The following is a 524,320-nucleotide window of genomic DNA, read 5'->3' as shown; positions in this document are numbered from 1 at the left end:
GCATATGTTTCAGATAAACCCTTGCTACTGCTGTATGAGACTTGCTAACTCACCAGTTAAAAAAAAAAAAGCATGTATAAAAATTCCTTGCATCATCAGAATCCAACCCAGTTCTTCTCCAATCAAATGTGTGCATTTGTTAATTTCTTTAAATTAAACATACCAAGAAATTATACACTTGGTTTGATTCTTTATCAAAGTGTAAGCAAACAAGTTGCACCTGAACTATTGTCAGGACAATTGTCCCGACAATAGTTCAGGATTAAACCAACTATATAATTTCTTGGTATCTTTAATTTATAGTATAACCAAGTGGAAAAACTTCCAACTTTCTCTAATCCAAAGTATTTTAATAAAAGGTGTGAACCTTTTGGCTACTCATATATGAAAATATGACTTCTGCATTACTTCATCCTTAGTATCACCTCTAGGTCTGACTCTCACTGAATGAGACCTCAATAAAGGTTGAAACCGGTTGGTGGTTTGATTCCGAGGGAGCAGAATTTTTGCTCCCTTAAGGTTTTTGCCTTAGGGAGCTTTTGAACATCCAGGGATTTGGATCCGTTGGGGTGGGGTGGTCTGTATTAGGGCTTTCTTGGCTGATGCTTTTTTCCTGGATTATGAGTGGTTCGGCTTGGTGGTAGGGGAGCCTGTCATTGATCAGAGCCACTGCTGAGTTAAATGATCACTCAAGTCGCTCGTTGTTGGGTGATCTGAATGATCACATGATTTTTTGGAAAGGTAACTCCGACTTAAACAAGGAAACTGGTCTAGGTAGTGACTCTTCCAATAATACATATCAGCAAGGCGATGTGCTTTGCATTATGGGATACTAAGGTAAGTGATGTGAAGTCTTAGCTTTTTGATATGAGTTGTCCCAGTCCTGAAAATAATTCAGGTGCAAACTTGTTTGCTTACACTTGGATAAAGGATTAAACCAAGTGGAAAAACTTCCAACATCTTTCGTTAATTTTTTGCAAACCGCTGTTTTGTGTTTATGATTAGTGTCTTCTTTTGACCACACATACACATGAAAAGTCATAAGATCTATAACACAATGTTGCCACATATTTAATGTCTATATAATCTATTCTGAGATCAAAAGTATGATGATGATTGAAATTATAAAATAAGAAAAAAAAAATCATTGTGTGATTCCTTTTATCAGATTATTTTGAGTCCAAGAGTTCTCAGCATAATAAAAATAAAGCGAACACTCTTTAGAGTGTAGCTAAAATAGGTGTAGTTTGGAAATTGGAAATAAAAATGTCTGTTTTTAGTTTAGTAGTTCTGAGAATTGATTATATGAAATTAATTAATATGAATGACTGAAAAGATTACTTTAATCACTGATGGTAGAAAGGTGACAAGCAAAAAAAATAAAAAATTGCTGAGTGATCCCTCTGGAAAGGTGCATCATCCAGGTGGAGGTTTTGCATTTGCTGATGTAACATTCTGAATGAATTAGATAAAAGAAATGGCTACACTGTGATCCTACTGGATCCTTTCCTTTAGTATTATTCATTTTGGCAAATTATGAACACTACAACTATGTCTGACAGGGTGTCCCCTCTCAGCAACTCTTTTTAATATCTACTTAAATGAAATAATAAAATGGAATAAAAATTTACATCAAGGAATTAACCTTTCTCCTACAGTAAACTTAAACACTCTCCTCTTTGCCGACGACCAAATAATTACAAATTCTGAAGATAACTTACAGAAAGCTATTTTAGATCTAAATGAGATATCCAAAGATTATGGTATGATAATATCAACAGAAAAATCAAAAACTATGGCCTCTAAAGGACAAGATCCAGCAAGAACTAAAATAGTAATAGATAACAAGATCTTAGAACATTTAACTACCTAGGATGTATGATCACATATGAAAATGAAAAAGATATAAATGTAAAAATTGCAAAATATTTAAAAATAACAGGTGTAATTAACTCTATATTTAAACCAAACCTAGTTCAAAAACAAACCAGACTAAAAGTATACAATACATTAGCCCTACCAGTCTTAATGTAAGGAAGCGAAATCTGGACAATAAAATAAAAAGACAAACAAAGATTAACAACAGCAGAAATGAAGTTTATGAGAAAAACTGCAAAGTATACCCTATTTGATCACAAAAGAAATGAAGAAATTATGAAAGAATTAAACCAAGAACCAGTAATAGAAAAAATTAAAAAATATAAACATAAATGGATGGAACACATTCGAAGAATGAAAACAGAAAGATTACCAAAACAAGCCTTAAAGTACAAGCCATTAGGAAAAAGAAAACCAGGAATTCCTCTTAAACGATGACTTCTAAGGTCGGAACAGGCCATGCTAGGCCTAAATCTTTGAAACGCATGATGATGACGACTTTAATTTCCTGATGTTTTGAAATGTCGGGAAATTAAAGTAATTATTCCTAATATAGTTGTAGTGTTCATAATTTATTGAAAAGTATGATAAGGCTGGACTTTTGAGAATACTGCATGGAAAACTAATACAAAAGTTGGAGCAGGTGAGAATGGATATGAAGCTGGTAGCATGGATAAGAAGATGGCCGACAGAGCAGAGAGTAGGATATGATGCAGTGGAATCGAGGAGAATGAGTGTCTAGTGAAATACTACCTCAGCGTTCTGTACTATGGCCACTATTTAATTTGTATATCAGTGATATATAGGGAAAGCATTAAGGGGTGGGGGGGATATTCAATGGTTTGCTGATGATGCAAAACTGGGAAGGCAATGATTGATAAAAGTGATGTAGATATCCTGCAGAATAATTTAAATAAATTGGCATTGTGGATGATTTGTCAATTTAATGTAGCAAAATATAACGTTATGCATTTCGGGTTAAAAAGTTACATATTGTGTTGCAAGAGATTGATGAGGTTAGGGACTTGGGGGTCATGGTGGAAAGAGAGTTGAAGTTCAGAGGGCATATTGCAAAAGTTGGTAAAATTGTTCAAAGGATTACTTGGAGTTTAAAAAAAAAAAAAAAAAAAAAAAACATAAGTAAAGAAAGGAAGATTAGTCATGAAAATCAGCCCCATCTTCATGACTGTGCACAGATTTGGTCATCTGAGTTTCTTGGGATCAGGAGGTGGTGGAAAGGATTCAGAGATGAGTGACCAATAGAATGCTCCCTATAAGGATAAATGGAAAGTGTATGTGTGGCAAAGTTTTGTTGATAGGCAGAAAAGAGGGGATATGGTAGAAACTTATAAGTTATTAAAGAGATCCTAGAAAATTGATACAAAAGAAAATTTTCAATACATGAGTGTGGAGAGAACAAGAGATCATCTGGAAGGTATGTAAGAGTATAAGGACTCTTTACTTGATGAGTGGAATGGATTGCCAGAATAGCCATGAGTGTCTCGACAGCGTATATAAAGGTTAGTATGGGTCTCCACGATAAGTCTTCAAATCCTGTGTAATAAAAATATAGAATGGGTATTTATTACTTAGGCAAAGTGGATATTAGATCCAACATTATTTCAAAGTCCAATGGTTGTAGAAACTATGCAAGTTTCATAAAATTGATCTGAGAGCTTATGAGAATACAATCCTCGGCATCGGAGTTGCCTTGGCTTGCACTACTTAAAATGCACGAGTGCTGCTCAAGCATCCATATATTCGCCTTTTATTATTAGCGCATTTTTAAAGATTTCGCTGACCTGACAGCTATTTTGAACTGGTTGGTTCTCTTCAGAGACCAGGCAGAAACCTTAAGACTCTCATTCAGTACTAAGGAAATGAAATGTCAGAGATCTAATATCTACTTTGCTTATGTAATTTTACATAGCTGAAATGAAGCTATATGGCTCTTTTTTTTTAAAGTATAATCAAGAGGATACCATCTTTCTATCCCAGCTCCTGTATTGTTCTGCAGGAATTGGAAAAAGACCAATGCGAGCAGTTTATGACATTAGGGTCAAGTTATCTGCCAAGAGAAAGAGAGGTGGAAGCCCAAATGGTCAGAAGTTTCATCCAGTGGCCTTTACAAAGGACTAGATTGCTCAACTTTACATGACACATGTTTTTTATATTTGAGCCTTCAAAATTCAATTTAGATTTTAGTAGCTAAATATAATAATAATAATAATGATGATGATAAATGAATCTTAGACTACCTTAACACATCTATTGGAAGTCTAAGACTTGGACAGTCGGTGAGAATTCTGAATAGAATAAAACATTTATAACACACAATTTTCACACTTTTAGATAAGTTAATGTTTGATGTTGAGGCGCTTGGTTTAGGTAATCCTGCTTTGAAAAAACTCAAGTTTTTTTTGAACTTTTGAATTCTGCTGTTTTTTTTAATAATTAACTCCCTAAAATTACGAAAATGTGTGTAATAAAACTGCTGCAGAAAGTCATGCCACACGACAAAAGAACCAATTATAATGCGATTGATGTGATAAATTACTACAATGTTTTTCCAACATATGATGGCCTATTTACCAAAATTTGTTAAAAATAATGAAATTAATAACAAAAAATAACCTGTTAATTTAATTATAAGCAAATCTTGGTTAAAAGCATTTTAAAATTAACAGGGTGTTAATTTTCACGTGACATACGAACTCGAAATTTTGTCTGTTAAATCAAGGGTTTACTATATATATATAAAGTGAATATTATGTAAAGAAATCTATTTTTGAAAAGGAATTTCTAGGTAATGGGGAACACTTTGCAATGAAGGTTGTTTTACAGAACAGAAGGTGAAATAAAATGAAAGGAGAAGCAGGTTTGGTGCATTTGTACTGTATTATTGAGACCGGGATGTGGAGTAGCTGTTGCTCATGTTTTTACAGGGCTGATAGAAAGTGAAGGAATAACAGATGCCAGTTTGGTGGTGCAGTACCTACCCATAAACATATCTGTAGGAAAAATGTAGGGCCAAAACAGACCATTTAAGAGAGAGAAATAGTGGTTGAAGCAAGTCATTGAGAGAGGTGGGGGGGAAGGGATCATCTGAATCACTCTCCTCTGTACACTATCAAGAATTTTCAGGAAAGTTTTTGGTTACTATCCCAAACATTTCAGCAATATTTTAAGGTTGGGTATTAAATTAATGGAAATTTGTACAGAATTAATGGCTGGATCAGGAAAAATTTTTGAGGGTTAGGAAGCTATTGATACATGTTTGTGCCAGGAATGGCTAGAGGTAAATGACAATCCAAGAAGAGATTCTGTATAAATGAGTTGTGTATTATTGAAAATAAGGAAATGTGAATGGAGATCCTTTTTACATCGAGGGGGAAGCAGGACTATGGCTTGCTTTGATAGTACAGAATGTGACTAGGTTATTCTCACCCATGTTAAACAGCAGTATAGAGATCAGTGTTTAGGGTTCTGGTTGTAGATCTTGAATCTTGGGATGTTTGTATGCTGAAGTAGTTTGTCAAATGAGTAGGAGGAATGAATTGTACTGTTATCACTAAAACTACAAATAGGACTTATTGGTTAGTGAGAAATAGTCAGGTATAGGAGGTAATGAATGGCTTTCTCACTTTGCCAAGGTTAAAAGTGTGTCAGGGAGATTGTCTTTCAGAGATTGCCATCTAAATTGTCATGTTTTGGTCCAACTTCCATGCTCTGTAATTGGGTTGCCAGCTTTCTCTCTTTGTTCAATCACTGCATACCATAGTGAATTTCTAAAGCAGGCCTTGATACCATATTCAATTATTACTCTTGATGTTTCCAGAGCGTATGATGTGAGAAATGTAGGCTGAGATCTGAAGATATAGTAGTGAGCATTAACTGAAGTTGATGACCTTCATTTTAAAGAGGTTGAGATGAGGACAATCAGTTAATAGGTTGATGGCAGACTTTTTATCTTCCTGTTTTGGAACAGGATGAATATAAGCTTGCTTCCAGATGTATTGCTTATGTAGAAGGCAGAATGAATTAATTTTCCATGATGAGTCTGCTGACTCCAGAAGAGTGTGATAATAATGTAGGATAGGTTAATTCTTGATCACAACTTTTGAATATAATTGGATATTTATCATTGGGATCAGAAGGCTGTGGTATTTGGGCTAATTAAGACTCTTCTGATGCCTTTTTTTTTTGCCAAAAGACCATAGCAAGACAAACTGTTTCTGGTTTTGTAAGAGGTAATTTGCCTTGGTCATCTATGCAACAGTTGAAGAACGATGCCAGGAGGTCAGTTTTATCTTTAGATGTTGTAAAAGTGATGCTGACTAAATGAGAGGCAAAAGCAAAGGTGAGCCAAAGTTGCACCTTGGCTGCTCACCTGTGTCCCCCAAAGAGATCAGAAATGGGATCTTTTCAAACAGGTTTAGATTTATTGATTTTTTTTGCATTTGTTTCATGCTTCATTATATGCTGGAGAAGTATCATATTATATTATAATAACTGTGTTTGCTTTTAAATTTCAGTATTCCATAAAAGGCACAAACATGTAAAGCAGATATAGGGGAGAAGCTTTAATAAAAAAAAGAAGAGGAATCAGTACAGTTTTTAAATAATTATCACATCTGTAGCAATGCTTGAACTCTGACAACAACAACAACAACAACAACAAAAAAAAAAAAAAAAAAAAAAAAAAAAAAAAAAAAAAAAAGACACCTATGAATTTTTAGTAGAAATAGGCCAAGAGAAGGTCCAAAAGTTTATATTTACCTTACAGGTGTGTCAATTGTTGAGTTTATCCATTAAATACTGAACAAGCCAATCAATAATGAGTAAGATGAACACGTAAAAATATGAAAGTTCAGTCCTTTCCTAAAGATGCATTCAATTGGATAGAAGATATTTCTTCCAATTTTCAAAATTTATTTTCCACAAATAAAAACATGTACAACATCTAGATAGATCCAGGAAGTAAACCCTTGAACTAGGTATTGATCTACATATTATATTATGAACATGTACAATGACATTGCCTCTGAATAAGATGTTAAACTTTAGTCTTAAAGGTTTCAAGGGAATGGAAGTAAGGTAAAATAAGTCCATTATGTAAAGGAGGCTCCAAGACAGATAGGAGAAATTATGAATCGATATCTTGGGAATGACGGTACTAGTACAGAAGTTACTGTATGCCCCCAGATGCAAGACCCTTTTTCTGTGCATATCAAAAGAAGGAAAATCCATTCCAATAATAGGGTAATCAATCCATATTGTGGGATGAGTTGTTTATTATTACACGTCAGAAAATTAAATTCTCTTTTATGATCATTGTAGTTTTTAAAGTGGTAATTATTTTGCTTGTATAAAAGTTGGAAAATTTTACGTATAAAGCACGTGATTTCGAATGTTGGTGACCAATTCGTACATCGCCTTATTTCTTTCTCCCCCTTCAATATGAATTGGCAATCTTCCAACAATGGCTCTCGCTTCTGTGGTCGGACAGTAATTGGGTGAATAAGATTGTGATACAGCTGAAGGGGAAAAGCATGACATTTGTTAATGCTATGTTGCACCTTAATAATTTATTCACTTTTTTTTATATAATATATAATAGTAACAGTAGCGTTAGATAAAGGGAATGACTACACAATGCTGCTAGACTTTGCAAAAGCATTTTACAGGATATAGCATAGAACTTGGAGATTTGGATCAAATAGAGATGGATACAAGGGTGGCTGATGGACAGATACCATAGTATATGAAAGAGTAGAAATCAGGTGACTGGTAGTGTACAGTTGTATATTAATGACATAGAAAATGATTCATGATGGGAAGTATTCAATTATTTGCTGATGATGATATAACTTGAGTAAACTTAAGGCAATATACAGCTGGCTTGCAGAATGTTTGAAAGGTTAATAGTATGGGTAAATGACAATGGGCACCAGTTTAATGTGGGAAAGTGTAAAGTTTTTGGAACGAAAAGATTACATGCTGTATACTGCATTGACAGAATTGAAATACAAGACGTTGAAGCTAGAGACTGGGAGTATTGGTAGATGTACTAAAATTCAAAGAGCATGCTAAGTACACTGCTTAACAAAATTCTTCTAAGATGTGGTGTAACCTGTGCATTGGTGATGAAAAGGACAAAATTTGTATGTACAATAGAATAACCATGAAATTAGGAGATTGTGAGAAACATCAGACAGGTATAAGGAACATTACAGCAATGGTATATAAGAACTACCAAAAAAAAAAAAAAAGTCACTTTACAGAAGTTTACACAAGATTCTTGAAAATATGGTCACATAACATCAGTACAGCAACTAATGTTATGTGACTCTAATTGCTAAACAAATCTGACAGAAGTGGACCTTGCTGATATGAGAGATTCTGTGAAAATAAATCCCTTTGAATTTTTTTATGTTAAAACTCCAAGGTCCCTAGATTCATAAGTTTCCAGCATAATGGAGACAGCGAGTGGTGTAGTGTGCCCTCTAGCGATGAGTTCTTGGACTCCCTGGAGTCGTCGCATATTATCTTGTTTAAAATTTTATTACAACAAAAGTGTTGTAATAAAAGTAACTGAATTGGTTAACCATTATTATTTGCCCAGTCTCAGCCTATTCAAATCATTCTGTAAATAACATCATCAAATGCTTAACTATTTTTGTATCGTCAGCAAACAAACAGCTATCAGGTCTTTCCCACTATCATTAATGTAATTGAATAACAGTGGTCCAAATGCCATGGAAAATGGAAAAGTTTTGGGGAATCTCAAGATTCTTTTGACATCTCTGAGGCATTTGAGTTTAGCACAAAGGACTTAATTTAGTTCCCATCATATTGTTTGTTTTATGACTTATATACTACACTGCTAAAAACAATTAGGGAATATTTTAGTTTGTCGGATAATTATAAATTTCTGCAAAAATAATTATAACTATTGGGTACTTTATACATGAATAAATATTTCTTATGCAGAGGGTGTAATTGATGAGATATTGTTTAAATAATCGATATTTATTACAAATTGTGTTACATTTTTATAATTTACAAGAAAACCAAAATATCCCCTAATTGTCTTGAGCAGTATATATTTGGTTTACAGCTCTTGGAAAGCACGTGGTGGTGGCTGAATATTCATCCTCAAGCAACGTACAGGGTGTCCCAAAATTCACGCAAGATTTAAATTTAGCGCCATTTGTGCGGTAAAGTGTTGCCAACGACAAAAAAAAAAAAAAAAAAAGACAGCGTGACAGCTGACAGTTCAGGGTTATTAAAAATGACCACACACACAGCGAAGAGAGTTCGTTGAATGGATTATGGAACAAGTGGATGCTTATTTTTTGAACAAAATCATCTTCAGCAATGAGGCTCATTTTCATCTTGATGGCTTCGTTAATCGACAAAATTGTTGCATTTAGGGTTCAGAAAATCCACGGGTGATTGTTGAGAAACAAATGCATCCACAACGTGTCACTGTTTGGTGCGGATTTTGGGGGTGGAGGCATCATCGGTCCATTCTTCTTCGAAAATGCGGCTAGTAAGGCAATAACAGTTAATGGTGACTGCTATCGCGACATGATAATCCAGTTTTTTGTGCCTAAATTGCAAGATATGAATGTGAACGACATGTGGTTTCAACAAGACGGTGCCACATGCCATACAGCCCGAGAAACAATTCAATTACTGCATGAGTCATTTCCTGATCGTGTAATTTCCCGTTTTGGTGATCAGAATTGGCTGCCCAGATCATGTGACTTAACGCCATTGGACTCTTTTCTTTGGGGTTTTTTGAAGTCTAAGGTTTATGCCAACAAGCCCGACCACCCACGCCTGGAAGGAGAAAATTGAGTGCTGTATCAACGAAATTCAGCCACATTTATGCAAAACGGTTATGGAAAATTTTGACAAAAGAGTGCGTATGTGCCAGCAAAGCTGTGGAGGCCATTTACCCGATATGCTATTCCATGCATAACCCTATACTGCATAGTTTATGAATCAACAGGAAATTACAATTTTTAATTAAAAACCTGTGTTTTCTATCAAAATTACTTCTTGCGTGAATTTTGGGACACCCTGTATAATATAATACTGCTATAGCAACTACTGTTGCTGTTTCACAAGGCTCTGTTCTTTTACCTGCAGTCTTTTTATTCTGAATACTAACCTCCTCCAGATTTTATTGCAAATCAAATGCAATTTTCTGATGGGCACTGCATTTTTCTTTCACTACATAATTCATCAGATCTTCCAGAATAACTTCTATAATCCTGAATTTTCTGATTTAACTCAGTGATACTGATACCTTTACTCAATTCTGCATTATTTCTCACAAAAAGTAGCTTTTTTTTTCTCTTCTATTTGTACATTTTACAAGACTCAAATTGCTATATAAATTGAGATTTTGCTTGGAATGATTCTAATCTCCAGTCTCTCTCTTTTGGCATAAATGTAATACAAATATTGCTATTTCAGCATCCAAGAAATCAGATTTTCCTTTTTGCTCAAGACATTTATCTTGATCAAAGATCTATTTGAAAATAAATAAAAAAAACATCCAACAATTGAATACTCTCACATTTGGAGTGATGCCTGTGAGGACCCTCTAAAAATACTAAGTCCAGAAATATCCAGTTATGTTGATTAATAACCCCTCTATCTCTAGTTAACTTTATGTGGATGTTCAGTTTCTGCTGCTTGAATTTTCTAGTTTTCATATTCTGAATTATCAGTGACACATGCAAATAGAATATTTCCATGTGTCACTGATAATTCAGTTGTACTCTTTAAATCTTTTAAAGCATCTACATCAGCTGTTCAAAGCTTCACAATTCAATTCTGAAATAAAAGGAATTTTTTCTTCATTCTCCATACCCTACCATAAAAAAAAAAAAATGGCAAGATACATAACACATTTTATTTTGTCTATAATTAGTGATTTGATACTTTTATGCATATTAAACCAGTATGCTATGTTAGGGTTAGGTAGCACGAGATAGCCACAAGTCTCTTCATCGGATGCTACTTATTATGGGTTAGCTATCTCCAATTTTATTAAATTCTCTCCAGGCAGCAAAGCAACACATAATTATGACACTATTTCTCCCCTTTGTATACTTGCAAATAGTCTGATGGGATGGCTCAACAATATTTTGTTGTAAGAATTTCTTACATAAATAAATTTCAATGCATAATCTGTCCAAGTAAGAGTCCTGAAATAATCTACATGTTGACAAACAGAACAGACTGATAGGTTTACACATTGAGAGACCCATCTAGCAAGTGAAATGAAATGAAATTTATGATCATCACAGAAGAAATAAGGATACATTAAAATAATTAAAATGAAAATCTTTAACTTTCCAAGGTGATGATCAGGTAGGACTGCTGTTTTCTGACTGTTAAGCTAATATGACAGCTGACTGTTGCCATCTCACTGTCAGAAATGTGTGTGTGTGTGTAATAATATATATTATTATTACCCAGGTATCTCCATGAAGTCAAAAGACTCATTGCAGGAGATATATATATATAAATATAAACCATAATATATATATTATGGTCTGCTATTGTGATTTCTATGATTGATTTTTTGAGTAGCATGGTTATCAAAGTTTCTAGAGGAAAAACTACTTTCCTGTGCCCAAGTTCGACTAAGCTAGGAACCGACTGTAAAAAGGCTTAGAATAAGTTCCCTTAGTTGCAACTAGAATCAAAACTTGAATTTTTTTCCCCTGATATTTTAGCTCTAAGAGAAAGAATAAGTGCAAGTCCTATTTTTTTAATGCAATTCTTAAATTATATGTATTTTGCAATAACAATTTTGATACATCTTGCCCTGAAATGGTTCATTTGAACAAAAATTGGAATGGCTTGACTGGCAGACAAAATAAATCTATCAATAGGTGAATTATTTATGCATTTGGTATTTGAATGATTTTTCTAACAAGCCTGTGTAAATAGTATTAGCATCCATAGCACTGACCACCCAAAGAAAGACTGTTCTAAGTGTGATTCTAGTTGCCAATAGTGGAACTTTTTTTCAAGCCATTTTTCAACCAGTTCCAGAGTTAGTCAATCTCTGGTACAGGCAAGTAGAACCCACACTATACTCGGCAACAATATATTGTGTTAAGGACCACGAGATAGCAATTGTCGTCTGCATTACCCTCTTTACTAAAGATGCGACTTAAGTCATTAATAATTTGGGCCAGTATCTCTGCAGGCCTATGTAGTTCAGTGAGAGTGGTTTGCTTCTACAGTGCTGGACCACTTGAAAGACTCAAGTTCAGTTATAGTCGCCAACTAAAATCACACTTAAGAGGAACTGTTTCTGGCCCTTTCTTCGACTGGTTTTTGAGTTAGTCAATCTCTGGCACAAAAAAGTGAGTTTTTTTTCTTCCTGTAAACTCAAGAAATTCGACTGTAGAATCCATACTGTTTCAGACAATAAATATATTGTGTTATAATTAGGTGCCACGAGATGGTGGCTTTCTTGCATATATCTAGTCTTGGCCAGATATATGTGAAGATATACATACAAAGAAACATGTTAAAAAAACAGATCGAGAGAATATTTCCTGCTTTCAGCAACTCAAAATTATATATTAGGTACTACTGTAGAAGAAAGTGTAATATCATCAAAGCAAGAGCTTAGTTTCATTGAGATTCAGAAACAAATTCCTGGGAATAGACAAAATTTCTGCAGTTACTGAAACCAGGAGTTTAACTACATAGAAGAAAGAGTAAATGTCAACAGAATAGTGCGAGTCTATTTTGCCTAATGAAGTATCTGTTATGTAATTATATAGAACGTATGTATTCCTATTTTGTAAAAGAGATTAAATCTTTTTACAAAGAAGATAACTGTCTACCAAGCTGGTTTCAGGAAAGGCAAATCTATATTTGATCAGATACATATATAACAATTAGAGAAATTTTGGGAATTTGATATAAATATTCATTGATTTTTTGTTGATTTCCAACAAGCATATGACAACATTAATAGGAAAAAAATTATGACACTATGATATACTTTGGAATACCAGATAAGTTGCATCAGATTTAGAAGCACAAGTTAAAATACAATGATTTAACAGATCCCTTTCCAACAAATCTAGAATTAAAACAAGATCGCCTAGCTCCAATACTTTTTAACTTGACACTGAAAATACATTATCCGATCATTGTCCAGTAGATACTAAAGTCACTCTAATAAATAAATCAGTACAGATTGTAGTAATGCAGATGACATTAAGATCATGCAAGAGCCAAACAAAAAGCAGAACATTTGGAATTAAATTAGTACTAGAGACAATGCTAAATCAACAAAAAAAAAGTGATTAATACCAGACAGAATCGGTTAACTGATACATGTGATAATTGGGACTTTCAAAGTAGAACAATTTAAATATTTAAGCGTAATGATCACCATCCAACCAAATGCAATGGTATAAGTGCAGAACTGAATAAAAAAAATCAGGCCTTTTAATACTTTCTCATACACGTGTATTCAAGTGAAAAACTATCCATTGGGAGATAAAGTTTCTGGACGTCCCTCGCATTTGTACGAGGGACGTCCAGAAAGCAAGTTCCATTTTTAAATATTTTCACTGCAGCGCTGCAATCGCAATGGTGCGCATGCATGCTGAGTTTGTTGATTCGTTAGCAAGGCATTGCTGCCATTTCAGACATTCTCGCAGTGCATATGCTTCTTGGTGTGTGTTTATAATGTCTAAGAAAATCGAATTGCCTGCTGCATGCGAAATTAGGGCAGTTATCCATTTCTTTAATGCAAGGAACATTAAAGCAGTTGAAATTCATCAGTAAATTACTGAGGTTTATGGAGAATGGCGTTCTCCATAAACCTCCAAAAGGTTTATGGCGTTCCCACCTTCGGCTGGGAACAATTCCATCATCCCCATATAGTCCTGACCTCGTACCAAGTGACTTTCACCTGTTCAAACATTTGAAATCTTTCCTTGGTGGCCGGTGGTTTCAAGACGATTAGGTCAAAGAAGCAGTCAATACTTGGTTTGCGTCACAGGCAGCAACCTTCTACGAGGAAGGTATACAACTCTCGGTGCCTCATTATGATAAGTGCCTGAACAATGGCAGAAATTATGTAGAAAAGTAGTGAAAGATATCTACTTTAGTTTCCAATAAAGTTTTTTTTTTTGTAAGTATATTTTTGTTTCTCTGGCAGCCCATCGGAACTTACTTTCTGGACATCCCTCGTATATAAATCGATAATTCATCCAGTTACCAATGTGAAACCTGAATATTGATGAGAGTGGAGAATTTGATTTTGCTTTTAAAAGAAAATTCCTCAGAAAAATATTTGGTACACTGAATAATAATAATAATGGCCACTGGAAGATCAAATATAACCATGAATTATATCAACTCTATAAAGAATTTACAATACACTTGTATTATAGAGTTGCAGTGGGCAGGACATGTTTTTCAAATAGAAATGACAGTATGAAAGAAAATAACTTTCTTTTTTTTTTGATAAAAGCTCAATGTCTAAACTGGAGAAATAAGGTTTTGGATAGGGTTATTAGGCAAAACAAATCCAGGACAAAACTTGATTTGCACTGTTGAGCCATATGAAGAAGAAAAGACCACCAGCATGTTTATTGGAGGCTTTAAAAAATAAATTCCATGGTTTGGTCTCCAGATTATCTCACCTGAGCTCACTTGTTATAATGCACTGCATGTTTCAAAATTTTAATGGATGGGAATGTTATAAAAAGATGACTAAGCCAAGAAATTCTCCCAAACAAAATGTTTATTTATTACAGAATATTGACTATTTCATTCTTAATGGACTTTTATCAAATTTTCACAGTTTTAATTACTACAGATATACTGACTAGTCTATAATGTGTTGCAGCTGTTTTGCCAAGATTTGTGTAATGTCCCTCATATGCATCCCCTCTTGCAAAATTCTATCTTCTCATCATGTGTTTAATGCAGAATCAGGCCTTGTCATTTTATTTCTACTTGGATGAAGATCATTGATTTGCCACTCCATCTACTTCCAGATGGCATGAATTTATTATTCTACAATAATTTCTCTACTCTTACATAATAGAAATCTAGGAGCCCTGTAGAAGTGGTGATTGCATCCATTGTATAAGCTGCCTGGAGAAAGCTGTTTTTGGTTCGAATCTAGTTGCCAATTAAAGGAACTTTTTCTAATCCTTCAACCAGTTCCAGTTATTTAGGCACACACACACGAGGTTTTTTCTCCCTTATAAACTCAAGAAAATTGACTGTAATACCCACACTACTTCAGGCAAATCATGTATGGTGTTAGGGACCATGAGGTGGCAGCACTTGTCTGCCTCTCTTCATCAGATGCCATTTATAACTAATGCTAGTCTTGATCCAGCTATCTCTCAGACTCCCTGTGGAGATTGAACTTTCTCCCCTCCTCAGTTTCCCAAAAAATTAGATTGATCTAAAATGGCCAACAAATACATGTGGCACATTTCACAAAATGACTAAAAATCAAAATTTAACTTAGGAATAGACAAAATGGCTATAATGCCCGTCAGCATACGTCATTGTAATTTAATACTTTAGAAGAGAGAGAGAAAAAAGTCAGCACATTATAAACACTGCAAGCACACAACTCGCACATAAAAATCCACAGTTAATTAACTTTCTTTCTCTGCGTGTTAATCCCGCTTCCAATGCAGGGTCTGCATGTTGCAACTTTTGTTAGTACAACCCCAACCGGTTTGTTGCCGACCCTGCCATTGTGGGGAATGTATTTTTGATTGTATCCTGTGTGTTCATGGGGATGGTTTGCCTGCTTGTGGGAGGAAAAACCCCAGCTAAACTGGGGAGAAAAACCCTGTGGTCCACGCCCAAGACCGGCTAACTTGGCTATGGCTGAGGAAGATCCTTCAGCTCCTCATTTCGTCGACGGGAATCGAACCTAGGACACTCCTTCCCCAGGCATATGGTTGCGAAGTGCACAGCCACTAGGCTAACCATGCGGATCCACAGTTAATTAACCAAAAGCAATTATCTAAACTTGCAATGCTCTTGCACAAATCCTGTGAAGCATCACTTGACACCTCTTATTGAGAAAAATGAGATTGAAGACAGGTCACATAGTTTCAAAAAAGACAATGTTCCATTATCAGACACACTGTACTTTATTCCTTTGCATTTAAAAGAAAATTGTAACCGATCTTCAACCTTGAGGGTCACAAACTTAAAAAAAAAAAACATCAAATTCCTGATATATACCCTCAAGGGGTGTCAGGATATGATAGTACTACATGAAAAATTACATAATTACTAACTTCCTATCTACAATTTTCCTCCAAATCAGTCTGTTACTTAGACTGATTGTCAAGACTCCAATATTATCAGATCTTATATTTCGATCTTCTAGGGCACTTTTTACTGTATCAATCCACCTATACCTTGGTCTTCCTCTGGGTCTTTTTCCTGCCAACCTGGCAGAGAACACTTGTTTTGCTAATCTAATCTACAGATGTAAAACATAATACTAATTTAAAAAAAAAAACCACATATGTAAATATCCTCGTGCTCACCTTATATTATATATTCCTAGACAGCAATGCTACTGTCTAGGGAAATATTTCCTGGTATGAACCAGACCCCCTTAGAGTGCCCCCCCCCCAAAAAAAGGATTTGGAATGTTTTATACTGTAACAATTCCATGGAAACAACCCAATTGAATACCAATGATAATGTGCCATTTATTTATTCATATGGAGTTTCCTCCCCCATCCCTATTGGGGCGAGTTGAGTCCCCCTCATGGGGCAGTTAAGTATTTATGGCTGTAGATCCATGTGTGTTCACGGGGCCGGTTTGCCTGCTTGTGGGATGAAAAATGCCAGATAAACTGGCGGAAAAAACCCTACTGGCTAACTTGGCTATGGCTGAGGAAGATCCTCAAATTCCTCACGTCTTCGATGGGAATTGAACCTGGGACACTCCTTCCTGAGTCATATGGTTGCGAAGTGCACAGCCACTAGGCTAACCGCACGGACATAATGTGCTATGTCATGCTGCAAGGACTGTCTCACATGGTTTTAGAAAATGAAGGTTCAAATGCTTGGGTATAGTGGTTTCTCTCAACAAGTATTCTAATTACACATGCCAATTTAACCCATTCGTACACCATATGTTTTGTTTGGTTTTTAGTAGAAAGTCTATACAAGAGATTGGCACAATATCTGTAATCACAGAGAACAGAGGTTTGTGATTTAAACAGTTTGCAAAATAATCATGTCTGCATTAGAACAAAGATGAAATATACATTTTCTCACTATACAAATTGTCACTTTGAAAGTCCTGAAAATTATATTCTTCCTCCAAAATGTGGATCACATATAGCCTATATATATATTTTTTAATAAATGTGATTCTGTTAAGTATGAACAGAATATTTTTATTTTTTAAAACATGATTTCTATGATGTTAGAGTGAAATAAATTTGATAAATACAAAGAGAAGTTTTTCATGAACAAGCAACTTTATTTTAGATCACAGTTTTATTTTCAAACCAATAACATTCTGAAACTCACACTTGCAAATAAAAATCATGTAAACTAACTATACATTCTAGGCCAATTTTACCATTAAACGATTGTCACAACTACTGTCTTAATATACAGTAGATGTAAAAATGATTTTTTCAGAATACAGCTTTTTCTAATTTGAAAATTGCATTACAAATTGGATTTAAATTTAGTACTTTATCAAATGTAGTAAAAATAAAAACCATATTTCATAAAATATTTTACAAAAAGTTCTTATTTTATATTTATTTACCCACACAATATTTTACACTGATTAGTTTAACATTTTAAAAGAATCGAAGCCAATTGCAAAATTAAAACTACAATTAAGTGAAAAACAAAATGCTTGACTTACCAGTGTTTTTTTAAAACTGGTTATATCTTACTAAACATAGAAATGTTAAAAAATATATTTATCATTCCCAGTATACATTCAACATATGTACAAATTAAAACAAACATTTCTTTCACTAGTCTCACTGTGAAGAGATACATTTGTTCAAAGTTTAATTGTTCTTATATCTTTCTTAACATTGATGGCTTATATTTAATGAACTGAATGAAGTAAAGATACGAACAAGTTTCACAAAAAATAAGTGAAGCGAGTCATCTTCCAAAGTTATGCTCTAAATAAAGTTTAATTTAAAAAATTGATATTTAAGTAGTGCCAAATATTCAAATTTTATAAACTGATGAAACTTTCCTACGTTATCATGTTTATAAACATTTTCAAAAGTCAATTCTAGCATAAGTCCCTTCATTAAAAATGAAGCTCTCACATCTATATTGAGAAACCAAACCATATAAATGCACTTTATAACTTATCTCCGCAGGAGATATTTTCAATGTATTTTTCAACATGAAATACATTGAAATGTGATCTTCATATACCAGGTCATATGAAATGACTTGCATCATCCAAAAACAGTTTTTATAACATGATGGCAGACAACCCTAATATACTTCTTAATCAAATTTTTAAGAAATACTGTCTCAATTATAAATCTATTCTCTACTTTGGTAGAAATATGTTGAAGTTTCATTAACCTATTCTTTTCAATGCAATTACAAACTATGTATACTATTCTAGAACATATCAGAACAGTATATAGGAGAAACTAGTGTTATCATTTGTTGAAAAAAAAAGCCCTACTTTAATGGAAAACAAAGGCCTAGTACTGTATCAGAAATAACAGTTTAAATATTAAACTGGAGAAGCAACAATTTATAATAACCTGCCAGAAAGCTAGTGGATCAACAGAAGAGGATGATAAAGACTACTTCTGCAAAATATAAATTTACATTGAGCCAAAAATTCTGAGTTGGATTGCATACAGACATATATACATATAACTTGAGGAATAATAAATAAGCTCTCAAAACTGCTTTCTTTTACCATCACCGATTAAGCAGCATGACACATTAATATTGGATTGTTAAAAAATAAGAATTTAATATGCGTGTGTGTGTAATGTGTATATATAATGTGTATATATATATATATATAATTAGCATGGTAAACAAACTTTAGTCACCACTATACTATACAATATGATTAAGTACAACAAATACATCTACAAGTCTAAAATCAAGAACTATTAACACTAGTAAGTCAAAACAAAAACAAAATGATGTTTTTCACGTCATAATTATGTTATGAAAATTAAAATAAAGGAGTTAAAAATGTCAATGCTATTATTATAGCAGCAAAAATCATGGTGCAGGCAAATACTTTCAAACCTGTGACAAGCATCTGACTAGATAGTTATTACTGGCCGCAATAACTGTAGCATTTATGAGAACCTAGCTAAATGAAACTGCCAGATGTGCTGCCATGGAACTTTAAAAGCTAACTTTTCCTCTGGACTTAAAGAAGCCAAGATCATTTGCATTATGAAGGGCTGCTGCGATGCCTGCATAGCACTCGATAACAATTGGCTGATAAGTAATTTCGCATGTTTTTTCTGATATGGGTGAATTCCCAGATGGTGATGTTTTTCCTATATGCAAATTCTCAATTGCCTGAACCAGAAATTTGGAGAACTGCTCAATGTCATAATGAGCCTTATTAGCTCCCTCTTGTTTCAGTAAAGGATGTGAAGTATAAGTAATCCATGGGATTTCTCGACACCAAGGATTCCACCTCTTCAAAAAAGGCAATGGTTGGCCCTGATTCCAAGAACATCGAACTCCCAACTGGTTACGTGCACTGAAAAAAATATAAGGTTTTATTAAGCTTTTATATTATCAAACACAAGTAAGAAGGAAGGTAGGGTTACACCTATTTGCAGTAAGCGTTCCAAATATTCATAATATTTATTCTAAACATAAATATCTTCAATGCATTTCTGAGAGAGAGGAGTTTGATATTTATTCCTTTCAAAAATATGGAATTACTTTCTCAGCAGTTTTCCATAATTATACTCAATTTCTTCACTGTTCTGGCATATTAATTTACTTTATTCCTAACTGGCTAGACAACTTTTAAGGATTCCACTTACCATATTTCAGCAAAACCTATCCAACCAGAATAAAGGACAGAATTCATACAAAAAGAAATTTAATAAATGTTTATGCATTTTCCAATACACACACACACAAAATCTAATTCTTAGAAAATTAGGCTCTTAGTTTAAACAGTAGTGTTTAGTGAAAGCAGTTTTCCAGAAAAGTTCATGTGATCACACAAAATAAATATATGTATGCATATATATATATATATATATTTTTTTTTCTTCTTTTTTTTGAGTGGCTTCCACCCATGAAATGTTGTAAACATATTGTACATTAGTACTGTGGGTGAACCAAGGATATTTTTGTATTTTTATTTATTTTGACATAATTCAGAAATTGCTTTAGAGACCAACCATTTCAGACCTTTTATAAACTGGACAGTAGTCTCACACCAGGCAAATTCATCTTCCCACCTAAAGGCAGTCATGAACATACAAGCCCATGGCAGGATCCCAAAGTCTGCTGGATGGAGAGCAGATATGCTAACCACTTGCTAACTAGGCCAGTTACCTCTTATAGGTCAACAACATTTCTATACAATGAAAGTAATAATTCAAGCAACATGGTGCTCAATTATGATTACATGCTACAGTATTGAGAGTTTCTCACTTCATTTTTACATTTATGACAAAAAATATTACATAACAAAATTATGAAACTAAACACAATGAGTATATTTAGTTTTCTTTGATTATCTGACAAAATGATGCATAACGTGTACACAAGTATCATACATTTGTTTTTGTTTTCAGTGACTACATATTATAGTTGTTTCACTAAAGTATTTTAGTACTATTCTGAATGTATAAGCATACTTAAATAGCATTTCTGGATTACCCTACCTACCTACTAATTGAGTGAGTTTTTTTTTTTTTTAATCATTTTTCTAATACTTCTGAAATATGTTGAAGGCAGAATTAGAATGATTCATGATGATAGTTAACAACTCTCGGGGGACCCTGTAACCCCCTAGAGAGCGCGTCCCCTGGGTGGCAGATAGGGGAGCCCACCATGTGTGTGTGTATGGTGGGATGGTCCGAATATACTGAATAAGGACTCGTGGACCAACAGGGCCACAAGGGGCAATCATCTTGATTGTAAGGGAAGCGGCACTCCCATGGACCCCTAGCTGGATCTATCCTCTCCTACTACTTTGAGGAAGATCCACTCACTTTAATCTTTCCTATAAGGCCTTATCAGCCAACTCTTCTTATTTTATGACCCCTATGCTATTACAGTACTCGAGGGTCATGGGGTCTTTTCATTTCTGGCCTTACAACTATGTCCTCTCTATAAACCTTACTATAATTCTTCTATAATCTACTCTTTCCCCCTTCAATATACCCTATTCCTCCTATGGGTTTAAATTCGAAGAAGGCTAGTTCAGAAGCCTTAAGGTAGCAGCCCTACCACTGAACTATTCCATCGTCAGGCTAGTCCCCTGACATGGAGAACATAATTCTATTAGTAAGCTGACAAAAAAAGATAATCGGACTGAATCTATAGGAAATGACCCTGGAATGGAAAAGGTAAAACAAAAATGGAAACGACAAAATATAATATACATAGCAAACTGGGATGTAAGAGGAATAGCATATAAAGAAATAGAATTAGACCAATTATTAAATGAAAGAAATTTTAAAATAGCAGTAATCACTGAAACAAAAAAGAAATTAAAAGGAACCATGAAAACTGAAAATTTTAATGTGATATACAGTGAAGTCGACAGAGACCAAAGAGCACAAGCAGGAGTCATGATTTGGATTCATAACTCCCATTCAAAACAGTTAAAACATTATAAATTATGGAATGAAAGAATAATAGAAGCTAGAAGAAAAATAGATAGAGGCTATTTAACAATAATTGGTTTATATGCCCCAGAAGAGGAAAGAGAACAAGATAATATTGATTTTTATAATCAGCTACAAAACATATATAATAAAATAAATAAAAATGATTACGTAATTTTAGCAGGAGACTTAAATGCAAGAATTGGAAACATGAAAATTAATAATAATATAGGAATACATGGAGAACATACTCTAAACAGGAATGGTAAAAAATAGATTGACTTTGTAGTTTATAATAACCTAAAAATAATGAATTCCTTCTATAAACATAAAGACATACATAAATATACTTGGGCAGCAAGAGGATGGAAATCAATATTAGATTACTTTATACTAAATGAAAAGACAAAATTTTCACTAGATCTTAGAGTTCACAGAGGATATGAAATAAGCAGTGACCACTTCCTTGTTAAAATAAAATTAAGATTACCACCTAAATGGCTACAAGTAACAAGAACAGAAAGAAAAATTGAAACATTTGTTTATAAAACTAGACTATTGAATGACACAAATGTACAATGGCTATATGAACAAAGAATTAATCAATATCTAGACAAAATAAAACAAAATGAAGAAATAGAAATAGAATGGCTTAATATAAAAACGATACTAAATGCAGCAGCAAATGAAAGCTTAGGAAAGACCAAAAAATTCAATAAAAGGAAAAAACTGAAGATCTGGGATGATAAAATGAAAGAAATAATCAAAAAGAAAAAAGAAGCCTATCACAAATGATTAAGCAGTAAAAGATTAGAAGATGAAATAGAATATAAAAGAATAAGAGCCACAGTTAAAAGAGAAGTCAGAAAAAGACAGAGAATCATGGAACACATTTGTTTCTAATTTAGAACATGATTTTTATAAAATAAGACCCAATATATATAAAATTTTGAAACACTTAAATGCAGATACCAAAGAAAACAAAATTAAACACTGAATTGAAATTAGAAGAATTTCTAAATTACTACACAGAATTGTGGACAGACAAATATTTTAAAAAAGACAACTGGCAAACAATTAACGAAAATGAAAAGGAAATAACTAAAGAAGAATTAGAAATCAGCCTGAAAGAAACAAGAAACCGAAAATCACCTGGAGAAGATAAATTAGGTTCAGAACTATAGAAATATGCAGGAACTAGATTCAAAGAAAGACTTATTATTTTTAAATAAAATTTATCCCCCCAATAGAATGTAAAAAAGCAATTGTGATTCCTATCTTTAAAAAAAGGTAATAGAGATGACTCTAAAAACTATAGAGGTATCAGTATACTAAATTCCTGTTACAAAATATATAGCAGAATCTTAAATAGCAAACTAATGAAATATTCCGAAAACTTTATTTTAGACGTACAGAATGGATTTAGAAAAGGACGATCATGTATAGACCCAGCCTTTTGCCTAAAATTAATAATAGAGAAAAGAAGAGAATACAATTTAGAAACACATATTGCATGTATTGACTTTGAAAAAGGACTTGACAAAGTTAAAAGAAACACATTATTTAACATATTAAAAGAAAGACAAATACCAAATAATATCCTAAAAGCTATCACAAGTATATATGAAAATAATCAAATACAAATAAGATTAAATCACGAGCTATCATATACGAGAGAGATAAACCAAGGGGTCAGACAGGGATGTCCCCTCTCAGCAACTCTTTTTAATATCTACTTAAATGAAATAATAATAAAATGGAATAAAAATTTACGTCAAGGAATTAAACTTTCTCCTACAGTAAACTTAAACACTCTCCTCTTCGCTGACGACCAAATAATAATTACAAATTCTGAAGATAAACTACAGAAAGCTATTTTAGATCTAAATGAGATATCCAAAGATTATGGTATGATGATATCAACAGAAAAATCAAAAACTATGGCCTTTAAAGAACAAGATCCAGCAAGAACTAAAATAGTAATAGATAATAAGATCTTAGAACAGGTGAATTCATTTAACTACCTAGGATGTACGATCACATATGAAAATGAAAAAGATATAAACGTAAAAATTGCAAAATATTTAAAAATAACAGGTGTAATTAACTCTATATTTAAACCAAACCTAGTTCAAAAACAAACCAGACTAAAATATATAGTAGGGCTAATGTATACAATACATTAGCCCTACCAGTCAATGTACGGAAGCGAAATCTGGACAATAAAACAAAAAGACAAAGATTAACAACAGCAGAAATGAAGTTTATGAGAAAAACTGCAAAGTATACCCTATTTGATCACAAAAGAAATGAAGAAATTATGAAAGAATTAAACCAAGAACTAGTAATAGAAAAAATTAAAAAATATAAACATAAATGAATGGAACATGTTCAAAGAATGAAAACAGAAAGATTACCAAAACAAGCCTTAAAGTACAAGCCATTAGGAAAAAGAAAACCAGGACGTCCTCTTAAACGATGACTTCTAAGGCCGGAACAGGCCATGCTAGGCCTAAATCCTTGATATGCATGATGATGATGAGTTAACAACAAATTTTGTTATGAGTCCACTGAGTTTTTCACTATGTCCAACTGAGCACTTGGTGTCAGTATTTTTAGGATACTATACTCTTGGGTTGGATGATGATGATGAGTTGGCATTATGGAAATAATTTTATAAAAAGGCAGTTTATTTCATAAAAAGATGTTAACAGATAAAACAAATAGTGAATAATTTTCTTTATTTCTTTTTTTAATGGCATATTTTTCCAGCTGGTTTGTCAGTTGCAAAGCAGGCAAATTATATTTGTATAATTTTTTATATTAATTGAACAATGTTTATTTTATTTCTATTATAATTCTTGTCTTATTTAAGATTTGGGAACACTAATATTCCTTTAAATTAAATAAATTTTTAGATACTGAAAAGAAATCAATTATTCATGGTATGAACCTTGTATACAGGTGCAGTTAAATATTTTTAACCATGATACAAGCTTTCACAATGCCACCTAGAGCACAAAATGGCCAGCTGTGAAACAATGAGGATGGTCATATTATTCTAAATCATCTTTTGTGTGTGGCAAATTGTATTGCTTGCTGTGTCACTTGCACAATTTTAACTTATTGAGCATTAAATACAACTTTAATGGTCAATAAAAAAAAATTAAAAAAAATACATAAGTGTTTTTTATTTAAAAAAAAACATCCCAACAATTTTAAACTTCAAACTAACATGATATTCAATGAAAACAGATTATTTGATATTCAGGCATATTGAATGATTATTTTGAATACAAGACTGATCTTTCTCACACAAATCATTAAAAAAGAAAGTGAGGGGATGAAGTTATTTTTTAAATAAAACTAAATAAGTAGTGGGAGAAAAAACTCTAAAAATCTCAACCAAAAATATTTTAAAAAAAGTATTTAAAATTTACATGAAACTAGTGACACAGATAGAAGAGTGGCTGATGGACAGACAAAAGTAATATATGAAGTTGAATTAAGGAGAAGGCAGATGACCAGCTATGTGCTACAGAGCTCTATCCTCAACCCACTGCTCTTTGTATATTAATGATGATACTATGAATGATTTTAGAGAGAATATCCATTTGTTCATTGATGAATTGAATTGAGGAGTTAACAGAAGATGTAGAGGTCCTTCATGATGATTTGAATAGACTGATAATGTAGATAATTCAATGTGTCAAAGTGAAAGGTTATATATTTTGGGAGAGGAAAAAAAGTACAGGCTGTATAAAGGGAACTGCACTGCAAGAAATTGATGAGGCTGTGAATTTAGAGGTAATGATGGAACAAAGAGTTGAAGTTCAGAAGACAGACTACAAAAAGGGTCAAAATATCTCACAAGGATCATGTAGATAAACACACTGACAAGCATGAATAAGGAAGTTAATTCGTCCTCTATGAGGTTGTGATTTGAACATAAATGGACTATTGTACCCTGTGTGTTAACCTCCCAACCGGCTGGTGTGGATGATATAGTCAGCTCTTCCTAGCTTTTTTCATGGATCAAAATTTCGTCAGCATTCTACCTTTTATCATGCCATTACCTTCCTCCTCCGCTAATCTCATTACGGCTATTCTATAGCCATTAGTGGATTAACTGTTGCTGAGTGACCTTTGTGTCCCCCTGTCTTTACGTCTATTGTGTTGCTTAGAATTTCATTTACTGTCCTAAGTTATTTGACCTTTCTTGCCTCTAAAATGATTTATTGTGTCTCTTCCCAAAAATTGAAACGAATTTCACATATGCAAAAGAAATCAATCCTGAAATGACCACTGATCAGCTTTTGCAATGAATCTACTTAGTGATAGTAAATTTGGTGTATTTTATTCTACAAATCAGTGCACCGGAAGAGTTGCACTGATTGTTCTTTCACTTTACATATAATAATTGAATAATTTTTTTTCGAATTTCAGAATTTTCAAATGTTTGCTTTGAAAATATTATGTCAACTATTTATATTTTTAAATAATATTTATTGAAATAAATATGTCCTTTTGCTTTCGTTTCTAGCCAAATAGCATTATATGGATCATCACATTTCAGTTTTAGAAACGATTTTTTGTTATTCATAAAGACAAAATTAAAAAAAAATGTTAAAATGCTAAATTGCATTACTCGGTTTCCAATTGTGTCTTTTTGGTATCAAAAATTTATATCCAATGATATTTTAGCAGTGATTCTTCGCCTTGGTCTTTTATTTATTTATTTATTTATTTATTTGTATTATGCATATTACGATAATATCTAATGCATATCCTCGTAGATATGTTGATAATATGTGAAAAATATCATATACAGAATGATTCAAAATTTTTGCTCATTTTGAAGATTTTCTAATGCTTCCCCCCCTCCACACACACACACACCTCCTTATTCTCTCCTGGAACTCAGTTGCATAACTACTCTAAATTTCTATACAGGTTTGAAAGCTTTTCTAGACAGTATTCAAAATCAGTTACTTCATTTTACCATTTTGACAAAAGATGGCAATCAGATTGTACCGTGAAGCTTCTAATTCTGTTCTATTTATTTGCAATTTAAAACCAGCTGTTCTACTGTCTGCTGAAATTATGTGAAATTTTAGAAATAATATGCTATATTTTCACCATGCAAAATTGTTTATATGCATACCACACAAAAGAAAGTTCAGTAGTATTATTTTTGTTTGTTTTTCTTTAAAAAAATCTAAATATTACTTCTGCTGCTGGAAGCTATTTCTGAAATAATCTACGTCTTATAAATACTTGGTAATATCCTCTTAGCTGGAGGAAAAGTTGAATGCTTATTACTCTCAGTGCTATTGAGAAGAAAGGGGAGAACACTAAAGTCGCACTAAAGTGCCTCAGGCTGTAGTGCAGAATATGTGAAGAATGTCTTGTTTCCTTTTCGATTGTTGATTACCTATATCCTAACAGAAATACTGACATTTCGTTTACATGCTTATACATTATTTATGCCAAAATAATTGCTTAATTTATAATGATCAGTTTCACTTTTATTATCGAAAAATTAGAAATTAAATCATACAATTATCAAAAGAGGATTTGAATTATTTTCGAAGAAAAGGTGCATATGCGTTTCATAATCTTCTTTTTTTGTGGGGGGGGGGGGATAGACCTAATCAATCTGCAGATATTTCAGATAATTTATTTCATAAATCGTTCGCAAGACAGCTGTTACAAACGTAAATCACTTGGGGAACATACCCATTCATTTTAGTGTAAAATAGTAGCAAAGGGTCAGTTACTTTAGATATGTAATCTAGAAGAAAATGTTATGTCTGCTGAGACTAGAATCTTATGTGAATAATTTTTCTGACATGATTTCTCTATTCGTTATAATGTAACCAATTTCCAGATTTTTTCCCTCCTGCAGAATCCATGTTATATGCAGTGATTTCTTCTTTGTACTACAAGAAAAAAAAATCAGATAACAGAAGAAAAATATGTAGTATTTTCTTTTCAACTGGCTGAATTTACAATGTTCTTTCTTTGTGTTTTGAAGAGAAAGTGCAAATAACTTTTTTCTTACTATTTTTGCCATTATAACATCTCATATAATTATAAGAGTGACATTTTACCGTTTTTCTCCCACACGAGAAACAGAAATAAGGTAATAATAATATTGTTGATTATGTCAAACTTCATTGTAGCGTTCCGGTCTGGTAGGCCAGTTCTCCTTCAATTGTGATAACTCGAAAGGGGGTTCCGCCCCTGAATTCTGATGACTCGAATTTTGAAGACTCGACACTTAGAGTAGCCCCTGAGTTTCAAAACGTTTCGAAAAACATGACATAAAAAGGCTTATCATTTTATATGTATATAGGGTAGATTTTATTTCATTATTTTTTATTGTTTTGGTGAAATACTTTACCTGGAATACTCTTTTCAGTTCCAGAGGAACTGGAAAGAGTATTCCAGTTCCTCTTATATTTTATTCCTTCGAAAATATCATTCTGTGTCATAAAGAGAACTTAAAAATTCACCTTCAAGATGAAAAGGAAACAGTTCATTCAGGTATCCCTCTATCAATATTTGTAGTCCCAAAAAGGACTGTTTTGATGGCCTTGAAAACAAACATTTTTTATTTCATACTGTTCAGAATTTAAAATTCTTGAACAGTGTGGAACACCTTGAAGCAAGGGTAAACACAAAGCAGTTTTACACTCACGGCACCAGATTTTTGTTTCCTTTTTGATATTTTTTTTATTACATACATAACATTTGCGTGCAGGTTTTTTTTAATTAGCCGTTGGTGGTAGATTTTCGGGAAAATGGTTGGAGTTAGCAGCGTTCAACCTCAGATATCTGGCAGGATTTCCTGTTTTTCTGCTTGCTGAAGAAGGCGCATGTGCATGCAGCAATGCTTTCGCAATTTCTATTCTGTATTCTAGATATGTTATGGTAGACAAACATTTTTTCTTGTGCAGGAGGAAACTGTTCCAAATAACAAAATCTAATACATGTCCAAACACTTTTTTGTAATATTTTTTATGCTGTTTCCTCATTACAGAGTAGAATGATAGCTGCTGATCGCACCTGTCGACTCCACCCATAGTGTCGTTCTATGCACACACAGCAATGGGTTTTTCTTTCTTCAAACCATGCTTCTCCACGGATTCCGTTGATGGATTGTGCAGGGAAGACAGCAGAAAAACATCTTTTTTGTCTTTCCAACGTAGTGCAAAGACTTTCCCTCACTGATAAGCTCGGATTTCCCCCTTCGATAGGCTTTCCTGAAGCCAGATCTGGAGGCATATCTCGCCTTTTTGCATTTACAGTACCATAACTATCTGTACAATGCTGTAAAAGCAAATCAGCGAGTTCAGGACACATATAGTAATTATCCATTGTAATGCAGTAACCTTTCCCCAGTAAAGGGTCTCTCAATATCAGACAATATACATAAATAATATGTATATTGTCTGATTTATAATTTGCTAATTTATAATAATCACCACATAGTTTCAGTATCGAAAAATTACAGTTATGTGGAACAATTACTAGAGAAAAATAACGAATTAATAACGAATGAATAACGAACTGTTTCATAACAGTTTTCGGGTGTGTGATAGTGATGCCACGGGTAGGGGGGGGTTAAACTATCAGAGGCGAAATAAAGTTCAATTCTATTGTGAAAGGAAATGAAATTTTGATATACATATTTTGAATGATAAAAATAAGCAAATGTATCGCTTACTTTAAAAATTGGAGAATAAAATATCTGAATTATGCAGAAAATATAAATTTAAATCATAACTGTTAATTTCATTTTGTAATGACCAATTATACAAGGAGACCAAGAAAGTGAAAAGTACAAAGAACAGTAGATCACTATACAACATGAAGAAAAAATGTAGTAATATGATTAAAGAATTTCATGTTATTCTCTATAAAGCAAGGTTGCTCAAGCGATGTCCTAATGGAAATCTGTGAAGTATTATTCAATTTTGAAGGTTTTGTACAAAAAATAAAAATAATATAAACTGGAACGTCGGCAGCCGGTTTTCTTTTCTTTTTTTAAAAGAAAATTTCAAATAATTATCGTGAATTAATTTCTTCGAGAACAAAGAAAAATCTTTTGTCTAGTAAGCGATTAGAAAAAAATTAGCGCAAAAAAATAAAAAATTAAATTGGTTCTCCAAGGTAAGGCTTTGTTCACTTAAATATTTTTAAGTGAACAAATTATACAAGATCTTTATTTTGTCCAGACATTAAAATTGTATTGTACAATAAAAAGAGAAAACAAAAATATAAATAATTTCTCTATTTTTAGTCTATCCTATATAACTAAAATCCAGTTGACCAGCATGGAACAAGGAAGTGCGTTTCTTGTTATAGGCAACTGAGAGGCAGCTACGAACGCGAGATAATCCGATTAACTGTTCTCTTCAGCGTAAGGGTTTATCACACTTTCTAATGGACATGACAGTCAAATTGCACTTCTTATCCAGGTTCTTTAAACAGGTGGGCTGAAACATATCCAGATTTAGTTGGACGTCTATAGACGTCCTAGCCGTTTGGGAGGTTAAGGCTTAAGTGCTGGGAGGACATCATGTTGGATGTTTAATGGAATATTTTACAGACAAAATAAAATTAAATTAAAAACTAATTTTAATGCTTCCAATATTTCATCTCAGCCCACTGAGACATTTTCAGGGATTACAAATAACTCTTGTAACACACACAAAGACAACATAATACTAAATGAAACACATGGGTAAATCTAAAGTATCTATGTGATGCACTCTATGGGTGTTTGTAGGTAAGCCTAGGATGTAAAGTGGGATCTCAGACAATTGTTTCCCAAATTTTGAGAAGTTTCATGCATCTGTATTTATAAATTTGGTTGATTTTTAAGTGCTGCTGCAGATTCTAATTATCTGAAGCAGCACATGATGGAGAGAACCAGGAGTTTGAGAATGTTGATTCTGGTAATAGCATCAAAATATCTATCTAAAACTACATTAGCAAATCTACCTCTGATTTGGAATAGACCATGCAGCCTTGTTCTGGGAGGTTGCTCAACATGGGGAATTAATATTCAAGAAAGGGTTTATGTGGAACTACAAAGGTGATTATGACAAACTTTGAGCAGTGCCATGACACAAGAAGCTACAAGGAATAAATGTCAGTAGTGCATAAAAAGTGATAGGGATTGTTTGAGAGTGGCAGTATCAGACTGCATATGCAGGGTTTGGAGGATAAACTGACTAGACGCTAAGTGGATGAGTAGTAATATAAAGCAGAAGCTGCAAAAAAAGAAAGCATTGTGGAAGGAATTAAACAAAAAGATAATCAGCATGCTCATGAGCAATGAAGCACAGGCAAAAAGGGTAACCAGAGAAGGCTAACAGATTATAAGAGAAAATTAGCTAAGGCCAAAGTAAATTCAAAAGAGTTCTTTCACTATGTTAGCAAGTAAGAGAAAGAATAATTATGGAAGGATAACTTTACTCATTACTGATGGCAGAAAAGTGATAGAAGCAGAAGAAATAATTGAGTTCCTAAATGATCACTTTCAAGGGTGTATTCTTCGTGGAGACTTTGCAGTTACTGATGTGACAGAAGGCTGATGAGAACTGAGGTAGACAAACTCAGCACATTGAAAAATATCAATGTAAATACAGTAGTGGGACTAGACAGTATCAGCCTGTGTGCTACTACAATGTGCAAGAGAACTGGCAGTGCCTCTGAAGTTGTTTAATCCTTATCAGAGCTGAGACTTCTTACCAGAAGGCTCAGCTCTGGTAAGATTCCAAAGGAGTGGAACAAGGGGGTAAGATAATTCCATTACATAAAGGTGGATCTAAGACAGAAAGAGCAAATTACATAAGACCAATAAATATCTCTAGAGTAGTGATTAGAAAAGTTGTTTAAATGTAAAATTCAAGAATGGGCAGATAGGAATGATACTGTGTAGGAGGGTGCATATCATTGTCTGCCTTAGTAATTTACATTTTATAATAAAATGACAGTGCAATTGGATAAAGGAAATGGTTCTACCATGATACTACTGGACTTTGCAGAAGCATTTGACAGAATACTGCATGAGAAAACTATTATATAAAGTTGGAGAAAATGGAAATGGATATGAGACTGGTGGCATGCGTGTTCTCTTGGGATGGTTTGTGTGTTTGTGGGATGAGGAACCCAACCACCAGTCTTTAACTTTAACAATATGAGACTGGTTAACTTACCTTCTACTGCAAAGCTCTTATAAAGGTTCTGTGTTTTGGTTTCACACTGAAAAGAGTTTTTTTTTTTCCAGCATTCAATATAATGCCTACCCACCTCTGATTTTTATCCTAAAATTCTGATTTTACAACACTAATGTATAAACTATTTCTTCATTTACAATTAAAATATTTTGAAAGAATTTAAAAAAGGCTAAAAACAGAAAAGTCCTAGATTAGATATGGAGTACTTTGATTAAAGAAAGGTTGCTGAGGCTATGAATTTCAAACTAGGCTTAATAAATGTCAAACAGGATTAGTAAATTGGTCTCAACAAAAAGGAAGTAAATAATTTTTATACATATGTGTGTGTGAAAATTATAGGGCTGTCACTTTATTTTCTACTGATTCAAAACTTTATGCAAAGATACTAAAGAGAAAACTGGCATGGACTTGCAACAAATAAGAGACAAGAAGAGCAGAATCAGCAAACATATCTATTATTTATAGAATAAAAAAAAGCATGAAAGTGAGCTGCAAAACACTATGGAAAATATTGGAAGATGAGAATATTCCACTACAACTTATACAACTGCAGAAATATGTCTATGTAAGGGCACCAAGATATGCATAAAATGTCAACAGCCAAATTTCTAAGCAAATCAAAAATAAATAAGGCATGAGACAGGGTTGTGAATTATCACCAATATTTTAACATTAACTTTAACAAAATATAATTCCATATGCAGATGAAGTACTGCTGCCTAATTCACAAGATGAATTAAGATGAATCTAAAAAATCTGTGCATAAAAAAAAAAAAATTAATTGGAATATGCGCTAATGATTTCAGGTTTAAGATTGTAAAAATATATGTAAAAAGCACTGAATTCACATATTTGTGAAGCAGTGTATCAGAATTATAAACAATTTGAAATCCAAAATATAATAAAAAAGTAATAGAAATCATAAGTATACCCCATTCTTTGATTTAAAAAAAAAAATGCAAGGGGTCATGAAAGCATTTTTTTTTAAAACATAAGCAAAATTTTATAACTGAGAAAATAAAATCCTATAAGTGCAGATTTCCATAAAGTGGAAGAATGTGTCTTTGATTTGGATGCACAAAATTAATGACAAGATTGTTATTTTAATGTATTTTATCAAATATATTAAGAAATAATGAGCATCTAAAAGGAAAATGATACAGAATAGCCTATATGATTTCATACTTTTAAAATTTATAAAATTTACAAATTATTCATCTTTTCGGTTTTAACTTCATCGGTTTAAAATTGTTTCATTTTCATGTTTTTCCTACACTCATTTGTTACTATCTGGTACCCACCACTCTAAATTGCATACCATCTCAGCTCTAATGAAGTCTTTAGTCAAGTTTTCAGCATTTATATCTTCAAGACACAGGCATATTAATTAATATTCTTCCTTTTTAAGTTTAGTAAATTCAACTCTTAAGCCTTGTTAAAAAAAGGGTCTGCTCCATTGCAAAAATTGCTTAGCATTTTCTTTTATATTTATAAATTGCATTCCCATGATTTTGTTTTGAGTTGTCACAAATTGTTTCTGAATTATGATTCTACAAAAGCCCACATTAGTTCTATACAGATCTCCCACTGAAACAGCTTTACTCATAATTACACCAAAAAGCTGAAAAGGGAAATTTTGGCTTGCTTTAGTATTCTGCTAGAACCTGTCACCTGCACTTTCAAGAAATGATGTTTGTGAAGGTCTAGGTATTAGAATATTTTCACTGTCTGGCGTGAGAGAATCCCCCCCTCCCCCCACTTACTAGAGACCTGTCTCTTGAAAGTTCCATGTTTGGACTCTGGAGTGAGTCTGCAAGATTATAATCTGGAATATATCTCATATGCAAGCATTTCTGGTCAATTATCTACTCCAGCTACTCTTCACATTACAAGTTTCTAATGGCTTTTTCTATCTTTAAGTTGGATATGCACTACTCATTGCATTTCTCTTGACTATTTTCTACTACAGTTCCTGTCAATGTGTATATTTAATAATCCTTCAAAGTAACTACTTGAGACATCCAGAATATCTTCAGTTTCATCATCTGTTTAGATATACTTTATAACTTTCTCATTTTTTCTAAGCTTTTTTTTTCTTCAGAAGCCTCCAGAATATTTCCACCTACAAGATCTTTCAGCGACTTTTGTTTTGTTATTTTTACACATCCCTTTCTTATATTTTTATTCTCTCTTTCTCCTTTCTTATTCTCTCAGGACAGCTGCTGGCTTACTTGGCAGGAACCTTCTGCAAGCATTCTTCTTTTCCATGACTCTCTTGAGTCCACATAATTCAATTTTTTTCTCCTTGTGAACAACTTCACATCTTGGCAGAAGCAATTAGACAGCATGACTGGGCAAGTGGTTAGCATATTTGCTCTCCAACAGGCTGAATCCCACTGCAGACACAGATATTTGTGACTGTCTTTAAATAGGAGATGAATTTCATCACCTAGCATGCAATCACTACCCCACTTGTTGGATGGTTAAAGCGGCTTGAAAAAAATTCCATTTTAGCTTTTTAGAGCAGGGTTTCCACTGATTAAGTAAAAAACAAATTAATATATAAAATATAAAATTAATAAAAATATAAAATAATCCTCGGCTCATCCAGAGCTCTAATGTATTATAGGTTTACAACCTTTTGCAGATGGAAGTCAGAGAAAACAATAATATTTGCATATCCAAGTTTACAGCACTGCTGAAAGTGGGATGGATGACTTTATTCTTTATAAAACTTTCTTACACATTTTTCTTTTCAATGTGATATTCACTTTTATCCTGTTCAACACTGAATGGGTGATCACTTCCCATTTCAAATCCGATGTTTATTATTATTATTGCACAGGCACCTCCACGGAGTCCTAAGACTCACCGCTGGAGACCCAAACTATCAACACAATATCTATCATACCTCTCTTTGAAACCATTAACAAACAAAGTACTCGCAAGTGACTAAGGCAACCATTCCATTCATTTACCACTCTCCAAGTGAAAATTCCAGACCTCACAACCTTGTAACCACACTCTTACACAACTTCAAGGTATGATTTCTTGTTCTGCTTCCTCTAGCAAAGTGCTGAAACATTTCCCCTGCATCAATCCTATAAAATCCTTTAAGCAACTTAAATGTCTCCTTCACATCCTCCCCCTTTCTATCAACCAACCCCTATAAACCCACAAACCCCCAATCCATTCCTATAAGCAGCATTCCACACACCATATTGGTCATTCCCCTCTGAATTCTCTCCACCACTTCCTCATGTCCAAGAAACCCAAGTGACCAGACCTAAGCATAGTAATCCAGATGTGGTCATATCAAGACTTTATAAAGGAGAATAACTTCCTTAACTCTGCTTGTTAGTATGTTCTTCAAATACCAAGTAATCATGTGAGTGACCTGGCCACTTTAGCAATATGCCCTTTAAACTTCAGCTCTCTATCTACTACTACCCGCAAATCCCTGGCTTCATCAATTTTCTGGTAAACAGTTTCCTCAATGATATACAACTTGTAATCTTTGTATCCCAAAATACATAGCTTTACATTTTTCCACATTAAGTTGACATCCATTATGTCTTGCCTATACTGTCAGGCAATTTGAATCATCCCGCAAGCAGAAACATTCAAATTATCACCTTAACTATTACCTACCCAACTTTGTGTCATCAGCAAACAACTGAATATCTCTCTTCAAATTATTTCCTGTCTTTTGTGTAAAAAACTAAACAGCAGTAGTCCAATCACAGAGCCTTGCAGCACACCGTTAGTCAGTTCCTTCTTTTGATTCTGCGCCTCCATATACTACTTTTTGGTATCTGTTCAGCAACCACTCTTTTGGACATATCACCAGTTTCCTATCCATTTATTTTGCAGTTTGCTTAACAGAGATGTCTGTTATCCTGTTAAACGCCTTTGTATAATCCAGCAGTATCATCATGTAATCATTCTCTTTATCCAATTCAGTTTTCACTATTATAAAAAGTTAGTAGACTACTAAGGCATAACTAACTCTTCACAAAACTATGCTGCCCCTCATCTGTTCATCATGAATTCTTATCCACCCATTCCTAAATTTTCTTTTTGACAACTTTTCCAATACTTTTACCACACTCCTGAGATACTAATTGGTCTATGATTTGCTACCACAGACTTAAATCCTCCTTTATGCAAGGGAATTATTTCGTCCTCCTTCCACTCCTCTTGGGACTTTGCCAGAAACTGAGACTTAAATTAAACAGTGTAGTAAAAGGCATTACCAGTTCCATTGCACATTCTTGTAAAACGCAAGCCGATATGCCATCCAATCCCACAGCTGCGTTCATTCAGATTCTACAATATACTAAGTACCTCCAGTTCATCAACCTATGTTCTCACATCACTATCACCTCTGGCATAACAATATTCTCAGCCTGGCTATACCTTTGCAAAGTGGTTACTCGGTAGATCAATTTCATCTGCCTCTGTCATCTCTCTATCATCTGCATTGATTAAAGTTATCCTTCCATAGTCATTCATTCTCCTACTTACCACATAACGAAAAATCTCTTTGGGATTTCCTTTTGTCTGCTTGGCTAATTTTTTCTCATAATCTGATTTTACCTTCCTTAGCATGTCGGTCACCGTTCTCCTTATATACCTCCAACAACATTTTATTTTTCTGAAGCCCATGATTAATGATACTACTCATCCATCTAACTCCTACCTGATTTACCCTCCTAATCTTGGGTTAAACAGTGCGATATGCTTCTTTCAGATATCCCTTGACTATCCCCATAATTGCAGATCTTTATGCCATGGTACTGCTTCAAGCTACCTCCTAAGTGTATCATAATCACCTACTTTGTAGTTCCACATATATCCCTTCTTAAGTGGAATTTCCATTCACTTAAGAAGTGAATTAAAACAGTGAAAATAAAATTTCCATTCACTACTTCCCAATTCAAGACCATATGATCACTTTCCAAAATTGAAAACAATGTAGTTATGGTCTTCTGATCCTGTAACTAGATCCAAACCTTTCATAAACTGAGTCCACTCCATCACATTCTGCTTCAAGTAACTATCTCTAAGTAAGTGTATAAATTCCATTTCCTTCCTGCCATCTGATCTTTCCTCCTTCCAATCTATGTCTCCGAGGTTGAAGTCCCCCCCCTATAATAATTACTCGACTTGTACTCATTGTACTAATCTGCTGATGCTCATCATCTATCCTGAACTAGCACAAAGATATCACCATTCAACAATAACAGATTTTTTTGTGGTACATCAGCAGTTGTGCCCTGTCAAAAGGTAAAAAGCACTAACAAGACAACTATATAAATAAAAACAAAAAAAATTGTTTATTTAATATACTCATTTTAATCAAATGAATAAATAACAATATAGTTTCTAAAAAAGTTTTATATATATATATAGAAACACTGGTATAAAGATTAATTTATTGTAAAAATTAAAAAAACAAGGATTTTATCTGATATATCAGATAAAATCTGTCCAAATATACAAGGCTCAGGTAGATATTACTAAAATTCCTACGCTCATTAAAATAATGACAACACTCAATTAACATATGAATGATTAGAGCAGAGGAGTTAAGATATGTTGTCCCTAAATTCAAGAAAATATATTAAAAAAAAAAATTATGATTGAGATACAATTTTGCCAGTTTTTGTAGTCCAACACTTGCTGCTCCTAGGTATTACCTTTATGTAGAGCCAAGCAAGAACTTCTCTACAATCTTCTCTACAAGTTTAATTTCAGACAATCTGGTATTCTCTCTTCCAAGATGTTTGTCAGTGGGATATTGATTTTCTCTCGTATAATTTGCTCGTAATCCATGTAGGGGAACAAGCAAATATCTTGGGGAATGAGCTGACCTAGCTGCAATATCTGTGGCCTCATTTCCCTTGATCCCACTGTGGCTTGGGATCCAACACAACAACACAGGTGAATGCCCAAGGTGAAGCTCTAGATTTGATGGAAGACACCCTTGGTGGCATTTCATCTTTTGCCAACCTGGTTGTTGGTTAATATATCTGCTTCCTAACCAACAAGCCATGGATTTGAATTCTGTTGTGGGTAGGTGTATGTGATTTAGGCAGTAGATATTTCACTGCTCAATGCAAGACCTCTGCCCTGCTTACTGAAGGTCTGAAGTGGCTTGACAAAGTTGTACGTTTGGTCCCTAGAGCAGTTTCCAGAAGACAAAGTTAAAATGAATAAAAATACAAAAAAATTTTTAAAAAAATCTTTAGCCCAATGCATTATAGGTTTACAACTTTTCATGGGTGAGATTCACAAAAAAAATTATATAATTTTACACACACACACTATACATAATGTAGAGCAAGCTCTATGGCATGCAGCTCAGCAGTTGTAACTGCTACACTCTAATGGAATATAATTAGATATGCTGTCTTAGACGATAGCAGTTCCACTAGAGACTGATTTTGAATTTGAACATCTATGCTGTTTTGTAGAAAATCAGTATTCAGCTCCATATTATAATCAGTATTCCAGCCCTCCCTCTGTCTACTAGCAGCACTTGAAAGTGCTGCTGGTAGACAGAGGGAGGACTGGAATATAGTTTCTTTTTAGGATCCAACTTGCACAAAGAGAAGCTGCTTGACAGAATGCTATGCCAAGGTGATATATTCAAATGCACCTGGGCAACATTGTCTACAGCAATGTATAGAACTTCAGTGCATTTCTTTTATATAAAGTCCAGTGGGGCATATGGAAGTCTGCCTTGTGTGTAAGTTTTTTTTATTTATTTTTTAATCCACATTGAGAAAATACTAATTTGATGGGATGATCAAACAAATTAATAGTGTTCTGATATGTTGATAATATTTTAAGTAAATGCAAATACATTTTTTTTTGCATACAACAAAAATAGTTGTTGCAATGAGAGTGGTGGTTCACGTTTCAATTTAAAGACTAGGGACAGGTATAACCAGAATATTCCCGTTACAATTCTAATTGAATGGTTTGATGGGATCCACTGATGTTCTTTGCTCCATAAAAATGGGGCAAAGAATATTGGTATGTGCATCAAGAGGTAGAAGACAGAGTGCAAAGGATGTTCACTAATCTCTGGCATCTACCTCGCAATAATATTTTTTTTTAACGAAGGAGATCCAAGAAAGTTTTTGCAACTAGGATTACCATTAGTCCTAGTCTCAACTGTGGAGTCAAGATGAAGATATTTGTGGCAAAAGTGCCACAAATATCTTCGGTCTTCTGCAGACAAAATTTGAATCCATTTGTAAGTGTGTAAGGTGAAATTATGGTCAATGGCTTACTGCAATTGTCTATAACTTCTACTGTAAGAATGATAAAAGATGGTGAGATTATCTGCATAGAGGGCACTATTTACAGGTTCCGTTATTTAATTTGAATGCAAACAGTGCAACACTTAAAAACAACCCTTGTGCAACTTGCTCCACAAGAAGGGCAGAGTCAAGTAAGATTGGAGTAAGTGACACCACCTTCTCACTTACTAGAGGCCCAAAGTGACTTGAGAAGGCTCCATGTTTGGTCTCTAGAGCAGGGTTTCTGGACTAAGTAAAAAATAAATTAAAATACAAAAAAATTTAAAATTGATAAAAATTGGACTTTTCTACTTCTAGTTTAGATATATTCCAGATGATATTCCTGTTGAGTTTTTCTACCACTATGCTGTCTCTGCTTGTTTTATTTAACAATCTTTCAAAGTAATTACTCCATACATCAAAATATATCTTGTTTTAATGTCCCCTTTATCATTTCCAATTCCTTTTATAGCACTCTTTTTTCCATTTCTAAGCTTTTTTTAAATAGCCTTATAGAATATTTTACCACCTTCCTGATATTTATTTTCTGTGATTACCAAAGTCTTCCCATGACTTTTGTTTAGCTAAAGTTTTTACACAAAGCTTTGCTTTCTTTAGTGCTCTTAGAGAATACAGAGAAATAGCAGACTTATTTGCCAGGAACTTTTGATAACCTTTCTTTTATTCCTTGACTGCTTCTTTACTTCCTGAGTCCAACATGGAGTTCTGATTTTTCTATCATTGCAGATTACCTCATTAGATGCCTCTTGGGCTGAATCAAAGTTTTCTTTAGGATTTGCTACTGTGTCTCCAAGGTGTGGTTCTTGTTTACAAACTCTTTCAGTTTTTCTTGAATAATTTTTGTGTATTTAAGCCTACAGGGCATATCTGATAGGTGTTCAACTTTGACTCATTACAAAGCTTTCTTACACACCCTTCTTTTCAATATGAAGTTGTTCGATTTTCTCTCCATATGAATTTGTGCACATTTTTATGGTATCAGCAATAACTAGTTCATTTCCTGAACAGGAATCTAGCAGGTATTAGATGCAAATAACTTTTTGGAGGTAGTACACATGTGCGCGTGCACACACACACACACATATATAAAAAAATTATGAAAATTCAATTATAGGAACAGTTTTAATGGCTTATTTTATTCTCATGCTGTACAGTTTTGTTTTTATCATTGTCTGATTTTTACCTTTATTGGAGAACTGTGGATAGCTAGCATCCATCTCTTACACCTCAGGAAAAAATATCCAAGTTGCCAAATTTTACTCTGTCCAGGACATTGGGTAGTTTAATGGTTTTATTTTCCTATGGTGGAAATAAAGGTATTCAATCTCATCTATTAATGAGCATAGATGCGTGTTCTTTATTTTTTGAGGTGTGCAATCCGTTACTTTTTTTACTAGTAGGTTTTAACATAATGGAAACATTTTTAGTGTTTTCAGGGTAAGGCCATATTCTTTTTTTTTTCCCTCTGAATCTGCCTATTGAAATTGCAAGTATATCATACCATTCAAGGATTAGGGCTGCAATCCTTGAATGGTATATGATAGGGTTTTTCCACTAGATGTTATTGTGCTGTAATACTTCATCTTTGCTTCCTGATATGGTATGTTCTGCATGATCTTGATTTTTTGAATTTCCTTTTCATCCTTCCATTTTTGGCATGCTTGGGAGTAAGTTGGATGTTCTCCCTCATGCAAAACACCCACATGCAACTTCATGCATGTGGGTGTTTTGCACTTAATTTTTATTCTTGCTCTTTATTACCACACTGGGCACAGATAGTAGAGCCATGACAGGCAGTCCATGCATGACTATATTTCTTGCATATAAAGCAATGCAAAGGATTCAGGATATGGAGCCTGATGGGATAATTAAGATATCATGCCTTCACTGATAATTGGGATTTGCAAATCCACAGATATGAAAATTATTTTTATGGCTGTCACAGCTTGATTTTCTTTTCTTAATTCAGAGCAAATCTCACCAGAAACAATGACGAGGTTTTGCACTGATATTACTTGAGAAGTTCAGTTTTACGGAGATTCTTGTGATTGATATTATCCAGATTAACATTGAACAAAAGAGTTGGTCTGATTGTTCTGGAAGTGTGTTTTGACTAAAATGTCTCCTGAACAAAGTTTTTTAAGATTTTGGAGATCTTGTTAACTCTTCTAAACCTTCTGGATAAAGAAGAGTAACATCTTCCCAATGAGACATTCACCTGTTGAATGAATAATGAGGAAGGATGGAATATTTGCAGGTATTTTGTTTTTTGCTGTCTGTTTATGTGTGAATGATTTCTGTACTGCAGAAATCATTCTGAGAGCTTCTGATAAATTTGAGGATGAAAGACATTCTCAGAGGAAGAGAATTCAGGGACAGAGCCCCCCCCCACACACACATCACAGAGCCACATATAAATGCTCACTAATCCAGCAAGCAATGATAACTGCACTCAGAAGTGCAACATCAGGGCTACCGTGGACACATACTGGCACTACAGCAAGCCTCAAGGAGAATTACTGCAATGCCATTTGCCCTTGCAGGTGAGCCTACTAGCTGAATGATCTTGACTGGACCATCAAGAACGACCCATCTTGCTGAAGCAGGAGACAAAGTGATGCAAGGCTACAAGGATCTCTCCCTTTTCCAGATGTTCATGGGTCACAAGGCACAGTAGCAAGACACTAGATCCCAGAATGGTGGTCTGGAAAACAGGATAAAAAAAAAAAAAAAGGCTCAGGAGAAGAGCAAAGAATGTAGAAAGAAAAGAAATAAACAAAAAAGGCCAGTACCATCACTGGGAGGTCCCTCTCCACCAGGAACAAGTGCCCCACATGGAGAAGTATCAACAATAAGACAAAAATTACTTATTTTGGCACTTTCTTTCTCTTGGAAGAAAGTGGATAAATAAGACTATAAGAACAGAAGCAGCTGACTGTCAACATCTATTCACTGTCCAGCTTCAAAACTACTGAAACGACTTCTTTCCCCTTTTATATTCCATCTCCCTCTGCTCTTTGGAACAGCCTCCCTCATTCTAATCCTCTGACGACTACTACCTTCAGATGATTAAATTTGTTTCAATACATGAAACTGATGTGCTATAGGTTATGAAAGCTTTCACTTTCAAAAAAAAAAAAAAAAAAAGGATACAAAGAGGAACTTGATAAACAATTAAACCAAGCTAGCATAAAGATATGTATAGTAACAGAAACAAAGAAAAAACAAAAAAAGGTACAAAAGAAATAAACAACCATGTACAAATCTACAGTGGGGTAAAAAAAAAAGAAGAAAGAGCAAAAGCAGGTATAATGATTATGGTACAAAAATCTATAAAGAACAATATTGTTTGAATGAAATGAACAAACAATGAATAAGACTAATAGAATTAGACTCAAGACATTAAGAGGCCATATAACAATAATTGGTGCATATGCACCAGAAGAGGGAAAAGAAGAAGACAGTAATATATATTTTATAAAGAATTACAGAATGCCATAGATAAAACAAACACAACTGACTATTTACTACTAGCAAGAGATTTAAATGCCAGAATAGGAAACAAAAAATACAAAACAAACATAGGTAAATTTGGCGAAGATACATGTAATCAAAACAGTCACAGATATGAAGTGACAGAAGAGGAATTGGGAAAATTTGAAACAAATTCAAGAACTCACAAAAGCAGCAACAGGAAGCTTAGGAATAAAGCACAAAATGGATCAGAAAAAGGACTAAGAGACTGGAACAAAGAAACAGAAAATATAATAAAAACAAAAAAGTACAGTTACCAGAAATGGCTAAATTCCAAAACAATAGAAACAGAAATAGAGTATAAAAGAAACATTGCAATTGCAAAATGAGAAGTAAGGAAAAAAACAGAGAGATGGAACAATTTCATAACAGATTAAGCCACAATCCAAAATCTATAAATTAATAAAATACATGAATAAAGAAATAAAAAGAAAAGATAAAAATACAAACAGTAGATTTAGAAAATGAGTGACCTATTTCCAAAATCTCTGGACAGATGAGAACAATGAAATAAAATTTTATAAAACAAAAAATGATCTAAACAGAAAATATCATAATGTTAGAACTGAAAAATACAATAAAGAAGATGAAAAATAGGAAAACATCAGGAGAAGACAATATAAATATAGAACTATACAAAAATGCAAGTGTAAAATTTAATGAAAAGAATTCTGAAATTTTTTAATATGGTTTGGATGTCTGGAAAATCTCCTAACTCTTGGAAAAAAGCATTGGTTATCCCAATCTATAAAAAAGGAAATAAAGACGGTTGCAATAACTATAGGGGAATTAGTCTGCTAAATACAGGATATAAAATATATGCAGGAATATTAAAAGAGAAGCTAAACAGTATTGTGCAGGACAAACTACTAGAAGAACAAAATGGTTTTCGAAAAAGGCTGATCCTGCATAGATCCAATTCTTACTCTAATATTATTAATATGAAAGAGAAGAGAATTTTAAAAAGAAACATACATGGCTTTTATTGATTATGAAAAAGCCTTTGGCAAAATTAATAGACAATTGTTTAAAATATTAACCGATTTAAATATACCAAACCAACTTTTACAATCCATTCAAGAAATATACAGGAAATAAAATAGCATTTAAATTAAGAACACATTTCAGAATGGAAAGATATATCAAGAGGAGTACGACAAGGATGAACCCTCTCACCTCTGCTTTTCAATATATATATAAACAAAATTATAACAATCTGGAAACAGTATAACCCATTTGGTACACAAATAACCCCCACAAATGAAGATAGATAAACTACTATTTGCAGATGATCAAATGGTATTAGCTACATCAGAAGATTTACTAAGATCAATAAAATCATTAAATAATATCTCTAAACGTAAAGAAAAAACAAAAATAATGGCATTCAAAGGAGAAAACTCAATAAGAAGTAAAATAGTGATAGATAATAAAATATTAGAACAAATAAATACTTTCAAATACTTGGGATGTGATTTATCATACGAAGAAGAAGAGGAAGAAAAAGACAGACACTAAAATATCGAACTTTGTCAAAGTAAATGGCATAATAAATAATATATTTAAGCCATCCCTAGAACAAAAACACACTAGATTCGGGCTATAATGTCTTATCAAAACCAACTCTACTATACAGAAGTGAAACATGAATGATAAAAACAAATTCAAACAGCAGAAATGAAATTTCTCAGAAAAACAGCTGGATATACCAAGTGGGACCATAAAACAAATGAAGAAATTTTACAATCCCTGAATATAAAACCAATTAATTACTACATAAAACAGTATAAATAAAAATGGATAGAACATTTAAATCAAATGGACAACAGCGGACTACCGAAAATATTATACAAATATAAAATAAGTGGAAAAAGAAGAATTGGAAGACCAAGAAAGAGATGACATGAGACCGGAACAGGCCACCTGGCCTAAAATACATGTTAGGAAGAATAAAAATATATATATTGAATATATAAAAACACATATGTTCTAGCAAGTGTCAAAGTGACTCAACATATCTTACTGCTACTGAATTTGTTGATCTAATGCTATTTTCTTAAATTGTAGATGATGGGAAAAAAGTAATGTCACCTGTGTGTTCAGCATATGTTAATATCACCTACATGTGCAAAGACAAATTTTGGTGTTGTAAACAGTCTTCCTTGTTTTATATGCACTTTCTTGAATTATTGGATTTCAGGTTAATTTCTCTGTATTTTTTTGTTTGTTACTGTACGACATATCAGTACAATGTTGTTCTGTTTCCAGGATTCTTTAATCTGATTTCCTTCACAAACCCCAACTTCTCTAATACTTCTAACAATTTCTGAATATTTCAGTTTCATTTCAGAATATTTTCAGTACATTTTGTGTTGCTTCAAATGACATAATTCCTAACGATCAGTCCTTAAATAATAAACTTCAGTTCAGCTTACTGTCTTAATTATTTATACATGAATATTTTCAGTTATACACTTGCGAAAAGCAATCTGTTTGTGAAAAGTATACATAATATAGTACAGAATACTTCAATCAGCTGTGTTAACTTATCAACAAAATCTAGATTAATGAAACAATTCCAGACGAATGGAATCTGAGCATTATATGCCCTATCCATAAGAAAGGTAATGTAATGATTTTTCTAACTATAGATAAATTAATTTACTATGTACAACTTATAAAATTTTTTCCAACATTCTATTCAAGAGACTTTATCCCTATGTAGAGAATGTTATTGGTGATTATCAGTGTGGATTCCATCAAGGAAGATCTAAAAATGATCAGATTTTTAATATACACCAATTACTTAAGGGTCAAAGCTGTATAACTGAGAGGAGACCTCCACATAGCCTTTAAAGGAATGCGGAGACCCAACCAGGGCTTCTGACCTAATGTCCACTCCTCACCTTCTCGTGGTGCACCCTGTTGGGTATCTACCTGGATAGTGAACGAACGAGGATGGGCTGGCAATTTGGATTTAGCCGACCAAATTGTACTCCTACTGGTTAAACCAAAATACAAAATGATGGTACAACATGACAAAATTTCATGCTGGCTGGGGCGTCGCCCGGTTAAACAAGGCCCCCGTTGTTTTCGCCAGGGAACCAGGGCGAACAGCGAAAAGTCAGCTACTGGAACAAATCTGAAAACACACCCCAACTCAACATCACCGGAGTTAAAGATTGGTACTATCAACATAAGAAGCCTGAATGGCAAAGAAATGGAGCAAGCGGTTGAATTAGATAAGTACCAGATCGACATAATAGGGGTGAATGAAACAAAAAAGACAAAAACTGGTGAGATCTTTCTGAGCAATAAATACAAAATGTTATATTCAGGCAATGACAATCAAGGAAAAAAAAGAGTAGCCATGGTATTCAACACAAAATACAAGGCTCATCTTCTTGAATGGCAGGCAGTATCAAGTAGAGTGATTTGATATCAAAATGGGGAACTGGACAATGAGACTTATTTGTGCCTATGGTCCCACAGAAGGTTCTACTAAGGTAGAAGTGGAGGAATTTTTTGAGGCTCTAGAGAAAGCAACTGACACAATGAAAAAGGAAAAGTTGGTCCTTGTTGGGGATCTGAATAGCAGAGGGAAATGATTGTGAGACATACAAAAATATTTTGGGAAAATTTGGAGAAAAGAGCAAAGCTAATAATAAATGGCAAATACCTGTTGGATTTCTGCTCAGGACATGGACTGGTTATTACTAAACCGTGTTCCAACATAAAAATGTGCACAAATTCACATGGAGAGAAGAGGCAAGGAATAAGAAAAGTCTCACTGACTGTTATTGCTGATAGTGATGTTTTCTCCCTGGTGCAGGACACCAGAGTGTACAGAGGATTTGAAATTGGAAGTGATCACTATTTAGTCTTGAGCAGGATAAAATTGAATGTCATATTGAAAAGAATAACATGTAAGAAAGTTTTAAAGCGAATAAAAGTTGTGCAGCTCTCAGATGTGAACTGTAGATTAAAATACACAAAGATTATTGAAGGAAAAATCAAAGAGTTTGATAACAGGAACCAAACCTTGGAGATTCAGTGGCAAGCCTTGAAGGAAACCCTGATTGATTCAGCTAGAGAGGCATGTGGTGAAGTTGTCTGTAAGGATAGAAAAATTAACATTCCATGGAGGACACAGGAAGTTAAAGAGGCAGTGAAGGAAAAGAAGAAAGCATATCAAAAGTTCCTGGCAAATAAGTCAGCTTGTGCTCTTAGAGAATACAGAGACAAATTAAGAAAGCTAAACAGTGTGTAAAACTAGCTAAACAAGTCATGGGAGGACTTTGGCAAGAACATAAAAAATAAATATCAAGAAGGTGGCAAAATATTCTGGAGGTTGTTGAAGAAGATTAGGAATGGAGGAAAGAGCTGTAAAAGGAGTTAGAGATGATAAAGGTGAAATGAAAACGGGAGAAAAAAATATCCTTGAAGTATGGAGTAATTACTTTGAAAATTTGCTAAATGAAACAAGCAGTGATGACAGCACAGTGATAAAAAACACTGACCAGGCATGCAGTCAGGAATACATATCCATACTTGGAGTAGAAAAAGCCATCAAAGGCTTGAAATGTGGAAAGGCAGCAGGAGCAGATGATATTCGACCAGAAATGGTGTTATTAAAGTTTGTGATGGAAGTATGGTGGTATAAAAGTCTTACAGTGGCTGCAATGCATAGTTCAGAATGCCTGGACAGAGGGACGAATTCCCAATAATTGGAGTAGAGCTCTCATAGTACCTATATATAAAAATGGAAATAAAACTGAATGTGAGAATTACAGTGGTATATCCCTATTGAGTGTTCCTGGTAAGATATATGCAAGTATACTTGAGAAACGGTTGAGAAGAATTGTGGAAGAAAAGCTTGGTGAAGAACAAGCTAGATTCAGGTCAAATAGAGGCTGTCAGGATCAGATCTTCACTTTACAACAAATAGTGGAGAAATCATGGGAATATAACATGAATCTGTATTTAAGTTTTGTCGATTTGGAAAAGGCATATGACAAGGTGCCAAGAGAGAAGCTATTCAATACGCTACAGTTATATGGTGTCAATGGGGAATTATATGAAGCAATACTTAGTCTTTATTTGAGTTGTAAGTCAGCAGGTAGAAATGAAGGAAGTACAGGAAGACGGTTTAATGTTAAATCTGGTGTGAGACAAGGATGTACATTATCCCCTCTATTATTCATTATCTACATGGATCACATTATGAAGGAAAGTGGTATTGAACATGATATCAAAATTGGAGAAGTTAATGTCAGCTGTTTGCTTTATGCGGACGATGTTATACTTCTAAATAAATCTGCTACAAGTCTGCAAGATTCTCTGACTAAATTGAATAACTGTTGTAATAGATATGGTATGAAGGTCAGCAATAAAAAGACAAAGACAATGAAAATAGGCAGAATCATTGAAAATGTCAACTGTGTTGTGAATGGAGAACCTGTGGAACAAGTAAAACATTTCGGCTACTTAGGCACGATTTTTAGTGAAGATGGTAAATTAAATATGGAAATAGACAACAGAATCAACAAAGCTGGTATGGTAGGAAGTCAATCGAATAAATTCATATGGAATAAGAGAGAAATTAGTCGGAACACTAAATTAGCTGTACACAAGACAGTGTTCAAACCAGTTTTAACTTATGGATCTGAGAGCTGGGTCAGAAGTAAAACACTTGACCAAAGACTAGAGACCGCAGATATGATAGTCCTGAGAAAGATTAGAGGCGTGAACAGATGGCATCAATGGCAATATCATATTAAAAATGAGAATATTAGGAAAGAACTTGACATTGTCAGCATCCAGGAATGCGTTAGCAGAGCTAATCTCAGGTGGTATGGTCACTTAAACAGAATGGGCAAGGAAAGATTAACAAAACAAGTGTTCTCTGCCAAGATGGCAGGAAAACGACCCAGAGGAAGACCAAGATATAGGTGGATTGATACGGTACAAAGTGCCTTAGACAATAGAAATATAAGATCTGGTAATGTTCGAGTCTTGACAAGTAACAGACTGATTTGGAGGAAAATTGTAGATAGAAAGTTAGTAATGATGTAAATTTTTCATGTAGTACTATCATATCCTGTACACCCCTTGAGGGTACATGGCAGGAATTTAATGATGATGATGACCAATTACTTGAAAAATGCAATGAATTTGGAATTGAAACACACCACCTTTTTCATAGATTTTAGAGCCACATATGATAACATAGACAGATCTAACTTATTTATTGCAATGGAGGAACTACAGATTCCACAAAAACTTATTGCCTTAGGAGAGAATAAATGACTACTGTTTGGGTTTTTTTTTTGGTCAAATTTATTTTAAAATAAAATTATACCAAATAGTTTCACCACCTGTGGCTGCTGGCTTCATCAGGGTAAAAGATGTATAAAAATAGTAAGAACACTTAAATGCTAAAACCTGTTAACACTAAAACCATAAAATAAACCGAATACAATTGTATTTTTTATAAAAGCAGAAGAACGCGTACATCACACGCATAGCACGTGTATGATCTGCTAGTTGTTATGTAAGAAAGATTTGTAGTTTGCGGCAAAATTCAGTTCTGACATGTTGAAAGATCTAACAAGGATCTTCCAGATCTCAGGCAGAATCAGTCCTTGGCTTCTATTAAGGTTTTGTTCTGAGCAGAGAACAGTTGTGGGTTCTTTTATCATTTGGGTGCAGAAGTCCTCCTGTAAGTAGGGCATTTAGCTTTAATCCCATTCTATAATGTGATTAGTCCTAGCAAAATGAAAGGCTAACCCCGATTTGTCTTCTCCATTATTACTGACATCTCCTATGTGCTCCTTCTTCCTGATTTCAAAACTTCTTATAGTCTGGCCTATTGGCCAGACTTCAAGAAGCTGCACGAGCAAGGTACGTTGTAAACTCCGGAATATTTAAAAAATGGATGACTGTCTTTTGGAGATCGTAAAAATTGGTGAATGGTCTGTGCAGGTTTAAAAGCTACTCGTATACCATGTGGCTTGAGGAGTCTGGCAATCTTATAAGAAATTGTCCCTACAAATGGAATCCCAATGGTAGAATTATAATGTATATCTTCAGGTAGTAGCTTTTAAACCTGCACAGACCAGTCGCCAATTTTTATGATCTCCAAAAGACAGTCATCCATTTTTTAAATATGCCAGTGTTTACAACATACCTTGCTTATGCGGCTTGAACTATATTGGCCAGACTTCAAGAAGTTTTGAAATCAGGAAGGAGCTCATAGGAGATGTCAATAATAATAAAGAAGACAAATCGGGGTTAGCCTTTCATTTTGCTAGGACAAATCACATTATAGAATGGGATAAAAGCTCGATGCCCTACTTAGAGGAGGACTTCCGCTCCCGAATTATAAAAGAAGCCACAACTGTTCTCCACTCAGAACAAAACCTTAATAAAAACCAAGGACTGATTCTGCCTGAGATCTGGAAGACCCTTGTTAGATCTTTCAACATATCAGAACTGAATTTTGCAGCCAACCACAAATCGTTCCTACACAACAACTAGCAGATCATACAAGAGCTATGCATGTGATGTAAGCGCTCTTCTTCTTTTATAAAAAATAAAATTGTATTCGGTTTATTTTATGGTTTTAGTATTAACAGTTTTTAGCATTTAAGTGTTCTTACTATTTTTATACATCTTTTACCCTGATGAAACCAGCAGCCACAGTTGGTGAAACTAGTTGGTATAACTTTGTTTTAAAATAAATTTGACCAAAAAAACCCCAAATAGTATCATTTATTCTCTCCTATAGTTATAGTTCGTGTGATCAAAAATAACAGTATTACCATCATCACTTATTGCCTTAGTTAAAACTACAATGAGAAATACTCGTTGTCAGATCAAAATTTAGAACATGCTATCTGATCCAATAGATATACAGGGTGTTCGGGATAAATTTGACATATTTATAATTAATTATATTTTTCCGTAAGTTACATGTATTAACACACACTTCTCTTCATTTAAAAGTTTGGACCCTTCTTCATTCATATACAAGATGTCAGAAAGGATGGATAGCTGGAACCCACCTGAATCATGGAAGAGAATAACTTGTATCATGATGATTCGTGCCTGCCATCAAAATAAGGATATTACGACTGCTGCCCAATGCTCCCTGAATACAGTAAAAACAATCAGGCATGAACTAGAGACTTGCAATGGTGACTACGAGGATGTAGCAAGAAGAAAGATCCCTAGCAGACGATCTGATTGCGTTCGTACAGCAGAATTCCTCGCAAATCTGCAGGAACAGGTGTTGAAGAACCCTGGCATTGGAATTCGGGCTTTGTTCGTGGAGTTGCTAACTGTAGTCAAGCCCTGGATAACAAGGGTAGCCAATGGTAGGCCGTATGTATGGCAGCAGGATTCGGCCCCTTGCCACACCTCTGGGAAAAGTCAAAAATGGTTGTCTGAAAATTTCTACGACTTCACCAGTCCAAATGTTTGGCCTCCAAACTCCCCAGACCTTAACCCCATGGATTATTTTGTATGGGGCGCAGTTGAAAAAGACACCAATCGCACTTCCAGTAATACAAAAGCCCAGTTAATGGATAAAATTAAAACAGTTTTTGCGGCCCTTCCCAGGGAGACTGTAGCATCAGCTTGTTCGAGGTTCCGAAGCAGAATTGAAGCTGTGATCGATGCTAATGGTGGTTATTTTGAGTAAATCTTGTTGATAGTATTGTAATTAACTCTGCCTGTAATGTTTTTTGTCAATTCATTAAATTTAATAGATACAAAGAAGATTTTCTTTTTCCTTACGATACTGTCAAATTTATCCCGAACACCCTGTATATATATATATATATATATATATATAATAATGCTGTTTGACAAAGGGATAGCTTAGCTTGCTTATTATTTAACATAGCTTGAAAAGGTTTTCAGAAATACTGGCATTAATAAAAGGGGAACTATTTTCTACAAATCAGTACAAATTATGGAATATGCAGATGATATCGATACTATAGGAAGGGCACAAAAAGCAATTGAAGAAACTTTTATCAGTTTAGAAAAGACAGCAAAGAAGATGAATTTGCAGATTAACCAAGAGAAATCAGTTATATGACAGTAACTAGAAAGATTTGTGATAATAATCCTTCTCAAATTGCAACTGGTTCCTATAAATTTGAAATTGTACATAGTTTTATATACTTGAGATCAGAAGTTAATTGTAAGAATGATATCAGCACTGAGATTCAGAGACATATTCTTTCTGCAAATAGATGCTTCTGTGGACTTAGGAAACACTTAAAGTCACATCTGATCTCAAGAAAAACAGAGATAATGATATACAAAGTACTTGTAAGACCAGTGTTAACTTATGCCTCTGAAAACTGGATATTATCAATGGCAGATGAAAGATTGCTAGTCTATTCGAAAGAAGAGTTCTCAGATATATTTTTGGAGCAGTACAAGAGAATGGTGTGTGGAGGAAAAGATACAACCATGAACTATATAGATTATTTAATGAGCCAGACATCATTAAATACATAAAAATTAATAAATTAAGTTGGGCTGGATAGTAATAGAATAGTTAAGAAGATGCTTAATGCTAAGCCGGAAGAAAAAAGAAAATTGGAAGACCTATATTAAGATGGGAAGATGGATTGATGCAAGATATTAACGTTTTAGGAGTCAAAAATTGGAGGAGTTTGGAATTGAATAAGGCTGGCAGAAGTCTCTGAAGGCGGCAGCTCCACACAGCACTGTTGAGCCAATGATGATGATGATAATGATATAGAATATAGCGTAAACAACTTCATGTAGCAAACAGGAAAGCTTAGTAATACTGTCATGTAGTTTAAATACTGTCAAAAGAATATAATTCATACATATTTACTATAGTGCAGTTATGTCATCTGATCTTTTGCTCTTTTTTAACATTTCTAAATAGACATAATTAGGTAAAGAAAAGCTCTTAAATTTAACAAAAAAAAATAAAATACTTAATACTGTATAACAAATGAAAAAAGAGAAAAAAAAGGCATCCAGACTAGAATTTTCAAGCACTGCATGCAAGGTTTCTGAGAAGGTGCCAGGGAACCACATAAAGGAGCAATAGTGAATTGTCAAAATGAAACTGGATGACAGTAACCATGCCAATTTTTTATTTATTATTATTTTTTTTAATTTAGGACAAAGTGTCTAGCAATGTTCACAAACACAACAGGACATGCACACAAAGCCAACCTTGGTTTGTTATTTGTGTTAGTTGGGGGCTTCAGGGCCTGAGGGTTCTCATGAGTTTGTGTAACCTGCCGAATTTTTGGTATAACTCGCTCCTTTATGTAGTCCACAGCTCCATTTATTTTCCTGTGCAGTACAAATTAAGAAAATAGTTAGACATATACAATAAAAAACATATTGGCACGAAGGAAATATCTACAAATATCATACTAAAGAACTAATATATGGAAATCTTTTAAAGACAACAAAGTATTCACAAAACAATCATATAAAATAAATCATAAGAATGGACTTGCATAATTCTTTTGTACACATTTATGTGTAAAATATATAGTTTATGAATCATCATGTAAACTATATATATATAAATATATATATATGAATGGGTTCATCTATGGTTAGTATAGGTCAGAGATCGGTAAACAACTTGAACACTAAAAAGTCTGCTGGTTCCAATGCCATCTCTCCAACTGTACTCAAATGTTGTGTTCCAGAGCTAATACCTCTCCTTTATTCTACAATCTTCTATACTCATCTGTCACTTATCAAAATGCATGGAAGCAAGAATTTATGTAACCTATCAAAAAGGAATAAAAGCCTGCTCTCAAACTACCAACTGATCATCACCTCAATCACTTGCATTTGGTTGATAGCAGCTTTAGCTTCCCCTAATGGGCTAAACAGGGGGTAGGAACGAGAACCTCGCTGCTGCACATCCCCATATTTCTTTATATTTTACTTATTATTCCCGTATAATTCATCTATCAAATTTAAGCTGTTCTCATTTGTAATATATCCTAATTTGTTGTAAGTAATGTTGTACCACTTACTACTGTACCACTTGTGTTTGGATAAGAATTAAATAAATCACCTAAATCTGCTCCAAAATAATGGAGAAAGTTACTAACAGTCAATTTCTCCATTACTTGGAAGCCCACTGTCAATCAGCAACCACCAGTATACATTCTACTAATTGAGATCCACTGCTGACCTTTTAGAGACCTACAGGGCACATAAGTATCACACTTTAAACAATCAGTATGCATCCAGCATTTATTTGAAACAGTTGTTCTACAGATGGAACTCTAAAATAGCATTTGCTTTTTGAGGTTATCATGTGAGTTATCCTCAATATGGCAATCAAAGTGAACCACAACTGGGCACATCAAAACTGAACTTCAAAATTTACTTAGTTGAGGTTTTAGACATACTTGTACAATATTTTATAATAAATGTTTTACTTGATAACGTGTACACACACACAGGTCAATTTAGAAGTTCTACACCATATTTCGTCATATATATATATACATTAACAACTCCTGTTGTTAAACTAAACATTTTTACAGGCCTTTTTACAAAACTGAAGTCTGGAGAGTTAACACATTAGGAATACAGTGGGATGAGAAACATATGTCAGATGAAGAGCTCCAAGAGTGAACTTGTCAGTTCTTTTTCTGGTAAGAAAGCCACAATGCCAAAACCAATCAAATATCTTGGAAATATCAAGTGACCACTTGAGTTTCTCGGAACTTTTCCATGCTTGCATCTAAAGATGGGTTAGGTTAGCTAGGAAATACAATATGGACTGAGAATGCAGAATCCATGTTGATGATAACTAAGTAACTGACAAGTCTCCAAATAGTTAACTGTAACTTGTAAACTGCAAATATGAACACATATTTAGTTGTAAATATGTGTTCACAGTTAGCATATTTATATTCATATAAATATGCTAACTGCTTAGCCAGCCAGGCTGGCTAAGCAGTTAGCACATCCACTCTTCAACCAACAAGCTGCAGGTTCAAATTCAGCAGCAGACATGGATATTTGTTATTGTCTTAGGGTAGAAGATGATTTTCATTGCTAAATGTGAGACTATCATCCTGCTAATATATTGAAGGTTTGAAAAAAAATTTCCATGTTTGGTCTATAGAGCAGGGTTTCCAGATTACATAAGAAATAAATAAAAATACAAAAATAGACAAAATTAATAAAAACAGTAAAGAATTTTTTTTAACCCACCCACGGTACTAATGTACTATACATTTACAACTTTTTATGGATGGGAGTCACATAAAATAAAACAAATAAGTGATAATCAATGAAAAAAATAACTGGCTATAAAAGATTTATATCCTGCAGCAAATGTTAATCAAGATAAAAGCAAACAAAAGTTTGGAGAATAAAACAAATGTTTGGATACTGACTCTCATACAGTCTATTTATAGCAAGCTTGTAATGCCCAGAGAAATAGTTTGCTTGAATTTTTTTTAGTACAATAGTTACTATAAGGTTTTGGATAGAACTTTTCAGTAGTTCATTATAACAGTGTTTACCATAGAGAGTCAGCTATATTACTTAAACCGTATATTACATTAATTGTTATTTACTCACCATTTTCTATACTACAGCTTTACTTCAATTAGAAACCTGTCCAACTCCATTTTATAGCAATTTTTATATAATATATTTAACTGATTGATCTAAATTTAAGAAACAAATTATAAAATCACTCAAATTTTACCATATGTAATTTTGAAAAATTATTCATAGGAAATAAGCTGATAATAATATAGACTTAATTATGTAGTACTATTATAGTGCCTTGTATGCCTTACCCCACCCCTCTTCAGGGTCAATATCAGGAATTGATTTATCATAATGAATATTTATCAATGCTCTGCAGTTACTGAGGAAAATGTTCACTTTGCTAAACTGTTCAAATTTTATAGATTTCAATGAATGGATGAGTAACTGACAGTTTTCACTAAGAGAGAGAGAAAGAGCAACAGGTAACAGATGGTAAGGACACAGATAAAGATGCCAAAACAAAAAAAAAAAAAAAAAGAAGTGTTTTAAAGTGCACAATATAATTATGGCCTATTAAGTGATGTTATATTTCCATAAGAAACAAATCCAGAACAAAAGCTGAAATAACATTTTCAGTTAAGGGATCAAATAAATAAAAACTGAACATTAACTGCCATTTATCACAGCATTTTCAAAAGACTTGAAACAATATTAGACTTAACTGAACAAATAGATAAAAAACCAAAAATTGCTTTAATAAATATATGTGAACCTGAACTATATAGTATGCTGACGGATTTTTTGAAATAATTACTTCAAGGTGAAACTTCTCTGGACAGTGCAGATATCAGATTTAAATTACTCAACTAAATATAAGATTTATTTTGGAAATAAGATAAAATTGTATTTGTAAACATTATCAGGAAGAACAGCTGGAATTTTAGAAAAAAAAATGCATGTATTATTATTTTTTATTTATTTATTATTATTTATTTTATTTTTGTAGCAGATATCCAAAAAAGACATTCTTATATTTGTCTGATGATAAGCGGATGACTGATTGACTAATACAAGAACAACACGAATACTAAATTCTTTTATTTACTTTATTTATGTATATTTTTTTGGGGGTATGCAGTTCTTTCAAAGCAAATGAAATATTTGTCTAGCAGACTGTTACTGTCATTGAATGAAAGGTAGAAGACAATCTAACGGTATAATTTACTAATTCCTCACTGATTAGTATGATCAATGATGTTTCTTTCAGATTTCACATGTATTTCTTAGTTTACATTTTCTTTCAATCAGAATAAAGTGAAAGGAAATTTAAACTAAGAAATACATGGGAAATCTGAAAAGAAACAGGAGGATAAAATTCTTTTATTTATTCAGTTAGCCAACAGTAAATTTTGCATAACTTGGGGTTCTTTTGTGATGATCCATTGGCATGGATCTTGGATTAAAGAAGTGCAGTTTGATATTTGGAGATATTTCACTTAAAATGAAGTGTGATTGATTATTTTTCTAGTGTTGATTCAATTACTCTTTTGATTCTATAATAATGTAGAAAATTGAAGTCAATATCAATTAAAAACTTGACCTAATTTTCTTTCCTTACAACTCCAGTGAGCTTTCATAAAAAAGCAGATGTTAAGGAATTCAGTTCCGATTTTTATGGTGTGCAAAATAATATTATATAATCTTTAGAAGAGATAGTAGTTAATTCCCCCCCCCCCAGGATTCCCATCCTGATAATCATTTCAGAGATTTTCTTCTCTCCAAAAAATGGCTTTCCTTTCAAGAGACAGAAAGGAGACATGATAAATAGAAGCTTGAGCCTAGTTTCAGGCAGTACAAACTTTGGTTTGCTTTATTTTGTTTAAATGCAAAGATTTTTATCTGATTAAACCAAACTCAATGTGAAACAAACAAACAAGAGAATTAGTAACATATTAAACACATGTAAGAATCAATGTTCATTATATGAAGAGTAAATGCAATCATCAGAAATTTTCTTAGTAAAGAATGGTTATTCTAACAAAGCAATACAAATCTTTTATCATTAAAGCACATTAAAATCATCGCAAAATTGAGTTCCATTCAAAATTTATGACAATTTTTTTTTTACTTCATCAATAACACATATGTTTGGAAATTTAAAAAAAAATTGCAATCATCACCATCAAATTCCCAATTATATACCCTCAAAGGATGTACAGGGTATTATGATAGTATATTATAATCTGTTATCTCTCAAGACTCCAACATTTTCAGATCTCATACAGTGGAACCTCAGTTGTCGAACGCCTCTCATCTCAAACAAATTGGTTCCCGAACATATTTTTCAAACCTAAATTGCACTGGTTTCCAAACAGATTCTTGGTTCCCGAACAGGCAAACCGGGAACCAAGTGATCTCCGGGCTGAGACGTATGGTGGGAGAGCATCACTTGCGCTGCAGCCTCCTCTCAATCCAGACACCTGTGCAAAGCTGCAGTGCCTTTTCTTAATTTTTTTTGTGTTTTGCTGTTTTTTTTTTTATATAAATTATTATTGAATTTAAAATTGCAACTTGGAATGTCAGAACTCTGTATGAAGCTGGCAAATTAAGAAATGCCACAAGAGAAATGAAGAGGCTGGGCATCCGGATTTTGGGAATTTGCGAGACAAGATGGCCAGGATCTGGAAAGTGTCAACAAGATAATATGACAATGTATTACTCTGGGAATGATGAGAACAAACATCGACATGGTGTAGCTATAATAGTAGATGAAGAAATCAATAAATCAGTAATAAATTGGATTCCATTTTCTGAAAGGATAATGCTGTTACAACTTAAGGGAAACCCCGTTAACATAAATATCATCCAAGCTTATGCACCCACATCTGACAAAAGTGAAGAAGATGTTGAAGAGTTTTATGAACACCTAAAAGAGATTAAAAACCTAACAAAGAAACATGATATAAACATAGTGATGGGTGACTTCAATGCAAAAGTGGGAAGAGGGGTGATGGAGAAATTGTTGGCGAACATGGCTTAGGCACCAGAAATGACAGAGGAGATCACCTAGTCCAATTCTGTCAGGAAGAAGATCTAACAATAGCAAATACCTGGTTTAAACTTCCACCAAGAAGACTGTACACTTGGAAATCGCCTCAAGGTAACCAACATAATACTGTCAGAAATCAAATTGATTATATACTGATAAATAAAAGATTCCACAGTAGCATAAAGAGTGCAAAGACTTATCCTGGAGCAAATATCTCATCAGACCACAATCCCATAGTTGCAGAAGTACGTCTTAGATTAAAATCAGCTAAAAAATCACAAAAGAAGAAAAAGAAAATTGATGTAGAAAAACTGACAGACCCAAACATAAATAAAAGTGCCAAGACACAGCTTAACCTGCGATTACAACAGATTAACATAGAAGAAAATAAAAGTTTGGAATCTCTTTGGAATAGCTTAAAGAATGCCATCGTAACAACAAGTATTGAAGAAGTAGGTTATGTGAATAATATAAAACAGGAATGGATGACAGATGAGATTCTTTCTCTTATTGATACAAGAAGAATGTATAAAAACAAAGACCTAGCCAGGTATACAGAAACACATAACATCATCAATAAAAAAATAAAAGAAGCCAAGGAAAATTGGATGAAAAATTTATGTACTGAAATTGAACTGCTTCAGAAACAACATGATAATTTCAATCTGTATAAGAAAATCAACGAAATTTCCGGAAAACTGAGGAAAAAGCAAATAGTGTCTCTAAGAGACGAAAATGGAAAAATAGTTCTAGAAGAAGAGAATAAAGCACAGATTTGGATAAAATATGTAACAGAACTTTTCAATGATACTAGGCAGAAGCCTATAAGTATAAAAGATAACATTCAATGAAATGCGAAATAGAGAATGCTATACAAACAAGTAAAACAGGAAAAGCCAGTGGACCAGATGGTGTGCAAACAGAATTTTTAAAATTAATCGAACCAGATAACATCAAACTTCTTGAAAAACTATTTAATAAAATATATGAAAGTGATGAATTTCCATCAGATTGGCTCAAATCTACATTTATCACTATCCCAAAGAAACCCAAAGCGAATTCCTGTGGTGACTTCAGACTTATTAGTCTAATGAGCCAAACATTAAAAATATTTTTGAAAGTAATTCAGAATCGCATTTATAGAAAAAGTGAAGAAACTCTAAGTGAAACACAATTCGGCTTTCGGAATGGTTTTGGTACTAGAGAGGCCCTTTTCTGTACCCAAATATTGATACAAAAATGCATAGAAAAACAGAAATCTGTCTTTATGTGTTTCATAGATTTTGAAAAAGCATTCGACAAAGTCAGACACACCAACTTAATAGAAATCCTTCAACAAATAAGGCTAGACGAACAAGACATAAGACTAATAACAAATCTGTATTGGAATCAGTCAGCTACCGTTCAATTAGACAACATTACCACCAGTGATATTAACATCAAAAGAGGAGTGAGACAAGGATGTGTGCTCTCACCACTCCTGTTCAACATATATGCAGAGGTAATCTTTAAAAAAGCATTGGAATAATGTCCAGAGGGAATCACAATAAATGGAAAGATTGTTAACAACCTACGATATGCAGATGACACCGTGCTAATTGCAGATAACATTATGGATCTCCAAAAACTCGTTGACAGGGTATACATAGAAAGCCAAAGAATGGGAATAAACATAAACATCAACAAGACAAAATACATGATCATCAGCAAACATCCAGCCTCATCAATGAAACTGACACTCAATGGGAAAAATATTGATCAAGTGTCAAGATATAAATATCTTGGTTGCTGGCTTAATGAATGGTGGGATCTAGAAATAGATATAAAGACAAGGATTGAAGTTGCACGGCAGTCCTTCATGAAAATGAGAACACTATTCTGCAATAAAGACCTAAACATGGAAGTCAGATGCCGAATGCTGAAATGTTACGTATGATCTATTCTGCTCTATGGAGTTGAAACATGGACATTGAAGGCGACAACCATTTTTTATTCAGTGGATCCATGAAGCTTTGCCCCAAATGTGAGAAAATATCTTCAAGATAAAAATTTGCAATTAAAATGCCTTCTTGTGATGGACAATGCTCCTGCTCATCCTCCAGGCTTGGAGGACGAGTTGGTGGAGGAATTTGATTTTATCACAGTGAAATTCCTATCCCCTAACACAACTCCTCTAATCTAACCCATGGACCAACAGGTCATTTCGAACCCCTAAAGAAATTCTACACCAAAGCACTGTTTCAAAGGTGTTTAGAAGTGACCTCTGACACAGAATTAACACTGAGAAAATTCTGGAAAAATCACTTCAATATCCTCCATTGCTTAATATTCTTGACAAAGCCTGGGTGCAAGTGACTTATAGGACCATAAACTCTGCCTGGAGGAAATTGTGGCCAGACTGTGTAGCAGACAGAGACATTTAGGGCTTTGAGGCTGAGTATGTTGTTTTTGTCGATGATGTTGAGTTTCTGGACAAAAGCATGGGCTTGGAAGTTGGCAATGCTGATGTGGAGGACCACAGGAATGAGCTCACCATGGAAGAACTGAAACACCTTCAGAAGGAGCAGCAAAAGACAGTGATTGAAGAAATGTCTTCAGAGACAGAGGAAGGAAAGGAGGATTCCTAGTTCTTTAATCAAAGAAATGTGTGTGAAATGGGGTGAGGTGCAAAGTTTTGTGGAAACAGATCACCCTTTTTCATCTATAGTTTATCTATTTATTGTGTTTATTCTTTTTATGTAAGATTTTATGCATTTTCATTATTTTTGTATACGATTTTATGCATGAAGTACTGTTGTAAAGGTTTAAATAAGCAATCATCTGGGGTTTGGGAACTGATTATTCCATTTTACATTAATTCCTATGGGAAAATGGTTTCAATTTTCAAACAAATTGGTTTCTGAACAGTCTTTAGGAACGAATTATGTTCGACAACCGAGGTTCCACTGTATTTGTCTTCTATCAATCCACCGACATCTTCGTCTTCCATTGGGTCTTTTTCCAGCCAACTTGGCAAAAAAACACTTGTTTTATTAATATTTCCTTTTTCATTCTGTTAAAGTGTCCATACCACATTCCTGAATGTTAACAATGGCAAGTTCTTTCCTAATATTTTCATTTTTAATGTAATACTGCCATCTGTTCATTCCACTAATCTTTCTCACAACTCTCATATCTGAGGTCTCCAGTCTTTGATTAAGTGTTTTATTTCTAACCCAGCTCTCAGACCCATAAGTTAAAATTGGTTTGGGCACTGTCTTGTATACAGTTAATTTAGTGTTTTGACTAATTTATTTTTTATTCCATACAAATTTATTTCTACCATACCAGCTTTATTAATTCTGTTGTCTATTTCCATAATTAATTTGCCATCTGCATTAAAAATTGTACCTAAATAACTGAACTGTTTTAGCTATTCTATAGGTTCCCCATTCACGATACAGTTGTTTCTGCCATATCATAGTTTTAGTCTTCTTATTGCTGATTTTCATACCAAATTTATTACAGCAGTTATTCAATTTAATCAAAGAATCTTGAAGACTTATACTGGATTTATCTAGAAGTATAACATCATTTGCATAAAGTAAAGAGCAAGCTCTTTACTTTATGCAAAGTCTTTGATTTACTTTATCTTTGACATCATCAATTTTGATATCAGGTTTAATACCACTTTCCTTCATAATGTGATCTATATAGATAATGAATAACAGTGGAGATAATATGAAAATACATGTCACTTAAACCTATTGAATGGTCAAAATGAAGCATGTAGCAGCTAAGAAACACTATTAGACTATGAAGCGTGCTTGCTCACACACACACACACACACACACACACACACACACACACACACACGGCCCATGCTCTTTCTTATATTGAAGCAATAAATGTCATTCATTGGTTAAAAATTAATCTACTGCATAATGTCTTGAAAAGAAAAAGTAAAATAATTTTGTTTTTTTTTTTACTTGCTGATAAACCTGAAAATTTATTTATTCTTGATATATCTGCTGTCAGGAATTCCAAATTCTTGTCTCTAGTCAAGAATTCCAAACAAACAATACTGAAAGATTACAAGTTGATAGATATCAATAATGCTTTTATTCTTGTTTTTCAATTATGACAAGCTATGATTGGTGTCTCTGCACTTAATATAATGGACAAGGACATTATTTTGCTTATGATCATTAACCCTGAAAAATAAAATTTCATGAAAATGTAAAATTGTAGTCTAAGGATTTCACTTGTAATTCTGTAAAATTATTAAAAATCATAGAGATGTTATTACTTTTCTTTTTTTTTTCTTTTCAAAAATGCCAATAATAACAGATATGATTTGTTTTCCTATTGATAAATTAAAAGTAGGATATTTTACTTAAAGTTCAATATTAAAAAACAACGTTTTATACTTACGGCATAAGAGAATTTTCTGGATATTTCAGTTCACCAATGATGATGTTTTCAAACTGCTTTAAAGGCAATCGTCGATAATCAAGCAAACGAAGTGTGATGAAGTCATATTTTAGGATGATAAGACTCTTATCTGACAAGAAAATGATTCTTTCTTTTTCTGTGTCCCAGTGATCAATTCTAAAAATAGAACATTTTAAGCGTAAATTAGAAGACATGAAAACAAGTATAAATAACGCAAAGTCGGGGAAAAAATTGAACTAATGCACATACTGAGATGTCATCCAAAAGTTTCCAGAATGGCTATAAGGATAACATGAATAAGACTAACAGTATGGTAGTTATCACTAGGTTTTTGTTGTATTGGATATTGTCATTATAGCATGTGGTATTTTCAAGTAAACAAAGCTGTTTAATAAATTTCAACAATGATGTGAAAGAGCATCAAAGTGTACATGTACATCAAACTTTGAAGTGAAAAGTGGACAAATATCAGTTGCAGATTCTGATCGGTCAGGAATTCAGTCCTGCAGGATGTCAATCAATAGTACTTAAACACTGAAAGGTTTCGGATATAAAAAAAATATATTCCCCAACATACTTACTGAGATCTAACTCCATGAGCTCTTTTTGTTCTGTAAAATGAAATTACAGCTCAAAACAGATCTAGATCAAATAGCAAGCAGTGATGAATATGATTTCAAATGACAAATACCAGAAAAATGGGAGAATTATTGAATGACATATAAGTTTGCAGAGGGCCTAAGTTTGAAAGTAACAGCCAGTTCAGGAAATTTTTGGCAGTATCTCAATGCATAATCAATCATACATATTTCCATTACAAGCTACATGCATTCTCAAATGGCTAGAGGAATATATTCCATTTCTCATAGATAAACAGAAACTAACCAACATAACATTTGTTATTTATTGAGAACACATTTATATTTGAAATACTGTAAATTCATTATATAGAGTATCTCCTGATGTCTTAAAATGCATACATGGAAAAATATAACTCTTGTTATTACTAGTGATAAACTTATTAATTTTCCACCTGTTTGAATTTTAAAACAAAACAAAAAATCTGAATCTTTATTCAACATTTTTAACAATTAAAATGTGAGAAGAATAAACTACACCTATACTCTCTATATGTGTTTGCTGCAATTTAAGCAATCAACATCATATTTGTTAAACAAATCATTCGACATTTGGAAAGTTAAGAGGACATTAAAAATAAATAATTACTTATGCAATATATAATTAAAGAAATTACCATGCCTGTTTGGCAACAGGTCTAATAAAAGCGGTTTGCTGATAAATATAAGGATCTTACCTAAAATCTAAGTTTTTTAAACACATGTGCAAAGGGAGAGAGACACACTGGCCCTGAATTCAGTTAACCATGTTTGTGAATAGATTGAGTACATAACTAGCCAGTTTGGTGGGTGTAACAAACTAGCAAGTTGCTGTCATGCACTGCATTATTACCATCAGTACTGGGTAACTGTATTGTGCATAGTTATTGTTAACTGGATGTACTGTGCTTTCATTACAATGGGTTAAAGGAAACCACCAGCACTGTCAACAGTGCTGGTGACAGTTTGGTAACAAATTCCCAATGTTCCTGTTACTGCACAACAAGCAATTTTTTAATTAAATAAACGATTTGAAAAGCCTCTTCGGCTCAGTAGGTAATGACAATATCCTTCACTTAGAAAGACCTGAATTCAAATCCTATTTATGATGTAAAGAACTTTTATAAGGGCTTTTTATGTGAAAGTAGTTTGGTCAGCAGAAGACATTGATATGAAACAACTCAAAAACAAAAATCTATCATTACAATATTTCGAAGTGTTCTTTGGTGACATAAGCAAAATTGCCGCAGAAATGAATATGCACTTTTTCGAAAAAAGAAAAAAAAAAAATCAAAACTTCCAAGTAACTAGTGAAGAAATTAAGTGCTTAGTATTGTTGAGGCTGTTTGGGAGAATGCATCTGATACTCTTAATTCTCTTACTACCACTGCAATGAGATGTGATAGATTTGAGCCTGTCTTTCAAATATGCACCTTGCTGACAACACTAAATTAGATGATTCTAATAAATTTACTAAAGCCAGGTGAATTATTAGTCGATGTGTGAATACTTTGGAAAACAGGGATGTAAACAGTTCATCTGTGGAAAACCAATTTGTTCTGGTTAGATTTAGGATTACATTTTCCCTTCCTATGACTAGTATATTTATCTAGTTGTATATCATCATCAATTTACTAATATGTACCCTCAAGGAGAGTTCAGACTATTATGACAGTGCTACATGATTAACTTTACATTATTAATCTCCTATCAACAATTTTCCTCCAAATTAGTCTATTACCTGCCAGCACTTCAATATTGTCATATCTAGCATTTCATTCTTCTAAGGCAGTTCTGACTGAATCAATCCACTGAGACCTTGGTCTTCCTATGGGTCTCTTTCCTACAATCTTAGCATCAAAACTGTTTTGCTAATCTTTAATTTACCATTCTATTTAAGTGACCATATCACCTTAGATTAGTCCTGCTTGCACATTCTTGAATGTAAACAATCTCAAGTTCCTTTCTAATATCTTAATTTTTAATATGATTGTGCCACTGATGCCATCTGTTCAGGCACCTAATTTTTCTAAAATCTCTCCTATCGGTGATCTCTAATCTTTGATCAAGCGCTTTATTTCTAACCCAGCTCTCCAATCCAAAACTTAAAACTGGTTTGAGCACTGTCTTGTATACTGCTAGTTTAGTGTATTCGCTAATTTCTCTCTTATTCCATATAAATGTATTCAACTGGCTCCCCACCATACCAGTTTTACTTATTCTGTTGATTATTTCCAGATTTAACTTGCCATTTTCATAGTTTTAGTCTTTTTATCACTGATTTTCATGTAAAAATTTATTACAGCTGTTATTTTCAATTTAGTTAGAAAATTCCGGAGACTTGCACTGGATGTGTTTAGGAGCACAACATCATCTGCATAAAGCAGAGCTAAGTTAGATATCTCCAAATCTAATATCAGGTTGCATTAAATATTATTAAATATTCTAATATTAGGTTTACATTAAACCACCTGTATTTCCTTCAATTCTAACTGCTAACTTACAACTTAAATATAGACTATATATTGCCTTGGATAATGTTCCATTTACCCCCATATAACTGTAGTATTTTGAAAATATTTTCCCAGGGTGCCTTGCCATACGCTTTTTCCAGATCTACAAAACTTAGGTGCGCATCCTTATCATACTCCCATGCTGTTGTAAATTGAACATCTGATCCTGAACCTCAATTTTGGCTTGAATCTAGCTTTTTCTTCTGCCATTTCTCTTCCACAATTTGTCTCAACTTCTTTTCACGTGCTTGTATAAATCTTACTGGAATATTTAGTAGAGAAATTGATCTGCAATTCTCACATTCAACATTATTCTCTTTTTTATAGATGAGTATTAAGGGAGTTCTACTCTGATCATCTGGAATTCAACCTTCTGACCAGGCCATCTGAATTATGCAGTGTAGCCACTGTAACTTTTATACCTTCATAATTGAGCATTTCTGGCCAAATAGCATTTACTCCAGTTACCTTTTCATTAAGTTTTTGATGGCTTTTTCTACCTCAAGTATCAATATCTACTCCTGTTTGCTTTCTCTTGAAAATTTTCTACTATAGTTCTGTCACTGCTTGTTTCATTTAATAAGTTTTCAAAAGTAATTACTCAAGACATCTAGGATATCCTTATCTTCAATTTTCATGTTATCTTTATCATCTTTGATTCATTTTACAGTACTCTTTCCTTCATTTCTAAGCTTTTTCAACAGCCTCCAGAACATTTTGCCACATTCTTACCGAAGTTTTCCTATGACTCTTGTTTAGCTACTTTCACACATAGCTTAGTTCTCTTACACCTTTCCTCTGTATTCTTTTGGGGAATCTGCCAACTTATTTACTAGGAACTTTTGGCCTGTTTTTTTTTCCCAGACCTGCTTCTTTAACTTCTTGTAAGCCATTGCATTCTTATTTTTCTATTGTTACAGACAACTTTACCACATGCCTCTCTAGCTGAATTAATCATTGTTTCCTTCAGAGTTTGCCACTGAGATGCTAAGGTTTGTTGTTTTCAATTTGTTTCATTCTTTCTTTAATAATATTTGTATAGTTTGAGTTTATCTGAAAAAGCTGCTTAATTTTAATTCTTTTTAACACTTTATTAAATGCTGTTCTTTTCAATGTGCTATTCAGTTTTGTCCTACTTAAAACTAAGTGATGGCCACTTCCAATTTCAAGTGCTCTATACACTCATATCTTGAACCAGCAAAAAGATATCACTATCAACAAAAACATTGTCAATGAGGCTTTTCTCCACGTTGTGAAGAACTTTATGTTGGAACACAGTGATAGTAAGACTATTCATTTGCTGAGCAGAAATTTATGTACAAATTTCTGCTCTTTGATTTCAAATCATTCACCATTCTTGTTTCTGTGCTCCGTAAAATTCACATTACAGTTTTTAGAATAATCTTTTAATATTTTTGCTTTATGAGTCTTATTTTGTTATTTATTTCATTCTTTTTATATTTTTCATATTTAGCCATATTAGTCCTGTAAATGTTTACTATATGCAGTTTGTTTGGTTTTAAAAAATAACACTTCCTCCATGAGTTCAGATGACACACACACATGGTCGAAAGGGCTCACACCCCGTTAACCCTCTCCCCGGCCTTTTCCCATAAATCCTTCCCCTTCCTCAAAAAAACAGTTTCTATTTTCAGCCCCCTTTTTCATCTCTTTCCCACCCTATAAAAAAACGCTCTGCCCATCCTTAAAAATAATATATGTATATATTATATAGAAAAACACGGATTTTTTCAAATTAATTCTCCCATTTCCCTTTTAACACCATAACAGCAGAAGCATGCACGTTGCAGAAAGAAGACAGGCAACAACATCCAAGAAAAGGTATGTGCAAATTTTCTTCTATTATGCTATATATATTTGTCTCTAAAATACATCTGCAATGCCCTAAGAATTCTTGAGTAAAAAGCCAATGAAATTAAAAAAGGGGCACTCCTAAACAAAAGCAGGCAAAATAGACGTAAAAATAATAATTAAAAAATACTTTTATTTCTTTAGTATATCCCTCACAGGGTCATCTTGTTTTGTATTTTACAGTTGTTTCTGTTCCAGTGCTTCATATGCTGCTTGTTTAATTTTTATTTTGAATTTTTTTTTCCCCAATGAGAATCTAAGTCATTTTCATTACTGGAAACTTTTTTTTAGCCTATTTTGGTAAAGTATTCATTTTCTTTTATTAATTCAACCTTAAATTTATTTGTATTACTTTATTTTGTTTTCACTTTATATTTTACTGGAATCTAAATTTTCCAATCAATAGTACATGATCACTCTCAATGTCTGCAGATGTTAGAATTCTAATATCCAATATTTCATCTGGCTTTGCTGTTCTATTTGCTGTTATATAATCTATGATAGACATTTTTCCTCTGTAATTTCTCCATGTTATTTTGTGCTGACTCTCGTGATTAAAGAAAGTATTATTTATTCTAAATTGTTATCTGTACAAAACTAAAGCAATCTTATTCCATTTGAGTTGTTTCATTGAATCTTTGACATGTTACTGGTATTAAACTGTTTCCAATGCTTGCATTTAAGTCTCCTGCCAGTATTATTAATTCAGCTGATACTTTTTTTTTTAGTTTTCTGTAGTGTTTCATAAAATTCTTAAATTTTTGTTTTCAGTTTACCTTTTTTTTCCAGGCTATAGACATTGATTATTAGTTTTATTTTTACAATTTTACTTCTATTTTCAGTATTTTTTCAGATATGTATTCCCATTCTTCTATTTCATTTTGAAAATCCTCACTTATTATTTCTGCTATTTCTCTCTCTTGTTTCTCTATTCCATCTAATATGTATGTAAGCTATTATCATATTTTGGTTATCCAATTCTTCAATTAATTATTCTTGTTTTTGATTTAAGGAACAAATGTTCCAACTTCCAATCTTCAATGAGCTCCATTTCCATTAGAACAATGGTCATATTCATCTGATTTCCTGGTCAGAAAAAACTATTCATTTGAATAGTCTGGCTGTCTCTTGTATATCATTTCTATGAGTGTTTAATTTTTGCATCATATAAGAAGGAGTTAGCCCTACTTGTATGATGCCTTCATACCTAGGGTGGTATGAAGGTCACATCAATCCCACATCAATCTGCTACATTTTAAGGTAGCAGATAGGATTGAGAGAGAGCATTTTAAAGGAGTCTGTTGAAAATATAATTACAAACAATTCTGATATATTAGTCAGCTTTGACACCGACTTCTCTGTTTAGATAGTTCCTTGAATGACACCTTAATACTTTTTAAAAAATGTTTTTCCTTCAGTTATCACAAATCTCTTCTAATTTGCTATCCATTCTAGTTATTTCTCTTGGAAGAACAAAATTTACAGAGGGTACTGCTACAGGTCTGCATCCCCCCCCACACACACCACCCATTTTACTGTTAATGTTTGTCTATGAAGATTAGAAGACATGCTTCCTTTTATACCTGTGAGCCATGGTTGTAATGTACAGTATATGCTTGCATCCACTACTATGAAGGGGTATCAAGATGTTTTTTGATCAGGTGGTGTAAGTGCCTTTGTATCAAACTTCTACGCATTATATTTTTATCTACGAAAGAATTCTGAGACAATATCTCAAATGAATACAGTACTAGTGAAAATATACTGGTAACATTAATATGGCATGGAAATATTTAAATAGAATACACATAGAAGTTTTTATATACTAATGTACTTTCTTATAAATGAAAAATAATTAAATACTCAGTTAATAGCCATGATCCCTGCAGCTCTCCATCCAAGTTTTTCAGCACTACAGGGTGACAGTGCTCTACTGCTTTATCAAAAGCACCTTCCTAAATTTAAAAAAAAAAAAAGTAACACTTTGAAACACATGGAAAACATAATTTTTTGTGAAATACTTTAACATTTTCTGATACAAGAAGAATTTCATAATGACTGATGTAAGCAAACTCAAAAATTGCAAAACAAATATGTTTAGTTTGTTAATACCAAAGTTGGCCTGAAAAGAAATATATGAATGACTAAGCTGTTCATTATTGCAGAAAATTCTGCTATACTCTTTATACGTAACTTACTTTATTACAAAATTAATTTATAAAAGGATGGTTATTAACTGGATTATATTTTGCTAGATTTCAAACATGTTTTTGATCTTCAAAGCAAAACAGCATGTTATAGTTCACACACAACAATTAGTAAATGAAACAGTTAAAATTATAATGGACAAAAATCTGAAGTCCTAATTTGGCACCCACCCTCTAATGCTGAATAATAAACAGCTATCCTCTTTAATCCAGCCTTTCTCAATCCTTTTTTACCCTGGAGGAAACCTTAAAATAATTTTCAGGTCTCAGTGAACTCCTGCATAAAAATTAAATCTTTATGTTCATTTATTTATATATTATACAATATTATATATATATATTTGAAAAAATTTAAAGACTAAAAGCCAAGGGGTTGACAAAATATAACAACTATTCTATTCTATTTCATCTTCGCAGAACACCAGTTGAGAAACTCTGCTTTAATCTACAATATAATGCAAGACTATTTACTACTGTTATAAACGTTTTGTATTCCTATTACGTATTTTTCAACCCTGCTGTCTTTGTTTTTCCTTACTTAAAACTTTATGTGTCATAAATGGTCGACTCCCTTAACTATCGACTGCCGCCATTTATTTATTTATATTTGATCTTATGTTCTAACGTTCTATAATCTAACAGATTTATTTGTTTTACAACTGCAGCAGTTAGACTATGTACTGAGTGCGAGATTATAAGATTTTAAACTAAAGACAAAGCAGATATTGTTGGCATTCCACGCTTATGTTGATCTTTACCTTTAATTAGTCATGGCTTGGCTTTATCTTATGCAGGTTCGAAATTTTCAGGATAGTGCACTGACAGAATCAGTCAAATGTGTTGTTCACAAACCATTTAATTAAATTGAAAAGGAATATTTACAGAATTCTTGCCAATAGTGTTGCCATCTATGGTCAAGGGTGGTCTGAAAAGTTCTCAGCCTCGACCATAGATGGCAACACTATTGGCAAGAATTTTTTTTCCAAGTTGGTACATCATCTGTCATGAGCATCCATGTGAAATTACAAGTCATTCTATCAAGGTTTTTGTTATACAGCTGTCTGAAGCAAAAGTGTTGTCTGTACCCCTTGAAATGGATAAAATTAATCCATAATTCTTTTATAAAAGGTTAAACGGCAAAACGCATAACTCAAAGCACATCTCCTTGCAGACATGTATAACACCATGCATTAAGGGAAGGACATTATTTCTGCATTAATTCCACCTTAGTATCACCACCTCTGGGTCTGGCTCCTACTGATGAGACCTCAATAAAGGTCAAAACTGGTCTGGGTAGTGGTCCTTCCCTTAATGCATAGCATTATACATGTCTGCAAGGAGATGTGCTTTGCATTATGGATACTAAGGCAAGTGATCAGAACTTATTCCACCTTTACCACAAGTTGCCCCAGTCCTGAAACTTCAGATGTAAACTTTGTTTGTTTACACTTGGATAAAGGATTAAACCATATATATAATGGGTACCTCAGACAAAGTCTTTCTCGACATCTCACCTTATATAGGCCTGGACTTCCATTGTACGCATGTACATCTCTCAAAACTTCCATATATGGTCATGTATTGACTTTCGACCATGATGACATCATATGCCACATTATTTTAACAAAGGCTCATGATTACGTTATTGCAAAAATACAAAATTATTAGACAAAACTGACATTTTTCTAAGTGCAATCTCCTTAGAAAAACATGTAAAAATGAACATGATAAGTTACATATTGAGATTTTACACTACATTATGTAATACTGTGGCACTAGACTGATAATAATTTACAAAATAATAATAATAGAAATAAATTCGTAACTAATCTTCATCAATTTTCATTAGTTTGGAATATACCTTACTTTTAAGAAATAATGTGTAACTTGCTTAAAAAACATGCTTTATAACTAAGTATATATCAATAACCATTTCTGATTAAAATTAGAAATGAATAAATCCAGACATGCACAACACAGATAGTAGATGAATTTCATCACTCAGTGTTAAATAACCTGTTTATTTGTAGCACAAAATGGCTTGAAAAAGTTTAATATTTTGTATTTAGAGCAGCATTTCTTGATTACCTCTTATCCCATCCACAATACATACTATAAGTTTTTACAAATCTTTCATGGTGTGATATGCATAAAAAAAAAGAGCACATGTGTATGTCAGGTGCACAAAAGTTAAAGTTGGATAACTTGTAGGAAATTTCCACATGGCATGCAGGGAATGCAGAGAAAGACTAGGCCTTGTGATCCAATGTTTCAATCCTTAGTCCCTACTAGTGATCCCCATTAATATGTATCCTAGTCTCAAAGAGAGTTAGCACCTCTAACATATTTGAAGTTATGAAACATTCCAGGTTTTAATAACATAAAAACCAGTGTACAGATAGTGAGAAGCAGTATTTCATCGTAGCAGTTGAATACAGGTGGTATGGCAACACGACATGAATTCAGCGACTTTGGAGAGAGGTGTCACTGATATCATGTCTATATGTGCCATTGCCGCTCAACTGGAGCATCCAAAACCAACAGTTGGTGATGTGATCAACAAATGGAGAAGTTCTGGCATCACTAGTGCAGGAAAACACCCGGGAGGGAAGGGGGGGCACCAAAATTGACTGACAGGGACCGAATGTTAAAATGGTGGCAGCAAAAACCAGCTACAATCGGCATAGACCATCTGTGATAAGTTCCAGAGCGCCAGTAACACCATAGTGAGCTCTAATACTATGAAAAAAACTCCATTTACTGGGTTCCCATGAAAGAGAAACAGCACACAAGCCGAACATTCAACAATGAACAAGGCAGCTCGTCTGGTCTGGTGCAAGAGCATGTGAACTGGATAACTGACCAGTGGAAAGCAGTACTCTGGAGCGATGAGTCAAGGTTCACCTATTTCTAGTCTGATGGCAGGGTGTGGAGGCAGCCTAGTGAATGCTTGTTACCACTGTGTGTTGTACCCACAGTAAAGTTTGGTGGTGGAGAATGGTGCGAGATGAATTCAGCTGGTTTGGGATGGGACTACTGGTCATTGTCCGTGGTTCCGTGAATGCAGCTCAGCACCTTGATATTCTGGATAATCAGATGCTGCCTACTGTGGAATTTTTTTTTTACAGAACAGACCTGTGTTACTATCAAGACAAATTGTGCATAAATAGCTAAAATGTTTTGCTTGTTAGGTTATCTAAGCTGTTTGATTAGGACCATTTTACTTTTAAGGCAGTGTTCTCTCTAAGGTGCATGCACATGCAGCTGCATATAAGACTGTTTCCCACTCACTGTAAAAGATGCACTAAACAGTGTGTTTGTTATCGTAGTATTAACACAGCAGTAGATCAGTTGAGTAATTTTTTAAAGATTCACCCTGCCAGGATGTCAGTGTATAGCGCAAAGTTTGATCATAGAAACTTTAAGTTATCGTGGCTAAATGAATTAGGAATGAGATTATGTAGATTTATATTTTGGTTTAATAAAAATATTTAATCCCCCACCTCTCATTTTTTTAAAATATAATATTGAGAGCTTATAGCATACTAGGGGCTCCCCCCCCCCCAGAGTTCCGGACTGGTAAGCCAGTTCTCCTTGAATTCTGATGACTCGAACTTTGAAAACTCGAAAGGGGGTTCCCCCGGCACCTGCAACGGGGGAACCAACAGACGCTCGCAGGAATCCCAGCTGTGTAAAACCGACGGAAAGGAAATAGTTTGGAGAAAAAGAATCAAGAATTGAAGGGACAAGTATAAAGGATCATCGAGTACAGTATTGCAACCTTTTTTGTCAAGTAATGTGTGTGAGGAAGAGAAATTAACTGTAATTTATGAATTAAGGACTCTGTTTAGAATAAGACAGGACTATAGTGCTTTGATAACAGTTAGACAAAAAGAAAAGGAATGTTATTTACATGTGCTGATTGATAATTATGTCTTAAAGGGTATTGAAGTGTCTTTATTTGAGTAATTTAGTCAAAGTCTGAAGTTTCAATTTTGTTTTATGATCTAAGAATTATGATTATGATTCTTTTAGAGAAGTGTTTCTATGATATTCATATTTGTTTAAAATGTAAGTTATTGTGTTTATCATTCTAATAGTAATGGTTGATTATTCTTTACACTGTATGACAACAAATATGATAAATAAACCTTTTGCTATTTTTAATTTGATTGCCTGCGTCTAAGAATCTGATGCACCACTCATAAATTATTCGAATCTAAGCGGGAGGGAATAAACGAGAGTTAAGGTCATGACTGCAAAAACAAAGGTCAATAGTGGGTATATCTGCAAGTTCACTTCTTGACTGAGAAACTCTTTTCTTATTCTAACGGTTCTGGGTGGCGCAGCAATAACAAACAAATTTTCCTAGAACTTTAAGAGAGGGAAATTTCAGAGGTTTTGTCATCTAGGAATTGGCTCATCCCTGAGGCAATTCCTTTGTGTTCTCAATAGTACCACGTGACATCCAAAAAGAGGTTATACTATACAATATAAGAATATATAATAAGAAAATAGGACATAACAGCCTCATCTCAAGTATACTTGCGTAAATCTTATCTGTAACATTCATTAGGGACTTTCCTCTGTAATTCTCACATTTACTTTTATTTCCCTTCTTCTTATACACAGATACTCAGCTATCACTATTCTAATACTTTTAAATTCAGTCAACTGACTAAGCCTTCTGAAATATGCAGCTTTCTTCTGGAAATTAATGAGCATTTTTTAATCAAACAGCATCTACTCCAGCTGTCTTTCAATTAGATTTCTAACCACCTTTACTTTATCTTTCATTTAAAAAGAGTTAGACTTATGCCTGTCACTCCCAAGTAACTTGGCTTTATAAAATCTAATTTATGCTCTGATAGTGAGTTAACTGAATAGTAACTATATTTTTATCAGTTTCATTTATTTTCTGGCCAGCTTGTCTTGTTGGATGAACTGGTTTCCAGGAATTTAAAAAAAAACTGCTACCACTGTATGAATCTGGCTAATGCACCTTCAGCTGAAAAGTGATTATTACTTTTCTTTGAATGCAACCAAAGGACATCCTTGTTAATCAAATAAGCTATGGAGGCTCTTCTTTTTATACCTTGAATACTAAAATGTACTCATAACTGTATTCTTCATGAATGTTTTCTACCACTATTCAACCAGTGCTTATTTCTTGTAATCATATTTCAAAGCAGTCACTCTAAACAACTGCATACCCTTATCATCAGCATTGGTCTCCAGTATTACCTCCAATTCTTACATCATGAAAATTATGGAAACAACTACTGCGTTAGAAAAGGATTAAACTAAATTTATTATAGTCTAACCAAGAGCAAAATAAACTTTCAACATCTTTCTCTAAATCCAGAGTAATTTAATAAGGTGGTACACCTGTTGGCAATTTGTATAGGTAAATATGACCTCTCCTATTGCTTCTGCCTTAGTATCTCCACATTTGGGTCTGCCTCTGACAAGACCTCAATAAAGTTCAAAACCGGTCTGGGTAGTGGCCCTTCCCTTAATGCATAGCAGTATACATGTCTGCAAGAGATGTGCTTTGCATTATGGGAGATACTGAGACATGGAGTGATGAGAGCTTGGTCCACCTTTGCTCTGAATTGCCTGGTGTTGCACCACCTTACTTCAGTCCTGAAGATATTTTCAGGCACAAACTTTGTTTGCTTACACTTGGATAAAGGATTAAACTAAATTTATTATAGTCTAACCAAGTGCAAAATAAACTTCCAACCACTTTAACTTCCTGTGTTCACCAAGAAGTTCTGATTTTTCTATCTTTGCAGACAACCTCACCATATGCCTCTCTGGCTGAATCAATCAATGTTTTCTTCAGAGCTTGTCAATGAATCTCCAAGGTTTGATTCCTGTTCTCAAACTCTTTCATTTTTTTCTTGAATAATGCTGTCATCTCTTATTCCTAAAATCTAGCTGGCATATTTTTTGACTAAAAGAGAGTTCTATGATTGATTTTTCCAAGTTAGAGTTAAAAACCTAAGTTTACAAGAGAAAAATATCCATTTGCCTTTGTCAAAGATTAATTAACTCAGGGAATGGCTAAAAGGTCTAGAAAAGTTCCTCTAGTCTGCAAACAGAATCACATCAATAATGGCAGTCTACATTATAGAACCAGAGACACTGATACAAGGATACACAGGCACCATTTTAAAATTATTAAGTATTTATCTTTTCCAAAAATGTCAGATAGTTACAGATTTAAAACTAACATTCCAACTGCCACAAAAAAAAAAAATTGAAATTGAAATTAATGGACTATATGAATAACAAACAATGAAGTTATTTTTACCCTAACTGCAAAGAATTCTTTTAATTCTTCTCCATCCATGGGCCTTAATGTCGAGGAACGTCTGTTATTGGTACGTCCAGTGCTACTGTCTGACCTTGCAACATTGGCATTTGCAGTATCTGCTAAGACAAAACAAAGAGATTATTAAGGAAAGTTCACAGGCTCAAAAAACATAATATATATATAAATTAATAAAAATGTTAATAAAATGATAAATGCTAATATTAATTACTATTTTCATATGATTCATCCATAAAATTAAATATGTATATAGGTATCCCTTGCTTAACGTGGGATTTGATTAACAAGGCTAAATTAATTGCAGCAATCCCTTGATATACACGGCAAGTTTTGATTAATGCACCTTTAACCCTGCAGAGCTTGCAGCTGATCTGACAGATACATGCAAAATGTTTAATATAAATATTCTTACACAATTCAGTGTGTATATAGCTTGGAGGTCATGAGTAGCTGTGCATTCTTATGTTATGAGTGATATTCTGCACTGTTTTTTTCTGCCAGTTTGGTTTAACACATGTTATGTAAAAGTTTGTGATATTTGACAGTAAATTGTATCTGAGAGATACCGCGACCTCCGATGTCAGTACAGTATGGTTTAGTTTTTTTTTTTTTTTTATTCTTTGTTCAATAATTTCTAGATTGTAACTGAAAATAAATAAACCATCATGTATTACTGAAATAGAGAGCCAAAGGCTTATTTATCATACATGTCCTCTAGGAGATGTGCTTTACATTATGGAAAATACTAAGGAAAGTGATCTGGAGCTTACTCCACCTTTACTACGAGTTGCCTATAAGGTTGCTTATGCTTGCATCCGCCAAAACTTTTAGTTTCTATATATTTGGCATGAAACTCTTGTAGTTTCTATATTCGGCTATGAAATAAAGTTGGATTCAATATCCACTTAATTTGTACCATCATGTATTATATTTGCAGAGTTTTTTCTTTTTTGGTTTCATTGCTTGTTTGCTTTGACGAGGTCTGGAGAGTCATTTTGCTTGTCATCGTAGAATTTATGCCTATAAGAAAAAAACTAAAGCTGTTCAAACGACTCTTGATAACTTCTTTTTGATAAAAAAAATTGCAGTAAATAATGCAGGTACGAGTATTTATTAAACATTTACTTTGCATTCACTTTTTATCTTTCCTAAAAGAGTACCATATAAAATGAATTATTAATACAGTAATCGATCATGGAAGAATTGTAATTTTTACCATTGATTAGTGGATTTGATTAACGCGATTCTGATATAAGCAGTAACACTGATGGATTAATTAACTGCGTTAATCAAGGAATACCTGTACTATCTGCAATTTTAAAAAAATTTTTTTTTTAAAAATTAATGATATAAATTTTTAAAGGGCCCAAGTACATAATAATGAATTTCAGTTACAAAAATATGAATATAAGGATTATATAAATACAAGTTCCAAGACTAAGACTGCCTGACTTTAAATATGAAGTTTATTTTAAGGCCTTACTAATTTTGCTGATTATTTTATATTTATATTAATTATTATTATTTCATGACACCTCCAAGGAGTCCAAAGACTCATCGAGGGAGGCCACCTACTCTACAACTTTCTGTCTCCACCACTTCCATCATCTACACCAATGCCATCTACTGTCCAACACAACAGACAAAGTACATTTTGTCTGTAAATCATGTGTCCTGAAGGCTAGTTTGTCTGCATGTGGGATGAAAAAACCCTACTACCTCTGTATGAGATCAGCTAACTCACCTTCAATTGAAATAAACTCATAAAGATTTCTCCCATCATGACGAGAATCAAACTTAGGCCTTTTCAACCGAAGGGTGCAACGTACAGTCGTTCTTTCAATTGCACTGCGCTACGGAGACACACAAAAAAACGGATTGATTTTTAGATCCACTCTAATGCATTACAAAATTAATGCCAAGGCACTCACCCTCCAAAGTACTAACTGGGCTCAGGTTTGCTTACCTTTGCTGATCAGATGAGAACTGGTGCTTTCAAACCAATTTTTCCTGCACTCAGTTTTTAAAATATTTATTATCACTTTTTTCTTGTGAAATATATTTTTCTATAAAGTGTTCCACTCCTGATTTTTTTTATTCTGGAATCTTTTGGAAGGTGCTTTCAAACCTATCTGGCTGCTGACATATATGAATAAATAAAGCCTTAAATGTACTAACTTGTCTTATGGCAGAGAATATACCATTTTTTAAATTCTAAAAATGGAAGGAGGGAAAATTTAATTTAAGAATAAGTCCAATAATTGTATTATATAGTGAACTGTCTATCGTAAACCAACTTTTTCAGGTCACTGCATCCATAATTCATCAGCACACCATCTATCTCAAAAATATGGCATCATAAAATCTTTGGTATAGTTCGCCCACCGATTTGAGGTCCCTCGACACTTCTGCGCATGTCAGAACAAGGAGAATCCATTCCGATAATAGGGTAATCAGTCTGTCTTCTGGGATGTAATAATAAACAAACTGAGTTTGTTTATTATTACAGGTCAGAAAATTTAGCTTTTCTTTTACGAACATTGCTGTTTTTAAAGTGTAACTATTTTGCTTGTATAACAGTTGGAAAAATGTACGTAGAGTGTTAATGCGTGCAAATACTGCGTTCTACATAAAACAATGTCACTTCGCTCCATGATGATAAGTTTCCTTTTATTCTGGGACTTTTTGAAACAAAATCCGATTTCATGAAGTATTTTCCTTAAAGTTTCTCTTTTCCAAGGAAATTTAATTTTTTCTTTAAGCACAGGAATCAATTTCGGAACAGTTGGCACTCTTTTCTCGACCACGTAAAATTCGTGAATAGTTCTTCTTATAACGTCTACATCAAAATCATTCAAAGCTACGGTTTCGATGGTTTTCTTTCTCTGGCGCTTTTTTTTAGGAGATTTAAATTTTGGCTTACCTTCACCTTTTGATTCCCTACGAATTCTTTTAACAGTTGACCCCGATACGCCCGCAATTGCACTTGCACGTTTTATGACCTGAGAAAGGGGAAGAAGAAGACGGCCTTCTGACGATTCTTTTTCGCAGAATGTCAGCACATTATTCAATATTCTTTTGCAAGAACTACTGAAACGTGTAACAATAGAACTTGTTGACTGTACTGGATCCATCATACAAATTAATAATAAAAAAATAATGCAAAAAGAGAACAACAAAAATCAAGCTAGTACTAGTACAGCGATAGACAAGAAAGCACGTGATTTCGCATGTTGGTGACCAATTCGTACATCCTTCATTTCTTTCTCCCCTTCAGCATGAATCGACTATTCTTGGCATCAAGCCAAGAAGGGATCTAGAAATAGTGGGCGAACTATATCCAAAGTTCACATAAATTTTGTCCTCTGAAGAATCTTTAAAACAAGAATTGGAAATTATTAAAGATACAGCCTGATTAAATGGATACAATCCAAAAACAACTCAAAAAATCATCAGCCACTTCCCTACACATCAACCTAGACAAGAAGAAGCCCACAGGACTCCTATGCTATATATCAAAGGCATCTCGGAACGTCTGGCAAAAATTATGAAGAAATACAAACTCGCCACTACCTATGACCAATCAACCAGATCCACAATTTGCTACCTTCTCCAAAAGACAAACTCTCACCTATGATGTACCTGGTATATACGAAGTTTTATGTTCTTGTAAGATGTCTTACTACGGACAAACAGCAAGATCTATAAGTAAATGCATCTCTGAACATTAAGACCACATCTGTCTAACCAAACCGTACAACATGGAGTTGAAAACCATAACTATAGGATCTAATGGAAAAACACCAAGCTGCTACATAGATCATTATATAAACATGAGTCTGTCTCATTTTCCTAGAAGTGTGGGAAATTATTATCCTCAACTGTATAAAATAAATTTATCAGATATATTTTAATGTAATTTTAATTACAGCTGATTTTATTTTAAGTCCTCAAACATGCTACTGTATGCATAGAGGGATTCCAATATAAGTATGTGCACTAACTGTTCCTTTGAATGCAATTCCTAGTATTGTTTGTAATAACTGTAGTCATGTTGTCTTAAGAAACTTAAGATGAAATATCTACATATTATTAAAATTTAATTACTGTGGTATACGTGTGAATTTTTAGTTATAAATAATTGTGTTATATAGGGAACTCTCAAAATATATACTACTAATATATATATATATATATATATATATAATTAAAATCCTTCATAGTTGAAAGGATGAGAAACATGATATAAAACAACTATACCCATAAAACCTTCCATTACTTTGTTGCTAAAAAATGTTTTAAAAAATACATAAATCACTGATAAAAACAAACTTAAAAAAATTACTGAATTTTAAGCATGGCTGAGAAGATGATTAGATTAACCAGCAATCATATCTACAATTTGGTTTAACAAACCAAATTGTAGATATGATTGTCTATTAACTGTCCTCCTGTGCAGAATGGTAAGCATCTAATTCTTTCATTATTTTCTATATTTACAAAAATTAAATAGCAGCAGAATGAACCATGAAACTTAATTATTTAGAGGACAGATACGCACACTGCTAGATAGATACACCAACAGTCAGAGGATGAATCTCAATGGAATGCATTATGGTGGCTCTTCCAAGCACGACAACCAAGCCAATACCCAGGTCATTTGTAGATGATTTGATGCCTGAATGGTGCGACATAGGAAAGAGCGGATGCTTTAATGCTTTTATTGTTGTGGCCTTGTTGCCTGAGTGACTGAATCATAACAATATAAAAACAACTCCAGTTAGTGCTGCCTTCCAAAATGGAAGGCACAAATGTTGTCATTCATTGGCTAGGCAGGATTCTGACTTAGAGGCATTCAGTCATCATCCCACATTAAGGACAATACGGCATTCAGTTGCTAATGCATGTGAAGCATGAAACTAAAGGTGTTCAAGTCCACGTGCATAACCATCTCATTATGGACTCAGAATAATCAGCCATATGTTTCATAATGGAGTCCAACACCTCATTAATACCAGGTAAGGACCTACAGATGTGATCAGCTGAATGTTCGTCTTAATCTGATATTAATTTTACCAAGCACATGAATCTTCACTCCAACCTATCCCAACCTAGCTAAATTACATACTATCTCAACACCTGTGGAGCATGCTTCAGACTATATTCTATAACCTAGAGCAGTGCTTCCCAAACTTCTGGATGTCAGGGCCCCCTTTGGAAAAATTAAAATATTTCACGGCCCCTTGAAAAAAAATCATAATATAGACATATATTATTATAATATTTATTGTATTTATATTCAATACAAAACACACAGCGAATATTGCAAAAATCAAATGCAAATATTACATTTTTAGCATCTTACATATACATTTGACATGGCACATTATCTCATATTTTTATATAGATAGATATATTGTTATTATACATTTGCAGTACAAGCACATGAAACAGAAAACGATTAGTAATAAAGAAAGAATTAAAAACATAAAAGAAGTTTAATAACAATTTAATGTGATGAATGTGTTTCAATACTGCTATACAAAAAGCCCGGTGTTGTACTACCTTACCCCAGTCCTGAAGATATTTTCAGGTGCAAACTTTGTTTGCTCATGCTTGGATACAGGACTAAACTAAATTTATTATAGTCTAACCAAGTGAAAAATAAACTTTCAACATCTTTCTCTAAATCCAGAGTAATTTAATAAAAAGGTAGCACACCTTTTGGCAACTCCTATAAGTAAAGATGACCTTGCTATTGCTTCTGCCTGGTATCTCCACTTCTGGGCCTGGCTCCCACTGAAGAGACCTCAATAAAGGTCGAAACTAGTCTGGGTAGTGGCCTTCCCTTAATGCATAACATTATACATATCCGCAAGGAGATGTGTTATGCATTATGGGAGATACTGAGATAGGAGTGATGTTAGCTTGGTCCACCTTTGCTACGAGTTGCCCAGTGTTGTACTACCTTTCCTCAGCCCTGAAGATATTTTCAGGCACAAACTTTGTTTGCTCACATTTGGATAAAGGATTAAACTAAATTTACTACACAAAAAGTCAATATCAGATGAAATATATGAAACTGCAATTCTTAGATTTCTGATTTGAAATGAAACTTATACGAATAACCATATATTTAACTAATATTCATTAAGCGCCGAAATACGCAGGATGCAAAATTTGTGAACCCGCACCAATGTATGATTTTTTCCCCGTTAAAATATAAAAAAATAACAAAAAAAGAAATAATAAATAACAAAATTAAATACATTTCTTTTAAGATTAAAAAAAACTTACTATTAAAACATTTTCAATTTGTTTTTATTATTTCACCCCCCCCCTCAACAAAACCTATAGCCCCCAAGGGGGCCTCGGCCCACAATTTGGGAAGCGCTGACCTAGAGATCACTATTGCAACTTATCAGTACAATTACTAGGATTATCCCATCAATTCAAGTAAATATTTGCACATCTCTTAAGCATAAATGATTTTCTGTAGTCTTCTGTTTCTATCCGCTCTGTCATCCCAACAACTTTCTTCATCTAAATACAAGCCCTACTCCCTTTCACAATTTGTCGCATGTCACATTTCTTAACCTATTTTCCAATCTATGCTTCTCTAATCTGTAATCTATGCTTCTCTGATCCACTCCCACTTCCTCCAACCAGAGTTTTGGAGTTGATGTCAGAAGCAATTCTTGGTTTGCTGGAATCAGAGTCAATAAAAATGTACTGACTCCAACTCCTAATGAATTTAAGCTGTAATATAAATAATATGTTCAAATTTCTTATTTCACAGATAATAATTTGATTAACTTTTTTTTTTTTTCCAGGTTATATTTTCAGGATGGCTTTCTGTTGGATTTCTGCTCAGGACATGGACTGGTTATTACTAACACCATGTTCCAACATAAAAATGTGCACAAATTCACATGGAGAGAAGAGGCTAGGAATAAGAAAAGTCTCATTGACTATGTTATTGTTGATAGTGATGTTTTCTCCCTGGTGCAGGACACCAGAGTGTACAGAGGATTTGAAATTGGAAGTGATCACTATTTAGTCTTGAGCAGGATAAATTGAATTTCATATTGAAAAGAATAACATGTAAGAAAGTTTTAAAGCGAATAAAAGTTGAGCAGCTCTCAGATGTAAACTGTAGACTAAAATACAGAAATATTATTGAAAAGAAAATGAAAGAGTTTGAGAACAGGAATCAAACCTTGGAGATTCAGTGACAAACTCTGAAGGAAACATTGATTGATTTTGCCAGAGAGGCATGTGGTGAGGTTGTATGCAAAGATAAAAAAATCAGAACTCCCTGGTGGACACAGGAAGTTAAAGAGGCAGTGAAGGAAAAGAAGAAAGCATATCAAAAGTTCCTGGCAAACAAGTCAGCTTTTACTCTTACAGAATACAGAGACAAATGTAAGAAAGCTAAACAGTGTATAAAACTAGCTAAACAAAAGACATGGGAGGACTTTGGCAAGAATATAGAAAATAAATATCAAGAAGGTGGCAAAATATTCTGGAGGTTGTTGAAGAAGCTTAGGAATGGAGGAAAGAGTGCTGTAAAAGGAATTAGAGATGATAAAGGTGAAATGAAAACAGGAGAAAAAGATATCTTTGAAGTATGGAGTAATTACTTTGAAAAACTGCTAAATGAAACAAGCAGTGATGACAGCACAGTGATAAAAAACACTGACCAGGCATGCAGTCAGGAATACATATCCATACTTGAAGTAGAAAAAGCCATCAAAGGCTTGAAATGTGGAAAGGCAGCAGGAGTAGATGATATTTGACCAGAAATGCTGAAGTATGGTGGTATAAGAGTCTTACAGTGGCTGCACTGCATAGTTCAGAAAGCCTGGACAGAGGGACGAATTCCCGATGATTGGAGTAGAGCTCTCATAGTACCCATATATAAAAAGGGAAATAAAACCGAATGTGAGAATTACAGAGGTATTTCCCTACTGAGTGTTCCTGGCAAGATCTATGCAAGTATACTTGAGAAACGGTTGAGAAGAATTGTGGAAGAAAAGCTTGGTGAAGAACAAGCTGGATTCAGGCCAAATAGAGGCTGTCAGGATCAGATCTTCACTTTACGACAAATAGTCGAGAAAGCATGGGAATATAACAAAGATCTGTATTTAAGTTTTGTCGATTTGGAAAAGGCATATGACAAGGTGCCAAGAGAGAAGCTATTCGATACGCTGCAGTTATATGGTGTCAATGGGGCATTATATCAAGCAATACTTAGTCTTTATTTGAGTTGTGAGTCAGCAGTTAGAATTGAAGGAAGTACAGGAAGATGGTTCAATGTTAAATCTGGTGTGAGACAAGGATGTACATTATCCCCTCTGTTATTCATTATCTATATGGATCACATTATGAAGGAATGTGGTATTAAACCTGATATCAGAATCGGAGATGTTAATGTCAGCTCTTTGCTTTATGCGGATGATGTTATACTTCTAAATAAATCCGCTACAGGTCTGCAGGATTCTCTGACTAAATTGAATAGCTGTTGTAATAGATATGGTATGAAGTTCAGCAATAAAAAGACAAAGACAATGAAAATAGGCAGAATCATTGAAAATGTCAACTGTGTTGTGAATGGAGAACCTGTGGAACAAGTAAAACATTTCAGCTACTTAGGCACAATTTTTACTGAAGATGGTAAACTAAATATGGAAATAGACAACAGAATCAGCAAAGCTGGTATCGTGGGAAGTCAATTGAATAAATTCATATGGAATAAGAAAGAAATTAGTCGGAACACTAAATTAGCTGTATACAAGACTGTGTTCAAACCAATTTTAACTTATGGATCTGAGAGCTGGGTCAGAAGTAAAACACTTGACCAAAGACTAGAGACCACAGATATGAGAGTCCTGAGAAAGATTAGAGGCGTGAACAGATGGCATCAATGGCAATATCATATTAAAAATGAGGATATTAGGAAAGAACTTGACATTGTCAGCATCCAGGAATGCGTTAGCAGAGCTAATCTCAGATGGTATGGTCACTTAAATAGAATGGGAGAGGAAAGATTAGCAAAACAAGTGTTCTCTGCCAGGTTGGCAGGAAAACGACCCAGAGAAAGACCAAGATATAGGTGGATTGATACGGTACAAAGTGCCTTAGACGATAGAAATATAAGATCTGATAATGTTGGAGTCTTGACAAGTAACAGACTGATTTGGAGGAAAATTGTAGATAGGAAGTTAGTAATGATGTAATTTTTTTCATGTAGTACTGTCATATCCTGTACACCCCTTGAGGGTACATGGCAGGAATTTGATGATGATGATGATGATGATGATTTTCAGGATGTATTTTAATTTCAAGTTCTTTGCAAATTTCAAAATAAAACATACTTGATAATTTATTTATATATTATATTAGTGAAAGCGGCGCCCCATGATCACAATAACAAAACAGTGTCAACAAATCCTCTGTTTTTGAACACTACAATAACAACAGATGGGAAATATTGTATGCATCAATGTATTATAGAAGATGATGATTGTGAAAAACATGTGATGCAAAAATGAGTAGTGTTGTGGTCCTAATAAAAATGCACCTACAAGAGCATCAAATTTAAAAAGACACTTGAAGTGTTTTCATCCTAAAGTGTTAAGAGACTGTGAATGAGAAAGACAGATTTTTATGTGTTGGTCACTTATCATCCTACTGTCAACAGGCACAAGTGATCCTGGATCATCATGTGTAAAACAATCCCAGAACATCTTTTTAGCTGGGTGTTTAGGAGCTTGTTGAAGGCGGGGTGGACAGAAGGAAGTCTTCTCAGCAGCTGATTTGGGAACATAGGGTACATGCTTTCCTTGGACAAAGAAATGGCTCTTATCTGAGAATATGACCTCCTTTCACTTCTCAATAGTCCAATCTTTGTACACTTTTGCCCTTTGCCCACTGGAGCCTCTTTTCTGCACAGCCTTCATACAGCTGCTTCATTTTTGATTTGTGGGCAGTTCCTCCCTGCTTCCAACAATCTTCGATGGACTGTCATGTCAGAAACATTAATCCCACTAGCTGCCATCTCTATTTAAATCTACAGCAAACCATCTTGGATTCATTTTGCTTTTCCTAACTAGTAAATGATCTTGAGTATTTGTAGTTTTCCTCTTCTGCTCACATTTTATCCACATAAGGAGACAGAAACAGTACATTAACCGTATCCAAACCAACACCACACTCATTGGCAATTTGTCTGAGTCATGGATGTGTGCTAATGAAGAGTACATAATTCTGAATGCTTTCTTGGAGATGTATCCATTTTATAGCTACACAAAATAAATAAAACACCATGATTGTCAACTTGTTTACACTATTAAAAACACACAACTCTATTAATAAACATCACACAGACAATCAAAACATGCAGCACTCAACTAAAATAGTGAACTAACACCAAAACCAAAAATAGTAAACTGAAACCAAAAACAAAATTGTGAACTGAAACAAAAACCAAACCAAAACCAGAAACCTGACGGTTCAGATTAATTTGTTCAATGCTGTATAGTACAGAGTGCCTATACATGAGTCCTGGTGCTCAAAGAGGTGTCATGCAACAATAACAATATATCAAATTACATTACCTGAAGTCTACTTCATTTATGACTTGTCTTCTATATTTATCAACATTCACTAAGTATGTAATGTTAATAGATAATCTTGCCTCATGTTTCCAAAATACCAAAATGTTTCCTGACAGCATTTCATCCATCACCTCATAAGGTTTTGTGCTCCAGAATAACTCCAATTTTCAATGTTGCCTTGTTATGTTTTACATTCCATATCCATACTGCAACATGAAAATCAGCCCATGTACAACTCATTCCTAAGAAGGGTTATAAATCCTTGTTATCAAAATCTTTTCTCTCCCAATTTCTCTCTGAAGAAATGGAGAGAACGATCAAAATTCAACTTCTATGCTATCTTGAATGCACTCAACTAATAAGTGAAATCCAATATGGATTCCACTACTGTCAATCAATAGATGGAAGGGGGGGGGATCTGCTTACCTAGTCACACACTTCTCAATAAATACCATGGAAAAGTATGACAAGTCTCAGGTGGTTACTCTTGATAATCTTTAAGAGTTTCAACTAGGTCTAGCACAAGAGCACATAAAGTAAGCTCCCATCATTTGGTATGTCTCATTACTTCTGCAACCAGATTACCAGCTTTCAACTGGATATGTACTGTAAGTGATGGTGAAGGGTTTATCTTCTAACTAATGCTGGGATTCCACGGGGCTATGTTCTCATTTGACAAACATTGTGTTACATAAATCACAACAACTTCCTGAACAACAACTTCTACTACTACTCCAAATCATACAGTTCTGATGAAGTTAGAAAAACCCTGTCAGTTCCAATGCTAACAAAACAATTCTGCCTTATTCCCCACCAAAAAAAAAAAGAATAATCATTCTTCCAGTCTTACTTTTGACAACACCCAATCTAGACAATTTGAGATCTCTCTTCTTGGGAAACTTCTCTTGAAATAAGCACATTATGACTATTGCCTCCATGGTATCAAAAAAAAGATTTCTGTTTTGCTTAACACATCACTTTACCTCTGAGCAGCTATTAACTACATACAAATCACAAATCCACCCAACCAGTGAATACTGTTCTTACATCTTGGGTGATGCACTGAAGAGCTCTTTAAAATTACTTGGTGCAGTATAGAACAGAGCACAGTTAAGTATATTATTAATTCATCTATCACTAACTCACTCCCTCCTCTCTCTCACAAACACACACACAAGTGTTCAGTTTCTGCTGCTTACATCTTTTACAAATACTTCCACAACTAATGTTCATCTGAAATGGCATCAACAATTCCTTCACCCTGTTAAATCCAGTAACACATGAGCAGCAACTACTCAACACTCCTTCCTACTTCAATTCCAAACCCACAGAACAAATTTCTCCTCCTCATATCCATTCTACTGGTGTCTTGTGGAACAGTTTCCCATCTTATATGTTTCTCAAAGCATACTTTGAGAAACACATAAGAGAAACACAGCTATTCAAACTGAATGTGAAGAAGTTTTTCTGGCCCATCCACGGTACTAATGGAATGACCACTCTCATGTATGAGATCCTAAAAACTTTCATCAGCTCATCCTCATTAAATTGTTACAAATTTGAAATTCAAGCAGTTCAAATTAACTTGCTCTACATTCATTATCTAAGAGAACTGCATCTTATCTCTCCATCTTAACCAATGCTTTTTAGTCTAGGTCCACCTTATCATAAGGTAAGCAAGGAATGCCTTTTTGCTCAAAACTGGAAAAAATTTACATAGGCAGCTTGTTAGATATATCTGCTTGTAAAATGCTGCTTGAATAGGGCCTCTTCAGGCTCTAAGGCTGGGTTTGTTCACAAGATTGTCTGAATACTTGAAAATTAAATTTCTAATAATGGTTAAAATATATTTTAATCCTATTGCAATTGTGGTATGCCCTCTTCTTCACCTGTTCGTGCAGAACTCAGAATATCAAATGTATCTTACCTACAATCGCCTTTTCTCTGCAGACATAAGTACAGAAATACAAAAATGCATGTATTTTTTCTATTTCTTGTAGGTAAAATACCCTAAAACAAACAATTCAACCTACCATTATGAAAATTACATCTCATGTTATCTTTCCTACGTCACTCAAGAAGTAACGTAGGGAGGTCTTGAAGTGGTAAACTGCTTTCTTATTTCTCCACAGTTAAAGAAAAATTCAGTTAAATTTAATATACGTTTTATCAATGAAAAAACGTCAGAGCTTGAAAATAATCACATACACCTAAAATTTCAAAAGAATAAAAGCCGTCCTCAAATAAAATAAACGCAAGTCAGAAAAGATTTAGGTGGTTTGATGAAAACAGGAGGGTTGGCGTTACATAAGGTAGCATTTGAGAGGTGAGCTCTTGATTTCGTAACGGTCGTTTGCTAAAAAAAAATAAATAAAAATAAATAATTGATAAGTAGTGTGTCTTACTCAACAGCTATGGACCCAAAACTTTCAGAGAAAAGGAAAGCTTACCCATTGCAGACATATTTTTGGGACTTGTATTGCCAGTACTAACAGCGCCCGAAGCAGGAGGAGACATCTCGTTATCTTGTGACAGCGAAAGCGTGGCTCCTCTAAATTCGGCCTCGTTACAGTCTTCCAGGCGATCAAAATCACTACTTGCTGTGCTACTGCCTCTGTTGTCATTATCATTTGCAAGCGAAACATCTTTAAATTGGTTATGATCAGTCATGATTAGTGACACCCATACAATATTGCAAACAAACGCAAAATTTCAAGCTAACAGATAGTAAGAAGTCAAAAGGCGCAGTGCAGACCTTACGCCGTTACGATACAAACACAAGGCGTCACTTAACCAAGGCGCTAATCCTCCCCCAGCGGAAATCATGTACAGTACCTGGAAATTATGGTATTACCAATAAATATAGTGCAAGTTAAAATCTTGCTAGATCGTACATTTAAAGATATTCTTTTGTCCTCATTAAAACTGTATATTTAATTAACTTTTATTACTTTCTCCACTGCTATTTTGAGGCAAAAACTATACACATCGCTGTTCAGAATTTTGCCACGATCGCGATGATTTTGACTCCATGCAAATAAGATAATAATAATAATAATAATAATAATAATAATAATAATAATAATAATAATAATAATAATAATAATAATAATAATAATATATTGAGCTACCAGGCATCCTTTTCCTCGTGTATACATATTTAAAGCTGAAGCTCGAAATTTGGTAAGGGATTCCTATTCATCTACCAATAGTTCTACTCAGCTCTGATCACTAATTAAGCATTCTCTTGAAATCTCTTCAATAGCAGCGATCGAGATAAAGCTCTTGGTACTCTATCCTCTATGAAATACTTTTTCTTTCCGAACACTATTCTTACTATCAGGCGCCTCCTAGTGCAAGTGGGAATATAAAGGGACATTGCGCCCTTCGACTGCGAAAAGACTTGAGCTTGATTCTCGTTATTACGAGAGGAATTTTATATGAGCTTTTTCAATTAAAGGTAAGTTAGCTGATCTCATAGAGGTAGTAGCATGGTTCCCCCCCCCTCTCTGAAACTCAGATTTTTCATCTTGCATACAGAAAAATCACTATGACAGCATATGCATTTTGCAAACAAAAAATATTATTGTTGTTAGTAGTGGTCCATAGAAGGCATTGTGTGTAATTGGGGAATTACGTATTATACCGCCCATGGTTAGTCCTTGGACTCCTTATAACACCTCCAAGGAATCCAAGGACGATCGAGAGAGAGCACTCCACACCTCTCCCAGACATCTCCACTACTTAATTCCCCGACTACACACAACGCCTTCTGTGGATCACTACAAACAATGGTATTTTTGTCTATAAATTGCGTATGTTGTAAATTATTATTATTATTATAGGCCTGTGTAGCTCAGTGGAAGTGACGTTTATATCCTCTGCACTAGGCTGCCCGAAGATAGACTTATAGTTCAAATCTAGTTGCCATAGGGAGGAAATTTTTCTCAGCCGTTCTTCGACCTGTTCCCGAGTTAGTCGATCTCTGGTAAGGGCAAGCATGTTTTTTCTCCCACAAATTCAAGTTTTCATCCTGTAAACTCAAGAAAATCGACCCACATTATTTCAGACAATAACACATCAGGTTAGGGTTAGGTACCAAGAGATGACAGCACCCTGTTTGCCAGTCTCTTCATCGGTTGTCGACTATAATTAGCCATAGTCATAGGCCAGCTATCTCAAATTGGCTACTGGTGGAGATTGAAATGCTCACTCAGTCTCAAAAAAAAAAAAAACTAGATAGGGTTAAAAGGCATTGCCTACTCCCTATAAGGGAATAAAAGGCATTCAGATTATTATTATTGTTGTTGTTGTGTTTGTTGTTGATCTCCATGATAGTGCCTGAGTAGCTCAGTGGAAGTGGCCAACATATCCCAGATAGTGGATATCTGGCATGCTCTCAGACAATAAAAATACAGTGTTAGGATTAGTAATCACGAGAAGAGAGAAACTGTCAGCCTATTCTCTTCACCAGATGCCATGTATAATTAATAATAGTCTTGGACCAGCAATCGCTGATAAGATAAATGGAGACTGAACTTTCCCCTCAGTCTTCAAAACTTATAAGATAGGGCTAAAACAGAATCACCCACTTCCCATAAGGAATTAAAAGGTGTAAACGGATTGTAGCGAAGGACCTCCATGGAACACAAGACATTGTCAAAGGTCTGTTATAAACAACACAAAGTATATTGTTGGAACGTCCTACCTAATTGTCGGTTCCATTTTAGTTGGTTTGTTAATCTTATCTTTACCTCTTTAAATTCAGTTTTTATTCATTAGTTGTTGATTGATGCTCATTTGAATATAAAGAAATTTATATTATATTGCTCCACCCTATATTCAGATTAGTATAAATAATATAGAGGAATCAATCATCAACTAAACTTATATTATCACTTTATCTTCAGGCCGAGGTTATTACTAGTATTTAAGGCTTTTGCAAAGGTCAGAATAATTTTATGAGCGGTGCAATGAAAGAAAATCAGGCAAACACCAAGTTTAATTCAACAAAAGGAAAGATTTAATGTGGAAAAGTACAATATATACATTTAAGTTTAACTATCTGCAAAAAGTTATCCAATTAAAATATTATAAGAATTCACATTCAAACATTAATAACTTCTCAATTAGGTTTGAGGATCATGACTAAGATTCTTCTTCTTCTTCTTTCACTATGCCTTATCCCATGTTAAACGGGGTCGGCGCACCAATCTTTAACCTTCCTCTTCCAAGTTCTCCAGTCCAGGGCGTCCTTTGAACTCCATCCTTTCTCCCTAAGATCCTCTGTCACCTTATCCCTCCATCTGAGCTTGGGCCTGCCTCTTTTCCTCCTTCCCTCCAACTCCATATACTCCACTCGTTTACCAACATACTCCTCACCCTTCCTGTCTACATGTCCGAACAACCCCAGCCTACTTTCTTGTATCTTCTTGCCAATTGGTTCCACCTTAACCATCCCTCTGATGTAGTCATTCCTTATCCTGTCCTTTGTCACACCACTCATCCATCTCAACATCTGCATCTCCGCTACCTCCATCTTCCTCTCCTGTGCCTTTGTTATAGGCCACGTCTCCACGCCATGAAGCATCGTTGGCCTCACGACCATCTTATACAGCTTTCCTTTCCTCTTACAACTCACTCTCTTGTCACACAGGACCCTGCTCACCTTCCTCCAGTTCAGCCAGCCGCATGTTATTCGGTGTTGTATTTCCTCATCCAGGTCGCCATTCCTCTCGACGACCGACCCAAGGTACTTGAATTTCTTCCCTGAAATTAGCCTTTCACCCTGAAGTCGTATGATCATATCCTCGTCACTCCCCGTTGACATATATTCAGTCTTCTCCTGGTTAATTTTCATACCTCTCTCCTCCAATACCTTTCTCCACTCTTCCAGGGTATTTTCAAGCTTCTCTCGGGATAATTCGCATAGAACAATGTCGCCATCAAACAGCATACTCCATGGTGCCTCCTTCTTAACATCCTCTGCTAGTACATCCATGACCAGGTCAAAGAGGTAGGGGCTCAGACTTAACCCTTGGTGTAGCCCTACGACAATGAGGAACCCTTCTGTCATGCCGACACTAGACCTGACCTGAGTTTCTGTTCCCTCATACATCTCCTTCACCAACCTCATGTACTTTTCCTACACCCGCTTCTTCCTCATATACCTCCATACCTCCTGCCTGGCCACTCTGTCGTATGCCTTTTCCAGGTCTATAAACACTATGTGCAGCTCTACTTGTATCTCTCTATATTTCTCCAACAATCGCCTTAGCGCAAATATCGCATCCGTTGTCCTCTTCCTGGCATAAATCCAAACTGTTCCTCACCAATTTTCGCTTCCTGCAGTATCCTCCCTTCAATTACTCTTTCACATATCTTCAATGTGTGTGACATCAGCTTGATCCCTCTATAGTTGTCACAGTCTTGAACATCTCCTCTTCCTTTGTAGATTAGGACGAGAATACTTTTCCTCCATTCTTCTGGTATCTTTTCCTGTTGGGGTATTTTCCTCATCAGATCCCATAACATATATCCACGCCCTCACTACGCAAACTTTTCCACACTTCCCCAGGTATCTGGTCTGCCCCCACAGCCTTTCCATACTTCATTTCTCTCAGTACCCAATCCATTTCCTCTCTACTTATGTCTTGCACCAGTCTCTCGTTTACCTCTCCATCCTCACACCTCTTTCTGGGATTTTCCTCATTTAGTAGTTTATGGAAATATTCTTTCCACCTTCCTCTGGTTTGTCCTCTTCTTGTAATACTACTCCTGAGGCATCCTTTATCTGCTTGACTGATGTTATGTCTTTCAAAGCCTTATCTCTGGCTTTCGCTATTCTCAACAACTGAGCTTTACCAGTGTTTCTCTACAGTTCTTCATAAACCTCATCAGCTGCCCTCGCTTTCGCCCTTGCCACAGCTCTCTTTGCATTTTTCTTCGCTAATCTATATGCCTCCTTGTCGGCTCTAGTTCCAGTCATGTCCCATGTTTTCTTTGCCTCTTTCTTTTCCTTGATCTCCAACTGCACCTCCTCATTTGACCACCATGCCTCCTTATCCTCAGGCGGTCGCTTTCCTGATGTTATACCAAGCACCTCTTCTCCAATTTTTCTAATATTCCGACTATTAACGTCCCACGATTCTTCCACATCCTCTGGTAACTTCATTTCTTTCAATACCTTTTCTTTAAACTTATTCCTTGGGCCTTCCTCTTCCAATTTTCACCACTTTATTCTCCTCTGTATCCTCCACTTCCGTGTATTCTTCTTTTCCCCTTATATATCACAGTCTACCACAACCAACCTGTGCTGAGCCACTACACTTTCTCCATTAATCACTTTACAGTTTTTCATCTCCTTCAGATGTTTCCTATGGCACATAATATAGTCAATCTGACTCATTCTATCCCCACTCTTATAGGTTATCAGATGCCAAAATCTTTTGTTGAACCACGTGTTAGCTATAGCCAGATCGAAGGCCACAGAATATTCTATGATTCTTTTACCTTGTTCATTTCTTTCACCACTACTCCAACCCCCATGTACCCTTTCTTCACCGCTTCGTCGCCTTCCTACATGCCCATTCAGATCTGCTCCGACGATCACTCTCTCACAATCAGGGATTCCTATTACTACTTGGTCAAGTTCTCTCCAGAATGTCTCTTTCTCCTACTCATCACAACTTACTTATGGGGCGTAGCGACACACTATAGCAGCCACACTTCCTCCCATCTCAAGCTTAACGCTCATAATACGATCATTCTTCTGGCACACCTCGCAGACTCCACTTTTCCATTTCTCCATTTCATTCTTATGGTCTCAATTCCCCGTTGAACTTTGGTTGACATCCATTGCACTACACTCCCCATAGAAAAGGTATCCTAAGTTTCATTCTAATTGTTAACAAAAAAAAATTCCATGGGCTTTCTTCAACATGTTTCCAACTTAGCCGATCTCTTGCATGGGCAAAAAGTATTTTTTCTCCCTTTTTTCAGAGACTAGGGTTTTTCACTCCAGAAATTCAAGAAAATCGATCGTTGGTCTCACACTATTTCAGATAATAATATGTTATCCTAGCTATTATTGTTATCATCATCAAGAGAAACTTCAAGGGAGTTAGCAACTCTTTGAGGGAGACCACATACTACACGCACCAGCTATCATACTTGCTCTTGAATTCATTCACACCTCTTGCACTGAGAATATCCATTCCAATTATGCACCACCTTATGACCCTATCAGAGAAAAATCTAGTCCTCCCTCCCGTCTTAGACATATACATTCTCAGGTTCCAAGGATACCCTCGTCCTTTCCATCAACTGAAATCATGTATGCCCTTTTCAGAATTTTGTAAGTCTTAATCATATCACCCCCTCTTTCTCCTGTTTCCTAGTGTCTGCAGTCTACAAATTCTCAATCTGTCTTCATAATCAGCATTCCATTATTATTATTAACACCTCCAAGGAGTTCAAAGATTCATCACAGGAGGGCACCTGCTTTACAATTCTCTGCTCCACCACTACACTGAACCACTACAACCAGTCATCTACATCAACGCCATCTATCGCCCATCACCACCACCATAACTAGTATTTTTTGTCTGTAAATTGCGTGCGTTCTGAAGGCCGATTTGTCTGTATGCAGATGAAAAACCCGAGTTTCCGGGGAAAAAACCCTGCTACCTCCGTATAAGATCAACTAACTCACTTTCGATTGAAAAAGTCCATATAAAGATTCCTTCGGTCACGATGAGAATCGAAATTAGACCTATTCCAATCGAAAGTTGCAATGAACCGTCGTTCTTCCAATTGTGCTATGGAAGGGATGTCAGTAAATGTAAAGGGATGTCAGTAAATGTAAACTTTAACAATCCTGATATCATTTTTAACACTCTCCTTTGAACTCTCTCTCCAGTATATCAGAATCACAATGGAAACCAGACTTGCACACAATAATCCAAGTTAGGCCTTATCTGTTGAGAAAATCCAATATACGTTGCTGAACGCTTCACATGATATAAATTGAAGGGTGCTTCAGCTAAATTTAAAGTTCTGCAAAAATTCTGCATTGAAATGCAAATATTTATTACAAAATTAGGAATAAGATGCAATAAATACTGCGAATGATGATCTGGGTCAAGTTTCATTATAATGATAATTATTATCATTATTAAGAGAGACCTCCAGGGAGTCAGAGACTCAAGGGAAGTTACACACACCAGCTATCATACTAATTCTTGAATTCATTCACACTGCTTGCACTCAACATCCAGAGGCAATCCATTCCAATCACGCACCACCCTATGGGATAAAAATCTAGCCCTCGCCCCTGCTTAGCATCATTCTTACTTAGCTTCCAAGGATGCCCACTTGTCCTTTTCCCACCCTCCAAAATTGAAAAATTCCATTAATTGAAATCCTGTATAACTCTTTCAGAAGTTAGTAAGTCTCACTCATATCACCCCTCTTTCTCCTGTTTGCTAGTATCTGCAGTCTACAAATTTTCAATCTGTCTTTATAATCAGTATTCTACAATCCTGATATCATTTTTAACACTCCCCATTGTACTCTCTCCAATATATCAGAATCACAACGCAAACCAGAGACCAGACCTGCACACAATAGTCCAAGTGAGGTCATATCAAGGCCTTGTAAAGAAGCAAAATGATATCCTTATCTTTACATGCCAACGTTCATTTCAGCATTGCAATTAACTTTCGAGTTGTATTTGCAATCTTTGCTACATGGTCCCTGAACTTCAACTTCCTATCTACTAACATTCCAAGATCCCTACTCTCATCAGATTCTTTAAGCATAATGTCACCAATATAATACGACATTGGATAACTAATCACGCTGAAGTGAATGACTTTACATTTACTGACATCCCTTTTCCCATGTCCACAATTCCAGCCTATTCAAATTATTCTGCAAGTACTGCATGTCAGTAGCATTCTTGATTACCCTATCTATCTATCTTTGCATCACCAGCAAATATCTGTATGTCACTTTTCAAATCCTTCTCAATATCATTATTATACAGATTGAATAACAGTGGACCAAGCAGTGATCTTTGGGGCACACCACTGGTTACCTTAAATGTTGCAGACTCACATCGCCCATTTTGATATCTGTCAGTCAGCCATCCTCTTATCCACGCTAATATTCTATAACCCATGCACATATTCTCCAATTTATGCAACAGTCTACCATGCTGTATTCTGTCAAAAGCCTTGGTCAACTCCAAAGGTATCATGGTATATCATATCCCTTTCTCTAGTACAATGGTGACATTGTTAAACTCTGAGTAAGTTGCTAAAACATAACCTTCCCTTAGTAAATCCATGCTGCTCATTTCAAAGTAGAGATTAACTGTCAACCAATTTCTGAATGTGAGCTCAGACCAATTTTAACAAAATCTTCACCATTATTCCTGAGATACTAATTGGGCGATAGTTGGATACATCGGTCTTTTCCCCACCCTTATGCAACGGTATTACCATACATTCTTTCCATTCCTACGGAATCTTCCCTGTTCTGAGACTCATATTAAATAGCCTGGTCAAAGGAACAGCCAATTTATCTGCACACACTTGCTGATATCCCATTAGTCCCTATTGCTGAATTCTTATTCAGTTTGTGCAACAGCTCTAATACCTTGCTCTCATACACCTGAGTTTCTTCATCCAGCGAAGAGGTAGCAGTAAGCTCAATGTCGCATACACCAGGTCGATAGCTTTTAACCAAATGGACACTCGTTAGTTGAACATCTGTAACCCTTATCTACATTTAGAAGAGTTATTCTTTCATATTCATTCTTTCGTTTACTTGCAGCATATAAATAGAATTTTTGTGAATTGTCTTTAGCATACAGAGCCAGTTTCTTTTCATGTTCGGCTTTGCTTTCCATAGACCTGTTGTATTCTAGCCTGCTGCTTATCATTTTTATAACCGACATCATCCTTATGCACACAATATATCTATATATCCTTCCACACTATCCTTTTCTTACGAATCTCTTGCTTAATAAAATTACACATCCATATAACTCCTACCCTATTTATTCTTCGAACTCTCGGGACACATTCTGATATCCATCATCTATGTATTGTTTAAATGCTTCCCATACACCAGTGGTGTTCAACCTTTTTTACTAGGCGAGCTATTTTTCTATAAAAAGTTATTTGGCGATCTAGTCTCTTATATAGATCACGTTCCCCCAACCTGATATCTGATTACGCACAAATAAACAACTAAAAAAAATAGATAACTAAAAACTTTGTGTATTTAAAATTTTATTTAGCACTTTTAATTATTTTAATACAAAAAAAAATATTGGAATAAAATATTTCTCTATTTTGAAAAACCAAAGTTAGAAAAAACAACAGATTGATTACAAACTCACAAGTTACAGGAAATGCTGGTTGATTTAAAAAAAAAAAAAAAAAAACGTTAATGTGAAATTTGGCATTGTTTGGACCTCGCAATATTTTCATAGTCAAGTTGATATGAAGTGGCCAATCGCAGACAATCATCCAAATGATCATTGTAATTTGGTTTATTAATTGATTTTTTGACGGTCATATTTGAAAAAGCGGATTGCGACAAGTATGTCGATCAGAAACACTACAGAATTTTTCGCGCAACATCAGTTAATATTGGGAATTTTTCATGTGCATACTTCCAAATGACTTCATTGTTTATTGATTTTAAATGTAAACTATTCTGAATGTTTATTATTCCAGTTCTACTTCAACTTGTATTATATCAAACAGCCCACTAATCTTATTTGAAATTTCTGTGATGTTCAAGTTTTCTTGAAATGGATTATTGATAAAAGATACAATCATTTCAGTTTTATTAAAATCTTCAAATCTTGAATTTATTTCTTCCTCAACTAATTCTATTTCACGAATAAATTATTTTAAGTCATAGCGAAGCATTTCTTGATTTTGTTCAAAAAATTTTAATAAATATTGGAAATGTCTAAATTCGCGGTCATTTATATTTTTCTTTAATAAAAGTAAGTATTGTTGGAAACTTTTTATTGAACTTAACATGTCAATTAAGTTTTTATCTCTACCTTGTAACTCTAAATTTAAACTTAATTTCGTACAGAAATCTACTAAAAATGATAAGTGTAACAACCATCTTTTATCACTCAATTGTAGATAAATATCTCTTTTTTTATCAAGAAAAAATTTTATATCGTTAATTAGTACAAGAAATCTTTCTAAAAATTGCCTTCTGCTGAGCCAGCGAACATTATTGTACAACAGACGTTCCCTATCATCATCTGCCTGTAATTTAAATAACCACCATTGCAGGGCTTTTCCTCGAACAGAATTTACAATTTTAAATGTAATATCCAAAACATCTTTTGTGTTTAATCTTGTACTACACAGTGCTTGTTGGTGAATAATACAGTGGTACGTTAAAAAATCTGGATATCTGTCATCGTTTTTACATAATGAAATGAAGCCTGATTTATTACCTATTATTGCAGGAGCACCATCAGTAGTAATAAACACAAGTTTAAAAAGCAGAAGTTTGTGTTGCTTCACAAATTCATCAATTGCAGAAAATATGTCTTCTCCCCTAGTCCTTCCCAATAATGGTATAATTTTCAAAAGTTTTTCTTTATTTGAATAATCTTGAAATACCATTTACTGAGCAATATCAGTAAAGTCGTTTGATTCATCAAATTGTAATGAAAACGCAACACACTGGTGAATGTCTTACATTAACCTGGCCTGGAAACTTTTCTCCAGCATTTGGAACTCTTTCTTTCGGCAATTTGAAACCTTGCCTGCAGCCTAGAAGTAGTCTCTCTCTCTCTAGCGACGTCTCGAACCGAGAAGCTCCTTTCTGGAAGCGGGGAAACTCCTCTCTCAAGCAACGTGGATCCGGGCAGTTTCTCTGACGCGACTCTGGACAGGGCGGCCTCCTCTCTGACAGCAATTCTGGAACCGGAACCCTTTCGGCTTGCTTCAGTCCCTTTTTATTAGGCCTCCTCGCATGAAGTTTTGCAACACCTAAAGAATCGATATGAGTCTTTCATCTTAAGTTTCAAGTTCGGCACACCTTTTGTTCTCCTCCGCTTTCTTTTGATTGTAAGTTGCCGGCCATCGGAAAGTTGTTTGAACTTTTTCTGACTGACTTCGACGATGTCTACACTTAGAGCCTGCAAGCCTTTCTCATATATGCAAGTTTCAGTAACAATCTTTCTAATGCCGCCATGTACAGCTTTGGTGACAAAAACATTGCCTTTGTTTTTAACACTCTAACATATTCTTATTAAAGCAGTATATACAGTTAGCTTCAAAAGAGTTATTTACAAAAACAACTAATACAAATTATACCGAGACAAACAAAGTTTTTTTTTTTACAATATTCACATGGGACTTAACCTAAGTAAAAAATCGATGTAATGGGCTTTGAAATATTTAATATTTAAGCTACAATCGAGTTTTTACACTTTGATTATAATCGTATTCACTCGTCTCGCTGTTTGACTTCCACTGATCCAAATCAATTCATTTACCCGGACTTATAAGAAAATTACTGATTTGACAATTTTAACGAAAAATAAATAAACAATAGCAATACACTTAAAGCGAATTAAAAATAATACAAAATAATGATAAAAAATATTATGTTTTCGGTTTTAATTAAATTTGTAGGTAAGGAGGAATACACAAGAGATCGACCAAAGATCGCTCCGCTATCGACGGGTTGAACACCCCTGCCATACACTATCAGTATTCTTTCCATCCATCAACCGATCCTATTCCACTGAACTTGGTATACTCCTCAGTTGGCCATACTTTCCTACTTTGTTGTTCAGCATGTAACCTTTTCTGAACGGAACATTCATAAACTTAGTCACCTCCCAAGTGAGTATCTCATGATCACTGTCACCAACCAGAGGGAGAATAGTTATATCTTTAGCTGAAACAGGCTCTGACACTATAATCCAATCTAACACTCTTTGACCTCGAGTTCCTTCTGTCACATGCTGCTTAAGGAAATTGTCCCGCAACAGCTCAATAAATGCTTTTCATTCTTCTCATTAGATTCTACTGCTACCCATTCAATATTTGGATAATTAAAGCCTCCCATTATAATTACTCTTTTCGCGCTCATCGTTTTCTATTTAGTGATGCATTTCTTCATCACTAGCAACCGATTAATTGGTATCGGATATACCATTATATTGCGTTTATGTCATGGTATATCATATCATTATATTGTAATGCAATATTTCAGAATATATTGCATTAGAGTTAATGAGATGGAATCAGTTGTCTGCCTTATTCTAATGATCAGATTACAGTTAAAGCGATTGACAGTTTGGGCTAGCTATATCTTATTGCCAAAGGGTAACTTCCACTTCCACTCAGTTTCCAAAAGTTAGGTGGCGCTCAAATTGCCTTGCCTATACTCTTTGGTGATTTAAAGCATAAATGGGATTTATTTCGTTTTTATTTTATCATAAAAATAAAAAAATCAGCTAACGCCTTTTTATTCCCGTATATACGGAAGTAGGCGAGGCCATTTAGCCCTATCTAACTTTTTGGAGACTGGGTGGGCAGTTCAATCTCCACTGGTACCCAATCAGAGACAGATGGCCCAAGGCTATCACTAATTAAGCGGTACGCAGTGAAGAGAGACGGCTCAAATGTGCCGCCATCTCGTGGTCTCTAACCCTAACACAATATATTTAATGTCTGAAATAATGTGGGTTCTACGGTCGATTTTCTTGAGTTTACAGGACGAAAAACCCGAGTTTCCGGGAGGAAAAACCTGCTTGCCCGTGCCAGAGATCGACTAACTCGGGAACCGGTCGAAAAAAGGCTTAGAAAAATTTCCTCTAGTCGCCGACTAGACTCGAAATCAAGCCTTTTCGTGCGGCCAAGCGCCGTGGAGTGCAAACGCCACATCAACTGAGCTACACAGGCTCCTGTTTTTATTTTATTCATATTTATTTTAAGACTAACATTTTCATCTGTTTTCTATGTTTCCATTTTGCTTCAATTTACACTAAAAGTCCGATTATGAGACTTCTTTCCATTTCCTTCACTCGTTTCACCTTATCTATTACATTAATTAATTAGTTTTTAGATATTTGTTTCAATGTAATATTTAAATCTATTCTTAAATGATCTTCCTCAAATGTCTCCATCTTCCAGCAATTTTATTATCTTCAGTTAGCGGCCTATTTTTATATCTTTTATAGCATTTATTTCTTTGGAAGTTTATTTTGCAGGACTGAGGTAAGGTGGTACATCCCTTCGCAACTCGTAGCAAAGGTGGACCAAGCTCTCATCACTCCTTGTCTCAGTATCTCCCATAATGCAATGCCCTTCCCTTAATGCATAGCAGTATACATGTCTGCAAGGAGATGTGTTTTGCATTATGGGATATACTGAGACAAGGAGTGATGAGAGCTTGGTCCACCTTTGCTACGAGTTCAGACCTCAGTCCTGAAGATATTTTCAGGTGCAAATTTTGTTTGCTTACACTTGGATAAAGGATTAAACTAAATTTATTACATTTAAATCTTCCTTTCTTCAGTCTTTTTTCTATTTTTTTTTCACTGTACACAATACTCTGATGCATTTTAATACTCTAGCCAAACAGGTATTTGTTCATATAATTCCTTTTATCTTCTGTAGCAGACGTTTAAGTACCTTGTCTTTCTCTCAAACATTGCTCAAATTGATTTTTGTGATTTTCTGAGACTCAGCATTTTGAAACATTATGCCTTTCCTTTATGAGTTCCATGTCTCTTTTAATAACCAACATTTGTTATTTTTTCCTTTTTTTAATACCCAAACACTCTGCTTGCTTTCACTGCACATTCTAAAATTTTCTCCTTTCCTTTCAATCATATATCTTCTAAGCTGTCTTCTTTCTCGCTTTTTAGTTCCTAATTCTCCAAAATTTGAAATTATTTTTTTATCATAACAGAAAAATTCACTTTCATTTAATTCACTTTTATTTTTGAAACACTTTTATTTGGAATTTATTTTTTATTTTTATAGCAATAAAATTTTGAAGTGTGGCTGTCAATAAGTAATGATCACATTCAACATCATCAGCTCCTCGATTTTTTTTAACGTGTAAGAGTAAGCTCTTAAAATAACTTAATTGCAAAGTGATCGATTTCACTTTAGTTTTTGCTATCTGGTGATATTCAGATCATTTAATGTATGTATGAGCTCCTATCACAAAATGCTACCTGTATGTAAGCATCGCTATTTCTTCGATTGCATGCTTCAATATCTTCCCCTATCCCAACTTCATTATTTCCATCACCAGTTTTGGCCTTCACATTACTCATTAGAATACCCATGTTATGGTTGAGTATGTGTTCTGTATAGTTCTGTAATTTATCCTAAAAGATCTTCTCTTCTTCAAGAGCCTTATAATTTGGTGATGCATAAATTAATATTATGGTTGAATTAATACATTCTGAATATAATATAGCTATTATTATTCGAACATCCATGAAATTCCAATTTACCAAGCTTTTATTGTCTTTTCACCCAATACATTCCTCATTCATGCATTTCACCATAACCTGAATACAGTATTTGATATCCATCTATCATTCCTACTCTTCCAAAACCTGTCTACCTTTGTTCACTTATTCACAACTGTCCTGTCTGTATTATTGTCTCATTTCTCCGATAACTTCCTGTGTCTTTCCAGTTTGTAAGATTGTTCTATGTTACAAATAGTGTAACAAAAACTATCTGCAATGCACTACTAAAATCCTTCCATCCCTTGTAGGGCTTTATGCCATGGCACTTCCTAAGCTTGTGATAATCACCTTCCTTGAATATACTTATTCTTCACTAAATATATAATTTATTAAAATTACCCAAGTCAAGACAGTATGGTCACTTTCTCCAATCGGAGGAATAAATTGCTGATGAATGTCATCCAGGTCATCCCTGGAACTCCCTGTCCTATAGCAGCAACTAACCATATATTTTGTTTTATTGGTCTTGATCTCATACTAGACAGCTTCAAAGGAACAGCAATCCTCCTGCCTATCTCCTATTCTGTTTTCACTACAATTTATCAGCTATCCTCGGCAGTGTTCCTCTTTAATGGTCTTCTCTATCTTCCCTGAAAATATTAAACCTTCACAATTTATTCCTGTAACTAGATCATGTGCTGATAACCAAGTCTTACTAATGCCTATACCTTCTGGTGAAGTTGCACAATCAATGCCCAAAACTCCTACTTTTTGTTTCCGATACTTCTGTCATTAGTCAATTTATCGATCGGCAAAATGTAGAAATAAGGCATCAAAGGACATCTTATATATGAGGCAGATCAAAGACTCTGGAGGAGGAGTATTAAGGAGGGATGTGGATATAAGAAACAGATGGAGAATATACTTTGAAGGGCTTTTGAATGAAGAAAATGCAAGGACTCACAGAGAAGATGGGCAGCTTTATGAGGGGATGGTTCAGAACATCAGTAGAGTGGAAGTGGAGGAAGCCATGAAGAGGATGAAGAATGGAAAATCGGTGGGCCCTGACAGGATCCCAGTGGAGGCACTGGGGAGAGGGGGGGAGGGAATTGACCTGCTGTGGGACCTGTTCATAAAAGTTTGCCAAGAGGAAAATATACATGAGGTGTGAAGGGAAAGTACTCTTGACCTTATCTACAAGGGTAAAGGAGATGAATAAGACTGTAAGAATTACAGAGGAATAAAATTAATAAAAGTATATGTGTTGCAAAGTGGATGAAGGCCAGGAGAGAGATCTGGAGCTGGAAGGAAATGTCATTAAGACAGTTAGGGACTTTAGATACTTAGGTACAACTGTGAAAGAGGATGCAGAGGCTGAGAAGGAAGTGGGATGTAGGATAGAGGAACTGGAGAGAGAGAGATGGCTGGAGTGCTATGTGATAATAGGGTGCCGATCAATCTAAAAGGCAAAATCAGGACAGTAGTGAGACCAGCTATGACATATGCTATGGAAACTGCGGCCCTGAGGAAAAATAACATCAGCAGGATGAAGGTAGTGGAGATGAGAATGCTTAGGTGGACGTGCGGTGTGACCAGAAAGGATCATCTGAGAAATGACTATGTAAGGGGAAATGGTGAAAGTTACAAACTTATGAGCAAAGATACAGGAGGAAAGGTTGAGATGGTTTGGTCATGTGATAAGGGAGGACGAGTATGTGGGAGGAAAGGTCATGCAGATGGATGTGCAGGGAGGAGGAAGTGCAGGCAGCCAAAGAAGAGATGGAGGGAACTGGATGAGGACTTGAAGATGAAGAATTTGGATGTGGTTATAGCCCAAGACAGGAGGATGTGAAGGAGACTAACTGAAAACAGCAATCCTACTTAAGTGGGACAAGCTGCAGAAGACTCCTGTCATTAGTAAACATAAACTGATGCATCACTTTAGGCCTCTAACGACCTTTTTTCCTGCATTGATCACCCTATTCGATATTTGTTTCTTGATAGACTTGATTCAGCAGGTCATTCTCACATTCACTCACTTCGTGGGTGCCCTCACACACATATTCATCTGCATCTTCACCCTAATTGCTTAAGTTTTCCTGAATTTTGTTTCAGCATGCTCAGTGAACAAAGTGCATTATATCTCTCTAAGCACCTAACACCAAAACTATTTAGATGCAGTCCATCAGCTTTATACAAATCCTTATCGTCAACAGCTGACCATTGGTCCACATCGACGTCATTCCTTCTGCATAACCTGCATACTGATTCGTTTGCTATCTCCATCCTCCTCTTCAATTCGCCCTCTATCATAGCATGGCAGGAGATTTACAATCTTCACCTTCTCGTTCTTCATTTTTCCTTCGTCCAACACCTCCTTCACATAGACAACCCCTCACCTCTCAGACTGTTAGTGCCAACAAGACCAATTAGTTCTTTCACCTTACATTTTTTGCACCTGGATGGCATGGCTAATATAATTTTTTGCACCAGGGAAATATGATTTTGTTATGTACTTTCCTTAAGTACTTCTCTGATCATAGTTTTCTCCATACCTTATTTTTCTCATTTGTTTACATGATCTTGATTTTTACCTTGGACCGTCTTCTTCTTTGTCTTCTCAGTCCTGCTAATCTCTTGTCACTTCTGCAACTTTTCGATTTTGTGCTTTGTCCTGTGAAGGATAATGTTCAAGCAAGCTATTTCCTTATTTTGATCTATTTCATTCTCTTGTATTTCCGCTGCTGCACGTTCAATATTAATTGCGATGTTAACATTTTCCATTTTATGCCTCAAACGGTCTATTCTACTGTCATTCTCCCTATCCAATTGGCACTCACTGTCGAAATACTTAATACGCACTCGTTCACCAATTTCCGTCTCCTTCCATAAGTTCTTCAATTTTCACAGTGAAAATTATCTCACCCACACTGCTATGTACTGTGGGTGAGATGTATTAGTTATTTGAATTTGAATTCACATGATTTGATGATTTGAATTCACATGATTTACAAAATCACGAGAGTTCAAATCATCTAACACTGATGTCTTTGCTGGCATTTATCTACCACACATTGGCGCCATAAATTTGAATTCACATGATTTGATGATTTGAATTCACATGATTTACAAAATCACGAGAGTTCAAATCATCTAACACTGATGTCTTTGCTGGCATTTATCTACCACACATTGGCGCCATATGACAACATCATATAAACAAACAAAACAAAATACAAGGTTTACTTATAAACTAAATAACTCAGTCAACCACACATTTAATGCAATTGAAAACTGCATTTCATGGAAATGGGGAAATGAGAGTTCAGAAGGAAGACTGACACTTATGAGGTAATGAAGATTAACGTAGCTGCCAAAGCATTCCTCAATCATACATCTGCGACATTAGTAGGGATATAAATAAGCTGACTCGCATCACATATCCAAAACATTTATTTAGCTATTTTATTATAAAGAAACATTCACTTGTCTATCAGGATGTTCTATCACATGTATTTCAGTGCATCAAATTGAAGAGAAAGAAAGAAAGCAGAATGGTTTATCCTCACTGAGGCATGAAGAAACACATGCACAAACTTTCTTTGCCTACATTTCGGTGAAGGATTAAACAATAATATAATTTCTTGGCAAGTATAATATGGAGATTAGTGTTTAAGACATTGGTTGCAGATGATCATGAACCTTGGTGACGATAATGTCTGAGCACTGCATAGATTATTGGAATGAGTAAGATGAAGGATTTCACGCTTCTCTCCAGTTGGTGAGGGCGATCATGAAGTGATCACCTGGGTTGTGGCTAGCCATATGCAGACTTCTGTGAGGAAAGGGATATATGTGCGGTAGTACAAGGCTGGTGATTATGACAAGTTTGAGAAACAGCTCAGATGTATGCATGGAATGAGGAGTTGAGCTTGGGAACTGATGAAATATATAACTGCATCAATGTGTGCATGTATTCTGAAGGTCAAAAGGCTGAATAAAGTAAGTAGGTCAAAAGGCTGAATAAAGTAAGTATAAAATGGATGAATGAAGGGATTAAGTATGAAATCTGGAAGAAGATTGCACTTCAGAGGCGGCACAAGATGAATAATGGTAATAATCAGCTGCATGAACAGTATAAAGAGCAAGCCAGGAGAGTGACTTAGTAAGGACAACAAAAGAGCAGTATGAGCAGAAATTAGCAAACCAGGAAAAGAAAAATCACAGAGAGATTTTTAGATATGTGGCAAGCAGAAGGAAGAATGATCATGGTAAGATGGATGTTAATGGATGAAAATGGTAACTGCTGCAGAAGACATTGCTGAGGTATTCAGTGATCAATTTGTAAGGGTGCTTTGTCCATATCAGGGTGAAATCATGAGATACTCAAGTGTAGAGGACATAGAAGTGGATGACTTAATTGTGAGTAAGAAGGAGGTATATGAGGAAATAAATAATGTCAATAAGGTATTAGGATTTGATGTACTATAACAAGGTAACAAATCTCTTGATCAAAGGAGATCCATATACAGTGGTATACTTAGATTTCACAAAAGCTTTTGATAGACTGCCACACGACCAGCTGTTAAATAAATTGAAACAAATGGGATTGGATAACAGACTTCCGAGTTGGATCAGGGAGTGGCTGTCAGATAGGTATCAGAAAGTTGTACACGGGGGGTGCAGTATCCCGAAAGAGGAACTTCACTAGTGGTGCACTGCAGGGATCTGTATTGGGACCATTGTTGTTCAATTTTTTATATTAATGATATTGGGATGGGTTTAATCTGGTGATATACAGCTGTTTGCAGATGATGCAAAATTGGGAAGAGTAATGCAGACACAAGCAGATATTATGGCCTTACAGCAGGACTTGAACAGATTGTATGAATGGGCAGATAAGTGGAACTTCAGTTCAATATTGCAAAATGTAAGGTTTTGAATTTTGGTAAGCAACAATGGGATGCAAAGTATACACTTTGTGGGAAATCTTTAAAGGAGGTAGAGGAGATGAGAGATCTGGGAGTGGTGATGGATAAGGACTTGAAGTTCAGGGGTGGCCTTGCACAAGGTGTAAAGACATCACATTGGATAATAGCAATGATGCAGAAGATCCTGATGTGCAGAAATAAACATAAAGAGGTTATGATGCTATTGTATAATGCCTTGATCAAGCCTAACATTGATTACTGTGCACAGATTTGGTCACAAGGTTTTCATGGTGACGAGGATATGTTAAAAAGGGTCCAGAGAAGATTCACAAAGGTGGTCAGTGGTCTTTTGGAATGTGGAGTATGAAGACGGATTGAAAGAATGCAAACTGCAAAACCTCATGAACAGGAGGGTGGGGAGGGATATGATTGAGACCAGTGGCGGCGTGTGGCTTGAAATCATGGGGGTGTTGCAACTTTTGAAATATACATACACACTGTAAGTATTTGGATAAAATATTTTGTAAGTGTTTGGATAAAATATCAAAATTATGGTAAAAATTTAAAAAAAAATCAAACATGAAAAAATATTGTTTATTATCAATAAAATTATAGTTTAGTATAATTCAAAATTACTTAAAAATAAAATCCATTTCTTTAATTGTAATTAAAGGAATGGATTTACAATATTTACACATTACAATTAAATCCTTTAATTGTAATGTCCAAATATTTAAAGAGACAGAGTAAACACGATAAGCACTACGAACTGCATATAAACAACAGGGGAACTGCGTGACGGACAGTGCCACATTACGCTAATAGCTCACATCTCACTATGATGTACATATGCTTACATGCGTAGCAATATGACACTGTGGTAAACCCATCGCTCTCCTAAGTGCTACAAGATGGAATTTTATTATTTTTTTTATACAAAATAAGAGAATTATATAGGATTGTTGATGATAAAATTAAATATTACAAGCAAATATAAATAAATTAATAAATATATTTATATATCGAGAAAAATTGAGGGTGCTGCAGTTCTGCAGTGCCTATGCACAAGCCGCCTCTGATTGAGACATATAAGTTAGTCAGAAGTTTTATCAGGTTGACATGGAGATTTTTCATAGAATGGGAGAGAGGAGTAGAACAAAAGGCCTTCCCTGGAAACTGTATAATAAGGGTGTGTGAGCAGAGAAGTGAGAAAGCTCTTTGCATTTTCCATGCAAAGAGCTTTCTCACTTCTCTGCTCAGGAAAATGGAATGCATTGCCTGAGTGTGTTGTGAATGTAGACACAGTCAATCAATTTAAGGCACGGTTGGATGAGCTTTTGTGTGATAGTGTATACCTCCCACAATGAGTCTCTGACTCCATGGAGGTCAGATATTAATAATAATTTATATCAGCCACAACAGTTACCCATCTACCATTTTCATCAATTAATGTCACTTTCCCATATTCAGTCTTCTTTCATCTAGAACTCCATGGGATTTTTCTTGGCCTGACTGGGTAATTGTTGCTTACAGTGCACTTTTCCTTTCCTTAAAAAATTAGTCACTTTCCTAGCCTGCCATGGAATTAATCTTGTATGTAAGCTTAGACATTGATTATCACTCATGTTAATGTTTAGAGGCGAAAACAGATGTCTAAGGATAAGAATTACTAATTAAATTTATTTAGGTATTAAATTATTCAGTCAATTTGGCCTTAATCACCACGGCATATTCATGGGTAGAAAGACAAACCCTAAACATGTTGGTATACTAGTTTGGATAATAATTAATGAAATTTATTTAGCTATTAAATTTTTAGGCCATTTCAACTTCATCACACAGGCACATTACTGGTGTACAGGCAAACAAAGATTGCATTTGAAGTATTTCCATGACTAGGCTACTTGTATATAAGGACTGATGACTTTACATCATTTGGTTTAGTATCCCATAATGCATGGGTGAAATATTGGCCTAAAAATAGCTAAATAAATAGAGTTAGGTAATTATTATCCAAGCTAGTGTGTGCCTATGTGTACATGCTTAGTGTATATCTTTGTGCCCATGAAGATGCTTTGGTGATCAAGGAAAAATATTGGTCCCATAATTTTAGAGATAACTAAATTTAGTTAGTTAATTATTATCCCTACATATGTGTTTCCTACTCATGGAACTGATTATTACTTTCCACTTTGTATTGTTTATATAATACCTTGTTTTTCTTCCAGACTGCATGCTAACTGAGCATTCATGCATTTTACATTTACCGTATTTATACCTTTGAAATACATGCAGACATTGCGTTCTTGAAATCTTGCTTTTGTGAGATGCTTGTAAGAGGTGTGTTGATTTTTTTGATTGTCTTAGGTTCATAACCATTTTTTTTTGAGGATCTGTGTTAAATATTGTAATTCAGATCCTCAAAAAATATGGAAATTCATATGAACGAACACCAAAAAGACGTGCAAAAAAGAAGAGAACACAAATCAGGCTTAGCATACCATACAATTTCCACCGGCATGATGTACTCTGGCAAAAAACAAACCTGTCTTACATTCATAAGAAAGATTCCGGTAATTGGACCACATGTTTATTAAGATAAATAACAATAAAAAACAACCCGACAAGTTTCATAAGTTGTATGACTTGCATCTTCAGGGGTCAAAGGTAACTAAAAGTTAAAACCACACGAAATGAGGAATTATTCAAAATAGTTCACTCTATGCAGTTGTCTAACTGTTCATTAAATTGAATATCCGAACAAAGATTCAGTTCAATGCTAAGTTATAATGCTGGATGCTGTCACGTTGTGTTGTTCACATTGTCTGAGGTCTGACTTGGATATATTTTTTATCAATGCTGACCAAACTTGCTGTAGAATTAGGCCCTGGTTTTCGTTGCATTGCATTGCATTGGATTCTAAGCATGTTTGTAGCTTCTTTAAATTTCCTTATGAAACAATCTTTTTTAATGTAAGACATGTTTGTTTTTTGCCAGAGTACATTATGGCCGGTGGAAATTGTATGGTATGCTAAGCCTGATTTGTGTTCTCTTCTTTTTTTTGCATGTCTTTTTGGTGTTCGTTCATGCGAATTTCCCCTGATCTTCCTGTCTGGCCAACATAGCAGATGCCACAGGAACAATGAATATTATATACACCTGGTTTTTTTAAAGGATGATGTGGAGGTTTTGGGGGGATGTAGAGATTTTGAAATTTTTTCCAATGGTAGAAAAGCCACTTTGATGTTATGTTTGTTTAATAATTTGGCCATTTTGTCTGTAACATTCTTGATGTATGGAAGCGTGATTGCGTTCTTGAAATTTGCTTTTGTGAGATGATTGTAGGAGGTGTGTTCAGGATTTTTTTGATAGTCTTCGGTTCATAACCATTTTTTTCTAGGATCTGTGTTAAATGTTGAAGTTCTTCATTTCTTTGTTGTTGTTTTTTTCAATGTCTTACATTGAAAAAAACTGTTACATAAGGAAATTTAAAGAAGCTGCAAACATACTTAGAATTTCAACGCAAAGCAACAAAAACCAGGGCCTAATTCTATACCAAGTTTGGTGAGCATTGATAAAAAATATACCCAAGTCAGACCTCGGACAATGTGAACATGAACAACCAAACTTGACAGCATCCAGCATTGTTCAAACTTAGCATTGCACTGAATCTGCATTCAGATATTTAATTTAATGAACAGTTAGACAGCCACAACTACATAGAATGAACTAATTTGAGTAATTCCTCATTTCTCGTGTTTAAACTTTTAGTTACCTTTAACCCCCCCCTGAAAGATGTAAGTCAAATGACTTACAAAACTTGTCGGGTTTAATTTTTATTGTTATTTATCTTAATAAACATGTGGTCCAATTATCGGAATCTTTCTTATCAACTATATAATTTTTGATATCGTAATTTATTGTATAATCAAATGGAAAAACTTCCAACAACTTTCTCTAATCCAGAGTATTTTAATAATAAGATGTGAGACTTTTTGGCTACTCGTATATGAAAATATGACTTCTGCATTCCTTCAACTTTGGTATCACTTCTGGATCCAACTGATGAGACCTCAATAAACGTCAAAACTGGTCTGGGCAGTGACCTTTCCCATAATGCATAGCATTATACATGTCTGCAAGGATATGTGCTTTGCATTATGGATACTAAGGCAAGTGATGTGAAGTCATTAGCTTCTATATATGAGTTGCCCCAGTCATGAAAATACTTCAGGCACAAACTTTGTTTGCTTATACTTGGAGAAAGGATTAAACCAAGTATATAATTTCTTTATATTTAATTTATAGTATGATCAAGTGGAAAAACTTCTAACAAGTATTTCAAAAGTTGTTAGTGAATGAAAGGCTTTCTCATATTCAATAAAAGCAATGCCTAAGAGGATTTGGTATTCATTGCATTGTTCAATAATCTGTTATACAACATGAATATGATCCATTGTGCCAAATCCATTTCTAGAGCATGCTGGTTTTTTATTTGGCTGTGCAGAGCTTAGAAAACAACTATTAAAAGCTGTGTACTCAATTATTCATAACAAAAGCGCATTCTTAGAATTTGATGAATTTGTTCATTAAAGAGACAATTAATATGATGGAAGCTTTTTACAAACATGTTATGGATGTAGCCAAAACTTAATACTTTTAAGTTAAAAATATCAGCCTTTATAAAACAGATGTTATGTTGTTACTTTCTGTTATTTTATCTATTATTATCACTCTAATGCCTTCTAAGATTATCTATAAACTAGTTCTCTGGGGCCGTTCCCTTTTCGGACTCTGACAAAATTTTTTTGATTTGCTGTGCCAGCCAGAGCCTAAGAACAGAAATTTCTTGTCCTAGGGAAGTTTCCCAGAATTAAGTGCCACGAAATTTGATAAATTAAATTAAGAAGCTATAGATATCTTAACTTTGCAATCATGGCCTATTAACTCTAAAACTGTTTGTATATTCTCCTTACACATAAGTCCAAAATTTAATGATTGGTGAAGCCAGTCTCATGCTTAGATCACACACAGGCTTACATAAGAAAACACATTTATTATATGGCTAAAAGGATTACAATAAATTAGATACAATATGAGGTTAGCATTCTACCTCAAACAAAGGAATACTAAAGGAATGATCTAAATCACACACACACAACATTCACACTTTAGGCATATAATTCACTATTATATACAATTCATCTACTAAGTATTTACGTTATTACCCAATAACGATTTGTTAAAAAAATCAGCTGATGACTTCATTTCAAATTTAGTCCACAGATTAAATAATAAAAATATTGATGTTACTGCAAAAGTTTTTAACACTGTTTATAGTTGGGTAAAATGTAGCAGGCCTTTATCTGATATTGAAGCGGCACTGGAATTACAAGAAAAAAAATGGCATAGATGGACAGTTGTTTGCGTACTTGATAGAGTGCAACAAGAATAGTGGAGAAGATAAAAAAATAAATTAAAATTAAGATATTTATGAATATTATAAAAGAAAATGCCAAAACCTGTATCAAAATTGACGAAGCATCTACAGTTTTTTTTTTAAAAAAGCATCGTAGTGATTTATCTCCAGTGTGCAATTCAATTCACTCCTGCATCAGTAGTGTTATTTGTCGCTTAAAATAATTAGTGTCCACTATAGCAGAATGTGCCATAGTGGACACTAATTATTTTGAAGCTGTTAGTTTAATAGCTTCTATTAAACTAATTGCTTTAGACTCCCTATGGTTCATAGACTACTCTAAAGTTTTTGACTGTGTTCAGCATGTAAAACTGTGGAGAGTAATGAAAAGAATGGGTTTTCCTCAACACCCAATCAGGCTGATAGCAACCTTGTACAGGGAGCAAGAAACCATGATAATAACAGGTGTTGGATTAAATGATTGGCTTCAGGTTGAAAAGGGAGTTAGGCAATGATGTCTATTTTCTCCTCACTTGTTTAGTACTAAGGACATGCATGTAGCAGCGAATGATCTCAAGACAGGAATCAGAGAGGTGGTAGATTGATCAGTAATCTGAGGTATGCTGATGATACAGTACTCCTTATCAAGAACAGAGGACTTCAGGACTCGATTTTAGCATGACAAAGATTATGGTTCTCAAAGGAAATGCAGACAGGGAAGCTCCTGAGAAACTAGTGTACCTTAATGGAGAAAAATCGAGGAATTCAGCAAGTTCCAGTACCTAGGATCCATTATTAATGTAAAGAATTGCTTTTCAGAAGATGTTAGGAGAAGAATATTAGGAATGGCTAAATTAACAGTCAGAGACTTGCCTAAAAATCTGGAAGGTAATAACTATCTCTATGGGAACCAAGTTGAGGATTTTGGATGCAGTTGTTTTTCCAACAGTGACTTATGGATATGAGAATTTGAACCTAAAGAAGTCTGATAGGGAAAGGATAGCTGCTTTTGAGATGTTGTTACAGAAGGCTGTTGGGGATATCATACTGAGGCAGATAAATGGATAGGTGCTAGAAAGGATTAGCAAAACTTTAAGGCTCCTTCAGGATAGTGACAGAAGAAAGTTTGGACACATTGAAATACTACTTTGGACACATTGAAAGGATGGAAGGAGGACTTCTCAAAACAATAATAGAAGTAAAATTCCTGGAAAAAGAGGAAGGGATAAACCATCAATGAGATGGATGGATGGTTGTGTGTCTTCAGTGAAAGATCTTCAGAGAGTTGAACCTCCAGAAAAGTATACAACAGGACAATATTGAAAGAATGGAAGGAGGACTTCTCAAAACAATAATAGAAGGTAAAGTTCCTGGAAAAAGAGGAAGGGATAGACCGTCAATGACATGGATGGATGGATGGTTGTGTATCTTCACTGAAAGATCTTCAGAAAGTTGAAGCCTCCAGAAAAGCATACAACAGGACAACATGGTGAGGACTGGTATGTCACATCACTGAGCATCTGAGTGACCATATGAAATCTGTTGATGTCCAATGAACAGATGGCTGGACAGCAGAATGTACTTTTAATATATTATTATTATGTACTTTAAATGACTGTGACTTTAATAGCAAATAAAAGCAAATTGAATAGCATTTTGTTCTCATGGTGCTAATTAGGAAAATTTAAAATTTTCCTAAAATCATCGTTTGGCACTGTTTAATAAACAATTGCAATTATTACTCAATAATGCAATATCTGAAATAAAAAAAAAAGCCAATCCTTTAAAATGAGCTAGAAACTGTAGTTAAAGAACTTGAAATTTAAAATATTAAAATAGGTTGAGTACTGGGACCACAATGGGTGATGCGCAGTTTTTCAACCTGCTACTGCTATTTGGCATACATATCCTATGTTATGTATACATTTTTCAGTTTCTTTTTCTTATTTTTTATATAGCAAAGAGGTTAAATAACATTAAGTTTTTTCAGAACTTGCTTTAATGACAGAACATTCTTGAAGAATGTTCATTAATTTCAACTGCACTGTAGTCAAGAACAAGTAATCTTTAGAAAGTACAAAAATTAATCAAATGCACAATAGAAGCTTTGGAAAATTTTAAGACTGGTACTCAAAAATATGAATCTCAAATTAAAGATTTGATTAAATTAGATAAGTTTAAAAATATTCTATTTAACAAAAATAATAAATTTAATGTTCTTCGTAGAAATACACCTTGAGGAAATATTATTCACCGCATGAATTTAAGTCTTTTAATCAGATGATGAAAGCATTTTAAATTATTTCGATTTACTAGAACCATCTACTTGACTTTATGAAAAACTAACCATGGATAACTGGTGAAAACAAATTGCTTTAAGGCGAAATTTTAGAATATGAAATTGATCTGAATGATTCTGTTGTATGGTGATTTGTTATTAAGAGGAGTGATAGATGGGAGTTTAACTAAATCGTACTTACCGAGTGCGAAATTTAAGGATGTAAGTGAGAATATTAGAGCACAAAAACAGAGGGCGAAAGAATTGATAGTTGTGGCAGTTACGAATGAATTGAAAGGAGATAAATTTTTTATGAGAGAGGACTTGAAAGTATTGTTAAAGGTAGCGAAAGAAAAGAGTGACAGAGTTAGAATGGTGAGTTTGTTGCCACGGTATGACAGAGAGGAGTTTAGAAGGAGGGCCATAATCGCAAACGACATTATGCGCAGGTTATGCAGATGGTGTGGTGTGGAATTCATGGACGTGTGGAATGAGTTTGATGGGCGAAAGGATTTATACAAGATGGATGGATGGCCTGCATTTGAATGGATTTGGTGTGCGGACACTGGAAAAAGTGTTGCTGAATGAAGTGAAAATGGATGTGCAGAACCAGGGAAACTAGAACTACCACAGGGGGGGGGGTGTATATGCGGACATCAGCGAGACAGTTGAATGTAAGAATGTATATAATGTACTCAAGCCAGTACTATGGACAAAAAATGGGAATGGGATATTTAGAATAACACATCAAGATAGGGGTGGGACAAAGGGATCACTGCACTTCATGTATACTAATGCCAGGAGTATTAGGAACAAGAAGGAAGAATTTTTGGCCTTGATTGGTTCTTCCTGGCCACAGGTTATTGGCATTAGTGAAACATGGCTGACGGAAGATGATATAGTTAGTGGGATAGAATGTGTAGGTTATAGTGTGTTTAGGAGGGACAGAGAGAATAAAATGGGGGGAGGGGTGTTATTGATGATAGTTGATGAACTGCAGCCAAGGAGAATTGAAGTTGTATCACAGGATAGTGAAAGGAGCTCATTTGAGGCTATTTGGTGTGAGATTGAGACTGCAGAATAAAATATACAGTTGGGTGCTGCTACAGACCAGGTGATGGAATAGATGGTGGAGATAATATGCATAAACAAATTGATGAAATGAGTGGAAGGAGGGTAATTATTATGGGGGATTTCAACTATGGTAACATTGATTGGAAGGAGGAGAGGACACATGTGAAGAAGGAAATGGATTTTATTCAATTATTAAGGGATAACTATCTGAGACAGCATGCAATTGAAAATACTAGGGTTGCGAGAGTGCTTCTGGTAATAGCATCTCAGAATTTGACTGTAATGAATATGACCATGTTACCGCCTATTGGTGAGAGTGATCATAAGGACCTGGGAGGTGGCTAAAGGTGTGGAATTTTCGGTTAAGACGGGGTATATGTGGAATTACCGTGCTGGCAAGTATGATAAGCTTAGGAGATTGCTTGGATCAGTGCCATGGCATGTACAACTGCAAGGGCTGGATGTCAATAGAGCATGGGAAGTGGCCAAGGAGCATTTACAGGAGGTTATGGCTGATTGTATACCTAGGGTCCGAATAGTAAAACAAGGTAGGGGTTAAATGGATGAATAACACCATTAAACTTGAGCTGCAAAAAAAAAGAAACAACTGTGGAAGGAATTTAAAGAAAGGGGTAACCTGCAGGCACACAAACAGTATAAAGTGCAGGCCAGAAGGGTAACGAGTGTGGTAAAAAAAGCAAAAGCGGATTATGAAAGGAAACTAGCTATGCAAGCTAAAGAGAATCCCAAACAGTTCTTTCAATATGCTGCAAGCAAGAAAAAAAACTGTACACAGCAAAATGATTTTAAGGAATGATGATGGCAAGGAGGTCACTGAATCAGTCGATATAGTGGAGTTACTGAGCGAGCACTTTGCAAAAGTATATCATCCAGGTGGTGACATTGAAAAAATGAAGGAACCATTAGTTTATATGGGAATTGTGATGAATGAAGTGGAGGTGAATAGTCTATTACAGAACCTTAATGTGAATACATCTGTGGAATTGGATGATATACCGACACGGGTCTTGCGTGAAGCGGCTAAGGAATTATCAGTGCCCTTGACCATGTTGTTTAATCTGAGTCTCGGGTCTGGTTTAGTCCCGAAGGCATGGAAAGAGGGGAAAATAGTTTCACTGCATAAAGGAGGATCCAAGACTACGGTTGCAAATTACTGACCGATCAGCATATCAGGAGTCGTTGTCAAGGTCTTGGAGAAAGTAGTCAAGGGAAAAATACAGGAATCGATTGATGAAAATGAGATACTGTACAGGGGGGGACAGCATGGCTTTGTGAAGGGTAGATCATGCCTCAGTAACTTGCTCAAGTTTTATAACAAGGTGACGGCTGAACTGGATAAGGGTAATGGGTTTACAGTGATACTGCTGGACCTGGCAAAGGTGTTTGACAGGATACCACATGGAATTCTAATCCGTAAACTACAACATATGGGAATGGATATAGGGTTGGTGAGATGGATAGGTGGGTGGTTGATGGAGAGATATCAAAGAGTAGTTTATTCAGGAGTAGAGTCCAAAACACGGCCTGTGACTAGTAGTGTGCTGCAGGGTTCTGTTCTTGGACCACTGCTGTTTAATCTGTTCATTAATGATATAGGGAAGGATCTAAGAGGAACAGTTCATTTGTTCGCTGATGATGCCAAGTTGGGTAGGGTGATAGTGAATGCAGAAGATGTCAAAATCTTGCAGGATGACTTGAATAGATTGGAGTTCTGGGCTAAGGAGAATGGATATCAATTTAATGTGACAAAATGTAAGGTTATGCATTTTGGGGTGAAAAGATTAGCAGCAGTACATTGGTGGAACTGTACGCCAGGAGATTGATGAGGCCAGGGACTTGGGAGTGTTGGTGGATAGGGAGATGAAGTTTAGGGGGCACATTGCAAAAGTAGCTAAATCAGCTCATCAACTCACTTGGTTGTTGAAAAATACCTTGACGAGCAGAGACAAGCAAGTTATTGTACCTCTGTACCGAGCCTTGATAAGACCTCACCTCGACTACTGTGCCCAGATTTGGTCACCTAGGTTCCTTCTTGATAGGGAGGAGGTGGAGAGGATCCAGAGGCGAGTGACTAAGATGATAGCAGGTCTATGGAATGAACCATATGAGAACAGGTTGAAGATTTGTGGGTTGTAGAAATTAGTTGATAGGCGGAAAAGGGGAGATATGATAGAGACATTCAAATTGCTAAAGGGTTTCTATAGGATAAATTCAGAGGATATTTTTGAGATCAGGACTGGTGGTGGGAGAACTAGGGGACACCTATGGAAGCTGGGCAAGAGTGTGGTTAGCAGGGGTGTTAGAGCTGGGTTCTTTACTTTTAGAGTGGTAAATGAGTGGAATAAGCTGCCAGAGTCTGTTGTGGGTGCTATGACGGTGAGCGAGTTCAAGGCAAGGTATGATAGATACTGTGAGAATGTCGTATAGTTGTGTGGACATGATGTTTAGGGCCTCTCTCAATGAGTCTAAGGACTCCCTGGAGTCGCCCGTAATAATAATAATAATTCTCAGGATTTTGTAGATAATAATAAAGAATCAAAAAATGTTTCAGTCCCTGAAAGCTAAAAAGATAGCACTATTGCAATTATTAGTGCTGAAACTGAAAGAGGTTCCATTTTAATGAATATAAATTGTATGAGGGTGAGAAATAATTTCACAACAAATCATATATCGGATTTAATGGTGATATATTAATTGGGAAAAGAGTTAGTGGATTGGGATGCAACTCCATTTGTGAAATAATGGTTGAATCAGAACTACAGATTGGCTATTGATACAAAAGCTTAGAAAAAGTCCATGAAAATATTTTGTGAGAATTAATTGGCTCTATGAAAATGACAAAAAAACGAATATTATATTACTGTTTGAAATTTTTATATTCCAAATTGTAAATCAGTAAAACTTACAATAAATACATACACACATATTCTTGGTCTTCTTCTTTTTTCAAACCAGTTGTTAAAAATTTACTGGTACATAACACTGGTTATAATGGATAGTTTAACATAGTGAATTTTCTTTAGGACAGTACTGTGCCACTTATGGCTTCATTTGAGATAGCCAGCCTGGTTGGCCGAGTGGTTAGTGTATCCACTCTCCAGCCAAGAGGCTGCTGGTTCAAATCCTGCCAATGGCATGGATGTTTGTGATTTTCCTAGTAACCAATTACCATATGTGATTGGTTAGTAGGACTACTGTGACCTGTGTCTCGGCACAGTATGACCTTTGATGTCTTTGAGGCATAAAAAAAAATCAAATAAATCAAATGGCTTCATTTGAGACTTTTTTGGTAGTTTGATATACTGTGGTAAGAGTTATCTGCAAGTTGCATAAAGTTATATGGACTTATGAATTCATAAAATATTTATAAAAAATAAAGTGAGTAGTTCAACTAGTAACAAAATTATCAATACTTACTATCAGATAAAATAAAAATTAACATAACACTTACTGAAATTAAACTACAAGGACAATAATTATAAGTAACCAGTAATTATAAATAACAATAATCATAAAATAGCAGCATTTACTTGTAGATTCAATACAAATAAAAACCCTCTACACATTTTGTTTCCTACAATTTGAGAGTTGTCAGGAAGATTAACATACTGAGGGGGGAGGGAATCCTAATGGTGGTTGTTTATGAAATGTATAACATAATGGCGAGGTTTTTTTTTTTTTTTTCGGTCTTTTGACTCCAAGAAGATCTCTGATAATGATGATGATTAACCATAATATGATATAGTCGCACGAGTCTGATATATCATGTGTAAGCTATTTATTGTTGTGCCAAGCTTTTAGATGGTTACTTACATAATGGAGGTGTGATAAGTTACATAGTTGTACAAGAGAGTGCTATATGTAATGGTACCTTAAACAGCCTCAACAAGAGATTGTCTTCTAGGTAAGGCATAGAGGTAGATGACCATTTCATTTCATGAAGTTCAGAAAAAATGTGTGAACTAAGGACACTTTTATCTTTCCTTTTCTATTTGATGTTGCTCAGGTTTTTTTTTTTTTTTTTTTCAAATTCAGATTTCAAAACTGCTTCCAGGCTGATTAATGTATGCTTTGCTACAAGAACATGGAATTGTGTACACTCCATTATTTTTCAAAAAGAACACTGTCTTTAGGCAAATGTAGAATTCTGTACCCGTTTAAAAGTAGTTGCAATGTTGACTTGTTTTAAAAATTGCAATACGTGTCTTGAAATGGTGCCAGTATGGGGAAAGGAAATGAAATCTTTATAATCAATATGTGGACAATATTTTCATTTGGAAATATACTTTAAAAGATGTACAGGATTTTATTTGTTTCCTCAACAACTGTCATCCTAAAATTAAGTTCATTCCTTTTCTATTTGATGTTGCTCAGGTTTTTTTTTTTTTTTTTTTTTTTCAAATTCAGATTTCAAAACTGCTTCCAGGCTGATTAATGTATGCTTCGCTACAAGAACATGGAATTGTGTACACTCCATTATTTTTCAAAAGGAACACTGTTTATAGGCAAATGTAGAATTTTGTACCCATTTAAAAGTAGTTGCAATGTTGACTTGTTTTAAAAATTGCAATACGTGTCTTGAAATGGTGCCAGTATGGGGAAAGGAAATGAAATCTTTATAATCAATATGTGGACAATATTTTCATTTGGAAATATACTTTAAAAGATGTACAGGATTTTATTTGTTTCCTCAACAACTGTCATCCTAAAATTAAGTTCACATATTGGAAATTGAAAAGAATAAATTTCCATTTTTAAAAGTTCTAATTGGAAAAAACAGATAATGGAGGAATATTGTTAGATATTTACAGGAAGCCAACCCACAAGAGAAAATATCTCTCTGCCAACTCCTTTTATTATTCTTGAAAAACAACCTTAAAAACCAATTGTTAATCTATTCCACCAGTTACTCCAAAATGGTTACTTACAAATTACTCTTTACTGAGATACTGTCTTGTACACTAACAGAAATAGATTATAAACGTTACGTTTCTTTGCTCTTCATCATGTTTCAAGACATATATTGAAATATTTAAAACAAGTCAACATTAGAACGGCTTTGGAACCAGTTTGTACCCTACAGAATTTTTCTCCATTTGCCTAAAGACATTCAAAAGCATTCCTTTTGAAAATCACAGGTTTTTCAAAAGTTTTGAAATCTGTAAAAGACAACAAAATGATGATACATTGAATATAAAAGGAAAGATAAAAGTGGCCACACTTCATGCATTTTCTCAGAACATTGTGAAATAGACTGGTCTCTGTTTAGCTGCCTTACCTGAAAGATAATTTCTTGTTAAGGATGTTTAAGGAATCTGCTGAAGTAATATGATCATACTGTGCCTGAAGCAGGAACTAGGACCTGAGACTACACAACATTTGGAAGTCTCTTATGACTACATACTAATCAGACCTCCATTATACCAGTAACCATCTAAGATGATTACCGGCATAATTCTTTGCACAACAATAAACAGCTTATCCATGATATGTCAAATGATTCACATGGATAATCCACATTATTACTAATGTTATCCATTTCAAAAATAACTGCTGTTAGGAGTTCTCAGATGCTCATCTTTCTGAGGAAGCTGTCAGACAGTAGACAGCAAAACATGCAGAAGTTGTTTATTTGTACAGTGGATCTATGAGTAATTTCCCCATTTTTATAGATATTTTAATAAGTACTTGCTTCTTCAAAATACCACGAGTGTCATCTATTGTAAGAAATGAAGTAAAGTGCTATATCTCTTTTTTGTCTAGTATATTAAAAAAGGTCTTTTATATCAATATATATATATATACTGTTTAAATCTTGATTACTTAGGAGGACATATATCTTTCATGCTTTATCTTCATATGAAGCACAATTAAATTCAAATCACACAAGTCTTTGGAATAAAATTTGCTACATCATTGCTTTAATCTCAATTCCCAACGATACAATTTTTTCCCTCAACTGACTGGCTCGATGCTTCTCACAACATCTTTTAACATGTGGTACAAGCATCTCTTTTTCATCATCAGGAAGAAGGGAAACAAATGTAGCAGGATGAAGCATTTCAGCTAAATGGGCCAATATACCTGTGAAATCAAAAATGAAGAAAGTTAAAATTATATAATTACAGAAAAATATGGACAAAATTTACAATTATTTGCATAAACAAAGGAAAATAAATAAAACAGAATAATCCAAAAATATAAAAAAATAAGAGATATATAATAGGTAGAGGTACAGTATAATATAATAGAGGATACATAATAGGTAGAAAAAAGGTGATATGACAATGATACAGACTTTTAAGTTTGTGAGGAAACTTTTACCAGCCGGCCTGGTTGGTGAGTGGTTAGCGTATCTGCTCTCCAGCCAAAAAAAAAAAAAAAGAAGGCTGTGGGTTCGAATCCCACTGTGGGTATGGATGTTTGTGATTGTCTGTGAAAATAATAGTGATGGTGGTGATCAGAAGTAGATGGTGCTGATGTAGATGCAGTTTGCTGTAGTTAGTGAATTGTTGGAGGGCACCTACTCTGCAACAGAGTTGCAGAGTTGGTGCCCTCCCTCGATGAGTCTTTGGATTCCTTGGAGGTGTCACTTAATAATAATAAAATATAATTACCAAATACTGAACATTACTCTTAAAATAATCCCCACTCCCTCCTGATTCAGTCTTATTTTCATTACTTTTTCAAATTTTTCTGAATTTTTGAATTTTATATTACTGTTAAAGTAATATATGAACGCGAGATGATAAAATGTAGACTGCAGAGCATAGTGAATAGGTAGAAAAAAGGTGATATGATATGATACAGATTTTTAAGTTTGTGAGGAAACTTTTATCAGATTACAGAAAAGATTCACTAACAAACTTAAGTCTGTTTCATATCACCTCTCATCTACCTATTCATTAATTCTGCCTCTTCAGTGTTTACTACACACTAATTCAACTGCAAGTTTTATTAGAATGATATTGTATCAGAATTTGTATTAGAACACGGAGGTGAAGAATAAAATGTTTTCATAAAGAGAATCTGCATGCAAAAATCTAAGTCTGTAATCTGCAATTCAATTACTGATTTCATATATGTGACAACATAGTGGAAAAAAACACTCAAAAGGGATGCAAACAGGAATATATATCCATACTTGAAGCAGAAAAAGCCATCAAAAGTCTGAAATGTAGAAAGGCAACTGGAGTAGATGATAATCGACCAGAAATGCTCAAGTATGGAGGTATAAAAGTCTTACAGTGGCTGCACTGTATAGTTCAGAAGGCTTGGACAGAGGGACAAATTCCAAATGATTGGAGTTGAGCTCTCACAGCACCCATATATAAGAAGGGAAATAAAACTGAATGTGAGAATTACAGAGGTATTTCCCTACTGAGTGTTACTGTTAAGATTTATGCAAGAATACTTGAGAAACGGTTGAGAAGGATTGTGGAAGGGAAGCTCGGCAAAGAACAAGCTGGATTCAGGCCAAATAGAGGCTGTCGGTATCAGATTTTCACTTTAAGACAAATAGTTGAGAAATCATGGGAATATAACAAAGATCTGTATGTAAGTTTTATAGATCTGGAAAAGGCATATGAAAAGGTGCCAAGAGAAAAGCTACTTGAAACGCTACAGTTGTATGGTGTCTGTGGGGCATTATATCAAGCAATACTTAGTCTTTATTTAAGTTATAAATCAACAGTTAGAATTGAAGGAAGTACAGGAAGATGGTTTAATCCCCTCTGTTATTCATTATCTATATGGATCACATTATGAAGGAAAGTAGTATTAAATCTGATATCAAAATTGGAGATGTTAATGTCAGCTCTTTGCTTTATTCGGATGATGTTTATTATACTTCTAAATAAATCTGGTACAAGTCTGCAAGATTCCCTGACTAAATTGAATAACTGTTGTAACAGATATAGTATGAAGGTTAGCAATAACAAGACAAAGGCAATGAAAATGGGCAGAAGCATTGAAAATATCAACTGCAATGTGAGTGGAGAACCTATAGAACAAGTAAAACATTTCAGCTACTTAGGCATGATTTTTAATGAAGATGGTAAATTGAATATGGAAATAAACAACAGAATCAACAAAGCTGGTATGGTAGGAAGTCAACTGAATAAATTTATATGGAATAAGAGTTCTTTTTGGCATCAGAGCAGATATGCTAACCACTCAAAACACTAAATTAACTGTGTACAAGAGAGTGTTCAAGCCAATTTTAATTTATGGATCTGAGAGTTGGAGTAGAAATAAAACACTTCACCAAAGACTAGGGACTGCAGATATGAGAGTCCCGAGAAAGATTAGGAACATGAACAGATGGCATCAATGGCAATATCATATTAAAAATGACGATATTAGGAAAGAACTTGATATTGTTATTATCCAGGAATGTGTTAGCAGAGCTAATCTTAGATGGTATGGTCACTTAAATAGAATGGGAGAGGAAAGAATAGCAAAACAAGTGTTCTCTGCCAGGTTGGCAGGAAAAAGTCCCAGAGGAAGACCAAGATATAGGTAGATTGATACAGTAAAAAGTGCCTCAGAAAACAGAAATATAAGATCTGATAATGTTTGAGTCTTTATAGGTAACAGAATTTGATGATGATGATGATATATGAGTTCTGAGAGAAATCAAGGGGGGGGGGATAACCAGATGGCATCAGGGGAAGAATCATATTATAAAGGAACTTGACTTCATTAACATTCAAGAATGTGTGATAGTTAACCAAGGTACGAGGGTTGTTTGAAAAGTTTGGTAAATTTTCAATAGACGGTTAATTCGCTCATTCATACCAGTGTCGACACATATCTTTTTCATGACCCCTGGAAAAATTTTAGCCATGTGCGAATGCATAGTTCTTGTTTGTCAAACATTTAAAATTATCGTGTCCTCATTTTTCATAAAATTGGAGAAAATGAATTTCGTGCAGTGATAAAACACTTTTACTTCAAGAAGTGGATGGTCGTGCAAATTAAAGCCAAGTTAGATGCAGTTCATGGGGACTCTGTACCAGCATTAAAGACTATTTATTTTTGGATAAATGAGTTTAAATGTGGTCGTAAGTCCATTAAAGATGAAGCGTGCTCCGGACACCCGACTGAGGTCACTACGAAGGAAATGATTGACAAAATCCATGGTATCGTTATGGAAGACCACCAAGTGAAAGTGCATGAGATTGCTGAGATTGTAGGCATCTCAACTGAACAGGTGCATAATATCCTGCATGAAAAATTGCACAAGCAAAAGCTATGTGCATGATTGTTGACTGTTGATTAAAAATGCATGAGAAAAGACATTTCAAGCAATGTTTGGCGATGTTTAATCACAATTTGAAGGATTTTTTTGCATTGATTCATGACTGTAGATGAAACTTGGATCCACCACTACACACCTGAGTCCAAGCAGCAGTCAAAACAGTGGACAATGCCCGGTGAAAGAGCACCGAAAAAAGCGAAGACCGTTTTGTCAGCTGGGAAGGTGATGGCCACTGTTTTTTGGGATTCCCAAGGAATTACCATGATAGACTATTTGGAAAAGGGTAAGACAATAACAGGAGTCTATTATGCGTCATTAAAAGTTTGGACCATTTAAAAGAAGAACTGAAGAAAAAATGGTCAAGATTTACACACAAAAAAGTGCTCTTTCATCAAGACAATGCACCGTTCCACACATCGGCTGTCGCAATGGCAAAATTGCACGAACTGGGGTTCGAATTGGTTCCACATGCACTGTATTCTCTGGACTTGGCCCCGTGTAACTTCTTCTTGTTCCCAAACTTAAAAATTTGGCTCGGTGGGAAAAAATTTTCTTCGAACACGGATGTCATCAAACCTGTCAATGACTATTTTGCACAATTTGACAAATCCTACTTTTTAGATGGGATGAAAAAATTGGAAACTCGCTGGACCAAATGTGTATACCTCGATGGCGACTATGTTGAGAATATAAAGGTGATTTTTTCCAAAAATATGTGTTTAACTTATTTTTTTACCAAACTTTTCAAACTACCCTCATAGAAGTATAGTCACTTAAACAGAATGAGAGAGAAGAAAAGTCTAAAAAAAGCAGGATGGATATAATAAGACCCAGAATGATCTTCCTACTGTATTACATACATTGACTATACCACTGCCACTGTATGCTACCTCTGATCGTTTGCCAGAAAGACCACATGGTATCCCCCATCCAGTTATGCTCATTGTGCTCCATCATTAACAACCATCCTATATCATCTATTCAAGTTGTTATACTTATCTAGTATCTACCCAACAGCTTGGAACATATCTATATCTTGTCCAGCTATGAAAAAAGAAGTTAAAGCTAGCACTCAAACTGTCATCTCAGTGCCTTCAGACCTCAATCCTCTCAAAAACAGCAGAGAAGGTTATCAAGACAATTTCTTCATTCTGGAGATCCACCAATTAATCAGTGATCATCAATGCAGACTATACCATTCTCATTTCACAACAATCGCCTAACCAATCTTACCTACCTATGGATACAAGCCATACAAAGATTTGGAGAAATTCATGTAGTTGCTCTTGAGATTTCCTGTGCATTCTGGTATAGGGATGAGGACTGGTGCAGAGGCCCACTTGCTTATCATCTTATATTCTACTTGTGGATTTTTGTACTTGTGTCATCAAGTTTTTCCTCCCTCAGTTTTCACTGCATGACATAGCAAATGGATTCCTCTCTTTGGATTTCTGAATCAATGGCTAGCTGAGATATCCCAGAGCTCTGTGCTATCACCCATGCTCTTCTTCCTATATACATTAACAGCCTTCTTGACAAAAAATTCTATCCATAGTTTTGCTTATGACAGTACATTTCTTGTAATGCTCTAATGATCCAAGGTTCAGGATCTTCAATAACAATGATCTCCATTTGCCATTCTCTAGTATGGTGAGGACAACCCAGTGAACTTCAATGTTATCAAACCATAGTCATGTGTTGTCATAAGAAAGATGTCACTTCATTTACTTCCCATTACTTACGTTTCATAATATTCAGATCTTCCATCAAGATCAGTTTTCCCTTTCAACCCATATCTTGTATAAATCACTATATTAACACTGTAAATTTCAAATCTGTCCAACCTTGGGATATGGTTTGCACAATTTGAGCAATGTACCAAAAAATCTCCCTAAGAACTTGGTGCTGTCCAGAAAAAGAAAATTCCCTTAATAGATACCCCCCCCCTCTCTCTCTCTCTCTCTCTCACACACACACACACACACACACACACACACACACACACACACATATGCGTGCACGTGCACATGCACAGAGATTTCCTTCAATAACTTGCTCATAGATGTTTTGTTTCTATACAATATCTTTATATCAGTATTTTCATGGGCACTAATTCACCAAACTGGCACTCCATTCTTCCATTCTAAACATGTAAAAATACAAGAATCTGCTATCAAAATCCACAGAGTCCCACTTCATTGCACTATTCCTCTTACTCTTTATACCATCTAACTTTGTTTTTTGAAACAGCCTTTCCTATACCATTTTCCCCTAAGGACTACAACCTCCAAGAAATACATCAAAATTATTTTTTCTTCTTGAATATGAGGTTCGTATTAAAAAGATCTAGGTAGATCTTTATTTATCTATATTATTATATAATATATAATATCTATATTACTCTTTATACCATCTAACTTTGTTTTTTGAAACAGCCTTTCCTATACCATTTTACCCTAAGGACTACAACCTCCAAGAAATACATCAAAATTATTTTTTCTTCTTGAATATGAGGTTGGTATTAAAAAGATCTAGGTAGATTGAAGCATTATTATTATTAATGTAAACTTAATTGTGTAATGCTATTGTATTATACTGTACATCCCTTGAGTTTATATCAGGAAATGATGATGATGTAAACTATCCAAGTAAAAAAAAAAACAGTGCATCTGGTATTCCTATGTTGGATTACATATCCGTCATACTAAACTATGTGCATAAATTTCAGTAGGTGCTGGTTGAATTTCATTATATTATTAAATGTTGGACAATTAGGACATCATTATAATACATACTGTACTGCATTATTTATATTACATTATATCTATATTATATTATTATTATATCCAATGGACTACCATCCATTGGATATCAGGGCAGCTCTGAATATATTGAATAAAGAACCGTGGACAAGTAGTTTTGGGAAACTAGTGACCCCATGTGAAAATATTGCCGTGAAGGCAGCGGATGCTAAGAATCCCTGGGTAATCAGATCATGCTGCCATTGGAAACTAGACCTTGGAACATTAAACTGTAGGACTCTGAGCAGTGAAGCACAGCTAACCGAACTAACTGAAGAGCTAAAGCGACTAAAATGGGATATTCTTGGACTGTGTGAAGTTAGACGTAATGGTGAAGAAAATCTTCAATTAAAAAACAGAGATATACTATATTATAGAGGCCAAGATATGGAAAGAATCAGTGGAGTTGGATTCTTGATTAACAAAAAAAAACTGAAGAACAACATAATAGAATTTGACAGTATATCCAATCGAATAGCAAGTATTGTTGTTCAAATCTCAAAATATACACTCTTAAGCTCATCCAGGTCTATACACCAACAATAAGTCATACTGATGAAGAAATTGAAGCCTTCTATCATGATGTATCCCAACTCTACAATAAAGGAAAACATCATTTCAGAATTGTAATGGGAGACTTTAATGCTAGAATTGGTATACAACATTCAGATGAAAGCTCAATGAGAAATTTTGGATATGGCATGAGAGATGACAGAGCAAGGTTAATAGAATTTGCAGAAATAGAAAACCTGTATATCATGAATTCCTTTTTCAAGAAAAAAAACACATAGAAAGTGAACATGGAAAAGTCCAAATGGAAAAACTAGTGAAATGACTTTATCCTCAGCAATAAGAAAAACATCTTTCAAGACTGCTCTGTTATAAACACCTTCAACATTGGAAGTGACCATCGTAGGGTACGCAGTAAAATCCAAATAAACTGCCAAAAAGAAAGAAGAAAATGTTTCAGAGATCAAAGCAAAACATAGATGTACAAAAATTCAACATTAAAAAAGATATATTCCAACATAAATTAAACAATAGATTTAAATCTTATTATAGATGACAAAGCTGATCTATGAGAAAGTAATAATGACATTATTACCCAAAACCTTTTACAATGCTCACTTGAAATAGCTCGTACCACAGAACAGAAATAAGACAAAATATCTGAAGAAACAAAACAGCTTATAAAGAAATGAAGAGAAATTAAATAATCAATTAATCTACAGAATAAAATTGAATACACTGAATTGTGAAAAACAATCAGAAAATGTATCACAGAAGAAATAAGAAAATTCAATTGTAAATTCATAGAACAAACAACTGAAAACAACCATAGTCTCAAAAAAGCCAAACAGCAATTGATGAACAGCAACAAATAGATGGCTGCAGTCAAACTACAAGACAGGACTATCACCAGAGATAGATATGCTATAGCAAAAAGAGTTGAAGAATTTTACTCAATATTATATCAGGATGATGAATTAAATGAAGAAGAAAACTATGAAACAGCTGAAGTACAGATTCTACCAGAAGAAGTTATTAGAGCATCCAAAGTTTGCAAAATGGGAAAGCTGCAGGTGATGATGGAGTTATAGCTGAACTTCTAAAAACAGGTGGAGAAATAATGTACAAACTCTTAGCAAAACTATTTAATTTATGCCTGAAGAAAAATGATGTACCAAGAACATGGAAGAAGGCTACCCTAATTCTGATACATAAAAAGGGTGAGGTAGAAGACGATGAACTACTGACCTATCAGGCTACTATCAGTGGTTTACAAAAGTCTTAGCTCATAGGCTTTGTGCAACTCTAGACCTAGTTGGATAAGTTGGATTTCGGAATCGCCAACAACGTGAGACTGGATGTAGTCGGTGTTCTCACTAAAGCCAAACCTCCGAAATCCAACTTATCCAAAAACGAATATACAGCCCTACAAGAATTAAAAAACAACAAAAAAATAGTAATCACCAAAGCTGATAAGGGAAGCGCCACTGTGGTACTCAATCAAAAAGACTACAAAGGTAAGCTAAATTCTTTAATACGAGACCGTACTACTTACCTCCCCATTGAATATAATCCGACCAACTCTCAGATTAGAACTATCCACAAACTCCTTAAGAAGGTCACTTCTTGGCCTGTGGAAGTCACCAACAAACTTAAACCTTATAACTCTAGATCCCCCCGATTATATGGACTCCCAAAAATACATAAACAAAATGTGCCATTGCGTCCCATAGTGGATGGCATTGATTCCCCTACATATAAATTAGCCAAACATTTAGCCAAAACGCTCACACACTACACTGGCAACACACCATCACACATAAAAAACTCAGCCCACTTTAAAGCCAGTATAGAAAACCTCACACTCCAACACACTGACATAATGGTCAGTTTTGACGTCTCCTCCCTATTCACTAATGTCCCACTCAAAGAAACCCTTGAGCTCATCCAAGGCAAGTTTCCTCCCGATATCTCAGCCCTATTTCAGTTCACAATGAACTCAGGCTATTTCGTTTGGCAAGGAAAGTTCTACAAACAGATAGAGGGGACAGCCATGGGTTCACCACTTTCCACACCCTTGGCCAATTTCTTTATGGAGACATTTGAAGAGAAAGCCTTAAACTCCGCCCCACAAAAACCCACTATTTGGCTTCGTTATGTGGATGATGTGTTTGCTATTTGGCCACATGGCTCAGACACACTCCACTCCTTCCTAACACACTTAAACAACCAACATCCCAGAATCCAGTTCACCTTAGAAAAAGAGGAAAACAACACCCTCCCCTTCCTAGACACTTTAATCACCCGCCAGCTTGATGGATCTTTGGTTTTCTCTGTTTACAGAAAACCCACCCACACTGGCAGATACATTCACCAGCAATCCCACCACCCCCCCTCACAACAATATGGGGTGATAAAAACACTATATAACAGGGCAAAATTAATCTGCTCAGATGACAAGGCCCTGACTATGGAACTAAACCACATCCTCAACACTTTCTTAGCCAATGGCTATAACCCCAAAAAAATCCAAAAAATACTAAAACCTATAAACCACAACCCCCCCTCCACAATAAAGACTACACCAAGTCTATCACTATCCCCTACATCCAGGGCACCTCTGTAAAAATAACTAATATCCTCAAAAAATATGACCTTACTTCCTGTTACAGACCATATAAAAAGTTGGCATCCCTTATCCGCTCTACCAAAGACCAACCACTTCCCCTAGACCTACCTGGTGTATACCAGGTCCCTTGCAGCTGCAAATTGTCCTACTTTGGCCAAACAGGCAGAACAACAAATATCAGGATTTCAGAACACCAAGACTACATCCGTTTTCACTAGTACAGCCGCTCTGGGTTGGCAGACCATGCCTTAGATACCCATCATAAAATTCGTTGGAAGAAAACAAAAATAATCCATCGCAGCAAGTTTAAATACGAAAGATTATTCAAAGAATCTTCAGCAGCTCTAAAAAACGTTCCTAACCTCAACAAATTTGGGTGCATGAAACTGCCCCAAATTTGGGAGACTTTCATTATGAGAACTTCAGCCCAACTGCCAAGACTACCAAATTAGCCCGCAAGAGGGCACCATTAGGACTTTAGGAACAAAAGTAGTTTCTTACTTTCTTCCTCATTTGCTTTGTTAGTTCCTTAGTGCACATACCATATCTTTATGTTCCTGAAGATGGCAATGTGACATTGCCGAAATATAGAAGTGATTCATTAAAGTTATCTTTAATTAAAATACTTCATATGCGTTGTTAATTCCGTAAATTAATTACCAGTCATATTCAAGTTGTACAGCAGATTATTGAATGGTGTAATGAATATTAATTATCACTATGTCTTGGTTTTATTGACTATGAGAAAGTCTTTGATTCACTTAAAACTTGTGCAATACTTAAAGCATTATGAAACCAACAAGTGGAGGAGTCATACGTCAGGACCATCAAATCAGCATACACCAAGGCCACAGCAGCAATTCATTTCAATGGAAACATCTCTACTGTAGAAATACAGAGATGTATAAGACAGGGTTACACAATATCTACAAAATTATTCACAGCATGCCTAGAAGAAATATTCAAACTTCTTGATTGGGAAGGGAAAGGTCTGAAGATAAATGGAAGATATTTAAGCCATTTACGCTTTGCAGATGACATAGTTATCATTACTTCAATTGCGTATGAATTACAGATTCTTATCCATGAACTCCAAATTGCTAGCAAAACAGCTGGCCTAAAGATAAACCTAGCGAACACCCAAGTTATGTTCAATAGCTATGTCCAACCAGAAATAATAAAAATCAATAATGAGGAAATTAAACAAGTAGACCATTACATATACTTAGGACAACAGATATCAATGGAACAAAATATCATGGACGAAATTAAAAGGTGCACGATGCTTGGGTGGAAAGCATTTGGAAAATTACATTCAATATTCAAAAGCCAATTACCATTATGCCTGAAGAGAAAAGTTTTTAACAAAAGTATTCTTCCTATATTGACATATGGCTGTGAAACATGGACATTAAATGCAAAGGATATTCAAAAATTAAGAATAAGACAATTTAGTATGGAAAGAAGTATACTCGGTATCACAAGACTGGATCACAAAAGGAATATGTAGATAAGAAGTCAAACCAAAGACATCATACGAAGAGTGAAACATCTGAAGTGGCAATGGGCTGGGCATATTATTTGAAGACAAGATCAACGATGGACAAAAGAAATACTGGATTGGATTCCAGGAGAGGAAAAAACTGACCATGATGCCAACCTAAATCACCGTGGATTGATGATTATCATCAGATTTGCAGGAGTGACATGGGAAAGGAGAGCCATTGACAGACAGTTTTGGAGTAATCTTGGAAAGGCCTTCATCCAGCAGTGGATCAACAATGGCTGATAATGATGATTATTATTATATTTGGGAGAACAAGCTAGAAGCTGTATAAGGAAGGCATGATGAGCAAAGGAGTGAGAAGCTGGTTTTTTTTGCATGGAGAGTGTGATATCTACAGAGAACGTGAAGGTATTTAAGGCATGATATGATGAGGTACGTGTATGACTCGGGGACTTCCCACGATGAGTTTACGGGAATAAATATTTTTAGAAAGGATAGACAAAATACAAAAGGAAAAGTGTGATGTTAACAATAACAATATTGGATTATTGATTCTAATTAGACTAGAAAGTGATGATTGCAATATTAGTAACGATTTTCCATGTAGTAGTTGTTTAAAGCTATATATTCAGTCATGGTAGGATGAGCTATGTGTATGACAGGTGGGAGCAACATAAAAAAAAAACAAACATACCCACAGTTCCAGCTTATGGTGTGAGGTGGAGTCTAAAAAAGATCAAATACTGGATGTGCCTTCAACCCAGCTGTATAATTTCAGTGAGAACAAAGCAGATTCCACAAGAGTGCAAAGATTACCTTGGATTACCTTTGTATCACCCTGGTGATTGCACTAGGGTGAAGTAAAGACGTTGTCTTACTGTCAACCTATCAGTATCTCTAGAAGTGGTGGTGAAGATTTTGGAAAAGTTGTTAAGAGATTACATACATGCAGAAATGGATTGACAGCGAATCTCTGCTTTGTCAACAACTGTTTGTTGACGATACAAAGATAGACAGAGTAACCAGGAATGCAATTAACATGTAGTACTTGCAGAATGATTTAAATATTTATGGAACTATGAGCATGTTTTTTTTTTTTTTTTAATTTTAAAATGTTGCTCCTGCCTATGAAAGGTTATTTGTAAACCTATAGTACATTTTGTACGGTCGATGGGCTAAGGATATATATATATATTTTTTTTTGCAATACAAAAATGCAATTAGTTATTTGTTATTGAAGGCAACATTTTTGTTCAAGTTTCCTGGTCAATTATGAAGATATGTTGGCAAGTGAGTTAGCTAGTTGTTCCATCTCATGGTAAAGTAGTTTGTGTTGCTTCACCATAATATAAAATAATAAAGCATAAGTGTGACAGGCACTGTATAAACAAGAATGAGCCACTTGCAATGAGTCTAGCACTCTGTCAAGGTAATGAATAATAACAGTAACATTATTAATAACAACATCAGAGTGTTTTTAGATCACATATTTGCAGTAAATTTTCTTTACCTTCAAAAGTTTGGAAGTAAATAGAAAAGCATGGATCATCTTTGGGGACCTCTTTAATTTTTTGTTCCACTGCTTTAAAAAGCATGCACCACTAAAAAGGATAGAGGAAAAAAAAACACATAAACTTCAAAATGTAATTCAAAAATGAAAAACACATTTTTATAATAGTAACAAAAGTTCACAACTTACAAAATGAAAAAAATTAACAAAAAAAAATTAATTGAAACTAAGAATTATACTTTCCCCCAATATATTATACTTATGTAAGTAATAGTAAACAATTCTTTCCTCATACCTCTTCTAAAATACAAATTTTATTTGTCTGAACACTTTTCTGAATTATCAAAAAGTGCATTAATATATACATGCCATATAATAAAATTAGTTTAATCCTTTATCCAAGTGTGAGCAAACAAAGTTTGCACCTGAAAGTATCTTCAGGACTGGGGTAAGGTGGTACAACACCAGGCAACTTGTTGCAAAGGTGGAGCAAGCTACAACACTCCTATCTCAGTATCTCCTATAATGCAAAACACATCTCCTTGCGGATATGTCTAATGTTATGTCTCCTTGCGGATATGTCTAATGTTATGCATTAAGGGAAGGGCCACTACCCAGACTAGTTTCAACCTTTATTGAGGTAGAATGGGAGTTCATGTCTCTCATCATTGGCCTTTGGAGAATAAAGCATGCTGAGGATCAGCAGACAGTAAAAGAGGAGTATGATATAAGATAGAGTAGGATAGTAGGAGGTAAAAAGAGGCCTCAGTCAACCTGTTTAGCCTTATTGGCTAATTGGTCTGTAACATATAATCTCAATTTACCTGTTCAGAAAAAGGTTAAACATAGACTTTTGTCTATAGTTCACATATTATTTTATCTAAAGTAATGATTTACTCCAGTATTAATGGAGGTTCTTTTTATGTTACTAGATATAATATCCTTATTTTTATTCCAGGTAAATAATTTTTTTTTTTTTTTTTAAAGACAAGATGTAAATAATAGGACTTATTTAAATATTTATTTTAAATCTAAAATAACAGGACTTAAGGTCCGGTAAGTAGGAATGAATAGGAACTTACTGAGGAACTTGTATACCTGGTACCACTGGGACTTAGAATGGGAAGAAACTGGCCGGGAGATGCCGCTCACGAGGAGCGGCACCGCCTCGCAGTAAGCCTTCGCCGTCCGGGTTCTCAGCTCTCCCCCCCCTTGTTTGGAGTAAAGAAACCGTGCCAGCGAAAGCTTTGTGGCTAGAGGAGACAGAGTGGTTATTCTTTTTCCTGGGGTGGGGGGGATGGTGGGTTTTTTGGGTTCTAAAGAGATATACAGGGCTTGATGCATCCCTGTATAAGAAAGCATATTGTCGGTGGTTTGCAGTATTGATTCACAAATTTAAAGTCTCCTAGTAAGTGCTTTTCTTGTGCAAGAAATTTGGGTAAGTAGAAAAAGAAACCTTTTCTTATTCTTGCATATATTAAATTTGCGTCTCGTACCTGGGATTTTTTCCGTACTTTCCAGATGTGATATTTTAGTACATTGATTAGGAAGATAGTGAACTTTTGGGTTTTTTGGACTGGTGGCGGGAATTGTAGTCGTACGACCTCTTCTACTGTCAGCATGGGGATTCCCAATGCTGTGCTGAGTCTCCGCCAGATGCGTTGGGCTGGTGGGCAAAAATAAAAGAAGTGGTCCACCGTTTCCACGTCCCGGCAGACATCGCAGAATGGGTCGCACGGGTTAGGTACATACCGAGATTTCACCTGTTTCACCGGGAGCCGCCCGTAGGCTATTCTCCAGGCTAGATCCCGATGAAAAGGCTGTCCCCAGCTATTTTTGATGTTTCTGAAGAGAATTTCATTATTTGTACTAAGATTGGGTGTATCACGCCTGGAAAGTTGGAAGAAATCCCAGTATACTGCTTTGGGTTTGTGTGTGAGGATTGCTATTCCTCTGTCTCTGAGTGTTGTGATCGATTTCACTACTGTACGGTACCACTTGGGCACCCCCCTTGCGCGGGGTCCAGCATAGTCCGTGATCCCAAAGAGGGGGAGGAAAAGTCCTATAAAATATCTAATTAGTAGGCCAGAAATGTGGTTGGAGTTTAAGGCCTTCCGTACGGTTTTGAACGTGTTTGCTTGTAGCAAGCTTTTGTGATCAGGCAGAGCATAACCCCCTTCTTCTTGTTTGAGTTGTAGGTATTCTTTCTTTACTTCGCGTTTTCTCCCATTCTAGAAGAAATCCAGGAGTTCTTTTGATAATTTATTTTCTTGTGCCAGTGTGATGCCTGTGATATTGACAGTGTGCATCAGCATTGGGGTGACGATTGTTTTTATTACTGTCGCTCTGCCATAAAAGGAGAAGAAGGTTGGTTTGAACAGCCTTATCCTTTCCCTGCTCGTCTCCTGCAATTTTTGGATTGGTAGTGCTAGGGTGTCTGAAAAGGGCACGCCTAGTATAGTTAGGGGCTGTGTCTGTAGCGTTAAACCGTAGGGAAGTCCAGTGCTATGGAAATTTCCGAAACTTTTGATTTTGGTTTTTTATGCATTAACGCGAAGACCACTGACTATGCTGAATTTTTGCAGCGTGTGCAGATAGATATAGATGGACTCAGAGTCTCTGAGTGTAGCCACTACATCATCTGCATATGCCACTATTTTGCATTGTCTGGAGCCTTGGGGCAGTGGAATACTGTTAATTGCGGGGGTGTTATCAATTCTTTTGATTAGGGGTTCTAATACTAGGGAGAAGAGGAGGGGGCTTGGCAGGCAGCCTTGCCTAACCCCTCTCTTTATGCAGATTGGTTCTGTTAGAAACCCATTAATAGATAGTTGGGTCGTGGCTTCCGCATACATGTTTTTAATTGTACGCCGAAGTCTCGGGCCCACGCCTGTTTTTTGTAGGATGTTCTGCAATACCTGTGGTTGACGCTGTCAAACGCTTTCTCCAGGTCGGTGGAGAGAAGTGCCAGGGGGTATTTTTTCTCTTTGGCCAGTTTGATCAAGTCTCTTAACAAAAAGAGATTGAATTCCATAGATCTACCAGGGATCCCGTAGACCTGTGAGCTTGTTATTATTTTTTCGATACTGCCCTTAAGGCGCGTGCAGATAATTTTTGCAAAAATCTTGTAGTCTACGTTGGTTAGGGAGATTGGACGCCAGTTATTCGACAAAGTCCAATCTCGGTCTTTCTTCGGGATAAAGATGGTGTGGCTCTTAACGAATTCCTCGGGGATGTTTCCCGAAGTGAGGAATTCGTTAAAGATGTTTATTAACGCTGCCAATGCAAATTCCCAGATAGATCTATAGAATTCTATCCCCAGTCCGTCTGGCCCTGGGGTCTTCTTTGTTTTCATCATTCTACACGTGGCCTTTAATTCGGCTGCAGTTATCGGCCTGTCCTGCAGGGCACTAAGATGATCGGGAAAACGTGTTGCGTCCCACTCACTGAAGTCCCCCGTGCCCTGCCGGTCAGAGAAGATACCGATATACTGCTGATGAAAGTGACGGAGTATTTCGTTGGTTGAGCGTAAAATCTGGCCCTTCTCCTCGATCCGGTGAATCGTTTTCTCATCATTAGCCGCCACCCGTTGTTGGTTGTAGAATGCGGCGGAAGGTGTTTCCAAATTTCTGAGATAGAGTCTCGTTCAAAAATCGAGGTCTTCGACTCTACTCTGCCGCTCTTGCTGCAGCTCTATTTCTATTTGCCTGATAAGATGTCTGCAGGGAACTCCACTCCGTTCATTTGTCCGGTACCAGCCGAGTTCCCTGTAGAGATCCCTCAGCCGTTTGCGTTGTTGGTAGGCCCTTTCGCGCCCGCATTTTTGGAACAGTTCCCTAGCCTGCCACTTGAAGCTCAGCCAGTTTTCCCAGTCCCAGTTGGTGTTTGTCCATCTGTCACAGAGGTTCTGTAGCTGGTCGCTAAAAAGACTGGGAAAGGTGGGAGGAAGCCTCCAAGGCCCTCTGGCTGTTTCCATAACCTCTGGGAGCGTGATTTTGAGTATGACCATTTTGTGGTCGGTTGTCATATTGTGCACTGCAGTGTGACGTATCCTCTGAACATATTGTTCCAAGTTTTGGGACACGTACACCCTGTCTAGTCTTGTCGCTATCTGGCCGTGGCACCACGTAGTTTCTACTTTGGAGGGGTTATTCTGCCTCCAGATATCGAGGAGATCAAAATTAATACAGCATCGCTTTAAAGCGGCAATGCTGCCAGTTCCGTTGTTTGGATTCCCACCAATTTTGTCTAGACGTGTGTCTTCCACACAGTTCCAGTCTCCTGCAACTATTAGGTGTTCTGCTCCCAGGAGATAGTTTTCAAGGGCAGAGAAGAGACCAGTTCTGTGGTATGGATTGTTCGGTGCGTAAACTGCAGCCAGTCGGATGGTACGGCCACCGTACTTCCAGTCCACCGTTACTAGGCGTCCTGTGGCGTCTTTTTGGACGTTGAAGAACCCCCCCACGATTGGGGGGCGAATTAGTATCCCCACCCCTCGCGAGTGAGCGTCCCCAAAGCATCAGTAGCTGGTGACTGGATAGCTTCTCGAGAAGTTCTCCACGTCCCAGTGCTTATAGAAATGGGTTTCTTGTATGAGGAGGATATTGATTTTGTGTGTTAACATTAGCCTCCAGACAGCGCTTTGCGCAAAGGGGTTGCGTAGTCCGTTAGTGTTTAAGGTTGCGATTTTAACTTCCATGTTGGTGTTAGTATGAGGGGGGGGGCGTTATCTGTTGGTTGTTCTATGCAGGCCAGTTCTGGTTCCTCGTCGGTGCTGGTTTCACATTCAGCACCCAAGTCAATGATGAGCCTGTTTGGGGAGTCCCTCTCCCCTTCGTCTTCAGAGTCCATTTCCTGGACTTGTGGTTCTGTCGGTTGATCCCTTACTGGGGGTAGGCTCTCTAGCATTGTTACGTCATTGCCGAGGGGCTTTGTGCCTATTGTTTGACATCGACCTTTAGTATGGGTATACTCTGTCTCGTCCTCCGATGACATCAGGCTGCTTTGTTTTGCTTTTTTCTTTTCTTTTGATTCCGTTTCTCTTGTGCGCTTTGTTGGGGCACTGGGTGTGACTTCTTCCTCTTTCCTGCGCGTTTCATAGTTTGCCACCTTGATGCTGGCGATGTTGTCCTGCGTGTGGCAGCTTGCCTTGGTCTCTTCAGTGGGAGCCAGGCCCAAGTGGAGATACCAGGCAGAAGCATTAGCAAGTCATCTCTACCTATAGGAGTTGCCAAATGGTGTGCCACCCTTTTTTAATAAATTACTCTGAATTTAGAGAAAGATGTTGAAAGTTTATTTTTCACTTGGTTAGAGTATAATAAAATTAGTTTAATCCTTTATCCAAGTGTGAGCAAACAAAGTTTGCGCCTGAAAGTATCTTCAGGACTGGGGTAAGGTGGTACAACACCAGGGCAACTCGTTGCAAAGGTGGAGCAAGATACCAACACTCCTATCTCAGTATCTCCTATAATGCAAAACACATCTCCTTGCAGATATGTCTAATGTTATGCATTAAGGGAAGGGCCACTACCCAGACTAGTTTCGACCTTTATTGAGGTAGAATGGGAGTTCATGTCTCTCATCATTGGCCTTTGGAGAATAAAGCATGCTGAGGATCAGCAGACAGTGAGAGAGGAGGATAATGCAAGATAGAGTAGGATAGTAGGAAGTAAAAGAGGCCTCGGTCAACCTGTTTAGCCGTTTTAGGCTAATTGGTCTGTAACACAATCTCAATTTATCTGTTCAAAAAAAGGTTAACCGTAAAATTTTGTCTAAAGTTCGCATATAAATTTATCCAATTTAATGATTTAATCAGGTGTCTATGGAGGATATCTGTTGACCCTGTTTTGGAACAGTATTTTACAGTTTAAATGTTTGTTCGTAATTTTTGTTACTAAATCCTTATTTGTATTCCGGGTAATTAAAATTACTGCTGTTATTGAAAATCTAAGGACTTATGGTCCAAACTGGATATATAAATTTACCATAAAATTCAAACTTAAGGCCCGGACTATATTTTTTTTTTTTTTTAGAAAGGACTTAAGGTCCAGTAAGTTGAAATGAATAAGAACGTTTTGAAGCACTTGAACTTGCAGACCTGGTACCACTGGGACTTAAAATAGGGTAGAATCTGGCCCGGAAGATGCCGCTCACAGGGAGCGGCACCGCCTCGCTGTAAGCCTTCGCAGCCTGGGTTCTCAGATCTACCCCCCCTTGTTTGGAGTAAGAGAATCCGTGCCAGCGAAAGCTTTGTGGCGAGGAAGGACAGAATAGTTATTACTTTTCCTAGGGAGAGTTAGGTGGGGTTTTGTTGATTCTAAAGATATATACAGGGCTTGATGCGTCCCTGTATGAGAAAGCATATTTTTGGTAGTTTGCAGTATTTGTTCACAAATTTAAAGTCTCCTAGTAAATGTTTCTCTTGCGCAAGAAATTTAGGTAGATAGAAAAAAAAAAACCTTTCCTTATTCTTGCGTACATTAAATTTGCGTCCTGTACCTGGGATTTTTTCCATACCTTCCAGATGTGATGCTTTAAGACGTTAATTAAGAAGATAGCGAACTTTTGGGTCTTGTTGACCGGTGGGGGGAATTGTAGATGTACGACCTCTTCTAGTGACAGCATCGGGATTCCCAATGCTGCGCTCAGTCTTTGCCAGATGCGTTGGGCTGGTGGGCAAAAATAAAAAAAATGCTCCACCGTTTCCATGCCTCGGCAGACATCACAGAAGGGGTCGCACGGACTGGGTACATACCTGGATTTAACCTGTTTCACTGGGAGCCGCCCGTAGGCTATTCGCCAGGCGAGTTCCCGATGAAAAGGCTGTCCCCAGCTATTTTTAATGTTTCTAAAAAGAATTTCGTTGTTGGTCCTGAGATTTGGTGTATCACGCCTGGAGAGTTGGAAGAAATCCCAGTATACTGCTTTGGGTGTGTGTGTGAGGATTTCTGTTCCTTGAGGTCTCTTCAGTGGGAGCCAGGCCAAAGTGGAGATACCAGGCAGAAGCATTAGCAAGTCATCTCTACCTATAGGAGTTGCCAAATGGTGTGCCACCCTTTTTTAATAAATTACTCTGGATTTAGAGAAAGATGTTGAAAGTTTATTTTTCACATAGTTAGAGTATAATAAAATTAGTTTAATCCTTTATTCAAGTGTGAGCAAACAAAGTTTGCGCCTGAAAGTATCTTCAGGACTGGGGTAAGGTGGTACAACACCAGGACAACTCGTTGCAAAGGTGGAGCAAGCTACCAACACTCCTATCTCAGTATCTCCTATAATGCGAAACACATCTCCTTGTGGATATGTCTAATGTTATGCATTAAGGGAAGGGCCACTACCCAGACTAGTTTCGACCTTTATTGAGGTCTCTTCAGTGGGAGCCACTTGGGCCTGGCTGCCACTGAAGAGACCTCAATAAAGGTCGAAACTAGTCTGGGTAGTGGCCCTTCCCTTAATGCATAACATTAGACATATCCGCAAGGAGATGTGTTTTGCATTATAGGAGATACTGAGATAGGAGAGTTGGTAGCTTGCTCCACCTTTGCAACGAGTTGTCCTGGTGTTGTACCACCTTACCCCAATCCTGAAGATACTTTCAGGCGCAAACTTTGTTTGCTCACACTTGGATAAAGGATTAAACTAATTTTATTATACTCTAACCAAGTGAAAAATAAACTTTCAATATACATGCCATGTTCGTATATTTTATAACTGATTGGGATAAACTAAAGTCAATTGACTATAGTTTACAGTACACTTGGAGGGAATTGGTTTCAGAAAATTAATTAATTTTTTCCTATAGTCATTTACAAGCAGCAACAATGAATCAAAAAATTTATTGTTGCTGCATTGTTGCATTTCTAACAGATAGTTCACATTGTTTGTGATCTTCATATATGATCAAATATCAATAATTAATACTATTATTACATCTTAGCAGACTAAGTACTGAACATTTTTCTTAGATTTCAAAATTATAAACATAAACAATTATAAATAAACAATTATTGTTACTGATTCAAAAATATATAAAAATGATTCCATTCATATTCACAAGTGCATTTTATAACAGTTTATAATTTACTATTGTATAAGTTTAAGGGAGATTTCTACAGAGTTTCAATGCAATGAGAAAAGATAACTTTGAATTGAGGAGTTGACAATGAAAAGGGTATAAGTGCCAAAATTTACAAAAAGTGTTTTCTCACTGAAAGAGATGTACGTTCCAATGCCAATAGTATAGAAAAGGAGACAAGTTCCCTAGCCCATTGTGCTGGATGCAATTTTATATAGGTGATCATTTGTTTTTTTTTTGCTTCTCCTGTTAAATTTGGATTTTGGCACTTACACCCTTTTCATTGTCAACACCTCAATTACTTTGACACTAATAATATTAGAAGACATTACTGTGTTCCCAAGAAAGTGTATCCATCATAACAACAATGTAATACACTTATATGTTATAATTTTATATAATGGAATTTCATGTTTATGTAGTGAAAGTTGTCCAATTTAAACTAGTTCTATTACACGCACATACATTTTCCCTTCCTCAGTTCCACTACTGAAAGGCTAAGGACTAACAGTACACTAATACTGTGGGAGGGCATGGGTTAGGAAGATTGGAAAAATTTATTTATATTGAAACGCTTTGAATTGGGTTTGTAGTTAGTGAAAGAAAATCACTGACATATATTATTATTATTATTACATCCTCCATGGAGCTAACAGACTCATCGTGGAAAGTTCATTCAACTGACAACGTTTTTATCATATAGAATCTTAAAGTCCTTAACACTCTTTGCATTAACAACACATTCTGGCAATGCATTCCATTCACTGACAATTCTCCATGTAAACAATCTGCTCCTCACACCCTTCTTCACCACACTTTTACATAACTTCCAGGAATGATCTCTGGTTCTTCCGCTCTCACCTTCTACTCTTTTTTATAATCCCCTCTGGATTAATCTGATAAAATCCTCTCCCTAACTTAAACGTCTCTATCATACCTCTCTTCCTCCTATCCACCAAACTCTGCAATCCACATCTCTTCAACCTCTCTCCATAGCCAGCATTCCAAACTCCTGATATTGTCTTTGTCACTCATTTCTGGACCCTCTCCAGTGTCTCCACATCACATTGAAAACCAGGTGACCAGATCTGAGCACAATAGTCCAAGTGTGGTCTGACCAGTGCTTTATACAGTGGCACAACCACTTCCTTATCCTTGCATGTTAGAGTACTTCTTATCATAGCAGCACTATGATGTGCAACCTTTGAAACACTAGCAATATGCCTTCTAAACTTCAGTCTACTGTCAACCATCACTCCCAAATCTCTAATCTCATCCACTTCCTGCACTATGGCACCATCAATATAGTACACAGCCTTATATTTCTGCACTCCAAAATGTAACACCCTGCGCTTATTGATATTAAAACTACAACCCCACTCTTTTTCCCAAGTAAAAAGTATATTCAAACTTCCTGAAGGGATTCAGCATCAGCAGTGCTACTTATAATTCTTCTCAACTTTGCATGATCAGCAAATAACTGAAGATCCCCAGTCAGTCGACATGATATATCATTTACAAACAAGTTAAACAGCAGAGGCCCAAGAACAGAACCCTGGGGATGCCACTGGTGACCCTTCTTTTTTGAGACATTGCTCCATCATACATAACCTGCTGGTATCATTTAGAGAGCAAATCTCTGATCCATCTAACCAATATACTGTTTATTCCCATCATCTGCAGCTTGTACATCAACTTATCATGTGGTAATCTATCAAACACCTTCGCAAAGTCCAAGAATATCACTGTATATGATTATCCCTTATCTAACACACTGTCACCTTATCATAAAATACAAGTAAATTACTGAAACAGGAGCTACCCTTTACAAATCCATGCTGACCATCATAAAGAATGCCATGTCCATCAATCCAATTCTGTATTCTATTCCTTACCAATCTCTCCAGCATCTTGACCACAACCGCAGTTATACAGACTGGCCTATAGTTGGAGACTTCTGTCTTAGAATCATGCTTGTGGAGTGGCACTATTTTGCCCTCCTTCCATTCCTTAGGAACCTTACCCACTGCAGACTTTCATTAAATAACCAGGTCAAGGGCATACCAACTGTGGCACACATTCCTTAAACATACATGGTGATATGTCATCCATTCCCACAGCCTTATTCACATCTAACTCAACCAACAACTGATACACTTCTGTTTCTTTCACTTCCAATTCTCCTAATACTTGTGTCTCTTCTATATATTACACCAGATCATTTACACCAGTATGAGATACGCTGATAAAGTGCTCATTCAATAATTCCACTATATCCTTTGCAGCTGTTAGTCTGCTGCCATGACTATCCACCAATGTTAGTCTGCATTAATTATTCTTCCTCTTGCTTGCCATGTAGCTGAAAAATTCCCTTGGGTTAACCTTGGCCTGATCAACCAATCTCCTCTCATACTGCACCTTTTCTTTCTTTACCATGCTCATCACCACCAACTGTCTTGTACCTCCTCCAAAACATTTTCTTTTCCAGCACAGCTTGCTTGATTTTGCTGTTCATTCATTTCACTCCCACTCTATTTACTCGCTTATCGAAGTATCTGACAAAAGCAATGTATGACAGTATGCAGTCATACATTGCTTTTGTCAGATACTTCCTCATGAGCTTCCATGCATTGTCAACATCCCACTCAGCTCATCTACTCATTCCCTTCCTATATATATATATATATATATATATATATATATATATATATATATAGGCAGAGAATGAGTAAAATAACATAGACACAATGTGAGGATGGACATTTACTTAGAAGACCATTGCATCTAACTCAATCATATGTCTTGGAAATACTGTGAGCAATCATTTGAGTTTCTCTGTTACTTGGATGGAACCCACTTTTAGCTTATGTTACCTGCTCTGTTCCCAGAGTGGGTAACATATGCTAAATGGTCTTTGGAATGGCTATAATGGAATTCATAATCACAACTGCTGATGATGTAGGAAGTTTGCAATTGCAGAAGTTGGCTGTCAATGAATTTCTTCATTATTTTAGAGAGGATTGAGCAAAAACAATAAGCCAATCATAGAATAGCAGAGATTTTTTTAAAAAAATTTTATTTTAATGGATAGGATATGGAATAATTGCCAAGCTATAGGATATACACCTGTAGAATAGAAAAGTGTAAAACAGCAGCACAGGGATAAGTACTTCAGAATAAGATGGATAACTGGATTGTTGAGACCAGATGTTTTCCAAGTATCTTGATTGTTTTAGACTTGTTTGATCTCAAGCCACAAGAAGATTGTGGGGAAAGAATGCTAGATACACCAGAAAAGAAGCCTATTGGCTCTTTATATTTAAATAACCAGAAAAGATTTTTTTTCTCTTGTCTGTCCTTCCATCAAGCCATTTTGGCTCACAAAATGATGACTTTCAAAACACTTTTGAATGGAGCAAACAGGCAAAAGTATGAAAGAATAAGGTCTGAACAGCATGGCGAATCTCTAAGTCACTTATTAATTTCTTTGCTTAAGTGTTAAATGGTGTACAGCAGTCATTATAAAGACAGAAGGAAATAACTAAAACAACTATGATTGCAGTACTTAACTATTCTAAACCTTGGAAGCCTAAGAACCCTAAAAGAATTGATCCAGGCTACCACAGTTTCAATGCGTGCTAAACTTTGATGAAATCTGGTTAGTCTGCAACAACTAAATCCTTTGTTTACTTTGTAACAACACAAAACAAGTTAAAAGAAAAGATACTTTTATAATATAATATACTTTGGAATATTCTTTAAAGAGACACTCATATTTATGGGAACATCATCATCAATTCCTGATATGCATCCCTAATGATGAAGGGGGGGGGTCAGGTTACTATGCAGCACTACATGATTAGGTTTACACCATTATTAATCTCCTAACCACAATTTTCCTCAAAATTAGTCTATTACTTGTCAGCACTCCAATATTGTCATATTTAACATTTCATTCTTCTAAGGCAGTTCTGACTGAATCAATCCACCTGGACCTTGGTCTTCCTCTGGATCGGGGGGGGGGGGGTCAGGTTACTATGCAGCACTACATGATTAGGTTTACACCATTATTAATCTCCTAACCATTTTCCTCAAAATTAGTCTATTACTTGTCAGCACTCCAATATTGTCATATTTAACATTTCATTCTTCTAAGACAGTTCTGACTGAATCAATCCACCTGGACCTTGGTCTTCCTCTGGATCTCTTTCCTGCCATCTTGGCATCAAATACCTGTTTTGCTAACCTTTCTTCACCCATTCTATTTAAGTGGCCAAACTGTCTTAGATTAGTTCTGCTTACACATTCTTGAATGTTAATAATGTCAAGTTCCTTTCTAATATCTTAATTTTTTAATATGATTCTGCCATTAATGCTATCAATTCACTCCCCTAATTTTTCTCAGAATTTTCATATCCATGTAATCTGATCAAGTGCTTTATTTCTAACCCAACTCTCAGATCCATAACTTAAAACTGGTTTGAACACTGTCTTGTATACTGCTAGATTGGTGTTTTGGCTAATTTCTTTTTATTCCATATAAATTTATTCAGTTGGCTATGCACTATACCAGTTTTGCTTATTCTGTTGTCTATTTCCAGATTTAACCTGCCATCTGTGCCTAAATAACTGAAATATTTTAGTTGTTCTATATGGTCTCCATTCAGAATGCAGCTGAGGTTTTCTATATTCCTGCCTATTTTCATAGTTTTGGTCTTTTTTATTGATGATTTTCATGCCAAATTTGTTACAGCTGCTATTCAATTTAGTTAGAGAATACTGGAGACTTGCACTAGATGTGTTTAAGAGTACATCATCATCTGCATAAACCAAAGAGCTAATTTTGACATGTCCAATTCTAATATCAGGCCTAATGCCATTTTTTTTCATAATGTGATGAATAGGAGTGGAGATAATTTGCATCCTTGTCTTACCCCTAATTTTACATCAAACTGTCTTCCTGTATTTCCTTCATTTCTAACTGCTGACTGACAACTAAAATATAGACTATGTATTGCTCTGTATAATGTTCCATTCACCCCATATAATTGTAGTGTTTTGAAAAGCTTTTCTCTGGGCACCCTGTGATGTGTCTTTTCCAGATCTACAAAACTCAAGTACAGATCCTTGTCATATTCCCATGATTTCTCAATTATTTGTCTTAAAGTGAAAATCTGATCTTAACAACCTCTATTTGGCTCGAACCCAGCTTATTCTTCTCCAAGTTTCCCTTTCACAATCTTTCTCAATCTCTTTTCAAGTATGCCTGCTTAAATCTTACCTGGAACACTGGTGGAGAAATTCTTCTGTAATTCTCACATTCATTATTCCCTTTTTTTTATAGACGGTACTATGAGTGCTCTACTCCAATCATTGGGAATTTGACCTTCTGTTCAGGCCCTCTGAATTATGCAGTATAGCCACTGCAAAACTTTTATATCCCCATACTAAAGTATTTCTCAAATACATCTACTCCAGTTGCCTTTCTACATTTCAAGTTTTTGATGGCTCTTTCTACCTCAAGAAGTACATATCAAGTATTGATATGTACTTCTATTTGTATTCCACTTGAAAATTTTCTAGTATGGTTTTGTCACTGCTTAGTTCATTTAGCAGTCTTTCAAAGTAATTATTCCTGACATTTAGGCTATCTTCAGTTTTCATGTCACCTTTATCATCTTTGATTCCTTTTACAGTACTCTTTCCTCCATTTCTAAGCTTCTTCAATAGCTTCCAGACCATTTTGCCACCTTCCTGATATTTATTTTCCATACTCTTACCATACTCTAAGTCTTTCCATGACTTTTGTTTAGCTACTTTTAACATAACTTGGCTCGCTTACATTTTTCTCTGAATTCTTTTAGGGCATCTGCCAACTTACTTGCTAGGAGTTTTTTGGTATGCTTTCTTCATTTCAGGACTGCTTCTTTAATTTTTTGTGTCCATTGTAGTTCTTATTTTTCTATCCTTGCAGACAACTTCATCACATACTTCCCTAGCTGAATCAATCAATCAATGTCTTCTTCAAAGTTTGCCACCAAGACTTCAAGGTTTGGTTCTTGTTTTCAGACTGCTTCAAATTTTCTTCAATAATGTTTGCATAGTTGAGTCTACAATTTACCTGTAAACTACTCACTTTAATTTCTTTAAAACTTTCTTACATACTGTTTTTTAAATTCTTTTCATTTTTTATCCTACTTAGTACTAAGTAATGGTCACTTCCAATTTCAAATCCTCAGTATACTCTTGTATCCTATATGATATCGCTATCAACAATGACGTAGCCAATGAGGCTTTTGTTATTTCTTGCTGAGCATAATAAAGTAGTGAATATTTACTACTTTATTTTACTACTACTTTATTTTATTTACTACTTTATTTTTATTATATTTACTACTTTATTTTAATAAATAAGGTAGTAAATATTTACCATTATTATTAGCTTTGTCCTTTTCTCTAAATTTTCCACAAATATTCCTATATGCCTGGTGGGATTCATTTCCTACTCTGCTGTTCAGGTCTCTAACAAGGACCACTTATTCCATTTTCTTTATGTTGGCTGCATGTTCTAATGACTCAAAAAATTCCTCCACTTCTTCCTTAGAAGAACCTTCTGTGGGACCATAGGCACAAATAAGTTTCATTGTCCATTTCCCCATTTTGAAGTTTGCCTACATACCTCTACTTGAAACTGCCTTCCAATCAAGACGTTTATCTTCATGTTTGGTATTGAATGCTATTGCTACTTCCTTTCCTTGATCATTATTGCGAAAATAACAACCAATACTTATTATCACCTGTTTTTGGCTTCTTTATCTCAGTAATAGCAATTATGTCCATGTGATACTTTTCCAGTTTTTCCTGGTGCCCTTTTCAGGGCACTTAACCAGATTATCTCGCGATCTTAGCTCTGTCTCAGTTACCTATAGCAAGAAACGTAGCTTCTTGTTCTATGCTGAGTAACTGGACTTTTAGTTATATTGGATAGATTAAAAATATAGAAATTATTTTTATTTTCTCCTTTTATAGTACAATTTTCAATGCCAGGACAAAGTAAGAGATCCTTGTTTCTCCAAGGCAATATCAAAAATGACACTGCCTTGGAGAAACAATGTCATTTTTAATTTTTTGTGCTAATTTTTGCCTAATCGCTTAGTTGACAATACATTTTGTTGTCGAAGAACTTAATTCAGATAATTATGTGAAATATTTTGAAGAAAAAGAAAACGAGCTGTCAACATTCCAGATTGTTATTTTTATTTTTGTTCAAAATCAAATTTTGTAGAATACTTCACAGATTGCCTGAAGGTCACGCTTTGACAACTTTGCTTTACAGATAATAATATGAAAATCTTTTATTATATCAAATGTGAAGTGTACATACTGTGAAAAGCATGAAATATGAAATTAGAAGAAAGTAGATGTTTTATAATTCAGTTACTATGAGTGGTCGTGGCAGCAGGAGGGGGGGGGGGTTAGAATACTTCCAAACAAACAAAATTTTAATCAATTCCATATAGGACATGTCTCAGATAATTTCATCATATATATATATATATATATATATATATACATATACTGTATATGTCGGAGTATAGGACGACTGGCGAATACGACGAGGCCTAAATTTTAGGCTATTTTTAGGTTTTAAGCTTATGTTGGTTGTATAAGACGACCTCCAATTTCTTCTTTCTTGTATTAATGCAACATTAGGTATTGTGTTATATCCGATATTTTTATATCTATGCATATCCATTTTTTTTTTGCATAGCATAGATTTAGTATTTACACAAATTACCCTAATTAAGTGATTAGCCCCAATTTTAATTAATTATTAATTTGGAATTTTTTTTTAATTTTAGGATTATCAAAATTGTTATCATTTAAAATCATGGAACCAGCAACAAAATAAAGAAAGAAGCTCAATTTAAAATAAGAGTAATTGGAATGGCAAAGCAAACTAATAACTGCGCTGCTGCAAGAAAGTTTGACATAACCAAGAAGATGGTAAGAAAATGGAGGAAGAAAGAAGATTTTTAAAAAAAATTGCTAAAGAAAAAATGTGCAATGAGAACAGGGATCACCCAATGGCTGCAACTGGAAAATTACGTTGCAGAATGGGTATTCAAACAAAGGCAGAATGGTTATCTTGTTACAAGAAATATGATTAGAGCATAAGCAATAAAATGGTTTGAATCTGGATGAAAGTATAGAATTTCAATCTACTTCAGAATGGTGTAATCATTTTATGAACAGACAAAATCTGGTAAAATGAAAAAAAAAAAAAAAAAAATTGCTCAAAATCTACCAACAGATCTTGACCACAAACTTACCAGTTTCCATAAATTTATTATTCAGTTGAGACAAGAACATAAATTTCTATTGTCAAATATTAGAAATATGGATGAAACTCCTATGAGCTTTGATATCATAAGCAATAAAACAGTGGAGTCTAAAGGTAGTAAGAGTGTGCTAGTTCGAAGTATAGGTCATGAAAAAACAAGGTTTATGGTTGCGTTGTCATGTTTGACTGATGGAACCAAGTTAAAACCAATGATCATCTTCAAACGTAAAACTAAACCTAAGATAAAATTTCCTTCAGGTGTTTTTGTACATTTTCGCGAAAAAGGAAGGATGGACGAAAATGGTGTGAAATTATGGATAAATAATGTGTGGAACACGCGACCATGCAGTATAATGAAGAAACACAGTTTATTATTATGGGATATATTTCATAGTAATTTAACTGAGAATACTAAAAGTCTTCTAGAAAAAAATAACACAAAAATTGCTGTTATACCAGGTGGTTTAACTTCTATATTACAACCACTAGAACTCTGCTTGAACAAACCATTTAAAGATCACATGCGAGAAGAGTGGAATAATTGGATGTTGACTGGTGAAAAATCATTTACAAATGGTGGATCTATGCGTGCTGCATCACTTGATATGTTGGGCAATTTTGTGCATGGAATAAAGTAAAAGTAGAGACTGTAATAAAATCATTTAAAAAGTGTGGTATCTCTAATCTTATGGATGGTACAGAAGATGATCTGTTGTGAGACACTGATGACGATGAAAACAAAATCAATTCACAGGATTCGAACTGGGATCCATATGATGATCATTTAAACAATGAATTTGAAGAACTATTTTCAACAGATGATGAAGAAAGTTAACATGAAAATTTAGGTTAATAATTAATATTTGTGTTTTAAGACTTACATCTATTGGAATATTTTAAATAAATTTATGTAACAAAAAATTAATCTGATATGTTTATAAACACGCCTATTTTCTTATATAATGATGTAATGTAACTACCTAAATGTTCATCCAAGAAATTAAGCTTCCCTTTTTATACTCGTCATATAAGACGACCCATGATTTCAAGGGGTGTTCTGTAGTATTTGAGAGTCGTCTTATATGCCGATGTATACAGTATATATATATTTTGTGTTTGTGTGTTGCTTCTATAAAGAAACAGCATTATTTATTATTAGTGAAATGCACTCTACAAAACAACAACAATACATAAACTATATAATTTGTTTTGTTTTACAACTCCAAGTTCATTTGAAATACTACTGAATATAATTTCGCAATATTTTAAAATTAGTCTTGAAATAAGAATGCAATGCCGTTTAACATGTCTTGTTCATGAAAGCAGAAAGAGTTGTTCTCAAACAGCAGCAATATACCTAAATCTATAAACATAACAATGTGACATGGATATTTCCATACGTCGTAGTAGTGCAAGGCAAAATAAAAAGTAATATTCAAACCTTATTTATTGCAATAAATTTTGCTTGATAGCATTTTTTTTCAGAATATTTTAAAACAATTAGCATGAAAATAATTTCCACAATATTTTCTGTAACACACCTTCCAAAATGAATATATACGTGTATATATATCTTGGAAACAACCAAAAACAACCAATAATAAATAATGTTGACTTGGAATTTCCTAATGGAGGAAAATCCAGATAACACAAGTTTGCTCTTCTAAAGAGAGAGAAGAGGTCATAAACGTTACAAATCTGCTACTGTTAGTCTTCTTCTTCTTCCTAACATGGAATATAGGCCATGTGGTCTGTTCCGGTCTCATGCCATCTCTTTCTTGGTCTTCCGATTCTTCATTTTCCACTACTGTTAGTCATTCTCATTATTTCTAATATTCAGTTGACAAAAATAGAAGAAAATAACGACATGCACTTTCTTTTCAAAAAACACACAAAGAAAGTACATTATAAATCACACTTCATAAAATCTCTACTGAATAAAAAAGAAAATAGTATGCATTTTTCTTCTTATTATTCTTATCATCATCATCATTATCTGGTATTTTATTTTAGTATAAAGAAATCACCGCACATTTGGAAAAGGCATTTACCGCTAGTTTAGATAGGTGGCAAAGTAGCTATACTTTAACTACAATTTTACACTAAAATGTATGACTATGCTCCCAAGTGATTTACGTTTGTAACAAATTCTTGTGAACAGTTTTGAAAATAAATTATTTTAAACATTAGCAAGATGAATAGGTGGCCCCCCCCCCTACATAAAGCTGAACATTTATGCAACATATATGCACCTATTTCTTTTTTAATTCAAATATTTCTTTCTTAAATAACTGTATCAAACAATTTATAAGTTTTCAATAATAAAAGTGAAATTTTGATTATTATAAATTCTTTCTTTCTCAGTAGCACTGAGAATAATCTAAGCTTTTAGCCTTTGCTTCCAGCTGAGAAGATTATTGTCTAATATTTCTAAGACAAAAGTTATTTCCGACAGCAGTAAAAGTCATCATATTTGGAATTTTTTAAGGAAAAAAAAAAACTAACGCAATCAAACTTTCTTTTTTGTTGCATACATGTAAATGGTTTTATATGGTGAAAACAGAATAATGTCAACAGACAGCTGAACAAATTTGTAAATTGTGCTGCATCACCTGCTTACTGTGCTAAGCTGGCCCTGATCAAGACAAAGAAGAAAAGAAGACAATCCACAGTAAGTGATCCCTCTCAAGTGAAAGAGCCCAATTAAGAAAACATGATCAATTTAAATTCTGAAAAATTTCAGTTGCATTTTGAAAATAAATATTAATCAATTTTAAGTTCAAATATTATTTTTACAAGACATTTTTTTCTCTTTCAGTTACTTTTTTAATTAGAGCAGTTTTAAATGGTTAATAATTATGTTGTACTATATAACACAATTTTTTTTTTTTTTGGCTCTTTGCATAAATTCTACCGATTTCGTTATGATTATTTGAGACATTGGGGGGAGTCAAAGGCTCATTTCAGGGAGGCCATACATCACCCACACAAGCTGTCATATCTTCTCTTAAACTCATGCACATTAGATGCATTCACCACTTCAACAGGCAAACTATTTCATTCACTCACTGCTCTGTGAGAGTAAAAATCTAGCTTTAACCTCTTTCTTAACACAAACTTAACTTCCATGGATGCCCTGCATTCTCTCTCCACCTTCTATACATAAAAAAAAAAAATAAAAAAAATTGTCATCAGACAATATTTCATCAATTTCATCTATCCCTATTGCTGAAGACTCTGGAATATTTGCTACTACAGAGAGAGAAGTTGAAGGAACATGGATTGCAGAGTTTGTTGGATAGGAGAAAAAGATGTGATATGATAGAGATGTTTAAGTTAGTGAGGGGAATTTTATCAGATTAATCCAGAGGGAATTATAAAAAGAGTAGAAGGTGAGAGGGAGAGGAATCAGAGGCCATCCCTGGAAGTTATATGAGTGTGATAAAGTGAGGGTGTGAGGAGTAGATTTTTTACATGGAGAATTGTGAGTGAATGGAACAAATTATTGGAATATGTTGTTAATGCAGAGAGTGTTAAGGATTTTAAGATTTTGTATGATAAATATCTTTTCCGTTGAATGAATCTCCCACGATGAGTATGCCAACTCCATAGAGTGTAATAATAATAACCTACAACATCCATTCAAAAGTTTATAGACCTCTATTATATTGTCCCTCCTTCTCCTGTTTACCAGGGTCTGCAATCTATACATTCTTAATCTATCCTCATAACCTACATTCCATAATCCTGATATAATCTTTTGTAACTCTTCTTTGCACCCTTTATGTCCTCCAACCCCAGGAGACTAAATCTGCCCACAGTAATGTAGTCTTATCAAGGCCTTGTAAAAAAGATTTCCTTATCCTTACATGTCAATGTTTGTTTCAACATCGTAATCATACTCGAGTTTTATTTGCAATTTTTGCTTTATGACCTCTGAACTTCCAATTCCTATCCACATTAACTCCAAGATCTCTAACCTCATCATTTTCTCTAAGCATAATTCAGATTTAAGTGACCACAGTATAATATGCCATTGGATATCTCATCATGCCAAACTGCATAACTTACTAACACTGAGTCGATAACTACTATCATTTGCCATATCATTAATGTATAGATTGAACAACACTGGTCCAAGGATAGATCACTGGATTAATCCACTGGTCATTTTATTTTATTATAATTCATACTGATAGAGCAGTACTACTCTTACATAATGTCCAAAAGGACTTTTAAGAAGGCCAAATCCTTTACAATAGGCCAAAGCCTTTACATAAAAAGAATGATTACAAGGGTATCACCTGATGCCAGTCCTTGGTATCTTATTTGTCATGTGCTGATGGTAACGCCAGGCCACCAGTGTACCCTGCAGGGCCCTCAAAGAAATAACTTTAACATCACTCTTGGATAAACCAAGTAAAGACACGTCTCTATAGCTAGTGGCACTCCACACGGTGTTCATAGAGATGGTGGCAAAACGAGGAGCTGCCCCAAACTCCTCTTCTATTTGCCTGGTAGGATCAGCATTTCGCTCATAATACTGAACCTTGCTCTTATGGCAATAGGTAAGTGAGCACCCACAAGTATTTTAGCAGGATTTTTTGATACTTGTTAAATCTGAACAATAGGTATTATATTATTAAAATTCCTTCTATTCAAGATTTAACACTGTGGTCTCCATATTGGCTAATGTTTAAGAACAAAAGTTGGGAGACCACAGTTGAACCACACTATAGAACAACTTCTGGCATTAGAAAGCCAATATGGAGACCACAGTGTTAAATCTTGGATAGAAGGAATTTTAATAATATAATACCTATTGTTCAGATTTAACAAGTATCAAAAAATCCTGCTAAAATACTTGTTTGTTAATAAGAGAAATTGAGTGTAAATGAAATAACATTAATGTCTTTTCCTTTAAGTTTTGAATATTGTATTATCAAGTGTTTTGTATGAGAAAAATAGAAATTAATATGTGATGAATTGTACATAAGTATACCAAGGTCAAGCTAAAGTTCCAGACAATATAAGAGGGTTAATTCGTGACCTGAGTCTAACACGAACGCAAAGGTCAACGTTGCAAAGGGGTTTCCTTCGAAATGCAACGACAAGCAAGAGTATCGGGTACAGAGTATCGAGGTGCCAAGTGGACGATGATGTAAGAGCGGGAAGGTCATCGGAGCCGAATATATAGAAGTTTACGAAGCCAAAAAGCAGCTTTTTTTCCCTGTTGTTTCCTGAGAGTCGAAGTTCCAGTGGTCAAGTAGAATTTCGATGTGAGATTTAGGACTCCGTACAGCAATGAAGTCAATGTAACCCGAGGAGATTATGCAGAAATACAAGGTCGGACAATGGCAGCTGAGCTTCACAAGGATCGTAGGCAATGAATCGTGACAGTATTCCCAGACCTACATAGAAGAAGCAAAGGCCAGAGGAACGTAGCAGCAAAAGAAACTCGTCTAGGAAGAAACCGATGTGAAATTGCAAGCCACAGAAATTCAAAAGATGCTCGCAAGTAAAAACCAGAGAGATCCCGACTTCACTACCAAGTAAGAACTTCCCATTTTTTTGTCTAGTAGGAAGAAAATTAGTAAATTTTGTGACGGTGAATAAAAATGAACTGGAATTGTACTTTATGTAGTAATGCAGGACTTTAGGAACTATACCATTAGATGAGATAGAGTGTAATTCTAGAATCTGATGTTCATAGATAATTCCTGAACCTGAGTTTTATGTGATGATAATCTAAAATAAGCTAAGTTTAAGGGGTAAGTTCTTAGGCACGTGGTCCCTGAAAAGTTCAAGATTAGTTAAGGGACAGGAATGTATATATTATATCGAGTTGCTTAATAGAACCTATATGCTAGACTCAGTTGAATTTATTGAATGACAACTGTATATCTCTTTTTCTTAGTAATGAATAAATTCTTTTCTTGTCAAACAAATAACTTGCCTGATCACTAAATTCAATGCACTGCTCATAAACAGAACCTATGCGTATGTATTTGGAAATAGCCATGACTGCAAAGTGAGAAACATGTATGATTATATTATAGGAATAAGATAGAGAATTAAGGATTGTGTATCATGCTGAGTGTTTTAATCTTGGATAAAGAAAATTCTCTTATCCTATAAAATTTTGGTGGCGCAGCTTAAACAAATAAATTTCCAAAATTTTTAATCAGATTGAGCACTAGTAATCTAACAAAGAATTTGACTCTGGCCCAAGGCACTGTCTTTGTTATCAGAGTTTTGCACACTCGAGCAATATATTAGTAGCATTGAAGTACTACCAAGGATTAAGATTAGACAAGGGGCAAAACATAACATATAATTAAAAATAACAAAATTAGCAGATTTTTTAAAGACGAAGCTGAACAAGAATTAATTATAAGATTTAATTGATAACATAATATAACCAAAGATTTTTTTTACAACAGCATCATGTCTCTGCACACAGACAGATTGAACAACAATGATTCAAGGACTCATTACTGGGTTACACCACTGGTCACCTTAAATCTGGCAGATTCACATCAACCATATACCACTTTTTGATACCTGTCCACCAACTATCTATTTATCCAAGTCAGGAATTTATATTCTGATTGAATATTCTCCAGTTTATGTAAATATGTTTCATGTTGTGTTCCATCAAATGTCTCAGCAAAGTCCAACAGGATAAAGGGAGGGACACACTATAACTGACTCTGCCATAATGTTGTTATAATAATTTTTATTTAGTAATTTGCTCATGTTATAAAACATGAGCAAATTACTAAAGTATAACCTCCCGGTATTAAATCCATGCTTTTCATTGCAGAGTACAGCTTGTCTGTCAGCCCATTTATTGTATGCGAGTTCTTACCAACTTCTCTAACTTCACCACTGCTCCAGAGGTACTGAAAGGTTGGCAGTTAGACACATTGGTTTTTGCATCACCTTTACAATGGACCTATAAAATATTCTTTGTATTCTATTCAGTGTGTATATTTTTACACACCAACTGAGAGTTCACTTACAAAAAATACATTAAGATTTCTGCCTGGTCTCCGAAGAGAACCAACCATTTTGAAACAGCTGTAAGGCCAGTGATACTTTTATCAAATGGATTAATAAAAGGCGAATATATGGATGCCTGGACAGCACCTCAAGTTAAAGTAACTTGCGGATGCTCAGGATTGTATTCTCATAAGCTCTCGGGTCAACTTAGGAAACTTTCATAATTTCTACAAACATTCAGCTATGAAATAATGTTGGATTTAACATCCACTCTGCCTATGTAATTTTACATCATCAAAATGAAGCCTTTTGGCTTTTTCTTTAGTAATTAGTTTTTAATTTTATTATATATATATATATATATATATATATATATATATATATATATATATATATATATATAGAACCCCCCACACACACATATATACACAAGAAATTTCAAGACTTATAACATAACAGTATTATGTGCAGAAAAGTGATCAGAGAGAAAAAAATGGAATCTATTATGGAATAAAAGTGGAAAATTATTTAAAATTATTAGTGGAAAAAGATAAAAATGGAATATTATTAACATCGGACCTCCATGGTGTCAGAGACCTACTGCAGGAGGTACACGCTATCATACACCATCAAACTGTGCCTTAAACTCATTCATTGTGTTTGCATTCACAACACACACACACAGAAAATGCATTCCACTCACTAACCACTCTTCATGCAAAGAACTTTCTCCTCACTCTTTTGTTCACACCCTCCTTATACAGTTGCCATTAATGGCCTCTTGTTCTATTCCTTTCCCATTCTGTAAAAATTTCTTGTTAATCTGGTAACATTCCCTGACCAACTTATGTGTCTCAATCATATCCCCTCCTCTCCAATTCATGAGGCTCTGATATTGGAATTCCCTCAATCTGTTTTCATACCCCACATTCCAAAGACCAGTTCCCATCTTGTTGTACCATCATATTAGCAGAGCTAATCTCAGGTGGTATGGTCATTTAAACAGAATGGGCGAGGAAAGATTGGGAAAACAAGTATTCTCTACCAGGTTGGCAGGAAAACGACCCAGAGGAAGACCAAGATATAGGTGGGTGGATATGGTAAAAAGTACCTTAGAAAATAGAAATATAAGATCTGAAAATTGAAAGTCTTGACAAGTAACAGATTTTGGAGGAAAATTATAGATAGGAAGTTAGTAATGATGTAAATTTTTCATGTAGTACTATCATATTCTGTACACCCCTTGAGGGTACATGTCAGGAATTTGATGACAATGATGAGTTCCCATCTTTATGAATCTTTTCCAGACCGTTTCTAAGATATCCTCATCTGCATGAAAACAAAGTGACTAAATCTGTGTACAATAATCCATATGAGGCCTAATCAAGGCTTTACACAATGAAACCATAACCTCTTTATTTCTGCATGCCGTGGTCCTCCACGTCATTGCTATTATCTGATGCGATGACTTCACAACTTGCACAAAGTGGCACCTAAAAACTTCAGGTTCATGTCCACCACCACTTCCAGATCTCTCATCTCCCTCTACCTTCTTCAAAGTTTCCCTAACAAGTGTATATTTTGCATCCCATTGTTGCTCACCAAATTTCAAACCTTACACTTTGTAACAGTGAATGCATCACACAAACAAGCAAGTGATATTTAAATGTAATTTTTTGAAATAAAAGATACTTACATTAGTTAGCCAGATTATTATAGGAGAGCAGTAATTTCTAGATATATGAAAATAAGATGAATGTAAAAAAACAAGGTATAATCACCTTATCATGACTATTATCAAAAGTATCCAAAGCATAAGGGAGCAATGCAGAGGGACAACGATCTATCAATAAGGCAACAGCTTGAGTTAATTCTGAGCACATAACAAGTAAACTAAGATAACCTCTTAGTGAAGGACTTTGGGAAGACACTATTTCCTTTATTTGAGAATGAATTTCAGGTGTGATGAGATGAGAACTGAGTAGAGACTATAAGTATAAAAAAAAGAAGAAAAAATGTAGAACAAGTAATTATAATTATTTTTCTAAAGTAGAGCATTTTATATAGTCAAAACTGTTTAAATATAAGGTATTTATGTAAAAATGGGTAATGCATCTGAGTATTTTGAAAAAATATAATTAACATCATATTAAAAACACTACAACTTGATATTTTTTTTTGTTCTTGGGGTAAAATATAATAAAATTCAGGTGCCAGCAATTCAAATCAGATTTCAAAATTTCAAAGCAGTACAAAAATTTACATCTAGATAGTATTTTAACAAGAATTAAGAATTTGCTGGTGTTTTGCATTTGTAAACACTTCTAGGAGTTTCCCTGATAAGAAGCCAACCTAATGAAATTTCTTATTACGTGGAACAGCTGCTCCATGGTAGTCACATCCTGATGGAGCTTCTCATCATGCTCATCACTTCTCAACCAATTTGGGTAGTACAGTTAGTTGGGAAGAAATCCAGATGTGAATCAAGGCAATGCATCTTTGGCAAATATATCAGATCCCATGGAATCTCAATACTAATGTAACCATGAAACTTAATTTTATCAAGAAAATTCAAGCAAACTACCTTAAAACAGATCAATAAAATCTTTTACAGCTTCACTTATTCTCAGGAATTTATTTATCAAACCAATGTTTCCTCTAAGCTGTGCATGTATGCACATGCACACCAGTCCAAAAAGCAGTGCACATCCATGGCTAGTAACTGCACACACAAAATTTTTGCTTTCAGAATTTCTAATTTACAGTCAATAATTTTTGTATATATTATAAAAATGAATTATGTGATAATTCATACTTGTCACTTATTTTATTTAGTCATTTCTCAAATATCTCCACTCCAATATTACTCTAACCTATTCCAACTTAATACATTCCAATTAGTTACTTCTAGTCTGCACCATGTGGGCAAAATGAAGCTGAAGTAAGCAAGTTGCAGAGGCATTTCTGTTTAGCATGTCTATTGTCTAGAAAATAAAAAACTGTGAAAACAGGGATAGATTTTTGTAGCCATGCAGATTTAAGCAAATTGATTTAGTGCTCACAGTTTTACAGATTTTCAGCTAGATGCAAAAAGGGCAACATTAATATGAGAAATATTACATTAGTAGTTTAAGTGCTTTAAAATGTTATTGTCAAAGTTAATGTAGAAAAGAAGTGCATTTAGATGTGAGTGGCAGGACAAACTTGTTGACATGGCAACACCAACATTATGTTCAAATTAAGAGGAGTTTGTGGCTTGTGACTTTCACTAATGTGAGTACAGGCTACTGCACACATTCAGTCTGAGACTGGAAACTTGCAAGCAAAATGTTTTTCATGGCACATGTCCCAGCAAAAATTAGAGAGAATATTGAAACAATATCAACTCATTTTTTTGCTACCTATAAACCCATCAACCAAATTCATAACCTGTACTTTCTCTAAAAGACAAGCTCTCACCAATGATGATGCTGCCTGGCATATACCAAGCACCATGTTCATGAAATTTGTTTTACTATAGGCAAAAAGGAGGATCTGTAAATAAACATATCTCCGAACATCAAAGCCATATCTGGATTATCAAACCTCACAAATCTTGCCTGGCACAACATGGAATTGAAAACACTCACAGGATCCAATGGGAAAACACCAAGTTGCTGCAAACATCCATATATAAACATGAACGTTTATACAAAGAAATTGCTGAAGCCCTACTTCATCAACTTCAATCGTAACAACTGTCTCACTATTCCAAAAGTGTGGGAAGTTGTTATCCTCAATTGTATTCAATAAATTTGTAATCTATTATATATATTTTATTTTTAACTAATTTTTATTTTCAGCCAATAGTTTTAATTTGTTAACAAGCAAATGTATACATAGAGGAATTCCAATTTAACATATGTGCTCTACTGTTTCTTTATTCAATTCTTATTGCTGTTTAATGTTTGTATTGATGATGTCTTACGATACATAAGATGAAATATTTACATAATAAATTTATTGTTATTGTGGTATGTGTGTTATTCTGCAGTTAAGACTCTGGAATGCTGGTGATGGATCAATGATCAGAAGTTATACATAAATAATTTCTGATATCATTATCAGAATTATCCACTCTTTTGAGAATCCTACGTTCATTTGCATATTTTTTTCCTTTTTGTCAGCAGCTCTTCTGTCTTATCAAGTAATAGATACCTTGCATATTTTAGTATTTTGTTGGAGATCAACAGACACAGTCCACTTCTTATAATACATAGAGGGATTTGTTTTTATTCAGGATTTGAGAAATTTTTACTTAATACATCTGTTCTTTTAATAAAAAGAAACCATTTCATCCCCAACAGCCACTATACTGCAGAAGTAAGAAAATAAGTAGCTTTATTGCATCACTTAATACAGTATAGAGACATTTACAGTCTATGTACTATATTTAGCAACACTTGGTGTAATTAGAAACAACTGAAAGGATCCATCATAATGAAAGTTTCTGCCCATAAATGCTAAGCTACATGGATGCTAAAAACAGCAACACAGTATCTAACTAAATACATTTGTCCTAACATCCTCTTTCAAATTTTCAGTTGCAGAAAATAAGTATAACAGCTGTTTATAATATAGTCACTGGGACTGCCAAGCAAACCAATAAATCAGTGATAGAATAAAGCCAGATTGCTCCCTTGAAGCTATGATCATCAAGCAAAATTTGTCATACTTTGGATATATTATACAAGTAAATGGCAGTCTGGAGAAGATGAGGATGCTTGCTAAAGTTGATGGAAGTAGGAGAAGAGGAAGACCAAGATTTAGATGGATGGATGGAGTTAAAGAAGCAACTGGAATGCACCTGGAAATTCTGCAAGATATGGCCAGGGACAGATCTGAATGGAGAGAATATGTTCACAGAATCACCAGAAGTTGAAAACGACTCGATGGAACATAACAACAAACAACAGAAAACACAATTTTTGTACAGCAAATTTTCTAAAGCAAACAAAGATGCATGTGTGTGTGTGTGTATATACATATACAGGGTGTTCGGGATAAATTTGACAGTTTCGTAAGGAAAAAGAAAATCTTCTTTGTATCTATTAAATTTAATGAATTGACAAAAAAACATTACAGGCAGAGTTAATTACAATACTATCAACAAGATTTACTCAAAATAACCACCATTAGCATCGATCACAGCTTCAATTCTGCTTCGGAACCTCGAACAAGCTGATGCTACAGTCTCCCTGGGAAGGGCCGCAAAAACTGTTTTAATTTTATCCATTAACTGGGCTTTTGTATTACTGGAAGTGCGATTGGTGTCTTTTTCAACTGCACCCCATACAAAATAATCCATGGGGTTAAGGTCTGGGGAGTTTGGAGGCCAAACATTTGGACTGGTGAAGTCGTAGAAATTTTCAGACAACCATTTTTGACTTTTCCCAGAGGTGTGGCAAGGGGCCGAATCCTGCTGCCATACATACGGCCTACCATTGGCTACCCTTGTTATCCAGGGCTTGACTACAGTTAGCAACTCCACGAACAAAGCCCGAATTCCAATGCCAGGGTTCTTCAACACCTGTTCCTGCAGATTTGCGAGGAATTCTGCTGTATGAACGCAATCAGATCGTCTGCTAGGGATCTTTCTTCTTGCTACATCCTCGTAGTTACCATTGCAAGTCTCTAGTTCATGCCTGATTGTTTTTACTGTATTCAGGGAGCATTGGGCAGCAGTCGTAATATCCTTATTTTGATGGCGGGCACGAATCATCATGATACAAGTTATTCTCTTCCATGATTCAGGTGGGTTCCAGCTATCCATCCTTTCTGACATCTTGTATATGAATGAAGAAGGGTCCAAACTTTTAAATGAAGAGAAGTGTGTGTTAATACATGTAACTTACGGAAAAATATAATTAATTATAAATATGTCAAATTTATCCCGAACACCTGTATATGTATATACATAACTTGAAATCAGTTCAAATTGCATTCAAGATTTTCAATATCATTAAGACATTTTACAGATGCTAATTTTACAAATAAAATTACTAAAAAGGTTGCAACTAATATGCTGTATAAGCTTTGTAAAAGTGCAACTGTTCGATGTGGAAGTGGAATACATATGCTAAAGCTAGTTCTCCAAGGGCAGTTTACACATGTGTGGAAACTGCCTGGCACAAACATATTAAAGAGTTCTGAAGACCTGTACTGGATTTATTTAGGAGTGCAACATCAACTGCATGGAAGTAATGAGCTGAGTTCAATATCTCCAGTTTTGATATTAGGCTTAATGTCTCATCCTTCTTCATAATGTGATCCATAGATAATAATAAAAGAGATAGTGTACATCCTTCTCTCACAGCTAATTTTACATGAAACTGTCTTCCTATATCACCTCAATTCTGCTGATTGTAATTTAAATATAAACTATATATTGCTCTCTATAGTGTTCAATTTATACCATATTATTATGGTATAATACGGTACAACTGTCATGTTTTGAACAGCTTTCTTTCTGAGCACTTAGCTTTTGGCCTTGAAAAGGATATCATATGTCTTTTCCATTTCTGCAAAACTTAAATAAAGATCCAAAATATTACCATGTTTTCCAACTATTTGGTCTTAAAGTAAAAATCTAATCCTGAAGATGAATCTAATCCCCCCCCCCAAATTTAGCACGAACCTAAGTTTCTTGTTTTTTCAGAAGTTTCTCTTCAAGAATGTTTCTTTGCTTCTTCTTCTCTGCTATGTTTGCATAAATCTTATCAGGAACACTCAGTAGGAAATTTCTCTGTAATTCTCATTCAGTTTTATTTCCCTTTTTATTGGTGGGTACTATAAGAGCACTACTCCAATCATTATTATTATTATTACAGGCAACTCCAAGGAATCCTTAGACTCATAGAGGGTGGCTCTAAACATCATGTCAAGAACAACTATTCAGCATTTGCACAGTATCTATCATATTTTGCTTTGAACTCATTTACAGTCATGGCACCCACAACAAACTCAGGCAGCTTATTCCACTCATTCACCACTCTCCAAGTAAAAAACCTAGTTCTAACACCCTTGCTAACTACACTCTTGCTCAGTTTCCATGGATGGCCCCTAGTTCTCCCACCACCAGACTTTGACCTTTTGAATTATGCAGCAGAGCTGCTATAAAATTTTATGCCTCTTATTTGAGCATTTCTGATCAAATACTATCTATTTCAGCTATCTTTCCATATTTAAAGTTTCTGATGGCTTTTTTTTCTACTTTAAGTATTGATATTCACTACTGAATGCATTCTTCTTGTATATTTTTCTACTGCTGTTTTGGTTTCATAGCCCATCTGATATTCATGATGCTCAGAAAGGGAGCAGAAAGAAAGCCAATAAAATAATCAGACAACAGAAAAGAAAAGTTTTACATGAACAGATTGAAGAAATCCAGACATAATTTACACTAAATAAGCAAAAGAAATTCTTCTATGAAATCAGAAACAAACAAACAAAAAAAAAATCTGCTTATGAAAACAACAATAATTAACAACAGTAATGGAAAAACATTAGCCACTAGAGATGAAAAAGCAAATGGAGAGAGCACTTTAACAAATTCCTAAACTATGGCAAATCTGCTAACACTTGAACAGAAAACATATCATACCACTCACCCAGAAACAAAGTATCAGGTATTGATGGAATAGTAATAACTAAAGTCATCAAATATCATGATAGTGAATTAATGACAGAAATACATAAACTGATAAATTTAATATGGGAAAATGAAGAGGTACCTCTTAGAATGGAAAGAATCATCAATCATACCAACATATAAAAAAAAGGAAACAGAAATGAATGCAAAATTACATGCTCCTTATTGTAGGCTCCAAAAATTTATATAATATTACACTAAAAAAGAATCTTACTATAAGCGCAAGAAATTGTAGGTGAATATCAAGCAACAGAAGAAATAGGTCAAAAATTGTCAGATTTTAACACAAATATTAAAGAAAAAAAATGGGAATGTAATCAGGATGTCCGTATTTTATTTGTAGATTTTAGAAAAGCATATTTGGAATACCTGAAATGTGGAAAAGTAGCTGGAGTAGATGATAATAAATTAGAAATGCTCAAATATGGAAGTATAAAAGTTTTACAGTGGCTGCACTGCATATTTCAGAAGGCCTGATCAGAGAGTCAAATTCTGGATGATTGGAGTAGAGCTCTCGTAGTACCATCTATAAAAAGGGAAATAAAGTTGTATGTGAAAATTACAGAGTAATTCCCTACTAAGTGTTCCTGATAAGATTTATGCAAGTATACTTAAGAATATATTGTTGGAGGTAGAGGAAATAAGAGATCTAGGAGTGATAGTGGATAAGGATCTAAAATTTAGGCGACACATCGCCAAAATTGTGAAGACAACACAAAGGCTTCTGGGAATGATGCGGAGGACACTGACGTGTAGAAGTAGGGAGATTCTTGTTCTGTTGTATAAGGCTTTGATTAGGCCACACATGGACTATTGTGCCCAGATTTGGTCACTGGGTTTTCAGAAGGATGAAGAGATGTTGGAAAGGGTTCAAAGACGACTGACTAAGGTAGTTTCTGACCTCTGGAATGTCGAGTATGAGGAAAGATTGAGAAGATGTAATTTGCAGGGTCTGGTGGACAGGAGGAAGAGGGGAGAGATATGATAGACCTACAAGTTGGTAAGGGTTGTTATAGGATCAATGGTGGAGAAGTTCTACAGAAAATAGTGGGAGGTCAGGGGAGAACCAGAGGTCATCCCTGGAAACTGCATAAAGAGGGTGTGAGTAGGGGAGTGAGAGGCAGGTTTTTTTCGTGCAGAGTTGTGAATGATTGAAATGCCTTGCCTGAGAGTGTGGTGTCTGCAAGGAGTTTGAGTGTGTTTAAGACACGGTATGATGAAATGTGTGTGTGATAAAAGGACCTCCCAGATGAGTCTTTGACTCCATGAGGTCTTGGGGTGGTAATAATAATAATAATAATAATAATAATAATAATAATAATAATATGATAGCATTTATAGAGTAGGCCCTTGAGGTGTATTAAATTAATTTGGAATACCTCAAATGTGGAAAAGCAGCTGGAGTAGATGATAATAAACTAGAAATGCTCAAATATGGAAGTATAAAAGTTTTACAGTGGCTGCACTGCATATTTCAGAAGGCCTGATCAGAGAGTCAAATTCTGGATGATTGGAGTAGAGCTCATAGTACCATCTATAAAAAGGGAAATAAAGTTGTGAAAATTACAGAGTATTTCCTATTGAGTGTTCCTGATAAGATTTATGCAAGTATACTTAAGAATTGGGTAAGAAAAATTGTGGAAGGGAAGAATGGTGAAGAACGAGCCAGATTCAGACGAAATGTAGGTTGTCAGGATTAGATTTAAGACAAATAGTTCAGAAATCATGGGAATCTGTATTTAAGTTTCATAATCTGGAACAAGAGGAAAGCTATTCAAAACATTAATATGGTGTAAATAGGACATTATATCAAGCAATACTTAGTCTTTATTTGAGTTGTAAGTTAGCAGTTAGACTTGAAGGAAGTACAGAAAATGGTTTCGATGATAAATCAGGTGTGAGACAAAGATGTACATTATCCCCTCTGTTGTTATTCATCATCTACATAATCTGTGCACAGCAATCCATACAAGGCCTGATCAAGGCCTTATACAATGCAACCAGAACTTCTTTTTTTCTACATGTTAAGGTCCTCTGCATCATTGCCATAATCTGGTGTGATGACTTCACAACTTAAGCAATGTGACCTCTGAACTTCAGATTCTTCTCCACTGCCACTCCAGGGTCTCCTGTCTCCTCAACTTCCTCCAAAATATTCCCACCAAACATATACTTTGCATCTCATTGTTGCCTTTTTCAGAACGCTACACTTTGCAACACTGAACTGGCAGTTCCATCCTGTTGCCCACTTATACAATCTATTCAAATCCTCCTGTAAGGCCACAACATCTGCTTGATTCTTCATCACTCTCCTTAGTTTTGCATCATCTGCAAACAGTAGAAGACAATCATTAGACCCACTGTTTTATATGAAGCAGAAACTTGGAGAATAACTGACCAAGATGAAAATGCTTTGCAAATATATCAAAATAAAATCCTTAGAAGTCTTTGGACCAGTAAGAGATAACACAACAGGATGAAGAAGAAGAAGAGACAATCATGAATTATATGAACTCTATAATTCTACTGCTAATTGATGAAATTACAGAAATGGGTGAGGAGAGAATGTGGTTAAACAAATGTTCAGGATGAGGTTTGATGGAAAGTGACCTAGAGGAAGACCATAGCAATGTTGAGAGGATAACATCCAAAAAGACAGCTGAGATAAAAATCATGGACTGGACTGGACTGGACTGGAAGAGCTCAAAATGGAAAAGAGTGGAAGAAGTTGGTACTTGCCACAAACCTTAGGTGGCTCAGTAAACTGGAGAAAAGGAAGAAGACTGTGTTGTCACTCTAATGTCATTCATGAATCTTTCAAATAATTATTCCAGCCATCAAGAATATCTTTGCCTTCACACACCAAGCTTCTGTTATCAATTATAATGATTCTAGTATAATGATAATACAACTAATCTGTCATGTGCTATGGAATAAATTACTTTTCAGTTTGGAAACATACAGTTATTTGTTATGGAAAGGAAAAATATATATAACACCTAGATGGAACTGCTGTGGGTTCCCTCACCCTTGCCAATTTGTACCTGGAATTTCTAGAAAATCAGACACAACACAACTACACACAAATCAACAGCCTGGCTATATTGTTATTATTATTATTATGTGACACCTCCAGGGAGTCCAAAGACTCATCGAGGGAGGGCACCTACTGCAACTCTCTGTCTCCACCACTCAATCTACAATATACAACGAACTGCAACTACGCAAATGTCATCTACTGCCCACCACTAGTATTTTCACAGACAATCACAAACATCCATGCCTACGGCAGGATTCGAACCCGCAGCCTTTTGGTGGAGAGTGGATATGCTACCACTCGGCCAACCAGGCCGGCTATGTAGATGATGTGTTTGCTATTTGGCCTCATGGCCCAAATACATTAGATACCTTTTTAGTACACTTAAACAGCCAACATCCAAAAATATACTTCACTATAGAAAAAGAAACTAACAACTGTGTTCCCTTCCTAGACAATAGTTACACAGTTACCAAATGTTACCTATGAACAATAAAGGATAATGATTCATTATCCTTTATTGTTCATAGGGTATCTGCACACACACAGTAGAGTACTTATACAAGCAGTCACCATTACTCATCCCAACAGTATAACATCCTCAAAACACTTATACATAGAGCCACAGAAATTTATTCAAATGGTACAGCCTTGGCTACTGAACTTTGCCATCAACACTTTTTAGCCAATGGCTACAGCCCCTATACAATGGATAAAATACTGCATGCCCCCCCCACCTCTCCTACTACAATCCACACATAAGATTACAACAAAAACTGTTCCCATCTTTTAGCTAAAGTTCTCTGCATATAATCTCCATACCACTTTCAAACCAACTAGCAACATTTATTCATTCTCCTAAGGATCAGCTTCATCCTCTTACACATCTTAGAGTGGAGTGTATAAAGTTCCTTGTATCTGAAACTTAGCCTATTTTGGACAAACTGGTATATCAGTTAATATCCCCAAGCTCATCAAATATAGCTATTAATTTGCTAAAGATCTGGGAGACTGTCATTCTAAGGCCACATTTACTCTGACTTTTCTGAATTAACTTTATTTTTATCCAGCCGCTAGAGGGCACCTTGCTGGGACATTAATTCCTTTTCGGTTACAATTTGAAATGTTTCTCTACCGAAGTAATTAAGCATTGTGTGTATGACACATTTGTAATTATGGCTCAGAGAATGCTGGTTGGAAATCCAGCAAAATACCAGAAAGTTCAATAAACGAATTAGTTATGTTTCTCTGGAGTTGTTCATACTGTGAAGAACTTTTTTAGGAATAATAATCAACACTTAAACTAATCCATATGTGAACTGATTTTTCATCGCTTGGTGAAACACCAGGTGATGAAAAACATCTACCACCTAGAGCTCTAGTTGGCATTTCCTCACAACTAGGGAAGATATTCATTTAAGGCAGCAATACTTGCCATGCTAGAGCCCTGTTTGTGGAAACAAGACATACCATGGGAAAGTGAGGATGACTTGACTGGGAGAGGCTTTATGTTGTGAGATCACCAGCTCTACTTGGTTCTCTGTTGTTCAATTTGTACATCAGTGATAATAGGAAATGATTTAAAGGGAAATATTCCATTGTTTGCAGATGATGCAAAACTAGAAAGGGAGATAGTAAATGAAGATGATGTAGAGATCCTACAGGATGACTTAAATAGACACTGGTGGTATGGAGAAAAGGTAAATGGCTGCCAGTTGAATATGGCCAAGTGTAAGGTGATGCACTTTGGGAAGAAGAGATCACAGGGCGTGTACTATACTGATGTAACTGAACCACAGGAAACTGATGAAGCCAGAGACTTGGGGATGATTGTGGACAGCAAATTGAAGTTTAGAGAGTATATTGTAAAAGGATAATAATAATAACAGAACATCAGATTACATGGTTGTTGAAGAACACACTGACAAGAACAGATAGGAGGATAATATTCCACTTTATGAGGCTTTAATAGGCCACACCTTGACTACTGTACACAGATCTGGTCACCTGGATTCTGTGGGGGATGAAGAGGTGGTGGAAAAGCTCCAGAGGGAAGTGACAAAAATTGTGACAAGTCTGTGGAATACTCTCTATGAGAATAGATTGAAGATCTGCAGGCTTCAAAAACTAGCTCATAAGCAAAAAAGAGGAGACATGGTTGAAACATATAAATTATTAAATAGGTTTTACTGGATTGACAATGAAAACTTTTTTCAGTATTTGGCAGGGAGAGAATGAGAAGTCATTCATTGAAATTATGTAAGAATGTGATTAGCAAGGGTGTTAGGACTAGATTTTTTGTTCAACAAGACTTTATATTTCTTGCATGTTTTATTTCCATGTGAATTGATGCACATTTTTACTCACTATCAACACCTTGTTTTAACATAGACTATGTTCTGAACAGAAATCCAGAAGGAACTTACCACAAACCTGCTATTAGCTTTATTCTTTCTTCAGCAATTATCCCAAAACATTTTATTATTATTATTATTATTATCATCATTCAGGCCTCCATGGAGTCAAAAGACTCATCATGGAAGGTCCTTCCTAAGAACATAAATTCTGTCAAAATTCATCGAGGGGAGGTCCCCCTTAAGAAACACAAAGTCTATCATACCACTCCTTAAACTCATTGACCGTTCTCGCTCTCACCACTCCATCAGGCAATGCATTCCACGGTTCAACCACCCTCCATGCAAATAAACCACTCCTCACCCTCTTGCTCACAGTTTCTTTCATAACTTCCAGGGATGGCATCTTGTCATCACTCCTTCCTGCTGTTCAACCAAGCGAAAGAACTCCCCAGTGTCAACCCTGTAACCACCTCTCAACAGTTTAAAAGTCTCAATCATATCACCTCTCTTTCTTCTATCCACCAAACTCTGTAGTCCACATTCCCTCAGCCGATCCTCATTAACTATCCTTGTACAGTCCTGAAACCATCTTTGTATCCTTTCCACAGTTAATTTATCCCCTTCAAATCCTGGGGACCAAATCTGAGAACAATAGTCTAATTGTGGTCTGATCAGAGACTTATACAACGGAATGATAACCCTTTTATCTCTGCAGGTCAATGTCCTTCTCATAATTGCAGCAATCCTCTGTGTTACCTTCACCACCTTTGCAATGTGTCCCCTAAATTTCAGGTTTCTATCAATCATCAACCTCAGATCTCTTGTCTCCCCTACTTCCTCCAGTATAACTCTTCCAATAGAGAATGCAGCATCCCATTGATGTTTCCCAAACCTCAAGACCTTACATTTTGCTGATTTAAACTGACACCCCCCATTCATTTGCCCATCTATCTAGCTTATTCAAATCCTCTTGCAGGGCTACCACATCTGCACTATTACTAATAATCCTTCCCAGCTTCGCATCATCCACAAACAACTGAATATCCCCCTTGCAACCCACTGGCAATGTCATTGATATAAAGCTTAAACAATATAGGTCCTAGTACTGAGCCCTGTGGGACCCCACTTGTAACCCTCTGCCTCCTTGAAACTGCTCCACCATACACAACTCTCTGATACCTATCAGACAGCCAATCCTGAATTCAGTTGACCAATCTGACATCCAGACCCATGTGCTGCAACTTAAATATCAGCTTATCATGTGACACCCTGTCAAATGCCTTCGCTAAATCCAAGAAAATGGCAGTATATGCCTTTCCATCATCTACTGCTCTTGTAACTTTATTATAAAAGGCTAGCATATTGCTAAAACAAGAGTGCCCTTTCACAAATCCATGTTAACTCTCACAGATACCATTACCCTCATCTGTCCAATGTTGTATACGGTCCCTCACTACTTTCTCCAAGATCTTAACAACTACTGATGACACACAGACTGGCCTATAATTAGACACTTCCAGTCTGTTACCAACCTTATGCAATGGCACTATCTTACCTTCCTTCCATTTACTGGGCAGCTTTCCCGCAGCAAGACTTTCACTGAAAAGCCAGGTTAAAGGCACTGTAAGTTCGTTAGCGCATTCTCTCAAAACTCGTGGTGAAATACCGCCCAGTCCCAAAGCTTTACTGACATCCAGAGTACTCTCGTTTTTAGTGCCTTGAATTCATTTCCTACTCAGATGTTTCAATAAGGATTAACTTCCCCTTTTTATTCATGCCAGCTATTAATCAAAAATCTTCTTCTATTTGTTATCCCCTTTTATGAGACCAATTAAATCTCTCTCTCTTTTTCATCATCATCATCAAATTCCTGCCATGTACCCTCAAGGGGGTGTATACGATATGATAGTACTACATGAAAAAAATTACATCATTACTAACTTCCTATCTACAATTTTCCTCCAAATCAGTCTGTTACTTGTCAAGACTCCAACATTATCAGATCTTATATTTCTATCGTCTAAGGCACTTTGTACCATATCAATCGACCTATATCTTGGTCTTCCTCTGGGTCATTTTGCTGCCAACCTGGCAGAGAACACTTGTTTTGCTAATCTTTCTTCGCCCATTCTGTTTAAGTGACCATACCACCTGAGATTAGCTCTGCTAACGCATTCCTGGATGTTGACAATGTCAAGTTCTTTCCTAATATCCTTGTTTTTAATATGATATTGCCATTGATGCCATCTGTTCATGCCTATAATCTTTCTCAGGACTCTCATATCTGCGGTCTCTAGTCTTTGGTCAAGTGTTTTACTTCTGACCCAGCTCTCAGATCCATAAGTTAAAACTGGTTTGAACACTGTCTTGTATACAGCTAATTTAGTGTTCCGACTAATTTCTCTCTTATTCCATATGAATTTATTCAATTGACTTCCAACTATACCAGCTTTATTGATTCTGTTGTCTATTTCCATATTTAATTTACTATCTTCACTAAAAATCGTGCCTAATTAGCTGAAATGTTTCACTTGTTCCACAGGTTCTCCATTCACAACACAGTTGACATTTTCAATGATTCTGCCTATTTTCATTGTCTTTGTCTTTTTATTGCTGACCTTCATACCATATCTATTACAACAGCTATTCAATTTAGTCAGAGAATCTTGGAGACTTATAGTGGATTTATTTAGAAGTATAACATCATCCGCATAAAGCAAAGAGCTGACATTAATATCACCAATTTTGATATCATGTTTAATACCACTTTCCTTCATAATGTGATCCATACAGATAATGAATAACAGTGAGGATAATGTACATCCTTGTCTCACCAGATTTAACATTAAACCATCTTCCTGTACTTCCTTCAATTCTAACTCTGCCTTACAATTCAAATAAAGACTAAGTATTGCTTGATATAATGCCCCATTCACACCACTGTAGCGTATTGAATAGCTTCTCTCTTGGCACCTTGTCATATGCCTTTTCCAAATCAACAAAACTTAACTACAGATCTTTGTTATGTTCCCATGATTTCTCAACTATTTGTCATAAAGTGAAGATCTGATCCTGACAGCCTCTATTTGGCCTCAATCCAGCTTGTTCTTCACCAAGCTTTCCTTCCACAATTCTTCTCAACCGTTTCTCAAGTATACTTGCATAGATCTTGCCAGGAACACTTAGTTGGGAAATCCCTCTGTAATTCTCACATTCAGTTTTATTTCCCTTTTTATATATGGGTACTATGAGAGCTCTACTCCAATCATCAGGAATTCGTCCCTCTGTCCAGGCTTTCTGAACTATGCAGTGCAGCCACTGTAACACTCTTATACCACCATTCTTCAGCATTTCTGGTCGAATATCATCTACTCCTGCTGCCTTTCCACATTTCAAGCCTTTGATGGCTTTTTCTACTTCAAGTATGGATATGTATTCCTGACTGCATGCCTAGTCAGTGTTTTTTACCACTGTGCTATCATCACTGCTTGTTTCATTTAGCAGCTTTTCAAAGTAATTACTCCATACTTCAAGGATATCTTTTTCTCCCGTTTTTATGTCACCTTTATCATCTCTAACTCCTTTTACACCACTCTTTCCTCCATTCCTAAGCTTCTTCAACAACCTCCAGAATATTTTGCCACCTTCTTGATATTTATTTTCTATATTCTTGCCAAAGTCCACCCATGACTTTTGTTTAGCTAGTTTTACACAGTGTTTAGCATTCTTGCTTTTGTCTCTGTATTCTCTAAGAGCACAAGCTGACTTATTTGACAGAACTTTTGATATGCTTTCTTCTTTTCCTTCACTGCCTCTTTAACTTCCTGTGTCCACCAGGGAGTTCTGATTTTTTCATTCTTGCAGACAACCTCACCACATGCCTCTCTGGCAGAATCAATCAACGTTTTCTTCAGAGTTTGCCACTGAATCTCCAAGGTTTGATTCCTGTTCTCAAACTCTTTCATTTTTTCTTCAATAATATTTGTGTATTTTAGTCTACAGTTCACCTCAACTTTTATTCGCTTTAAAACTTTCTTACATGTTATTCTTTTCAATATGAAATTCAATTTTATCCTGCTCAAGACTAAATAGTGATCACTTCCAATTTCAAATCCTCTGTACACTCTAGTGTCCTGCACCAGGGAGAAAACATCACTATCAACAATAACATAGTCAATGAGACTGTTCTTATTCCTAGCCTCTTCTCTCCATGTGAATTTGTGCACATTTTTATGTTGGAACATGGTGTTAGTAATAACCAGTCCATGTCCTGAGCAGAAATCCAACAGATATTTGCCATTATTATTAGCTTTCCTCTTTTCTCCAAATTTTCCCAAAATATTTTTGTATGTCTCACAATCATTTCCTACTCTGCTATTTAGATCCCCAACAAGGACCAATTTTTCATTGTGTCAGTTGCTTTTTCTAAAGCCTCAAAACATTCCTCCATTCTACCTTAGTAGAACCTTCTGTGGGACAATAGGCACAAATAAGTCTCATTGTCCAGTTCCCCATTCTCATATTTGCCCACATTACTCTACTTGAGACTGACTGCCATTCAAGAAGATTAGCCTCGTATTTTGTGTTGAATACTATGGCTACTCCTTCTTTTCCTTGATTGTCATTGCCTGAATATAACATTTTGTATTTATTGCTCAGAAAGGTCTTACCAGTTTATGTTTCAGTCACCCCTATTATGTCGATCTGGTACTTATCTAATTCCTCAGCTAGCTCCATTTCTTTGCCGTTCAGGCTTCTTATGTTATGTCTCTCTTTTTCTCCATTTCCAATTTTGAAATTTAACCACCATCATTCTATTTGAAACTGCTAACAGCTGAGGACATTTGTCTTCATGTTTCGTTTTGAACTTCCTTTCTTTCCCTGATATGCACTATCTGAATATAATGTCTTATTCTAATCACTTACAAAAGTATCTCACCTGTTTTTGTTGACATTGTAATACAAGGTGGCATTTCTGAAATTCTATGAATTATTTACATGAAAACACAAGGCAAATGTAATATTTATTTGTTTATAAATAAGGCCAAATATTTCAGTCTGAAAATTACAGACCATCTTCGATGGCAAAAACAGTTGATACAAGTCGTAGAATGCAAACAATGGATTTATTTCAAAACAGAATGAGTTGCATAATGTTATATATCCAGTAACGTTAGGTTATAACTGAGGAAAAGATTAATCATAACTGTAAAAAAAAAAAACATATATATATATATATATATATATATATATATATATACATTAGTTACATTGAATCGGTGATTAGATATGTTCATCTTTTCTTTTTTTTTTTTTTTTTTGACTGACTGAAACCGATAAAATAGATAACAAGTTAATTTAATGGAGCACACAACATGTTTTGTCAAAACAACTTCTTCAGGTGTGGTAACACTAAAAAGAAACATAAAAACACTGTGCCATTATAATAACAGACTTGTAAACTGAAGTTAAATTTGAATTGTCATTATAGTCCATTCTGTTGTCGTGCAAATGCGAGTATATGAGTTCACGAGTATGCCAGTATCTAATGGCAGAACTATGCGAGTCAGGTAGACTATAACTGAGGTTGCTGTTGATGTGAGACGGGTCTAGGATAATTTCTTTGGATTCCACTAAGCGCCGTTCCACTTCATCGTGACAAATATAAACGTTTGATGTTGCGTTCCAATCTACTCTGTGTTGGTGGCCTTCATCGTTTGTGTTCACTGAAAATAAGACGTGACTTGAGAGTCCACTTGCTCTGATTCTATTGTATGAAATATCTCTCTGATATTCCTCTAGCCACAGAAGGATTGAATTCTCATTCTGGCCATAGTATGGCCTCCCACAATCACATATTATTTTATATACACCGGGGAACTGAAGATGGTTATGAGCTTGTTTTGGGTGGCTTAGAACTGACCTTAGTTTTGGAAGAGTTGAAAAACACATTCTCATATTAAATTTTTTTCAAAATTCTTCCTAGTTTCCGGGAGAGCGAGATGATGTACGGTAAAGAAATATAACCCTTGGGGTTGTTAGGGATCTCTGTGTTGTTTTGACAGTGCTGGTATAGTGGCCTCTTAATGTTTTTGGAATAGTATCCATTATTTAAGAAGGTTCTTTCTGGATATTTTAGTTCATTTTTTAGTTCTTCTTCATCAGACAATACTGAGCAAGCACGGTGAGCCAACGTGGAAATGATACCAAACTTTTATGCAGGATAGTGATGTGAGAATGCATCTAGGTATCTATCCGTGTATGTTGATTTCTTGAAGATTGAGATCCTTAAAGAATCAGACATCTTAGTAAGCTTCATGTCTAGAACTGAAAGGGAACCATTTTCTTCCATCTCGACGGTAAATTTCATGTCTTGGTGGAAGTTGTTTAAATGATTTAGGAAGATGTGAAGATTCTCTACACCATGCTCTCAAATAAGGAATATATCGTCCACATAGTGGCGCCATGTTCTAGGTTTTAATGTTGCTTTAGAGATGGCTTTTTCCTCAAAATCCTCGAAGAAAATGTTGGCCAATATTGGAGATAGGGGCTAGCTACCCATAGCTAGTCCTTTGTTCTGTTTATAAATTTTCTCTTCAAACTTAAAATACCCCAAACTAATACAGTATGAAAGGAGAGCAAAAATCCTTTTAGAGATCTTGTTTTTTAAAATGCTGAGAACATCTTGCATTGGAACATTTGTAAAAAGTGCCACAACATCAAAGCTCACCATAATATTGGAATTCTTCAGCTTTATATCTTTGATTTTAGAAGCGAAGTCCATTGAATTTGAGATTTGAGTTTCGTAGATCTGGAAAAGGCATATGATAAGGTGCCAAGAGAGAAGCTATTCACAATACGCTACAGTTATATGGTGTTAATGGGGCATTATATCAAGCAATATTTAGTCTTTATCTGAGTTGTAAATCAGCAGTTAGAATTGAAGGAAGTACAGGAAGATGGTTTAATGTTAAATTTGGTGTGAGACAAGGATGTACATTATCCCCTCTGTTATTCATTATCTATATGGATCACATTATGAAGGAAAGTGGTATTAAACATGATATCAAAATTGGGGATGTTAATGTCAGCTCTTTGCTTTATGCAAACGATGTTATACTTATCAATAAATCTGCTACGAGTCTGCAAGATTCCTTGACTAAAGTGAATAACTGTTGTAATAGATATGGTATGAAGGTCAGCAATAAAAAGACAAAGACAATGAAAATAGGCAGGATCGTTGAAAACGTCAACTGCATTGTGAACGGAGAACTTGTGGAACAAGTAAAAGATTTCACCTACTTAGGCACGATTTTTAGTGAAGATAGTAAATTAAATATGGAAATAGACAACAGAATCAATAAAGCTGGTATAGTTGGAAGTCAATTGAATAAATTCATATGGAATAAGAGAGAAATTAGTCGGAACACTAAATTAGCTGTATACAAGACAGTGTTTATTACTATTACTATTATTACGGGCAACTCCAGGGAGTCATTGGACTCATCGAGGGAGGCCCCAAATCATATTCATCACAGGGAGCGCATTCCAAACTTCAAACAAGTTTTAACTTATGGAACTGAGAGCTGGGTCAGAAGTAAAACACTTGACCAAAGACTAGAGACCACAGACATGAGAATCCTGTGAAAGATTAGAGGCATAAACAGATGGCATCAATGGCAATATCATATTAAAAATGAGGATATTAGAAAAGAACTTGACATTATCAGCATCTAGGAATGTGTTAGCAGAGCTAATCTCAGGTGATATGGTCATTTAAACAGAATGGGCGATAAAGATTGGCAAAACAGGTGTTCTCTGCAAGGCTGGCAGGAAAACGACCCAGAGGAAGACCAAGATATAGGTGGATTGATACGGTACAAAGTGCCTTAGAGGACAGAAATATAAGATCTGATAACATTGGAGTCTTGACAAGTAACAGACTGATCTGGAGGAAAATTGTAGATAGGAAGTTAGTTATGATGTAAATTTGTAGTGTAGTACTATCATATCCTGTACACCCCTTGAGGATACATGGCTGAAATTTGATGATGATGAGTCCATTGAATTTTTAATGTAAGAGAAAGATTTTCCTACTAGACCTTTTAAGGAGGATGCTAGATATTTTGATAATTTATATGTCGGCGAATCAATACTATCAACTATTGGCCTGAGCGGACAATTTGCTTTATGCACTTTTGGAAGGCCGTGTAATCTTGGAATAAGTGGATGTATGGACTGAAGAGAAAGACATGTGTTTCTTGTCGTCTTAAGGAGATTGTTTGTTCGATTATCTCTCTCTCTCTCTCTCGTTGGGTCTCGGTCAAGTTCAGAGTAGGTATCTGATTCTAGTAACATCAGGATTTTTTCACGATAAGCTGTTTTATTTAGTACAACTATTGCATTGCCCTTGTCTGCTTGGAGGATAATAATATCTCTATTCCTTTTAAGTTTTTTGACTAGTCTTTCACCAGGAGAAATGTTGTCGACTGGTGGTTTGCATTATTAATCGCAAATATCAACTCCATACGAAGTAAATTTGTGTCTGCCACAGGAAGCAGTGAGCTTGCTTTTTCTATCTTAGTAAGAAACAATTCTCTAGGGATGGATTTTGGCAAAGGAACAAAATTAAGACCTTCTAAGGGTGTAAGATGATTTGTTTATTACTAATTTTTTAAGGTCTTCATTTCGCTTATTAGGTGCGAATCGTTCTTGTGTTAATCTGAGTGAATTAAATTTCCTGATTAGGTTAGATTTATTGATTTCTTGAGTTCTTGAAGCCCATCTCTTTTATGGTGTTCCACAACACGGGGTCTAAAGATACTGCTAAACTATTTTCGAAAGTGAGTTTTTTTCTAAATAGATAGGCTAAGTTCCATTTCGTGTCACTGATGAAAGATCAGTGACACATTCTGATAAAACATCTAATTAATTTACTAAAAAGTGAAATTAGATCTTTTATCTAAAGAGGCCATACTATGGCCAGAATGAGAAGTCAATCCTCCTACAGCTAGAGGAACATCAGAGAGACATTTCATACAATAGAATCAGAGCAAGCAGACTCTCAAGTCACATCTTATTTTCAGTGAATGATGAAGGCCACTAACAGGGAGTAGATTGGAACACAACGTCAAACGTTTATATTTATCACGATGAAGTGGAACGGTGCATAGTGGAATCCAAAGAAATTGTCCTAGAGACCCTTCTCATATCAACAGCAACACCTCAGTTATAGTCTACCTGACTCGCACAGTTTTGCCATTAGATACTGGCATACTTGTGAACTCATATGCTTGCATTTGCATGACAACAGAACTACAGAACGGACTATAATGACAATTCAAATTTAACTTCAGTTTACAAGTCTGTTATTATAATAGCACAGTGTTTTTATGTTTTTTTTATTTGCTTTTAGTGTTACCACATCTGAAGAAGTCGTTTTGATGAAACATGTTGTGTGCTCCATTAAATTAACTTATCTATTTTATCGGTTTCAGCCAGTGAGGAAAAAAAGACTAATATATATATATATATGAAAAAGCTTTAATGACTGAAAATGAATTCTGAAAAAAAAAAAAAAAAAAAATATATATATATATATATATATATATTGTGTGTGTGTAATTTATAATGTCATACTCTACAGATCACCCAATAAATACAGCATCTTGTTAGTTTCTTAAGACCTTATGATTTCATAAAATACCATTCTTGGTTTTAATAGCAAGTATAAAATAAAATAAAATAAATAATAAAATAAAAACATGGAATGATGAGTTATTCTAAACAGACTCTCCCATATTTTTGATAATGATAGACAGTCATTCTGATTCAAATTCATGTAGTGAAGCAAGGCCACAGTACTCTCCTTAAATAAACATTCAAATTTGCATCGACAACGATATAGTAGACATGTTTCAGACCAAAGTATTGTGGTCTGTGTCTATTCCATGTTGGGCAAATCCAGATTTATCAGATTTCCTATGGTAAATATATGATTGATGTTCTTGTATTCTCTTTTCCTTTGAGCATCCAGTTTGTCCAATGTAGGATAGATAGCAGTCACAAGAAACTTATCCTTGGAACTTGTCCCGGGTGAGACATCAGAGAGCATTTATCTTTTGAAGAGAGGAAATATGTTGAGAGTTTATTGATAGGAATAAAAGTAGCCATTAAATCATATTTCTTCAGAATTCTGGAAATCGGTTCTGAAATGCCTGAAATGTATGGGATTGGAACTTGATGTACCATTTGCTTGTTGTTTTAGGCTAGGTTAACACTGCTGAGAAACTTAATTTCCAGTACACTTAATGAAGGCGACAAATATCAGATTAATGTGGTGGATCAGATAGCACTAATAATCATTAATCTTAATCATATAGTATCATACTGTCCTATCATACTGACTTTCCTCCTTCTCTTGAGGGTACACATCAGGAAATTATGATGATGATTTCAGCTTCAACATGTTTTTTAGCTATAGATATAATGCCTAATTTTTAATATAAAAATATACATACCTGCAATCGTAATAAGTCTTCATTGCAGTTCCAACAGGGGCAAAAGCCTTGGATTTGGATATCTTTTACATTCTTTCCCAAAAAGTCAGGAGCAAGATTTTCAATCGATACACAAGTTCTGGTCACTGCACGACCTAAATTCAATATTTAACCAGATTAAGAATTAATTTGTTTGACATTGAAATCGATTAAGGGAATTAAATAAGTGAAATTATTACATTAGTTATCATAAAACAGACTAGAATTATATTTAATGGCATTTATATTTTTCTAAAATCTGAGGAACTGTTTTGAAATCAAGCTCAATATGAAAAAGCAATAAATGGAAATTGTAGTAAAAAAACTATATAGAAGTTTGGTAAGAATGGCAATAAGTCTATCAGTTAAGTTTTAACTTGTCAAAAATTTATTTATAAAATATTAAAGCACATTTACAGCTAATGAAATTAGAAGGATCTAGGTCACTGAAGAAGGAATTATCTTTCTGACACAGGACATAGTTAATAATTATTTTATTTTCATCATCACTTCATTTTGTTGTCATTCTTTCAAATTCATTCCATAATTAGAGTGAGAATAGAGTAATTGAGGTGTTAGATATGAGAAGTAAGTGAGCAAAAGAGTTGGTAGTGGTAGTAGGGACAGATGACGACTGGGAACAAGAAGAATGTTACATTGGATATCAGGTTGTTGAGAAGGATAAAAGATAACAGTGTGCAAGGAAAGGTAGTCAGTGTGTTGCCCAGATATGACAGTGATGAGATGAGGTGGAGAGCAAGGATTATGAACGATATGTTAGTGGAAATGTATGAAGAGAAAGGAGCGTAGTTTGTTAATTTGAATGGTTTTGGTGCGAGTCATTTGGAGAGACTGCTTTTGGAAGGGAGAGTAATGAGTGCAGAGAATGAATCTGAGCAAGTAAGAAGCAATGTCAGGACAGGAGAGTAAGGAAGGAGAGAATGAAGTGGGTAGCATGAGTGTAGAGAATGAGAGACCAAGTGTGCAAGACAAACAAGGAAATGGGGGGAAGTGACTCAGCATGGACAAGGGAACACAGAGTGAGAAAGGTTGATGCTCAAAGAGTATGTGAATGTGTGTGTGTGTGTGTGTGTGTGTAGACAAGAAGGAAATGAGATGTAGAGAAAACAGTTGGATTTGAAGACAGTTCTGGGATGAGTAAGGAGAAAAAAGAAACGGCTCAAGTCACATCTAATAAGTGGTTATCAGTGAAACGTTATAGATCCAGGAATGAGCTGTTATGTTTGTATACGAATGCTAGAAGTATCATAACTTCTAGCATTTGTATACAAACTATATACATTCGTATACACTATATTCGTATACAAACTATATCATAACTCTTTTTCTATCATCAACAGCTTCTACCTTCCTTTTTATCCTTTCTGTCTTCAAGAAATACTATCATATCTTTCCATCTCTATTCCTATCACGATGCCATCCTCATCCAACCATGTCTCACTTATTCCAACAATTTTTTGGGTAAATGAACTCAATCAATGAAATGGATGAATGAAGAGGTGAAGCATGTAATTTGGAAGAAGAAGGCATTATGGAGGTAACATAAGATGAGTGGTAATAATTAATTTCATGAGAAGTACAAAGAACAGGCAAGGAGAATGACTCGGTTGGAAATGGTAGCAAAAGTATAGTATGAGCAGCAGTTAGCTAATGAAGCTAAGAAAACTCCAGAGAGTTCTTTTGATATGTAGCAAGCAAAGAACAACAACAAAAAAAGATTATGGTTGGATGAAATTGATTGGAGAAAATGGTATAAGGATAACTGCTGCAGAGGATATAGTTGAGATATTTAATGAGCAGTACATAAAGGTCTTTCAGCCTTGTGAATGTGACATCATGGAGAGTTTGAGACAGTGGATTATGAGGATAAGAGAATGACTATGAGTGAGCAAGAGGTATATGGGGAAAATGAGTAAACTTGATGTTACTTATTACAATAAGGTGACAGCTGCATTGGACAAGGGAGATGGATACACAGTAGTATACATAGATTATGCAAAGGCTTTTGACAGATTACCACCTGATAAGTTGATATGAAACTAGAGCAGATGGGGCTGGACATTAGACTAGTGCATTGGATTGGATATTGGCTATCTGATAGGTATCAGCAAGTTTTATATGGGGGATCAATATTCTAGAAGAGGAAAGTCTCTAGCGGTGTGTCTCGCAGATCTGTTTTAGGGCCATTTCTGTTTAACCTATATGTAACGATAATAGGGAAGATTTGAATGGGGAACATTCAGTTGTTTGCAGATGATGCAAAGTTGGCAAGAACTATGAGGAGAAGAGCAATGTTGGGCCTTACAAGAAGACTTAAAGAGACTAAATGAATGAGCACTTGAGTGGGATGCCAGTTCAATGTTGTGAAATGTAAGGTTTCAAAATTTAGAAAATAAAGATGGGATGTAGAATTTACTCTTGGTGGGGGATATATTGTTATGTCTTGTGGTGATGGTGGATAAGGACCTAAAATTTAGACATATTGCCAAAATAGTGAGGACAACACAGCAAGGAAATTCTGGTTTCACTGTATAAGGCCTTGATTAGGTCACACATGAACTACTGTGCACAGATTTGGTCAGTTGATTTTCAAAAGGATGAAGAGATATTGGAAATAAGGTAGTTTCTGATCTCTGGAATATTGAATATGAAGAGAAACTGCAATTTACGGAGTCTAGTGGATAGGAGGAAGAGGTGTGATGTGATAGAGATGTAAAAGTTGGCAAGGGGTTGGTATAGGATTAATGTTCAAGAGGATTTTTATAAAATGGTCTGAGCTGTTTAGGATTAAATTTTGGATAGAAACAGTGGATTTAAAATGGGTAGAGTTTTAGTGTTTGAGCGGGTGCAGTGTAGAGAAGAGGTTAGTGATCTGGCTAACCTTAAGGAAAGATCAATGGCATCTATTATGGCTAGAGAAGGTTATTCGGTTTTTAGATTTTAGAAATACATATATCCAGGGGAAACAAACATTGAATGATTAAGTTTGTTGAGGCTACTTTTAAGTAATCCCCCCCCCCTTTTTTTTTTGGTTGTATTCACTTGCATTAAGGATTATAGTGGCATCACTTTTAATCTTCTCTAGTGAAGGCAATTATTTCTCTTTCTTTAACCAGTAGTTTACTATCACACAGAACTAATGCAAGGATGTCTGCTATTTTGGGGATCATGGGGATCATTTTTGGTACTTGCTTTGCATTTATAATACAAGTTGAAGCAAAAAAAAAAAAAAAATGGGCATGAAAAAAGCAGAGGAAGACCAAAACATTTGTATAGGTGGGTTAAATGGTTAGGAGTGCATTAGAAGATTAAAAGAAGGATCTAAACTGGAAAAATCTTAGTAATTTCCCTTTAAAACTGGTTTATGGAATAGAGTTTCATGGCTCCTCTGGCAAGTAAAAATGGTTTCTATGGACATTATTCCTTTAGAGAATGAACTTGATTTTTTCAGTCCACCATTTTTTTTTTTTTTTTTTTTGTAGAACAACACTAACCAATCTTCCAGTTCAGCCCATAACATTTTGTAGATTCTTGAATGAGGCAGTGGATTAAGTTTGTTCATAGATGATGGGAGGAAAGAAGTCAATTTATATATCAGATGAAATGTGACCTGTAACAGTATAAAAATGTCAGGAGTGCAGAAGACTGGCTATTTTTTAAAATATGATATAAACTAAAGGAAAGAAAACTAGAAAACAGTGTGGCAGGAAGACTAGTTTGCTGTCCAGGTATGACAATGATGAGTTGTAGCAGAAAGCAAAGGTCTTGAATGGAATATTAGGAGAAATGTGTGAAGAGAAGGGAGTGCAGTTTGCTAGTGTGTGGGATGAATGGAACTGTATAAGAGTGATGGACTGCATCTGAATGATTTTGGAATGAGTTAACTGGAAAGGTTGTTGCTAGAAGGAAGTGCAAACAGTGATGTGAATAATATATCAATGTAATTAAAAGAAACACGCATATTAACCACAGTGAAAATTACTTAATTGTAAATATTTCATCCTAAGTATCTTAGGACATCATCAGTACAGTAGTTTAAAACAATAATAGGAATAACATACAGTTAGGGCGCATAATAACAATAGAATCTCATTAAACATGCGTAACGTGCTACAGAAATAAAAAAAATATTTACCACAATTTTGTATGACAATTTCCCATACTTTAGGAATAGTAAGAACGTCGTTGCGGTTTAAGTTTGGTCTGTGTAGTAGGGCTTCAGAACTTTCTTTGTATAAACGTTCATGTTTATATAAAGATCTATGTAAAAGTTTAGACTTTTCCAAATGGATCCTATGGTTTGGATTTTCGATTCCGTGTTGAGAGAGGCCAGACTTCTGCGGTTTAAAAAGACGAATGTGGTCTTGATGTTCCGAGATGCATTTCTGAACAGACCTACCTGTCTGTCCAAAGTAAGACAATTTGCATGAGCATGGAATCTCATAAACGTCAGGCAACATCAAAGGTGAGAGTTTGTCCTTAGGAGAAGGTAACAAGTTGTAAATTTGGTTGATAGGTTTGTAAGTAGTGGCAAAATTGTATTTCTTCATAATTTTAGAAAGACGTTCAGAGATGCCTTTAACGTAAGGTATGGGAATCCTATGGACTTCTTCCTGTCTGGTTTGATGTGTGGAGAAGTGACTGATGATTTTTTTGAGTTGTTTTAGGATTATATCCATTTAGGATGGCTGTATTTTTGATTACTTCTAATTCCTGGTTTAAAGATTCTTCAGAGGAGCAGAATTTGTGTGCTCTGGAAACTAGTGATTTAATAATGCCATATTTCTGAGATGGATGATGAGCGGAAGAATTGTGAATGTAGCGACCTGAGAATGTAGGCTTGCGAAAGACAGATGTGGCGATGGAACCATCTTCATTTCTTTGGATGTGTAAATCCAAAAAGGAGATACCCTGTGGAGATTCTTTTTCTAACGTAAAGTTGATGCAATGATGAAGAAGGTTAATTTTATCTAGAAACAGTTGTAATTCATGTTTGGGATGATCCCAGACTGCATATACGTCGTCAACATATCTTAACCAAATTTTTGGTTTGGGTTCAAAAGTGAATATTTTTCCCTCAAGGTGTTCTAGAAACAAGTTTGCTAGGTTTAGTGATAAACTAGCAAACTTGTTTCTAGAACACCTTGAGGGAAAAAAAAAATTGTCTGTATGCGGGATGAAAAACCCGAGTTTCGGGGAGAAAAACCCTGCTACCTCCGTATGAGATTGGCTAACTCACCTTTGATTGAAAAAGTACATATAAAGGTTCCTCGGGTCATGACGAGAATCGAACTTGGGCCTCTTCCAATCGAAGGGCACAACATACCATTGTTCTTCCAATTGTGCTATAACTTGCATCGGCCGGGAATCGAACTCGGGCCACCCGTTCAGCAGACGAGCATTCTACCAGTGAACCACCGATGCTTGGCAGACTTGCTTCCATGCTATTGGAGATAACAGCTTATATAGGCTGTTATCTCCAATGGATGTTAATTCAGGATGTTAATATAATATAAATGGATGTTAATTGCAAAACTGTAGGGATATCATCAGGATGAAGTGATTATTGAAGGTTTTCCTGATGTCTTTCTGAGAAAAGATTAGAGTCATCTTTGTAAACAACAAAAGACAAGAAGAGTTATGTAGTAAGTAAGTAAGGTAATGGTAAAGTGAGACGTGATTTTCCTTGATCATTTATATGAGAGATGACTAATGCCAAAGAGGTCAGCCATATACTTTTTATGATATCACTTATACTATCTAGATGCAATACAGAGGTGGAAGAAGCAATGGAAGAACTGAAGTTTCATCCAATAGACTTAGTGAAAAACAAAAAGCTTAAATGATGTTTGAACAGGATAAAAGTTTTTTTTTTTTTTTAAATACAAAGTATGCTTTTGATTTGCTGAGGATATTTTTTAAAGATGTTTTCAGCTGTGCAGGCTAAGTGCAAAGCTAATGTTTATGGCTTAAGCCATTTAAGTTATGCTGAATTTTTATCTTTAACTGCTAGGTGCACAATTTGTGATAGATCATTACTGACAGCAAATTATTGAGTTTCTTTCCAGTTTGATCTAAATTCTTAACTAGAATAGATCATATACAGAAAATGTAAGAGTTAAGTTGAAGCCGCTGTAGCGCAATTGGAAGAACAACGAAACATTGCGCCCTTCGATTGAAAAAGACCTGGGTTCGATTCTTGTCGTGACAAAGGGAATCCTTATATGGGCTTTTTCAGGTGAAGGTGAGTTAGCTGATCTCATACAGTGGTAGCAGGGTTTTTTTCCCTGGAAACTTGGGTTTTTCATCCTGCATACAGACAAATCAGCCTTCAGAACACACGCAATTTACAGACAAAAATACTATTGTTGGTGATGATGGGCGATAGATGGTAGTAGTGTAATAGTTGGAGAATTAAGTACTAGTGGAGAGGATGAGATGTTAAATTTCTTCACATTAGCTTTAAATTCTTACCTTGTGTGTGTGTGTGTGTTTTTAATTTGTTATTGTTAAAGCTTACGATTGTTATCTTTAGTGAATATCCTTATTACTTGATATAATTTCTCGCATTTGCTTTCACCCTTTCTGCTCTGTGGCCACTACTTAAATTGCTCACATGTGCAAAACTTGGTAAACAAAGAAATTTGCCCACGGCTAGAGCCAAATTTCTTTGATACTAACTCCGTGTCAGAATATGAAAAAATTTGTTTGTTAAAGTTGTGCCATCCAAATTCTTAGACAGGAGAATCTTCCTTGTCAGGGAGTTAACACTCAGAATGACACACTATTCGATAATCAAGCAATTAAAATTCCCAATTACAAAGACCTCATATATTTTTACTCTTACTGCAGTCGTAGCTATCCCCCAAGAGTTAACTCGTGGGGGATAGCTACGACTCTTGTCTAACTACGATCTCTCGTCTTTTTTCTCGATCTTCCGAAAAATTCACATGGCTTGTACCCTCTCTTACATTCAGTTGTCTTCAGGTAGGACAAACTAGTGATTACGATCACGAATCACCTTTTCTGATGTGGGCGAAGCTGCTCTGCCAGGTTCGGTCCACGTGGTTCCGCATGCTGATCGGTTTGTGCTGGCTTTTCCGCTGTACCGATGATTATGCGTGCACTGGATCGCTATCTGGCTGCATGGCTGCCACTGGACATCGTTCTTTTCGACTGCTCTCAAGCAACTTCTCCGGGAATGACTCGAACAGGAATCCCAAACAAAAAAAAGACCACAAGTTGACGTCGCCAAGCTCTATATATCCTCGCTGAGCTGTTCTCCCTCTTATGTCACTCTTTTCCGGCCAGCACTTAAAATTCTTGCACTCGGTACCGTTCTCTCCTCATTGCATTCTCCATGCATACAACTTAGACCTCACATATGTGACTGCCTGGGGTCATTTCTTTAAGCCGATTATCTCATTGTATACTTAGATCTAACTTTCTCATGTTAACATAACTTTCACTAAAATTCAAACCCTTATCGGTTTTACAAGGACACTTAACATTATAATACATAGGAGAATTTACAATTAAATGATTATCTTGTTACTTCTGTCAACAATTTCACTTATATCTATATACAAGCATTTTCTCCAGGAATTTTTGTACCTGTTCAATCTGAATGAAATATTTTACAATATAATACATCATTCATTCAAGATTTAATAATGTATTTAGTGAAGTAGAGTAGTGTGCTCTCCCACGATGAGTCCATGGACTTCCTGGAGGTGTCACGTAGTAATAATAATAATAATTAATAACATCTGAAAAGGAAAGTCGTCATCATCAAATCCCTGATATGCATCCTCAAGAGGTGAAGAGGTATGAAAAGTTTACATTATTACTGACTTCCTATCAACAATTTTCTTCCAAAAGTCTGTTATCTGCCAGAATTCTAATATTGTCAAATCTTAAATTTCAGTATACTAAGACACTTCTAACTGAATTAATCCATAAACATCTTGGCCTTCATCTGGGTCTTTTCCTACTATCTTTGGCATCAATCACCTGCTCTGCTAATCTTTCCTTTCCCATTCTGTTTAGGTTACATACAAATTGAGATTAATTCTGCTCAAGTATTCCTGAATGCTAACAAGGTGAAATTCCTTCCAAATATCTTTATTTTTAATATGATTCTGCCATCTGTTCACTCACCTAAGTTTTCTAGAACTCTCATAAATGTGCTCCACAGTCTTTGTTCACCTGTTTTATTTCTAATTCAGCTCTTAGATCCATAAGTTAAAAGTGGTTTGAACAATGTCTTGTATACAGCTAATTTAGTGTTTTGAATAATTTTTCTTTTATTCCATTTAAATTTATTCAGCTGACTTTCTACTATACCAGTTTTATTAATTCTACTATCTATTTCCATATTTAATTTGCTATTTTTGCTAAAACCGCCTAAATAACTAAAATGTCTTACTTTTACTATAGATTCTCCATTTAGGATGCAGTTGATGTTTTCCATGTTTCAAGCAATGCTAATTGAGAGCTGATTTTCCTTGATTATCTATATGAGAGATGACTAATGCCCAAGAGGTCAGCTATATTCTTTTTAGTAATACCATGAATTGGATTCTCATGTCATCCTACTGCACTATTATTATTATGATTATAATTCAGGCCTCCATGGAGTCATAAGACTCACTGTGGGAGGCCTAACTATCCATAATGAAACAATCCATAACAATCCATAATGAAACAATCCATAACAATCCAAACGAAATAATGAAACAATCCTGAGTAGTTGCATCTGAGTAGTAATTTAGCTTCATTCCAGAGGAACCTAAGGGTAATATTGTTAATTCCACATTCATCAAAGCCAGATTTGTAATTTTTTTTTAAAGCTTAATAGACTTTCAGACTAATAGTCTGAAATGAGTTTTGCACAATGGATCAGTCCATGTGTCTGAAAGTAGGACAAGTTGCAATTATGAAGAATATGATATACTTCAAGTGGCAATAAAGTTTGCATTATTTTATGTATCTTCTGGAGAAGACAAAGAGTGATCTCATTGATAGGCTTAAATGTAGCTGAAAGATGAAATTTCTTTAGGACATGAGCAACATGTTCAGAAGTGCCTCTAATACATGGGATGGATATCATATGAGTCATCTCTTCTTGTAGAATTAGAAGAAAAACAGCTGATGATTTATTCAATGATTTTGGGGTTGTAATCACTGAGAGAGAGAGAGAGAGAGGAGGCAGTTTGATGGTAGAAATTTCTTGTTGAAGAGATAATTCTCAGGAGTTGCTGAAAGGAGCAACTCCTCTCAACTGCTCCTTTCTTGTTGAAGGGACTTAGATGAGGAACACACTGTATTATGTACACTTTTAACAATAGGTATTTAATAACACCATACTTCTGTAAGGGGGGGATGATGCACTGATGTTTGATCAATATAATGGCTTGGGAAAGTAGGTTTGTAGTAGGTGGAAGTACATAGGGAACCATCTGTTTCTCTTTTTTAAGAGAACATTAAGAAAGGATAAAGCTATATTTGATTCTATTTCTATAGTGAATTGGATTTTTTTGGGTGTAGATAATTTATTTTTTGTAAGAAAATATCCAATTTTTGATGTGAATTTTTCTAAGTGGCAAAAATATCATCCATATAATTAGGATTTATGTTAATTATATAAATATAATTAGGATTTATCTTCTGGAGAAGGCAAAGAGTGATCTCATTGATAGGCTTAAATGTAGCTGCAAGATGAAATTTCTTCTTGCAGCTACATTTAGTAATTAATGTAAGACATGATAAGTGCCTCTAATACATGGAATGGATATCATAAAGATAAATCCTAATTAACATTCTAAACAAAAGTTGTTCAAAGTTAGGGAAAAGAACCTATTGCAGTTTCTTCATTTTGTCTGTAGACTGTCCCATTCCAGCTGAAACATCCTCAGTTCATAACAAACTTGAGAGGTCTATGATATCTGATGGTAAGAGAGAGAAGTAATATTGAAATTGATCATTAACAAGAGTCGCCTTTTTTAATTCTCTAATTTTTGAAAAAAAAATCAGATTTTATTTTCTAAATGAGCAACAATGGTGAGTAAAGGGAGTACGGAGGTTTGAGAAGAACTCGAAAAATTGTAAGTAGGACTTTCTATTGATTCAACCAATGATCATAGGGGATATCCAGGTTTGTAGTTTAGAAGGCCAGGGTGGTCTTGCATGATCAAGTTTTTGAATGGTACTGGGTCAAGGGAGATTATACTATCCAATAAGGAATTAAGTTTGTTAAGTTCACTGTTGGGGGGGGGAGTAATAACCTTGCTAATAACCACATAAGTGTTACAATCACATTGTAGAATATCGATCTTACATTTATATTCAGTAGGATCTAGTAAAACAGTGACGTTTTCTTTATGAGTTCTTCTAATGCTTAAATTTTGTTAATTTTTAAATCCTGATAGGTGTTAATTCTGAGAAGGGAATATTGATAGTCAGAGTTCTTGAACCATAAATAGTTTTGAAGACCTTGAACCATAACTATTTCTATCTTCATAGCAAAGAGTGCACTCAAATTATGGAGACAACTTGATGTATAGAAATGTAAGACATGATAATTAATAAATAACTTAAAAATGATTTAACTTACATATATATTTATTAGTATAAAATTTTTGCCCTAGTATGAAGGGCATCTTCAGTATGAGTTTCCAATTAATCTTATAAATCTTAATAAACCAATAAAACTTACTATAATTAGACCATGACATTGTACATAATGTATGTGCAGTTCTCATGTGTCATTGTTGAATATACTGGAAAGTCATACTGAAGATGCCCTTGATATTAGGACAAAATTTTTATAATAATAAAAATATATACTTTAAATCCATTTTATGTTATTTATTAATTATGGGGATAATCTAAATATGAGAAACGTTTGGGAATAATTGCAAATCTGTGATCTCAAGCTTCATCCTCTGTCAATGGACAATTAGAAAGATTAACAACTCACTTAATTATGAGGACGTTTTCTGGAACTATTTGAGACTCAAATTTGTTGTTAAAATGATGTATAATTCTATGATATATAGAACTTCCAGATTTCTTAGAAATATTTATAATCTGATTTAACATTTTAGATTATAGTTTGGAAATTCTTAGATTATATGAGTTCTGTTTTTGAATTCCTAAGCTAGTTGTATAAAAGAGAGTGACTAGCTCTTAGGTCAATGTCATGCACTTCTGAAAATTAATTCACATGAAGAGATACAATCCTACAATCATGTGAACTGTTGTTTTTTTAATTCTCATCAATTCCATTTCTAACACTGATGAAGGTTTAAGATACTGTGTAATTATGTATAATATATTAAACATTTTTTATTATGCATAAGTATTTTTTACTATACTTTTTTATGAATACTGTGCAGTTATCCCTTCATCAAAGAGTAAATATCAAAAGCTTCTTGGATGCTTTTTATCACATCTAGCCAAAAGTCAGACAGGATTAAAATCTTGTTTCATCAAGTGCACATCATAAGTTCTATTGGCAACTTAAAACACTAAATAAATAAAATAAAAAAATAAAAAATAAACTGCAGTTTATCAAATTAATCTTTTTCACTAGATATAACAGTCATCTCATTAAAAAAATAATAAAATGCTGTGATGAATGCTTGTCATCAACTTCTGATGTGCACAGAAAAGGTTTAATCCACTTTCTTATGCAGGAATCCATAAAGTGTTCAGGTTCATATGGTCCCTTATGCTTTGGCCCAAACTGGAAGATCAACAAGGTGCCCCCCCCCCTCAAAAGCACCAAATTATAGACAAATTAGACCTTGCACAACAAGTAATTTTATCCAGCTACTGGAACATCACAGTATTTCTTCACAGACTGCATACATAAGCAGCACAAAGCTCTTCTCCATAAAATGAATTTAAAGGACAATGCCCATCAGGTAAATAAGCAAGTGAAAGAGAGGAGAGAAGATGGGAGGGGAGGGGGTTGACACTCTAATCATACATTATTAATTCATATTTTTTAAAAAAATGTATTCTTCTGTTCTTACCACTAAATGGAGGTGCTTCATTTAACCATGAATATCTGCTACCAAAAAGGACTGCAGTTCTAGGCTGCAAGACAGCAAGAATAGTTATTCATTACAATATAAGAAATGTTAAGTCTTATAAATTAAAATAAAGTACTTCAAAATATATCGTGGAGTTGTTGGTTTTTTTCAAATTGCTGGTTTAATTCAAAGTTTACAATTTTTAATATTGTAAACTTTGAATTAAACATAAATTCATACTGAAAATCACATAAGCACCAAATAAATTATATAATATACTAGTTTTACAATCTGTTGGAAAATGATGAGAAAAATCATCGTTGCCTTAGCGAATACTTCAGGGACTCAGATTATTGGCAGTAGTGACACCTGCTCTCAGAGTCAGATATATTAACTGGTGTTAAGTGTAAAGAGTACAGTAATTCTAGGAAGGATAGACAAGAAAGGATAAAGGGGGGGGTGCTGCTAATGATATCTGATGATTTGAGTTCAATCAGGATATAAAATATGAATACAACAATACAGATGCAATACAGTAACAATTTTCCATGTGATAGTGAGGTTGAAGCTATCTGGTGTGAGGTGGATTCTAATAAGATCAAATAATCAAATACATAGTGGGATGTTGTTAGACTTAGGATTAGTTGTGGGTGACAAAATGTATCCCCAAATCAACCTAATGGGTGCTAAATAAGTAATATCATGGGCGATTTTAATTATCTGAACAATAAACAGGTAGTGATGAAATCTCACGAGAAAAATGAAACTGAATTTATCGAGTTGTTGCAAGACAACTTCCTTGAGCAGCATGTGACAGAAGGGAACTAGACATCAAACTGTGGAAAAGGATACATGCTGAACTACAAAGCAGAAAATTATGACCAACTGAGGAGTATACTGGTTTCTGTTCCATGGTATTGGTTGCTAAATGGGAAAGATATCAGAAGTCCATGTGATGCATTTATTTTATCATTTTAAAAATATTTAAATGATGCAATATCAGAATGTGTCCCTAGAGTTTGAAGAATAAATAGGATAGGGGTGAAATTATTATTATTATTTTTTTTATTATTATTACCACGGGCTACTCCAGGAGTCCTTAGACTCATCGAGGGAGGCCCTAAACATCATGTTCACACAGCTGTTCAACATTCTCACAGTATCTATCATACCTTGCCTTGAACTCGCTCACTGTCATAGCACCCACAACAGACTCCGGCAGCTCATTCCACTCATTCACCACTCTAAAAGTAAAGAACCCAGCTCTAACACCCCTGCTAACCACGCTCTTGCCCAGCTTCCATGGGTGTCCCCTAGTTCTCCCACCACCAGTCCTGATCTCAAAAATATCATCTGAATTAATCCTATAGAATCCTTTTAGCAATTTGAATGTCTCAATCATATCTCCCCTTTTTCGCCTATCAACTAGTTTCTGCAACCCACAAATCTTCAACCTGTTCTCATATGGTTCATTCCATAGACCTGCTATCATCTTAGTCACTCGCCTCTGGATCCTCTCAACCTCCTCCCCATCAAGAAGGAACCGAGGTGACCAAATCTGGGCACAGTAGTCGAGATGAGGTCTTATCAGGGCTCGGTACAGAGGTACAATAACTTGTTTTTCTCTGCTCGTCAAGGTATTTTTCAACAACCAAGTGAGTTGATGAGCTGATTTAGCTACTTTCGCAATGTGCCCCCTAAACTTCATCTCCTATCCACCAACACTCCCAAGCCACTGGCCTCATCAATCTCTTGGAGTACAGTTCCACCAATGTGGTATACTGCTGCTAATCTTTTCACTCCGAAATGCATAACCTTACATTTTGTCACATTAAATTGACATCCATTCTCCTTAGTCCAGAACTCCAATCTATCTAAGTCATCCTGCAAGACTTTGACATCTTCTGCATTCACTATCGTCCTACCCAACTTTGCATCATCAGCGAACAAATGAACTGTCCCACTTAGACCATTCCCTATATCGTTAATGAACAGATTAAACAGCAGTGGTCCAAGAACAGAACCCTGTGGCACACAACTAGTCACAGGCCGTTTTTTGGACTCTACTCCTGAATAAATTACTCTTTGATATCTCTAATGCATGTCCAATCTTATTAAATAAGAAATTCTTAAGAAAAAGATAATGGGGAAGGAATATTGTGTGTATAAGGTTAATGTCGGTTATGAAAATTATAAGACACAGGCTAGAAGAGTTAAAACTATTGTACAGAAAGCCAAGTCAGAGTACAAAGAGAAACTGGCTCTTTAAGTTAAAGACAACCAAAAAAATTCTATCATTATGCTGCAAGTTAAAGAAAGAATGAATATGAAAGAATAATTCTACTGAATGTGGATGATATGCAGGTTGCAGATGTAGAAAAGATTGTTCAGCTAAGGAGTGCCCTTGCTAAGAGCGACCAATCTGGTGTACTCAATGTTGAGTACACCAGATTGGTCTTCCTCTTCACCAGATGAAGAAACTAAGGTATGAGGAGGAGGTATTAAAGCTATTATATAAACTGACTAAGAATTTGGCAAGAGGGACTGATGGGATATCAGCACAAATACTAAAAGAATGTCCAGCTGAACAGGCTACAAAATGATAGCAAATTTATACTTTGCAAAGAATGGTTATGTTATGAGCAACGTGTTCACATTTTAGAATAATGTTATGGTCGAGTTAGACAAGGGGAATGGATACATCATGATTCTTTTGGATCTTGCTGGGCAGTATACAACATGGGAAGCTGTTGTACAAGTTAAAAGATGTAGGACTGGATTATAAACTATTAGCCTGGATAAGAGGATAGCTAAATGAGTGACATCAAAAAGTGGTGTATGGGGAGGGAGTGAGTCTTTAGGATTTAAGATGACCAGTGGTGTACCACAGGGATCAGTCCTTGGTTCAATGTTATTCTATCTTGTTGTTCATGATATTGGAAAGGATTTGACAGGTGGCTGTTTGCTGATGATGTGTAAATAAGGATAATTAGGAATGCAACTGATATGCATTTCTTGCAGAATGATTTCAACAAGCTGGAATTGTGAGCATGTGAAAATGGCTATCTGTTCAATGTTAGTAAACGTAAAATTATATACTTGGGCATAATGAGATATCCAATGACATAATATTGATGGCATTATACTAGAAGAAACTGATTATGCTAGAACATTTGGAGTTTTAGTAGACAGAAAGTTGAAGTTCAAGGACCAAATATTATAAATTGCAAATATAATTAAGAGTATCGCTGCAATGATCACTGACATGTAACAATAAAGAAGTCATTTTTCTTATTTATGAGTGTTTGATACAACCTCATCTGGATGAAACTGATGTAATGGTCAGTTTTGATGTCTCCTCCTTATTCAAAAATGTCCCACTCAAAGAATCCTTAGAGCTAATCCAAGCTAAATTTCCTCCTGATATCACAGCCCTATTTCAGTTCACAATGAACTCAGGCTATTTTGTTTGGCAAGGAAAATTCTACAAACAAATAGAGAGGACAGCCATGGGTTTTCTACTCTCCCCACCCTTGGCCAACTTTTATATGGAGACTTTTGAAGAGAAAGTCTTAAACTCTGCCCCACAAAAACCAACCATATGGCTTCGCTATGTTCGCTATTTGGCCACATGGCTTCGATGCACTCCTCTCCTTCCTAACACACTTAAACAACCAACACCCCAGAATCAAATTCACCCTGGAAGAAGAAAAAAACAACTGCCATCCTTTCTTAGACACACTAGTCACCCGCCAGCCTGATGGAACCTTCGTTTTCTCAGTCTATAAAAAACCCACCCATACAGGCAGATACATTCACCAACAATCCCATCACCCCCCCCCCCCCCCCACACACACACAACAATATGGAGGTATTAAGACACTACACAACAGGGCTGAACTTATCTGTTCAAATGACAATGCCCTAAAAAAAAATTCCAAAAAATATTGAAACCAATAAACCACAACCCCCTCCCCCCCTCACAACAAGGATTACTCTAAATCCATCACCATACCCTATATCCAAGGCTTCGATATAGGGTATGGTGATGGATTTCCAAGGCACCTTGGAAAAAATTACAAAAAACCTAAAAAAAACATGACTTAACTTCTTGTCATAGACCATATAAAAAATTGACATCCCTTATCCGCTCTACTAAAGACCAACCTTCCTCCCCCATACCTACCTGGTGTATACCAGGTCCCTTGCAGCTGTAAGCTGTCCTACTTTGGCCAAACAGGCAGGACAGATAATATCAGAATTTCAGAACACAAGGACTACATCTGGTTTCACCAATACAGTCACTCTGGTCTTGCAGACCATGCACTGGATACCCACCATAGAATACGGTGGAAGAAAGCCACGATAATACACCATAGTAAATTCCAATACGAAAGGCTTTTCATCGAATCAGCCTCAGCCCTAAGAAACAATCCAAACCTCAACAAATTTGGTTGCATGAGACTGCCCCAAATTTGGGAAACCTATCAGAAGACCTTCAGCCCAATTGCCCAAGAATAACAACATTGCCCACTAGGGGGCACCATCAGGACTTTTAGGAGAAAGAATAGCTTCCTGCTTCGTCCTCATTTAGTGTTTGTTGTGCTCGTGCACGTGTCTTGTTTTAAAGTTCCTGTGAAAATGGCAACGTGACGTTGCCGAAATATTGGAAGTGTATTAAAATTTATTTTAATGTATATCCTAGTACACGTTGTAATTTCCTTAAGCTATTTAGTAAAAATGCATAACCAATGTCTAAGCCTTTCCACGAGAAGAAACTGATGAAAGTAGGAAGATTAAGGATGTTAGTGAAATGCTAGTAAAGATGTTATTTGCAGAAAGAGGAAGTGAAATAGATGATTGCTATAGCATTAACAAATGATTTGAAAGGGGAAAAAATTTGCAATGAGAGAAGATATGAAAGAGTTGTTGAAAGAAGTGAAAATGAGGGGTAAGGAAGTAAAGATTGTGAGTCTGCTGCCTTGGTATGATAGGACAGAGTTGAGAAGGATTAAAATTGCTAATGAATCAATGAGAAGAGTGATTACAAGGAATGGTGTGCAGTTCATTGATGTATGGAATGAAATTGGATTTAGATGGTTTTAGAGTTAGATGTTGGAGAAAGTGTTGGGGGGGGGGGGTGTAATCACTGGCTGATGTGTGGGTTACAAAATTTGGTTAACAGTGAATGAGTTTAATTAAGGAGAGGTATGTGTGTGTAAAATATCTAGTTTGGGTCTCTTGTGGTAAGTCTCTGGACTCCATGGAGTTAATGTATAATAATAATAGATAAAAGAGAGAAGATGTAAATAGAGTCCATAAGAAAAAAATAGGGTGCTTCCAATACATAGATTCTTTGCATTTGCCATAAATATTTTAATCTTCATCTCTTTGTGGTGCATCCTTATTAGTAGGGTGCATCCTTATCACCATTCTTGCTGAATGAGCAAGGATGCATTGACAATTTAGGACTTAGATGACCAAAACTGTATGTTGGTTGAAAATATTATATATTCATTATGATTAATGTAACTTCTTCAGCAAGTTAGCTTAATTCATCATTAATCAGACTGCAACAGCACTTGGTGCAACATGGTCAGCAGTGATTTCATCACCCACACAAGGTGAATAGTGAAACATCAGCAATGGAAACAACTGGAAAAGAATAAAATTATGTATCCTCAATTAGAAATTACGATACAATGACAATATTACATAATAAGTTTATAGTAATCATTGCTTCACAGCAACATTTTTTTTTTTAAGATACAGATTTACTATTTGTCAGGTTTACAAGATTGTCAGATCATACATTTTTGTCATCTAAGGCAGCATTTCTCAACCTTTCTAAGCCCAAGGACCAGTAAAATGCCTAAAACAATTCTATGGAACACTAAGTTATGTAATTTTTTTAAAAAACCTACGTAGGGATTACCAACATTTGGGAAAAACTGTGCCATTTATAACATAATAAATCTAAAAGCATGTTTTGAATACATATGGAAACATAATTAATTAAATTGGAAGTAAATGATTAAAAGTGTATCATCATTGAACAAAGTTTTAATTTTTATTAAACAAATAAATAACATGATATAATTATGCTACTACTTACTTTTAATGAGATGGTTGAGCTTCTCAGCCCTTGCAAAGTTGCTGGATATCTGGCTCAATATTGGTCAACTTCGGTCAAAGATCGGCACACATACACTAAGACAATTTCTGTATTTTGTTTTTAATTGAAGGAGCAATGAAAATCCTTTCTCACAAAAATAGGTTGTAGAAAACTGTACGACGATTTTCAGTGCTTCTTCAGATAATTCGGGAAATTCACTTCTCACTGAAGGTGAGATCCAGAATCAAACCAAACCAAGACCATGGAATTGCATTTTAAGTCCAATGTCACTTGAAAGCTCAATTAACTGTTCTTTTTTCGATAACGAAAGATTGTTCTTGTGACTGTAAGCCTGAAATGGATCGTGAACCCACAGAAATTTCTTATAAAAGTTATTTGGAAAATTTGTTTCAAAATTCTGTTTCAGAGTTTTGAGGTGGTCACAAACCCTTTCCAGAAACTCAGAATTAACAAAAATATCATTTTCCACTAAAAAGGATTCCAATGTTGGAAAAGGTGCAAATTGTCTGTCTTTTGCATAACTAATTCATAACACCAGTTTTTTCTCGAATGTCTTTATTTCGTCGTAGGCATCAAAAACAGCTGAAGAATTTCCCTGAAGGGAGAGATTTAATTCATTTAATTTTGAAAAATGGGATAGTGTTGATAACCATGCTTCATCCACAAGGAGTGATGCAAAATCAGAATTACGTTCATTTACAAACAATAAAACTTCGTGACATAATTGAAATAACCTTGTTAGTACTTTGCCCCTGGGAAGCCAGCAAATTTCAGAATGAAGCAAACCTTGTATATATATATTCACTGCCCATTTCATTGCAGAGTACTGAAAATAATCTATTATTTAACAGTCGAGCCTTAATAAATTAACTAGCTTTACAGCATTGTATAGCACAGTTTTAAATTCCGGTGGCATTCCTTTGGAGGCTAACGCTTCCTTATGTATGAAACAATGTACCCAATACATATCCGGAGCTACTTCCTTGACCTTAGAAACAACCCCACTATGCCTGCCTGTAAGGGCGCGAGCTCCATCCGAACAAAAGCCCATACAATTTTCCCACTGGATCCTTTTGTGCATTATGTAATTATCGAGAGTGTAAAATATTTCTTCTCCAGTTGTTCGGGATGACAAAGTTCTACAAAACAGAATATCATCATGAATGCTGTTATCATGCACATATATTACGTAGCATATTAACAGTGCATCATTTGTAACATAAGTAGTCTTGTCAATTTGTAACACATAATAAGGGCTCTTCTTAACTCTTTCAATTAACTGAGATTCTATGCCACCTGTCATATCATTACTTCTGCGATTGACAGTGCCATTTGGAAGAGGAATCAAATCAACATCTTTTAGTAACTTGTTACCAAACATAGTTTTTACCACATCTTTTATAGCTGGAAGTAATAAATTTTCCCTGATAGAATGAGGTTTCCCTGTTTTCGCTATGCGCAAACTTAAGAGATAGGATGCTTCCAGTGCTTTGTTATTAATCGAACATATAGCCGAAACTATATCGTTCCCATGATTTAATGTCCCTAAGCATCACTGAAAAAATTCAATTGGCTTATTTTTCACATCAAAATGTTTAGTTTCTAAATGTCGTCAGAGTTTCGTATGTTTCATGCACTCATTCGACAACACTTCATAACACAAAACACATTGAGGTTTCCGTTCACTTTCAACTCCACACAAGTAAACCCAAATTCCAAATATGAAATGAAATACATAGGAAATAAAATTATATTTCCTACTGTATTTTTTCTTTGAACTGCTTGTTTCTTCTACTTTAATAGTATCAGATTTACTCACCATTACATGTGTATCACAATTAGGGTTAGCATCACCTGTTTCATTTGCTTTTCTTTTCAAAGTCCTAGTTCTAAGCCACTTTTCCATTATTAAAAAACGTTTCTGAAAAATATGTATAAATACTGGGGTTAACTCACAACATACTTTGTCCAAGTATCACCTTAGCACTTCTGAAGATATACTGAGTCTTGGTTGAAGGAGAAAAACCTTCAATAATAAAAATCAATAAAGAACAAGCAATTGGTTGAAATGTGGATAACACATGTTCACTTCAAATCTGACAAAACAGCAAGGGAAGGCAGAAGCAATAAAAACATTGTTGTTCACTTCAGCCCTCTTTTATTTCTCGTCATTCTGCCACTACAAATTATTGTAGCGGCAGAATATTCATGGAATGAACATTCTACTGATATTTTTTTAAGTATCCATTTTATTTCAATAATTTTTACTTATTCAATTTTAATTTGTTTTGTTTGGATAATTAAAAAATATATATTTATTTATTTAATTTAAGTCTGCCTGAGGACCACCTGTCCAATCATTGCAGACCACAGGTTGAGAAACACTGATCTAAGGCATTGCAAGCTGTAACATATGTGTTTGATGCGTTATTGTAAAATCCTTATTCTAATTGAGCAGTGTGGTGTGCTTTTTGCTTTTGTAATTTCTCTTACTTATTCTATTGCGTACTATGTTTATCCATCTTTCATATTTGCTAGTTGTGAACAATGGAAAATTTATTTGTTAAGACTGCGCCACAATGTTCCCTCTAAGCTGTGCGCATCTGCATGCGCACACGTTTTACAACTAGCGCACAAAGCAAAAAATATGTGCACACCAGATTTTCAAGATGAAATTAAAATTTATTAATTAAAGAAGTTCCACCTAAACATTAATCTATAAATTCTTAAAAAAATACAGTAACTCGGCAACGCTCAAGCCTATAACCTCGCATTTTTTATTACATTCTTGAAGTTGCACAAAACTTATAAATTATTAATTAACAGTAACCCTATTTGAGGCTAGCGATTTGATGCCAAAGTGAAAGGGGTGTGGCTTAAATGTGTAATTTTTAAGTAGCATATAGAATGGCGCACAGTTTGTTTACATCTCAGGCCTGACTCATGGAAAATTCCCAAATGTGATTGGCTGATCAAATTAGTTCAATATCATGATGAATTAAAACAATGGTTTTATAATTTTAATAAAAATAATTAAATACTTTTAAAAACTTAAATTAGAGTACAATTAAAAATAAAACCCCAACTCCCCACCGTGTTCCCACACACGGTGGGGAGTTGGGGTGACCTGGCTGACGTCCCATTGACACCAGAAGGTAAAGAGTGAACTAAAATCTTTTAAATTTTTTGCTTAAATGATCAGTATGGTGACTCGTATGGGTGTGCACATACTTTTCAAAAGAAGGCAAATTTTGCATACACGCAAATTTCTGCACACACTCACAGCAAAAAATTAGAGGGAACATTGCTGCGCCACCAGTATTTCTATATCAGCATAAGACTAAGTAATACGTCCGGTAGATCTCTCTCTCTCTCTCTCTTACTAGCATAAATTCCTTCACTAAAGTTTACATAAACAGTAGTGGTACTCAAGTATTTAAACTACACTTTTAATGCCTTAGTTGTTTCCCGCTCACAAGTCACAGTTTTTTAGGAACAGTGCATTGTAAATTAAATGATCAGGCGGCACTCTATTGACATATAAATAAAACACATTTATTTGCAATAATCTCAAAGTACATTAATTAAACGATATGGAAGTTACTCTCTCTACCTATCCCTTAGACTTTCAGCATAAAGAAACAAACTTTCCCTTTTCAATACTAAATAACTGTACAATATAATTACTCAATTACTTATCTGCTCATTAAATCAAATTATTAAAACTCTAAAGCTAACTATGCCAAGTTATTTCACATATCTTATGTCAATTATTAACATGCAAATGACTCTCTTATGGACACTTCTTATTACTATTAACTTAATTCTTATCAGTCCATCTATAACGTATCTCCTAGATTATGAAAGGAAATGTACAACAAAAGATGGAACAAACTTACAGAGGCTCTGTGTCGCACACTCAATCAAAGGTCTTGCACTAAAGTCCCTATGCCTTTTCTTTTATCTCAGGTCTTAGGCTTCCTTTCGGAGTGTCTTGCTTCAGCAGCATCTGGTCGGGATTTTGGCAGGCTTTCGGTTGCAATCTGCCATACTTGAATAGAAAGCCTGAACCCTCAGGCAAGAGGTTTCAGCATATGGGAAAATTCTCCGGCGTTTGAAGTTTGCTCTGCGGCTATTGGCTTCAGTTGATCTCACGCGGAAAAAAGACTTCCGACTGACACTTGGCTCAGGTATTTACATTGGCTGTTCTCTCGTCATTCCCATTTTTCTCCTCTGGTGTGGGCTCGCCATAACATCTGGTCCTCTGGACCCTACTCCCGGTATTTCTGCCTCTAACTGCTGATCTCAATAACTGCTGCTTGCCTTAGATTGCCGACGACGATGTTCGGCTCAGTCCATTTTCATTTCACATTCTCCGGGACCTTGCACACAGGGTTCTAACCCCCGAAGAATTCAGCACGACTCCTTGATCTTCTTTTAAGACCAACCCATTCCTTCTTCGCCTCCTCTGCACTCCTTTAATCCTATCTTGTCGGGCAGTGGAAACTTTTCTGAACCTTGCCGATCTCTTAGACACCAACTTTGAAGGTGTTTACACGCACAGCTCATAAGAAACTCTCTCATACACTAAAATCGTAAACAACTCTTTTATGCTCTTACATAGAGCTATTATATAAAGTTCTGGTGGCAAAGCATTGCCTTTGTTTTTGACATTAGAGATATTTTTGTTAAAGCAGTAAATACAGTCAATTCCCATAGGGTTACTTACAATAATATTTAGCATAAAACATATAGAGCCAAACAAAGTTATTTTTTTAACATTCTCATGGGACTTGACCTCTGTAAAAATCGATGTAAAGCACTTTGGTATTTCCAAGCGACATCGAGTTTTACAAAGGCACACCCCTTCATGAAATATTTTTAAACCATGAAAGTGGATAAAAATGTTTCCATATAGTGTTTCTTATTTTAATTACTGTGGATTTTATCCTGTCGGCTATTGCCCCATTGTAACATTAAAGCTGCTGTAAGAATAAAGTTACAGTAATAACTTTATTCTTTCCAAACTACATCGAGTTTTACAAAGCTACATCAATCCACCAAGACATCTTGATCTTCTCAATTTTTTTTCTTGCATATCAAACACCTTTGTTCCACAACCTATTGAAATGATTTTTTATTATTTTTATTTTATTATTACTTGAAACCTCCAGGGAGTTCAATGAGTTATTGTGGGAGGGCACTCTACTCCACTCCACTACTACTACTACTATACACAAGTACTATCAATGCCATAGACCACCCATCACCATCACCAACAGTATTTTTATGTCTGTAAATTGAATGTGTTCTGAAGGCCAATTTGCCTGTATTTGTGGTGAAAAACCCGAGTTTCAAAGAGAGAAAAAAACAACAACCAAAAAAAAAAAAAAACCCAGCTACCTCCATATAAGATTGGCTAACTCACTTTCAAATGAAAAAGCCTATATCAAGATTCCTTTCGTAAAGATGAGAACTGAACTTAGACCTTTTCCAATTGAATGGCACAATATATCGTTGTCCTACGATTGCGCTATGGTGGTGCTTAAATTTGAGTGTTTCATGTTTAAAAAAGAGCAAGCAAAATTAATATTATACTTATCAAAAAATGTTTCTTAAAATTATGAAAAATGGGTTTTATATTCTTAACCCTAAAACATACCCCAACTCAATATCATCAGAGCTGAAGATCAGTGCTATCAACATAAGAAGCCTGAATGGCAAAGAAATGGAGCTAGCCGAGGAATTAGATAAGTACCATATCGATATAATAGGGATGACTGAAACAAAAAAGACAAAAACTGGTGAGATCTTTTTGAGCAATAAATACAAAATGTTATATTCAGGCAATGACAATGAAGGAAAAGAAGGGGTAGCCATAGTATTCAACACAAAATACGAGGCTAATCTTCTTGAATGGCAGTCAGTCTCAAGTAGAGTAATGTGGGCAAATATCAGAATGGGGAACTGGACAATGAGACTTATTTTGACTATGGTCACACAGAAGGCTCTACTAAGGTAGAAGTGGAAGAATTTTTTGAGGCTCTAGAGAAAGCTACTGACCCAATGAAAAAGGAAAAGTTGGTCCTTGTTGAGGATCTAAATAGTAGAGTAGGAAGTGATTGTCAGACATACAAAAATATTTTGGGAAAATTTAGAGAAAAGAGCAAAGCTAATAATAATGGCAAATACCTGTTGGATTTCTACTCAGGACATGGACTGGTTATTACTAACACCATGTTCCAACATAAAAATGTGCACAAATTCACATGGAGAGAAGAGGCAAGGAATAAGAAAAGTCTCAATGACTATGTTATTGTCGATAGTGATGTTTTCTCCCTGGTCATCATGTTGGAGGCTTAATGGATTTTTTACAACACTCACAAAGAATTAAAATAGAATTTAATACTTCTATATTTCGTCCTAGTCACTAGGACATCTACGGGGATTACAAAATCAATTAATGTAACATATGCACAAATAACAAACAATACTAAGCCCAACCACGTGGGTGACACTAAAGTCCTATCTAGGTAGAGCGCCCTCTAAGGGCAGTAGTAGGTGGCCTGGAATGTAAGGTGGGAACTCTGGTGATGAGTGTTTCCCAAATCTTTGGAAGCTTAATGCAACCATATTTATTGAGATTTGGTTGGTTTTTGAGAGCTGCTGCTGCTTCTAAGAAAAGTCTCTCTTTCTTGAATTTGCTGTGGTGGAGCATGGTGGTTTTCTTCCATGATACTCTGTGGGTGGTGTCCAAAGCATGGTCAGCCAAGCCTGAATGGCCATAGTTGTGTTTGAAGATGTAAGACTTGTGTTCCTCTAGACGGATGGATGCTGATCTGCCTGTCTGTCCAAAGTACGCCAGCTTACAGGAACAGGGTACTTTGTAAACTCCAGGCAGAGAGAGAGGAGGGAGCTGATCTTTCGTAGAATGGATAAGGGTAGCCAGTTTGCGGTGGGGCTTATATGCTGTGTGTAGATTGTACTGTTTTAGTATCTTGGCTATTTTTTCAGAAGTGCCACGGATGTAAGGTATGGTGATGGCATTTTTAAATTCTTGTTGACGAGAAGGAAGGGGAATGGGGGAGGAGTTGATTATTTTTTTGATACTGTGATCACTGTAGCCATTAGAGAGGAAAGTGCTGTGTATGTGGTTAAGCTCATTAGTGAGGGCGGTTCCACTGGAACAAAGATTGTGGGCTCTCTTGGTAAGAGTTTTAATAATGCCATATTGTTGAGAGGGGTGGTGGTGGGAGAGTTTGTGAATGTATCTGCCTGTGTGTGTGGGTTTTCTGTATACGGTGAAGGTAAGTGTATCATTAGGCAGGCGTGTGACTAAGGTGTCTAGGAAGGGTAAACAATTGTTCTTTTCCTTTTCCATAGTGAACTGGATTCTTGGATGTAGACTATTGAGATGACTGGGGAAGGAGTCTAATGTGTCTGGGCCATGAGGCCAAATAGAGAACACATCATCTACATATCTTAGCCAGATAGAAGGTTTGAGTGGGGCTGAGTCTATGGCTCGTTTTTCGAAATCTTCCATATAGAAATTGGCAAGGGGGGGTGAGAGGGGGGAACCCATGGCAGTTCCCTCTATCTGCTTGTAGATTTTGTTGTTCCAAGAGAAATATCCAGAGTTAATGGCAAAGGAAAAGAGATCTAAGATGTCAGAGGGAAAAACGTTTTCTAAGAGAGATAAGGTGTCAATTAAGGGAATATTGGTAAACAAAGAGGAGATATCAAAGCTTACCAATATGTCTGTCTTCTTCAAGGTTAAATTTTCTGTGAGGGCTTTAAAGTGGGTTGAGTTTTTTATATAGGAAGGGGACCTTCCGGTGAGGGGGATCAGAGTGTTGGCCAGCTGTTTAGATAGTCTATAGCAAGGTGCATTGGTAGCATCTACTATAGGCCTGAGTGGGGAATTGGGTTTGTGGATTTTTGGTAAACCGTATATTCGGGGGGGACGGGAGCGGAAAGGTTTAAGTTTTTTCGTGACATCAGGGGGCCAGGAAGATACTTTTTTGAGTAAAATTTTAAGTTTCTTAACTTGTGTTTTTGTGGGGTCGTGTTCTAGCAGGATGTAGGTAGCGCGATCGCGGAGGATAATGTTCATTTTTCGCTTATATTCACTGGTATTAAGAACCACTGTGGCATTACCCTTATCCGCTCTGGTGATGACGATACTTTTTTCTTTACGTAGTTTCAGGAGAGCCGTGCGTTGGGAATATGATAAATTACTTTTTGGCGGAGAAGAATGCGCGAGGATGTTGGCTACGTCAAGTCTGATGTTGTTAGCTATCTCCGACGGTAAGCGACCGATTCCACGTTCGATGTTCACCATTACGTCAAGTACCGGCACTTCCTTCGGAGCGACGGCAAAATTATGGCCGAGGCAAAGGGCGCTGACGGCATCGTCGTTGAGCCTTTTGGAAGAGAGGTTTATTACTGTCTGGAGCGGTTGAATTTGTGGTTGTGGTTTGTTTTTCACAAGGTTGCTAAATTTCTTGATATGTTTATTTTTATGTTTATTTCTCCCTGGTGCAGGACATCAGAGTGTACAGAGGATTTGAAATTGGAACTGATCACTATTTAGTCTCGAGCAGGATAAAACTGAATGTCATATTGAAAAGAATAACATGTAAGAAAGTTTTAAAGCGAATAAAAGTTGAGCGGCTCTTAGATGTGAACTGTAGACTAAAATAGACAGAGATTATTGAAGAGAAAATGAAAGAGTTTGAGAACAGGAACCAAACCTTGGTGATTCAGTGGAAAACCTTGAAGAAAACCCTGATTGATTCAGTCAGAGAGGCATGTAGTGAGGTTGTCTACAAGGATAGAAAAATCAGAAATCCATGGTGGACACAGGAAGCAAAAGAGGCAGTGAAGGAAAAGAAGTAAGCATATCAAAAGTTCCTGGCAAATAAGTCAGCTTGTACTCTTAGAGAATACAGAGACAAATGTAAGAAAGCTAAACATTGTGTAAAACTAGCTAAACAAAAGTCATCAGAGGACTTTAGCAAAAACATAGAAAATGAATATCAAGAAGGTGACAAAATATTCTGGAGGTTGTTGAAGAAGCTCAGAAATGGAGGAAAGAGTGCAGTAAAAGGAATTAGAGATGATAAAAGTGATATGAAAACAGGAGAAAGAGATATCCTTGAAGTATAGAGTAATTACTTCGAAAAATTGCTAAATGAAACATGCAGTGATAGCACAGTGGTAAAAAAACACTCAACAAGCATACAGTCAGGAATACATATCCATACTTGAAGTAGAAAAAGCCATCAAAGGCTTTAAATGTGGAAAGGCAGCAGGAGTAGATGATATTTGACCAGAAATGCTGAACTATGGTGGTATAAAAGTCTTACAGTGGCTGCACTGCAAAGTTCAGAAGGCGTGGACAGAGGGATGAATTCCCAATGATCGGAGTAGATCTCATAATACCCATATATAAAAAGGGAAATAAAACTGAATGTGAGAATTACAGAGGTATTTCCCTACTGAGTGTTCATGGTAAGATTTATGCTAGCATACTTGAGAAACGGTTGAGAAGAATTGTGGAAGAAAAGCTTGGTGAAGAACAAGCTGGATTCAGGCCAAATAGAGGCTGTCAGGATCAGATCTTCACTTTACGACAAATAGTCGAGAAATCATGGGAATATAACAAAGATCTGAATTTAAGTTTTGACGATCTGGAAAAGGCACATGACAAGGTGCCAAGAGAGAAGCAATTCAATACACTACAATTATCTCAAACAATACTAAGTCTTTATTTGAGTTGTAAATCAACAGTTAAGATTGAAGGAAGTACAGGAAAATGGTTTAATGTTACATCTGGTGTGAGACAAGGATGTACATTATCCCCTCTGTTATTCATTATCTATATGGATCATATTATGAAATGGTATTAAACCTGATATCAAAATTGGAGATGTTAATGTCAGCTCTTTGCTTTATGCAGACGATGTTATACTTCTAAATAAATCTGCTACAAGTCTGCAAGATTTCCTGATGAAATTGAATAACCGTTGTAACAGATATGGTATGAAGGTCAGCAATAAAAAGACAAAGACAATGAAAATAGGCAGAATCATTGAAAATGTCAACTGCGTTGTGAACGGGGAATCTGTGGAACAAGTAAAACATTTCAGCTACTTCGGCATGATTTTTACTGAATATAGTAAATTAAATATGGAAATAGACAACAGAATCAACAAAGCTGGTATGGTAGGAAGTCAATTGAATAAATTCATATGGAATAAGAGAGAAATTAGTTGGAACACCAAATTAGCTGTATACAAGACAGTGTTCAAACCAGTTTTAAGTTATGGATTTGAGAGCTGGGTCAGAAGTAAAACACTTGCCCAAAGACTGCAGATATGAGAGTCCTGAGAAAGATCAGAGGTGTGAACAGATGGCATCAATGGCAATATCATTTTAAAAACGAGGAAATTAGGAAAGAATTTGACATTGTCAGCATCCAAGAATGCGTTAGCAGAGCTAATCTCAGGTGGTATGGTCACTTAAACAGAATGGGCAAGGAAAGATTAGCAAAACAAGTGTTCACTGCCAGGTTGGCAGGAAAACGGGCAAGAGGAAGACCAAGATATAGGTGGATTGATACGGTACAAAGTGCCTTAGACGATAGAAATATAAGATCTAATAATGTTGGAGTTTTGACAAGTAACAGACTAATTTGGAGGAAAATTGTAGATAGGAGGTTAGTAATGATGTAAATTTTTCATGTAATACTATCATATCCTGTACACCCCTTGAGGGTACATGGCAGGAATTTGATGATGATGATCATAATGTATTTTGAAATTGTTGCATTAAAATTTTTATGCTAAAATGTAAAGTAATTTAAATTATATATTTAATAAAGAAGAAAAATGGTAAACATAATAATGAATCACTCATAATAGACTCGAGTCTTGAGTGATGACTAGTAGTCCTCCCCCCCACCCCACACCTTTTTTTTTTCTACTGGTAATTTGGCAATTTCAGTATTTTCTACCAGCAATTTGGTAAATCAAAAACATTTTTAATGTATGCTATAATAATTTTATTGTCGAATAATTTCGTAAAATATAGTCCCTTGTTTGATTGAAACTGCTTGTACCTTAATGAGTTTTGTGGGCTGTGTGGCCACATGCTTATGTTAGCAGTCTAACTCCTTGCATTATTACCACAAATATCTGGTAATTAATTTAATTATGTAGTACTAGACAGTGTGGAAAGTGTGATTAGAAACTGAAATTTATGATCCTATATAATGAAAATCATCCTTTATTTAGTGTTACAATAACATTTTTACTTTGGCTTGCATCTGTGCTGTATTGTAGCTGTGTAAAGGATGATTTTCATTATACAGGATCATAAATTTCAGTTTCTAATCACACTAAATACTATGATAACTCCAAATGTCACTAAATACATTAGTGAAATTTGAAGTAATGCTATAATAAAGCAGTTTTGCTTGCAGCTGTGAAGTATGGTGTCTTTTAGGAGAGATATTTTTTCGCTATACAGGGTCATTTCATTTCAGTACTAAGCTACCGATATATACAAGCACTTTTTTTTCCAATATTGGTTAGGTTAAATATACTAACCAAATATAGAATTTCTCTTAATTATGAGTTTCCAATATATCCTGAGACAAACAGATTCCCTCCCTCTACATATATTTGGGTTTTGATGGAAGCACTTGTTCCTGTCCATTCACAAAAACACGTTTAAGTATCTTGACACACTGTTTTAATGACAAAATTATTTGATGAAAGGAGACACTAGAAAATAGAGCTTTTTTTTTTTAGTAGGCTTGAATAAAAATTCACGATGATAGCCTGCACAAAATTAATTATTAAAAAGAGGAAAACAAAAAAACTGGCAATAAAGCACTTTCGGCTGAAATTATCGATGTTAAGACTGATTTTGATTCTCAATCAAAAGTCACCATGTGTTAACAAAACAATGATGATCCTTTTTCTGCTGTAGTAGAACAAATGAATGCTGTTCAGAATACTGAAGAATATCTATGAGAAAGTGATGAGGAAACAACATTCTCAGGGAATATTTTGGGTACATGATCCCATCATGACCAGAAACGTGAAAATAATATTCCAGGTTGGGTGAATTTAGGATTTATAAAGTATTAGGAAATGAGAAGAGGAATAGCATTTTTTTTGGAGGCTGAAGAGGCTATAAATGAAATATGTTTATTAGAATAGGCTAGATATGAAAGCCAACCTAAGAAGAGAAAATTGATCTTGACTAGAAACTGGAATATAATCAAAAGAGAGGGAGAGTAAAGCATAATCAAAATTTATTCCAAAAATATAAACCAGATTACCTTCATCCCACTTGAGAACAGCAAGAAGATTCATGTTTAGGACATTGGTTACAAATCTCAGATTCAGCACTACAAGGTTTGGTGAATGAAGAAGAGGAATGGAATGCACTTCACAATATACTCTGTTCCTCCTCTTCATCAGAAAATCCATGAAAGAGAATTCGATGTTAGCAACTGAAGGTGACTGATACATAGGAGAAAAAGTATGGATAAAGCACAGAGCCCTGGAGTACTTCAGCATTGATGGGAAAATTGATGAGAAGAAGCCGTCTATCATGACACACAATGAACAACCAAAGAGATAGCTATCAAACTTGCAAAGGGGGAGAAAGGAAATGGGAGATAAGATGGAATCTATTTGTGTGCATGTGTGTGTGTACACAAACATACACGTTTGTTTTGCTTATCTTATTCAGTATATGTCAATTTTTACCCCAATTCTTTCACTTTATTTATATTATATATTTAAGTAAATTTTAATGTCTAAATATTCAGGAGAGGGCAGAGTATTTTCTTCCCAGAAACTCAAGTTTTTCATCCTGCATAGTCATATTGCCCAGAGAACACAGGCAAATCCTCTCATTGCAATGAGAGGAATCTTTATATGGGATTTTTCAGTTGAAGATAAGTTAGTCAATCTCATATGGAGGTAGCAATGTATTTTTCTCCCAGAAACCAAGGTTTTTTTTTCATCCCACATGCAAATAAACTGGCCAAGAGAAAACACACACAATTTATAGTCACAAATGTTACTGATGGGTGGTAGATGGTGGATAGTGCCTTTATATGTAGATTATTATTATTATTATTTGGTAACCTCTATGGAGTCAACAGACTCATCATGGGAGGCCCAATCAACCAGCAACATGTCTATCATAATGCGCTTTGAAGTTATTTACACTACCTGCACTCGCAATGCAATCAAGCCATGCATTCCACTCACTGACAACTATCTACGTAAAAAATCTATTCCTCAAACTCTTCTTCAACACATTTTTATACAACTTCCCGGGATGGCCTCTCGTTCTTCCCATCTTAGCATCCACTCTTTTTATAATTTCCTTTATATTAATTTGATGGAATCCCTTAACTAACTTGAAGGTCTCTATCATATCTCCTCTTTTTCTCCTATCCACCAACTTCTGTAATCCACATTCTCTCAAACTCTTTTCATAACTAACACTCCATAATCCTAACATCACTTTGATTATTCATCTTTGGACCCACTCTAGTGTTTCTACATCACAATGAAAACTGGGTGATCAAATCTGAGCAGAGGTCCATATGTGGCCTGATCAATGCCTTATAAAGAGGCACCACTACTTCCTTATCCTTACATGTCAATGTATTTCTTATCATAGCAGTTATATGATGTGCCCTCAGAACTTCAGTCCACTGTCCACCATCACTCTAAGATCCCAAATCTCATCCACTTCCTGTAGTTCAGCTCCACCAATACAGTCATCATCACCAGCCATTGTCAATCTACTGTTGGATGAAAGCCTTTCCAAGATTACTTCAAAACTCTCTGTCCATGGCTCCCATTTCACTTCTGCAAATCTGATGATATTATCAATCCACCATGATTTAGGTCGGTGTCATTTTTCTTCTCATGGAATCCAATTCAGTACTTCTTTTGTCCATCGTTGATCTTGTCTTCAAGCAACATGCCCAGCCCATTTCCCCTTCAGATGTTTCACTCTTCCTATGATGTCAGAGACTTTTGTTTGATTTCTTATCCATGTATTCCTTTTGTGATCCAGTCATGTGATACCAAGCATACTTCTTTCCATACTAAATTGTCTTGTTCTTAATTTTTGAATATCCCTTGCATTTTGTGTCCATGTTTCACAGTCATATGTCAATATAGGAAGAATACTTTTGTTAAAAGCTTTTCTCTTCAGGCATAATGGTAGTTGGCTTTTGAATATTGAATGTAATTTTCCAAATGCTTTTCACCCAAGCATCATGTGTCGTTTAATTTCATCCATGATATTTTGTTCTATTGATATCTGTTGTCCTAAGTATATATAATTATCTACTTGTTTAATTTCATCATTATTGATTTTAATTATTTTTGGTCGGACATAGCTATTGAACATAACTTGGGTGTTCGCTAGGTTTATCTTTAGGCCAGCTGTTTTGCTAGCAATTTGGAGTTCATGGATATGAGTCTGTAATTCATGCACAGTTGAAGTAAAGATAACTATATCATCTGTAAAGTGTAAATTGCTTAAATATTTTCTATTTATCTTCAGACCATTCCCTTCCCAATCAAAAAGTTTGAATATTTCTTCTAGGCATGCTGTGAATAATTTTGAGATATTGTGTTACCCTTTTTTATAACTCTCTGTTTCCATTAGTAGAGATATTTCCATTGAAATGAACTGCGGGTGTAGCATTGGTGTATGCTGATTTGATGGTCCCGACGTATAGCTTCTCCACTTGTTGGTTTCATGATGCTTTAAGTATTGCACAAGTTGTTACTGCATCAAAGGCTTTCTCATAATCAATAAAACCAAGACATAATGATAACCGATAATCATTACACTGTTCAAGATCCTCAGTCAATTCACATGAAATATCATTAACAAACAAGTTAAGCAGTAGGGGCCCAAGAACAGAACCCTGAGGCACACCACTGGTCACCTTCCTTTTCTGAGACACAGCTCCATCATACACATCTTGTTAGTATTCTTCAGAGAGCAATCTCCCATCAAGAAAACCAATATACTTCAATATTTCAATCCTCTGCAGCTGTGATAATCTATCAAATCATTTTGCAAAGTCCAAGAATATCACTGTATATGATTCTCCTTTATCCAACACACTTGTCACCTTATCATAAAACATTAGCAGATTGCTAAAACAAGACCTGCCTTTCACAAACCCATGCTGACCATCATATAGAATCTTATGTTCATCAACCCATTCCTATATTCTATTTCTAACCAGTTTTCCAACACTTTGATCACAACTACAGATATACAGATCAGTCTATAACTGGAAACTTCTGTTCTTGAACCATGCTTGTGGAGAAGTATTATTTTGCCTTCTTTCCACTCCTTAAGAACCTTCCTCACTGTAAGACTTTCATTAAATAACCAGGACAAGGACATGGCTGACTCTTTTGCACATTGTTTAAAAATATGTGGTGATATGTCATCTATTCCCACAGCCTTATTAACATCTAACTCAAGCAATACTTGTTACATCTCTGATTATTTCACTTTTAATTCTCCTAATTCTTGCCTTCCTTCTACATGTTGCACAGCATCATTCACACCACTATGATATACACTGATAAGTGTTCATTAAATAATTCCACTATATCATTTGCTATAGTTACTCTTCTACTATGACTCTTCTAAATAATTACAGTCAACCTACTGTAATTATTTTTCCTCTTGCTTGCCGCCCTTCGATTAGCTTTGACATGACTGGCCAATCTCCTCTCATATTCTACTTTTTTCATTTTTAACCATGCTTGTTACTCTTCTAGCCTGCACTTTATATTCTTCATGCTCACTGCAAACTATCTTCTACCTCCTCCTAACAACTTCTTTTGTAATACTGCTTGCTTGATTTCACCATTCATCACTCCTACTCAATTTATTTACTTAACTCCTGGTATGCAGTTATGCATTGCTTGTGTTAAATATTGCCTTATCACTTCCAATGCACTGTCAACGTCTTTTCTACTCAATTCATCAACCCAATGTATTGATGCTAGTAATAAAATAACCATCCACCTTATAGTTCCACATATAGGCCTTCTTGATGACAACTTTTTCCTGTTTGACTACCTTCCAATCCAATACCTCATTTTCACCAACATGTGGCAGTGTTGATACCTCATTCATAACCACATCCCGTGAGGATATCACCAAATCTAACACTGATAAACCTCATGTCTTCAATCACATGCTGCTTTAGATAGTTATCTGGCAGAAACTCAACAAATTCACACTCCTAATTACTATACACTATTTCTTCTTTCCAATCTGCATTCCTATAATTAAAATCTCCCATTAGAATCATCTTCCTTTTATTTGCCCAATTAATATGACTAAACATTTCACAATCAATACTCTCCACATTCCCTGGCCTATAACAGCATCCTATTAGATATACTATTCTACTGATCTCAACTTCACACCAAACAGCTTCAAAATTTTCACATGTACTACTATTTTCCACTTTGACTCTTGAGGGACACAATTCTTCTGCTCCCATTAACAATACTCCCCCACCCCCCTCTTCATCATCTTATCCTTTCAGAAAATTCTATATCTTACTATTTCAAGTCCTGAAAATATAACATCCTCAGTCAACCAAGTTTCACTTATGTCAATTATTAATGGTACAACTCATAACTTATATATCTTATATATATATATAAGTGTGGCCAAACACGGGTGGCCAAACTTTTAGACGTTGGGGGCTACTTACCTAGTGAAAATCTCTGTGGAAGACTATAGATGCGATCGAAAATTGTGGAATATTTATGAGATTTTTAAAAGTTTATAAGGCAATAAATATAATAACAAAAAAAAAAGAAAATTTATTGTTCATAACTTTATTAAAAAAATAATAACAATAAAAAATACAAAAAAAACTAAGTAAAATTATGCAAACAAAATTGAATATTTTAATTTAATTGGACGATACCTGACATTGCATAGATGCAGCTAAGTGATCATAATCTGGATCGTACGAACTTAAAGAAATTCGTAAGCACGATTCCAGATGTTGATCACTTAGCTGCGATCTATGCTTTGTCTTAATATCATTCATACATGAGAATGCTGATTCGCACAAATAAGTTGATCCAAAAAATGCATTAAAATAAGCGGCGATTCTCCAAATATTTGGATATTTACTTTTGTGGATCAACTTCCAAAAACTATTATTTGAAGCAATTGATTTGAGGTGGATATCGCATTTCATTTTTATAATTTCTTCTTCCAAATCTACTTTATTTGTGTTGAGAAATTCAGTCATTTTGAAGCTGTATTCTCAACATTAATATTTTCATCGAAGGGATATGATAAAAAAGTAGCGATATCATCGAGCTTACTGATTCCTACAAATTTTACCTCAAATTCGTTTATTAAAAGTCTTATGCTTTCAGCGTGTTTATTAAAGGTGACGTTTAGTATATCCCTTGACTGGTCAGCCAAATTTTTAAAATGTTTCAATTCGCACTGCTTTAATTGTATTTCAAGCATGTTTAATTTTTCCTTGAATGATTTTAAGGAACTTATCATATCAATGATTGTTTTATTTTTTCCTTGTAATTCTAAGTTTAGGTTATTTAATTTTTCTGTAATGTCACAGAAAAAGGAGAGGTCAAGTAGCCATTCTTTATCATTTAATTCTGGATGTGAATCATCTCTGTTTTTCAAAAACGAATTTATTTCTAGAAGAAGTTCTCTGAATCGTGCTAAAAATGTGGCGTGGCTTAACCATCTTATGTCAGTATGTAACAATAATTCACTATGCTCACTTTCGCATTCTTTTAGCAAAGTCCAAAATTGATGACGCAGCAAGCTATTTGATTTTATTGGATTAACAATTTTGAAAGCAACATTCATAACATGATTGAATTTCAGTACTTTTGAACACAAGGCCTGCTGATGGATGATGCAATGATAGTCCACAAAACTTGGTATATCTTCATTGTTTTTACAAAGAGTGATGAAACTGATTTTATTACCTACCATTGCAGGCGCTCCGTCTGTAGTTATTGACACTAACTTATGAATTGGAAAACTTGTACGTACAATGTAATTCTTAAATATATCATAGATATCTTGGCCTCTTGTTCGTCCTTGAATTGGAATGATGGTTAATAATTCTTCTGTGGCCGACACATATCCTCAAAAGCTATTCGAATAAAAATACATAATTGTGCAGTACCAGTGAAATCAGTAGATTCGTCAAACTGTAGTGACAAAAAATTGCACTTGTTTATGTTTTCATACAGAATCTCTTCAAGGTTCCGGCTGGTTTCTTCTGCTCTATGCATGATTGTGTTTCGTGATAATGACATATTATTAATAGCAGTTATTATTTCTGATTTATTCTTAAAATTTTGAAATAATATTTCACCAGCTTTGATAAAGGCTTCCTTCCATAATTCTCCATCTCGAAACAGCTTATTACATTTAATTAAAGTTTCAGCAACTTTGAATGATGCAATTTTAGCAGCCTTTGCGCTTGTATTTACTTGACAAAAATATTTTGTTGTGCTGTCAGTAGTGTCTTCATTTGATGTACCTTTGCTTTTCTTAAGGCAGTGCCCTGTGGATAATTATCCACACTATCCACACTATCGAACTATTCATAAAAACTATGAAGAAGATTATAATCTTCTTCATATGAACAGTTCGATAGTGTCTTTCAATGTTTGCTTTTTTCGGTAAAGCCACATTCGTGTTGCAAATTATATATACGCATTTGTCTTTCATCATAATAAAGAAAAAATCTTCTTCCCATTCTTTATGATAGTGATAAGTTTTTATTTTTTTCATGCTTGTTCTTGGCTCACTCATTGTTATCTTTAATTGTTTTTTATTTTTTAACAATACTAATTGCATTCACTTGCTTAATTTAAAATAATACACACTAAAGATTGATAAACAGAAAACGATTTCATGGGATTACTCGGTACTAAAATACTGGATAATCGGGACACTTTGGCTGCAAGAGTCTTGATCAAGAACAATACACAGATGGACTATCAACTGCCAGTGTACACGTCATCAAATGTGTTACCATTGGGCACGTTCAGAACCCTCAAGGGAACGTTTCTGGACGAAGCGAATCACATGACTGCTGTAAAGCGATGGCTTCATTGTTAACCGCTAAATTATAAACTTTACATCACATTAGAAATAAATTAGTTTGACAATTTTTTATTAATTAATAATTTTGATTATCATTTATCTATTCATTTTAATCTATTTATTCGTTTAACTTGCTACATTCAGGTGCCCTGCGGTCGACGTCTTGGCCACCTCTGATATATACAGGGTGTCCCAAAATTCACGCAAGAAGTAATTTTGATAGAAAACACAGGTTTTTAATTAAAAATTGTAATTTCTTATTGATTCATAAAGTATACAGTATAGGGTTATGCATGGAATAGCATATCGGGTAAATGGCCTCCACGGCTTTGCTGGCACATACACACTCTTTTGTCAAAATTTTCCATGACCGTTTTTGCATAAATGTGGCTGAATTTCATTGATACAACGCTCAATTTCCTCCTTCAAGGCTTGGGTGGTTGTGGGCTTGTTGGCATAAACCTTAGACTTCAAAAAACCCCAAAGAAAAAAGTCCAACAGCATTAAGTCACATGATCTGGGTGGCCAATTCTGATCACCAAAACGGAAATTACACAACCAGGAAATGACTCATGCAGTAATTGAATTGTTTCTCGGGCTGTATGGCATGTGGCACCGTCTTGTTGAAACCACATGTCGTCCACATCCATATCTTGCAATTTAGGCACAAAAAACTGGATTATCATGTCGCGATAGTGAGCACCATTAACTGTTATTGCCTTACAGCCACATTTTCGAAGAAGAATGGACCGATGATGCCTCCAGCCCAAAATCCGCACCAAACAGTGACACGTTGTGGATGCATTTGTTTCTCAACAATCACTCGTGGATTTTCTGAACCCCAAATGCTACAATTTTGTCGATTAACGAAGCCATCAAGATGAAAATGAGCCTCATTGCTGAAGATGATTTTGTTCGAAAAATAAGCATCCACTTGTTGTTGTTCCATAATCCATTCAACGAACTCTCTTCGTTGTGTGTGGTCAGCAGGCTTCAGTTTTTGAGTCAATTGAACTTTGTAGGCATAAAGATGCAAATCTTTCTTGAGAATACGCTGTAGAGAGCTTCTCGAAATGCCCAATTCAAGACCACGGTGCCGAATTGATGTTCCTGGACTCTCAGCAACACTCTCACGAACTGCTTCGATGTTTTCTGTTGAACGACTTGTTGAAGGACGGCCCGAGTGTATAAGATCACTAATTGATCCAGTTTTTTTGAATTTTTTAATTAATCTTTTCACAGTTGATGAAGTTAAATCACTATTCCGACCATATTTTGTATGAAAATTGCGAATTGTAGCTGCCAAACCTTCATTATTTTTAAAATATTGCTCAACAATGAAAATGCGTTGTTCTTTCGTGTAGCGCTCCATTTTTAATAACCCTGAACTGTCAGCTGTCACGCTGTCTTTTTTTTCTCGTTGGCAACACTTTAACGCACAAATAGCGCTAAATTTAAATCTTGCGTGAATTTTGGGACACCCTGTATATATGTATATAACTTATATATCTCTTATAACTGATAATAGATGGAGAATTAAGTAGTGAAGACTCTACAGTGATGTGTCCTCCCACAATGAGTTCATAGACTCCTTGGAAGTGTCAAGTAATAATAATAATAAATAACAGATAAAAATACTGTTAAGTAGTCAGTAGACGCGGTCTACTGCCCACGAGTAGCATTTTTTATTATTCACTAATAGGACCTATTGCAGAGTCAATAGGTCCTATTTGTTAACTAATAATAATAATAATTCCAATTATTTTTAAGATATAAATATGAACCTAATGTATCAGTTCGCATCTTAATTTAAAAATACTGCTTAGGGGAAAGTATCTCATAGACGATACTTTTAACTTTGTGAACTATACACTGATACCTACACTTTGCTAATCTTTCCTCTTCCATTCTGTATAAGTGGCCATGCTAAAGTCAGATTAGTTCTGCTCACACACTCTTGATTGCTAATAATATCAAGTTCCTTTCTGACATCTTAATTTTTTAAATATGATTTCAAAACTGACCACATATGTTCACTATCCTGAGTTCCCTTGTAACCATGGTCGCCAATCTTCAATCAGTCATATTATTTTTAACCCAACTTTTTACATTCATAAGTTAAAAGTGAACACTTTTATGCAATTTGATTTAGTGTAGCTAATTTCTCATTTATTCAATAATACTCAGTTAGTCTCTGTCATACCGACTTTGCTTATTCTATTATCCATTTCAGTATTTAATTTGCTAATCTCACTAAAAATTGTACCTTAATACCTGAAGCATTTTACTTTCTCTATAGGGTCACAACTAAGAATATAGCCATTTTCCACAATTCTGTTTATTTTCATAGTTTTAACATTTCACTAAAGTGCATATAGCCTCTACCAGTCAAATGTTGACCTCACCTTCTCATGGTCCACAATGTTCTACAAGTGGACCATGAGAAGCTGTCATGGGCAGACACTCCCCATTATCTGCCCATACCTGTTCAGCACTGCAAACAAGGCAGTGCTGAACAGGTATGGGCAGCATATCCCTAAGAAAGCAAATGCTGTTAGAATTGCCTCTCCAGAGGGATTAAGCAGCGACCCTACCACTATATTTACCCAGCAAAAAGATTACTAAACTGTCCTGGGAAAATTTGATATACTTTCAAGTCTCAGCCAGAGAAAAGCCAGACAACTATCAGGAAAACAACCACGATTCAGAAAAAGGTAAACGAAATTGGAAGAAATACCATATAATGAAAATCACAAACTGGAATTATTATTATTATTATTATTATTTAGGCCTCCATGGAGTCAAAAGACTCATCGCAGCAAGTCCTTCCTAGGAAACACGAAGTCTATCAAGACTTATCGTGCGAGGTCCCGGCTAGAAAACACAAAGTCTATCACACCACTCTTTAAACTCATTGACCATTCTCACTCTCACCACTCTAATCAGACAATGCATTCCACGGTTCAACCACCCTCTATGCAAGAAACTACTCCTCACCCTCTTGCTCACAGTTTCCTTTTGTAACTTCCAGGGATGGCCCCTTGACATCACTCCCACTCAAGCAAAAGAACTCCCCAGTGTCAACCCTGTAACCACCTCTCAACAGTTTAAAAGTCTCAGTCATATCACCTCTCCATCTTTTATCCACCAAACTCTGCAGTCCACATTCCCTCAGCCGATCCTCATAACTAACATTGTACAGTTCTGAAACCATCTTGGTTATCTGCCTTTGTACCCTTTCCACAGCTAATTTATCCCCTTCAAATCCTGGGGACCCAATCTGAGAACAATAGTCAAAGTGTGGTCTGATCAGGGTCTTATACAACGGAATGATAACTCTTTTATCTCTGAAAGTCAGCATCCTTCTCATTATTGCAGCAATTCTCTGTGTTACCTTCACCACCTCTGCAATATGTTCCCTGAATTTCAGGTTTCTATCAATCATCAACTGCAGATCTTTTGTCTCCCCTACTTCCTCCGGTACAGCTCCTCCAATAGAATATGCAGCGTCCCATTGTTTCCCAAACTTCAAGACCTTACATTTTGCTGCATTACCCCCCCCCCCCCCATTCATTTGCCAATCTGTCTAGCTTATTCAAAATCCTCTTGCAGGGCTATCACATTTGCACTATTATTAATAACCCTTCCCAGCTTCACATCATCTGTAAATAACTGAATATCCCCCTGCAATCCACTGGCATTGATATAAAAGTTAAACAATATAGCTCCCAGTACTGAGGATGTGGAATGCCACTTGTAATCCTCTGCCTCCTTGAAACTGCACCACCATACACAAATCACTGATACCTATTGGACAGCCAATCCTGAATCCAGTTGACCAATCTGATACCCAAACCTATGTGCTGCAACTTAAATATCAGCTTATCATGTGGCACCCTGTCAAATGCCTTTGCTAAATCCAAGAAAATGGCAGTATATGCCTTTCCCTCATCTACTGCTCTTGTAACTTTATTATAAAAGGCTAGCATATTACTAAAACAAGATCGCCACTTCACAAATCCATGTTGACTCTCACAGATAACATTACCCTCATCTGCCCAATGCTGTATATGGTCATTAACTAATTTCTCCAAGATATTAACAACTACTGATGACACACAAACTGGCCTATAATTTAGACACTTCCAGTCTGCTACCATCCTTATGCAATGGCACTATCTTACCTTCCTTCCATTCCCTGGGCAACTTTCCCGTAGCCAGACTTTCATTGAAAAAGCCAGGTCAAAGGAGCTGTCAGTTCTTTAGCACATTCTCTCAAAACACGTGGTGAAATACCATCCAGTTCCACAGCTTTACTGACATCCAGAGTACTCAGTATTTGGAACCTCGACCTGCCCTATCCCTCTAGTATTAAAATTTACTCCTTTAGGATGAAATACTCTAATAAAGTGTTCATTGAACAATTCCATCATGTCCTCTGCTTCAGTCACTCTATTGCCATTTTTATCCCACAATGTCATTCTTCCACAATCATTTCTCCTCCTACTGGCCACATAGCTAAAAAATTCCCTAGGATTTTCTTTGGATCTTAGGGCCAATCTCTTCTCATATTCCAGTTTCGTCTTCCTTACGATACTAGTCACTCTCCTGGCCTGTGTCTTATATTCTTCATGCATCTGCTCTTTACCTGTCTCCTTATATCTCTTCCATAGCCTCTTTTTCACATGCAGTTCCTGTTTAACCTCCCTTTAGAAAATCCGTGCTGTCCATAAAAAATAATACGACTGTTGTCAACCCAATTCTGAATCCTGATTCTCACTAGCTTCTCCAACATTTTAAACACACACACACACAGTCTGGTCTATAATTTGATGCCTGAGTTCTGTCACTTCCTTTATGAAGTAGTACAATCTTGCCTTCATTCCACTCATTAGGAATTGACTCAGTGTAAGGCTCACATCAAGCAAATATGCTAAGGCGCATGTCAACTCCTTGGCACATTCCTTCAAAATACACGGTGTTATATTATCAAGTCCCACAGCTTTATTAACTTATGTTTGCTCAATTCCCCATATGCCTCTTGCTCTCTCACGGTCATTCTCTCCTCTTCACTCACTGCTCTCAAACTCTCATGATGTTCCATGGATGAGACATTTATGAACTGCTCATTAAATATCTCAACTATATCCCCTGCAGCAGTTTTCCTTATTCCATATTCTCCAATCACCATCATCCTATGATAATTTTTTTTTTTGCTGGTTACATTTCAAAAGAACTTTTATTATTATTATTTTTTTTAGCATCATTAGCTAACTGCTGTTTATACTGCACTTTTGCTACCCTTATCAATTAAGTCCCCCTCCTTGCCTGTTCTAATATTTCTCATGAAATTGATTATTACCACTCATCTTATGTTGCCTCCATAATGGTTTATTCTTCCAAATTACATGCATCACTAGAATAAATTTAGTTTAATCCTTTATCCAAGTGTGAGCAAACAAAGTTTGTGCCTGAAAGTATCTTCAGGACTGGGGTAAGGTAGTACAACACCGAGCAACTCGTAGCAAAGGTGGAGCAAGCTAACATCACTCCTTCAGGCACAAACTTTGTTTGCTCACACTTGGATAAAGGATTAAACTAAATTTATTATAGTCTAACCAAAGTGAAAAATAAACTTTTAACATCTTTCTCTAAATCTAGAGTAATTTAATAAAAAGGTGGCATACCATTTGGCAATTCCTATAGGTAGAGATGACCTTGCTAATGCTTCTGCCTGGTATTTCCACTTGGGCCTAGCTCCCAATGAAGAGACCTCAATAAAGGTCGAAACTAGTCTGGGTAGTGGCCCTTCCCTTAATGCATAACATTATACATATCCGCAAGGAGATGTGTTTTGCATTATGAGAGATACTGAGATAGGAGTGATGTTAGCTTGCTCCACCTTTGCAACGAGTTGCCCAGTGTTGTACTACCTTACCCCAGTCCTGAAGATACTTTCAGGCACAAACTTTATTTGTTCACACTTGGATGGATAAAGGATTAAATTAATTAATTTATTTAAATTAAAGGGATATTAAATCCCACATTGTTTTAAAACCGAATAAGAAACTCAAAGATTGGAATCAGAGAGTTTCATGCCGAATATAGTAAACTATAAAGTATCGGCGACCACTAGCGTGAGCTAATGCAAGTGACCCTAGTACGTGGTACAATACCGGAGAACTCGCAGCAACCTAAGAATAGCGATCAGAACTTTACCGACTTTACTGCGAGTTCTCCGGTATTGTACCACGTACTAGGGGTCACTTGCATTAGCTCACGCTAGTTGTCGCCGATACTTTATAGTTTACTATATTCATCGTGAAACTCTCTGATCCCAATCTTTGAGTTTCTTATTCAGTTTTAAAACAATGTGGGATTTAATATCCCCTTAATTAAAATAATGTTTATATCGCTGAAATGAAGCTTATTAGCTATTTATATTTAAATAACTTAATGGTTGCACCTGTTTGGAAACTCGTATAACAGAGTATAAGTTCTTTTCGCTATACACTTTGGTATTAATTTGGTCTAGCTACTCACTGATGAAGCCTCAAAAAAATCTGAAACCGGTCTGGGTAGTGACCTCCCTCCATAATGTAATAACAGCATACATTTCCTAGGAAATGTGTTTTTACATTATGGAAAATACCTAAGAATAGCGATCAGAACTTTACTGACTTTGCTGCAAGTTCTCCGGTATTGTACCACGTACTAGGGTCACTTGCATTAGCTCATGCTAGTGGTCGCTGATACTTTATAGTTTACTATATTCGGCATGAAACTCTCTGATCCCAATCTTTGAATTTCTTATTCGGTTTTAAAACAATGTGGGATTTAATATCCCCTTAATTTAAATAATGTTTATATCGCCGAAATGAAGCTAATTAGCTCTTTATATTTAAGTAAGGATTAAATTAAATTTATTATAGTCTAACCAAGTGAAAAATAAACTTTCTACATATTTCACTGATTCATTCATCCATCTCACAGCGACTTTATTTGACCTTCTGACCTTTGGAACACATTTAGACTTTGCTTCTACTAGATAGTTATCAAATAGCACTGAACTTCTTTCAACTCAACTAATCATTCCTTTCTACAGTTGCAAGCTGTCTCCTGAGCTTTACATAATCACTAGTCTTTAGTTCCACATATACCCTTTCCTCACATGGCTGACAACCACCCAGGTAATGACTTCATGGTTACTCTCACCAACGGGCAGGAGATCAGATACCTTATTTATAATAACATCCTCTGATGAGATGATAAAATCCAAGACTCTCACTCCTTGTGTGCTCTCTTTACATACCATCTCAGGCAGTTATCCCTGAAAAACTCAATAAATTCATTTTCTTTACCTCTGGTTGCTATCTCATCATCCCACTCTACATTGCTATAATTAAAATTCACCCATAATGACCACCCTATTTCAGCAACATCCAACAAAATATTTCATTCTATTCACCTCTATCTCACACCATAGTGCCCCTTAAAACCACTGCCGCTACCACCCCCCCCCTTGATCTCTATCTTGTATGGACATAACTTTTTCTATCATCAATAGTATCCCACCTCCCTTTTTACCCTTTCTATCTTCATGAGAAACATCATACCCTTTCATTCCTATTCCTGTCAGGATGTCATCCTTATCCAACCATGTCTCATTTATTCCCATAATTTTTGGGTGAATAAACTCAATTAATACAACCATTTCATTGACTGCACTGAATGGCTAATAAATATAGATGCAGTAAAAATAAACAACACTGCTTACTGTAACCAACCACTGCGATACCTTAAGCAATTAACGAATGGTACTTGTTTTTGCACAGAACTTACAGACATTTCTTTCCTTCAATTTGCATTTTACATCAATGGTTGCTCACCAGATTTAGAAAATGAGCTTTTCCTAACAGTTGTACTTATATTTTCCTGTTGTTTAAATTAATAGTGACATTATCTTTTAAACTATTTTTCAACAAAATGTATACAAATTCAGATATTCAGGCATAAGTTATCCAAAAATGGTTTAACAGTTTCATCAAATTTCTTGAAATATGAAAATTTCATGAAACAATATCTCATCTTTCACTCACTAAGATCTTGTTTGATCAGTTTCACTTTGGTCACAGGCTATACCATTTAAAACCATATTTGAGAAATAATACACATTAGAGGAAGCAGTTCCATATGGAGAGCTACTTCTACTACTCACTTTTGTAGGTTCATAACTTCTTCTTATTATTTTATTTATTTATTTTTTTTTTTTTCAAGATGGTATTTTTTTTCTCTCTCCTACTTTCTATGCATCCAAATACAATAAAATTTATATTGGTGTTATGATACAAGAATACACAGATTATTTAAATATACTTACAACTCCACCTGTAGTGACAGATGTAGATATCTTTGGTGAAGAAACTAGACTGAAGTCTTCTATACGACAGATGTATATTTTTACTAAAAGGACCTGTAATATTTGAAGGAGTATTGTTTAATCAGGAGAAAGTATTTTAAAATTCTCTGACTGAAAATGAGCAAAATAATGATAATATTCTTTTATATGATCTATTATTACTGCCTTCTTGTTATGATTTATTATTACTGCTTGTAAACTACGGTGCATTCCACTGTAGTTTATCATCATACCTGTCAGCTAAAAATACAAAAATAATATTAAATATATATATATATATATATATGTGTGTGTGTGTGTGTGTGTGTGTGTATATATTTTTTTTCATTTATTTTTTATACAGTCCAGAAAAACCCTGCTCTAGAGACCAAACATGGAACTTTTTCAAGCCACTTCAGGCCTCCAATAAGTGGGGTGGTGGTCTCAGATGGGATGATGATATTCATCTCCTACCTAGAATACAATCACAAACATACATGCCCAGAGCGGGATTCAAACCTGTAGCCTGTTGGTTGGAGAGCAGATACACTAACCACTCAGCCAACCAGGCTGGCATGTTGTCCTTATGTCCTAGATGGGATATGAATGAGGTCTTTCCAGCCAATGGATATTACATGTGCAGCTGCTACAGGGAAGACTATTATTATTTACAAATTTATTTACAGCATTTACTTACTACTTTAACTCTAAGATACCCTTATTAGGTGCATAGCATTTTACAATGCACCTACTTTATAGCCTTTCAGGGGACCCTGTAACCTCTGGAAAGCACATCCCCTAGGTGGCAGATAGGGGAAGCCCACCAGATATTGATTGTAAGGGAAGTGGCACTACCATGGTCCCTTAGCTGGATCTATCCTCTTCTTCTACTTTGAGAGGAAGATCCACTCACTTTAATCTTTCCTATAAGGCCTTATCAGCCAATTCTTCTTTATTTTATGATCCTAATGCTATTAGAGTACTTGAAGACTATAGGATTTTCTCATTTCCGGCCTATATTTATGATCCCTCTAAAATCTATGCTTTCCTCTTCAATATACCCTATTCATCCTTTGGATTTAAAGTTGGAAGAAGGCAAGTTCAGAAGCCTTAAGATAGCAGCCCTAGCACTGGACTATCCATCAATAGGCTAGTAACCTGACATGGAGAACACTAATTTACTTCTAAGTCAATAGAAAAAGGTATTCGAAATGAATCTATGGAAACGGCCCTGGAAAGGAAAAGGTAAAACAAGAATGGAAACAACAAAATATAATACATATAGCAAACTGGAACGTAAGAAGAATAGCATCTAAAGAAATAGAATTATATCAAATATTAAATGAAAGAAATTTTCAAATAGTAGTGATCACTGAAACAAAATAAAACAAAACAAAAAATTAACCAAGCAGGTGTTATGATTTTGATTCATAATTCCCGTTCAAAATAGTTAAAATATTATAAATTATGGAATGAATGAATAATAAAAGCTAGAATAAAAATTGATCAGTTTATTTAACAATAATTGGTTTATATGCCCCAGAAGAAGGAAGAGAAGATGATAATATTAAATTTTATAATCAATTACAAAATATATATAATAAAATAAATAAAAATGATTATGTAATATTAGCAGGAAACTTAAATGCAAGAACTGAAAACACAAAAATTAATCATAATATAGGAATATACTTAGAGAACATACTCTAAACAGGAATGGTAAAAAACTGAATGACTTTGTAGTTAATAATTATCTTAAAATAATGAATTCTTTCCATAAACATAAAGATATACATAAACATATTGAAATTTTTTTTTCCACTTGACTAGAATATAATAATTTTAGTTTAATTCTTTATCCAAGTGTAAGCAGACAAAGTTTGCACCTGAAGTATCTTCAGGACTGAGGCAACTCATGGTAAAGGTGGACCAAGCTCTCATCACTCCTTGTCTTAGTATTTCCCATAATGCAAAGCATATCTCTTTGAGGACATGTATAATGCCATGCATTAAGGGAAGGGCCACTACCCAGACCGGTTTCGGCCTTCATTGAGGTCTCGTCAGTGGGAGCCAGACCCAGAGGTGGTGATACTAAGGTGGAAGCAATGGAGAAGTCATATTTACCTATACAAGTTGCCAAAAGGTATCTCACTTTATTATTAAATAACTCTGGATTTAGAGAAAGATGTTGAAAGTTTTTTCCCACTTGGTTAGACTATAATAAATTTTGTTTAATCCTTTATCTTTACCATGAGTTGCCTCAGTCCTGAACGCTTCAGGTGCAAACTTTGTTTGCTTACACTTGGATAACTTGGCAAATATTTAATGAAAATGAAAAGAAAATAACTAAAGAAGAATTAGAAATCAGTCTCAAAGAAACAAGAAATGGAAAACCACCTGGAGAAGTTAGGTTCAGAATTATATAAATATGCAGAATAAGGTTTAAAGAAATACTCTTATTATTTTTAAATAAAATCTAATCAACAAATAACCCACCAACAGAATGGAAAAGAGCAATAGTGATTGCTAATTTTAAAAAAGGGTAGTAGAGATGACCCTAAAAAACTATAGAGGTGTAAGTATACTAAATTCCTGTTACAAAATATATAGCAGAATTTTAAATAACAAACTAATAAAATATTCTGAAGGCTTTATTTTAGAAGTACAAAATTTAGAAATGGACGATCATGCATAGACTGGGCCTTTTGCCTTAAATTAATAATAGAGAAAAGAAGAGAATACAATCTAGAAACACATATTACATATTAAAGATTACGGAATGATAATATCAACAAAAAAATCGAAAATGATGGCCTCTAAAGGACATGATCCAATCAAAACTCAAATAGTAATAGATAACAAGATTTTAGAACAGGCGAATTCATTTAACTACCTAAGATGTATGATTACATATGAAAATGAAAAAAGATATAAACCAAAAATTGCAAAATATTTAAAAATAAGAGATGTAATCAACTCTATATTTAAACCTAACCTAGTTCAAAAACAAACTAGATTAAAAGTATACAATACATTAGCTCTACCAGACTTATTGTATTGAAGTGAAAGCTGGACAATAAAACAAAAAGACAAACAAAGATTAATAACAGCTGAAATTAAGTTTATGAGAAAAACTAAGCATACACTATTCGATCACAAAAGAAATTATGAAAGAATTAAACCAGGAATCAGTCATGGAAAAAATAAAAAAATATAAACATAAATGGATGGAATACATTGAAAGAATGAAAACAGAAAGATTACCAAAACAAGTATTAAGTTTGTAGTTTACTACTTGTTTTGGTAATCTTTCTGTTTTCATTCTTTCAATGTATTCCATCCATTTATGTTTATATTTTTTTATTTTTTTACAAAACCAGGATATCTTCTAAAGAGATTTAATGATGACTTCTAAGGTCAGAACAAGCCATCACTCTAGAACAAAATTCTTGAAAACCATGATGATATTTTATAGCATTGTTTCATCCCTTCATATGATGCAACAGATGCTAATTTTAATGTGTATAATATACCACTAGATAAAGCAGTAGATAAAATTTGGTGTTTAAGAGATATTTATTAAAATTTATTAGTCAAATTCAAATTTCATTCACCCATCTGTATGATAAATTAGTCATTACACAAAGTGGCTTATTTATGATGTACAGTTTATCTGGCAGCTATAGAAAATGCAAACAAAATTTCTTGCTTGCAACTGCTAGGTAAAAGTTTTTGTGTACCTAAATTGGACGCCTTTCAAAAAAATGCATAGATACCTATTAGTTTCACTTAGTTAGCTACCAATACCGAGGCTAATAATTTATATGTCAAAATTTATCCATCCAGGGTGGAACTACTATATAGGTAAACTTAATAAAATTGAGCAGAACCTCAACAAAAATCTTGAATCCCTGTAATTCCTTGCACATTTATCTGCATATTTATGATACAGTTTAATGGAATAATTACAGCACAAAGAGAAATAATTAAACAGCAGGTTTAACTGTTTTAATGTTTCATTGCTGTTGTAGACATATCTTCAGGAGTACAAGAGAAACACACAAGAAACAAGAAGAAATGAAGACTAATGAGAAGAGTCCTCTATGGGTGCTATCGGCGAGCCTTAGATGTTGGGTGGGAAGCCTAAGAATGAAAGAGTTTTATAGGATAGATGCAGGGGAAATGTTTCAGCACTTGGCTACAGGGAACAGAACAAGGAGTCATTCCTTGAAGTTGAATAAAGGTGTGGTTAGTATGGGTGTGAGGACTAGATTTTTTGCTTGGAGAGTTGTGAATGAGGGAATGGGTTGCCAGAGTCAGTTGTGACTGCTTTGTCTGTTAATGAGTTCAAGGAGAGGTATGATAGATTGGGTCTCCCGCAATGCCTTTTTTCTCCATGGAGGTGCCCGTATAATAATAATAATACAATGTTAAAATTGTAGTAACACACACACACAAAAACACACAATAAACAATAAGTGGAAGAAATGAAATTAGACTACATGAAGACTAAAGTCTTATGAGAAGGACCCTCTAAGGGTGCTGTTGGATAGGGGGCATAAGAATTAGTTTCTCAAATCTTCGTAAGTTTAGTACAACCATATTTATTAATATAATGCTGGGTTTGTAAATCTTCCAGTCATTCCAAAAAGAGTCTTTCAAGTTTGTATTTACTGTGATAGTGATGGAGCATGATAGCTTCCTTTCATCTGATTCTGTGAAGGGTATCCAAGGCATGGTCTGCTAGCCCTGACTGACCATAGTTCTGGCAGCAGATGAATTTTTTTGTGTTTTTCTAGGTGGATGTTAGCAGATCTCCCAGTTTGACCATAATTTGATAAGTTGTAAGAACAAGGAACCTTGTAAGCACCTGGAATTGTTTCTTGTGCGTTCTTTTAGTATTCCTGAAGATGTCTGTGACAGAGCCAAATATTGAAACAATTAAACCTGCTGTTTAATTATCTCTCTTTGTGCTGTAATTATTCCATTAAACTTATGATTATATTGTGAGTGTAAACCAGCACCTAAGCATAAATTCTTGTTTACCTGCATAATCTTTATGTGTATATCAGTCTATACAGAATATAGCAATATTGCTCTAACTGCTCAGATTTTGATATTTTTATGACAAACTCACTCACCTAGGATAAGTAAAACTGCCATAAAAACATATAGCACATTAATAGTCTAGGAAAAGTAACAGTCAGATAAACAGTTTAGAGTTCTAAACTGTTTATCTTATTTTTTCATGTTCCTTAAGCAACATGAAAAAATTCTAAACACAGAATTTTTTCATGTTGCTTAAGGCTCTATATAGTGGCTATGTCCAGTGATAAAAATCACATACTACTTAGACTTCCTCAAACACTGACAAGACATTGGGATTCTAATTAACAGCTTAATGACAATAAGCAGAGATTTGCGTTTGGGATCATTACTAAAATAAGTTAAACTGGACCTAATTCTGTTATCCACTGTGTACTGGATTTGGGACTTATGTAATTTCATCAACACTGTTTCCTGATATGAGCTGCAGGAATGTACAGATTTCTGTAATAGGACAATGCAATTAAAATTTCATTATTAGTTTCTTAAGAGCCTGTGTAGCTCAGTGGATGTGGCATTTGCACACCATGGCGCTTGACCACACGAAGGAAGACTTTGTTTTGAATCTAGTCGCTGACTAGAGGAAATTTTTCTAAGCCTTTTTTCGACCGGTTCTCGAGTTAGTTGATCTCAGGCACAGGCGAGTTTTTTTCTCCCGGAAACTCGGGTTTTTTGTCCCGTAAACTCAAGAAAATCGACCGCAGAACCCACACTATTTCAGACATTAAATGCATTGTGTTAGAGTTAGGGACCATGAGATGGCGGCACTTGTTGAGCCATCTCTGATTGGCTACCAGTGGAGATTGAGCTGCCCGCTCAGTCTCCAAAAAGTTAGATAGGGCTAAAACAGCCTCGCCTACTCCCTACAAGGGAACAAAAAGGCTTTAGTTGATTTTTTTTATTAGTTTCTTGTCAATCATCTCCACCCCCAAAAAAAATGATAATTTGCTACAGCATCGATAGAAACTTTTTTGGTAGTTGCTATAATGAGAAAGTTTGTTATAAAAAAGTTTGCTATAATGAGAATCAACTGTATTTCATAATATCCAAACATAGTCATTCTTACATTTTTGTAAGAAACCAACATAGGGCACAACTAACTGTATCGATAAATCTAGATCTTAGTCCTTCACTTATAATAGTTATAAGTGAAGGACTAAGTTATAGTTATGCAGGGTTCATTATTCTGAATTAAAGATAAAAATGGTATCCTCCCCTACACTTCATTCTCATAAAACAAGAGAAATAGCAAAAATCTTAATAAAGGAAGCTGCTAGAAACAGAACAAATGAAACTGTGAGAAAAAAACAAAAGAAATCACGAGAAACAGAAGAATGAAATGGCAGGAAAAATCATACATTAATGACAGAAGACAAAGGATTGGCAGGAATGATACATAAAACACACAAAATAACATGGGAAAAGTACAAATGCAATCAAAAATAAAAATGAAAATCCAGAATTAATGCTTACATCTTGAAATGTTACATTATCTTAAATTAATGTCATTTACTTGAAATAAACTAAATATGTGCAGTTTGTACCATTAAAATAAAAAATAACTTGGCAATTTCAGTAGTCAGTCAGCTTGGTCTCCTCCAACAAAGAGAAAGAGCACAGAAGTGAATGAACATTATTCTGCTTTAGTCATCTAAATTAGAGACAGGTGGTGTAAATGTCAGCATCCTGATTGGACAGAAACTCAATGATGTACAGCTGGTATAAATTAATACTGTTTTCTTAGAACTTAAAATTAAAGAAATATTGTGTAATATGCAGTTTTCCTTATTATTGCAAGGGCACCTCCATGGAATACTAAGCATTCTGGGAGACCTGAACTATCAACACAATATCTATGGTACCTCTCCTTAAACCATTAACAGACAAAGCACTCAAGTGACTCAGGTAACCCATTGCATTCAGTCGCCACCTTCCAAGCAAAAAATCAAGTCCTCACACACTTACTCAACTTCCAGGTATAAACTCTTGTTCTGTTCCCCTAATCAAGTGCTGAAATATTTCCTTTCTATTAATTCTATAAAATCCTTTACGTAACTTAAATCTTTCTATTGTATCCCACTGTTTTTGCCTGTCAACCAACTTACTTTTGCAACCCACAAACCCTCAATATATCCTCATAGGTAGATTGCACAGCTCACCACCTTGGTCACTCGCCTCTGGATTTTCTACACCACTTCCTCATCCCCAAGAAACCCAGATGACCAGACCTGAGCATAGTAATTCAGATGTGGTTGTATCAAGGCTTTATAAAGAGGAATGATAACATGAAATCAAAAACCAAGTAATACTCTGAGCTACCCTGGTTACTTTAGCAATATGCCCTCCAAACCTCAACTCTCTATCTACTCCTACCCACAAATTACTGGCTTCATCAATAACTTAGAGCACAATTCCCTCAATGCGGTACATAGATTGTAATCTTTGTATCCCAAAATGCATAACTTTACACTTTTTTTTGTATTAAATTGACATCCATTATGTTTGTCCATACTATATGCCTATTTGAAACACCCTGCGAGCTCTCTAGATCACCTTGGTTAACTACTACTCTACCCAACTTTGCATCATCAGTAAACAATTGAATATCTTTCTTCAAATTATTTCCTATATCATTTATGTACAAATTAAACAGCAGTGGTCCAACCACAAAGCTCTGTAGTACCCTCCACACTAGTCACCTGCCTTCTCCTGGATTCTGATTCTCCATATACCACTTTTTAGGTATCTATCCATCAGTCACTCTGTTATCCATATCACCAGTTTCTATCCATTTGTTGCAGTTTGTGTAACAGAGTATCATGCGGTAACCTGTCAAATGCCTTCAGAAAATCCACTTTAAACAGCAGTGATATCATCATTTAGCCATTTCCTTTATCCAAATCAGATGTCCCTCTATTATAAAAAGTTGGTAGATTACTAAGGCATGACCCATTTTTCACAAAATCATGCTGCTCCTCATAGAGTATCATAATTTTATTCACCATTCATGAATTCTTTTTTTTGACTAACTTTTCTAGTACTTTCCAGTAATCAGTATCGGTCACTCACCACTCCTGAGATACTGAATGGTCTATAATTTGCTACCACAGACTCAGATCCTACTTTATGTAAGAGAATTATTTTGCCCTCCTTCCACTTTCTTGGGACTTTACCAGAACTGAGACTTAAATTAAACAGTCTAGTCAAAGGCATCACCAGTTCTCCTGCACATTCTCTTAAAACGTGAGCCAACATGACATTCAGTCCCACAGCCGCATCTACATTCAGATTCTGCAATATTCTAAATACCGCCAATTCATCAATCTCTGTTCTCACATCAGTCCCTGTCACCTGTAGCATAACTTGTAAAGTGGTCACTCAGTAGCTCAACAATTTCATCTGCTTCTGCCACCTCTCTGCCATCTGCACTCATTAAAGTTCTTCCTCCTACTTGCCACATGATAAAAACTTCCTTGGGATTGCCTTTCACCTGCTCAGCTAATTTCTTCTCATTATCTGATTTTGCCTTACTTATCATGCTGGTCACCTTTCTCCTTATATACCTTCCACACATTTTCTTTGTTTGTAGCTCATACTTAATGTTACTACTCATCCAATTCCTACCTGATTTACCCTCCTTATCCCCATGCACTATGAATCCTTCTCTTGAATATCTTTATGCCATGGTATTGCTTCAAGCTGCCTCCTAAATGTATCATAATCACTTGCCTTGTAGTTCCACACATATCCCCTTCTTACTTGGAATTTCTAAGTTTTGCTACCTCCTCAGTCATGCCCAGATGATCACTTTTCCCCAATTGGAGACAATGTAGCAACCTTAGTTATGGATAGATCTTCTGCTCCTATAACCAGATCCAACCCTCTCATCCCTCCGTCACATTCTGCTTTTTAGTCTGTAGTCTTTTTTTTACTGCTGATTATCATAACAAATTTGTTAAAGCAGTTATTCAATTTAGTTAAATTTAGTTAAATAAATTTAAAATTTCTGGAATATATACAAAACTTAAATACAGATCACTGGATCCTTTTGAAATTTCCAATTATTTTTTCCTTTTATTATTTCTAAATGTTTGAGATTTTTAGAAAAACATTTCTGTTAATAATTCAAAAAAGATAAAAAAAATAATGATAGCAAAAGATAGCAGATTCCAAGTTCTAAATAAACCAGTGTGCAGAATTTTCTCCTGTTAGCTACCAATTGTTAGCAATGTATTTGTAAACATTCATTCCTGTTAATTCAATCACTTTAAAAGCAAAATTACCTAAAAAAGCAAGGAAATGGAATGAAAAATTACCAACTTACAATTATATCAAAGTCGACATGGGTAGAATACTTTTTATCTATTAAAAAAAGAAAGGTGTTATTTTATATAACACACACACACACACACACACATGTAGATAAATAGATAATTATATATATATATGTAGATAAATAGATAATTATATATATATGTAGATAAACAGATAATTATAAACAGATATAATTACATCTGTGGATGCATACAGAGTGTTGAGACACTGTACACAATTCATTTATAGCCTAATAAATATGCCTATCAAACATCATATATGTGTGAAGGATTACATTTAAATATAGTCAGCAATCACTACAGCATAACTGGTGGGGACCAAAGAAATAGTCTGTTATAGCAGATTGGTTGGTTAGCTGGCTTGTGATTTATTGGTAAGAGGATGACAAAGGTCATACTCGCCATTTTGAAATGAAGCATAGGTACTGTTAGTGAACCTCTTTTAGAGATTTTTTTTCCTATTATAATGGGAGAATTTATTACTATGAGAGTTGAGTATAAACTAACATTCATCAAAAAACCTAATTAAGAGTAACCCCATGAAGGTATATATCACAAAATTGATGATGATGAGTAACCTTTAGTTTGAGTATTAGAAAAACATGATGATACGTGTATTTAAAATAGACCTTTAAAAAAAAAATAAATAAATAAAAAAAAAAAAAAAAAATCTGAGTGCTGAAAATGGCAACCATTAGTGTCAATTCAATTTGCAATCTTCCATTATATTCAAGTCACAAATACTTGTGACTTGTAGTATCTTGAGTGTATTGTGAGTGTGAAAAGATGTTCTAGTTTTATTGTATATTTATCAAAATACATAGCCTATATCAGGATGTTTAATATCTAATAATTCAATAGGTTTGAAAAATGAAAGTAAGCTCATGTAAAATTATTTACAACAATTGCACCATTGGCATCTGAAAACTGCCTGAGGCAATCTTTTACAAATATTTTTAAATTATTCAGTGATGCTGAACACTGCACACAGCTACTGCTACTGCTAAAATTCACTGTTTCTTTTCAGCAATGCAGACTGCTGCTGAAAACAGTATCCTTAATGCAACTAAGAAAAACTTCTGTTAATTTATATCTGGATATCATAGCATCCTCCTCTATAATCTCGTTATGATTTTCTTTGGCATAATGAACATTCAGCTTTTAGTCCTAAGTCAGAGAAGAACTGTTCAACTCAGAGTCTCATCTTTTTGATCTTTCTTGTCTAACACCCCTTTGTCTATTTCTTCACACTTATTGCTCCCATTGTTCTCCTAATGGCATCAACCATTCTTGAACTTTGATTTTCAAATCTGATTATGACTGAATCTTCTAGTTTTTCAGGGAGACTTTCTAGCAACTTATCTTTTTATTATTACTCTTCCATTATATTTGCACAAAAGAGAAATCGATAGGGAAATTGCCACATTTAATGTTAATCCTCATGTTGTCTGGCATTATAAGACAGCAAATAATCTTTATGAATCTTCACTCTTAAATGGATTATTGTTTTTTCTGTTCAAAACATTTACATCACTAAATCAATTTTTATAGGTATGGAAACCTTTATTTACTATTCCATCGTAAATTTTTTCATTATTGTGTCAAGCTTGATTCATCTTTGACATGCCATATTTATCAATGAGCATATTGCATATCTTTCACTTGTTGTGTGTATGTATATAGGCTCAGAAAATAAGTACTCGCAAAGATTTGGCATAACAAACGCATAAGCAGACTCTACTTTAGAGATAATGTTGTGCTCTTTGACTCTAACATTGAAGACTGTCCCAAACCACTTATACAATTTATGTAAAAATGCAGCCCTGATTAGTTGGTCATTCTTGAAGAAAGTCAGCAAAGATCCCTAATAGAAACAATTTTCAGAAAAGTTAGCTGAGGTGATTGGAACACAGACATTCCCACTACCCTCATTAATTACCCTCACCTATGTTCAGTGCTCCTGCTCTCTGCAGGCCAACTAGTGGACACAGAGGAAGACCAGAAACAGTTCTTTTTCAATACAAACTTCTTTTTGAAGATGAGAATTATGAACCAACTAATGAAACATTTATCATTTCACAAATAACAGAGCAATTTGGCTTACCCTCATTTAACCAGGCAATTATTATATTCATATTTTTATATATGTATTCCCCTATTCATACATGAATAAATAATGATGAGATCTTGATAATCTCTACTCCAACTATCCTAATAGTGAGGCAATCCAAAATGACTTTAAGTTCACAATTCCAACTGATTTTCTTTTTTCAACTGCAGTGATCTAGCACTTATAGATGTTACGGTATTTGTTGTCACAGAACTGTACTGATTTCTTCCTCATCCATTGGGTGGGAAAAAAATCAATACAGAAATCAGTGGAGCAAGATTTGCACAAAAGAGAAATCAATAGGGAAATTGCCCATTTAATGTTAATCCTCATGTTGTCTGGCATTATAAGACTGCAAATAATCTTTATGAATCTTCACTCTTAAATGGATTATTGAGTTTTCTGTTCAAAACATTTACATCACTAAATCAATTTTTATAGGTATGGAAACCTTTATTTACTATTCCATTGTAAATTTTAATCCATTATTGTGTCAAGATTGTTTCATCTCTAAGATGCCATATTTATCAATGAGCATATTGCAACACATTTTCAATCTTTAACTTGTTGCATACTTGAAAGTTTTCAGTAACTGTAAGCATATCAAGCCATTCCAAACTGATTATGAAAGAATCAAAAGCAAGAAGTTCACAGCATATCCAAAAGTACTGACTCCTCTGCTTTTTGACAAAGCTACTACTACTAACTTTTGTTCAGTTCTGTTTTCATCATTTTGGCATCCAAATGGTTCTTCAATACAATTACTAACAAATAATAATAATAATAATAACAATAAATAAATTTTTTTGGCTTCTCACTTTTCTGCCAATCACAGACTTGGCTGGAAAAGTAGTTAGTATACCAACTCTTCAACCAACAGGCTGTGGATTGAAATCCCACTATGGACATGGATGTTTTATGAATATCTCTAAATGGTCATTGAATTTTATCACCCAGCAGGAAATCACTACATTGCTTTATTATTATTATTATTATTACTTGATCCCTCTAGGGAGTCCAGCGACTCATCGAGGGAGGGCCACCTACTCTACAACTCTGTCTCCACCACTCAATCCAGCAACTACAACAAACCGCAACTACCATCATCATCTACACCAATGCGATCTACCGCCCACCTATACCATTAATATTTTTATAGACAATCACAAACATCCATGCCCAGAGCAGGATTCGAACCTGCAGCCTTTTGGCTGGAGAGTGGATACGCTTACCGCTCAGCCAACCAGGCTGGCGATTTTAGAGACTTCAAGTGGCTTGTAAAGAAGGTCAACATTTGGTTACTACAGCAAGGTTTATGGATTATAACCCCTTAACCCATCCATCCTACAGTACTACCAGGTAACCAAAAAAGGTTCGTGCAGTTTTTCATAATAAAAATTAAACTGCAGAAATTTTCATAAAATGTTTCATTCATTAGAATAAGCACCTTCACAATCTACAACTCTTTCCCAATGAGTTACAAGTTTGTAAATTCTGCTTTTATAAAATGTTTTGTCTTTAGAAGTAATAAACCTAGCAACCTCCGCTTCAATCTCTTTTTATTGCAGAACTGTCTATTTCACATGTGATTGTCTAGGCCAAAAAAAAAGTGATAATCGCTTGGAGAAATGTTAAAAGAATATGAAGGATGAAGGAGTATCTAGTTAGCCTAGTGGCTTTGCACTTTGCAACCATATTAGTGTCCTAGGTTCAATTTCCGTCGATGACATGAGGAGCTTAAGGATCTTCCTCAACCATAGCGCCAGTTAGCTGGTCTTAGGCATGAACAGCAGGGTTTTTTTATCCTGCAAGCAGGCAAACCAGCAAACCTGTGAACACACACACACACACACACACAGATTACAGTCATACCCTTGTGGGGGGGGGGGATGCAGCAAGGAGTGACGAACCAGCTGCATTAATTTTGTTGTGAACCTCTCATTAGGGGGGGGGGCTCTACCCGTCCTAAAGGGATGGATGGGATCAATCAGTCAATCAACCAAGGAGTATTTCCCATCCTAAAGCACAAATCTTCTCATAGGGAAGTTTTGCAGTATGAGGTTTTGTGCTGTCCTGTAAGAATAGCACTTTCTTCCGATTAACTAATCCTGCCCATTTCTGAAGTAACGTATCCTACACAAGCTAGAGTTGCATCGAGCAGATATTGGCCATTTGAAGTGTGCAGTACTAGATCATTTGTTGACAACCAATGATAAGTCGAAGATGCACGTGGTGCATCTTCAAGTGATTCATCACCAGAAACAAATTTTTAAACCATTTCTGCACAATACATTCTGCTACCGCATCTTTTCCAAATACTATACATATCTTATGGGACGCTTCTGAAGCCTTCAAATCAAGTTTCAATCCGTAAAGCAAACAAGTTGAAATTACACCAGGTTCAACCGATATTTTAAAAGGGTTCCAAATCACAGAAAAAGAGTACACACGAAGTCAGTGTGCACCAATTGTCTGTGCCTTATGACGCACAAAAAATTGTACTCTGTAAACCACTACAAAACAAGTCATTGCAGTAAACTCCACTGAAAACCACACAAACTTTTTTGGTTACATGATAATACAAATGTAATATAGGCTAACACTCATCCGAACCCACCAAGCGGCACTATTTAGGACTCCAGACTTGCCTTTGTTGTCTATTGTTCTAATTAGGTCATGCCAAATGTAGTGACTGTGTGCACATATCAATTTGTTCATTGTTCCTGATGATAGCAATTTAACTTTGCCAAAATATTGGAAATATTAATTTCCAATTAGATAAAAGCTTTTTTATCTAATTAATACATAGTGTATGCATCCTATTAAAAATAAATAAATAAATCTTGGACTGATGGTTCTGATAAATATCCTGCTTATCATTCTAAATACACAATATTCAATGCACTCCCGACTTTCTGCCAGAAAGAGATAAGAATCGTGTCCGATAAGGATGATAAAAAAGTCTCTATTCCACTGCTACATTGAAAGTTTATTTTTCACTTGATTAGAGTATAATAAATTTAGTTTAATCCTTTATCCAAGTGTGAGCAAACAAAGTTTGCGCCTGAAAGTATCTTCAGGACTGGGGTAAGGTGGTACAACACCAGGGCGACTGCTTGCAAAGGTGGAGCAAGCTACCAACACTCCTATCTCAGTATCTCCCATAATGCAAAACACATCTCCTTGTGGATATGTCTAATGTTATGCATTAAGGGAAGGGCCACAACCCAGACTAGTTTCGACCTTTATTAAAAAAGGATGGCACACCATTTGGCAACTCCTATAGGTAGAGATGACCTGCTAATGCTTCTGCCTGGTATCTCCACTTGGGCCTAGCTCCCACTGAAGAGACCTCAATAAAGGTCGAAACTAGTCTGGGTTGTGGCCCTTCCTTTAATGCATAACATTAGACATATCTGCAAGGAGATGTGTTTTGCATTATGGGAGATACTGAGATAGGATAGTTGGTAGCTTGCTCCACCTTTGCAAGGAGTGCCCTGGTGTTGTACCACCTTACCCCAGTCCTGAAGATACTTTCAGGTGCAAACTTTGTTTGCTCACACTTGGATAAAGGATTAAACTAAATTTATTACACTGCTACATTATACTGCACTTTTTAAAGTAGCCCATATCCAATCTATTTCTTTCTTTACCATCAAATTGTCCAAATGCTCTTTCTTCAATCCTTTCTAAATGACTAAATCCATTAACAGTTTCTGCACAAACCAGAAGCCTCTCATCTAAAAGGATTGTCAGTATGATTTTGCCAATTAACGCCAGCAATATCTTATGTAATTGTACCATTGAACAAAGATCTACAAAGGGAGCTCCCATTTTATAGGAGCTTAAACAAAGATGCATACAACAGTTAAATTAAGATCATTGTCTATTCACCAAGACCTATGCGTGTCTTCTGTCTTTTAACTGGATTCCCAGATTTCTTTGTGGATGAACATTACTTGTTTCCTATGTTAAATGCATCTTTATCCTCAAACTGTGCAACTATTATTTCATTCATTCCACAGTACTCTGCTCATTCATCTTCCTCTCTGCTTTCTACATCCAAATACCTTATCCAACTGACTGCATGTTCATTCCATTTTGCTGATGACACTACGCTCTTATTTAACAAACCTTCAAGAATGGTTGGGAGATCACTATTTAAGATTGAAGAAGTTGATGATCTCCAGCCATTCTTCAAACTGGAGTTCTGATAACCTTGTTAAGGTTAATGTTAGAAAAACTCAATATCATTGTACTTCCCCTCAAAAAAATAAAAAGTACTGTCCAACTCTGCCTCGACCATCATCCATCATTTCTTGATGGTTCTCTCTCTCTGACTGTCTCTCTCTCTTTCTATATATATACAGGGTGTTCGGGATAAATTTGACAGTTTCGTAAGGAAAAAGAAAATCTTCTTTGTATCTATTAAATTTAATGAATTGACAAAAAAACATTACAGGCAGAGTTAATTACAATACTATCAACAAGATTTACTCAAAATAACCACCATTAGCATCGATCACAGCTTCAATTCTGCTTCGGAACCTCGAACAAGCTGATGCTACAGTCTCCCTGGGAAGGGCCGCAAAAACTGTTTTAATTTTATCCATTAACTGGGCTTTTGTATTACTGGAAGTGCGATTGGTGTCTTTTTCAACTGCGCCCCATACAAAATAATCCATGGGGTTAAGGTCTGGGGAGTTTGGAGGCCAAACATTTGGACTGGTGAAGTCGTAGAAATTTTCAGACAACCATTTTTGACTTTTCCCAGAGGTGTGGCAAGGGGCCGAATCCTGCTGCCATACATACGGCCTACCATTGGCTACCCTTGTTATCCAGGGCTTGACTACAGTTAGCAACTCCACGAACAAAGCCCGAATTCCAATGCCAGGGTTCTTCAACACCTGTTCCTGCAGATTTGCGAGGAATTCTGCTGTACGAACGCAATCAGATCGTCTGCTAGGGATCTTTCTTCTTGCTACATCCTCGTAGTCACCATTGCAAGTCTCTAGTTCATGCCTGATTGTTTTTACTGTATTCAGGGAGCATTGGGCAGCAGTCGTAATATCCTTATTTTGATGGCGGGCACGAATCATCATGATACAAGTTATTCTCTTCCATGATTCAGGTGGGTTCCAGCTATCCATCCTTTCTGACATCTTGTATATGAATGAAGAAGGGTCCAAACTTTTAAATGAAGAGAAGTGTGTGTTAATACATGTAACTTACGGAAAAATATAATTAATTATAAATATGTCAAATTTATCCCGAACACCCTGTATATATATATCATCATCAGCCATTGTCGATTCACTGCTGGATGAAGGCCTTTCCACGATTACTCCAAACCTGTCTGTCCATGGCTCTCCTTTCCCATGTCACTCCTGCAAATCTGATGATATCATCAATAAACCGTGATTTAGGTCGGCATCGTGTTCCTCGCGTGGAATCCAATCCAGTACTTTTCTTGTCCATTGTTGATCTTGTCTTTGAGCAATATGCCCAGCCTATTGCCACTTCAGATGTTTCACTCTTCCTATGATGTCAGAGACTTTTGTTTGATTTCTTATCCACGTATTCCTTTTGTGATTCAGTCTTGTGATACCAAGCATATTTCTTTCTATACTAAATTGTGTTGTTCTTAATTTTTGAATTTCCTTTGCATTTAATGTCCATGTTTCACAGCCATATGTCAATATAGGAAGAATACTTTTGTTAAAAACTTTTCTCTTCAGGCATAATGGTAATTGGCTTTTGAATATTGAATGTAATTTTCCAAATGCTTTCCACCCAAGCATCGTGCACCTTTTAATTTTGCCCATGATATTTTGTTCCATTGATATCTGTTGTCCTAAGTATATGTAATGATCTACTTGTTTAATTACATCATTATTGATTTTTATTGTTTCTGGCTGGACATAGCTATTGAACATAACTTGGGTGTTCTTTAGGTTTATCTTTAGTCCAGCTCTTTTGCTAACAATTTGGAGTTCTTGGATAAGAGTCTGTAATTCATGCGCATTTGAAGTAAAGATAACTATGTCATCTGCAAAGCATAAATGGCTTAAATATCATTTATCTTCAGACCTTTCTTTTCCCAATCAACAAGTTTGAATATTTCTTCTAGGCACGCTGTCACCCTGTCTTATACCCCTCTGTATTTCCATAGTAGAGATGTTTCCATTGAAATGAATTACTGCTATGGCATTGGTGTATGCTGATTTGATGGTCCTGACATATGGCTCCTCCACTTGTTGGTTTCGTAATGCTTTAAGTATTGCACAAATTTTTACTGAATCAAAGGCTTTCCCATAATCAATATAACCAAGACATAATGGTAAATGATATTCATTACACCATTCAATAATCAGTTGCACAACTTGATGGTCCATTGTACCAAAGCCACTTCGAAAGCCTGCCTGTTCTTTTGGTTGTGCTAGGTCCAGAGTTGTACAAAGCCTATGAGATAAGACTTTTGTAAATATTTTGTAAACCAATGATAGCAGACTGATTGGTCGGTAGTTGGGTGATTCTTTAACCTCCCCTTTTTAATATAGCAGAATTAGGCTAGCCTTCTTCCATGTCCTTGGTACATCATTATTTCTGGAGGCATAAAGGAAATAGTTTTGCTAAGAGTTTATATATATATATATATATATATATGTAGAAAGTATTTTACCTTGGGTATAATACATGTTAAAGATACTAAGTTATTTCAAACCTGGTTTTACTCCATTTCCCCAAGTAAGCAAACAGACAAGCAAGTCAAGTTTGCACCTGCAAGTGTTGCAAGTCCAGCTGACCCTGCACGTAGTGCAAGACCAAGGAAACTCATGGTAAAAGTAGAATAAGCTCTGATCACTAATTTTAATATTTACCCTTAATGCAAAGCACATCTCCTGGAGGAGATGTATGATGCTTTGTATTAAAGGCAAGGGCCACTACCCAGACCGGTTTCGACCTTTATTGAGGTCTCATCAGTGGGAGCCAGACTAGAAACACCAAGATTTTAGTAATACAGAGCTTATAAGTATTTTACCAGAACAAGTTACCATAAGGTGTTTTAACCTTATTAAATAAAAATCTCAGGAGGAGATATAAATGTAGAAAGTATTTTACTTTGGGTATAATAAATGTTAAAGATACCAAGTTATTTTAAACCTGGTTTTACTCCATAATAATCATTAATAAGGTTAAAACACCTTATGGTAACTTGTTCTGGTAAAATACTTATAAGCTCTGTATTACTAAAATCTTGGTATTTCTAGTCTGGCTCCCACTGATGAGACCTCAATAAAGGTCGAAACCGGCCTGGGTAGTGGCCCTTGCCTTTAATACAAAGCATCATACATCTCCTCCAGGAGATGTGCTTCACATTAAGGGTAAATATTAAGATTAGTGATCAGAGCTTATTCTACTTTTACCATGAGTTTCCTTGGTCTTGCACTATGTGCAGGGTCAGCTAAACTTGCAACACTTGCAGGCGCAAACTTGACTTGTTTGTCTGTTTGCTTACTTGGGAAATGGAGTAAAACCAGGTTTAAAATAACATGGTATCTTTAACACACACACACACACACACACATATAGATACACAGGGTGGTTCAAAATTTCATGTACAAACTTTGAGGGGTGGTAAAGAACATCAAAATCAACCATATTCACATAGAAAAGCATGACTGGAAACGCCACCCCAAAGTGATAGGTGGCGCTGTTCACCAGAGCTCCAAATGAGCAATTGGGGCTTCCTCATTCAAGCTTTCGATGTTGTACGAAGAACATGAGTCATTTTATGAATGCTGAGATGGCAGACATGCACCTTGTTTACAGGTTAGGTAACGGTAATGGACGAGCCGCTGTACGAATGTATCATGAAACGTACCCAAACAGATGTGTACCACATCACCAAACGTTTGCATATTTGTATCAGAATTTGTGTGACTATGGATCATTCAGGGATCGCAGGCATGATAGTGGGCAACCACGATTAATGAGAAATCCCGCCATGGAAGAGGAGGTTTGCATGCAATGGACAATAATCCAGAGATAAGCACATGTGCAGTTGCCTCGGCTATAGGACTATCTCGATGCAGTGTATTGCGTGTTTTGCACTCTGAGTCCTTACATTCATTTCATCTACAATGGGTCCAGTTACTGATGGCTGAAGATTATCCTCGACGTGTGGAATTCGCACAGTGGTTTCTGCAGAAAAGTGCCATAGACGCAGATTTTCCAACTAGTGTTTTGTTCATGGATGAAGCTTCATTTACCTGCAAAGGGGTCTTCAATCACCACAATTCTAATGTGTGGGCCCATGAGAACCCACACGTGTGTGCAATCACATACTGCACAACAACAACGCTTTTCCATTAATGCATGGACAGGTATCGTCGATGACTGTTTAGTCAGCCCATACCTGTTACCACCACGACTGGACTCCCAGAAGTATCAGACCTTTCTGGAAGAAGTTCTACCAGATTTACTGAACAATGTTCCAATGACTGTGTGTGTGTCGGCAACTGTGATTCCAACATGACGGGGCTCCAGCCCATTTTGGCATTTGGACAGGTCCTTTGGGGCTCGATGAATTGGGCGTAGTAGACCTGTTGCATGCCCCCCCCCCCCCACGCTCACCTGATTTATCTTTATCGAGCATTGATTTCTTTCCATGGGGGGACCCTTAAAGCCATGGTGTACGAAATGCCTGTTGCCTCTGACATGGACCTCATGGCAGGAATCGCCATTGGTGCTAATATCTGAGAAACTCCAGGTATTTTCGAAAATGTATGGCAATCAGTGCATTGTCTGTGTCAGGCATGCATTACTGCTAATGGTCGTAACTTTGAGCACCTGATGTGAAACCATATTATGTATCCAACTACTATTGAACTGTTCAGTTATGCCTAATAAAGTTTTTTACACTACTTACTGTACAATTACCTTGTGTCATTTCTGTATTTTGTGCCCCTGTTAGTACCTTCTGGTGGCGTTTCCAGTCATGCTTTCCTATGTGAATATGGTTGATTTTGATGTTCTCTACCTCCCCCTCAAAGTTTGTACGTGGAACAACCTTGTATATATATATATATACATCTCAAACAAGAAAGGTCACAAGACCTATAGCAGACCAATGCTATGTGTGGGCAAGCAGACAAGAGGAAAGAAGAAATCTGTACATTTTTTTTAATAATTGAAGGTTATTAAAAATTTACCTCTCCATTCTTTGAGGAAGGCAAAGCAGGAGAGGCTGTCCCAAAAAACAGAAGTTGATGGAATGAAAATGAAAGATGAGGCAATGAATCAGTTCAGTAAGTTTCAAGGTGAAGTGTAAAAAGATTGTGGTTAGCAGCAGTTCTTGTTATAATGATTTTGAAGGAAAGTGGAGGAATAATATGCATACCAGCCACTGAATTAGAAAACTTTATGCAGATGTACATAAATATCACTTATGCAGCATACATGGTTATGTGCATCACCATGTGTTCTAGGCAACTGTTTAAGAATGCTACTGGTCAGTAATCATCAATAATATTGATCACAATAGGAAAAACAAAAGACCTTTCAGAGTCCAAGAAAGGGCTTATTGGGTGCCCACCTGGCAGGAACAACGATTTGGAAAACCGCAGAGCTGACTGCTTTCTGAAAAGGTGAGATATTCCAGATGTTTAATCAGTGGTAAAATAACCCACATTGTTTGTCTTAGAGGTGTAACTGTGATCCTAAGATGGTCTGTCTGGAACAAGATTGCCGTCATCTGAGAAGGCTTGCCAACAATCAGAACTTCCTGTTTGCAGCAATTGACCAAAACATTTAATAAAGACTGTTCCCAGCCCATATCTCACCAAACTATGTGCAGGGAATCAAAGAGAATTGGTATTGGAAGTGAGATGCCTACACCAAAACCACTGATTTCTATGAACTAGAAAGTTCGTCTACAGCAGTATCAAGAACACTGGAAGACTGGAAAAAATCATATAGTCCAATGAATTATGGTACACCTTGTTCAGTACTGATGGTGGGCAGAGTTTGTCTTTTAACTGAATTCCCAGATTTCTTTGTGGTTGAACATTACTTGTTTCCTAGGTTAAATGGATCTTTATCCTCAAACTGTGCAACTAATACTTCATTCATTCATTCCACAGTACTCTGTTCATTCATTTCCGTCAAGCAATGAACCCAGCTTGACTTGTAAACACAACTCAAACTTCTGGAGGCAGCATCATAGTGTGGGACATGTTCTATTGTTAAAGAATAGGTCCCCTGATATCGTTGGAAGGTCAGGTTTCTTCCAAGGAATATCTGAACATTGTTGCTAATCAAGTCCATACTGCAATGTTGTTGACTTTTTATCTAGCAGGTGATCATTGTTTCATGGATGACAATGTTATTGTCCATCATACAAGAGTTGTTTATCAGTGGTTAAGTGAGTACAACAGCGAATTTTGCCATCTTCTCTGATCACCACAAAGCCCAGATCTGAACCCCATTGAGAATGTCAGAAAAACAGATTCAGAAGCAAAATTCTCTTTGATCAAATCTGAGCCAGTTCAAGGACTGTCTAGTGAACACTTTGTATGTTGTAGATGTAGATACAATCTAATACCTTTAGAATCTATAAACTGCATATGTGCTGTAATTAGGGCTAAAGCAGGTCTAACATTCTTCTTCAAGTGTCATCCCCCTAGCAGGAGGTTGGCCAAACATGTCATGGAACTTTTTTCTTTCTTTTGCTGGAACATTTATAGTAATTCAAGCCAGTCAAGTCCTTAATGTCTTCAAACCACATTCTCCTGGCTCTACCTCTCTCTCCCTCTCTTTTTCCATCCAGTTTCCCTTCTAAGATTAATTTCTGAATGCCTTCTTGTCTAGTTAGATGTCCAAAATATTTAAGATTTAATATTATATTAAATAAAAGTTTCTAATTCAGTGGCCAATATGTGAAAGAATATAATAATTACTTAAAAATCAATATAACTAGCATGTAATTAATTACCGTATTTTTCGGACGATAAGATGCACCCCAAATTTATGAGACGATTTTTAGAAAAAAATATTTTATTATATAAAGATATTTACAAATTCTTACTTAATTTTTATTTATTATTACAATCATTTGTATTAGCAATATTCAGTTCATCTTCATTCTCAGTACTATCACTGGTCCCGTTAATGTCACCATTCGTATTACTTTCATCTGAACTATTGTTGTCAGTCCCTTCAAAAACTGCGTCATCTTCGGTACCATCCATCACATCTTATCCTGCATTTCTTAAATGACTTTATAATTGTCTCTTCTTTCACAGCTTCCCATAAATTTTTCACCCAGGTACATACATCTGAAATTGTTGGCCGTTTCATATGTCCTGTTGCTGTAACATCGTGATTTGGCTTTGCCATCCATTTGGTCCACTCTTCCCGAATAAAATTATTGAATGGTTTATTAATAGATCCATCGAAGAGTTGTAATTGACTTGTAAGGCCTCCAGGAATGACAGCTAATTCTGTATTCATTTCTTTCAAGCTTCTTGGTTGATTCTGTTTTATGCACTCTGAATTGATCCACACTAACATCGCAGGCTTTTTAAACAAGGCACCTGGACGTTTTGCCCATATCTTTTGTATGTATAATTTCATTCCTGTTTCTCCATCCAGCCTTTATCTTGAACATGGATAATAATGCCACGAGGAATTTCATCTCTCGGCGATGTTTTTCTCTTGAAGATTAACATGGGGGAGGGGGTAGTTTTGTTTCGTCAGCGCAACAAGCTAAAACTACAGCGTAGTGAGTTTTTTCATGACCTGTTGTTTTGATCACTATTGATTTGGTGCCTTTTGAATCTACTGTCCGATTTGAAGGAACATCAAAAGTTAGAGGCACTTCATCCATGTTTGCAAATTGATTAAGCTCAAAGTTAAATTTCTTTCTTGCTGATATTACAAATCTATGGAATTCTATAATTTTAGCTTCATAGTCAGCCGGCATTTTTTGGGCTAGAGTGGTTTTAGTAAGCATGAATAACCCGTGTCTTTTCATAAATCTAAAGCGCCAAGACAGTGATCCGGTAAAATCTAAAATTCCATTAGCAGTTGTCCATCGTTTCGCTTCAAAAATTATCATTTTCGTAGAAACAGATATTCCCATGTTTCGATGATTTGTTACCCAATTTTTCATTTGTACTTCTAATTCTGGCCATTTTTCTAGGTGCGAACGGAATATTTTCTTGTATTTACATAACAGTTTTAATTGTTCCTCTTGTTTTCTCCACTCACGAACCATTTTTTCTGTTGGTGGTGGTCTCTTGCTCTGTTTCCATATTGTTTTGCATCATTTATCACATTTAATTTATAACTCATGTTATATGAAAGTCTTTTTTGTTTTACACTCACTTTTTCTAATTTCAAGATAAAAATTTTAATGACTTATAAAAAATAATTCAATGAACCGTACAAAAGCACGTGTTTACACACTAATGACTATTGAAACTCTAAATCGGTGATTCACTCACACGCAGTGAGATAACTTACTTACCTACCTTCAGTGGCATACTTACTAATTTTATGAACATATTGTGCCAGTAATTGAACTTCGCTAACAGCATCGGTACAGTGTAAAGATTCGTATTTTAATGTTACCTTTGGACTGTAAGACGCACCCCAATTTTAAGTTGATTTTTCTATGTAAAAAGGTGCGTCTTATGGTCCAAAAAATACGGTACTTAATAGCATGCCAAAGATGGCCAATAACACAAAGATATATACATGTATTTAAGTTTTATCCATATATCTTTTTCAAATAAAATACACTACCACTGAGCAGAGTTTCCAGAAATTCCTTTAACAATGGAGTTGTGTGGATATCCATGCCTGGTGCATCTCTCTAATATTAATTAAAAAGAAATTATCATAATAAATAAATAATATATAAATAAAATTCAGTTTGAATTTTCAGAACATTAACTGCATAAATAATAGCAACTCAACATATTAAATGCATTGAATATGATCTTACTCGAAGGAGTTGAATAGCTTCCTGACAAATTAAATCTCCCTTACATATAAGACTCAAGAGCAGCTCAATAAAAGCATCGGGTCTAGTGTGTTTGGTCAGCTAGTATAAAAAAATGCACATCAAAAGAAAAGTTTTGCATCACCAAAATATTTACAACAAAACCTACAAAAGAATTATTGAAATATATAAATACATAATATTTCAAAAAAATATAAACATTTCAATTACCTTCATTCCCATACATATAAAAATGTTACCTTACACATTAAATACCATACATATTAATGTTACCTTAATATTACAAAATATCATCTATTCTATAGTAGTAGCATAGAAATAAGGTAATGTCACATTACAGCATGATGTAATGTGACATTTTTGAAAGATAATCAAAACTACCTCAGTAGTTTTATTATTTAATGTTATATTATTTATCCAGTTTAGCAAAAAATAAACTTGAGGATAATGTAGAAAGGGAAGGATTTACTGTCTTTTTTCAACAGTTTGGAATTCTTTCTGGCACTGTTCTATGAAGCATATGTCACTGTATGCTTCACAAAAATTCATATTTGGTTTGTAAGACAGCCATAGTAAATGACCGTGAATGTGTAGAAATAGAATTCACAATGATTCTTATATGACATTCATTCAAAGATGAAATCCAGAACCAAATTTCTGCTGGAATTTGCTTCCAAGATATATTCTATGTACATCTAGCCTAAATCCAAACGCTAAATAGAGGAAGTATTCTGTCTGTGTGTTAAAATTTATTCCAAAACACAACTCCTCCAGCAATTCTATCCTTCAATGAGTAGAATTCCCACAGAAAAAAGTATAAAGATGTTGCAAGTTAACTAAGTATCATGTGTGCAGCATGGTAAGCAAATCATAGTAAGAATGCAACAGATATACTCCAGAAAGTCATGAATAATTAGAATCAAATCACACTCTATGAAAAAATTTTGCCATGAGAGAAGCCTTCAAGAAGTATAAAATGATGACTGAAAATGTTGCTACTAGTTTCAGAGTAGAAATTTAATCTTATAATTTTATATAATTTTTTCTCCTATAATTTTTGTGAAATAAAATTATTTGACTTTTCAAATATGTGTAACTTGAAGCTACTTAGCATTAAGTTCTTATAAATTGTAAAACTTGATATGTTTTAATTAGAAATCTTCTCTTTCTAATTAAAACATATCCAAACATATACAAGGAATGGAGAAAATCAACCAAGGTTTCTGATTCAATGTAGAATCTCACTTTCTCATAATGCTCTACTCTACGTTATTAGATTAGATTAATTGAAGAGTGAAATGAAAAAAATGAAGATTTTTCCTGTTAAATTTATTACAAACAACACAATGTGAAGCATTATGTTGTTTTTTAATAAGTGCATGTTACATACACTGGTGTCCAAAAGCTAAGGATGAATTACATTTTTATCTATATATGAAAACATTCTCATTACTACAGCCAAAAGTGGACATAAATTTATTGCCAGCATACTAATTAATTATATTACACAAAAAATGTGTTATAAATTTTGTACAAATTAAATTGCAATATGTTTTTGGCAAAAGTTACAAATTTCCAAAGGATGTAGTTAAGGAATTATAATAAGGTTAGTTTAATCCTTTGTCCAAGTGTGAGCAAACCAAGTTTGCGCCTGAAAATATCTTCAGGACTGAGCTAAGGTGGTGCAACACCAAGACAACTCGTGGAGAAAGCTATCATCACTCCTATCTCAGTATCTCCCATAATGCAAAACACATCTCCTTGTGGATATGTGTAATGCTATGCATTAAGACAAGGGCCACTACCCAGACTGGTTTCGACCTTTATTGAGGTCTCGTCAGTGGGAGCCAGGCCCAGTAGTGGAGACACCAAGGTAGAAGCAATGAGAGGTCATTCCCACCTATAGGAGTTGCCGAAAGGTGTACAACCTTATTATTAAATTACTCCAGATTCAGAGAATTTTGGCAACTGCTATAGGTGGGGATGACCTCTCATTACTTCTGCCTTGGTGTCTCCAATACTGGGCCTGGCTCCCACTGACAAGACCTCAATAAAGGTCGAAACTGGTTTGGGTAGTGGCCCTGCCTCAATGCATAGCATTACGGGAGATACTGAGATAGGAGTGATGATAGCTTTCTCCACGAGGTGCCTTGATGTTGCACCACCTTAGCTCAGTCCTGAAGATACTTTCAGGCGCAAACTTTGTTTGCTCACACTTGGATAAAGGATTAAACCAAACTTATTATAGTCTAACCAAGTGAAAAATAAACTCTCAGTTAAGGAATTAAGGAGTTCTTGAGGCAAACCAGTCTACTCCTCCTTCAGAGCAAAGATAAGGCCTTGTTTTGTTTTTTGGAGAGGAATTTCAAGCAGTAACGTGTCTTCCTACTGGGTCTCAAATATGTTCTATGGAGTTGAGATCTGGGAAGCATGATGGCCACTCGATTCAATTAATATCCTCGGCCTCCAGAAGTAACTCCACTGCTTGTGTACGATGCAGTGTGGCATTGTCATCCATAAAAATGAATTCTTCGCCTACAGCACCATGGAACAATTGAACATAACATTGAAGAACTTCACTGCAATATCGTTCACCAGTCACATTCCCCTTTTCCATCACTTACAGCTTGGTGCCTCCCCATACTATGACACCAGCATTGCCATATCTATCCCTTTCTGCATACTTGTATGCTTGAATGGAGCCAACTTGCAAGCTGATCTGCCATGGTATGTTGATTATGTTTTGCTGTTATAATCAAAAATCTATCTTCATGCTCCATAGTGAAATGAGGGCGACATCTTAGCAAATGTCTGGAACACATTCCATTGGTTTGAAACATTGCCCAGAGCCTGGATACAACACTATGTGAGATTCTAAACTCTCTGGCAATATCTGTAATTCTGATTCCTTCTTCAAGTTTTCCAAAAATTCTTCCCTGCATGAAATCATCTATGTGATGTCTCTGAGACATTACAAGAATCCAAGTTTGCAATTTCATTCCTTTATGAAAAGCACTTACTTCAAACACAATTCACTTAGTGCAGCCTTTTACCATTTATCCTGTTGAGTGCTACCACATGACCCCTTTGTGCACGATTAGAAAATTTAAAAGTGTACCTGTTTTCTACTCATAATCATCAGTTATACAAATTGCCACAAGCTGATTAGTCTGAATTTGTGGTTGTAATCTTCAGAAATAGTGTTTACCCTTAGGTTTTGGACACCAGTGTATACAAGATAGCTGACAAAGAAAAAAGAAAAACAAAAGCTAGTTCTTGTTGCAGATCTAAACAGGAAAGCAGAAAAAGGAATTCCAGACATATAGAAATGATGTGTTGGGAAAATATGGAGAAAAGAGCAAAGCTAATAATATTGGTACATACTTGGTGGATTTCTGTTCAGGACATGGACTAGTCATTACCAGCAGCATGTTGCAACATAAAGATATGCATAAATTCAGATGGAGAGAAAATACAAGAAATAAGAAAGGTTTTGAATGTGTTACTGTGTTGATTGTGATATATTCATGCTGGATCAAGACAGAAAGAAGATATATATGAAGTGACAACCCTTCTATTTTTAGCAAGATAGAAAATAGGCATCATATTGAAAAGGAAAATATGTATAAAGGTTTTAAATAATCGAAAGTGAGCAACTTTTAGATGCGAACTATAAAAAATAACTCTACTAATGCCTTTTATTCCCCAAAGGATGAAGGATAGGCTGTTTTAGCTCTAACTTTTGGAGACTGAGAGTGGGGGAATCAATCTTCATCCTTAGTCAATCAGAGATAGCTGGTTCATACTATAAATGATATTAAATGGCATCCAGCAAAGAAAGTATGGCAGACAGCTGCCATTATCTCATGGTTCCTAACCTCAACACAATATATGATTGCCTGAAATAGTGTGTGTGTGTGTGTGTGTGTGTGTGTGTGTGTGTGTGTGTGTGTGTGTGTGTGTGTGTGTGTGTGTGTGTGTGTGTGTGTTGTATGGTCGATTTTCTTGAGTTTACAGGATGAAAAACCTAAATTTCCAAAAGAAAAATCCTGCTGTGCCAGAGATTGACCAACTTGGGGAGTCAGTCAAAGTTCCTCATTGGTGACTAGATTTGAACTTACAACATCTTTCTTCTGGCAGTCTAGTGCTATGGATGCAAATGCAATTTCTATAGAGCTTCACAGGCCTTCAGAAGCGAACTATTGACTCAAACATATGAATATCACTGAAGAAGAAAATTCTTGCAGATTCAGTGACACAATTTGAAAAAAATTGAATAATTCATCTAAGATAGCATGTTAATAAATTACTTAGAAAGAGAGAAAATTCAGAACTTCATGGTGGACTTAAGGAGTTAAAGAGGTAGTCCTTGAAAAGAAGAAATTATAAGTAAATTTTTTTGACAAGTCAGTAGGTGCTCTTATAGCATACAGAGAAAAATGTGAGAAAGCTACATGTGTGTAAATGTAGAAAATAAAGATGTAAAATTTGAGAAAAACATAAAAAGAAAAATATCACAAAAGCCATAAAATGTTCCAAAGGCTGTAAAAAGAAAGGATAGAAAATTCAGAACTTAGGATGAACTCAAGAAGTTAGACACTTCTGGAAAATAAGAAATCATATCAAAAGACTAAAAAGTAAGTGCCCTGAGAGTATACAGATAAAAATGCAAGCTAAGATGGGTGAAAAGTAGTTAACAAAAGTTAACTTAGAAAAGGAAGAAAAAATACTGTAACATGGATCACAGACAACAAATGACAACAAAACTGTAAGAATATCTAGATATCTGGAGTAATTAGTACAAAATATCTGGGGGAATACAAGATAGTAAAAGCTTTCAGAAATCTGAAACAAGGTAAGGTATCCAGATCATATTCAAACAGAAATATACAAAAATATGCAGATATCAAAGTTTTATGGTAGTTACACTGCATAATTTTTTTTTTTTTTTTAAATGTCAGAAGGATGAATTCCAGGTGGTTTTTTAGATCACAGATCTCATAGTGCCCATGAAGTCTGCCCAATACATAAGAAGAAGGACAAAACATTTTGCAAAAACTATAGTAGTATTTCTCTGCTATATACAACACACAAAATATTTACCTCTATCTTGAAGAACAGATTAAACCCATTTGTGAAGAAGATAATTGGTGTCTGCCAAGAAAGCTGGAACAGGCCACTCTAGGCCTAAATCCTTGACAAGCACAATGATAATTGATCTGATACATAGTTAAACAATTATTAGAGAAGTTTTGGGAATTTGATGTACATATTCATAACATTTTTGTTGATTTCCAACAGGCATATGATAGCACTAATAGAGGAAAACGACATGACATTATGATACATTTTGGAGTATCACAAGGCTAACAATAAAAAATTATTTAACACATCCCTTTCCACTAACTCAGAGATTAAAACAAGGTGATAGTCTAGTGCCAGTACTGTTTAGTTTAGCTTTGGAATGCATTATCCAATCACTGCCAGCAGGTTCTAAAGATACTCTAATAAACAAACCGGTGAAAACTGCAGCATATACAAATGACATTAACATCATGTATAGAACCAAGAAGAATAAACATATTTGAAAAAATTACCACAACAGATAGGAAGAAAAAGTAATCAACAACAAAAAAGCTTAATGCAGGTGTACATAAACATCACTTACACTTATATGCAAAATACTTGGTCATGAATAGTTGCCTTGTTCGTATTCTTAAATAGTTGCCTAGAACAAGTCACCACTTGTTCTAAGCAACTATTTAAGAATGCTGTTGGTCAGTAATCATCAATAATAATGATCACAATGGGAAAAGCAAAGGAACGTTCAGAGTTCGATAAAGGGCATATTGCAGGTGCCCATCTGAATGGAACCATAATTTTGAAAACAGTAGAGCTGACTGGTTTCTCAAAAGGCAAGATATCCGAGGTGTTTAATCAGTGGAAAAATAACCTGGATTGTTTGTCTAAGAGGTGTAACTGTGATCCTATGACAGGAACAAGATCGCTATCATCTGAGAAGGCTTGTACTGAGCCAAATATTTTTCCTTAAAAAATATTTGGCTCAGTGAATAAAAGTTTTTGGAGAATCAAATACAACCAAAAGTTATATCAATTTTATAAAGAACCTGCAATATCCAGTATAATCAAGTTCAAAAAGTTGCAGTGAAGACAATAAACAGTAAAATTCTTGGTAAAAGACCAAAAGCAAAACCTAGAACACGATGGATAAACATCATTAGTCAGATAGCAACAAAATATTACAATGTCCATATTACAATTTGGAGAAGAGAAGTTTTGGACAGACAGGAGGTCAAGGCTTGATTTGGGCTGTAGAGCCATAAGAAGAAGGAGAAAAGGAAATGAGATGAGACTAAGAAAAATTGAATTAGAAAAATTTATGGAGGAACAACTGGGTTCATGCCAAACAGGCATTGTCAGGATCAGATTTTTACTTCAAGACTTTGCCAGACTGGTTTGCCAAGTGGTTAACATATCTACTCTCCAACCAAAACCTGTAAGTTTGAATCTTGCGATAAACATTGATGTTTGTAAATGCCCTTAGGTGGGAAATGAATTTTATCACCTGGTGTGAAAGCACTGTCCTGCTTACTGGAAGCCTGAGATGGCTTGAAAATGTTTGATCTCTACTCTAGAGCAGGATTTTCAGATTATGTAAAAAAAAAAAAAAAAAAAAAAAAAAAAAAGGAAAAAAATGCACATATATATAAAATTAAAAAAAAAAAAAAACTTTAGCCACCCACATGCTGTATCTAGGCTTTGAAGATAAGGAAAGAAATATGACAAAGTGCCAAAGAGAAAAACTGTTCAAAACACAATAATTATATTGTTTATTAGAAACACATACTCACAAGAATATAATAATTTTATTACTGCAAATATTTTGTATAATCACATCAGTATAGTCACAAGGTGAAACTACAACAAAGAATGTTAATTCTATTCACAGAGCTGAGTCGCATGACTAAATGCCACTTTGCAGGTGGTATTTATCTGTAATCAATAAAATAAGATTACAATTAAGCCGGAATTTAAAATTAAGTGATTTCAAACAAATTTAAATTTCGTATAAATAATAAAATTAATGACAATGTTATTATTATTATTATTATTATTTATTATTATTATTAAACAAGACCTCATGGAGTCAAAGACTCATCTAGGAGGTCCTTTTATCTCACACACATCTCATCATACCGGGTCTTAAACACATTCAAACTCCTTGCAGACACCACACTCTCAGGCAAGGCATTCCAATCATTCACAACTCTGCACGAAAAAAACCTGCCTCTCACTCCCCTACTCACACCCTCTTTATACAGTTTCCAGGCATGACCTCTGGTTCTCCCCTGATCTCCCACTATTCTCTGTAGAACTTCTCCACCATTGATCCTATAACAACCCCTTACCAACTTGTAGGTCTCTATCATATCTCCCCTCTTCCTTCTCTCCACTAGACTCTGCAAATTACATCTTTTCAATCTTTCCTCATACTCGACATTCCAGAGGCCAGAAACTATCAGTCGCCTTTGGACCCTTTCCAACATCTCTTCATCCTTCTGAAAACCAGGTGACCAAATCTGGGCACAATAGTCCATGTGTGGCCTAATCAAAGCCTTATACAATGGAACAAGAATCTCCCTACTTCTACACGTCAGTGTCCTCCTCATCATTCCCAGAAGTCTTTGTGTTGTCTTCACAATTTTGGCGATGTGTCCCCTAAATTTTAGATCCTTATCCACTATCACTCCCAGATCTCTTATTTCCTCTACTTCCAACAATATATTCTTACCAAGCATAAAATTAATTAAATTATATTAATTAAATTTAAAAAAATTAAAATAATTAAATACGGGGGGGGGGGGGAGATACACCACTGCTTGTCATTTATGAAGATGAGATTCTCCCAAATTTTGGCAACAGAGATCCAATCATTACAATTTAAATTTGGGCAATGTAGAAGTGCTTCAGTATTCTCTTTAAATAACCACTCAAACCTAAACATTCAATAATGTAAAAGGAGAGTACTGGACCATAGAATATCATGGTCAGTGTCCACACCATGCTGAGCAAGGCCAGAATTTTCAAGTTTGTTGTTATATAAGACTGATATTCTTGTAGTCATTTTTTAACAGAATATCCTGTTTGTCCAAAGTACAAGTGGAGGCACTCACACTAAATCTAGTAAATGCTATGGAGGGGGGGGGGGATGTTTACCTTTTGTGGATGGTAACCAAGTGGAGATTTTGTTGATAGAGAAAATTGTAGGAACTAACTATAGAATGACATGTATGCCACAGTAAATAAAATATTTTATGTAAATATTTTGTCTTATGTCTCATAAGATATTATCAGTACAATGATCAAACAAGAAGTTAATTCTTGAATTTACTTCCGATTGTAAATTTTTGAATTCGATTCCTATTGTTGTTTGACCATTGTACTGATGACGTCTTATGAGACATAAGATGAAATATTTACATAATTAAAAAGTTATTTACTGTGGCATACATGTCATTCTATAGTTATGGATACACCACAGGTTTCACTATATAAGAAAATATAGGAACTGAATTGTATCTTTTCAGGATCTTATCAATCATCTCAGAGTTCTTGGGGATAGTCTTATAAGAGTCTAAAATGCATTTAAACTTCCTTGAGGTATAGTGATTTTGTAGTATGATACACTGGATGTGTGCTCAATACTGGTTGGAATGTCTGGGAATTGGAGCCGGTAACATGTGCCCTGTTCAGTAAAGCTTTGAAGATGCCTATTATTTGAGATGGACAATGTGCTGAATCTCATTGTATATAGCAGCCTGTGAAAGTGGATTTACAGTGAACAGAGGTAACAAGTATTCCAGAAGGGATACAGGAAAGGAAGATGCCCAGAAATGCTAATATTCCATTCTTTACTTTTACCATAGTGAAGTTGATGTGTGTAGGTGAAGGCTGTTGACTTTGGTTCAAAAAAGTAAGCAGGAATCCCATAGCAGTTCCTTCAATCTGTTTATAGAAGTGGTTTCTGCAGATGAAATAGCCTAAGTGCATGATAAAGTCAAACAGATCAGCTATGTCTAGAGGGAACTCCTCGGATAACAGTTGGAGATTGTCAGCCAGAGGTACATTGATAAATAAGGACTAAATATCAAAGCTGACCATCAAGTCTATAGGCTGAAGGATTAATTATTTTATTTTTATCAGAAAATCTGATGAATTCTTCACAGAGTTTGTGTGTGGCCAGTATGGGAGCTTAAAAGATGAACTACGTATTTGGCTAAGTGATAGGTGAGGAAGTCTATGCAGTCAACTATGGATCTGAGTAGAACTCCTTCCTTATGTATTTTTTGGTAGGCCATAAAAACATGGGGTTCTACCAAAATGAGTGGTCAATTTTTTGATAGTGTCTTCATCCCAGCTGATCACTTTGTTGAGTAAGGAATTAAGTTTGTTGATATGGCTGTTGGTAGGGTTCTGGGTAATCTCCTGGTAAATGGACTGATCCTGTAACAGAAGAGAATTTTTTTTGTTATATTTGGTGGTGTCCAAGCTTTACCCTTGTCTGCTTTCATCATGGTGAGATAGCTATTATGTCTCAAGGATTTTAGGACATTGATTTCAGCTAGAGATAAGTTTTGGGAAGGAAGTTTAGTTGTGTGTAGTACTGAGGAGACCTCTAGTTGAGTTTATTAGCATCATCCCTTGAGAAGGTGGTTAAGTTCCTCTCACTGTTATGTAGGAAATCCAGATATGGAATTCTTTTAGGAACTATAGTATAATCATGTCGTCCTTTTGCAAATACTGAAGTTTCTGCAGGAGTGAGGGAAATCCAGATATGTTGACAATCCATCTATTTTTACTGCCAGGTTTGCCTTGGTTGGTTTTTGCTTTTGAACAAGTGTATCTAATTTACAGTCAAGAATAAGTCTGTTTTTATTGTAGGATCATTAGAGAAACTGCCTAGATAAGTCTAAAATCAAGTTGAAAAGATTGGTGTTTAAGATCAAATATATTGTCTCTTGAAGAAAAGAGATGTTGCAAATAGTGAAGGCAAGATCATGTTTGGCAGCTCATAGTTAATTGCATACAAGCGCATGATGTAAATGTGATGAGCACCTGATGATTTGATAGTTTCTTTATATTTAGTAAATTTAGGAATTATTTTAGAGTCATGGCATTTTCTGAAAAAGGAAATCCTCACTCATAGCTTACCTTCTTGAACAGAAAGTTTGCTGAATTTAACGGTCTTTTTAGTTATTCTTTGTTCTAGCTTCACCTTAGGATTATGCTGACCAGTTAGTTTCTGATCAAAATATTTGCAGTAATAAAATTATTATATTCTTGTAAATTTTGTGTGTGTGTGTGTGTGTCTAACACACTTTATTATGTCGCAAGTGATATTAAAAACTCAACAATAATTATATGGTGTAAATGGAATATTATATAGTGGAATTTATATAGCCTTAAATTTAAGTAGCAGTAAGAACTGAGATGGGGAAGGGGATAGATGGTTTGATGGAAAATCAGGTGTATCACAAGGGTGCATACTATTCATATCGTTATTCATAATTTATATGGATTATATTATGAAGAAAAGTTAATTAAAGATTATATCAAAATCAGATATTAGACTTGGCTCTGTTTTACGCAGATGTTATATTTCTAAAGAAATCCAGTACAGGTTTTCAGGATTTTTAACTAAACTGAATAACTGATATCACAAATCTGGCATAAAAATCAGCAAACTATGAAAACAGGCATGAACGTCAGAGATCAACTGCATTCTCCATGAAGAACTGGTGGAACAAGTAAAGCATTTCAGATATTAGGCATAATTTTTAATATAGGTGACAAAGTAAGTATGGAAATAGTTAATAGAATAAGCAATGCTGGTATGGAGGGAAGCCAGATAAATAAATTTATAAGAAATAAGAAAGAAATTTGCATAAACACTAAACTAGCAATACACAACACAGTGTTCACATCAATATTAACCAATGGAATAGCAAGCTGTGTTAGAAATTAAATGGCTGATCAAAAAAATGATACATAAATAAAAATATAAACTTACATAAATATGATAGTTCTGATAAAAATTAAGGGGGTAAATAGATGCTATTAATTAATAATAATCATATTAAAAAGGAACATCATATTACTCTTCACTGTGCTCACACATTATTAGCATAACGTGTGAGCAGAGTTAATCTATGGGGAAAGATTAGTATAAAACAGGTGTTTTATATCAGGATTTTTTCTAAAAGGCACAGATTTCTTCTGTGCCTTTTTTCTAAAAGGCACAGAAGAAAAAGATCTTGCAGATAATAATGTCTTAGAAGACCAAAATATAAAATCTAACAATATTGGAGATCTGACAATACTGGAGGGAAACTATTGACAGAAATCTAGTTATATTATAAACTTAATTACATAGTGCAATTTAAAGTATTCAGTAAACCTCTTGAGAGTATACAAAGGTATGCTGAAAAGTTGTAATAACCACCATGAAGGAATTGAGGTAGAACCATGTAACTTACACATTATTCTACATATTCCCCATGAAGTGTTATACATGATAACTAATAATTAAGGAATTGACAGCGCATACTAGAAATATAAATTAAAAACAAATTTAATAAATACTTTCTGATATTTCAGTAACGTCACATTGCCATCTTCTTGGGAACTTAAAATAAAGAACAGGTGCACGCAAGTGCTACATAACAGCAAATGAGAAACGAAGTGAGGACGCTACCGTTTTCCTAAAGTCCTGATGGTGCCCCCTGGTGGGCTATATTGGTAGTTATTGGCCTTTGGGCTGAAGTTCTTCTGATATATGTTTCCCAAATTTGGGGCAGTCTTATGCACCCAAATTTGTTGAGGTTTGACATGTTCCTGAGGGCTGAGGCTGATTCCACGAATAGTCTTTCATATTTGAACTTGCTGCAGTGTATTACTGTGGCTTTCTTCCACCTTATTCTGTGGCCGGTATCCAGAGCATGGTCTGCAAGCCCAGAGTGGCTGTACTGGTGAAATCGGATGTAGTCCTTGTGTTCTGAGATTTTGATATTTGCTGTACTGCCTGTTTGACCAAAGTAGGACAATTTACAGCTGCAAGGGACCTGGTATACACCAGGTAGGTCTAGGGGAAGTGGTTGGTCTTTAGTGGAGCGGATAAGGGATGCCAATTTTCTATATGGTCTGTAACAGGTGGTTAAGTCATGTTTTTTTAGGATTTTGTTGATTTTTTCTGAGGTGCCTTGAATGTAGGGGATGGTGATGGATTTAAAGTAATCTTTTTTGTGAAGGGGGGGAAGGGGGGTTGTGGATAACTGGTTTAAGTATATTTTGGATTGGGGGGGGGATAGCCATTGGCTGAGATCCAAAAAATACTTAAACCAGTTATCCACAACCCACCTCCTCTCCCCTTTCACAAAAAAGATTACTCTAAATCCATCACCATCCCCTACATTCAAGGCACCTCAGAAAAAATCAACAAAATCCTAAAAAAACATGACTTAACCACCTGTTACAGACCATATAGAAAATTGGCATCCCTTATCCACTCCACTAAAGACCAACCACTTCCCCTAGACCTACCTGGTGTATACCAGGTCCCTTGCAGCTGTAAACTGTCCTACTTTGGCCAAACAGGCAGGACAGCAAATATCAGAATCTCAGAACACAAGGACTACATCCGATTTCACCAGTACAGCCACTCTGGGCTTGCAAGACCATGCTCTGGATACCCGCCACAGAATAAAGTGGAAGAAAGCCACAGTAATACACCGCAGCAAGTTCAAATATGAAAGACTATTCATGGAATCAGCCTCAGCCCTCAGGAACATGCCAAATCTCAACAAATTTGGGTGCATAAGACTGCCCCAAATTTGGGAAACATATATCAGAAGAACTTCAGCCCAAAGGCCAATAACTACCAATATAGCCCGCCTGGGGGCACTTTAGGAAAATGGTAGCTTCCTCGCTTTGTTTCTCATTTGCTGTTATGTAGCACTTGCGTGCACCTGTTCTTTATTTTAAGTTCCCAAGAAGATGGCAACGTGACGTTGCCGAAATATTGGAAAGTATTTATTAAATTTGTTTTTAATTTATATTTCTAGTATACGCTGTCAATTCCTTAATTATTAGTTATCATGTTTAACCAGCGTATAAGCCTTTCAACAAGAAGAAGTGTTATACACTTGTTACAATGCTTCTGCATCATTTGCAATTCTCTGAGAAAAAAAGTCTTTCCCTTGTTGTACAAACCAGTACTCAGTTGCATATATGACTTCATCATCTGTGGTAAATTTTCTTCCTTTCAAGCGTTTTTTTTATTTTTTTATTTGGGAACAGGAAATAGTCAGATGGGGCCAGGTCTAGTGAATAAGGTGGGTGAGGCAAACATTGAAAGCTCAAGTTGTGTATTGTCTGTTAGATTTCATGAGCAGTGTGAGCAGGTGCATTGTCATGCAAAAGCAACACGCCTCTGCTCAGTTTCCCATGGTGTTTTTCCTTCAGTACTTCTTTCGATTCCTTCAGAGCTGTTGAATAAGCTGCTGCTACAACAGTCTCACCTTTTTTGAAGTACTTAGTACTTCAAAAAGGGTGAAAAGTGAAAGGTAAAAATTACACCATCCATATCCCAAAAGACAGCTTATGCTATGTAGGAAATACAGATATGGAATTCTTTTAGGAATTATAGCATAGACTGTTGTTTGGTCTCTGGGTCATAGTGATGAAACCATGTTTCATCAACAGTCACCATACGAGCCAAAAAATTTGAACCCGATTTCTCAAAATTACTCCAAATCCCTTGCGATGACAGCACACATTCTCTCTTTTGGTCGGCATTCTGGGGACCCACTTTGCTGAGAGCTTCTGCATGTCCAGATGTTGGTAGATAATGACCCCAACTTGTTCCCTGAATATCCCCAGAGTTTTTGCAATGTTTTTAGCTGATATTCATCTATCATGAAGGGTCATGGCATGCACTGCATTGATGATTTCAGGTGTGATCACTGTGGAAGATCTTCCTGACCTGGCAAGTATCTGTTGTCTCAAGACGCCTAATTTTAAACTTGGCTATCCATCTGCCAACTGTTGGATATGCTGGGGCACAGTTCCCTAAAGTCTCACACAAGGTTTGGTGAATCTCAGTTGCAGACTCTTCTTCCAGCACGAAAAACTTGATGATGGTCCATACCTCTGCGTCTTCAAATTTCTTCAAAACCTCTGACATATTTTTATATATCTTAAAAGAAAAACAACAAATTAATACAATTTAATGAAACATGGGGGGTTAAAGGGTTTAAAGATATGTTCTTTCTTGTGGTTATATCAGTTGCTTTAATATCATATTTATTCTAGGTGTTTATCAGAACTTTTCATTCCCTCCCCCGAACTTGGTATTTCAGGAATTGATTATGATAACCCTATGATTTGCAGATAGATATTTATAGAAAGATGATTTTTTTTTTTTTGTACAAAATTGAGTATCATTATTTCCTTCCATTTTCATATTTACATTATAGTAAACATTATGAGACATGGACAATAAAGAAAATAGATTACCCAAGGATAACATAAGCAAAAATGAAAGTTTTAAGAAGAACAGCAGCTATACTAGATTAGATAAGAAAAGAAATGCAGACATTTTAAAAGAACTTCAACAACAACAACAACTAATTTTACAAACTATAGAAAATTACAGAAGCTGGAAGTTTATTTTCCACTTAGTTATTAGACTATAATAAATTTAGTTTAATGGTAAAAATCTTTACTACGAGTTGCCTCAGTCCTGAAGATACTTCAGGTGCAAACTTTGTTTGCCTACACTTGGGTTAAGGATTAAACTAAATTTATTATAGTCTAACCAAGTGGAAAATAAACTTCTAACATCTTTCTCTAAATCTAGAGTAAATTAATAATAAGGTGGTACAACTTTGGGCAACTCGTATAAGTAAATATGACCTCTCCATTGCGTCTGCTTTAGTATCACCACTTCTGGGTCTGCCTCCCACTGACGGTCTGGGTAGTGGCCCTTCCCTTAATTGTTTATTCTTAATTTACATGTCCACAAGGAGATGTGTTTTGCATTATGGGAGATACTGACACAAGGAGTGATGAGAGCTTGGTCCACCTTTACTACAAGATGCCTTAGTCCTGAAGATACTTCAGGCACAAACTTTGTTTGCCTAGACTTATTATTATTATTTGACACTTCCAGGGAGTCCAAAGACTCATCGAGGGAGAGTGCACCAACAGCATCGAATGATTGTCCCCTTCCAACTACTAACCGTGCTCAAACTTGCTTAAATTTTGCATGAGCCATTAGTAGCAGAGGCTCTACCAATCGACCAACCTTTGCTGGCCTTAGGTAAAGGATTAAACTAAATTTATTAAAATTACAGAAAGAAATGGATCCAACACATAAATAGAATGTCACCAGAAAGATTACCAAAAAGAATACTAAATTATAAACCAAAAGGAAAAAGAAGTAGAGGGAAGACCCCCTAAAAAGGTGGTGTGAGACCGGAACAGGCCATAGGCCTAATACCGCGGAAGGAGGAAGAAGAAGAGTAAACATTATTAAACTGCTACATATATTTTTTGAAGTGAATCCTACCCATAAAACAACATTATAGCATACTTTAACAAACTACTGAAAAATCCCAAACAAAATCTCATAACCACACTGTTATTATAGAGGAAATTCACTATATCCAACTGTATACTATAACAAACCATTCCTGTGGTTCATATCAGTCATTATCTTATGGAGCTGGGTAACAATCTTGGAATACTATTAAAACTTATGAAACAAATACAAGGAACTTTCTTTTAGTTGATTTAGGTCTCCAATGAGCAGGAGAGTAGTTTTATACTGGACAATGAAGCTCATCTACCATATAAAACTTTTGTAAAACAAATGTCCATGCCCAAGATGTGATTCAAAATTAACAGCCTATTGGATGGAGGATACAGGTATAACTGCTACATTATCTGTCAAAACAGCAAATAATGTAGCAGTTAAACCTGCATCTTAAAATTCAATTAAACGTACACTTTTTACTTGATTTTACATACACATTTCAAAAAAATGTAACATCAAACAATAAAACATAAAACAATAATAATCTAAGTGTTCGGATGAACATAGATTTGAAGCCCAGGGTAATAGTTCAAGAATTTGTAGAATAAATCTCTGATATGTAGGTGATGAAAGCTTCTGGAGATCCTGCAGTAGAAGCTCCAAGCAACAATGAATTTTTCTGCAGTCTTTTAAGGTGCATTGTGTCCTGCTGAATAACAATAACTTCACATCCAGCAAGCAGTGAAATAGAGATTACTCATACTATTTATGTGTGATTTTAGAAATAAACATATTTAAGGATATTTAGAGAATAATATATCAACTTACAGTTTCTGCATTTTTATATATTGAATATTGAAATTATTATTGTTATTTATAAATAACATTATTTTTCATCTCTCAGAAGACCCTGTAACCTCTAGAGAGCGTGTCCCCTGGGTGGCAGATAGGGGAGCCCACCAGATATGGCGGGGTGGTCCGAATATGTTGAATAAGGACTTGTGGACCAACAGGGAGCTATCATCTTGGTAGCAAGGGAAGTGGCTTTCCCATGGTCCCCTAGCTGGGTCTATTCTCTCTCTCTCCCTCTTCTTTGAGGTAGGCCCCCTTGCTCTTTAATCTTTCCTATATGGCATTCCTCACCCAACTCTTGTAACTCACGACCCTAATGCTATTAGAGTAATCGAGGGCTATGGGTCATTCTATTTCTATCTCTACTCTATCTCTATGTCTTCTCTTTAAAATTCTCTCCTACCACTTAATTAAGACAAGCTTGAAGGCCTCAAGATGGCAGCCCCCATCACCAAGCTAGACTGCAGATGACCAGTAACCCTCTCAGTCAAAATTTTAACCCACTAAAAAGACTCGTGAAGATAGTAAACGGACAGACTTTTTTGGTAACGAACCGGCTTGGAATAAGGATTCGAGAAGAAAATTATCAAAAACAAAAAAAAAGCAGAAATACACCTATTGAAATATAGCCACCTGGAATGTGAGAAGTATCCACCACAAAATCATAGAACTGGACCAAGCACTAGAAGAAAGAAATGTAAAAATAGCAGTAATTACAGAATCTAAAAAAGAGCAGAGAAGAACAGACAAAACTGAAAATTATATCTATATATACAGTGGGGTAAAAGCAGAAGAGAGAGAGCTAAATCTATAATATTGGAGCGATAGAATAATAGAAATGAGAATTAAAATAGACAGAGACTATATGACAGTAATTGGAACTCATGCACCTGAAGAAGGAAAAGAGGAGGACTCAGAAAACTTCTACACCCAACTGCAGAACACATTAAATAAGACCAATCCTAAGGATCACATTTTGGTAATAGGAGATCTCAACGCAAGAATTGGCAATAAACCATATAAACCAAACATAGGACCTATTGGAGAACTTAACTGTAATAGAAATGGAAATAGATTAAGAGATTTTACTATAAGCAATAACCTTAAAATAATGAACGCCTTCTTCAAACATAAAGACATCCACAGATACAATTGGGAAGCAAGAGACACTAGAAGCATTACAATGGCCAACAAATTTTACTAATTTGGGTGCGCTGATTTCAAATATCAAACCCATTTTTCTCTATCACATCAGGTTTTTCCTCTATGGCATTTTCTTTTTGCTAATTTGTAAGTTTTTGATAGTTTTAAGGAAGCAGTACTATTTAGAGGATCAAAAAAATCGATTTTTTAATATTATTTTCTGAAAGTATGTACTTTTAAAAATCTGTTCCTAACTTTTTATCAAGAAATTCGAAAAATTCCCGAAGATATAGCTTATTATTCAAAGCAGTGTGCAGATCAGAATCGGAGCGCTCACCGCTCTTGCTTGTTAGTAAACGAATAAATGTGTAAGAACCTGCAACGGCACGTACTGGCACTTTGAATGCGAGAGAGGCCGATAACCGATCTAATACATTTAGATGATGAAAAGTAGGCGATGACAACTGCCTAAAACAAATGAATGCTATATGCGTCATAGCAGACAAAGAACGATCGAAAGCAGTCAATCGTTAATCGAAATCTATCGTGAAAGTATGATGAGCACTTATAACGTTTCAATAAAGTCTCTGGTTTTTTTTGTCTTGTTAATTGCATGTTAGTTGGCAGTGAAGAAAATACATCATGTCTACTACTCGAAATTGTGTCAATAGTGTAGATTCCTTCTGCTACATTTGTGGCAGCTTTACTGTTCCCAGTCAAAGGACAAATATCACTGATTTCATTAAGAAAGTGTACTTTGCATACTTTGACGTAAAAATTGCAGATCAGGACAAGTCATGGGCTCCAAATAAAGTGTGTAAGTCATGTGTAGAAAATTTACGACAGTGGAGCAAGGGAAAATGCCAAAAATTAGCTTTTGGCATTCCAATGATTTGGCGTGAACCGAAAAATCACGTAGATGATTGCTATTTTTGTTTAGTTCAGACTTCTGGTTATAATAAGAAGAATAAGAAAAAAATTGTGTATCCAAGTCTCGACTCAGCAATTCGGCCAGTTGCTCATTCCAATGAAATAGCCGTGCCAATTTATAAAGGACTTCCTTTACTTGAGAACGAGCATGATCAGGATATGCCAGATGTTCTTGAGGAGCAAGACCTGGATGTTGATTTAGACAATGAAAATTTAATTTCTAGTTCTGGACTGCAACGTTTTACTCAAGCGGAATTGAATGACTTAGTAAGAGATTTGGGCCTATCAAAGGAATCATCGGAATTGTTATCTTCAAGATTAAACGAAAAAAACTTACTGGAGCAAGATACAAAGATAACTTTTTATCGTAGCAGGGAAAGTAATCTTGTACAATATTTTAAACACGAGTGTGGGTTTGTTTACTGTAACAATGTGTCAGGTTTACTAACTGAAATGAGTGTTGTACAATATCATCCAAATGAGTGGCATTTATCGACAGTTCAAGCAGAAGTGTCAAGTGTGTCTTACTACACAATGGGAATGTATATGGCTCAATTCCTATTGGCTATTCAGTCCACTTAAAGGAAACATATGAGGACATTAAAAAGGTTCTGAAGTTATTAAAATATACAGACCATAACTGGATCATCTGTGTGGATCTTAAAATTGTGAACTTTTTACTTGGCTTTCAAAGAGGATATACAAAGTTTCCATGTTTTCTATGCTTCTGGGATAGTCGAGCTAGAAACCAACACTGGAGTCAGAAACATTGGCCTCTTAGAATATCCTTAAATGTTGGAGAACAGAATGTTATAAATCAACCTTTAATTGACAGAGAAAAAATCATTTTTCCACCTCTACACATCAAACTAGGTCTTATGAAGCAGTATGTTAAAGCTTTAGATTTACAAGGTGACTGTTTCCAATACGTATGTGAAAAATTTCCACGACTTAGTTATGAAAAAATTAAAGCTGGTGTATTTGATGGACCGCAAATTAGAACTTTAATGAGAGACCCAAATTTCATCAACTCTATGAACGAAATTGAGAAAGAGGCCTGGACTTCATTTAGTTGCGAATAATTTTCTTGGAAACAAAAAAGCGTGCAATTACAAAGATCTAGTGGAAACAATGCTTGAAAATTTCCAGCGCCTAGGTTGCAACATGAGCATAAAGCTTCATTTCATATACAGTCATCTTGATAGATTTCCCGAGAATTTAGGTGCTGTAAGCGATGAACAAGGCGTAAGATTTCATCAAGACTTAAAAACTATGGAAGATCGGTACCAAGGAAGATGGGATTCTCACATGATGGCCGTGGGAATTTTTCGAATTTCTTGATAAAAAGTTAGGAACAGATTTTTAAAGTACATACTTTCAGAAAATAATATTAAAAAATCGATTTTTTTGATACTCTAAATAGTACTGCCTCCTTAACACTATCAAAAACTTACAAATTAGCAAAAAGAAAATTCCATAAAGGAAAAACCTGACATGATAGAGAAAAATGGGTTTGATATTTGAAATCAGTGCATCCAAATTAGTAAAAAACAAGTTTCATATAAAAGTCGGCAAAAATTGTGTTGGCCAGTGTTACTGATTACATAATCAGCAATATCAAAATGTCAGAAATGATAATAGATACAAGAGTATACAGAGGATCTGAAATGGAATCAGATCATTACCTTTTAATTGGAAAACCAAATTGGAAACCAAGATGGAAAACAACAAAAAAGCACAAGGAAAAATAGAAATTTTGAATCTTTCAAAGTTAGACTTTTGGACGACAGTAGTATTAAAGACTTGTACCAAAAAAGAATAAAGAACTGGATGACAAGTATAAAACAAAATCAGAACATAGAAGAAGAATGGTCAAACCTAAAAACCATAATGACAAAAGCTGCAAAAGAAAGTTTAGGAACAAAGAAAAAGTGGAAAAGAAAAAGAGGCCTTAGGGATTGGGATGATGAAATTAAATGCATTATTGAAGAAAAGAAAAAAACATAAAAACTGGCTCAACCTAAAAACAATAGAATCAAATACAACAGAAAAAAAGCAATAGCAAAATCAGGATGCAGGAGAATAAACAGAAACAGATGGAACAATTTTGTAACAAAATTAGAGAGAGAGAGAGAGACTGTATGCTCAAAAGACCTAATGCATATAAAATCCTCAAAGATCTAAGCAATGAAACTAGAGAAAAAGCAGATATTAATACCATTAAAATAGAAACATGGCAAAATCACTACCAAGATCTATGGTATGATGAAAACATTCAAAACAGAAAACTACCCTTTGTAAACATCTCTGATAACTTGGAAAACATCACTCTAGAAGAATTAACAGAAGCATTGACCCAAAGCAAAACAGGAAGAGCTACAGGAGAAGACAATATAAACTTGGAACTTATCAAATATGCAGGACTTGAATTCTCACTCAGGTTACTTAACTTTTATAATATGATCTGGATATTATAAATATCCAGATCATAAAAGAAGGAAAATGCCCAGAAGATTGGACCAAAGCAATAGTTATTCCCATCTACAAAAAAAAAGGACACAAATCTGATTGTAACAATTATCGTGGAATCAGCTTACTAGTACCTGTTATAAAGTATATGCAAAAATCTTAGCATATAAACTTAAACATATAGTAGACCCAAAATTAATAGAAGAGCAAAATGGATTCAGAAAAGGCAGGTCTTGCATAGACTCGGCATTTACGTTAAAATTATTAATTGAAAAACACAGAGAAATGAACATAGAAACACACACAGCTTTTATAAATTACACCAAAGCATTTGATAAAATTATCAGAGAAAAACTATGGGAAATCCTAGAAGAATATGAAATACCAAACCAACTCTTTAGAGCCTTATATAATATATATGAAGATAATAAAATATCAAGCTGGAAACCAATAAATCGAGGAGTATGTCAGGGTTGCCTTGCCCTCTCTCACAAGTTTTATTTAATATATACATATATAAAATCATAAAAGAATGGAAGATAACTAATGAAGGAGGATTCAAGATAAACCATAACACCAGATTAGTTACTCTTCTTTTTGCTGATGACCAAATAATCCTTGGAAATAATGAAGATGAACTACAAAAATCAGTATGCAGTCTAAATAATCTGATAAAAACATATGGTATGGAAATATCAACAGACAAAATAAAAGTCTTGGCCTTCAAAGGTGCTATATCCAATAAGAAGCAAAATAGTAATAAACAACAAAATAATAGAGCAATTAAATACATTCAAATATTTAGGTTGCACAATATCATATGAAAATGAAGCTGATATAGAACCAAAGATATCAAACTTTTTAAAAGTAACAGGAATTATAAATAAAATTTTTAAACCCAATTATGTACAAAAACACACACAAATAAGAATCTACAATACAGTTGCTAAACCAACTTTACTTTATGGCAGTGAGATATGGACAATAAAAAAAGCAGATGAAAGAAGAATTGAATCATCCGAAATGAAATTTCTGCACAGAACTGAAGGAATCACAATAATGGACAAAATGAAAAGCAGCAAAATCAGAAAAAAACTTGGAATTACAACCTCCCTAAATGAAACAGTGATTTGTTACAGAAAAAAATGGAAAGAACACATACTAAGAATGAATAGAAGCAGAATACCTAAACAAATTCTAAATTACCACCCAAAAGGTACTCGATGCAGAGGAAGACCCTTAAAAAGATGGAATCGAGTCCAGAATAGATGAAAAATAAGAAGATTATTTTTCATCTATTATTTAGTAAATGGCATTTTTGTTTTTTAAATGGTCTTAAAAGACATTTTTTTCTTACTTTCTCTCTCTAAAATGTTGCTTTAGTAGAAAAATATAAATACATAAACATTTTGAGATATTTATTCAATGTAATACAGATCAAAATATAAGTTACTTTAATTGCAATATTCATTTTCATCTGTGACCAAAAAAAAAAAAAAAATTAATACAAAAATACTAATTCAGTTGTTTATTCTAATAAAATAAAATAAACATTGAGAAAATTACCTGGCCAAATTCAGTAAGTGATGTCTGATTCCACAGAAGCCTATGAATTTCTACAAGTACTGGTACTAAATCACACTAGATGAAAATAAAATACATATCTATGAAATTATTATAAAAATAAGAGCCTTAATTGGCCCAATTTTATGAATATATATTTATATACATTTTAGAAATCAAGAGTAAGTCCACACAAAAATACACTCCATATACTATCTCTAAAATTAAGACAGTATTCAATGATATTCTTTAATGGTTTCCAATGCTAATATAGTAATACCTCAAGTTATGCATTCCAAGCTAATGTTGCACAACTTGAAATTTGCATAACTCAAGATATTATATTTTCGAGATGAATAGAAATGGGAAAAGGTAAGAAAAAAAACAGTTTTATAAAGGGAAAATTTAATTTGTAAACATAATAAAATAAATAAACGTATATCTTAATTTAACATGGTATGCAATTATGAAAATTTATAGCAGAAGGTAGCAAAAACAATAAACAAGAAAGGAACAGTAAATTAAACTGACACTAGACACTCACTGTTCATCTTCAGTACATGTTTGACAGGATGATTTTGGAGCATCATTATTAATTAAAATGTCCAACTTTTTTTTTGCATGCAATGTTGTTTCTCAGTATGAACTTCTTCATAACATGAGCCTGAATCCTTTATCAATCTTGACACTCTTGTACTCCTTTCTTCAATGAAAACAATGTTTGGCTGGGCATGTATTTCCAAAACAGATCAGCTTTATCTAAGTTAAACACCTGCCTGGATTGATTCATAATTTTGGTACTCAACTAATTTGGTAACTGTGAAATTTAAGCAACCTCTCTTATTAGTTTTACACTAGAACTATGGTGGTCTTTGAATTTCTGACACTAGCACTAATTGTTTCAGCCTGAGGATTATCATTTTCTAGAGATCCAAATGTTTTGGGCTTTTCTTGAGCAGAAAAATGCTTTATTTTGACACTCAATCCATGAAGTTGGAATTCCTTCCATACCCCCCCCCCCCCTTAATTCCTGAAAATCCAGCTGCTTTTTTACATGGTTGTTTAATTTTTTAATCATCTCTCTGAAGGTATGAAGTGTTGATTCATTAAGTTCAATCATTAATTTTATATCTTTCATTTTTATCTTTGCTCCAATATCTCATCTCAAAAAAGCAAACCTTTTCCCCTAAGGTAATAGCTTTTCTTTTCTTCAAAGACTTATTAAAATTCATATTGCATGGTTCACTGAATTAGAAAAAAAAAAAATACTGTTAACTCAAAAAAGAAGTAAATTAAAATCTGAAGATAAGCATAATTGAAACAGCTTTGATTAACAATGAAGTTAAGCTAATGCTGTAAGGTTTTATGTAAAGAAATGTCTGTATGCAACAGTGGTGGCCCGTACATAAGCACTGCAACACTGCAGCACCCCCAAAGAATAAAATGAAAAATTTAAATTTTGTTTGTGTTTATAAATAATAACAATGCTTACAACATTATATAAATGATACAACATGCTAAAGTCTACAGCTTATGCTTTGACATTGATTGAATAGTTAATAATTGGAATTGTTCGATTAACACTTAAGATTATGAAACAAATGCACTGTTATTAAAAACAACACGTAAGTCCACAGTAATAACTTTAATTAATAAATAAGGTAGATATTTCATACTAAAAATAATAGTACATCTTCAGTGTTACAAACGGATAGGAATAGAATAAAAGTAACGAATATTCGGTGGATCACCTATTAAAATACAATGTTGTCGCGAGCTAGGAAATGAAAGAAATTAATAAATAATTAATATTTAAGATAATTAGTTTTTTTAATGATTACATAAAATAAAGTCTCCCAGATCTTTGAGAGAGAGAGAGGCAATCATTTCGATTTAAATTTGGTCGGTGTAAAAAAGCTTCACAACTTTCTTTAAAGAGGCGTTCATATTTGAACCTGCATCAATGAAGTAGAATAGCTTTATCCCACTGGATATTATGGGTAGTGGTAATACTGTACTGTGCTAGACCAGACTTCTGAGGTTTGTTGTAATCAATATAATATTGATGTTCTTTAATTCTTTTTTCCACAGAATGGCCAGTTTGTCCAAAATAAGAAACATCGCATTCACAAGGAATTTTGTAAATGCCAGCCAAAGACAGAGATGACAGTTTATCTTTTGTAGAAGGCAATAAGGAAGAAATTTTGTTGATAGGAATATAAGTGGAAATCAATTGGTACTTTTTTAAAATTCTACCTATAGGTTCTGAGATTCCTGGAATGTAGGGGATTGGAACTCTGCGAACTGTTGAAGAAACCTTAGGTAATGGAACATAAGATTCAATTATCTGTTGGATTTGATTAGGGTAGTAATTATTAGATACCATTAACTTTTTAATGATGGAAAGTTCTTGTTGTAAGATTTCTGGAGAAGAGCAAACTTTATGTCCCTATTAATTAGAGATTTAAGAATGCCAAATTTTTGAGATGTATGGTGAGCAGACATTTTATGAATGTATCTGCCAGTAAATGTGGGCTTTCGAAGGACGCTTGTAGATAAGGTACCAGAAGAAGTTCGAGTAAGCAGGATGTCCAAAAATGATCAAGTACCAGAAGAAGTTCGAGTAAGCAGGATGTCCAAAAATGATCAAGTACCAGAATTTTCCTTTTCCATGGTGAATTGGATACGAGGATGAAGGCTATTTATCTGTTGTAGAAAGGTGGAAAGCTCATCTTCAGTATGTGACCAAATGGCAAAAACATCATCGACATAACGATACCAAAGAGATGGTTGAGGGTGAATGGATGAAAACATAGTCTCTTCGAATTGTTTCAAAAAATAGTTAGCCAAAGGTGGAGACAAAGGACTACCCATGGCAGTATCTTTAACTTGTTTGTAGAACTTATTTTTCCAACTAAAATAACTTGAATGGATAACATCAAACATTTTTGCAATATCTGGAGGGTAATCTTCATATAAGCTATTGTAATCATGAATAAGACTGACTATGAGACCAAAGTATCCAGACTTTTAGAAGACACATCTACCTACAAAGAGATCACGCATAATCCTACAAATTCACATATTAAACAATTAAATAAATTACTTGATGAGGGGTCATCAGTTGGGACCCAAATTATGTGGATAAATTACGCACCTACTTTGGAAGATCTCCTCGTCTATATGGTCTCCCGAAAATCCATAAAGAAGGCTATCCAGTATGACCAATCGTGAATTGCATTGATTCTCCTACTTACCGAATAGCAAAAATCTTGTCTCGTTCTTTAAGTGCTCTCACTGGACATTCAAGATCCTACATAAAAAATTCAACAGATTTCCTGGAAAAAATCAAGGATTTAAAAATCAAAGAGTCTGAGTTGTTAGTCAGTTTTGACATTGTATCTCTGTTTACCAATATCCCATTAGCCGACACAGTCAATTTATTATATGAAGATTACCCTCCAGATATCACAAAAATTTTCGAATTTGTTATCCATTCAAGTTATTTTAGTTGGAAAAATAAGTTCTACATACAAGTTGAAGGTACTGCAATGGGTAGTCCTTTGTCTCCACCTTTGGCTAACTATTTTTTGAAACAATTCGAAGAGACTATGTTTTCATCCATTCACCCTCAACCATCTCTTTGGTATCGTTATGTCGATGATGTTTTTGCCATTTGGTCACATACTGAAGATGAGCTTTCCACCTTTCTACAACAGATAAATAGCCTTCATCCTCGTATCCAATTCACCATGGAAAAGGAAAATTCTGGTACTTGATCATTTTTGGACATCCTGCTTACTCGAACTTCTTCTGGTACCTTATCTACAAGCGTCTTTCGAAAGCCCACATTTACTGGCAGATACATTCATAAAATGTCTGCTTACCATACATCTCAAAAATTTGGAATTCTTAAATCTCTAATTAATAGGGACATAAAGTTTGCTCTTCTCCAGAAATCTTACAACAAGAACTTTCCATCATTAAAAAGTTAATGGTATCTAATAATTACTACCCTAATCAAATCCAACAGATAATTGAATCTTATGTTCCATTACCTAAGGTTTCTTCAACAGTTCGCAGAGTTCCAATCCCCTACATTCCAGGAATCTCAGAACCTATAGGTAGAATTTTAAAAAAGTACCAATTGATTCCCACTTATATTAATATCAACAAAATTTCTTCCTTATTGCCTTCTACAAAAGATAAACTGTCATCTCTGTCTTTGGCTGGCATTTACAAAATTCCTTGTGAATGCGATGTTTCTTATTTTGGACAAACTGGCCGTTCTGTGGAAAAAAGAATTAAAGAACATCAATATTATATTGATTACAACAAACCTCAGAAGTCTGGTCTAGCACAGCACAATATTACCACTACCCATAATATCCAGTGGGATAAAGCTATTCTACTTCATAGATGCAGGTTCAAATATGAACGCCTCTTTAAAGAAAGTTGTGAAGCTTTTTTACACCGACCGAATTTAAATCGAAATGATTGCCTCTCTCTCTCTCTCGAAGACCTGGGAGACTTTTATTTTATGTAATCATTAAAAAAACTAATTATCTTAAATATTAATTATTTATTAATTTCTTTCATTTCCTAGCTCGTGACAACATTGTATTTTAATAGGTGATCCACCGAATATTCATTACTTGTATTCTATTCCTATCTGTTTGTAACACTGAAGATGTACTATTATTTTTAGTACGAAATATCTACCTTATTTATTAATTAAAGTTATTACTGTGGACTTACGTGTTGTTTTTAATAATTACACTATGCCACAGGTCCCTCTAAAAATAACAAATGCACTGTGACCTAACGCCGATATTCATTTGCGCTTGTCATTGCACGTTATGTCATTCAGACATTGCCCAAACGGCAGTGTATTTTTAGTATCCTTATGCACGTTATTTCTGTGAGATATGAAACGTTTATTATTGGTGCGTGTGCGTGGTGAACTATTTTTTGTCAATATTATTTTATTTTGTTAAAATAACATATATATAGCAGAGTTTTTTCTCCCGGAAACTTGGATTTTTCATACCGCATACAGACAAATCAGCCCTTCAGAACACACGCAATTTACAAACAAAAAATACTAGTTGTGGTGGTGGTGGAGGTGGGCAGTAGATGGCGTTGATGGAGATGACTCATAGTAGAGGTTCGGTGTAGTGGTTGAGACAGTTGTAGGTGTCCTCTCGCGATGAGTCTTCGGACTCCTTGAAGGTATCAGGAATAATAATAATAATAATAATAATTATTATTTATTTATTATAGATATAACGCTGAATTATGACGAGTGTCACTGTTGAAAATATAAAAAGAATTATATTTTTTCAATTATTGTTACACGAAACAAATGCACTGCGATCTAATGCCAATATTCGTTTGCACTTGTCATTGCTATTGATACGAAACTTTTATTATTGGTGTTTGTTCATGGTGAGGATGAAATATTTTTAATAAAGCAATTTTTAATATGTAAATTTATTTATTAATAAATTCGTTACTGATTAGAATTATTTATTTATTTATTTATTTTTAATATGTAGCACCTCCACTTAAAATTTTCACCGGCCACCACCGGTGTGCAAAGAATTGGTACATGCCAGTCAACATGAAAATTACGAGAAAAAAAATGCATTATTACAAAATAAATTCAGTCAAACACACGTGACTTGACGTATTACTGTACACTCAAAATGTGAACAGTACGGAGCCAATCAATGTTCATATTTTTGAATATTAATAAATGTTTGATTGATTTATGATTATTATTAACATACATAAGCACTATACAGGCTAATTAAATAAACTGCATGCTACTAAAGCAAATTCAAATATACAATGTGATATGTTCATCTTTTTAAGGTAAATGCAAAATGACGTCAGCTTTGGTGGCCAAGAAAACTGCTTTGTCGCTAGGCTGTGAGTTCAACTTCCACTATGGCATGAAAAGTGAAGGTGCTATAATCCAGATTCTCCTATTCTTGGGATATATTGGATATATTTACTTGGGATATATTTATGGCATAAACTTTCACTTCTAATGCTATATTATTTGTTTTTGAAGGTGATATTATTTTGGGATGGTAGATGACTATTACCTATAAGTAGTAGATATGAAAAATACCACCTTTTCATACAGCTGGTAAGTACTAGTAGTATGTGGAATAGGAACTTTGAATAGAACTAGTATGAGTAAAGGAACCTTACTACTCATTGTGAGATCATTTCTCTACTTACTAGGGACCAGAAAAAGTTCTATATTCAGGCTCTAGAGCAGAGTTTCAGATTTTCTAGATTACTAAACCCTTATCTCATCCATTTGATGCCAGGATGGGTGGGAAAAGATCCAGAGGATGACAAAAATTTAGATTGGAGATGAATTTCATTGCTCGATATGAAACCACTGCACTGTCCAATGTAACTCCTCCTTCATACCTTAAAGCAATTCCCCTCTCTCTCTCTCTTTCATTACTCATCCCATAACCCTTTTTAGACCCAAATGCTCTCCCCAAGATGTGACTTCTCCAGCCATTCCTCTCTCTCTCTCTCTCTCACATTACTCATCCCATAATCCTCTTTAGACCCAAATGCTCTCCTTATATCCCAGGCCATCCCTTTCCTTTCTTATCTACTCACACATTCACTTCCTCTTTCAGCACTGACCTTTCTCAAGCTGTGTCCTTATGTCTATTCTAACTCCTCTCCCTACTGCCCTGTCTGTCTTGTACTCCTGTTCTCTTATTATCCTCTTATGAAAGGAGAAGTGAGTAGCTTGTGCTACTCACTTCTTCATTTGTAAATATTCCTTCAATCCCTCCTTCCTTAGTTTTCTGCTCTATGACATCACTTCTTACTTGCTCAGATCCATTCTCTGCAGTCATTACTCTCCAGCAGCCTCTTCAAATGACTCACACTAAACCAATTCAAATGCAGTCCATCACTCATATACGGTTTAAATCATCCCACACATTCATAAACAACACTCCTTTCTCTTCATACATTTCCATTAACATACCATTAATGATCATTGCTCTCCTCCTTAACTTATAACTGTTATACCTGGCCAAAACACTGATACCTTTCATATCACTCTATTATCTTTTATTCCTCAACAATCTCTTGCTATCCATTCTTACATTCTCCTTATTTCCAACCAAGTCATTTGTTTCTACTATGACTATCAACTCTTTTGCTCACTTACTCTTCATATCCAATGCTGCAATCATTCTATTCATTATACCTTCAGGAAAACAAATCTCATTCATTCTCTCATAAACCACACCTCTAATAATCAAATGCCCTACACCATGCCAGTCACAAGTCATTCATTATCTCTTTCATATGGTTATCATTCATTCCCGTCTTCTTCACTTTTCCATACATATTTACAATTCTCTTCATTTCACTCTGCATATGCTTCATCTCTTGCCTCATCTTCACTAACTCTGCTTTCAAATCATGTGCTACTTTTTCGCTATCCTTCATTCTCACTATCTTACTGACAGTCGTGCTTTTTTCGATATCAGCCCTGGTCCGCTCATTATCTTACCATTATTGCACTCTGTTTTTTTACCATCAGTCTTGTATGCCTTCTTAACAGTCGCACACTCTTTCTCACTGTCTGTTTCACTTACTATGCCATGTTCTCTACTCCAATCAATTCAAAAATGTCCCATAGTCCATCAGCATGTTATATTTTCTGCATAATCACACTCACTCATCTTTCTTATTTAACCTTATATATAAAACTAATTTAATTTAAAAAAAAAAAAAAAATCATCTGCAACATCTCCCCACACATACTTAGTACATTCACAGCACCATACCATTCTCAATGGTATGGTGCTGTGAGAAATTCACAAGATTATATTCCTTTTCTTCTAATTAATGAGATAAAGTTTATTGTACTAAATAAATTTAATTAAATTTATATTAACATTTTTAATTAACATAATAACAAAAGTGTGATTTAGGAGTGAGTAAAATTACAAGCATGTGTGTGTGTGTGTGTGTGTGTGCATATGTATTATAATGGAACCTCGGTTGTCGAACTTAATTCGTTCCCGAAGGCTGTTTGGAAACCGAATTGTTCGAAAACTGAAACTATTTTCCATAAGAATTAATGTAAAATGGATTAATCTGTTCCCAAGCCCCAGATGATTGCTTATTTAAACCTTTATAACAGTACTTCATGCATAAGATAGTATACAAACATAACGAAAATGCATAAAATCTTACATAAAAAGAATAAACACAATAAATAGATAAAATAAAAACGAAAATTTAACTTCACTTTAACTATACATACAGAGGAGAGTTGATGGCGTAAGTGGAAGGAGGTGAGTGAGGGGAGTCCCTTTCCATAAAAACATTATTTATTTTTTATTTTATTGAACTACATAGCAAGATTCGAGACACGAACGCCATTTTCATATTTGGATATGATTTCTTTTCTCATCTCAATCATGGTTCTAATAACTTTTCTTTTCACTTTGCTGTTATCCATATTCTTCTGCGGTCCCATGGTGACTTAATTAATAATAATTTATGAAAAAAAACAACAACAAAACACAAAGAAAATCAAGAAAACTCACTGCAAATTCGAGCAGATGTCTGCACTGAACGAAGGCTGTCGCATAACTGACGCTTTCCCGCCTTACAACTCACCACGCGTAGCATGTGGTTGCCGTTTGCCTGTTTGGGAACCGAAATTCTGGTCGGAAACCAGGGTGTTTTTTGTTCGGAAAATATGTTCGGGGAACCGAATTGTTTGAGAACAGAGGTGTTCGACAACCGAGGTTCAACTGTATTATATCTTTTTACTTTTTTGAAAGTTAAATATATAATTGAAATAAACTATCATAAACTGGGGATCTTTGAAATTTTTGATGAAACCCTGGAAATTTTTCTAATTTAAACAATAGATGTCTAATTCTTAAGCAATCTTAAATCCTTTAACCTCCCAACCAGCCGAGGTGGATGAAATAGTCAGACCACCCTAGAATTTTTCACGGATCAAAACTTCATCGGCTTTCTGCCTTTTATCCTGAAATTATCCATCCCCCATTGTTAATCCCTTAAAGTCAATTTTAGAGCCAGCAGCAGATTAACTGTGGTGGAGTGACCTTTGTGTCACTTGTCTTTATGTATACCATGTTACTTGGAATTTCCTTTACTGTCCTATGATATTTGACTCTTTTTTTTTTTTACTGCACAATTTATTTATTGTCTCTTCCCAAAAATAAAAACTAATTTCACATGTGCAAAAATAAATAACCATTCATTGCCTTTGCAATGAATTTATTTAGTAGTAGTAAATTTGCTGTATTTTATTCTTCAAAGCAGTGCAACGGAACAAGACAACTTTATGTTCTTTCACTTTACTGACAATACAGAAGCAATTTTTTTGCGAATTTTCAAATGTTTGTTTGCATTGAAAATATTATGTCTAATATTTTTTTTTAAATAACATTTATTGAAATAAATATGACCTTCTGCTTTCTTTTCTTGTAAAATACCATTATATGGATTGTCACACTTCAGTTTTAGAGAAGATTTTTTATTTTATTTTTTTTTTTTTGAATTTAACTGCATTTTTTAGATTAAACTGCATTACTCAGTTTCCAATTTTTTATTATTATTATTTTTTTTTTGTAGGATGCACATTACTATAATGCCAAGGTAACCACTGTAGATGTGTTGAAAATATAATATCCTATGTGGAATGGTTCAAAATTTATGCTTATTTTGAATGGGGGGGGGGGTGGGGGGGGGGGGGGGTGGGGGGGGGGGGGGGTGGGGGGGGGGGGGGGTGGGGGGGGGGGGGGGTGGGGGGGGGGGGGGGTGGGGGGGGGGGGGGGTGGGGGGGGGGGGGGGTGGGGGGGGGGGGGGGTGGGGGGGGGGGGGGGTGGGGGGGGGGGGGGGTGGGGGGGGGGGGGGGTGGGGGGGGGGGGGGGTGGGGGGGGGGGGGGGTGGGGGGGGGGGGGGGTGGGGGGGGGGGGGGGTGGGGGGGGGGGGGGGTGGGGGGGGGGGGGGGTGGGGGGGGGGGGGGGTGGGGGGGGGGGGGGGTGGGGGGGGGGGGGGGTGGGGGGGGGGGGGGGTGGGGGGGGGGGGGGGTGGGGGGGGGGGGGGGTGGGGGGGGGGGGGGGTGGGGGGGGGGGGGGGTGGGGGGGGGGGGGGGTGGGGGGGGGGGGGGGTGGGGGGGGGGGGGGGTGGGGGGGGGGGGGGGTGGGGGGGGGGGGGGGTGGGGGGAAGGTATAACTGCTACATTATCTGTCAAAACAGCAAATAATGTAGCAGTTAAACCTGCATCTTAAAATTCAATTAAACGTACACTTTTTACTTGATTTTACATACACATTTCAAAAAAATGTAACATCAAACAATAAAACATAAAACAATAATAATCTAAGTGTTCGGATGAACATAGATTTGAAGCCCAGGGTAATAGTTCAAGAATTTGTAGAATAAATCTCTGATATGTAGGTGATGAAAGCTTCTGGAGATCCTGCAGTAGAAGCTCCAAGCAACAATGAATTTTTCTGCAGTCTTTTAAGGTGCATTGTGTCCTGCTGAATAACAATAACTTCACATCCAGCAAGCAGTGAAATAGAGATTACTCATACTATTTATGTGTGATTTTAGAAATAAACATATTTAAGGATATTTAGAGAATAATATATCAACTTACAGTTTCTGCATTTTTATATATTGAATATTGAAATTATTATTGTTATTTATAAATAACATTATTTTTCATCTCTCAGAAGACCCTGTAACCTCTAGAGAGCGTGTCCCCTGGGTGGCAGATAGGGGAGCCCACCAGATATGGCGGGGTGGTCCGAATATGTTGAATAAGGACTTGTGGACCAACAGGGAGCTATCATCTTGGTAGCAAGGGAAGTGGCTTTCCCATGGTCCCCTAGCTGGGTCTATTCTCTCTCTCTCCCTCTTCTTTGAGGTAGGCCCCCTTGCTCTTTAATCTTTCCTATATGGCATTCCTCACCCAACTCTTGTAACTCACGACCCTAATGCTATTAGAGTAATCGAGGGCTATGGGTCATTTTATTTCTATCTCTACTCTATCTCTATGTCTTCTCTTTAAAATTCTCTCCTACCACTTAATTAAGACAAGCTTGAAGGCCTCAAGATGGCAGCCCCCATCACCAAGCTAGACTGCAGATGACCAGTAACCCTCTCAGTCAAAATTTTAACCCACTAAAAAGACTCGTGAAGATAGTAAACGGACAGACTTTTTTGGTAACGAACCGGCTTGGAATAAGGATTTGAGAAGAAAATTATCAAAAACAAAAAAAAAGCAGAAATACACCTATTGAAATATAGCCACCTGGAATGTGAGAAGTATCCACCACAAAATCATAGAACTGGACCAAGTACTAGAAGAAAGAAATGTAAAAATAGCAGTAATTACAGAATCTAAAAAAGAGCAGAGAAGAACAGACAAAACTGAAAATTATATCTATATATACAGTGGGGTAAAAGCAGAAGAGAGAGAGCTAAATCTATAATATTGGAGCGATAGAATAATAGAAATGAGAATTAAAATAGACAGAGACTATATGACAGTAATTGGAACTCATGCACCTGAAGAAGGAAAAGAGGAGGACTCAGAAAACTTCTACACCCAACTGCAGAACACATTAAATAAGACCAATCCTAAGGATCACATTTTGGTAATAGGAGATCTCAACGCAAGAATTGGCAATAAACCATATAAACCAAACATAGGACCTATTGGAGAACTTAACTGTAATAGAAATGGAAATAGATTAAGAGATTTTACTATAAGCAATAACCTTAAAATAATGAACGCCTTCTTCAAACATAAAGACATCCACAGATACAATTGGGAAGCAAGAGACACTAGAAGCATTACAATGGCCAACAAATTTTACTAATTTGGGTGCGCTGATTTCAAATATCAAACCCATTTTTCTCTATCACATCAGGTTTTTCCTCTATGGCATTTTCTTTTTGCTAATTTGTAAGTTTTTGATAGTTTTAAGGAAGCAGTACTATTTAGAGGATCAAAAAAATCGATTTTTTAATATTATTTTCTGAAAGTATGTACTTTTAAAAATCTGTTCCTAACTTTTTATCAAGAAATTCGAAAAATTCCCGAAAATATAGCTTATTATTCAAAGCAGTGTGCAGATCAGAATCGGAGTGCTCACCGCTCTTGCTTGTTAGTAAACGAATAAATGTGTAAGAACCTGCAAAGGCACGTACTGGCACTTTGAATGCGAGAGAGGCCGATAACCGATCTAATACATTTAGATGATGAAAAGTAGGCGATGACAACTGCCTAAAACAAATGAATGCTATATGCGTCATAGCAGACAAAGAACGATCGAAAGCAGTCAATCGTTAATCGAAATCTATCGTGAAAGTATGATGAGCACTTATAACGTTTCAATAAAGTCTCTGGTTTTTTTTGTCTTGTTAATTGCATGTTAGTTGGCAGTGAAGAAAATACATCATGTCTACTACTCGAAATTGTGTCAATAGTGTAGATTCCTTCTGCTACATTTGTGGCAGCTTTACTGTTCCCAGTCAAAGGACAAATATCACTGATTTCATTAAGAAAGTGTACTTTGCATACTTTGACGTAAAAATTGCAGATCAGGACAAGTCATGGGCTCCAAATAAAGTGTGTAAGTCATGTGTAGAAAATTTACGACAGTGGAGCAAGGGAAAATGCCAAAAATTAGCTTTTGGCATTCCAATGATTTGGCGTGAACCGAAAAATCACGTAGATGATTTCTATTTTTGTTTAGTTCAGACTTCTGGTTATAATAAGAAGAATAAGAAAAAAATTGTGTATCCAAGTCTCGACTCAGCAATTCGGCCAGTTGCTCATTCCAATGAAATAGCCGTGCCAATTTATAAAGGACTTCCTTTACTTGAGAACGAGCATGATCAGGATATGCCAGATGTTCTTGAGGAGCAAGACCTGGATGTTGATTTAGACAATGAAAATTTAATTTCTAGTTCTGGACCGCAACGTTTTACTCAAGCGGAATTGAATGACTTAGTAAGAGATTTGGGCCTATCAAAGGAATCATCGGAATTGTTATCTTCAAGATTAAACGAAAAAAACTTACTGGAGCAAGATACAAAGATAACTTTTTATCGTAGCAGGGAAAGTAATCTTGTACAATATTTTAAACACGAGTGTGGGTTTGTTTACTGTAACAATGTGTCAGATTTACTAACTGAAATGAGTGTTGTACAATATCATCCAAATGAGTGGCATTTATCGACAGTTCAAGCAGAAGTGTCAAGTGTGTCTTACTACACAATGGGAATGTATATGGCTCAATTCCTATTGGCTATTCAGTCCACTTAAAGGAAACATATGAGGACATTAAAAAGGTTCTGAAGTTATTAAAATATACAGACCATAACTGGATCATCTGTGTGGATCTTAAAATTGTGAACTTTTTACTTGGCTTTCAAAGAGGATATACAAAGTTTCCATGTTTTCTATGCTTCTGGGATAGTCGAGCTAGAAACCAACACTGGAGTCAGAAACATTGGCCTCTTAGAATATCCTTAAATGTTGGAGAACAGAATGTTATAAATCAACCTTTAATTGACAGAGAAAAAATCATTTTTCCACCTCTACACATCAAACTAGGTCTTATGAAGCAGTATGTTAAAGCTTTAGATTTACAAGGTGACTGTTTCCAATACATATGTGAAAAATTTCCACGACTTAGTTATGAAAAAATTAAAGCTGGTGTATTTGATGGACCGCAAATTAGAACTTTAATGAGAGACCCAAATTTCATCAACTCTATGAACGAAATTGAGAAAGAGGCCTGGACTTCATTTAGTTGCGAATAATTTTCTTGGAAACAAAAAAGCGTGCAATTACAAAGATCTAGTGGAAACAATGCTTGAAAATTTCCAGCGCCTAGGTTGCAACATGAGCATAAAGCTTCATTTCATATACAGTCATCTTGATAGATTTCCCAAGAATTTAGGTGCTGTAAGCGATGAACAAGGCGTAAGATTTCATCAAGACTTAAAAACTATGGAAGATCGGTACCAAGGAAGATGGGATTCTCACATGATGGCCGTGGGAATTTTTCGAATTTCTTGATAAAAAGTTAGGAACAGATTTTTAAAGTACATACTTTCAGAAAATAATATTAAAAAATCGATTTTTTTGATACTCTAAATAGTACTGCCTCCTTAACACTATCAAAAACTTACAAATTAGCAAAAAGAAAATTCCATAAAGGAAAAACCTGACGTGATAGAGAAAAATGGGTTTGATATTTGAAATCAGTGCATCCAAATTAGTAAAAAACAAGTTTCATATAAAAGTCGGCAAAAATTGTGTTGGCCAGTGTTACTGATTACATAATCAGCAATATCAAAATGTCAGAAATGATAATAGATACAAGAGTATACAGAGGATCTGAAATGGAATCAGATCATTACCTTTTAATTGGAAAACCAAATTGGAAACCAAGATGGAAAACAACAAAAAAGCACAAGGAAAAATAGAAATTTTGAATCTTTCAAAGTTAGACTTTTGGACGACAGTAGTATTAAAGACTTGTACCAAAAAAGAATAAAGAACTGGATGACAAGTATAAAACAAAATCAGAACATAGAAGAAGAATGGTCAAACCTAAAAACCATAATGACAAAAGCTGCAAAAGAAAGTTTAGGAACAAAGAAAAAGTGGAAAAGAAAAAGAGGCCTTAGGGATTGGGATGATGAAATTAAATGCATTATTGAAGAAAAGAAAAAAACATAAAAACTGGCTCAACCTAAAAACAATAGAATCAAATATAACAGAAAAAAAGCAATAGCAAAATCAGGATGCAGGAGAATAAACAGAAACAGATGGAACAATTTTGTAACAAAATTAGAGAGAGAGAGAGAGACTGTATGCTCAAAAGACCTAATGCATATAAAATCCTCAAAGATCTAAGCAATGAAACTAGAGAAAAAGCAGATATTAATACCATTAAAATAGAAACATGGCAAAATCACTACCAAGATCTATGGTATGATGAAAACATTCAAAACAGAAAACTACCCTTTGTAAACATCTCTGATAACTTGGAAAACATCACTCTAGAAGAATTAACAGAAGCATTGACCCAAAGCAAAACAGGAAGGGCTACAGGAGAAGACAATATAAACTTGGAACTTATCAAATATGCAGGACTTGAATTCTCACTCAGGTTACTTAACTTTTATAATATGATCTGGATATTATAAATATCCAGATCATAAAAGAAGGAAAATGCCCAGAAGATTGGACCAAAGCAATAGTTATTACCATCTACAAAAAAAAAGGACACAAATCTGATTGTAACAATTATCGTGGAATCAGCTTACTAGTACCTGTTATAAAGTATATGCAAAAATCTTAGCATATAAACTTAAACATATAGTAGACCCAAAATTAATAGAAGAGCAAAATGGATTCAGAAAAGGCAGGTCTTGCATAGACTCGGCATTTACGTTAAAATTATTAATTGAAAAACACAGAGAAATGAACATAGAAACACACACAGCTTTTATAAATTACACCAAAGCATTTGATAAAATTATCAGAGAAAAACTATGGGAAATCCTAGAAGAATATGAAATACCAAACCAACTCTTTAGAGCCTTATATAATATATATGAAGATAATAAAATATCAAGCTGGAAACCAATAAATCGAGGAGTATGTCAGGGTTGCCCTCTCTCACCAGTTTTATTTAATATATACATATATAAAATCATAAAAGAATGGAAGATAACTAATGAAGGAGGATTCAAGATAAACCATAACACCAGATTAGTTACTCTTCTTTTTGCTGATGACCAAATAATCCTTGGAAATAATGAAGATGAACTACAAAAATCAGTATGCAGTCTAAATAATCTGATAAAAACATATGGTATGGAAATATCAACAGACAAAATAAAAGTCTTGGCCTTCAAAGGTGCTATATCCAATAAGAAGCAAAATAGTAATAAACAACAAAATAATAGAGCAATTAAATACATTCAAATATTTAGGTTGCACAATATCATATGAAAATGAAGCTGATATAGAACCAAAGATATCAAACTTTTTAAAAGTAACAGGAATTATAAATAAAATTTTTAAACCCAATTATGTACAAAAACACACACAAATAAGAATCTACAATACAGTTGCTAAACCAACTTTACTTTATGGCAGTGAGATATGGACAATAAAAAAAGCAGATGAAAGAAGAATTGAATCATCCGAAATGAAATTTCTGCACAGAACTGAAGGAATCACAATAATGGACAAAATGAAAAGCAGCAAAATCAGAAAAAAACTTGGAATTACAACCTCCCTAAATGAAACAGTGATTTGTTACAGAAAAAAATGGAAAGAACACATACTAAGAATGAATAGAAGCAGAATACCTAAACAAATTCTAAATTACCACCCAAAAGGTACTCGATGCAGAGGAAGACCCTTAAAAAGATGGAATCGAGTCCAGAATAGATGAAAAATAAGAAGATTATTTTTCATCTATTATTTAGTAAATGGCATTTTTGTTTTTTAAATGGTCTTAAAAGACATTTTTTTCTTACTTTCTCTCTCTAAAATGTTGCTTTAGTAGAAAAATATAAATACATAAACATTTTGAGATATTTATTCAATGTAATACAGATCAAAATATAAGTTACTTTAATTGCAATATTCATTTTCATCTGTGACCAAAAAAAAAAAAAAAATTAATACAAAAATACTAATTCAGTTGTTTATTCTAATAAAATAAAATAAACATTGAGAAAATTACCTGGCCAAATTCAGTAAGTGATGTCTGATTCCACAGAAGCCTATGAATTTCTACAAGTACTGGTACTAAATCACACTAGATGAAAATAAAATACATATCTATGAAATTATTATAAAAATAAGAGCCTTAATTGGCCCAATTTTATGAATATATATTTATATACATTTTAGAAATCAAGAGTAAGTCCACACAAAAATACACTCCATATACTATCTCTAAAATTAAGACAGTATTCAATGATATTCTTTAATGGTTTCCAATGCTAATATAGTAATACCTCAAGTTATGCATTCCAAGCTAATGTTGCACAACTTGAAATTTGCATAACTCAAGATATTATATTTTCGAGATGAATAGAAATGGGAAAAGGTAAGAAAAAAAACAGTTTTATAAAGGGAAAATTTAATTTGTAAACATAATAAAATAAATAAACGTATATCTTAATTTAACATGGTATGCAATTATGAAAATTTATAGCAGAAGGTAGCAAAAACAATAAACAAGAAAGGAACAGTAAATTAAACTGACACTAGACACTCACTGTTCATCTTCAGTACATGTTTGACAGGATGATTTTGGAGCATCATTATTAATTAAAATGTCCAACTTTTTTTTTGCATGCAATGTTGTTTCTCAGTATGAACTTCTTCATAACATGAGCCTGAATCCTTTATCAATCTTGACACTCTTGTACTCCTTTCTTCAATGAAAACAATGTTTGGCTGGGCATGTATTTCCAAAACAGATCAGCTTTATCTAAGTTAAACACCTGCCTGGATTGATTCATAATTTTGGTACTCAACTAATTTGGTAACTGTGAAATTTAAGCAACCTCTCCTATTAGTTTTACACTAGAACTATGGTGGTCTTTGAATTTCTGACACTAGCACTAATTGTTTCAGCCTGAGGATTATCATTTTCTAGAGATCCAAATGTTTTGGGCTTTTCTTGAGCAGAAAAATGCTTTATTTTGACACTCAATCCATGAAGTTGGAATTCCTTCCATACCCCCCCCCCCTTAATTCCTGAAAATCCAGCTGCTTTTTTACATGGTTGTTTAATTTTTTAATCATCTCTCTGAAGGTATGAAGTGTTGATTCATTAAGTTCAGTCATTAATTTTATATCTTTCATTTTTATCTTTGCTCCAATATCTCATCTCAAATAAGCAAACCTTTTCCCCTAAGGTAATAGCTTTTCTTTTCTTCAAAGACTTATTAAAATTCATATTGCAGAGTTCACTGAATTAGAAAAAAAAAAAATACTGTTAACTCAAAAAAGAAGTAAATTAAAATCTGAAGATAAGCATAATTGAAACAGCTTTGATTAACAATGAAGTTCAGCTAATGCTGTAAGGTTTTATGTAAAGAAATGTCTGTATGCAACAGTGGCGGCCCGTACATAAGCACTGCAACACTGCAGCACCCCCAAAGAATAAAATGAAAAATTTAAATTTTGTTTGTGTTTATAAATAATAACAATGCTTACAACATTATATAAATGATACAACATGCTAAAGTCTACAGCTTATGCTTTGACATTGATTGAATAGTTAATAATTGGAATTGTTCGATTAACACTTAAGATTATGAAACAAATGCACTGTTATTAAAAACAACACGTAAGTCCACAGTAATAACTTTAATTAATAAATAAGGTAGATATTTCATACTAAAAATAATAGTACATCTTCAGTGTTACAAACGGATAGGAATAGAATAAAAGTAACGAATATTCGGTGGATCACCTATTAAAATACAATGTTGTCGCGAGCTAGGAAATGAAAGAAATTAATAAATAATTAATATTTAAGATAATTAGTTTTTTTAATGATTACATAAAATAAAGTCTCCCAGATCTTTGAGAGAGAGAGAGGCAATCATTTCGATTTAAATTTGGTCGGTGTAAAAAAGCTTCACAACTTTCTTTAAAGAGGCGTTCATATTTGAACCTGCATCAATGAAGTAGAATAGCTTTATCCCACTGGATATTATGGGTAGTGGTAATACTGTACTGTGCTAGACCAGACTTCTGAGGTTTGTTGTAATCAATATAATATTGATGTTCTTTAATTCTTTTTTCCACAGAATGGCCAGTTTGTCCAAAATAAGAAACATCGCATTCACAAGGAATTTTGTAAATGCCAGCCAAAGACAGAGATGACAGTTTATCTTTTGTAGAAGGCAATAAGGAAGAAATTTTGTTGATAGGAATATAAGTGGAAATCAATTGGTACTTTTTTAAAATTCTACCTATAGGTTCTGAGATTCCTGGAATGTAGAGGATTGGAACTCTGCGAACTGTTGAAGAAACCTTAGGTAATGGAACATAAGATTCAATTATCTGTTGGATTTGATTAGGGTAGTAATTATTAGATACCATTAACTTTTTAATGATGGAAAGTTCTTGTTGTAAGATTTCTGGAGAAGAGCAAACTTTATGTCCCTATTAATTAGAGATTTAAGAATGCCAAATTTTTGAGATGTATGGTGAGCAGACATTTTATGAATGTATCTGCCAGTAAATGTGGGCTTTCGAAGGACGCTTGTAGATAAGGTACCAGAAGAAGTTCGAGTAAGCAGGATGTCCAAAAATGATCAAGTACCAGAAGAAGTTCGAGTAAGCAGGATGTCCAAAAATGATCAAGTACCAGAATTTTCCTTTTCCATGGTGAATTGGATACGAGGATGAAGGCTATTTATCTGTTGTAGAAAGGTGGAAAGCTCATCTTCAGTATGTGACCAAATGGCAAAAACATCATCGACATAACGATACCAAAGAGATGGTTGAGGGTGAATGGATGAAAACATAGTCTCTTCGAATTGTTTCAAAAAATAGTTAGCCAAAGGTGGAGACAAAGGACTACCCATGGCAGTACCTTTAACTTGTTTGTAGAACTTATTTTTCCAACATTGATCCACCGAATATTCGTTACTTGTATTCTATTCCTATCTGTTTGTAACACTGAAGATGTACTATTATTTTTAGTACGAAATATCTACCTTATTTATTAATTAAAGTTATTACTGTGGACTTACGTGTTGTTTTTAATAATTACACTATGCCACAGGTCCCTCTAAAAATAACAAATGCACTGTGACCTAACGCCGATATTCATTTGCGCTTGTCATTGCACGTTATGTCATTCAGACATTGCCCAAACGGCAGTGTATTTTTAGTATCCTTATGCACGTTATTTCTGTGAGATATGAAACGTTTATTATTGGTGCGTGTGCGTGGTGAACTATTTTTTGTCAATATTATTTTATTTTGTTAAAATAACATATATATAGCAGAGTTTTTTCTCCCAGAAACTTGGATTTTTCATACCGCATACAGACAAATCAGCCCTTCAGAAGAACATAAAGTGAAAGAACTTTATGTTCTTTCACTTTACTGACAATACAGAAGCAATTTTTTTGCGAATTTTCAAATGTTTGTTTGCATTGAAAATATTATGTCTAATATTTTTTTTTAAATAACATTTATTGAAATAAATATGACCTTCTGCTTTCTTTTCTTATAAAATACCATTATATGGATTGTCACACTTCAGTTTTAGAGAAGATTTTTTATTTTATTTTTTTTTTTTTTGAATTTAACTGCATTTTTTAGATTAAACTGCATTACTCAGTTTCCAATTTTTTATTATTATTATTTTTTTTTTGTAGGATGCACATTACTATAATGCCAAGGTAACCACTGTAGATGTGTTGAAAATATAATATCCTATGTGGAATGGTTCAAAATTTATGCTTATTTTGAAGCTTTTCTATTACTCCCCCCCCCCCTCCTTCTCCTCTCCTGGAACTCAGTTACATAACTACTCTATTTTGAAAGCTTTCACAGGCAGTGTTCAAAATCTATTACTTCATTTCTGTTTTGACAAAAGAAATAAGGCAATAATATTGTTGTACCATCGAAGCTTCTAATTCTGTACTATTTCTTGAAATCTAAGAATAATGTCTGCTGAAATTATTCTAAGTTTTAGAAATGCTATGCTATATTGTCACCATGTAAAACTGTTTATATGCATACCAGAGAAAAGAAAGTTCAGTAGTGTTATTTTTTTGTTTCTTTTTCTTAAAAAAGAATTCTAAATATTACTACTATTGGTACTGGTTGCTATTTCTGAAATAATCTACATCTTAGAAATACTCGATAATAATCCTCTCAAGCTGGAGCAAAAGCTAAAGGCTTAGCTTACTCTCACTGCTATTGAGAAAGAAAAGAGAGAGAGAACGTTTCCCCAGAAGGCACAGTAAAGTGTCTCAAGCTGTAGTGCAAAATACATCAAGAATGTCTTGTTTCGTTTTCAATTGTTGATTAGCAGACATCCTAACAGAGAAATACTGACATATCTTTTACAGGCTGATACAGTATTTATGCCAAAATAATTTCTTAATATACAATGATCAGTTTCATTTTTATTATAGAAAAAAATTATAAATTATTTGATACAATTATCTCGAAAAAAAAAATTTGAATTATTTAAAAGAAAAGGCACATGTGTGTTACATAATCATTTATTGGGGGGGGGGGGAGGGTTATAGATCTATTCAATCTGCAGATATTTCAGAATTTATTTTAAAGATCATTCGCAAGACAATGTTACAAATGTAAATCACTTTGGGAACATGCTCATGCATTTTAGCATAAAATAGTAGTAAACATTTAGCTACTTCAACAATGATGCCACATATCTATATCTGCTGATGTTAGAACTCTTACATAAATAATTTTTTGGCATGATTTCTCTATTAGTTATAATGTAATATAAATTTACGTATTTTTGCCCTCTTGTATTCTCCCATGTTATGTTTAGTGATTTCTTCTTTGTACAATGTTCTTTCTTTGTGTTTTGTAAAGAAAGTGTAAATGATTATTTTCTTACTATTTTTTGCCAATAGAACATCTGATATAATTATGAGAGTGATGTTTTACTGTTTTTCTCCCACACGAAAAAAAGAAATAAGGCAATAATATTGGTGAATCTGTCGAACTTTATTGTAGTGGAAATTTTTATTACAAAACTTTGATGTTTTGTAATAAAATAATACTATTAGTGCTACTTTGAAAATTTCTAATCTGTGGCACACACACTGCTATGAAAATGTAATAAACAAAGTTTCACTTTCAGTAAGCTAAATTCTTATTTACTGAAAACAATCTTATAATAGGCAAATTTCAAAAACAGTTGCATTAGGTGGGATTGTGGTACACAGAATGTTTCAAAAATTAAGAAATAAAACATCTCAGAGAATGATTTAGCCTACTATTCAAAATTGTTTGGAATATAATTAAGTTATTATATATATCTATCCCCCACAGAAGAAATTTGGAACCCATATCACATCAATGCTGTGGCAAGGGGGGAAATGTTTACATTATTATTTATATATTTTATTTTACTTTTTTTTTTTTTTGGTGAAGTAATTTACTTTTCAATTGTAACATGTTTTCCCAATTGATAAAAATTGAAATTTCATGAAAAAGAGAATATCAGTATTATGAGATAACATGACCATCTTTTTTTGACTGATTAGAACATGCAATTTTCTGAATACTCTGTAGGTATTCAGAAAATTGCATGTTCTAATAGTAACTGTTTTTCCCTACCAGGAAGTCACATTTTTTTTGTAAACAGGCAAAGTACTGGAAAATAAACACAATGTACTTGCCTCATAGTTGCTTCCACCAAAATTTCAATGAAAACAAAATCACTGCCTTAGTCTACTCAATCATTTTCCTGATTGAGACAACTAAATTTGGATAGCCAACTGGAGAGGGTCGCTGCTTTTTTTTACTAAGTGGCTGAGAATTAGAATCTTCAATGCTGGCAAGAATGCTTATGAAAATATTCAGGTGGATAGATGAATTTGGTTTTGTAAATAGCATAGTACAAGGCCATCACCCAGTTTATTAGAGGCTTGGAAAAAACATGTTTGGTCTTATTTCTGATGTTAATTACATATAGCATTAATGTGTTATAGATTTCCAAACTTTTGTGGTTGTGGACATAAAAAAAAACAAATGTTTGCACCTAGATGGCATGTGTCCTGATGATCCTCCCTATTTTTATTGCCTCACAAAGGTACTATTAGCCACTATGAGAGGAATAATATATTATTCTGTGTGTTATAAAAACAACATTCCTCTTCAAGAGGAACAGGAATCATTACACTCAGCCATCTATCATCTTGATGGCCCTGAAAGAGAATATTTTGTTTTCATACTGTTCAAAATTTATATATCTTGAACAGTATGGAACAATCTAAAACAAGGATGAACGCACAAAGCAGTTTTACATTCTGGATACCACCAGGTTATTGTGTCCTTTATGATTTTTTTTTTTTTTTAAAGCTGACATGACATTTGCATGCAATGTTTATTTATTAATTCATTTTCTTTTTTTTGTGGGCAGTGAAGTTTCTGAGAAATAGTTAGTGTTAGCAGCGTTCAACAGCAGAAGTCTGGACGGATTGTTTTCCTGTTTTCCTGCTTGCTGAAGAAGGACCATAAACTTGTAGCAGTGCTTTGGCAATTTCTACTATGTAATCTAAACATGTTATGGTAGACATATCTTTTCTTGTACAGGAGGAAACTGTTCCAAATAAATATAATTCAATATACGTCCAAACACTTTTTTGTAAAATTTTTTTACACAGTTTCCTCATTACAGAATAAAATTATAGTTAGTGATCGCATCTGTTAAACCTCCTCCCATAGTGTCAGTATATGCATACACAGCAATGGGTTTGTCTTTCTTGAAACTATGCTTCTCCATGGACTCCACTGATGGATTGTGCAGGGAAGACAGCAGAAAAACATCTCTTTTGTCTTTCCAACATAGTGCAAAGACTTTCCCTCGCTGCTAAGCTCGGATTTCAACCTTCGACAATTTTCCTGATGCCAGATCTAGAGGATGCCTCACCTTTTAGATATTCCGATAACCGACCTAGTTGCTTCAGGGACGAGAAATGAATCTCGGGAAACGAGTAGTGTGATAGGAGAGAATGATGAGTGGCAGATGAGTAGTGTGATAGGAGAGAATGACGAGCGAAGTATGAATAAGAAAATAAGAGTCGGGAGTGTGGAAGGCTTGAATGACTGTGAAGTTTACAGAGATGGTTTTGATTGGGTAAATGAATAGCAAGTAAGAATGACTAACTTACAGAGAGGAACAGATGAGCTGAAAGAGGAGGTGGAATGTCTTGTGAACGAAATGAGAAGTATGAAAGATGAGATTAGAAGAATGGAAGAGATGTATGTAAGGCGAGTCAGAGTAGAAGTGAGAGAATGTTTTGGAAATGATAGAAGAGGAGAGAATGGGAAGAGTAAAAGGGAGGGAATGAGAGTTATGTGAACAATAGAAGAGAAGAGCATAGGATAAGTGGAAGAGAGGGAATGAGAGAGAGAGAGGTATGGGAATGATAGAAGAGGAGAAAATAGGAACAGCAGAAGAGAGGGGATGAGAGAGAGTTATGGGAATGATAGAAGAGGAGAAAATGGAAACAGTAGGAGAGAGGGAATGAGAAGAATGCAAGGGAATACTGGAACATAATAAATTTAGTTTAATCCTTTATCCAAGTATGAGGAAACAAAGTTTGCACCTGAAAGTATCTTCAGGACTGGGGTCAAAACTAGTCTGGGTAGTGGCCCTTCCCTTAATGCATAACATTATACATATCCGCAAGGAGATGTATTTTGCATTATGGGAGATACTGAAATAGGAGTGATGTTAGCTTGCTCCACCTTTGCAACGAATTGGCTGGTGTTGTACCACCTTACCCCAGTCCTGAAGACACTTTCAGGTGCAAACTTCGTTTGCTCACACTCGGATAAAGGATTAAACTAAATTTATTATAGTCTAACCAAGTGAAAAATAAACTTTCAACATCTTTCTCTAAATCCAGAATAATTTAATAAACAGGTGGCACACCGTTTGGAAACTCCTATAGGTAGAGATGACCTTGCTAATGCTTTTGCCTGGTATCTCCACTTGGGGCTGGCTCCAACTGAAGAGACCTGAATAAAGGTCGAAACTAGTCTGGGTAATGGTCCTTCCCTTAATGCATAACATTATACATATCCACAAGGAGATGTGTTTTGCATTATAGGAGATACTGAGACAGGAGTGATATTAGCTTGCTCCACCTTTGCAACGAGTTGCCCGGTGTTGTACCACCTTACCCCAGTCCTGAAGATACTTTCAGGCGCAAACTTTGTTTGCTCACACTTGGATAAAGGATTGAACTAAATTTATTATAGTCTAACCAAGTGAAAAATAAACTTTCAACGGAATACTGGAACCAGGGATAGAGTGATGTCAGGAAGGCAGGTAAGTAGGGAACACAGAGAGAAACTGTTACAGAAGAGAGAGAGTGAAGGATGCATGGGAACAATCGAGAAACAGAGTGGTAGGAAGTGTAACGTGTGGGGACTCAATAATCCATGGTGTGCAAGATAGGAAGCGTGAGGAGTGTTTGCCTGGAGGAACTATAGAAAGTGTGGCTAAGACAATTAAGAGGAGTGAAAGGGTGGATGAGATGATTGTAATGGTGGGAACAAATGACTTGAGAGGTAATGTAAATTGGGCAGCGAGAGATACGAGATTCTTGTTCGAGATAGTACAAAAGAAGACACAGAGAGTAAAGATAGTGTGCACGTTGCCTAGGTATGATAGTGATGTGTTGAATAGAAGAGCAGTAATATTGAATAATATAATAGCTAGAATGTGTCAGAAGAGAGGTTGGAATACGTGGATGCTTGGAGGGTGTTTGAGGACAAAGAGGAATTGTATGCAAGAGACCGCTTGCATTTGAATGAGAAAGAAAGTAGGCATCTGGAGAGACTGCTGTTCTGAATGAGTCAGTGTGTCAATGCAGGGAAACTAGAATGCCCAAGGTGGATGGTAGTAGGAGTGGCCTCTTGTGGGAAAGGGTGCTTGGGACAAGGGAGACGACATCAGGTAAACGCTGAGCCCAGTGGAGTGTAGAGGGGATAATGCTGGGTATAGAAATAGTGGTATTTTTATGCTTTATACTAATGCCAGGAGTATCCAGAATAAAGGAGAGGAATTGGTGGCGTTGATAGCATCAGCCTAGCCAAAGATTATTGTGATCACTGAGACGTGGTTGACAGAAGAGGATATAATAACAGGAAAAAAGTAGCAAAGTACAGCATTTTTCGGCAGGATAGGGGGAAAGCATGGTAGTGGAATACTGCTTATGATAAGTGATGACTAATGTCCTCTAAGAGTGGAGGCTTTGGAAGGCAGGGACACTAATGATTTTGAAAACATATAGTGTAAGGTAGAGATAGGCAAGATGGGATATTTAGTGGGGTGTTGCTACAAACCAAGGAGCACAGAGGGTGGCGACCAGGAGATGTTTAGACAGTTGAGCTTGGCAAGTGCAAGAAGAATGATTGTTATGGGAGATTTTAACTACAGCAGTATAAATTGGGGAGGGGTGGATGCATGTAGCAATATGGGAATGGAATTTCTAGAATTCCTGAGGGACAAATGTCTTAGGCAACATGTAATAGAGCAAACAAGAGGTTCGAGAGTTTTGGAATTGGCTATAGCATCAGAAGAGTTGATAATAACTGAGCTGACATCTCTCCCACCAGTTGGAGAGAGATCATGTGGTATTGACTTGGAAGATGAATAGACATGCAGGAGTATCAAAGAGATGGGAACATATGTGGAATTATAAGGCATGTGATTATAATAGTCTTAGACATCAACTTGGGGAAGTTTCATGGAGGGAAAAATTGGAAGGCTGGGATATCATTAATGCTTAGGAAATTGTAAAGGAATATTTGTTAGCAGCAATAGTAAGCTGTATTCCACAAGTGAAGAAGAGGACACAATTTGGTGTAAAGTGGATGACAAACAATATTAAAAAGGAACTGCATGTGAAAAAGAGTCTATGCAAGAGATATAAAGAGACAGGTGAAGAGAAGCTGCATAAAGAATGTAAGACACAGGCCAGGAGAGTGACCAGTATGGTAAAGAAAGTGAAACTAGAATATGAAAAAGAGATTGGGCCTAAGATCAAAAGAAAACCCTAGTGAATTTTTTTGCTATGTGGCCAGTAGGAGGAGAAATGATTGTGGAAGAATGACATTGTGGGATAAAAATGGGAATAGAGTGACTGATGCAGAGGACATAATGGAATTGTTCAATGAACACTTTATTGGTGTATTTCATCCTGGAGGAGTAAATTTTAATACTAGAGGGATAGGGCAGGTTCGAGGTTTAGAGGTGTGGGAGGAGAGCATGTTTCAAATACTGAGTACTCTTGATGTCAGTAAAGCTGTAGTATTTCACCCCAGCTTTACTGACCTCCTGGGAATTCCTGGATGGTATTTCACCACGACGTTTGAGAGAATGTGCTAAAGAACTGACAACTCCTTTGACCTGGCTTTTCAATGAAAGTCTGGCTACGGGAAAGGTGCCCTGGGGGGGGAAAGGAAGGTAAGATATTGCCATTGCATAAGGGCAGTAGCAAACTGGAAGTGTCTAATTATAGGCCAATTTGTGTGTCATCAGTAGTTGTTAAGATCTTGGAGAAATTAGTTAGGGAATGTATACAACATTGGGCAGATGTGGGTAATGTTATCTGTGAGAGTCAACATGGATTTGTGAAGGGCGATCTTGTTTTAGTAATAAGCTAGCCTTTTATAATACAGTTACAAGAGCAATAGATGAGGGAAAAGCATATATTCTCATTTTCTTTAATTTAGCGAAGGCATTAACAGGATTCCACATGATAAGCTGATATTTAAGTTGCAGCACATGGGTTTGGATATCAGGTTGGTCAACTGGATTCAGGATTGGCTGTCCGATATTTATCAGAGAGTTGTGTATGGTTGGGCAGTTTCAAGGAGGCAGAGGGTAACAAGTGGGGGTCACGCAGGGCTCAGTACTGGGACCTATACTGTTTAACCTTTATATCAATGACATTGTCAGTGGATTGCAGGGGATATTCAGTTGTTTGTGGATGATGTGAAGCTGGGAAGGGTTATAAGTAATGGTAATGGTTATTCAAATCCTCCTGCAGAAATGGTAGTCCTGCAGGAGGAATTTGAATAAACTAGACAGATGGGCAAATGAATAATGATAGTCCTGCAGGAGGATTTGAATAAACTAGACAGATGGGCAAATGAATGAGGGAAGGTGTCAGTTTAAATCAGCAAAATGTAAGGTCTTGAGTTTTGGGACACATCGATGGGACACTGAATACTCTATTGGAGGAGCTATACTGGAGGAAGTAGGGGAGACAAGAGATCTGGGGTCGATGATTGATAGAAACCGGAAATTTAGGGGACATACTGCAAAGGTGGTGAAGGTAACAGAGAGGATTGTTGCAATAATGAGAAGGACGCTGACCTGCAGAGATAAAAGAGTTATCATTCCGTTGTATATGACCCTGATCAGACCACACTTAGACTATTGTTCTCAGATTTGCAGGAGATAAATTAACTGTGGAAAGGGTACTAAGGTGTATAGCAAAGACAGTTTCAGGATTGTACAATGTTAGTTATGAGGATCAGCTAAGGGAATATGAACTGCAGAGTTTGGTGGATAGAAGGAGAGGTGATATGATTGAGACTTTTAAACTGTTGAGAGGTGGTTACAGGGTTGACACTGGGGAGTTCTTTCGCTTGGATGAACAGCAGGAAGGAGTGATGACAAGGGGCCATCCCTGGAAGTTACAAAAGGAAACTCCGAGCAAGAGGGTGAGGAGTAGTTTCTTTGCATGGAGAATGGTTGAACCATGGAATGCATTGCCTGATAGAGTGGTGAGAGCAAGAATGGTCAATGAGTTTAAGAAGTGGTATGATAGACTTTGTGTTTCCTAGGAGGGACCTCCCACGACGAGTCTTGATAGACTTGTTTTTTTCTAGGAAGGACCTCCTGCGATAGTCTTTTGACTCCTCAGAGGCCTAAATAATAATAATAATAATTTTTGCAGTTAGGTACAATAACAATCTATATGATGCTGTAAATGCAAATCAGCGAGTTCAGGACAAATATAGTAGTTATTCATTGTAACTCAGTAACCTTTCCTCAGCAAGGAGTCTAGTAATTCCATTCATTGACATCGACAAGGGAAGATCCGAATATTTATCATGTTCAAGTACAGTCTGCTTCCCCCTATAAGATTTGAAATCCCAACGTTATCCACTTTGCGTTTTGCCAAGCATAAATTTACCCCATACTTTGCTCTCTTTTGTGGTAATATACTGCTTACATTTCAATCTGCCTTTGAATGGCATAAGGCTTTCATTGATATTCACATCTCTCTCAGGAATGTATAGTGATCTAAATTTCTGATGAATTTATCAAAAATCATAAATTTTGTTGAGTACTATTGAGGCAAGCACAATGAGATTGAATTGTTTTTCAGTCATAATATCACAAAACATTGATGTGTTCAGAATCCATTCTATAGACCATACATATAGAAAAACATTTTGAGAGTGAGCTTTTTCACTATACCTTGTGCAATCAAGAACGTTATAAATGTAAGTGTTATGTTGATATCTATTGGACCTACAAAGCGTACTGCGAGAATGCAGACTGTACTCAACTTGTTGATGTTGTTAGCAAGCATAAAGGTAAGTCTGTTCTGCTATGAAGGAAAGAATATCATCATCTAGAAATAGAAGGAAGAAGCCTAAAATGTTGCTGTGTCAAAATCTTCATTAGTTCCTGGCTTACCTATGAATGGAGACTGTGGACAAGCTGGTGTGTGTTTAGTGACGATCACCACATGATCTTCCACATGATAGCATGTCTTAACTACACATAAAATCGCTATCTTCACAGCTAGAAAAATTTCCCCCATCAACATCGGTAGGGTTAGAGCTACTCGAAAGGTGAAGACCCCAATATTCTGCATCTCCAGAACTTTTCTTTTTTACCCCATACTACTTTGCTTTCTTTTGGAGGATATACTGCTTACATTTCAATCTGCTTTTAAATGGCATAAGGTGCAGCACAGCACTTATACATGAATTTTGTTTGTATGGGGCAAAAAAAAAAAAAAAAAAAAAAAAGAGTTCTGGAGATGCAAAAAAGTTGGAGTGTTTGCCTTTCAAGAAGCTCTACTGATGTTGATGAGGGAAATTTTTCTAGCTACAAAGATAGCAATTTTGAGTGTAGTATAGACATGTCTTTGTGCAGAAGAGGGTGATCATCACAAAAGTGGAAATATTAGTACTTCAAAACTGATGCTACTGTTGTTACTATTTGCCATCTCAGAAATTAATTGTATCTTAGATATACATGCTAATATTTCTTTCTGCTCAAGCTAACAAAACTTATTGAGAAAGTGAGAAAAGAATGCGTCCAGTAGACACACTAAAATCTTCATTAGTTCCTGGCTTACCTATGAATGGAGACTGTGGACAAACTTGTGTGCGTTTGGCGATTGATTTACAGATATTCGAAACATTTTATACTGATATTGCTTTTGTAGGATGACATTGTTTTATAAACATTAATTTTCCAATATCCCATAATCTAATGATTTATAATTATCAGGAAATAATATAAATGAGAAAATATACAAAATTTGTTAATTTCTAATAATCACAATTTAATTTTGGTATCGGAATATTAAAAGTTATCTGGTACAATTACTTTGGAAATATAATGAATTCAAACAAAAAAAAAAGTGCACATACGTTACCAAATAGTATTTGTGTGTGGGTGTGAGATAGTTTGGGGGAGGGGGGTAGCCATCAAAGGCAAAAAACAATTTTAATTCTATTATGAAAATTTTGGAAATACAATTTCATTGTGACACATGCACATATACATGTTTCGAATGATAAACTGTAGGGAAAATATCGCTACTTCAAAACTGCCACATAACATCAAAATTAGCTGAAAATATGTACATAACAGTTGACTTCATAACCTCCATTTATTTCGATTTGTAGTGAGCAATTATGATAAACCACAAAAGATGAAATGCAAAGATCGACAGATTACGTTATAAAGATTATACATTACGTCACCTTCAATACTACCAAAATGCAGTCCTGCCTTTTCTTTCACAAAATGGATCTCAGCTCACCTTCTCTCATCCTCAGTAATACACACATCACCAGGCAGGATGAACTCTCTCTCTTCTTGGACTGACATTTACCTCAACCTCTCCTGGCACAAACACATCACATCAATTTAGAAACTTCCTCAGCCTCTAAAAAACTAGACATTCTTTTCTGCTGAAGAAGCAATTTTACACCCACCCAGCTACTAACCCTATATAAATCCCATATCTGTCCATCCTTAGAATACTGTACACACATTTGGGGTGGTGCACCTAAAACCTCCTTAAAAATTTTTGATGCTGTCCAGAGGAGAGCAATTCAGCGCATAGATGACCCTTCCCTCACAGATACAATGTTTCAGCTCTGTGTCTCTTCTATAGGTACTTCCATGGTCACTACTCCACTAATTTAGCAAACATCATTCCACCACTTGCTGTTAGGCCTGTTAAAATAAGAGCAGCTGCTGTCCAACATCCCTTTATTGTACAACTATAAACTCATCAAAACTGCTTCTCTTCTTCCTCATTTATTCCATCTACCTCTGTCCTCTGGAACAGCCTTTCTCATCATGTGTTTCCCAACAATTTCAACCTACAGCTCTTTAAGAAGAACGTAAATACATTTTTTTTTTTCTCAATCCTCATCTGCAGCTCACACACAGCACTGATGTGTTATAGGTTCTTGTACCTCTCTTATGTGGACTAAAAAAACATGAGTAAATCTTGTTTGTGTTGTTGTGTTGGATCCTACTTCTTCTTAATCTATACCTTGGATCTGACATGTTATTTACTATGATGTTCTTAAACAAAATAGAAAGTTGCTAGTTGATTTCTAATTCAAATATAAAGAAAATTTATATTTAAAGACTGCGCCACTTTATATCTGAATTAGTTCAAGAATTGAAGATAAACCAACTCACAACTATCTCTCCTTTTAGGTGTTAATATTATATATACTGGCCGAGAATATTTAACTTACTTAATTTACCCGCTTTGGTTCGAATATTTTATGAATAGTGCAGTAAAAGAGATTCAGGCAAAATACATCTTTTGATTAACAAAAACAAACATTTAATTTTAGAATCACAAATTTTACACTTAAGTTTAAATCAGTAATTAAGATATCACAAACATTTTAGCTTCTCTGATAAGTACAATCATACAAACTCAGACAATGGTAAATCTGTTATCACTAATACAGCCTTCTTACAGTTCCTTAAGTTCCAAATACAATAAAAATTGCAGTAATACACCTCTTCACAAACAAACACTTTTAATTTTACACTTCAGTTAATTCTCACTAATAGTTACTGTTAATATAAGGAAATTCTAGGATGAAACTTACACACTTCTCTGTATAGAAATATTAATGGTTGGAATAATCTTACCGATAATCTTTTTTCTTCATCTACTTATACGTAAACACTTTAAACAGTATACGGCACTCATTAAATAAATCTTCTAAGCAATAACTGAATTAATCGTCAGTCACTATACACATAAACAAACGTTCCTGCATGAAATACTACTGATCTCTTATGAATTAACGCAATACACAATAATTCCTTAACTCGAGGTTTTATATGCACAGCTGTTCATTCTTCCTGCATTCAAATAATTCTTTAGGCACTATAATTCTAATCACAGTTAACGGTAAACTTCAATTTTACAGCCTCCACTATACTCTAGAAACTTTGTACTTTGCTTCAAGGTTCCGTATGTCCTTGAAAAGGTCGGCGCTGAAATTAAATCTCAATTCAAGTATTGCTGGTCTATTTAATAGTCACTAAGCTGTCTTCCATAGCTATAATTGTTATTCTACAATTTATTAGCTAACCACCTCTCGACTAGTAGACTTTATTAGCTGCTTGAGTGACTTGCCGACTCGCTATTATCGCACTGTGATTCCCGAATGCTCCGATTCCAACCTAATGCCAATTCTCTCCTTTTTCTCTCTTAATGCTCTTTCTTTTCCAGCGTTCCTCACTTTTTATATCCGTTCTTCCTGCCTAAATTGTTCACGTGATTTCTTTCTAAAACTCTTTTCAATAAACCTTCTCATGTGGTGTTCCAAAAACGTGCTCGCTATCTAACATAAGTTTCTATGACAACAAAACAAAATATAATAAAATTGAGCTATTGCATAACACTAAACTTCTACAAACAGGAATAAATAGAGAATATTTACATTTCAAATAATGCGCAGTTAAATTATCAAATACAAGTTCTTATAATATTAACATATAATAATTAAAATAGATTAATAATATTTAACACAGTCTTTTCATTAATACATATATCTTTGAATAATTAATTAAATATTAGAAAAAATTAAAGTAGTTATGAATATTAAATTGTAAAATAAATTGTTTACATTAAATAATATTTACAAGTCTAGTCTTTGTGATAGAAGATCATGTTGGATTCTGAAGCAAATAATAATTACTTTAATCTCTACATAATCAGAATCCAACAGTTGTTCATAGCGATATCTGGACACTGATTATAAAATAAAAAAGAACTAAAATATGAACACAACTATCAGAAGTGAGCCATAAAAAAATACACATATATTAGGAAAAAAGTGAAAGACTATAAACAAGAGGAGATTTTGCTAGTATTTAACCTAAACTTTAAGAGAAACAATAGCAAAATCTAAGAAAACATTGATTACTCCAACCAGGAAGGGAAGTGGTGAAGTTGTCGGTGAGAACAGAAAAATCAGACTTATGGTGAACTCAAGAAGTCCTGAAAAAAAAGAAAAAATTATATTGAAAATTCCAAGGAAGTGAGTCAGCATCTGCCTTTGATAATACAGAGAAAAATGGAAAAAACAAAATTATGCAAAATTATGTGTATAAGGAACTAAACGAAAGTCATAAGGAATACAGAAGACAAATATTATGAAGTCAGCAAATTGTTCTGAAGGCTACCAAAAAATCAGAAAAATAGAGGAATTGTCAGAATAAGATTTGTTACTTAAGAAGAATATCTGAGAAATCATGGGAATAAAACAGGGATCTGTATTTAAGATCTGGAAAAAACATACAACAAGGCACAAAAGAAAAACTAATCAAAATGATAAAATTATATCATGTAAATAGGACAATATGCAGAGCAGTACATAGCTTGCTACGTACTGCTCTATATATTAAGTTAGTAGTAAGAATTCAATGTTATTTTTAACTTCTAATCAAATTCTAACTACTAACTTGTAATACTTGTAACTAGAATTCTATGATGTACAGGAAAGACAGTTTGATGTAAAATGAAGCACACAGTCTTCTCACACATTTCCTCAACTACTGTTATTTATCATCTAAATAATTTAATAGTCTAAATAAATCCAGTACCAGCATTCAGGACTCTTGAAATAAATTTAATAAAGACTATAACAAAATTAAAATCAGCAATAAAAAAAAATTATGAAAATAGGCAATCATACAGAAGAGACATCAACTACATTCTCAATGGAAAATCTATAGACCAAGTAAACATTTCAGCTATTTAGGCATGATCTCTAAGAAAAATGGAAAATTAAATATGAAAATAGTAACAGAATAAGCATAGTTAGTATGATGGAAAGCCAGGTGAACAAATTTATATGGAATAAGAGAGAAATTAACCAAAACACTACTATTACTAGCAATATACAAGACAGTGTTCAAACATGTTTTTGGATTAAAATTATAATGACAGTTGATCAAAGAATAAAGACACACAAATATAACAGTAGTGAGAAAAATTAAAAGGGTGAAGAAATGGTATCAGTGGCAGAATCATATTATAAATGTATATTGGAAAATGACTTGACATTAGAAAGATAATTAAAAGGAACTGGGAGGAAAGGTTAGAAAAACAGGTGTTTGATGCCAGGAGGGGATGGCAAGACTCAGAGGATACCAAGATCTGTGTGGACTGATGTAGTTAATATTATCTTAGAAGACTAAAATTCCAATATTATATTAGTAAATAACAGCATTATTGGGAAAAAAAATTGCTTACAGGAATTTTATTTAAATTAAGGGGATATTAAATTCCCTTAATTTAAATCGATTGCATCGCCGAAATGAAGCCTATTGGCTCTTTATTTTAAATAATTTATGAGTGCACCTTTTTAACAACTCGTATAGCAGAGTATATAAGTTCTTTTTGCTACACCCTTAGTATTATTTTGGTCTAGCTACTCACTGACGAGATCTCAATAAAGATCGAAACCGGTCTGGGTAGTAACCTCCCACCAAATTTATAACATCATACATCTCCTAGGAGATGGGTTTTACATTATGGAAAATACTAAGAATAGCGATCAGAACTTTCTCCACCTTTGCTACGAGTTGCCCTAGTTTGTACTACATACTTGGACTACGTGCTTTAGCTTACGCTGGTAGTCGCTGATACTTTTATATTTACTATATTCAGCATGAAACTCTTTGATTCCGATCTTTGAGTTTCTTATTCGGTTTTGAAACAATGTGGGATTTAATATCCCCTTAATTGAAATAATGTTTACATCGTCGAAATGAAGTCTATTGGCTCTTTATTTTAAATAGCTTACAGGAATTTATAATAATGCAAACTTAAGGGTACATATCAGGAAATGATGATGAAAACAATAGTTTTTTTAAAAAAGTTACCTTAGGAGAAAAAAGTTATTAAAAAATGACTAGATTAGAGTGCAGCCTAAATTATATGAAAATTTGATTTGATATGAAAATATAAAGAAAACTTTCCTGGAAAAATCTTAAAAAAGTCTCTAATAATAGTTGTGGAGAATAAGCACACTTGAAACAGTAATTGTGTGGTGTGCCTAATATCTGTTACTCAATATTCATGTACAGTATATGTTCATGAATATAATAATCAGCATGGAAAATATAAGACTATATAGAGAATAATGCCATTAACAAAATATAGAAAAGATACTAGAATGAACATGTGACTTTTGCAAACAAATTTACCTTTGCTAAAGCAAGAAACATGTTTTGAGCAGTTTCTGTATTTCCTTTTCTCAGAAGCAAATCAACAATAGCTATGGTATCTGCAGCAGTGCTAGCTGGACTCAGAGGACTGTCAGTGAAAATGATAAAAGAAATACAAGTTTTGTTTTAAATCAGAGTTAGAAAAGAAATGCAAAAATGTAACAAAATTTATTTGGTTCAAGATGTTTTAAATTTAAATACAATTAAAATCACAAATACTTATTTTTAGAGATAAGTAATCATAAGTAAATAACCATAAATAATTTAAAAAGCTATAATTAAAAATTAATTGGGGAATGACTATGTCATATATTTTATAATGTAGTATATATTCTATATCTGGTATATAGAATATGCTACATTATAAGGTAGATTACAAGGTATATTATAAGATAAAGGAGATATGCAAGATAATACCGACTCTACAGAACATCTTAAAATGATTTTGCACACAGAAATTGTACACTTCTTTCCCATTTAGAGTGATGACTTTAAAAGGCAAATACTGACTTTCATAGTCTTATGTGCTCCAGCTGTAATTATGTAAGTTAAATGGATGAAATACTCAAGTTTTCAGGAGAAAAAACTGCATGAGACCAGCTAACGTAACTTCAACTGAGGCATTTACAAATATTCCTCAGAAATTCAAATCCAGGTTTTGACAAATATCACATCACCTCATTGCTAAGCTATGGAATATTTGATCTATCGCTCTCTCTCTCTCTTGGTTGCCTCCCCCTCTCTCCCCTAATGGCTGGTATGTTTGTTTTGCTGAAGAGAGAGGAGGAAGCTTCCATCTCTGTATAAGACCAGTTAACTTTATAATACAGCAAGTTAACTTATGATAAGATGAGTAAGAAAGCCCTGGTGGGGGGGAATTCAAATCCCATCTAGAAAATATTCCTTGTGTTCAGATGAGATTTAAACCCAAATCTTTTCAAAGGAAAAGCAGTGACATGAGATACTTTAGTTAATTATAGGTATCTTTAAGGATTTTGTGGCTGATGCCTCAACAAGAATTAAAATAATGATCCTTTGGTTGAAACGCTCATAAATAATCATTAGAATGTGAGACAAATATATTGTACAGACCATGCATTACAAATAGTGGTATTTTAAGTATAAGGATGGAAATTCTTTTACTGTACATTATTACTACACCAAGCAAAACTAGCTGTTACATTTTTACAAATACCGTTAAGCCAAAACATGTGCTTTCTGCTCAACATTGGACTCTTGCTGTTATTGACACTTAATGTGATCATATAAGAAATATAAATAAAGGCAAAATGCATATTTCAGAATTTATTAAATTTATTGTCATGTAAAGAGCTTTGGTTTCAAGTGGATGATCTACCATTCACTTGAAAACTCCACTGATTTAGCAAACATCATTCTACCACTTGCTGTTAGGCCTGTTAAAATAAGAGCAGCTGCTGTCCAACATCCCTTTATTGTACAACTATAAACTCATCAAAACTGCTTCTCTTCTTTCTCATTTATTCCATCTACCTCTGTCCTCTGGACTGGAACAGCCTTTCTCATTATGTGTTTCCCAACAATTTCAACCTACAGCTCTTTAAGAAGAATGTAAATACATTTTTTCATGTATCAAGAATGTATCAAGCCTGATCGTTTAACTAAACTAATAGGAATGTCAGTGTCAAGGCATGGATGAGTATTTTTCAATAAGGTTATTATTCTTATTATTATACAGGCATACGTCATACCATGGAATCTGAAAACCTGTTGCATGAAGCCCATTAAACATTTCATCAAGCAATGACTATTATTTGCACAATACCTATCGTATGCCTCTTTGAACTCATTCACCAATAAGACACAAATGACTAATTAATCCTTTCCACTCACCCATAAGCAAAATATCTGCTCTTCACTCAATTTCCTTACTCTTACTTATGCCATTACTCAATTTCCAAGGATGACCCTTGTTCTGCCTCATACCCAAATAGTCAGGTACTGAAAAAATTTCCTCTGTATCAATCTAAAACTCTTTTTAGTAACTATACGTCTACAATATTCTTCTTCTTCTCCTTTCCCACCAATCAACAAATTTCTGTAACCCACAGATCAATCTGTCCTCATAAAGACAATTCCACACACACACACACACACAAAAGCTACAATCTTGGTCATTTGCATCTGGATCATCTTCGCCTTTGTCTCATCCCAAGAATTCTTCTTGTCATTGAGAGTGTCTACATCACAAGAGGAAAGAGAAGGAAAATAAATAAGTTTCCCAAAGGGGAAGCAATCATGTAATGTATATATAGATATATACATAAAACTAGGAGCCTCCATAACTCAGTTAGTATACAGAGGATGCTCTTTGGTTGGAAAGATCTGGGTTCAAATCCCATTTAGAACACGAAGAACCATTATTAATCAAATGAGAAAAAAACAGGCAAACTGACCAGAAGAATGCATGAAATTTAAAGCCATAACAATCAATGCAAATCGGATTAACTGTCCTATCATATTCAATTGTCTGAAGATGATGTGAAGCTTGATCCTGAGGGATGAAAGGGAGATGGTCCCATCCCACTGCATAAAGCTTTTGTCAGACCACATCTGGATTGCTGTGCTCAGATCTAATCATTGGGATTTGAAGATAATGAATTGACCTTGGGGCTGTACAATATTGACCATGAGGATAGACTGAGGGCATGCAGACTGCAGAGTTTGGTGAACAGGAGACAAAGGAGGGGATACTGTTGAGATACTTAAGCTGTTTTTTATTTATTACATGTGATAATATGACGGCCGTGACTTCCTTTTTACAGGGAGGTATGGCACCATCTCAATCCCCCCCATTTTTATTTGGGCTTGGGACTGGCATAGCTGATGAATCAAGCCTATGGCTGGGTCGTAAGTATTCCTGACTGTAATCTATGTGTGTTCATGGGGCCGGTTTGCCTGTTCTGGAGAATGAAAACACTCGAGTTTCAGGGCAAAAAAGAATTCCCTACTTCCATATGAGACTGGCTAACTCACCTTGCTTTGAAAGAAACCAGCTAAAGGTTCCTCACGTCATGGACAGAATTGAATCCAGGTCTTTTTGACCAAAGGGCTTCATCTAAACCGACTGAGTTACAGAGGCTCTATTTAAGCTGTTGAAGGGTTAGTATTAGATTAACACTTGGGGATTTTCCATATCTTAGAATGAGAGGAAGGAACAAGGACAAGAAGCCATCCATTGGAAGTTACAAAAGGAAATAATGAGTAAAAGAGTAAACAGTAAGTTTTTTATACAGAGAGTTGTAGGAACATGGAATGCATTGCCTGAGAGGGTGATGAAAGCACAAACAGCAGAAGAGTTTATGGAGTGGTACGACAGACTTTGTAGTGACTGATTTTGACTTCCCATGATGAATTCTTTGACTACATGGAGGTCAAGAAAATAATAATAATCACAAACAGTATCAGGTCTGGGATTTAAAAGAAGTCAAGTTACTTGGTGTGACAGACCACTGAGCCTAACAATGTGGAGACAAGAGAGTTTGCAAAACCTTAACACACTGTTGTGCTATGGTTTTACTACCTTTCTCCTGCCCCCACACAGGTGTGTGTGTGTGTGTGTGCATGTGGCGACAAGATATTAAGAAGAAATCAGTGAAGATGTTTCTTGAACAACTGATGACTGTAGTCTTTGGGGAAGACAGAGTAGAGGCTATCCCAAAGAAATGAGGTAGAAAGAGCAAACCAGAAGAAAATTTGATTTGGTAAGTTGAAAGTATGTGTGTGTGTGAGGGGGGGGGGAATTTTTCATGAGGGTGCTCACCAAAAAAAAAAAGGCAGAAAGTCCATGAGAGCAAATCTGTGAGAAGGCCCTAAATTAATCAAACTACCCTCTTCTGGATAGTATCTGCATTCTTATGGAGATTTAGGTGCACCATACCAAATGTGCGAGCAGTACTCCCCAATCAGATGGAGAAGCCATGTCTTAAACAGAATAGTATATCTAGTTCTTTGTGAGCTAAATAAAGAAGTCATGCCAGAAAAGGATAGAGGCATAAGTCAGCTCAAGAAGAGAAATCTGATTATGTTTGAAATAGGTATTATCAAAAGTAAGGGAAAGTGAAGTGTGATCAAGTGAAGTGCAAAAGTGAAGTGTGAGAAATAGAACTGTGCTTTGGTAGCATGAAAGTTCACAAGGTTATCCTTATCCCACTGAAGAAAAGCTATGAGATTTTAGTTTAAGGTGCTGGTTTTAGGTTAAAGAATAGTTCAATAGTTCCCAATCATTCAAAGAATGATTTTGAACTACAAGGTCTGTCAAATGAAGAAGAGCGACAGAGTGTACCGCCATTAACAAAACTACTATGGATAGTGTCTGAGGTCGGTGAGAAAAGATCATAAGTCACTGATCTATAGGAGGAAAAGAATAGATGAAATTATAAAGTCCTGGAGTACTGCAGCATTAGAGGAAATATATGAAGGTGGGACATCTAGCATAACATATAGTGAATGATCAGAAAGGAAGCTGGCAACCAAATTGAATAGGGTGGAAGACAAATCACAAGACAGTATTTTGGTGAGCAGGCTTCTGTACCTGACCATATTCTCTAGAAATGTCATGTGTGAGTGGTGAGATGATCTGGAGATCTGGTGGGGAGCTTGAGTGAAAGAATACATAACGGTGATCACTAATTAACCGGTGAACCTCTTGGTATGAAGAGGGTGGCTGTTTGTTGACCCTCCTTCTCAATGATTATAAGTGGACTGAAAGTAAGTGGATGATAGTTTGTTGGTTGAATTTAAATAATTTTCTTTTTTTTTTTTAATGACTGAATATAGGTTTGCTTCCATGCTGTTGAACCAAATCTAGATTTCTAGATTAATATGATAATTTGCATAGGTGACACAATTTAGCATAACAGGAAGAATACTATCAGGACCAAAAGATGATTTGTTGATATCCAAGTTATTCAGGATTCTGATTTCTTTCTGATAAAAGACTAGACAAGTTGTTCTTGTTGGTAATGCAGAAAGTGATTTCTCGAGAGACCGTCTATGCAGGAGTTGGAGGAGAAGAATGATGGCAGTAGGTCTTCTTTATATTTGGGAAAGAGAGAGAGAGAGAGAGATGCAAAAGGAAGAGCAGAAGTTGCACTCAATGGTCCTGGCAAGGAACCAGAAGGCTTGACTAATGTTTGAACAGGAGGTAAATTTTCTATATTTGGTCCTTTAAAATATATATATATATATATATATATATATATATATATATATATATTTTTTTTTTTTTTTTCACTTGCAAGTTGTAATTTAGGCTGGTGAAACAATGTTCCATTCTTGAAAAGTTGAGTTCTCCTATTGAACTTCCTTTGCACATGTGGCGGAGAACAAAGGCTTGGATAGCAGTTGGGGATTTTGGATGAGGGAAATAAGCACTTTCATTCTAAATAACTGAAACTAATACATATTTAGCTGAGATATCATTAGCATTTTCAATTAAATTATTTTATAAGTAGTGCTTACTTTTTCTTACTTGTTATTCTTCTTTTCAAAAGCACAATAGCCTTTTCTGACATGAAAATAAAATAAAATATTTAGAAACCAATTCTTATTATATATAATACTGTTAAATAAAAATTTGATCTTATTTTTATAGTATTACTTTCCCAATTATCATTACTTATACAAACATTCAATAAAATGCATACATAAGAAGATGTGAGAAGCACAATTTTAATTTTGTGTGTAATTTTTTTTTTGTGTGTGTGTGTTTGTAACAGTAAAGATTCTGATTCGAAAAAGGATGTCGCAGTTAAAAATATGTTCAAAAAATTTCAAAATCACGTTATAATATAATCTTGAAGATTTGATTCTTGCACTCTCTTCTAGAGTATTGTGCTGAGGTTGTTGATGTTGAAAGCAAAGATGATTTCAACATGATATAAAAGATGCTAGATATGATTGGAAGGTTAGCATGAATGGCAGATTACCAGTGCGCATGTGTAAAATAAAATAAAATATAAAAACTGGTACATTGCATAAGAAAAATATCAAAACACTCATTTAAAAACAAACAATAACAAAAAAAAAAAAAAAAACACTGACAAATTATAAGAATAAAACCTGACTTTCATACTTATATATATATATTTATATCACTTATGTAGGTGTGATATAAAAAAGCATAAGAGGCCACAGGATCCACAGAAGATAACTGCAATATATAAGGTGGGATCAAGAGTAGAAAAATCTATCGATATTCTTTTTAAAGAGTTGAAGGTTCTAGTCCTTGGAGAATACTTTATGGGGAAAGGCTAATCCACAGAGCTAAGTTGATGAATGAAAGATGACTAGAAGTAGGCAGGTTCAGGCAGCAGTTCAATGTGTTCCTCCCCATTTCTGCTAAACTGTAGGTTTAGCAGAAATGAAGAGAGGGAAATGATGGATGTCACTTCTACTGAAGAGCACCTGAAAATATCTAAAACACATAATACATAAATTGACTATTTATGAGACAGTGGCTGAGAGATACAAGAGAAGGGCAGTTAATCAACTGAACCACTCTCTTCTGAATCACCAAGAATTTTTAGAGAGAATTTAGGTGCACCACCACCCCAAATGTGAGAGTAGTATTCTAATGTTAGATGGATTTGAGATTTATACAGAGTAAGCAGCATCCTCAGCTTCCAAGTTTTTGGAAGATGAGGATGATTGTGCCAGGAAAAGCTAGTAGTAAGAGTCAGTTTAGAGGGGAGATCTGGACTTGAGAATTAAGCTGAGCATTATCAAACTCGAAGAGAGAAGAGCTAATCTTTATAGGAGGAAAAAATACAAACTGTGTTTTAGAGGTACTGAGGATGAATCCCCTGTTATTGTGTTGCTAAAGGATGGTATGGAGATCAGTGTTTAGGTCACATACTGTAAATGATCTTGAAGATACTATAAATGACATGTTTGCTACAAGATTTGTCATATGGGTAGAATGAGTGGAGAGAGAGTCATCATCAAAAAAACTGTGGATGGGATGCAAGGTCAGCAAAAGAGGATTGTTTATGTATACAAGAAAGAGGATGGGTGAAATAACAGAGCCCCAAGGAACACCTGCATTAATAACAAAAAATCTGAAGCCAGATTGAGAAACACTCCACTATTAAATGCAGTGAATGCCTAGTAAGAAATCAAAATTTTTCGAGAGGCAAACTACCAGATTTGGGCAATTTGCTTCTTAGCAAATCTTCTTAGCAGTTTGCTGCAACAGAAATGAGAAAACTGCCAGTTTGCTGAGACCAAACTGACAAAAGGAGGGGAGGAAAACCATAAGTAGTTGGCAATTTGTTGAGAAGCACTTGATGCTAAACCCTATCCAATGCCTCGGATATGTCGAGTGCAATAGCACAGGTTTCTCTAAACCTTTCCATGGCATATGTATGGCATCAGAGATGGATGAGGCAGGCAAGATCTATTGTGTATCTTGATTAGCAAAATCCACATTGGTGGTTAATTAGGTGTTGGTTCTGCAGGTGTTGAAGAGGTTGACTGTTGATGATCTGCTCTATTACTATAGACAACAATGAAATGAGAGCAAGAGGCTGACAGCTTGAGTAAACACATCACATTTCTATATATGTGGACTTGATAAAGGATGCGCTAAGTATAATATAGTGTAGAGATAATAAAATAGATGTTAGTTCAGGAGCACATCTCTTGAACACTCAGCTATTTAAACTTACATGCTGAACTCATTATGGGGTTTAATGGAATAAATACAACACATGTAAATAATTAAACATGTTTAATTATTCTGATATCCCATCTCAGTCACAGAAACACTATTAAATTGCAAAAACACACAAATTTGCACAAATGATAAGTGGAAAAGATTAGACTGAAAGGAGGCTTTCAGTCTAATCTTTTCCATTAGAGGCACTCTCTATTGGCACTGTTGGCCAGCCTTAGCTGTGTTGGGTGGGAGGACTAAGAATTAGGCCTCTCTAATTTTTATTAATATCAGGTCAGTTTTTAAATTCTGCTACTGATTCTAAAAAAAAAAAATCTTTTAAATTTGTATATTTTTGAGGTAAGGTAAAGCATAATAGTTTTTTTCCATTATGCAGAATCAAATGGAAAAAATCATTACACAGAATCGAGCACAGCGCAGTTGAACACCAACAAAATCAATACTGATATGAAGTGTTGCAGGTGCAGACTTTTTTTTGTTTAGCAGCTCAACACACTATTGATGAAACTTTCTTCTGCAAAATTAGATCACAGGAAGCCAAGTTCAAACTGCTTGATGATCAACACTGCAGCATAAATGTCCTCTTCTCTTGACAACACCAACAAACTGACCACATCGTTTCAATAGTATAAGACTCAACTGAGGTCAAGAATAAAAAAAGTTCAATGCAGTCACCTCAATTTTCACAGAGAAATGAATGAATCATTAAATGATGATATTATTAAGTTAGCAGGAGAATGCAACTTCAATCCTAGAAAAATCGTCAGGTGCACTTTTTCAGGTCTACAAATAAATTAAGGATGAAAAAGTGCACCTGATGATTTTTCTAGGATTGAAGTTGCATTCTCCTTCGTATGTTGCACCTCATGAAAGTGACCTGAAACATACCAACGAGCCCATCAAATTTAATAGCAGCAGTACACAACTTAAAGGGAATTATCTGCAATCATTCATACGAACTCAGTCCAACCTAACCTTTGCTCGGAGAGAATAAGACCATCAACTATGAAAACAACTAGAAGAAAAATGCCAAAATGTTGATGACAGTTGATCACTGATTACAAAAAAGGAAAGTTACTACAGAAATCAAATGATACTGTTAGCCACCATGGAAACCAATATACACGTACTGTATATTGACCCATTTCACTTCACAAATATATGTGGTCTCAACTCCAACCTTAATGGTGTTTGCAAAATTCCAGTCTGCAAAATACCACCTACTTTTCCTTGATGAAACCCAAATCTTAACCCTCTCCCCACAAGCACCACTCACAAGCTCTCTCAATGCCATTCTGAATTCTTTGATTTTCTCTCCTTAAATGTTGATTTTTCTGCATTCCCACTTTCCTAGCAGTGAAATTATCTTCCTAAGAGATTTTAATGTTCACAATGCCATCTGGCTCTCTTCCAAGTGCACAAACCAAGCAGATGTGCTGAAACAGTTGCCATCACTAACAACCTCACACATATTGTTCGCATTCCTACTTCCAAACACCCTAGATCTCTCTTTCTCTCTCTCGCTAGTGACTCTTCTGAGTGCAGTGTGAACATTGTATGTTTCCTAGGTAATTCAGACCACAATCTAGGTGCTAGTGTCCTAAGCTCATTAAAATCTCTTCCTAAGAGATTTTAATGTCCACAATGCCATCTGGCTCTCTTCCAAGTGCACATACCAAGCAGAGATGCTAAAACAGTTGCCATCACTAACAACTTCACACAAATTGTTCACATTCCTACTCCCAAATATCCTAGATCTCTCCCTCAATAGTGACCCTTCTGAGTGCAGTGTGAACATTGTATGTTTCCTAGGTCAGACCACAATCTAGGTGCTAGTGTCCTCTCCTATGGAACAATACTCACACAGCCATTGTCAATCAAGAGTAGTTATCTGGCATTATAGCAATGCCTAGCAGGATGACCTTCATTACTTCTATGCCTCATTTCTGTGGTTGGACTATTCTTATTATTAGCCTTCCAACCCAAACATATGCACTGATCGCATCACCGAAGTAATCTTCACTCGCATGGAAAAATATTGTACATTCCCCACACTAGTCTAAATCACCATCTCCTATCTAAGCCTTGGTTCTCCAAAAGATGTGCTTAGATGGTACAAATGAAAAATCAAGAATAACACAACATTACTGGCTTTCATTGAGAAATCCACCTTTCTTTAGTGCTTATACCTGAGCCTGAAACTGCAGCAAGAAAACTATCAATACTTCTAAAAACTTTGAAAAAGCAAAAAAAAGCAAGAAAGTTTCATCTTGTCCAAATGGCAGTCAAGTCTTTTAGTCTCTTGTCAATGCAATTCATCATAAGTTTTTTCCCAAGATGAATCCCACCCAAATGGCTCTATTGTATCATCACCCACAGAAAAAAATCAATCTCCTGGCTTTATACTTTTCCTCCAATGCATGCAATAGCCAATAACTGATCCTGGCAAATGTCCCCCCAACCATTCTAAATGCTCAATACTCTCAATTCTTTCTTTTACAAGGAGAGATTAGAAGAATACTGTCTGAACTAGATACTAAGAAGTTTCCAGGTCCTAATGAAATTTCGCCGATTGTCCTGAACCTTTGCATGCCAGAACTGATTCCTGTCCTACATCACTGTTTATGCTTTCTGAATCCACTGATATCTATTACACAGCATGGAAATGGCCTATGTTCAGCCCATTCCCAAGAAGGGTGACAAATCATTACCATCAAGTTCTCATCCCAATCTCTCTCATTTCAATCCTTTGTCAAGTAATGAAAAAAAAAAAAAACCCACCAATACCTAACTCTTACATTAGAAGGAAGGTACCCAACTAATAAATGACCACCAGTATGGATTCTGCCACTGCTGATCAATAGGAGATCTGCTCATGTGTCACCTATCTCTGGGCAAATATCATGAAAGTCTGGTGGATGTCAAGTGGTTGCACTCGACTCAAGCTGGATGCCAAGTGGTTGCAACTGACCTCCAACCCAATACACAATTTTTCAGATGACAGCACATTACACTCCTTGCTTTCATTTGATAAACCTTATCAAATGAAATTTGATAAGGTTTACCAAGCCATCCAACAATGGGGTTCGGATAACCTCATCAATTTCAATGCTAATAAAACCCAGTTCTCTCCTATTTCCCATAAAAAAGAATCATTTTCCCAGTATCTTTTTTGATGATACCCAAATTTCCAGACAGTTTGAGATCTCTCTTGGAATTATCCTCACATCAAACTTCTCCTGGCATAAACACATCACAACCATTGCATCCTCAGCTTCAAAAAAACTAGGATTGCTCTTTCGCTTAAAACGTTACCTTCACCCCTGAACAGCTGTTAACATTATACAAATCACAAATCTGCCCAGTTATTGAATACTGTTCCCACATATGGGGGTGGGGCCCCTAAAAGCTCCCTCAAAATGCTTGACTCAATACAGAGGAGAGCAATTAGACTTATTAATGACCCATCTCTTACCAACTCTCTCCACCCACTTTCACATAGACGTTTGGTTTCTGAAATATGTATATTCTACAAATATTTCCATGGGAAATGCTCATCTGAAATAACATCAATAATTCCTCTGCTCAGTACTAAGCTTGTTGGAACACATGCAGCTGCTGCTCAACATCCCTTCACAGTATACCTAGAAACAAACAGAACAAGTTTTTTTTCCTCCTCCTCCATCCCTGCAACTGCTGCACTGTGGAACAGTTTCCCAAGGAACATAATTTACAGTCATTTAAATCAAATGTAAATAAGTTCCACCTCTCCCAACCCACTACTCATACACGGTGCTAATGTACTATTGGTTGATCAACCAACCTTTTGTGTATGGGCACAACATAATAAATAAAAATAAAAAAAATTCTGCAATTGGGTTACAGCTTTCTGACTGGATGCACATAGCATGTGATAGTGGATTCCTATTCTCTAACTATGCAACTAATGCCAGTGTTCCAGAAGATTCTGCTCTCTCACCCATCCTCTCCATGCCAATCCAATATGCAGTTTTGTTGATGACAGTACATTGAACCCCTCCTTTACAGTTGACAAACCTTTCAGTACATAAATTACCACAACTTACAGAACATCGACTGCATGTTCCTCTATTCTGATTTACAAGCCATCCTTCAGTAGTGTTCAGATAATCTCATCAATTTCAAATGCTAGCAAAACATAGTCTAGTATTAACTTTTGACAACACTGAAGTCTCTAAACAAAATGAGATTTCTCTTCTTGAAATTACCCTGACATCAAGCCTCTCCTAGCATAAACATATTATGACCATTGTCTCCTCAGCTTCCAAAAAGCTAAGAGCTCTCTTTGACTTAAAGCATTAATTAACCTCTGAACAGCTTTAACCTTATCAAAATCAAGATCCTATAGGTTGATCAACCAACCTCTTGTATATGGCCTCAACATTTAAAAGAAAAAAAAAAAGAAAAAAATCATAATTTTATAATGTAATGCTTATTTGGTCATTAGGTTAAAATAAATAAATATTAGAAGGAAAAAAAAACACCTCTTATACATTACTATATATTTTTCAAGTTTGTAAAAAATCCTTACATAATCCAAAAATGGATACCATTTTTGAAATCAGTAGGTATAGCTAACTTGTGCATAAATTACCTAAATGCAAATTCTATTTATAAGTTTTAATTTGCAGACACATGTTATCATTAACTTTGATATATACTTACCTATTTTATAAGAAGACATACCAGATAGTAATATTATCTTCCATAACTGAGTAGGTGCATCTTCAGCATACATATCTAAAACTGATTCTGCCACTGGCTAGTAAACAAATATTATAAATATGAATTTAAATAGATTATTATATTTCAAAATATAATGAAATTATATTATTTTTAAATAGAAATTAAAAATGAAACATTATTTTTAAATAGAAATTAAAAATGAAACATTATTATTATATAGACATCTCCATGATGGGTAGTGGCCCTTCCCATAATCATAGCATTATACATACCCATAAGGATATGTGCATTGCATTTTGAGATACCAAGACAATTAATGTGATGTCATTCTCCATACAGAAGTAACCCAGTTGTGAACATACTTCATGAATAAACTTTCTTTGCATACACTTGGATAAAGGATTAAACAAAAATATAATTTTTTGGCAAGTTTAATTTAAACTTTCAGTCTGTCATCATAAAGAGCATTCCAAAAGAAAATAACCATTTTAGTTTAGCCTCTGAATCCTTGAAATCATTTCCACATCTCCACCAAATGTGTGCACAATAGCCTGGATGTGGGTCCATCAAAGCATATCACAATTCATTGCATTCCAGTTCACCTATGTTGTAATATTTGGTAATTTGTAATTTATAGTTTATTATATTGTTTATGACGTTACTTCTTACTTCTATTTTTTCATGATTGCTTGAGCTTGTACAAAATGCCTATATGCTCTAATCTCTAACTCATGTATAATACTATTATTTGACTTTAGTCTTTTCGTAATCTACTTAGCTTCACTCCCCCCCCCCCCTTTTTTTAATACCATGAAGTATGCTCTCACACGTGCTAGTATCGTAGACTGAGGAAAAGCCTCTGAGTGGGGCCAAATATTTAATCTATGTTGCTATAATTCAAATGTATTAATCCTTAAAAATTTATTTTTGTTAACAACTGTGCCATTAAGGATTGTGTAAAATAATTTTCTATCTTTCCTTTACATACAGGAGAATAATTTAGCTAAGCACGTATAATAACTCTTAAATAAATTTTATCTCAAGCAACTCTGAATTACTCGGTCGTGAAAGTTACTTTACTCAGGTCACACAGGTTCGATGTGTTTTTATGAGACAGTGCATTGGCTAACAAAGATCAGGCAAGCTATTAACAAATCCAAACATGTTTATTCTAAGACAATTAATATACAAAGGAAATAGGACATATCATGTGCCTGATTCTCCACACATTCATTAAAACAATTCACTTAAAGCATTAGACAAAGAAATTATTTGCACTCAACTTATTTGATACATGGATGGATTTTAGCACACATAACCTTACTCTCATTACAAATAATATAAGGCAAAACTATACTATAATTGTTCTAAGCATTATATAACATAAGCACTATTCAAGTCTACAGTACTCTTTTAAGCACATTCAAACTCACGTTCGGCTTTTTGACCTCTTCAACACATTATGCCATTAGTTAAACAGAATCAACATCTATCGTCTGTATATACACACACACACACACACAATCTACGCTATTAACATAAAGCAATTTACTTACAAGCTCACTATATCATGTACAGTCCTGGATCCAAAAGGATTAAGGGTGAATTCCGCTGGCGCCTTTCTTAATTCTTGTAGATAGGCTTATACGTTGGTAACACATGACCATTAAATTATTTAAGGAATTACAACGTATACTGGAATATTAATTAAAAGAAACATTAATAAATACCTCCTATATTTCGGCAATGTCACACTGTCATCTTCATGAGAACATACAACGACACGTGAACGCAGGCATTACAAAAAGCAAATGAAACAGAAGAGAGAAAACTACTGTTATTCCTAGAGTCCTAAAGATACCCCCTAGTGGACTATATTGGGTTATCTTGGCTGTTGGGCTGAAGTTCTCAAGATGCAAGCTTCCCAAATTTGGGGCAGTCCCATGCACACAAATTTGTTTGAGGTTTGGAAAGTATTTTAGAGCTGAGGCTGATTCCATGAACAATCTTTCATAGTTAAATTTGCTGTGGTGTATTAACGTGGCTTTCTCACAACATATTCTGTGGCGGGTATCCAGAGCATAGTCTGCAAGCCCCGAGTGGCAGTACTGGTGAAACTGCATGTAGTCTTTGTGTTCCGAAATCCTGACATTTGCTGTCCTGCCTATCTGGCCAAAGTAGGGCAGTTTACAGTTGCAAGGGTTCTGGCATACCACAGGTAGGTCTAGGGGAAATGGTTGGTCTTTGGTGGAGCGGATAAGGGATGCCAAATTTTTATATGGTTTGTAACAAGAAGTCAGGTCATATTTTTTAAAGATTTTGGTTATTTTTTCAGAGGTGCCCCGGATATAGGGAATGGTGATGGATTTGGTGTGATTTTTGTTATGAAGGGGGGGGGAGGGAGATTGTGGTTAACTGATTTTAATATTTTTTGGGGGTTGTAACCATTGGCTAAGAAAGGGTTAAGGATGTGGTTTAGTTCAATGGTTAGGGCATTGTCATCTGAACAGATTAACTTTGCCCTGTTATATAGTGTTTTCATAACCCCATATTGTTGTGAGGGGGAAGGGATTGCTGGTGAATGTATCTCCCTGTATGGGTGGGTTTTCTGTGAACAGAGAAAACCAAGGATCCATCAGGCTGGCAAGTGATTAGAGTGTCTAGGAAATGGAGACTGTTGTTTTCCTCTTTTTCAAGGTGAACTGGATTCTGGGGTGTTGGTTGTTTAAGTGTGTTAAGAAGGAATGGAGTGTATCTGAGCAATGTGGCCAAATAGCGAACACATCATCAATATAGCAAAGCCAAACAGTGGATTTTTGTGGGGCTGAGTTTAAGGCTTTCTCTTCAAAAGTCTCCATAAAGAAGTTGGCCAGAGATGGGGAGCGTGGTGAACTCATGGCTGTCCCGCCTCTATCTGTATGTAGAATTTTCCATGCCAAACGAAATAGCCTGAGTTCATTGTGAACTGAAATAGGGCTGAGATATCAGGAGGAAATTTGGCTTGGATGAGCTCTAAGGTTTCCTTAAGTGGGACATTTGTGAATAGGGAGGAGATGTCAAAACTGACCATTATGTCAGTATATTGGAGTGAGAGGTTTTCTATATTGGCTTTGAAGTGGGCTGAGCTTTGACGTCTCCTCCCTATTCATAATGTGATGCTGTATTGCCAGTATAGTGTGTGAGCACTTTGGCTAAATGTTTGGCTAATTTGTATGTGGGGGAATCAATGCCATTCAGTATGGGATGTAATGACACATTTTGTTTATGTATTTTTGGAAGTCCATATGTTCGGGGAGGGGGGGTCTAGAGTTATAAGGTTTTAGTTTGTTGGTAACTTCCACAGGCCAAGAAGTGAACTTCTTAAGGAGCCTTTGGAGTGTTCTAATTTGGGAGCTGATGGGATTATACTCAATAGGGAGGCAGTAGCCTGATCTAACAATTATGCATTAAGCTTACCTGTGTAGTTGGTTTGGTTGAGAGCCACGGTGGCATTTCCCTTATCTGCTTTGGTGATTACTATTTCTTTGTTTTTCTTCATTTCTTGCAGAGCTTTATATTCTCCTTTGGATAGGTTGGTTTTTGGTGGTCTTGCTTTGGTGAGAACACTGGCTACATCCAGTCTGATATTGTTGGTGATATGGTTTGGAAGGTTGCGAAAAATAACGGCCGAAGAAATAATGATTCAGATAGAATGTGGTATCTGCAAATTCCAAACCTTATCGCCAACAATATCAGACTGGATGTAGCCAGTGTTCTCACCAAAGCAAGACCACCAAAAACCAACCTATCCAAAGGAGAATATAAAGCTCTGCAAGAAATGAAGAAAAACAAAGAAATAGTAATCACCAAAGCAGATAAGGGAAATGCCACTGTAGTTCTCAACCAAACTGACTACACAGGTAAGCTCAATGCTTTATTGTTAGATCGGGCTACCTACCTCCCTATTGAGTATAATCCCACCAGCTCCCAAATGTCTGTGCGGTTAGCCTAGTGGCTTTGTGCTTCGCAACCATGTGCCTGGGGAAGGAGTGTCCAAGGTTCGATTCCCGTCAAGGACGTGAGGAGCTCAAGGATCTTCCTCAGCCATAGTCAAGTTAGCTGGTCTTGGGCGTGGACAGCAGGGTTTTTTCCACCAGTTTATCTGGTGTTTTTCATCCCGCAAGCAGGCAAACCGGTCCGAGGACACACGGATTACAGTCAGGAATACTGACCCAGCCATAAGTCTGATTCTTCAGCCTATGCTGGTTCCGGAGCCCAGATAAAATTGGGGGGGGTCTAGATGGTACCTTGAACTCCCAGAAAAAGAGGGAATGCTGTACCATCACACAGAATTTAGTTCCCAAATTAGAACACACCAAAGGCTCTTTAAGAAGGTCACTTCTTGGCCTGTGGAAGTTACCAACAAATTAAAACTTTATAACTCTAGACCCCCTCCCCAGAATATATGGACTTCCAAAAAAACATAAACAAAATATGCCATTACGTTCCTATAGTGGATGGCATTGATTCTCCCCACATACAAATTAGCCAAACATTTAGCTAAAGTGCTCACACACCATACTGGCAATACACCATCACACATAAAAAAACTCAGCCCACTTCAAAGCCAGTATAGAAAACCTTTCATTCCAACATACTGATATTATGGTCAGTTTGTTGGAATGAAAGGTTTTCTATACTGGCTTTGAAGTGGGCTGAGTCCATGGCTGTCCCACTTAAGGAAACCTTAATTTCCTCAGCCCTATTTCAATTAACAATGAACTTAGGCTATTTCGTTTGGCAAGGAAAATTCTACAGATAGAGGGGACAGCCATGGGTTCACCACTCTCCCCATCCCTGGCCAACTTCTTTATGGAGACTTTTGAAGAGAAAGCCTTAAACTCAGCCCCACAAAAATCCACTGTTTGTGTTTGCTATGTTGATGATGTGTTCGCTATTTGGCCACAATGCTCAGATATACTCCATTCCTTCTTAACACACTTAAACAACCAACACCTCAGAATCCAGTTCACCTTGGAAAAAGAGGAAAACAACAGTCTCCCTTTCCTAGACACGCTAATCACTTGCCAGCTTGATGGATCCTTGGTTTTCTCTGTTTACAGAAAACCCACCCATACAGGCAGATGCATTCACCAGCAATCCCCCCCCCTCTCACAACAATATGGGGTTATAAAAACACTATATAACAGGGCAAAGTTAATCTGTTCAGATGACAATGACCTAACCACTAAACTAAAATACATCCTTAACACTTTCTTAGCCAATGGTTACAACCCCCAAAAATCCAAAAAATATTAAAACCAGTTAACCACAATTCTCCTCCCCCTTCATAACAAAGATTACACTAAATCCATCACCATTCCCTATATCCGGGGCACCTCTGAAAAAATAACCAAAATCTTTAAAAAATATGACCTGACTTCTTGTTACAAACCATATAAAAATTTGGCATCCCTTATCCGCTCCACCAAAGACCAACCATTTCCTCTAGACCTACCTGTGGTATGCCAGAACCCTTGCAACTGTAAACTGTCCTACTCTGGCCAAAGAGGCAGGACAGCAAATGTCAGGATTTCGGAACACAAAGACTACATGCGGTTTCACCAGTACTGCCACTCGGGGCTTGCAGACTATGCTCTGGATACCCACCACAGAATACGTTGGAAGAAAGTCACATTAATACACTGTAGCAAATTAAAATATGAAAGATTGTTCATGGAATCAGCCTCAGCTCTAAAAAACTTTCGAAACCTCAACAAATTTAGGTGCATGAGACTGTCCCAAATTTGGGAAGCTTGCATCTTGAGAACTTCAGCCCAACAGCCAAGACAACCCAATATAGTCCACTAGGGGACACCTTTAGGACTCTAGGAACAACAGTAGTTTTCTCTCTTCTGCTTCATTTGCTTTTTGTAGTGCCTGCATGCACGTGTCATTGTTGTATGTTTTCATGAAAATGGCAATGTGACATTGCCGAAATAGAGAAGGTATTTATTAAAGTTTCTTTTAATTAATGTTCCAGTATACGTTGTAAATTCCTTAAATAATTTAATAGTCAGGCTCCTTTCTTAATCTTGCACCACTGCTGTTATCGGGCACTATCCAACGGTTGTCGTCTTGCAAACTTATCTTTCTTTGGCGATGTCAGGAACTGGTTCTGCTGCATCAAGTCAGCACGCATGTGGATCAGTACATTCATTGAAGAATTTTACAGAAGGATATCTTGAAATACAGTCTCTTCTGCGAGCGAACTCCCCAGATATCTAGAATTAGTGCTCGCAGGACCCCGACTCTTCGCCTCCTAGAAAAGCTTGCCACAGGAACAAAAAATAGAGAGAGAGAGAGTGCTTTTTCCCCTCAATCTCCACCTTTTATATCATTTGCTGTCCCTTGGCTTTCTCTCCAAAACTTTTCGGATTTACTGGAAGTGCCCTTATCACCCACGCTTACATCAGGTTTTGGCGTCAAACCTCATATAATCCGGTGACCTTTGAGACTGTTGTTGATCTTCAGTTTACTAGCCTAATCCTGTCTGATCTTTTAAATTACAATTGCTTGTGGTTCTACATTCAGTTATTCTAACATTATATTACAAAATTTATTATATTTCAATAGGTTACATACATTTCCAATTATATGTATTTTATGGCCCGTGTAAAATCGATATAGGTGAAAAATATTTCTATTTTTCATCACAAGAGATTTTACAATGTAATACAGAACCTGTAGATTCTTCATCCCAAAAAATGCTTAATAGAAAAAAGAAAGTAACAATAGATCCTATTTAATTTAGAAATTAAATAGGATCATAGTTGCATTTGTTTATCTCCATATAACTGTGTGAATATAACTTGCAATATAATTGTGTAAAATTCGATGCAGTAGGAAATTTTTTCTTAACTTTGCATTGACTTTTATAGAGATCACAAATATTGTACATAGAAAGATAATTATAATTTAACACTGTTATTATGAATTTTGTATATAAGGTTTATATTAACTGTAGTTATAATAATTTTTGTGATTTGAAAAACCATGCAAGTATGTATTGAAATGGTAGGAACGTTAAACTATATATTTCAAGAACAATGCCTTAGAAAGTAGCCTGTCATTTTTAAGTGGTTCCAATTTCAAAGAAAGAGCTTAGAAGCTTTGTTTGTAAAATGTAAAGTGCCTTCAATTGTTCGAAGCTTAACCTAATGCATGTCTCACAGACAGAGCAACAACAGGCAGCGAACAACTAAGGATCTCCTGCGTGTAGTGAATAAGATTGTTTTTGTGTGTTCCGGGGGAAACAAAAGTAATCAACAACTCTGAAGGTCACATCCCCCTTTTGCACGAGAATGTTAGGGGTTCTCAAACCTTAATCCAGAGACTGCAAGAGGAAGTATAAGAAAGGATCAAGAAAAGATTCAGGGGCTTTTTATCGAGGTATCCAGAGGCAGCAGATCCAGTATGTAGTAGGCAGAGGCAGTATGCAGTGATGCAACGGCAGTATGCCGGTCTGCAGAGGCAGAAGCGAGGAAGGAAGCAGGTATGCAGAAACGCAGAAGGAAATGCAGTCTCCTCTCGTAGTGTCTGAGAATCCAGCATCGTGGGTCCGTTGGATGTCCGAAGAGAAGTAGGGAAATGTCTAAGAAGAAGTCGAACTGTAATATGCATCAAGTCCTGGGAATTCTTCACGATGCAACAGCGCTAAAGGAAAGAAGCCAGGACAGATGTTAAGGCCCAGGACGAAAAGGCAGTATCAGTGAAATATGCTCCAATCCCTGAAAATCTTCCAAGACGATTTTGACAGAGCTAAAGAAAAGGAAGCCTGCACGAATGTTGAGGCCCAGGATGGAAAAGTCAGTGGAACCAGATAAGAGATGAAAGAGCCAGTTCAGATATATGTCTCAAGAGAAGAACTGTGAGTACAACCTTTATGTGTATGTTTAAGATTTCGGAAGATTGACTGATATTTGGTGGGACAATTCCAAAGTTAATGTGTGGTTATATGTTCTGGACTAAGAGGTAAAAGAAATATATTAAGGGGATAAAAATCCCTTATTGTTTTTCAGCCAGTATGCAAAACTCTAAGATTGAAAACTACGAAGGTATGTAAGTTCTTTTCACTTAAACTTTGATATCATCTAGGTCTAGCTACTCACTGATGAGACCTCAAAAAAGGTTGAAACCGGTCTGGGTAGTGACCTCTCCTCATAATGTAAAGCAGTATTACATCTCCTAGGAGCTACATTATGAGAAAATATCAAGAGTAGTGAGGGATCTTGCTCCACCTTTGCACTGAGTTGCCTTGGTGTGGTACTACCAAGTGGTCACGTACGCTTGGATTCGCCGATAGTTCGTCGGCATGAAACGCTTAGATCGTAGTTTTCAATCTTAGAGTTTCGCATACTGGCTGAAAAACAATAAGGGATTTTTATCCCCTTAATTTATCAACTTCGCCAGGAAAAAAAAAAAAAATAGCCATTGAGCTTTTCATCTTAGGTAAAAGAAATATTGGTATTAATTTAGATATTAATTTTGATATTAAACTTGTTGCTTAAGCATACAGTGTATAATATTCGACAGAACACTTATAAAGTTAAATTATGATTGATTGTTTCGGGCTAAGAGGTTAAGGAAAATTGGTGTAATTAAATATGAGAAACTTGTTGTTTGAAGTATATGATAATATTGTTGCATGTTTTTTTTTTTTATGTATGCACAATGTATGAGATTTTATTCATGTTGGAGGTATGAGATTTTAATTCTTAGTTTAAAAATTTTGAAGAGCCAATTCATTCATTAAACTGTATTATTGCATCCTAGTTTAATAAATGTTTGTTATGTTAAAGAATGTGTATTCACTGATCCTTGATCCAATGCACTGTTTCTAAATAAAACGTGAACCTGTGTGCAAATTTAAATAAGAGTAGCCATGACTGTCAATAACTCTTGAGATAGATACTGCAGGTAATCTTAATTATATTTAATACCCATAAAAGGAAATCTTGGTGGTGGTGGTGGTGCAGTCGTAACATTAAATAAATTTTCCAAGGTTCCCAAGGTATTAGAAATTAGGTAACCAGTAGTAATTTAGGTAAAGAGTAAAGTAAGAATAGGGTATAAAGAGAAAGTAAAGTAAATAAAGCAGGTAAAATAAAGTAAAAGAAGATAAAGTAAATAGAAGATAGAGCATAAAAATAGGGCATGAAATAAATAAAAGTAATAGCGTAAAATATACAATGGGAACAAGAGACATCATCTTGCAATTGCAACCTATAATATGACTTGCATGAATAACAATTGTCAAGAACTATTAGACTTCAGTACTTTCAATAATTTTAAAATAACCAATACTTGTTTTCAAAAAAAGAACATAAATAAATATACTTGGAATGGCAGAGGAACAAGATCTATAATTAATTATATCATTACTAATCAGAAACTAGCTCCACAAGTGAGAGATGTACATGTTTGCAGGGGAAGTGAAATTTTTTCAGATCATTACTTAGTAGTCTATAAAATAGAAATACTAGCAAAATAGAGAAAGGAATAAATTAAAAAAAAAAAGAACATGTATACAAAGTATATCTATTATAAGAAGAAAGCATTACAATGCTATATCATGATTAACAGATTACCTAAAAGAAGCCCAAATCAGTGAAGATATAAAAAGAAGAATGAAAAACTTTAATAAAGATCATCCATAAAGGAGCCTCTGAAGTACTTGGAAAAAAATAAAATGTTAAAAAGAAAAACAAATGGCATACAAATCACTCCTTCAAAAACATACAAAGGAAACAGAAGAAATATACAAAATATATTTCTTCTGTTATTAATTAAATAGAAGAAACAGATAGAAGACAAGACATAGCCTATGAAATATTAATGAAATTAAACAACAAAGAAAGAGACACATCACAAATCAACATAATACCAGAGAAACTGGATAGAGCATTATAAGAATTTATGGTATAACCCAAATTTAATAATTTAAATACAGAGAATAATAATGAAGAAATCAGCACTGATATAGAACCAATCAAACTGGAAGAACTATAAGGAGCAATAAAGGTATCAAAAATAGAAAATCAACCCGATTAGATGGCATAAATACAGAGTTTTGGAATTATGGTGGAGAATATTTACATCAATATTTCTAAGTCCTCTATAATTTCCATAATCATCTCTGTCTCCTTTCTTAAATATAGATATAAACCTTAGCATTTAACCAATCTGATGGAACCTCACATTTCCTCCAAACAGTTATTTATAGATTCTTTAAATTAATAAATAACTGTTACGGCATTTAAAGGTTGGGATCATGTTAGATCAAAAATAGTTAAATAAAATAAAATAATACAACAGATGACACAGTTTAATTATTTAGGCTGCATAATAACATATCTAAAACATAAAGATATAGAAGAAAAAGTGAGGAAATTTCAGAAAATCTGTGGAACAATTAAAAGTACACTGAATAAAAAACACAAAATGCAAAACTCAACTATAAATTTTATAAAGTAATGACCTTTCCACTCTGTTATATGGTTCAGAAATACGGACTGTTAAAAAGAAAGATGAAAGCAAAATACAAGCTGCAGAGATGAGATATTTAAGAGCAATAAGAAGATGCACAAAATTGGACTACATGAGAAATGAAGACATCAGAAAAGAACTAGATATTTATAACATAAATAAAAAGTAAGTGGAGGTTTCTGTGGTTTAGAAGTTCATAAGGCATATTCCGGTAATTGGACCACATTTTTTTTTATTAAGCTAAAAGCACAATATTCATTTCTTTATTGTACTTTTAGCTTAATAAAAAAAAAATGTGGTCCAATTACCAGAATATGCCTTATAAATAAGAAGATCAAGGAATATACAGAAAAAGAGAAAGAACGTCTATTTAGGATGGAAAAATTGAGAGAAGAGCAGTAGCAAGATGGAAAGACCAGTGAAGTCTGGAACAGGCAAATGCCTAATCCTTCCTTGAAGAGAAAAAAGAAGTAGAATATAACTGCATATAGCATTAATTTTTATTCATTAACAGTAATTCAATATTCACCATTCTGACAAATTTCTAACAAATAATTTTTAAATATACACTGTCTATCAATAATTGTCTGGACAATTTAGCAATTTACAATTGATACCAACAGACGAACCCTAATATCGGGTATGTCCACTATGGATTCGATCATCTCCTGAACCTTTGAGGGAAGCTTTCCACTAATGTGCGGTAGATATCAGGTAGAATTTGTCTCCATTTCTCCATCAAAGCAGCACCGAGTTCAGTGAAAGATCGATGACGTGCTGCTCTGGATCTCAATCACTGTTCCAATTCATTCCACAGGTGTTCAATAGGGTTGAGGTCAGGACTCTGCACAGGCCAAGACAGTCGTTTAACACCCATTTTTTCCTACCATTCTATAAAGCTGCAGCTTTGTGACATGGAGCATTGTTGTCTTGATGGTAACACATGTCCATTCCATAAAACTCCACAGTGTAGGTAGCACCTGATTATCCAGAATATCAAGGTACTGAGCTGCCTTCATAGAACCATGGACAACGACTAGTGGTCTCATTCCAAACTAGCTGAATGCACCCCAACCAAATACTCCTCCACCACCAAACTTTACTGAGGGATACAACACACGGTCATAACAAGTTCACCAGGCTGCCTCCACACCCTACCATCAGACTGGAAACAGGTGAACCTTGATTCATTGCTCCAGAGTACTGTTTTCCACTGGTCAATTGTCCAGTTCACATGCTTTATGCACCAGGCCAGATGTTTGTTGTTGTGATGTTCGACTTGTGTGCCACTGCTCTTCTGTGGAAACCCAGTCAATGGAGTTCTTTTCATACAGCATTAGTGCTCATCATGGTGTTACTGGCACTGTGAAATATCATCATGGATAGTCTGTGTATAGCTGGTTTTTGCATGTCATCCCTTTTAACACCTTCCTGTGTCTGTCAGTCATTTTCAGTAACCATCCTGCATGTTTTCCTGCACTAGTGATGGCAGAACGCCTCCATTTGTTGATCACCAACCGTTGATTTTGGATACTCCGTTGAGCAGCAATGACATTTATGGACATGCCACCAATGTGACAGCCCACGAAGATACCTCTCTCGAAGTCACTGAGTTCACGTTGTATTGCCATACCACCTGTATTCACCTGCTATGATGAAATACTGCTTCCTACTATCTGTACACCAGTTTTTATGTTATTAACAAACCTGAAATGTTCCATAACTTCAAATAACAGAGGTGTCCAGACAATTATTGGCAGACAGTGTAGTTCACCAATGACTATTAATTTTTGATTCACAGAGTGATATTCTGAAATGGTTATGAATAAGAAGTCATAAAACAACATTTTCTAGAAAATCAAAAGCCAGCAATTCCTTGAGATCTGAAGTAGTTACAAACTTATTGGTGAATTCAGCAAGTTGCTATTTATATTTTCTACCTCTCTCTCTCTACCAAAGATTTTCACATTTAAGATGGTCAAAAACAGATGAACACTAAAAACAGGTGAAATATAATATTCCATGAGTACATGAGTGAGTGTATCTCAGTATTCTATCAATAATTTGCATGGCTTCATTGAGTTCAATAATTATGAAATGTGCATATGTAATTCTGAAAAAAAAATTTTTAATAAAAAATAAATAAACAGCAACATATATTCCTGATTTGTTTGTTCTGCATCTATGTGACTTATCAGCCAGTTTCTTAATCATGCCAATGGCATCATGGTTTTCTTTACTTATTTTACTTTACTTATTTGACAAAAATTTTTTCCTTAGTATCTAAGGCTTCCTCAGTATATTAACAATGGAACACAAAATAAAATGTATTAAAATAATTCTTTTAAAAATGTACCACTATAGCTTAAGTTAAGACAGCAGACAGTCAGCAAATTCCTATTTTTTAAAAAAAGTACATCAATTAAAATTATTTCTACATTAGTTTCAGTTTCTGTCTTTCATTTCTATGAACATGACAGCTTATGTGCCTATTTTAAAAATACTACTTCTGAAGTCATAAGCATGAAAGCAGAAAGCTCTTTACTAATATAGCACATTCTAAAACATTTTGAGAGCCTGGTTTGGGAATGGTTGGAATTATTTGAATTACAGATGTGGCACCTAAGGCCACATGGCCAGTTTATATATATCCTAAGTTCTCCAGTTTGTTAAGTGGGAATATAAATTCAAGAGTCTGGAAGGGAAAACCCTGCTGCTTTTGTAGGGAGACCAACTTACCTTTCAGTTGCAAAGGACATATTTGTGTGATTGATTATTGAGTGCATTGTTATGTACTCAATGTCAAAATGTTATGTCAAAAGTACAGCTGATGCGGTATTAATGCCACACAGCAGAGAGGATGTTATTGCTGGACTGGTTGGTCCAGCGGCTAGCATTACCTACTCACCAACCAATAGGATGTACGTTCTAACCCACTAAGGCATGGATGTTTGTGATTATCTTTGGGTGAGAGATGAATTTCAGTTCCTGGCATGAGACACCATCCCACTTATTGAGGACTTCAAATGAATGAAAATGCTTCATGCTTGACCTCTAGAGCAGGGTTATCAGATTATGTAAAACATGTTTTTAAAAAAATCCTTGGCCCACCATGGTATATACATTATAGGTTGCATAGGTTGTATTGTGTGTCCAATTCATACATACTGAATATTCTTCACACTTAAGTTAGTACAACACTATATTCAGTCCTGAAGATATTTTCAGGTGCAAACTTTGTTTGCTCTCACCGGGATCAAGGATTAAACTAAATTTATCATAGTCTAACCTAGTGAAAAATAAACTTTCAGCATCTTTCTCTAAATCCAGAGTAATTTAATAAAAAAAAAAGGTGGCAAACCTTTTGGCAACTCCTATAGGTAAAGATGACCTTGCTACTGCTTCTGCCTGGTATCTCCAACTCTGGGCCTGGCTCCCACTGAAGAGACCTCAATAAAGGTCGAAACTAGTCTGGGTAGTGGCCAATCCCTTAATGCATAACAGTATACATATCCACAAGGAGATGTGTTTTGTATTATGGGAGATACTGAGATAGGAGTGTTGGTACCTTGCTCCACCTTTGCTACGAGTTGCCTGGTGTTGTACTACTTACCCAGGTAAGATAGTACAACACTATATTCAGTCCTGAAGATATTTTCAGGTGCAAACTTTGTTTGCTCTCACTGGGATCAAGGATTAAACTAAATTTATCATAGTCTAACCTAGTGAAAAATAAACTTGCAACATTCTTCACACTTAGGGATCCCAGTTTTTGAAAACAAAAAACCAGGACACAATAAATTTTGTAGAATTAAGGGTTAAGAGAAATAAATTTTATTCGTTAACATTATGTATTTTAAAATAAAAAAATTAAATATTTATTTGAATTTATTTTATTAATGTAGATAACATAAATGTTTATACATACGTCAAATAAATAGAATTTTAATAACAACACTTAAACACAGATGACAATACTTAAACACGTAACATTTAAATCAAACATTAATAAGTATATGAAATATAAAGACATAGAATAAAGATATAAAATGTTAATATGTCAATAAAACGGGAACTACAATGTAAATACAATAAAATATAAACAACACGAGCCTTATGCGTATTGTGTAGATGCATAATATCCAAAATTATATGAAAAATAAATTAATTTAATTTAAAAATTAAAAAAAAAAAAAATTTATAATTAATTTTTAGTATATACCTCCTCTCTTCCTTATTCTGCCTCTTGTTGTACATTACAGCTGGTTGTTGCCTGTCCCATTTTACTGCTACTTGCAGAATCATTATTATATTTGATTGAAGAATTGATTTTGTGCAAGAGTTGTCAATTCTTAGATACTATATCAAAACACTCTGAACATGACATGTTTCTGTAATGGGTTTTAACAAGCATGATAGATTTAACTGTGTCCAGTTGCAAGAGATTCCTTTGATTTGTCCATAATGATTTCATCAATGAAAAAATTTGTTCAATAGAAGCATTTGATCCTGGTAAGGTCAAACAAAAACTTATAATTGAAGCTATTTCACTGTAAGTAATTTGTTCCTTTTTAAAATGACCAAAGATTTCTTTCTGCCTATCCTCAAGTTTACAACTGGCATTATTCCATTCATTAATTTATACTCAGTTGCATACATTTTAACATGGCTGTACTCATCAAATAAGTTCTCTTCGTTTAAGTTGAAATTTGGTAAGATGGTCTTAATTTCTTTGACACATTCCATTAAATTTTTCCAAGATGCAGGTGTGTTCAAGCAAGCCCATTCCATTTTAGAAAATACATTAAACTGATTTTGAGCCCATTCTTGAATATATTGAATTGCAGTGAAGTAGAAATTGGAGATGTTGTCTCTAAATGATGATTCAGTCATTAAACCTTCTTCACAAAGATTTTTCATTTAGATTTTCACTTCACTGGGTAAATACTTCTCATTTTCACGCAATAAAATTTTCGTATTTTTTTTTACCTCACAACCCATAGCATATTCTCTTATAGTCTTTCATTTAGCTTCTATTAAAAACAGAAGATAAATGAAAGACTTCTTATCACAGAAAAATGTATTCAAAATAGTTAGACATTTATCTTGAGACAAGAAATAGGATTTAAGCCCATCATACATTTCAATAAAACGAATTAAACATGGCTTCAGTGAAAGCCATCATGTTTTGCTATGACCTGAAATAGTCTTGTATTCAGTTTCGACAAAATCACAAAAAGATTTTAGACTTTTGACTCATGTTTGGAACTTTTTAAAGTTACTAGGCTTCCAATAAGCAGAGTAGTGGTTTCATGACATTAATCTCCCACCTAATGCTATAACAGTGGTCATCTATTTAAGATAGCCATTGTTAACCAACCAGATGTGTGCTAAGTTAAAATCTAGAATACTATTATTAACTTAAAAAACATTATTTTATACAATTATAAATTGGGAATTGAAAAACTATCGTTGCGGGTCAAGATTTGGGCAATATAATATGGCTTTAATACTTTGTTTGTAAAACACTCATACTTGAAAATAAACATTCAATCAGCGAGTTATAACTTCTATTTAGTAACTTAGAACTGGTCCAAAGATCCCACAGCTAGTGTCAATTCCATGCCATGCTAATCCCGAGTTTTTTGAAAATAATAAATTGAATGTGACTGTGATGAGCATATATATATTTTTTTCGATTTTTACCAGTTTGACCAAAGTGGAATAAGTTGCAGAAGCATGGAAATTTATAGCAACAAAGAAGAGAGGGTTTATTTTTAGAGGATGACAATAGATGATGGTTGTCTATCGATTTCAAAAAAAATTGAGACTAAAAAAATGTTACCTACTCCATCTGGGGAACAAAAAGGTATTATATGTTATCTGAAGGTGTTAATTTTGAGGTTTTTTAGCTTTCTTTAAAAAAAGAAACAAACAAACATACATATTTATGTTTCTAATAAAGTCTTTGAGAAAACATATCAGGAAATGATGATGATATGACATTTCTTTTTCGATATGTTTCGATTCTCATTTCTATCCTGATCAAAACTAGTATTACTTTCTTATTTCAAATCTCTCTCTCTCTCTCTCTCTCATCTTGTTTTTATCTTGGAGCAAAAACTATCCCAATGAACAGTAAACGTTATAAATAACACTTTCTCTGTCTCTTGTATATTCTCCATAATTCAGTCGATGTACATCTTTATGCTGGGAGTGTTAATAAAGACTAGTCAAGGTTATTGGAGATTCTCTGGAGGTTAATGAAAATGAATTAACCTCCAAAATAGCAAAATTAAAGCAGATCATCAGAGAGACAATACAGGAATTACAAAAATTCAAGAGGCGTTTAAACGAACATGGGAGAAAAAGAAAATTAATTAGCAAATAAGAAACGAAGTCAGGAAGTAACAAAAATCAGGTAAATGACGTTGTTTGTAAAAAGAAAGATGTTATTTGGTATGGTGACTCTATATATAAAACAAGAGTTATAACTTTGAGTTTTCCCAAAGCAATTCAAAAACAGAAAAGAAAAGTAAACGAGATCATAATTGTAGTGGGTAGGAGGGAATTTAAAGAGAAAGGTGACCGGCAGGCACATGAATGGTATAAAGCGTTCATCTTCAGGCTAAAGAGAATCCCAAACAGTTTTTTCGATATGTTGCAAGTAAAAGAAAAAATGTATATGGCAAATGATTTTAAAGAATGCCGATGGCAGGGAGGTAACCAAATCAGTTGATATAGTGGAATTACAGAGCAAACACTTTGCAAAAGTATATCATCCAGGTGGTGACACTGCAGGAATGAATGAGCCAATAGCTTATACGAGAATTGTGGTGAATAAAGTAGAGGTGAATAGTCTATTACAAAACCTCAATGTCAATACATCTGTGGGATTGGATGGTATACCAGCTCGTGTAGTACGTGAAGCGGCTAAAGAATTGTCAGTGCCCTTGACTATTTTGTTTAATTCAATTCTCGGGTCTGGGTTAGTCCTCAGGGGATGGAAAGAGGGGAAAATAGTTCCACTGCATAAAGGAGGTTCCAAGACTGCTGTCGTAAATTATCGACCAATCAACATATCAAGAATTGTTGTCAAGGTCTTGGAGAAAATAGTCAAGAGGAAAATACAGGATTTGATAGATGAAAATGGGATACTGTATGGGGGACAGCATGGGTTTGTGAAGGGTAGATCATGCCTCAGTAAATTGCTCATGATTTATAACACAGTGATGGCTGAACTGGATAAGGGTAATGGATTTACAGTGTTTCTACTGGACCTTGCTAATGTCTTTGACAGGATACCACATGGAATTCTAATCAGTAAACTGCAGCATATAGGGATGGATATAGGACTGGTGAGATGGATAGGAGGGTGGTTGATGGATAGATATCAGAGAGTGGCTTATTCAGGAGCAGAGTACAAAAGATGGCCCTGTGACTAGTAATGTGCTGCAGGGTTCTGTTTTTGGACCACTACTGTTCAATTTGTTCATTAATGATATAGGAAAGGATCTGAGAGGAAGTGTTCATTTGTTTGCTCATGATGCAAAGTTGGGTAGAGCAATAGTGAGTGCACAGGATGTCAAAATTTTGCAGGATGATTTGGATAGTTTGGTGGACTGGGCTAAGGAGAATGGATGTCAATTTAATGTGGCAAAGTGTACGGTTATGCATTTTGGGGTGAAAAGATTAGCAGCAGTATATCACATTGGTGGACTGTACTCCAGGAGATTGACGAGGCCAGAGATTTGGGAGTGTTGGTGGATAGGGAGTTGAAGTTTAGGGGGACACATCACAAAAGTGGCTAAATCAGCTCATCAAATCACTTGGTTGCTGAAAAATACTTTAACAAGCAGAGACAAACAGGTTATTGTTCCGAGCCTTGATAAGACCCCATCTAGACTACTGTGCCCAGATATGGGTGCCAGGGTTTCTTCTTGATGGGAAGGAGGTGGAGAGGATCCAGAGACGAGTGACCAAGATGATAGCAGGTCTATGGAATGAACCTTATGAGAACAGGTTGAAGATTTGTGGGTTGCAGAAATTGGTTGATAGGTGGAAAAGGGGTGATATGATTGAGAGATTCAAATTACTGAAGGGTTTCTATAAGATTAAGTCAGAAGATATTTTTGAGAATGGGACTGGTGGTGGGAGGACTAGGGGCCATACTTGGAAGCTGGGCAAGAGTGTGGTTAGCAAGGATGTTAGAGCTAAATTTTTTACTTAGAGAGTGGTGAATGAGTCGAATAAGCTGCCAGAGTTTGTTGTGGGTGCCATAACTGTGAATGAGTTCAAGGAAAGGTATGATAGATACTGTGTGAATGTTGAATAGTTGTTCTTGAAATGATGTGAGGGCCTCCCTCGATGAGTCTATTGACTCCTTGGAGTTGCCCGTAATAATAATAATAATAATAATAATAGGTACTAATGACTTAACTAGCAATAAGTTCAGTATGAGAGAGAGAGAGAGGGACATGAAGGGGTTGTTGGAAGAGGTGAGAGAGTGAAAATCATCTGTATTTTATCTCGATATGATAAAAAAATGAATTGAGAAGAAGGACTATGATGGCAAATGATTCGATGCATAGGCTGTGTATAAGAAATGGGAGTGGGTTTTGGATGTGTGGAGTGAATTTGAAGGAAGATTGGATTTGTATAAGAGGGATGGCCTATACCTGATTATGTTTAGTATCAGGGGTCTTTTAAAAACTAATAACTGGTATAAGACCTAACACAGAGAGGCAGGGAAAGTAAATTATAAAGGGAGGAATTGTGAGAATGTGAGTGTAAGAGCGACAATGTTATATAGCTGGGTTAATGACAGGAATGGGCTTTACCATGGAAATATTGACAAGGAGAGAACGATTTCTACTTTGTGTTCTTCTGGTTCAGACCCATCAAACATGTGCAAAGATATCTACAATGTACAAGGTACTAGAGAAGACCAGAGATCTGCAAGTTGTCCAACAGTGTCATGCAGACAAGAGTATACATAAGAACATGAAAGTAGATTATTATCTCTGTACATTAATGCTAGGAGTATCAGAAACAAACACAATAGCGTTTGTTGCCTTGATCAATATGTTAGGACCTCAGATTGTAGGCATTAGTGAGACCTGGCTATCAGAATTAGATATACTAACTGGTATTGAGTGTAAAGGATACAGTATTTTTAGAAAGGATAGAGAGGAGGGAGCATGCTGCTAATGATATATGATGACTTGAATCCAATTAGAGTTGAGACCTATGCTTATACTACTACTACTAACAGTATTTCATGTGGTAGTGAGTTTGAAGCCATCTGATGTGAGGTGGAATCTAACAAGATCAATGGGTACTGTTATAAACCTGGTGGATCGGCTGCTAGTGGTGAAGAAATAGACAAGATGAGTTCGAAAAGAGTAATCATAATGGGAGACTTTAATTATCGAAATATCGATGGGAGTGACAGTAGCATCTCATGAGAAGAATGAAAATGAATTTAATGAGCTGCTGCGTGACAACTTCCTCAAGCAGCACGTGATGACAGAAGGAGCTCGAGGTCAAAGCGAATTAGATTTGATTAGCGTCAGAGGGCGTTTCAGTTAAAGACATAACTATTCTGCCTCTAGTTGGTGACAGTGATCATTCGGTACTCACTTGGGAAGTGACTAAATTTATGGAAAATTTATGCTGAAGTACAAAGCAGGAAATTATGACCAACTGAGGAGTATCCTGAGTTCAGTGGAATGGGATCGGTTGCTGGATGAGAAGAATATCAACAGTGCATGGGAAGCATTTAAACAATACTTAAATGATGCAATATCAGAATGTGTCCCAAGAGTTTGAAGAATAAATAAGGTAGGAGTCAAATGTAAGTGTAATCTTATTAAGCAAGGGATTCATAATAAAGGATGAGGTGGAAGGAATACCGTGTGCATAAGGATGATGTCCATTATGAAAATTATAAGCAGAAGGCTAGAATAGTCACAACTATTGTATGGAAAGCAAAGTCTGAGTATGAAAAGAAACTGGCTCTGCATGCTAAACACAACCCACAAGAACTCTATCGATATGCTGCAAGTAAAAGAAAGAATAACTCTACTGAATGCAAATGGTGCAAGGTGACAGAAGCTGAAGTTGTTTGACAAATGAGTGCCCATTTTGCTAAAAGCTATCAACCTGGTGTATGCAGCACTACGTTCTACTACCTCTTCACTGAATGAAGAAACTTGGGTGTATGAGGTATTAGAGCTGTTGCACAAACTGAATAAGAATTCAGCAATAGAGACTGATGGGATATCAGAATGTGTGCTAAAAGAGTGTTCAGCTGAACTGGCTAGTCCTTTGAACCAGGTAGTTTAATATGAGTCTGAGTACAGGGAAGATTCTGCAGGAATGGAAAGAATGTATGGTAATTCCATTGCATAAGGGTGGTGTAAAAATTTTGGAAAAACTGGTTATGGTTCACATTCAGAATGGGTTGACAGTGAATCTCTACTTTGCAATGAGCAACATGGGTTTACTAAGGGAAGGTCATGTTTTAGCAATTTCGTCACATTCTATAACAATGTTACCATTGAACTAGAAAAAGGGAAATGGATAAATTTAAACTCCTCTGTACTATTAAAGTGACAGTAAATTACTGTTTTGTTTTTTTTTATTTAGGCTTTTCTAATTACTTAAAAAAGTGTACTTTTTTTTCTAAAAAATCTATAAAAACATTTGGAAAACCCTGTGTTTGTTTACCAAAGTAAGCAAGAAACAAACACCTATCTGCATCAGAGTAGACACACAGACAGGCAGGAACAAGAGCATCTATGACAATAAACAAACATCTTAAAGATAAAACTGTCAGTTGCTCACTAGGAATAAATGAAGGAATGATTCATATAAGGTTAAAAACTGAGAAAGGATGGATACCTGAATGTAGTGAATATAAGCATCAGCCTATATTGTAGTGAATATAAGCATCAGAATATAAGCATAAGCGCCAGCAAAGGTTGGTCGATTGGTAGAGCCTCTGATACTAATGGCTCAGTTAAGTAAGTTTGAGCGTGGTTAGTAGTTGGAAGGAGATCAATCGTTCGATGCTGTTGGCACACTCCCTCGATGAGTCTTTGGACTCCCTGGAGATGTCAAATAATAAAATTCAAATAAAATTCAAATTCAAATAAGAACCCAATAAAGAAAAAGAGAATGATCAGACTAAATTACTCAATGACTGGTAATCATGGTCAGAGATAGCATCAAAAATATACAACTAATTTTGATTAGAAAAAATACAATAGTAAGAAATGCAAAAGTTGAAGTCCACATAAGCACTTCTGGAAAACCAGCAAAGAAGAAACACAACAATCGAAGAATCATGAACATCATGTTTAAACATTAAGATTGAAATCAATATGCAGTGCCTTAAAGAGGATATAAACCACTCAAACTAGATAAGAGCATATTGAAAAACTGGAAAAATACACACTTGGTATGAAAAGATTCAAAGAATTTCAGAGAGAATCACACCACTTCCTTATGGTAGTGATATTAAGTCAGTCAGTCGATCTCTTTCTCTCTTTCAGAGAAAGAGATCGACTCAAACCAAAAGAAAGCTCAAACCAAAAGCAAAAGTTAAAAATTATAAGAATCATAACGATAAAAAATTTCAGAGTAAGGAAATTCATTGATGTAAATCTTAACCCTGCGGAGGTCGCAGTCGAAAAAATTGCAGCATGGGTCGCATGTATCTGAGAGATATATTCATTACTAGTATGTGCTAAAATGTGATAAAACTTAAAAAAAAAAAAAACTGCAAATATAATATAATACATGATGGTTTATTTATTTTCAGTTACAGTCTAGAAATTACTGAACAAAGAAACAAAGAAAAATCAACTAAACCAATACTCTACTGACATCGGAGTTCATGGTATCTCTCAGATACAATTTACTATGAAATATCACTTTCACCTCTATCATTCTCATCATCGGACTCGAGTAACAAAATCGCTGAATCTCTTCAACATTTGATGGATTATCCAATCGATATATTTTTCCAGCCATTCTCAACGGTAAATGATAATAAAAAAAAAACTAAACCAATACTATACTGACATCGGAGGTCGTGGTATTTTACAATTTACCATGAACTATCACAGACCTTTACATAACACGTGTTAAACCAAAACTGACCGCATAAACAGTGAGAATATCACTCATAATATATGCATGCACAGCTACTCATGACCCCCAAGCTATACACTGGATATGTGTAAGAATATTTATATTGAACAATTTGTTTGTATCTGTCAGATCAGCCGTGACCTCTGCAGGGTTAATGAATAATACTCAAGGAGAATAATATGCAATTTGAAAGAAATTATTATTATTATTATATTAACACCAAAACTCTTGGGAATCAAAAGATTCATCATGAGAGGCACACACTGCTACACAAAGTCCATTAAACCATACTTTAAATTCACTCAATAAATCCACATTTGCCACACTGACAGGCAATGCATTCCACTCACCAACCATTCTTCATACAAAGAACTGCTCCTTAAGCCCTTGCTCATACCCCCCTTATTGAGTTTCTGGGGATGGCACTTTGTTTTACTACATCTCCCATTCTTTGAAAAATTTCTTTCACATCAAGCAGGTAACATTCTCTTAACATCTTAAATATCTCAATCATATCCCTCTCTCCCTCTTCCTATTGATGAGGATGAGCTTTTGCAAATTGCATTCCCTCAATATATCTTCATATCCTACATTCCAAAGAGCAGTTACCAGCTTAGTCAGCCTTCTCTGGACTCTTTCCAATATATTCTCATCAACACAAAAACCAGGGGACTAAATCTGTATATAATAATCAATAAGAGGCCTGATCAAGCCCTCTTATACAATGGCACCATCAGAACAATTACCATAATCGGACGTGATGACTTGTGATCACTTGTGCAATGTGAAAGCTGAACTTCATATCCATTTGGAAAATTATGAAGACAACTTCCATGTTTGAGTAAAACTTTAGTTTTTAATATAAACCAAAATCCACATTCGATGTTTCACCCTTTATATCAAGGTCATCTTCTGGAGCATATATACTATATACAGAGAAACAAACTGCACTATAATCTACATGGTTTGTTAAAGTTGCTGACCAACTGTAACAATTATTGGCCTGCCCTCTGGTGAAAAAAAAAAAAAAACTTATCAACGCTAGTGTCCTATTATTAATATTATCTATTGGTTGTAAAATTATATTCGGAGCAACAACAAGTCTATATACAGGGTGTCCCAAAATTCACGCAAGATTTAAATTTAGCACCATTTGTGCAACGAGAAAAAAAAGACAGCGTGACAGCTGACAGTTCAGGGTTATTGAAAATGACCACATACAGCGAAGAGAGTTCGTTGAATGGATTATGGAACAACAACAAGTGGATGCTTATTTTTTGAACAAAATCATCCTCAGTGATGAGGCTCATTTTCATCTTGATGGCTTCGTTAATCGACAAAATTGTCGCATTTGGGGTTCAGAAAATCCACGAGTGATTGTTGAGAAACAAATGCATCCACAATGTGTCACTGTTTGGTGCGGATTTTAGGTTGGAGGCATCATCGGTCCATTCTTCTTCGAAAATGAGGCTGGTAAGGCAATAACAGTTAATGGTGCTCGCTATCGCGACATGATAATCCAGTTTTTTATGCCTAAATTGCAAGATATGGATGTGGACGACATGTGGTTTCAACAAGACGGTGCCACATGCCATACAGCCCGAGAAACAATTCAATTACTGCACGAGTCATTTCCTGGTCGTGTAATTACCCATTTTGGTGATCAGAATTGCCCGCCCAGATCATGTGACTTAACGCCGTTGGATTTTTTTCTTTGGGGTTTTTTGAAGTCTAAGGTTTATGCCAACAAGCCCACGACCACCCATGCCTTGAAGGAGGAAATTGAGCGCTGTATCAACGAAATTCAGCCACATTTATGCAAAACGGTCAAGGAAAATTTCGACAAAAGAGTGCATATGTGCCAGCAAAGCCGTGGAGGCCATTTACCCGATATGCTATTCCATGCATAACCCTATACTGTATACTTTATGAATCAATAAGAAATTACAATTTTTAATTAAAAACCTGTGTTTTCTATCAAAATTACTTCTTGCGTGAATTTTGGGACACCCTGTATATATATATGTGAGTATATATATAAACCTTATACATATAATATAAACATACAAACATGTAAACAAATGATTATACATATAAACATATATAAAGATTATACATATATACATACAAACACCATGAGTATATATATATATTCCAACCAGTTGGTATGGGATGGTTTCCAATACTAGCTGAAGGTTGCCTAGAGTCCTAAAGTGCTGGATTCTAAATATTAAGTAGGCTGAATGTATGCCATCCAGATTCTTGGAATTTTCATGCCACCATTATTGTTGATATTTGGATGGTTTATCAGAATTTCGCAGGCTTCCTTAAATTTTCTTTCAATACTAGGTTTTTGTATGGTGTAAAGAGCGGGTACTTTTCCAGTCAATTTGATTGTTGAGAATGTGATCCGAGAGGCCTGCTTCACAAAAATGGTTATATTTAATGTGTCATATGTATTCTTTCTTACATAGGGATTGTACGTCCTGTTGTATGGTTACAGGTGAATGGTTACAATAGAATTAATTCATTCTATTTACGATCGAATTGAAAATCAGAACTCGCTCCCGTTCCTGGACACACTGGTCACACGTCTTCCTTCAGGCAGTCTATCCTTCACGGTCTACCGCGAACCGACACACATAATGGCCAGTACATACATGCTAATTCATACCACCACCTATCACAAAAATATGGAGTCATTAACACCCTTAAAAACAGAGCTATAACAATTTGCTCTAACCAGCAAGCTCTGAAACAGGAACTAAAAATCATCAGTGACACTTTTTTAAATAATGGCTATTATACAATGGCTATATATACTAAAATACTATTAATAAAGTACTTCATAAAACATCATCAAAAAAGAATCTAGATTACAGTAAAACCATTGCTATCCCATACATTAAAGGGTTATCAGAAAAAGTCAACAGAATACTATGCCAATATAATCTCAATGCCACCTTTAAACCACCTACAAAACTTAAAAACATATTCAACTCCTCTAAGGATCCTCTCCTTCCATTGCAACATCCTGGAGTTTATTGCATCCACTGCACATGTAACTTACCATACATTGGTGAAACAAGACGTACAATCCCTATACGTAAGAGAGAACACATAAGACACATTAAATATAACTATTTTTGTGAAGCAGGCCTCTCAGATCACATTCTCAACTCTCAGCAACCAAATTGACTGGAAAAGTACCCACTCTTTACACCATACAAAAACCTGGTATTGAAAGAAAATTTAAGGAAGCCTGCGAAATTCTGATAAACCATCCAAATATCAACAATAATGGTGGCATAAAATTCGAGGAATCTGGATGGAACACATTCAGCCTACTTAATATTTAGTATCCAGCATATGTCAGGACTCTAGGCAACCTTCAGCTAGTATTGGAAACCATCCCATACCAACTGGTTGGAATATATATGTATAATCATGGTGTTTGTTTGTATATATTTATAATCTTTATATATGTTTATATGTATAATATGTATAAGGTTTATATGTATACTCATATATATATAGACTTGTTGTTGCTCTCAATGTAATTTTACAACCAATAGATAATATTAATAATAGGACACTAGCGTTGATGTAGCAAGTTTTTTTTTTCCACCAGAGGTCAGGCCAATAATTGTTGTAATGGTTGTGAGTAACTTTAACAAACCATGTAGATTGTAGTGCAACTTGTTTCTCTGTATATAGTATATATGCTTCAGAAAATAACACTGATATAAAGGTCGAGACGTCGAATGTGGATTTTGGTTTATATTAAACTAAAGTTTTACTCAAACACGGTAGTTGTCTCCATAATTTCCCAAAATGTATTCGGATCACCGTGTAAGCCTAAAAGAAAGGTGAACTTCATATCCTTTCCCACCACCACTGAAGGTCTCTTCTCTCATTAACTTCCTTCAAAATTTCCCCACCAAGTGTATACTTTGCATCCCTTGTTGCCTACCAAATTTCAAACCTTACACATTTCTACATTGAGCTGACAGTTCCACATTCTTGCCCACTCATACTATCTATTCAAGCCCTCCTGTAAGACCACAACATCTGTGGGATTCCTCATCATGCTCCCCACTTTTGCATCATCTGTAAATAGTTCTAAAGGAAACTGTTACGAAAAAGTTACGAAAGGAAACTGTGAGCAAGAGGGTGAGGAGTGGTTTCTTTGCTTGGAGGGTGGTTGAACTGTGGAATGCATTGCCTGATGGAGTGGTGAGAGCAAGAACGGTCAATGAGTTTAAGGAGTGGTATGATAGACTTTGTGTTTCTTAGGGGGGAACTTCCCCTCGATGAGTCTTGACAGACTTTATGTTCTTAGGAAGGACCTCCCACGATGAGTCTTTTGACTCCATGGAGGCCTGAATAATAATAATAATAAACCTCCAGTTAAACCCATTCCAATATCATTAATATACAAGTTAGATAACAATGGTCCCAAAATAGACCCCTGCTGCACCCCCACTAGTAACCTTCCTATTCCAAGATATCACACTCCCATACACAACTTGCTGACTGTTTGACAGCCAGTCACCTATTCCAACTCACTAATCTAGCAACTAAACCCATCTGTTTTCATTTAGTTACCAACTTGTGGTGCAGCAATCTGTCAAAATTCTTTGCAAAATCTAAGTATACCGCTGTTTATGCATCTCCCTTGTTGATTACATTCATCACCTTATTATAAGCCATAAGTAAGCCAGTAAAACATGACTTCCTTTAACAAACCATTGACTAACACAGAGAATACTATTGTTGTCAAACCACTTTTGTATCCTAGTTCTCTCACCATTCCCCCCCCCCCACATATGCAACAACTTAACTACAACTCTAAAAACTATTTACTTAAAAACTATAATTATTATTTAATGCCTAAAAACAATTACTGCTATTACCTCTTTCATCAATACTTTATATGGACATAATTATTATTATTATTATTCAGGGCCCCAAGGAGTCAAAAGACTCCTAGTGGGAGGTCCTTCCTAAGAAACACAATGTCTATCACACCACTCCTTAAACTGATTGACCGTTCACACTCTCACCCCTCTATCAGGCAATGCATTCCATGGTTCAACCACCCTCCATGCAAAGAAACCACTTCTCACCCTCTTGCTCACAGTTTCCTTTCATAACTTCCAGGGATGGAACCTTGTCATCACTCCCTCCCACTATTCAACCAAGCGAAAGAACTCCCTAAGTCAACCCTGTAACCACCTCACAAGAGTTTAAAAGTCTCAATCATATCACCTCTCCTTCTTCTATCCACCAAACTCTGCAGTCAGTCCACATTCCCTCAGCTGATCCTCATAACTAACATTGTACAGTCCTGAAACCATCTTTGTTATCCACCTTTGTACCCTTTCCACAGTTAATTTATCCCCATCAAATCCTGGGGACCAAATCTGAGAACAATAGTTTAAGTGTGGTCTGATCAGAGTCTTATCCAACGGAATTATAATTCTTTTATCTCTGCAGGTCAATGTTCCTTCTCATTATTGCAGCAATCATCTGTGTTAACTTTACCACCTTTGCAATATGTCCCTTAAATTTCAGGTTTCTATCAATCATCAACCTCAGATCTCTTGTCTCCCCTACTTCCTCCAGTAGAGTATGCAGCGTCCCATCGATGTGTCCCAAACCTCAAGACCTTACATTTTGCTGCATTACCGCCCCCCCCCCATTCATTTGCCAATCTGTCTAGCTTATTCAAATCCTCTTGCAGGGCTACCACATCTGTACTATTACTAATAACCCTTCCCAGCTTCATATTATCTACAAAGAACTGAATATCCCCCTGCAATCCACTGACAATGTCATTGATATAAAGGTTAAACAATATAGGTCCCAGTACCAAGCCCTGTGGGATCCCACTTGTAACCCTCTGCTCCTTGAAACTGCCCCACCATACACAACTCTCTGATACCTATCGTACAGCCAATCCTGAATCCAGTTGACCAAACTGACATCCAGACCCATGTGCTGCAACTTAAATATCAGCTTATCATGTGGCACCCTGTCAAATGCCTTCGCTAAGTCCAAGAAAATGCCAGTATAATCCTTTCCCTCATCTACTGCTCTTGTAACTGTATTATAAAATGCTAGTATATTACTAAAACAAGAGCGCACTTCACAAATCCATGTTGACTCTCACAAATAACATTATTCTCATCTGCCCAATGTTGTATGGTCCCTCACTACTTTCTCCAAGATCTAAACAACTACTGATGACACACAAACTGGCCTATAATTAAACACATCCAGTCTGCTACCACCCATATGCAATGGCACCATCTTACCTTTCTTCCATTCCCTGGGCACCTTTCCCGTAGCCAGACTTTCACTGAAAAACCAGGTCAAAGGAGCTGTCAGTTTTTTAGCACATTCTCTCAAAACTCGTGGCGAAATACCATCCAGTCCCACAGATTTACTGACATCAAGAGTACTCAGTATTTGGAACACACTCTCCTCCTGCACCTTTAAACCTCGAACCTAACCTATCCCTCTAGTATTAAAATTTATTCCTCCAGGATGAAATACTCCAATAAAGTGTTCATTGAACAATTCCACTATGTCCTCTGCATCAGTCACTCTATTGCAATTTTTATCCCACAATGTTATTCTTCCACATTCATTTCTCCTCCTACTGGCCACATAGCTAAAAAATTCTCTAGGATTTTCTTTGGATCTTAGGGCCAATCTCTTCTCATATTCCAGTTTTGCCTTCCTTACCATACTAGTCACTCTCCTGGCCTGTGTCTTACATTCTTCATGCATCTTCTCTTCACCTGTCTCCTTATATCTCTTCCATAGCCTCTTTGGAAGAGATATGGAAGTTCTGTTTAATATTGTTGATCATCCACATTACGCCGAATTGTGTCCTCTTCTTCACTCGTGGAATACAGTTTACTATTACTGCTAACAAATATTCCTTCACAATTTTCCAAGCACTAATGGTATCCTGGCCTTCCAATTCTTCCCTCCATATAACTTCCCCAAGTTGATGTCTAAGACTATTATATTCACATGCCTTATAATCCCACATATGTTCCCATCTCTTTGATACTCCTGCATGTCTATTCATCTTCCCAGTCAAAACCATATGGTCTTTCTTTCCCACTGGTGGGAGAGATGTCAGCTCAGTTATTATCAACTCTTCTGATGCTATGACCAATTCCAAAACTCTTGTTCGCTCTATTACATGTTGCCTAAGACATTTATCTCTCAAGAATTTTAGAAATTCCATTCCCTTATTGCTACATGCATCCACCCCTCCCCAATTTATACTGCTGTAGTTAAAATCTCCCATAACAATCATTCTTCTTGCACTTGCCAAGCTCAACTGTCTAAAAGTCTCCTGGTCGCTACCCTCTGTGCCCCTTGGTTTGTAGCAACACCCCACTAAATATCCTGTCTTGCCTATCTCTACCTTACACCATATGCTTTCAAAATCATTAGTGTCACTGACTTCCAAAGCCTCCACTCTTAGAGGACATAAGTCATCACTTATCATAAGCAGTATTCCACTGCCCTGCTTTCCCTTCCTATCCTGCTGAAAGCAGGATAGTACCCTGCTATTTCTATTCCTGTTATTATACCCTCTTCTGTCAACCACATCTCAGTAATCCCAATAACCTTTGGCCAGGCTGATGCTATCAGCACCACCAATTTCTCTCCTTTATTCCGAATACTCCTGGAATTAGTATAAAGCATAAAAATGCCATTGTTTCTATACCTGGCATTATCCCCTCTAGACTCCACTGTGCTCAGCATTACCTGATGACTCCCCCCCCCCTTTCTCCCAAGTACCCATTCCCACAAGAGGCCACCCCTGCTACTATCCACCCTGGAACATATAGACTCGTTCAGAACAGCAATCTCTCCAGAATCTCTCCCTACTAATTCCCCTGCTATCATCCAAAGCACTCCCCCCCACCTCTTTTCTTCTCCTTTCTATCCTAATGAAAAACATTGTACCTTTCCATTTCAATTTCCATCAGGATATTCTCTTCCAACCATGTTTGACTTATTCCAAGAATTTTAGGACAAGTGAAGTCCATCAGTGAAACAACTTCAGCTCCCTTATTTTCAATGCTTCTGGCATTTGTAAATAACACACCTTCCCTTGTGCAATCACTTTTATGATTCCTTACCCCATATATTTCCTCAGACTCAACTACCCCCATCACATACCATTCCATTATTGCATAAAAAATGGAACTGGAGCAGAAAACTACCAGCTTTAAAAGAGACAGAAGAAAAATGCTAAGAAATAAGAAGGGGAATATGCCACTGGGACTAGAAATTTAAAATTAAAAAAAAAATGTCAGTAACATGCACATATAAAGAAGTTTATAGCCTTAAAATACAACAGTAAACACAGAAGAGAAAAAAAAAAATCTATTAGAAAGAACTACGTCTATACGACGTTGACTGAACCACCTCCAAAACCCAACCCATGGTGCAAAATCGGTTGGGGCCCAGTGTGTGTGTGTGAAGCTTCTGATACCGGAATGAGTAGAGCTGGTTAGCATGCAGAGCCTACCAGACGGTGGAGTAAGTACTCATGCATGTGCGCCACGGTTACTCGAAGGACTCTCCTCAACCTGAAGAAACACCTACTCATTGAAGTCTGGAGTACTGTGAGTCGTTGGATGCCTGTCTCCAATAGGCATGGCTGTGGAGCTCCACAGCCATGCCTGTTGAGATTGATCTGCTTCTCTGATTCACATTCTGATCTGCTTCTCTGATTCAACCACTGATTCACATTAACTTAAACATACACATGTGACCACAGTATTTAAATTATTTAATAAGTAAATATTTCATCTTCAGTATTTTAGGACATCATTATCAGCATAGTAATTTCAAACAATACTAACTAGTACTTAAATTATTTAATAAGAAAATATTTCATCCTAAGTATCTTAGGACATCATCAGTACAGCAATTTCAAACAATAAAATTATTTAATAAGTAAATATTTCATCCTAATATTTACTTATTAAATAATTTAAGTACTGTGGTCACATGTGTATGTTTAAGTTATGAATACTCCACAGGTTTCACTATATAATAGACTGATTCACATTAGCAAACAGGATGTGCGATGCAGTTAGATGATGTGGGAAACACTGTGCATACAACCAATGGGGAGCCCTTCCATTAAATTAAGCTTTGCCATAAATTAATATCATGTTGGCATAGTCAGCATTTGTGTAATTTGCCACTGTGCATTAATGTGATGTGCCTGAATGCAACACTGCATTATCATCACTAGGGAGAGAAGATTTTTATGGTTTCAGCATGAACTCAACCTGAGGGGTTATCCAAACTTTTGATTGTGAGGAACTCTACCAAAATAAGTCAATTTGTTAGCTGATCAGCTGTTTGCTGTAGTTGAGTTCATGATAAAATTATGTACACATTCTTTTCATAGTCACTACAAACCAATCCTCATATTAATGGCCTGATCCATACCAGTAGCTGAACTCATGTCAGCACAGACCCGGAACTTTAGACCTGTACCACTGCAACGTGAATTTGAGGACATGAGTTGCTAATCAAAACTTGATCTATCCTTACCCCCCCCCACACACACACATAACCCTTGAAGTCTGTAATGGGTATTCTGAAACACTCTATGTGTAATAGCACAACTACCATATTTTTTGGACGATAAGACGCACCCCAAATTTATGAGACGATTTTTAGAAAAAAATATTTTATTATATAAAGATATTTACAAATTCTTACTTAATTTTTATTTATTGTTACAATCATTTGTATTAGCAATATTCAGTTCATCTTCACTCTCAGTACTATCACTGGTCTCATCAATGTCACCATTCGTATTACTTTCGTCTGAACTATTGTTGTCAGTCCCTTCAAAATCTGTGTCATCTTCGGTACCATCCATCGCATTACTTATCCAGCATTTCTTAAATGACTTTATAATCATCTCTTTTTTCACAGCTTCCCATGAATTTTTCACCCAGGTACATACTTATGAAATTGTTGGCCGTTTCATACGTCCTGTTGCTGTAACATCGTGATTTGGCTTTGCCATCCATTTGGTCCACTCTTCCCGCATAAAATTTTCAAATAGTTTATTAATAGATCCATCCAAGGGTTGTAATTGACTTGTAAGGCCTCCAAGAATGACAGCTAATTCTGTATTCATTTCTTTTAGAAGTCTTGGTTGATTCTGTTTTATGCACTCTAAATTGATCCCACACTAACATTGCAGGCTTTTTAAACAATGCACCTGGACGTTTTTCCCATCTTTTGTATGTATAATTTCATTCCTGTTTCGTCCATCCAGCCTTTATCTTGAACGTGGATAATAATGCCATGAGGAATTTCATCTCTCGGTAACGTTTTTCTCTTGAAGATTAACATTGAGGGTGGTTTGTTCAGTCAGTGCAACAAGCTAAAACTACAGTGTAGTGAGTTTTTTTGTGACCTGTTGTTTTGATCACTATTGATTTGGTGCCTTTTGAATCTACTGTCCGATTTGAAGGAACGTCAAAAGTTAGAGACACTTCATCCATGTTTGCAATTTGATTAAGCTCAAAGTTAAATTTTCTTCTCGCTGATATGACAAATCCATGGAATTCTATAATTTTAGCTTCATAGTCAGCCGGCATTTTTTGGACTAGAGTGGTTTTTGTACGCGTGCATAACCTGTGTCTTTTCAAATCTAAAGCACCAAGACAGTGATCTGGTAAAATCTAAAATTCCATTAGCAGTTGTCCATCGTTTCGCTTCAAAAATTATAATTTTTGTAGAAACAGATATTCCCATGTTTCGATGATTTGTTACCTAATTTTTCATTTGCACTTCTAATTCGGGCCATTTTTCTAGGTGCGAAAGGATGTTTTCTTGTGTTTACATAGCAGTTTTAATTCTTCCCTCTTGTTTTCTCCACTCGCGAACCATTTTTTCTGTTCGTGGTGGACCAAAATGTCTTTCTGCTGCTCTGTTTCCATATTGTTTTGCATAATTTATCACGTTTAATTTATAACTCACATTATATGAAAGTCTTTTTTGCTTTACAGTCATTTTTTCTAATTTTAAGATAAAAATTTTAACGACTTATAAAAAATAATTCAAACGAACCATACAAAAGCACATATGTTTGCACACTAGTGACTATTGACGCTCTAAATCAGTGAATCACCCACATTCAGCGAGATAACCTAGGTACCTACCATCAGTGGCATACTTACTAATTTTATTAACATATTGTGCCAGTAATTGAACTTCACTAACAGCTTCGGTAAGTGTAAAGATTAGTATTTTAATGTTGTTACCTTCGGACCATAAGACGCACCCCAATTTTAAGTCAATTTTTCTATGTAAAAAGGTACATCTTATGGTTCAAAAAATATGGTATTTTAAAAGCTAATTCTTTCAAGTTAATAACTGATTATCACGACATACTCTAAAGATCAGATTAGATGAAATAACCTTATTATTACCATCCTTCAAATTTATAAATACCTGAGAAATGGTATACTTTCTACCATGTCCATCACCAAGGAGATGATAATCCAAGTATGTTACTAGAGTTTTTAACATGTGGCCACTGTGTTTTGTCTATTTGAAAGAAAAAATTAAACTAAAATAAAGAGCCAAAAGTCTTCACTTCGGCGATGCAAATTTCTAAAAATTAAGTGGATATTAAATCCAGCATTATTTCAAAGCCAAATATAGAAACTATAAAAGTTTTATATGAAATTTGACCAGAAAGCTTACGGGAATACACTTATCGATATTTACGAGTTGCCCTAGCAGGACCTTACTGGAGAGATAATTGCTATGCCCAAGCGTCCATATATTCCCCTCCTATTGATCCATTTTGAAAAGGTTTCACTTCAAATTTCATACGAAACTTTTAATGTTTCTATATTCGGCTTAGAAAAAATTATAATTTATGAAACTTACTTTTTTGCTTTACTTATGTTATTTCAATTTTGTTTTGTGCAAACTTCCATTTTATAGTTATCCAGATAGAAAAAATATCAATTAAATATCAATTAAAGAGAGAATTAATATTCTGCAGGGAAGTGGCTTTGTCATAGTAATTTAATCTTCTTTTATGAATTTTTTTATGATGTTACAATGAAGCTGAATAAGGAAACCAGATATAAACAAATCTTGATTGAAAGAAGAAAAAAAAACACTACATAGAAAGCTATCCAAAGCCCCATAAACACAGTGTTGTTAAAAAAGGAAATTCATCACAGTAAACTATCCATTTAAACAAAATATTTCAGTAAACTCCACCAGTTTGCTAAAAACTTCACTAAGGGCAATAGTGAATGTAAGATTATTGTATAAACTGGATACTTTATATGAAGAGGGCTGATTTTGTATATCAAGTTACTCATTGAATCCCACAATACATATTGCCTTCTTTCAGGGGATAAGTATAATGTTATGCTATGGTGAAAGTCAGTATCCAGATCAGCTATGACCCCTTACTGAAAACTCCATCAATGGGAGCTAGAATCCATGGAGATATTGAGAGTCAGCTTGCTACAACTATTTCAGAGTACAGTGGAGCCTCGGTTGTCGAACTTAATTCATTCCCAAAGGCTGTTCGGAAAGCGAATTGTTCGAAAACCAAAACCATTTTCCCATAAGAATTAATGTAAAATGGATTAATCCGTTCCCGAACTCCAGATGATTGTTTATTTAAACCTTTACAACAGTACTTCATGCATAAGATTGTATACAAACATAATGAAAATGCATAAAATCTTATATAAAAAGAATAAACACAATAAATAGATAAAATATAGACAAAAATTGATCGCCTCTTTATTTTTGAGTATTGTACAGATCGTTGATTTAGCCATACCGAACTGCATAGCAAGATCAGAGACACGAATGCCATTTTCATGTTTGAATATGATTTCTTTTTTCATCTCTATTGTGGTTCTAACAACTTTTCTTTTCACTTTGCTGCTATCCCTATTCTTCTGCGGTCCCATGGTGGCTTAATTAATAATAATTTATGAAAAAAACAATAACAAAACACAAAGAAAATCAAGAAAACTCACTGCAAATTTGAGCAGATGTCTGCACTGAACGAAGGCTGCCGCATAACTGACGCTTTCCCGCCTTACAGCTCAGCACGGAGAGCATGTGGTTGCATTTTGCCTGTTCGGGAACCGAAATTCTGTGCAGAAACCAGGGCATTTTTTGTTCAGAAAATATGTTTGGGAACCGAATTGTTCGAGAACAGAGGCATTCGACAATTGAGGTTCCACTGTATTATAATAATAATAATAATATGGTGATTATTAATATTTTATTACTTGTATATGACCAATATTGGGGAAAAACCAAGCCACACTTCTTGCCTAGTGCTGCCTTCCCAGGAAATGTTGGGTATACTCCCAATAGGCTAACATGGCTGGTGAAGCATGTCAGGACAAATCACTCAATATGTGATTTTTTTTTTTTTTTTTTTTGTGATTACACAAAAGGAACAATAAATACAGAAAAATCCTGTGGTGTGACCATTATTCTTTTTTTTCTCATAGAGAGCTTATAAAACCTGTGGATGAAAGCCTTTGAGGAAGCCTACATGCTAAAGTGGAAACAGGTAAACACTCAAAACATCAGCACTAAAGAAACCCACTCACTGTATCTATTTGTTTACAATGTTCATACTATCTTAAAATGTAGAAAGTTCTATAAACTTTGCACTGGGGTAGAATCAACAAACTTAGATGTAGTAGTCTGCATCCAAGGTGGAAAAACTGATTTTAAATGGAATGAAGTCATATGGAATTGCAAAAAATAGACTTTCATCTATATATCAACAGACAAATATGGTAATAGTAGGAGTGACTCACCTTAACAGTATGATAGTGTTAAAGAGATTCCTAGTCAAGAAAAGGATCAATAATTACATCTGATATATCTCCATGGTCTCTGATGGAATCATCATATGTTCACTGGACACCCACAGATGCCGTATGATCACTCTGATGCGCAACAGCAGGCCTCGTGCAACAGTAGTCCTGTTGTATGCTTTCTTAGAGGCTCCAACTCTCTGAAGATCAGTCACTCCACACACACACACACACACACACACACACACACACACACACACACACACACCATCCATCTCATTGATGGTCTATTCCTTCCTCTGATGAAATATGCCATAAATTTAAATTCAAATCCAAAAGCAACTGTAACCTGTACCTATTCACCTACTGAGACTTCAGCTGATTTTTGGGGGTGGGGGGGGGGTTAAACATAATGCTAAATCAAAGTAGGAAAAGAAATTGGCTATGCAGGCTAAAAGCAATCCAAAATAATTTCATCATCATGCAGCAAGTAAAGGAAAGAATGAATGAATGTGAAGGATAACTTTACTGAATGCAGATGGTACTTTTCTATCAAAAGCTGATGAGACTATTTAATTAAAAAGTGCTCACTTTGCTAAGATATATCAACTAGGTGTATGTAAGATGGATCACAGTGTTACTACTACATTGGATGTAGAGACACAGGTGCATGAGAATGAGGTTGAAGAGCAACTGCATGATCTGAATAAGAATTTCGCAATATAGATAGATGGAATATCAGCACATAATCTAAATGAATGTTCAGTTTAATTGGCTGGTCTCCGACATATTTATATAACTTTAATCTCAGTATGGGAAAGATACCAGAAGAATGAAAAGAATGCATGATAGTAGTTCTGTTGCACAAGGGTAGTGCAAAAACCTATGTGTGTGCCGACTACTGACCTAGCAGTATCTCTAGAGGTGTGGCAAGGTTTTAGAGAAGTTGGTAAGTACTTGCATACAAAAATGGGTTGACAAACAAACTATATTCTGCAAGGAACAAAGGGGTGGTCATGTATCAGTACTTTGCTCTCATATTTCATAACAATAAATTAAAGATACCAAGAAATTATATATTTGATTTAATCCTTCACTTGGTTTAATCCCTCATCCAAGTGTAAGCAAACAAAGTTTGTGCCTGAAGTATTTTCAGGACTGGAGCAACTTGTATATAGAAGCTAATGACTTCACATCACTTGCCTTAGTATTCTATAATGCAAAGCACATATACTTCACATATGTGAAGTCATTAGCTTCTATATACGAGTTGCCCCAGTCCTGAAAATACTTCAGGTGCAAACTCTGTTTGCTTACACTTGAATAAAGAATTAAACCAAATATATAATTTCTTGGTATTTTTAATTTATAGTATAACCAAGCAGAAAAACTTCCAACAACTATCTCTAATCCAGATAGTTTAATAAGAAGGTGTGACACCTTTTGGTTACTCGTTACTTCAACCTTAGTACCACTTCTTGGTCCGGCTTCCACTGATGAGATCTCAGTAAAGGTTGAAACCAGTCTGGGTAGTGACCCTTCCCATAATGCACAGCATTATACATGTCTGCAAGGATATGTGTTTTGAATTATAGGATACTAAGGCAAGTGACGTGAAGTCATTAGCATCTATATATGAGTTGCCCCAGTCCTGAAAATGATTCAGGTGTAAACTTTGTTTGCTTACACTTGGATAAAGAATTAAATAGTATATAATTTCTTGGTATCTTTAATTTATAGTGTAACTGAGCGGAAAAACTTCCAACAACTATTTTATAACAATGTTATGGACGAAATGGATAAAGGGAATGGATACTCTATGATACTGCTAAATTTCGCTAAGACATTTCATAGGATACCACATGAAAGGCTATTGCATAAAATGGAGAATATGGATTTGGAACATAAACTCTTGACTTGGATAAGGGGATAATTGACAGGTATCAAAAAAGTGGTATACAGTGCCATTGCATAAAGATCTACAACAAAGTCCTAAGAAAGTGGAAGGAGGGCAAAATAATTCCTTTGATTATACGAGTTGCCCCAGTCCTGAAAATGCTTCAGGTGCAAACTTTGTTTGCTTACACTTGGATAAAGAATTAAACCAAGAATATAATTTCTTGGTATCTTTAATTTACAGTGTAACTGAGTGGAAAAACTTCCAGCAACTATTTTATAACAATGTTATCGATGAAATGGATACTCTATGATACTGTTAAATTTTGCTAAGACATTTGATAGGATACCACATGAAAGGCTATTGCATAAAATGGAGAATATGGATTTGGAATATAAACTCTTGACTTGGATAAGTGGATAATTGACAGGTATCAAAAAAGTGGTATACAGTGCCATTGTATAAAGATCTGCAACAAAGTCCTAACAAAGTGGAAGGAGGGGAAAAATAATTCCTTTGCATAAAGGAGGATCTAGTTGCAAGATAAAGATGTTCACAGTGCATGGGCGATAGTCAAGGGGGGGGGGGGTTATCTGAAGGAAGCAATATCACACTGTATACCCAAGGTCAGAGTTTAAATCAGGTAGATGTTAGATGGACAAGTAATATCATGTGCTACAAACAAAGAAAATGTTGCAGAGGGGATATAAGGAGAAAGGTGACCAGCATGGTAAGAAAGGCAAAATCATATTATGAGAAGAAATCAGCCGAACAGGAAAAAGGAAATCAAAAAGAGTTTTTTTGTTATGTGGCAAATAGGAGGAAGAATGACTATGGAAGTATAACTTTAATGAGTGCAGATGATATAGAGGTAATGGAGGCGGACAAAATTGTTGACCTTACTGAGTGATCATTTTGTAAGGGTATGTCATCCAAGCGAAGATATTATTACTGAAATAAAGAGCCAAAAGGCTTCGCTTTGGAGATGCAAAATTATTCAAATTAAGTGGATATTGAATCCAACATTACTTCAAAGCCGAATAGAGAAACTATAAGAGTTTCGTGCCGAATATAGAAACTATATAAAAGTTTTGGCAGATCCAAACGTAAGCAAACCTTTCATGACAGAGGCAACTCGTAGTAAAGGTGGTGTAAGCTCTGATCACTATCCTTGGTATTTCTCATAATGTAAACCACATCTCCTAACAGACATGTATGATGTTATAGAAACTTTTATATAGTTTCTATATTCGGCACGAAACTCTTATAGTTTCTCTATTCGGCTTTGAAGTAATGTTCAAAGTGGATATTGAATACTACATATTCAATATCCACTTAATTTGAATAATTTTGCATCACCATAATGAAGCCTTTTGGCTCTCTATTTCAGTAATTCTTGGTGCCTTTTGTGATGTGACACCTCTTGGCAATTTGTATGGTAAAGTATAACCTCTGCATCACTACAACCTGGGTATTTACATTTCAGGTCTGCCTACTCACTGATGAGACCTCCCCTGAGAGTTCTGAGTTTTTGGAGTTTGACCTGTACTTCTTCAACATTAAACAAAGGTCGAAACTAGTCTGGGTAGTGACCCCTGCCCCCATAATGTATAACATCATATATGTCTGCTAGGAGATGTGTTTTACATTATGGGAAATACCAAGAATAGTGATCGGAGCTTACTCCACCTTTACTACAAATTGCCCCTGTCATGAATGGTTTGCTTACGTTTGGATCCACTGAAACCTTTATATAGTTTCTCTATTTGGCTTTGAAGTAATGTTGGAAGATATTGTTATGCCAGAGGTGACACAGACTGATGTGAGAACAGAGGTTGAAGAATTGGAGGTACTTGGTACTAGTTCAAGACCATATGGTTACTCTCACCAGTTGGTAGCAATGTGGTCATATTGATTATAGACAAATTCGTTGATGCAATTACTAGATCTAGTACTCTCAAACTCCTAGTGCATTCGATCACATGCTGCCTTAAGTAATTTATCCTTAATAACTGCATAAATTCCATTTCCTTCTTTCCATGTGTCCTCTCCTCCTTCCAATCTATGTTCCCATAGTTGAAGCCCCCATAATAATTCAAGCCTCCTTTCTCTTGCCTGAGAATTTATTTAGGATTTTTTAAATCCCACATAAATAGTGTTCTGACCAGGGGTGGCTCGTGCATAGGCACTGCAGAACTGCAGCATCCCCAATTTTTAATCGATATATAAATATATTTATTAATTTATTTATATTTGCTTGTAATATTTAATTTTATCATCAACAATCCTATACAATTCTATTATTTTGTATAAAAAATAATAAAAATCCATCTTGTAGCACTTAGGAGGGCGAAGGAAGCTAGCAGCACTTTGTTTACCACAATGTCATATTGCTAATATTTGCTACGCACGCAAGTATATGTAAGTCATAGTAAGATGTGAGCTACTAGATTGATGCTGCACTGTCTGTTGCACAGTTCCACTGTTGTTTATATGCAGTTTGAGCCAGTAGTAGAGGGTTCGTAGTGCTTATCGTGTTTACTCCATCTCTTTAAATATTTGGACATTACAATTAAAGACATAACATTTGTTATAGTTTTTATTTTAGAACATTATCGGGATTATGATAATGGATTTTATTTTTAAGTAATTTTGAATTATACTAAACTGTATAACTTTATCGATAATAAACAATATTTTTTCATGAAACAAAAACCCATGAACAAGAAGAATATATTTTATTTTTAAGTAATTTTGAATTTTACCAAACTGTATAATTTTATCAATAATAAACAATATTGTTTCATGTTTAATTTTTTTTTTAATTTTTACCATAATTTTGATATTTTATCCAAACATGTATACACTGTACTTACAGTGTGTATGTATATTTCGAAAGTTGCAGCACCCCCACGATTTCAAGCCACGAGCCGCCACTGGTTCTGACATTTAGGATAGTGCACCAAAATCCTCCCCTATTATACTTGATGCTATCCAGAAGAGGTCAATCAGTTAACAGATGATGCCCTACCACACACACACACACACACACACACACACACACACACACACACACACACACACACAGAGATTCCTTCTAATCACTTTCTCATACATCTGTTTATGCATTATGCCTTTTCTATAGGTATCTTCATGAGCACTTCTCATCAAACAAAACTGGTCCACTACTCTCCACTTTCTCCTAAACATACAAAATTACCTGAAACTGCTGGTCAATAACCATACACCGTTCAGTTTCAAACCTTATCTTATCTTCTTCTATCATTTCCTGTAGTTCAGTTTACTGAAACCATCTTCCACATGCTGTCTTCTTCAGGGACTATGATCTCTAGCAATTCAAGAACCCATGAACAGATTTTTTTTTTCTTCTCACTAAACCACTTGTCTGTACATGCACTCTTATGACATAGGTTTGGCAAGTTTATATGTGAGAGGCTGGGGAAAAAACAACAGAAACTTTGAATTAAAGTGATTTTACTTCAATTTAAAGAAAGTGATTATATATATATATATATATATATATATATACATATATATACCTGTTTATGCAGATCCATAACTCTTTGTACTACTGCTTCAACAGATAATTGCGACATAGTATAATAAGCAGCAGCTAATTGCCTGTCATGGAAATTATCTGAGCTATAAATATGAAAACATTGTAATAATTAATTTAAGAATTGAAAATGAAAAAAGAAAGTATTTTTAGAAATAAGTAAATAACATCTGTTGTTAAGTTTATTTTTTCAAAAAAAAAAAAAAAAAATCTAGAATTCTAATCTTCATTTTCTAATAATGGATATAAATCTACTAAAATGAATCTCACTCACCTGTATGTCTGATTCTTCAATCAAGAAAAGATTTCTCTTTATGGGGTGACTGCCATTACAAATTTGTCCTGATATATATATATATATATATATATATATATATACACAGTAAAACCCCGAAGTTACGCGGTAGGTGGGACCAACAAAAAGCAACTAAGTCGAATTTGTGTAACTCGGGGTATAATTTTGCATGTAATTTATATATACAAACATACAATTGGGACTAAAGGTTTACAAAAACACCTATATTTTTTAAGAAATATAATCATAATTGTAGTTTTTTGTACATAAAAAAAGAAAACTATTTCGGTGTCGATGGTTTCATAAAATCTAATAGATTTGTCTGACGGCATAATGTCTTTTTCTTGTCATGCAAAATTTCTTCATAGCAAGCTAATGATTTTTTTTATTCCTTGCCTTTTGCCTTGTGGCTATAGTTCATTCCTTGTTAGAATCTGTCCTCCAAAATCTTTAAACCTTTCTTTTATGATTGTTCTTACTGTGGATTCCTGTAGATCGAACTTCTTTGCTAGCTCAAATTTTCATTCCACTTTCAAAATCCTTAATAATGTTGAGTTTTGTTTCCAAAGTCAATGTTTTTATTTTCTTGCTAACTGTAGAAGAATCGGACTTGCTTCTTTTGGATGACATTATTATTTTTTATGTGATAAAATTTTTATCAAGAACATAACATTAAACGATTGCAAGGTTTGTAGACTATAAAAATCGTGTAATGAATGGAGACCATGCAAAACACATCAGTGCTTGTTCACAGCATGTGCGACACTGGCGAATGTGGCCAGCACCTGAAAAATACGACTAGTGGTGAGGTGTGAAGCGGGACAGGAATACGTACATGTAAGAACCGCATAACTCCGGATTCGTGTAAGTCGGGGTAGCGTAAGACTGTGTGTATATATATATATATATATATATATATATATATATACATACACACACATACACACACTATGTAGACAAAGGTATCTGGACATCTAATTGTCAAAAAAATGTGTTTTAATTACATTCCTGGTATCAAGTAGGACCACCTTTGGTCCTACTTGATACCAGGTTTTCAACCAATGTTTTCAAGCATGTTTTCAACCAATTTCTGATACACTGCAACAGGAATATTCTTTCATTTCTTGCACAAAGCAATCCCCATTGCTGATGTTGATGATGGCAGCTGTGGTCTAGAGCAAATTCAGTGTTCTAATTTGTCCTAAAAATGTTTGATTAGGTTTAAGTTCTGAACTCTGGGCTGGCCAGTCCAACACTTCAATGTTGTTTTGTGGAAACCAGTCTTGGACACGCAGTGCAATATGGCATGAAGTATTGTTATGCTGAAATGGTCTCTGCCAAAGTACTTGCACAGCATAAGCATGAAGTTGTTTGGGATGTCCATGTGGTCATCAGACAACATGATTTTGGGCACATCCACCAATGGACCAAACACCATCCAACTGAAACACCCCTAATACCATTATCAAGCCTCCACCAAACTTGACAGTTGGAATGATGCAGTCCTGCAGGAACCTTTCTCCTGGTAATCTTCTGATGGTCATGTTTGGATCTGGAACATTTGGATACATGATTTGTCACTCCACAGAATCCTTTTCGAATCATCTATGGTCCAAACATTGGTTGACATTGAGGGGGGGGGGGATTGCATGTGGCATGTTTGCAGCAGTTCTGCCATGGTAATGGCAGAACTACTGCAAACACGTTCTAGTCTCTGCAGACAGTTCTAGTACTGACAGATGTCGCTTCTGCATTTTCCAGGTTGACTGCAAGGTCTGATGCTGATGACATACAGGATGCTCAACATCCTTGAGACTGAGTTCATTGACCTTGGTCAATGAGTGCCAGTGGCCTCCCAGAATGTTTTCCTGCTGTGGTAGTACCATCAATCCATCTACGAATGACATAAGCAACAGTGGATTTTGGTATAATGAGATAGGTAGTAATGTCACAGACAGAAAGATCACTGATGTGACACACCATCCTCATTGGAAGTCTGTCAGTTCAGCTGAATGTGGCATTTTGACATCAAGTACAGTGTAAAACATGCAGCATATCTTACATTTTATTACCAGACTTATGCAGAAACTCCTTGAATATTTTTATGCTGTAGAATCTGAAATTTGCATGAAATTATGGTGCCCAAATACTTTTGTCAACACGTGTATATATAGACAGCATCTGTGTGTGTGTGTGTATATACATATACTGCTAAGTAACATTAAGCTACCATTCATTAATATCTGTCCTTCTGAGTATATTCAAGCCTGCAAGGATTCTGCATCAGATATATATATATATATATATATATATATATATATATATATCCAGTGGTGAGCTATGGAAATTTTAACAAAGGGCTTGCATCGTTGAGCAAAAAAAAAGCTGTATTTCACACAAAAACTTTTATTAATACAGCTTGTGTACAAATTCCAATCAGAAAGTATGAGAGGACAATCAACCTCTAAAGGCTATCATTTTTAACCACGCTACTGGCCAGGATGTATATATATGTCCAAGTTACTATGGATGCGAAGTGTATATTAAAATTGTAATACCATTCATATTACATTAAAATATAAGATGGATACGAAGCGTATGAGAATGGGTATTTGATCCATAATGGCCAGTAAGGTGGTTAAACAAATATTTCATGATCTAAACATAAAATATTTGCACACAATCAACTGTGTTAATTTATACCTAATAAGAAAAACATTCTTTAACTATCAAAATATAATAAGAATGAAATCGTTTATAATCTTTTATAAAACATTTGATTGGCTACTGGTTTTACCATACGACTGGCTACCAGAAGGGAGAAGGGTAAAGATAGCACATGCACTTATTTTATTTTCAAACTTGGGTGCATTCATTATAGAGGAGTTGAAACAATAATTCTAAATAATCTATACACTGTCGAAGAGACTAATTTTTGTTAGGTTACCGTATGAGTTAGTCGCTTAATATGTTTAATATTAAGCAAAAAAATTTTTCGCTTAATATTTGAAAAAATAAAAAAGTAAACAATAAGAACAAGGGGGTCGGCAAATTTGAGAAAAATTTAACAATGGGCTCACGCGAGCCCCTTATAGCTCACCACTGTATATATATCCCTTATCATCCAGCATAACTTTGCATCATTGGCAAATAACTGTATGTGATAATATCATTAATATACAAGTTAAACAGCACTGGATCAAACGTAGCCTCTGTGGTATCCTGGTCACCATCTTTTTCTTAGACTAAGCACCTCCATACATCACTCTGATATCTATCAATTCAATTAGCCAATCTCCTATCCATATCACAAGCCTGTTTTGCATGCCCATGTCTTTTAGTTTGTATAATATCCTCTCACATGGAATTTCATCAAATCCCTCAGGAAAAGTTCAGCAGTATCATGCTTCTACTTATCATGTATATCGATTCCCTTTATCCAACTCAGCTGTCATTCTAATGTAAAACATGAGCTGATTGCTATACAAGATCAACCTTTAACAAAGCCAAGGTATCTTCCATAAAGGATAAATGTGCTATTTACCTATACCTGGATGTGGGTTCTAACCAACCACTTCAATACATTAGTGATCACTCCAGAGATCCAGACTGGTGTATTATTGGCTGCACCAGTCCTAGTTCCACTCGTGTAATGGAATTATCTTTCCCTCCTTCCACTCATTAAGAATCATACATGTGTCGAGACACAATACCTCAAATTAACGAATAAAATCTCTCTCATAACCAGCACTACCAAAACAATGGCACTTTCGAGGGTCTAAATTTGAATCCGAAATTTAAGCCTATGAGATAAAAAATAATGCAATCTGCTTGTATTCTGGCAACACTGTCATATGATAATACATACTGTAATTTTTAAATGCTGTTTAAATTTGATTTTGTGAAATATAAAATTATGTGTATGTGTGCTCAGTGGAGGTGACGTTTGCACACCACGGCGCTTGACCACACAAAGAAAGACTTGCTTTAGAATCTAGTTGGTGAACCAAAAGAAGTTTTTCAAAGCCTTTTTTCGACCGGTTCCTGAGTTAGTCGATCTCTGGCATGGGCAAGTGGCTTTTTTCCTCCAGAAACTCAGGTTTTCCATCCCATAAAATCAAGAAAATCGACCGTAGAACTGACACTATTTCAGACATTAAATATAATGTGTGTTAGGGTTAGGGACAACGAGATGGCAGCACTTGTTGAGCCGCCTCTTCTGCATGTCACTTAATTAATGATAGCCTTGGGCCAGCTATCTCTGATTGGCTACCAGTGGAGATTGAACTGCCCACTCAGTCTCCAAAAGTAGAAAGATGGAATAGGACTAAACGGCCTCGCCTACTCCCTATCCAGGAACAAAAAGGCATTAGCTGATTTTTTTTTTGTTATTGTTTTAAATTTTTAAAAATCTGCACGAATTTTGATGTTATTTATTTAATTATGGCTGGCAGATCGAAAAACATGACCAATGAACTTTGCATGCTGCAATAGATGGCATCACAAAACATGAACAGGTAAATTCTTGAAATATATATTCAATTATCCAGCAAAATCTTGTATTCAGAATTGGTGAAGTTCCGTTCTTGCCAGTTAAGAGAGAGAGAGAGAGATTCTACTGTATTACCAATTCATTTGCAGATGCATTTGTAGCATCCATTGATATCACATCCAATGCCACTATTGTGCTTGCATCAAATTCTTGCCATATCTTTATAAACTCAGTCTCATCCACTTCAGCTTTAGTAAGTGATCACTTAACTCAGCTGTTTCCTGTGCATTGTCACTTTCCTATTATCTATATTTGCTAGCTATCCGTCCATAGTCAATTTTCCATTTACACACACAGAGTAAAAGAATTCTCTCAGATTTCATTTGGCCTGTTCAGCTGACTCTTTTCATAGTCTGATTCTGTCCCATAAATGGGGCAAAATACACAGTTGGTGCTGCTAAAGGCCAAGTCATCTGAAGAAGGCTTCATAACCACAGGTCAATGAGCTGCAAACACAATGCTTATATTACTAGGCACTTATTCAATACCTTCTTAACCTCTCCTCTAGTTGAATTCAGTTTATCTGTGAATACATTATAACCACCTCATTGAATTCTTGTAAGGATATATTCTTCTATCAACCATGTCTCACTAATGCCAAAACTCTTATACATTTACTAATGTTAAGAATTTCATGTCTTTATTCCAAATGCTTCTGCTATTATTGGACATGAATGATAACCAACCACCAGGCTGATGAATGTTCAATCAACTCTTAAACGTAATCTATTCAAAAAGGTAGCCTGAGATGATTCCTCAACTCAATTTCCTTCTTAACTACTCCTGCTTGGCAAAACTAGTCCTACTGTTCTTCAGGATCAGTCCTGCCAAATCATCATTTACTCTCCATGTCATAATCACAATGTTGCCTCACTCATACACAAGAGGCAGAAAACATTACAGCACATCAGTACAGTGTGTATGTGTGTGTGTGTGAGAGAGAGAGTGAATGAGTGAGGTGATGTGATGTGATGTGATGGTTAGGGGTTCAAAAAGAAGAAATCTACTGACATTTTTCTTGAAGAGTTAGGAAATGCCTCGTGGGGAAGGCTGTTCCAGAAGACAGAGGAAGACGGAATAAATGAGGAAGAGGAAAAGCAGGTTCGGTGTGTTTGAAACTGAATAAAAAGAGATGTTAGACAGCTGCTAATCTTGTTTTAATCCCAACAGAAAGCAGAGGAATATGGTTGGCAGTTCACTGACTATTTATATTTACTCTTTCAATGAGCATCAGCTTCTCCATGCTCCTGACATGGAACATGGAGAAGTATTCAAAGGCAAATCTATCCCACAAGTACAAATCTTCTTTCCATCAAAATCATCTTACCTATCAATACTCTATGTCATTTTTCTCCTACACAACACTCAAGTAAGGTATGGTAGATGTGAACTGAGAAGTTCACATCTACCATACCTTACTGTTTTACCCTCTTCCAACAACTCACATCTTCTTTCCTATACCATACTTATCTCCTTTCAGTAATTTGTTCCTACCAGTAAAATTGTATCTCATGCTCCACTTGCTTGTATATAGAATCACTTACATCAAAAATTTCATATCTGGAAAACTTTTGTTCCTTAATGGCGTTGGTGTAGATGATGAAAGTAGCTGTGGTTGGTGGAGACAGAGAGTTGTAGAGCAGGTGCCTCCCTCGACGAGTCTTTGGCCTCCCTGGAGGTGTTACGTAATAATAATAATAATAATAATAATTGATCATTCAGTTATCATCATGGAATCATCATACAATCACCATATCCTCTTTCTTACCATTTTTCTGTCCTTACTCACCTTCCTTCTCCACCCCCCCTCCCCTATCTAGCTTAATAATTACCATGCACGTTTCCAATCTCACCAGCTTCTACTTGCTATTGTGAAGCATCTATCAAAATCTTGCTATCACATCATGCACTATTACACTTTCACTCATGCCTGTGAGAAGGAAACTTTGTTGGCACTCAACAACTTTTTATTTATTTATTATTTTTTTTTATGATGACCCCACACATGAAAGGTCACAAGATCTATAACACTACAGTGCCATGTGTGGGCATGTGATTAAGAAGAAAAGTGTCGTTTACTGATATATTTCTTAAAGAGTGGGAGGTTGTACTCAGTGGAAAAAACAGAATGGGGAGATTGTTCCAAAGAACAGAGTTGAATATAATAAAGGAAGATGATGAGAAGTTAGTTTGATGTGTTTGGCCAATGCCATATAGGTGTTGGCCAGTGGCTGTTCTATGTGCCTAATTAAAACTCTCATTCCATCATCATCACCTTTTAACCACAAACTATTCTCATTTACAAATGAATACATCACACAATTTGTACATCGTGCAAATTATTCAAGTCAGAGTTGGACAATTACTGTCTCCATTGTTATGCCTACTGCACGATTAAAATATATGCAAAGTGAACTCAATCAACATGCTAAATAAATATAAGAATAATTAATTGCAAAAATAACTTATCCTTGTTGCAGCCACTTGAAAACACATCTTACCACTAATGACATGGATATTTAATATGGAAATTTCGAGCTTGACCTCACGAATAATTTTACACAACTCACATTTTGATACTAAAACAGGGCCATTTGCAATTTAGTTTAGTTTAGTTTATTATTGTAAACGTTTTTAATTAAGTTATGAGAGATCTAGGTACATTTAACTTATATAGGGAACATCACCAGTAAAAACAAACAGCAAAATTCTTACCTTATGAAGTGGTCACCCATTAATGTGCAACATTTTTTATATAAACTTTCAACTCCAGGATCGCATTGCAGCATCCCTTTCAGCAGTAACTGAGTGCGAAGAATCATGTGCCCTTCACTAAGAAGGTGGATATAAGTAGGAGGACTAGAACTCTTATGAAACTGACCTGTTTCAACCTAAAATAAAACAGATTTATAAAATAGTCATGTTTTTTTAATGCAGAAACTTTTATTTTCCACATCATATTCACTATAATTTATATATATATATATATATATAGTGCATTATACTTCTGTTGCATCAGATGTAAAGAAAGACTGGTGATTATAATAGTAGTGCATCACAGTATAAACAATACCAAAGTAATAAATTAAATGTACTATTTTTAAGTTCTCTATGGTTCATTCCCAATCCAGCCATTCTTGGTCTCACACCTTATAGCACTACAATTGTGCCAAGCGGGATGATTTCTAGAATTTTTATGCCACTTTTACAAGGTCAGATTACTGCTTTCACTCTCTGATCCAAACAAATGCACTCAACTAATAACTGAAAGAATCCTCGCTGGAATGAAAGCCTTCATTCCATCAAGGCACTGCAAACCCCCCATGCCTCTTATCCTAGCCCTTGTTCGAGAAAAAAAAAAAAAAAAAAAAAAAAATGTGCACCTGCCGTCTATGATAAAAATGTAGCATATATTCAATGGCTTAAATTAAAAACTCCGGCTTCTCATTCAGCTTACACAACAGCCCAAAACAAGTGTGAAAAAAAAAGTTATCAATAAACTTGCCTCCTGTTCAACTGGAAGTAGAGATGTCTGGTCCCTTGCTAAAGCTGTAAGCAAAAGTAACTTCTGCCCTTCACTGTTCCCACCTCTCTCTTGTATCCTGATGGTACCATGGTAATCTAACCAAAGTAAAAGGCAGACATCCTGGCATCAGTTTTTTCCTCCAACCCTTGCTTGGATGACCAAGGTGAATCACCTCCTGCACTACCACAAACTGCCCACTGCAGCCCACCTCTGAACTTTTGCCAAAAGGACATAAGGAAACCCTCATTGATCTCGACACTAATAAATCTCCTGAACCAAATGGTATTCCTCCAGGCTGTGCTCAAAACTTGTGCAACAAAATTAACACTCATCTTGTATCACCTAATTAAGCTATCATATTCTACTAGTCTAATCAACAGCACAAAAGCAGGCATACATCCAACCTTTACCCAGACAAAAGTCAGCCATCTAACTATAATCCCATTGTTCTCACCTAAGTACTTTCATCAAAAGTGATGGAGAAGGTTATCAACAATCAAATTTTTCACTACCTGGAGATCCATTGATTAATTAATTAGTGATCACCAGGTACAGATTCCACCATTCCACAGCTGATCTCCTCACCAACCTCACCCACCTTTTCACACAGGGCATGGAAACATTTGGAGAAATCCATGTTGTCGCTCTTGAAATTTCAAAGGCATTTGTGTCTGGAATCGATTCCTCATGAACAGGCTACCATTTTATAACCTGCCTCCTACACTCTGTGATAGAATTGTCAACTTCCTCATTGGTCATTCACTGCAAGTCATGGTGGATGGCTTCCACTCAAACTTCTCTTTCGATGCTGGATTACTCCAGAGTTCTGACCTCTCACTCATACTCTTCCTTGTCACATCAATGACCCTCTCTCTCTCTCTCTCTCTGACTTCAAATCCTATTCACAGTTTTGCTGATGACATTACTCTTCATTCCTCTTCCTCATTCAAGAAACCATAATAGAAGCCTCAAGATCTTCCATAACTAGTGACTTAAAAAAATACTGATTTCAAATATGGATATTATTTCTGGGAAACTCCCATGTTACTCCTCTTAACAAACTATTATATTTATGGCTATTTTGCCTGCTTCTGTTTAGGAGTGCCCCTGTTTAAATGTCATTGGCTTTTTACTCACGGATTCTTAGGGCATTGTAGATGTATATTTACCAACAAATATATGTAGCATAAAGGAAGAGAAATTTACACATACCTTTTTCCTGGGTGTTGTGACTTGTCTTCTTTCTGCGGTGCGCAAACTACTGCAGTTATGGTGTTTTGGAAAGAAGTGTGTGTGTGGGGGGGGGGGTCTTAGGCAATGTGATAGAATTAAAATAGAAAATAGAAATAACTCGGGTTTTTTTGTATAATATATATATATATATACATATATATTATATTGTTAGGGATGGGTGGAGCGTTTTTTTTTATATAGGGTGGGAAAGGGTGAAATTTGTTGAAAACAGCAACTGATTTTTTATTGGGGGGGGGATTGATGGGGTGCGGTCCATTTCGACTATGCTTGGTCGTCGTCTGAACTCATGGAGGAAGTGGATGCAATGTCAGGTCGGTTTGGTGCTTCCGCCTTTGAAGTGTTTGTGTTATTGCCTATTAGTCGGGGTTGTGACCTCAATTTTACGTTGTAAAGATTCCAAACCTCAGAGATTATGTAGGGCCGTGGACATTGATAGAGTTCGCGTCACATTTTATGGCTATTGTTTCCGATATTCTAAGCATTTTTTCATTGTCTTGTCTGTCTCATCGTAATCGTCGGCCATCATAATAGACAGGCAAGACAATGAAACAATGCTCGGAATATCGGAAACAAGTGCTTCTATATTCACTTTCAAGAAATAAAATGAGAAGTCTGGTGCAATTAAAAAAAAAATTATATACATCTGAAAAGTTATTCAGCTATGAGATCAATTGACACCAAATAAAATATAAGCATGCAACAAAGTAATTCTGTACTTTAACATAATGGATCCATTACTAAATTGAGACTTCAGTTTTCTATGTTCCATTAACTCAAATGGATTAATATCCATTTGAGTTAACAAATGGATATTATGACAATAGAGATGTTGGAAGCCAGGAGAAACTGAGAAGGTTAATATGGTTGCTGGGAATTGTTTAATTCTTATTCATTGCAGAGCTCCTATTCTCCATAGATAAGCCCTATGATTATAGAGAGATTATGGCACTGACTATACTTTTTTAACACACACACACACACACACACACACACACACACACACACACACACACACACACACACACACACAGTAGGCCCTCTATTTAATGGACTAATTGGGGAAAGGGGTGTCTGCTATTGCTAAAAGTCTGTTAAATCAAATGTATTTTTAAAAACATATATTACTAATGAACTTACAATGTACAGGATGTATTAAAATGTACACTGAGTAATTTATACATGCCACTAAAATATCTGTTAAAAATAAAAATATTAATTTACAACAGGAACCAACCTTTATTAGAGTGCTTAAGAATCAAGACCGCCATGTAGCCTTTTAAGGAAAGCAGAGAACCAACCAGGGTTTTTGACCTAATGTCCTATCCTCACATTCTTGTGGTACACCCTGTTAGGTATCTAACCAGATACTGAATGAACAAAGATGGGCTGGCAATTTGGGATTTAGCCGACTAAATTCTATTCTTTTTGGTTTAAACCACAATGTAAAATGATGGTAAAATATGACAGAATTTCATGCCAGCTGGAGTGTCACCCAGTTAAACATGGCCCATGTTGTTTGTGCGAACAGCACAAAGTCAGCTACTAAAAGAAATCCCAGAACACATCCTAATCCAATCAGCAGAGCTCAAGATAGGATAGGTACTATCAATGTAAGATGCATCAATGGAAAAGAAATGGAACTAGCACAAGAATTGGATAAGTACCAGATGGACATGATAGGGACAACTGAAACAAAAAAAAAGGCAAAAACAGGTGAGATCTTTCTAAGCAACAAATACAAAATGTTATATTCAGGCAATAACAATCAAGGAAAAAAGGGAATAGCTACAATACTGAATACTAAATATGAGAATAATCTTGAATGGAAGGCAATATCAAGTAGAGTGATGTGGGCAAATATCAAAATGGAGAACTGGACTTAACAGTGAGACTTACTTATTTGTGCTTATGGTCCCACAGAAGGTCTAACAATGAAAAATGGAGGAATTTTGTGAGGCATTAGAGAAAGAAGCTGGCACAATGAAAAAGGAAAAGTTGGTCCTTGCTGGAGAGCTAAACAGCAGAGTAAGAAATGATTATCAGACATATAGAAATGTTTTGAGAAAATTTGGAGAAAAGCCCAAAGCTAATACTAATGGTAAATGCTTGCTGGATTTCTGTTCAGGACACGGATTGGTTATTACTAACATGTTCCAACATAAAAATATGCACAATACATGGAGAGAAGATGCATGAAATAAAGAAAGTCTCATTGACTATGTTATAGTTGATAGTGATGTTTTCCCACTGGTTCAGGATACAACAGTATACAGAACATTTAAAACAGGAAGTGATTGCTATTTAGTTTTGAGCAGGATAAAATTGAATTTCATATTGAAAAGGAGAGCGTGTAAGGAAGTTTTAAAATGAATCAAAGTTGGGCAGCTTTCAGAGGTAAATTGTAGACTCAAACATACAAACATCGTTCAAGAAAAAATGAAAGAGTTTGAAAACAAGAACCAAACCTGGAAATTCAAAGGCAAATCATGAAGCCAGAGAGAGATTGGTTAAGTGTCTGTAAGGATACAAAAATCTCAACTCCGTGGTAGACTCAGCAAGTTTAAAGAAGCAGTCAAGGAAAAAAAGAAAGCATATTAAAAGTTCCTGGCAAGTAAGTCAACTTGTGCTCTTAGAGAATACAGAGAAAAATGTAAGAAAGTGAAGCACTGTGTAAAACTAGCTAAACAAAAGTCATGGGAAGACTGGTAAGAACACAGAAAATTAATATTGAGAAATTGGCAAAATATTCTGGAGGTTATTAAAGAAGCTTAGAAATGGAGGAAAAAGTATAGTAAAAGGAATCAGAGATGATCAAGTTGAAAGGAAAAATGATGATAAAGATATTCTAGATGTTTTCAGCAATTACTTTGTAAGACTGCTAAATAAAACAAGCAGTGTCAGTGCAATGGTAGAAAACTCTCAACAGGAATGCAGTTAAGAATACACATCTATACCTAAAATAGAAAAAGTCATCAAAAACCTGAAGTGTGGAATGGCAGCTGGAGTAGATGAAATTAAACCAGAAATGCTCAAATATGGAGGTGTAAAAGTTTTGCAGTGGCTAAGTGCATAATTCAGAAGGCCTGGTCAGAGGGTCAAATTCTGCTTAATTGAAGCAGAGCTCTCATAGAACCCATCTATAAAAACATAAATGAAAATGAATGTAAGAATTACAGACATATTACTTGATTAATGAAGTACGCTTGAGAAATGGCTAAGAACAATTGCAGAAGAGAAGTGTGGTGAAGAACAATCTGGATTCAGATGAAATAGAGGTTGTCAGATTTTCACTTTAAGAGAAATAGTTGAGAAATCTTGGTAATATAACAAAGATTTATATTTAAGTTTTGTTCATCTGGAAAAGGCATATGACAAGTTGCCAAGACAAAAGCTCTTCAAATTGCTACAGTTACCTGGTGTAAATGGAATATTATATCGAGCAATATATAGTCTCTATTTAAGCTGTAGGCCAGCAGTTAGAATTGAAGGAGGTACAGAAAGATAGTTTGATGTTAACTCAGGTGTGTGACAATGGTGCATATGATCTCCACTACTATTCATTATCTATATGGATCACATTATTAAGAAAAATGGTATTAAATCTGATATCAAAATTGGTGATGTTAATCTTAGCTTTTTACTTTATGCAGATTATGTTATACTTCTGAATAAATCTAGCACAAGTCTGTAAGATTCCCTGACTAAATTGAGTAACTGTTGTAACCACTTTGGTATGAAAATCAGCAATAAAAAGTCAAATACAATGAAAATCTCAACCAACTTTCCTGAATGGTGAACCTATAGAACAAGTAAACCATTTCAGCAATTTAGCCAAAATTTTTAGTGAAGATGTCAAATTAAACAAGGAAATAGATAACAGAATTAGTAAAGCTGGTATGGTAGGAAGTCAGCTGAATAAATTTATATGGAATAAAAAAGAAATTAGTCAAAACATTAAATTAGCTGTACAGAAGACATTGTTCAAACCAATTTTAACTTAGAGATCTGCAAGCTGGGTTAGAAATAAAAAAATTGATCAAAGACTGGAGACCTCTGATATGAGAATTCTAAGGAAGATTTGTAGAATGAAGATATGCCATCATTGGAAATATCACATTAAAAATTATGATATTATTATTATTATTGTATGGGCACCTCCATGGAGTGTGAATACTCACCGCAGGAGAGCCAAACGATACGCATAATCTATCATACCTCTTCTTGAACCCATTAACAGATAAAGCATTTACAACTAACTCTGGCAACCTATTCCACTCATTCACAACTCTCCAAGCAAAAAATCTAGTCCTCACACTCATACTAACCACACTTCAACTTCCAGGGATGATCCCTTATTCTGGTCCCTCCAGCCAAGTGTTGAAACATTTCCCCAGCATTAATCCTATAAACCCTTTAAGCAACTTAAATGTTTCTATCATATCCCCTTTTTTCTCCTATCAACCAACTTCTGCAATCCACATAACCTCAATCTATCTTCATAGGAAACATTCCGCAAACCACTCACCATCTCGGTCACCTGCCTCTGAATCTTTTTCGATGTTGAAAGTTTATTTATCACTTGGTTAGACTATAATAAATTTAGTTTAATCCTTTATCCAAGTGTGAGCAAACAAAGTTTGCACCAGAAAGTATCTTCAGGACTGGGGGTAAGGTGTTGTACCACCTTACCCCCAACTACTCCCATAATGCAAACCACATCTCCTTGCAGATATGTATAATGTTATGCATTAAGGGAAGGGCCACTACCCAGACTAGTTTCGACCTTTATTGAGGTCTCTTCAGTGGGAGCCAGGCCCAAGTGGAGATACCAGGCAGAAGCAAGGTCAAAGGCCTGCTGCACTGTTGGAACAAGCATCTGGAGTAACCATGGCATTCCACTTATGAGACACTTTTATTGTTTTGCCAGATACTGGGCATCCATCATAGGTGAGGATCTCTGACATTGAACCAAAAATCCCCTTTGAGTATGAATCCCATCTCAAATTTGCCAGGCTTTCACGTGGCTCAACCAAGTACTGATACCGTAGATACATCACTTTATAACAAAGAAGAAGAAACAAAAAGACATCTGACACACAGTGTTTCTGAATCTTTTTCACCATTTCCTCATCCCCAAGAAACCCAGGAGACCACTCTTGAGTAGTAATCCAGATGTGGACGTATCAAGGCCTTATAAAAAGATATAAAAACTTTCTTATTTCTACTTGTTAATGGGTTCCACAATAGCCAAGTAATCTTATGGGCCATCTTAGTAACCTTAGCAATATGTGCTTTAAACTTTAACTCTCTGTCTACCAAAACCCCTAAATCTTTAGCTTCATCTTTATCCTGAGTACAGTGTCATCAATGTGATACACAATCATTTCCTTCGACTTACCTTTTTTTTTGCATCCAAATGGCATGAAACAGGAAAGAACCTAGCATTTTTAGCATTTAAAAATCTGTCAGAAAATATAATCTAAGGTGGTATGGCCACTTAAAGAGAATGGATGAGGAAAGGTTAGCAAAACAAGTGTTCTTTGGCAAGTTGGCAGGAAAAAGACTCACATATAGATAGATTGGTACAGTAAAAAGTGCCTTAAAAGACAGAAATATAAGATCTGATAATGTTGGAGTCTTGACGGATAACAGATTATAAATTAAACATTTAATTTCATATGTAAGCAAACAAAGTTTGTACATGCACAAACTTTGTTTGCTTGGATAACAGATTAAATCAAGAATATAATTTCTTGGCATCTTTAATTTATAATATAACCAAGTGGGAAAACTTTCAACAGAAATTAATTTGGAGGAAAATTGTTGATTGGAAGTTAATAATGGTATAACTTTTTCATGTAGTACTATCATGATTATCCCCCCCCTCCCGATGATGATGAGATATACTAGACGTGTGGAACAATTACTCTGAAAAGTTGTTAAATGAAACAAGCAGTGACAGCATATACTAGAAGTAGAAAAAACCATCAAAAACCTGAAATGTGGAAAGGCAATTGGAGTGGGTGATATTCAACCAGAAATATTCAATATGAAGATATGTAAGTTTTACAGTGGCTAAACTGCATCATTCAAAAGGCCTGGTCACGGGGTTAAATTCTGGATGATTCGAGTAGAGCTCTCATAGTACCTATCTATAAAAAGGGAAATAAAACTGAATGTGAGAATTACAGAGGAATTCACCTACTAAGTGTTCCTGGTAAGATTTATGCAAACAGACTTGAGAAACAGCTAAGAAAAATAATGAATGGGAAGCATAGAGAAGAACAAGCTGGATTCAGGCCAAACAGAGGTTGTTAGGATCAGATTTACTTTAAGACAAATAGTGGAGAAGTTGTGGGAATATAACAAAGATCTGCATTTAAGTTTCATGGACTGGAAAAGGCATGACAAGGTGCTAAGAGAAAAACGCTACAGTTATATGGTGTAAATGGGACATTATATCAAGAAATACATAGTATATATTTCAGTTACAAGTCAGCAGTTAGAATTAAAATGTGGATGGTTCGATGATAAATCAGGTATGAGAGAAGGATGTATATTATCTCCACTGTTATTCATCATCTATATGGATCACATTATGAAGTAAGTGGCATTAAAAACCTGATATCAAAATTGGAGATGTTAATCTCAGCTCTTTACTTTATACAGATGGACATATTCTAAATAAATCCAGTACATATCTGCAGAATTCCCAGACTAAGTTGAATAACTGCTCTAACAAATTTGGTATGAAAATCAGCAATAAAGAGAAAAATACAATGAAAATAAGCAGAAACAATGAAGACATCAACTGCATTCTGAATGGAAAACCTATAGAACAAGTAAAAGATTTCAGCTATTTGGGCAAAAATTTTAATGAAGATGGAAAATTAAACATGAAAATATACAGCAGAATTAGCAATGCAATAGTATGTTAGGAAGTCAACTGCATAAATTTATATGGAAAAAAAGTAGTCAAAACACTAAACTAGCTGTATACAAGACAGCATTCAAATCCATTTTAACTTATGGATGTGCGAGGCACGTTATAAATAAAACACTTGATCAGAGACTAGAGACCACAAATATGAGAATTCTAAGAAAGATTAGGGAAGTGAACAGATGACATCAATGGCAGTATCATATTAAAAATGAAGATATTAGGAAGGATCTTGACATTCCTAGCATTCAGGAATCTGTTAGTAGTATTAATTTCAGGTGATATGGTCACTTAAAATGAATGGGAGAGGAAAGGTTAGCAAAACAAGTGTTCCTTGCCAGGATGGCAGAAAAAAGACCCAGAGGAAGACCTAGATCTAGGTGGATTGATACAGTGAAAAGTGACTTAGAAGACAGAAATATAAGATCTGATAATATGGATCTTGACAGATAACAGATCTGAAGGTACATGTCAGTAATTCGATGATGATGATGGTTGTAGTTAATTTTAAAAAATTATATGTATATAAAAATAATTGAAAATAAAAATATCATTGTAATTAAATGAAGATTATTAATAAACAGTCATTTTCTTATCAATCTATGTTCGCACCAATACCGTTTAAATCCAATTCAACATGTGTGATGAACACATAAGCCTATCCATGCAGTTAAATATAGATTAAAGTCTGAAAAATAATATAGGGTGGCCATAAATTAACTTTCCCTCTTTGGAGGTATCTGTAGCTAAAACTAATACACAGAATGAAACCACATTTTATATTGAGATTTTCGAAGGCATGGGGAGATGAATTCCACGAAAAAAAGATTTAGTACCAAAAGTCGCCGATAGGCGAAATTGTGGCACTGGCAGAGCCGAAAGCATCAAATATTTGCAGTAAATGCAGGTAAAAAGGATTATGCAAATTTTACTGTGCATATGTGACAGCAGTGCCACCAATTCCACTTAAAAAAGGGATTGGGAACATTCAGGCAGTTATTCAAAATACTGACGAATTGTGCTCAATATGCATCCTACCTTGCCTCAGCGTGCTTTGCTTATTAAGTTGTTCTACCCTAAACAGTACAATGCCGTAGCAGCCCTGTACAGGTCCTATATCAGCTGTAGCACTGAGAGCTATGATTAAGAAGTTTGAAGAAACTGGACCACTAGGAGTTAGACTTGGCAGAGGGGCGGAAAGCAGTGCAAGAGACAGTAACAGACGTTGCTACTGCAGTGTTCGACGACACAGGGACAAGTACTGGTCCAAGCGCTTGTGCCATAGCTCGCAAACTTGATATGGCTTATGATACAGTCTGGAAAATCTTACGGAAAATGCTTCACCTCCAATCTGACTCCTTACGCTCAGCTGTAGAGCATGTCGCACACCGGATGCAATTTGTTGTACACAAGAAAGGTCAGCACATTGAAAATCGTGTATGTGGTCCAGGGGACCCTAATTCTGATGAATAAAACATTATTTCCTGTGAGTCCAATCATTAGATTAATTTCTGTCTCTCTCGCAAGTTGTTGTTTTAGTTTAATTATTATTATTCTTATTATCATTGTAACGCGCCACATATCCAGCTGGAACGAGTGATGCAGCTGTCGCTTACACTGTCGAAATGTTATTCTATTTGCATTTAATGTAATTATCTGCTTGTTTTTGGCCAGTGCCAAAATTTGCCCTATTGGCGACTTTTGGTACTAAATCTTGTTTTTGCAGAAATCATCTCCCCATGCCTTCAAAAGTCTCAATATAAAATTTGGTCTCATTCCGTTTATTGGTTTTAGCTACAGATGCCTCCAAAGAGGGAAAGTTATTTTATGGCTAGCCAGTATAAGGTCAGCTGCCATTTTTAATGGAAAAACAATCTGCAAATCCTATAATTATTATATTTAATTTATGGTAGCTAAACTGTCACAGGAGGCTTTAGTTATTGTGGATCAATGTTTCATTTGGAATGAAAAAGTATGAATTTCTGATGGCAGTATTAAATGGAAATTGCAGTTTTTTATTATTATTATTATTCGTAACACCTCCAAGGAGTCCGAAGACTCATCGTGGAAGGACACCTACTATACAACGCTCCATCTCCACTACTACACCACCGATCCTCCACTACCAATCACCTACATCAACGCCATCCACTGCCCACAACCACAGCTAGTATTTTTGTCTGCAAATTGCGTGTTCTAAAGGGCTGATTTGTCTGTATGCAGGATGAAAAACCTGAGTTTCTGGGAGAAAAAATCCTGCTACCTCCGTATGAGATCGGCTAACTCACCTTCAATTGAAAAAGTTCATATTTTGTGTGATTTTTTTTTTTCAGGAGAGCAATTACTGTTAATAATAATAAAAAGAAGTGAATGTCTTGATATTAAGCAAGCTGAAATCCTTGTGGTCAATATATTCACTGTTTCAATGATCCAGTGACAGTCAACTTTTTTTTTATAATGTGAATCCCACCTACAAATTGCTGTTAATCGATCATATATCAGTACCATGGGTGGACTGGGGATTAGATATCTTTAAACTCTGCTCTGCAGACCAAGCATGGAACTTTTTCACTTTCCTTCAGGCATCCAATAAGCAGGATGTTCATCTCTCACTCTGAGCAACAAAATTCATCTACTACATAGACATTCACACAAACATCTATGCATACTAACCATGGGATGTTAGTGTGCATAGATGTGGGCTGGCTGCATGGATAGCACTTCTGCTATCCAATCAACTAGCTACCTGGTGGCGTTTCCTATTTTTATTAATCACAGATGGCAAAGTGGTTCTTAACACATTCGCTGCCAACTATGAGTATACTCGTAGTTGGTATATGAGCCTCACAAGCCAACTACAAATATACTCGTATGTCGATTACCGACCTCCTATTCCAAGCACGAGTTAACCCGTAGTATAAGCACATTAATTTGGACCCTTGGTTTGTGAATAAAGCGGAGAGCACATCTGGGGGATTAGTAGAAGGGAAATAATTTCAGCAAAAGTATAGTATATTATAAGAGGTATTGTTGCGTAAACTGTGTATTTATTAATGCAAATAAAACATTTTTTGAAGTTTTTTCAACATATAAATATATTTATATAATATATCATCATCTGAGTCATCGCTAGAGTCATTTGAAGGATTATAATCATCTTTGGAATCGAAACCAAATAATTTATCCCATTCATCATCGCTCATATTAGCGTAAGCTTCTAATTCTTCATCAGTAAGCTTTATTATTATTATTATTATTGTTGTTCCGGGCAACTCTAAGGAGTCGACAGACTCATCGAGGGAGGCCCTAACATCATGTCAAGAACAACTATTTGACATTGACACAGTATCTATCATACCTTGCACCCACAACAGACTCTGGAAGCTTATTCCACTCATTCACCACTCTCCAAGTAAAAAACCTAGCTCTAACACCCTTGTTAACCACATTCTTGCCCAGCTTCCATGCATGGCCCCTAGTCTTCCCACCACCAGTCCTATTTTCAAAATTATCTTCTGGATTAATCTTATAGTAACCCTTCAGCAATTTGAATGTCTCAATCATATCACCCCTTTTCCGCCTATCGACCAATTTTTGCAACCCACAAATCTTCAACCTATTCTCATAAGGTTCATTCCACAGACCTGCTATCATCTTGGTCACTCATCTCTGGATCCTCTCCACCTCCTCCCCATCAAGAAGAAACCCTGGCACCCATATCTGGGCACTGTAGTCCAGATGGGGGCTTATCAAGGCTCGATACAGAGGAACAACAACTTGTTTGTCTCTGCATGTTAAAGTATTTTTCAGAAGCCAAGTGATTTGATGAGCTGATTTAGTCACTTTTGCAATGTGTCCCCTAAACTTCAATTCCCTATCCACCAACACTCCCAAATCCCTGGCCTCAAAAGCTTTCTTTTACTGGCCATGACGTAATTGAAGGTTTTTATTTAAATAATTTTAAATAATTGTAAGACTAGACACAATAAACCTTACTGAATGCTGAACATCACTGACTCTGAACTTAAGTTACACAGTCGTCAGAGCACATGTAAGACATAGATGTGTGTGTGGGGGGGTACGAGATTACTCGTAGTTGGCCCATGAAACAAATTTCTGTCTGATAAGCCAGCTACGAGATAACTCGTACTGACCTTGTAGAAGTGAAAGTGCTTGGCATGCAGTAACAAACTATGCCCGAGGAGCATGGCAGCGAACATGTTAAAGACCTAATTAGTCCTAGCAGTTTTATTTGGTAATTCTATCCATGAGAGGTTGTTCAACCCACAATACATTATTATCATGGATAAACAGAAAGGTGAGGATAAGAAACTTGTTAACATTGGATTTAAAGACCTATGGATTGTGCTCTGTAAGAAACACCTAAGAAGAAAGACTATGCAAAAACAGCTGTAGAAGAAATTAATGAAGAAAAAGTTGTTCTGTAGTCTGGAGAGGAGCTGTGAAGAGTGTTGAATAGCATGCTGCATGTGTTTTAAAAGATTTATAAGTGGTAAAATTATCACTACCAATTCTGATAAACAGTGTAAACAGAAATATTTGCAGAAAATACAAACAACAGAAACTGAACATCTGTGTACAAGAGAGTGGAGTGAATTAGTGAGAGATGGGTCATTAATCAATCTGACTGCTATCTTCTGTACTAAGTCAAATATTTTTAGGGAGCTCTTAAGGAAGCACTACCCTAAAAAAGAGAACAGTATACAACAGTTGGAATATTTGTGCTATACAGAGATAAAGTAGCACTTTAAAAGGAAGTGAGAGAAATCTTAATTTTTTGGATGATAAGGCATCAATATTTATGATATGTTTATGCCAAGAGAGATTTGAGATGAGAGTAATCCAATAATCCTAAGAAGAAAAATCTCATCTTATTTAGATATGGATGTTGTTGAAAGTATGAATGGAAGAACAGGTTTTTTATGTGAAAAATAAAACATGACTGTATTTTACTAGCTTTGAAATTAACAAAGTTATCTGGACCTCAATGAAGAATAGTTTGAAGATCAGAATTTAGGATTACAGAAGTTAAGATTCTTAGTTTTGATGATTTGTGTAGTGTACAGCTTGCCAAAAGAGACTGAGAAAAACTGGATGGCAAAGAATGTAGCGTACTATCATCAACAAAACTTTGTACTGAATATGCGATCAAATGGAGAAGGTCAGTGATATAGAAGGAACAGAGTAGATGAAAGAAGAGAACCATGCGGAACACCAACATTAGTTGCATGGTTTGAGGATAGAGAACCATCTGCCATTAGATGCATGTCTAGACAAAAAAAAGTGTTTGGATTCTAATGTCTAATGTGTCTAATTACCATCCAATTTCACTTGAGTGAATGAAATTGGATGGTAATTAGATGGCAAAGATGTGCTGCCTTTCTTAGGAATGGGCTAATTTTTAGGCTGCAGGATCGATACCAGTGAAATAGAAGAGATAAAAAAAAATGACAAAGAACAAGAATAAACTGCAGTGCACAAACCTTCAGTACAATCAGAGAAATGCCATCAGGACTGAGAAACATTGTTTTGGTATCCAGTTTGGAGAAGATTCTTCTGATCTCTTTTTAGTAAAAAAATTAAATGGGGGGGGGGGGTGTTATATTTTGTGTCGGGAATGGTAGGAGAGGACATGTACTTGGCTGTGCAAGAATTGAAAGAAAAACAAGATGCCAGGAGACTGTTTTTTTTTCTGTAGATAACAATAGAATGGAATCATCAAAATGCAAAAGAGGTGGAAACATAGTTGGACATTGATGATAGTTTGCTTGCAGCTATTTCAAGAATTGTTATAAAATGGAAAAGAAAGATGGAAATTCTATGGTATAATCTTAACAGACTTCTTGGAGAATGAAAGCTTTGATAAGGAATGGGAGTTTAAGGTGGAATGGGAAATAAATGTTTCCATACATTTAATAAGAACTGGTTCCATGATATATTCAGTGCAAATGTTTGGATCAGATGACTGAAAAAGTGACATTGTGCTATGGGAGAAGAAATCAACAATACATTCTGGTTTAAACTGTTTTGGAAGGAATATAAGTGAGGAATAAATTTCATGTTTCAGCATCTCTAATTTTCTTAAATTAATTTTTGTGTAGAAAAAAAGTTGCACACTTTCATCACTCAAAAACATCTAGCCATACTGCTTAGCACAAGCCATAATTCACTTTAGGTAAACACACACTCACGTCTGTGTGTGTGTAAAGATTTTTTTTTTAATGAAATGAATAATTATTCTATTTTCTTAATTAATAATTATTTCTCTCTTAATCCTGCACATTTTTAAGAATGAAAAACGATAAGAGAGAAAGAAAGACAGCTACATTCACAACTTATCAGTCTTTCTCCTTGCTTTGTGTAACATCTATTGCAAACATGTCTTTTGGATGTTATCCTAATAAAGAAACTGAAACATCAATTTTGCAATAACTTATAAAGGTATTTCATCTTTACAATATTTATCTATCTCTACAAATACAATATATGCTGAGCAACTAATCCTTCTGTGAGCAGAGTCCTTAGAGCAAAAGACTCTGCTCAGAGAAGTCACTCATCTCATTGTAATAAATTACTGAAAAGTTTCAGTTAAGACATGATAGCATCAATGTTATTCTAATGGAAATTCACTATGCCAAGAATTCTATGTGACAAATCGTTTCTTTGTGATAATAAACTGTACTGTATGCTGTTGAAATTTTACATACAGTCTTCACTTTTTTAATTTTCAATTGTTTCATTGCATAACTTTAATTGCTCACCAAATCAGAAAATAATTGTTGAGGGGATGGTTTTCTCAGTGAATAGAGAGTACAGCTGCCTCCTTCAATAGACCTAGAAAAGATAATGTTAAAAGTCTTTGAAAATGCATTTCCATGTTTAAATTCAAAATATAGTTTTTTTTGTTTTTTTTTCATGATGTAAATGAATAATGAATAATCCTTTCTTTCAATAATTCATCATCTACAATAATTATTTCCAAAATAATTCCCTTCAGGTGCTCACTTTAGTGAGTATAGGAGTGGCAAACCTGAGGTACCTGATGCTGGATATTGCCTTACTACATGCAATATCCATCTGCTATATTATCTGTAGACAGGTCCCTCCCCTTTTATTCTTTTTTTTTTCTTCTTGCTCCTTCGCCCCCAATGCTATTTAGAGTATTCGAGGGCTAGAGGTTAATTTTAACTATTTTCCTATTTCATTTTGTCTTATACAGTGGGACTCTGCCTTCTCTCCTAGGTATCTGTCTCACCTAGTAGGCTGAAGGGCAACGTGGGATGACCTGGGACCAAAACCTCCCAGATATGTAGAAAGGGCCTCTGCAATCCCACCACTTTTATTTTTCTTGCAATGACTTCACTCCAAAATGTTAATTTGGTTGTGCCTTAATACATGCTGCATCAGCTGTTGTGTAGAATAATCAGAGCTGTATTTAGGGCTTAGGCAGAGGGTCCTGTTCGAGAAGTATATTACAGTCTTCAACAAAAGTCAGTGATATTTTGAATGAAGAATACAGACGGCATGGGATTAATCTTAGGAGAGTAGTTTACACAGGCACAAGGAATGTACAAAGTCTACAGATGGGTACTCTTGATATTGTCTATAAAGTGATGCAGAAGTATCAAATTGACATCATGGGAATTACAGAGACTAAATGGAATGGAGAAGGCCACTTCAATAGACAGAATGGTAAGCTAGGTGTTTATTCAGGAGGTAACTCAAAGTACCACAGGATAGCTATGATGCTAAATGGAGTTCAGACAAAAGCCCTTCTTGGTTATAATTCCATTAATGATAAGATATTTTGTATTTAGACCTAAGGATCATCCCACCAATGTGTCAATCATGGTGGTTTTATGCACCCCAGATATGTCTGATGAAAAGAGTGAGGAATTCTATGAAAACCTAGAAGTAAGAAGAAATGTATGTTTTCATAGTTTTCATAGAACTCACTGGAAATGCTTTGGGAAGGAGTCAAGGTTAAAATACAGGATGCGGCTAATTAGAAGACCAAGAGACCCATGGATAACAGATTCAACAAGGATCTAACCGAAAGAAGGCAGGTGGAGAAACAAAGGGACACAGGAACTGAAGAACATAAGAGATTATATAGAGAAGTCAGAAGAGCCATCAGACAAGACAATGAAAATTTTTATAATAAATGTGAAAAGATAATGTTCCAGATCAGGAGGCACAACTATAAAAGGATATTTCATTTAGTTCATGACCTAAAACACAAGTTTAAGCTCAAACTGAATGTCATCAAAGACAAGAATGGAGCAGTGTTAACAGAAGAACTGGAAATCAAAAACAGATGGAAAGAATACTGTGATGAACTGTACAGCAGAAAGGATAAGAAAAATTTGGAGGATTCTAAGGAAAATTTCGATTTGGAACCTTCTCTACTTAGGCATGAGGTTGAAGTTAAACAGCATAACAGCAATAAGGCCACAGATAGAATTCTGGTAGAGTTAATTAAGGCCAGAGGGGATGGAGGGATAAGAGCATTTCATATATTGATTACAAGAATATGGGAGACAGGATCATGGCCTAGAGACTGGAAGAAGTCAGTTTTCATACCACTACATAAGAACGGAAATATAAAGGATTGCAAGAACTACAGAACTCATGCAAGCAAGATTTTATACTAAAGATCATTCCAAATAGAATTGAGGCCAAAGTTGAGAAATGGTAAAGGTGCCTAATCGTAATGACTCCCTAATGGTAATGTGTTTTATAAACCACTCTAAAGCTTTTGGCTGTGGTTGCATGCAAAACTGTGGGAAGAAAATAAAAGAATGGGTTTTCCACAAAAGGAATAAGAAAAGTCTCATTGACTATGTTATTGTTGATAGTGATGTTTTCTCCCTGGTGCAGGACACCAGAGTGTACAGAGGATTTGAAATTGGAAGTGATCACTATTTAGTCTTGAGCAGGATAAAATTGAATTTCATATTGAAAAGAATAACATGTAAGAAAGTTTTAAAGTGAATAAAAGTTGAGCAGCTCTCAGATGTGAACTGTAGACTAAAATACACAAAGATTATTGAAGAAAAAAACGAAAGAGTTTGAAAACAGGAATCAAATCAGATTTCAAAAACAGGAATCAAATCAGAAAATCAAACCTTGGAGATTCAGTGGCAAACTCTGAAGAAAACATTGATTGATTCTGCCAGAGAGGCATGTGGTGAGGTTGTCTGCAAGAATGAAGAAATCAGAACTCCCTGGTGGACACAGGAAGTTAAAGAGGCAGTGAAGGAAAAGAAGAAAGCATATCAAAAGTTCCTGTCAAATAAGTCAGCTTGTGCTCTCAGAGAATACAGAGACAAATGCAAGAATGCTAAACACTGTGTAAAACTAGCTAAACAAAAGTCATGGGAGGACTTTGGCAAGAATATAGAAAATAAATATCAAGAAGGTTTCAAAATATTCTGGAGGTTGTTGAAGAAGCTTAGGAATGGAGGAAAGAGTGGTGTAAAAGGAGTTAGAGATGATAAAGGTGACATGAAAACGGGAGAAAAAGATATCCTTGAAGTATGGAGTAATTACTTTGAAAAACTGCTAAATGAAACAAGCAGTGATGACAACACAGTGGTAAAAAACACCGACCAGGAATGCAGTCAGGAATACATATCCATACTTGAAGTAGAAAAAGCCATCAAAGGCTTGAAATGTGGAAAGGCAGCAGGAGTAGATTATATTCGACCAGAAATGCTGAAGTATGGTGGTATAAGAGTCTCACAGTGGCTGCACTGTTCAGAAATACACAGTTCAGAAAGCCTGGACAGAGGGACGAATTCCTGATGATTGGAGTAGAGCTCTCATAGTACCCATATATAAAAAGGGAAATAACACTGAATGTGAGAATTACAGAGGTATTTCCCTACTCAGTGTTCCTGGCAAGATCTATGCAAGTATACCGGAGAAACGGTTGAGAAGAATTGTGGAAGAAAAGCTGAGTGAAGAACGAGCTGGATTCAGACCAAATAGAGGCTGTCAGGATCAGATCTTCACTTTACGAGAAATAGTTGAGAAAGCACGGGAATATAACAAAGATCTGTATTTAAGTTTTGTCGATCTGGTAAAGGGCATATGACAAGGTGCCAAGAGAGAGCTATTCAATACGCTACAGTTATATGATGTCAATAGGGCATTATATCAAGAAATAATTAGTCTTTATTTGAGTTACAAGTCACCAATTAGAATTGAAGGAAGTACAGGAAGATGGTTTAATATTATATATGGCGTGAGATAAGGATGTACATTATCCCCTCTGTTATTCATTATCTATATGGATCACATTATGAAGGAAAGTGGTATTAAACATGATATCAAAATTGGAGATGTTAATGTCAGCTTTTTACTTTAAGCGGATGATGTTATACATCTAAATAAATCCGCTACAAGTCTGCAAGATTCTCTGACTAAATTGAATAGCTGTTGTAATAGATATGGTATGAAGGTCAGCAATAAAAAGACAAAGACAATGAAAATAGGCAGAATCATTGAAAATGTCAACTGAGTTGTGAATCGAGTTTTACTCGATTTTTACTGAAGATGGTAAATTAAATATAGAAATAGACAACAGAATCAACAAAGCTGGTACCGTAGGAAGTCAATTGAATAAATTCATATGGAATAAGAGAGAAATTACTCGGAACACTAAATTAGCTGTATACAAGACAGTGTTCAAAGACTGTATTCAGTTTTAACTTATGGATCTGAGAGCTGGGTCAGAAGTAAAACACTTTACCAAACACTAGAGACCGCAGATATGAGAATCCTGAGAAAGATTATAGGCGTGAACAGATGGCATCAATGGCAATATCATATTAAAAACGAGGATATAAGGAAAGAGCAATACTACCATATCCTGTACACCCAATGAGGGTACATGGCAGGAATTTGATGATGATGATAATGTCATCATCATCAAATTCCTGCCATGTACCCGCAAGGGGTGTACAGGATATGGTAGTACTACATGAAAAAATTATATCATTATAACTTCCTATCTACAATTTTCCTCCAAATCAGTCTCTTACTTGTCAAGACTCCAACATTATCAGATCTTATATTTCTATCGTCTAAGGCACTTTGTAACATATCAATCCACATATATCTTGGTCTTCCTCTGGGTTGTTTTCCTGCCAACCTGGCAGAGAACACTTGTTTTGCTAATCTTTACTCGCCCATTCTGTTTAGGTGACCATACCACCTGAGATTAGCTATGCTAATGCATTCCTGGATGCTGACAATGTCAAGTTCTTTCCTAATATCTTCGTTTTGAATATGATATTGCCATTGATGCCATCTGTTCACGCATATAATCTTTCTCAGGACTCTCATATCTGCAGTCTCTAGTCTTTGGTTAAGTGTTTTACTTCTGACCCAGCTCTCAGATCCATAAGTTAAAACTGAATACAGTCTTTGAACACTTGTATACAGCTAATTTAGTGTTCCGAGTAATTTCTCTCTTATTCCATATGAATTTATTCAATTGACTTCCTACCGTACCAGCTTTGTTGATTCTGTTGTCTATTTCTATATTTAATTTACCATTTTCAGTAAAATCGTGCCTAAGTAGCTGACATTTTCAATGATTCTGCCTATTTTCATTGTCTTTGTCTTTTTATTGCTGACATTCATACCATATCTATTACAACAGCTATTCAATTTAGTCAGAGAATCTTGCAGACTTGTAGCGGATTTATTTAGAAGTATAAGATCATCCACATAAAGCAATGAGCTGACATTAACATCTCCAATTTTGGTATCATGTTTAATACCACTTTCCTTCATAATGTGATCCATATAGATAATGAATAACAGAGGGGATAACGTACATCCTTGTATCACACCAGATTTAACAATAAACCATCTTCCTGTACTTCCTTCAATTCTAACTGCTGACTTACAAATCGAATAAAGACTAAGTATTGCTTGATATAATGCCCCATTGACACCATATAACTAAAAGCATATTGAATAGCTTCTCTCTTTGCACCTTATCATATGCCTTTTCCAAATTGACAAAGCTTAAATACAGATCTTTGTTATATTGCCATGCTTTCTCGACTATTTGTCGTAAAGTGAAGATCTGATCCTGACAGCCTCTATTTGGCCTGAATCCAGCTTGTTCTTCACCAAGCTTTTCTTCCACAATTGTTCTCAACCGTTTCTCAAGTATACTTGCATAGATCTTGCCAGGAACACTCAGTAGTGAAATACCTCTGTAATTCTCACATTCAGTGTTATTTCCCTTTTTATATATGGGTACTATGAGAGCTCTACTCCAATCATCAGGAATTCATCCCTCTGTCCAGGCTTTCTGAACTATGCAGTGCAGCCACTGTAAGACTCTTATACCACCATACTTCAGCATTTCTGGTCGAATATCATCTACTCCGGCTGCCTTTCCACATTTCAAGCCTTTGATGGCTTTTTCTACTTCAAGTATGGATATGTATTCCTGCCTGCATGCCTGATCAGTGTTTTTTTACCACTGTGCTGTCATCACTGCTTGTTTCATTTAGCAGTTTTTCAAAGTAATTACTCCATACTTCAAGGATATCTTTTTCTCCAGTTTTCATGTCACCTTTATCATCTCTAACTCCTTTTACACCACTCTTTCCTCCATTCCTAAGCTTCTTCAACAACTTCCAGAATATTTTGAAACCTTCTTGATATTTATTTTCTATATTCTTGCCAAAGTCCTCCCATGACTTTTGTTTAGCTAGTTTTACACAGTGTTTAGCATCCTTGCATTTGGCTCTATATTCTCTAAGAGCACAAGCTGACTTATTTGACAGGAACTTTTGATATGCTTTCTTCTTTTCCTTCGCTGCCTCTTTAACTTCCTGTGTCCACCAGGGAGTTCTGATTTTTTTATCCTTGCAGACAACCTCACCACATGCCTCTCTGACAGAATCAATTAATGTTTTCTTCAGATTTTGCCACTGAATCTCCAAGGTTTGATTCCTGTTCTCAAATTCTTTCATTTTTTCTTCAGTAATCTTTGTGCATTTTAGTCTACAGTTCACATCTGAGAGCTGCTCAACTTTTATTCACTTTAAAACTTTCTTACATGTTATTCTTTTCAATATAAAATTCAATTTTATCCTGCTCAACACTAAATAGTGATCACTTCCAATTTCAAATCCTCTGTACACTCTGGTGTCCTGCACCAGGGAGAAAACATCACTATCAACAATAACATAGTCAATGAGACTTTTCTTATTCCTAGCCTCTTCTCTCCATGTGAATTTATGCACAATTTTTATGTTGGATCATGGTGTTAGTAATAACCAGTCCATGTCCTGAGCAGAAATCCAACAGATATTTGCCATTATTATTTGCTTTGCTCTTTTCTCCAAATTTTTTCCAAAATATTTTTGTATGTCTGACAATCATTTCCTACTCTGCTATTTAGATCCCCAACAAGGACCAACTTTTCCTTTTTCATTGTTTCAGCTGCTTTTTCTAAAACCTGAAAAAATTCCTCCACTTCTTCCTTAGTAGAACCTTCTGTGGGACCATAGGCACAAATAAGTATCATTGTCCAGTTCCCCATTCTCGTATTTGCCCACATTACTCTACTTGAGACTGACTGCCATTCAAGAAGATTGGCCTCGTATTTTGTGTTGAATACTATGGCTACTCCTTCTTTTCCTTGATTGTCATTTTCTGAATATAACATTTTGTATTTATTGTTCAGAAAGATCTAACCAGTTTTTTTTTTTTTTGTTTCAGTCACCCCTATTATGTCGATCTGATACTTATCTAATTCATCAGCTAGCTCCATTTCTTTGCCATTCAGGCTTCTTATGTTGATAGTACACATCTTTAACTCTGGTGATGTTGAGTTGGGGTGTGCTTTCATATTTGTTCCAGTAGTTTACTTTTCGCTGTTCGCCCTGGTTCCCTGCCAAAAAGAACGGGGGCCTTGTTTAAACCGGGGCGACGCCCCAGTCAACATGAAATTTTGTCATGTTGTGCCATCATTTTTTATTTTGGTATAACCAATAAGAATACAATTTGGTCGGCTAAATCCCAAATTACCAGCCCATCCTCGTTCAGTATCCAAGTAGATACCCAACAGGGTGCACCACGAGAAGGTGAGGATTGGACATTAGGTCAGAGTCCCTGGTTGGTTCTCCGCATTCCTTTTGGGGTGGGGGGGGGGGGGGGTGGGGGGGGGGGGGGGTGGGGGGGGGGGGGGGTGGGGGGGGGGGGGGGTGGGGGGGGGGGGGGGTGGGGGGGGGGGGGGGTGGGGGGGGGGGGGGGTGGGGGGGGGGGGGGGTGGGGGGGGGGGGGGGTGGGGGGGGGGGGGGGTGGGGGGGGGGGGGGGTGGGGGGGGGGGGGGGTGGGGGGGGGGGGGGGTGGGGGGGGGGGGGGGTGGGGGGGGGGGGGGGTGGGGGGGGGGGGGGGTGGGGGGGGGGGGGGGTGGGGGGGGGGGGGGGTGGGGGGGGGGGGGGGTGGGGGGGGGGGGGGGTGGGGGGGGGGGGGGGTGGGGGGGGGGGGGGGTGGGGGGGGGGGGGGGTGGGGGGGGGGGGGGGTGGGGGGGGGGGGGGGTGGGGGGGGGGGGGGGTGGGGGGGGGGGGGGGTGGGGGGGGGGGGGGGTGGGGGGGGGGGGGGGTGGGGGGGGGGGGGGGTGGGGGGGGGGGGGGGCTATTTATTGTGTTTATTCTTTTTATGTAAGATTTTATGCATTTTCATTATGTTTGTATACAATCTTATGCATGAAGTACTGTTGTAAAGGTTTAAATAAACAATCATCTGGAGTTCGCGAACGGATCAATCCATTTTATATTAATTCTTATGGGAAAATGGTTTTAGTTTTCGAACAATTCGCTTTCCGAACAGCCTTTGGGAATGAATTAAGTTCGACAACCGAGGCTCCACTGTACTCTGAAATAGTTGTAGCAAGCTGACTCTCAATATCTCCATGGATTCTAGCTCCCATTGATGGAGGTTTCAGTAAGGGGTCATAGCTGATCTGGATACTGACTTTCACCATAGCATAACATTATACTTATTCCCTGAAAGAAGGCAATATGTATTGTGGGATTCAATGAGTAACTTGATACAAAATCAGCCCTCTTCATATAAAGTATCCAGTTTATACAATAATCTTACATTCACTATTGCCCTTAGTGAAGTTTTTAGCAAACTGGTGGAGTTTACTGAAATATTTTGTTTAAATGGATAGTTTACTGTGATGAATTTCCTTTTTTAACAACACTGTGTTTATGGGGCTTTGGATAGCTTTCTATGTAGTGTTTTTTTTTTCTTCTTTCAATCAAGATTTGTTTATATCTGGTTTCCTTATTCAGCTTCATTGTAACATCATAAAAAAATTCATAAAAGAAGATTAAATTACTATGACAAAGCCACTTCCCTGCAGAATATTAATTCTCTCTTTAATTGATATTTAATTGATATTTTTTCTATCTGGATAACTATAAAATGGAAGTTTGCACAAAATAAAATTGAAATAACATAAGTAAAGCAAAAAAGTAAGTTTCATAAATTATAATTTTTTCTAAGCCGAATATAGAAACAATAAAAGTTTCGTATGAAATTTGAAGTGAAACCTTTTCAAAATGGACCAATAGGAGGGGAATATATAGACGCTTGGGCATAGCAATTATCTCTCCAGTAAGGTCCTGCTAGGGCAACTCGTAAATATCGATAAGTGTATTCCCGTAAGCTTTCTGGTCAAATTTCATATAAAACTTTTATAGTTTCTATATTTGGCTTTGAAATAATGCTGGATTTAATATCTACTTAATTTTTAGAAATTTGCATTGCCGAAGTGAAGACTTTTGGCTCTTTATTTTAGTTTAATTTTTTCTTTCAAATAGACAAAACACAGTGGCCACATGTTAAAAACTCTAATAACATACTTGGATTATCATCTCCTTGGTGATGGACATGGTAGAAAGTATACCATTTCTCAGGTATTTATAAATTTGAAGGATGGTAATAATAAAGTTATTTCATCTAATCTGATCTTTAGAGTATGTCGTGATAATCAGTTATTAACTTGAAAGAATTAGCTTTTAAAATACCATATTTTTCGAACCATAAGATGTACCTTTTTACATAGAAAAATTGACTTAAAATTGGGGTGCGTCTTATGGTCCGAAGGTAACATTAAAATACTAATCTTTACACTTACTGAAGCTGTTAGTAAAGTTCAATTACTGGCGCAATATGTTAATAAAATTAGTAAGTATGCCACTGATGGTAGGTACCTAGGTTATCTCGCTGAATGTGGGTGATTCACTGATTTAGAGCGTCAATAGTCACTAGTGTGCAAACATATGTACTTTTGTATGGTTCGTTTGAATTATTTTTTATAAGTCGTTAAAATTTTTATCTTAAAATTTAGAACTTATCTTAAAATTTTGATTCGGTGTCGAGGCTAGCTGGTGAACAGACGTGCTATCGGAGAGCTCCTGAGAGATTTCTGATTTTTGTTGATTTATTGATGTTTTTGATGTTTTCGATTCAATGTAATGGACTTAAGTGTGTAAATTTGGTATATTATTGGAGCTTTATTAGCGTGGTTAGTGTACTAAAGTGTTTTATAACATAATCTATGTCGAGAAGTCGCCGCTAGATGAATTCGTAATGTGTAGTGTTCGTGCAAGCTCCAGATAAGATAAGTATCATTTTCAGTTATCGATACAAATTACTTAATATTGTGTAGTTTTGTTTTGTTTGCCTTGCGTATTTTAGTGCGTCTGTTTTTGGTGTGTTATAACGTATAATTTGACAAAACACGTTGCAAATAAGTATGGCATCTGTGCGAAGGAAAATGGCGGCCAGTAATGAAGGTTCGCCATCCTTATCAAAGAACGATAGTATAAAAGAAATGAGTCAGTGTACTAGCTGTGAAATGTATGCTTTGCAGAGTGTGGTCAGAGTGTGGTTAGATGATAATAAAGGATTGAATGTGTGTAGAAAATGTAGGGAGAATGAGGAATTGAAGTGTATTTCGGATCGTGAGTGTGATATTTTTGTCAACCTTCAGAATGAAGGAAATAGGGATATGACAAGAAATGGCAAGGTTGTACATGAAAATTGTGAGAGTGTGAATGTAGAAAGTGTGAATGATAGTATAAATGGTTTCTCAGAGAATAAAAAAGATGAGATAGATGCATTGAGTGAGATCGCTTTGTTGAATAGTGCGATAGAAAGAGCAAAACAGCAGCTAGAGTGCATGAACAAAAGTAGACTGAATGAACCAACCAATAATAAAAGGTATGACAGGAAAAATAGACGTATGAATGTGAACATGAACAAAATGAAGGATAGAGTGCTGTATGGAGACTCGTTAGTACGACGTGTGTTAGTAGAGGATTTGACAAAATCGTACCAACCTGGTGCGACCATAAAGGACATAACTGAGTCTATTAGAGAGCAAAAGGAAAGGGTGAAAGAAATGATTGTTGTGGCAGGTACAAATGATTTGAAAGGAGATAAAATGGAGATGATAGAAGACCTGAATGAATTGTTTGAGGTAGCAAAAGAAAAGAGTGAGAGAGTTAGAATGATTAGTCTTTTGCCACGGTATGACAGTGAAATGTTTAAAAGGAGGGCCATAATTGCGAATGACTTTATGCATGGGTTATGTATGACGAGTGGTGTGGAATTTGTGGATGTGTGGAGTGAGTTTGATGGGCGAAAGGATCTATATAAGATGGATGGCTTGCATTTGAATGGTTACGGTGTAAGAAGACTTGAGAAAGTGTTGCTGAATGTAGTGGATGTGCAAATTCAGGGAAACTAGATTTGTTGGGGGGGGGGAGTAGAGATACAGTCCTTATGGAGGCAGTTGAATGTAAGAACAAATATAATATGCCAGAGCAAATAAGGACAACAAATCTGAGTGGGATAGTTAATATAAGGCATCAAGGTAGGGTTGGGGCTAATGGACACTAATACTAGGAGTATTAGGAACAAGAAGGAAGAGTTTTTGGCCATGGTTGGCACTTCCAGACCACAGGTTATAGGTATTAGTGAAACATGACTGACTGTAGATGATATAACTAGTGGGATTGAATGTGATGGGTATAGTGTGTTCAGGAATGACAGAGAGAATAAAATGGGGTGAGGAGTATTGTTGATGATAGCTGATGAGCTCCAGCCAAGGAGAATAGAAGTTGAATTGCAAGATAGAGAAAAGAGCACATTTGAGGCCATTTGGTGTGAGATTGTGGCTAGCAGAACTAAATATACAATTGGGTGCTGCTATAGACCAGGTGATGGAAAAGATGGTGGTGAAGAGTATGCACAAGCAAATAGAAGAAATGGGTGGAAGGAGGATGATTATTATGGGAGATTTCAACTATGGTCGCATTAATTGGAGTGAGGAGAGGACACACAGAAGGAAGGAACTGGATTTTATGCGGTTATTAAGGGATAATTATCTGCGACAGCATGTAATGGAAAATACTAGGGGTCAGAGAGTGCTTGACCTAGTAATTACATCTGAGGATTTGGCTGTAACAAATATGACCATATTGCCACCAATAGGTGAGAGTGATCATAGGGTCTTAACTTGGGAGGTGGCTAAAGGTGTAGAATTTTCAATTAAGACAGGGTACATGTGGAATTATCGGGCTGGAAAGTATGACAAGCTTAGGAGTTTGATTGGTTCAGTGCCATGGCATGTAAAACTGCAAGGACTAGAAGTTGATAGTGCATGGGAGGTAGTTAAGAAGTGCTTGCATGAAGCAATGGCTGACTGTATACCTAGAGTCCGAATAATAAATCAAGTAGGGGTTAAATGGATGAATAACACCATTAAGCTTGAGCTTCAAAAAAAGAAACAACTATGGAGGGAATTTAAGGAGAAGGGTGACCGGCAGGCACATGAACGGTATAAAGCGCTGGCCAGAAGGGTGACGAGTGTGGTAAGAAAAGCAAAAAAGGATTACGAAAGAACATTGGTCATGCAGGCTAAAGAGAATCCTAAACAGTTTTTTAGATATGTAGCAAGTAAAAGGAAAAATGTACATGGCAGATTGATTTTAAAGAATGCCGATGGTAGAGAGGTAACTGAATCAGTTGAGATAGTTGAGTTACTGAGTGAGCACTTTGCAAGAGTATATCATCCAGGTGGTGACATTGCAGAAACGAATAAACCAGTAGATTATACAGGAATTGTGGTTAATGAAGTGGAGGTGAGTAGTCTATTGCATAACCTCAATATCAATACATCTGTGGGATTGGATGGTATACCAGCTCGTGTTGTACGAGAAGCAGCTAAAGAATTGTCAGTACCCTTGACCATTTTGTTTAATTTGAGTCTCGGGTCTGGGTTAGTTCCGAGCGGGTGGAAAGAGGGGAAAATAGTTCCACTGCATAAAGTTGGTTCCACGACTGCTGTTGTAAATTACCGACCGATTAGCATATCAGGAATCATTGTCAAGGTGTTAGAGAAATTAGTCAAGAAAAGAATACAGGATTGGATAGATGAAAATGGGATATTGTATGGGGGACAACATGGTTTTGTGAAGGGTAGATCATGCCTTAGTAACTTGTTCACGTTTTATAACACAGTGACGGCTGAACTGGATAGGGGTAATGGGTTTACAGTGATACTACTGGACCTTGCCAAGGCCATTGAAAGGATACCACATGGAACCCTAATCAGTAAACTGGAGCAGATGGGTATAGATATAGGATTGGTGAGATGGATAGGAGAGTGGTTGAAGGATAGATATCAAAGAGTGGTTTATTCAGGAGTGGAGTCTAAAAGACATCTTGTGACTAGTGGAGTGCCACAGGGCTCTGTTCTTGGACCACTGCTTTTCAATTTGTTCATCAATTATATTGGAAAGGATCTGAGAGGAAGTGTTCACTTGTTTGCTGATGATGCAAAGTTGGGTAGAGCAATTGTGAGTGCACAGGATGTCAAAATTTTACAGGATGATTTGGATAGTTTGGAGGACTGAGCTTGGAAAAATGGATGTCAATTTAATGTGGCAAAGTGTAAGGTTATGCACTTTGGGGTGAAAAGAATAGCAGCAGTATATCGCATTGGTGGAATCATACTCCAGGAGATTGATGAGGCCAGGGATTTGGGAGTGTTGGTGGATAGGGAGTTGAAGTTTAGGGGGCACATTGCAAAAGTAACTAAAACAGCTCACCAAATCACTTGGCTTCTGAAAAATACTTTAACATGCAGAGACCAACAAGTTGTTGTTCCTCTGTATCGAGCCTTGATAAGACCCCATCTGGACTTCTGTGCCCAGTTATGTGCACCAGGGTTTCTTCGTGATGGGGAGGAAGTGGAGAGGGTCCAGAGACGAGTGACCAAGATGATAGCAGGTCTGTGGAATGAATCTTATGAGAATAGGTTGAAGATTTATGGGTTGCAGAAATTGGACGATAGGCGAAGGAGGGGTGATATGATTGAGACATTCAAATTACTGAAGGGTTTTTATAAGATTGATCCAGAAGATATTTTTGAAAATATGACTGGTGGTGGGAGGACTAGGGGACATGCTTGGAAGCTGGGAAAGAACGTGGTTGACAAGGGTGTTAGAGCTAGGTTCTTTACTTGGAGAGTGGTGAATGAGTGGAATAAGCTTCCAGAGTCTGTGGTGGGTGCTACGACCATAAATGAGTTCAAGGCAAGGTATGATAGATACTGTGTGAATGTTGAATAGTTGTTCTTGACATGATGTTAGGGCCTCCCTCGATGAGTCTGTTGACTCCTTGGAGTTTCCCGGAACAATAATAATAATAAAAAATTAGAAAAAATGACTGTAAAGCAAAAAAGACTTTCATATAATGTGAGTTATAAATTAAATGTGATAAATTATGCAAAACAATATGGAAACAGAGCAGCAGAAAGACATTTTGGTCCACCACGAAGAGAAAAAATGGTTCGCGAGTGGAGAAAACAAGAGGAACAATTAAAACTGCTATGTAAACACAAGAAAACATTCCTTTCGCACCTAGAAAATTGGCCCGAATTAGAAGTGCAAATGAAAAATTGGGTAACAAATCATCGAAACATGGGAATATCTGTTTCTACAAAAATGATAATTTTTGAAGCGAAACGATGGACAACTGCTAATGGAATTTTAGATTTTACCAGATCACTTTCTTGGTGCTTTAGATTTGAAAAGACACAGGTTATGCACGCGTACAAAAACCACTCTAGTCCAAAAAATGCTGGCTGACTATGAAGCTAAAATTATAGAATTCAATGGATTTGTCATATCAGCGAGAAGAAAATTTAACTTTGAGCTTTATCAAATTGCAAACATGGATGAAGTGTCTCTAACTTTTGACATTCCTTCAAATCGGACAGTAGATTCAAAAGCACCAAATCAATAGTGATCAAAACAACAGGTCACGAAAAAACTCGCCACACTGTAGCTTTAGCTTGTTGCGCTGACTGAACAAACCACTCCCAATGTTAATCTTCAAGAGAAAAACGTTACCGAGAGATGAAATTCCTCATGGCACATTATTATCCATGTTCAAGATAAAGGCTGGATGGACGAAACAGGAATGAAATTATACATACAAAAGATGGGAAAAACGTCCAGGTGCATTGTTTAAAAAAGCCTGCAATGTTAGTGTGGGATCAATTTAGAGTGCATAAAACAGAATCAACCAAGAAGCTTCTAAAAGAAATGAATACAGAATTAGCTGTCATTCTTGGAGGCCTTACAAGTCATTTACAACCCTTGGATGGATCTATTAATAAACTATTTGAAAATTTTATGCGGGAAGAGTGGACCAAATGGATGGCAAAGCCAAATCATGATGTTACAGCAACAGGACGTATGAAACGGCCAACAATTTCATAAGTATGTACCTGGGTGAAAAATTCATGGGAAGCTGTGAAAAAAGAGTTGATTATAAAGTCATTTAAGAAATGCTGGATAAGTAATGCGATGGATGGTACCGAAGATGACACAGTTTTTGAAGGGACTGACAACAATAGTTCAGACGAAAGTAATACGAATGGTGACATTGATGAGACCAGTGGGATAGTACCGAGAGTGAAGATGAACTGAATATTGCTAATACAAATGATTGTAACAATAAATAAAAATTAAGTAAGAATTTGTAAATATCTTTATATAATAAAATATTTTTTTCTAAAAATCGTCTCATAAATTTGGGGTGCGTCTTATTGTCCAAAAAATATGGTAGTTGTGCTATTACACATAGAGTGTTTCAGAATACCCATTACAGACTTCAAGGGTTATGTGTGTGGGGGGGGGGTAAGGATAGATCAGGTTTTGATTAGCAACTCATGTCCTCAAATTCACGTTGCAGTGGTACAGGTCTAAAGTTCCGGGTCTGTGCTGACATGAGTTCAGCTACTGGTATGGATCAGGCCATTAATATCAGGATTGGTTTGTAGTGACTATGGAAAGAATGTGTACATAATTTTATCATGAACTCAACTACAGCAAACAGCTGATCAGCTAACAAATTAACTTATTTTGGTAGAGTTCCTCACAATCAAAAGTTTGGATAACCACTCAGGTTGAGTTCATGCTGAAACCATAAAAATCTTCTCTCCCTAGTGATGATAATGCAGTGTTGCATTCAGGCACATCACATTAATGCACAGTGACAAATTACACAAATGCTTACTATGCCAACATGATATTAATATATGGCAAAGCTTAATTTAATGGAAGGGCTCCCCATTGGTTTTATGCACAGTGTTTCCCACATCATCTAACTGCATCGCACATCCTGTTTGCTAATGTGAATCAGTCTATTATATAGTGAAATCTGTGGAGTATTCATAACTTAAACATACACATGTGACCACAGTACTTAAATTATTTAATAAGTAAATATTAGGATGAAATATTTACTTATTAAATAATTTTATTGTTTGAATTTGCTGTACTGATGATGTCCTAAGATACTTAGGATGAAATATTTTCTTATTAAATAATTTAAGTACTAGTTAGTATTGTTTGAAATTACTGTGCTGATAATGATGTCCTAAAATACTGAAGATGAAATATTTACTTATTAAATAATTTAAATACTGTGGTCACATGTGTATGTTTAAGTTAATGTGAATCAGTGGTTGAATCAGAGAAGCAGATCAGAATGTGAATCAGAGAAGCAGATCAGAATGTGAATCAGAGAAGCAGATCAATCTCAACAGGCATGGCTGTGGAGCCCCACAGCCATGCCTATTGGAGATAGGCATCCAACGACTCACAGTACTCTAGACTTCAATGAGGAGGCGTTTCTTCAGGTTGAGGAGAGTCCTTCGAGTAACCGTGGTGCACATGCATGGGTACTTACTCCACCGTCTGGTAGGCTCTGCATGCTAACCAGCTTTACTCATTCCGGTATCAGAAGCTTCACACACACACACACACTGGGCCCCAACCGATTTTGCACCATGGGTTGGGTTTTGGAGGTGGTTCAGTCAACGTCGTATAGACGTAGTTCTTTCTAATAGATTTTTTTTTTCTCTTCTGTGTTTACTGTTGTATTTTTAGGCTATAAACTTCTTTATACGTGCATGTTACTGACATTTTTTTTAAAAATTTTAAATTTCTAGTCCCAGTGGCATATTCCCCTTCTTATTTCTTAGCATTTTTCTACTGTCTCTTTTAAAGCTGGTAGTTTTCTGCTCCAGTCTCCTTTCCATTTTTTTATGCAATAATGGAATGGTATGTGATGGGGGTGGTTGAGTCTGAGGAAATATATGGGATAAGGAATCATAAAAGTGATTGTACAAGGGAAGGTGTGTTATTTACAAATGCCAGAAGCATTGAAAGTAAGGGAGCTGAAGTTGTTTCACTGATGGACTTCACTCATCCTAAAATTCTTAGAATAAGTCAAACATGGTTGGAAGAGAATATCCTGATGGAAATAGAAATGGAAAGGTACAATGTTTTTCATTAGGATAGAAATGACAAGAAAAGAGGTGGGGGGAGTGCTTTCGATGATAGCAGGGGAATTAGTAGGGAGAGATTCTGGAGAGATTGCTGTTCTGAATGAGTCTATATGTTCCAGGGTGGATAGTAGCAGGGATGGCCTCTTGTGGGAATGGGTACTTGGGAGAAAGGGGGGGGAGTCATCAGGTAATGCTGAGCACAGTGGAGTCTAGAGGGGATAATGCCAGGTATAGAAACAATGGCATTTTTATGCTTTATACTAATTCCAGGAGTATTTGGAATAAAGGAGAAGAATTGGTGGTGCTGATAGCATCAGCCTGGCCAAAGGTTATTGGGATTACTGAGATGTGGTTGACAGAAGAGGATATAATAACAGGAATAGAAATAGCAGGGTACTATCCTGCTTTCAGCAGGATAGGAAGGAAAAGCATGGTAGTGGAATACTGCTTATGATAAGTGATGACTTATGTCCTCTAAGAGTGGAGGCTTTGGAAGTCAGTGACACTAATGATTTTGAAAGCATATGGTGTAAGGTAGAGATAGTCAAGACAGGATATTTAGTGGGGTGTTGCTACAAACCAAGGAGCACAGAGGGTAGCGACCAGGAGACTTTTAGACAGTTGAGCTTGGCAAGTGCAAGAAGAATGATTGTTATGGGAGATTTTAACTACAGCAGTATAGATTGGGGAGGGGTGGATGCATGTAGCAATAAGGGAATGGAATTTCTAAAATTCTTGAGAGATAAATGTCTTAGGCAACATGTAATAGAGCAAACAAGAGTTTTGGAATTGGTCATAGCATCAGAAGAGTTGATAATAACTGAGCTGACATCTCTCCCACCAGTGGGAAAGAAAGACCATATGGTTTTGACTGGGAAGATGAATAGACATGCAGGAGTATCAAAGAGATGGGAACATATGTGGAATTATAAGGCATGTGAATATAATAGTCTTAGACATCAACTTGGGGAAGTTATATGGAGGGAAAAATTGGAAGGCCAGGATACCATTAGTGCTTGGAAAATTGTGAAGGAATATTTGTTAGCGGTAATAGTAGTAAACTGTATTCCACGAGTGAAGAAGAGGACACAATTCGGCGTAATGTGGATGATCAACAATATTAAACAGAACTGCATGCGAAAAAGAGGCTATGGAAGAGATATAAGGAGACAGGTGAAGAGAAGATGCATGAAGAATGTAAGACACAGGCCAGGAGAGAAACTAGTATGGTAAGGAAGGCAAAACTGGAATATGAGAAGAGATTGGCCCTAAGATCCAAAGAAAATCCTAGAGAATTTTTTAGCTATGTGGCCAGTAGGAGGAGAAATGAATGTGGAAGAATAACATTGTGGGATAAAAATTGCAATAGAGTGACTGATGCAGAGGACATAGTGGAATTGTTCAATGAACACTTTATTGGAGTATTTCATCCTGGAGGAATAAATTTTAATACTAGAGGAATAGGTTAGGTTCGAGGTTGAAAGGTGCAGGAGGAGAGTGTGTTCCAAATACTGAGTACTCTGGATGTCAGTAAAGCTGTGGGACTGGATGGTATTTCGTCACGAGTTTTGAAAGAATGTGCTAAAAAACTGACAGCTCCTTTGACCTGGCTTTTCAATGAAAGTCTGGCTACGGGAAAGGTGCCCAGGGAATGGAAGAAAGGTAAGATGGTGCCATTGCATAAGGATGGTAGCAGACTGGATGTGTTTAATTATAGGCCAGTTTGTGTGTCATCAGTAGTTGTTAAGATCTTGGAGAAAGTAGTGAGGGACCATACAACATTGGGCAGATGAGGATAATGTTATGTGTGAGAGTCAACATGGATTTGTGAAGGGCGCTCTTGTTTTAGTAATATACTAGCATTTTATAATACAGTTAAAAGAGCAGTAGATGAGGGAAAGGATTATACTGGCATTTTTTTGGACTTAGCGAAGGCATTTGACAGGGTGCCACATGATAAGCTGATATTTAAGTTGCAGCACATGGGTCTGAATGTCAGTTTGGTGAACTGGATTCAGGATTGGCTGTACGATAGGTATCAGAGAGTTGTGTATGTTGGGGCAGTTTCAAGGAGCAGAGGGTTACAAGTGGGATCCCACAGGACTTGGTACTGGAACCTATATTGTTTAACCTTTATATCAATGACATTGTCAGTGGATTGCAGGGGGATATTCAGTTCTTTGTAGATAATATGAAGCTGAGAAGGGTTATTAGTAATAGTACAGATGTGGTAGCCCTGCAAGAGGATTTGAATAAGCTAGACAGATTGGCAAATGAATGGGGGGGGGGGGGTAATGCAGCAAAATGTAAGGTCTTGAGGTTTGGGACACATCGATGGGACGCTGCATACTCTACTGGAGGAAGTAGGGGAGACAAGAGATCTGTGGTTGATGATTGATAGAAACCTGAAATTTAAGGGACATATTGCAAAGGTGGTAAAGTTAACACAGATGATTGCTGCAATAATGAGAAGGAACATTGACCTGCAGAGATAAAAGAATTATAATTCCGTTGGATAAGACTCTGATCAGACCATACTTAAACTATTGTTCTCAGATTTGGTCCCCAGGATTTGATGGGGATAAATTAACTGTGGAAAGGGTACAAAGGTGGATAACAAAGATGATTTCAGGACTGTACAATGTTAGTTATAAGGATCGGCTGAGGGAATGTGGACTGACTGCAGAGTTTGGTGGATAGAAGAAGGAGAGGTGATATGATTGAGACTTTTAAACTCTTGTGAGGTGGTTACAGGGTTGACTAGGGAGTTTTTTCGCTTGGTTGAATAGTGGGGAGTGATGACAAGTTTCCATCCCTGGAAGTTATGAAAGGAAACTGTGAGCAAGAGGGTGAGAAGTGGTTTCTTTGCATGGAGGGTGGTTGAACCATGGAATGCATTGCCTGATAGAGGGGTGAGAGTGTGAACGGTCAATCAGTTTAAGGAGTGGTGTGATAGACATTGTGTTTCTTAGGAAGGACCTCCCACTAGGAGTCTTTTGACTCCATGGGGCCCTGAATAATAATAATAATAATTATGTCCATATAAGGTATTGATGAAAGAAGTAATAGCAGTAATTGTTTTTAGGCATTAAATAATAATTATAGTTTTTAAGTAAATAGTTTTTAGAGTTGTAGTTAAGTTGTTGCATATGTGTGTGGGGGGGATATGGTGAGAGAACTAGGATACAAAAGTGGTTTGACAACAATAGTATTCTCTGTGTTAGTCAATGGTTTGTTAAAGGAAGTCATGTTTTACTGGCTTACTTATGGCTTATAATAAGGTGATGAATGTAATCAACAAGGGAGATGCATAAACAGCGGTATACTTAGATTTTGCAAAGAATTTTGACAGATTGCTGCACCACAAGTTGGTAACTAAATGAAAACAGATGGGTTTAGTTGCTAGATTAGTGAGCTGGAATAGGTGACTGGCTGTCAAACAGTCAGCAAGTTGTGTATGGAAGTGTGATATCTTGGAATAGGAAGGTTACTAGTGGGGGTGCAGCAGGGGTCTGTTTAGGGACCATTGTTATCTAACTTGTATATTAATGATATTGGAATGGGTTTAACTGGAGGTTTATTATTATTATTATTCAGGCCTCCATGGAGTCAAAAGACTCATTGTGGGAGGTCCTTCCTAAGAACCTAAAGTCTGTCAAGACTCATCGAGGGGAAGTCCCCCCCTAAGAAACACAAAGTCTATCATACCACTCCTTAAACTCATTGACCGTTCTTGCTCTCACCACTCCATCAGGCAATGCATTCCATGGTTCAACCACCCTCAAAGCAAAGAAACCACTCCTCACCCGCTTGCTCACAGTTTCCTTTCGTAACTTTTTCGTAACAGTTTCCTTTAGAACTATTTACAGATGATGCAAAAGTGGGGAGCATGATGAGGAATCCCACAGATGTTGTGGTCTTACAGGAGGGCTTGAATAGATAGTATGAGTGGGCAAGAATGTGGAACTGTCAGCTCAATGTAGAAATGTGTAAGGTTTGAAATTTGGTAGGCAACAAGGGATGCAAAGTATACACTTGGTGGGGAAATTTTGAAGGAGGTTAATGAGAGAAGAGACCTGCAGTGGTGGTGAGTAAGGATATGAAGTTCACCTTTCTTTTAGGCTTACACGGTGATCCGAATACATTTTGGGAATATAAAATATAAACCAAAATCCACATTCGACGTCTCGACCTTTATATCAATGTTATTTTCTGAAGCATATATACTATATACAGAGAAACAAGTTGCACTACAATCTACATGGTTTGTTAAAGTTACTCACAACCATTACAACAATTATTGGCCTGACCTCTGGTGAAAAAAAAAAAAAAAACTTACTACATCAATGCTAGTGTCCTATTATTAATATTATCTATTGGTTGTAAAATTACATTGAGAGCAACAACAAGTCTATATATATATATATGAGTAAACATATAAACCTTATACATATTATACATATAAACATATATAAAGATTATAAATATATACAAACAAACACCATGATTATACATATATATTCACCAGTTGGCATGGGATGGTTTCCAATACTAGCTGAAGGTTGCCTAGAGTCCTGACGTATGCTGGATACTAAATATTAAGTAGGCTGTGAATGTGTTCCATCCAGATTCCTCGAATTTTATGCCACCATTATTGTTGATATTTGGATGGTTTATCAGAATTTCGCAGGCTTCCTTAAATTTTCTTTCAATACCAGGTTTTTGTATGTTGTAAAGAGCGGGTACTTTTCCAGTCAATTTGGTGTAAGATGTTGAGAGTTGAGAATGTGATCTGAGAGGCCTGCCTCACAAAAATGGTTATATTTAATGTGTCTTATGTATTCTTTCTTACATATAGGGATTGTACGTCCTGTTGTATGGTTACAGGTGCAGTGGATGCAATAAACTCCAGGATGTTGCAGTGGAAGGAGAGGATCCTTAGAGGAGTTGAATATGTTTTTAAGTTTTGTAGGTGGTTTAAAAGTGGCATTGAGATTATATTGGCATAGTATTCTGTTGACTTTTTCTGATAACCCTTTAATGTATGGGATAGCTATGGTTTTACTGTAATCTAGATTCTTTTTTGATGATGTTTTATGAAGTACTTTAATAATAGTATTTTTGTATATATAGCCATTGTATAATAGCCATTATTTATAAAAGTGTCACTGATGATTTTTAGTTCCTGTTTCAGAGCTTGCTGGTTAGAGCAAATTGTTATAGCTCTGTTTTTAAGGGTGTTAATGACTCCATATTTTTGTGATGGGTGGTGGTATGAATTAGCATGTATGTACTGGCCATTATGTGTGTCGGTTTGCGGTAGACCGTGAAGGATAGACTGCCTGAAGGAAGACGTGTGACCAATGTGTCCAGGAATGGGAGCGAGTTCTGATTTTCAATTTTGATCGTAAATTGTATGCGTTCATGTTGTTTGTTCATCTACAAATTTTTCCTACAAAAAGAAGGTATGGCCATGGGCTCACCACTATCCCTCCCAATCGCCAACTTCTATATGTAAACTTTTGAGCAAAGTGCTCTTGATTCCTCCACTCTAAAACCCCACAGTGTGGCTTAGATACATTGACAATGTGTTCGTTATCTGGCCACATGGGCGACAAATGCTAAACACATTCCTTAGCCACCTGAACAAACATACCACTTAGCCAAGAAATTAGCGTCAGCACTCAAGGAGTTGGTTGGTCATTCCCCTTCCTACATAAAGAACACACAATGCTTTATAAACAAAATTAAAAACATAAAACTCGACAAGGATGACTTATTAGTCAGTTTCGACTTTTCTGCCCTTTTCACAAATGTCTCAATCAATGACACAATCCTCCCATGGAAGAAATTTCCGCCCGACATTACGGCCCTCTTTGTCCATGTACTACGTTCCAGTTACTTTGTGTGGCAAAATAAATTTTACCTACAGAAAGAAGGTACTGCCATGGACTCGCCACTATCCCCTCCCCCCCCCCAATCGCTAACTTCTCTATATAAACATTTGAGCAAAGTGCTCTTGATTCCTCCACTCTAAAACCTACAGTATGGCTTAGACACGTTGACGATGTGTTCGTTATCTGGCCACATAGGCGACAAACGCTAAACACATTCCTTAGCCACCTGAACAAGCAACATTAATTCATTCTATTTACGATCGAATTGAAAATCAGAACTCGCTCCCATTCCTGGACACACTGGTCACACGTCTTCCTTCAGGCAGTCTATCCTTCACGGTCTACCGCACACCGACACACACACACACACACACACACTGGCCAGTATATACATGCTAATTCATACCACCATCCATCACAAAAATATGGAGTCATTAACACCCTTAAAAACAGAGCTATAACAATTTGCTCTAACCAGCAAGCTCTGAAACAGGAACTAAAAATCATCAGTGACACTTTTATAAATAATGGCTATATATATAAAAATACTATTAATAAAGTACTTCATAAAACATCATCAAAAAAGAATCTAGATTACAGTAAAACCATAACTATCCCATACATTAAAGGGTTATCAGAAAAAGTCAACAGAATCCTACACCAATATAATCTCAATGCCACCTTTAAACCACCTACAAAACTTAAAAACATAATCAACTCCTCTAAGGATCCTCTCCTCCCATTGCAACATCCTGGAGTTTATTGCATCCACTGCACATGTAACTTACCATACATTGGTGAAACAAGACATACAATCCCTATACGTAAGAGAGAACACATAAGACATTAAATATAACCATTTTGGTGAAGCAGGCCTCTCAGATCACGTCTCAACACCTTACACAAATTGACTGGAAAAGTACCTGCTCTTTACACCATACAAAAACCTGTAATGGTATGAAAGAATGGGGGGGGGGGGGGGTGGGGGGGGGGGGGGGTGGGGGGGGGGGGGGGTGGGGGGGGGGGGGGGTGGGGGGGGGGGGGGGTGGGGGGGGGGGGGGGTGGGGGGGGGGGGGGGTGGGGGGGGGGGGGGGTGGGGGGGGGGGGGGGTGGGGGGGGGGGGGGGTGGGGGGGGGGGGGGGTGGGGGGGGGGGGGGGTGGGGGGGGGGGGGGGTGGGGGGGGGGGGGGGTGGGGGGGGGGGGGGGTGGGGGGGGGGGGGGGTGGGGGGGGGGGGGGGTGGGGGGGGGGGGGGGTGGGGGGGGGGGGGGGTGGGGGGGGGGGGGGGTGGGGGGGGGGGGGGGTGGGGGGGGGGGGGGGTGGGGGGGGGGGGGGGTGGGGGGGGGGGGGGGTGGGGGGGGGGGGGGGTGGGGGGGGGGGGGGGTGGGGGGGGGGGGGGGTGGGGGGGGGGGGGGGTGGGGGGGGGGGGGGGTGGGGGGGGGGGGGGGTGGGGGGGGGGGGGGGTGGGGTAGTCAATTTGTGAGCTGTTGTTACCACTTCTAAATGTTATTAAATGTTCTTCCCTCTTGAAGAAAAACGAGTTCACAATTGCCAGATCAAACGCTACTGCAAAGTCCACAACCCTCTCTCCTTCCTGGTTCATCATTCCCACTCCGTGGCCACCATGCACCCTTTCACAGTCTCTATTCTGTCTCCCTATGTGCCCGTTCAAGTCTCCTCCGACAATCACCATCTCATTTTCTTCCAATTCCCTCATTTCTTCATCTAACACGTTCCAGAACTCATCTTTTTCCTCTGCTGTACAACCAACTTGCGGGGCATATACACATAATACGACCACCCGCTCTTCTCCAAGACCCAATTTCATTCGCATGATCCTGTCGTTCCTTCTACCCACGTCCAGTACTTCACCCTTCATTCTGCCACACACCACAATTCCTACACCATTTCTTCCCTCGTTATTCGCTCCAGAGTAGAACAATTTATATCCATCTCCCAGTTCCTTTGCCTTTCCCCCTTTCCACCTTGTCTCCTGCACACATAAAATGTCCAACTTCCTCTTCCTCATCATGTCTGCCACCTCTCTTCCCCTTCCAGTCATGCTTCCAATATTCAGTGTTCCCACTCGCAACATCCTCTCCACCTGCTGGGCTCGCTTCTTTAACCGCACCCGCCCTTGATGCGGTAGCCCTCGTCCACTTCTCACAGCTGTAGGGCGATGTGGCTGCGCGTCGCTTAAGGGGTACGCCCTAGCCCTTATATCATTTTCTCTTCGACTCATAATCATAGTTTGAGTTGGCACTGAAGTTTTACGACCGGATGCCCTTCCTGACATCAACCCTCGCATTTATCCGGGCTTGGGACCGGCACCTATTGAGGCTAGCTTGCCTCCCTCGGTGGCTGCATAAGACGAAATGACTTAGCAAGATAGGAAAGACTCACCCCTAGCCCTCGAATACTCTAATAGCATCAGGGGGAAGGAGCAAGGAGCAAGTTCTCAAAACAGTAATAGAAAGTAAAATTACTGGAAAAAGAGGAAGAGGTAGAACTTCAATGAGATGGATGGATGGTTGATGTGTCTGGAATGACTGATCTTCAGAGAGTTGAAGCCTCCAAAAAAAGCATACGACAAGACCACATGGCAAGGACTGGTGTGGTACATCACTGAGCATATGAATGACTATATGGCATCTGTTGATATCCAATGAACATATGGATGATGGGATTTCAAAATAAAAATCATCTAGCTTACATATTGCTGATACCATACTGTACATCTCTAACATAACCACAGCAGGAAATGTTTGAGTTTAATTTCATGTAGACTATATTTTAACATTTACAACATAATATTTTCTTGACTTGAGGTAGATTAATTGTTTTCTCTTATGACCTGTCTCTAAAAAGCAACAGTTATAAATTTAAAATTCATCACTTTATATAAAAAGTTAAATAATCCACATCTTTACAAACAAAGAATCTACTTTTGTTTTTTATTTTTATGGCAACTTATTTGAAATACTTCAAATTTGCATTTAAAATGTATTTCTACAATGTGTTTTAATAACTTTTCAAGAGTTGTCCTTTTCCCATAAAATGCTTTATTGAAAAGTCATTTATTTTCTATTTAAAAATTATTTTATAATGCACAAGTTAATTATCAAATTATTTGAATTAATAAAATTCTATGAATTCATTTTATTAGTATTTGTAAAATTCAATTTGTAAAAATTAATCATTAAATAAAAAATATTATTTAATGATTTGATTTTTGCAAATTAAATTTTACAAATAACTATTGTTATGGCCTTACTAATGTTATGTCCTTAGAGGAGGACTTGAATAGATTGCATGAATGGTCAGGTAAGTGGAACTATCAGTTCAATGTTGGAAGTTTATTTTTCACTAGGTTAGACTATAATAAATTTAGTTTAATCCTTTATCCCAGTGAGAGCAAACAAAGTTTGCGCCTGAAAATATCTTCAGGACTGAATATAGTGTTGCACTATCTTACCTTGGTAAGTAGTACAACACCAGGCAACTCATAGCAAAGGTGAAACAAGCTACCAACACTCCTATCCCAGTATCTCGAATAATGCAAAACACATCTCCTTGTGGATATGTATACTGTTATGCATTAAGGGATTGGCCACTACCCAGACTAGTTTCGACCTTTATTGAGGTCTCTTCAGTGGGAGCCAGGCCTAGAGTTGGAGATACCAGGCAGAAGTAGTAGCAAGGTCATCTTTACCTATAGGAGTTGCCAAAAGGTTTGCCACCTTTTTGTTGCAAAGTGCAAGATTTTGAAATTTAGTAAGGAACAATGGGATGCAAAGTATACACTTAGTGGGAAAACTTTAAAGGAGGTAAAGGAAATGAGAGATTTGGAAGTGGTGGCAGACAAGAACCTGAAATTCAGAGGCCACAATGCACAAGTTGTGAAGACATCACATCGGATAATGCAATGATGTAGAGAACCCTGATGTGCAGAAATAAAGAAGTTATGATTCCATTGTATAATGCTTGTGCACAATGATCCTTATCATTGTGCACAGGTTTGGTCAACAGGTTTTCATGGTGATGAGGATATGTTAGAAAGGGTCCAGAGAAAATTCACAAAGATGGCTAGTGGTCCTTAGTAAGTGGGAGTATGAAGAGAGATTGAAAGAATGTAAATTGCAAAGCCTCATGAACAGGAGGAGGAGGAGGGGAATATGATTGAGACATTAAGTTAGTCAGGGGGTTCAACATAAGAAGCCTGAATGGCAAAGAAAAGGAGCTAGCTGAGGAATTAGATGAGTACCAGATTGACATAATAGGGATGACTTAAACAAAAAAGACAAAAACTGGTGAGATCTTTCTGAGCAATAAATACAAAATGCTATATTCAGGCAATGACAATCAAGAAAAAGAAGCGGTAGCCATAGTATTCAACACAAAATACGAGGCTAATCTTCTTGAATGGCAGTCGGTCTCAAGTAGAGTAATGTGGGCAAATATGAGAGTGGGGAACTGGACAATGAGACTTATTTGTGCCTATGGTACCACAGAAGGTTCTACTAAGGTAGAAGTGGAGGAATTTTTTGAGGCTTTAGAAAAAGCAACTGACACAATGAAAAAGAAAAAGTTGTTCCTTGTTGGGGATCTAAATAGCAGAGTAGGAAATGATTGTGAGACATACAATAATATTTTGGGAAAATTTGGAGAAAAGAGCAAAGCTAATAATAATGGCAAATATCTGTTGGATTTCTGCTCAGGACATGGACTGGTTATTACTAACACCATGTTCCAACATAAAAATATGCATAAATTCACATTGAGAGAAGAGGGAAGGAATAAGAAAAGTCTCATTGACTATGTTATTGTTGATAGTGATGTTTTCTCCCTGGTGCAGGACACCAGAGTGTACAGAGGATTTGAAATTAGAAGTGATCACTATTTAGTGTTGAGCAGGATAAAATTGAATTTCATATTGAAAAGAATAACATGTAAGAAAGTTTTAAAGCGAATAGAAGTTGAGCAGCTCTCAGATGTGAACTGTAGACTAAAATACACAAAGATTATTGAAGAAAAAACAAAAGAGTTTGAGAACAGGAATCAAACCTTGGAGATTCAGTGGCAAACTCTGAAGAAAACATTGATTGATTCTGCCAGAGAGGCATGTGGTGAGGTTGTCTGCAAGAATGAAAAAATCAGAACTCCCTGGTGGACACAGGAAGTTAAAGAGGCAGTGAAGGAAAAGAAGAAAGCATATCAAAAGTTTCTGTCAAATAAGTCAGCTTGTGCTCTCAGAGAAAACAGAGACAAATGCAAGAATGCTAAACACTGTGTAAAATTAGCTAAACAAAAGTCATCGGAGGACTTTAGCAAAAACATAGAAAATGAATATCAAGAAGGTGACAAAATATTCTGGAGGTTGTTGAAGAAGCTCAGAAATGGAGGAAAGAGTGCAGTAAAAGGAATTAGAGATGATAAAAGTGATATGAAAACAGGAGAAAGAGATATCCTTGAAGTATAGAGTAATTACTTCGAAAAATTGCTAAATGAAACATGCAGTGATAGCACAGTGGTAAAAAAACACTCAACAAGCATACAGTCAGGAATACATATCCATACTTGAAGTAGAAAAAGCCATCAAAGGCTTGAAATATGGAAAGGCAGCAGGAGTAGATTATATTCGACCAAAAATGCTGAAGTATGGTGGTATAAGAGTCTTACAGTGGCTGCACTGTTCAGAAAGCCTGGACAGAGGGACGAATTCCAGATGATTGGAATAGAGCTCTCATAGTACCATATATAAAAAGGGAAATAAAATTGAATGTGAGACTTACAGAGGTATTTCCCTACTCAGTGTTCCTGGCAAGATCTATGCAAGTATACCTGAGAAACGGTTGAGAAGAATTGTGGAAGAAAAGCTTGGTGAAGGACGAGCTGGATTCAGAACAAATAGAGGCTGTCAGGATCAGATCTTCACTTTACGAGAAATAGTTGAGAAAGCATGGGAATATAACAAAGATCTGTATTTAAGTTTTGTCGATATGGTAAAGGGCATATGACAAGGTGCCAAGAGAGAGCTATTCAATACGCTACAGTTATATGATGTCAATAGGGCATTATATCAAGAAATAATTAGTCTTTATTTGAGTTGCAAGTAACCAATTAGAATTGAAGGAAGTACAGGAAGATGGTTTAATGTTATATCTGGTGTGAGATAAGGATGTACATTATCCCCTCTGTTATTCATTATCTATATGGATCACATTATGAAGGAGTGGTATTAAACATGATATCAAAATTGGAGATGTTAATGTCAGCTTTTTGCTTTAACCGGATGATGTTATATATCTAAATAAATCTGCTACAAGTCTGCAAGATTCTCTGACTAAATTGAATAGCTGTTGTAATAGATATGGTATGAAGGTCAGCAATAAAAAGACAAAGACAATGAAAATAGGCAGAATCATTGAAAATGTCAACTGTGTTGTGAATGGAGAACCTGTGGAACAAGTGAAACATTTCAGCTACTTAGGCACGATTTTTACTGAAGATGGTAAATTAAATATAGAAATAGACAACAGAATCAACAAAGCTGGTACAGTAGGAAGTCAATTGAATAAATTCATATGGAATAGGAGAGAAATTACTCGGAACACTAAATTAGCTGTATACAAGACAGTGTTCAAAGACTGTATTCAGTTTTAACTTATGGATCTGAGAGCTGGGTCAGAAGTAAAACACTTGACCAAACACTAGAGACCGCAGATATGAGAATCCTGAGAAAGATTATAGGCGTGAACAGATGGCATCAATGGCAATATCATATTAAAAACGAGGATATAAGGAAAGAACAATACTACCATATCCTGTACACCCAATGAAGGTACATGGCAGGAATTTGATGATGATGATAATGTCATCATCATCATCATCAAATTCCTTCCATGTACCCGCAAGGGGTGTAAAGAATATGATAGTACTACATGAAAAAATTATATCATTATAACTTCCTATCTACAATTTTCCTCCAAATCAGTCTCTTACTTGTCAAGACTCCAACATTATCAGATCTTATATTTCTATCGTCTAAGGCACTTTGTAACATATCAATCCACCTATATCTTGGTCTTCCTCTGGGTCGTTTTCCTGCCAAACTGGCAGAGAACACTTGTTTTGCTAATCTTTCCTCGCCCATTCTGTTTAGGTGACCATACCACCTGAGATTAGCTCTGCTAATGCATTCCTGGATGCTGACAATGTCAAGTTCTTTCCTAATATCCTCGTTTTGAATATGATATTGCCATTGATGCCATCTGTTCACGCGTATAATCTTTCTCAGGACTCTCATATCTGCAGTCTCTAGTCTTTGGTTAAGTGTTTTACTTTTGACCCAGCTCTCAGATCCATAAGTTAAAACTGAATACAGTCTTTGAACACTGTCTTGTATACAGCTAATTTAGTGTTCCGAGTAATTTCTCTCTTATTCCATATGAATTTATTCAATTGACTTCCTACTGTACCAGCTTTGTTGATTCTGTTGTCTATTTCTATATTTAATTTACCATCTTCAGTAAAAATCGTGCCTAAGTAGCTGAAATGTTTCACTTGTTCCACAGGTTCTCCATTCACAACACAGTTGACATTTTCAATGATTCTGCCTATTTTCATTGTCTTTTGCCTTTTTATTGCTGACCTTCATACCATATCTATTACAACAGCTATTCAATTTAGTCAGAGAATCTTGCAGACTTGTAGCAGATTTATTTAGAAGTATAACATCATCCACATAAAGCAATGAGCTGACATTAACATCTCCAATTTTGGTATCATGTTTAATACCACTTTCCTTCATAATGTGATCCATATAGATAATGAATAACAGAGTGGATAACGTACATCCTTGTATCACACCAGATTTAACATTAAACCATCTTCCTGTACTTCCTTCAATTCCAACTGCTGACTTACAACTCGAATAAAGACTAAGTATTGCTTGATATAATGCCCCATTGACACCATATAACTGCAGCGTATTGAATAGCTTCTCTCTCTTGGCATCTTATCATATGCCTTTTCCAAATTGACAAAGCTTAAATACAGATCTCTGTTATATTCCCATGCTTTCTCGACTATTTGTCGTAAAGTGAAGATCTGATCCTGACAGCCTCTGTTTGGCCTGAATCCAGCTTGTTCTTCACCAAGCTTTTCTTCCACAATTCTTCTCAACCGTTTCTCAAGTATACTTTCATAGATCTTGCCAGGAACACTCAGTAGTGAAATACCTCTGTAATTCTCACATTCAGTGTTATTTCCCTTTTTATATATGGGTACTATGAGAGCTCTACTCCAATCATCAGGAATTCATCCCTCTGTCCAGGCTTTCTGAAGTATGCAGTGCAGCCACTGTAAGACTCTTATACCACCATACTTCAGCATTTCTGGTCGAATATCATCTACTCCGGCTGCCTTTCCACATTTCAAGCCTTTGATGGCTTTTTCTACTTCAAGTATGGATATGTATTCCTGCCTGCATGCCTGATCAGTGTTTTTTACCACTGTGCTGTCATCACTGCTTGTTTCATTTAGCAGTTTTTCAAAGTAATTACTCCATACTTCAAGGATATCTTTTTCTCCAGTTTTCATGTCACCTTTATCATCTCTAACTCCTTTTACACCACTCTTTCCTCCATTCCTAAGCTTCTTCAACAACCTCCAGAATATTTTGAAACCTTCTTGATGTTTTTTTCTATATTCTTGCCAAAGTCCTCCCATGACTTTTGTTTAGCTAGTTTTACACAGTGTTTAGCATTCTTGCATTTGGCTCTATATTCTCTAAGAGCACAAGCTGACTTATTTGACAGGAACTTTTGATATGCTTTCTTCTTTTCCTTCACTGCCTCTTTAACTTCCTGTGTCCACCAGGGAGTTCTGATTTTTTCATTCTTGCAGACAACCTCACCACATGCCTCTCTGACAGAATCAATTAATGTTTTCTTCAGAGTTTGCCACTGAATCTCCAAGGTTTGATTCCTGTTCTCAAACTCTTTCATTTTTTCTTCAATAATCTTTGTGCATTTTAGTCTACAGTTCACATCTGAGAGCTGCTCAACTTTTATTCGCTGTAAAACTTTCTTACATGTTATTCTTTTCAATATGAAATTCAATTTTATCCTGCTCAACACTAAATAGTGATCACTTCCAATTTCAAATCCTCTGTACACTCTGGTGTCCTGCACCAGGGAGAAAACATCACTATCAACAATAACATAGTCAATGAGACTTTTCTTATTCCTAGCCTCTTCTCTCCATGTGAATTTGTGCACATTTTTATGTTGGATCATGGTGTTAGTAATAACCAGTCCATGTCCTGAGCAGAAATCCAACAGATATTTGCCATTATTATTTGTTTTGCTCTTTTTTCCAAATTTTTCAAAATATTTTTGTATGTCTGACAATCATTTCCTACTCTACTATTTAGATCCCCAACAAGGACCAACTTTTCCTTTTTCATTGTGTCAGTTGCTTTTTCTAAAGCCTCAAAAAATTCCTCCACTTCTACCTTAGTAGATCCTTCTGTGGGACCATAGGCACAAATAAGTATCATTGTCCAGTTCCCCATTCTCATATTTGCCCACATTACTCTACTTGAGACTGACTGCCATTCAAGAAGATTAGCCTCGTATTTTGTGTTGAATACTATGACTACTCCTTCTTTTCCTTGATTGTCATTTTCTGAACATAACATTTTGTATTTATTGTTCAGAAAGATCTCACCAGTTTTTTTTTTTTTTTTTTTTGTTTCAGTCACCCCTATTATGTCGATCTGATACTTATCTAATTCATTAGCTAGCTCCATTTCTTTGCCATTCAGGCTTCTTATGTTGATAGTACCCATCTTTAACTCTGGTGATGTTGAGTTGGGGTGTGCTTTCAGATTTGTTCCAGCAGTTTACTTTTCGCTGTTCGCCCTGGTCCCTGCCAAAAAGAACGGGGGCCTTGTTTAACCGGGGCGACGCCCCAGTCAACATGAAATTTTGTCATGTTGTACCATCATTTTTTATTTTGGTATAACCAATAAGAATACAATTTGGTTGGCTAAATCCCAAATTACCAGCCCATCCTCGTTCAGTATCCAAGTAGATACCCAACAGGGTGCACCACGAGAAGGTGAGGATTGGACATTAGGTCAGAGTCCCTGGTTGGTTCTCCGCATTCCTTTAAAGGCTATGTGGAGGTCTCCTCTCAGTTATACAGCTTTGACCCTTAAGCACCCCTGATGATAATGTATATAATAATAATATTATAATATAAATTAAATATTATAAATATAAATAAAATTAAATATTATAATAAAATATTTAATAAATCATTAAATGCAAATACTTTATATAAATTATATAGAAAGTGTTAACTAATACTGATTTGCATTTATTAAATTATTTTATATACCAGCTTACTCTGTACTACTTGAATATGAATCATCTATGGAAGACACCAAAATGAGATGCTGGTTTGACATCAAAAGTTTTTCTACTCCAAGGAATGGCCGGAGACCAAGTAAACAAACAGCTTCTTCACTATTAGGGCATGCCTTAAAATAAATAAATAACACTGTAACTGTAATAGACATCAAACTGCATAGTCATCTTATACAAAACACTACTAAATAGTTTTATTTTACTATCATTATCACCTGCAACTATTAAACAATAAACTGAACAAAAATTAATAAAAGAAGACAAAAATAAATATGAAAATTTTAAATCTTCATTTAGCATATTTTATAACAAATTTTAATGAAAGCAATTTTTAATGAAAGCATTAAAATCCAGCATACTTTTGGGAGAGGGAAGGAAAATTAAATGATTTTAGGTTAAGGATTAGAAACCATAATCATTTTCTATTTTAAAATAAAACAATAATTCATCTAAGAATGTAACCTTAGATTTCTTTCTGACTTCAAAATTGTTTTTAAATAACACTATCATCACTAATAATAATTATTACTTGCAAGTAACTAATTAAGAAATTATAGACAGAAAATTTATATAATAAAGCTATTCTTATAAACTCAATAAAATTTGTTTTTAACTGAATTTAAAAAAAAAAAAATTTCTTATAAAAAAAATATAAGAATGAGTTAAAGATTACAATTTTCAAGCAAAACAAAGAATTGTTCATGAGTGTTTTTTTTTATTTTTTATTACTGGAATTCATTATAATGTCAAGTCTTTCATTGCAGCAAATGTAGAAATCAAAGGACTTTACTATGGCAGACAGTTAAGTATGATACAGAAAATTTCCTTTAGAATTAAAATAATGCTATGGGGAGGGAGGGATAGCTGGGATAATTTTGTTAACATGCTATAATGTGTGATGACTGAAACATATTTTGAACATTGTACTTTTAAATACGCTATTTACTTTTTAGAGACATATGATACTATGATAGTGCAAAAAAAAAATAATTTCATTACTAATATTAAAACTTTTCTTCCAAATGATTCCTTGATTTATCAGTTTTTTTGTTTTGTTTTTTTTAAATTTGTACTGTTCTCAGCCTTCTGTCTTCTAAGACAGTCTCCTAACTAAAATAATCCATCTGAATTCACGGAGTAGCAGGCCTCGTTGGCAGAGTGGTTAGGGCATATGCTCTCCAGCCAGAAGGCTGCTGGTTCGAATCCCACCATGGGCATGGATGTTTGTGATTATCTGTAAAAATACTTGTAGTGGAGGGAGGGGGGAGTAGATAGCATTGGTGTAGATGATGTGGTTGTTGTAGTTGGTGGATTGAGTGGTGGAGAAGGAGAGTTGTAGAGTAGGTGCCCTCCCTCGATGAGTCTTTGGACTCCTTGGAGGTGTCATGTAATAATAATAATAAAAGAAAAAGGCAAAGGAGATCATGGATGTTGCTACAGAAGTAAGCAGGGCTGGCAGTACAGCTTAGGGCATAAAAGGCAATGCACCTGATGATAACGGTATGACAGCAGATGAGCAAGGTAGCAAGAATACATTTGGCATATGTGGCAACGAGAAAGTAATTAAACAGATGAAAATGGAGTTGGTAATTGGATTAAGCATATGAGGGATTAACTGAGGAGAGTTATAGATTTGCATGAACTGTGGGGAAGAATGGGATGAAAGATGGCCTTTTGAAAGAGATATCGAATGATTGAAGACTAGCCCTTTGTGGTAATTCAGTGATTATAGGAGTGATAATTGAAAGGTGCACAAAGTATTGTTTTCAGGAGGTTGAATGAGCAGGGTGAATGAAGCATTGGATATGAGGAGCAAGTGAGCAAAAGTTAGCAGTAATAGTAAGCACAAATGAGTGGATTGGCAACAAGGAGAATATAAGGATGGATTTCAGGAGGTTGTTAAGGAGAGCAAAAGATAGCAGTGTGATAGATAAGATAGTCAGGTGTGTTGCCCAAATATGATAATGATGAGTTGAGAAGGCAAGTAAGGATATGAAAGGTATGCTAGCAGAGTTGTGAGAAGAAAAGCGTTCCTTTTGTGAATGTAGGGTGAATTTGAGGAACAGATGTATAAAAGAGATGGACTACATTTAAATTGATTTAGTCTGAATTAGCTGGAGAAACTGTTCCTGCAAAAGAAAGTAACGAATGAAGTGAATGGAAGACATGAGAAAGCCAGAGGTGAAAAGGAGGAGCATATGATAAAAGTTTGTGAATGGAGAAATGATTGGCATAAATGAAGAGAATAAAAGAAAAGAAACACAAGACAGAGTAATGGGGGGGGGGGGAAGAGCAGGGAGACATTGTATGAAAAGTAGATAATGGTTACAGGAGTGGATGTGTAAGTGTGCAAGAAAGAATTAAGATAGTCAGGATTGTGGAAGTAATATTTAGGTCTTGGGGAGAGGTGTAATATTAGTGATGATAGAGGGGAACGGGTGGGGGAGGGAGGCATATCCAAGAAGTGAGGTCAGTGGGACGTGTTATAGAAATAGAAATGAGCTAGTGTGTATACTTATGAATGCCAGAAGTATTCGAGATAAGGGGATAAAACTGTAGCATCAATAGAGTTCATTCCCCAAAAAACTATTGGATTAAGTGACATGATTGGATGAATGATATTCTGACAAGAATAGAGAGAGAAGGATGTGTAGTTTTTTTGTGAAAACAATACAAGGAAATAGGGGGAGGGATCAGGGTTGCCAGCGAGACATGGTGTGAGAAGTGTAGATGATGATTACAGAAGCTGATGTGAATGCCTAATGAGGATGATAACAACTGGTTATCTCATCACAGAATGTTATTGTAAATGAGATGTCAAATCTTCCTACAGCAAGCAAGATAGCAGTTGTGCCCATCTAAGTTGGAGATGCAATAAGCTGCAAATAGTGAAGTGACAGTGGTTCTGAAATAGTATTTTTTATAGTTTTATGAACTGGAGGTGGACAGAATGAAATGTTTAGTAGGGTACTGGTATAGGTCATTGATAATGACCACCCTATATATTATCAGGGCCAATTCCCTGGTAATATGCAGGATGGTCAGAAGGAAATGCATAGGCAAATAGGTCTGGCTAATAAGAAAAGGATGATCATTACGGGCAATTTCAGTTAGAATAGAACAAAGAGACAATGTCTGGAACCAAACAGAATGAATTTCTTGGTTTTTGAGGGAGAACTATCTCAGGCAGTATGTAACAAAGGATACACACTTTCTTATTACAATAAGGTACAAATGCATTTGACAAGGGGGGGGGGTTAGATTTTGCAAAGGCCTTTGACAGATTGCCATATGACAGGCTGGTAATTAAACTGAAACAGATGAGGTTGGATGGTAGATTAGTGCATAGGTTTGGAGATTGGCTGTCTGATAGTATTATAAAATTGTGTATAGAAGGAGTTTTATACAAAAATAACATATATACCGATTTTACTGGTAAACAAAATTCACTAAAAATACTTGTGGATTAATAGAGAAATTTTCATATTTTTTAATTTGGAAATAATATATTTTGTATATTACTGAATATTGTCACCTCAAAGGGTTTTGTAAAAGAACAGAAAAATAAGTGTAAGATTAATTGTGTCTAAATAAACTTTTTAGTCACCGGTAATTCCAGATGGATTTAAGGTATTAACTAATGACCTGGGCAACTGCAAACCTCAAAAGTCAACATTGCAAAGGGGGGGGGGGGTTCCCACTGTAATGCAACAACCGAAAAAAAGGTGGCGGGTGCAGAACAACGTAATATCCAGAGGATTACTATGTAGCAGAACCCAAGGTCATCGGCAAGATATAAAGGAGGTTTGCTACGGCAACTGCGGGTTTTTTTAGTGGTTCCTTGGTCAGTGAGAAGTTTTGAGGTCATGTGGGATTCCAACCAGAAGTTACGGGTTCCGGAAGCTGAGGTCCCGGAGTCGAGAAGTACGATGATACGACGCACGTTATGGCAGCAGAGTTTGATAACATCTTGGGAAATGATTTCTAATCGCCATTGGAGACCTGCATTCCAGATAGAAAATGCCGAGAAAGCGACATGACTAAGATAAACGGTTTCAGAAGAAATTAGATGTCGAGTTTTCATGCCACCAAGATCCAAATGCTTGCCGATATTAAGCGGAGCTCTCACAAAATCCCAGAGATGATATCCAAGTGCAGTACTAAAGTTGGACGGTAATAGAAAGAAGTAATTTCAGGGATCATTCAGAAAAGACCAGACACCTGTTCAAAGTAAGATTTTTCCTTTGTTTAGCTAGAAATAAGAAGATTGTGACAGTGATTTATTTAAGGAACTTGTTTTATAGTGATACTTGAGGACTTTATGCTGATATCTGAAGTATTTTATATGTGAGAGAAGGTCTGGCAAAAAATTTAAGGTGAAACATCGAGTATTTAATGTTATAGCTATTGCCTAAACCTGCAGAATGTTATTTAAAAATTGATCTGAGTATTACTAATGACCTGGGGCAACTGCAAACCTCAAAGGTCAACATTGCAAAGGGGGGGAGGTTTCCCACTGTAATACAACGACCGAAAAAAAGGTGGCGGGTGCAGAACAACGTAACATCCAGGGGATTACTACAAGTTTAACGACAGAAAATTATAGACACGTGGTCTTACTAGAATTGATTATGATAAGGAACTAAATTGTAAACGTAATCATTAGTTGTGATTTGAAGCATAGAAGCTAATTTACTTAGTACTTAAAATTGAACCATTGTACATTTCATTGATGTTAAATAAATTGTTTTATTGTTTAAATAACTTGCCTGGTTTCAATTTCCAATGCACTACTCATAAATTTGAATCTGTGTGAGCCTTAAAGGTAGATATTGTAATGACTGCATAACAGAAAAATTAAGTTGCTAGATTAACTTAGAATTAGGAGAGAAAATTCCGTATTGTTTACTGTGTGTTATTTTTCGGAGGGAGATTCAACTCCCACCCACAAATTTGGTGGCACAGCTAGAAACTAAATAAATTTTCCAAATTCAGTTGAGAATAAACACCAGTGGGTCAGACAAAGAGATTGGCTCTGGCCTGAGGTGATTTTTTTGTTCTGTAAGTTTTGTACACATGAGCTTTATATTATTTGCAGCCATAAGTCACAAGTATAGTAAAGGTTAAGAAGAAAGGTTTAAATGAGATAACTATAGTTTTAAGAAAGGCGCAGAAGACAAGATATAATTGAAGATTTAATAACATATTTAAAATAACCAACATTTTAACAGTATCAAGTTGTGTATGGGGAAGCGAGATCCCACAAGAAGAAAGTTAAAACCGATGTGACCAGGGGTCTATTCTGGGGCCAATGTTTAATTTATATGTAAATGACATTAGAAAGAGCTTGAATGATGATATACAGATGTTTGCAGATGATACAAAGTTGGGGAGAGTTATGAGAAGTATAACAGAAATAGCCTTACAAGAGGAGACTTGAATAGACTGGGTGAATGGACAAGTGAGTGAGTGAAGCTACCAGTTCAATGTAGCAAAGCATAACGTTTTAAAATTTGGGGAGCAGAGATGGGATGCAGAGTATACAATTGGTGGGGATTCTTAGAGGAGATGAAAGATATGGAGGGTGATGGTGGATGAGGACCTGAAATTTTGGGGACATTTTGATAAAATTGTGAGAGCAGCACAGTGGAAAACCAGGTCACCTGGTTTTCAAAAGGATGAAGAGATGTTGAAGAGGGTTCAGAAACAATTGACTAAGGTGGTTTGGGGTTTTTGGAATGTTGAGTATAAGGACGGATTGAGGGAATGCAAATTGCAGAGCCTAGTGGATAGGAGAAGGAGACAGGGGATCATGACTGAGATGAAAGTTGAGGAGTAATTACCAGATTAATGTGGATGAGATTTTTCATAAAAGGCTGTAGACAAGGGAATAACAAGAAGCAATCTCTGGAAGCTATATAAGGAAGGTGTGAGCAAGGGGGGGGGGGGGTTGTGTGGTGGATGATTGGGATAGGATGCACTGTCTGAGTGGTGAGTGCTGAGACAATGAATGCATTTAAGTCACCATATGGTGAGCTGTGTGTGTGTGTGAGAAAGTGGAACCCTCCCCCCCATGATGAGTCTCTTGACTCCATGGAGATCTAACGATAATCTATTGCTTAACCTTCCTCTGGAATCTTTTTCTCATATATTTCCAACATTTTACAGACTGAAATATCTCTTATCTATTCATTCCAACCATTAATAAAATTTTAACTACTTTTGTATTTATATAAAATAAGTGAAATTTTAATGCACACTTTAAATATCTTTAAAAATGTACAATTCTGCGCCTATTTGATTAAGAACATGACCTTGACAGTACAAGGCTAGAGAAAATTGTTGCTATATAAATTTTTAGACCCGTTGCTTGTTTTCTTCTGATCCTCTGCAAATGACTCAAATGAAACAAAAACAATGGCTTGGTAAAATTATTTTAATGATTGCAAATTTTTCAAAAAATAAAAGAATAATAAAAATTGTCCATTCAGAGTAAAAGAAAAATTGGTGTATGACCATATGAAAAAACTAAATCAAACAGATGTTTATACAAAACATCTGTCTGATTGTTTTTTTAATCGTTACTCATTAAATTTGTTCAACTCTAAATTAACATTCTGATTAGTAATTTCTAAAATAGGCAATGATTTTCTTACTTTTTTTTTTTTAATGTGATGTCTTATTAATATGTCTGTAAAATCTTTTAAGTACCTGTATAACACTCTGTGGGTTGCTTAAGGGTCAAAGCCAAATAACTGAGAGGAGACCTCCAATCACTTTTCAGGAATGCAGAGAACCAACTGGGGCTTCTGACCTAATGTCCAATCCTCACCTTCACATGGTGCACCCAGTTAGTAAGGTATTTACTGGGTACTGAATAAACAAGGATGGGCTGATAATTTGGGACTTAGCCAACCAAACTGTACTCTCTTTTGGCTTAAACTACAAATAAATATGATGGTAAAACACGATGAGATTTCATGCTGGCTAGGGTGTCGCCCAGTTAAACAAGGTCCCTACTGTTTTCCTCAAGAAACTAGGGCAAACAGTGAAAAGTCAGCTACTGGAACAAGCTCCAACTCAATATCAAGAAGAAGAAGAGCAAATCCAACATCAGAAGAAGAACTGAAGATAAAAAAAAAAAAAAAACCATCAATATAAGGAGTATTAATGGAAAGGAAATCAAACTTGCAGAAGAAATGGAAAAGTACCAGATGGACATAATTGGCATTAATGAGACAAAGAAAACAAAAACAGGTGAGATCTTACTAGATAATAAGCATAGGATGTTATTTTCAGGCAATAATGATCAAGGAAAGGAAGGAGTGACCAACAGCATTCAATACCAAACACGAAGGCATCAATGGCAGAATCATACTAAAAATAAAGATATTAGAAAGAAACTTGACATTATTAGCATTCAAGAATGTGTCAGCAGAGCTAATCTAAGGTGGTATGGCCACTTAAATAGAATGAGTGAGGAAAGGTTAGCAAAAACAGTTGTTTGATACCAAGATGGCAGGAAATAGATCCAGAGGAAGGCCAAGATCAATCGATTCAGTCAGAAGTGCCTCAGAAGCATGGAATGTTAGATATGACAATATTGAAGTGCTCACCAGTAATAGATTGATTTGAAAGAAAATTGTTGATAGGAGATTAATAATAATGTAAACTTAATCATGTGGTGTTATCATAGTAACCTGATTTCATTGCAGAAATTGACAAATTTGTCAAAAGAGAAATCCGAAATGATCTGAGAAAATTCAATATAAGACAATAGAAAATAGAACCTCACTAAAAATAGTCTTTCTGAAGGCAAAAAATAGATTCCCTGTCTTTTAGATAAAAATGGAAACACAACAAACAATAGAAAAGAAATTCAAGTCCATGCCAATGATTTTTACAAAAACCTTTATACAACCCATATACTTGGATCAAATTCAACAAACAACAGGCATATGTGCTTTTCAACTATGGTTGGACAATTTATTATCATTACAGTCATCCCTCGACTTGCATCTGTTCGAGTTACATCATTTCAAAGATATATTCATGATACCATAATGGAATAATAACGAGTGTAAAATAAAAAGGTTTTTAGTGGGATTTTCTTTCTTGACTACTTGCATAATAACTATAACACTTTTTTTGAAGGGTAGTCAAGTGAGTTTTAATTTATCGTCCTACATGTTTCATTTTTACTATCAGCATCTTTAGGGAATATAATTGGTAAGCTATATGAAGGTAAGAGACTAGGTTTTTAACTGATAGTTCCAATTCATACAAAATTAGTATTGTGCGAGACAATGCATGTGTCTCGGGAACATGATTTATTTGTTGCGAGACATAATGTAATTGGCGTGAAAGTTCATTTCTTGGATGTTTAGTGATCTGATTAAAGCTTTCCAAATTTCCGATAGGATTAGACCTTGATTCTTATTTAGGTTTCCTGTTGAACGGGCAACCGTAGCAGCCTCTTTGAAGGTTCTGGAATGATAATTCTCTTCTATATAAGGCATATGACTCTTATCCCACTCAATGAGATGGTTGGTAGAGGCAAAGTGGCAAGAAAGGCCTGAAATATCTTGTCTGTTGTTTCTGACATATCCTATGTGTTCCTTCTGTCTCATTTCAAAGCTTCTAGAGGTCTGACCAACATAACTAACACCACAAGAGCAAGGTATATTATATACTCCAGAGTACTTGTAGAATGGATGAGGGTCTTTCAGTGATCTTAAAAATTTCCGAATCGTATTGATCGGCTTGAATGCTACTCTAATATTGTGTGGTTTTAGAAGGATAGCCAATTTTTTGGAAATGCTGGTGACAAATGGAATAGTTATAGTACTGATGTATTGGGTGTCATCACATTGTCTTTGTGATATATCCGAAAAGAGAATCTTGTTGCAGAGTCTTTTGGATAACCATTTAAGGATAGCTCTCTGGATATTGTAGTTAATTCTTTGTGTAAGTCATCTTGGTCCATTGTGTAATGTATAGCTCTTTTCTTAAGCATATGGATAATGCTAAGTTTCTGGGATATATGATGTGACGAGTTGAAATGGAGGTAACGTCCAGTATTTGTAGGTTTTCTATACACAGACAGGCTGATACTGTTATTGGTTTGTTTCTTTATTAGGATGTCTAGGAATGGAAGTATTTCATCTTTTTCAATTTCTAATGTGAATTTGATGGTATGGTGGAAACTATTGATTTGGTTGAGATAATTCATTAGTTCTTCTTTCGTGTGATTCCAAATGATAAAGATGTCATCAACATATCTGTACCAAGTTTTTGGTTTTGGGGTAATTTGAGATAAGATTTTATCCTCTAGGTCTTCCATGAATAAGTCATCACAAGAAGGAGAGAGGGTGGGCTACCCATGGCTAATCCGGTAAGTTGTTTGTAGACTGTTTTTTGCCAAATGAAATAGTTCAAAGTTAAACAATGATTGAACAAAGTAGTGATGTTTTTTGGAAACAAGTTGTCTAAGATGTTGATGACTTCCACAACTGGAATGTTTGTAAATAAAGATGTGACGTCAAGGCTTGCTAGTATATCATCTTCAGAGATAGGGATGTTTTTTTAATTTTTCAATAAAATGTTGTGAGTTTTTAATATAAGTATCCGAGTTGTGAATGTGTTAAAATCTTGGCTAGATATTTAGACAGTTGGTAAGTAGGAGAATAGATTCCATCAACTATTGGACATAATGGTATACTTTCTTTATATATTTTAGGAACGCCATACAATCTTGGAGTCAATGGGTGTGCATGGATTTTAGCTTTCTTGTTAAGTCTATAGGTCAGTTAGTCATTCCACATAATAGTTCATTTGTGTCGTTATGGTTTTTTTGCATAGGATCTGTACTAAGAACGTTATAGGCAGACGTGTCTGATAATAGATTTTTAATTTTTTCTTCATAATCTTTTGTATTTAAGATAACAGTATTGTTGCCTTTGTCAGCTTTAAGTATGATGATGTCTTTATTATTCTTTAATTTGAGTAGTGTTCTTCTTTCCATTTGGTTAGAGTTAGGAGATCTTGACGGAGCAGAAAGGATAATGCTGCTTTTTAATCTTAAGTCATTAGCTATTGGGTGTGGAAGTATACTTATTACTGTTAAGTCCCTAACCCCTATAACTCTGTTGATTTAATGTGTCGACTTACGTCCTGCCTGATGGAACAGAACCCCGATGTAAGTCAAAGGACGACTGTATTACTTAAACTGTACAATAGAATCCTAACAGATGAGACTTTCTCTAATCGATGGCTAAAATCAGAAATAATTCTTCTTCACAAAAAAAAAAGGCATAAAATCAGATATAAACAACTACAGGCCTATAAGTTTACTATCACACAATTATAAAATTTTTATAAGAATAATTCTCAAAAGAATTTGTAACCATCTGGACTCTGAACAATCATATGAACAAGTGGGTTTCAAGAAAAAGTTTTCTACAATAGATCAGCTGCACACAGTCAATCAAATAGAAGAAAAATATTTAGTTTAGAATACAATAAACTTTTATATATGGCCTTCATTGACTATAGCAAACCATTTGACTCCATAGAACATTACCCTCTTTTCAGTGCTTTGAAAGACATAGGAATCGAGGAAAAATACATCTGGCTGCTTCAAACCATTTATGAAAACAGTGAGGTATCTATCAGGTTGGAGGGAAGCAACAATTTCTTTAGGATGGAGAGAGGCATCAAACAAGGTGATTCGATCACTCCCAAACTTTGTACAGCAGCCCTCGAAGACATTTTCATGGATCTGGACTGGGATGATTATGGTATTAATATTCAGGGGAAGATGTTAAACAATCTATGTTTTGCAGATGATGTAGTTCTGTTTGCTGAAGATGGTTCACAACTTAATCTGATGATCAATGAATTAAGCATAGGTCTTAACAATAAATTATCATAAAACAAAAATATTGACAAACCATGAATATCAATTCTTTCTTTGAATTGAACATCATGAACTGAATTGTTCATCTCTTCATGAACATCAATGTTCACATCGATGTTGAAAATACTATAAAAGAATATGTAAAGAACTACAAATACTTAGGACAAATGATCTCTATGTCAAATTGCTTTGACTTTGAAATCCAGTGTAGAAACGACAGTGCTTGGAAGAGCTACTGGGGAATAAAGCATTGGATGAAAGGGGAATCTCCCCATTTATTAGATATGATTATCCTATCAACTTTGACTTAAGGTTCCCAGACTTGGGCACTCACCACTACACAGACAAAAAAAAAGCTCCAAGTTTGCCAAAGAGCTAAGGAACAAGGACCTAAGATACCTAATAAAAATAAAAGATGTCATTTGGAAACCTAAGAAATCAAAATGGAATCGGACAGGTCACTTGGCAAGATATCAAAATGATAGATGGTCAAAGAGAGAGCAACAGAGTGGCTGCTGAGAGAAAAAGATGGAGAGATTACATCAAAAAATGGCTTGGTGTCATGTGGACAAGAGTGGCCCAGGATAGGAGAGAGAGAGTGGGAGAGATTAGGGAAGGCCTTTACCCTGCAGTGGGACATTTAGGCTAACAACAACAACAATTTGCTACAAGTGGACAATGAAGCTAGAGAGTGGATAATGGTAGACAGAGTCAAAATTTGAGATACATCACTAAGGTCGTTTAAGTAACTGTGTTAGATGACCACAATATCAAAGAGAACACTAACTTGTAGGAATAAGGAAGTTATTCTTCCATGGTACAAGGCTTTGATATGACCATTCTCTTGATCACTGTACTCAGATATGGTAATCTGAGTTCAGAGGAGATGATGCTGTTGTAATATGGAATTAGAGCTGAAGCAACTAAAGCTATGAGGCCAGTGTATTATGTATGTTAATTGTATATATATATATATATATATATATTCTTCTGGCTGTTTTCTGAGCTGAAAAACCTGAGTTACTAAGAAGAAAAACCCTGCCACCTCTATATAAGACCAGCTAACTCAACTTCAACTAAAAGCCGTTTGTGATAGAAGAGAGGGATCCTACCCCCCCCCCTTACTAATTCATATGTTTGAAACAAGAATATACACATGTAAGATTTTACAGCTCATAGAAAGTGTGGGGGGTAAGGCTGTCCCCAAACACTGAATAAGAATGTAGTATGAAACATGCAACATCCAAGTTCATCTCATGGCATGCGGTGAGTGTGTAAAAGGGCTACCAGTGTATGTTGTGAGTGCATCTTCAGTGAATGTTTTAACAAAATATAATAAATATATTCAAATATTGCATGACTTGGAAGAGGTCCTCTCTCAATGAGTTCTTGACTTCCTGAAGGAACTGTCATCTTCATAATAATAATAAAATCATGGTCAAACTCTATACTTAAGTTGGAATTAAAAGAAGCAACTGCATTTAAAAGGGACAACATGTGCATTTCTCATTTAACTTCATATACTCAAAGATTGCTATTACCATATTTTTGTAATAACAAAGTCTAAACGATGTCTGCAGTGCAGTTACCATTTGCCATTTTTGTATTAAAAAATATATATATATATATAATACTTTTTACAATTCCTTTTATCAAATTCAGAATTAAATGAAGGAATCAATATTATGATTACTACGATGTATAGTACTGTGTGACTTTCTAAAACAATATGACTAAGTAAAAAATAGTATCCAATAAGCTCATTTTGATATGCAGCGGGAATACAAATTTTAATAAATGCCTATATTAAATTATAAAAATTAGCATACATTTGTAATGTTATCCACCTCTTCACAATGCCTAACAGCTCGATGTGTCAACCTAAGAGTATATGTTTCTAGACCTGTTTCTGTTAAAACATGCAGGAGTTCAGGTTCCATTGCAACACTCTTGACAGTAGCAGTATAAGGATATTGACATATTAATTCAGTATTCGAAATGCAATCATAAAGAAAACCCTCTTGAGGTGCAGAAAAGAAACATCCCAATCCTTTTAAATGAGGATGAAAACTAGAGCAAAGAGGAGATAATGATGATGAAAATAAATCTTCTTCTGAGGCAGCAGCACTGAGTGGATCAATGAGACATATAGCTTTCTCATCTGCAACATCAAAATAATTCATTATTCAGAATCAAAACATCAATCTGATTTCTGAAGGCAAGTCAAATAAATAAATGAAATAACCTTTCTAATTATTGAGCAATTTAAATTCAGTTTTTTTGTTGTGCTAATATGCTTTTATAACTATAACCATTGTAAAAGCTTTTACAAAGATACAAAAACAAAAATAAGCAGAAATTTAATATTATCATCATCACTTTCCAATATGAACCCTGAAGAGGTATAAATGATACTTTATATAAAACAGTCCATTATTACTATTATATAGAGGTCGTTATTACTATTTTCCAATCAACAATTTTCATATAAAATGATAAATATTGATAATTGGACATCTGTCCAGTCCTTATATTTTTGTGTTTTAAAGTATTTTTAACTACATCAAATCTATTTAGATCTTGGATTCTCTCTAAGTCTCTTATCTGTTATTCAAAACACTTATTTTCATAAACTTTCATAATTAAACAGGATGGAAGGTTATGAAACCCTACCACCTCAGTCAAGTTCTACTTACAATCCTTGAGTGCTAATAATGCCAAGTTCCATTCTAATATCTTCATTTTTTAGCATGTTTAAAAAGACAACATCTGTTTGCACTCCTGATTTTCCTCAGAAATCTCATATACAGAAGATTTTGATTTATTTTGCCTCACTTTTATGACTAGCATAAATTTTCTATTAGGGCTGTATGAAATGTGTGGCCACAGCTGAGGTGATCAGGATATGAAGTATATCAGGTTACACTTCAATGGCAGATTGTCAACTTACTGAGATAACAATGGACAACTGAGAATAAAACATTTTAATTAGTACAAATGATTTCTAATGACTGAATCACCATGATTTGTTGTCCAATAACTGTTTTACATCAAAAAATATTGTATACATATTTGATTTAAAAAAAAAAAAACCTGTTGTTGTGCCCAGAGTCTACAGCCCGTGATTGGAATGAAATGTTGTAGTGTAAGCTTTTCATTTATTATCAGTTTAATTTAAAATTATTTACAATATAGTACATATTTGTGCCCTCAGAAATGTCTGAAAAGAGGAAAAGTGAATTTGAAATGAATATCCTTAAAGAAGTGGAAAGCATTAACATAAGAAGAGAAACACAAAGTTTCATTCACCTCATTCTGTGATAAGCACCACCTTAAGGAATAAACCAAAAAGGTTATATTATGTTATTATAGTTCAAATTGTTAACTTGACGTTAACAATTGCCGTTGCTCTGAAGTTGTACCAGCAATAGGCCTAATGTTCAATACTGAATACAGTATCCATAACTTAGTTCTAGAAATAGCTAACCACATTAGACTTGATGTCGCTAGCATTTTTTCTAGATATTTGCCAACTAACAGAAATCTATCATCTTGTCAACTCAGTGCTCTTAAGAAACTATACAAAGATAACAATGCAGTAATCACCAGAGCTGATAAGGGTAGTGCTGATGTATTCTTAATATCAGCCTACTAAATCTCAGATAAAAAATTTGAAAAGTCTCCTCAAAAAAAAAAAAAAAAAGGTTTCTTCTTGGCCTCCTGAAATCACACACACAAAAAACTCAAACCCTTCAGTTCTAGTCCCACCCCTGGATATATGGATTACCAAAAATCAACAAACCCAAAATCCCCATGCTATAAATTAACAAAACAGTTAGCAAGCTCTCTTATTTTCCTCACTGGTCATACCACATCCTATATAAAAAAACTTTACTCATTTAAAACTGCTACTGAAAATTTAACATTAATAAAGATATAGGAGAGTATGACTTCTATTTGGGTTTATATAGGTCAAATTTATTTCAAACTAAGTTAGAAAATACCGACAAGTTTCGCCAACTTTAGCTGTTTGGCTTCGTCAGGGTAAAAAAATAGATGCAAGACAACTTAAAAGCTAAAACTGTTACACTAAAACTATAAATGAAGGAAGAACCGAATACAATTGTATTTTTACAAAAAACAGAAGAACGCGTGCATCACACGCATGGAGCGTGTATGATCTCACTTGCTGTTATGTAGGAACGTTCTGTAATTGGCAGCAAGATTCAATAATCTAGGGCATGGAAATTTTGTCCCATTCTATGGTACGGTTTGTCCTGGAGAAATGAAAAGCTAACCTCGATTTGTCTTCTCTATTATTGTTTACGTCTCCTACATGTTCCTTTTTTCTGATTTCAAAACTTCTAGAGGTCTGACCAATATAGTTTAAGCCACAAAAACAGGGGATGTTGTAGACTCCGGCATATTTGAAAAAAGGATGACTATCTTTTGGAGATCTTATGAATTGGCAGATGGCCTTTGAAGGTTTAAAAGCCACTCGTATTCCATGTGGCTTGAGGAGTGTAGCAATTGTATTGGAAACTGTCCCCGTATACAGAATCACGATAGTGGAATTATAATGTATACCTTCAGGCTGTCTTTGTGGGGGGATCACAGAAAAGTATCTTCTGGATCAATTTTCTAGGATAACCATTGTTTATAAGGTTATTTGATATCAAGGATAGTTCATCTTTGAGGTCTTTATCATCTGTAGTGATGAGAGAGGCTCTATTTTTTAGCATGTGTACGATGCTAAGTCGTCCACACATTCTTAAGATCTCCAAAAGACAGTCATTTTTTTTTTTTTTTTTTTTTTTAAATATGCCGAAGTCTACAACATTCCCTGTTTTTGTGGCTTAAACCTATATTGGTCACACCTCTAGAAGTTTCGAAATCAGAAAAAAGGAACATGTAGGAGACATAAACAATAATAGAGAAGACAAATCGGGTTAGCTTTTCTTTTCTCCAGGACAAACCGTACCATAGAATGGGACAAAATTTCCATGCCCTACTTAGAAGAGGATTTCTGCTCCTGAATCATAAAAGAAGTAAAACAGTGATCCATTCAGAACAAAACCTAAAGAAACCAAGGATTAATTCTGCCTGAGATTTGGAATACCCTCATAAGATTTTTAAGAATGCCAGAATTGAATGTTGCTGCCTATTAAAGAACGTTCCTACATAACAACAAGTGAGATCATATACGCTCCATGCATGTGATGTACGCGTTCTTCTGTTTTTTTGTAAAAATACAATTGTATTCAGTTCTTCCTTCATTTATAGTTTTAGTGTAACAGTTTTAGCTTTTAAGTTGTTTTAGATCTATTTTTTACCCTGATGAAGCCAAACAGCTAAAGTTGGCGAAACTTGTCAGTATTTTCTAACTTAGTTTGAAATAAATTTGACTCCTATAGTTCTTGTGGTCAAAAATAACCTTTTTTATCATTATTAAAACGGATATTTTGGTTAGCTTTGATATCACCTCACTATTCATCGATATTCTCTTAAATGACACCTTATCACTTATAAAAAAACTTTTCCTCTTGATATCACAGATCTCTTTTTCTGTGATATCTATTCTGGATATTTCTCTTGGAAGCACAAAATTTATAAACAGATAGAGGATATCTCTATGGATTCTCGCCCCTTGCCAATTTTTTTGGAATATTCTGAAAAACAAGCTCTTGATTCAGCCCCTCTCAAATCTTCTATCTGGTTATGAAATGTGGATGATGTGTTCTCTATTTGGCCTCATGGCCCAGCCACATTAGACTCTTTCCCCTCTCTCACCTCAATAGTTGTCACTTTAGAATTCGGTTTACCATGGAAAAGGAAGCTAATAATAGTTTAGCCTTCCTAGAAATTTTGATAACACATCTACTCAATGTTAACTGTCTTTTTAAATATACAGGAAACCCACTCACATAGGGAGATACAGTCACAAACTTTCCCCTCATTAAAACACCAACCAATAGAGCCTATAACTTTTGTTCCAATGAGTAAATTCTTGCATCAGAACTTAATCATATACACCTCATCTTATCTAATGATTACAGTTCCCACAGTATCAAAACCAATAATCAATTCTTCCCCTAGTCTTCAACCTTCTCTTCAGAAATATTTTAGTAATGCTATCATCAACCTCTATGTCCAAGGTACTTCAGAAAAAATGGTCAGAATATTAAAGAAATACAATCTCTGCACAGCTTTCAAGCCCCACTTGAAATGAGCTATATAGAGCAGCTAGAAGAGAGAATGTTAGTGCTGGTAGAATGGTCTCAAAGACACAGGAATTGTTATGTTTGTACACAAATGTAAAGAATATTCAAAACAAGAGAGCTGAATTTATTGCATTGATTAAGTCAGTATGCCCAAAGATAACTGGAATAAGTGAAACTTGGTTGTCTGAGTTGAATGTATTGTTGGGAATAGAAATTGAAGGATAGAAATATGAAAAGAGGAGGGGAAGTGCTGTTAATGATTGTAGAGGAAATTGTGTCCACAAAGTGTGGAAGTTGTATGTTTATGCAAATTTGTTGGACATCTAAAAGGAAGGTGATCCTGATGGGACACTTTAATTACAGAAATATAGAATGGAAGGAGGAGATGGTGTATAGGAACAATGAGAGTGAGTTTGTTGAATTTCTGAGAGATAAATATCTTAAGCAGCATGTGACTGAAGCAACTAGAGGCTTTAATATTTTGGATTTCGTGATAACTTCACAAGATGTAGTTGTTAATGAGGTGTTGACACTGCTGTTGATTGATGAAAGCAATCATGAGGTACTAGTTTTGGAAGTGGTGAAACAAGAAAAGGTTACTGCCAAAAATGGATATATGTGGAAGTATAAAGCAGGCGATTATAGGAAGCTCTGTAGTCGGTTAGCATCAGTACGTTGGATAGATGAGCTGAGCAGAAAAAGATGGTGGCAGTGCATAGAAAGACACAGGGCAGTATCTGACATAAGCAATGTAAAACTGCATACCAAGGGTTAAGTGAGTATTTAGAGTAGAAGTGAAATGGATGAACAGTGAAATCAAGCAAGCAGTATTTGAAAAAAAAAAATGCTATGGAGGAGGTACAAAACAGATGGCTGTAATCAGATCCATGAAGAGTATGAAGTGCAGACTAAGAAGGTAACAAGCATAATAAAGAAAGAAAAGGTGCAGTATGAGAGGAGATGGGCTGGTCAAGGTAAGGTTAACTGAAGGTAATTTTTCTGCTATATGGCAAGCAAGAGAAAGAATAATTATGGCAGCAAAATAAGAGTTGCAAAGGATATAGAGGAATTATTGAGCAAGCACTTTATCAGTATATATCATACTAATGTAAATGATGCAGCGCAATATACAGAAGGGAGGAAAGTATTACGAAAATTAGAAGTGAAAGAATCAGAGGTGTATCAGGTGTTGATTGGGTTAGATTTGAATAAGGCTGTGAGAATGGATGACATATCACCACATATTTTTATGGAATGTGCACCACAGTTGACCTGGTTATTTGAAAGCCTTGCAGTGGGTAGGGTTCCTAAGGAGTGGAAAGAAGACAAAAATAGTAACACTCCACAAGCATGATTCTAGGACAGAAATTTCCAATTATAGACCAGTTGATATAACTGCAGTTGTGATCAAGGTGTTGGAGAGATTGGTTAGGAATAAAATACAGGATTGGGTTGATGGACATAGAATTCTTTATAATGGTCAGCATGGATTTGTAAAAGGTAGGTCCTTTTTAACAATTTACTTATATTTCATGATAGGGTAACGAGTGTGTTAGAATAGGGGAGAATCATATATAGTGATATTCTTGAACATTGCAAAAGCATTTAATAGATTACCGCATGATAAGTTGGTGTACAAGCTGCAAAGGATGGGAATAGATAGTATGCTGGTTAGGTGGATCAGAGATTGGCTCTCTGAATGATACCAGAAGGGATAACAGTAGCATGTCCCAGGGTTCTGTTCTTGGGCCCATGCTGTTTAACTTGTTTGCAAAGGATATATCAAGTGGACTGACTGGGGATCTTCAGTTGTTTGCTGATGATGAAGAGTTTGGGAGAATTATAAGTAGCAATGTTAATTCCCTTCAGGAAGATTTGAATAGACTTTTTACTTGGACAAAAGAGTAGGGGTTGTAGTTTTAATATTAATAAGTGCAAGGTTACACTTTGGAATGCAGAAATATAAGGCTGTGTACTATACTGATGGTGCCATACTGCAGGAAGTGGATGAGATTCAAGATTTGGGAGTGATGTAGACAGAAGACCTAAGTTTAGAGGTCTACTTCTTTATCCCTACCTAACATGTAGGGATAAGGACGTGATTGTGCCACTGAAACTATTATGTGCAGATCTTGTCAGTGATGTGGAAACATTGGAGAAGATCAAGAGACAAGTGACTAAGACAATTTCAAGACTTTGGAATGCTTTCTATGGACAGAGGTTGAAGAAATGTGGATTGCAGAGTTTGGTGGATGTGGGTGAATTAAACATCCAAAAATATGGGAAACCCTAATACTTCAAGATCTCAGTTTACATCCTAAACCACCAACAGATGACCACAGAGGCCACCCCATCTAGCTAGGACTCTAGATTTTTTTTTTATCCACATGTTTCACTTAGTTCTGTGTTAACATTGTGTGTTACAAGTCTTATATTATACTCCCCAACTATGTCTCAGTGACTGAGACAAAAAATTGGAAGAATTAAATATTATTTTAATCCTTTCTCTATTAAGAATCTAAAATGAGCATCTAATCGGTGTGGTCTCCTGTGATCAGCCCAGGATTTCATGGAAGTGTTAAGTAGAAATAATAACAATGCTTACCACCATCATTCTTCCTACTGTGTATCCTCAATAAATATACAGGATACTGTGCCAGTACTAAATAATTAAATTTACATTATTACTAGCTTCCTATCAATGATTAAGTGAACATCTCTACTGACAATGTCACATTCTTTTCTAATATCTTCATTTTTAATATGATTCTCCCATTGAAGCCATCTGTTAACTGCTCTAATTTTTTATAAGAACTCTCATATTTGTAGTTTTTAGTCTTTAATCAACTGTTTTCTAACATCCATAAATTAAAACAGTTTTAGCACTGTCTTGTATACTGCCAGTTAAGTGTTTTGGCTGATTTCTCTTTTTCTATAAAAATGTATTCACCAGATCCCCGCCATACCTGCTTTGCTTATTCTCTTATCTATTTCCAAATTTAATTTGCCATCTTCACTAAAAATTGTCCCTGAAGAGCTGAAATATTTTACTTATTCTATAGATTCTCAACTGGTAATTAATGTTCTTCATGTACCTTGCCTTTTTCATAGTTTTTGTCTTTTACTACAATATTTTTTCAGCAGTTATCCAGTTTAGTTAAAGAGTCCTAAAGAGGATCCTAACTATTTCTTTAAGATTATAACATCATCTGCATAAAGCTGAGTTGAATATTTTCAATGTTCAATATCAAGTTTAATGCCACTTGTCTTCATAATGTGATCTGCATTAATTATGAATTACAGTACAAAACATACCATGAATAACAGTAAAAATGCATATTATTATTACATAACATCTCCAGGGAGTCCAAAGACTCATCGAGGGAGGGAACCTACTCTACAACTCTTCACCAACTGCAACTACACCAATGCCATCTACCACCTACCACCACTATTTCCACAGACAATCACAAATACCCATGCCCATGGTGGGATTTGAACCCGCAGCCTTTTGGCTGGAAAGCGGATACGCTAACAACTCGGCCAACCAGGCTGGCAAAAATAAACTTAAATTGAGTATGATGACAGAGGAAGTTGTTATAATTATCAGGCAAAAGCTGATAACATAAATGATGGATGACTGTAAAAGCAGACGTCGACGAGGATGGGATTTGAACACACGCAGGGAAACCACAATGGATTAGCAGTCCATCGCCTTAACCACTCGGCCACCTCGTCAATCCGAGTTTTTTTTTTAAGAAATAAAAAACTTTTTTTAAACTTTCTCATTCATAATAATTCTGTTTTTGACATGCATTCCGCTTTTCAAACATCATATAAACTTTACAATAAAACACTGGATACACTGTTTTTCATATTAACTGGAATTTTCAAACATATGCTATTTACGTGTATAACTATAATAAATTTAGCTTAATCCTTTATCCAAGTGTGAGCAAACAAAGTTTGCACCAGAAAATATCTTCAGGACTGAGGTAAGGTAGTACAACACCAGGCAACTCGTAGCAAAGGTGGCCAAGCTACCATCACTCCTATCTCAGTATCTCCCATAATGCAAGCCACATCTCCTTACTTTCAACATCTTTCTCTAAATCCAGGTTAATTTAATAATAAGGTGGCACACCTTATGGCAACTCCTATAGGTAAAGATGACCTCTCCATTGTTTCTGCCTGGTATCTCCACTTCAGGGCCTGGCCCCACTGACGAGCCCTCAATATCTCCACTTCAGGGCCTGGCCCCCACTGACGAGACCTCAATAAAGGTCGAAACCGGTATGGGTAGTGGCCCTTTCCTTAATGCATAACATTATACATATCCGCAAGGAGATGTGTTTTGCATTATGGGAGATACTGAGATAGGAGAGATGGTAGCTTGGCCACCTTTGCTACGAGTTGCCTGGTGTTGTACTACCTTACCTCAGTCCTGAAGATATTTTCAGGTGCAAACTTTGTTTCCTCACACTTGGATAAAGGATTAAACTAAATTTATTATAGTCTATCCAAGTGCAAAATAAACTTTCAACGTATATAACACTGGGTCCATGTAGGTCAGTTAATTGTGACTCTACCACACTGTTTGATATTCTTCAACATGACTTAGGAATAATAAGACAGGATCAATAGAAAATGTTTTTTGCTTTTCCTATGTTAACTTAAAACTGGCATTCTGAAAGCAAAGCATGTTATTAACATAAAATGCACTGTCATGTCATTGTGCTAAATTTTAAATTACTTTTACATTTTATCTATAAGAATATAAAATCATCATACAGTGAATCACAATTAAAATGTTAAAGTAGCGTAATACGAAACCAATTATGATGGATGGAATAAATTTATACACCAACACAGATGACATCTAAAAACAATGCTAAATTAATGAAAATTTTCAATTAGTTTTATACATGAAGAATCTCAATATAATGATGACATTCATAGATTATCATGATATCTGAAATAGTTCAAATGCTGAAGGATGTCATGATCAGATGTGTTTCACCCAAAGTTTAAATCCTAAATAAAATCAGATTCACACTTATTGATAATTCATAAAACTAATTAAAATATTAGTCTTAAGTAATATTCACTTTGAAGTTCATTATCATGCATGATTGTTCATATAATAAATAGTTCTTGAACATATTTTAATGTCAAATTCACAAAAAGTATATGTCAAACTTGTGGATCAGTATTTGGTTGCCAGCTATCTTCTTGCCAACCCATTTGTAGATATTCAGAATACATTCCCCTTGCTTGATGCAGAACTCTATGAACATTATGTTTACAAACAATTTTATTAAAACGCATTGCTATTTCATTGTAATCCATGCTACCTTTCAAAATCACATCCTTGTGTTGTAAAAGCAATGTTAAACACAAGAATAACATGAATGGATTGCCACTCCCAATTCACTGGGAAATGGTAGTGTGGAGTGACGATTTTTGCCACTGAATTCTAAAGCTTCTTCACAAGAATTAGTCATGACAGATTCTGATATACCAGAATCAAGGAATCCATTTTGGCTTTTAATTAAAAAATTATTTGAATCTCTGCAAACTGACATTTCTTTGGAAGAAACTATACTTCCAGAGCTACCATCGTCAGTCTGGCTTTGAGAATGAAGAAGAAAATTTTGTTTACCACCATCAGCTCTTGCAGAATGTCCTTCAGATATAGAATCTGAACTATCACTGTCATGCTGCTTGTGTCGTTCATCAATAACTGGACTATGAACTAGGCAGATTGGAATTAAAGATTTCAAATGACAAGAACACCCATCTCTTTCTTCATTTTCCAAAATTTCGCCATTGCATGAAAGTCAACAACCGTTATTGTTTGCTGGTTATCAAATTCAATATCACACTGTCCATCTGGAGTGCAACAGTAGTTGAGATCCACATTTATTTCCGTTGTTCCATTGAGCTGAAGGTATTCTGGACATTTCAGAAACTTTCTAGCAAAACCCACTCGATGAATCTAATCAACTCCAGAAAGTTCATCACTTGTCCAACTTTGGGAATCGGGTACATCCTCTTCTACTGACTGCTGAATAGTAGGTGGTTCTGGAAAGTGACAGGTCTGCTTTCACTTTCTGAAATCATCTCTTGACATATTGCCATCCTCTGGCAAACGAGGAGAATCTAGGTCCTCAGAATCTACTGTTAAAGCGCAATGTAGATACTGTAGATATGAACCTGGAAGGTGTCTGTTGAGATTTTCTAATTCCATTCTTAGTTCTCTAGTGATAGATGTTGTCATTGGAAGATATTCTTGTGATTCATCCCCTGTAGACTCAGTGGCACTATTTCTATGGCTTCTGGGACTAATCCATTCATTTGATTTATTCTGAACATTAGCACTATCTGGTATACATGAATTCTTTTCTACATTTTCTTCATATTGATTTTGAGGATGATCCTCTTTATCCTTGCTGGATCCTTTCATCAATCCACGAATTGATGATGCAGAATTTTGTTTAAGAATGGCTCTTACTTTTGTGTATGGATTTTCTCTACTGTGAATATGAGATGATTGAATACATGCAGTGGCATGTGTAAACTGCTCTTCAAACAATTCTAGCTCACCTGATGGAGGAGATGGTGGAAGAGAACTCCATAAAGCTTCCATCATACGTAAAGCAGCATCAAAAGCAAATTCTCTTTTCAGCTCTAAAAAAAGCAAATGAATATGAATTCATATAGAATATGAATAATAATAGTACTGTTCTGGATAATATTCCATTTACATCATATAATCTTAACATTTTGAAGCTTATCCCTGGACAATCTTATCATAAAGCTTTTCAAGATTGCAAACTTGAAACATAGATCTTTTTACTTATTTCTCGACCTGTTTCTTAAAGTAAAAATCTGTTCTGATATTTGCTAATTAAACTGAATCCAACTTGTTTTCTTTTTCCAAGTTTCTTCAAGAAACTGTCTTAGTTTGTTCTCATATATGCTTTCATAAATCTTTACTTGAAATATTTCATAGAATTAAAAAAAAAATTATAATTCTGATATTCAGCTTCATTTTCCTTTTTTATAGATGGATAAAATGATGGTTCTTCTCCAATCATCTGGGATTCAATTTTCTGGTCAAACAGTTTGCATTATTCGGTGAAGCTACTGTAAAATTTTTACACACTCATATTTTAATATTTCTGATCAAATACAAATCAATCACTCCAGCTGCTTTTGCAAAATTTCTAGTAGTTTTCTGATACTTCTAGTACTGAAATATGCTTTCCTGATGAACTACTCAAACTCATTCTGCACAATTTCTAGTAGTTTTTTTTCATCTATTGAAACGTACTTATGACTACATTTCTCCTAGATATTTCTACTGATATCTGTCTCGAATGATGTTTTTATGCTAGGAGAGGCATAAACACATCACACTTATAGCCTCTTCTTCAAGATTTTAAGCAAGCCCATAAAGAAAAAACTGGTCATGGTTGGTGAACACAATGTTATCAAAAGTGAAAGGGAGAAAGACATGATCTTTCTTCTGGGAAATAAGACAGGATTGTGTTTTGGTAGCATTAAAATTTATTAAATTATCTTCACCCACTTAAAAATTGCTAGATCACTGTTTAAGGCATTGGCCATAGAAGACTTTGAGTGCAAGTCATCTGAGTACAGCAATATTTTGTGAATGACCAAGAGATCACTGATATATGTATACAGGAGAACGAGTGTAGACGAAAGCAAAGAGTTTTGGGATACTCTGGCATTGATGAAAAAATCAGATGAGGGGGAACTACCACCAAGACAAGCAATGAATATCCAGATAGGAAGCTGACAATCCACTCACAAAGGATAGAATGGAAACTATAAAATAGCAGCTTGGAAAAAAAAAGGCTGCAATGCCAGACTCAATCAAATACTTTGGAAATATTAAGAGTGACCCCCTGAGGTTCTCCAAATTTTTCTATGGCCTGTGTTCAAAGATGGGTAAGGTTAGTGAGGAGATCTATGTAGAATGAGAATGGCAGAATGGATGAGTCTTTAGATAGTGAAGAGGCTGCTTGTTTATGGCCTTCGCTTTCAAGCGTACTGAGGTGAGGGCAATGGAATGATAGTCTGATGGTTAATTTATTATCTTCCATTTTTTTTTTAGGAACAGGCTGGATAAAATCTTGCTTCTATGCTGTTGGATGGTTACCAGATTAAGTGGGGAAGTTTGTAAAGCAATATTGGATGAATGTTAGGACTTCTGGAACACAAGCTCTTAGTATTTTCTTTTCAGTGTTTTCCTAATGTTGATCTGATAAAAGATAAGAGGAGGCATACTGAGGATAGCTTGTGGAATAGTAGGGGAAGATTGGACTTGGTCATCTAAACAACAGCTAGAGGAGAAGACAGAGGTTTGCTTGCCTTATCTTTAGAAAATGTTGCCATCGTTCCATTGTGATGAGAGAAAGATAGCTGGAAACTTGTAGGGCTGAAGTCTGACCTAATCTTGGCAAAGGATCAGAAGGCAGGAGACAAGCTTAGTGCATTTGGCTCTCACAACATCTATGTTAGATTTGATTTTTTTTTTTAATTTTTACAGTTGTTATGGGTCATTATTATTTATTATTATTGTTGCTATTATTATTAAGAGAAACCTCCAGAGAGTCAGGGACTCATTGAGGGAGGCCACATACTACATGCACCAGCTATCATACTTATTCTTGAATTCATTCACAGCATCCAATGGCAATCCATTCCAATCACGTACCCCCTATGAAAGAAAAATCCAGCCCTCACCCCCCACCATCAGCATTCATTCTCAGCTTACAAGGATGCCCTCTTGTCCTTTCTCCACTCTCCATAAATTGAAAAATTCCATCAATTGAAATCCTGTATGACCCTTTCAGAAGTTTGTAAGTCTTAATCACTCTTCTTTCTTCTATTTGCTAATGTCTGTAGTCTACAAATTCTCAATCTGCCTTCATAATCAGTATTCCACAATCCTGATATCATTTTCAACACTTTCCTTTGCACTCTCTCCAATATATCAGAATCACAACAGAAACCACAGCTACATACAAGCCACACTTGTGGCTTGTATGTAGCTGTGGTAAGTACTTTGTTTTCAAAGTGTTTCGTGTAAAAATTTGCTAACGGGGGAGAGAGGGGGGGGACCCATAGCAGTACCATTAATCTGTTTGTAGAATCCCCCCCCCATGTAAAGTAACCTGCATTCATGGTAAATTGAAATAATTCAAAAATATCTGGGGAAAATTTAGACTTGATTAAATCAAGAATGTCTATAAGTGGTACATTGGTAAATAAGGAGGTGACATCGAAACTAACCATTATGTCCGAATCTTTTAAGATTAGATTTTTAACCAGTGTTTTGAAATGGACTGAATATTTTACAAAAGTAGAGGAGTTGCCAGTAAGGAGGGCAATTGACTTAGCTAAATGCCGGGCCAGTTTATATGTGGGGCTATCTATGCTATCAACTATGGGGCGTAGGGGAATATTAGTTTTGTGGATTTTTGGTAATCCATAAATACGGAGTGTTTTAACATGAATTGGTTTTATTTTCCTGATGATTTCTTTGGGCCATGATGTCACTTTTTAACGATACAGCTCTGACCACTGAACTCCAGTACCTGCGCACATACGTTCTTAGCCAATGGCTACAATCCCTACAAAATAGATAAAATACTATATAGGCCCATTACTCTGCCCTCCCCTAATACACAAGAATACAACATGACCATTTCTATTCCCTATATCAGAGGTACATCGGAAAAGAGAGCCAAAGTATTGTTGAAACATGGCCTTCGCACCACCTTCAAACCTCATGTCGAGCTGGCAACTCTGATCCGCTCGCCTAAGGATAAACTTCACCCTTTAGCACACCCAGGAGTGTATGAAGTTCCATTTGACTGTGACTTGGCCTATTATGGGCAAACAGGAAGATCAGTGAACTGATCTTCCTGTTTGAGCCTGGAAGAACATGAAAGATACATTCACTACTATTACTATGGCAAGTCGGGACTGGCAGACCACGCTTTGGACACTCCTTCACACAGGATTAGATGGAGGAAAACGAATGTGCTATTTAGGAGTCGTTATAGATCTGAAAGATTATTTTTTGAGTCAGCAATGGCTTTGAAGAATTCTCCCAACCTTAACAAATATGGTTGCATTAATTTGCCAAAAATTTGGGAGACGGTTATCCTAAGAAAAACTCCTGGATAACTGCTTTTTTTTTTTTTTTTCTTCGTTAGAGGGAGCCAAGAAATAGGACTTTAGATCTTTTGTCTTTTGCAATTATATAGTTTCACTCATTCACTGTCGCGTTTACATGTGTGTTGTGCTCTGATGATGCTGAGTTGAAAATCAGCAAAATATAAGCATTAATAAAACATCTTTGTTGATAAAAGTGTTTGTGGTGTTGTTAATACCGTGAAAAATAAAGTCATGTATAACAGCTTAGGTTAGTTTATAATGAAAAAAAGTAAGGAAAGTACTTCTTTTGCACTCAATGAAATCAGAAATCATTATAAACTCACCTAACCTAAGCTAACCTTTATTGGTTAGGTTAGGTTAGTTTATAATGAAAAAAAGTAAGGAAAGTACTTCTTTTGCACTCAATGAAATCAGAAATCAAAAATAATTATAAACTAACCTAACCTAAGAGTTTGAGAACAGGAACCAAACCTTGGAGATTAAGTGGCAAGCCTTGAAGAAAACCCTGATTGATTCAGCCAGAGAGGCATGTAGTGAGGTTGTCTGCAAGGAGAGAAAAATCAGAACTCCATGTGGACACAGGAAGTTAAAGAGGCAGTGAAGGAAAAGAAGAAAGCATATCAAAAGTTCCTGGCAAATAAGTCAGCTTGTGCTCTTAGAGAATACAGAGACAAATGTAAGAAAGCGAAACACTGTGTAAAACTAGCTAAACAAAAGTCATGGGAAAAAGGCATATGCAGAATATAAACTATGGAAACGAAAGTTTGAAGTTCATGTTGTCAAAAACAAGGAAAGATAAAATAACAAATATGGACATAGAAATGTTTTAGGACTAGAAATGTTGAAGAAATGCTTGTGAACTTCTGCCTGAAGTCATTTGGACATATAATGAGAATGACTTTAGAAAGAATACCAAGAAGAAGAAGAATGTATGAAATTATAAAACTTAAAAAGCCAAGAGGGAAATGATGGAGAAACCATATAAAACAAGACAGAAAAAGAGACGTAGGATGGAAAGGTCTGATCCGCCTGATCTGACAGTTTCTGTTGGAGAAATGGTTGATGATAAGGTATAATCTCCTACTTTAAAAAAAAATAATAATAAAATAAAAAATACAGAGTGTGTGTGTGTGTGTGAGAGAGAGAGAGAGAGAGAGCAATGCAATGCAGTGAACAAGTATTGCAAAAAAAAAATTAATTTTTATCCTCCTGATTTGGTTATGATCCAAGTTGATATATTAAGAAAAAACAAAAGTCTCAAATGATGACTTTTTTATCATCCTTAATAATAATTTGATAAAAAAGCAATAAATAAAGTTGTAAATTACCTGATATATAAAAGGGGAAGAGATGTAGTCCAAGAAGATTTCCATGGTTTCTATCAAAATTAAATCTCCTGTAAAGTAAAGTAATAGCATGCACTTTTTTCAAAGTTAATTCATGCCAAATTTCTAACACTTTAGAATCAAGTTTGATCTGTAAACTGACTCCTGGTATATTAAGAACTGGTCCTTTGATTTCTTGTACTGTGGAAACTGAATTCTCTTCATTATTAGCTTCATTGATACTCCGGAGATGAAGAGTAATAGGAAAAGAATTAGGGTGAAGCCTTTCTTTTAAATATTCATCCCATTCAGCATTGACAGTAGCATTTTCAGTGCATGATTCAAAGTGCCATTCAATATGATTTTCATCTTCGACAACACAAGGATCACTCCAAGAAAGAACAGTATCTTGCTGTTTGAATGATGTTTGTCTCTCATTATTTTTCAAAATACTGCTTTTATGTAATGTACAAGAAGCTTGCTTCACATCTGTTTCAGGAGTGTCTTGTTTTTCAAATGTAACTCGGAACACATGGATCTGATTTAATGAAAGGCAGGCAAAGTAATCTTCACAAATTGATAATTCATGAACAGTGTAACTAACATGAATATCCATAAGATGATCAAAATCAATAAATTTCTGTTTGGATATCTCATGAATTTTTGATGCAAAACAGAACACACTAATCCTTTTCCCAAAACTAATAGCAAGCGCTGCTGTCTTTCTGCAACAATTTATACATAAAGCCATATCTTCCAGAGGAAACTCAATCATTTCTAATTGTCCTCCTGACTCATCATTTGGTGTTGACTGGCCAGCTATGTGAACTCTCATTGGATGACACTTTTTGTCAGTCCACCAATTCAAATAAACACGAACATAAGTGATAGGTTCAGAATGTCTGGATGCTTTCCTCTCTAATGTCAATATGTAATTACCTGAAAAAGAGAAAAAACTGAATGATAAATGGCCAAATAATAATAATAGTAGTAGTGCAATTCATATTATCTAGCAAGTTAATCAACTGTTCTTCTGAAATGGAAATTAATCATTATACCACAACAATTTTTTTCGCTGCACCTAACTTCTGCCTTTTAACAGCATTAGCACTACCAAACAGTTCAGTGTTTTATTATAAACCAAACCCAGTAAAATCAATATCTTACAAACTCAACTCTAAGATCATACTTTAACAAAAGAAATGATAAACAGAAAAGAAATATGATAACAAGTTGTTTGGTTGATAGTTGCTTTGGATTTATGGCTGAAGCAACTAAGGCTATGAAGAAAACCGGGAGGATAATCCCTGTAACTCCCATATGAGATTGGCCAACTTACCCTCAGTTAAAAAGCCCTAATAAAGGTTCTTTGCATTCTAGACAGGATCTGAATCCAGGGCTTTCCAACCAAAAAAGCATCGTCAATACTGACTGAACTATGCAGGCACATGTGTAACAGGTATAATTAAGTGGAGTTACATTAAAAGAAAAATAACTCTACAAATGTGATTTACTTTTCTTCACTATGTGATAAGTAAGAGGAGAATGGTTAAAGGGGAGTGATACTGACTGCGAATGAGCATGAAAATTTAACAGGATCATTTAATAGGAACATTTTGTGAAAGAATTTCATAGTAGAAAGAAAGATGTGCAAAGCCCAGAGAGGAAAGAAATACTAGAAGGAACTAGAAATAAATGAACTGGAAGTATATTAGGTGTTGAGTAGGCTTGATATTAATAATAAAGCTGTGAGATGATATATCAGTGTATATTCTTAGGGAATGCGCCACTGACCTCTGTTTAGTGAGACTGCTATTGTTCAAAGGATTGAAGAAAAATGTGCTATCATACAAAACAGACGTTTCCAAATGCAGACTAGTCTGCATATCTGCAGCTATAATTAAAGTACTGAAAGGACTAACATGCATCCCGTCTAAATGAAAGCTCTCTAAAAAGATCAAAATGGAATTGTAAAAGGGAGGTCCTGTTTTAATAATTTACTTACATTTTATGATAAAACAGCAATGCACTGGATAATAGAGATGCATATACATAATTTTTTTTAATTAACTCCCCTACCACACACACACACGAGGTCACAAAACCTATGACACAACAGTACCATGTGTGAACAAGTGCTAAGGAAGAAAGAAGGACTTTGTTAATGTGTTTCTGGATGAGAATTGAACCTCCAGGTTGAATTTATTGGAGAAAATGGTATGGAGAAGGGTGTTCAAAAACAGGGTAGATGGATGAAGGAAAAAGAAGAGAAGAGATGTTGGTTCAATAAACTCTGGAGGGAAACTGTGTAAAGATGCTAACCATTGGCTACTCATGTTCTTACATGATTAGATGAAAGCAGATAAATGGTTGTGACCTGTTTAGTGGAGAAGTGCCCATGAAAGCACCTGTAAAAAAGATATAATGCAGAAATTGAGCGCCTATGAGAAAGTGATTGTAGAGAGTCTGTAACAAAGAGATAACCTATTTGTGTCTTCTTCTGGATACAACTGAGTATTCTTATGGAGTTCTGAGTGCATCATTCCAAATGTGAGAACAATATTCTAAGGCTAGGTGGATTTAGAACTTACAAAGTGTTAGAAGGTGTGCAGGCAATGGTAATGTCTTGAAAAAAAAAAAAAAGTTTCTTGGAGGCTGAGGAGGATACTTATCTGCTAGGAAAGGCTGGTTGTTCAACCCAAGAGGAGAAAAAATTCTTTTCTGAAGATCAGAATATCAAAAGTAAGTAGGAGTAGAGTAAGATCTTTCTATTGAGAAATAAGACTGGGTTGTATTTTGAGAACTGAAATTCACTAGTTTCTTCATGAAAATTGAGAATAGTAAGATCAGATTCCAAATCAGAACATCTTGAAACTTAAATACCACAAGATTTCTCAAATGAGAAAGAGGAGCAGAGTGTATGCCATTGTTAGCAAAATTATGAATAGAATTTGTGGGATGGGGGGGTAGTGAGACAAGGTCAGTAATGTATAGAAGTGAGAGCATAGGCAAGAGCACAGAATCTTGGGGTTACTCAGCATTCATAAAGAAATCTGAAAAAAGAAAACTGTCCATCATGACATGCAATAAACAAACAAAGAGGAAGCTAGCAATCCAGTCACAAAGGCTAGCAGGGAAAGCCATACGATGGAGGTTTGGAAAGAAAGCTGTGTGTGAAAGGTGAAAATAAGGGCAGAAGTTATTGCTAAACACCTTTAGTGAAAGATCAGAAAGCTTGAATGCCATTTGAGCAGGAGATAATTTTTTTTTTTTCATTGGCTTTGTTTATGACATTGTTGTTTCAGGTTATAGCATAGGCTTAGTAAGAAACCAGGGTTTTTGACTTGACCTATTGACTGTCTTAGACTTCTTTGACACACTCATTGAGGAACCAGGGTTTAGATAAGATGGAAGGCTTTCGTTCCAATAAGGATTATTTCAGTTTATTTTGTCAAAGCAGGTGTTCGGATGAGGAGAGCAGAAACAGTAATTGTGGAAAAGAGGTGTACAAATAATCTTATTTGGCACTGTTAAAATATCAGAGGACATGAGCTGAGATTGGCTGATGAAGGTCAATCTATAGAAAAGGAAATGTAAACAAATTATTTGATTGGAGTTACCAAGAGGAGAGCAAAACTCCATGGTGTATTTGGAGGGAGAGCTGGTTAAGAAAAGATCTAGAGTGAGAGAAGAATGATGAAGGTTATCTGGTATTCTGGTAGGATGAACAATTTGTGTTAGATCAAGACCAATAACAAATACTTCAGCTTCCCTTCCAGCTTAATCTGTCAAGCTAGAGAAGGAAAGCCAGTTTGAGTTATGAACATTGAATTTCATAAGTAAAATCTCAGTCTGGTGAGATTTCATTCAGATGAGTTAGAGTGCATAAAATCAACTTTCATAGATAAATAAGGAAAGCGATAAAGTATGATCATCTGAATTAGGAGAGTGATAAAGATTGCAAACAAATGTAACAAAGTGAGACAAGGGAAATCTTGAGCTGGAGCAGATCGTAAAAAGGGGATTCAAGGTTTAGCAACCTTTGGCATGGAATATCAGACCTGACAAAAGTACATGTTCTTCATCATCATCCATCTCTGTAGCGGAGGAACAACGACAGTACACTGTGTCTTCAACTGGAAAAGAATGAGTTAGATTCTCGTTGTAACAAGAAGAATCTTTATATGTTTGACCAGCCTAGTTGGCTCAGTGGTTAGTGTTACACCTGATATCTTAGGAATATAGTATTCTCAGCCATCATGGTGTAACATGAAGAATAAATATCATAAATTAAAACCCCTGCATAAAAAAATGAATTATTTAATGGAAAATTTCTTGCATCCAGTAATATGTATAAAATGTAAGGGTTGTTGTAGCTGATAAAGGAAGGAATGTATTAATATTGTAATGTGACTTAAATTAAGGAATTCTAACTAAATAAGTAGCTAACAAAGGAAAGTATAGATTAATATTGTAATACGATTAAAAATGGAGAGTTAAGTAAATAAGTAGAAAGGGGTGAGTCATAAAATACGTTATGTGAGAGATTAAGTTATTAAGTAGAATTCATAGAAAAGGTTTGAAAGGGGATTAAGTCAGGCTAGCACAAGAAAACCAAAGCTATCGCTTAGGACCGATCCCCGGATTGAAACATTGAGAACGAGCTTGCCAATCAAATGACGTTTGGCGAGAAAACGCCACCCTAATTGGTCGATGATTAAAAAACAAGTAGAAGGAGGAGAAAGAAGTAAGAAAAGGTGCCGTTAGGGAAGCAGCTATAAAAGGGTTGGTAACCCCTTGGGGAGGACTTTTTTTTTTGGATAGAGGCTTTTGACCTTGGAGTTTGGTTTTGGATCCGGTGGAGTTCACGGGGTTTTTCTGAGTGGCGACAGGGGTGATATCTCCTCGTCACAACACGGAGACGAAAGTGAGCGGGATTTCAATTCCCGTTTTTCCGAGTAGGAAGCAAAGGAAAAATTGCCATAGAGTCCTAGAAAAGGAGGGATCTTCTTCGTTTCGACGCTAGTGATAACTACGCAAAGCAGAAAGCTGTAAAGAGATCGATGTCCTCGTTACTGATAGTAGAGCAAATATATATGTGTTAAAGTATTCCAGAGTTACGAGAAGTTATACCAGAGGTTCGTTTGGAAAAGAATAAAGGCCCATACGAAGAGTTCAAGAAAGGTACTGTAAATCATAACCTATGTTAGCTAGAAATTTGTCTGTGAAAAGTATCATGATTCCAATACAGAACTGTTGAAGTTATACTAGGACTTTAGTATATGATAGAATGTGTTATATGTAGATTGACTAGTGTTAAAGATTTGTGAATGATTAAGAGTCCTAAGGTATTTTTGCATGTCTGTTATATTGCACAAGATATTTAAATGACATAATTGTGTGTTAGTGCAAATAACGGTATAACGGAATAGTGTGAATTAAGTAATTACGTATCCTAAGAATTGAATGCCTAATGTAATGTATAAAATAATTGAAATGTCACAAGTATGTGTTAGCAGTGAATGATTTGTTAATCTACTTCAGTATGAATTGATCTAATTTGTTCACATCAGGTGAATTTATGAATTAATGTGTATGGCGGCATAATCACAAATAGCCATATTGCTTGTAATAATTTAATGTTAGTCTATAAGTATTTTAGTTTAGTATTTGAATTGTACCATGTTTAGAAACTTAATAAACCTTTTGTTCAATGATAAAAGAGTTGTCTGATGTTGCTAATCCAATGCACCGCTTAAAATCATCGCACCTAATCACGCGGGAAATTTAATGTTGAGGAAAGAGATTAAGAGTCACGACTGCAATAATATTTAAATACTAAGAGATATATTCGAGATTGACTTTCTCCCTATTTATGACAACATAAATGGTGCAGTTGATAACCACTTGAAAATATTGTACTTAGTCATGCGGAAAATTTAAGTTGAGAATCGAGTTAAGTGTCACGACTGCAATAGTTACACTTTCAGATATATTTGAGTTCTTTCTCCTTGTTTATGTATGTAATATCCTAAACTAAATATCCCAAAAGGCGCAGTATAAATACAAATATTAGGGGTACTACGGGGAGCAATAACTTAGATATTGGTATAAGTTTTGGTAAAATCTCGGGCATAGAAGTTAGAAGAATATAGATAAAAGGAATTTGTAAGATTAGAGTAGAAATAAGTAAATTGGGACACAACATTAGCGTAGCTGCTCTCCGGACAAAAGGCTGCAGGTTCAAATTCTGCCATAGGCATGGATGTTTTTGATTGTCTGTGGAAATACTAGTGGTGGTAGGCGGTAGATGGCATTGTGGTAGCAGTTGGTGGAGCCAGAGAGCTGTAGAGTATATACCCTCCTGTAAAATCTTCAGCTGTCTGCGCCATTGTAAACGTATGTTTATTTTCTTATATGTAATATCTTTATCTTTACTCTTCTATCTTTATTCTATTCCTAATTCTTTATAGCTTTACTCTAATGCGCTTTTTCTCTCATAACCTTTTTCACTTACTCTACTGCGTTTTATGTTTGTCCATCTTCTGTATTTAGCTGTATACCAATGAACACTGAAAATTTATTTGTAAGACTGCACCATCAGTATATCAAATATTCGACATAAGACGTGATAAAACTTCCGGTAGATCTCTCTCTCTCTCTCTCCTACTGGTGTAAATTCCTTCAACAAAGTTTACATAAACAGTCGTGGTTCGTAAGTAACTAAACTATGCTTTATTGCCTTAATTGTTTTCTGCTCACAAGTCTGATTTTATTTAGGAACAGCGAAGTTGAAATATAAAGGATCAGGCAGCACGCTTTTAACAAATAAATAAAACACATTTATTTACATTAAATTGAAATATACATGAATCAAGACAGGGAGATTGCTTTCTCTATCCATCTATAAAATCTTTAGCATACGATTAAAACCTTTCACTTCAACACTAAATAATTTCTTTAACCCAAAAAACTTATTTACTCTCTGCTTAAAAATTCAACTTATTAAACTTCTAGTTTACTCGCAAAGAGGTTAGCTAACTCTCTGTTAGGTTAATTTTACAGATCTTGTATCAACTTCTAACATGCCAATTGACTCTCTTATGGACACTTCTAATTACTAATAAACTAACTTTTTACAGTACATATACAATATATCTCCTAGATTATAAGAGAAAATATACAAAAGGATGAGACTTACAGGTGCTCTGTATCACACATTCAGCCAAGAGTCTTTTACTAAAGTCTTTTATGGCTTTTCTTTCATCTCGAGTCATAGGCTTCTTTCAGGAGTATCTTGCTTCAGCGGTATCACTTGGGATATTAGCGGGTTTTTGGACTGCAATCTGAGGTACTCAAATAGCACATACAAGAGGTTTCAGCATAACGGGCAAATTCTCCTTTGGATCCTACTTCAGAAACTTCTGCTTCTAATTGCCACCACTTCTGCTACTAATCGCCGATGATTGCAACTGCCACCGACTGGCTCTGCCTCTCCTCGTTCTTTGCCGCCACTGCTCAGGTTCGGATTCCGCTTATAGTCTACAGCTCGCTTCCGCTCTGGTTCCAACTGCCTCTAGTTCCAATTTCTGATGACTCTCTCTTGACATCTGGAAACCCTTATGCTTGGCTCAGTCCCCTTTTATTTTGCGATCTTGGTGCCTTGCACTAAGGGTAGTAAACCCTGAAGAATTCGGCAAGACTCTTTCATCTTCTTTTTAGTTTAACCTGCTCTTTATTCTCCTCCATGCATTCTTTTGTTCATATTTTGCCAGGTGCAGAAACTTGTCTCTAACTAGCAGACCTCTCTGATACTTTGCTTGTCCTTTCAAGCCACGGAAACCTCTCTAAACTTAGCGGCACTCTTAGAAACTAGCTTTAAAGGTGTTAGCACAGAGCTTATAGGCAACTCTTATATACAAAACTAGTAAACAACTTTTCCTGCACTCTAACACATAACTATATACAAAGTTCACAGATGGAGAAGCATTGCCTTTGTTTTTGACATTAAAACAGTAAATGCATTCACTTCCCACAAGATTAACTACATCAATATTTTGCAAAATATACATAGAAACAAACAAGGTTATTTACAGTTCTCATGGGACTTGACCTATGTAAAAAAATTTATGTAAAGTGCTTTGATATTTTTAAGCTGCATCGAGTTTTTACACTCCCTGATGAATCTTTGGACTCCCTGGAGGTGTCACATAATAATATGTAGTTAGGATAGCTACATGAACTGTAGTCATAGAGGATGTTGACTGAGGTTAAGTAAAGAATAACAAATCAGATATTGTTTGCTAATGATGCAAATTTGGTAAAAATTATAAGAAAATATCAATGTCAAGACCCTTCAGAGAAGATTTAAATGGACTGGCAGCTCAAACAGATAGGATTACCATAATAATGTCATAAAATGCAAGGTTTTGCAGTTTAGAATGCAGAAGTGTAACGCTGAATACTGTATTCATGAAACTCTGCTCCATGAGAGATTTGGAATCTTGAGATGATAGCTTACAGAGACCTGGAAGTTCAAGAAAGACACTACAAAAATCAAAGATCACACAGAGTATACTGCTATGGTACACATGACCACTAAAGCCAAGAGAGGTCACTATTCCACTATTTATAAGGATTTTATCAGAACACATGAAAATTTTTCATATGATTTTTTATTGTGATGAGAATACTCTGAAGAGGGGTCTGGAGGCAATATTAGAACTCTGAAATGCTGGTTATGAGAGAGCAGAAGATGCAGAGTTTGATGAACATACAGAAAAAGGTGATATAACAAAAATCTTCAAGTTGGTGATTGGAATTTTACTAGATTAATATGGAAGTATTTATTCAGAGTGGATAAAAGAGAAAAAGAATGAGACCTTTTCCACAAGTTATAAAAAGAGCAAGAGAGTGAGTAGATTTTTTAAACTGGTAAGTGGAATGCACTGATAGCATTGCGGAAAGTATTTTTTGTTCGTTAGAAAGTAAAAAATACTTTTCACACAACTGTCAGTGCATTCCATCAAACTCTGCATCTTCTACTCTCTCAAGAAATTATGATCTTGTTTTTTCCTTTTACTGAAATGTGAGCATACATTACTTTTTTTTTTTCATTTTTTTATGATAACCCCACATATGAGAGGCCACAGGGCTTATAACACTGAAATATCAGCACATATGCTAAAGGAATGTTCAGCAGAATTGTCTAGTCCTTTGACATGCTTGTATAACTTGAGTCTCAGCTCACAAAAGATACTACAGGAATGGAAAGAATGTATGATGGTTCCATTGTACAAGGTGGTGCAAAGACCAATGTGTTTACCTACCAACCTATCAGTATCTCTGGAGTGGTAGTGAAGATTTTAAAGAAGTTGGTAAGAACTCACATACAGAAAGACAAGCTATATTCTGCAAGGAACAGCATGGGTTTACTAAAGGGAGATCATGTTTTAGTATTTTGCTCATATTTTATAACAATGTTATGGTTAAATTGGATATTGTTGCATTTTGCTAAGGCATTTGATAGGATACCACATGAAAGGCTGTTGCATAAACTGGAGAATATGGGTTTGGAATATAAACTCTTGACTTGAATAAGGAAATGGTAAGAGACAGGTATCAAAAAGTGATATAATGGACATGAATCTTCTATATTTGAGGTGACCAGTGGTGTGCCCAGAGTTCAGTCCTTGGACCACTTTGTTCAATCTATACATTACTGACATTAGGAAGGATCTAAGAAAGCATAGATAGGAGTGCAATCAGGGATGATACTGATATCCATCACTTACAGAATGATTTGAATAGGCTGGAAATATGGGAAAATGGCTATCAGTTAAATGCTAATAAATATAAAGTTATGCACTTTGGTATAATGAGATTCCAAAGGCATATTAAAGTAACAGAGTTATGCTATAAAAAAACTGATGAGGCTAAGGATTGCAGATATAACTCAGAGGATAATTGCAATGTGGAAACAAAGCTTGATGTGTAAGGGTAAGAAAGTAATTTTGCCTCTTTACAAAGCCTGATAAGACCACACCTGGATTACTGTGCACAGTTTGGTCTCCTGGGTTCCAAGGGGATAAAGAAGCTGTGGAAATGGTGCAAGGAAGACTTACAAAGATTATATCAGGAATATGGAATGTAGATTATGAGGAGAGATTTAGAGTATGTGAACTTTCTGATTAACAGAAGAAAGAGAGGTGATACAATAGAAGTCTATAAACTTCTGAATGGGTGTTATAGGATATTGTCTGATGAACGTTTTCATTATATGGAAGGTGAAGAGGGAGAGAGACACAGAGGACAACTTTGGAAGTTGCATATATTTGTGGTTAAGAAAGCGATAAGAGCTAGATTTTTCTCTCACAGAGCAGTAAGTGAGTGGGATAATTTGCCTCTTGAAGTGATAAGTATCTAGTGTGAATGAATTTAAGAGAAGGTATGACAGCTGGTTTAAGTGATGTATAGCTTCCTTCAATGAGTCCTTGAACTAAGAACCTTATAAGTATCAAGATTAATCAGGGTTTTTCCTGATTAATCTTAATACTTAAGATTTAAGTATCCTTCTGGCAAAAATTCATTGGGGCATGTAGTGGGCAGTTTGTAGTAGGATGGGAGGTGACTTGCGGTTTTTCAAGCAAAGGTGAAAGGAAAAAAAAAACTGATGCCAAGAGGTCTGTCATTTCCTTTGGTGAGGTTATCATAGTACCATCAGGATGCAAGAGAGGTGGGAACAGGGAAGGGCAGAAGTTTGTAGATGAATTAACTTCACAGCTAGACTACTTGCATATGGAGGCAGATGACACATCATATTCCATAATGCACACAGGCCACTTTCATTTGGAAGTGTGTGTCATACATTATGGGAAGGATGAGTTTCACTATCTTGGATAGTTTCAACCTATACTGGAGTTTCATCAAAGTGAGCTGGGATCAAAGAGATACTGACAGCTAAATCAATGGTAGAAGTCATATATCCATATGCAAATAGAAAACTGGTTTATCACCATATCATTAAAATGTTCTGGAAGAGTTTTTTTGGTTAGAAAGTAAATTATACTTATTAATGAGTATTATATAATCATCCTTAAATTAAAAATTAAACATCCTTTACCCAAGTAACATTATTCCATGTGCAGTTTTGCACTTAAAGTAACTTTATTACGATAGCAAATGAATTAGCTTCACTTAGGTGAACTCCTCATCAAATTTACAGTTCTAGAAAGATTTAGGTGTTGTTGATTATTCATAATAGCACATCACAGTATAAACACCACCAAGAGAAAAACAGAAGCTGGAGAAAGGATTATTTGCAATAATAGCAATCATTCATGAAAACAATAGAATATTCCAGGAAGAAATTTCTTTATGAAGGTTTAGCGGAAAAAGTGAAGCTCATTATCAGAACGATCAGAAAGTAAATATAATAAATATGTTTAAGATAAGGCTCCATAATCAATACAGAAGAGTAGAGCGGGTCTCTCACAACGAGGTTCTGGTTTCTCCAGAGCGCAATGTGCATGCTAATTAGCATTACATAATTACATACAAAACATCAATATTTGAAAAAAATCATATACCTGCATCACAATATACCAGCTGTTTCACTTGGTCAACAGTAGGAAAAGTGTGAATGATGTGGCCTCTGCGATCAAGATCTCGAACTTCAATACAGTGTTGTGAAGTAGCCAGGAGTAATTTCTCCTGTGCAGTACTAAAAGCAACAGGTTCATTTTCTGACAGGAAAACATCCTGTGATACAAAATGATGGCAAGAGATAACGCGAACCATTCCTGTAGGAATCCCAACTCTTTCTTCAATATACCTGGCAGAGTTCATATCTTCTGTACAACTGAAAATTTGATGCAAAAACATTACATCTATTAAGCAAAGTACAGTTAAACACAGTTTGCATTATATAACATGATAAAGTAGAAAAGATCCATTAAGCATCTACAATCAAATCATTATCATAAATGTAACTGCATTGATTTAAATCCATGAATTCTAACACATACTTATTTAAATTATGGTTGAAAACCATTGGATTAGCAATTTTGGAAAAGTGAAAAATTTGTGCATTGCATGGCCAATTTAGTACAACAGTGTGAAAATAGTAAGAGAGGAAATGGTATCTTGGCTAGCATGGGCTTTCATAAATGGGAGAAATGCATATAAATATATCAAATAAAAATAAATGCAAGACACCTTGTATAACAAGCTGATATAGTTATGCTAAATAAGTTGACTTTAACATAACTAATAATATAATGTATCAACATGATTACCATCATCATCAATGGAAGTCCATAAAGTTAAATGCTTTATCACTAGAGGTCCTCACTATAAAATAATCATTAAACCATACCTAAAACTGGTTTACTATTTCTGCACTCATCAAACTCTCAGGCAACATATTCCACTCACTCACCAAATGAATCAAGCAAAAAACATGCTCCTCATGCCTTCCTTATATAACTTCTGGTGATAGCTTCTTGTTCTTTCCCAGTCTCTTTCTTCTTTATAAAAAAAATCTCATGTGTATAATATGATACAAATCCCCTCAACAACTTTTCTATTTCAATCATATCACTCCCACTACCTTCTATCCACTGAGCTAAGTAGTGGCAAATTCTCAAGCTATCTTCATACTCAACATTACAGAGAATTGTCACTACACCAGTCACCCTTTCCTATACCTTTTACAAAACTACCTTCTCAAAAACCAGATGATCAAACCTGTGCACTGCAGTCCAAACACTGTTTGATTAATGCTTTGTACAGTGGAACTATGCAACTTCAAGAAAGTACTTATGATACAGTTAACTTAGATGTGAAAACATCTAAGTTAAGGGAAAACACAAGGGAAAACAAAGTTTATTGATAACATGAAAGTGTCAATTAGTTTGGACAAAAACTAACTGTCCATCATTAGTAACATCACAGACAAAATTAAAAAATATAATATACACTAATGCATTAAATTAAAGATGTCAAGAAATTATATTCTTAGTTTAATCTGTTCTCCAAGTGTAAGCAAACAATGTTTGCATGTGAAGTATCTTCACGACTATGCTACTTGTATATAGAGGCTAATGACTTCACATCAATTGCCTTAGTATACCATAATGCATAGCACACACCCTTTCATACATGTATAATGCTATGCATTATACTCTGGATCCCACTTATGACATTTATTAATGCTTGTCATTAGATTTGATTACTTCCTGAGGAGTACAGAGGTTCTACTCAGTGGCAGGTTTTTGCCAATCACTGGATGGAACCACTGAGTTTCCTGTTCTAGAGTGATTCAGATCAGGAGTAACGACTTTAGTAAGTGATCCTTTAGGGTTACTCAGTGAAATTTAGAGTGATTTTGTAGATCACTCAGTTTTTGAAAAGGTATTCCCACACTTAAGCATACCTCAATAAAGTTCAAAACCAGTCTGGGTGGTGGCCTTTCCCATAATGCATAACATTATACACATTTGAAAGGGTATGTGTTTTGCATTATGAGATACAAAGGCAATTGATGTGAAGTCATTCGCCTCTGTATACAAGTAACCCAGTTGTGAAGATACTTTACATGCAAACATTGTTTGCTTATACCAAGAATATAATTTTTTGGCATCTTTAATTTATAGTATAACCAAGTAAAAAAATTTTAAACACACACACACACCAATTTAATAGAGCACCAATACTATATCTGTCCAGATCTCTTAAGTTTAGTCTCACTCAGCATGGCGTTAACATGGGATCCTTTGAACAAATACATGCTTGATCTGCAAAGCAATTTTGAATGTGATTGCGTGTTTAAAGGTTCTCTAAGGCCTCACTGCATCAACCTAATTTAAATCAGAATAATTTTTTTCTTAACAAAACGTTGGAAAATTCTAATTCTTAGTAACTATAAACACACACATTGTTCAGCTTCAAACTAGTCATATATCATCTTTCTAACTCATTACACTTACTACAAAAATCAACTGTAAATTCTACTTTTTGAATTTTGCCTATTATGTCACCAATGATGAATAGTTAGTTTCTCGTCAAAATAAGTCATTTCTTATTATTGATAAACTTTGTTTTCCTTCTGTATGCATATTCATATCTAAGTTTAAAAAATATCTGACAACGTCCTCTTGATCATTGCATCATACGTTGCTCATGCAACATAACTCATGATGCAATAATGTTATGTTGTGAGAACAATGTATGTTTGTTCTCATAATTCTCATGGTCTCCAAAATTTCAGAGCCCTGTCACCATTACCCCAAGATTCCTTACTTCTCTATCAATTAAATGCACTGCATCCAATCCTTCCCTTCCAATTTCAAAACCTTATGCTTTGCAACATTAATTAGTGTCTCATTTGCCAATACCTAGTCAATTTAAATTGTCTAAAGAGAAATTACAACTTGGCACCATCTGCAAAGAATTGAATACTTTGATTAAACCTCTTCCAATATCATCATCATCATCAAATTCCTGACATGTACCCTCAAGGGGTGTACAGGATATGATAGTACTACATGAAAAATTTACATCATTACTAACTTCCTATCTACAATTTTCCACCAAATCAGTCTGTTACTTGTCAAGACTCCAACATTATCAGATCTTATATTTCTATCGTCTAAGCACTTTGTACCGTATCAATCCACCTATATCTTGGTGTTCCTCTGGGTCATTTTCCTGCCAACCTGGCAGAGAACACTTGTTTTGCTAATGTTTCCTGGCTCATCCTGTTTAAGTGCACTTGAGATTAGCTCTGCTAACGCATTCCTGAATGCTGACAATATCAAGTTGTTTCCTAATATCCTCGTTTTTAATATGATATTGCCATTGATGTCTTCTGTTCATGCCTCTAATCTTTCTCAGGACTCTCATATCTGCGGTCTCTAGTCTTTGGTCAAATGTTTTACTTCTGACCCAGCTCTCAGATCCATAAGTTATAACTGGTTTGAACGCTGTCTTGTATAGCTAACTTGGTGTTCCGACTAATTTCTCGCTTATTCCATATGAATTTATTCAATTGACTTCCTACCATACCGGCTTTGTTGATTCTGTTGTCTATTTCCATATTTAATTTACCATCTTCACTAAAAATTGTGCCTAAGTAGCTGAAATGTTTTACTTGTTCCACAGGTTCCCTGTTCACAACACAGTTGACATTTTCAACAATTCTACCTATGTTCATTGTCTTTGTCTTTTTAATGCTGACCTTCATGCCATATCTATTACGACAGTTATTCAATTTAGTCAGGGAATCTTGCAAACTTGACGCAGATTTATTTAGAAGTATAACATTGTCCGCATAAAGCAAAGAGCTGACATTAACATCTCCAATTTTGATATCATGTTTAATACCACTTTCCTTCATAATGTGATCCATATAGATAATGAATAACAGAGGGGATAATGTACATCCTTATCTCACACCAGATATAACATTAAACCATCTTCCCGTACTTCCTTCAATTCTAACTGCTGACTTGCAACTCGAATAAAGACTAATTATTTCTTGATATAATGCCCTATTGACATCATATAACTGTAACGTATTGAATAGCTTCTCTCTTGGCACCTTGTCATATACCCTTTACCAGATCGACAAAACTTAAATACAGATCTTTGTTATATTCCCATGCTTTCTCAACTATTTCTCGTAAAGTGAAGATCTGATCCTAACAGCCTCTATTTGGTCTGAATCCAGCTCGTCCTTCACCAAGCTTTTTTTCCACAATTCTTCTCAACCGTTTCTCAAGTATACTTGCATAGATCTTGCCAGGAACACTCAGTAGGGAAATACCTCTGTAATTCTCACATTCAGTTTTATTTCCCTTTTTTATATATGGGTACTATGAGAGCTCTATTCCAATCATCGGGAATTCGTCCCTCTGTCCAGGCTTTCTGAACTATGCAGTGCAGCCACTGTAAGATTTTTATACCACCATACTTCAGCATTTTTGTTCGAATATCATCTACTCCTGCTGCCTTTCCACATTTCAAGCCTTTGATGGCTTTTTCTACTTCAAGTATGGATATGTATTCCTGACTGCATGCCTGGTCAGTGTTTTTTTACCACTGTGCTGTCATTACTGCTTGTTTCATTTAGCAGTTTTTCAAAGTAATTACTCCATACTTCAAGGATATCTTTTTCTCCTGTTTTCATGTCACCTTTATCACCTCTAACTCCTTTCACAGCACTCTTTCCTCCATTTCTAAGCTTCTTCAACAATCCCCAAAATATCTTACCACCTTCTTGATATTTATTTTCTATGTTCTTGCCAAAGTCCTCCCATGACTTTTGTTTAGCTAGTTTTACACAGAGTTTTGCTTTCTTACATTTGTCTCTGTATTCTCTAAGAGCACAAGCTGACTTATTTGCCAGGAACTTTTAATATGCTTTCTTCTTTTCCTTCACTGCCTCTTTAACTTCCTGTGTCCACCATGGAGTTCTGATTTTTCTATCCTTGCAGACAACTTCACCACATGCCTCTCTGGCTGAATCAATCAGGGTTTTCTTCAAGGCTTGCCACTGAATCTCCAAGGTTTGGTTCCTATTCTCAAACTCTTTCATTTTTCACTTCAATAGTCTTTGTGTATTTTAGTCTACAGTTCACATCTGAGAACTGCTCAACTTTTATTCACTTTAAAACTTTCTTACATGTTATTCTTTTCAATATGAAATTCAATTTTATCCTGCTCAAGACTAAATAGTGATCACTTACAATTTCAAATCCTCTGTACACTCTGGTGTCCTGCACCAGGGAGAAAACATCACTATCAACAATAACATAGTCAATGAGACTTTTCTTATTCCTTGCTTCTTCTTCTCTCCATGTGAATTTGTGCATATTTTTATGTTGGAACATGGTGTTAGTAATAACCAGTCCCTGTCCTGAGCAGAAATCCAACAGGTACTTGCCATTATTATTAGCTTTGCTCTTTTCTCCAAATTTTCCCAAAAATATTTTTGTATGTCTGACAATCATTTCCTACTCTACTATTTAGATCCCCAACAAGGGCCAAATTTTCCTTTTTCATTGTGTCAGTTGCTTTTTCTAAAGTATCAAAAAATTCCTCCACTTCTACCTTAGTAGAACCTTCTGTGGGACCATAGGCTAAGTCTCATTGTTCAATTCTCCATTCTAATATTAGCCCACATCACTCTACTTGAGATTGCCTGCCATTCAAGAAGATTAGCCTCGTATTTTGTGTTGAATACTATGGTTACTCCTTCTTTTCATTTACTGTCATTTCCTGAATATAACATTTGGTATTTATTGCTCAGAAAGATCTCACCAGTTTTTCTCTTTTTTGTTTCAGTCACCCCTATTATGTCGATCTGGGTACTTATCTAGTTCCTCAGCTAGCTCCATTTCTTTGTCATTCAGGGTTCTTATGTTAATGGTACCAATCTTTAACTCTGGTGATGTTGAATTGGGGTGTGCTTTCAGATTTCTTCTAGTAGCTGACTTTTCGATGTTCGCCCTGGTTCCCTGGCGAAAACAACGGGAAGTGTTAAAATGAGCCTCCAGCATCACTTTCTTCAGGGACACTGCTGCTCTATGCACAACCTGCTGATATCTATCAGAAGCCTATTTATTATATATGATATAATATAATATCATATAATGATATTATATGATACCTATTATTCTCATCAATCTAATCTCACTCATTAGATCACACAACTAACTAATCAATTATCCAACAAATGTGCCCAATTTAAATGCCAATTTCTCATGTGGAAGTTTATTAAATGTTTTTATAAAATCTAGATATACTACTATATATGTATCTCCCTTTCCCAGTGTCATCTTTGATTCAATGTGAATGATGCTTTGCATTTTTCTCATATCACAGCACTGAAATCATTTTGTTTGGATGGGATGAATATGGGCCATATTTTGGAGAGTTTCATTTTGTCAAATCTACTAAATGGTACGCTGCTTTATACATGCTTTCTTTCTCATTTGATGTAATAATCAATGCCCTTTTTAAGTCAATTGTATAATATGTTTCTTGCATGGTTAGAAAGACATGATTTGTTATGGTTTAAGTATTACATGTATCTATGTTCTTTTATTATTATTATTATTGACTGCTTTTTCTGTCTGCATTAGGGTGTAAGTCTTTGGAATGAAGCTGAGAAGATCCACCTGAGGAGGTGAATTATAATTTATCTCCTCAGGTGGACCTCAGGTTCACCTAAAAATATTATAATAGTAAGCTGGATTCTATCATGTTATATGCTTAAATGATTAAGAAATATGTTGGAACTAATTTGGATGTTATGAGGCTCAAGTTATGAGATTAGCAACTTCAGTTTCAGCTGAAATGTCTTTGTGGAGGTTTCAGGCATCCTAAATGGGAACTGAATTCAGGTCTGTCCAAACAAAGGGCTCCATGCATGGAGAAAATTAATCCAAAAATATTCAAAAATTTCTGGAAGATAATACCCTAAGGACAACCTAGAGTTAGCAGTATTTAAAGGATAAGAGTGGTTGAAATTATGGCTGAAACAATCACAGCTATGAAGACGGTATATTATACCTGTTAATTGTGTTTTCTGCTGCTGCGTTGCAGAAAGAAAAACCAAAGTTTCTGAGAGCAAAACATCCTTCCATCCTACTGCATGACACCAAGTAATGCACTTTCAGTAATTAGACATTTTATAAAAATGTGTGGCATAATGATGTTGTTTTTTTTAAAAAAATAAAACAGTTTAACACATGTAAAAGAAATTAGAATTTATTAGCAACTCCTATATATATTTTGCTCACTCTAACATGAGCATTATTCAGAGAGAGAACAAAAGAATTAGTTACTCAAAATATTAACACCAGAATGAGTCAAACAGCATGAGCCATAATTTCACATATCTCTGTCACAGCTGAAACAGCACTCTTAAAGTTCCAAGGAACCAGGCCTTGGAATTAGAGTTGTGTAATTCCAAATAATTCCAGTATATTCCCAAAATTTGGAGACAGGCATACAGTCTATTTGATTAAGATTAGGACAATGATATAGTATTTTTTTTCTGTGTTAAGAAACTCTATATCAAGTGCCGACCACACGAGAAGCAAGGCTAGAACTTTCTGACTCTAGAAGTCTTATGTAATCTTGGTGTTCTTCGATTCTGATCAGAATCGAAGAACACCAAGATTACATAAGACTTCTAAATGCTTTTTAGAATTCTTTCTTCCACCCCCATTTTGAATTACACAACTATACCAGGCCTGGTTCCTTGGAACTTTAATAGCATTGTCTCCTGTTCACTCAGCTGCAAAATTTAAATTCATGCTGTTTGACTTATTTTTATGTTATTCTGAATGTTGTGACCAATTCTTATGCTCTTCTCTCTCTCCCTGAATGATGCTCACATTACAGTGAGTGAAATATATAGCAGTTGTCAATAAATTTTAATTTCCTTTACATGTGTGAAACTGTTTTCTAAAAGTATCATAATGCAGTTTCAGTTGAAAGCCTTTTATAAGGGTTCACATCCTAGATCCAGGTAAGTTGCTTGTACAAGTTGCCATACTCAAGTACAGGAACAAATAACCTGGCAGTCTGGATTGAGGTTGATGCATGAGCTCAGGTTATGCATCACTTAAAATGAAGCATATTGTTATGTAAAGAGTAGAAGGATAAATGGCAACAAAGCATACAGAGAATGCCTCAAAGGATAATGATGATTTCTGTAAAATGGTGATACCAAAACCAAACAACATGCTCAAAACATTAAGTTCAAACATCAAATCAATAGTGAACATTTTAATATGAAGTTTATGTGAATTCCATCCACAAAAAGGCTACCAGCATACAGTACATGAATATTAGTATCAAGAGTGAATTAAAGGTTAAATAATCTGGAAATCTTGCTCTAGAGACTAAACATAAAACTTGTTCAAGCCACTTTTAGACCACCCAGGGTCATTTCACACAGATCATGAAATTTATAAAGACATTCACAAAGTTTAGTATAGGCCAGTGAGTTAACTCACTGGCCTATAGAAAATACCATTATAAAAAACTACTGAAAAGCCCATTAGACATAATACTATTCAGTAGAAAATTAACTATAGCAAACTATCCACCAAAACAAACTATTCCTGTAGTCCTTATATGTTTGTTATAATGAGAGTCAACAGTATTGCATATGATCATTATAATAATTTATCTTTCCATCATTCTGTACTCATATATTAAAAAAAAAGCTTCAAAATTAGATAAATTTTAGGTTCATATATAATACAGAAAACTTATAAATGCAGGTATTAAAAGTATTCTTCCTCAAACATTTACATTTCAGTGAATGGAAGTAGTCCTACATTTTAAAATAAATTTCAGTGTTAAACTTTTTTTTAATTTAAATTAACACTAAATATAAGGTATTTTTTAAATATCAATGAAAAATTAATTATAATTCTTCAACCAAAATATATAAGAAAAAAAAAGATAACATACAATGAGAACAGTTCAATATCATTTATAGAAAACAAGTACCCCCCCCCCACTACCACCAACTGAAATTTTCATATTGTAAGAATATTTATTATGTTACAGACTGCAGTATTCTCAAGGTAGGGAGAAGACAAGGGGCCTATGTGGAAGTTAGGTTTATGTGTAGTTAAGAAAGGGGTAAGAACTAGATTTTTTTCTCATAGAACCATGAATGAGTGGGACAGTTTGCCTGTTGATGTAGTGAGTACAATTAGTGTGAATGAGTAAGAGAAGGTATGACAGCTGGTGTGGGTGATGTGTAGTCTCTCTCAACGAGTAATTGACTTTCTGGAGGTCTAATAATAATAATTCTCAAGTTTTGTCTTCTATTGACTCTGCAGCATTTCTCAGTTTGTGAATTTCATAAACAAGGTGCACCACTACACCCTATTGTGGATAGTGTAAACAGTCCAACATACAAACTTGCTAAAAATTTAGCTAAATTACTAGCCAACCTCACAAATAATTCTCCCTCCTTTATTAAAAATTCTTCTCACTTAAAAATATTTTAGACAACCATATCTTAAAAAGTTCAGATGTGATTAGGTTTGATATTACTTCATCATCAAGTTCCTGATATGCACCTTCAAGGGGTGTACAGGTGATATCACTTCACTATTTACAAATGTACTGTTAATTGAAACCCTTGATTTACTAAAGTCGCTCCCCCCCCCCGATATATTTGAACTATTTAAATTTACGGTACATGTAGGTTATTTTACATGGAAAGGGAAGATATACAAACAACTAGATGGGACAACAATGGGCTTTCCCCTTTCTTCCCCTTTAGCTAATTTCTTCATAGAACACTTAGAAAAGCTAGCTATGTTTTATGGTTTGGCTACACTATGCTGATGATGTGTTTGCTATTTGACCACATGGTTCAGACACATTGGATACATTTTAGTGCATTTAAATAGCCAACACCCAAAAATTCACTTCACAATGGAAACTAATGACTAATGAAACTGACTGTCTGCCCTTTCTGGATACACTAATCACACGACTTCCAGATAGTTCCTTATTTCTTTCTGTTTATAGAAAATCCACACATACAGGGAGATATTTGCACAAACAGTCACACCATCATCCAGCTCAACAGTATGATATCCTAAAAAAAACACTAAATCACAGAACTAGAGCCATTTGCTCTAGTTCTGTGATTTAGTGTTATGCTCCCCAGAAATCCTCTCTATTACCTACCCCACAAGACCGCAGCTAAACTGTTACCATCCCATATATTTGCAGCGCATCTAAAAGATGTCTATTGTGCTCAATATCAGCTAATCACCATATTTAAGGACAAACTCTCTCATTTATTACATCCAGGAGTTTAAGAATTCTTGTGACCAGGCTTACTATGGATAGAGAGGAAGATCTTGACATCCATCTTGGTGATCATAACAAATGCATCCAGCACTATTGTTATGGCAAGTCAGGTCTAGCAGACCATGCCTTGGATACCACTTCACACAGGATCAATTGGAAGAAAAAAGTTCTACACAGAAGTCATTATAAATCAGAGAAAGATTGTTTTTGGAATCAACAGAAGCTTTAAAACATATGCCAAACTTCAACAAGTATGGTAGTATAAATTTACAAAAAAATCTGGAGACAGTCATTTTAAGATCTAATTAATATTTGTTTTCTCTTTAATTCCAACATAGATGGCACCTAAGGTCTTTAGTTCTTTGTGTTGTTCATTATAATTTTTTTAAACTAGTCCCATCGTTATACCAAATTGTTGTTGTTTCGCATACTGTGACAAACTGTTTTTGTGCTCTGAAGATGCTGGATATAACACAAGCAAAATATCAACAAATAAGTTAATAAAGATTATTTTCTTATCGTTCTGTGTTGTCATCAATATCGTGAAAATAAATGACGTGTTAAGCATATAAGTTCAGCAAGTGATCATTTTGGAAGATTTTAATTATAGAATTATAAATTAAACAGAGGAAACAGATACAGGAGTAAGGGAATGGAATTTCTGGAATTCTTGAGGGACAAATGTGTCGGGCAATATGTAGTAGAGAAAAGGATCAAGCATTTTGCATTTGGTCCTTGCATCAAAGGATTTGACTGTAACTGAGATTCCACTGGTGAGAGTGACCATGCAAATTTGAATAGACATAAAAGTATCAAGGAGAAAGAAATTCATGTGGAACTATAAGACAGGAGACTATAATAATTTTAGAAATCAGTTTGGGACAGTTTGAAGGATGCAAGAATTGCAAAGGAGACATATCAGCAGTGCATGTGGACTAGCAAAGAAATGTTATCAACAGCAGTGGTAAATTGCATTTCTTAAGTGAAAAAATAATGCAATTTGGTGTAAATTGAATGAATGACTAAGAAATCAAACAGGAACTGCATATTAAAAAAGAGATTATGTAAAAGTATATATATAAAGAGAAAAGTGTAGAGCAGTTGCATGAGAAATACAAGACTCAAGCCAGGAAAGAGATAAGTATAGTAGGAAGACAAAAATGGAATACAAGAAGAGAGTGGCACTACCAAATACAAGGAAAATGTTGAGGAATTCTTTCATTATGTGGCTAGTAGGAAGAGAAATTACTATGAGTGAATAACCCTGTTAGACAGAACAGAGGGGTCAAGTGACCAATTAATAGGTCATGAACTGTTAAATAATAACTTGATTAAAGCATTTCGTTATAGAAAAGCAGGTTTTATTTGTGAAAGGATGGGAAGGATTGAAGTTTAGAAGTGCATGAAGAATGTATTTTGAAATACAAAGTACTCTGAAAGTCAATAAGATAGTATGTTGTCTTATTAACAACATACTGTCTTATTGACATTATGTACGCGCATTATATAGCGCACTACTATTCTGTTATTGAAACAGAATTGTCAGTTAACGTTTAGCTTGTAATTTTCGTTTCTTCTTTCCTGATTGTACCCTGATGAAGCCGACAGTACAAGCCGGCAAAACTAGTTGGTAATTAAATTACTTATTCACCTACACTTGACCAATATCTAAATAATAGTTAATTTTCATTAATCTTTGTGGTCAAGAATTAACAATTTCAGATATTCAGTTCTTTGCAAATTATGCAAAGCTCTGAAGGGTTACTAATAACAGTGCCAATGTGGTGGCCCTTCAGGAGGATGTATACTGTATTGGTAGAACTATACTAGAGGAATGGGAAGAGGCAAAGGATGTTAGAGTAATAACTGATAAAAATTTGAAGTTCAAAGATCACACTGCACAGGTGGTGAAGGTAACTCAGAGTACTGCTGCAATACTAAGAAGGACTTTGACCAGTAGAGATAAAAGAATAGTGTATAAAAGAGTACTATGTAAAACTTTGATCAGACCAATATTGTCGTATTATTGTGCTCAGATCTAATGACTGGAATTTGAAGAAGATAAATTAACCTTGGAGAGGGTACAGAGGCAGATAACAAAAATGATATTAGAGCTCTACAATGTTGGTTATGAGTTATGAGGATAGACTGCAAGCATGAAAACTACAGAGTTAAGTGGACAGAAGATGAAAGGGGTGATATGACTGAGACATTTAAACTGTTGAGTTTTTTTTTTTTACACTGGGGAGATTTTCATACAGTAGAACAAGGGGAAGAGATCAGGACCCTCCTTAATGGTATCTCCACCTTGATGCAGTGAGGAGGCTTGCATGCACCAATGACATTAAGAGCTATGACAGCAGCAGCTAAGTTACTGATAGGACCTTGAGAGGTAGGTGTCAGACTAAGAGAGATACCCTGGTCCTCCAGGTTGGCAGTTTTGATCAACTAAGGCTGATTATATTACCAAGCAAAAAATTTCTACAACTCAGATGCTTTTACTAGAAAATTCAGTGACAGAAACAATGAAAAATGAACAAGAAAGAATAAAGGTAAATTATTAGAACCTTGGACATTTTAAAAGTAGCCATGCAGAATGTATGAAGCATAACAAGATTTATAATTGATTATATCACTGCTAATTAGAAACTAGCTCCACATGTAAGATGTATATGTTTACAGAGGAAATGAAATTTTTTTTTTGGATCATTACTTAGTACGTTCTAAAAAAAAAATACTAACAAAATGGAGAAAGGAAGCAAATAACAAAAAACAAGAAAGAGAACAAGTATACAACTTATATCAATTACAAGAAGAAAGTATTAGAATATGATATCAATCGCAATTAACAGATTACCTAAAAGAAGCCAAAATCAATGAATATACAGAAGAATGAAAAACTGTGAGAAAGATAATTCATAAAGAAGCCTCTGAAGTACTTGGAAAGAAAAATAAAATATTAAAAAGAAAACATTCAAAATTTGTGACACGGATATAGAAAATGCAATAAATGAAAAAAAAAAAGAAAAAAAAAACGATACAAATTGCTCCTTCAAAAACATACAAAGGAAACAGAAGAAATATTCAAAAACAAAGGAAAAATAGCTAAAACCATAGTACCAAGATTCTTGGGAGAGATTTACCAATAAAAGACAAGAGATCCATGGAAAACAAAACATAGCCTACAAAATATTAAGGAAATTAAACAATGAAGAAAGAGATACAGCACAAATCAACAAAATACAAAAGAAACAATGGATAGAAATTATAAGAATTTATGGTATGACCCAAATTTAAGAACAGAAAACAATAATAAAGAAATCAGTACTAATATAGAATTATCATCATCATCAAATTCCTGCCATGTACCCTCAAGGGGTGTACAGGATATGAAAGTACTACATGAAAAATTTACATCATTACTAACTTCCTATCTACAATTTTCCTCCAAATCAGTCTATTACTTTTCAAGACTTCAACATTATCAGATCTTATATTTCTATCATCTAAGGCACTTTGTACCATATTAATCCACCTATATCTCGGTGTTCCTCTGGGTTGTTTTCCTGCCAACCTGGCAAAAAACACTTGTTTTGCTAATCTTTCTTCGCCTATTCTGTTTAAGTGACCATACCACCTGAGATTAGCTCTGCTAATGCATTCCTGGATGTTGACAATGTCAAGTTCTTTCCTAATATCCTCGTTTTTAATATGATATTGCCATTGATTCACACTCTAATCTTTCTCAGGACTCTCATATCTGTGGTCTCTAGTGTTTGGTCAAATGTTTTACTTCTGACCCAGCTCTCAGATCCATAAGTTATACCTGGTTTGAACGCTGTCTTATATACAGCTAATTTGGTGTTCCGACTAATTTCTCTCTTATTCCATATGAATTTATTCAATTGACTTCCTACCATACCAGCTTTGTTGATTCTGTTGTCTATTTCCATATTTAATTTACCATCTTCACTAAAAATTGTGCCTAAGTAGCTGAAATGTTTTACTTGTTCCACAGGTTCCCTGTTCACAGCACAGCTGACATTTTCAACAATTCTACCTATGTTCATTGTCTTTGTCTTTTTAATGCTGACCTTCATACCATATCTATTACGACAGTTATTCAATTTAGTCAGGGAATCTTGCAAACTTGAAGCAGATTTATTTAGAAGTATAACATTGTCCGCATAAAGCAAAGAGCTGACATTAACATCTTCAATTTTGATATCATATTTAATACCACTTTCCTTCATAATGTGATCCATATAGATAATGAATAACAGAGGGGATAATGTAGATCCTTGTCTCACACCAGATTTAACATTAAACCATCTTCCTGTACTTCCTTCTATCCTAACTGCTAATTTACAACTGAAATAAAGACTAAGTATTACTTGATATAATTCCCCACTGCACCATATAACTGTAGCGTATTGAATAGCTTCTCTCTTGGCACCTTGTCATATTCCTTTTCCAGATCAATAAAACTTAAATACAGATCTTTGTTATATTCCCATGTTTCTCAACTATTTGTCGTAAAGTAAAGATCTGATCCTGACAGCCTCTATTTGGTCTGAATCCAGCTTGTTCTTCACCAAGCTTTTCTTCCACAATTCTTCTCAACCGTTTCTCAAGTATACCTGCATAAATCTTACCAGGAACACTCAGTAGGGAAATACCTCTGTAATACAGAGATATTTCCCTACATTCAGTTTTATTTCCCTTTTTATATATGGATACTATGAGAGCTCTACTCCAATCATTGGGAATTTGTCACTCTGTCCAGGCCTTCTGAACTATGCAGTGCAGCCACTATAAGACTTTTATACCACCATACTTCAGCGTTTTGAGTCAAATATCATCTACTCCTGCTGCCTTTCCACATTTCAAGCCTTTGATGGCTTGTTCTACTTCAAGTATGGATATGTATTCCTGATTGTATGCCTGTTGAGTGTTTTTTTACCACTGTGCTATCACTGCTTGTTTCATTTAGCAATTTTTCAAAGTAATTTACCTCAAGGATATCTCCAACAAAGAAGTCTCCAACTATAGGCCAGTCTGTATAACTGCAGTTGTGGTCAAGGTGTTGGAAAGATTGGTTGGGAATAGAATACAGAATTGGGTTGATGGACATGGCATTCTTTATGAAGGTCAGCATGGATTTGTAAAGGGTAGGTCCTGTTTCAGTGATTTACTTGCATTTTATGATAAGGTGACGGAGTGTGTCATGTGGACTGACTGGGGATCTTCAGTTATTTGCTGATGATGCAAAGTTGGGAAGAAGTATAAGTAGCACTACTGATGCTGAATCCCTTCAGGAAGATTTGAATAGATTTTTTAAATACCAATAAGTGCAAGGTGTTGCATTTTGGAGTGCAGAAATATAAGGTTGTGTACTATATCGATGGTGCTGTACTGCAGGAATGAGATTAGAATATTGCTAGGGTTGCGGAGGTTGCACATCGCAGTGTTGCTATGATAAGAAGTACTCTAACATGTAAGGAAGTGATTGTGCCACTGTATAAGGCACTGGTTAGATTACACTTGGAGTACTGTGCTCAGATCTGGTCACCTGGTTTTCAATGTGATGTGGAGACATTGGAGAGGGTCCAGAAGAGAGTGACTAAGACAATATCAGGACTTTGGAATGCTGGGTATGGAGAGAGGTTGAAGAGATGTGGATTGCAGAGTTTGGTTGATAGGAGGAAGAGAGGTGATATGATAGAGACGTTTAAGTTAGTGAGAGGATTTTATCAGATTAATCCAGAGGGGATTATAAAAAGAGTAGAAGGTGAGAGGGAAAGAACCAGAGGTCATTCCTGGAAGTTATGTAAAAGTGTGGTGAAGAATGGTGTGAGGAGTAGATTTTTTACATGGAGAACTGTCAGTGAATGGAATGCATTACCAGAATGTGTTGTTAATGCAAGGAGTGTTAAGGACTTTAAGATTCTATATGATAAATATGTCGTCAGTTGAATGAACCTGCCACGATGAGTCTGTCGACTCCATGGAGGGTGTAATAATAATAATGATAGAATTTGTGTTGTCTAAGATGAGCCTTCCACAGTAAGTCTTGTGATACCATTATTATTGCCTGGAATAAGACAATAATGATATATTGTCTTATTGCACTATAAAACATGCAAAAATTAAAATGCACATACTACTAATTAAGCAAACATTATAAAAAAATTAACCCCTAACTACAAGAACCATCTTCATTTAAATGATATTTCAAAACATTATTAATAATAATCAACAAACAGTTTACAGATTATTAAACATTATCAAAACTTAAGTTAGCATTGTGGTTACTTAAACACACTGCAAAGAGTTTTTTTTTTCGGCTACAGACTGAAAAAAATGATGACAAATGTTGATGTATACTAATAGAAAGGGGGATGGTAAATCCCTTTATGTCTTTATAGCCAGGTACAAAACTCGGATCGAAATCCATAGAGTTTCATGCCGAAAAAACTATTGGCGACCCCAAGTGTAAATGATCACTTGGGTAGTACAACACCAGGGCAACTCCATGCAAAGGTGGAGCAAGATCCATCACTAACTTTAATATTCTCTCATAATGTAAAACCCAGCTCCTAAGAGATGTATATATATATATATATTGTTTTACATTATGAGAAGAGGTCACTACCCAGACCGGTTTCAACCTTTTTTGAGGTCTCATCAGTGAGTAGGTAGACCTAGAATATCAAGGTTTTAAGTGAACACGAACTTACATACCTCTACTATCGAATTGCCGAAGTGGTGTACTCCTATATCCCCTTTCTATTAACATGTTCGCCAGTAAAATAGCCTTTCGGCTTATTAAATTAGTTGATGTATACTGTTTTAAGTCAAAATGTTATTCTATCATATCTGTAATAAAGACAACTAAAAATAAGAAATCAAACTAAACACGATGCCAATGACTTTTTTTTCTTTAATTAACTGCTCCATAAGAACTAATGAAATGTCTTGGATAAAGCAAACATTTTATAGTGTAATCTCATGCATTTGAAATCATATGTGCAAAGTAACTTACAGTAAAAAGCAACTCAAAAATGCAAAAGCAAATGTGCTCCTCTAAGTGCTTAAGAATAAGCCTGAGGTTATATCATCTTGATATGCTCACATTCATTTTTTTTTATAGTGGATTACACCAAATTCAATTCCAAGTGCTCTTCAAGAAGGCATGTCCTTAAAATGATCAAGCTGAAATATAAACAAAAATGTCATATTAAACTAAGTTCTGTAATACATGTATATAATTATAAAATTTCTCACACAATGTTTTTAAGTGACTGATATTTAACTTATGCAATAATGATAAGAGTTCAAGGTATGAAATGTGTTTATTCAGTTGTTTGTAATGATGCAAAGTTGGGGAAGGTTAGAAACAAATCTCTTCAAAAGAATCTGAACAGACTAGTTCTACAATGATGGACTTCTTCTTACACAAGCAAACAAAGGAAATGGATTACAGAGCACTAAAAGAACACCACTAGTGGATACAACACTAGTGAGCTACATAAAGTGAAAATGGATCCAGGAGTGATAACAGACAGTCATTAAAGTTAAAGGATACTTAGTGCATTGCGACAATGATGAAAACACTGATAAGATGCAAAAGGAAGTGGTTGCTGTGACCCTCCATAGCCCAATCGGTTTCGATATGCCTTTTGGTTGGAAAAACCTGAGCTCGACTTCGGTCTAGAACGCGAAGTATCTTTATCACAGCTTTTAACTGAAAGTGAGTCAGCCGGGGCTCGTACGATGGTGGCATTTTTTTTTTAGTGTAGGTAAGAAAAGCAAAAGCGGATTAAAAGATAATTAGCCATGCAGGCTAAAGAGAATCCCAAACAGTTTTTTAGATATGTAGCAAGTAAAAGGAAAAATGTACAGGGCAGAATGATTTTAAAGAATGCCGATGGTAGGGAGGTAACTGAATCAGTTGATATAGTTGAGTTCCTGAGTGAGCACTTTGCAAGAATATATCATCCAGGTGGTGACATTGCAGAAACGAATGTACCAGTAGATTATACGGGAATTGTGGTGAATGAAGTGGAGGCGAATAGTCTATTACAAAACCTCAATGTCAATACATCTGTGGGATTGGATGTGTTACCAGCTCGTGTCGTACGTGAAGTGGCTAAAGAATTGTCAGTGCCCTTGACTATTTTGTTTAATTTGAATCTCGGGTCTGGGTTAGTCCTCAGAGGGTGGAAAGAGGGGAAAACAGTTCCACTGCATAAAGGATGTTCCAAGACTGCTGTTGTAAATTACCGACCAATCAGCATATCAGGAATCGTTGTCAAGGTCTTGGAGAAAATAGTCAAGAGAAGAATACAGGAAATGGACAGATGAAAATGGGATACTGTATGGGGGACAACATGGTTTTGTGAAGCAAATCATGCCTCAGTAACTTGCTCACGTTTTATAACACAGTGACGGCTGAACTGGATAAGGGTAATGGGTTTACAGTGATCCCACTGGACATTTCTAAGGCCTTTGACAGGATACTACATGGAATTCTAATCAGTAAACTACAGCATATGGGGATGGATAAAGGGTCTGTGAGATGTATAGGAGGGTGGTTGACGGAGAGATATCAGAGAGTTGTTTATTCAGGAGTAGAGTCCAAAAGACGGCCTGTGACTAGTGGTGTGCAGTAGGGTTCTGTTCTTGGACCAATGCTTTACCCAACCTTTGCTGATGATGCAAAGGTTGGGTAGAGCAATAGTGAATCCACAAGATGTCAAAATTTTGCAGGATGATTTGGATAGTTTGGAGGCCTGGGCTAAGGAGAATGGATATCAATTTAATGTGGCAAAATGTAAGGTTATGCATTTTGGGGTGAAAAGATTAGCAGCAGTATACCACATTGGTGGAACTGTACTCCAGGAGATTGATGAGGCCAGGGATTTGAGAGTGTTGGTGGATAGTGAGTTGAAGTTTAGGGGACACATCGCAAAAGTGGCTAAATCAGCTCATCAAATCACTTGGTCGCTGAAAAATACTTTGACGAGCAGAGACAAACAGATTATTGTTCCTCTGTATCGAGCCTTGATAAGACTCCGCCTAGACTACTGTGCCCAAATTTGAGTGCCAGGGTTTCTTCTTGATGGGAAGGAGGTGGAGAGGATCCAGAGACGAGTGACCAAGATGATAGCAGGTCTATGGAATGAACCTTATAAGAACAGGTTGAAGATTTGTGGGTTGCAGAAATTGGTTGAAAGGCAGAAAAGGGGTGATATGATTGAGACATTCAAATTACTGAAGGGTTTCTATAAGATTAATTCAGAGGATATTTTTCAGAAGAGGACTCGTGGTGGGAGGACTAGGGGCTATCCATGGAAGCTGGGCAAGAGTATGGTTAGCAACGGTGTTAGAGCTAGGTTTTTTACTTAGAGAGTGGTGAATGAGTGGAATAAGCTGCCAGAGTCTGTTGCGGGAACCATGACTGTAAATGAGTTCAAGGCAAAGTATGATAGATACTGTGTGAATGTTGAATAGTTGTTCTTGACATGATGTTAGGACCACCTAACATCATGTCAGATGAGTCTAAGGACTCCTTGAGTTGCCCGTACTACTACTACTAAAAATAATAAATAGTAATAACCACATACAAAAGTTGTACGAATACAGCATGTTTGCAAAATGAGTACATCACAATTATGAATGGTGACAAGATACTATTCATATTCTAGAAGTGAACTGACATCCATAATCCCTCCACTATGGGGAAAAGTTAAAGGATTATGGATGATCACTTGAACAGTGCTGGTTGGTGAACAGGCTATGCGAGTAAAAAAAAAAAAAAAGTGTTAAAATATTAAAAAGTAAACTGCTATTATAATTATGAAGAAAGACCTCCAAGGAGTCAGGAACTCATTGAGGGAGACAATACTATTCACACCAGCTGCCATCCCTGTTCTTGAATTCATTCATGCTACTTGCACACACAACACCCAATAACAATCCACTCCAATGAGACACCACCCTATGAGAGAAAAATCAAGCCCTCACTACTTCTTGACAGCATTCATTCTCAACTTCCAAGGATGACCTTGCATCCTTTACCCACCCTCCATAAAATGAAAATTTCCATCACCTGAAATTCTCTATAACCCTTTCAAAAGTTTGTGTCCAATCATATCACCCCTCTTTCTCCTGTGAGCAAAAGTCCAAGTGAGATCTTATCAAAGCCTTGTAAAGATGCAAAATGACTTCCTTATCTTTACATGTCAAGATTAATTTCAACATTGCAATTATTCTCTGAGTTGTTGACAATTTTTACTATATGACTCTTGAACTTCAACTGTCATGAGGGAGGACATGAAAGAATTACATGAAGTAGCAAAAGAAAGGAGTGAGAGAGAGTAAGATAGCGAGTCTGTTGCTGTGGTATGACAGAGTAGAGCTGAAAAGGAGGGCCATAACAGTGAATGACTCAATGTAAAGTTTATGCAGGAGGAATAATGTGGAGTGAGCAAAAGGATTTATACAAGGATTTTTTGCATCTGAATGGATTTTGTGTTCAGATTCTGAAAAAAAAGTGTTGTTGAAGAATGAAGTGAAAGTGTAAAAATCAAGAAAACTAGAGCTTTTTTTTTCGGAGGGGGGGGGGAGAAGCTGTTGAGTGAATACAGACATCAGTGAGGCAGCTGAGTGTAAGAAATGTGTATAAAATGCCTAAGTTAGTATCACTGGTAACGAACCAGAATGGGATAGTTAATATAAAGCATCACGAAAGAGGTGGGCCTAAGGGGCTTTTGCAATTTATGTACACTAATGTTGAGATCGTTCGGAATGGGGGGGGGGGGAATTTTTGGCAATGGTCAGTTCATCCTGCCAACAGGGGCATGCCAGTAGTGTCCAGCGCCTGTGTGTAAAACTTTAGTTGGCCGCTATACCCAATAGCACGCCAGTAGTGTCCGGCGCCTGTGTGCAAAACTTTAGTTGGTGCCCCTATCTCCCCCCCCCAATAAAAAATCACTTTAAAACGTTTTTTTTTTTAAGTATTTCCTTCTCCTTGGTGCCTTTACTATCCTGGCACCTGTGTGCATCCCTGCCTGAGAGAGATTATTGGCATTTGTGAGACATGGCTATCAGAAGATGATATAGTTAATGAGATAAAATGTGAAGGGTATAGTGTGTTCAGGAAGGATAGAGAGAAAAGAATGGGGGGGGGGGGGTGTTATTGATGATAGCCAATGAACTGCATCCAAAGAGAATATAAGTTCAACTGCACGCAAGTGAAAATAGCACATTTGAAGCCTTTGGCTCTTTATTATAATTACATTTGAAGCTATCTGGTGTGAAATTGAAGTCAATAAAACAAAATATATAGCTGGATGTTTCTATAGATCAGGGGATGGAAAAGATGATGAGGATAGTATGCATTGGCAAATGAGCTCAATGAGTGGAGGGAGGGTAATTATTATGGGGGATTTCAACTATGGGAACATAGATTGAAAGGAGGAGAGGGCACTTGGGAAGAAGGAAATGGAATTTATGCAGTTACAAAGGAATAATTACCTGAGACAGCATGTGATGGAATATATTGGGGATTTGAGAGTGCTCAATCTAGTAATTGCATTTGACAATTTGTCTATAACCAATATTACCGTGTTGATGCCAATTGGCAAGAGAGATCATATAGGCTTGACATGGGAGGAGGCTAAATATGTAGAATTTTCAGGTGGGGGGGGGTAATTACAGGGTTGGTAAGTATGACAAGCTTAGAAGATTGCTTGGATCAGTGCCATGGCACGTGAAACTGAAAGGGGTGGATGTTGATAGTGCATGGGAAGTGCTAAAAGGAGTGTTTGAGGGAAGTGGTGACAGACTGCATACCTAGAGTAAGGAGGATAAATCAAGTGGAAGTTAAATGGATGAATATCATCATTAAAAATGAAAAAATTGTGAAGGGAATTCAAGGAGAAAAGTGACTAGAAGGCACATAAACAGTACAAAAGACAGGCCGGAAGGGTAACCAGTGTGGTAAGAAAGGCAAAAGTAGAGTATGAAAAGGAAATTAGCAATGCAGCCAAAGATAATTCCAAACAATTATTTCAATATGCTGCAAGTAAAAGGACAAATGTTTATGGCAGAATGATTTTAATGAATGCCAATGGTAGGGATGTAACTGAATCAGTCGAAACAGTAGAATTTTACCGCCTGAATGATATATTCTTGCAAAGTGTTCACTTTGCAAGAGTATATCATTCAGGTAGAATTATTGCAGGAATGTGAGAGGCAAAGACTTATGTGGGAACTAAGGTAAATCAAATGCAGGTGCATAGCATATTACAGTAACCTTAATGTGAGTACAGCTATGGGATTAGATGGTATACCAGCTAGTATATCAAGTTTAGTCCCAAGGTGGTAGAAAGAGGGGAAGAAAAATAGTTCCACTGCATAAAGTTGGCTACAAGACTGATGTAGCTAATCACCGACTAAACAGCATACCAGGAGTTATTGCAAGGTACTGAAGAAGTTGGTCAAGAACAAATTACAGGAATAGATAGATAAATGGAAATGGGATACTGTATGTGGGACAACATGGTTTTGTGAAATATAGGTCATGGCCCAGTCACTTGCTCATGTTTTATAATACAGTGACAGCTGAGTTGGATAAAGTTAATGAGCTTACAGTGATATTGCTGGATTTTGCAAAAGACTTGGACAGAATACCATATGCAATTCTAAACAATAAACTGCAGCACATGGGGATGGCTATAGGGTTGGTGAAATGGATAGGAGGATGGCTGATGGTGAGATATCAGAGAGGAGTTTATTCAGGAGTAGAGTCCAGAGGATGTGTCACTAGTGGCATGCCACAGGAGTCTGTTTTTGGGCCGCTGTTTAATTTGTACATTAATGATATAGGAAAGGATCTGAGAGGACCTATTCAGTTGTTTGTCAATGATGCAAAGTTGGATACAGCAATAGTTCATACAGATGATGTTAAAATTTTGCAGGATGATTTGGATGGACTGGCAGGCTGGGCAATAAATGTATACCACATTGATGGAACTGTACTCCAAGAAATTAACAAAACCAGAGATTTGGAAATGTTAGTAGATAGGGAGTTAAAGTTCAGAGGACACATAGCAAAAGTGGCTAACACAGCTCATCAGTTTACTTGGTTACTGAAGAATATTTTGATGAGCAGAGACAAGCAGGTAATTATTCCTCTTTTTTTTATCAAGCCTCGATAAGACCTCCATCTTAATTACTGCATGCAGATCTGATCACCTGGGTTTCTTGCCGATGAGGAAGAAGTGGAGAGGATCCAGAGGTGAGTGACCAAGATGGTAGCAGGTCTATGGAATGAACCTTACAAGAACAGGTTGAAGATTTGTGAGTTACAGAAACTGGTTGATAGGCGAAAAAGGGGCGATATGATTGAGATATACAAATTACTAAAGGGTTTTTACAAGATTAATACAGATGAAATTTTTCAGAATAGGTCTGGTGATGAGAGAACCAGGGAACCATCCTTGGAAACTGAGCAAGAGTATAGTTAGCAAGAGTATCAGAACTATTTTTTTTTTTGCTTTGAGAGTGGTGAATGAGTGGAATAGGTTGCCAGATTCTGTTGTGGGTGCCATGACTGTGAATAAGTTCAAAACAAACTATGACAGATAGTGTGCAAATGTTGGATAGTGCTTGGCTTGACATTTAGGGCCTTCCTCGATGAGCCTAAGGACTCCTTGGAGTTGCCTGTAATAATAATAATGCTGATGGACTGTATCCAGTGGTGAGCTATAAGGGGCTTAGCCCTTTGTTAAATTTTTCTCAAATTTGCGAGCCCCTTGTTCTTCTTGTTTACTTTTTCATTTAAAAAAAAAAAAAAATCTTTTTTTGAAACATATTAAGTGACAAACTCATACAGTAACCTAACAAAAATTAGTCTCTTCGGCAGTGTATAGATTATTTGGAATTATTGTTTCAACTCCTCTATAACGAGTGCACCCAAGTTTGAAAATAAAATAAGTGCATGAGCTATCTTCTCCCTTCTAGTAGTCAATTGTATGGTAAAACCAGTAGCCAATCAAATGTTTTATAAAAGATTATAAAAGATTTCATTCTTATTATATTTTATAGTTGAAAAATGTTTTTCTTATGTAGATAAATTAACACAGTTGATTGTGTGCAAATATTTCATGTTTAGATCATGAAATATTTGTTTATAAATGATAGCCTTTAGAGGTTGATTGTCCTCACTTATACTTTTTGATTGGAATTTGTACACAAGCTGTATTAATAAAAGTTTCTGTGTGAAATACGTTTTTTTTTTTTTTTTTTTTTTTTAGTTCGACGATGTGAGCCCTTTGTTAAAATTTCCATAGCTCACCACTGACTGCATCTAAATGATTTTGGTGTTAGATGACTAAAAGAGCTTTGTTTGCTGAAATAACATAGCACAAATTCAGGAAACCTTAAGCAATTAGGGAGGATGCTGGGGTGTGTGTGCATGTACAAAAGCACCCATGAGGAAAGTGAGTATGAGAATTGAGAATGATCAACAAGTATGGAATTTAGTCTCTCAAGTAAAAATATTGAATAAGGTAGTCAATTCAGAAATTAAAATGGTTGGGGACCCATAGAAATGCTGCAGTTTCTACATACTAATGCCAGAAGTATCAGGAACAAGAGGAAGGAGTTTTTGGCATTGGTTAGTGCAATGTTGCCAAAATTTATACGGACTATCTAATTTGCAATGAGCAACATGGATTTACTAAGGGAAGGTCATGTTTCAGCAACTAGCTCACATTCTATAACAATGTTACCATTGAACTAGACAAGGGGAATGGATACACCATGATACTTTTGGATTTTGCTAAGGCTTTTGACAGAATACGACATGATAGACTGTTGCATAAATTGGAGAATATGGGTTTGGATTATAGAATATTAGTGTGGATAAGAGGATGGCTGAGTGACAGATATCAAAAAGTGGTATATGAGTCTACAGGATTTAAGATATCCAGTGGTGCACCACAAGGATCAGTGCTAGGTCCATTGTTATTCAATCTATACATTAATGATATTGGGAAGGATTTGACAAGCAATATATAGCTATTTTCTGATAATGCAAAGATAGGTAGGGTAATCAGGAATGCTGCTGATATGCAGTACTTGCAGAATGATTTGAATAGGCTGGAATTATAGGCATGGGAAAATGGATGTCAGTTTGATGTCAGTAAACGTAAAGTCATGCATTTTGGCATGATTAGATATCCAATGTCGTATTATATTGGTGGGATTATGCTTGAAGAACCTGATGAGGCTAACGATCTTGGAGCATTAGTAGATAGGAAGTTGAAGTTCAAGTGGCATGTAAGAAAGACAACTCAAAAGATAATTGCAATGCTGAAATGAATCTTCACGTGTAAAAATAAGGATGTCATTTTGCCTCTTAACAAGGCATTGATAAAACCTCACTAGTGCACAGGTCTGGTCTCCTGGTTTCTGTTGTGATTCTGATGTACTGGAGAGAGAGAGAGAGAGAGTGCAAAGGAGAGTATTAAAAATGATATCAGGATTATGAAATACTGATTATGAAGACAGATTGAGAGTTTGTAAACTGCAGACACTAGCAAACAGGAGAAAGAGTGATATGATTGAGACTTTCAAACTTCTGAAAGGATCATACAGGATTTCAGTTGATGAAATTTTTCAATTTATCGAGGCTGGGGAAAGAACAAGAGGGCATCCTTGGTGGCTGAGAATAAATGCTGCTGAGAAGGGGGTGAGGGCTAGATTTTTCTCTCACAGGAGAAAAATCTAGTGAGTGCAAGCAGTGTGAATGAATTCAAGAGGAGCATGTAGTATGTGGCCTCCCTTGATGAGTCCTTGACTCCCTGGAGGTCTCTCTCTTAATAATAATAATTAGTGAGACTTGGCTAACAGTAGATGATGTAGTGACAGCAATACAATGTAAGGTTGAATGAAAGTGTTTAGTATTTCCACACAGGATAGAGAAGATAGAATGAGGAGGGGAGGGGGAATATTGTTGATGATAGCAGATGAATTGCAGCCAAAAAGAATAAGGAGATAGGCAGGAGGATGTCTATTCATTAGAAGCAATCTGGAGTGAGATCAAGGCCATTAAGATAAAATATACAGTTGGTTGCCACTATAGGCAAGGAAGTGATAGGGATGATCTGGAAGACATATCAGCAAATTAGCACAGCGAGTGCAGGTCGAGTTATTATTATTATGGAAGACTTCAATATGGAGTATTATAAACTGGAATGAAGAAAGATTCACATGGAAGGAGGACAATGGAATTTACGAGGGTGGTCTGAAAGTTCTCGGCCTTGACCATAGATCACAACACTATCGGTAAGATTTTTTTTTCTAAGTTGGTAAATCTGTCATAAGCATCCATGTGAAATTGCAAGTCATTCTATCATGTGGTTTGTTTTATACAGCTGTCTGAAGCAAAAGTGTTGTCTGTATCCCTTGAAATATATAAAATTGAGTATAAGGTTACAAAAGGTTATAAAATTCTTTGTAAAAGAAGGTTTAACACCAAAAGAAATTCATTCAAAGTGAATAAAAGTTTATGGGCACTCTTCGCCTTCGTTTTCGACAATTAGGAAATGGGCTGCCGAGTTTAAATGTGGCCATACCAGTGAAGATGATTCACGTGAAGGACATCCAAAAAGTGTAACATCAGAAATCATTGATCAAGTGCATGATATGGTATTGGATGACTGGCGAGTCAAGGTGCGTGAAATTGCTGACTATAGGCATTTCAAAAGAACATGTAGGATATCTTTTGCATGAAGAATTGCATATGAAAAAGCTTTGCACAAGATGGATGCCGCGCTTTCTCACAGGTGATCAAAAATGCACTCGCATGAAAATCTCTGAACAGTGCTTGCAGCGTTTTAACAAATATAAAACTGATTTTGTGAGTCGATTTATTACTATGGATGAGACTTGGATTCACCATTACCTACCAGAGTCCAAACAGCAGTCAAAACAGTGGACAGAAGCCAGTTGTTCAGTGCCAAAGAAGACAAAGTCAGTTCCATCAGCAGGAAAGATCATGGAATGTGTTTTCGGATCTAAAGGCATTTTTTTATTAATTATCTTGAAAAGGGTAAAACAATAACTGGGGAATATTATTCTGATCTTTTAACCAGACTAGAAGAAAAAATTCGTGAGAAAAGACCTGGTTTGTCCTAATGAAAGATGATTTCAAGAAAAAAATCATCTTTCATCAGGACAATGCACCTGCCCACAAAAGGGTTTTGGCAATGGGAAAATTAAGGTATCTGCACTATGAATTGTTGGAACATCAGCCCTATTCTCTAGACTTGGCTTCCTGCGACTTTTATCTCTTCCCAAAACTAAAAATCTTCCTCACTGGTCAGCATTTTTCTTCAAATCCAGAGATGATTGCAGCTGTAGAGGAGTATTTCGCAGATCTTACTGAGAACCAGTACAGGGATGGGATAATGCTGCTGGAATAAATGTATTAGTCTTAAGGGAGATTATGTTGAAAATTAAAAATAATTTTGAAATTATAAATTCGTTTTTTTCATTGTTAAGCCAAGAACTTTTCAGACTACCCTCGCATACACCTACTTAGACATATTTGCTTGAGGCAGCATGTAGGGGCCTTGGGGTGTGAGAGTATTGAACCTGGTCAGAGAATCACAAAAGTTATCCATAACAAAGCTGTCACATTGCCTCATATTGGGGAAAGTCACCATGCAGTTTCAATTTAAAAGTTTGTAGACCATGAAGAACATACAGTCAAGGAGTATATGTGGAACTATAAGGCAAGTGATTAGAGCAAGCTTAAATTTATGCCATGGCATAAATTCCTGCAAGGGAATGATATTAGCAGTACATGGGAGATAGGTAAGCAGCATCTAGAGGAAGCAATATTAAATTGTATGCCTAAGGTAAGGAGGGTTAATCAGGTAGGAGTTAATGGATGAGTAGTATCTTTAAACACAAGCTGAAAAAAAAAAAAAAAAAAAAAATTGTTGTGGACTATATACAGGGTGTTCGGGATAAATTTGACAGTTTCGTAAGGAAAAAGAAAATCTTCTTTGTATCTATTAAATTTAATGAATTGACAAAAAACATTACAGGCAGAGTTAATTACAATACTATCAACAAGATTTACTCAAAATAACCACCATTAGCATCGATCACAGCTTCAATCCTGCTTCGGAACCTCGAACAAGCTGATGCTACAGTCTCCCTGGGAAGGGCCGCAAAAACTGTTTTAATTTTATCCATTAACTGGGCTTTTGTATTACTGGAAGTGCGATTGGTGTCTTTTTCAACTGCGCCCCATACAAAATAATCCATGGGGTTAAGGTCTGGGGAGTTTGGAGGCCAAACATTTGGACTGGTGAAGTCGTAGAAATTTTCAGACAACCATTTTTGACTTTTCCCAGAGGTGTGGCAAGGGGCCGAATCCTGCTGCCATACATACGGCCTACCATTGGCTACCCTTGTTATCCAGGGCTTGACTACAGTGTTTAGCAACTCCACGTAGCCATCTGAAGTCAACCTGAGGCCCTCTTGGAAAAAATGCGGAGGCATCACATTGCCTTCAGAGGATACACATCCGAAAACCATCACAGTTTGGGGAAATTTAGTCTGCATTACACGAGGAATGTCCTTTGTACTGTATGCAAGCCATCTGTTATTCTGCGTGTTGTGTTTTTGATCCTGGCAAAAGTTTTTCTCATCGGAAAAGAACCAGATTGTTTGTGGTTCCGCAGGATGTTTCACTTTGCTTAGAAGTTTCTTCGCGTTTATCAAACGTTTTTCACGGGCCTTTTCTGTAAGCAGCTGACCTTTGCGGCGCTTGTATGAGTAGTAGCGGAGGTCTTCATTGAGTGCAAGCTTCATAGTAGAGGCTGCAACATTCATTTCACGTGACAAAGCCCGAATTCCAATGCCAGGGATCTTCAACACCTGTTCCTGCAGATTTGCGAGGAATTCTGCTGTACAAACGCAATCAGATCGTCTGCTAGGGATCTTTCTTCTTGCTACATCCTCATAGTCACCATTGCAAGTCTCTAGTTCATGCCTGATTGTTTTTACTGTATTCAGGGAGCATTGGGCAGCAGTCGAAATATCCTTATTTTGATGGCCGGCACGAATCATCATGATACAAGTTATTCTCTTCCATGATTCAGGTGGGTTCCAGCTATCCATCCTTTCTGACATCTTGTATATGAATGAAGAAGGGTCCAACCTTTTAAATGAAGAGAAGTGTGTGTTAATACATGTAACTTACGGAAAAATATAATTAATTATAAATATGTCAAATTTATCCCGAACACCCTGTATATATATAAGGAGAAAGGTAACCAGCAAATTCATGAGCACTGCAATGGTCAAGTAAGAAAGGTGAGCTGAATGGTGAGGAAGGCAAATTCAGATTATGAGAAGAAACTAGCCAAACAGGCCAACAGAAATCCGAGAGAGTTCTTTCATCACGTGGCAGGTAAGAGAAAGAATGGTTATGGAAGAATAACCTTAATGAGTGCTGATGATGACAAGATGACAGAAGCAGATGAAACAGTTAAACCTTGTAAATTGGTCACTCAGTTACTAAGTGACAAATCTGCAAGGTTTATCATCCAAGTGAGTGAGGTTAATGTTGACATACGTGACAGAGACTGATGTAGAAACAGAGGTGGATGAATTGGAGGTTGTTGGGATATTGCAGAATTTCAGTATAAATACAGCTATGGAATTAGATGGGCTATCAATTTGCGTTTTATGAGAATGTGCAAGGGAACTAGTAACACCTCTGACGAGACTGTTTAAATCTCAGCTCTGGTAGAATTCTAAGGAAGTGGAAAGAGGGCAAAATAATTTCCTTACATAAGGGAGTCTAAACTTGCAGTAGCAAACTACAGACCAATCAGTATCTCAGGCATGGTGGGATGAGAAGAAAAAAAGTTAGTCAAAAAGAGCATTCAGAAATAGGTCAATTAGAATATGATATTCTATAAGGGGCAACAAAGCTTTGTGAAGTGTCAGTCACGCTTTAGAAATTTACTAACTTTTTATAATGGAGTGACAGTTGAGATTTATTAAGAAAATGACTATACAATGATTCTGCTGGATTTTTTAAAGGCATCTAATAGAATACTACATGGAACTCTGTTATGCAAATTAAAACAAATGGGGATGGATAAGACACTAGTTATGTGGATAAGAGGGTGGCTGCCAGACAGATATCAAAAGGTCATATATAGAACAGAATCTAGAACCGCAAGGTTCTTTAGGACCACTAACATTCAATTTGTACATAAATGATATAGGAAATAATCTAAAAGGAAATATTCAGTTATTTGCTGATGATGCAAAATTAGGTAGAGTAATAGTTAATGAAGGCAATGTAGAGAACTTGCAGGATGATTTAAATAGGCCGTCATTATGGGCAAAGAATAATGGTATAATTTGAAGAAATGTAAAGTTATGCCTGTTGGGATAAATTGATTACAAGTGTACCACATTGATGGAACTGTATTCCAGGAAACAGATGAAGTTAGGGATTTAGGGATGGTGGTAGACAGAAAGTTGAAGTTTAGAGAACATACTGCTCATGTAATTCATAAGACTACTGGGCTATTGAAGAAGACACTAACAAGTAGAGATAAGAAAGTTATTCCTTTTTATAAGGCCTTGATATGCCTTCATCTGGATTATTGTGTTTCAGGTCTGGTCTCCTGGATTTCTTGGGGATAAGGAAGTGGTAGAGAGGATTCAGAGGTGAGCAACTAAAATTGTGAGTGGTCTGTGAAATGTTCAATATGAGGATAACTTAAGGGTGTGTAGATTACAGAAGTTGGTTGATAGGGGGAAAAAAAAAACATATGATAGAAACAGTTAAGTTGCATAATAAATGGTTTTATAGGATCAATGCAGCGGAAAATGTTTAGTAAAGGTGTGGTGAGTAGAGATGTGAGGACTAGAATTTTCACTTGGAGAGTTGGCAATCCATTGCCATAGTTGGCAATGGATTGCCAACTATGGCAATCCATTCCATTAATGAATGGAATGGATTGCCATAGTTGGTTGTGAACACTTTATCTGTTAATGGGTTCAAGGAGAGGTATGATGGATTACATGGATAGTCTGGCTCTCCTGCGATGAGTCTTTGGACTCTATGGAGGTGTCCATACAATAATAATAAGAAGAAAAAATCAGAACCCTTAAATTTGAATTCCATTATTGTACGAATTAGTTGTTGGGGAAGAGTTATGAACTGAAGCTTAAGTTCATTTTCTGGTTGTCGAGTAGTTAGCATATCTGCTCTCCAGCCAAAAGGCTGTAGGTTTGAATCCCACCATAGGCATGGCTGTTTTCATGTCTATGAAAATACTAGTAGTGGTGGACAGTAGATAGCATTGGTGTAGTTGGTGGAGATGGAAAGTTGTGGAGTGAGTGCCCTCCCTCAATAAGTATTTGGACTCCTTGGAGGTGTCATGTAATATTAATAATAATAAATGATTCATGATGTTTAGTTTTTAAAGGTTGTGATCTTTCCTAATTTTTGTTGTGGATGGTTAAAAGAGTTAGCATGGAAATCTTTCTGTATGGGTTGGCTTCCTATAGACATCTAAAGACATTCCTCTATCATCTGCATTTTTTATTAAAACATCCATAATGGAAGTTTATTACCCTCATTAGAAATGAATTTCAAAGTGATGGTTGTAAACGAAACAGATAAAATCCAGGGCCTTATACTATATGACATTTAGAAGTCCCTTATGTAACTTATTAGACCTCCATTATGCTAGTAACCATTTAAAAATCTTGTGCAACATTGTCTATGCTTTCTTCTGAAGATAATTCAGGACCTCCATGAGTCACAAGACTCATTTCGTCATCATTATGATATTCCACAATAGGTGGGATACCATTAGGACAGATGCTGTGCCTGAGTTCATGAACAGCTTATGCCTGTTTTGTGAAATGATTGGTGGATAATCTACATTTACTGTAATCCATACTATTGTTGAAATTTTCAAAAGGAACTGAGTTCGGGATTTCCTAAAGCATTTAATGTATACATTCTCTAATTTGTTAATCTTCCTGAAGATGCTGTCAGATACTAAAGGATAACAAATCATGTAGTTCTTTGCATGGAGGGTGGTTGAACAATGGAATGCATTGCCTGATGGAGTGGTGAGAGCAAGAACGATCAATGAGTTTAAGGATATGACAGACTTTGTGTTTCTTAGGAAGGACTTCCCATGATGAGTCTTTTGACTCCATGGAGGCCTGAATAATAATAATAATCTATGATTAAACAACACTGTCATATAGTTATTATTAAGAATAGAGTAAGTGAGGGAGTTGTCATTAGTCAAAATGCTTTCTTCTGAAGATAATTCAGGACCTCCATGAGTCACAAGACTTACTGCATTATCATTGTGATAATGCAATAAGTATTATCATAATGATAATATCCGAGTTCATAATGATAATATCCGAGTATCCGAGTTCAGGTTATTAAGGATTCTTTAGATTGCTCTTTGTCAGAAGATTATAGGTGACATGAAGGGAGTCATTCTTGGTGGAGTGGAGGGAACTTTGCCCAGGTCATCAATGCAGTAATTTGAAGAGAAGAGTGATCCCAGTAAGTTGACCTTGTCTTTAGGTGAGATAACTGCAGTACCATCCGGTTGTGAGAGTGGTGGAAACCTGGGTGGGCAGAAGTTGCGCCCAATGGTCTTGGCAAGAAACCAGAAGGAGCGACTGCTATTTGGGCTGGAGGCAAGTTTGGAGCATTTGGCCTTTTCAAAGTCTGACTTGGACTTGGTGATGATTCTTTTACAACAGTTGTGAGCTGCAGTGTAGGCAGAGTGGACAGCTGGAGTTTTGTTTTTGAGTCATCTGCGGCATATGCATAGGTCTTTTTTTTTTTTTTAATGTGTTGGCACTTTTTTTGAGAACCAAGGCTTGGATGGTGGCTGAAAATTTGGAGTGGAATAAGAGATGAAAGCCTTCTTTCCTGTGAGGATGATTTCTGTTATTTGGTCTGAGCAGATATTTTGATCAGAAGAACTGAAGCAGTAGTCACACCACGGGAAGGAGGAACAGAAGTCACGGGTCATCCCACTTGATGCCTTTGTGGTGCCAAAGGACACGAGACTGTGAACTGGTGGGTGAAGGTTGTTCTGTGGCAAAAGAGATTTGTATGAGGTTATGATCTGAGTTACCAACAGCAGAACTTACATTCACAGTATACTTGGAAGGGGAGCTTGTTGTTAGGAAGAGGTCAAGTGTGTTGGCAAATCAAAAGAGGTTGTCAGGTATTCTGGTAGGAAGATTGATGATCTGAGATGGGTCATTGCTAATGGCAAACACCTCAGCATCCCTGCCTGCTTGGTTGGTAAAACTGGAAAACAAGAGCCAATATGAGTTGTGGACGAAGTCCCCGAGAAGGATGACCTCACCATTGGGGTATTTCGACTGCAGAAAGTCAAACTTTAGAGAGAGAGAGAGTGGAAGAGGTTAGAGTGGCTGATGGAGTTTGGAGAGTGATAGACAGACCATATGAAAAGGACAAGTTGATTTGGTAGGAAATTTTGAGCCAAAGCAGATCAAACAGTGGGGATTCAAGGATTTGCAGTCTCTGGCATGTCGGTTCTGATGCTTGCACAAGATATGCTGCCCTTGTGGTGGAAAGAGCTGCATAATGTGTAGTTTGGGCAGCTGAGGAGGACAGTGGCTGTTGAGTTTGCCAGTTGGGGCATTTGCCATGCCAGCAGAAGCATTTGCCACCTGCAAATGCTTCTGCCTGATATCTCGACTTGGGCCTGGCTCCCACTGAAGAGACCTCAATAAAGGTCGAAACCGGTCTGGGTAGTGGCCCTTCCCTTAATGCATAACAATAGACATATCTGCAAGGAGATGTGTTTTGCATTATAGGAGATACTAGGATAGGAGTGTTGGTAGCTTGCTCCACCTTTGCAACGAGTTGCCCTGGTGTGTACCACCTTAACCCAGTCCTGAAGATACTTTCAGGCGCAAACTTTGTTTGCTCACACTTGGATAAAGGATTAAACTAAATTTATTATACTCTAACCAAGTGGAAAATAAACTTTCAACATCTTTCTCTAAATCCAGAGTAATTTATTAAAAAAAGGGTGGCACACCAATTGGCAATTCCTATAGGTGGAGATGACCTGCAAATGCTTCTGCCTGATATCTCGACTTGGGCCTGGCTCCCACTGAAGAGACCTCAATAAAGGTCGAAACCGGTCTGGGTAGTGGCCCTTCCCTTAATGCATAACAATAGACATATCTGCAAGGAGATGTGTTTTGCATTATATAGGAGATACTAGGATAGGAGTGTTGGTAGCTTGCTCCACCTTTGCAACGAGTTGCCCTGGTGTGTACCACCTTAACCCAGTCCTGAAGATACTTTCAGGCGCAAACTTTGTTTGCTCACACTTGGATAAAGGATTAAACTAAATTTATTATGCCAGTTGGGGGTTCTGATAGGATGAAGCAACCTTTGAAAGAGTACAGAGGTGGTTAACAAAAATGACATTATTATTATTTGTAGTAGTAGTAATATTAAGTACATTAAGTAATAAAAAGTACATGGTCGCATACAAAGCTAATCAAACTGTGCTTTAAACTCATTCAATGTGCCTGCAGTCAGCACACTATTAGGTTCATTCCACTCTCCTGACACCCCATGCAAAGAACCTGTTACTCACTCACTTGTTTACACTCTCCTTAAATGGTTTCCAGGAATGGTCACTTATCCTACCTGCCCCCCCCTTTCCATTCTTACCCATTCTTAAATTACCTTATCTTATTTATATCAGGGCCATATGATGTCCATTATTTTAGGATATCCTGATACACCTATCCTGTATTGCCTCGTCAATCTATCATATTCAACTGGCATCATACCCTAAATATGGAAACAGGTCCACATCCAGCCCATCCCAAAGAAAGGTTCTGATAGGATGAAGCAACCTTTGAAAGAGTACAGAGGTAGTAACAAAAATGATATTATTATTAGTAGTAGTAGTAGTCGTGGTGGTATTAACACCAGCCTCCATGTAGTCAATAGACTCATTATTGAAGGTACATGGTCGATAAGTCAACCAACAACCTACCATCCAATTGCTCTAACTTCTGTTCTCTCTAAAATTATGGAGGAGGTCATCAACAACCAACTCTTGAACCACCTAGAGACGTATCAACTAATCAGGATCAGCAGTATGGATTCTGCCACTCGCAATCTACAGCTGATCTTCTTGCTTTCATCATCCACCTCTGGACTCAGGCCATGGAGAAATTTGGAGAAACTCATGTAGTTGCCTTCAATGTTTCAAAGGCATTTGATCTGGTTTGGCACAGGGGCCTACATAAGAAACTGGAATCCTATGGTCTGCCTTCCTCACTCTGCAACTGGATTACCAACTTTCTCCCTAGCAGCTCCCTACGTGTCATGGTGGATGGTTTACTCTCCTCAGATTTGCCCACCAATGAGGAGTAACCAAGGATTCTGTTCTGTCACCTACTCTCTTCTGCTTGCATGTAAACTGTTTGTTTGACTATTGTGCACAGATCTGGGTACCAGGGGGTTTCTTGGTAATGAGGAGGAGGTGGAGAGGATCCAGAGGCGAGTGACCAAGATGGTAGCAAGTCTATGGAATGAACCTTACGAGAACAGGTTGAAGATTTGTGGGTTACAGAAACATGTAACCCACAAATTATGATTGATAGGTGAAAAAAGGAATGATATGATTGAGACATACAAATTACTGAGGGGTCTACAAGATTAATTCAGAGGAAATTTTTCAGAACAGGTATGGAGGTGGGAGAACTAGGAGCATCCATGGAAAGTGAGTAAGAGTGTAGTTAGCAAGGGTGTTAGAACAAGTTTTTTGCTTGGAGAGTAGTGAATGAGTGGAATAGGTTGCTAGAGTCTGTTGTGGGTGCCATGACTATGAATGAGTTCAAGGCAAAATATGAGAGATACTGTGCAAATATTGGATAGTTCTACATGATGTTTAGGGCCTACCTCGGTGAGTCTAAGGACTCCTTAGAGTTGCCTGTAATAATAATAATAATAACAATAAATGACCTGCTCACACAGACTTCCAAACCTATCCATAGCTTTGCTGATGACAGTGTACTCCATTCCTCCTTTTCATTCGACAAACCTTGTAAGTGCTCAAGTATTAGAATACTCAAGATCTGCAATGACTAGTGATCTCAACTCAGATCTCCTAGCTATATCGCAGTGGGGCAAGGACAACCATGCAAACTTCAATGCCACCAAAACTCAGTTCTGTCTGATCTCTCACAGGTGTCTCACAAGAAAGAGCTCGCATTCCTCTTCCTGAGACACCCTTGGATATCTCAGTATTACCTTCAGTAATACTGAGATATCCAAACACAATCAGATTTCTCTTTTGGACTGACCTGTACCTCTGATCATTCCTGACACAACCACATTTCAACTATATGTTCTGCAGCTGCCAACAAACTTGGTATACTTTTTTGCACAAGACCTTCACAGCTGCTAACGCTATATAACGCCCAAATCTGCTGAGTATTGCTCCCATATTTGGGGTGGTGCACCAAAATTCTCTCTAAGATTTCTTGATTCTGTCCAGAAGAGGGCAATCTGGCTAACTAACCCTGCGGAGTTTGTGGTCGAAAAAATTGCAGCTTAGGCAGCATGGAATCCTATGGTCTGCCTTCCTCACTCTGCAATTGGATTGCTAGCTTTCTCCCTAGCAGCTCACTACGTGTCATGCTGGATGGTTAACTCTCCCCAGATTTGCCCTCCAATACAGGAGTAATCCAGGATTTGAAAAAATTGCAGCTCAGGCCACGTGTATCCAAGAGATACATTCATTACTAGTATGTGCTGAAATGCGATAAAATGTAAAAAAAAACCACTGCAAATATAATACATGATGGTTTATTTATTTTCAGTTACAATCTAGAAATTATTAAACAAAGAAATATAAAGAATAAAAATGTTTGTTACAAATTCTGCAAACATGGATAATGAAAGAAAATAAAACTAAACAATGTATAAACATTAATTAATCAGAATCTTCAATAGTTGGATTTACAAAATGGTCATAACAGTCATCGCAAACGATATTGCTACGTTCAAGGCATAAATACTTTTTACACTTGCAAAAATATTTTGATAAGCGACTCGTTTTAGATGCATAGCATGTAAAACATCTTTTTCTTTGTGTCAAGGGAGCCATATCTATGTCATTGTTAGAATTTCCTTCAAATTGTATCTGAAATTGATGAAGTTTCAGGTGTAAAGACTTATGCACACCTGTAGAGATTTCTGAAAGGCTTTTTATTTGTTCTGACACTAACTACGTTACGAGATTTCTATATATTCTGCGCCGTATTTTCACATTGTTGTTCAGTATATGAAAAGTCTGGGCATTTATTCCTGCAATATTTAAAATTGTGTAGAATATAGTAGAATATAACCATAGGCCATCATCTGTGTTCCTGGCTACATTATATGTACCCAGGGCTTTTTTTTCTAAATATAAGTTTACCGGAACTCTACCATCTCATCTCATAACACAAGAAAATCGAAACATACCAGGCCTTTGAAGTTCTTGTGCTTTTACTTTTGACAAATGGATATTATATATATCAAATGGAAATAAAACATTAAAGCAAAGGTGAAAGAAAGTTTAAAAAATACCTTAATTTTCACAATAGCTTCCAAATTGGGCTCATCACACTGGTGTTGCCATCTTCACGAGTTCGTTCCTTACTCTTCGTGTCTGTTGCTAGATGTCTGCCTTTCAGGAACCAGGAATTGACATATGGTAAGGGTTGAAAAACAGGCAGAGGAGGCTCAACCAGCTTCATGAACATCAGTGTACTCAAGGTCTTCATTTGTAGAGAAGCTCCTTGTCGGTGTGATAATCAGGTTCATCTGGGAAAAGCCATGCTCACATTCAGCAGTAGAAATGGGGATGCTGTTGATAGTGTTTGTTAACTGCAATAGTGCAGCAGGCATTTTCTTCCCTGTCAGGAATTCACAAAAAACCTCTTACAACCTGTCGTTCTGGAATTCTTAGCCTCTTAAACAAACTCTGCACTTCAGTCTCACCGAAAGTAACATTCCTTTCAGCAGGGCTGGCACTAGACTGGACATCGCCCGCCTGCAAAGCTGAAATGGGCACCCCCAAACAAATGGCAATTTATTTATTTATTTTTATCTTCATACTAGCACTTTGAAATATCTCCCACCTTGTAGTGATGCACGCCTGCAATGCAGGCCCACTTCTGCAGCCCTGCTTTTCAGCACCGTCTGGACAACATTCTGGATACAACACTTTTGTCCATTGTGGAATTTACATCTCTTCTGCAGATAGAAGGCAATTTTCCATTTGTTGTTTCACGCAATCATAAAATTTTGTAGGATCAAGAGAACGAGTCACATTTGTTGATTGACTGGTTACCCTCTTCTCCAAAGTCACTCCTTTAAAGTTTAGATTTTCAACTGCTTATACAGGTTCACAATAAAAAGGCCCATCATTGACTTTCCTGTCTTCAAACAGCCGAATCTGCCTTGATATACTGCTACGAGCTTTGTAGAGCGTAATATCCGCTGCTTGCAGTTCAACACTAAGCTCTGACAATTCTTGGAGAGCATCACACATCAATCCAAGATCCAAAACAAAATCAACACTTGTTATTTTCTTCAAAAGGCCTTCATACATTACTCTTTCAGACTTGTGTCTGTTTTCATCTTGTTTTGCTGCTGTAAAATGAGCCACAAGTGCTTCATAATCTTTCCACACCGCAATAACACTTCTAAAACTAGAAGCCACCCAACATGTACTTAAAAGTCTTCCAATTTTGAAGATTTCCTTGTCAAGATCTTCAACTACATTGCCTAGTTCTCTGACATTTTTGAGTGACTGGTGATGGAGACAGTCACATTTGTCAAGAAATGACTTGAAGTGGTTGATTTGTTCTGGGAAGTCTTTTTTTACATCACCAACACATAGCTCGAATCTATGGTTGGCACAATGCCAAACCAAAATATGACATAACATTCCTTAATCAAAGCTACTACTCCTTTTTTCATACCCAACATCACAGCTGCTCCATCGCAATCAATGGCAACAAGATTTTTCTTCAAATAATCATCATGAAACCACAATTCGTTAAGGGTATTCGTCAAGCTATGGAAAATACCTTGTGCGGATACATTTTCTAACTCTACAATGTCAATAGAAATATTTGTGTGTTGCTCCATATCAGGTAGCATTGTGCGTACATATATTATTAATGATGACAACTGGCTAATAGTGGTGCTTTCGCCAATCAAAAGGAAAATCTCACAGTTTGACTATTATTTTTTAAAAAGGATTTTTTCATTTCAGTTCCAATATGATTTGTTATATTCATACAAGCATTTGTAGAATTCGACCCATGTCACATCCATTCAATTCTTGGAGGTCAATTTCTGATTCAAAGTCATTGAAAGACTGGGTTTTCTTTGCAACTTTATATGCTGTTCTGAAGCTTCTACAAGTGACTTTTTTTCTCATGTTCAAATGCTTTTGAATAAGCTACCTCCAGTTTTCGTTCTTTTGCAGATTCTATAATTTTAGCTGCAACAATGTGAGCTGAATTGTTCTCATGATTGTGAATTTTTTACGTAATGAAGTCATTTGCTCTTTTTTATTCCTACCATAATGAGAAATTTGAATATTTGCCCATGGCTTTGAAATATTCATACCTTGCTTATTCCTTTCTACTCCCAAACTTGTGACTTCCTTACATATTTTACAGTCAATGTTTTTATTCTCCACCAACAGCCATTCATTTTTGTTGCAAAAAATCAGCTTTTTGGTCTCGAGTCCAACAGTCGGGCAGATCTTCTTATGAGTCTTTACTTGCCGTAGTTGTTGTAGCAACCGTAGCAGCCACGTGTTTTATCCCTCCAGTTTTTGTATCACTGTCCATCAGGTCATTTTTGCCCCATCACTATACTTACTGTTCTCAAGCTTTAACTTTTTAGTTGTGGGAGCAAAAGAGAAAAATTGTGTTATTTTACTATTCATCGTGTAAAACTGGTGAAACTTCCATGAAACATGTTAACCTCACTCACCCATGTTGTAAAAGCGACTCTACTTGCATAGAGAATGTCTGCTTGTTCATGCAGAAGTTCCACTTCCGGTAACTACTGTAACTTCCAGCAGACTATCAATTCTAATCAAAAACTTCAATCTTCGAGGTTCAGTGTCAACAACACAAGATGGCAGCACTAGATTGGATGAACCAAAGATGACCCTTGATTTACATTGTCAACGACCATAACTGAGAATTTAAAATGGAGGCAGTCCTAGTTTTGAAATACTTATAAAATGTGTTTAGGGACCATTAAATCCTAAAAGTTTACCGAAACACATTCCAGAGCATTCCAGCTGAAAAAAAGCCCTGTAGGTACCAATCATTTGGTCCACAGTGTCAAATCCTGATTTGGTCTGATTGTAATATTCTATTATGTCAGGCTTTTGGGAATCTAAATTCACGGTGTTATCAAGGTGCATACTTGAAACTAAAATTAAGTTTTTTACCTTTTTTTGGTATATGAGACACAAGTGTGCAATCTGCACCAAAAGTAAATATGTTGGATTTCTCGGACCTGTTTTTAAGAGAACCAATTCAGGTGATAGTTGAGGTTTATTCTTACAAATGGTACCTACATATGAAAATTGCTTCTTTTTCAAGTTGGCAATAAGATTATATTAGTGAACCAATTATCGGCTGTAATATTATGATCTGAAGAGTAAATGGGTTCTGCAAGTCTCTTGATTATATCTACTAGTTTATTACTAATCAAGTAAGGTCCTTCGGGCTGCTTACCTGGATATATTTCAAGATTCCCTGTGTAAAGTACTTTCAAATTGACTACAGCAAAAATTTTTATTCCATATTTACTGGGCTTTCATGAAATACTTACTTTAATCACTGCTCTTAGCACAATGAACAAACATTCTAGGAGTAACATAGAGAATGTGCAGTAGGTGCATGTAATAATGGCTGCATATAAGAAATAATAAGAATGGTAATATAAATATACAAAAACATAAAGTAATTAACACTAAACAAAAAATGAATATTTTATTGTACTTCGGGATCTTTTAATTTTTAATGGAAGGGGGCACAAAAATTTTGCACCCAGGTGGCGTGAACGACTCTGGCAACACTCAACTAAATATTCTATCCTGCCCACTTTAACATCACACTATATGTTCTCAAAACCATTACTGGCATTTCTTCAAAATTCTCTACTCCGAGAAGACATAACTCATTGCTCATAAGTAACACTACCACCTCCATTTACTCTTCCTATCCTGCTGCTGAAATATGCTGTACTCTTCTACTTCCATCAACTACATTTCAATGATTCCAATGATCTCTGGACAGAATGAGGCTCTCAATATCACCAATTATACTACTGGAACAGTAGCGACTAATTCAGCAGAGCATTGTCCATGAAAGTATCTGTAGAAGAGGCACAAGGCAAAAACTGAACATCTGTGAGAGAGGAATTGAAGTGGATATGTGAGAGAAGGATTATTAATTAACCAGATTGCCATCTTTTGGAAGAATCGAGCAATCTTAGAATTTGATGCACCACCCAAATTATGGGAGGGATGTTCCATGGTTTGGAGGATTTATATAAAGTTAGCAGCTGTGAAGTAGTGTCTTGTGCAAAAAAAAAATATAAAGTTTTTTGGCAGCTGCAGAAGCTGCCAAAAATAGTTTAAATGTGTTTGTGCCAAGAAAGGTTGTAGGTCAGTCCAAGAAGGAAATATGATTATGTTTGGATGCCCAGCTTGGCTGGCCGAGTGGTTAGGGTGTCCGCTCTCCAGTCAAGAGGCTGCGGGTTCGAATCCTGACGTGAGTATGGATGTTTGTGATTGTCTGTGGAAATACAAGTGGTGGCAGTAGATGCCGTTGGTGTAGTTGCAGTCAACTGATGGATTGTGAGTGGTGGAAGCAGAGCTGTAGAGTAGATGCCCTCCTTCGATGAGGCTTTGAACTCCCTGGTGGTGACAAATAATAATAATAAGAAATATAATAATAATATTTGGGTGTTATTGAAGATGGGGGGAGGAAGCAATTTTTGTGAGAGATTAGACAGGACTGAGTTTTGGTAGCATTGAAGACTACAAAGTTCTCCTTTCCCTATTGGGATACAGCCAGGAGATTAGAGTTCAGGCCATTCATAGTGGTGGATCTTGAGGATTCTAATAGTTGAGTACTAAGGTTTCTCAAAGGAAAAGGAGGAATGGAGTGTGCTACCATTGGCAAAGCTATGGATAGGATTGGAAGTCTGTGAGAGCAGGACATTTATATACAAGACGAAGAGAGTGGGTGAAAGAATTGAACCCTGGGGGTACTACTGCATTGGTGGCAGGGGTTGAAATAAATATCCAAAGAACAAATCCTTTTTGATCCTCATTATTCCAGAATGGAACATACATTTTTTTTTTTTTTATAAATATATTTATATCCTACTGAGACAAAAACAATTGGTGTTTAGGTTCTAGAATATCTTTGAGAATTTAATCCAAAGCAGCAAAATTGTTTTTCACTCGGAGAAATCTTGTTCTCCTATGAGCAACGAATATGTTAAATTCAATGGCTGTGGCAGGATATTGAATCTACCATATTAAAGGGAAAAGCAATTTATCTGAATCTAAATTATTTATGAATATATTAAACAACAAGGGATTTAGCACCAAATGTTAGGGCATCATTCCCCTTTGACTGGTGGGAATCTGATTGACAGATTCCTACCAATCACACTAGATAATCATCAGTACCTATTTAGCATATTATATTTAATAGTTCTTATACTGAATTCTATCAAATGCATTGCTAAAATCCAAATAAATGACATCAGAATAGTCAGTGGGCTAACAAGACCTGACTAACAGTCACTACCAGTTTGGGTAGTGACCTCTTCTATAATGCATAACAAAATACACATCAAAAAGGAAGTGTGTGTGTGTGTTGAATTATGGGATACTAAGGTGACTGACGTGAAATCAACAATCCCTAAATACAAGTAATCTAGGCATGAAGACACTTTGAGCACAAATTTTGTTTGCTTACACTAAAGGATTAAACAAGAATACAATTTCTTGGCAAGTTTAATTCATCTCGACATACATCTGCTTAAAGAGATATATATCATACCTTTCTCCACCATTTCAACTGCCAAATGATTTAAGACATTAATAATTTCTTTCTTGTACTACACCATTAGGTAAATCTATCTCCCAAAGCAGAATTTATTTTACCAGTGTTCACATATACACTCACAAAATACTTGAAAATTTCCTCTATAACCATAATTGGTTCATCTGAAATGCTGTTTAAGCTTAATTTATTTCTGTCATCCTTACTCTTTCTTACATATGCATAAAAGTTTTCAGATTAATTTTAGCATTCTCAGATAGCACTAATTTAAAATTTGCTTTAAAAGATTTAATTAACAATTCAGTCAATGCTTAGGGCTATCACGCCAAACAGCAGATTTATCACTTACACTCCATCCATCTTTTTCTTATACAAACAAATCAGCCCTGAGAACACATGCAATTTACAGACAAAAAAAAAAAAAAATACTAGTGGTGGTGATGGGCAGTAGGTGGCATTGGTGTAGGTGATGATTCACTGTAGTTGGTGGATTAAGTGATAGAAATGGAGAGTTATAGAGTAGGTGCCTTTCTTCGACAAGTCTTGGAACTGCTTGGAAGTGTCACATAATAATTATACCACATTCCTTGGAACTTGTTTGTTCAATCATCATAATTCAAATTTGTTATAAAATTTTCTTCACGGAATAAATGTGCACATTAAATTATGAAGACATCCGTTAATATTACCTATGATCATCTGGTAGCAATTAAAATAATACATATTCACAAATGCTAAACATGAGTTGTCCATTATTAGGACTGCAAAAATAGTAAATAGAATCAGTATAATTCTGGAACTGAATTACATCATACAATCCCAGTCTTAGAAAGACCAATTTTTATATGATTATTGTTTTATATATTTTTCACATTTATAATGATTGAAAATATAGAAAATTAGTGACTACTTTATATTAATTAGAAAAGTTTTGTTCAGAGTGAAGTAAATAAATAAAGTGTAAAAGGTGAGAAGGTAAGAACAAGAGGATATTCCTGAAAGTTGTGTAAAGGTGTGGTGAGGAATAGATTTTTTACATGGAGAGAGTTGTGGGTGAGTGGCTGTGAATGCTGGGAGTCAGGGGCACGCCAAGGGTATTTGTCACCCAGGTGCAAACTTTTATCGGCAACCCCTAATACTGCATTGTATAATCCAAATTAGATATCAGCTACATAAAATGCTGCCCTATCAATGTTGCCACCTGGGTGCGGTGCACCCTTGGGCTGGCACAGCCTTGTTGGGAGTGTTGAGGCCTTTTTAAGATTCAATATAATAAATATAATATGCTGGTGGAGTCAACCTCCACAATGATTCTTCTGACTCCATTAAAGTTGCTGTGATAATAATAATAAACAGCCTTCATAAGAAATGAAAATAAGTGCCTGGAAAGAGCAGCTGAAAGAACAATAGAACATGTGCCCTTCACAGATTCGATTCTCATTGATGAGAAGAATACTTGCATGGGCTTCTTGAATGTGTCTGGATTTTTTCCTCCACACACACACACAGTCATGTGTTTCCTTCTGAAAAGCAACCAGAACACATGCAATTAACAGACAATTAGTATATAGCAGATGGTGTAGTGACATGTGGATGATAGATCCACACAACAATGCTATACAACATTGTTGATAATGTTGTATAGCAACAATGTCAACATTATCAATCATATCAACAATGATCATATAATATTATTATTATTTACGTGACACTTCCAATGTTGTCTCCATGGAGGTGTCATTCCTTAAATTCATTCAGTGTCGATACATACACTAATCTTGCAAAAATCTGCTTCTTTCTCACTCTTTTACTATGATTTTGTTCACCTTTCTTGTTCTTCTTATCTCTATGATATGCTCTGGCTTATTGTTTTTCCTACCCCAATGATATGCTCTGGTTCATTGTTTTTCCTGCCTCTATGATATGCTCTTATCTGCTGTATAGGATCCACTCATCAAACCTATGATTCTATCATATTCCCACTTTACTTTTTATTTACCAAGACTTGTAACTTACGTTTTCATAAACAATATATGCACAGTTCTAATATTATTTGGTTGTCAGCATATAGTTTGATCTTTATGTCAAGATAACTACAAATATCCATAGCAAAATTCCCATCTTCTGACAATTACTTTAAAATGTTATTTCCTTTTCAGAATAGCAAAGACAGATATGCCAAATATGTCACTAGCATAAGTAATTAGCAAAGATGCACAAATCATGTCACATACATTGATAACTAAATGCCAAATAAGGATGTACCCTAAATTGTTTAATAACTGGAATACAACTAAGTCTGTGAACAGAGCATTTATTATCAACAGAAGAATGGCTGAGTTCTTTTGAAAAGGCTGTTAATAGCAGCATATTAAATATGAGCTATGTATTGAAAGTTGGCGAGTTTGGTTGGTTTGCGATTCTTAATTCCATAAAATTATCGAGAAAGACAAGCTTTGGAATTTTATGATTTTGTGGTAGATTGCAAAACTTGATTTCATTAAAATTAATAATAATAAATAGCAGGAATATGTTAATCAATGTAAAAGAAGATTAATTTTAAGTCTATAAATGTTCCAAAAATAGGTATAGTTTCTGGGAACTTTAAAGTAGCATCTATAAGAATAAATCTGGAGGAATACGCATTTTCAACATGAGGCACATGAGCAATTGCATGTTGTTGGTGACAGTAAAGAAATCGTACCTTTTCAAGGCAGAAATAAAATAGCAAGTTCTAATGCATAGTGCAAATTGGAAGCATAGTCAAAATGTGTTGAGTGACCCCTTATTGGTCTCATATCTTGTAATTGTCCCGCATCTTTCTATATGAATGATAAAAAAATAAATAATGATTACAGAAGATACAAACATCGCAAGCATACAGTAACCGCTGGATTCATCACACGATAAAATCCAACAAACATGTGCAGATCTAGTTTCGTAGCACGTGACTCACAACTACAATAGTGAGTGGACCTTCGCGTTAAAATCACAATTTGGACCATATGTGGATTTTTAGAAAGTGGATAAAAGCATACTTGGCTAAAGCATGGGCACCACGGTTATCCGTAAAATATTTAACCTACCTTACACTGCTAATTTCACACTGAAAATGTGTCGCAAGACGACGACATAACCAAATCTCTAGAATCGAGGAATAAGATTATAATATTTTTTCAAAGCTGAAAAATGAGGAGCGCGCGAGGGAAGTGTGTGTGTGGGGGGGGGGGGGGGGGGGTTGTTATCATTGGAGCTAAAAACAATTACTGGCATTCTTTTTTTGATTTCGTAATAATAATATATAGTTTATCACATACATGTATACATATTCACAAACATAGAGATAAGATAAATAAACTGATAAAATTATTGCTTCCAGTGGATAAAAAATGTTTACATGCTTATATGCCAGCCTGGTTGGCCGAGTGGATAGCATATCTTCTCTCCAGCCAAAAGGCTGTGGGTTCGAATCCTGCCGTGGGCATGGATGTTTGCGATTGTCTGTGGAAAACCAGTGGTGATCGGCGTTGGTGTAGTTGCGGTCAGTTGGTAGAGAAGAAGTTGTAGAGCAGGTGCCCACCTTGGACTCCTTGGAGGTGTCAAATAATAATAATAACTCTATAGCAAAGCGTAAAAGCTAAATCGCTTTTTGTTGTTCTTTAGTTTAAGGGTAAAATGAAATATCCAGAATGTAATTCTCATTGATTTCTATAGTCTGAAATCTCATCTCCGGATATCGGTGGTGGATATCCAGATATCCACCACCAGTTATCTCATCTCCGGTATTGAGGGAATGCAAGTTAATGAGTGACAATAATAATAATATATCTTGTTGATACTGTTTAGGATTGCCAAATTTTAGTTTGATGCAAGCAAAAAATAAATTTCTGTACTAAAATTCCAGACTTCTATAATAATACTACTAATAATAATAACTTTAATAATACCAGTTTAGCAACAGTAAAGATGGTCTTCCAATACTAAAAGAAGAAATATTAAGCACTATAGAGAAATGAAGATAAGATAGACAGCACTGCTCGGAAAGAAGACAACGATTACCATAGTGTGAGGAATAACCAGCCATGACGCCCACCTTAATAAAATCTAGAACCTCCTTTAGTTCCGATGACTGCAGTAATCCTACGGGGCAACGTGGGAATTGTTGTTGTCGAGTCTGTTGAAGAGCTTCTAGATATGACAGTGAGCTTGTAGAACTGCTTTGGCAATCTGTTGAACTTTGATGGAGTAGAGCTTCTCTCTATTAGAGTAATTGTCAATTTTCTGTAGAGCAGCGGCAATTGTTAAACAAGAATAAATATGGGCAGGTGTTAGTTCGACTTCTGGACAGTTCTAGCATATTTCATAGTTTCTAGTACCATCCAGCTGAATTTTCATGCCTTTAAAATGTTCCATCCTTAGTCTGGTGATGATTGTAGTTATTTCTCTATTTTCATTAATTTCGCAGATTTCATTCTTCTTCATAGTGTGCTTTACCAATCTTATTTTTGTTTCAGAGTTAGCATCAATTAGTGATAGTAGGTGTGGTGTTTGAAGTAAGTATCTTGATTCTTTGGCTGTTCCGTCTGCTCACTCATTTCCTTCAATATTTACATGGGTGGCATCTATTGCAGTGTACAGTTCTTATTTTCAAATTTAAAGTTGCCAGTTGTTCATGAATTTCCTGTGTGAGTTTTGTTTTCGATTTTTAATGCTTCAAGTGCAGATTTTGAGTCACTGTAGATGGTTATTCCTTCTGTAATGTTTATTACTAGATTAGAGAGATAGAACTTAAGAGCTGCTTGCATGGTTGTTGGTTCACAAGTGAAGTTTGAAGCTATGTTGCCAGCTGTGGTTTTGATTTGCATGTTCTCGCCTCCAGGTAGAGTTAGAAAAAACCCTGATCCTCCTTGTCAGATGATCCATCAGCATAGGCAATGACATAGTTCAGCTTATTTAAGTGACGTATAGTGTCAAGTACTTTTCTTTTATTTTCATGCTATGAATCCTTTTTTGAACAATAATCTAGGAGATTTAAGTTTATCATTGTGCTTTTGGAGTATAGTGGAAAAGAATTATTCGTTGCTTATTTCAATGGACAGGTGCTCTAAGTCGATCTGTTTTATAAATTCATGATCACATTGTAAAATATATGATCTCTTTAAGATTTTCTTGTCTAAGCATCGAAAGTCCTGAGCGAGATGTGATCCTATTGTTCGCTCCTGATTCTGTTAGTGAATTTAACAGTGAAGAGTTTTCTTCTGTTTTGTAGTATGTGAAGCACACACTCTTGTTGAGCTGTTAAATTATTTGTGGATGAGACTGCATCTATAATAATTTTTGCTGCTCTTGATTTTACTCTGTCAAGTTTTTCTTTTGAGCCAGTTGAAGCTGCAACCCAGATTGATGAGGCATAGTATATATATATGGCACTCATATGTAGTATGACTGCCATACATGTAGTTTTGAGTGTCTTCGGTTTGGCACCCCACTTTATTTCACAACGCCTCTTGATGACATTAAGCATTTTAAGAGCTTTATTAGATATATTTGTAATATGAGTTGTAAATCACAGTTTAGTATCTAGGGTTAGTATTTTGGGGACTCCGTTTTTCCCATTTTGGTATTATATATTTTGATTTAGGAGTTGTAATTATGACTATATTTTCTATCAGTGGAGAAGATATTCAGTTTTGTTTTTTCTGGGTTTAGTTGTCATTTAAGTTCCTTTGCCCATCTTTCTAAGCCTTGTTTTGAATTATTTAGGAATTTTTCAGATTTTTAAGGTTTACTGCTTGTGTGCGATATTGCTATGTCATCTGCATAGCATGCTATTTTTGTACCATTTATTATGTGAGAATGAATTGTTCATATAAATGAGAAATAGAATGGACTTAAAATAGAACCTTGTGTGACTCCAGCCCAAGTTCGATGCATTTTGGAATAAATTCCATTAAATTTGACTTTCATTTTTCTTCCTTTCATGAAATCTAAAATCCACATTAATGTGTTTTCCCTTAATCCAGGAAAATCCTTCTTTGGTAGTTTTTCTTGAATGCCATCTAAGATTTATTGGCAAAGATAAAATAATTGATCCTGTGTACTGTGTTGAGACCTGTATGCAGTTTGGTAGAAGTTGATCTTGTTATTTTCTAAGAGCCAATTCATAAGTTTAGTATGTATTATTCTTTCGTTTAGTTTACAGAGAGAACTAGTCGAAGCTGTTGGGCTGTTGCTTTTAGAATCACTAGGGTTTTTGTTAGGTTTTAGTAAGGGTATAATGACTGGTGTTTTCCAGATTTTGGCAGTTTATCTGTATTTCAGGAAGTGTTAAATATCTTCAGAAGGCAGTTTTTGGCTATTTCTCCCATATTTTTAATTATATCTCCAAAGATTAGATCGATTCCGAGTGATTTATCAGGGTCAATTTGACTAATTGCTGTTTCTAATTCTGCCATTGTGAGGTCCTGAGTAAAGATGTCTTCATAAGATAGGTTCTGGATTGCATTCGCAGATGTTTTGCAATTTTTATGAACCTTTTGTCTTCTTTGTTATATTGCCGTTTGCTTACTTTAGAGTAATGTTTGGCTAGTGTATTTGTCATCTGTTTGTTTTCTGCTACTTTATTAATCCCTGAGGAGATTGTGTTTGAAGAATGATCAGTATCCGGAAGTGTTGCGTTATTTAATAATCTGATGATATTCCAGTGCTGTGGGTCTTTTCTTGAATTTACTCTATGGTAGAATTCTTCCCACTTTTTTAGTTTGCAGATTGAAATTTCACCTTTAAGTTTTTGAGTTAATTCTATTAACTTCTTTCTATTTTCTTCTGTATTACATCGTTTTAACTATTCATCGATAATATCGCTTTCGGTGATCATAGCATTGATATTATGATCTTTACTAAATGGAACTCAATTGTTTTTTCTCAGTCCTCTGGAAATTGAATATTTTGCAGCTCTCTCTATAAGTTGTTAGTTAATTCTAGTAGTTGCTGATTAAAATTTTTAATAGTGGAAATTAAAACTGCAAATTGACGGTAGGATAATAAGTCCATGGTCACTGATGACATTCTTTAGCATTTTCCACTGAGTAAGATTTGCAGTTTCATAATCTACTGCTGTGATGTCTAATGCGCATTCTGTAGCCGTTATTTTGGACAGATATGTATTTTACTTGTTGTTTATGATCTCAAGGTTTAGATCATCAATTATGTCCTCTATTTGTGCTCCTTGATCTAGTTGTGATGAGCCGCGAGTTAGGCTTCTGGCATTTAGATCATCTCAAAGGATCTTTGTATCTGACATTATTTGACTTAATTACTTAAGTCGTTCTGCGTTTATATCTGTGTTATCTGGATGATATGCATTGACTATTGTAATAATACGCTTTGGTAGAAATATCTGGACTGCTTGAACCTCTGAGTTACTATTTATATTGCTGTACGCACTTGATACGATTTCCTTTTATTTAATATCTTTGATCCGTAAGAGTATAGATAGACCTTAGTCAGAACGATCCTGTCTGTCTTTCCTTAGTGTTGAATATTTGATTTGAAGCTTCATATTTTGATTTCGTTTCGTTTCTTGTAAATGAAATGCAATGTGGATGTTATTTTTGTATAAAATGTTCTTATGTTCTTCCATCTTTTTTTGAGTGCTATTGATGTTAAGCTGAAGTATGTTGAGAGTCCTCGTAGCATATTTCTAATCGGGATCCCTGGTGCAACTCTCAACGAGTCGGCTGCCCCAAACGCGGTAGCATGCGTCCTCGTAGCATATTTCTGATCGATATCCCAGACTGCAGTTCTCGACGTGTCACTTACCCCAGACGCTGTAGTATGTTTCGGATCAGAACAAACGCCCTTCATTGAATTGGGTGAGAGTTAAATGGATGAATATCATCATTAAGCTGGAGCGGCAAAAAAATAAGCAACTGTGTAGGGAATTTAAGGAAAAAGGTTAACTGTAGTCACAGAAACATACACAGCACAGGCCAGAAGGGTAACTAGTATGGTAAGAAAAGCAAAAGCAGATTATGAAAGGAAGTTACCTATACAGGAAAAAGAATCCTAAACAGTTCTTTCGATACGCTGCAAGTAAAATAAAGAATGCATATAGCAGAATGATTTTAATGAATGCCGGTAGTTGGGAGGTAAATGAATCGGTCGAAATAATAGAATTACTAAGTGAACACTTTGCAAGAGTATATCATTCATGTGGTGTTATTGCAGGAACGAGAGAGAGGCAAAGTCTTACACAGGAACTGAGGTGAATGAAATGGAGGAGTGTAGCATATTACAGAATACTGATGTGAATACAGCTGTGGTATTGGATGGTATACCAGCTTGAGTTTTACGAGAAGCAGTGAGAGAATTGTCAGTGCCCTTGACCATATTGTTTAATCTACGTGTCAACTCTGGGTTAGTGCCGAGGGGATGGAAAGAGAGGAAAATATTTCCATTGCATAAAAGAGTCTCCAAGACTCTTGATTTGATTTGCTGATTGGACTGTAAAATCAGGAGTTGGCAATGATGAATAAGATTCATCACTGTCAACTTCCTGGATGTAGATAACACTTGAAAAGACAGGACTTAGCATTTACACTGAAGTATTTTTTCAGTATTTGGCTGGAAGTGTGAGAAAAAGGGGTCTCCAAGGAAATTGCGTAAGAGTGTGATTAGAAAGAGTATTAGGATTATGTTTTTTGCTTCAAGGATAGCGAATAGCTGACAGAAGTGTTTGTGGGCTTTTTCAGTGAATGAGATTAAGGAGAGGTATGATATATGTCATGTGAATAATGGCTAGCGTGTGAGTAATGCTGAGTAATGCATTAACTGGAGTGAATCTGCTTAAAGCCTAAAGAGATAACATGTATAACACCAACAATAATAATAATAATTTTTTATTATTTTTTTTAACATTTTATTATTTCTCAGATAAATTACATACATTATATGAACACAATTAAGCATAACAAATACTTTCTCGTACATAATTTTTTTTAAATAATAATAATAACAATAACTGTTTACAACATATATTATTATAATATTCATAATGATGATTATTAATACAGAGCGCCTGTGTAGTTCAGTGGATGTGGCGTTTGCACACCACGGCGCTTAGCCGCACGAAGGAAGACTTGGTTTCGAGTCTCGTCGGCGACTAGAGGAAATTTTTCTAAGCCTTTTTTCGACCGGTTCCCGAGTTAGTCGATTTCTGGCACGAGAAAGCGGGTTTTACGTCCTGTGAACTCAAGAAAATCGACCATAGAACCCACATTATTTCAGACATTAAATATATTGTGTTAGGGTTAGAGACCACGAGATGGCGGCACATTTGTGCCGTCTCTCTTCACTATGTACCGTTTAATTAGTGATAGCCTTGGACCATCTATCTCTGATTGGTACCAGTGGAGATTGAACTGCCCACTCAGTCTCCAAAAGTTAGATAGGGCTAAATGGCCTCGCCTATACCCCGTATACGGGAATAAAAAGGCGTGAGCTGATTTTTTTTTGATTATTACAGATGTTTCTTTGCAATTTTACACTGTATATATACAATATCAATGGATATAATCACTCTATGTTGCATACTTTTCTTACAGTTATTACATACATTTGATTACATATGATACATTACTTACATTTGATTGCATATGATACTTACATTACTTACATTTGTTTACATATAATACATACATTACATACATTGGTTTACATGATACGTACATTACATGCATTTGGTTACATATGATACATCTTAGATGAGAACTAATTTCTCTGCTTTCATCCTCGAAGCTTATATGTAAGCTTATCTGAGGATGACACCAGTTGGTTATTATTTATTGTTTTTTTTCTTTGCTGTGTTGGGAAGCTACGAAATCTGTAATTGAAAAATTCGCACGCGCGCGCACGCACGCACGCACACACACACACACACACACACACACACACACACACACACACACACACACACACACACACACACACACACACACACACACACACACACACACACACACACACACACACACACACACACACACACACACACACACACACACACACACACACACACACACACACACACACACACACACACAATAACTTGGAATGTATTGATGCGTCACTGAACTGGAAGCCTGAACGAATATATTGTGTTTCATTAAGTTTGTGTGGTATTTTGGGTGCGTGTTTCTTTTTCATAGTATGTCTTTAGAGCTCTTTTCAATAATAATAATAATAATAATAATAATAATAATAATAATAATAATAATAATTCTCTGATGGGGAAGTTCAATTTACTGGTCTGTGTAGTATAGTGTGAAGTGGCTTGTGCCATTTATGGCGCTAGACCTCCTGAAGACAGTGCAGCATAAGTTCAACTCAATTCGCCGGCTTGAGGAACTTTTACTAAACATAACTAAAAAATCACCGTAGTCTATAGTAATTAAATTTTAATAATATGTAGATATTTCGTCTTAAGACATCATCAGTGCAGTTATTACAAATGATACGAAGAATTACATTCAAAGGAGCAGTTAGTGCGCATGCTTACACTGAAATCCCTTTATGCACCTAGTAGCGTCTTTGAGGACTAAAAATATTTGTCTGTAAATTAAATTGACTCACTAACTGTTCCTTTGGATGTAATGCCTAGTACTGTTTGCAATAACTGTACTGATGATGTCTTAAGATACTTAAGACATATTATTAAAATTACATATTATTAAAATTTAATTACTATAGTATACGTCGACCGGATCCCGAATTAGTCGATCTCTGGTAGAATCAAGTTTTTCCAGTAGAATCAAGAAAATCGACCGTTGAACCAACGCCACTTTCAAAACAGTAAGCATAAGGTTAAGGATCACGAGATGATGGCACTTGTTAGCCGCATCTTTTCGATGGATGCCAGGTATAGTGATAATCGTGGGCGAGCTATCTCGGCTACCGATGGAGATTGAACTTCTCAATCAAAAGTTAGATAGCGCTAAAACTGCCTTGCCTACTCCCGATACGGGAACAAAAACGTTACTGGATAATTTTAACTGATAATAATTCTGAGAAGGCCTATGTAGTTTCATGGAGGTGTCATTTGCGCCTATAGTACTAGGCCGCCCAAAGAAAGACTTTAGTTCAGTTCTAATCACTGACTACAAAAACGTTTTCTAAGCCTTTCTTAAACTGGTTCCCAAGTCAGGGTCGGCTCTACCGACGGTGAAATGCGTTCATTTTCACGGGGTGACAATTTTTTGAGGGGTAGCCAAAATAAAAGTGAATAACATGAAAATGTGGAATAAATAATAATACTGCATAAGATCGCAGTTTTTATAATAAGTTGACTAGTGACTTATTATGTCCATGATGCTGTTTCTATTTCCGACAATCCGTCGACCAATGATTTTCACGTAATGCTCTTCGGTAATCGAAGCTATGCGAGTCATTCTTCGCTTTCTCTCTTTCCCTCTTGCCTCTCCTCTCTATTCCTTGCATACACAACAATGGAGTCTGCAATAAAACTGCATTTAAAAGTTCATCATGCGATATTATATTTCCATCTTGTGCCTGTTAACTTACTATGAATTGAATTTTTCACTTTTAGCTGGTGTTAAATTCTGAATGAGAAGAATTATAATATAATAGTATCTCATTCAGAGTTTAACATAATTGCCATTTCCAAGGCCAATTTTGTTTATCAGAATAAATGTTCAAATATTACCTACTGTTGTGTGCCACTATTTTGTATAATATATTGTAATATATTTGTAAAAACTTATAGTTGTTAGTTGTATTAATCATGCTAATTCTTAGTATTGTGTATATGTTACGGTTAAAGTGATAAATCCGGTTATTATTAATAATTACCGGTTAAAGTGAATAATTAGAATTAATCACTTTAACCGGTTAAAGTGAATAATTCCTAGAGGAGTCTGGTAAATGTAATAAAAACATATTTTATAAAAAATATTTTATTTAATAGCAGAGAGAAAAGGAGATAAATACATTATTATATGATTATATTGTTTTCCGGTAAAAAACAAATTACTTATTTTTGCAGGAAAGACCTCTGTGGCACTTGGAATTACAAAGGATTTCTGACTTTTTACATTTGCAGCGATTTGAGTTACAATGGGCTGCACAATTGCAATATTAGAAACCTTGACCACCTAAATTAGAATTCTTGCGGGCACATTCTCTTATACTTATCTCAATATCAGGAACTTCATTAACTGAAATAAAAGATTCCTTACAAACAGTAAATTCGTTTCTCGAATAGAGTTGGTTTAAAATACCATATTTTGTACCTAATTTATACAGGTTTTCATTCTCAATAGAAATTATAACAGTTATAATATTCCGGTTATCGGTCTTAGCCCTGTCTAATTCTGGAATTCTTATCCGAACATTTTCTCCTACATTTGCAATTGGAAACTTAGTCATTGAAATCCTTAACATTTTTTCAGCTTGTTTCTTAAGTGACTGCTTAGCAGAGTTTCGAGATTCTTGAATTTTTTCTGTGATTTCATTGAGTGCAAAAGAAGTATACTTTCCTTACTTTTTTCATTATTTTCTAATTCAACATTAGTTATATTTTTTATTTTGTTATCTTCCTTGTCGATCGTTCCTGTTTCAGTAAAATGTTGTTTTCTTTCGATTTGGCTAACACTCTTATTTCTGTTATTGTTTAGATCTCCAACTATTTCCCCTTCCACATTGTCACCGTTTTCTGTCCTAATATCGCTTTCCCTCTCTGAGATTATCTTCTCACGTTCAACATCCTTATTAGTTTGATCTTTTAATATCATCTCGAAATCTTCTTCACTCGTGATTTCTGACAAGGTATCGACTGGTAAGTATGTTTTCAAACCTACCTTAGCTTTAAAGCCAAACATAGCTTCATAGGGACTGCGATCTATTCCACAGTGATGTGCTTTTTTTTCATAAACTGAATAAATTTTATCCGTTCCGACCATTTTGTTGTTTAATTTGTTCCAACCCATGTGGATAACATTTTTTCATTGTCTTGGTTTGCTCTTTCAACTGAGCCTTGTGATTGACTCTGCCGTGGTTTCTCATGAACAATCTTAAGCTCATTCCACATTCCGCAGACTTCTTCAATAATTTTATTCGCGAATTCTAGGCCATTGTCACTTTGCAAGATGCATGTTGCTCCAATATTGTGAATACATCCAAGAGATGGTGTGCAACCTCTGCAGCTCGTTTTGTTTTCAAAGCTCTAAGATGAACAAATTTCGTAAGATAGTCTTGATAAATCATTATAAATTTATAATCGCCATCAGCTTGTTACTGCATATCAATGAAATCAATCTGCCATCTAGAATTAAATTCGCTGCTTTTAATTGGTTTAACAACGAGACCTTTTTTGGAATGCTCAATTTTTTTGGCAGGGTTCACAAAAATTCAAATATATCATAACAATTTCAACTGTGATGTTCTTATACTTCTCTTTAAGCTCTTTCATCATTCTGTTTCGTCCTCCATGGCCGATGGCAATATGAGTGTCATGAATTAACTGAAAATTATCCTCCAAGAAAGTGTAATACATAATCGGATCTCTTTCATTTTTAACAGGTACGATGAGTTTTTCAACATTTCCAATTTTTACGATATCAAATCTTGATAACCATTGATAATCTTCGGTTTTTTGCTGGAAAGCTTATCTTTGTTCTTTTTAACTTTCGCTAAAAACGAATAATACTCTTCTCTTGTAAATAACTGATTATTTGTCCCTTTTTTCGATCTCAACATATCAACTTGGTCGTTAAATCGTGTTCTCATTATTTCTAAATCTCCCATTATGCTTATGGGTACATAAAATCAATGAAAATGTGGAGAAATGTACACACTTAGTAGTGACTGATGTAAATAAGAAAAAAAGCAACCTGTCCTATTAACGTAGTAATCAGTACTTCTTCCAGGGTTATGGTTATCTACAGTGCCGATCCGAGAATATTGATGCCCTTAGGCAAAGAAATTTAATGAAAACCTATATATAAAACCTATAAACATGTTTTTATCATACCAGACTCCTCTAGGAATTATTCACTTCAACCGGTTTTAACCGGGTAAAGTGAATAATTCTAAAAGTGATTAATTCTAATTATTCACTTTAACCGGTAATTATTAATAATAACCGGATTTATCACTTTAACTGTAACATTTCCACTAGAGTCCATCTCTTTGAGTAACGGCCGTCGATACTGTAATCAATTGTTTTTGTTGTTTCAGTTGTTTTTGAGCGTGTATTAAGGAAAGTTGATTTTGCTGAGTGTTAGTGACTGATACAGTGGTAAGTTTTTTTAGAGTTTTATGTAAATTAGTAGTTAATACAGTGCTTCAACCTCTATTAATTACTAAATAATACTATACTAATAATAAAATTTATTTTAGGATTTAAAACAATTTTAATATTCAAATAGTTTACAATGTCCGATAAAACAAAAAAACTATCAAGTGCAGAATATCGCAAACGGTAACTGGAAAAAGAACGTGATATTCAAAAACATAGTAGGACTTTACTTAAATATCTAAAAACTGAATCAACGGATGTAGGGCAGGAGGAAATAAGTAAATGTACCGAAACCAATGATTCTGAGCTCATGGCAAGTACTTCTAACTCGGATCCCAGTAACATAGACATTGCAAGGAATCTCGAAAATGAGAATGATATGACAATTTCAGAATCTAGAGATTTAAGTGATGAATGTGATAGGTACACTGATCCAGCTAGATGGAATCCTTCTTTAAGCGATGCCGAAAGACTGAAAATCGTAAAAAAGGATCCGCCAGAGAAACCATAATTTCAGTGAAACAGTAATTTCATTTTCCCGCGCAGCTCTAATGGTAGGAAATTTACATTAAATTTTTACACCAGGGAACTGAGCAATGGAGAACATATTAATCGATCATGGTTAGTATATTCAAAAGAAAAAGATTCTCTATTTTGTTTCTGCTGTAAGTTGTTTTCTTTTAATATAAAGTCATTCACTACTGATGGGTATAATGATTGGGGTCATTTGTATGTGTATCTTAATGAACACGAGAAATCTAAAAACCATTTGGAGTCCCATAAAAAGTGAACTAAATTATCCTCCAGGCTTAAATTAGAACAGACAATTGATTCAATGCAACAAAAATTATTAAATTCATAAATTCGACACTGGAGGAGCATAATAGAATGGCTAATTGCTGTTGTCCAGTTCTTGGGCCAACAATGCTTACCATTTCGTGGAACATCTGATAATTTATATGACCCTAACAATGGAAATTTTTACAGCTTGTGGAACTGATTTCCAGATTTGACAGTGCTATATCTGAACATTTAATAAGAGTAGCTTGTGGTTTGGCCCAGCATTATCTTGGGGAAAATATTCAAAATGAATTGATTGCTCTCCTCTCTGGAACCATAAATATACAAATAATTTCTATGGTTGAGGAAGCTAAATATTACAGCATAGTTGCAGACTGTATTCCCGATGTAAGCCACATCGAACAATTAACACTAATTGTAATATATGTTAATACGGATCCAACTGATATCAACATTCATGAGCATTTTCTTGGTTTCATTCCTGTAGAAGTCACTACAGGCTCAGCGTTAACCGGATGTATCGTAAGAAAATTATCAGACATGAATATTCCAATCGCAAACGTGCGTGACCAGGGTTATGACAATGGATCGAACATGAAAGGAAAGCATTCAGGAGTACAACGACGCATTAGGGACTTGAACCCAAGAGCTTTTTATATCCCTTGCTGTTCTCATTCTCTCAACTTGGTGGCCAATGATACCGCAATGTCATCTAGAGAAAGAATTTCATTTTTTGAAACGGTTCAGAAATTGTATGTGTTTTTCTCAGTGTCAACGCTGCGTTGGGGAATCCTTAAGACACATATTACAACCCTAACGCCCAAGACAATAAGTACAACTCGCTGGGAATCTAGAATGGACGCTATTCGTCCTTTTAGATACTATATTGAGGAGTTTTATTATGCACTGATAGAAATTGCTGATGATGAGTCAGTAGACAAAATGGCGAGAAATCCTTGCTCTAAAACTTAGAGACTAAATTTTTATGTTGTGTGGTTATATAGCACTATGTTTTGAATGAAATTAATGTTGCAAGTAAACTGTTGCAAAGCATAAAGATGGAATTGTCTAGTGCGATAACAACATTGGGTAATCTCAGAAATGATAAAATCATTTCAAAATTTTCTTGTCGATGCTACAACATTAGCTGAGAAAGTCGAAGCTGATGCTGATTTGAATCCAGCATTCGAAAGTACCAGATTGCGTTAGCAGAAAAAGCAACATGATTACGAAGCAAGAGATGAACCTATTTTAGATCTCAAAACAAAATTCAAAGTTGAGTTTTTCTTTTTTATTATTGATGTTGCAACTAATTCTATTGATGAAAGATTGGAGCAATTGGAACATCACAGTTCACATTTTTCATTTTTATATAACATCTCTAAATTAAAATCTGAGACGACAAATGAGCTCTTGGACAATTGTAAAAACCTAGAAGCCGTTTTAACACATGAAGAAAATAGAGACATCGATGCAATTGAGCTATGTGATGAACTGAAGGTAGTGTCCAAATTAGTACCAAAAAATAGCCGTCAATTGAAGTTCTTCGTTTTATTGTTGAAAATAACTTTGCTCCGAATGCCGCTGTTTCCCTAAGAATATTACTGACATTGCCTGTGACGGCTGCAAGTGGTGAGCGTAGTTTCTCAAAACTGAATCTTATTAAAATTTACTTACGCTCAACAATGGCCGAAACTAGATTGGAAGGACTTGCCATAATTTCAATTGAACATGAAATCGGTCAGAAATTAGACTATGCAGACCTAATTTCTGATTTTGCAAATATGAAAGCAATAAAAGTGTATTTTTAATCTAACTCAGAAAAAAAAAAAAACTTTAGTACAGTAGATACTAAAAACAATATAAATTCTAATTAAAATAATGTGAAAATAGTGCTAATACTATAATGTGTACATTCTATAGTTAAGTGTGAAGATCATTCCATATATGTAAGTAATAAATTATAACTGCATTTCATTTAATTGTCAATTGATGAAGTCGATGGTTTATTTTATGAATATGCAGTATTTTAATCTCTTTATCAGTGCATTATTATTAATGGTACTATATTGAAAATTAATGGTCATGAAACAATGTTGAACATAATGGTTTTCAAAATTCCAAAAGTTAATTTGAGGTTGGTGCTGGGGAGGCAAGTAATGGATTGCACGGAGCGACAAAACTTCTAGAGCCGGCATGTCCCAAGTTAGTCGATATCTACCTTAAATCGGCCAGAGACCTCACACTATTTTAGACAATAACATATTGCATTAGAGAAAGACCCACAAAATGGCAACAGTCGTTTCACTTCTCTTCATTAGATGATTCATAAGCTAAGGGCGAAAGCAGCTTGCCTACACTCTATAAGGGAAAAACAGGAGTCAGTACATTTTTATGACAATTCTAACTCAGAAAAAAACTGTAGAAAACACACATACAAGTATATACAAAATAATACAAATTCAGATTGGGAAATAATTTCATTGTCTCATATTCTGACACCTAAGAAAGTACTTGACCTCAACAAATAAAAGATAGGACCGAGATCCCTACTACCAATTTCCAAAAACTGAATGTACACTAAATGCTGTCTATTATTATTATTTTTTTTTATTATTATTCAGATTGCCATAATAAAAGAGGTCTTCAGAGCCCTGTAGCGA

At 35.6% G+C, this 524,320-nt stretch overlaps 2 protein-coding genes and 2 non-coding genes across 9 annotated transcripts; all 4 read right to left on the bottom strand.

Annotated features, from left to right (window-relative positions):
* Positions 1–17,397: 17,397 nt before the first annotated feature.
* On the bottom strand, positions 17,398–89,892 carry LOC150109344 (tumor protein p63-regulated gene 1-like protein). Of its 2 annotated transcripts, none has more exons than XM_090407524.1 (5): positions 89,534–89,892; positions 76,444–76,565; positions 69,781–69,872; positions 62,895–63,071; positions 17,398–19,675 (listed from the first exon to the last, which is right to left on the bottom strand). In XM_090407524.1, the coding sequence occupies exons 1-5, from the start codon at positions 89,751–89,753 to the stop codon at positions 19,309–19,311; spliced, it is 978 nt and encodes a 325-aa protein (XP_090263650.1). In that variant the 5' UTR covers positions 89,754–89,892; the 3' UTR covers positions 17,398–19,308. The 2 variants fall into 2 exon arrangements, with proteins under 2 accessions (XP_090263650.1, XP_090263659.1); XM_090407533.1 differs by having other exon boundaries at positions 76,444–76,562; positions 89,534–89,887.
* Positions 89,893–123,200: 33,308 nt separating this feature from the next.
* LOC150109341 (BLOC-2 complex member HPS3) lies at positions 123,201–509,747 on the bottom strand. 5 transcript variants are annotated; one of them, XM_090407481.1, is made up of 23 exons: positions 509,629–509,747; positions 480,318–480,487; positions 463,003–463,274; positions 451,418–452,353; positions 435,483–435,814; positions 422,715–422,848; positions 389,246–389,318; positions 373,459–373,634; positions 365,880–365,982; positions 358,057–358,152; positions 323,824–323,920; positions 316,905–316,950; positions 311,382–311,490; positions 292,350–292,424; positions 252,927–253,025; positions 252,725–252,794; positions 237,795–237,832; positions 228,347–228,439; positions 194,628–194,691; positions 182,548–182,681; positions 160,725–160,931; positions 135,521–135,611; positions 123,201–123,385 (listed from the first exon to the last, which is right to left on the bottom strand). In XM_090407481.1, the coding sequence occupies exons 3-23, from the start codon at positions 463,259–463,261 to the stop codon at positions 123,210–123,212; spliced, it is 3,408 nt and encodes a 1,135-aa protein (XP_090263607.1). In that variant the 5' UTR covers positions 463,262–463,274; positions 480,318–480,487; positions 509,629–509,747; the 3' UTR covers positions 123,201–123,209. The 5 variants fall into 5 exon arrangements, with proteins under 5 accessions (XP_090263607.1, XP_090263631.1, XP_090263615.1 ...); XM_090407505.1 differs by lacking the exon at positions 509,629–509,747 and adding an exon at positions 509,412–509,507; XM_090407489.1 differs by lacking the exon at positions 509,629–509,747 and adding an exon at positions 509,247–509,375.
* Positions 187,940–188,010, bottom strand: TRNAS-GCU (transfer RNA serine (anticodon GCU)). Its single transcript has one exon. It is a non-coding gene; the product is annotated as a tRNA-Ser (tRNA).
* Positions 443,531–443,612, bottom strand: TRNAS-GCU (transfer RNA serine (anticodon GCU)). Its single transcript has one exon. It is a non-coding gene; the product is annotated as a tRNA-Ser (tRNA).
* Positions 509,748–524,320: the final 14,573 nt, after the last annotated feature.

This window comes from Typopeltis vanoorti, chromosome 2, assembly GCF_054136105.1.
Source record: "Typopeltis vanoorti isolate ZY-2024b chromosome 2, IOZ_Tvanoo_1.0, whole genome shotgun sequence".
Taxonomy (NCBI): Eukaryota; Metazoa; Arthropoda; class Arachnida; order Uropygi; family Thelyphonidae; genus Typopeltis; species Typopeltis vanoorti.
Note: the sequence above shows the minus strand (reverse complement) of the source record. Positions and strands in the feature narration are given on the sequence as shown.

Coding starts and splice junctions, on each gene's coding strand:
- LOC150109341 (XM_090407481.1), bottom strand. CDS start 463,261: ATGAACTCTGCCAGGTATATTGAAGAAAGAGTTGGGATTCCTACAGGA. Junction 422,849..435,482: donor AGGTGGATAACATTACAAAT/GTATGCTAATTT, acceptor ATTTATTTTAAG/GCATGCCCTAATAGTGAAGA. Junction 123,386..135,520: donor TTACTTCCAAACTTTTGAAG/GTAAAGAAAATT, acceptor TTGATTTCACAG/GTATATTGGCCCATTTAGCT.
- LOC150109344 (XM_090407524.1), bottom strand. CDS start 89,753: ATGACTGATCATAACCAATTTAAAGATGTTTCGCTTGCAAATGATAAT. Junction 69,873..76,443: donor AAGAATTCTTTGCAGTTAGG/GTAAAAATAACT, acceptor TTTTAAATTTAG/GAAGGTGCTTTTGATAAAGC. Junction 63,072..69,780: donor GGATCATGGCTATTAACTGA/GTATTTAATTAT, acceptor TTCTATTTTTAG/AATTGATCACTGGGACACAG.